General features: G+C 44.5%; 11 protein-coding genes, 3 non-coding genes and 3 pseudogenes across 14 annotated transcripts; 9 read left to right on the top strand and 8 right to left on the bottom strand.

Annotated features, from left to right (window-relative positions):
* Positions 1 to 4,901: 4,901 nt before the first annotated feature.
* LOC149458544 (U2 spliceosomal RNA) lies at positions 4,902 to 5,017 on the bottom strand (annotated as a pseudogene).
* Positions 5,018 to 5,883: 866 nt separating this feature from the next.
* Positions 5,884 to 5,999, bottom strand: LOC149458543 (U2 spliceosomal RNA; annotated as a pseudogene).
* An 11,998-nt stretch (positions 6,000 to 17,997) lies between these two features.
* On the top strand, positions 17,998 to 46,672 carry LOC149458542 (NADPH oxidase organizer 1-like). Its single transcript, XM_089682090.1, has 8 exons — positions 17,998 to 18,072; positions 27,710 to 27,790; positions 29,722 to 29,797; positions 35,978 to 36,158; positions 39,285 to 39,475; positions 40,508 to 40,621; positions 41,435 to 41,549; positions 43,175 to 46,672. Exons 1-8 carry the CDS (start codon positions 17,998 to 18,000, stop codon positions 43,656 to 43,658), a joined length of 1,317 nt encoding a protein of 438 aa, XP_089538216.1. The 3' UTR covers positions 43,659 to 46,672.
* A 40,825-nt stretch (positions 46,673 to 87,497) lies between these two features.
* On the top strand, positions 87,498 to 120,666 carry LOC149458541 (NADPH oxidase organizer 1-like). Its single transcript, XM_089682123.1, has 8 exons — positions 87,498 to 87,644; positions 95,326 to 95,406; positions 97,097 to 97,172; positions 106,102 to 106,279; positions 107,486 to 107,685; positions 110,219 to 110,329; positions 114,994 to 115,111; positions 117,681 to 120,666. The coding sequence occupies exons 1-8, from the start codon at positions 87,498 to 87,500 to the stop codon at positions 118,282 to 118,284; spliced, it is 1,515 nt and encodes a 504-aa protein (XP_089538249.1). The 3' UTR covers positions 118,285 to 120,666.
* Positions 120,667 to 127,530: 6,864 nt separating this feature from the next.
* Positions 127,531 to 147,961, top strand: LOC149458540 (NADPH oxidase organizer 1-like). The gene is made up of 8 exons (XM_089682122.1): positions 127,531 to 127,829; positions 128,926 to 129,006; positions 132,240 to 132,315; positions 136,865 to 137,042; positions 137,936 to 138,132; positions 140,468 to 140,575; positions 142,491 to 142,608; positions 145,077 to 147,961. Exons 1-8 carry the CDS (start codon positions 127,749 to 127,751, stop codon positions 145,717 to 145,719), a joined length of 1,482 nt encoding a protein of 493 aa, XP_089538248.1. The 5' UTR covers positions 127,531 to 127,748; the 3' UTR covers positions 145,720 to 147,961.
* A 4,413-nt stretch (positions 147,962 to 152,374) lies between these two features.
* On the bottom strand, positions 152,375 to 199,864 carry TBL3 (transducin beta like 3). Its single transcript, XM_089682121.1, has 22 exons — positions 199,719 to 199,864; positions 198,704 to 198,755; positions 198,495 to 198,590; positions 197,665 to 197,712; positions 192,546 to 192,687; positions 191,369 to 191,453; positions 190,451 to 190,621; positions 189,544 to 189,619; positions 187,334 to 187,430; positions 184,060 to 184,268; positions 181,649 to 181,790; positions 179,183 to 179,241; positions 174,558 to 174,658; positions 171,929 to 172,079; positions 168,936 to 169,166; positions 164,440 to 164,510; positions 162,265 to 162,421; positions 159,456 to 159,514; positions 159,265 to 159,368; positions 156,490 to 156,561; positions 154,640 to 154,798; positions 152,375 to 152,903 (listed from the first exon to the last, which is right to left on the bottom strand). The coding sequence occupies exons 1-22, from the start codon at positions 199,748 to 199,750 to the stop codon at positions 152,749 to 152,751; spliced, it is 2,469 nt and encodes an 822-aa protein (XP_089538247.1). The 5' UTR covers positions 199,751 to 199,864; the 3' UTR covers positions 152,375 to 152,748.
* A 9,241-nt stretch (positions 199,865 to 209,105) lies between these two features.
* Positions 209,106 to 216,750, bottom strand: RNF151 (ring finger protein 151). The gene is made up of 3 exons (XM_089682089.1): positions 216,609 to 216,750; positions 213,603 to 213,699; positions 209,106 to 210,791 (listed from the first exon to the last, which is right to left on the bottom strand). Exons 1-3 carry the CDS (start codon positions 216,662 to 216,664, stop codon positions 210,399 to 210,401), a joined length of 546 nt encoding a protein of 181 aa, XP_089538215.1. The 5' UTR covers positions 216,665 to 216,750; the 3' UTR covers positions 209,106 to 210,398.
* Positions 216,751 to 222,497: 5,747 nt separating this feature from the next.
* LOC149458537 (uncharacterized) lies at positions 222,498 to 224,702 on the top strand. Its single transcript, XM_089682120.1, has 2 exons — positions 222,498 to 223,129; positions 223,301 to 224,702. Exons 1-2 carry the CDS (start codon positions 223,082 to 223,084, stop codon positions 224,588 to 224,590), a joined length of 1,338 nt encoding a protein of 445 aa, XP_089538246.1. The 5' UTR covers positions 222,498 to 223,081; the 3' UTR covers positions 224,591 to 224,702.
* Positions 224,703 to 237,270: 12,568 nt separating this feature from the next.
* LOC149458536 (small nucleolar RNA ACA64) lies at positions 237,271 to 237,402 on the bottom strand. Its single transcript, XR_016313415.1, has one exon. It is a non-coding gene; the product is annotated as a small nucleolar RNA ACA64 (small nucleolar RNA).
* A 7,242-nt stretch (positions 237,403 to 244,644) lies between these two features.
* On the top strand, positions 244,645 to 252,311 carry RPS2 (ribosomal protein S2). Its single transcript, XM_089682119.1, has 7 exons — positions 244,645 to 244,801; positions 244,883 to 244,972; positions 246,782 to 246,889; positions 247,753 to 247,926; positions 249,785 to 249,944; positions 251,375 to 251,466; positions 252,185 to 252,311. Exons 1-7 carry the CDS (start codon positions 244,664 to 244,666, stop codon positions 252,266 to 252,268), a joined length of 846 nt encoding a protein of 281 aa, XP_089538245.1. The 5' UTR covers positions 244,645 to 244,663; the 3' UTR covers positions 252,269 to 252,311.
* Positions 245,611 to 245,750, top strand: LOC149458535 (small nucleolar RNA SNORA64/SNORA10 family). The gene has a single exon (XR_016313416.1). It is a non-coding gene; the product is annotated as a small nucleolar RNA SNORA64/SNORA10 family (small nucleolar RNA).
* On the top strand, positions 247,958 to 248,097 carry LOC149458534 (small nucleolar RNA SNORA64/SNORA10 family). Its single transcript, XR_016313417.1, has one exon. It is a non-coding gene; the product is annotated as a small nucleolar RNA SNORA64/SNORA10 family (small nucleolar RNA).
* Positions 252,312 to 261,630: 9,319 nt separating the features above from the next.
* On the bottom strand, positions 261,631 to 282,274 carry NDUFB10 (NADH:ubiquinone oxidoreductase subunit B10). Its single transcript, XM_089682118.1, has 4 exons — positions 282,077 to 282,274; positions 277,590 to 277,728; positions 266,225 to 266,364; positions 261,631 to 261,827 (listed from the first exon to the last, which is right to left on the bottom strand). Exons 1-4 carry the CDS (start codon positions 282,216 to 282,218, stop codon positions 261,724 to 261,726), a joined length of 525 nt encoding a protein of 174 aa, XP_089538244.1. The 5' UTR covers positions 282,219 to 282,274; the 3' UTR covers positions 261,631 to 261,723.
* A 15,803-nt stretch (positions 282,275 to 298,077) lies between these two features.
* RPL3L (ribosomal protein L3 like) lies at positions 298,078 to 324,524 on the top strand. The gene is made up of 10 exons (XM_089682116.1): positions 298,078 to 298,231; positions 303,188 to 303,380; positions 309,044 to 309,212; positions 311,193 to 311,328; positions 314,722 to 314,908; positions 315,134 to 315,294; positions 317,303 to 317,404; positions 320,497 to 320,592; positions 322,774 to 322,893; positions 324,402 to 324,524. Exons 1-10 carry the CDS (start codon positions 298,229 to 298,231, stop codon positions 324,456 to 324,458), a joined length of 1,224 nt encoding a protein of 407 aa, XP_089538242.1. The 5' UTR covers positions 298,078 to 298,228; the 3' UTR covers positions 324,459 to 324,524.
* Positions 324,525 to 328,372: 3,848 nt separating this feature from the next.
* LOC149458530 (testis-expressed protein 2-like) lies at positions 328,373 to 400,693 on the bottom strand. The gene is made up of 12 exons (XM_089682115.1): positions 400,298 to 400,693; positions 380,177 to 381,518; positions 362,841 to 363,041; positions 360,590 to 360,887; positions 359,952 to 360,190; positions 358,095 to 358,241; positions 357,832 to 357,931; positions 344,534 to 344,666; positions 337,407 to 337,547; positions 335,431 to 335,643; positions 332,365 to 332,485; positions 328,373 to 329,779 (listed from the first exon to the last, which is right to left on the bottom strand). Exons 2-12 carry the CDS (start codon positions 381,491 to 381,493, stop codon positions 329,669 to 329,671), a joined length of 3,021 nt encoding a protein of 1,006 aa, XP_089538241.1. The 5' UTR covers positions 381,494 to 381,518; positions 400,298 to 400,693; the 3' UTR covers positions 328,373 to 329,668.
* Positions 400,694 to 440,381: 39,688 nt separating this feature from the next.
* Positions 440,382 to 459,036, top strand: MSRB1 (methionine sulfoxide reductase B1). Its single transcript, XM_089682114.1, has 4 exons — positions 440,382 to 440,555; positions 449,250 to 449,392; positions 451,324 to 451,438; positions 455,715 to 459,036. Exons 1-4 carry the CDS (start codon positions 440,501 to 440,503, stop codon positions 455,744 to 455,746), a joined length of 345 nt encoding a protein of 114 aa, XP_089538240.1. The 5' UTR covers positions 440,382 to 440,500; the 3' UTR covers positions 455,747 to 459,036.
* A 51,428-nt stretch (positions 459,037 to 510,464) lies between these two features.
* On the bottom strand, positions 510,465 to 510,585 carry LOC149458528 (U2 spliceosomal RNA; annotated as a pseudogene).
* Positions 510,586 to 537,879: the final 27,294 nt, after the last annotated feature.

Below are 537,879 nucleotides of genomic sequence, written 5' to 3'. Positions count from 1 at the left end.
CTTCCCTCCTCTCCTTTCCACCGGCAGCTGCAAGCACACAATAGGATCCTTCAGGATGGAGAGTGAGGGGTCCGGTAAATATGTCACATTTACCCTTTCCTTTCCTGAATGGACACAATGAGTGATTGGTACTGATCACTCACTGTGTTCATTCATAACTGAAGCATAATAAACTACGTTTTTTTTGGGGGGGGGTGTCAAGTTGGCTGTAAGGGGCCCTGTGGTTTCTAACGGAAGCCCTGATGACAAGGACCCCTTTTGCCTATAGATGATGGTGGTGGTGCAAAGGAGGAGCTCTTGAATGGCACAACCGATCAAATTATTTGTTTTGATGGAAAGATGAAACCTGATTTGTGCTTGTTCCAGTTCTCTTAAATCTGACCCAAGAATGGTAAAACATTTAACAATTATTAGGCTCCATGCACACTACATAGTTAGTCTGGCTGGAAAAAGACAAACATCCATCCAGTTCAATCATTTAAAAAAAAAAAAGTTGTAATCCTATACCCACAGTTGATCCAGAGGAAGGCAAAAAACCCAGCAAAGCACGATCCAATATACTCCTGCAGGGAAAAAAATTCCTTCTTGATCCCCCGAGAGGCAATCTTATATTCCCTGGATCAACTTTACCTATAAATGTTAGTATCCAGTTATATTCTGTGTATCCAAGAAAGAATCCAGGACTTTTTTAAAGCAATCCACTGAGCTGCCCAGAACCAACTCTTGAGGGAGTCTATTCCACATTTTCACAGCTCTCACTGTGAAGAAACCTTCCCGTTTGGAGATTAAATTTCTTTTCCTCCAGACGTAAAGAGTGCCCCCTTGTCCTCTGTGATGACCTCAGGGTGAATAACTCTACACCAAGTTCACTATATGAACCACTGATGTATTATACATGGAGATCATATCCCCCTTATGTATTATACATGGAGATCATATCCCCCCTTATGTATTATACATGGAGATCATATCCCCCCTTATGTATTATACATGGAGATCATATCCCCCCTTATGTATTATACATGGAGATCATATCCCCCCTTATGTATTATACATGGAGATCATATCCCCCCTTATGTATTATACATGAAGATCATATCCCCCTTATGTATTATACATGGAGATAATATCCCCCCTTATGTATTATACGTGGAGATCATATCCCCCCTTATGTATTATACATGGAGATCATATCCCCCCTTATGTATTATACGTGGAGATCATATCCCCCTTATGTATTATACGTGGAGATCATATCCCCCTTATGTATTATACATGGAGATCATATCCCCCTTATGTATTATACATGGAGATAATATCCCCCCTTATGTATTATACATGAAGATCATATCCCCCCTTATGTATTATACATGGAGATCATATCCCCCCTTATGTATTATACATGGAGATAATATCCCCCCTTATGTATTATACATAAAGATCATATCCCCCTTATGTATTATACATGGAGATCATATCCCCCCTTATGTATTATACGTGGAGATCATATCCCCCCCTTATGTATTATACATGGAGATCATATCCCCCTTATGTATTATACATGGAGATCATATCCCCCCTTATGTATTATACATGGAGATCATATCCCCCTTATGTATTATACATGGAGATAATATCCCCCCTTATGTATTATACATGGAGATCATATCCCCCCTTATGTATTATACATGGAGATCATGTCCCCCCTTATGTATTATACATGGAGATCATATCCCCCCTTATGTATTATACATAGAGATCATATCCCCCCCTTATGTATTATACATGGAGATCATATCCCCCCTTATGTATTATACATGGAGATCATATCCCCCCTTATGTATTATACATGGAGATCATTTCCCCCCTTATGTATTATACATGGAGATCATATCCTTCTTATGTATTATACATGGAGATCATATCCCCCCCTTATGTATTATACATGGAGATCATATCCCCCCTTATGTATTATACATGGATATCATATCCCCCCTTATGTATTATACATGGAGATCATATCCCCCTTATGTATTATACATGGAGATCATATCCCCCCCTTATGTATTATACATGGAGATCATATCCCCCCTTATGTATTATACATGGAGATCATATCCCCCCTTATGTATTATACATGGAGATCATATCCCCCCTTATGTATTATTCATGGAGATCATATCCCCCCTTATGTATTATACATGGAGATCATATCCCCCCTTATGTATTATACATGGAGATCATATCCCCTCTTATGTATTATACATGGAGATCATATCCCCCCTTATGTATTATACATGGAGATCATATCCCCCCTTATGTATTATTCATGGAGATCATATCCCCCCTTATGTATTATACATGGAGATCATATCCCCCCCTTATGTATTATACATGGAGATCATATCCCCCTTATGTATTATACATGGTGATCATATCCCCCCTTATGTATTATACATGGAGATCATATCCCCCCTTATGTATTATACATGGAGATCATATCCTCCTTATGTATTATACATGGTGATCATATCCCCCCTTATGTATTATACATGGAGATCATATCCCCCTTATGTATTATACATGGTGATCATATCCCCCCTTATGTATTATACATGGTGATCATATCCCCCCTTATGTATTATACATGGAGATCATATCCCCCCTTATGTATTATACATGGAGATCATATCCCCCCTTACGTATTATACATGGTGATCATATCCCCCCATACGTATTATACATGGAGATAATATCCCCCTTTACGTATTATACATGGAGATCATATCCCCCCTTATGTATTATACATGGAGATCATATCCCCCCTTATGTATTATACATGGAGATCATATCCCCCCTTATGTATTATACATGGTTATCATATCCCCCCCTTATGTATTAAACATGGTGATCATATCCCCCTTATGTATTATACATGGAGATCATATCCCCCCTTATGTATTATACATGGAGATCATATCCCCTTATGTATTATACATGGTGATCATATCCCCCCTTATGTATTATACATGGAGATCATATCCCCCCTTATGTATTATACATGGAGATCATATCCCCCCTTATGTATTATACATGGTGATCATTTCCCCCCTTATGTATTATACATGGAGATCATATCCCCCCCTTATGCATTATACATGGTGATCATATCCCCCCTTAACCTCCTCTTCTCAAGAGAGAATACATTCAGTTCCTCTAATCTTTCCTCATAGCTGCGCTCCTCCATGCCTCTTATCAGTTTGGTTGCCCTTCTCTGTACTTTCTCCAGTTCCCCAATGTTCTTTTTGTGAATTGGTGCCCAAAACTGAACTGCATATTCCAGATGAGGTCTTACTAATGATTTGTACCGGGGAAATATGATATCTATCTCTAGCATTTTTTAAGCTCCTAGAGGCTTTTTTTCTTTCTTTCTTTTTTCTGCTCCTGGAAGTTTAATAGTGTTGTCCTATTCGTCCATGCACACTACTTTAGGCTATTAGCATTTTTTTTAGCTTCAGTGTCTAGGAGCAGAAAATAAATAGTTTTTGTATTGTTTTTTTGGAGTGATTTTCCAGCAGAAAAAATGCTAAACACTCCTAAACGCTACTAAAAGGCTCCTAACAGCTTTTTTCTACCTTTTTTTTTCCCCTATTCTTCTACATGTAATGTAAAAACGCTAATAAAATGCTAATGCACCTAAATGCTCCTAAACGCTACTAGTAACGCATTTACCAGCGTTTTTTTTGAGCTTACAAGAAAAACAAAACACTAGTGTGCATGGAGCATTAAAGCAGTAATAAACCCAAATAAATAAAATCTTGTTAGATCACAGCCTACGAGTTCTGAGAAGCGGTGGCTGCATTCGTTTTCTTTTTCTATGCTTTTTTCCTTTCTTTTCATCTGGTGATCTGGCCAGTAAGTCTGTTATTTTTCAACAGACTGAGCTGTCCAGATAAAGTAGCAGTTAGAGGGTTGAGACAAACCATTTACCACTGACAGGGGTGCTTACAACTTTTAGTTCTGTAAAACCTCTATCCCAAAGCACACATTTTTTTTTTTTTTTTAAGTCCGCAAACGTGCAACTATAACGAAAAAACCCGTAAGTGTTCACAAAAAAAGTGCAAGTGCAAAACACCACACGAAAAAGTGCACTTAGGGGTGTGCTGTGTCCTACCCCTAAAGGGGCTTGGACCGCTTACCCTGACCCCCCGGGGCACGAAGCTCCTGACGGGGACAAGGTTCCCAATTGGTCCTCCTGGCCAAAAGGCCTGGTGGACCACCGTTCCCTATGCCCAGCCGAAGCCGGACATCCAGTACTAGGCAAGGGGACTCTCCCGAAGAAGAGTCCCCTAGGGATCAGGGGAGGAAGGAACCGTAGGGCCACACATCCTCCCCCTAGACTTCAGGGTAGGCCTGAGGACCCACACCCTCCATCCGTGAAAAACACACACATAAGAGCAAAAAAAGTGACAAACGTGGGAGTGCATAATAAATAAAGATAAAGAAAAAATAAAAAAGTGGTTTCGTGCCGAATTGTGCACAGACCAGGCCCTGAGGCCTGTAGCAAAAATTGCCCTGGTCCTAGCCAAAAGGCCTGGTCCTTAGGGCGCTGTGCAAAAAGAGGTGAAAAACAGTGGCCATGTGTCATCTTCACACCGTGGGGTCCCACACCCAAGTGTTACTAGTGACACCCCTGAGAGCGTCTTCCCCAGGGGGCACTGAGTTTGCGGACTTTTTGCGTCCCCAGCCCCAGGCCAGACCAAGGTAGATCCGTCCAAATCAGGAGGAACTGGGTCTTTCCAGCTTTCCCAGAGGAATTACTCCCAGGGTCCCAGAGCGTATCGTGGCGCCCCCTGGTTTCTGTCCCTCCGGTCCAGCCTTCCGGACCCCCATCATACCAGTGAGGGTACTATACAACAACCATCCCCGCAAAGCTAGAATGGTCGGGAGCACCCCCACTGGACACTGATAAGAACAGATACTACACTTGATCTTAGCCAAAAGGCCGAGAAGCGATCCCAAAGCACACTTTTTTTTTTTTTTTAAGTCCGCAAACGTGCAACTATAACGAAAAAACCCGTAAGTGTTCACAAAAAAAGTGCAAGTGCAAAACACCACACGAAAAAGTGCACTTAGGGGTGTGTTTGTCCTACCCCCGAAAGGGTTGGACCGTTCACCCGATCCCCCGGGGCACGAAGCTCCTGACAGGGACAAGGTTCCCATTTGGTCCTCCTGGCCAAAAGGCCTGGTGGACCACCGTTCCTTATGCCCAGCCGAAGCCGGACATCCAGTACTAGGCAAGGGGGTTCTCCCGAAGAGAAAACCCCCTAGGGATCAGGGGAGGAAGGAACCGTAGGGCCACACATCCTCCCCCTAGACTTCAGGTAAGGCCCGAGGACCCACACCCTCCATCCGTGAAAAACACACACATAAGAACAGAAAAAGTGACAAACGTGGGAGTGGTTAAATTAAATAAATAAATAAATAGAAAATAAAAAAGTGGTTCCGTGCCAAATAGTGCACAGACCAGGCCCTGAGGCCTGTAGCAAAAATTGCCCTGGACTTAGCCAAAAGACCTGGTCCTTAGGGCGCTGTGCAAAAAGAAGTGAAAAACAGTGGCCATGTGTCATCTTCACACCGTGGGGTCCCACACCCAAGTGTTACTAGTGACACCCCTGAGAGCGGCTTCCCCAGGGGGCACTGAGTTTGCGGACTTTTTGCGTCCCCAGCCCCAGGCCAGACCAAGGTAGATCCGTCCAAATCAGGAGGTACTGGGTCTTTCCAGCTTTCCCAGAGGAATTACTCCCAGGGTCCCAGAGCGTATCGTGGCGCCCCCTGGTTTCTGTCCCTCCGGTCCAGCCTTCCGGACCCCCATCATACCAGTGAGGGTACTATACAACAACCATCCCCGCAAAGCTAGAATGGTCGGGAGCACCCCCACTGGACACTGATAAGAACAGATACTACACTTGATCTTAGCCAAAAGGCCGAGAAGCGATCCCAAAGCACACATGCTGTAGCAGCAACAAGCATTCTTAGTTTGACTAGCGGCACCTCCTGAACGCCCGGAAGCCGCTGCTCAGCCACACTCCACAGCTCGCGGGTGCAATGCTCTGCAGACTCCTCTGAAAAAAAAACAACACTATTTTTTTCCTGCAAAGATACGTATATTTATTATTTTTTTCAAGAAGGTGGCTTAACTGTGTTTTTACCACCCCCCCTATTGTGAATGAGCTCAAAGCATTTTGTTCTTCACTTTAATGATACAGTGATGAGTTGTGTGCAGTGGTGTATTTAGGTTTCGTACTGCCCTAGGCAACGCATAAATTGTCCCCCCCACCATGGAGAGACCCTGACACCAGCCAATACCCACCTTCCTCAGGAAGAGAGCCTGACATTGACCAACAACGCCCCCGCCCCCACCTGAGAGCGCCTTCCACTACCACTGCCCCCCATACACTGGCAACGCCCCCGCCCCAGCAAGAGATAAGACACTCACCTTCACACCTCCCCAGGAACAAGTGTCAGGCTCTGTATACACCATCAAGCATCCTGCAGCCTCTCTCAGATCCCACCTGGTCCCCATGCTGCATGTGTCCCCTCTTTCAAGGGACAGCATTGCCCCCCCCCCTGAAAAATGCTGCTGCCCCCCTGAAAAATGCCGCCCTAGGCAACTACCTTGTTTGCCTTGTGGTAAATACGCCCCTGGTTGTGTGTACTGATTTTTTTTATTCGTTTTTTTTTTATAACGGGGCCCCCTCCACCCCCAAGCCCCTTTGCAGACCTGTGGGCTGCTATGGCTTTTTTTATGCCTCTAGTTACAAGTATAGCAAAGGCTGACCTTTTCCATGCTTTGCACGTGTGAACTTGTACATACCTTTTATTGCCTTGTTGCTTTATGATGAAGCCTCTTTCCTTGTGGTGAAATTTACATACGGCTCGCTCTTTGTTGCCCACAGGCGCTTTCACTCCTGGCTGGACATTCCCAGAAGACAGTTATAGCTGTAACTATTTCCTCCTTCTGCCTGCCTGAACCTTAGTAAATACTTATCAGCTCCTGTGATTCATTTTTAGGTAAACAGATTTATTTTTATACCTGGTAACAAAGACATATACATAATGACACATTTTCCTGCCCACGCCTCTGTTTTTGACAATACTTTGATCGGTAACAAACGTCTGGCAGCCAATAGGCAAAATAAATCATTGCTGAGCAGATGGAGACACTGAAACAAAACTGCCTTTACATCCTCCTGATCCCCTGGCTTCAATACGGTTGTTTAAAACACTGGCCAGAACAAGCATGCAGCAAGTGAAGATTTAACTCCAAATCTGTTGAGTTGTTCCAGCTCAGCCTAAATACTTAATTGCAAGCAAAGCAACAGCATGACAGCCAGGAAACAAGTATTTTCAGAGAGAGGTCAGCAGAGGCAGTCTACATTTTACTTGCCAAGGGATTCGCATTTCTCTCCACCCAGTCCTGAGATATGTGCAGCTCTACCACACAGCCCAGCTAGGCTGTTGACCCGACTGTTCTCTAGGGCAGATATGCAGTATGTTCTGGTCACCTCCCTGCTGCTAGACTGTGACTGGACACTGAAGGAGCAGCAGAAGACTGTTGAGGCCGTCACTCTCCTCTCTCCTCCTGTCAGCATGTCTGTTGCCAGCAGAGTCTACGCCTGTATTTCCCACAGAGTGCTGCTGTACGGGAGATTGCAGGGAGATGATGTCAAGTCCAGGGGTGGACTGACAACTCATGGGGCCCCCGGGCAATAGGGGATCATGGGGCCCCTGTGTTCTTGCCCAAACTCAAAAAAGCCTATGAAAAGGTAGCAGGGGCATCTCATGGGGCCCCCTACTGACCCCGGGCCCTCGGGCAGTGCCTGAGTTTTCAAATGGTCAGTCCGCCCCTGGTCAAGTCAAATTCAGGACCTATCGCTAGTTGCATTTAAAGCCCAGCTCAGCTAGGCTGTTGACCTGACTGTTCTCTAGGGCAGATATGCAGTACGTTCTGGTCACCTCCCTGCTGCTAGACTGAAGGAAGCAGCAGAAGACTGTTGAGGCCGTCACTCTCCTCTCTCCTCCTGTCAGCATGTCCGTTGCCAGCAGAGCCTACGCCTGCATTTCCCACAGAGTGCTGCTGTACGGGAGATTGCAGGGAGATGATGTCAAGTCAAATTCAGGACCTTTCGCTAGTTGCATTTAAAGCCCAGCTCAGCTAGGCTGTTGACCCGACTGTTCTCTAGGGCAGATATGCAGTATGTTCTGGTCACCTCCCTGCTGCTAGACTGTGACTGGACACTGAAGGAGCAGCAGAAGACTGTTGAGGTCATCACTCTCTTCTCTCCTCCTGTCAGCATGTTCTTTGCCAGCAGAGCCTACGCCTGCATTTCCCACAAAGTGCTGCTGTACGGGAGATTGCAGGAGATGATGTCAAGTCAAAATCAGGACCTTTCACTAGTTGCATTTAAAGCCCAGCTCTGGAAAATCTGAAACATTTCCCTTTACAGTGGGGCTACCTCTGCGATGCAAGGGTTAACTAATCATTTATAGCAGAGTAAAATCATTTTTACATACCTGATCCTATGCTCCCCAGGCAGACAGGCCTCCCCCATGTTCCAGCAATGAACTGTTCCTCACAGGGGCGGACTGACAACTCATGGGGCCCCCGGGCAATAGGGGATCATGGAGCTCCTGTTTCCTTGCCCACACTCAAAGCACACCCAAAAAAGCCTATAAAAGGTACCAGGGGCCTTTCATGGGGCCCCCTACTGACCCCGCAGTGCCCGAGTGCTCGAATGGTCAGTCCGCCCCTGGTTCCTCGGCATGCTCAAGTCCAGTGCCGGGCTATGGACTCTGCATTGGTCTTTAAACATGACATTAAACTGCTGGAGCCCTGAAGAAGACACCGCGGGAGTGGTCTAGCAGAGCAGAAGAGCAGAGAATCGTGAAAGAAAGGCTGGCCATACATTGTACAATTTTCTTAACATTTTTGCTTTAGATTTCCCAAAAACCATATAATAGGAGGCCAAACCTGAACAACACTTTCAGTTGTATCCAGTTAGGCAGACCCTTGCACTACATAGTTGAAGGTAAATCTAAAGGAAATTGGGCAGAAAATTGTATAGTGTATGTCTAGCCTAAATCTACTTTTCTATACCCTCTAAATCTAAAGCAGTTAACCCGTGCAGTGCAGGTGCAACCCCACTGCAAAAAAGGATTTTCAAGTTTCCTGGAGTTCATCTTTTAAAATATATTTTTAATGATTTTTTTTTAAACAAATTTATAATTAGGCTTTAAGTTAATGGGGTTATTGCTGAGCAGACAGCAGTGTAAAACTAGCTATTTTGGAACCATATATATCATTCTATAATGCTTTTGGTGGTCAGCAGAGATTAGTAATTACATTGGTGGTCAGTAAAGCTCAATTACTAAATCAGTGGTCAGCAGAGATTAATAATTGCTTTGGTGATCAGTGAAGATTAATAATTCAATTGCTGGGCGGCAGAATTAATAAATTGATTAGTGGTCAGCAAAGATCAATAGGTAAATTGGTGGTCAGGATAGATTAGTAAATACATTGGTGGTCACTGAGATCAATAAATTGGTGGTCAGCAAGGATTAGTGATTACATTGGTGATCAGTCAAGATTAATAATTCAGTTGCTGGGCGGCAGAGTTAATAAATACATTAGTGGTCAGCAAAGATCAATAGGTAAATTGGTGGTCGAGAGATTCGTAATTCCATTGGTGGTCAGTGAAGTTCAATAATTAAATTGGGGAGTGGTGAAGATCAATAAATAAATTGGTGGTCAGCAGAGATTAGTAAATACATTGGTGGTCACTGAGATCAATAAATTGGTGGTCAGCAGAGATTAGTAATTACATTGGTGATCAGTGAAGATTAATAATTCAATTGCTGGGCAGCAGAGTTAATAAATTGATTAGTGGTCAGCAAAGATCAATAGGTAAATTGGTGGTCAGGAGAGATTCGTAATTACATTGGTGGTCAGTGAAGTTCAATAATTAAATTGGAGACTGGTGAAGATCAATAAATAAATTGGTGGTCAGCAGAGATTAGTAAATACATTGGTGGTCACTGAGATCAATAAATTGGTGGTCAGCAAGGATTGGTGATTACATTGGTGGTCAGTGAAGTTCAATAATTAAATTGGGGAGTGGTGAAGATCAATAAATAAATTGGTGGTCAGCAGAGATTAGTAAATACATTGTTGGTCACTGAAATCAATAAATTGGTGGTCAGCAGAGATTAGTAATTACATTGGTGGTCAGTGAAGATTAATAATTCAATTGCTGGGCAGCAGAGTTAAATTGATTAGTGGTCAGCAAAGATCAATAGGTAAATTGGTGGTCAGGAGAGATTCGTAATTACATTGGTGGTCAGTGAAGTTCAATAATTAAACTGGAGACCGGTGAAGATCAATAAATAAATTGGTGGTCAGCAGAGATTAGTAAATACATTGGTGGTCACTGAGATCAATAAATTGGTGGTCATCAGAGATTAGTAAATACATTGGTGGTCATTGAGATCAATAAATTGGTGGTCAGCAGAGATTAGTAATTACATTGGTGATCAGTGAAGATTAATAATTCAATTGCTGGGCAGCAGAGTTAATAAATTGATTAGTGGTCAGCAAAGATCAATAGGTAAATTGGTGGTCAGGAGAGATTCGTAATTACATTGGTGGTCAGTGAAGTTCAATAATTAAATTGGAGACTGGTGAAGATCAATAAATAAATTGGTGGTCAGCAGAGATTAGTAAATACATTGGTGGTCACTGAGATCAATAAATTGGTGGTCAGCAAGGATTGGTGATTACATTGGTGGTCAGTGAAGTTCAATAATTAAATTGGGGAGTGGTGAAGATCAATAAATAAATTGGTGGTCAGCAGAGATTAGTAAATACATTGTTGGTCACTGAAATCAATAAATTGGTGGTCAGCAGAGATTAGTAATTACATTGGTGGTCAGTGAAGATTAATAATTCAATTGCTGGGCAGCAGAGTTAAATTGATTAGTGGTCAGCAAAGATCAATAGGTAAATTGGTGGTCAGGAGAGATTTGTAATTACATTGGTGGTCAGTGAAGTTCAATAATTAAACTGGAGACCGGTGAAGATCAATAAATAAATTGGTGGTCAGCAGAGATTAGTAAATACATTGGTGGTCACTGAGATCAATAAATTGGTGGTCAGTAAGGATTGGTGATTACATTGGTGGTCAGTGAAGTTCAATAATTAAATTGGAGACCGGTGAAGATCAATAAATAAATTGGTGGTCAGCAGAGATTAGTAAATACATTGGTGGTCACTGAGATCAATAAATTGGTGGTCAGCAAGCATTGGTGATTCCATTGGTGGTCAGTGAAGTTCAATAATTAAATTGGAGACTGGTGAAGATCAATAAATAAATTGGTGTTCAGCAGAGATTAGTAAATACATTGGTGGTCACTGAGATCAATAAATTGGTGGTCAGCAAGGATTGGTGATTACATTGGTGGTCATTGAAGTTCAATAATTAAATTGGAGACTGGTGAAGATCAATAAATAAATTGGTGGTCAGCAGAGATTAGTAAGTACATTGGTGGTCACTGAGATCAATAAATTGGTGGTCCGCAAGGATTGGTGATTACATTGGTGGTCAGTGAAGTTCAATAATTAAATTGGAGACTGGTGAAGATCAATAAATAAATTGGTGGTCAGCAGAGTTAATAAATACATAAGTGGTCAGCAAAGATCAATAGGTAAATTGGTGGTCAGCAGAGATTAGTAAATACATTGGTGGTCACTGAGATCAATAAATTGGTGGTCATCAAGGATTAGTGATTACATTGGTGATCAGTGAAGACTAATAATTCAATTGCTGGTCAGCCGAGTTAATAAATACATTCGTGGTCAGCAAAGATCATTAGGTAAATTGGTGGTCAGGAGAGATTTGTACTTACATTGGTGGTCAGTGAAGTTCAATAATTCAATTGGGGACTTTTTGCAGAAACACACAGCAGTCCATTTAACATGGTTTCCTATGGGACAGGTTCACATCTCTGCACTTTCTCCCGGTGCGTTTTTTGGAAAGGGTCACGGATGTTGCGTTTTTGGTTCTATAGACTTCAATGGAGACGCTACAGAAAAGCATGTGTGTTTTTGATGTGTTTTTGCCGCATTTTGGATGAATTTTGTGTTTTGGTGTTTCATCTGCCCAGCAACAAGTAAAAAAAAAAAATGCATAAAAAATGTGGCAAATACGCATCGCTTGTGCCAAAACGCATCGCAAAAAGCACAGCAGAAACTGATCAAATTCAAACTGCATAGGTGTGAACCTAGCCTTAGAGGAACTCTAATACAAGAGGTGTGTTACTGGCCAGATTACCAGGTGACAACAGAGGGGGGGAAAAACTAAAAAAAGAAAACTAATGCAGCCGCCCAATCTAATGATTGGTAAGCTGCAATATATCACATTTTTGGTTTGTGGTTTAGTACTGCTTTGGTGGTCCTCTGGGGGAGGGGGGTTGGTAAAGCCCACATCCTGGATTTAATTACCCGTTACCCAAACTAACTAAGAAGAGTACTTAGTAAAGTGAGCCCGATGCCGCTTAGTTCCCACCTCCTGAGCCCGATGCCATTTAGTTCCCACCTCCTGAGAACAATGCCACTTATTTCCCGCCTCCTGAGCCTGATTCCGCTCAGTTCCCGCCTCCTGAGCCCGATGCCGCTTAGTTCCCACCTCCTGAGCCCGATGCCATTTAGTTCCCACCTCCTGAGAACAATGCCGCTCAGTTCCCGCCTCCTGAGCCCGATTCCGCTCAGTTCCCGCCTCCTGAGCCCGATGCCGCTTAGTTCCCGCCTACTGAGCCCGATGCCGCTCAGTTCCCGCCTCCTGAGCCCCATGCCGCTCAGTTCCCACCTCCTGAGCCCCATGCCGCTTAGCTCCCGCCTCCTGAGCCCCATGCCCCTTAGTTCCCGCCTACTGAGCCCGATGCCGCTCAGTTCCCGCCTCCTGAGCCCCATGCCGCTCAGTTCCCACCTCCTGAGCCCCATGCCGCTTAGCTCCCGCCTCCTGAGCCCCATGCCCCTTAGTTCCCGCCTCCTGAGTCCGATGCCGCTTAGTTCCCACCTCCTGAGCCCCATGCCGCTTAGTTCCCACCTCCTGAGCCCCATGCCGCTTAGTTCCCACCTCCTGAGCCAAATCCCGCTCAGTTCCCACCTCCTGATCCTCTTGCCACTCAGTTCCCACCTCCTGAGCCCCATGCCGCTTAGTTCCCACGTCCTGAGCCCGATGCCGCTCAGTTCCCACCTCCTGAGCCTGATGCCGCTCAGTTCCCACCTCCTGTTCTGCTGGAGAACTTAGGAGAACTCACGTGCCGTCACGTATTCCTAAAAGTCATAAAATGTTTTAAAGCTGCACTTCCCGTATAACTCTGAGTCAGAGAATAGAATAGAACAGAATCTTCCCCCCGAGGCTGCTCCTGTGTTTGCCTTCTGGGATATTCCCATTTATATAAAGATCTGACCCGACCCATCCGCTCGATGTCACAGAGAACACTTGTGGACTGTAAATCGCATAGGAGAAGCGATGGTGGCACTGGGCTGTTATAGAAACAATGGGAGAATGTAAAGAAAGACAATGATGACAGCTGTTTAGGCTTGGTTCACATCTCTACACGCGGGGAACGCAAGCGATTTTGCGCCCCACAGAGAAAAGCACCGCATTTAGCAGGTGCATAGGGGTGCAATCAATTCTCCATGTCCCCCCCATGTATCGTCAACCGCAACGTGATTTTGGGTGCGCTAAACCCCATGACGCCCCACCACCGTGCAATTCAGTGCAGCTCGATTTTAGGGACTTCTTTCTCTGCGTTTCTCACTGGTAGGGCGACCTGTTGAAACGAATGGGCTGCTCCACCCGTGCAAGAGGAAACAGGCACACAGAGGAGTGAGCAGAGCCTTAGTACTGTTAGCCTCACACTATATCTGACTTTGAAATCGTGCGACTTCACTTGAAGTTTCACGATTTCAAAGTCGCGTGTCAGTGCGACTCAGAAGACATCATGCACAGATGTCTATGCAAGGCGCACCAAAAATTGCAAAAAGTAGTGTAGGAACTACTTTTAAAATCACACCGGTTCCATTGCCGATCATTGGAATGGTCAAATCGCACGACAGCTTAATGGCATTTTGACCACAACATTTTAGAATGGAACATACTACACTGTATAGTTTTTGTTTTTTTTCTGAGGCTGGTCATCCTGTCAATTGGATTTCCATCAAAGATTCGAGGAAGTGGGAGACATTTATTTCGTTGGAGTTGCACTGTTTGAACAGTTCCATTGCCAATAATAGGGTGTGACTTGTCCTGAGTTTTGAAAGTGTCAAATCGCATGAGAAGTCGCATCGGTGCGAACCAGAGCTAAAAGTGATACGTAAGATGTAACTGCAGCCAAATATATTATTTAGGGCAAATTCGGTGCTCCAGGCGCTCTGCGTTGCTGGCTGCTGGGTGGCAGTGTGACGCACGATTCAGCGCATCGCAATGCTCTTAAATTTTTTTTGTAGAAGCTTTATTTGAAGTGTACGAAACATACACTTTATTCAGCATAATGCTGGGCGGCGCACTGCGCTTCCTGATTTTGCCCTGCAATTTGCTTTGCGAAAAAATGCGGCATTTTTGCATCTTCTTGCAGCGCTGCGTTGCAGTGTGAAAGGGACACACAGGAGACAACTGTTTGCGGTTTTTCCGTGCGGTAAAACGTCTGTCACCACACACACTGTGATTGGCCCTTAGGCTCCATCCACACTTGTGCAACTTCAAAATCGTGCGATTTTCATTGCAACTTTACAATGCGACTTTGATTCGACTTTAATGCAACTTTGATGCAACCTTGGTGTGACTTTTATGCAACTTTGGATGAGTGCAACTTTGGTGCGACTGTGGCTTTGACCAAGGATAATTGTTTCTGATGTACAAAGTCGCACACAAGTACAACATTCAGGTGTGACTTTGGAGGGTTTACATTGAAGTCTATGGACCTCAAATCGCATGAAAGTCGGACCAAAGTAGTGCAGGAAATACTTTGAAGTCACTGCGACTTGAAGTCACACAGATATGAATGGTACCCATTGGGAAACATGGGGGGCGACTTGTTCTGCGACTTTGGACCCCAAAGTCGCATGACATGTCGCATAAGTGTGAATGGAGCCTTAGCTGTGGATATCAAGGAAGCAAATGATTGCATCTCTCTAATCATGAATTCAATATTAAATTATTTCTTTTTAAATATAAGCGATGTCAGTATCTGAATTCAACTCAGTGTCCTCCTCCTGCATTCCCTGTACAGCAGGGCTGAATTGTGGGAGAAAGAAGCAGCACAAGGAGCCAATCAGTTCATGGGGTGACAAGGAACACGCTGATAGGAGGAGAGAGCAGAGAGATGAGTTCATCACTGCGCTGCTTCTCCTTTCACTGTCCAGTCACAGGCTGGGGGCGGGTTCAGGATAACATGGGCTTGTGAGTTGAACCATGCTGGCCATCAGACTGAGGACATCTAGCGGTAGAAAAATGTACTGCCAGTAAATCTTTGGCTTGAACGTGAATATTGCAGCAAAAGCTAATTTTGTTACTTACCTGGAGTTCTGCTTTAGGATCCGTTCACACCAATGTGTTTTTTTTAGTGCGTTTTGCAGAAACGCAGTACAGTCCATTTAACATGGTTTCCTATGGAACATGTTCACATCTATGCTTTTGCTGCTGTGTTTTTTGTAAAGGGTCAGGGAATATTTTAAAAGCAGAAAGCAGCGTTTTTGCTACAACAGATTTCAACGGAGAAGCTGCTGAAATGCATGTAGTGCATTTTTGCCACGTTTTTGCCAAGTTTTTGCCACGTCTTGCGTTTTGCATTTTTATTCTGTCCAGCAACAAAAAAAAATCCACTTTAACAAAAAAAAAGAGCTGAACAAAACGCAAACCGCGGTAAAAGCATGTCAAAGAGCATGTAGAAAAACACAAAATAAGCTGCAAAAAGCACTGGAGAAAGCATCAAACGCAAAATGCATAAATGTGAACCAAGCCTTAGGGCCGGATCACACCATAGAAACACAGTCCAGGTGCTTTCCGGATGCGTTGTGTGTTTTTTATGTGTTTTTGACTCGTCTCTATGCATTTTTGATGTGTTTCGGTTCATTTTTCCCCTCTTTTTCTTCCATTTAAATAGGGACATGTGTGAGTGCCCCCTTATATCCAAGTCCCAATCAGAGTGCCCCTTACATCAGGTGTCCCCATCAGAGTGCCCCCTTACATCAAGGTCCCCATCAGAGTGCCCCTTACATCAAGGTCCCCATCAGAGTGCCCCCTTATATCCAAGTCCCAATCAGAGTGCCCCTTACATCAGGTGTCCCCATCAGAGTGCCCCCTTACATCAAGGTCCCCATCAGAGTGCCCCCTTACATCAAGGTCCCCATCAGAGTGCCCCCTTACATCAAGGTCCCCATCAGAGTGCCCCCTTATATCCAAGTCCCAATCAGAGTGCCCCCTTACATCAGGTGTCCCCATCAAAGTACCCCCTTACATCAGGTGTCCCCATCAGAGTGCCCCTTACATCAGGTGTCCTCATAAGAGTGCCCCCTTACATCAAGGTCCCCATCAGAGTGCCCCCTTACATCAGGTGTCCTCATAAGAGTGCCCCCTTACATCAAGGTCCCCATCAGAGTGCCCCCTTACTTCAGGTGTCCTCATAAGAGTACTCCCTTACATCGAGGTCCCCATAAGAGTACCTCCTTACATCAAGGTCCCCACCAGAGTGCCCCCTTACATCAAGGTCCCCATCAGAGTGCCCTCTTACATCAGGTGTCCCTATAAGAGTACCCCCTTACATCAGGCGTCCCCATCAGAGTACCCCTTTCCATCAGGTATCCCCATCAGAGTACCCCCTTACATCAAGTGTCCCCATCAGAGTACCCCCTTACATAAAGGTCTCCATCAGAGTACACCTTATGTCAGGTATCCCCATCAGAGTACCCCCCTTACATAAAGGTCTCCATCAGAGTACCCCTTATGTCAGGTGTCCCCATTAAAGTGCCCCTTTACATCAGGGTCCCTGTCAGAGTCCCCCCTACATATGATCAGTTATCCCCACCAGAGTGCCGCCTTACAGCAGGTGTCTCCATCAGAGTGCCCCCTTACATATGACCAGTTACCCCCATCAGTGCCCCCTTAAATCAGGTGCCCTTATCAGAGTGCCCCTTACATGGATTGTCCCCATCAGAGTGCCCCAGTGCCTCCCTACATCAACTGGCTCATACACTCTCGGGGGGGGGGGCAGACCACACCCCAGCACCCCTATAGATTTAGCCCTGTCCTTAATGGCAATGTAATCTATTTTTCATGACAAAAGATGAACTTCTTATTGAGATTTTCAGCCTTTGTGAGCTCCTGAGCCTCTCCTTCTCCCTCTCACTTCCTGTTGTTTGGAATGGGCAGTGACCATTAGTTGTGCTCATGTACGCTGCTCTGTACACACTACACATCCCATAGTCTAGAGTCCGTCTCGGGGGGCGAGCAGGAGAAGGTGGCTACGTCCCTACACACAGATCAGCGTAGTCACCCTCTAACAGGAAATCAGATCAAAGCAGCAAAAAAAAGGCACAATTTGGGAAATTTGTCGGAGTCTGAGAGCAATAGACGGAATTTTTTTTTGTTCAAAATTTTTATTGTAAACCGGTTTAAAGCGGCGTGACTTCCAGCATTGTCCGTGGTTCTGGGTGCAGGCATCGGGCGATCCCCAGGTGCGCAGGCAGGAAGGACAAAGTCTGATCTAATCTCTCCTTCTTTCTTCAAAGGACCAGAAATTGCATCACAATAGAATGTAAAAAAAAAAAAAAAAAGAGACAGCGCTCCCTGATTGGCTGCTGGGGTGGAGGCCACGCCCCCGTCATATAGATAACTGAACAGGTAGGACAGGCTTGAGCTCAGCATCCTTGTCAGCATGAAGGCGAGCAGCATCACCCGGCACCCCCTGGAGGTGGAAGCCATCGGACTCCTGCAGCACGCCAAGCTCAGCGTGAGTCTTCTGTCAGAGCTGTGCACCAGTGACTGTTCATGGGAACTGCTGCCACTGCTACTTCTCACCCTGCAAATGATAGTTCCCTGGCTGTCATGTATGCCCTCTTACCTTGCAACGAGAATTCACATATGGATGCATGACTGCGACTTCAGGTGCGGCATGAGATGTAAAAATCGCACCTGAAGTCGCATCGAATGTATTTCTATGGCACTGTCTCAATCAGTGCGATTTGACGTAGTGCGATTTCAAAAATAGTTCTTGCGCTACTTTTTTCCGATTTCATTACAGCTTTCATTGACTTCATTGATTTCTAAAGTAGTACATGCACTACCAGGGGCGGACTGACCATTTGGAAACTCGGGCACTGCCCGAGGGCCCGGGGTCAGTAGGGGCCCTATGAGATACCCCTGGTACCTTTTTCATAGGCTTTTTTGAGTTTGGGCAAGGACACAGGGGCCCCATGATCCCCTATTGCCCGGGGGCCCCATGAGTGCAATTTTGGTGCAATTTGCATAGATATCTGTATCAGATGTCTTGCAAATCGCACCTGAAATCGGCATCTCACCCGACTTTGAAATCTTCACTATAAGTCGCACGATTTCAAAGTAGGGTTCGATGTGACCAGGTTTTAGGTCGCAAGCCGTAGTGAAATAGGAGGTACAAATCGCACTGATCTTCAGCTTTGAAATCATGCTACTTCAAGGGCTAAGTCCCCGGTCACACTGGATGCGAATAGGCATGCGATTTGCATGCCTTGTGACTTGCAAAACGCATGCCAAATCGCAGCCTATTGTCCACAACTAGAGCGGTCATATCAGTGCAGTTCCGACTTGGTCAGGGCCACACCAATTTCTAAAGAAGTACATGCACTACTTTTGGTGCAATTTGCATAGACATCGGTATCAGATGTCTTACAAATCGCACCTGAAATTGGCATGCCCCCCAACTTTGAAATCATGCAACTTCACTGTAAGTTGCACAATTTCAAAGTAGGGTTTGATGTGGCCGGGGTGTTAGGTTGCAAGCCGTAGTGAAATAGGAGGTACAAATCGCACTGATCTTCAGCTTTGAAATCGCGCTACTTCAAGTGGAGTAGTGCAATTTCAAAGTTGCATTCAGTGTGAACCAGGGCTAAGTCCCCAGTCATACTGGATGCGAATCAGCATGCGATTTGCATGCCATGCGACTTGCAAAACGCGTGCCAAATCGCAGCCTATTGTCCACAATTAGAGTGGTCGTATCGGTGCGGTTCCGTCTTGGTTGGAGCCAGGGGCGGACTGACCATTTGGTAACTCAGGCACTGCCCAAGGGCCCGGGGTCAGTAGGGGGCCCCATGAGATGCCCCTGGTACCTTTCATAGGCTTTTTTGGGTGTGGTTTGAGTGTGGGTGAGGACACAGGGGCCCCATGATCCCCTATTGCCCGGGGGCCCCATGAGTTGTCAGTCCGCCCCTGGTTGGAGCCGCACTGATTTCTAAAGTAGTACATGTACTACTTATGGTGCGATTTGCGTAGAGATCTGTATCAGATGTCTTGCAAATCGCACCTGAAATTGGCATGTCCCCCGACTTTGAAATCATGCGACTTCACTGTAAGTCGCACGATTTCAAAGTCAGGTTTGATGTGACCGGGGTGTTAGGTTGCAAGCCGCAGTGAAATAGGAGGCACAAATCGCACTGATCTTCAGCTTTGAAATCACATTATTTCAAGTGAAGTAGCGCGATTTCAAAGTTGCATTCAGTGTGAACCAGGGCTAGGTCCCCGGTCATACTGGTGCGATTTGTGAATTGATGTCGCACCTGAAATCGCACCTAATGAATGTCAGTGTCTTCACATCTGTGATTTGCTGCAAGCGATTCCAAAAGTAGTTCTTGCACTACTATTGCTGCACTTTTGTTGCGATTTCACATACATAGAATATAATGGAAATCGCTGCAAATTGCAAGCAATTGTTGAAAATCTTCACAAGTCACAATAAAGTCTTCAGAAATCAGTGTTCCTCGCACACAAATCGTGCAATTTTAAATCGCAGTGGTGTGACCGGTGACTTAGGCTTGGTTCACACTTATGCTTTTTGCTTTCAATCCGTTTTTAGTATTTTTTGCATTGTGCTTTGCGTTTTTACATTTTTTATGCATTTTTCCTGCATTTTGTGTTTCTTTTTCAGCTTTTTTTTGTTAAAGTGGACATTTGTTTGTTGCTGGGAAGAAAAAAAAACGCAAAATGGTGATTTTTTTGGTTTAATAGACTTCAGGGGAAACGCTGCAAAAAATTTGCAAATCGTTCAAAACGGTCAAATAGGCGTGACATCCAATCTGATCAATAGAGACTTGATTGGAATGTATCAAACTGAGTCGATCGGCTAGGATGAAAATTCATTGATCGTTCAATTGGCAGTAGAGAGATACTGTGTTTATGAATGTGATCATATTACCATCGATCAGATTATGGGATTGCATGGTGGAAAGAGTTGTGATCAATAGTGTGTGATTGTATCTTCCAACTATTGACTGAGAACCAGTTCACACCAGGGGTGGACTGACCATTTGGAAACTCGGGCACTGCCCAAGGGCCCGGGTTCAGTAGGGGGCCCCATGAGATGCCCCTGGTACCTTTTTCATAGGTCTTTTTGAGTTTGGGCAAGGACACAGGGGCCCCATGATCCCCTATTGCCCGGGGGCCCCATGAGTTGTCAGTCCGCCCCTGGTTTACACTATATGCTTTTCAGTTACTTTTTTTCTGCATCCAAAACGCACAGAAAGTAGGTTATATGGTTGTCAGTGTCATAGCTCACATCAGTGCTTGCAGTTCCAGTGCTTTTCGGTTGCAGAAAAAACATGTAGAACAGGCTGCATTGTTCCTGCACAGAACTGTCTCTATTTAAATTGAAGAAAGAGAGGGGAAAAAGTTAACTGAAACGCATCAAAAACGCATCAGAACGCACCAAAATGCACCAAAAATGCACTGGAACGCATGTGTCCCTATTTAAATTGCTGAAAAAGGAGAGGGGGGAAATATGAACTGGAACCAGGGGCGGACTGACCATTTGGAAACTCAAGCACTGCCCGAGGGCCTGGGGTCAATAGGGGGCCCCATGAGATTCCCCTGGTAACTTTTTCATAGGCTTTTTTGGGTGTGGGCGAGGACACAGGGGCCCCATGATCCCCTATTGCCTGGGGGCCCCATGAGTTGTCAGTCCGCCCCTGGTAGGGGGCCCCATGAGATGCCCCTGGTACCTTTTTCATAGGCTTTTTTGAGTTTGGGCAAGGACACAGGGGCCCCATGATCCCCTATTGCCCGGGGGCCCCATGAGTTGTCAGTCCGCCCCTGGTAGGGGGCCCCATGAGATGCCCCTGGTACCTTTTTCATAGGCTTTTTACATGGAAATCATATCCCCCTTATGTATTATACATGGAGATCATATCCCCCCTTATGTATTATACATGGAGATCATATCCCTCCTTATTTATTATACATGGAGATCATATCCCCCCCTTATGTATTATACATGGAGATCGTATCCCCCCTTATGTATTATACATGGAGATCATATCCCCCCTTATGTATTATACATGGAGATCATATCCCCCCTTATGTATTATACATGGAGATCATATCCCCCCTTATGTATTATAGATGGAGATCATATCCCCCTTATGTATTATACATGGAGATCATATCCCCCCTTATGTATTATACATGGTGATCATATCCCCCCTTATGTATTATACATGGAGATCATATCGCCCCTTATGTATTATACATGGAGATCATATCCCCCCTTATGTTATATACATGGAGATAATATCCCCCCCTTATGTATTATACATGGTGATCATATCCCCCCTTATGTATTATACATGGAGATAATATCCCCCCTTATGTATTATACATGGAGATCATATCCCCCTTATGTATTATACATGGAGATCATACCCCCCCTTATGTATTATACATGGAGATCATATCCCCCCTTATGTATTATACATGGAGATCATATCCCCCCTTATGTATTATACATGGAGATCATATCCCCCTTATGTATTATACATGGAGATCATATCCCCCTTATGTATTATACATGGAGATCATATCCCCCCTTATGTATTATACATGGTGATCATACCCCCCTTATGTATTATACATGGAGATCATATCCCCCTTATGTATTATACATGGAGATCATATCCCCCCTTATGTATTATACATGGTGATCATATCCCCCCCTTATGTATTATACATGGAGATCATATCCCCCTTATGTATTATACATGGAGATCATATCCCCCCTTATGTATTATACATGGAGATCGTATCCCCCTTATGTATTATACATGGAGATCATATCCCCCCTTGTGTATTATACATGGAGATCATATCCCCCCTTATGTATTATACATGGAGATCATATCCCCCTTATATATTATACATGGAGATCATATCCACCTTATGTATTATACATGGAGATCATATCCCCCCTTATGTATTATACATGGAGATCATATCCCCCCTTATGTATTATACATGGAGATCATATCCCCCCCTTATGTATTATACATGGTGATCATATCCCCCCTTATGTATTATACATGGTGATCATATCCCCCCTTATGTATTATACATGGAGATCATATCGCCCCTTATGTATTATACATGGAGATCATATCCCCCCCTTATGTATTATACATGGAGATAATATCCCCCCCTTATGTATTATACATGGTGATCATATCTCCCCTTATGTATTATACATGGAGATCATATCCCCCTTATGTATTATACATGGAGATCATATCCCCCCTTATGTATTATACATGGTGATCATATCCCCCCTTATGTATTATACATGGAGATAATATCCCCCCTTATGTATTATACATGGAGATCATATCCCCCTTATGTATTATACATGGAGATCATATCCCCCCTTATGTATTATACATGGAGATCATATCGCCCCTTATGTATTATACATGGAGATCATATCCCCCCCTTATGTATTATACATGGAGATAATATCCCCCCCTTATGTATTATACATGGTGATCATATCCCCCCTTATGTATTATACATGGAGATAATATCCCCCCTTATGTATTATACATGGAGATCATATCCCCCCTTATGTGTTATACATGGTGATCATATCCCCCTTATGTATTATACATGGAGATCATATCCCCCCTTATGTATTATACATGGTGATCATATCCCCCTTATGTATTATACATGGAGATCATATCCCCCCTTATGTATTATACATGGAGATCATATCCCCCCTTATGTATTATACATGGAGATCATATCCCCCTTATGTATTATACATGGAGATCATATCCCCCTTATGTATTATACATGGAGATCATATCCCCCCTTATGTATTATACATGGAGATCATATCCCCCCTTATGTATTATACATGGAGATCATATCCCCCTTATGTATTATACATGGAGATCATATCCCCCCTTATGTATTATACATGGAGATCATATCCCCCCTTATGTATTATACATGGTGATCATATCCCCCCTTATGTATTATACATGGAGATCATATCCCCCTTTATGTATTGTACATGGTGATCATATCCCCCTTATGTGTTATACATGGTGATCATATCCCCCCCTTATGTATTATACATGGAGATCATATCCCCCTTATGTATTATACATGGAGATCATATCCCCCCTTATGTATTATACATGGAGATCATATCCCCCCTTATGTACGGAACTCTTCACACTGGTCAGTCGCGGGTGCATTACATTTGTCAAAGTCCTGCTCAGGGGCGGACTGACCATTTGGAAACTCGGGCACTGCCCGAGGGCCCAGGGTCAGTAGGGGGCCCCATGAAATGCCCCTGGTACCTTTTTCATAGGCTTTTTTGAGCTTGGGCAAGGACACAGGGGCCCCATGATCCCCTATTGCCCGGGGGCCCCATGAGTTGTCAGTCCACCCCTGCCTAGAGATCAATCGATCAGAAAAGAAATCAAAGCATGTACGGCCTCCATTCACTTACAATGGCTGATACACGGTGACGGTAATCATTGTGAAATATTGGAATGTCTGACGTGGGGTGGGAACACGTATGTACATGTATGGTGGCTGTCCTCAGCGACTCTTTTATGTCATGTGTTGTGTGTTTGTGACACTCAGACGTCATGGATCTGTCATCATCGGTGAAGTAGGATATTTGTGGAATTCACCTTCAGCTCTGAGCTGCACGGCTGGAAATCTCTCTACTAATAGCTACTGTCAGTGATGACTTATGCCGGCCATAGACGGTTTGAAAATCAGCCGATTTTTCGTCCGAAAAAAAATCGTCCGATTTTCGCACTGTTAGTGGGTTAATTGGTCAGCCGTTTTTCGGGTTTTTTGCACTTTGAGATTATTGGTCATGTTGGAAAATTTGCGGCCGATTTGGACTTTTTTATAGTTAAAACGATTTTTTGTTGTTAAAACGATCGGCCGATTTTGCCATCATTGCTGTGAAAATCGGCCGATCATTTTAACAACAAAAAATCAGCGCATCAGCAGTGACCTGCAAGGGGCAGATGTTATGGGGTGAACTTTATGATTAGGTCGGCCGATTTTTTTACTCGGTGGTAACGTCGGCCGAACGAACGACCGATTTTTCGTTTATCGTTCGAAAAATCGGCCGATGTTCGACCCGTCTATGGCCTGTATTAGGCCGACCCTACATGGGTCGAAATTCGACCGATTTTTCATCCAAAAATCGGACCTAAGAATAATCGGCTGATTTTCGCTCTGTTAGTGGGGTCAATCAAGCATGTTGAAAAAATCATGAAAAACTATCAATTTTCGTCTTGATGGTCAAATCGTACGATCATTTTTCCGAAAGGAATATGTTCCTGGAAGGAACAGAAGTTTTGCCTGTTATATGGGGTGAACTTTATGACTCGGTCGGCTGATTTTTGAAGTCATTGATGGCACCATCGGATTACCGAGCGAACGTTTTTGATTTTCGGACTAAAAAATCGTTTGGAATTCGAACCATGTATGGCCTGCATAAGTGCCCAGTAATACCAGTGCGACTTGTCATGCGATTTGATCGTTTCAATTCGTGTGACATATTGCACCATATTGTATACAATGGAAGGGGTCATATGGGTGCGATTCCAACTTAGTCGGAGTCGCAGCGATTTTCGAAGCGGAGCCTGCACTGCTCTTTGCATGTTCAGGTGTGACTTGCGTAGACATCTGTGTCCTACAAGTTGCCCCTGAAGTCAGACTGACATCCAACTTTGACTTTGCTGGAAGTCGCACGATTTCAAAGAAGGATTGGTGTGACCGAAGATTGAATCTTAGTACACACGATCAGAAAATCGTCCAAAAAAATGACTGCTTTTGAAGCGATTATACGATAAACTGATTGTTAGTACACGGCTTTCATCCAAAATAATTCAAGAGAGAGAAATAGTTTTGTTTTGTTTTTTTGGAAAGAAATAATTTTTTCTTTTTTTTTTGGAGAAATACTTTTTTTTCTGTTTAAAGAGAAATACTTTTTCTTTTTGGAGAGAGATACTTTTTTTTTTTTTTTGGAGAGAAATACTTTTTCTTTTTGGAGAGAAATACCTTTTCGTTTTAGAGAGAGATACTTTTTCTTTTTATAGAGAGATACTTTTTTTTGGGGGGAGAGAAATACTTTTTCCTTTTATAGAGAAATACTTTTTCTTTTTGGAGAAAAATACTTTTTCTTTTTGGAGAGAAATACTTTTTCTTTTTGGAGAGAAATACTTTTTCTTTTTGGAGAGAAATACTTTTTCTTTTTAGAGAGAAATAATTTTTCTTTTTGGAGAGAAATACTTTTTTCTTTTTGGAGAGAAATACTTTTTCTTTTTAGAGAGAAATACCTTTTCTTTTTGGAGAGAAATACTTTTTTTTGGGAGAGAAATACTTTTTTCTTTTTGGAGAGAAATACTTTTTCTATTTGGAGAGAAATACTTTTTCTTTTTATAGAGAAATACTTTTTCTTTTTGGAGAGAAATACTCTCTCCAAAAAAAAAGTATCTCTCGCCAAAAAGAAAAAGTATTTCTCTCCAAAAAGAAAAAGAATCTCTCTCTAAAAAGAAAAAATATTTCTCTCCCAAAAAAAAAAGTATTTCTCTCTAAAAAGAAAACGTATTTCTCTCCAAAAAGAAAAAGTATTTCTCTCTATAAAGAAAAAGTATTTCTCTCCAAAAAGAAAAAGTATTTCTCTCTATAAAGAAAAAGTATTTCTCTCCAAATAGAAAAAGTATTTCTCTCTATAAAGAAAAAGTATTTCTCTCCAAAAAAAAAGTATCTCTCTCCAAAAAGAAAAAGTATTTCTCTCCCCAAAAAAAATTATTTCTCTCCAAAAAGAAAAAGTATTTCTCTCCAAAAAGAAAAAGTATTTCTCTATAAAAGGAAAAAGTATTTCTCTCTATAAAGAAAAAGTATTTCTCTCTAAAAAGAAAAAGTATTTCTCTCTATAAAGAAAAAGTATTTCTCTCCAAATAGAAAAAGTATTTCTCTCTATAAAGAAAAAGTATTTCTCTCTAAAAAGAAAAAGTATTTCTCTCCCAAAAAAAAAGTATCTCTCTATAAAAAGAAAAAGTATCTTTCTCTAAAAAGAAAAAGTATCTTTCTCTAAAAAGAAAAAGTATTTCCAAAAAGAAAAAGTATCTCTCTCCCAAAAAAAAAAGTATTTCTCTCCAAAAAGAAAAAGTATTTCTCTATAAAAAAAAAAAAGTATTTCTCTCCAAATAGAAAAAGTATTTCTTTCCAAAAAGAAAAAAGTATTTCTCTCCCAAAAAAAAAGTATTTCTCTCTAAAAAGAAAAAGTATTTCTCTCCAAAAAGAAAAAGTATTTCTCTCTAAAAAGAAAAAGTATTTCTCTATAAAAGGAAAAAGTATTTCTCTCTAAAAAGAAAAAGTATTTCTCTCCCCCCCAAAAAAAGTATCTCTCTATAAATAGAAAAAGTATTTCTCTCCAAAAAGATAAAAGTATCTCTCTCCAAAAAGAAAAAGTATTTCTCTTTAAACAGAAAAAAAAGTATTTCTCTACCAAAAAAAGAGTCTCAACCTTTCCGTGTCTTGAGTTTTGATTAGCGATTCGCCTGATTTTTATTTTTTCTGTCCAAGAAAGCAGTGGTGCATCAGAAGCTGCAGCAAGTCAGACAGATTCCGCCTCATTTCCTGGTTGGAGGATGTCCAGCCTCATCTAGTTTTTTTCTTCCCCAGCGTGACTGTCCAAGGCCCCGTCCCTTTCATGCATTGGATTTCAGTTCTTTCAATCATAAGCTCAGCATCACATGTGGGCGTTACCTAGGGTAGCCTGCATGCAAATACATCCCACCTAGCAACGCCCAGTCCTACAGATTGACATTCACCAATGTATTTTGATATTTGCATAACTCCTCCCAAGAGCCAGCCCACTGCTTACATCAGTTCTGAGGCAGAGTGATGTGATGTTCTTAAGAAGCTATGTACAGCATCCTGATGGCCACACCCACCAGCCATGATCTGCCTGCCTTCCATAGAGAAGCACAGAGACCCAGTGATGACTTCAGCTTTAAATTTGCATGCTTTACCATCTAAGAAAAACCGTATAATTCAGGCGTTAACTGTGGTTCTCGTTTCCCATACAGGCGTACATGTTTTCAGTTTTGTGGTCCGACCAGAACAAGGTCCTCATCTACAGAACATTTGTGGAGTTTAAGAGATTCCAGGTAAGGTTATTATTTTTAATTGATCCTTTGATTGTCCAGAGTTCAGATCAGGGGCCCTAAAACTTTGCAAACAAAGGGCCAGTTTATTGCCTTTCATACTTTAAGGAGAGTTCAAGCTGATGTCAGGGGGAGTAGAAAATGTCCTGGCATCGGTGGAAGTAAACAATGCCCCATCATTGGTGTCAGCGGGAGGAATAGTGCCCCATCATTGGTGTCATTGGAGGAATAGTGCCCCATCATTGGTGTCAGTGGGAGGAATAGTGCCCCATCATTGGTGTCATTGGAGGAATAGTGCCCCTTCATTGGTGTCATTGGAGGAATAGTGCCCCATCATTGGTGTCATTGGAGGAATAGTGCCCCATCATTGGTGTCAGTGGGAGGAAAAGTGCCCCATCATTGGTGTCATTGAAGGAATAGTGCCCCATCATTGGTATCAGTGGGAGGAATAGTGCCCCATCATTGGTGTCAGTTAGAGGAATAGTGCTCCATCATTGGTATCAGTGGGGGGAATAGTGCCCCATCATTGGTGTCAGTGGGAGGAATAGTGCCCCATCATTGGTGTCAGTGAGAGGAATAGTGCCCCATCATTGGTATCAGTTAGAGGAATAGTGCTCCATCATTGGTGTCTTTGGGTGGAATAGTGCCCCATCATTGGTGTCAGTTAGAGGAATAGTGCTCCATCATTGGTGTCAGTGGGAGGAATAGTGCCCCATCATTGGTATCAGTGGGAGGAATAGTGCCCCATCATTGGTGTCAGTTAGAGGAATAGTGCTCCATCATTGGTGTCAGTGGGAGGAATAGTGCCCCATCATTGGTGTCAGTGGGAGGAATAGTGCCCCATTATTGGTGTCAGTGAGAGGAATAGTGCTCCATCATTGGTGTCAGTGGGAGGAATAGTGCCCCATAATTGGTGTCAGTGGGAGGAATAGTGCCCCATTATTGGTGTCAGTGAGAGGAATAGTGCTCCATCATTGGTGTCAGTGGGAGGAATAGTGCCCCATCATTGGTGTCAGTGGGAGGAATAGTGCTCCATCATTGGTGTCAGTGGGAGGAATAGTGCCCCATTATTGATGTCAGTGAGAGGAATAGTGCTCCATCATTGGTGTCAGTGGGAGGAATAGTGCCCCATTATTGATGTCAGTGAGAGGAATAGTGCTCCATCATTGGTGTCAGTGGGAGGAATAGTGCCCCATCATTGGTGTCAGTGAGAGGAATAGTGCCCCATCATTGGTGTCAGTGAGAGGAATAGTGCCCCACCATTGGTGTCGTGGGTGGAATAGTGCCCCATCATTGGCGTCAGTGGAAGGAATAGTGCCCCACCATTGGTGTCAGTGGAAGGAATAGTGCCCCACCATTGGTGTCGTGGGTGGAATAGTGCCCCACCATTGATGTCAGTGGAAGGAATTGTGCCCTTCATTGGTGTCAGTGGAAGGAATAGTGCCCCATCATTGGCGTTAGTGGGTGGAATAGTGCCCCACCATTGGTGTCAGTGAGAGGAATAGTGCCTCATTGTTGGTGTCAGTGGAAGAAATTGTGCCCCATTGTTGGTGTCAGTGGAAGGAATTGTGCCCCATTGTTGGTGTCAGTGGAAGGAATTGTGCCCCATTGTTGGTGTCAGTGGAAGGAATTGTGCCCCATTGTTGGTGTCAGTGGAAGGAATTGTGCCCCATTGTTGGTGTCAGTGGAAGGAATTGTGCCCCATTGTTGATGTCAGTGTCACTAACGATTAAAAAATCAAACTAATATTTTTGAAACAAAGATTCTAGAATGAAAATCTATACGTGTATGGCCATCTTTAGCTAGGACCGAGAGCTGTCAGTAAAAGCACGGCCTTGGAACTAGTTGTTATCTCAGCAGCCGTGGCCTCCAGGCCTCCCTCATTATGTATATAAGTATTTGGCAAAAGTTGATTTTTCTATTTCTGTACTCAGAGAGATCTTAAGAAGAGATTCCCACTGGAAGCTGGAGCTGTGAATAAGTCGGAGAGAACTCTGCCCAAACTGAAAGGTAGGTACTCCCCCTGTGAGAGTGCCATGTATGACATCCCTGCGGCACATAGCATCCCATCACTGCCATGACCAACTGTCACTGTAGGGGGTGCTCAGCACTTCTTGCTCTCATTCATGACGGCAATAATACTTTCTTCATTTGTCACCTGCATAGAATACAGAATTATAACACATCCCTTGGGAAAAAGATTAAAAAAAAAAAAAAAAAATCTTCTTTCTGGGTCTTTCACACGGGGCGGACCCTTGCTCAGCAGGGGGGGGATCTCTCCACTGAGCAATCTGCAGCAGCGGAGCGGACACAGAGCTGCTCGCTCTCCTCAATGGGCTGTCGGATGTAAACGGATCTACCTGATCTTACGGATGGAAGGGGAATTGGATCCGTCCCTTTTTGGCGGATTGGATGTCAGCGGGTGTAAATGGACACATGTCCGTTTACACCTGCCGCTCCGTAAAGGAGAATGGAGGTTCCGATCGGGTCTGCCTGAGAAATGGCAGGCGGACCCGATCGGAACATTCGCGTGAAAGAACTCTAACCCCTTCATTACCAAAGGTCATTAAAGTATACAAAAAATGATTTTTTTTTTTTTTTTTTTTAGTGTTGGATAGAGAGGGGTTAGATCATCTGTCAGGTTTGTATTGCTGTCTGTGTACCAATTGGGGAGATTTGCTGTTTACCACAATCACCAAAACTAAAAGTGAAAGAAGATCCCAATTTTTTTGTCCTCATGCACACGGGACATTTTTACAGCGGCTGTTTTTGGCTTTTGGCAGTTTTTTCTACAGCCAGTAAACCCCCCAGCATGTTATCCTATGTATCCATGCACAGACTGGAATCAGCGTTCTCCCCCAACCAGATCACATTGACAATACCCCTCCAATCAGATCACATTGGGAGTACCCCCCCAACCAGATCACATTGGGAGTACCCCCCTCCCAACCAGATCACATTGGGAGTACCCCCCTCCCAACCAGATCACAATGGGAGTACCCCCTCCCAACCAGATCACATTGGGAGTACCCCCCTCCCAACCAGATTACATTGGGAGTACCCCCTCCCAACCAGATTACATTGGGAGTACCTCCCTCCCAACCAGATCACATTGGGAGTACCCCCCCTCCCAACCAACCAGATCACATTGGGAGTACCCCCCCCAACCAGATCATGTTGGGAGTACCCCCCTCCCAACCAGATCACATTGGGAGTACCCCCTCCCAACCAGATAACATTGGGAGTACCCCCCAACCAGATCACATTGGGAGTACCCCCTCCCAACCAGATCACATTGGGAGAACCCCTCCCAACTAGATCACATTGGGAGTACCCCCTCCCAACCAGATAACGTTGGGAGTACCTCCCAACCAGATCACATTGGGAGTACCCCCTCCCAACCAGATAACATTGGGAGTACCCCCTCCCAACCAGATCACATTGGGAGTACCCCCCTCCCAACTAGATCACGTTGGGAGTACCCCCCTCCCAACTAGATAACATTGGGAGTACCCCCTTCCAACCACATCACATTGGGAGTACCTCCCCCCAAACCAGATCACATTGGGAGTACCCCCTTCCAACCAGATCACATTGGGAGTACCCCCTTCCAACCAGATCACATTGGGAGTACCCCCCTCCCAACCAGATAACATTGGGAGTACCCCCTCCCAACCAGATCACATTTGGAGTACCTCCTCCTAACCAGATCACATTGGAAGTACCCCCCAACCAGATCACATTTGGAGTACCTCCTCCTAACCAGATCACATTGGAAGTACCCCCCAACCAGATCACATTTGGAGTACCCCCCCCCCCCCCCCCGCCAACCAGATCACATTGGGAGTACCCCCCCAACCAGACCACATTGAGAGTACCCCCCCAACCAGATCACATTTGAAGTACCCCCCCCAACCAGATCACATTGGGAGTACCCCCCCCCCCCCAACCAGATCACATTGGGAGTACCCTCCCCCCTCAACCAGATCACATTGGCTAGCCAGGTTAACTAAAGTCTAATAAATGGATAACCTTACCATGGTGCTGAAGGAGCAAGATGTGACATATTGGAGAGTGAGGACCCCTTATTTCATTTACATAGAACAAGCCCCCCTAGCCTCTTAGCAGTAGCTCCTCCATTCACTTGTCTCCCTTTGCCCCCGCTACCCCCCCACACCCTTTTTTCTAATTTCTTTTCCTATCATTCATTATTACCGTTTTTCCGCTTTCCACCTCCCAAACCTGACTAGTCCCCAGAGTTCTGCTTTGTTAAAAAATTGTTACAAATATGAGAGACGGTGTTGCTGTCCAATGTCAGTATACATGATACAGGGTGGTGTTCCTACAGCACAGAGGTATTTGTAGAGGCACACTCTGCTAACCATGGGAATATCCTGCTTTACACTGTGCACCACGTCATGGCTGGGAACTGCTGATCTGTGGAATTATAATGCTGTTTCTGTGAAAATAAAGAATTTATTTAAAAAAAAAAAAAAAATTGTCCTTCCCAAATTCTGCCAGTACATGGCGCTATTGTGCTTTCTGTCATTCTGCATTTCTCTTTATGTACCGGGAATCTCTTGTTACTTTGAATATTCAGTTTAGGTTGTTATATCATCATCTGCCTGGAAGTAGTTGTTATGTTCATTTTAGTCCCCGGTCACGCCGCATCCGACTTTGAAATCATGCGACTTCATTTGAATTTGCACCATTTCAAAGTTGGATATTTAGTCTGACTTCAGGTGCAACTTGGAAGACATCTGTTTGACTTCATGAATGGATGTCTCTGCAAGTCACACCTGAATTTACAAAAAAATGTACAAACAAATAGTGCATGAAGAACTTTCAAAATCGGTGCGATTCTGATGGAGTCGGAATTGCGCCGATATGACCACTTCCATTGTGGACAATAGGGAGCGACTTGTCATGCAATTTAAAACTATCAGATCGCATGACAAGTCCCACCGGTGTGATCGGGGACTTATTTGCACATACCTATTTCATATTTTCAACATCACATTTTATTTATCAATTTGCAGTCTGTCTGCACCCATGTAGTATGTTATGTTAACTCCGAAATAATGATAACTCCCCAGTCATTTGTATATATGTAATAACTCCCCAGTCATTTGTATATATGTAATAACAACTCCCCACTCATTTGTATATATGTAATAACTCCCCACTCATTTTTATATATGTGATAACAACTCCCCAGTCATTTTTATATATGTAATAACAACTCCCCACTCATTTTTATATATGTAATAATAACTCCCCAGTCATTTTTATATATGTAATAATAACTCCCCAGTCATTTTATATATGTAATAATAACTCCCCAGTCATTTTATATATGTAATAATAACTCCCCAGTCATTTTTATATATGTAATAATAACTCCTCAGTCATTTTTATATATGTGATAATAACTCCCCAGTCATTTTTATATACGTAATAACAACTCCCCACTCATTTTTATATATGTAATAATAACTCCCCAGTCATTTTATATATGTAATAATAACTCCTCAGTCATTTTTATATATGTAATAATAACTCCCCAGTCATTTTTATATATGTAATAATAACTCCCCAGTCATTTTTATATATGTAATAACTCCCCAGTCATTTTTATATATGTAATAATAACTCCTCAGTCATTTTTATATATGTAATAATAACTCCCCACTCATTTTTATATATGTAATAACAACTCCCCACTCATTTTTATATATGTAATAACAACTCCCCACTCATTTTTATATATGTGATAACAACTCCCCAGTCATTTTTATATACGTAATAACAACTCCCCAGTCATTTTTATATATGTGATAACAACTCCCCAGTCATTTTTATATACGTAATAACAACTCCCCAGTCATTTTTATATACGTAATAACAACTCCCCAGTCATTTTTATATACGTAATAACAACTCCCCACTCATTTTTATATATGTAATAATAACTCCCCAGTCATTTTATATATGTAATAATAACTCCCCACTCATTTTTATATATGTAATAATAACTCCCCAGTCATTTTATATATGTAATAATAACTCCCCAGTCATTTTATATATGTAATAATAACTCCCCATTAATTTTTATATATGTAATAATAACTCCTCAGTCATTTTTATATATGTAATAATAACTCCCCAGTCATTTTATATATGTAATAATAACTCCCCACTCATTTTTATATATGTAATAATAACTCCCCAGTCATTTTATATATGTAATAATAACTCCCCAGTCATTTTATATATGTAATAATAACTCCCCATTAATTTTTATATATGTAATAATAACTCCTCAGTCATTTTTATATATGTAATAATAACTCCTCAGTCATTTTTATATATGTAATAATAACTCCCCAGTCATTTTTATATATGTAATAATAACTCCTCAGTCATTTTTATATATGTAATAATAACTCCCCAGTCATTTTTATATATGTAATAACTCCCCACTCATTTTTATATATGTAATAATAACTCCCCACTCATTTTTATATATGTAATAACTCCCCACTCATTTTTATATACGTAATAACAACTCCCCACTCATTTTTATATATGTGATAACAACTCCCCACTCATTTTTATATACGTAATAACAACTCCCCAGTCATTTTTATATATGTGATAACAACTCCCCAGTCATTTTTATATACGTAATAACAACTCCCCAGTCATTTTTATATATGTAATAACAACTCCCCAGTCATTTTTATATACGTAATAACAACTCCCCAGTCATTTTTATATACGTAATAACAACTCCCCAGTCATTTTTATATACGTAATAACAACTCCCCAGTCATTTTTATATATGTAATAATAACTCCCCAGTCATTTTATATATGTAATAATAACTCCCCAGTCATTTTATATATGTAATAATAACTCCCCAGTCATTTTTATATATGTAATAACAACTCCCCAGTCATTTTTATATACGTAATAACAACTCCCCAGTCATTTTTATATACGTAATAACAACTCCCCAGTCATTTTTATATACGTAATAACAACTCCCCAGTCATTTTTATATATGTAATAATAACTCCCCAGTCATTTTATATATGTAATAATAACTCCCCAGTCATTTTATATATGTAATAATAACTCCCCAGTCATTTTATATATGTAATAATAACTCCCCAGTCATTTTATATATGTAATAATAACTCCCCATTAATTTTTATATATGTAATAATAACTCCTCAGTCATTTTTATATATGTAATAATAACTCCCCAGTCATTTTTATATATGTAATAACTCCCCAGTCATTTTTATATATGTAATAATAACTCCCCAGTCATTTTTATATATGTGATAATAAGTCCCCGCTCATTTTTATATATGTAATAATAACTCCCAAACAGAAAAAGGCATAAGTTATCTAAAATAAATTCAATTTTTGAATTAAAAGTTTATTATTAAACAAATGAGTGCATTTATAACTTGGAATTTGGCATTTTAAAGAATTTGGCGCTTTAAAGAATTGATCCTCCAAATAATTAATGATAACTTTCAATAATTAAAACCTGATAACACTCTAACGTATATATTAACAGATAAGGCATATTAATTTAAGGTCTTACTTTCAACTTTTATGTCATTTAGCTTCTTCAGAACTAGGGGAGTTATTATTACATATATAAAAATGACTGGGGGGCTATTATTACATATATAAAAATGACTGGGGAGCTATTATTACATATATAAAAATGACTGGGGAGTTATTATTTGGGAGTTAATATAACATACTGCACCCGCTCCCTGGCTTTTGGGACACGATTCATGATTCCTGCTTTTAGTCTGCTATTTTCAACCGCTTTAATTTCTCCGGAACAGTAAATCACAATCACCATCCGTGAGGCTTTAACACACTGTTGTAATATCATTCCCAGTAAGATGATTCACATGTTATCTGAAAAAAAAATACGATTACAGATTCCTTTTAATTTTAGTCGCTAGAAAGTAGCTGTGGAAGCAGGACATAGAACACTGCCCAGATTTTCCGATGAATTGCTTTTTGGTTTTGGATGGAGTAATGAAAAGCTAGCCCTTTCCCACTCTATCCCAAATGTAACTATAAATAAATGACAGAACAGTCCATATCCCGAAGGATTATTATATAGAACTCACGCTGTTAATTCAATGTTTGTAGATGTCCCAAGGACATTAGGAAAGAAGAAAGGAACCCGGCAGGTCTTGGAAAGACTCCAGAAACTGGAGACCTATTCGCAGTCGGTGCTGAGGTTGGACGCCAAGATCTCACAATGCGATATCGTTGTCCAGTTTTTCACTCTGAAGAGCAATGACCTCAATCCATCCTTCCCAGATGACAGGTAAGGATCTGATCAGGAGCGTAGCCTTAATAACCGTGCTGCCAAGAGATAATTAACTGAGGGTAGCCAAGCATGGACATCAAATATCAGTCTATATGGAGGAACCTGTTTCCCCTGACTTTCTGATTGTGTGTACAAAGGTTAAGTCACAGCACAATTACTAGACAAGGATCTATTTGGACTGACTGGAGGAGATTGTTCATCCCTAGACTAAAGCTGCCCATACATTTCTTGAATTTCATGCTGCTTGCCCTATATTCGAGCAATGTACGGTCCTGCTGGAACCTCTCCGATTGCCAAAAACCAATTGTTCAGTAGATTTTTTATTTTTTTGGCAAAGAAGTCTGTAGGAAAATTGTCAACCGAACAGCGCTGGCATCTCTCTCTCTCTCTCTCTCTCTCTCTCTCTCTCTCTCTATATATATATATTGAATATGGCCCAAATTGTAGCATTTCCAATATATGTCAATATATTTGGGAAGAATATTTTTAAAATATATTTCAAATATATTTTTCTTCCATATGGGCATAAGATACGTTTAAACTCATAAGGAATCAAGGAACGTCCTAGTAATGGTCATGTCAGGTGTTGAGACCTCAGATCTCAAGTGCAGATATCTCAACACCAGAATCATTGAAAGATATAGGAAAGATATAGGAAACCATTAGTCTTAACTCACATAAACATAACCAAGGACTCACATAAACATTGGGTGAACTGGCCCTTTACTGCACCTATAATTGGGTCAATTATCATGAACAAATAGTAATTTTAGACCTTCCCTGCCAACTATTATCCCAAGGTTGAACCATTGGTAACTTTCAAGGGTGACAGATACCATCTTCACTATCAAGTGGCTGTGGTTGGAGAAACAGTCATACAAAGGCCATGTAGGCTGGGCTGATGCTTCCACCGTACCTTGCATGATATTGGCAAAGATTGCCTACACAATGAATGCCCATAACTATTAGATTAGGGTGTATATGTTTTGTACATCAGGTTGTTACCAGCAGCAGAAGGGCAAAAGTGTCAGATGACTCAATCTTCCCTACATAGAAAACTATTGTCTTAGTAAATAGCAGGGGGATAGCAATACGCAAGTTCCTTATGACCTCAGTGTTGGTTGAAATGGGCATGGTATATTATAAAAGCAAGAAGAATTAAGTGATTTTTTTTCCTTAACTTTTATTGGACTGTTTGATTTCTCTTTTATTACACTTTGTGTTTACTGTATTTGAATTGTGAAAGCAGATGCCAGCGCCTGTTTATATAGTGTGTCATGGAGTTATATATATAATATGTAACAGTATCACAATAAGCCTCTGAAAGTGTGTCAATGACTGCCAACAACGGGACATGTTTAAACATGTGTGAGGAAAAGGACAAGTCCATTATTGACTTATAATTTAGCTATATAGGGAGGCTGGTGGGTTGAATAATTTACCAGCTTTTTACACACCCTGGGGATTCCATTGGGAAATTTTCCCCATCATTGTCCCCACCCCCATTGAGTGTCACTTTTACAACTACTTTTAGTGTAAAGTCGAGCTAACCCCCATCCTTCATAATGGGGGCAGATAAATGGAACCAGGGATTTGGCCTCAGAGATCTTGACACCAGAGGTGTATAACATAAAATGAAAGGTAAAAAGGGATCATTTCCTATGATAATACCCCCACTTTTCTTTATGCTACTTGTTTTTTTTTATTTGGAGATCCTCAAATGTTACCAGAACCTTGATTAACACATTCTGTTCTTCTCCAGCTACTGTAGCTTGTAACCTCTGAAGTGATATCACTAGCTCATAGGAGTCATTAGCCTGAAGAGTGTTGGTCACATTCAGCTGGATTTGTTCTGTAATGTTGAAGATGTGTTGCTGCTTATCCAAGTGGCTCTATCACCTAGCTGGGTGAAGGCTGGGGTGACATGAGAGCTTCTCGTACACTTCTGGGTTAGACACCCCTGGAGTGTAGCACAGGGGATGAGAGGACACAGGGTGGAAGGAGTGCCATGAGTTAAGTCCATGGAAGCTCTAGTCTGGAGGCAGGTTTGGCTCTGAGGTGGTGGGCAGGTGCAGTCTATTAAATCCACTGTAGGTAGCGCTTGTCGGGAGCAGTGCTACAGCTGGAGGGGAAGTCAAGGGAAACTTGGTTTCTCTATGGTTCCCTTTTTTTCCTGGAGCAGCATTCTGGTTGGGGTTCCATCTTGGGTCATGCACAGTCTTTTTAAGTCCCTATCCCCAGGTTTTGCAAAGTGGCTTGGTGGAGGGAGAGCATACCCATCTGTAAGGGACATCACTAGTGGCAGGGAGAGGTTCCGGAGGACTAGGGATAGCTCAGGGTCTAAGTCCACACTTCAGCAAGCTACCTTTTGGGATGGACCAACCAGGCCTCACTCACAACCCCCCTTGGCAAGCCCTGTCTTTAGTTTGGGTGTTTGTGCCTATTAATGCTGACTCTCCGCTGCGTTGACTGTAAGTTCGCAGTCGAGTCAGCCCGTCCCCCCCCGAGTTGTTGTACTGTTTGCAAGTTCTTCAGTACATTGGTTACTACACTTGCTTATGCACTTGGCTAAGAACTAGCCAAGGTCAAACTGGTAGTTAGAAGAAACAAGCTGTGCTCAGGAACTAGCTGAGGTCAAGCCAGGATACAGCAGAGACAAGAAGTGGTTGGGAACTAGCTGAGGTCAAACTTGGAATCATAAGAGGCAAGCTGTGGTTAGGAACTAAATGAGGTCAGTAGAAAGAAGGCAGAGCAGAGACAAGTCCAAGGGCAGGCCAGGTCAACAAAAGAATAGCAGATCTCAAGAACCTGTTCAGGGTTTAAGTCACATGGTAACACATGAAGACAATCCAGCAACTTCTTAGTTGAGCACTGTTCCTCAAATAGGCCATTTGGTGCCAAGATTGGATATATGTGCCTGTGCCTATGCACCTGTACATACATACTTTGTGCAGTGTGTGCATAAATTAGCGTGTCTGCATGCATGTGCAATGACCCTTGTTCTGAGTACTAGCACTTGCACACATCTTCTACTGAAGCGTCCTGATCCTGCTAGCTAAGACCTAAGATAGCAAATTGGATAAACAGCATAACATAAGTAGCATGACTTCTTTGTTTTCTCAGCGTTGTCATCATGCCTTCTGAGAGAAAAGAGGAGAGAATCGTTGCCTCACCGCTTACCCCCATTATCTCCAAGCCTGTGGTCTCTGCCAGTCACTTGTGTGTAGCAGACTATGAGACGGTGGACCTGAGGAACAGACCATTCAAGGTGAAGAGACACGAGCTTCTGGATGTGCTGCTGAAGGAAAGCTCAGGTATGTCTTCATATGGGGCTCCTCACTCTACCTCTTAGACTAGAGGCCTGGATCCAGAAAACTTGGGCAGAAACCTCTCCAACTTTCTATGTCCATGTGTTTTTTGGAAAGCAGTCTCTAGTAGTTTCTAATACAGGTTAAAACCAAACTACAACCTTTTTTTTTTCTTTTTTAGATTTGGATAAAGCTAACATTTCAGAAATATGTTTTACCTCTGTGACCCAGTTAGAGAGATTTACTCCCTTTGACACCAGTACAAAGAATGAAGGGTGCATTTACCATTGGGTTGTCAAAAAGGCAATATTACCTGTGAGAGGCTCTATCTATTCCTGCTCTATCCATAACTAAATTAGGTTTTGGTTTGACGTGAACTTTAATACAGCTTATTTTATCTTAAATATCCATTATTTAAAACAATTCTGCCATGGGGTGGCACTGCTATTTGGTATAAAGTACAGACACATTCTTTTTCACCCATCATAATGATGGGCTGCCCCACTGACAAATAGACAATTAGTACAGAAGCTTTGCCCTTCAGAATGACACCCAGAAGAACATATCCCTTCTCTCCCTCCTAAGTTGCCCTAGGGATAGTGACCATAGCCAGACAAATAATTCCTACGTGCCCCAAGGGCAAATTTTACAGATCTGTTAGATCTCAGTGCTGTTCATTTTGGCACAATCAATGGACTACTGCATGTCCATGTGCTCTTTGTAATAAAGTATATATAAAAACCTCACTTTATGTGATAGAGGTAATACCAAAAGTAAGGAAACCTTTACAAAATTGGGACAATTTCCCTCTTAGCTGATACAGGTATTCATGGAAAATTTGTACCACCATTTGTACTGGTGACATTTATAAAATTTGGATTTTCCATCACTTTAAGTGATCAACAGGACAATTAGAGAAGCAAATCTACCCAATAGGGAGAAACCATAGAAACCTGACCCTTCAAAGCTCTATGTAAAAACTAAATTCTTGCCCAGTATTTGCATATTTGTCTCATACAACCGTTCTTTGTAATGCAGGCTGGTGGCTGGTGGAGAATGAAGATCAGCAAATAGCTTGGTTCCCCGCACCTTATCTTCAGAAAGAGAGAAACTGTGAAACGGGTGACAACACCTTGGAATGCCAAGAAGAAGGTGAACATCAGCCTATTCTTATGTCTTCTAATTACTCAGAAACCAGCCACACTGGACTGTTGTGTTGTGTTTAGACTATAAGAACTGCAGTAAAAGTAAATGGTATTGTTACCTGCATAAAATATGGCCATAGACATGCCAATATCTGCCCAGGAACCATGGGCAGGAAAACATTCACTTCTCACATGAAGCACCAGAACACTCAGAAATCTGCAACTTGGCTGAAGGTGCTTGTGTACTGAAGGATCTGCCTATCAAGTTCTTGAAATATGTTGAAATTGTGTGCAATACCATAAGCACCTGAAACTGGGAGCACATGTCTCTAAGTTGAATCTTTACAATAGTATGTCATATAACATCAAATTAGGACAGTGTCAGAATATTTATGGCTCCCTAACCAAGGATATACACATCTTCATGTTTGTTTTATATAACTTTATGGCATGATAAAATCAGATTGAATGTTGTAAATTTTTGCAATTTGCATCCTGCTCTTGGCCATATTGCTTAAACTGTTGCTTCCAAATAGTCAGACCTTGATAGGGTTCATTTTGTGAAATCTGCAGCAGACAAATAACAGGAGAAAGGCAGAAAGATTAGTATGTCTGTCTATGTATTCACTGTCATAGGGTCATTCTGTGGATGGGTCATTTTCTAATACAGCCCTCCTCTATTGTCTATGGTTGCCCCAGTATTTAAGGCCATTATATTGTTTATTATTTGATAAGTGTGAGATCGCCCATTATAAAGGGGCAGGAGTTACAATGTTGGGATCCCTGACCATTCCTCACTCTGACTTTATCCCTTTCTTAGGTATGTGCGTGGTGATAAAGGGCTATGAGGCTCATGATTCTGATGAACTCACTGTCATGGTCGGCGCGGTGGTGAAAGTCTTGAAAAAGTCAGACAATGGATGGTGGCTGGTCAGGTGAGATTTTCTATTACACCTAAACTATAAAGACCCTCAATTATAAAACTTGAAGACCTGGAGTGGAAGAATATGGAAATTGCCATTGCAGAGCTCCTGGTTGCCTGACCACCCTCCTGCAGACCATGTGATCTGACTTGTTTATATTCTAATGTGCATGATTATTTTAGGTCAGTGAATGCTGAAGCCAGAATCAGTCAGACAACTAGGTCAGCATTGGTGGATCCCATATATTTCTCAGTACAGATTTACCATAAAATGACTCTGTAAGGCTAAATGACCATATGAGGTCAATGTCATTGAACTAACATGACCATGTGGCCATATTAGGTCAGTGATGTCATGAACCTCCCTTCCTTTTGTGTACATGCAGCTGGTGGGTAGGGCATTCCTTCCATGTTCTGCTGAACATGGGTTCCTACTTCTCACTCATCACAATGGTCCTTACAGAGACCTGTAGGCATAGGCTGAGGGTGCCTAACCAGGTGTCTTTGATTAAAGATTACACTAGGCAGTGTGGTCAAACCGGTGCCTATTGGGCTGCACATTCATATTTAGACACACTGCACAACTGCTATAGCAGGAAAGTGGAGACAAGTCTATGGACATGGAGGCTTTTAGTACAATAATAGTATACTGTCTGAGTAAATATTATTATACAGTATTTATAAAGCGCCAATGGTTCGCTCAGCGCTGTACATTACAAAGGGGGACAGAACATGTGACAGAACAATACCAATACAATGCAAAACATGAGGGGATCAAGGGCCCTGCTCTTTCGAGCTTACAATCTAGGAGGGAGGGGATGGTGGCACAGGAGGAGATAGCTGTGGGGGATGGAGTGGTAGGAAGAGTGGAGGAGGTCGGCAAGTTAGCAGGGGGTGGGGTAGGCTTCCCTGAAGAGATGGGTTTTCAGGGTGCGCCTAAAGGAGAAGAGAGTAGGTGATAATCTGATTGGTTGGGGCAGGGAGTTCCAGAGGATGGGTGACACCCCGGAGAAGTCCTGGAGGCGAGCATAAGAGGAGGAGACCAGGGAACTAGAGAGAAGGAGGTCTTGTGAGGAGCAGAGTGTGCGTGCTGGGCGGTACTTGGATATTAGGTCAGTGATGTAGTTCGGGGCAGTATGGTGGACAGCTTTGTACGTCAGTGTTAGGATTTTGAATTTGATCCGTTGCGCAATCGGAAGCCAGTGGAGGGATTGGCAGAGGAGGGTGGCGGAGATGGAGCGGTTGGAAAGGTGAATGAGTCTGGGAGCCGTATTCAGGATCGACTGAAGCGGGGATAGCCAGCGGCGAGGCAGGCCAGTGAGGAGGGAGTTGCAGTAGTCGAGTCGTGATATGATGAGGGAGTGGATGAGCTGTTTAGTGGTTTCTGGGGTTAGGAACGTGCGGATTTTGGCGATGTTGCGGAGGTGGAGTCTGCACGAGTTTGTTTAAGATTGGATTTGGGGCTGGAAGGTTAGGTTGGAGTCCAGAATGACACCAAGTACTCTGGCCTGCGGGGCGGGTTTGATGGTGGCGTTATTGGATGTGACGGAGAAGTCAATGGGGGGTGGTGTCTATTTCAGTGACATTTTTTGAGCTTGACCATACTGATATACAATTTCTGATTTATTTTTGCTGTAGCTATAACAGAAGGACAGGCTATGTCCCATCTCTTTATCTGAAGCCTTACTCAAACCCCTGTGAGAAGATCCGGACTATCTTTAGCAAGGAGCACCATAAATCTACACCCAACCTGTATAGAGATGTGTATTCATTTCTCCACCATCAACCATCAGTGGATGACAAGAGGCAAAGTGGAAGCATCTTAGCAGAGAGATTGAGGAGCCAGTCACTGGGCTCTGAGGCCAGATCTGATGCCGATTCCGACATAGATAGTATGGCAGAGAGCAATGATAGACTGAATTCTTCATATAGCGAGAGCTCATCTCTAAACACCTCCAACCCATCACTAGCAGAGTCAACCTCATCATCTGTTCTTCCCAAAATACCTCCTAGACCCAACCCAGACCAAATCATACAGAAGTGCAGCACTGTCACAAAGAAGAGGCTGCAGAGGTCTCTAGCAAGTCTGGAAAAATCTGATTCTTCTGGGACCAAACTGTAATCTTCAAGCTGTAAAGGGGTTTTCCAGTTTGTATCAAACATGTCTAATTTCAGCTAAAATCTTACTACAGTCACAAAATCACTCACTTTCCTGACATGCACAGAAACACGCCTAAGGCACCAGGCAGGTGCATCGGAGCGCACGTGTTTCAAAGGGGTTTCTGTGCATCATGTGTAGGGTAGTCCATTCATTTTTATGGGCTGCCCCATGTGTGAGAAGTGCACAAAAGAAGTCCTGGACCCCTTTGCATAATGCATTTTGGCACGTACATAAATGTGTGTACTAAAAAATACATGGAATGCCATTAAGAATTAGTGGCACTGCTGCATGTCTGCTAAAGTGCAGCGCCTTGCTATGCATGCTGGGGAAGCACATGACTTTGCGCGCGTTCTTGACATGCACAAAGTGTGACCATAACCTAAAAATAAATATAAAAGATTACACAAACTGCAAATCTGTAGCTCTCCTCCTTTCCTCATTCCTCCCACTTCATTCACAAAAGAAACGGTGAAGCTGGACTCATATTACTCAACACAAAGCAGATATTCTGCTTCTATTCACTGTCAACCACCTTGTTTGAGCATCTGATGCTGCTTTAAAGAATCACAGGTGCTTTCCTCTATGTAAGGATATCAGCTTACATTTTCTCACCCAATTCCAAAAATGTTAAAACGCCTTCTTTAGGTATCATTTTTGGTCCCAAATTGGAGGAATTATAATCTTTCTTATGTTTGAGTTGGGCAAGTAGTTTACCCATTAAAGTAAAGCCCTTCCTACCGGAGAATAGACAAATGTGCCCTGTAGACTCTCCCACACTGTCTCTTCAGCCTTTCTTTATTATGTCTAGAAGGTAGATGTCTAGGATTATCTAGATCCAGTGTCCCTATACTGACTGTGGCTGTTGTCTACCAGCACTTTCCTGGGTCTTGTATCCTCTTATTTCTTTTGGCCCATCTGGCCTCATCTATGGATGTTTTGATAAGTTTTGGTTTTAGCTTGCTCCCACACTTACTATTCAAGTATTTTGGTGGCCCTCAAGTTTTATTCTTGGTTTAGCCCACTTAATAATATAGACATGAAAAACAAAAATAGATAAAAACTTGGAAAACCCCTCCAAGCATTGTTGGAGACCATGTGGTATCGTGTGTTTACTTATGAGCACTAAGCAGTAGGATTTCAGAGAGCACCAGCAGCAGCAGAATCTATTCATTATGGAGTATTTACAATATGTTGGCAAAGTTTGCCTGAAAAGTGTGCCATCAGGGCACAGGATTTCCTAGCGGTAAGGCTATACCTGTAGTAGAATTTTTTCTACCTATGTTAGATGCAGCAAATAGTGGTTCATTGTATGCATCAATATTGTCTATGTGTAGGCAGCTTTGTATAACCTTTTAGAGGTCAATTCTACCCAAAAGAGATGGTTTAGATTGAGGTAGGTATTCAAAATGTTGTGCAATCCCCTTCCAGCCTCATAGACTTTGTATCTCCACCAACTTCCAAGAAGGCCAGAATGGACGCGTTCAGTCATAATTGTAAAGGCTGCAACATATGGTCAGGACTGGGAATTGTATATGACAAATAAGGGGAGACATAACTTGATTACATTTTGCAAATATGAAAAAACACTTTTGGTTGAAAGTGACTTTTAAAACAAAGAGCAATATACAACACTCATAGCAACCATATAGAAATCAACTATCATTGGTCTAAGTCAGCCTTTCTCAACCTTTTTTGAGGTGGAGGAGCCCTTGAAATAACTTTTCAGTCTCAAGGAACCCCTGCTAATAATCGCTATATCTAATTGCTATATCTACATTTTCCCCTGTAACATTAGTTTGATGGTTACTGGGGAGAATGCTACTTACATTTTTGGTCATTAAGAACATTTCTTCTTTATATATATCTAAAAAGGTTACTGATGTCAGTGGTTTATTTCATGAAAACCAGAAATTGCTCATTGGTCAAGGAACCCTTAGCAACCACTGGAGGAACCCTTGTTGAGAAAGGCTGGTCTACGTACACCAAACAGCAGGAACCAGACCAATCATAAATCTGATTTCATTACAATTGAATTGCATTACAATTCTGAAATCTGATTGGTTGCTATGAATAACTGCCCATTATTATCCTTTATATTGTTTTTTGTGGTTTTGTTACATTTCATTGTATACTGACCCCAGTTATCTCAGTATGTCTCAATGGCCCTGTATATTTCTAAAAAATACTTGATCAGGGTTAAACAAATATAAAAAAAATCTGGGGACCTTTTTTACCTTTTTTAACTAATTTTTACCATTATTAAGTAATTATTAAATTTTTTTTAGCAGAGTCTGAGTTGATGAAATAAAAATATAATCAATTTATATATCATATTTTGTGCTAGAATATTGGGGTCACCTTTTCAGAAAAGTCAGTGCTGTGCAAAAGGGAGAGGCTCAGCCAATGAGCTACATATCTGTAATGCAGGTTAGGTTGTAGAAAAGGTTGGTGTCACTGACAATGAATTTCTGAATGACAGGGTGTCAGGGGTGCGGGGAGGATGTCCCTTCCTGATTTACTAACACTCAGTCGTGCACAAATGGGAGATTTACAGGAAGACCTGCATGATTATTGAAGACCTTACTCTGAAGTTGTGTAGACATAAATTTTTGATTTGTGTTTTTTATGCACTTTTGATATATACGAAACAGATTGGAATTTTTTATTTTTCTAGTTGTGCAGCACTTTATAATTTTATGTGTACTCAAAGTGGAGCATCAATTCCTACTTTGTTAGACTCCATTTTCAGGTGGACATCCCTTCATTTCATAAAATGGGCAAGTAGAGATTTTAGAACTGAAGGTAATGTTTTAATGTCATTTCAATGTTGGATAATTTTTTTTTCTAATTATTTGTTTTAAAATGATAAATGTATAATTACAATAAATCCATATCTTATATTTAATTTCATCCTACTTGTGTTTTTTTACTGCTTTCAAAAAATATAGTTCTAATAAAAACATTTTTACAATTTTTTTATGATCTCAGTGAAATTGTTTTTGGTTGTACCTATCTCAAAGCTGGCAGTGTAATGGTCGGGCGTACCTGGTACCCGAATGGCTGTGTAGCAGCCATTTTATCCACGTCACAAGTCTCCTATGCCGCTTCGGCACAGGACAGCATAGCACCATGACCTTTTCCTCCCCCTTTCCTGCTGCTTTCAGCTTATACAATCCACAAATGCTTAGCTGCTGCAGACAACCCTTATCAGTCTAGTAATAGGACTAGCAGGATCTAAGCCCCAATATACATGGCAGGGCCAATAAAAGTGTCTTCAGTGACTATAAAATCAACAAACATTGGGTCATAAATACCTTAGTTGGAAGTCGGTAGAATACACATCCCTGCTAGACTGGTTATCAGCAAGACTCTAAAACTTCAGCATATTTCATAACCAGAGGCGGACTGACCATTTGGAAACTCGGGTACTGCCCAGGGTCAGTAGGGGGCCCCATGAGATGCCCCTGGTGCCTTTTTCATAGGCTTTTTTGAGTTTGGGCAAGGACTCAGATGCCCCATGATCCCCTATTACCCGGGGGCCCCATGAGTTGTCAGTCCGCCCCTGTTCATAACTCATTAAATAATAATAGGACAGTAAGAATGAAGTCATATTTACCTTCAACAGTTATTGTGCAGCATTTTGAACCCAAACACCCCTATGCTAGGAGGTACCAGAGTGGAATAGGCCTCCACACCCCTCTTATGAGAAGTAAATATCCGAGACCTGTCATATCTACAGTCAGGTCCATAAATATTGGGACATCGACACAATTCTAACATTTTTGGCTCTATACACCACCACAATGGATTTGAAATGAAACAAACAAGATGTGCTTTAACTGCAGACTGTCAGAAAGAAAACACCCTTCACAACAGTTGGCCAGATCAAGAACACTCTCCAGGAGGTAGGTGTATGTGTGTCAAAGTCAACAATCAAGAGAAGACTTCACCAGAGTGAATACAGAGGGTTCACTACAAAAAGTAAACCATTGGTGAGAGTCAAAAACAGGAAGGCCAGATTAGAGTTTGCCAAACGACATCTAAAAAAGCCTTCACAGTTCTGGAACAACATCCTATGGACAGATGAGACCGAGATCAACTTGTACCAGAGTGATGGGAAGAGAAGAGTATGGAGAAGGAAAGGAACTGCTCATGATCCTAAGCATACCACCTCATCAGTGAAGCATGGTGGTGGTAGTGTCATGGCGTGGGCATGTATGGCTGCCAATGGAACTGGTTCTCTTGTATTTATTGATGATGTGACTGTTGACAAAAGCAGCAGGATGAATTCTGAAGTGTTTCGGGCAATATTATCTGCTCATATTCAGCCAAATGCTTCAGAACTCATTGGACGCCGCTTCACAGTGCAGATGGACAATGACCCAAAGCATACTGCAAAAGCAACCAAAGAGTTTTTTAAGGGAAAGAAGTGGAATGTTATGCAATGGCCAAGTCAATCACCTGACCTGAATCCGATTGAGCATGCATTTCACTTGCTGAAGACAAAACTGAAGGGAAAATGCCCCAAGAACAAGCAGGAACTGAAGACAGCTGCAGTAGAGGCCTGGCAGAGCATCACCAGGGATGAAACCCAGTGTCTGGTGATGTCTATGCGTTCCAGACTTCAGGCTGTAATTGACTGCAAAGGATTTGCAACCAAGTATTAAAAAGTGAAAGTTTGATTTATGATTATTATTCTGTCCCATTACTTTTGGTCCCTTAACAAGTGGAAGGCACATATGCAAACTGCTGTAATTCCTACACCGTTCACCTGATTTGGATGTAAATACCCTCAAATTAAAGCTGACAGTCTGCAGTTAAAGCACATCTTGTTCGTTTCATTTAAAATCCATTGTGGTGGTGTATAGAGCCAAAAATGTTAGAATTGTGTCGATGTCCCAATATTTATGGACCTGACTGTATATCCATTATGAAGCTAATTTCATGCTGGACAATAAAAGCAGTGTAGCTGACTGTACCCTGTAGATATTCAGAATTATTAAACCTTATAGAAAACTGTATCTGGGACTTGGTCATAAATGAGTGACCTCCCAGCAACTGGATGATTGGTCAGATGGTCTCTGTCAACACCCCTCTTGATGTCAGATAAAAAAGAGATTGCAAGCAGATTTGACAGCTCATGTATACTATCAACTAAGGAAGTTCTGAGAGCCAACAACACCTTGCTCACCGTTGATTAAACTCTACTAAATCCAAGGACTTTGCAAAAATGTACCTTTTTTCACCTCTGGCCTTGCTGTTGCTTTTTCTCTTTGTATTTTGTAATATCTTTTTTTTGTAAATGTTTAAATTGCACCATTTTGACCTTTGCATTATTAAACCCTATTTTTAAAAGTGTTTGAAATTTTCCCTACGGTTTCTAATGCAACCTAAAGAATCCCTTTCTTTTGAAGAGTGCTACTGTATATGATAAATCTCTGAATATTCCTGTCTGTGTTGACAGTGGGTGTACAGATGTTTGTTTCATTTTTGTTCTCGCTAATATAGTGAAGCTATCTGGTGTCTGTTTGGAGTTTAAAGGGTTAATTGCTTAATAACTTAATCCAGCGGCAATCGCTCTCAGGCTGCTGACACATAGATTGTGGTCCTGCAAGCTGGAAAATCTTTGTGTAGGGTGTAGCTGAGAGTGTGTAGGGTGTAGCTGAGAGTGGCATTGCTACGTAAGTGACAGCACAGCGTGAGATTGGCCAGTCCTTTGTCACAAGTTGGTGAGAAAGGCAGGGGTATGAAATCCATGTTCTTCACAGGCAACTCCACTATGACTTCTATAACATCCCTATGTGGTCAGGAAACAATATACAGTGCCTTGATAAAGTATTCAGACCCCTTGATATTTTCCACATTTTGTCATGTTACAACCAAAAACGTAAATATATTTTATTGGGATTTTATGTGATAGACCAACACAAAGTGGCACATAATTGTGAAGTGGAAAGAAAATGATAAATGGTTTTCAAAATGTTTTTACAAATAAATATCTGAAATGTGTGGTGTTTATTTGTATTCAGCGCCCTTTACTCTGATACACCTAACTAAAATCTAGTGGAACCAATTGCCTTCAGAAGTCACCTAATTAGTAAATAGATTCCACCTGTGTGTAATTTAATCTCAGTATAAATACAGCTGTTCTGTGAAGCCTTCAGAGGTTAGAGAACATTAATGAACAAACAGCATCATGAAGGCCAAGGAACACACCAGACAGGTCATGGATAAAGATGTGGAAAAATTTAAAGCAGGGTTAGGTTATAAAAAAATATCCCAAGCTTTGAACATCTCACAGAGAACTGTTCAATCCATCAGCCAAAAATGGAAAGAGTATGACACAACTGCAAACCTACCAAGACAAGGCCGTCCACCTAAACCAGGGGTAGGCAACCTGCGGCTCTCTAGCTGTTGTGGAACTACATTTCCCATGAGGCATTGTAAAGATTACAAAACTGACAGTTACAGCTATGACTTGCAGAGGCATGATGGAACTTGTAGTCCTCTGGCTCTCAGGTTGCCTACCCCTGACTTAAACTGACAGATCGGGCAAGGAGAGCATTAATCAGAGAAGTAGCTAAGAGGCCCATGCTAACTGTGGAGGAGATGCAGAGATCCACAGCTCAGGAGGGAGAATCTGTCCGCAGGACAACTATTAGTTGTGCTCTCCACAAATCTTGCCTTTATAAAAGAGTGGCAAGAAGAAAGCCATTGTTGAAAGAAAACCACAAGAAGTCCTGTTTGTAGTTTGCGAGACGCCATGTGGGGGACACAGCAAGCATGTGCAAGAAGGTGCTCTGGTCAGACAAGACCAATATTGAACTTTTTGGCCTAAAAGCAAACCGCTATGTGTGGCGGAAAACTAACACTGCACATCACCCTGAACACACCATTCCTACTGTGAAACATGGTGGTGGCAGCATCATGTTGTGGGGATGCTTTTCTTCAGCAGGGACAGGGAAGCTGGTCAGAGTTGATGGGAAGATAAATGGAGCCAAATACAGGGCAATCTTAGAAGAAAACCTGTTAGAGTCTGCAAAAGACTTGAGACCGGGGCAGAGGTTCACCTTCCAGCAAGACAACGACCCGAAACATCCAGCCAGAGCTACAGAGGAATGGTTTAGATCAGTGGTCTCCAAGCTGTGGCCTGAGGACCGGATGTGGCCCTTTGCTTGCCTTTATCTGGCCCTTGGGGCACTATTTCATCCACTGATACCAACAATGGGGCATAATTTCCTCCAAGGACACCAACGAAGGGACACAATTCTTCCCAATGACACCAACAATGGGGCCCAATGACTAGAGATGAGCGAAGAAATGAAAAATTCGATTCGACTGATTCGGCGAATTCGTGGACAATATTCGATTCGAGTCGAATAAATTCGCTGTGAATTTAACTTAAAAAAGGGTGTTTCTAGGCTTCAGAGAGACTTAATATTAGTGCAGAACACTGTACCTTTAATTTAAATGCCCTTGGAGTCTGCTGGGGAAGAGAAATAATACTGTCTGTCAGTATGACATGCAGATGAGTGCCGTCGATCTTAGAATCACTGCACACTTCACTCCTTTGGCCAGTCACGGGGCCAAAACCAGTGTTTGGAGCCACAGTGTGGCGGTGGAGGCAGCAGCAATGGGAGGCCATACAGCAACCTATGACAAAATGGAAACCAGCAGGAGCGTGAGGAGACCTGAAAGTGGCACATGGCAGAGTGGGAGCAATGGGAGGCGGTACAGGGACCCAGGTCACACTGTGGGCCCAGCAGCAGCGTGACCAGGCGGTACGGGGGCCCATGGCCGATATGGGGCTTGGTGGCACCTATGGAAGGCCTGTAATCTGCCAGCAACCTATGACAAAATGGACAACCGCAGGAGTGTGAGGAGATTTCAAAGTGGCACATGGCAGAGTGGAAGCAATGGGAGGCCGTACAGGGACCCAGGTCACACTGTGGGACCAGCATCAGCGTGAACAGGCGGTACGGGGGCCCATGGCCGATTTGACCTCATTCATCCCATAGTCCTGCCGACTCACGAATAGCGTGGCCTCCTCAAAGGGCCTGAGCAAGCGCAGGTGTCACACATGAGCTGACAATGGCTGACATCTAAGTTACACAGGGAGTACCTTTATCCGCTTTTAACATCAGGAAATCTGTGATGGCCTTTAGCTGTTCGTAAAGGCGGTCTAACATATGTAGGGTTGAATTACACCTTGTTGCAACGTCACAGCATGAGGAGTCGGTACGGGGGCCCATGGCAGATTACATGTCTGGCAGCAGCAATGGGAGGCCCGTAATCTGCCAGCACCCTATGTCAAAAAATTTAACACACCAGCAGTGTGAAGAGACCTGAAAGTGGCACATGGCAGCAGAGTGTGGCGATGGAGACAGCAGCAATGGGAGGCCGTACAGGGACCCATGAGAGACTCTAGACTTGGCAGCAGCATGAGGAGGCGGTATATAGGGGCCCATGGCAGATTAGGGGCCTGGCAGCAGCTATGTGAGGCCCGTAATCTGCCTGCACCCTATGTCAAAAAATTTAACACACCAGCAGTGTGAAGAGACCTGAAAGTGGCACATGGCAGCAGAGTGTGGCGATGGAGACAGCAGCAATGGGAGGCCGTACAGGGACCCATGAGAGACTCTGGACTTGGCAGCAGCATGAGGAGGCGGTATATAGGGGCCCATGGCAGATTAGGGGCCTGGCAGCAGCTATGTGAGGCCCGTAATCTGCCTGCACCCTATGTCAAAAAATTAAACACACCAGCAGTGTGAAGAGACCTGAAAGTGGCACATGGCAGAGTGTGGCGATGGAGACAGCAGCAATGGGAGGCCGTACAGGGACCCATGACAGACTCTAGACTTGGCAGCAGCATGAGGAGGCGGTATATAGGGGCCCATGGCAGATTAGGGGCCTGGCAGCAGCTATGTGAGGCCCGTAATCTGCCTGCACCCTATGTCAAAAAATTAAACACACCAGCAGTGTGAAGAGACCTGAAAGTGGCACATGGCAGAGTGTGGCGATGGAGACAGCAGCAATGGGAGGCCGTACAGGGACCCATGAGAGACTCTAGACTTGGCAGCAGCATGAGGAGGCGGTATATAGGGGCCCATGGCAGATTAGGGGCCTGGCAGCAGCTATGTGAGGCCCGTAATCTGCCTGCACCCTATGTCAAAAAATTTAACACACCAGCAGTGTGAAGAGACCTGAAAGTGGCACATGGCAGCAGAGTGTGGCGATGGAGACAGCAGCAATGGGAGGCCGTACAGGGACCCATGAGAGACTCTGGACTTGGCAGCAGCATGAGGAGGCGGTATATAGGGGCCCATGGCAGATTAGGGGCCTGGCAGCAGCTATGTGAGGCCCGTAATCTGCCTGCACCCTATGTCAAAAAATTAAACACACCAGCAGTGTGAAGAGACCTGAAAGTGGCACATGGCAGAGTGTGGCGATGGAGACAGCAGCAATGGGAGGCCGTACAGGGACCCATGACAGACTCTAGACTTGGCAGCAGCATGAGGAGGCGGTATATAGGGGCCCATGGCAGATTAGGGGCCTGGCAGCAGCTATGTGAGGCCCGTAATCTGCCTGCACCCTATGTCAAAAAATTAAACACACCAGCAGTGTGAAGAGACCTGAAAGTGGCACATGGCAGAGTGTGGCGATGGAGACAGCAGCAATGGGAGGCCGTACAGGGACCCATGAGAGACTCTGGACTTGGCAGCAGCATGAGGAGGCGGTATATAGGGGCCCATGGCAGATTAGGGGCCTGGCAGCAGCTATGTGAGGCCCGTAATCTGCCTGCACCCTATGTCAAAAAATTTAACACACCAGCAGTGTGAAGAGACCTGAAAGTGGCACATGGCAGCAGAGTGTGGCGATGGAGACAGCAGCAATGGGAGGCCGTACAGGGACCCATGAGAGACTCTGGACTTGGCAGCAGCATGAGGAGGCGGTATATAGGGGCCCATGGCAGATTAGGGGCCTGGCAGCAGCTATGTGAGGCCCGTAATCTGCCTGCACCCTATGTCAAAAAATTAAACACACCAGCAGTGTGAAGAGACCTGAAAGTGGCACATGGCAGAGTGTGGCGATGGAGACAGCAGCAATGGGAGGCCGTACAGAGACCCATGAGAGACTCTAGACTTGGCAGCAGCATGAGGAGGCGGTATATAGGGGCCCATGGCAGATTAGGGGCCTGGCAGCAGCTATGTGAGGCCCGTAATCTGCCTGCACCCTATGTCAAAAAATTTAACACACCAGCAGTGTGAAGAGACCTGAAAGTGGCACATGGCAGCAGAGTGTGGCGATGGAGACAGCAGCAATGGGAGGCCGTACAGGGACCCATGAGAGACTCTGGACTTGGCAGCAGCATGAGGAGGCGGTATATAGGGGCCCATGGCAGATTAGGGGCCTGGCAGCAGCTATGTGAGGCCCGTAATCTGCCTGCACCCTATGTCAAAAAATTAAACACACCAGCAGTGTGAAGAGACCTGAAAGTGGCACATGGCAGAGTGTGGCGATGGAGACAGCAGCAATGGGAGGCCGTACAGGGACCCATGACAGACTCTAGACTTGGCAGCAGCATGAGGAGGCGGTATATAGGGGCCCATGGCAGATTAGGGGCCTGGCAGCAGCTATGTGAGGCCCGTAATCTGCCTGCACCCTATGTCAAAAAATTAAACACACCAGCAGTGTGAAGAGACCTGAAAGTGGCACATGGCAGCAGAGTGTGGCGATGGAGACAGCAGCAATGGGAGGCCGTACAGGGACCCATGAGAGACTCTGGACTTGGCAGCAGCATGAGGAGGCGGTATATAGGGGCCCATGGCAGATTAGGGGCCTGGCAGCAGCTATGTGAGGCCCGTAATCTGCCTGCACCCTATGTCAAAAAATTAAACACACCAGCAGTGTGAAGAGACCTGAAAGTGGCACATGGCAGAGTGTGGCGATGGAGACAGCAGCAATGGGAGGCCGTACAGGGACCCATGAGAGACTCTAGACTTGGCAGCAGCATGAGGAGGCGGTATATAGGGGCCCATGGCAGATTAGGGGCCTGGCAGCAGCTATGTGAGGCCCGTAATCTGCCTGCACCCTATGTCAAAAAATTTAACACACCAGCAGTGTGAAGAGACCTGAAAGTGGCACATGGCAGCAGAGTGTGGCGATGGAGACAGCAGCAATGGGAGGCCGTACAGGGACCCATGAGAGACTCTGGACTTGGCAGCAGCATGAGGAGGCGGTATATAGGGGCCCATGGCAGATTAGGGGCCTGGCAGCAGCTATGTGAGGCCCGTAATCTGCCTGCACCCTATGTCAAAAAATTAAACACACCAGCAGTGTGAAGAGACCTGAAAGTGGCACATGGCAGCAGAGTGTGGCGATGGAGACAGCAGCAATGGGAGGCCGTACAGGGACCCATGACAGACTCTAGACTTGGCAGCAGCATGAGGAGGCGGTATATAGGGGCCCATGGCAGATTAGGGGCCTGGCAGCAGCTATGTGAGGCCCGTAATCTGCCTGCACCCTATGTCAAAAAATTTAACACACCAGCAGTGTGAAGAGACCTGAAAGTGGCACATGGCAGAGTGTGGCGATGGAGACAGCAGCAATGGGAGGCCGTACAGGGACCCATGAGAGACTCTGGACTTGGCAGCAGCATGAGGAGGCGGTATATAGGGGCCCATGGCAGATTAGGGGCCTGGCAGCAGCTATGTGAGGCCCGTAATCTGCCTGCACCCTATGTCAAAAAATTAAACACACCAGCAGTGTGAAGAGACCTGAAAGTGGCACATGGCAGAGTGTGGCGATGGAGACAGCAGCAATGGGAGGCCGTACAGGGACCCATGACAGACTCTAGACTTGGCAGCAGCATGAGGAGGCGGTATATAGGGGCCCATGGCAGATTAGGGGCCTGGCAGCAGCTATGTGAGGCCCGTAATCTGCCTGCACCCTATGTCAAAAAATTAAACACACCAGCAGTGTGAAGAGACCTGAAAGTGGCACATGGCAGAGTGTGGCGATGGAGACAGCAGCAATGGGAGGCCGTACAGGGACCCATGACAGACTCTAGACTTGGCAGCAGCATGAGGAGGCGGTATATAGGGGCCCATGGCAGATTAGGGGCCTGGCAGCAGCTATGTGAGGCCCGTAATCTGCCTGCACCCTATGTCAAAAAATTAAACACACCAGCAGTGTGAAGAGACCTGAAAGTGGCACATGGCAGCAGAGTGTGGCGATGGAGACAGCAGCAATGGGAGGCCGTACAGGGACCCATGAGAGACTCTGGACCTAGCAGCAGCATGAGGAGGCGGTATATAGGGGCCTATGGCAGATTAGGGGCCTGGCAGCAGCTATAGGAGGCCCGTAATCTGCCAGCACCCTATGTCAAAAAATTAAACACACCAGCAGTGTGAGGAGACCTGAAAGTGGCACATGTTTGAGGCATGATTCATGGCGGATTTAGTCAGTTGTGTCAGGAACTGGTGGTTTGAAATCCAGACTAATCCACGCCTGATTCATTTTCACAAACGTGAGTCTCTCCACACTTTGGGTGGACAGTCGTGTCCTCCGCGGAGTTACAATACCTCCTGCCGCACTAAACACGCGCTCCGATGCCACGCTACTGGCCGGGCATGACAGCCTTTCAAGGGCAAATTCAGCTAGTTGGGGCCAAAGGTCAAGTTTCGTTGCCCAGTAGTCAAGGGGATTGTCTACCTCGGTTGGCAGGGTGCTGTCCAAGTAGGCCCAAGCCTGTTGTTTGAGCTCCTGCTCCAGGTCCACCTGATGCTGCTGCTGCTGCTGCGGCTGGTTAGTAGTTTCCTCACTGCGCTGGTGAAGAAAGCTACTCATCATCGACTGCAGACTGAGGCAGCCACTGCTGGTGGAGCTGCCACTGCTCCTACCACCCCACCCCTCCCCTGCTGCCATGCCAGCGGAACGCGAGCGCACAGGGCCCACAGTGTCTGAGGATGGACGTTGGCGCACAAAGGCAGAGACCAACTGACTACATAGGTGGTTTTTATAGTACGTAATTTTGGCCTCCCTCTCAGCAGGTGTGAAAAAGGCCACCATTTTGGACCGGTAGCGAGGGTCCAACAAGGTGGACAGCCAAAAGTCATCCCTCTGTCTGATGGTTATTATTCGGCTGTCGCTACGCAAGCAACCGAGCATGCTATGGGCCATTTGTGCCAAGGAATGCGAGGGACTCCCTGCCTCCATCTCCACAGCATACTGCCACGGTGCGTCTGGGTCCTCTGTCTCCTCCTCCTCCTCCTCTACCAGATGCTCCTGCTCCTCCACTCCTGTCCGCTGAGTGGAAAAACCACCCATTTCACTCAATAATTCCTGAGCACAAATGTCCTCCTCTACCTCCTCCTCTTCTTCCTGTCCTGCCCCCACAGGGGTCATGTGGCGTTGAGATCTGTGCGCCACGTCTACCGCACCCTGACCAGCCATTGTTAACAGCATTTGTTCCAGGACGTGCAACAGAGGAATGACGTCGTTCATCCCATAGTCCTGCCGACTCACGAATAGCATGGCCTCCTCAAAGGGCCTGAGCAAGCGGCAGGTGTCACGCATGAGCTGCCAATGGCTGACATCTAAGTTACACAGGGGAGTACCTTTATCCGCTTGTAACATCAGGAAATCGGTGATGGCCTTTCGCTGCTCGTAAAGGCGGTCTAACATGTGTAGGGTTGAATTCCACCTTGTTGCAACGTCGCAGATCAGGCGATGCTGTGGAATTCCGTTCTGCCGCTGCAGCTCAATGAGGGTGTTCTTTGCGGTGTAGGAATGGCTGAAATGCATGCACAGTTTACGTGACATTTTAAGGATGTCTTGCAGTGGGATGGTGGATTTTAGGAACCGCTTGACAACCAGATTGAACACGTGAGCCATGCATGGCGCATGGCACAACCTTCCTTGACGCAGAGCAGACACCATGTTCTTTCCGTTGTCAGTCAACATGGTTCCGATTTTTAGTTTGCGCGGAGACAGCCATCTGTCGATTTCTCTGTTCATTACACTCAGCAGTTCCTCCCCTGTGTGACTACGTTCGCCAAGGCATACCAGGTGCAGCACAGCGTGACACCGTTGCGCCCTGCACATGTGATATGCCGGTCGGGTAATGGGACTTGGCACGGGGGTGGCGGCTGAGGACACGGCGGAAAAAGAGGTGGTAGAGGCGGACATGCTTGCTGGACCAAGGACGTGCAAACGTGGAGGCAAAAGCGTCGTGACCTGTCCAAGTTGCTGGTGCGGCTGTGCCGGCACCACGTTCACCCAGTGGGCCGTAAATGACATGTACTGTCCCTGACCGTAGTTACAGCTCCACACGTCGGCGCTGCCGTGCACTTTGGCAGAGACCGACATGCTCAAAGACTGGCCCACCATCTCTTCTACATGTGAATGCAGGGCTGGCACTGCCTTTTGGGCAAAGAAATGACGGCTTGGCACTCTCCACCGCGGCGCGGCACAAGCCATCATTTCTCGGAAAGGTGCTGAGTCCACCAGTTGGAAAGGGAGGGACTGCAGCACCAGCAACTTGGACAGGAGGACGTTCAGCTTTTGCACCGTCGGGTGCGTGCTCGCAAACTGTTGTCTCTTGGATACGGATTCCAAGAAAGACTGTTGACGGAATCCGAGAAGAGGAGTAGCAGGAGAAGGAGCATCTGAACGAGCGGAAGATGCCAATGAGCGACAACTCCCCTCAGCAGAGGTGTTGGAGCCTTGACTGGCTGATAGAGGGCGATTGACGACGTCGGGTGACGGAGCAAGTAACGGAGCGGGTGATGGAGCGGGGGCTGGGGCAGGCAGAACCGCCGTATGTTTATCACGGTTTTCCCAGGCCACCGAATGGTGACGCTGCATATGCTGACGCAACGCTGTAGTCCCAACATGGGCCCCCTGGCCACGCTTGCATTTCTGGCCACATAGTCGACATACGGCTACGTTTACTTCCTCGGGCGGCTTGAGGAAAAATTGCCACACCACCGAGTAGGAAACTTTGCCCCCGCTACTCTTCACTGGCTGACTGCTACTTCCTCCGTGCGCACCGGCACCACTACTGGCCGTGGTGGTAGGCTGCAGTGGAGCTGGTGCTCTACTCCGTGGACGTTTGGCTCCACTGACACTGATGCGACCCTGCTGCTGTCTCCTGGGCAACCCACCGACTGTTTTGCTCGCTGCCAAGCTGCCACCCTCTTCTCCTGATGATGCGGAAGAAATTGCCTGATGACGACGAGGCTGCCAAGTGCGATCAACCTCCTCATCATCAAGTAGGGTCTCCGCCTCACTACTAGCCCCCTCGGCTGCGTCTGGGTCAGGAGACAGACCTGTCTCTAGACCGGCTACCGAGCCACTCTCCTCGCCAGTACTTGTTCGCTTGGCTGCTGAAAAGGCCGATGTCTCCCCCCGTTCCTGACCGCCCTCTGTTAGCTCTTCCTCACTGTACAGTGGGGCTGAGCCCACAGCATGCGATACTTCGCTTGGTGAGGGAACAGCAAAGGACAGGGGCAGGTAGAGGACACGTGATTTCAGTGGGCTTGGTCCCGGGCCATGCCAACTAACGGTTGTGTCTGACGTACCCACCGACCGTTGGCTGTAGGTGTCAGAGGTGACCTGGGAAGAGGAAGACGACCGAGCCAACCAATCAATGACGGCAGGGTTGTCGGTGGAGACACGACTGCTGGATGACACCGGGAGCACTGGCCTCTGGCTGCGAATACTGCTGCCTCGACCCCTTCCTCTGCTGCCACGTCTGCTCGCTCCTAAAACATTGCCTCCTCTGCCACTCCTCTGCATGTTGTCTGACATACTATTTAATTCAACGATTAGGTGTCCCTGAGTAACAATTCTCTGGCACTCAGTAACAATTCTGTCTGTCCCTGAGTATGAATTCTGTGGCCCTGAGTAACAATTCTGTGTCTGTGCGAGTAACAATTCTGTGTCTGTGCGAGTAACAATTCTGTGTCTGTGCAAGTAACAATTTTGTGTCTGTGCGAGTAACAATTCTCTGGCACTCAGTAACAATTCTGTCTGTCCCTGAGTAACAATTCTCTGGCACTCAGTAACAATTCTGTCTGTCCCTGAGTAACAATTCTCTGGCACTCAGTAACAATTCTGTCTGTCCCTGAGTATGAATTCTGTGGCCCTGAGTAACAATTCTGTGTCTGTGCGAGTAACAATTCTGTGTCTGTGCAAGTAACAATTTTGTGTCTGTGCGAGTAACAATTCTCTGGCACTCAGTAACAATTCTGTCTGTCCCTGAGTAACAATTCTCTGGCACTCAGTAACAATTCTGTCTGTCCCTGAGTATGAATTCTGTGGCCCTGAGTAACAATTCTGTGTCTGTGCGAGTAACAATTCTGTGTCTGTGCAAGTAACAATTTTGTGTCTGTGCGAGTAACAATTCTCTGGCACTCAGTAACAATTCTGTCTGTCCCTGAGTAACAATTCTCTGGCACTCAGTAACAATTCTGTCTGTCCCTGAGTAACAATTCTCTGGCACTCAGTAACAATTCTGTCTGTCCCTGAGTATGAATTCTGTGGCCCTGAGTAACAATTCTGTGTCTGTGCGAGTAACAATTCTGTGTCTGTGCAAGTAACAATTTTGTGTCTGTGCGAGTAACAATTCTCTGGCACTCAGTAACAATTCTGTCTGTCCCTGAGTAACAATTCTCTGGCACTCAGTAACAATTCTGTCTGTCCCTGAGTAACAATTCTCTGGCACTCAGTAACAATTCTGTCTGTCCCTGAGTATGAATTCTGTGGCCCTGAGTAACAATTCTGTGTCTGTGCGAGTAACAATTCTGTGTCTGTGCAAGTAACAATTTTGTGTCTGTGCGAGTAACAATTCTCTGGCACTCAGTAACAATTCTGTCTGTCCCTGAGTAACAATTCTCTGGCACTCAGTAACAATTCTGTCTGTCCCTGAGTAACAATTCTCTGGCACTCAGTAACAATTCTGTCTGTCCCTGAGTATGAATTCTGTGGCCCTGAGTAACAATTCTGTGTCTGTGCGAGTAACAATTCTGTGTCTGTGCAAGTAACAATTTTGTGTCTGTGCGAGTAACAATTCTCTGGCACTCAGTAACAATTCTGTCTGTCCCTGAGTATGAATTCTGTGGCCCTGAGTAACAATTCTGTGTCTGTGCGAGTAACAATTCTGTGTCTGTGCAAGTAACAATTTTGTGTCTGTGCGAGTAACAATTCTCTGGCACTCAGTAACAATTCTGTCTGTCCCTGAGTAACAATTCTCTGGCACTCAGTAACAATTCTGTCTGTCCCTGAGTAACAATTCTCTGGCACTCAGTAACAATTCTGTCTGTCCCTGAGTAACAATTCTCTGGCACTCAGTAACAATTCTGTGTCTGTGCGAGTAACAATTCTGTGTCTGTGCAAGTAACAATTTTGTGTCTGTGCGAGTAACAATTCTCTGGCACTCAGTAACAATTCTGTCTGTCCCTGAGTAACAATTCTCTGGCACTCAGTAACAATTCTGTCTGTCCCTGAGTAACAATTCTCTGGCACTCAGTAACAATTCTGTCTGTCCCTGAGTATGAATTCTGTGGCCCTGAGTAACAATTCTGTGTCTGTGCGAGTAACAATTCTGTGTCTGTGCAAGTAACAATTTTGTGTCTGTGCGAGTAACAATTCTCTGGCACTCAGTAACAATTCTGTCTGTCCCTGAGTAACAATTCTCTGGCACTCAGTAACAATTCTGTCTGTCCCTGAGTAACAATTCTCTGGCACTCAGTAACAATTCTGTCTGTCCCTGAGTAACAATTCTCTGGCACTCAGTAACAATTCTGTGTCTGTGCGAGTAACAATTCTGTGTCTGTGCAAGTAACAATTTTGTGTCTGTGCGAGTAACAATTCTCTGGCACTCAGTAACAATTCTGTCTGTCCCTGAGTAACAATTCTCTGGCACTCAGTAACAATTCTGTCTGTCCCTGAGTATGAATTCTGTGGCCCTGAGTAACAATTCTGTGTCTGTGCGAGTAACAATTCTGTGTCTGTGCAAGTAACAATTTTGTGTCTGTGCGAGTAACAATTCTCTGGCACTCAGTAACAATTCTGTCTGTCCCTGAGTAACAATTCTCTGGCACTCAGTAACAATTCTGTCTGTCCCTGAGTAACAATTCTCTGGCACTCAGTAACAATTCTGTGTCTGTGCGAGTAACAATTCTGTGGCACTCAGTAACAATTCTGTCTGTCCCTGAGTAACAATTCTCTGGCACTCAGTAACAATTCTGTCTGTCCCTGAGTAACAATTCTCTGGCACTCAGTAACAATTCTGTCTGTCCCTGAGTATGAATTCTGTGGCCCTGAGTAACAATTCTGTGTCTGTGCGAGTAACAATTCTGTGTCTGTGCAAGTAACAATTTTGTGTCTGTGCGAGTAACAATTCTCTGGCACTCAGTAACAATTCTGTCTGTCCCTGAGTAACAATTCTCTGGCACTCAGTAACAATTCTGTCTGTCCCTGAGTAACAATTCTCTGGCACTCAGTAACAATTCTGTCTGTCCCTGAGTAACAATTCTCTGGCACTCAGTAACAATTCTGTGTCTGTGCGAGTAACAATTCTGTGTCTGTGCAAGTAACAATTTTGTGTCTGTGCGAGTAACAATTCTCTGGCACTCAGTAACAATTCTGTCTGTCCCTGAGTAACAATTCTCTGGCACTCAGTAACAATTCTGTCTGTCCCTGAGTATGAATTCTGTGGCCCTGAGTAACAATTCTGTGTCTGTGCGAGTAACAATTCTGTGTCTGTGCAAGTAACAATTTTGTGTCTGTGCGAGTAACAATTCTCTGGCACTCAGTAACAATTCTGTCTGTCCCTGAGTAACAATTCTCTGGCACTCAGTAACAATTCTGTCTGTCCCTGAGTAACAATTCTCTGGCACTCAGTAACAATTCTGTGTCTGTGCGAGTAACAATTCTGTGTCTGTGCAAGTAACAATTTTGTGTCTGTGCGAGTAACAATTCTCTGGCACTCAGTAACAATTCTGTCTGTCCCTGAGTAACAATTCTCTGGCACTCAGTAACAATTCTGTCTGTCCCTGAGTAACAATTCTCTGGCACTCAGTAACAATTCTGTCTGTCCCTGAGTATGAATTCTGTGGCCCTGAGTAACAATTCTGTGTCTGTGCGAGTAACAATTCTGTGTCTGTGCAAGTAACAATTTTGTGTCTGTGCGAGTAACAATTCTCTGGCACTCAGTAACAATTCTGTCTGTCCCTGAGTAACAATTCTCTGGCACTCAGTAACAATTCTGTCTGTCCCTGAGTAACAATTCTCTGGCACTCAGTAACAATTCTGTCTGTCCCTGAGTATGAATTCTGTGGCCCTGAGTAACAATTCTGTGTCTGTGCGAGTAACAATTCTGTGTCTGTGCAAGTAACAATTTTGTGTCTGTGCGAGTAACAATTCTCTGGCACTCAGTAACAATTCTGTCTGTCCCTGAGTAACAATTCTCTGGCACTCAGTAACAATTCTGTCTGTCCCTGAGTAACAATTCTCTGGCACTCAGTAACAATTCTGTCTGTCCCTGAGTAACAATTCTCTGGCACTCAGTAACAATTCTGTCTGTCCCTGAGTAACAATTCTCTGGCACTCAGTAACAATTCTGTCTGTCCCTGAGTAACAATTCTGTCTGTCCCTGAGAATGAATTCTGTGGCCCTGAGTAAGAATTCTCTGGCACTCAGTAACAATTCTGTCTGTCCCTGAGTAACAATTCTCTGGCACTCAGTAACAATTCTGTCTGTCCCTGAGTAACAATTCTCTGGCACTCAGTAACAATTCTGTCTGTCCCTGAGTAACAATTCTGTCTGTCCCTGAGAATGAATTCTGTGGCCCTGAGTAAGAATTCTCTGGCACTCAGTAACAATTCTGTCTGTCCCTGAGTAACAATTCTCTGGCACTCAGTAACAATTCTGTCTGTCCCTGAGTAAAAATTCTGTGGCCCTAATAACGTTTCTGTGGCCCTAAGTAACAATTCTCTGGCACTGAGTGAAAATTCTGTCTGTCCCTGAGTATGAATTCTGTGGCCCTAACTAGCGTTTCTTTGTCCCTAAATAACGATTCTGTGGCCCTCATTAACAAGTCTGTGTCCCTGAGTAATGGTTCTCTGTCCCTAAGTAACTTCTCTCTGTCCCCAATTCTCGTTTCTGTGGCCCTAACTCTGTCCCTGTCCCTAGTACAGAGCGGTCTGCCTCTGTTCAATGACTGCAGGCAAATGAAGATTTCCAAAATGGCCGCTATATATACCTCGACCATTACACAGTGCTGGCTGGCTGGCTGCTGATTGGCTGATGCGATCACATGTCGTTGAGGAATGCATTATAGGGCAGCGCGCCTTGTCTGCGCGCCTTCCCCGACATCCCCGCTCCGTCGCCGCACATGTCAGCCGCCATTTTCGGAAAAATTTCGATTCGCGCGTCCGAATTAGGCTGTTTTTCGGATTCGGCACGAATCGAAATTTTTCCGATATTCGACTCGAATTCCACTTCGGATACTTCGATTCGCTCATCTCTACCAATGACACCAATAAGTAGGCAGAATTCCTCCCAATGACACCACTGATGGGGTGCCATTCCTGCCACTGACATCTGGACCTTTTCTACTCCCAATGGCCAGTCCAGCCCTCCTAAAGTGTGAAGAACAGTAAACTGGCCCTTTGCTTAGAAAGTTTGGAGACCCTTGGTTTAGTTCAAAGCATGTTCATGTGTTAGAATGGCCCAGTCACAGTCCAGACCTAAATCCAATTGAGAATCTGTGGCAAGACTTGAAAATTGCTGTTCACAGATGCTCTCCATCCAATCTGACAGAGCTTGAGCTATTTTGCAAAGAAGAATGGGCAAAAAAGTTCACTCTCTAGATGTGCAAAGCTGGTAGAGACATCCCCAAAAAGACTTGCAGTTGGAATTGCAGAAAGGTGGTTCTACAAAGTATTGACTCCGGGGGGGCTGAATACAAATGTATACCACACTTTTCACATATTTATTTGTGAAATAATTTGAAAACCATTTATCATTTTCCTTCCACTTCACAATTATGTGCCACTTTGTGTTGGTCTATCACATAAAATCCAAATAAAATACATTTACGTCTTTGGTTGTAACATGACAAAATGTAGAAATTTTCAAGGATTAATACTTATGGATTTTGGACAGTAGAAAATGGCCCAATATCGATAAAAGCATAGAATTCCCCATCATTGGTTTTAGTGTGAGGACTAGGGCTTGATTGTTGGTATCAGTGGGGGGAATAGCACCCCATCTTAGGTTTCAGTCGAAGTGATGGTGCAGCATCATTTGTGTCTGTGGAAGGGATAGTGCCTCAAGGGCTGGATAAAGGCAGGCAAAGGGCCACATCCGGCCCCGGACTGCAGTTTTAGACTACTGCATTAATGTATAGGGAGGCCCGGAGTAAAAGGAAAGAAAAGACATGAGCGGAGGGCTGGCATGAAGGGTTAAAGAGGTGGGGAGAGGAGAGTCATCTAAGTTGGCAGGAAACACAGGGTGTGGGAGGGGGTCTTCAGTCAGAAGGAAGATTAGCAAAGGAAAAGTTCCCTTCCTCCCTCCCGCCCGTTGTGTCTTGGCCTTTTTGGGTTGTGGTTGTGTTGGTTGGTGCTGACGGGAGCCGGCGGGGTGCAAAATCCTCGTAGGTTACTGTGGGCACAAAAAAGGTACTTTGTAGGTATGGCTCCCAGTTGTCCTGATGGTGGTATCTATGGTGGTTGTCTCCGAGTCGGTGGTGTTGCAGCTGGAGGCCTATTTTAACCACTTGCCCTCCTGAGGATTTACCCCCCTTAATGACCAGGCCTCTTTTTGCTACTTGGCGCTGCACTAATTCGACTGATCATTGCGCGGTCATGCAATGCTGCACCCAAACGAAATTTACGTCCTTTTTTTCACACAAATAGAGCTTTCTTTCGGTGGTATTTGATCACCTGTGCGCTTTTTATTTTTCACGCTACAAACAAAAAAAGACCAAACATTTTGAAGAAAAACAATATTTTTTACTTTCAGCTATAAAAATATATAGTAAACTCAAAGTTAGTTATAAATTTAGGCCAAAATGTATTCTGCTCCATGTTTTTGGTAAAAAAAATCCCAATAAGTGTATATTGATTGCTTTGTGTGGAAGTTATAGCATCTACAAACTATGGTATAGATACTGCAATTTACTCCATTTTTCTGCTATACAGTGCTGCGGTAGTTTAACGGACAATTGCGCGATCATGCAATACGGTACATAAATGAAATTTACATTCTTTTTTTTCCCACAAATTGAGCTTTCTTTAGGTGGTATTTGATCGCCTTTGTGTTTTTTATATTTTGCCCTATAAAAAAAAAAAGGCTGACAATTTTGAGGAAAAAAACAATATTTTGGACTTTTTGCTATAAAACATGTCCAGTAAAAAAAAATTTAAAAATCAAATTTAGTCATAAATTTCTGCCAAAATGCATTCTGCGACATGTCTTTGCTAAAAAATGCTAAATGTGAAAGTTATAGCGTTTACAAATGGCGGGAAAGATACTGGAATTTTTAATTTTTATTTATACTAATAATGGCGGCGATCAGCGACTTATGGCAGCGATCAGTGACTTATGGCGGCGATCAGCGACTTATGGCGGGACTGCGGCGGACATTCTGACACTGGGGGGGAACTGACTTGGGGTCACTGACATCCCCAGAGACACCAATACAGTGATCAGTGCAAAAAAAAAAACACTGACACTGTACTAATGGCACTGGGGAGGAAGGGGTTAATTTTATTATTCAGTGAAAGGGTTAACTGTGTGAGGGGGAGCGTTTTACTAGGGGGCGGGGTGTGTACTGCACAGAGACCACACTGATCTGGAGAGATAAACTCTTCTGTCCCAATCAGCATTTCAGGAGCTGTCAGGGAACTGACAGAGAGCAGAGCTACTGCAGCTGTGCTCTCTGTCAGTGATTGCCACTAATCGCCGGGACACAGCCGGTAACGATTGGCTGTGACCTGGCGACTGACATCCTCGGCCGTGATCGGTGGGACAGGTAGGGCGGCGGCGCGCCTCGCACACGCCCCCTACCTGTTTTGAAAACACACGTTTTAAAATGTGGTTTTGCCCAGCCGTGCCGCCCTGCCACCGTATTTCTACAATGGCTGGGTGGCATGTGGTTAAGTAGGACGCTGGCAGTTTCGTTTATCGATGCCTATTGGGACCTTGAAGCTCCAGTTATACTGTGTTTATATTATTTACAAATGTTATTTATTGATTATTGTAATAAAAGGCTGTTTTAGCCATTAACTCCAGCTTGTTGTCCGAGTGAATACTTAATGTGTAAGGGAGGAGGTAATGGTCAAAGGGGAATGGGGACAAGCCATCTTTAGTCCCCTGGTCAAGAATTTTTTTGCAGTGTGTCTACTCTTTCTGGTCATTCTGATGATGGGTGTGTTGAGATTACATATTCTATCAGCAAATCTATTTCTAATCAAATTATGTGCTCTTCCTTTACTACATTTTGTTCCCCGGCCCTTCCTCTTTCTGGTAAACATATGTAATATCCTGTAAAATGGCATTTGTACAAAAGAACACATAACTCCCAAAATAGAATTGTTCACACTTACATCAGAGACTCTGTGACATATTTCACATTGGTTTTTTATGGCGTAAAAATTCTGAATATCACAAAATGTTTAACAATGGGAAAGAGTTGTCAAGGAAGTGTGAGTATTGAGTGTGACTAAGGGGGAGAAGTACGAAGCTTGGGGCTCAGTCATAAAGGGTGTGTCTAGACCACACACATACTTTCACCATTACCAGGGCAGCAATCCAGAGAATCATTGATAAAAGGGTTAACGCGTGATGTCATGCATAATGCGCATCATACTATTACTAAATAATAAAAGTTTTAGTTATCTTCAGTATAAAAAAAAAATTAAAAAAGGTCACGTATCAGTTTGTAGAGATCTAGCAATGCGGTGAATGCAGGTTGAAGGGCTTCCAGCATGATTCATCTGACCTCCTATGAACCCAAAGCAACAAGTCCCCATGCCTTGGGATTACAGGAGGTGGCTGCCACATCCCCCCTCTGCACATTTCAGAGGAAGAAGAAGTTGAAGAGGACCTGTCATGTCACCGGACTGGACTGCAGACACAGAAAAATCTATACAGTTTGTTTGATAATATTCGTGTCAGGAATGCCTCAGTGGGGAAGAAGGGGCGAACTCTTCGGGGATCCTAAGACTAGAGTTCGTCTTTACCACATAAGCACCAGGACTATTCTGACACTTTGTAAAAATCAGCATTTTTTTACTACAAAATTAGAACTCCCCAACATTATATTTACATATTTTTTAGCAGAGGCCCTAGGGAATAAATTGGTGGTCTTGCATTTTTTTTATGTCACATGGTAGTTGTGCAGTGGTTTTTCAAATGCAATTCTTTTTTAGAAAAAATACAATTTAATAAATTTAAAAACACTCTATACTGTATAACCCAATTTGTTTGTAAAATATGGAGGATGATGTTATGCTGAGTAAATAGATTCCTAACATGTCTCACTTTAAAATTGCGCATGCTTGTGTAATGTTGCTAAACTACTGTGCCTAAAAAAACTCATTGGGTGATGCTAAAATATGTGTTCTGGACCTATGTATTCGTTCGCCATTGCGCACAAGAATGGAGCGGGGGGGGGGGGGGGTGCGTTACAAACGTAAAAAAAAGAAATTCTGTAGTTACTATTTTTCATTTAATTTATTTATTTTTATTACTTTTTAATTTTTACACTGTCCCTTTAATTTTTTTGTTTTGTTATTTTTTTATTGCTTTTATTGCTATCACAAGAAATGTAAACATCCCCTGTGAAAACAATAAAGTATGACAGGTCCTCCTTGTGGAGAGAGCTAGGATCTATAATATCTACTCTTGAAAGCATCAGATCAAAAAAAAAAAACATTGATCTGATGCTTTCCAAAAAAAAAAAAAAGGCATTGTTTACCTATGTCATAAATCAGAAGTGACGTCATGACGTTGCTTCCCGCCTCCTAGCGTATAGAGGTGAATGGTGAAAATCTGGTCTCTGCTCACCTCTATCACAATGGCTGGATAGGTTCCCGGGCTTCCTGATGAGACAAGCAAGTCCGAGAACCATCGGAAAGGGGTGAGGGAAGTTGGGGGCTCCCCAGCCATCTTCAGCATTTTCAGTCCCCCACCATGTCAGCTGCCACAGCAAGCAAGTGCTGAAAGAAATGTTATAGTAATCTCGCATTTCTCAATAGTTGCAGCACCCCAGGGTAAAATGTCAAAAATGTAAAAGTTACTTGTCAAAGGGAAACCCAAGCTTTGAACAATGCACACAGCCACCTTGATGAAATTAACTTCACATGAAAAGCCCCAATTCACATCAGAGGGTCCCCCATCACATCAAAGGGTCCCCCATCACATCAGAGCGCAGTTAGCATCAGACGCCCCCATCATAGAAGAGCTCCGCCTTCACATCGGAGTCACCCCTTCACATCGGAGGCCCTCCATCACATCACACCACACCTCTACACTAGATACCCCCTATACATCTGAAGACCCCCTGTGCATGAGAACCCCCCATCACAGCAATCACCACAGTGACGAATGACATCGTGCATCCTGGTTCTAGAGCTTCATTTGTTCTTATGGTGCTGATGAATGGCCTACCTGCGTCATAGCAATTCATGATGCTGATCCAGGGCAAACTGAGTCGTGTGCTCACAACACCTTGGGGGAACCCAGATGGCACCCCAGAGTGGTGCAGAACCCTGGTGAAAAAAAAAACTGTAGTAAGTTGTTCAACAGCCCTGAAGAAGGGAGAGTGTTTTCTCCCGAAACGCGTTGGTTTGATGTACTTTTCTTATCAATTACTTACTTAATCTACCATCAAAAGTACATTCTTTTGGACATCAGGTGCTCCTTCTTTCCTATTATTCCAAGCCTACTTTTATCAGTGGGAGGAATAGTGCCCCATTATTGGTGTCAGTGGGAGAAATAGTGCATCATTGTTGGTGTCAGTGGGAGGAATAGTGCTCAATCATTGGTGTCAGTGGGAGGAATTGTGCCTCATCATTGGTATCAGTGGGAGGAATAGTGCCCCATTATTGGCATCAGTTGGAGGAATAGTTCCTCATCATTGGTGTCAGTGGGAGGAACCGTGTCCCATTATTGACATCAGTGGAAGGAATAGTGCCTCATCATTGGTGTTAGTGGGAGGAATAGTTCCCCATCATTGCTGTCAATAGGAGGAATCGTGCCCCATCATTGGTATCAGTGGGATAAATACTGCATCATTGTTGGTGTCAATGGCAGGAATAGTGCTCCATCATTGGTGTCAGTGGGAGGAATAGTGCCCCATGATTGGTGTCAGTGGGAGGAATAGTGCCTCATCGTTGGTGTTAGTGGAAGGTATAGTGCCTCATCATTAGTATCAGTGCAAAGCATAATGCCCTGTATCAGTGGGAGGAATAGTTCCCTATCATTGGTGTCAGTGGGAGGTACCGTGTCCCATCATTGGTGTCAGTGGGAGGAATAGTGCCCCATCATTGGTGTCAGTGGGAGGAATAGTGCCCCATAATTGGTGTCAGTGGAAGGCATAGTGCCCCATCATTGGTGTCAGTGGGAGGAATAGTGCCCCATCCTTGGTGTCAGTGGGAGGAATAGTGCCCCATCATTGATGTCAGTGGGAGGAATAGTGCCTCAGTACTACACATGTCACACACAGCTGGCCTACATTACTGGGTGCTACATGTAGAAGAGAGGTGGCTGACTGGTGAAGTGGCGGCACTTGAGGAGACTTGGCGAAGCTGAGGTATTAGTCTTCCAAGCAATGGACAGTAAAGTTGTCCGCCCCTAACCTAGAAGATTCCCTTCTCGAGCAGGAACCTTTCCCTGAGGCTATCCTACTGTCCCTGACAGGCGTGGTTCCTCTCCCTACACTAGCCACTGGTTGAATGTGCAAGACTGCAGCAGGGTACTGCTATTTATTAGCACTGTCCACGCTGGAGATGGCAGCCAAGGTTAGCCAGTGTTACAGAGCCCAATGGGACCATCTGTACTGTGCCCTCCTGACTCCCTGTACTGTGCCCCTGTGATCCTAGTATGGTGCCCTCCTGACTCCCTGTACTGTGCCCCTGTGATCCCAGTATGGTGCCCTCCTGACTCCCTGTACTGTGCCCTTGTGATCCCAGTATGGTGCCCTCCTGACTCCCCCTTGTGATCCCAGTATGGTGCCCTCCTGACTCCCTGTACTGTGCCCTTGTAATCCCAGTATGGTGCCCTCCTGACTCCCTGTACTGTGCCCTTGTGATCCCAGTATGGTGCCCTCCTGACTCCCTGTACTGTGCCCTTGTGATCCCAGTATGGTGCCCTCCTGACTCCCCCTTGTGATCCCAATATGGTGCCCTCCAGACTCCCTGTACTGTACCCTTGTGATCCCAGTATGGTGTCCTCCTGACTCCCCCTTGTGATCCCAGTATGGTGCCCTCCTGACTCCCTGTACTGTGCCCTTGTGATCCCAGTATGGTGCCCTCCTGACTCCCAGTAATGTGCCCTTGTGATCCCATTATGGTGCCCTCCTGACTCCCCCTTGTGATCCCAGTATGGTGCCCTCCTAACTCCCTGTACTGTACCCTTGTGATCCCAGTATGGTGCCCTCCTGACTCCCCCTTGTGATCCCAGTATGGTGCCCTCCTGACTCCCTGTACTGTGCCCATGTGATCCCAGTATGGTGCCCTCCTGACTCCCAGTACTGTGCCCATGTGATCCCAGTATGGTGCCCTCCTGACTCCCAGTACTGTGCCCTTCTGCCTACCCCCCCCCCCCCCCAATCTGTGCCCTATGTGTTGATTGGTCTTTGACTTGTGGCACGTTTTCTTATTGTTTAAATTAATTGAAGGTACTAATAAATATATGTTTAATTCTATCAACTATTTATACTTTAATTCTTGGGATTGGGTGCGTAGATTGGGGCAGGCTGGTAGGTGCCCCAGTGTATTACTTTTCCCAGGGACTCATGCTGCTACAAAGATGGCTCTGGAGGGGGACCATGTTAGGAAACCCAAAGAAATAAAAGATTTAGAAAGAGGCACATGGCAAGTGAATAAAAATAATTTATGGAAAGAAGAACTCAGCAGGTAAGCATTTAAATACTCGATTTTTCTTTGCTTTTTTCTGTGATTTTTCTACTTCATCTTATGTGATGTCACATTTGGGTAGATGTGGTAGATTTTTTTAAATAAATTGTATCTAGTAAGAGATTACTCTTGACCAAGATTACGTGACCAAGAATTCTGTAAATATCAGAGTTTTTTCCTGCAGCAAATTCACCGTCTTCTCAGTCGTGGTGAGTCATGGACTATACTTTCCTTTCCAATACAGCCCAATGATAACACACCTGCCATGTTAGACTGACCATGAAGATAAGGTACCATTTCCTCATTCCATCTATAAAGACTGAACACACCTGTGACTTTTACAGCCAGGTTATTGTTTTCTGTCATCCTAAAACATTCCTAAGGGCTTGGTTATACTAGCAGGGCCTCCCTGAAAAAAATCTAGATCACTTTCCAAAGAGCATTTGACAGGCAGTGAGCAGGTGTTATGTCTCCACCTAACCCCTAAAAACCCTCAACACTGTGCTGCAACCATATGTATTCATTTGGGTCATATTTGGTGGGTGGTTGTCAGGACCTGGGTCACCTGCTGGTGGCACAATGCTTCCCAGAGCAGAAAGTTGTAGTTCCAGTGTCCACCAGCGGGTGTCTCCCAGCAGCCGGCAGTTTCTAGTAATCAGTCTCCACCTGATGCTGGTTGCTGGGAGAGTATTTATTCTCTCCTCTGCTAGGTCACTTTGGGGTTTATTTACTAAAGCTGGAGAGACCAAAATCAGACTCCCTTCTGCATAGAAACCAATCAGCTTCCAGGTTTCATTGCCAAAGCTTCATTGAACAAGCTGAGGTTAGAAGCTGATTGGTTTCTATGCAGAAGGGAGTCTGATTTTGGACTCTCCAGCTTTAGTAAATAAACCCCTTTGTGTCAGTGTTTTGCTTTGCTAAGCGAAGTCAGATGCTGCTTGCCATTTATCCTGATCTTCAGCATCTCCGGTATTCCCTGTGACCCGTGTTCCTCATCTTGTATATATTGTATTATAGTTAGGTGGTTAGGTATTTTGTCATTTGGATAATTGTTCACTTATATCTTTATATTGGCTGGTTGCTAGTATTTCGTTTTTTTTGTTTTACTAATAATAAATTCCCTTTAATATACAGTAAAAACCAAATACAATAAAAGCGCTGCCTAAATATAATACATATACTTAAATACAAGACAGCAAAAAATTAAGGAAAGAACTTCAAAGTGGAAAATAATGTCCTTAGTGCCAATGATCAGTGCAGGCGCCTCTGTTGCCTAAACAACATGTGATTTGTGGTCTGTGCTCCCCTCCTGCGTGCCCACCGACCCACCACATATATTGGACTCTTATGGTGAATAAGAGTCATGCACGATTGGTGGGGCATGAGGAGTTCCTGCTGGGTCTTGTAGTCCTCCTGGTTAAAATGGAGTTTATGGTCCTCAATCATCCCATCATAAAGTGGGACATTCCAGTTTGCTGACTTTGCAGTTTAGCGGGGGCGGTTGGGGCACGGTAAAACTGCAGATCAACTGCGTGTTTTTACCACCCCCAATCTCAAGTGTAAACTCAGCCTAAGGAAAAAATGCATGCAAGGAATGGAAAAGGCATTCAAATTGTGTGATTCTGTTTTTTAAGTAAAAATGACATACATATATATGTATATGTGGTTTGCTCTCAGTTTTCTAACTGTAGCCATGAAGATCTGGCCATCTCTGCTACTGATTCCTGACAGTGGTACCTTTAACCCCACCACAATGGTTTGGCATGTGTACATTCCAGTTCACTGTCTTTGCAGTTTAGGGGGGGTGGTTGGGGGGGTGCACAGTAAAAGTGCAGACCAACTGCATGTTTTTACCACCCCCAATCACAAATGTAAACTCAGCCTAACGAAAAAAAAAAAATCTGAAACTCAGATAAGATGCAAAAGTGTATTTATTCTGCTACAATGTGTATTTATTCTGCTACAATGTGTATTTATTCTGCTCCCAGCAAATATCTCACATACAGCATTCACAATAAAATTAACTGTTTGCTATGAAAACGTCTAAAGGGTTAGACAAAAATGACTACATGATTTGCAGGTGCGAAAGTGACGACATGTTTTGCATTGAAAGCGGAAGTGATGTAACATTCTTTAGCTTCCGCTGTGTGATGAGACACCTAGCTAACAGGTGGGAAGCCTCACTTTGGTCATTCACTGCATGTGCTGCTAGTAATACGGAGTCACGTCAGAGCTTACTGAGCTTCAAAGAGGGCAAACTGTTGGTGTCGCTTAGCTGGTGCCTCTGTGGCTGAAGATGCCAATTTATTTGCCGTGTCGCGAGGTTCAGTATCAAAGGTTATGGTGGCGTATACAGGTTCTGGGAAAACACGCACGGTCGACATGGTGAACTGACGAAAGAGAGAAAAGGATATTGTGCAGGATTGGGACCCGGAATAAGAATACAGCTGCTGCAAAAGTGCCTGCAGAGCTCAATCTCTGTCCTGAGAAGATGAGACGACTAGGCGAGTCCAGGGGACTAAGGCTAGGTTCACATCTGTGCGGGTGGTGAGGCTGCGGATCCGCACGTAAATCCGTGCAGCCGCACTACCCGCACAGAGGAATGCAGACCCGCGAGCGGGTGCCATTAGTTCTAATGGCACGCTGCCGAGGTTCCCGCGTGGGCTGCGTTTTCAGAAGAAGTGCAGGGACTTCTTCCCTGCGTGTCTCAGGGCACGGGAATCCATTAAAATGAATGGGCTCTTGTGACTGCGCAAAACGCGACCCGCACAGCCGCAGAGATGTGAACCGGGACTAAGAGATTCTGGAAGTCTCAGAGGAGTGAGAGAGCCAGAGGTGTCAGGAGAAACCCTGTCAAGAGGCCACTGAAATGGCTGAGAGAGCCAGGAGAGCTGAGAGAGGCAGAAACACACAGGGACTTTTTAGTGGTCTGAGGGACCAGCCCTGACCCAAAGGTTGAGTCCTAAGCAGCAGCACTGCTGAACAGTGAGCCAGGTGGCTCGGCTTTCTTTTTCTTTTGCGCTTTGATGGTGGAAACATCTGAAAGGGCAACTATTTTTCCCGTTGAACGTTGAGTTTGTTTAACCGCTTAAGGACCGCCCTATAGCAGATATACTGCTACAGGGCGGTAACTGTGCGCAGAATCACGTATACACACGTAATTTTGCATTTCCGGGTAGGGGGAGCGTGCTCCCTACCCGCACCACCATTCAGATTACCTTCAGTCCCAGAAGGTAATTACCCGCCAGCACCCGGTGATTACCGAGCATCTCTGATGGGGAGGAAGATTGTTTTGTTTATAATCTTCCTCCCTGTTAGCTCGAGCACACTGCTTGGGATGGTTGTGCACAGTAGAGCCATCCAGATCAGTGTGCTTACGGTGAAGAACACACCCCCCGTCCCCTAAAACACTCCCTGCACACAGTTAACCCTTTGATCACCCCTCACCAGGGGAAGACTGACAACTCATGGGGCTCCCAGGCAACAGGGGATCATGGGGTCCCTGTGTCCTTGCCCAAACTCAAAAAAGCCTATGAAAAAGGTACCAGGGGCATCTCATGGGGCCACCTACTGACCCTGAGCCCTCAGGCAGTGCCGAGTTTCCAAATGGTCAGTCCTCCCCTGCCCCTCACATTAACCCCTTCCTGCCCAGTGCCATTAGTACAGTGTCAGTGCTTTTTTTTAGCACTGATCACTGTATTGGTGTCACCAGGAATGTCAGTGACACCAGCGTGTTATCCTATGTGTCCATCCCCACCATGTTATCCTATGTGTCCATCTCCAGCATGTTATCCTATGTGTCCATCCCCGGCATGTTATCCTATGTGTCCATCCCCGGCATGTTATCCTACGTGTCCATCCCCGGCATGTTATCCTACGTGTCCATCCCCGGCATGTTATCCTACGTGTCCATCCCCGGCATGTTATCCTACGTGTCCATCCCCGGCATGTTATCCTACGTGTCCATCCCCGGCATGTTATCCTACGTGTCCATCCCCGGCATGTTATCCTACGTGTCCATCCCCGGCATGTTATCCTACGTGTCCATCCCCGGCATGTTATCCTATGTGTCCATCCCCGGCATGTTATCCTATGTGTCCATCCCCGGCATGTTATCCTACGTGCCCATCCCCGGCATGTTATCCTACGTGTCCATCCCCGGCATGTTATCCTACGTGCCCATCCCCGGCATGTTATCCTACGTGTCCATCTCCAGCATGTTATCCTACGTGTCCATCTCCAGCATGTTATCCTACGTGTCCATCTCCAGCATGTTATCCTACGTGTCCATCTCCAGCATTTTATCCTACGTGTCCATCCCTGGCATGTTATCCTACGTGTCCATCCCCGGCATGTTATCCTATGTGTCCATCCCCAGCATTTTATCCTATGTGTCCATCTCCAGCATGTTATCCTATGTGTCCATCCCCGGCATGTTATCCTACGTGTCCATCCCCGGCATGTTATCCTATGTGTCCATCCCCAGCATGTTATCCTATGTGTCCATCCCCGGCATGTTATCCTACGTGTCCATCCCCGGCATGTTATCCTACGTGTCCATCCCCGGCATGTTATCCTATGTGTCCATCCCCGGCATGTTATCCTACGTGTCCATCCCCGGCATGTTATCCTATGTGTCCATCCCCAGCATGTTATCCTATGTGTCCATCCCCGGCATGTTATCCTATGTGTCCATCTCCAGCATGTTATCCTATGTGTCCATCCCCAGCATTTTATCCTACGTGTCCATCCCCGGCATGTTATCCTACGTGTCCATCCCCGGCATGTTATCCTACGTGTCCATCCCCGGCATGTTATCCTATGTGTCCATCCCCGGCATGTTATCCTACGTGTCCATCCCCGGCATGTTATCCTATGTGTCCATCCCCAGCATGTTATCCTATGTGTCCATCCCCAGCATGTTATCCTACGTGTCCATCCCCGGCATGTTATCCTACGTGTCCATCCCCAGCATGTTATCCTACGTGTCCATCCCCGGCATGTTATCCTATGTGTCCATCCCCAGCATGTTATCCTATGTGTCCATGCACACATAGACTGTAATCAACGTTTTTTGGTAAGGGCGTTTTTTGGCTGGAAAAAAAAACACAGAACTAGTGGGGTTCTAGAGGAGCTTTTTAGCTGTAAAAACGCTCTAATGATGTTAAACGCAGAAAAACGCGATAAAACACAGTAAAACCCGGTCTTTTGGGGAGGTTTTTTAGCAAGTTTTGTTTAAAAAATGCAGAAAAACTTGCATTTTTAAGTCAACTTTACACAGCTAACACTCCCAGCTTTATTAAAATGCCCATTGTGAAAGGAGCCTGAATGTAAAGTGACTTGACCCACCACATTCCACCTATACCTGAAATATTACTTCTGAGTGACCCTATCCAACTGACATGGAAAATGGTGCAAGTGAAATAATGAACATTGTGTCCAAGGATGAAGTATCAGTAAAGCAGTTGTCAGCAGTTGTCAGCAGTTGTCAGCAATTGTAAGTTGTTTTTGCACAGAATGTCATCTTTGGGGACATTGGTGAGTGACAGCCATTCACGTACAATGTGTTGAGTTATCTCTCAGTCAATGATAAATGCTGTATTTGCATTCTTCAGATTTTCTGCTGCTAGTAGGAACATTAGCTTTTATTTCATACTTTCACTTTACTGCTTTTGTAGACAAAACAAAAAACTCCGAGAATAAAAAAAACGATCGACACCGTTCCATAAAAACCAACGTGCTTTCAGATTTAGTCAGTTTGCCAATCATTCTTTTTCTGTACTGGATTTTTAGTTGTCATGGTCCTGGTATACTGTGATAACCAGGGGCGGACTGACAACTCATGGGGCCCCTGGGCAATAGGGGATCATGGGGCCCCTGTGTCCTTGCCCTAAACTCAAAAAAGCCTATGAAAAAGGTACCAGGGGCATCTCATGGGGCCCCCTACTGACCCCGGGCCCTCGGGCAGTGCCCGAGTTTCCAAATGGTCAGTCCGCCCCTGGTGATAACCTTTTTCTTTAAGGGTTCATTCACACTGTAAGTGGTGACCTGTGCTTTTCGGCAATGTATAAAAGCAGGTCGCTGGTAGGGTACCCATATATTTTAGCACAGTGGCAAAATGGTTAGCACTTCCACCTGGCAGTACTAGGGTCATTGGTTCAAATCCCAACCACATCACCACCTGCCTGGAGTTTTCATGTTCTCCCTGTGCCTGTGTGAGTTTCCTCTGGGTACTCCGGTTTCCTCCCACACTCCAAAGACATGCTGGTAGGTTAATTGGCTCCTGTCTAAACTGGCCCTAGTATGTGTATGTATGAATGTGAGTTAGGGACCTTAGATTGTACACCCCTTGAGGGTTAGGGACTGATGTGAATGTACAATATATATGTAATTTGACAGCACTATATAAGCACCTGTAATAAATAAATGTACAGTATATATATCCAAATATATAGGTTGCATTTAATAGGTAAAGTGTACCTGTTGTGAATGACCTATAAGGATTGCTGCTGCTGACCTCCTTTTAAAAATACTACTGGCCTTGCTGTGACGGAGTCGCTGATATAGAAAAAAGCACACGGCAAATTAAAGTGAAGGAAAAGTAATCAAATATATTGAAACCTAAAACAAAAAACATAATACAGTTCTGCATATTGCAGCCTACCAGTACTTAGTCTTGGTTCACATCTGTGCAAGCTATGTATAGGGCAGCCTATTGATTCGTTTGGCACATGGGAAGATACATGAAGATTCGGATGTGTGGGGGTGCCATTAGGAATAAATCGCACCCCCGCGCATCTACTAGGGTGCAGCATGTTTCTCTGAATGTCTGGAAAACTTGCGATTTTGCATGCAGTCCCGACATGCAACAATATGAACCTAACGGTAGATCCCTTTTTCAGTTATTTTCCCTCTATTTTCACCTGGTGAACTCTGTCAGTAACACATTTCCTGTCCTCGAGTGACACCGCTTACTCATAGCATTGTATCCATGGAGGATCAGTGTTGTCACCCTAGGTTGCTCTCCTAATCTGGAATATAAACATCTCTTCAGCATCCTGCTGGGTTTTTGCTCCTTGGCATCTATCACAGTTGATCTTCAAAATAGATAATTGTGTTTTTCCATTTTTGAGCCTTCCCAGCCTGTCATGTGCCTTGATATGAGCCTGCATTGGTAAAGGTGGCCTTTTCTTGCTGATCCAGTCCAAGCACCGTTGGGCAGTAACACACAGAGTGCAGGACTGAAGGAGGGACATGAGTGGATGATGATTCTACTCATTGGTGCAAACACAGTCAGGTGTAGTTGACTCAAGGAGTAGAGCCAACTATTTCTCTTCTGCAGAGGAACGTATTCCTAGTAGCAGCATTTGGCTTCTCTTGGGCTTCCCAGTGTGTTGGGGCCTCAAACACACAGGGCCTTAGAAAACTTCAATAAACTAACTTAGTTCACCTTTGGCCTCACTCTGGCTGTATATCAAAAACTGGTACATGTGAATTAGGCTAGTGGACCACCATGGTTCCTCTTCCCACTTCTACCGGAGCTTGCCACCTACCCATACCATCTGATTCCATATGAGGGCCCTGTCTCTGAGTTGAAATGGTGGTTCTGTCCACTTCTTTTCCACTTGAAGGACATGACACTGTAAGAACTTGGCTACTACTTCATGTTCTTTCCTGAGCCTCTGCATATCTTCAGTCACCCAGGCTTGTGGAGTCCTTTTTTCTTGTAATTCAGGTTCAGTTAACGCCACTGGGCTTTACCCATTTCTTCCCAACATTAGCATGTAAAGGGTACATTCTGTACTTCTGTTCACAGTGTTTTACACCCACACAAGCTCTGGAATGTACCGTGGACATCTCTCCTTTTTGTTCTGCCTCTAGGGTTCTCAGTATCTGTAACAGGTTATGGCTCAGATACTCGCAGGCACCATTACCTTATGTGTGATAGTAGGTGGTGTATGGATCTGGACATTGTATAACTTGCACAACGCCGAGAATAATCATCCCTCAAAAAAAGCACTTTGGTCAGTGTGGACCTATTGTAGGGAACTTTATCCTTGTATAAACTCCCTCCTTGTGGCATGGGCTATGGTCCATGCCATCAAATCACAAGTGGGTAGAGCTCAGGGGCGGACTGAGAACTCATGGGGCCCTCGGACAATAGGGGATCATGGGGCCCCTGTGTCCTTGCCTACACTCAAACCACACCCAAAAATGCCTATGAAAGGTACCAGGGGCATCTCATGGGGCCCCCTTCTGACCCCGGGCCCTCGGGCAGTGCCATTTCCAAATGGTCAGTCCGCCCCTGGTAGAGCTACTGCAAATTCGGTACAAGCTGGCAATGATACCCTCACGTTGTCTCCTTTTTCACCACGGCACACAGTGGTAGCATTCAGCCTGCAGGTTTTCCATTGAGGCAGTAGTAATACATTTGGGCCCACTCCCAGGTCTTCTCTGCTCCAAAAAGCGTCCTGCTGTAGGCACTCAGCTTGTCTCATTCTGTTCTGCCAGGGTGGGTGGCTCGCTGTGCTTGGCGGATCACTAGGATTGTCCTGGTCTTTTTCCTGCCACAGTTGCCATTCCCCAGATACTCTGCCTTGACTTTCTGCTTCTCCTTAGGTTACTACTCTGAGTTGACCCACTGGTCCCTCCAAGTCAAGGATGTCTGGTGGTTCCTCTGGTTCTCACTTTTCCTCCAACTTCTGTCACAGGGGTTCCAATGGATATAGAGACAGAACATCCAGATTACAATAACTTCTTCAGAGAGGCGCTGTAGTGTGAAGTTGAACCTGGCTAATCTTGTAACCCATCTTTGTTCCTTGGCCTCTACCTTTGCAGAATCCAGCTTTGTCCAGGGAATGTTGTCAGTCACTAGCTCAAATTTAGCTCCAAGCAGGTATTCTGCAAACTTCTGCATTATGGCCCAAACACCAGCTAACAGTTTTAGGCAGAAGGAGCTGTCATTTGCAGAGTTTTTCTCCAATACCCATAAACTTCTGCTGGCATAGGCTATGGCTTGTTTTTAACTCTCCTGCTTTTGGATCAGAACAGACACCAGCCCCTTTAGTCTGCATAGGCCAAAAAGGTGCATGGGTTGACTGCTCTTTCAGCTTTTGGAAAGCCTTCACTTGGGATTCTCTCCAATTCAACAGCATCCTGACTTGTTGGGGTGATCCCCCAGCCAACAGTTCATTCTGCAATTTTAGCAAAGTCCTTGATAAACCTGTTATAGTATCCGAAAAGCCTCAGAAAGGAGCCCGCTTCTGTGGTGGTGCGTGGTGTAGTCCAATCTTGCACTGCTTTGCTTGCTGTCAATTGGTGCGATGCCTTCGTGGGTCACTTCATGCCCCAGGTACTAATAAGGACTTCATAGTCTTGGAGCCAATTCCACTTGGCAGAGCCAGCAGCATGACATCAATGATCTTTTTAGCTGTCTGTGTCAGGGATCCAGGTATGACCAGAAATGTGTGGACTGACACAAGGAAGTAACAGGCTTCAGGAATGATATAACAATATAATTTATTATTAGCCACCCAAATATATAAAACGCACAGTAAACACACCAACCTTCCACTAATATTAGTATGTGCAGGAACACAGGCATGGTCAGGGCTAGAGGTGGAATGGTCAGGCCGGACGTATGGTTAACAACCGTCTGGTGGTACCTCTAGCAGTCCTCAGGACAGGATTCCCCAGGGTACAGAGTCTAAGTCCCAGTCTGCTTATTCACCAGGGCCCCTGATGGTGGGGATGGACTTGGAGCAGACAGGAACCAGGTCGCGGCCCCTGAGTACACCTGCTCATGGTAGAGGGTACCGCCAGAGGTATATGCAGGTAGAGAGCCTGATGTGAAGATGCAGAAGGTGTGAGCCGGGATGGCTGGATCCGTGCAGGATGGATGGATGGCAGAGTAATTAGCGTGGTCAGGCGGGCCGGGTCGGTAACAGCGGGTCAGCGTGGTACTAGGCAGCAGGCAGAAGAATAGTCGGGTCACTCGCCAGGGTCGGTAACAGGAGTTCAGTTCAAATTAGGGTTGTCCAGGAGAGGTAGTCAAACGAGCCAGGGATCAAGCAGGAGAAGTCAGCAGAGGTCAGGATCAGGCAGGGTCGGCAACAAATCAGATAGGCAGAACAGGAACACAGGATACAAGGTACAGGGGCTCATGGGAAACATACATCAAGGCACTGACTGCAGGTCTGGCCATTCCTTAAATACACCTCCTGCAATCAGCCTCAGGTGATGGCTGATTGCAGGAGTGAGCTTCTGGTTGCTGAGAGCACCCGCCGGCCAGCCCTGGTACTGCAGCCCACACGGCAGATGAGTCCCACCACTAATGGTGAGTCCATTCCTGACAGTCTGTAAGGATGACATTCTGACCATCACTATAAAGGGGATCTTACTATTAGCCATCAATGTAAAGGGCATTTTTCTTTCTGATTTTTAATTAATTGGATTTAGCAAGGGTTCCCTAAGACCCATTTCTTCTGAAGTGAAAAGGTTGAGAAAAGCTACTCCTAAGCAATTGGATATTCCCAGAATCAAGAATTTGGAGACATTTTATTTAAAAGGAAATATTGGGGGCACATGAGAATGAGGCAAAAGTTGGGAGGATGAAGAACAGCAGGCAATTTTATTTTGGGGGGGTTGAGAGCGGGGGATGGCGAAAGGATTAACAAATAGAGAGGGTGAATCTCTGTAACGGGAACAGTCAGCACTCTATCCAAAGCTAAAAAAAATGTTGCCTTTAATTAAAGTGCTTGTAAAGGCTGAAGGTTTTTTACCTTTATACATTCTATGCATGAAGGTAAAAAAACCTTCTGTGTGCAGCAGTGCCCCCAGCCCCCTCAATACTTACCTGAGCCCCATCGAGATCCAGCAATGTGCACAACATCCTTGGCTGTCCCAGTTCTCTGCCTCCTCATTGGCTGAGACAGCAAGCAGGAGCCATTGGCTCCCACTACTGTCAATCACAGCCAGTCAGCCAATGAGGAGAGAGAGGGGGTTGATCCAAAGCCATGGCTCTGTGTGTGAATGGACACATGGAGCAGCGGGTGCCCCCATAGGAAGCTGTTTGCTGTGGCTGCCCCACAGAAAGCGGGAGCCAGTAGAGCCTGCAGGGGACCCGAGAAGAGGAGGATCCAGGCTGCTCTGTGCAAAACAACTGCACACAGCAGGTAAGTAGAGAAATGTTTGTTATTTTACAAAAAAAAAAATAGATTTTAGAATCACTTTAAACTTTAAGATAAGCAGTTTGGAGAGATTGAGTCAAAGTCTGGATATCTTTTGTGCAGCAGGTAAAGTCTGAGGACACTCAGTTCAGCAAATATTCAACTTAAAAGTTGAGGTCTGGGGTCATCTTAATGATGTAGTCACATGGTCAGGTTGTCAGAGTTTACTAAAACTTTAGTAACAGAGTAAAAGACGTTACAAGATGATCTGAGCTTTGTCATTTGTAGCAATGTGGTGGTTGGAGGATCATGGGCAGGGCCGTGGATAAAGAGGTACCACCAATCCTCCTGTATGGCAGCCGGGTGAATAGGATGTGGGCAGGGAGGGTGATCGGCACAGTGGAGGACAATTACAGCCAACTGATAGCCGGCTCCTTCTCCTCTCCTGCTGGCTTTCAGCTGCAGTAGAAGAACCATACAGGCGATCGGATCCACTATTCGCCCAACCCTCCCCCCCACCACACCCATCACCCTCCCCCCCACCACACCCATCACCCTCCCTCCCACCACACTCATCTTCCTCCCTGTGCACAATACATTTCCCCTGCTCCCTAGGCCCCTCACCATTACAATGCTCCTCCTCTCCTTCCCACCAGCAGCTGCAAGCACACTGCAATACACTGCAAGCTGCGATTGGATTCTTCTGGATCGAGGATGCAGGAAGTGTCCAATTACCAGACCCTTCCTTTCCTGAATGAACACAATGAGTAATTCATTCATAACTGAAGCATAGTAAACTGTGTTTTTTTTGTTGGGGAAGGGGGCCCTGTCAGGTTGGCTTTATGGGGCTCCATGGTTTTGTAATGGCAACTTTGGGAATACAAGGTAAACCTCCGGACACGAACATGAGGAAAGCAAACTTTTTATTACCAGCGCTGGTTGAGACTTAGCAAGAACTCGTGACTGCAAGCTAAGTGCCTTCAAACACATCTTACATGGTGTATATAACAACAATTACATCAGAATGTATATATTTCCTCTTTCACTTTCTGTACATTCAAAAGACTTAAACAGTGCAGAATATGGCCTTGCTAGAGAAGTTATCTTTAGCTAAAAATAAGGGTACCAGCTACAGACTGGAATACATTACTTCACAGGAAATAAGGGAGTTGGGAAGTGAGCTGAAGACCTTGCAAACAGATGCCTTTAAAAAATTTAAAATTTAAAAAGGAACTCTACAATATTTGGGTGCTGCCACAGTTTCTAACAGCAGCCCTGATCATGGTAAAAGGAGAGATATAAAACCAGCACTATACACTAATAGAATTTTGTTTGAAATTTGTGTTTTCAGAATGTTTGTTTAATATCCTATTCTTAAAATAGAAGTATGGGATGATTTTTTATTGCCAAATTTTATTTCCATAGATGGACAGTCTGATGCTGCATCTGTCCCCGCCGGCTATAAGTGTGAGAACTCAGCGATCACAGTGAGCAGAGAGTGGTGACAGTCAGTTTGCTCTGTCATCCCCCCCCCCCTGCGCTGGGCTGCGGAGGGGGAGGCTGTGGTCACTTAGCCAGTACAAGCCGGGGAAAGATCGCGGACAGATCCCGACTTTCAAGTCAGGATCCACCACAGAGTTTGGAGCGGCACGTGGCTCAGCCTCTCAGCGAGGTTCTGAGAGACTGAGCCAGCCGCTCCAGACCCTGGGGTGGATCCTGACTGGACTGGCTAAGTGACATCAGCCAACAGCGGGCTTTAGCCCACTGTCACCTGAATACGGGTCACAGGAGTGCAGAACGAACTGCACTCCTGTGATCCACAGAAGTACAGCCAAAAGAGCTTTGGCTGTACTCCTTTAAGTGGGGTCAAAACAAGGTTCCCATTCGACTACATAGTGATGAGAAAATTCAAAGGAACAGGATAGAAAATTTTTCTCAAACAAATTTTACAGTACGTGTGATCAATAATGAAAGTCCATGCTTTCCTAAATTGAAGGCTGAAAGCAACCAAACATTTTGAAGACCTTTCAAAACAACAAGCCATAGAAGTGATCAGAATTTTCATATGCTGCTTTCCATGAACGTTCTTTAGGAAATCTACTAGTGTATGGCCAACTTAAAGACTAACTCCGCCTTTTCAACATGTTATACCCACACAGGGGCGGACTGACAACTCATGGGGCCCCCGGGAAATAGGGGATCATGGGGCCCCTGTGTCCTTGCCCAAACTCAAAAAAGCCTATGAAAAAGGTACCAGGGGCATCTCATGGGGCCCCCTACTGACCCCGGGCCCTCGGGCAGTGCCCGGGTTTCCAAATGGTCAGTCCGCCCCTGTAGCCACATTAAAGGAAGAAGTAGAACATGTTGCTATGCAAACCACCATCTCCCTCCCTATGACAGCGTGCACTAATTTTAAAATCAGCTCAGCTGTGTTGGGCACGGCATCATTTATTCACAGAGATCTGTAAATGAATGAATGAACTACAAGACCTTCTACCGTGGTGATTGTAGTTCTCAATGGGATACAAGTGCAGTAATCAGTGCACTTGTAGTCCATTGGCACTTCTTCCAGCACTTCAACTGAAAGATCATACCTTGGTACGGGCAAGGAGCTGGAAGAAGAGTTTGCAGGTGCCTGGCATTGCACCATCCACCGATCACAAGTGCAATGCTTTGCAGGCTCTTGTGCAAAAAAAAAAGTATAATAAATAATAAAAAAAAATTCTAGCAAAAATATTTGTATTTATTATTATTTTTATAGGTGAATGTAGCCTTTAACCACTTCCCATCCACCCTATAGCAGAAATACTGCTACAGGGCGGCAAGGGTGCACTTAATCATGTATATATATATAGATGTGTGTGTGTGATTTTGCATTTCTGGGTAGGGGGCATGCACGAGGCGCACATACCCTACCCGCACTGCCATTCATGGCCGCGACCGGTGATTACTCGCCGGTGCCCAGTGATTGCCAAGGATCTCCAACAGGAAGGAGAACTGTTTGTAAACAAAACAGTTGCCCTCCCCTGTCAGCTCGTGCACACTGCTTTGCATGGCTGTGCACAGCAAAGCCATACAAAGCAGTGTGCTTACAGTGAAAAACAAACAAACAGCGCATAGTAAAAGCACACAGCACACATACTATTTAACAAAAATGTGCCGCGCTTCACTAAGAATGCTCAAAATAAATAATATATAATGGGTGCAACCAGGTGCCGATATAGATATCGGGTGACAAAAAAAAGAAAAAATATATGTGTGAACCAATATCTATTTTCAAAACCAAGATGCATATACCAGTTATGAACAAAAGACGAAATACCAAAAATAATGTCCATATCCATTTCAAAAGTTATCATAAATGAAAATTATATAAAAAAGTCCAAAAATATGTGCTTGTTCAATCATGCACACAGTTAACCCTTTGATCGCCCCCAAATGTTAACCTCTTCATGCCCAGTTCCATTAGTACAGTGTCAGTGCTTTTTTTTAGCACTGATCACTGTATTGATGTTACTAGGGATGTCAGTAACACCAAGTCAGTTCCCCCCCTAGTGTCAGAATGCTGTTCGCAGTCCCACAGTCCGGATATAAGTCGCTGATCGCCGCCATTACTAGTAAAAATTAAAAAAAAAATTCCAGTATCTATACCGCCATTTGTAGACGCTATAACGTTCATGTAAACCAATTCATTTACACGTATTGGGATTTTTTTCTAGAAAAGACATGTAGCAGAATACATTTTGGCCGAAATTTATGACATTTGATCTTTTAAATTTTTTTGCTGGACATGTTGAACAGCAAAAAGTCAAACATATTGTTTTTTTCTCAAAATTGCCGGTCTTTTTATAATATAAATATAAATAAAAACCGCACAGGTGATCAAATACCACCAAAAGAAAGCTCAATTCGTGGGAAAAAAAGAACGTAAATTTAATTTGGGTGCAGCGTTGCATGACCGTGCAACTGGCAGTTAAAGTAACGCAGCACCGTAATGCAAAAAATGTCCTGGTCAGGAAGGGGGGGGGGGGGTAAATCCTCTGGAGGGCAAGTGGTTAATAAAGTGCTTTGGACTTTGATAGAATAAAAGGGTGACATGGTTTTGGCGAGCCCTCTGTATGCACAAGGTGTGGGAGTGCGCATGAACTGAAATGGAGAGCAAATGGGGAGAGAAGGATCATTTACAAGAACACGCTGACTGTTTTGTTGGACTTTTATAGGTTTAAGCGTGTTAGACTTGTATTTGTATCTTTGGCATCGTTATATTTTATGGGGATAATATTTGCATAGTTTTTTTTATTGCAGTGGACAGATATACTTTGCTATTTTATGTACACAAGGATACTTTGTAGCTTAGTCATTTTTTGTTTTGTATATCTGAGATTGTAGAAGTGTGTTGGTTTTTTTGTCACATAAAGCAGAGTGTGTCCCATCCTCAGGTGGGCGGTGGAGGACTGGCTGTTCTCAGTGGCTGTTTGTTCATGGTCCAGCCCACCCGCCGTGTCTATGAATTCCAGGTCTGCACAGGTGAACGGGTCACTATCACAGCAGGTGACAACGTGACAGCAATGAGCAGGTACCCAGTGGAAGCCAAAGCCGTTGGATTAGTGCAGCATGGGAGGCAGAAGGTGAGGCACAGCAACTATGTCTGATATTTGCACAGTGGAATCGGTTGTTTTGAGAGAACCGCCATACATTCCATTCCAATTTTGTATTCATTTTATTTCTTTTTTTTATTTATTTTATTGTATTTTTTTTAAGAAAAGGAGGGTATGAAATAAAATATGCCTGCAAGATTGAAACGATTTTAACTTTAGCAATTATCCCTAGGTGGCTAACTCTGCTTTTCTTATGACTTTAACCCCAGGTTCACACCTAAGCGTTTTCTGCAGCGTTTTGCAGAAACGCAGTACAGTTCATTTAACATGATTTCCTATGGGACTTGTTCACACCTACGCGTTTTCAGCAGCGTTTTGCAGAAATGCAGTACAGTCCATTGAGCATTATAGGACTTGTTCACACGTAAGAGTTTTGCAGAAATGCAGAACAGTTCATTTAACATGATTTCCTATGGGACTTGTTCACACCTAAGCATTTTCAGCAGCGTTTTGCAGAAACACAGTAAAGTCCATTTAACATGATTTCCTATGGGACTTGTTCACACCTAAGCATTTTCAGCAGCATTTTGCAGAAACACAGTAAAGTCCATTTAACATGATTTCCTATGGGACTTGTTCACACCTAAGCATTTTCTGCAGCGTTTGGCAGAACTGCAGTACAGTCCATTGAGCATGATGGGACTTGTTCACACCTAAGTGTTTTCTGCAGTGTGTTGCAGAAACGCAGTACAGTCCATTGAGCATGATTTCCTATGTGACATGTTCACACCTGTGCGTTTTCACCTGATGTGTTTTTTTGGAAAGGGTCAGGGACTTTTTTTAATGCAAAAAGTTGCATTTTTGGTTCTATAGACTTCAATGGAAATGCTGCAGAAAAGCATGTATTGCATTTTTGCTGCATTTTTGCTGCGTTTTTGATGTGTTTTGCATTTGAAATCTGCCTACCAACAAGAAAAATAAAGAAAAAAAACACAACACGCATCAAAAACCTGGCACAAACGCAAAATGCAATGCAAAACGCAGTGTAGAAATGGATCAAACACAACCTGCATAAGTGTGCACCTAGCCTAAGGACCAGTTCACACTATAGAAATGCAGTCCAGATGCGGTCTGGATGTGTTTTTTGCATGCGTGTTATTGACACGTTCCAGTGTGGTTTTTTTTTTATGCATTCCAGTTTTTTCCCCTCTCTTTTTCTTCAATTTAGGGACACATGCATTCCAGTGCAGTTTTGGTGCATTCCGGTGCATTTTTGATGTGTATTACCGTGTTCCAGTACACTTCTGTGCAGAAAAAATGCAGCCTGTTCTCCTTTTTTTTTTTTTTTTCTACATTCGGAACGCACCGGAACTACAAGCACTGATGTGAACGATGACACTGACAACCATATCACCTACTTTCTGTGCATTTTGGATGCAGAAAAAAATCAACTGAAACGCATGTATTGTGAACTGGCCCTAAAATAGTTCATTTGGGCCAAGATGGTCCAAACCAGGGGCGGACTGACCATTTGGAAACTCGGGCACTGCCCGAGGGCCCGGGGTCAGTAGAGGGCCCCATGAGATGCCCCTGGTACCTTTTTTCATAGGCTTTTTTGAGTTTGGGCAAGGACACATGGGCCCTGATGATCCCCTATTGCCCGGGGGCCCCATGAGTTGTCAGTCCGCCCCTGGTCCAAACAAACACTTTCCATCACCAACACATGTACCTGCTCAGAGCGCTGTATAAATTGTATATAGCATCAGTTACATAGAGTATACAGAGCTATTCTTTAGCAGAGGAATGGAGACTCCCGGGAAGTCTGTTCCTGAGCACCCAATCAGGGGAAGCCTTATATTTCTGCATGAAAATACAAGACTTTCTGTGAATGGATGAGCGGGTGCTCAGCCTGACTCAATTTTGTTCCGTTCTGCTGCCGGAATACAGCACTGTATACTGTATGTAGCTGATGTTACATACGGTTTATGCAGTGCTCCCAGCTGTTGGTAAAGGAAGTAAACCCACTTTGGTATCTTTTACCTTCAGGTAAACCTATAATTCGGCCTATAATAAGGCTTACCTGAGGTACTGCAGATATCTCCTAAACTTGCACCATTTAGGAGGTATTTACTGTAGAAGCCTTGGTGATGTCACTGGCGCATGCGCACTGCGCTCTCAATGGACCGTGTGCCTTCCATTGAGAGAGCTGTGCTGCGGGCAAAACATGGTGATGTCATCAAAAATCAGCCAATCAGATGGCTGCAGCTTGCGAACCTGGATGGAAGACTGGGTGAAGATGGAAGCCTCGGGGAGCCATGACAGGACTCCGCTGGAGGGCTTCGTTTTCAGGTAAGTCTTTCACAATCTGCTAGTATGCAATGCATAATGGCCCAGTATGCTCTTAACTTGCAGGGAGAAGATGTTTTATAGTTTTTTTTTGGCCGGTTTATTACCACTTTAAATGGGCCAGCTTGGCCAAAAATATTCTTTAAAATCATAGGAAACCTGGAATTTAAGCTTTAAGCTGGACATCCACCAGTAGACTTTTGGTCAAAAATTTTTGTTCTCAAAACATTTATTCAGTTTTCTAATGGTTAGTGGGGTCAAACTGACGTCCATCTTTGACTGTAATGATGACAAAATTCCAAGGAGCAGGATGGAGAATTTTTCTCGAACCAAAAAATTTGGTTTTCATTTGTTCCAAAACTGATCCTTCTAATGGTATTCCTCAAGTCATAGAATGTATTGATCAGATTTTTTGTAGAAATGTTCGCACAAAGGTTCATTTGGAAAACTACTAGTGCATGGCTAGCCTAAAGACTAATGCAAGCCATAGACGGGTCGAAAACCGGCCGTTTTTTTTTTAAATAACGAAAAATTGTTTGTTCAATAGGCCGACGTTACCACCAACGGTAAAAAATTTTTGTCCCGTCTACGGCCGGCATTTAATTACTTCTGTCCCTTGCAGAGAGCTCCGCTATTATATTTGACATGAAAAAGTATTGTGGTTGCAACAATGTATCTATTTGTATCCATTTCGGATACAGATGTTTTTATTCGGACACAAATAGATACATTGTTGCAGCCGCAATACTTTTTCATGTCAACATAATAGCGGACTGGAATTCTTATTCTTTTTTTTCTTTTTCTTCTTCTTCTTGCAGGTCATGGCTCATGCGCAGATTTTCTATTGGTAAAAAGATCGGCCGATTTGCCCATCATTGCTGCGAAAATCGTCCGATCGGCGAAATCAACCGATTTTTTTTCCAACTTTACCGATAAAAAAATGTGCCAAAATCCAGAAAACCGGCCAATCAATTAACCCACTAACGGTGCGAAAATCGACCGATTTTTTTTTTTATTGCGGCTGAAAAATCGGCCGCTTTTCAACCCATCTGTGGCCTGCATTACTCTACTTTTTCAACATGTTACACCCATACCCACCCACCAGCTTTGCCAAAGAAAACTATTTAAGGTCATAGTAAACCTGAAGTTAGGCTTAAGGCAGGCCATCCACCAGTAGACTTTTGGTAAAAAAAATGTATTTTCAGAACATTTGTTCAATTTTCTAGTGGTTAGAAGGGTCAAATCAGCATTCATCTTCGACTGTAATGACAAGAAAATTCAAAGGAGCAGGATAGAAAATTATTCTTGAACAAATTTCACAGTGAATGTGATTTCTGTTCGGGAAAGACCTTTAGTTCAAAAACTGAATGCTGAGAACAAATGAAATTTTTAAATACCTTCAAACGACATTTCTCAAGTCATAGAATGTATTGATCAAAATTTACGTAGGAAAGTTTGCACAAAGTTTGGTTCAGAAATCTACTAGTGTATGACTGCCCTTAAGGGCTAACCAGGGGCGGACTGACCATTTGGAAACTCGGGCATTGCCCGAGGGCCCGGGGTCAGTAGGGGGCCCCATGAGATGCCCCTGGTACCTTTTTCATAGGCTCTTTTGAGTTTGGGCAAGGATACAGGGGCCCCATGATCCCCTATTGCCCGGGGGCCCCATGAGTTGTCAGTCCGCCCCTGGGGCTAACTCTACCTTTTCAGCATGTTACATGTTATACCCATACCCCCACCCACCAACTTGGCCCAAGTGAACTATTTAAGGTCATAGGAAACCTGGGCTTTAAGCTGGCCATCCACCAGTAAAATTTTGGTAAAAAATTGTTAATTTCAGAACATTTGTTCAGTTTTCTGATGGTTAGCAGGGTCAAATTGGCCATTCAACTTTAGTAAAGAGGAAAATTGAAGGAGAAGGTTGGAAAATTTTCTCAAATAAAACTCTGTGACAGCAGTTTTCTGCTGGGAAAATCATACATATTGTAATGAAACCTGTTTAATATGTCTGGGATTCCATTCAAGTAGCAGGTCTTGATGAAAAATTAGGGGCTTTCAAACAAATTAGTTGATTCAGTGACAGCAAGAAATAATGTTCTGATGCACGATTTTTCTACAAACATTCAAATGAAGGTCTAATTGTATATGGCCAGCTTTAGGGAACATCATTGAATTATATATACAAGCATCAGGGTCAAGAAGCTAAACACCAAGTAAATTGCTTGTATAACCACCCATTAATGCTCAGTCTGGTAGGATCCAGTGGTGTCCCAAGGCAGGTGCGGGAGGTGCGCGCCACACCGGGTGATACCTACCGCACGGGGTGACACACACCGGAACCGCTCCATGAAAAGGTAAGTTGTAAAGCAAGCTGACAATCCCCGCAGGATGGATCCGATCGTGGGCTTTCTTTACAACTTACCTTTTCGTGGAGCGGGTCCGGTGTCACCCCATATAGGTTGCATGCCAACGATCCCCGCAGGGTGGTTCGGATCTGCGGATTGAGCATAATGGATCGGAGTCTGATCCATTATCCTCCCCAATATGCAGATCCGATCCATCCTGCGGGGATAATCAGCATGCAACCTATATGGGGTGACACCGGACCCGCTCCACGAAAAGGTAAGTTGTAAAAAAAGCCCACGATCCCCGCAGGATAGATCGGATCTGCGTATTGGGGAGCATAATGGATCAGACTCCGATCCATTATGCACAATCCACAAATCTGAACCATCCTGCAGGGATTGTTGGCATGCAACCTATACGGGGTGACACCGGACCCGCTCCACGAAAAGGTAAGTTGTAAAGAGAGCCGACAATCCCCGCAGAATGGATTGGATTGCCGATTGGGGAGTATAATATATTGGAGTAATTCAAACATTCAGAGCCAAAATGTGTGCTTACCTTTTCGTGGAGCTGGTCCGGTGTCACCCCGTATAGGTTGCATGCCAACAATCCCCGCAGGATGGATTGGATATGCGTATTGGGGAGCATAATGGATCAGACTCTGATCCATTATGCTCAATCCGCAGATCCGATCCATCCTGCGGGGATCATCAGCATGCAACCTATACGGGGTGACACCGGACCAGCTCCACGAAAAGGTAAGTTGTAAAGAAAGTCGACAATCCCCGCAGGATGGATTGGATCTGCAGATTGGGGAGCATAATGGATCGGAGTAATTCAAACATTCAGAGCCAAAATGTGTGCTTACCTTTTCGTGCAGTGGGTCGGTGTCACCCCGTATAGGTTGCATGCCAACGATCCCCGCAGGATAGATCAGATCTGCGGATTGGGGAGCATAATGGATCAGACTGATCCAGGGGTGGACTGACCATTTGGAAACTCGGCACTGCCCGAGGGCCCGGGGTCAGTAGGGGGCCCCATGAGATGCCCTTGGTACCTTTTTCATAGGCTTTTTTGAGTTTGGGCAAGGACACAGGGGCCCCATGATCTCCTATTGCCCGGGGTGCCCCATGAGTTGTCAGTCTGCCCCTGCTCTGATCCATTATGCTCAATCTGCAGATCCGATCCATCCTGCAGGGATCGTCAGCATGCAACCTATATGGGGTGACACCGGACCCGCTCCACGAAAAGTTAAGTTGTAAAGAAAGCTGACAATCCCCGCAGGATGGATCGGATCTGCATATTGGGGAGCCTAATGGATCGGAGTAATTCAAACATTCAGAGCTAAAACGTGTGCTTACTTGTCAGCCTTTAGAAACCAGGGAATTTAGATACCCCAAATGGTACAAAAGACAATAGGAGATCAGGAGAGGGAAAGGACGATAACAACAAAAGAAAGAAAAGGCAACGCAATCCATCACCGACAGTAGGGAGCCTTTCCCCGTTCCCAAGCTAAGGAAATCAAGCGCAATTTAATTTGAATTTGTATTCCGTTTTTGCCAAAGCAAACCAAAGTTTCCTTTTGTACTTTACAGTAAAATTTCTCTAAAAGGAACACAGGGGCTGCCAAGTGGCTAGCACTTTCAAAAAGCTCCCGGGAAAGGTTTTCCATTATGATGCAATGTATGGAGTGGTGGCTGCAATTATTTGTTTGACGTACTTATGTAGTGCTGTCAATTTACACAGCACTTTACATACATATTATACATTCACATCAGTCCCTAACCCTCAAGGGGTGTACAATCTAAGGTCCCTAACTTACATTCATACATACATATACTAGGGACAATTTAGACAGGAGCCAATTAACCTACCAGCATGACTTTAACTTACTTTGAACTAAAGCTGCAGGCTGAAGGGAAAAACAATCTTCCGCACTAAATAGAGCATTAGAAGAAATGACCCGCGGCAGCCATTATATCCATTATATTCTGACCACCAGCACCGTCAGCTGTCAAAATACCAGCACTGTTCCTGCTTGTGATTGGATGAAGGCTCTTTTCATCCGACAATTTATCACCTGGCTCCTGATTTTTTAATCAAAATGTGCCGGGCAGACCTACCGGAACATAAAGTGTTAGTTCACCTTTACAGAAAAAATGTAAAGGTAAGTAGCACCAGGCACCCTTCCCACCTGTTATCCCCCCTGCTGTACTTACCTCTAGAGTTGCCAGCACCCCTGAAAGTCCAGCAGTCTGGGCTTTTGAAATCCCTGCTCTTTTACCTCTTTTCTGTCAGCGCATCCAGGATGGGCCAGATAGATTCCGATTGGTTAGAACCATCAATGTGACAGTGTTCACCAATCACAATCCATCTGGTCCATCCTAGAAGTACAGACAGAGAAGATGGAGAAAAGAATTGATTTCAAGTCCCCAGACCACTGGATCGGCTGTGGGGGTGCTGACAGCTCGCCAACCCTGGCGTTAAGTACAGCAGGGACCAGGGGCGGACTGACAACTCTTGGGGCCCCCAGGCAATAGGGGATCATGGGGCCCCTGTGTCCTTGCCCAAACTCAAAAAAGCCTATGAAAAAGGTACCAGGGGCATCTCATGGGGCCCCCTACTGACCCCGGGCCCTCGGGCAGTGCCCGAGTTTCCAAATGGTCAGTCCGCCCCTGGCGGGGACTGAATGGGGGAGGGAGGGTGCCTGAGATTAGTTTGCCTTTACATTTTTTCTGTAAAGGTGAATTAACACTTCAAGGGATTAAATACTTTTCATAATTGGAGGATGGAGGGCCTGTGGTATTAGGAAACTGACACAGTTATATGTTGGTCCTATGCTGAATTCATTTCAGGACCGTAAAAAAGGAATACTCCTTACCAAAAGATGAGAGCACCTCAAATTCTACTTTACTGTCTCCCAGTTACTAAGTGGTCTTAGCAGCATCAAACACAAACATTATTGGGCTCAATTAAAAAGAGTTATTTCTACATCATTTTGTGTTTTCTTTGCTTGCAGTTGTACATGTTGTCCATTCTGTGGTCTGATCGCAATAACATCATCATATACAGAACCTATGACAGCTTTAAGGAACTCTCAGTAAGTATTATAAATTAAATTGATACTAAGCCCAGGACCCTGCATTCACTATATCTGGTCTCCCCGGACCCTGCATTCACTATATCTGGTCTCCCCGGACCCTGCATTCACTATATCTGGTCTCCCCGGACCCTGCATTCACTATATCTGGTCTCCCCGGACCCTGCATTCACTATATCTGGTCTCCCCGGACCCTGCATTCACTATATCTGGTCTCCCCGGACCCTGCATTCACTATATCTGGTCTTCCTGGACCCTGCATTCACTATATCCGGTCTCCCCAGACCCTGAATTCACTATATCTGGTCTCCCCTGATCCTGCATTCACTATATCTGGTCTCCCCGGACCCTGCATTCACTATATCTGGTCTCCCCGGACCCTGCATTCACTATATCTGGTCTTCCTGGACCCTGCATTCACTATATCCGGTCTCCCCAGACCCTGCATTCACTATATCTGGTCTCCCCGGACCCTGCATTCACTATATCTGGTCTCCCCAGACCCTGCATTCACTATAACTGGTCTCCCAGGATCCTGCATTCACTGTATCTGGTCTCCCCAGACCCTGCATTCACTATATCTGGTCTCCCCAGACCCTGCATTCACTATATCTGGTCTCCCAGGACCCTACATTCACTATATCTGGTCTCTCTGGACCCTGCATTCACTATATCTGGTCTCCCCGGACCCTGCACCCACTATATCTGGTCTCCCCGGACCCTGCATTCACTATATCTGGTCTCCCCAGACCCTGCACCCACTATATCTGGTCTCCCCAGACCCTGCACCCACTATATCTGGTCTCCCCAGACCCTGCACCCACTATATCTGGTCTCCCCAGACCCTGCATTCACTATATATGGTCTCCCACAGTACACAGAACATGGAAATGCAAATATTTTAGTAAATATAAACTGCTAAATACCTTTTCTTATTAGCAGTATATAGCAGTCTTGTGCCTTCGATCAGTGTCCAGCAGAGCACTGGTTAAAGCTTGTAGGAGGAATTTTCATTCTCCTCTGACTATTCTATGAGGCTGCATGACCCCTGACCCTCTGTTTGGACTGTGCTGATTAGCCCTGTGACGATAGCATGCACCCTCCAAAAAAAAATACTCTCTAGCAATATACACCAAAATGATCATGTGCAGAGTGCCTCCTAGGGCTCTGTACTATCAGTAAATGGATTGGGGACTGTGAAATAAGGGGAGGATCAGAGAAGAAAGCCTTTTTACACAATGCAGAGAATTAATCTGTTAGGTTCCACAGTGAGTATAACAAGCATGCTTTACTGCCTATACAGACTGATTGTACTGCTGTGGGTTTAGTAACACTTTATGTTGGACCTAAAGTCTATTTTAGAGATCAAGAAAAGTGTTTTTGATCAGCATCTGCAGCCTCTGATCATTGTATTCTGACAGTGGAGAGTCCTGCTGTCATAATACAATAGTACAACAGGGAGGATTCCTTTATAGACCTGACTGATCGAAAAAACACAAGTCATCTATGGCTAGCTTCAGGCTTGTCATTATTACCTACTAGCCAACCTCTGTCTGACAATGGGACATATAATTATCTGACCATAAATGTCCCTGTCATGGACTGGTGGACCTACACTTGAATAGACACAGTATACCATAGTGGTAATGGAGTCCTGTAATTTAACAAGTGTTTTCCTTTGATCATTCAGAAACTGCTTTCACAGACCTTTCCTTTGGAGGCTGGACTTGTGAATAAATCGGACAGAACCCTTCCCATACTGAAAGGTAAGATGGCCATTATACCTAGAAGTGACAGGCAGGGTATGCTCTACATGGTCCATGTATCATAAGTGACCCTTTCAATTGACACAAAATATCAAGATAAAAGTGTTCTGCAATAGTGGATTTATATCCACCTCTCCAATGGGTGTCTTACCTTTCCAATGGCTGTCCTACCTCTCCAATGGCTGTCCTACCTCTCCAATGGCTGTCCTACCTCCCCTCCATACCGGTGATCACATTCATCTGGGACCATAGTAAGATTGCACAGTGTACAATAAAAACGTTTAGGAGTGGAGTTTTAAATTATTACAAAAGCCCATTGGCGACTGATGTTCTTTAGAGCGGATTTTCTCAACCTTTCTACTCCAGAGAAGGAACCTTGGAAATCATTTCTAATATAAGGGAATCCTGCTAAAACCAACTTTTTGAGGGTCAGCAGGAAGAATGCCCCTTACATTAGTAATCAGTTGGAAGAATGCTCCTTACTTTGGGGTCAGAGGGGAAAATGCTCCATACTTTTTTGATCAGTGGGAAAAATACTGCTTACATTGGTCGTCAATGAGAAGAGTGCTTCTTACATTGGAGGTCAATGGGAAGAGTGCTCCTTACATTGGAGGTCAGTGGGAAGAGTACTCCTTACATTGGAGGTCAGTGAGAAGAATGTTCCTTACATTGGTGGTCAGTGGGAATAATGCTCCTTACATTGGTGGTCAGTGAGAAGAATGCTCCTTACATTGGAGGTCAGTGAGAAGAATGCTCCTTACATTGGTGGTCAGTGAGAAGAATGCTCCTTACATTGGTGGTCAGAGGGAAGAGTGCTCCTTACATTGGAGGTCAGTGGGAAGAATGCTCCTTACATTGGAGGTGTCAGGGCAGGAACGCTGGAATGGGCAGGCAGGCCTATGGTATGGTCACGCTGCGACTGACGACAGCCACTACCCACAGACCAGAGTCCCTCAGGGCGCGGAGTCTAAGCCCCAGGCTACCCTTCACCAGGGCCCCTAATGGTGGGGATGGACTTGACGCAGCCTGAGACCAGGTCGCGGCCCCCGAGTGACCCCAGCTGCGATAACGACTGCCGCCAATGGCGTACAGCTGGTGGGAGCTAGATGGGAACACGAGTAGAGTAGTCAGACAAGCCGGGTCAATAACAACGAAGCAGACAGTACTAGACGGTAGGCAAAGAATACTCAGGTCACGGGCCGGGTTCAGCAACGGGAGGTCAGATAAAGGGTTAACGCAGAGAGTAGTCTTGTCCAAGCCGAGTCGGTTACCAGGAGAGCAATGGGAACAACACAAGAGCTTGCAACAGGGCAACATACAGGACACAAGTGCAGAGCACACTTGCAGACAGCAGGTTTAAATGTGCTCAACCACACCCTTCTGAGGAGGAGCCGCAGAAGCCTGAAGGCATAAAGGTTCCCACCATGCTTTGCAGAAAACCAAGATGGATGCCAGCTCATGGAGATGCACAAGCTCTGAAGAAAGGTAGGACCTTGACAGTACCTCCTCCTCAAGGGCCCCTCCCCCTCCGTGGCTCAACAAAAGGTTTCTGAGGAAATCGGGCGTGAAAAGCGCGGAGGAGGGCAGGAGCATGAACATCCGCGGAAGGAACCCAGGAACGTTCCTCGGGACCATAACCACGCCAATGGACCAAAAACTGTACCCGACCGCGGACCAACCGAGAATCCAAGATGCGGCTCACCTCATACTCCTCATGGCCGTCGACCCTGATAGGATGAGGCCGAGGCGGAGAGGCAGTAAAGCGATTACAGATCAGAGGTTTCAACAGGGATATGTGGAAGACATTGGAGATGTGCATCCCAGGAGGAAGAGCAAGGGCATAGGCAACCGGGTTCACCCTGCGAAGAATGCGGAAAGGACCAACAAAACGGGGGGCCAGCTTTGGTGCGGGCACCCGAAGCTTGAGGTTGCGAGTGGACAACCACACCCAATCTCCGACCTGGTATGAGGGAGCGGGCAACCGTCTACGATCAGCCTGGAGCTTCTGGCGCTGTGCTGAGTCCTTCAAGGACCTCTGAATCTGCCCCCATGAGGAGCGCAGAGCAGCCAGGTGGTTATCCACAGCCGGAATGTCCTGTGGAGAGAACAACTCAGGCAATACAGCGGGTTGGAACCCATAGTTGGCCATGAAGGGGGACATCCCAGAGGAGGAGTTGACAGCCGAGTTCCTCGCAAACTCTGCCCATGGCAGGAGATCGACCCAGTTGTCCTGATGATCCGATATATAGCAACGAAGGAATTGTTCCAGGGCCTGGTTGGAACGCTCCGCAGCCCCATTGGACTGAGGGTGGTAAGCCGAAGAGAAGGAAAGCTCGATACCCAACTGGGAGCAGAAGGCGCGCCAGAACCTGGACACAAACTGGCTCCCACGGTCCGAGACAATCACCTTGGGCAACCCGTGCAAGCGAAAGATCTCCTTGGCGAAAACCGTAGCCAGTTCCTGTGCAGTCGGCAATTTCTTGAACGGAACGCAATGGCACATCTTAGAAAAACGATCGACCACCATAAGAATGACCGTATGACCTTGAGACGCAGGAAGATCCACAATAAAATCCATTCCCAGGTGTGACCAGGGACGCTCCCCATTGGGAATGGGTTGCAGAAGGCCCAATGGAAGGTGCCGAGGAGATTTATTCTGGGCACAGACCGAACAAGCTGCTACATATGAGGCGATGTTAGAACGGAGAGATGGCCACCAGAATAACCGAGAAATGACCCAGGACAATTGGTTCCTACCAGGATGACCGGCAGTCTTGGAATTATGGTAGGTACGTAGCAAGCGGGTACACAATCCCTCAGGTACAAAACATCTTCCAGCAGGTCTCTCAGGGGGAGCGTTAGTTTGAGCCGCCAAAATCTGCTCCCCAAGGGGAGAAGTCAGGTTGGTACGAATGGCAGCCAGGATCTGGTTTGGAGGAATGACCGAGGTCGGCTCAGTGTCCTCCCTGGACAGCTCAGAGTATTGCCGCGACAAGGCATCAGCCCTGACATTCTTGGAACCAGGCAAGTAAGAGACCACATAGTTAAAACGTGACAAAAACAGAGCCCACCTGGCCTGACGGGGTGTCAACCTCTTAGCCTCCGAGAGATATGTGAGGTTCTTGTGGTCAGTGAGAACTAGGACCGGGACCACAGAACCCTCAAGCAGGTGCCTCCATTCCTTGAGAGCCAGAATAATGGCCAACAACTCCCTGTCTCCAATCTGGTAGTTGCACTCTGCAGAGGAAAGCTTCTTGGAGTAGAACCCACAAGGAAGTAGGGGTCCCTCGGGTGACCGACGCTGGGACAAGAGGGCGCCTACTCCTGTCTCAGATGCATCAACCTCGAGAACAAAAGGCAACCCAGGATTGGGATGAGACAGAATTGGGGCCGAAGTGAAGGCGGCATTCAGAGCCTTGAAAGCTGAGATGGCCTCGGGTGACCACTCGTGAGGGTTACTGCCCTTCTTATTCAGATCTGAGAGAGGCTTTGCCAATGTGGAAAAGTTCCTGATAAACTTCCGATAATAGTTGGCAAATCCCATAAAGCGCTGAATGGACCGAAGACCACTGGGACGAGGCCACTGCAGAACCGCTGAAACCTTCTCAGGGCTGAAACCTTCTCAGGGTCCATAGAAAAACCCACCGGGGAAATGATGTAGCCTAAAAAGGCAACCTGGGATTGGTGAAATTCACACTTCTCGAGCTTACAGAAAAGCTCGTTTTCACGTAACTGTTGCAGCACCCGCTTAACATCCTGGATATGAGTCTCCATAGACGCAGAGTAAACCAGGATGTCGTCCAAGTAAACCACCACGCACTGCTGCAACAAGTCACGTAAGACATCGTTAATAAACTCCTGAAAGACAGCGGGTGCGTTACACAACCCGAAGGGCATAACCAGGTATTCATAGTGGCCGGTTCTGGTGTTGAACGCGGTCTTCCACTCATCACCCTCCTTGATCCGTACAAGGTTGTAGGCAGCCCTAAGGTCGAGCTTAGTAAAGACCGTTGCTCCCTTGAGGCGGTCAAACAACTCGGTGATCAACGGAATAGGATAAGCATTTTTAATCGTGATCCGATTGAGACCCCTAAAATCAATGCAGGGTCTCAGCTCACCTCCCTTCTTTTTCACGAAAAAAAAACCCAGCTCCTGCTGGAGACGTAGACTTGCGAATGTGCCCCCGGGAAAGCGCATCCGCAACGTATTCCTCCATGGCCTGATTCTCTGCCACCGAAAGAGGATACACCCTGCCACGCGGAGGAGTAGCACCAGTTTGTAAGGTTATGGCACAATCGTATGGACGATGAGGAGGCAGAGCACCGGCGCGCACCTTGTCAAACACGTCCAGGTACTCCCCATATTCAGTGGGCAGCACAGAGTCCGAGGAGGTGCACAGCACCTTAACCGGACCACGGATGCAACCAGCCCCACACCGTGGTGACCATGAGAGAATCTCGGCCGATCGCCAATCAAAGGTCGGATTGTGCCTCTGAAGCCAGGGATAGCCCAAAACCACGGAGTAGTGCGGGGAAGAAATTACCTGGAAACAGGCCAATTCCCTGTGAACAGCCCCAATAGCTACCTCCACCGGCAGGGTCTCGTGGGTAACTTGCGATGGCTGCAAGGGCCTGCCATCTATCGCCTCGAGAACCAATGGAGTCTCTCGAGCCTGCAGAGGAATGGAGTACTGGGCCGCAAACGAACTGTCCATAAACAAACCGCCAGCCCCAGAGTCTACCAGCGCCTGGGCCGTCACCGAGCCTCCTGCCCAAGAAAGGACAACGGTGATAAGCGGTTTATCTTTACGGGAAACCGGGGACGAGGAAACTCCACCCAAGATCTGCCCCCGACAGGATCTCAGGTGCGGGCGTTTCCCGGACGGACCGGACAGGACTGCCGAAAATGCCCCCCGAGTCCACAGTACAGGCAGCGACCCTCCCGACGCCGAGAGGCCCGCTCCCCCTCAGAAAGGCGAGCAAACCCCAGCTGCATGGGCTCACTACCAGACAAACCATCCCCAGGAGGCGTGGGAGGAGAGGGAGGCACGGGTGGGACAGAAAACGTAGGCGCCAAACGGTTAGGAGGCCTCCGCAGCCGCTCCTTAAATTAAGGCCTCTCTCTGAGCCTGGTGTCAATCAAGATTAGGAAGGAGATGAGTGCCTCTAACTCCACAGGCAGTTCTTTGGCTGCGATCTCGTCCTTCAACGCATCAGAGAGACCATGAGAGAAAGCAGCCACTAGAGCCTCATTGTTCCAACCCACCTCTGCCGCCAAAGTACGAAATTCGATGGCGTACTCGGCAACGGTTCGTGAACCCTGATGCATGGACATGAGCAATTTGGCAGCAGAAGTGGAGCGAGCGGGTACGTCGAATACCGTACGGAAGGAGGCAACGAAACGGGTAAACACGTGAATCACCGGGTCATTCCTCTCCCATAAGGGATTAGTCCAGGCCAAGGCCCTATCAGAGAGCAGCGAGATTAGGAAGCCCACCTTTGCCCTCTCAGTAGGGAAAGCGTGAGGTATTAATTCAAAGTAAATCCCCACTTGGTTAAGGAAACCACGACACTGACTCGGTTCCCCCCCAAAGCGCTGAGGAAGAGGGGCAGAACCAGTCATACCTCTGGGTACTGCGGGTTCCGCAACAGATGCGGAGGTAGGTGCAACAACCGGAGCAACAGTGGGAGAGTCCACCGGAGTAACAACTGACCTAATAGCCCCAGGGGTAAGGTGCGCTGTGCGTGCAAGCAGAGCCTGCAACGCCTGAGCGAACTGATCCAACAAGCGATCCTGTTGGTCAAGTCTGGCAAGTAACATAGGGATCGAAGGCATACCTGCACCGTCAGGATTCATGGCACTTGTGTAATGTCAGGGCAGGAACGCTGGAATGGGCAGGCAGGCCTATGGTACGGTCACGCTGCGACTGATGACAGCCACTACCCACAGACCAGAGTCCCTCAGGGCACGGAGTCTAAGCCCCAGGCTACCCTTCACCAGGGCCCCTAATGGTGGGGATGGACTTGACGCAGCCTGAGACCAGGTCGCGGCCCCCGAGTGACCCCAGCTGCGATAACGACTGCCGCCAATGGCGTACAGCTGGTGGGAGCTAGATGGGAACACGAGTAGAGTAGTCAGACAAGCCGGGTCAATAACAACGGAGCAGACAGTACTAGACGGTAGGCAAAGAATACTCAGGTCACGGGCCGGGTTCAGCAACGGGAGGTCAGATAAAGGGTTAACGCAGAGAGTAGTCTTGTCCAAGCCGAGTCGGTTACCAGGAGAGCAATGGGAACAACACAAGAGCTTGCAACAGGGCAACATACAGGACACAAGTGCAGAGCACACTTGCAGACAGCAGGTTTAAATGTGCTCAACCACACCCATTTGAGGAGGAGCCGCAGAAGCCTGAAGGCATAAAGGTTCCCACCATGCTTTGCAGAAAACCAAGATGGATGCCAGCTCATGGAGATGCACAAGCTCTGAAGAAAGGTAGGACCTTGACAGGAGGTCAGTGGAAAGAGTGCTCCTTACATTGGAGGTCAGTGGAAAGAGTGCTCCTTACATTGGAGGTCAGTGAGAAGAATGTTCCTTACATTGGTGGTCAGTGGGAAGAATGCGTCTTACATTGGTGATCAGTGGAAAGAATGCCCCTTACATTGGTGGTCAGTGGGAAGAATGCCCCTTACATTGGTGGTCAGTGGGAAGAATGCCCCTTACATTGGTGGTCAGTGGGAAGAATGCCCCTTACATTGATGGTCAGTGGGAAGAATGCTCCTCACACTAGTGGTCAGGGGGGAGAATGCTCCTTACATTTGTGGTCAGTGGGAAGAATGCCCCTTACATTGATGGTCAGTGGGAAGAATGCTCCTCACACTAGTGGTCAGGGGGGAGAATGCTCCTTACATTTGTGGTCAGCAGGTGGAATGTTCCTTAATTTGTTGGTCAGCAGGAAGAATTCTACTTCCACTGGTGATCAGTGGCAAGAATGCTCCTCACCCTAATGGTGAGCAGGAAGAATGTCCGTACATTGTTGGTCAGCAGGAAAAATGACCCTTGGCGTCTGCGAGAAGAATGCACCTGAAATTGGTGGCCAGTGTTGGTGGGTGCAGTTAGCTTGCCCATCATTAGATGGATAGGTTCCCATTATAGCATGGTAAAGGGAAAGATGTAATTAGGTGTTAGCTCCCCTTTTAGGAAAGTCCCTGCTCTTGTGATGTCATGGGTGTACTTAGTGCACATACAAATGTTGGAGGGGCCCAAGGTAGATGGGGCATCGGAGCCAGATACCCTAGAGCTGCTGTTATAGTCTCCTGAAGTGCTGATCTAAATTTATAACTGAGTGATACTTCTCATATCTGCAAAATGAAAACCGTCCCCACTGATAAACAACCATCCCATTTTTCTATATCCATTCAGAGAGCTGGACCATATCTCCTGTTACCTCGCAATCCACCCTATGGATTTCTAATGGGCCATCTCCTGCAAAGTTTATGTGTTTTCACTTTGCAGACATGAAGATTCCAACAGGCCTCAGTAGCCTGGCCTCCCAAGTATAGAACCTAGGTGGTTTGTTTAGTTCAGGGGGTGTGGGGTAAAAGAGTAGCTCTACTGTTTACAGGATTACAGTTATTCTTTAAAAGTTTTCCACTTTATTCAAAAGGAAAAGTTCAGATGTGACTGTTATCATGGAGGAACATGCACTCAGATTCAAATTAAAAAATGACAGTTGGGGAATTAAATTGAAATTTGATTTGTGAAAGCAGAACTAAACCCATCAATTTAACAGTTAAAAAAACAAAACAGTTACATTCCTGACGTGCCGAGACTGCTAAGGGCTTGTGTACACTGCAGCTGATTAACTCGTGTTTAGGAGCTATTCAACGTTTTTTTTCAGCAGCCCCTGAACTCTCCCTAATGTTTTCCTATGTTTCCATGTACACATCATCGCCATCAGGCATTTGCGTTTACAGTCGTTTTTTTGAACGCACCAAACTTGCGTTCAGCAGTCGATTTTATCAGCGTTTTAAACACAAAATGCTTGAAAACGCAGCTAAACGCAGCAAATCTCATTTATAAGCATTTGCTTTTGAAATTTTTTTTTTAACTCTTCCAGTTCCCAATGCTGTCCAGAGCCTTTTTTCATCATGAAAAATGCATGCAAAGCGTTTTCAAGGTGCTGAGATGGACAAAACACTGAACACAGGATGTTCCTACCAAGCTTGTCACACATTGTAATGACCAATTCACACCTCAGACCTCTCCCACCCTTGGAAACAAAAGATATGTTAATGACCATTCACACCTCAAATTCCTCATGAAGACCCCTGCCAGGTGACCTTAATGACTCCCTCCACCAGACACCTTTCCCACCCTTGGAAACAAAAGAAATGTTAATGAGCAACTCACACCTAAGCTAATCTCATCACATACTGCTGTCTCTGCTTCTACTCTCTGTATTTCTCTGAAACAGTCTGAAATAGTTAATAATTTACCACTTTTCAGTGCATTCTGGGCATTTGGGAGGTTCTCCTTTGCTTATCCTTAAAAAACGCTTCTAAGCGCAAACGCGTCTAAACAGATGTTTTTCAACCTATGTTTTTCAGCAGTCAGTTTCCATCGTTCAGAAGTGTCCTGTGTACATGGGGCCTAACTGTCACATTTGCTTGTGCTCTCAACCAAACTGTCAAACCATCAAATGTCTGGAGTCCTAACTGATCACAAGTGCAGGACCATGGCAGTTTCAGATCAAACACAGGCTAAGATGGCAGCTTCTATGGCTGAAAAGGACAGAAGGGTTTAGTTCCACTTTAAAAAGGGATAATACTTGTTTTCTGTATACAATATTTGATAAATTCTATAGATCTTTTTCATTTTTTAATCAAGAAGTACCTACAATTTTCACATTGGTTTTATTTTTTTTTTTTAGATGTTCCGCTGCTTTTCCGGACTAGATTCTCCTCCAATTTCATGGATAGGCTCTATCTGTTGGAGCATTACTCCCAGGAGCTCCTCCAAACTGACCCCAAGGTCTCCCAGTGTGCGGATGTCATTTACTTCTTCTCTCCTAACACCCAGGACCTGACCCCATCCTTCCCTGAAAACAGGTTTGAACTGCTATGCCATACGTTGGTTTTCTTGCCATAGGAGTGGTAAAATGGTACATCGGGTTAAACTCAAAGCTTTTTAGTTCCTTATGGAAAGGGCCTGCTCAATGGTTCTCAGGTCTCAGCTCATTCATTTTCATGGGTTTGAAGTCTGAGCTCTGACCTGACTCAGTATTTCATTCTGTAAGCATCTAAGGCACATTTCCATGAACCCAGTTTGACTCTTGAAGATGGATTGCTGTGTTTTGCATTCAAATTCAGAGCCACTCATGCATTCGTATGGGCTAAGAGGCTGTGTTTGACCTGCTTTTCCCTGCAACACCAACGTATCTAAATTGCATACAAATTTCTATCCAAAGAGTCGTAAATCAGCGAGTCAAATAAATGTAATTTGGAAACTCCTCAATTCCATTTCAAGCATGCTTTTAAAAACAGGCAAAATGCAGAAAAACAAAAAAAAGTCTACACAAACCCTAAGAAAAGTGGGTTTGATTTCACATAGCCCTTGGCTTGTTCATGGAATAACATTTGGCTGAGGGTTAATATTATTATATTTATTATTATACAGGATTTATATAGCGCCAACAATTTGCAATATAACGGGAGACAATACAGCAACAATACAGTTCAAAACAAGAGGGATAGGAGGGCCTGATCCTGGGAGCTTACAATCTAAGAGGTAGGGGCTACTGGTACAAAAGGTAGTAACTGTGGGGGATGGACTGGTAGGCAGAGTAGAAGATTTCATTATTAGCTGAGGGCAGGATAGGCTTCCCTGAAGAGATAGGTTTTCAGAGATTGCCTAAAAGTGAGTAGAGTAGGTAATAGTCTGACAACTTGGGGTAGAGAGTTCCAGAGGATGGGGGAAGCTCTGGAGAAGTCCTGGAGACGAGCATGGGAGGAGAAAGCAAGGGAGCTAGAGAGCAGGAGGTCGTGCGAGGAGCGGAGAGTACAATTTGGGTGATATTTGGAGACAAGATTGGTGATGTAATTTGGGGCAGAGTTATAAATGGCTTTATATGTTATTGTTAATGTTATAATCACCTCTCTTTACTGGGAAAAGATCCTTTTAGTGTGTACCTTTAAAATGATCTGTATTGTGAAGCAGCAACCATGAACGGCACACAACAACATTGTCAGTTGAGCCTAAATAAATTCTATAAAACAGAACAGAGGTTGATCATGACTTGTGTCTGTTGTTTGTAGTCTGGTAATACTGCCGCCAGAGAATGACCAGAAGCAAAAAGTGATGATTTCCCCATCAAAGTCAGAGCAGCCCATCACCCAGCCTATTGTATCAGAACCTTTCCTATGCCTGGACACCTACGAAACAAAGGACACTAGGAACCAGCCATTCAAGGTCCAGAAGAATGAACAAGTCGATGTCCTCATCAAGGATGCTTCTGGTAGGTCTGGGACTGAAAATGTTTTTATAATTGCACAGATCGATGTTCCAAATTCATAGTTAAATGTTGTTGGAGGGTTCAGGTTTATATTTAACAGGTAATTTATATTACATTTTTGTAAAAATATGTAGAAAAAGGATGAAAATAAAGTACAAAAACAAAGTTTACAAAAATGTAAGTTAAAATATTTGAAGTTCTCAGGTCCTCCTGAGAAAATAGTGGTTTGTCATTTATTGAATATATGTTTGCCCTTCATTTTGAATAAAGGGGTCAGGCCAAGCGTGGGGGAGGGGGTAGTATACTTTGGATGAGGAGTTGGTTCATGTGCTGGGGTCGTTGTGGTTATCCATTCACACAGACCAGACTTTATGAAATTTCACAGGGCAAGCTCTGCTCACACAGGTTGATATTGTGATAATTTCCTTTGGATAGTTGCATACCTTTCCCCATAGAATGGGAGGAGGGGGAGTTTCCATTTAGGGAGAATTTCTCACCTTGCATAGTATGCTACATAGAAGAAGGGGAATTTGTAATGATTAGATGAGGTGGGGTCATCATGGATGCCCAAGAAAAAGATAAGCGGGTCAGATCCCAATGAGTTTCCCAAAACAGTGCCATGTTTGGTTACCACTTGACACGAGTAGTCTTGGTTTAGGGGACAGCTCCAAACCATTTCTAAGAATATTCCTGCTTCACGTTGGCATTCATTGCAGGCAGTACAGTAGCTGAAATTTTCAGGGCAAACATTGTGATGTAAAGTAGATTCTATGTAGAAATATTAGCTGGGTGAGGAATTTCTTCCATTTGTAAAAAGGGGTCTTCAGTTTGGACAAGTGGAAAGCCATAAGTACTCAGCGGCCAGGCTCATCCACCTTACCAACCGCTCCGTATCCGCCACCCCCCTCTGTCATTCCCTCCACTGGCTTCCGATTGCCCAACGCATTAAATTCAAACTACTAACATTGACATACAAAGCCATTCATAACGCTGCCCCAAACTACCTCACCGACCTGATACCCAAATATCACCCAACCCGTACTCTTCGCTCCTCACAAGACCTCCTACTTTCTAACTCCCTGGTCTCCTCCTCCCACGCCTAACTGCAGGACGTCTCCAGGACTTCCCCCATCCTCTGGAACTCTCTACCCCAACCCATCAGACTGTCACCTACCCTCCTCACCTTCAGGTGCACCCTGAAAACCCATCTCTTCAGGGAAGCCTACCCCACCCTCACCTAACAGCCGATCTCCTCCACTCCTCCTACCACTCCATCCCCCACAGCCACTTCCTCCTATACCACTATCCCCTCCCTCCTAGATTGTAAGCTCGAAAGAGCAGGGCCCTCGAACCCCTCGTATATTGTTTTGTTACTGTATTGTCTCATGTACTGTACCTTTTGGCGCTGTATAAATACTGTATAATAATAATAATAATAAGTGTTGTGTAGAGAGAAGAGAGTGGCTTGGCTTGGTTGAGGTGCAACTCCGGGTCTCTATTGGACTTGCTGCATAGATGGTGCCAGGGGAGATCTGAGATCTGATGGCATGTCTGATCTGAATATACAGTGTTCTGTCTCTCCAATCTAAGCATTGAAAGTGTGATCTCTGTAACTCACAGATGTGACGGGATAGCGATAACTCCAATCTTAGTTGAATAACACAGGCAGTGACTCGATCAGATGACACCTTGTAGACCTTGTGAAGTTTATTCAATAAACTGAGAGAATCTTACAACAATGAACATCGGTTAGGTCAAAAGATCATAATATGATCTGCTTCCATAAGACATGAGGCTTGAACCTGAAATGCATTACTGAGAAAGGGGGTGGGCTATCTATACAGCAAGAACTAAACCAAAGGAAAGGGAGGAGCCAGGGGCGGACTGACCATATGGCCTGCTTTAGAGACAAGAAATTATAGGAAATCTCTCTCCAAATTGAACAAAATTCCCACCCTGTAGAGTTGTCACAGGGACAGGTGTCCCCATTGGATGATTTACCCTAACCTTTTTTCTCTGGTGATATCGACCCATGTATGGCCTGCTCAGGGGCAGACTAACCATTTGGAAACTCGGGCACTGCCCGAGGGCCTGGGGTCAGTAGGGGGCCCCATGAGATGCCCCTGGTACCTTTTTCATAGGCTTTTTTGAGTGTGGGCAAGAACACAGGGGCCCCATGATCCCCTATTGCCCAGGGGCCCCATGAGTTGTCAGTCCGCCCCTGATTGGCAGCAATATAAAAGTACCTCTAAATGTTTTTTTTTCTCTGAATCAGGTTATAGGGATGTGAGATTGATCTTGTTGGCCGTTTCATAAACCTATCTATCTATGTACCAAGGAGCAGGGCCCTCCTATCCCTCTTGTATTGAACTGTATTGTTGCTGTATTGTCTCCCGTTATATTGTAAAGCGCTGAGCAAACTGTTGGCGCCATATAAATCCTGTATAATAATAATAATAATAATAATAATAATGTACCATGCTTTTATATGAAGCTAGAATATCCCTTTACCTTTTTGATTTGTCTGTACCTGTAGGCTGGTGGTTGGTGGAGAATGAAGAGAAACGTCTGGCTTGGTTTCCAGCACCGTACCTAGTCAAGTCAGAGTCGGCCCATATGGATTTAAAGGAGAAATCATTTAGCAAAGGTAATCAATGAGTGGGGACAGCTGTGACTGTACTCCAAAAATTAAATCCCAAATAAAGCCAAAATATTGCAGGTCATACATGGTTCGAATTCCAAACGATTTTTCGACGGAAAATCGGAAACGTCGTTCGCTCGGTAATCCGATGGTACCATCACTGATTTCGAATATCGCCCGACCAAGTCATAAGGTTCACCCCATATAACAGGCAAAACCTCTGTTCCTTCCAGGTCACGGCTCATGTGCATATTCTTTTAGGAAAAACGATCGTACGATTTGACCATCATTGAGTTGAAAATCGGTCGTTTTTCAAAACTTTTCCAACATGCCCGATCACCAGAAAGGAGAGGAACCATGAAAATCGGCCGGTGACATTGACCCACTAACAGAGTGAAAATCAGCCAATTATTCTTAGATCCGATTTTCAGATACAAAATCGGTCATTTTCAACCCATGTATGGCCGGCCTATGTTATCTAATTGTGGATAGGTCAGGGAAATGTCAGAGCCTCTGTCTGGTTTTCCTCGTTGGTGTCACTATTAGAAAGTACTATAGGGGTGGGGGCTCTTCAATGGTGACATACAGCAGGCCTTGAAATTTCCACTCACCTGCTCACATTGGCGAGTGGAAATTATGGTCGGGGCGAGTGTGTCCCCCAGGGCCGTCTTGCTGAGCAGGCTCGGAGCTCAGGCCAGATCTGTCACTCGCACTGGGAGCTGTCAGACTGCTCAATAGCAAAGTGAAAGCAAAGGAAGAAGTGTGTGCTGTGCTCTCTGCCTCCCCCTAGACTGCAGTACCTGGCTCTGTGAGTGAACAACGAAGTACTGCAACTCTTTATAAGGCTGTATGTGTGTATTTGTTTGTGTGTATTTGTGTGTGTATTTGTATGTGTGCATGTACATGTGTCTGTGTGTATTTGTACATGTTTTTGCGTGTATGTACATGTATGTGTGTGTGTACATGTATCTGTGTGTGCATGTACGTGTGTGTTTGTGTGTCTGTGTGTACATGTGTATGTATGTACATGTGTCTGTGTGTATGTACACGTGTCTGTGTATGTACATGTGTCTGTGTGTATATACATGTATGTGTGTCTGTGTGTATACATGTGTGTGTATGTACATGTGTGTGTGTATACGTGTCTGTGTGTATGTACATGTGTGTGTGTGTACAGGTGTCTGTTTGTGTGTGTGTGCGTGTGTGTGTACATGTGTCTGTATGTAAACCTACATGTATGGGTGGTTTGGTCAGGTTCAGGATGATGTGGTTATTATAGGTGGTAGAGTATGGGGGGCATTTGAGGTACTGCTGGGTTGGATAGTAGGTAGGATATGCTTGGTAGAGTTATGGTTTTGTGAGTGAGAGATTATGGGGGGTTATGGTTGTATGCGGTGCATGGTCTAAGTATGATGGAGTGTTTAGGGGGAAATTGGAGGCCCTGATGTAATGTGGGGGGACTCTGGGGACACTGATGTAATGTGGGGGGACTCTGGGGACCCTGATGTAATGTGGGGGGACTCTGGGAACCCTGATGTAATGTGGGGAAAAATTAACAGTGTCATTTCATGAAATAATTTACAAGGGAGTGTTTAGGGGGGAAATAAGTGTGTAGCAGGGTAGGGGTTGGGTGGGGCAACTGGTGGCGAGTAACTCTTAAGGCCTGGCTAGTAGCTCAGGACTTGAAATTTTAAGCCCTGACATAGAGAAAAGCAAAAACGCATGTTTAGTAGTGAGAGGTATTAGAAGTTCTGGTAATGTTTTTGTTGCTATGTGTTCCTTCCTGCGTGGGCTTTTTTTCTCAGAGAGTAGGTTCAGGAACTCCCCCCTTCTGAGTTGCTCCTTGTTTACACCCCCCTACCCACCTCCGAGCACCATCCCTTGGCTCCTACCCCTACCCACCTCCCCGTACTGCTCCTTTCAGAGAATACAGATCCAAGTATCATTTTGTATGGAATTTGTCAATGATTACAAGTTAAGCAGTAAAACAGATCCCAAGCAGCTGCCAACAATAGCCCCCACCCAGCAAGAGTAGATTCCCCCAGCAACAATGGACCCCTGCAACAAAACACCACCCCAGGAACAACATACCCCCAGCAGCAACAACAGATCTTCCCTTCACAGTAGATCCCTTTCAGCAACAATTGACCTTCAAGCAACAATAGATTCCGCTCTAGGAACAAAAGACCACCATGCAAAATTAGATCCCCCCAGTGACAATAGATCCCCCTACAGCCAGCATCAACATTGAGCCTGGGTTCACATATATGCGGTGCGGTATATCGCATGTGATACGCACAGGAACCGCACCGTATTCCTGTGCAAATCACATGCAAATTGTGTGCAGCACGATTGGAGCCGTACATTTTGTATGGCTCTAATCGCAGCGAACCCGCACCAAAAACACGCAGGACCCTTTTTTAGGTCTGTACTAGAATCGGATCACACGGGTATTCACACCTATGCGATCCGATTCTGCACATCGCACCGCATTTTGCGGACTGCCTTCGGGGTGTTGTTAACATACACACCCGCATCAGTTCACATGAACGGAGTGCGATTCTGATGCAGTGTGGAATTCACACAGAGAACACTGCAAATTCCGCACCGCATCAGTGTGAACCCGGGCTCAGTGCTGGAGGTGCTGAAACTGAATTACCCACATTCCTGAGGAAGAAAAGCCCTGCTTCCTGCCCTGGCAATGTCTTCACCCCCAATTTCTTATATGGGCAGCACAGTGGCTAAATGGTTAGCACTTCCACCTGGCAGTACTAGGGTCGTTGGCTCGAATCCCAGCCATGGCACCTCCTGCCTGGAGTTTGCATGTTCTCCCTGTGCCTGCGTGGGTTTCCTCCAGGTACTCCAGTTTCCTCCCACACTCCAAAGACATGCTGGTAGGTTCATTGGCTCCTGTCTAATTTGGCCCTAGTATGTGTATGTATGAATGTGAGTTAGGAACCTTAGATTGTACATCCCTTGAGGGTTAGGGACTGATGTGAATGTACAATATTTATGTAAAGTGCTGCGTAAATTGACGGCGATATAAAAGTACCTGAAATAAATAAATATGTAGGACACAGAAAAAAGAAAAATCTCTTCAATGGGGTCATGCACAGAGAATTTTCCTAATCCCTTTTGTATACAAACATCTAAAAAAGGCTAAAATGAGACTTTAATGCAGCAGCCCAAGTCCCAAAAATATTATCATTGTATCATATTTCCATGAAACCACAATTCCCTGTTTTTCTTATAGCACAATGCCGTCAAATGTTCATGAATTACAATAATGGGGGGGGGGGGTGTCAAATCCATCGTTTGAAACTTGAAACATACCATAGCTATGTCTGGGGTTTGGCTTTATGTTCACAATATATATATAAAACAAATGAAAGGTGACCTTCACCCAATAAAGTAACTTATTTTGAACCTGGTGCCCCCCTCCATCTTCCACAACTGGACTTTAACATCCCTAACTGTATTCCTGAGTGTAGCTCGGGGTAAAGTTTCAGTACCAAAAGCGGTAACCCCGAGCTACACTCGGGCTTACCATGCGGCGCTGCATAGGGAGTCCCAGCAGAGCTTACCTTGTCCTTTGCTCCCGCGATGTGTCCCCTGCAGCGTCCCCGGCCATCTCCGGCCGATGCCGGCATCCGGCTCCTGTGTTCCAGTCCCTGTGACGTCGGGACGTACGGACGCCGCCGGCGGCGGGAAATTTGAAAATTTAAAAAAAATGTCATTTTTTTAAAAATGATTTAACATAGTAAAACATTGCTGTTTCAACCCATTTCACATACATTTTGTCCCGAGTGCTTTGTCCAGCGCCCTGCCTGCATTTTTACTGTTCTTTCTGCCTGGAAACTGAGAAACGTCCATGGCGTCCAAAAAGCATCCCTTTAGGTCAAAAGCGGGTTTAGATCAGCTAGAGAACAGCGATAGTAAATCAGAACCACTTGCAGAATTGAGTGATAATGATTCGTGGGGGAAATTCATCATCAGACACTGAAAACGATTTTGCGACTTTGCTCAGTGATGTGCGAACTTGGTGCTATATTTCAAATTTCAGTGTTTTTGGTTTGATTATATTATTGAATTAAATTTATTATTATTATATTATTATTTTTTATGATTATTTATTAAATTATAATTTATGATTTTGTGTTTCAAATTTTATCATACCCGGGATGTTTACTAGACTCTTGTTTGGACAGATTTCAGTGAGTTATTCCTAAATATTACAGCCTACAATAAAAAAACTACATATTTCCATGCAAAATAATGTACCGCTTTCAGCACCAAAAATCTGAAATAATCATACCGCCAAGGAGGTTAACAAATTATTTTTTTGTAGGGTTTCCCTTCCCTGCGTGAAGACGATGCAGGTATGAGGTTCAGGTTCTCAGGGTGCCTGCACAAGGCCAGACAGAACCCTACGGTACATATACACGTGTGCTTGATTCTAAAAGATGGTGGTGCCATTGGGGGTAGGGGCAAATTATGGGGGACTGAAGTTCCTCCTTTAATTGGACTGTAGTTCCTTGCTGAAATATTCTTCCCATGAAAATGCAATTGTCTTTTGGTAACATGCACATTGTATGTCTATCAACCAGCCACGTATGTGAAGTCTTGTCAGAATGTCAGCACTACAATGTATCATGTCTTTCATCTTCCAGGGACCTTTTACTATGCACAGAAGGGCTATGAAGCCCAGAATTCAGATGAAATTTCTCTACGAGTCGGGATTGTTGTGGAAGTGATAGAGAGATCTGAAAATGGCTGGTGGCTGATCTGGTAAGGGTTCAGGTACACTGTAAACTGATGTTCAGGAGCTTTTCTGCATTTTTTTCAGCAGCCCCTGAACTCTCCCTAATGTTTTCCTACGTGTCCATGTACACATTATTATTATTATACAGGATTTATATAGCGCCAACAGTTTGCTCAGCACTTTACAGTATAAAGGGAGACAATACAGCAACAATACAGTTCAATACAAGAGGGCTAGGAGGGCCCTGATCCTGGTAGCTTACAATCTAGGAGGGAGGGGCTGGTGGTACAAAAGGTAACTGTGGGGGATGGACTGGTAGGAGGAATGGACGATTTCATTACTAGCCGAGGGCAGGATAGGCTTCCCTGAAGAGAGAGGTTTTCAGAGATCGCCTAAAAGTGAGCAGAGTAGGCGATAGTCTTATAAATTGGGGTAGAGAGTTCCAGAGGATGGGGGATTCTCTGGAGAAGTCCTGGAGCCAAGCATGGGAGGAGGAGACAAGGGAGCTAGAGAGCAGGAGGTCGTGCGAGGAGCCAAGGAGCAGGGCCCTCCTTATCCCTCTTGTATTGAACTGTATTGTCTCCCGTTAAATTGTATATAGTCGTTTACAGGCAGTTGAGTTTACAGTTGTTTTTTTTTAACGCACCAAACTTGTGCTCAGGAGTAGATTTTATCAGCGTTTCAAATGCCAAACGCATGTAAACGCATCTAACCGCGTTTTTAAGTGTTTGCATTTAGAAGTGTTTTTTAACTGTTCCATGTCCAGATGCTGTCCAGAGCCTTTTTTCATCATCAGAAATGCATGCAAAGTGTTTTCCATGTATTCAAATGGACCCGGTACACCAGCGCAGTCAGTTCCAGGTTTTGCGTGAAGGAAAAAATGTTAGAACGTGCCGCATTCTGCTCATGATGGGATCCATAGTGAATACAACCAGAAAAGACAGGTCGTCCCAACACATACTGCTCTCTCTGCTTCTGCTCTCTCTATTCCTCTCAAAATGTCTGATATAGTTAATTATTTATTGTTTTTCAGTGCATTCTGGGCATTTTGGAAGGTCTCCTGAGGATATCTTTAAAAAACGCTTCTAAACGCAAATGCGCATAAACGCGGCATGCAAACGCAGCTAAACAGAGGTTTTTTTAACCTACGTTTTCCAGCAGTCAGTTTCCATCGTTCAGAAAAGTTTTCCAAACGTCCCGTGTACATGGAGCCTAAGACTCTGACCTTTTAAAGGGGATAAATTGTGTTTCTGCATATATTTCATTTATTGATCATTGTCAGGACTGTATAAATAAAATGATGGTATATACAATGATCATCTAAACAATGAGCAATGTGTTCAGCGCTCACACAGTCATGAATTAGATAGTATATATATATATATAGTCCACAATAATAGATAAATAAGGAAATAAAGCTTCAATGTTTCAGCCTACACTGGCGTGGCGCCCTCCTTTTCCTTCACTTAAATAAAATTATGAACCTCTTTTTGTCAGTTTTCACATTTCCTTGTTTGATTTATCTCCTGTTGTTTAACCACTTGCCCTCCAGAGGATTTACCCCCTCCCCCTTCCTGACCAGGCCATTTACGGCGCTGTGTTACTTTTAACTGACAATTGCGCGGTCATGCAACGCTGCACCCAAATTACATTTATGTCCTTTTTTTCAACAGAAATGGAGCTTCTTTCTTTAATTGATCACCTCTACGTTTTTATTTTTTGCGCTATAAACAAAAAAAGACCGAGAATTTTGAAACAAAAACAATATTTTTGACTATTTGCTATAAAACATATCCAATAAAAAAATGTAAAAAAATCAAATTTCGTCATACATTTAGGCCAAAATGTATTCTGCTTCATGTCTTTGCTAAAAAAAAATCCCAATACGTGTAAATTAATTGGTTTACATGAAAGTTATAGCATTTACAAATGGTGGTATAGATACTGGAATTTTTAAAAAAAAAAATTTTATACTAGTAATTGCGGCAATCAGCAGCGATAGCGGGACTGCGGCCGGCATTCTGACACTGAGTGCAAACTGACTAACTGCCACTGACAATCCCCTGTGACATTAATACGGTGATCAGTGCTAATAAAAAGCACTGACACTGTACTAATGGCACTGGGCAGGAAGGGGTTAACTTTTGGGCGATCATGTACCTCCATGTGGTCGCGGCGGCGTGACGTCACTGCACACGGCTCCTCCTTCTTCTTCCATATGTGTCCCTTTGGAGAGATCCCTTAACTTTCTGTCAAGTAGACACAGTAGGAATTGAGAGGAGATCTTTACAGTGAAGGGAAATCCTTTCTTAAACAACTGTCAATGGAACAAATGTTTCCATTGAAATATTTCCCTTTTAGTTCTGTTCTGGTGACAACTCAAGATTTTTGATTTCTTATCACATTCTGCCTTGGTGACAATGGTCACCAGGACAAATATAGTGGGTGAATCGTCCTAACTGGGACAAAGACAGAAATAGAAATGTAGATACAATTGAAAAGAAACATATACAAGACATGAGTTTATAAATCTAACGTCATTAAATTGACCCAAAACCATTATAATTTTCCTTAAATCCTGTCTCTTTCCTCCAGTTACAATGGAAGATTTGGATATGCCCCGGCCATGTTCCTTCAACCCTACAAGAATCCTCACCAGAATCTGCAGGTGTCGCATAATCATGAGAGATTCGGTTCCACACCCAATCTCCTTAAGGCAGTAAACGGTGGAAATCTTGATAAAGACCTAAACCTGGAACGTCCAAGTGGAGTGCTTAAGAAGAAAACCCACAAGGCACGGTTAGAAATGACAAAATCTAGGTCCTTGAGTAATCTCCAAGACTCTGATAAGGAAGATGAAGACTTCAGCAGTTTAAGAAGAAGAATGGATACTGGTGTAGAATGGTGTAAGCAGGACACAGGAACATCTGGGTCTCCTCAGACAGTTCATCCTCCAAGCTTGTCCTTGTTCCAGGAGAACTACGAGTCCCATTCAGTGTGGACAATGGACAAAGCAGAATCTGAGGAAGAAAGACAGAGGAAAGATTCAGGATTTGATGAACAAACTTCAGCTGAGACATCTATCGCTTCAAACCATGGTGACACACCACCCCCCGTTCCCAATAGACCTTCACTGCATGAGATTCACTCTAAATGTACCTCCATCACTAGGAGAGCTGTTCTACAACCTAGTATCTGAACCTGTTCAAGGGACTACCAACCATAATTGGATCAATACTAAAGGTGGGAATGCACAATTAGAAAATCGACCGATTGGTCATCCGACGAGCGAGAGGCGTTCATTCGTTGGTCGAAATTGTGGCCCACATTAACCAATCTAACAAAATTGTTCGTCGGGCAATACGTAGTGTTGACGTCTTCTGTACAAGTGGAAGTTATGCGGTGTGCGTGTGACCTTGTAGCCACGCCCTTCCGACCAGAACGAACGATATACACAACAATGACCAGCAATGAGTATAATATCGTTTATTACATGACCTATATACATAAATAGTGATACATAAAATATAATCTGCAGAATTCTGGTTTTTTGATCTCATTAGGCCAATCGACTTTTAACATTTGGATTTTTTGTTTGTGTTTACGAAGATTCCTTGGACATAAACATCCGGGTCATCTTCTGTTTCCGCTCATGCGTGATAGCGCTTGATAGATTATTTTTGTATGACTATCATACCGCCGCATAGAAAATTGGTTGTTCGTATGCAAACCAACAACATTTTTCACTGTTGTTCAACCAAATTTTTTCATTTACAATATTGTTATCAGTTAAAACATCCCGCTCATCAACAAAGAGAAAATCGTTCGATCAGTGGTTCCACAAAATTTTTCGTACGATTTTCTTATCGTGTGTACGGGGCATTACAAACATGGGTCAGTCAAAAAATAATAGATGCCACATCAAGAGGTATAAATGCCGATCATAGTTTCTCTGACTCACCGTAAATAAAGGTGTGGATTATTAACCGAGCCAATAGCGTACACAAAAAAAGGGAGCAGTTGACTGGAGCAAACGGCAAAGAAGTCGTTATTTATAAATCCAAAGCAGAGTACAGAATACATCTATGGTTGAACTGGATGGACTTTTGTCTTTTTTCAGCCAGACTAACTATATGTAAAATCAATATGGATGCAACAAACATCTTTATTAAGGTCGCAAAGATCCCGCGAAGGATATACATGGGTCAGTGCCTAGGGAATACAAGGTGAGAGAGGACAGCAACCAGACACAAAGGGGTTGATTTACTAAAACTGGAGAGTGCGAAATTTGGTGCAACTCGACATAAATACCAATCGGCTGCCTTGTTTTTTTTTTGTCAAAGCCTAATTGAATAAGCTGAAGTTAGAAGCTGATTGGCTACCATGCACAGCTGCACCAGATTTTGCACTTTCCATTTTTAGTAAATCAACTCCACAATGTCCACCTATTGGTTACCAGATTTTTTTTTTTATATTTCAGCCTTGTCTGGGCTCCTCAATCATCCTAGGTTCACATCTATGCGGGTGGTGCCGCTACGGATCCGTACCAAAATCCGTGGAGCCGCACCACCCACACAGAGAAATGCGAACCCGCGGGCGGGTGCCATTAATTCTAATGGCACGCCGCCCACACTGGAAAACACAACCGTACTGGGAACCGAGGTTTCCACGCAGGCTACGGTTTCCAAAGAATTGCAGAGACTTCTTCCCTGCGTGTCACGGGCACGGGAGTCCATTCAAATTAATGGGCCCGAGCGCCCGTGCAAAATGCAGCCCGCACGTCTGCATAGATGTGAACCGGGGGTCAGAGCACTTCCACAATGACAAGATCCTTGTGTATTATTGATCTGCAGAAAAGAGTGATGGTATTGAAATAAAATGATCACTTTGAGCCCGGGTTCACACTGACGCAGTGCGGAATTCGGAGCGTTTTCAGTGTGAATTCGCACCGCATCAGAATCGCACCCCGTTCATGCAAACCGCTGCGGGTGTGTATGTTAACACCCCAAAAACAGTCTGCAAAACACGGTGCGATATGCAGAATCGGATCGCATAGGTGTGAATACCCATGCGATCCGATTCTAGTGTGGACCCAAAAAAGGGTCCTGCACGTTTTTGGTGCGGGTGCCGTGCGATTAGAGCCATACAAAATGTATGGCTCCGATCGCACCGCACACAAATCACATGTGATTGGCAGAGGAATGCGGTGCGGTTCCTGTACGAATCACATGCGATATACCGCACCGCATATATGTGAACCCGGGCTGATACTAACAATATGTTGCAATATATCATGCAGATTACAACATAACTGGAGCCATAAATTACACCGCCTACTTTTAATAAATGTTACATGGAAGGCGTTTCCCTTTTATTATAATGACATTTTGTATTAGTCCTGATTTATAGAACTACTTGCCCTATGGAAGATTTACCACCCCACCCTCTCCTTCCTGACCAGGCCATTTTTTGCTATATAGCACTGCGTTACTTTAACTGACAATTGAGCGGTCATGCAACACTGTACATGAATGAAATTTATGTCATTTTTCCTCACAAATAAAGCTTTCTTTTGGTGGTATTTGATCATCTCTGGGGTTTTTTTTTGTGCTATAAACAGAAAAAGACTGACAAGTTTGAAAAATAAAACAATATTTTTGACCTTTTGCTATAAAAAATAATCAATAAAAAAAAATTTAAATCAAATGTCTTCATTAATTTAGGTCAATATGTATTCTGCTACATATTTTTGGTAAAAATACCAATAAGCGTATATTGATTGCTTTGCACAAAAGTTATAGCATCTGCAAACTATGGTATATATACTGGAATTTCTTTTTTGTTTTTTCATTTTTATACTAGTAACGGCAGCGATCATCAACTTATAGCGGGACTGTGATATTGCAGTGGACAATCTGACACTAAAGCAGGCCCAGGGGCGGACTGACAACTCATGGGGCCCCTGGGCAATAGGGGATCATGGGGCCCGTGTCCTTGCCCAAACTCAAAAAAGCCTATGAAAAAGGTACCAGGGGCATCTCATGGGGCCCCCTACTGACCCTGGGCCCCTGGGCAGTGCCCGAGTTTCCAAATGGTCAGTCCGCCCCTGAGCAGGCCATACATGGGTCGATATCACCAGAGAAAAAAGGTTAGGGTAATCCAATGAGGGACAATCATCCAATGGGGACACCTGTACCTGTGACAACTCTACAGGTTGGGAATTTTGTTGAATTTGGAGAGAGATTTCCTATAATTTCTTGTCTCTAAAGCAGGCCATACATGGTTCGAATTCCGAATGATTTTTTTGATCGAAAATCGAAAACATCGCTCGTTCTGTAATCCGATGGTGGCACCAATGATTTCGAAAATAGGTCGTTTTTCACAAACTTTCCAGCATGCCCGATAAACGGAATGGGGAGGAACCACGAAAATCGTCTGGTGCCATTGCCCCACTAACAGAGCGTAAATCGCTCAATTATTCTTAGGTCTGATTTTCGAACAAAAAATTGTTCGGAAATCGACCCATGTAAGGCTGGCCTAACTGACACTTTCTGGAAACCAGTGACACTAATACAGTGATCAGTGCTAAATATATACACTGTGGTTGTTTTATTGACACTGGCTGGGAAAGGGTTAATCTAGGGCGATCAAAGGGTTAATTGTGTAATAGGGCATTAATTGTGTTAATAGGGCATCTAGAGCGATCAAAGGGTTAATTGTGTGCCTAACCAGTGTTTTTGTGTACACAGTGTGGTGTTTTTGCTAGGCAATGTGCTGGATTTTTGTCCCTGCTTAACAGGGAAAGGAAATCCAGCAGATTGCTGCTAACAGGACACAGCTCTTGTTTACATAGGCAGAGCTGTGTCTTGTCACTCTCCTCACCAATCAACATGTGCCAGCACTCATCCATTGGCCGGCACCCGTTGATCGGTTTCTGCTGTGACTAATTACAGCAGAAGCGGTGTTACGGGGCATGCGTGCACCCCCTACACCAGGACTGTGCAAAATCACGTATATATACGTGATTTTGCACAGAACAGCCACCTTGTAGCAGTTCATCTGCTATAGGGTAGTCGGCAAATGGATAACAACAGAGGATTTTCCAGTTTTAGTAAATCAATCCCAAAAGAAGGCAAGTTGGAAAACCTCCAGCAACAAATGGATGAGCCAAGCAAAGCTGAAATCTCAATGCTCTTTCAAAAAGAAAACATTACCAGCAGATGATGCTCAGTAAATGTCCATGATTTATAGGGTATTATTATTATACAGGATTTATGGCGCCAATAGTTTGCTCAGCGCTTTACAATATAAAGGGAGACAATACAGCAACAATACAGTTCAATACAAGAGGGCTAGGAGGGCCATCAAGCAGCCCCTCTCGGATCCCACCTGGTTCCCATGGTGCGCATATCCCTTCTTCCGTCTCTTCTTCTGGGGGGAGGTCCTGCCTCCCCTGAAAAATGCCACCCAAGGCAAGTGCCTTGTTTGCCTTGTGGTATATACACCCCTGGGGGTGGCTGGGAGTCATCAGAGAGTCACAGCCGGTTCCCGAAGCCAAGATGGAGGTGTAGAGACTATCAGATGCCCTGAGCAGAATCCGGCGCTGGTCTCCAGAGGCTGGTAAATATGTATTTCTGGAACATCAGCTACTACAGTATTTGTATCTACTGGCTTTTAATTTTCATATGTCTGAGTGAAGTTCCCCTTTAGGCTAGGTTCACGGGTGGTGCCGCTGCGGATCCGCACAAAAATCTGTGCAGCTGCACTACCCGCACATGTGGGACCCGTGGGTGGGTGCCATTAGTTCTAATGGCATGCCGCCCGCACTGGAAATCGCAACCGTACTGGGAACCGAGGTTCCCGTGCAGACTGCAATTTCCAAAGAAGTGCAGGGACTTCATCCCTGCGTGTCATGGGCACGGGAGTCCATTCAAATGAATGGGCTCTCGTGTCCGCGCAAAACGCGGCCCGCAGGAACGCGAAGATGTGAACCGGGGCTAAATCCCTGATCCAGCAGAACAAATAGCATGGACAAGGAAAGGCCATAGCTGCATGATTAATTCAGTTATTGGGTAATTATCCTCTATGTAAGGGAATCTACGAAGGAATAAGTACATGACAGCTGTGAGGATGAATCATCTGACCAATACAAGGATATGTGTACGTGCCGGAATTCTATACCCCGGTATACATACATGCCTGTAGGTGCGTGTTTATATAAACACGGAACATATGGTGCTAGACCCTGCATTCACTATATATTCGGTCTCCACGGACCCTTCATTCACTATATCTGGTCTCCCCGGACCCTGCATTCACTATATCCGGTCTCCCCGGACCCTGCATTCACTATATCTGGTCTCCCCGAAGCCTGCATTCACTATATCTGGTCTCCCCGGACCCTGCATTCACTATATCTGGTCTCCCCGAAGCCTGCATTCACTATATCCGGTCTCCCCAGACCCAGCATTCACTATATCTGGTCTCCCCGGACCCTGCATTCACTATATCCAGTCTCCCTGGACCCTGCATTCACTATATCTGGTCTCCCAGGACCCTGCATTCACTATATCCGGTCTCCCCAGACCCAGCATTCACTATATCTGGTCTCCCCGGACCCTGCATTCACTATATCCAGTCTCCCTGGACCCTGCATTCACTTTATCTGGTCTCCCCGGACCCTGCATTCACTATATCTGGTCTCCCAGGACCCTGCATTCACTATATCTGGTCTCCCAGGACCCTGCATTCACTATATCCGGTCTCCCCGGACCCTGCATTCACTATATCTGGTCTCCCCGGACCCTGCATTCATTATATCTAGTCTCCCCGGACCCCGTATTCACTATATCCGGTCTCCCCGGACCCTGCATTCACTATATCCGGTCTCCCCGGACCCTGCATTCATTATATCTAGTCTCCCCGGACCCTGCATTCACTATATCCGGTCTCCCCGGACCCCGCATTCACTATATCCGGTCTCCCTGGACCCCGCATTCACTATATCCGGTCTCCCCGAACCCTACATTCACTATACCTAGTCTCCCCAGACCCTGCATTCACTATATCCGGTCTCCCTGAACCCTGCATTCACTATATCTAGTCTCCCCAGACCCCGCATTCACTATATCTGGTCTCCCTGGACCCTGCATTCACTAAATCTGCTGTCTCTGGACCCTGCATTCACTATATCCGGTCTCCCTGGACCCAACATTCACTATATCTGGTCTCCTCGGACCCTGCATTCACTATATCTGGTCTCCCCGGACCCTGCATTCACTATATCTGGTCTCCCTGGACCCTGCATTCACTATATCTGCTGTCCCTGGACCCTGCATTCACTATATCCGGTCTCCCTGGACCCAACATTCACTATAACTGGTCTCCTCGGACCCTGCATTCACTATATCTGGTCTCCCCGGACCCTGCTTTCACTATATAACCCCAGGACCCTGCATTCACTATATCCGCTCTCCCTGGACCCTGCATTCACTATATCTGGTCTCCCCGAAGCCTGCATTCACTATATCCGGTCTCCCCAGACCCAGCATTCACTATATCTGGTCTCCCCGGACCCTGCATTCACTATATCCAGTCTCCCCGGACCCTGCATTCACTATATCTGGTCTCCCCGGACCCTGCATTCACTATATCTGGTCTCCCAGGACCCTGCATTCACTATATCTGGTCTCCCAGGACCCTGCATTCACTATATCTGGTCTCCCAGGACCCTGCATTCACTATATCCGGTCTCCCCGGACCCTGCATTCACTATATCCGGTCTCCCCGGACCCTGCATTCACTATATCCGGTCTCACCAAACCGTGCATGCACTATATCTAGTCTCCCCAGACCCTGCATTCACTATATCTGGTCTCCCCGGACCCTGCATTCATTATATCTAGTCTCCCCGGACCCCGTATTCACTATATCCGGTCTCCCCGGACCCTGCATTCACTATATCCGGTCTCCCCGGACCCTGCAATCATTATATCTAGTCTCCCCGGACCCTGCATTCACTATATCCGGTCTCCCTGGACCCCGCATTCACTATATCCGGTCTCCCCGAACCCTACATTCACTATACCTAGTCTCCCCAGACCCTGCATTCACTATATCCGGTCTCCCCGAACCCTGCATTCACTATATCTAGTCTCCCCAGACCCCGCATTCACTATATCTGGTCTCCCTGGACCCTGCATTCACTATATCCGGTCTCCCTGGACCCAACATTCACTATATCTGGTCTCCTCGGACCCTGCATTCACTATATCTGGTCTCCCCGGACCCTGCATTCACTATATCTGGTCTCCCTGGACCCTGCATTCACTATATCTGCTGTCCCTGGACCCTGCATTCACTATATCCGGTCTCCCTGGACCCAACATTCACTATATCTGGTCTCCGGACCCTGCATTCACTATATCTGGTCTCCCCGGACCCTGCATTCACTATATCTGGTCTTCCTGGACCCTGCTTTCACTATATAACCCCAGGACCCTGCATTCACTATATCCGCTCTTCCTGGACCCTGCATTCACTATATCTGGTCTCCCACAGTACACACAACATGGAAATGCAATTATTTTAGTAAATATAAACTGCTAAATACCTTTTCTCATCAGAAGTTAGAGCAGTCTTGTGACTTCTATCAGTGTCCAGCTGAACACCGGTTAAAGCTTGTAGGAGGAGGTTTTCATTCTCCCCTGATTGAGGCTGCATAACCCTTGACCCTCTGTCTGACTGGCCCTGTGCACCCTCCCAAAGAAAAAGAAAACTCTAGCAATACATACCAAACTGAGCATGTGCAGCTTGCCCCCAAGGCTCTGTTCTATCAGCAGATGGATTGGGGACTGTGGAAAAAGTGGAGGATCAAAGAAGATAGGATCTTTTTACGGAATGCAGAAAATTAACCCCTTAGATTCCACAGTGAGTATAACAAGCACGCTTTACTGCATATACAGACTGATATTACTGTTGTGGGTTTAGTAACACTTAAATGCCCAACAGAACATACTAACCTATTCACCCATTCCTATAGACTTTTATAGGAATGCAAAGGCCAAATGATGTGAACTGAAATCCATCAACAAAGGCTCTTAGGATGAGTTTGCTCCTCCAAATGGACATAAAAATAAATAATAATAAAATATATATATATACAGGTGTTCTGCAGGACTTTTCGTATTGCGAAAAATTCGTAAACCAAAATGTAGTCTCCCATAGGAATACATTGAAAACCAATTAATCAGTTCCGGATGTCAGAAGAAAATTAAAAAAACAGTCTTTTATCTGTTGAAAACTCTTTATAAAGTGCACTTTAAAGGCATAAATACTGTACAGGGACTTGGTTAAAAACAAATTTGTAAATGCATTGAAAACCAATTAATTTGTTCCGGAGGTCAGAAAAAAGTAAAAAAAAGTCTTTTATCCGTTCAAAACTCTTTATAAAGTGCGCTTTAAAGGCATAAATACTGTACAGGGACATGATTGAAAAAAACATTATAAATGCATTGAAAACCAATGAATCCGTTTGTGTTACGAAAAAAAATTGTAATCCGAACCATTGTTTACAATGGAATTTCATTCGTAAACCGAAAATTACGTTAACCGAGGCGTTCGTAAACCGAGGTCTGCCTGTATATACTATATATATATATTCATCAAAGTAACAAGCATAAATAGCAACTTTGTAACAGCTTAATATCAGTTTGAATATTTTATACCACTAAAGCCCCGTTAATTTTTGGAAATGTTTGAGAGTATATATTATATTTTCCGAATGGACTATATTGAGATTCCCTATTTATTGATTTTTTTGTTTGCACTATTAATATGCACTTATTTGGTGGTGGTTATATTTAGTTGTGTGATTTGGTTTGCGCTATTTGTGATTTGTATATTTTTCACATTTTTATTATTATTTTGAGTTTTATAATTATAGCAGCATCCAGTGAGTGTATTTCCTTTCTTTATTATATTGGCGCAATGATGTTGGTATAATAGAAGTGTTGTATTTATTGGAACATTTCTTTGGTAACTAACTTTTTAGTGATATATTATATATATATATATATATATATATATATATATATATATTTTTATTTTTTTTTTTTTTTCTCCCCACAGTAAAAGGTTATTTGATTGTTGTGCTAAATTTAGCCTTTAGTCATTGGAAAATTACAGGTTCTATTGAAGTCAGTCCCTCCCATGTCAATCTCATTAGTGCAAGCCCCCACTTGAGTTCCTGCAGACCAAGATAAATAAAGATGAATAAATAAATAAATTGGGAGTTTTGGAATAAACACTCCATGCACCCCTCTGCCTTGTCACCTGAGAAGACACAACGATGTCATCGGCAAAGAATGCTACCCATCTGGCTGAACATACGACAGCTGTCCAAGGAAACTGAATGTGTGATAGCTATAGGCAGGGCTCTGCTCTCCAGGAAGACACGGATGAAGAAGAAAGGGAAAACCCCAAGTTCCTGGGTGCTGACTATTCTGCAGCATTTCCCTGTCCTCTCAGAGGGGAGTGAGGCCTCAACAATTGGGAGTTCCCCTTCTGAGTGACATATCTCTGACACCACACGGAATCTGATGTGAGAGGATAAAAAGGAGCGTTGATCATTTTCATTCAGCAGAAAACCCTGGGCTAGGCACCATGCCAGAGCAGATGACTGGAAATGGCCGTCATCCATTGGAGGCCAAGGCTGTGGGAGTTCTACAACATGGAAGACTCAAGGTAGTTTGGTAGATCAACCTTTTGATTCATCAAGAGCTGTTGACACCCCTAAGAGCTTTCAAATCTCATCAAAGTCAGTAGCTGCTGGTGACTTGAAAGGCTGAATGTTTTATTATTAGAACCAATAGGCATGTGCATTTCGTAACGATTTGTTTATCAGACGAAAATATCATTTTTGGCGATTCCGATGTATGATTCTCCAAATGGACATGGTAACGAATATCAACGAATGCCAACGAATCCAAAAACAAAAAGTTAGAAGGAAATTAACAAATGCATTTGTTTCATTCGGATGACGTCACATGATGCGATATTAGTTTGGGCCCATGGGGAAATGAATTCAATTTTCAAATTCGTTCGATAATTTGGATTCGGATAACAAATGTATCCAAATTTCGTTAATTTGGACGCACGCAACGCCAGTCGAAGTTGACCAATCAGCGCATGGCATTTCTCTTGGTGGGTTGGACCAACGGCTAACAATATTGAATCCTTCCAATTCGAATCTATCCGATTCAATAATATATTGAATATATAGCAATCTTCTGGAAAAACTGCAACATTTTTTCAATCCACTCAGATCAGTACGTCGTAACGAATATACCAAAATAAAATAATTCGATGAACAAATGCATCCAAAATGAAAGTAAATGAAAATTGAAATGAAAATGTCTAATAACCGAATGGCCTCCTGGGTGTACATATGGCTTTGATAATGAGTGATAATGGGTGCCATCTTCAAAGGGGGTGGTTTGGTTTGGGAATATGACTTAGAAACCATCACTCAAGAGAACCTGACCACAACGCCAAGGAAACCACTTTGTTGTTTGGACCATTTGCCAAACATTTGAGCCATTATAGATGCAATTTCTTTGTCTTACCAGCACTAAAAATGTCAGCTGATATCTGATCGATTCCTGTGGAGTGAACACTTTTTTCTACTCTTTATAAATAAGGCACAGAAAGGCATCGAAGGCGGACCCCATCGCAGCTCCACTATTAGGCAACGCATGCTAGAATATATACTGCAACCTAAACCTGAGATCACTAATGGAGTAGAAGAATCACTAATAATATTTTTGGTTTATTTTGACAGATTAACATTTTTTCGATCCTATGGTCTGACCACAACAATATACTGATATATCGAAAGTATGAAGACTTCAAAAACATGAATGTAAGTTTGTAAAGTATCAAGCATAAATAGAAACTTTGTAACGGTTTAATATCAGTGTGATCAATTTTATACCACTAAAGCCCCGTTAATTTTTGGAATTGTTTGAGAGTTAGTATTTTGGGATGTTGGTACGGTAGTATTAGAATTACAGGTGTACCTGGGTTTACGAACGCCTTGGTTAACATAATTTTTGGTTTACGAATGCAAATCCATTGAAAATAGTGCCTCGGTTTACTATTTTTTTCACAATATGAACGGATTAATTGGTTTTCAATGCATTTACAAATTGTTTCTTTAATCATGTCCCTGTACAGTACTATGCCTTTAAAATGCACTTTATAAAAAGGTTTGAACAGATAAGACTTTTTGTTTACTTTTTTCTGACCTCCGGAACGGATTAATTGGTTTTCAATGCATTTACAAATTAATTTTTATGTACAGTATTTATGCCTTTTAAAGTGCTTGTGACGGAGCGTAGGCAGGACAGAACACACAGAGCAGATGATAAAGGCACAAAGCTTTATTTAATTATGACAGTCACTCAACTTGGGTCTGAAGGTAGCGTCCAAGTACCCGGGGCAGGGGAAGAGCAGGGATGGGGCTCAAAACAATTGTAATCCGGCCCCAAGAAGGGCAAAATGGAGTCTCTGGTAAATTGTAATCCAGGCAGGGAAGGGTAAGGGGGGAAAGTTCACAGACAGTCCGTACAGGGGGGAAACAGGGGCACAGACACTCAGCGAGTTCCGGCAGGGGTTTCTCCTGGCTCACAGCAGCCGACAACAGGGGGCGACACTTCTCAGCACACAGCAGAGGGTCCACACAGCAGGTAATAGTCCTGATTCTCCAGCACACAGCAACACAGGCAATCCTGGCCCCACAGTATTAGGCAGGGTAGCAGCGGGCGCTCCTCCTGAGCCCCGAGTATTAGCAGAGTGCTCAGCGGGTAATAGTCCCGGTATTCCTGGAGTATTATGCAGAGTGTCAGCGGGTAATAGTCCCGGTATTCCTGGAGTATTATGCAGAGTGTCAGCGGGTAATAGTCCCGGTATTCCTGGAGTATTATGCAGAGTGTCAGCGGGTAATAGTCCCGGTATTCCTGGAGTATTATGCAGAGTGCTCAGCGGGTAATAATCCCGGTATTCCTGGAGTATTATGCAGAGTGGCAGTGGGTAATAGTCCCGGTATTCCTGGAGAATTATGCAGAGTGGCAGTGGATAATAATCCTGGTATTCCTGGAGTATTATGCAGAGTGGCAGCGGGTAATAGTCCTGGTATTCCTGGAGTATTATGCAGAGTGGCAGCGGGTAATAGTCCCGGTATTCCTGGAGTATTATGCAGAGTGTCAGCGGGTAATAGTCCCGGTATTCCTGGAGTATTATGCAGAGTGGCAGCGGGTAATAGTCCCGGTATTCCTGGAGTATTATGCAGAGTGGCAGCGGGGGTCTCGCCTCAGCGCAGACCTCCCAGCAGCTTTGCAGTGGACAGAGCACCCCAGAGAGTCCTGCGCCGGCCTTCTTAAGGCCAAGCAGGATGCTCCTGGTTGCCCTGCAATGCCCGGTACAGCGCCGCGTTTGTCTCCAGCGGGTGCAGGGTGTGGGAAGCCTCGTGCCCATGCTGCACCTGCGGCGGCCCTGCGTCGGAACCCCCGGCAGGGGTCCTGGCTATATGGCCGGGAGAGGTGTGAGTCCCGCCGCAGGGGTCAGTTTTCTCCCAACCTGCGCAGCCTGTCTGCAGTGGCTGCGTCAGGATGTGAGGAGGTGACACTTCTCATCCTGTGCAGCCTAACTGCAAAGGATGAGAAGAGGGTGAGGGGACACAGGGGAGACACAGGCACCGGGGGGGGGGGGGGGAATGGGGGTGTTTGCACAAGAGGAGCAGGCACTCCGTGACAGTGCACTTTATAAAGAGTTTTGAACAGATAAAATACTTTTTTTTAACTTTTTTCTGACCTCTGGAATGGATTAATTGGTTTTCCCGCACAATGCAAAAAATGCTAGACGCCAGGCTGATTCACTGCTCATATGGACATGTATTAGAAAACCAGAACAAAAAAGGAGCATCGTGTCATAGCAATAATATAAACGGTAGTGGAATTACATTAAAATGCAGAAAGTCCAGGCATGATAAATGGTAAAAAGTTCACAATTTATAAACTTAATGTAATTACACCACCATTTATATTATTGCTATGACAGGGTGCTCCTTTTTTGTTCTGGTTTTTGTTAAAAAAAAAGATGCCTTGCCTGTATTGCCTATAGTAACCAATCATCGTAGATAGATAGATAGATAGAGAGGATAGAATAGAGAGGATAGAATAGAGAGGATAGAATAGAGAGGATAGAATAGAGAGGATAGAATAGATAGATAGATAGATAGATAGATAGATAGATAGATAGATAGATAGATAGATAGATAGATAGATAGAATAGAGAGGATGGATAGATAGATAGATAGATAGATAGATAGATAGATAGATAGATAGATAGATAGATAGATAGATAGGGATAGATAGATAGATAGATAGATAGAATAGAGAGGATGGATAGATAGATAGATAGATAGATAGATAGATAGATAGATAGATAGATAGATAGATAGATAGATAGATAGATAGATAGATAATCTATAGATATAGAGATATCTATCTATACAATATCTCACAGAAGTGAGGTCTTCAGACCTAAACCCTATTGAGAATCTGTGGGGCATCCTCAAACGGAAGGTGGAGTAGCACAAGGTCTCTAACATCCACCAGCTCCGTGATATCATCATGGAGTGGAAGAGGACTCAAGTGGCAACCTGTGAAGCTCTGGTGACCTCCATGCCCAAGAGGGTTAAGGCAGTGCTGGAAAATAATGGTGGCCACACAAAATATTGACACTTTGGGCCCAATTTGGACCTTGTCACTTAGGGGTGTCCACACTTTTGTTGCCAGCGGTTTAGACATTAATGGCTGTGTGTTGAGTTATTTTGAGGGGACAGCAAATTTACATGTTATACAAGCTGTACACTGACTACGTCACATTGTAGCAAAGTGTCATTTCTTCAGTGTTGTCACATGAAAAGATAGAATCAAATATTTACAAAAATGTGAGGGGTGGACTCACTTCTGGGAGATACTGTATATAAAATATATAATTTTTTTTTTTACTTTAATGATTTTATTGTTTTGCTCAGTCCTGTCTGTCTTCTAATCCCACTATGTCTGCACATATCTTTTTTTATCCTAACAGAGGGAGCTAAAAAGGAAATTTCCCCTTGAATCCGGGCTGTTACGGAAATCAGACAATATGATTCCAAAACTAAAAGGTGAGGACTCCCCCACTCCTAGCACACAATTCCATTGAGTTTTATTTCAAGCTCACACCACTATATATATGTGCCCGGACAGGGGTGGACTGACAATTCATGGGGCCCCCGGGCAATAGGGGATCATGGGGCCCCTGTGTCCTTGCCCAAATTCAAAAAAGCCTATGAAAAAAGGTACCAGGGGCATCTCATGGGGCCCCCTACTGACCCCGGGCCCTCGGGCAGTGCCCGAGTTTCCAAATAGTCAGTCTGCCCCTGGGCCCGGAGGTGTTTGAACCCTTGATGCATGTTGGCTCTCTTATTGCACTGATTACTCATAAAAGACAGTTTTTGGACCTGTGCCCATTTACTTGGTGCCATTACTGCTTCTCATATATTATATTGCAGGCAGCCAGGGTTTATTATTTGCAGGGGAAATGACAGTCACATTAAAAAGGATCAGCATACTCAAAGTACTCTTGTCTTTTAAAAAGTGTGTGAATTCTAAAAATTTAATTCTCTCATTTGACCCATTTGAGTCTGTTAAATATACCTTTTGAAAGAGTTTTGGTTGTGCAAACACATACCTGGTAATCCGGTCAGAAATCTTGTCAACGGATAACTTGCTGTTCTCTGTGCCTGTGCTACACTACATGGTGTCAGTGATCCCTGAGAACTACAGAACTCCTCCTCTCTATGTCATACAGAGGAGCAGAAAACGTGTTTGTGATCTTGTCTTTTGGTGACAACACTGCTTATAGTAAGTAAGTTTTGTCACGATAGGACAGGAAGTGTGCTACTTACAGGATCACAATGTGAAAATATAGGAAAAGAAACCTAAAAAAGCAAAAAAAAAAAAACTCAGCCAACATATCTAAGGACCACCAAGCTGCAATATATACAATTTTTGTTCTTGGGCTTAGATGTACTTTAAAGCAGAGCTTAACCCCAAAAAGGGAGTTTTTTTCATTTAAATTGTTACAAACACACAATACTAAAATCAGTCTGTATATGCAGTAAAGCATGCTAGGTATACTCACTTTGGAACATAAAGGGTTAACCCTCCGCAGTGTGTAAAAAGACTGGTTGATCTCTCGATTCTCTGATCCTCCCCTTCTTATACTGCCCCCAATCTGCCGATTGTACAGAGCAGTGGTGGCAAGCCTGCACATGCTCTGTTTTGTCCGTATTGGTAAAGAGAACATTTTCTCTATGATCGGCGCTATTCAGGTCACATGATTTTGACATCACACATTGGCGCGTGTGTACAGATCCTAAATGACAGCCCAGTCATTCCCTCCTCCTCTGTGCCCAGTAATTTAACCACTTGCCCTCCAGAGGATTTACCCCCCCTTCCTGACCAGGTCATTTTTTGAGATACGACGCTGTGTTACTTTAACCGCTTCCGGTCCCGCCATTGTATATAAATGGCTGGACGGGAGCAGTGCAGGAGCGGGTGGCCATTTGTAAACGTTCTTCCCGCTTCCCTGCTTGTGCGTGCTCCCTGGGCGTACAGCACCGCGATCCAGTGCCCACTGTGTCCGATCGTTGTACGGGACCTCTGTGTGAGGTCCCGATCATGTGATCACTGATCGGCCAATCAGTGATCACATAAATAGTAGTAACCAAGATGTCACTTCTGACATCATTGCTTACTACGTGTGAAATCTGTGAATGATCTTAGAGATCACATGGTACAAGGCTATTCACAACAGCCTTGTACCATGTGACAAGCTGTGACCAATCACAGCTCACACAGTATTTATCAATGGCTGCAAGAATGCAGCCAGAGAGAAAGAGAAATGATTGCTTTTATAGCCTTTATGGGTGTAAAAGCAATTAGTGTAAAAATGGTGACAATATGTAAAAAAAACATAAATAATATAAAAAAATAAAATAAAAATGTAAACAAAATTTTTGAACAATTATAATTTTTGGTTATAAACTAATTCGGGTTATTTTATTTATTTTTTTACTAAAAAGATAACTGAATAAATTTTGGCCAAGATTTATGAAGAATGATTATTTGCAAAATTTTATTAAAAAAAACACTTTTTTTCAAAATTTTTGGACTTTTTCATTTATATAGCAAAAAAATAAAAAAATCCCAGTGGTGAATAAATACCACCAAAATCAAGTTATATCTGTCTCAAAAAATTTCAAAAAAATTCATATGGGTACAATGTTGCATGATTGCGCAATTGTCATTCAAAATGTGATCGCACTGAAAGCTGAAAATTAGCCTGGACAGGAAGGGGGTAAAAGTGTCCGGACTTGAAGTGGTTAACTGACAATTGTGTCGTTGCTGTAGCCAAATGAAATTTATGCCCTTTTTGTCCCACAAACGGAGCTTTCTTTTCCTGATATTTGATTGCCTGTGTGTTTTTAATTTTTTTGCGCTATAAACAATAATTTAAAAAAAAAAAAAAAAAAAACAATATTTTTGACTTTTTGCTATAAAACATATCCAGTAAAAGAATTTTAAAGATCAAGAGCCAATCAGCACTGTCCAGACAGAGGTCAGGGGTTCTGGTTGTCTGAACGTGGAAGAGTCATCCAGCTGATTAGGACCAAGATGCCAGTGTGAGTTCTGGACTATGCCTCCTAACAGCCTATTGCAGCGGGACAATGCTGGACAATGCTGGACAATGCTGGATTTGCTGCGTGAGTGTGTGTGTCTTCAAGATAACCTAGCAACACAGGTAAAGCTGGCCACAGATGGAATGAAATTTGGTCAGTTCTGCAGGGACCGGACGAATTTTGATCTGTGCATTACCATCTCCAATCAGCTGGGAAAACATTTGTCGATCAGCAGCTGCAGCCATTGATCGGTGTATTCTAATAATCTAATGCCCCGGTGTCAGAAAATGTCCTGGAGGGGGGATTCCTCTATATCACCTCTTGTGTGGGGGAAGGAACCTGTTTGTTCTTTTTTCTTCAGTCTGCTGGTTGGACGAGAAAAAAACAATCCATCCATGGCCAGCTTTCGGCTTGGCTCACATCTCCTCATTCCTGCAGGCCGTGTTTTGCGTGAGCACGAGAGCCCATTCATTTGAGTGGACTCCTGTGCCCTGGGACACGCAGGGAAAATGCAGCCCTCACGGGAACCTCGGTTCCCAGTACGGATTTTTGCACGGGCACGAGAGCTTATTCATTTGAATGGACTCCCGTGCCCATGACACGCACAGAAGAAGTCCCTGCACCTCTTCTGAAAACGCAACCCGCTCGGGAACCTTGGTTCCCAGTACGGTTGCAATTTCCAGTGCGGGCGGCGTGCCAACTAATGGCACCCGCCCGCAGGTCCGCATTCCTCTGTGCGGGTGGTGCGGCTGCACGGATTTTTGTGCAGATCCGCAGCGGCACCACCCGCACAGATGTGAACCAGGGGTTAGAAGGAGAAAATATACATGGGGAGGAGTTAAGAAAGTTTTACAGACACCAAGGGGTTTATTTACTAAAGCTGGAGAGTCCAAAATCAGACTCCCTTCTGCATAGAAACCAATCAGCTTCCAGGTTTCATTGCCAAAGCTTCATTCAACAAGCTGAGGTTAGAAGCTGATTGGTTTCTATGCAGAAGGGAGTCTGATTTTGGACTCTCCAGCTTTAGTAAATAAACCCCTTACAGTCACCGGCCACTTTATTAGGTACACCTGCTCAATTGCTTGGTAACACAAATTGCTAATCAGCCAATCACATGGCAGCAACTCAATGCATTTAGGCATGTAGACGTGGTGGAGAGGACTTGCTGAAGTTCAAACTGAGCATCAAAATGGAGAAGAAAGGGGATTTAAGTGACTTTGAATGTGGCATGGTTGGTGGTGCCAGACGGGCTGGTCTGAGTATTTCAAAAACTGCTGATCTACTGGGATTTTTATGCACAACCATCTCTAGGGTTTACAGAGAATGGTCTGAAAAAGGGAAAATATCCAGTGAGTGGCAGTTGCGTGGATGAAAATGCCTTGTTGATGTCAGAGAAGAATGGGCAGACTGGTTTCTGCGATATTCAGATGGTAGGGTAAGAATTTGGCGTAAAGAACATGAAAGCAAGGATCCATCCTGCCTTGTATCAATGGTTGAGGCTGGTGGTGGTGGTGGTGGAATTGTCTGGGAAATATTTTCTTGCCACTAGAAAGGTGTATCTAATAAAGTGGCCAGTGAATGCAATAATCGGCTTTCATTTTAGCTGATTTAAACTGGAATAGGAGACAACTGCATACAGGTATCTATGGGTAGTATGCAATTTTTGCAGGCAGTCCACGGCAAACATACTGTATATTGGGGTACAAATCTGCCACGTTGATAAATTGCCTCCCTTGACATTACACCTCTGGGAGTGTCTGCTCACTTGGCCGGCAGTACTGAATGTACAGTACTTAAAAATGAGTATTCAGTCTGACACCCCTTGAACATTTTGTTTATGAGCCTGTGGTGTTTGTGGAATGTACGACATGATAATTATCCCCTCCACACTTGTTTCTTTCCTCCTTAGCTGTCAGGTGAGTCTCTTGCAACAGTAATGAAGTAGAGGGAAATTCCCGCAGTCACTCATGTGTTGTTCTGTTTGCTACAGATGTCCCTATCTTCAGGATGAACCGGAACACCAGCCGCTTCATTGAGAGACTAAGACTGCTGGAAGATTATTGTCAACAGCTTCTGACAGCTGATGAGAAGATCTCCCATTGTGATGTGGTGACGGCCTTCTTCATGCCCAAAAGCAGTGATCTCAACCCAAATTTCCCCCAAAACAGGTTTGACTGCATTATTTTCTAAGAACGCTGGTAAAACCGAAAAAAAAAAAATTTACTGCAGTATGGCAGATTACCAGAAATGTTCTGACTTTTGGGATCGGTGGTCATCCTGTCCTATGGCTAGTGACCTCATGAGGTTTTCTCGTTCATGTGAGGTTGCTTGAGCAAGCCCTCAGCAGGTTCTCCTATCTACTGCTGTATTATGTAAAATTATTTAATTGTTCGAAAGGCTCAGTCCACCCAAAACTGATGTTTTAGTTTTGTTAGATCCTGGAGAGTTAAAAACTTTTTGCAGCCCAGATGTAATTTAAAGTTTTGAACATTGTTGGGAGAGGGTTAGAACTTCTGTTGTCTATGGTGCTTTTGAGATTTCCCCTCATATCTGGTCAGCAGGACAGGAATTGAGGAGGTCTACAAGAAGGTCGCATACAGTAGCTCAGAGGAAAGCTAGTTCCTTTACATTGGTGTCTGTTTTCATTGGAAATGATCCCTCACATATTGTTCCAGTGACAAGGTTGTCACCAGGACAGGATGTGAAAGGAATTCTTGGTCACGATCCCTCAAACAAAAATGCAGAGGTTCTAATAGTTTCCCACTAAATCCAAAACTAAAAAAGTTTAACATTTAAGTGGACTAGTATTCAATTATTTGTTAGTAGTTTTGCTGAGGTTGATAAGGGAGTAGATCAAAAGGGCTGAATACTTTCCATGGAGTAAATGCTGCTGGGGGCTTCCTTCAGTATTGGCCACATGTTTGAAGGCTTAGGGACATGGTGGTGTCTGCTGTAGAGGAGAAACAGCATAAACATTGGCTGTTCCTCCCCGTGTGTAGTTCATATGACAGAAATATGCAAGGCAATGTCTGGGATGAAACTAATGATTATGTGCTTGTAGCTTGATGATCCTGCCTTCAGAAGCAAGAGAACAACAGAGAGAGCGTCCAAAATGGCTACCAAAACCTCCAGCCACAGAACCAATCGTGTCCCAGATGTACCTGTGTGTGGAGGACTACGAGACCAAAGATACCAAGAACCGACCCTTCAAAGTGAAACGCAATGAGCACCTGGGTGTGCTGATCAAGGAAAACTCTGGTGAGACATTGGACTTTCTACCTAACGTTGCTCCTAAATGGTAAAGGCAACCAGTCAGGATAGAAACATGGAAACTGCAAATGCATTTTTAAAGGTGCATGCTCCAATGCTGTCATTAGTGAAAAAGAGTAAAAGTTAAATGCTAATTGATTGTCTTTGGTAGCCACTGGACATCTCCAACATTCCAGGTTTCTTTCATCAGCCTGGATTCCCTTAAAGCGGAGTTCCACTCACCCTGTGAAAAAATAAAAGTCAGCAGCTACAAAAACTGTAGCTGCTGACTTTTAAAAAACAGCCACTTACCTGTCCCTCGGTCCCGCAGTGTGTCCCCCGCAGCCCATTTCATCAGCCATCCCGTATTTCAGGAGGCCAACATCTTCAGTGTGGGCACCCGGCTGTGACTACTTGCAGCTTCACAGCCGAGTACCCACTGCTCATGCGTGAGTAGAGCTGCACTTCATGAATGGTCCTGTAGTCTTCTGGGACCTGTCACGTGTCCCAAAAGACTACAGGGAGGGAGGACAACTTCCGTTTCCGATCGCCTAGGCAATCGGACCGGAAGCGGGAGCAGGTACCTGTCAAATTCAGGTACCCGCCCCCAAAGGTGCCAAACCTTAATGGGGAGCGGGGGAGCAGTCCTTAAAGCAAAACTTCCCCTTTTATGTGGAGCTCCGCTTTATGTCATGTACATACAATCTACTGAGAGCACCAAAGTCCAAGAGTCCGAGGTTTTTAATAAAAAAAATTGATTCATAGCAGAAAAAAACAACTTGTTTCAGGGATCTTCATCAGTACAAATATAAAGGTAAAAAATATAAAAATAAAAGGTCATGAATATGAATATACATTAAAAATAATGCATATAAAAGTCAAAGGGTATACACCTGTTTGGATATAATATCCACTTGTGGACCAGTGATGTATTGATACATAGATAGACTTTCAGTCCTCATGCACACCGGACATTTTTACAGCGGCTGTTTTTGGCTTTTGACTTTTTTTTTCTACAGCCAGTAAACCCCCCAGCATGTTATCCTATGTGTTCATGCATACATAGACTGTAATCAAGGTTTTTTTTTTAGGCAGGGACATTTGATGATAATTAGTTCATAAAATGTTCACCAAAAGGAAAAAAGGAGGATAACTTACATCATTTGGGGCTGCAGTCACCATATTGGGTGGAAACACACAACCCTCCATGTGCACAGGTGGAGAAAACCTTGTATCCACCCAGGATAAAGAATGGTTGCTCTCGATGACATGGGGGTTCCAATCTTGGATCTTCTACAGGGTTCTCAGGTGGGTATTTGAACTAGGTGAGTTAATGGAGCTCTAAAAAAAAGCCCATTGGTGGTCCAAAGGGAAGAGTCGCCCATTGTCGTATGTTTACAGATTGGTTTGGTGAACATCGAATTGTTTTATTTCACCAAAAGGTGTCTTTAAATTGCCACTTCTTCAGTTCAGGGTGATACACTGATGTTTGATACAATTTGGTGGTGCTATATGTCTAGGTGGTAGTGTGGGAACTGCCAATTGGAGCACTGATTAGCTTTTTCAGACTTTGTTTGACTCACCTCGATCAAGCCAATGTACTCTTTGTAGCTGTTGCATAAACACACCCAAAACCACAAAATATGTTAGGGTAAATATAATTATTGTGACCTATTATAACAAAATTACGATTATACTTACCATAGTTTGTGTTTGTGGAAGGTTTACGCAATAGTTACAAAGTATACATTGGTCTAATATTCTAGACCAGGGGCCTCCAAGCTTTAAAAAAAAAAAAAAAAAAAAAAGGTCCAGTTTTCTGTCCTTCACACTTTAGAAGAGCCGGACTATGGCAAGTGGAAGTATAAAATGCTTCTGCTATTATGCAATGCTATTTACTGGAATCATATATTAAATGCAAATAGTTAAATACCCTTTGACTTTTATTTTATTTTTTACTTGTATATTCATTTTAATATTCATGACCTTTTATAATTATGGCCTTTATATATGTACTTTGTACCCTGATGAAGGGGGGCTGTGTTTGGCCCCTGAAACAAGTATTTTTTGTGCTGTGAATCAATTTAATTCTTTGACATTTGTTTGGCTTTCCCGTTGGACTGTATGTATGTGGAGTCTCAGCTTTAAATCCTTGCCCTTTTCCTGAAGGTAGTCTCTGTTCCTTGGAGAGTTGCCGAACCACAGCCATTGTGCCCAGTGACAATTTTTGTGACCCTTAGACAATCTGAATCCATAGCCACGTTTGTTCTTGCATTTGGATCCATAGATCGTGTGATGTCTGTAGTGGACGGAATAATAGTAAATCTCTTCTGCTCTGTCTCAGGCTGGTGGCTGGTAGAGAATGAGGAGAAGAGGGTGGCCTGGTTTCCAGCTCCGTTCCTCAAAGCTTTAGAGACAGAAGATGACTCCGGAACAGATTCTGATGATGAAGGTAAGTTGCCATTTGCGTGATAGATTTCCCACAGTAATAACCCATAACACTCTCCATAAAGGGAATCTGCCAGAATAGAATATATTGGCATTGCTGACGTGTTCTTAGCGGTGCAAGCTACAAACTATCATTCTCATCTTTTTCACACTATTTATTAAATCACCGACCCAGAGATCTAACTTGATAGGCTGAGTACTTATTCCAGGTCAGCAACTAACCAGATAGTTAAAGCGGAGTTCCACTCACTCTGTCAAAAAATAAAAGTCAGCAGTTACAAAAACTGTAGTTACTGACTTTTAAAAAACAGCCACTTATCTCTCCCTCGGTCCCGTGGGGTGTCCCCCGAAGCCCATTTCACCACCGTCCTGTATTCCAGGAGGCTGGCATCTTCGGTGTGGGCACCCGGCTGTGATAGCTCGCGGCTTCACAGCCAGGTACCAACTGCGCATGCGTGAGTAGAATGGTCCTGAATGGTTCTGTAGTCTTCTGGGACCTCTCATGCGTCCCAAAAGACTACAGGGAGGGAGGGAGGAAGGACACCTTGGAGATCGGACCGGAAATGGGAGCGGGTACCTGTAAAATTCGGGCACCCGGTCCTCCCCCGCCCCCCAAAGGTGCCAATCCTTAATGTGGAGTGGGGGAGCAGTCCTTAAAGCGGAACTTCCCTTTTTGGGTGGAGCTCCGCTTTAAGCAATGATAAGAACAACAGACCCCACGAATGTACCGATAAGGCGTTATTAAACCCCCCCCAAAAAACACATTTTATCATACTACAACCTACCAATTCTTAAATGTGGTGGCTGCATTAGTTTCCTATTTTAGGCTTTCTTAATTCCATTGTCATCTAGTGATCCAGCCTGCCTGTTTTTCAAAAGCACAAGCTCTTCAGCAAAATGTGTCAGTTTACATGGATAAGACAAACCATTAAATCTGCTAATACATTTAATGTGACATTAAAGATTACTTACCTGTTCTGTATAATGGATTTGCACAGAGCAGCCCTGATCCTCCTCCTCTTGGGTACCCTGCTGGCGCTCCTGGCCCCTCCTCCTGCCCAACCTTCAGTCTTCCCCCCCGACTATTGACTGACAATGCTGCTATCTGCTGTGCCTGCATGTGCTCATTCATCCAGAGTTGTGTTTCAATAATACAGAAGGTGTGTTACTGGCCAGATCTCTAGGTGAAACTAGAGGGGAAAAAGCCACAGAAAAGAAAATGTATGCAGTCACATGTAAAGCATGTTAAGCTTCAGTATAATACATTGTTTTTAATAGTGCTTTCAGGGGATGGAAAGAAAGAAGGGAAAGAAAGAAAAGAAAGGAACAAGGTAAAGGGTCATGTCATGATGTAACCAGGGGTGTATTTACCACAAGGCAAACAAGGTATTTGCCTAGGGTGGCATGTTTCCGGGGGGGGGCAGCACTGCCTCTCAGAAGAAGGGACACACGCAGCATGGGGAAAATAATTTTTACTGCGCAGAAAATAGCGGGTTGTAGATTTCCATCCTTGGCAGAAATGTCTGATTCCCGCTGTCTTGGAAGAGCTGAGGAAATAAGGAGTGACTCATTTCATCCTGGCTATCACTTATTTGAGTTGTTGCCCTCTGGTAGAAGACATGGGAACATTAAAGCCAGAACAAGTATAGGGAGAACTTTTTTCCACGGGCAATAAATGGGAATTTAATTTTAGGTTAGGTAATAAATGGTAATTTTTCCTGCTATTTTAAGGGAATATGTAAATTATTTTTAATTTCATTTTTATTTTTTTGTATTTTATTTAATATTTTATGAAAATGAGTGTGTGTGTAGCTGGATATGATTTTATTTTTGTTGGAGTTCCTTATTTTTTTGTAATTTCATTGTGGAATTTGATCACAATGACAATAAATTAACCTATCTAATCTCCCCTTATGCAGGAATACGATACTATTCCACAATGGCGTATGAAGCTATGAGTTGGGATGAAGTTTCTATCTCTCGAGGTGTTCTAGTAGAAGTCATAGAGAAGTCTAACAACGGATGGTGGCTGATAAGGTAACATGCTGTACTTTAGAAAGCTGATACAGAACTACAAAGGACTATATTGTGTATAGTGCTTTATATATGTTCTTTATATATGTTGAAGACAAAAACAATTAAAAAAAAAATCGTTCCAGTAAGATAAAAATTATGTTTGAGTGTTTCATATTTATCACCAATTTTCACCAAGCAGACCTGCTGTTATGATTTGCATAGCCTGTTTTCCATGTATACATGCATTGAGAGGGATCAGTGGTACACCACTGAATGAGGCAAAGTAGGGACCTACTTCCTTCCCTCTTTCTATCAGGTATACCTGTGACGGTCGCGGCGTCAGACCCCCAGCCCCTCTCACCAACTTGTAACCGAAGGACTAGTCAATCTAAAACCGCGCTGTCACGTGCGTAACAATACCACGCCCAGCTGCACCCTGCACAAAGATTTTCCAGCTAATGGACCACAATCTATGTGCCAGCAGCCTGAGAGCGATTGTTACTGGGTCAGGTTAATTATGCAATTAACCCTTCACACTGCCACCACCTCCTTTTTGTACAGGGAAAGAGGAAATTCACCAATCTTAGCAGTAACACTATGATGTTTGAATAAGAGTCTGTATACACACTGTCACCGCAGGCAGATGTATCCAGAAGTTTAAAACACACAGTAGCGCTCTTCAGAGACAGGGATTTTTAGTTTGCATTAAAGAGCTTTAGAAACAGTTCAATACTTTTCAGATAATAGGATTTATTACTAAAAAGGTCAAAAGGGTGCAATAAAAATATTTACAGACAAAGATGTAGCCAATATATATATATAGTATATAAAAATACAGAGAGCAATAACACAGCAGAGAGATAACAGAAAGAAGTTTAGAGAGGTAGAATACTTGCCAGAGTACTTGGTTTAAGCAGATTCAAGGGTCCTGAGCAAATGGGTGCCTTTTCTCCCAAAGTTAATTCCTGATGTTAAAAGGGAGATCTCTTCATCTTCTCTCTCTCAGGCATAACAGCCTATTTTCTAGTCCACCAGCAGGGTGTCTCCTTAAAGCAGAGAACCAATTGCCTCATTTGGGGAGGGGTGTTTAGGCGAGGAACTCTGCTATGACCAAATCCCTCACACGTTTATACCATGGTCAATAATCTTCCATAGGTACATGGAGCATTCTGTCCACTGGTAGGATAATATGCAGAATCATCTGCTGAACGTCTAGATATCAGATATGACATATCTACCTGTGACGGTTAAAGAGATATCGCTTTCTGCTCACGGGTGGACTTAATCTAGGGGTGTAAGGTATCAGGCGACTCGCATTAAACTGAGCTATCCGAATATATGCTTTGTTCGATTGTATGTATTCCCTATTTTACGTTATGAAACGTGGTTTTTAAATGGGATGTATGTTTTACGGCTATTCTGGAATGTGTTTCATGTCCAGTGAAGGACTGGTTTATACCTTTTCGATCATTTCAGATCGAGAAGCTAACAGACACCCGGGCACCAGCTAATTGGGATTACAACCATGAAGTGTATCCAGCTGTGCCTGGTGCCGTTTGTGAACCCAGCACACACACACCACATTCCTGAGGGAGGGGGATTGGAGGGACAGAGAATGACACAAGATGGGGAATCTTCAGCAAGATGGATGACCGCATCCATATCTGTGTGCACAATTGCTACAATCCCCTCCTATGGATAAGCATTTTGACAGAAGCAGTCAAAAAGTGAGCAAAGTAGAAAAGTGGGTGGCAGATTTCTGTGGACTGTTTCATTCTACAAGATCATATTTTATATTGAAAGCTTCCAAAATGATAAAAAAAAGCATTATAATGACCAGACCATCTGGTGTAGGTACAAGTTGAGATCAAGGCCAATTAAAAAAAAAACAAAAACATAATTTAGTCAAAGCTGAACATGCTTACAGAATAGCAGGGCGCACTGAGGACCTCTTGTGTGCATACCCCACTGCTTTTGGTTGAATTAATGGTGTCATCAGGGGCAGGGTCTAGGAAGAGGAAGACCTGTCTGGTTATCATTTGCACCTCTAGTAATAAGGCAGCCACACAAAATGGATGAGGGCCTTGGCTAGGGGTAGGCAACCTGCGGCTCTCTAGCTGTTGTGGAACCACATTTCCCATGAGGCATTGCAACATTACAAAACTGACAGTTACAGCCATGACTTTCAGAGGCATGATGGAACTTGTAGTCATGCAACAGCTGGAGAGCCGCAGGTTGCCTACCCCTGGCCTAGGCAAAAGTCTAGGCTCACCTGCAGAATGCCTGCAGTCAGTGTGGTACCATTTCTAATGAATTTTTATCATGCCGAAGTAAAAGTTTGCCTAGGTCCACTTTAAGAACAGGTCTGCTTTAATAACTGGTAAATATGTACTATAGATTCTTTTTAAATAAAAAAAAAGATACAGTTGTTCATGGCCATTGGCCATAAACATCATCATTTACTACAGTTTCCTTTTGACCACCCACAGGTATAATGGAAAAACTGGCTTTGTCCCAGCTATGTACTTAAAACCATACCGGAACTGTCACCAGCTCCAAATCATGAAGAATCAAGGAAATTTCCCATCCACTTCAAATTTGTTCAAAGCCTCCAGCCAGCTAGAGTTGAGCAGACCAACAGAGGCCTGGAGAATGGACAAGGAACATAATACTGGCAAGACAGGAAGTCTAGAAAAGGTCAAGAAACTGGACAGGAGAAAATCAAAGTCCATCAGTGGTTTACCTTCAAGCCCAACATATGGCTTTTTCTCCAATCCTCTTGAATTAGCACGAAGGGATCATGTACAGGATGTATTTCAACATTTAGAAAAAGAGCAGACACCAACATGCAAGAATCAGAGAAGGGATGTACATAGGCCTTCTGCTGGCTCTAAAATTTCTTCTGAAAAACCACCTAGACCTCTTCTCCAAAAGCAAAAATCACGTGATGAAGAAGATTTTCACAAGGAAAGTCTAAGCACGACCGAGCCAAAAACTGGGCAGTCCATTTCTCAAGTTCCCAGGACACCACTGATACCACAGAGACCCAAACCACATGAGATACTCCATAAGTGTACCACTGTGACAAAGAAAGCTTTTGAGATGAGGGAAGCCAGTGCTATACAGGGCTAAAAGGAGAAGAGTTTCTACATTGTGAATCCAGGACCTTGTATTTTTTGCTTTATTTATTCAATGTATTTATTATATTTTACATTTACTATATGTAAATATACAAAATAACGTGTCCAATAAACAGAAGGAAGTCTGAAGACATGAAGGATATTATAATCATGGACAGAGGAAAGGTCAGCCCACCGGACCATTTAGTTGTGGGTGCTAATGAGTTGAAAAAGCCAATGCTTTGAAACTTATCTCAGGAACTCTAGATGTCTGCAACTCCACCCAGCTCTTGCCGCTACATTTCAAAGAATAAGAGGACTGAGACTCCTCTTTATATAAGAAGTCGTCTACATGGCAGTAATGTACCGGTGCCCCCAAAGATAGAATCTAACAACAGATAAGTCAAACCGCCAGACTCCACCAGAGAAAGCACCCCCGTTTCATAAATTTGAATCTGAAATCCCGCAAAACAGATTTACATGTATGTGTCTTTCCCACTGGTGCATTTTCTATTGAAATTAATAGAAATGCACCAAACTACATTTCAATGTTCATTTTCACACGTTTTTAAGGTGTGTTACAATGCACTTTGTAAATGTCAACATACATCATAACACACATTGATGCATGTTGATAGGCAATATAATGTGTGCACATGTAACATGACGTGTCAACTTTCATCACAACGTGCATTAATGCACCTCCTAACTCACATGTTGAGATGTATTTTGAGGTGTTTCCACTGATTTCAATGGTAAACACATCAAAAAAACTCCCCAAAGGTCCAGCCTAACGTTTGATTTCATACATACTATTACCTGCTAGACTAGCTATAGTGAAAAATTGCAGAAAACTGACCATCTCTATGGACTTTGTTAAAAAGCTTCATTGGGTGATGGTAAACTTATGTGCACGTGGAAAGGAAGGTGGAGTGCAGTGTGGCCGGTCCAACCCAACTGGGAGCTTATGGGAGTGTAGACATAGGCCCTACACTTTTCCCACTAAGCTGGAACCTCTCCCTACCACTAGTGCTGTCCCTGATGCTTTCCCTAATCCTCTGGAACCTTCCCTAATCCTCTGGAACCTCTACCTACTGCTAGTGCTGTCCATGATACTTTCCCTAATCCTCTGGAACCTCTCCCTACCGCTAGTGCTGTCCCTGATGCTTTCACTAAACCTCTGGAACCTCTCCCTACTGCTAGTGCTGTCCCTGATGCTTTCCCTAAACCTCTGGAACCTCTCCCTACTGCTAGGGCTCTTCATGATACTTTCCCTAATCCTCTAGAACCTCTCCCTACCACTAGTGCTGTACGCAATGCTTTCCCTAAACCTCTGGAACCTCTCCCTACCACTAGTGCTGTCCCTGATGCTTTCCCTAATCCTCTGGAACCTCTTCCTACCGCTAGTGCTGTCCGTGATGCTTTCCCAAATCCTCTGGAACCTCTCCCTACCGCTAGTGCTGTCCCTGATGCTTTCACTAAACCTCTGGAACCTCTCCCTACCGCTAGTGCTCTCCCTGATGCTTTCCATAATCCTCTGGAACCTCTCCCTACCACTAGTGTTGTCCATGATGCTTTCCCTAATCCTCTGGAACCTCTCCCTACCGCTAGTGCTGTCCGTAATGCTTTCCCTAAACCACTGGAACCTCTTTCTACTGCTGTCCCAGATGCTTTTCCTAATCCTCTGGAACCTCTCCCTACCGCTAGTGCTGTCCCTGATGCTTTCCCAAATCCTCTGGAACCTCTCCCTACCGCTAGTGCTGTCCGTGATGCTTTCCCTAATCCTCTGGAACGAACCTCTCCCTACCGCTAGTGCTGTCCCTGATGCTTTCCCTAATCCTCTGGAACCTCTCCCTACCGCTAGTGCTGTCCCTGATGCTTTTCCTAATCCTCTCCCTACCACTAGTGCCTGATAGACAGGGTATTTCCCCCACACTAGCCAGTTTGCAAATGTGTGCCAAAGCCTGAAAATGAAACCCTTCCAATCTGAGAGACCTGGCACAGTTGGCGTACGAAGAGTGGTCCAAAATTCCAGTAGAGAGGTGTAAGAAACTCATTGATGGTTACAGGAAGCCAATGATTTCAGTATTTTTTCCAAGGGGTGTGCTTCCAACTATTAAATTGAGGGTACCAATAATTTTGTCCAGTCCATTTTTGGGGTTTTGCGTGGAATGTGTCAGATTTGGCATTTTGTTTCTACACCTTTTTGTGTCATACCAATACAAACAAAATAAATAAACATGGGAACACCTAAACATTTGTAATTGCAACAATTTTCTGGGAAAAGTGATGCGTTATCTGAAAGAAATGCAGGGGTGAAAATATTTTTGGCCATGACTGTATGTGTTTGTTCTTATACAGTAGCGTTGTGAAGTATGTGTTTCTACTTGGTTGAAGGAGAGTTTTTTTTGTCAGACTTTCAGTAGTTAAAGCCCAACTCCAAAAGGAAGAAATAATCCCTCCCCTCCACACTGCAAGGGTTAAATGCTCATTCTGTGCCTAGGAGTGGAGGAATAAGGTATAATACCTTATTTCTTTCTCCGGCGGGATCTCTCCAGCCTCTCTAGGGTACTCTCTGCCGTGGTCGCACTCCTGCCTCCTCTAATTACTTGCACTGTACAGTATGTGATGATATTGAGGGACTATCCACAGAGCTGGGGGAAGAAGCTTGCCAGTGGAAGGGAGGTAAGTAGACAAAATTAGCATTTAACCCTTACAGTGTGGGGGGGGGAGCTACTTATCAGGGCTATTTTTTCTTCCAGTCTGGAGTTGGGCTTTAAAATGAGCCAGGATTGCACATAGAGGTGCCCTGCTATAGACCATTCCCAAGGATATGACAAATACAGTACATACTAAATAACTATGAGACAGCACCCATCCACCATAAAACAAAATACAAAACCCAATTAAGTCGTTTCACAATCCTTCCCCTGAAGTACCAACAACAATTATATAAAACAGACTTAAAATAAAATAACCTCAAAGTCCAAAGAAAAAAAAAAAAAAGTCCAACACCAAACAGAAATATATAAAATAAGTCCACAGTCTTGGTAAGTAGATACACACTGATTCAGATGATCGATGATGAATCCCAAATACTCTTCATATACCTCAAAAAGAAAAACATCTAGACATAGTGTATTATCTTAGGTCTCAAAAAAGGTGCCACACGTGCAACATGCAAACACTACAGTGCCACGGCAATCGTGAGGGATTCAAATATACACAATTTACACCACTGCAAACATTATAGTAAAAGTGCATAATTACCCTAAAGTAAATAAAACCAGCATATAATCCATAGTTAAGAATGGAGTTTCCTCAAAATGACATCATCTTCTCCAGACACTTCCCATAGACCTCACAAACAGACCAGGGATCAGCGTATGAATCAAATAACATACAAATTTTATTATAGCAACTTACATTACAAACCGATAAAATCAGCTTCCAGGTCCTGAAGCTGTATACACAGATGTAATACTCAGCGATGGCTCCAAAACAATGGTCATTCAGCTCTAGAGGGGTGCCAGGTGGTAACTGGAAGTCCCAGGGATATGGACAACCATGTGTTCCAGAATCCTGACACACCACCCAGTCAGTACAGCACTTGGCTAGGCTCTGACATTCCATCTATGAAATCATGTGTATGGATTAGAGGGAGCCTGGCCAGTGAAGAACCAGACCAGAGCAGTTGATGGTTGCATCTGGGCAAATAATTTTTGATCAGTGACCAAGTTGCTACAATAAAAAAAAAAAAAAAAAAAAAAAGTATGTAAACTGTAAAAGCAGTTTAATACTTACCTTTCTGGAGGGTGGTGAGTAAAATCCTAGCTCTTTTGAAGAGCTTTGGGGACTTCTGCTGCCCAAAATGTCCAGGTTTGTCATATAGGATATCCCATAATAGGAAAAGATTAAAAGTTTTTGTCTTCGAGTCCCATCTTCTCCCAATTCCCCACCACAGAGAGGTTTCCATAGGCTATGGCAACCAGGAACAGCAAACTAGAAAAAAATTGATCCCCATGCTGGTATTAAAAGTACATTGGTGCCTCAGAGGTTATAAACACTTTGTCGTCACACTGGGCCCTGCATGCCAGGCTGTGTGTCAGTGGTGTTCCGGGTTCATAGAACGTCCAGTTTGACAGCATGCACGGTCTTCCTCCATGGGCTGTGGGACCACGGACCTGGAGAGGCGGCTAGATTATCCTGATGTGCCTGTATTTTGATCACTGCATGTGAGTGCATTGCATCTTTTTTAAATTTCTTCAATAAATGGTTTTACTCCAAGCAATCCTGCACTCCCTCCTTTTTGTTTCCTCTGTGCTATGTCACCAGGAAACCTACTGGATCTATACAATGAATACCCTGTCACCCATGGGATTAAACTGTGATCTTGAGATCAGCAACATTCTGTTATAATTCATCTATACACAGGTGTTACTTGCCTGCTCAGTATATATAGTGTTTAGTGCCGGTTCATATATATGCGGATTGGATGCGGTTTGAACCACATCCAATCCGCATGACATGTGAAATACTGTGACAGCCAACAAAAGTGATCACTTGACCAGGAGGCCCATGTGACACCCATGGCATTACAAACTCTCACAGGGCCGACTTATACGTGTTAAAACGCATTGAGTTGGTGGACACACCAATTGCCCTATTTGCTGCCATTGAATGTTACCACATTGAACATCACCACAATGACCCCACCCGCCCTGAGCACTTTTCATCTAACCCCCACCCTGGTTCCACATCTTCCCCATCAACTGTCGGTGGGCACCTGCCATGTCTAATTTTAAAGTGGTTGTAAACCTCAGACATGAAATATGAACAAAACATATCCCTCTATAGTGTCTCAATCCAGAGCACTAAGCCTGCTGCTTAGTTCCTCTGCTATCAGCATGAATCACAACTGACAAGTTTTCCTGACACCAAGAGGAAATAAAGGTGACAGGGGAGGAGCTTCGGCACACAGCCTGTAATTGACAGCCTCAGCTCTGTTCCTGTGCACTTTGTGGAAGGGGATTTGTCTCTTCAATCAGCTCAGAGCTCTCCTCACTGAGCTCTGCAAAGTGTAATTTCAACTCCCTGCCCCCCCCCTGCTTTCTGACAGCTCAGACAAGCTGTATAAATTTTGGACTTTGAACAGCTGTAGAGAAAAGAAGACTGAAGATAAGCAGGTACAATGTATGTATTGTAGGAGAATTTGTTTCATCTTTGTGTATCACCTGAGGCCAGTCACTTCATTGGGTATATATAAGGGTTTAAAACCGCTTTAACCTTCCAGGTGGCAAAGGGGAACTTCCCAAAAGAAAGACTGAAGGTAAATATGGTAATTAAAGTGTTACTAAACCCACAACAGTGAAATCAGTCTGTATATGCAGTAAAGCATGCTTGTTATACTCACTGTGGAACCTAAGGGGTTAATCCTCCACATTGAGTAAAAAGGATTTTTGATCCTCTTCTCTGATCCTCCCCTTCTTCCATTGTCCCCTAAATATCTCATGATAGAACAGAGGTTTGCATCGCTCTGCACATGCTCAGTTTGGTGTATATAGCTAGAGAGGTTTTTTCTTGGAAGAGTACATGTGATCAGCACAGGGCCAATCAGCACTGTCCAGACGGAGGGTCAGGGGTCCTGCATCCTTCTAGAGAATAAAAAAATCCTCCTACAAGTTTTAACCAGTGCTCTGCTGGACACTGATAGTTACATCCTGCAGTTAGAGCAGTCTTGTGACTTCTAAGGATTTAGCAGTTTATATTTACTAAAATAATTGCATTTCCATGTTGTGTGTACTGTGGGAGACCAGATCTAGTGAATGCAGGGTCCGGGGAAACCAGATATAGTGAATGTGGGGTCCGGGGAGACCAGATATAGTGAATGCAGGGTCCGGGGAGACCAGATATAGTGAATGCAGGGTCCAGGGAGACCAGATACAGTGAATGCAGGGTCCTGGGAGACCAGATATAGTGAATGCAGGGTCCTGGGAGACCATATATAGTGAATGCAGGGTCCTGGGAGACCAGATATAGTGAATGCAGGGTCCGGGGAGACCAGATATAGTGAATGCAGGGTCCGGGGAGACCAGATATAGTGAAATGCAGGGTCCTGGGAGACCAGATATAGTGAAATGCAGGGTCCTGGGAGACCGGATATAGTGAAATGCAGGGTCCTGGGAGACCAGATATAGTGAATGCGGGGTCCGGGGAGACCAGATATAGTGAATGCAGGGTCCGGGGAGACCAGATATAGTGAATGCAGGGTCCGGGGAGACCAGATATAGTGAATGCAGGGTCCGGGGAGACCAGATATAGTGAATGCAGGGTCCGGGGAGACCAGATATAGTGAATGAAGGGTCCGGGGAGACCAGATATAGTGAATGCCGGGTCCGGGGAGACCAGATATAGTGAATGCCGGGTCCGGGGAGACCAGATATAGTGAATGCCGGGTCCTGGGTTTACTAACACTTTAAACCAACAATTTTTTTCTGTTTGCACAAAAACTAATTCAAGAGAGATTCCATATTTATATTTGCTTGTAGCTGTTCCTGAAATATACACAGAGGAGTATACATCAGTTGGTATTTAAGGTGGTATCGGAAAAAAAGGTTTCTATGTGTTAAACAGCCAATAAAAGGTATTAATCCACCATGCAGCCAAAGTGTGGAGAAGATGGTTTATTATAAAAAAGGAAAGCCTCACAAGCTTCTCTCTATAAGCTGTCCAATGAAAAGAAAAGCCAATCAGCAAAGACAGCAACTGTCTCTTGCGCTCTGATCCAAAGTTACCAGGGCAGGTAAAATTAAAGTTCAGGAACTGCTCAGTCTAGTCCAGGAAGGCACTTTTATAGAGCCAGGGACACAGACTCCCGTCCACAACAGAAAGGGCCGATAAAATGACACACCAGTGGTAGGAGAGGCACGGCTTCTTTCACATTCTTGGTACAGGAGCCCCACAGGCTCTTCAGCATTGTCTATTTGCAGTATTCTCTGCAGATGGCTGAGGACTGATGGACATCTATATACTGGTGACTTCATCATGCTCTGGCATCCTCTCGCGCAGGGCGGCTGGTAACAGGGATACTTGGGTTCTCCTTCTCCTCTGGCAAATCAGTCAGTCTCATGTGTTGCCACATAAAGTCTACAAACATGGAAGCCTGCAGAAGTCGGGACATCCTCTGCATGTGTCGCTCTGTGGGTTGAAAGGAGAAAGTAGTCAGAACCAGAAGAGGCGCTTACCGATTTACTACACCCTCTTCCCCTGGCTATCTGCAGATGCCTTTCCAAGCTGACATGATCACACAGATTAGGAGTTCTGGCCTCAATCTACTTCACTTGCTGCATGCTTGTTCTTGGGTCAGTGACTCAAAATACTAAAATCAGAGCAGTCAGGCATCTAATGTGATTAAGCTGGATATACTCTAGTAGAATTTCGAATTAGTATTTGTTTGAAAATTCTCAGTACATTCAAAGGCCTTTGAAAGTAGTTAAAGGATAAGTTCACCTTTTGTAACCTGTTCCACCCGTATTTAGGGTGTAACACATTACAAATGGAGCAGCTCCTGCAAACTGTTCTGTGAATGAATGAACTACAAATCCTGTCTGCAACCACAGCAGACAGCTTGCAGTCCTCAATGAACCGAGGGCTCTGGTGAGTGTTCCAGTAGTTCGCCGATTCTCCCTGCTCTGTCAGTAACTGTAGATACACGTGCAGCAGTGTACTGCCCGTCTACCGAAGGAAAAACACATACACTATTAGAAATTCATATATTTGGGGAAAAAATTTCTATTCTCCTCCTTTGAATTTTTTTTTGTCGCAGAGGTTGAAAATGAACATCAGTTTGATGCGCTTCGTGAATGGTCCTGTAGTCTTCTGGGGCATGTCACGTGTCCCAAAAGACTACGGGAGGGAGGAAGAACACCTTCTGCTAGGCGATCGGACCGGAAGTGGGAGCGGGTACCTGTCAAATTTGGGTACCCGCTCCCCAAAGGTGCCAATCCTTAATGGGGAGCAGTCCTTAGAGCGGAACTTCCCCTTTTGGGTGGAGATCCGCTTTAAATGGTAAAGATGGGCCAAAGACAAGTCAAGAGCTGCTTAGTGATTAGATCTATAAGCAGTGGCAGGCTGTGTTTTCTTTAATTTCTTTCAAAGGGAAACCAATGATTGGGACAAAGGGGATGGGGCAGTATAGTGAATGCAAATATTTTTATCTGACCCTCACAGAGTCCCTGAAACCCATCCCATTTAGGGGTCCATGGACACCATGGACACCATGTTAAGAACCCCTGATCTATAGGAATGATTTGAGCTGCAGCACGTGTGGTTTTCTTGCAAAAGCTGTGTGGCCCTGGCAGTGCTGCACAGTGCAGAACTCGGGACTGAGAATAAAGGCAAGTATTTTAGTAAGCAGGAAACTCAAGGGAGTACTGGCATACCTTGGTTTACGAACACCTCAGTTAACGTAATTTTTGGTTTACGTATGAAAATCCATTGAAAATAATGCCTCGGTTTACAAATTTTTTACAATACGAAGTATATGTCGGTGCCGATTTTTAAATGCAATTGCTGGCTTTTTTTTTTCTTCACTATAGCTCACAGAGTTAGCTGTCACTTTCCCCAGAGCTAAAGGATACTTTGTTTCTTTTAACTCAGGAAATAAATTAAAAAGAAACATTGTTTCTTTCAACTCAGGGAAATAAACAAACCGGCACTGACCTATAGTGACAGAGACTTTTATTTTACTTTTTTTCTGACCTTCGGAACAGATTTATTGGTTTTCAGTGCATTCCTATAGGAAATCACATTTCAGTTTATGAATTTTTCGCAATACGAAACGTCCCGGAGAACGCATTAAATTCGTAAACCGAGGTACACCTGTATATGTAAAAGACAACTTCACTAAATGTGACATATTAGTGGGTTCTCACCTGTGTAGGGGATCAGTGCTTCCACGGTACCTCGAATGCCGCTATACTGGAGCAGAGTATCGGGCGATACGTGGGTGAGGAAGATGTTCAGTACACACTGCGCCTCATGACAGTTCCGAGAATTTGTGTTCCAGATGGTGCAGTATCTCAGGATGGCTTCTGATAATGTGGGATAGGAAGTACATGAGGATTAAATCATTACAAAAACACCAAAATGTGCCAGCTCCCATGCGGTCTATGTACAGTATGACTGCCAAGCTAACCCCCTAACTTCTGGAAAGAACAATGGACAGCAGAAACACAGCAGGATTGTGCCAATATTAAAGGGATTGGACTATGAGCCTCTAATGTCTATATTCACATTACATGTTGCAAATTATCCTGGAAGGTATACATTATTATTATTATTATACAGGATTTATATCGCGCCAACAATTATTACTATTATTATACAGGATTTATATAGCGCCAACAATTATTATTATTATTATACAGGATTTATATAGCACCAACAATTATTATTATACAGGATTTATAGATTATTATTATTATTATTATACAGGATTTATATTATTATTATAATACAGGATTTATATAGCGCCAACAATTATTATTATTATTATACAGGATTTATATAATATTATTATTATACAGGATTTATATTATTATAATACAGGATTTATATAGCGCCAACAATTATTATTATTATTATACAGGATTTATATAGCACCAACAATTATTATTATTATTATACAGGATTTATATAGCGCCAACAATTATTATTATTATTATACAGGATTTATATAGCACCAACAATTATTATACAGGATTTATATATTATTATTATTATACAGGATTTATATAATTATTATTATACAGGATTTATATATTATTATTATACAGGATTTATATAGCACCAACAATTATTATACAGGATTTATATATTATTATTATTATTATTATTATTATACAGGATTTATATATTATTATTATACAGGATTGATATATTATACAGGATTTATATATTATTATTATTATTATTATTATACAGGATTTATATAGCGCCAACAGTTTGCTCAGCGCTTTACAATATAACGGGAGACAATACAGCAACAATACAGTTCAATACAAGAGGGTTAGGAGGGCCTGATCCTGGGAGCTTACGTCACTGTTTTATATTAATACACCGGGGGATATGTTATCAAACACAAAGGCAAAGTACAGAAAAGTTCTGCCAATCACATCTCACAGTTCTGACAACTTCAATGTAAATCTGTCACTTCCTTTGTGCCCTAAACCTTACACAAACCTTCAAATGTCCAGGTGTCCGCAGTGCTGGGCCCAGAGGTAGGTAGGTAAGAGGAGCAGCCACCTTAGATGGAAGTTAAAATGCAAAAAGGGGCAAGGTCTGCAACCTATGCTGCGGAGGAAGTTTGCAGCTCATGGGAGCATACTCTGACCCAGAGGCGGGCTGACAACTCATGGGGCCCCCGGGCAATAGGGGATCATGGGGCCCCTGTATCCTTGCCCAAACTCAAAAAAAGCCGATAAAAAGGTACCAGGGGCATCTCATGGGGCCCCCTATAGACCCCGGGCCCTCGGGCAGTGCCAGAGTTTCCAAATGGTTAGTCCGCCCCTGCTCTGACCTTTTCGCTTTGGGTGCCAAAGGACCTTGGAGTCCTAACACTGGGTGTCAGCTGCGTTTTATTTCTAAAATTCATATTGTGTTTGTGCCCCCACACCCCATTTACAGCTACAACACATTGCAGATGAAAACTGAACAAATACAGCTCCTATGTCAAGTATTCGAGGCATGGAGCTCCTATATACACAATTAGGCTCTCCCTTACCTCTCTGGTCGTTGCGTAACCTCAGCAGGTTTTTCTCCAAATCATCCTTCCCCTGAGGTTCCTGAAGGATGGCTAAAATTAAACAGATTAATCAGAAATAGTAAGATTAGAGCCTTCCTGGGCCGTAACCAATGCTTCTGGCAGAGTAAAAGGCCTGCTCTCGCTGTAACAGGAGGGCTAGCTAAACATTTAAGCAACATTGTTTAGGGTTCTCCTTAAGCAGGGCACTGACGAGTCGAAAAACTAAAGTTCTCTCAATCGAACAATGAAAATAGATCCTACGATTGTGCCATCAATTTTTTTGATTTTCTAAAAAAAAAACAAAAAACAAAAAACAAAACAAAAAAACACCAACATGTTGGATCAGGCACTTTTGATTGAGGCACAAAAATTGCATGTTGCAGTTGGTACACTAATGATTTTAAAAGCAAACAATCCAACGATTGACGCAACTTTCGTTCATTTTCTCATCTATGGTGAAGTAGGGAGTACAAAATTTAAAAAAAAAAAAAATTCACTGTTATCTGCAACCTTGGATCTACCTGAACAACATGAAAGATCAAAGATCTCCAGGGTATTCTGCCTTTTTTTCTTTTTTTTTTAAGGAGATAACCTAGCAAGACCCCATTAAAAAGTACAAGTGTCAGTGTAAAAAGGAGTCCGTAGTAAGTAATGAAGAGTGCAGTTGTATGTATTGCAGAATGCGGGATCAGTAGTATGTAATACCAATTGCAAGTGTCAGTAAAGCAGATTGCAGGGGTCAGAAGTAATGCAGAGTGCAGGGGTCAGGAGTACATATTGCAGAATGCAGGATCAGTAGTAAAACAGAAATCAGAGGTCAGTGGTATGTAACACCAATTGCAAGTGTCAGTAATATGTAATGCAGATTGCAGGATTAGTAGTAATGCAGAGTGCAGGGGTCAGGAGTAATGCAGAGTGCAGGGGGTCAGGAGTAATGCAGACTGCAGGGGGTCAGGAGTAATGCAGACTGCAGGGGGTCAGGAGTAATGCAGACTGCAGGGGGTCAGGAGTAATGCAGACTGCAGGGGGTCAGGAGTAATGCAGACTGCAGGGGGTCAGGAGTAATGCAGACTGCAGGGGGTCAGGAGTAATGCAGACTGCAGGGGGTCAGGAGTAATGCAGACTGCAGGGGGTCAGGAGTAATGCAGACTGCAGGGGGTCAGGAGTAATGCAGACTGCAGGGGGTCAGGAGTAATGCAGACTGCAGGGGGTCAGGAGTAATGCAGACTGCAGGGGGTCAGGAGTAATGCAGACTGCAGGGGGTCAGGAGTAATGCAGAGTGCAGGGGTCAGGAGTAATGCAGAGTGCAGGGGGTCAGGAGTAATGCAGACTGCAGGGGGTCAGGAGTAATGGAGAGTGCAGGGGGTCAGGAGTAATGCAGACTGCAGGGGGTCAGGAGTAATGCAGACTGCAGGGGTCAGGAGTAATGCAGACTGCAGGGGGTCAGGAGTAATGGAGAGTGCAGGGGGTCAGGAGTAATGCAGAGTGCAGGGGTCAGGAGTAATGCAGACTGCAGGGGGTCAGGAGTAATGCAGACTGCAGGGGGTCAGGAGTAATGCAGACTGCAGGGGGTCAGGAGTAATGGAGAGTGCAGGGGGTCAGGAGTAATGCAGAGTGCAGGGGTCAGGAGTAATGCAGAGTGCAGGGGGTCAGGAGTAATGCAGACTGCAGGGGGTCAGGAGTAATGCAGACTGCAGGGGGTCAGGAGTAATGGAGAGTGCAGGGGGTCAGGAGTAATGCAGAGTGCAGGGGGTCAGGAGTAATGCAGACTGCAGGGGTCAGGAGTAATGCAGACTGCAGGGGGTCAGGAGTAATGGAGAGTGCAGGGGGTCAGGAGTAATGCAGAGTGCAGGGGTCAGGAGTAATGCAGACTGCAGGGGGTCAGGAGTAATGCAGAGTGCAGGGGTCAGGAGTAATGCAGAGTGCAGGGGTCAGGAGTAATGCAGAGTGCAGGGGTCAGGAGTAATGCAGAGTGCAGGGGTCAGGAGTAATGCAGAGTGCAGTCCCACTTAACATGCTTCAGTTTGGTATAAATCTGTCCAAGTGGCAAACCATTTTTTGAAGCTAAAGGGAAAAAAGTGAGGTACGGCTTTCTTCGATTAGTTGCTCCATATTCATATACCGCACTGATATGAGGGCTGACCGAGCAGCATGCCGGGGGGGCTGACCGAGCGCCATGCCGGGGGGGGGGGCTGACCGAGCGCCATGCCGGGGGGGGGGGGCTGACAGCGCCATGCCGGGGGGGGGGGGGGCTGACAGAGCGCCATGACGGGGGGGGGGGGCTGACAGAGCGCCATGCCGGGGGGGGGGGGGGCTGACAGAGCGCCATGCCGGGGGGGGGGGGGGCTGACAGAGCGCCATGCTGGGGGGGGGGCTAACAGTGCGCCAAGGGGGCTGGGGGGGGCCGGAGGGCGCTGACAGTGCGCCATGCCGGGGGGGGGGCTGACAGAGCAGTGTTCATAAACAGCTGTAAAAGCTCTTGTCTTGGAGGGGCATCATATTTTTAAGGAGATATAGGCTGTGAGATGCTGGACTCGGCTTGCCTGACCCAACACAGGATTACAAACAAAAGGAAGGTCCCAAAACTAACAAGTGATGGTATGAAAACCTGATTCATGCATGAATTGGCATCTTTACTGGTCAAGAGAAGACCGCTAAAACTACAAGATTAAATTTTCTTTTAAAAAGGAACACGTTGAAATACTTCCTTTCCAAAATTATATATTCATGAAGAAAATTTTCCTGGGGGCCCACCTTTTATAACGGTGAGTGCGGTGTGCGGCTGGTCTAGGGTAATGGCCAGGCCCAGGGCCTTCAGGAACCTCTTCTCGTGTAAAAGATTTGACAGCTCTTGTTGTCTGCAGGAGAGAAACAGAGACCATGTTAGAATACGAGTAATCGGGGAGCAATCTAAAAGATGCCATTCACGTCAGGAGTGCACTTACTTCAAGATCTCATCCTCCTTTTTAGCTAGTTCTTCAGCCAGCTCTGTCTCTGTGACATCCTGGGAATAAAGGAACAGGTTATTGCCACTGTTCACTGTTTCTACAAGGGGTCTGCTACATTAGAGGAACTTGATATTTCTATAAATGGATGGACCTGTCCCGGGGCGGACTGACAACTCATGGGGCCCCCGGGCAATAGGGGATCATGGAGCCCCTGTGTCCTTGCCCACACTCAAAAAAGCCTATAAACAAAACAAAACAAAACAAAAAAAAAGAAAAAAAAAAAAGGTACCAGGGGCATTTCATAGGGCCCCCTACTGACCCCGGGCCCTCGGGCAGAGCCCCTTGACCTGTCATTATTGCTCATGAGAGTTTAAAGTATATAAAAAAATGCTAAACAAGCCATTTTTTCTTTCTTTGTAAGAAGGAGATCTTTTTGCACATTCCCTGTTGAGTCAGAGCTGCAATCAGCAAAGCCCATGTGTCCTGCTGATTCCAGAGCTTTTAGCACTGACTCATGGATGGTGCCTTGGCCATTTACAGAGAGACTAGTGCTTTCACACAGTCAGGACTGATTCACACCATATGCAGCCCATTGTTTTTTTTTTCCTGCATCAAAAACGCATAGACGGTAGGTTATATGGGTTCCAATGGCATCATTCGCACCAGTGCAGTGCATTCCAGTGCGGTCAAAAATAATTAGAACATGCTGCATTTTTTCTGCACTGAAGTACGGAAAAACACATCAAAAACGCACTGGAATGCATTACAGCAGAAAAAGACCCGGGAAACCTTTAAAAATAGAAAAAAAAGGAGAAAAAAAAAAAGCTTCAGAGCATTAAGAATGCATCAAAAACACATTAAAAATGCACATGCAGAAATGCATCCACAGTGAGTTTTTGTGGTGTGAACTGTAAGCAAAAATGTATCTGGAATGCATCCACGTCTTGTGTGGAGTAAACTGGTCCTAAGGGTCCTTCTCTCTACAGCATGCTAGCAAGGGTGGACTGACAACTCATGGGACCCCCGGGGAACAGGGGATCATGGGGCCTGTGTCCTTGCCCAAGCTCAAAAAAAGCCTATGAAAAAAAAGGTACCAGGGGCATCTCATGGGGCCCCCTACTGACCCTGGGCCCTCGGGCAGTGCCCGAGTTTCCAAATGGTCAGTCCGCCCCTGCATGCTAGTAAGGCAAAGTTCACACTAGCTTTGTCAGTACGTGTTAGACAGGTGTTTGGGAAGAGTTTTTAACGCTCCTCAAACGCCTATGAAAATGCTACACATGGCAGAACACAGTGCTGTTCACACTGAAGCACTCGCATTGCGGCAAAATTGACGCCTCATATCCAGTCAGGAGGCGTTGAAGCCTCCCAATCAAGTCTATGGTGACACGCCCCAAATGCCTGGCAGGCGTTTGCGGAGCAATAATACCATTAAACTTCACGATAACAGCTTGTGGTGAGGTTTTAACGCTTGGCAAACACCTATCAATCAAACGCCTCAGAAACTCACGTAGGGCGTTTGGGTAGCGTTTGAGAAGCATTAAAAACGCTTCCGAAATGACTGTCTAACACCACAGGGGCGTTTGGTAAGCGTTAGAAATTAGTCAAGTGTGAACGAGCCCTAAGGGACAGGCTTTTCTTCTCAGGCTGTGGCTGCTTTCTAAAGAAAACAGTAAGGACTCGTTCACACTTGACTTTATTTCTAACTCTTGCCAAACACCCCTATAGCGTTTGACAGGCATTAGACAGGCGTTTGGGGAGCGTTTTAGGAGCATTAAAAACGCTCCCCAAACGCCCTATATGCAGTTTTAAGGCTTTTGATAGGCGTTTGCCAAGCATTAAAAACGCACCACAAATGCCTATAATGAAGTTAAACGGTATTAACGCTCCACAACCGCAAACGCCTGCCAGGTGTTTGAGGAGCGGCAAGAAAACGAACTCTCTTGCGCTCTATGACCCAACACGGGGTAGGTAGATGGAGTCAGGATTTGGAAGTTTCTACCACCAGTGCATTATGGGTTGTGCAGCTCCAAACAAGGCTGGGGAAACCTGACCAATACTGTGAAGCCAAAACAAACGAAAAGCGCACCAACCTTGCGCATTACCTCAGTGAGCCAAAAATGTATTAATTACAGAATAATACTCACAAACACTGAAGTATATCATGCATGTAAGTCCTCAAAGGGACGAAGGATAAAAGCAGCCTGCACGAGTCCCATCAGAGGAGTGGACAGAGCTTGCAAGCTCTGATGAAGAAGGTTCGTCCTTCGAAACGCGTCAGCTGGTCCCTGAGCATCCAACCTCTGATGGGACTCGTGCAGGCTGCGTTTATCCTTAGTCCCTTTGAGGACTTACATGCATGATATACTTCAGTCTTTGTGAGTATTATTCTGTAATTAATACATTTTTGGCTCACTGAGGAAATGCGCAAGGTTGGTGCGCTCTTTGTTTTCGCTTCACAGTTTGAGGAGCGTCACCAGAGACTTGAATGGGAGGCTTCAACTCCTCCTGACCCGACACAAGGCGCCAGTTTTGCCGCGATGCTAACGCTTCAGTGTGAACAGCACTGTGTGCTGCCATGTGCAGAATTTTCATAGATGCTTGAGAAGCGTTAAAAGCGCTTCCCAAATGCCTGTCTGATGCCTGCTGACAAAGCTAGTGTGAACTTAGCCTAAGACTTTACAAACCTTTTGTTTGATGCACCTGGAATGTACTGTGAATGATTTAGGCTGAATGTTCACTGTAACTTTGAAAAGCCTTGGTGACACCCAATACATGATCAGTAACACAAATCTGACAACTCTCCCACCTTCCAAAGAATAATGCTGGAGTCCGCAGACCCGGTCACTAAAGCGTTGTCCAGTTTGTTGCTGTGCAGTCCCCACACTTTGTCCTCATGGGAATCCAATGTCTTGACACACTCATTTGTCTTGATGGTCCAGAGCTTCAGCAGGCCATCGGAGCCACTGAGGACAGGAACAAAGTTATGCCATTACCATACCAAAGTCACAGATTCGCTTTAAAAAGCAATTGAGCACAACAAAATTCCCAGCTTGGACTTGGAGTGACGGAAGGGATGGTCCCTCAAACAATGTAATATACAAAAAATAAAATATTAAAATAAAAAGGTGTTGCGCTGCTCCTACCAGTGAATAGTATATTGGTGCATCTGCCCCTGGGAAATGATAGTGGTTCTCAGTGTGAGTAGTATGAATCCTTTCTGACATAGAAGGACCACTCCATACTACAGAACAACTTCCCCCTGTCACAGCTAAAAAACACATTCTCCACATATTCCTATAGAGAATCCACTACAGGCCACAGAAATTCTGCATCAAGTGCACCTCGGTGGATTTTTCCATAGAAGAACAGGAATAATTTACTTGCTGAAAAGCCCAGCTGAGCCTGACGGGGCTATATTGGTGGTTCAAGTAATCAAGGAACCATTCCACTCAAAACTGACAAATCTGAGTTAGGCAGGTCATAGACGGGCTGTTTATCGGCCAAATTGTCGGACAATAAATGAAAAATCGGTCGGCGCCGTTGCCGATGCTGCCACGGCCGTTTTTTGTGGATTTTCCAGCATGACCGATAAAAGTAAACGAGACGATCCATGAAAAACGGCCGAGTGGGCCCCAATAACGGCGTGAATATCGGCCGATTTTTCGTGCGGATGAAAAATCGGCCGATAAACGACCCGTCTATGGCCTGCATTAGGTTGGGTTGCTTATTAAAGTGTTACTAAACCCACAACAGTACAATCAGTCTGTATATGCAGTAAAGCATGCTTGTTATACTCACTGTGGAACCTAAGGGGTTAATCCTCTGCATTGTGTAAAAAGGCTGTTTGATCCTGTCTTCTATGATCCTCCCCCTTTTTTTTTTTATTTGGGAGAGTGCATGTGATCAGCACAGGGCCAATCAGCACTGTTCAGACAGAGGGTCATGGGTTATGCAGCCTCATAGGACAATCAGGGGAGAATGAAAACTCCTCCTGAGCCAGACACTGACAGAAGTCACAATACTGCCATATACTGCTGATGAGAAAAGGTATTTAGCAGTTTATATTTACTAACATAATTGCATTTCCATGTTCTGTGTACTGTGGGAGACCAGATATAGTGGATACAGGGTCCGGGGAGACGAGATATAGTGAATGTAGGGTCCGGGGAGACCGGAGATAGTGAATGCAGGGTCCGGGGAGACCGGAGATAGTGAATGCAGGGTCCGGGGAGACCGGAGATAGTGAATGCAGGGTCCGGGGAGACCAGAGATAGTGAATGCAGGGTCCGGGGAGACCGGAGATAGTGAATGCAGGGTCCGGGGAGACCAGAGATAGTGAATGCAGGGTCCGGGGAGACCAGAGATAGTGAATGCAGGGTCCGGGGAGACCAGAGATAGTGAATGCAGGGTCCGGGGAGACCAGAGATAGTGAATGCAGGGTCCGGGGAGACCAGAGATAGTGAATGCAGGGTCCGGGGAGACCAGAGATAGTGAATGCAGGGTCCGGGGAGACCAGAGATAGTGAATGCAGGGTCCGGGGAGACCAGAGATAGTGAATGCAGGGTCCGGGGAGACCAGAGATAGTGAATGCAGGGTCCGGGGAGACCAGAGATAGTGAATGCAGGGTCCGGGGAGACCAGAGATAGTGAATGCAGGGTCCGGGGAGACCAGAGATAGTGAATGCAGGGTCCGGGGAGACCAGAGATAGTGAATGCAGGGTCCGGGGAGACCAGAGATAGTGAATGCAGGGTCCGGGGAGACCAGAGATAGTGAATGCAGGGTCCGGGGAGGCCAGATATAGTGAATGCAGGGTCCGGGGAGACCAGATATAGTGAATGCAGGGTCCGGGGAGACCAGAGATAGTGAATGCAGGGTCCGGGGAGACCAGATATAGTGAATGCAGGGCCTGGGTTTAGTAACAGTTTAATGCTACGATTTGGAAAAGCAATCATTGCTCACATAGAGAAAATCTGACATTTACCTTGTAACCAGCTGTGTGCCACGACTCACAAACATAACCTTCAGCACTGAGGCATCATGACCTTCAAATGTCTGAAAACAAAAAAAAAACAAAAAAACAGAAAGTCAGAAAATCAGATGTAATATATGACCTAATAAGAGTCCTGTCCACAGAAGCAACAGGAGATGGGATGTTGGGTGAAGGTGGTGACAAATGCGCTTCAAAAATCATCGATGTGCAAGTGACCCTGTATAAAGCACAAAGTCTGCTTTTAAATCCCACCAGGAAACATTCAATAATTCAACACAGGCGCCTCTCAATAGGTCATCAGGGCTCTTGCATTGCATTGTGGAATTTAATGCCAAAGCTGCATTCTGTCAAGGCCAAAAAACTGCATCCAAAGGATCAGGGGCTGCCAGGGCACAGTGAAGCACCGGAGAAATTAGATCACTGGATGCAGTAGTGGTCTCTTCCATCACAAATGAGGGTGGTTTGCCCTCAGCTGAAAGATTCATTTTTAAATCCAATCACCAGACAAAGGTAGAAGTCCCCCCTTTCCCAATTAAAAAAAAAAAAATGTAATTTATTTTTTATTTTCCAAGCGAGATCCAGGAGGTTCTTTCTGGATCTGAGGGTCATAGTAGGAGTGATAATAGAGATAAGTAGGGGTGAAAATGGCCAAATTGAAACTACAATTTTAAAAAAATGGACAACCACTAATAGTCTTTTACATTGGACTAGTCACCACCCCCAGGGGCGTATTTACCACAAGGCAAACAAGGCATTTGCCTAGGGCGGCATTTTTCAGGGGGGCAGCTGTATTTTTCCCCAAAAGAAGGGATGGAAGAAGGGACACATGTAGCATGGGGACCAGATGGGATCTGAGAGACTGCAGTCTGCTTGATGGTTTGTGAACAGCCTGACTCTTGTTCCCAGAAATGTCCGGAGCTATGAAGGTGAGTGTCTTCTCTCTTGCCGGGGTGGGGGTTGCCAGTGTATGGGGGGTGGTGGTATGGAAGGCTCTCTTGGGTAGGGGTAGGGGCTGGGGTGTTGTTGGTCAATGTCAGGCTCTCTTTGTAGGGGAGGGGGGTGTTGGCCGATGTTATGGTCTGTCCGTGCGTGGGTGGGGGAGCCGATTTTTGTGTTGCCTACCTAAACCTAGGGAACCTAAACGAAACCTAAAAACACCACTGACCACCCCAAATTCCTAAAAGGTGGCACTCCCAGTAGACAATTCCTATGTGCAAGACAGAACTGCTCATCACAGCGTGAGTTTCTTAACCACTTAAGGACTGACCTATAGCAGATATACTGCTACAGGGCGGCACCTGTGCAGAGAATCACGTATATATACACATCATTTTGCATTTCCGGGTAGGGGCCATTCGCAGCCACGGATGTCAATCACCGAGTCCCGGCCGGTAATTACCCGCGGGCGCTCGGTGATTACCAGAGTTCACCGACGGAGAGGAAGATTGTTTCTTCCAATCTTCCTTCCTGTCAGCTCAAGCACACTGCTCGGGATGGCTGTGCACAGTACAGCCATCCCAATAAGTGTTCTTGCAGTGAAGCACACACCCCCCGCCCCCTAGTAAAACACACCCAGTACACAGTTAACCCTTTGATCGCCCCTCACATTAACCCCTTCCTGCCCAGTGCCATTAGTACTGTGTCAGTGCTTTTTTTTTTTTAGCACTGGTCACTGGGGTGTCAGTGACACCAAGTTAGTCGTCCCCCCCAGTGTTAGAATGTCCGTCGTAGTACCGCTAAAAGTCGCTGGTTGTTGCTATTACTAGTAGAAAAAGAAAAAAAAATCCCATTATTTATACCGCCATTTGTAAACGCTATGACTGTCACATAAACCAATTAATTTACACGTATTGGGATATTTTTTTTTAGCAAAGACATGGAGCAGAGTACATTTTGGCCTAAATTTATGACATTTGATTTTTTAAATTTTTTTTACTGGACATGTTTAATAGCAAGAACTGCAAAATATAGTTTTTTTTCCTCAAAATTGTAGGGTTTTTTTGCTTATAGCGCAAAAAATAAAAAAAAAACGCACAGGCGACCAAATACCACCGAAAGAAAGCTCAATTCATGAGAAAAAAAAAATGGACCCAAATTTCATTTAGGTGCAGCGCTGCATGACCGCGCAATTGTCAGTTAAAATAATGCAGCGCCGTAACGCAAAAAATGGCCTGGTCAGGAAGGGGGGTAAATCCTCTGGAGGGCACGGGGTTAATGAGTGTAAAACTCTCTTTGTGACATTTAGGGATAGCAGGTACCCTGCACAGGACCTATTAAGATCAAAGACCAGAGCTGCACCAAGAGACACTTTATTGGTGAGTAATATAGGAATGATGATAACAATGTAGTGCACCTGATTGGCACCTATTCTCGCCATTCCAGTGAGATTTGTAACATCTTACGGAAATACTGGCCAGTCTTTTTAGATGACAAGGACTTGAGGGACGGTCCACCTAGTACCCCATCCGTTACACACCGTAGAACAAAGAACTTATGTGATATCTTGGTACACAGCCATGTCAAACAGGCTAGGGGACAAAATCAAATGATAAAAGGGTTGTATACCCTTAGGCTCCATGCACACTAGCGTTTTTGTTTTTAAACTCAAAAAATTTTGTGAAAAATACTGGATAAAAAAACACTGGTAATAGCGTTTTTTAGTAGCATTCAGAAGCATTTAGGAGCGTTAGTGTTTTACTAACATTTTTACAGTACAGGTAGAGGAAAGGAAAAAAAAAAAAGCTAGAAAAAAGCATTTTAGTAGCTTTTTTTTTTGCTGGAAAAATGTTCCAAAAAATTCTAAAAAACACAATTTTTTTTCTGCTCCTACAAGTTGCAGCTCAAAAAATGCTAATAGACTAAGGCTAGGTTCACATATGTGAACATATGTGAACGTGCGGCTGCGCACGAAAATCCGTGCGAACCTCCCGCACAGAGAAATACGGATCCGCGGGCGAGTTCCATTAGTTCCAATGGCACGCCGCCCACACTGGAAAATGCAACCGTATTGGAAACCAAGGTTCCTGTGCGGGCTGCGTTTCCAAAAGAAGTGCAGGGACTTCTTCCCTGCATGTCCCGGGGCACAGGAGTCCATTCAAATGAATGGGCTCTCGTGCCCAAGCAAAACACAGCCCACATATATGTGAACCAGGGGTTAAGTAGTGTACATGGACACATAGGAGAAACAAAATATGCTGATAATAGCTTCCAGTGTGCATGGAGCCTTACATATACCCAGTGAAGTGACTGGTCTCAGATGACACAAGGAGATTAAATAAATCCTTCCACGTGAGTTGTACCCATTTATCTGAAGTATTCTGGTTTCAACATCCGTTCAAAGTGCTGAATTTATCACACTTGCCTGAGAGTTCAGAAAACAAGGGGCAGAGAGCTGAAATTACCCCCTGCAGAGCTCAGTGAGGAGAGCTCTGAGAGTTTATTGGAGGGAAGGGACACACCTATCAAAGCCAGTCAGTGCCGCCCGTCAGTGCTGCCCATCAGTGCCGCCCATCAGTGCCGCCCATCAGTGCCGCCCATCAGTGCCGCCCATCAGTGCCGCCCATCAGTGCCGCCTATCAGTGCCCGTCAGTGCCGCCTATCAGTGCCCGTCAGTGCCGCCTATCAGTGCCCGTCAGTGCCGCCTATCAGTGCCCGTCAGTGCCGCCTATCAGTGCCCGTCAGTGCCATATAAGAGTGCTGCCTTTCAGTGCCCATCAGTGATGCCTGTCAATGCCCATCAGTGCCTCCTCATCAGTGCCACCTATCAGTGCAGCCTATCAGTGCCCATCACTGCAGCCTCATTAGCGCACATCAGTGAAGGAGAAAAATCACTTAACAAAAATTTATAACAAAAACTAAGAAAAAACTTTTTTTTCAAAATTTTCTGTTTTTGGTTTATTTAGCAAAAAATAAAAAATCCCAGAGATGAATAAATACCACCAAAAGAAAGCTCTGTCACAAAAAAATGATAAAAATTTTATATGGGTACAGTGTTGCATGACCGCGCAATTGTCAAACTGAGACAGCACTGAAAGCTGAAAATTGGCCTGGACAGAAAGGGGGTAAAAGTGTCCAGTAGGAAAGTGGTTAAAAAAGTTTCCATTGGAAGGTATCTTCCTAGTTTTCCCAGCACTTACCTGTTGATGTTTTTTTTTTTTTTATTTTCATTATTATTGCTATTTTTTAACCTTTTATTGCAGTTTACATAAAAGTTCATTTTTACGGGGTTCTGTGAGCGGGTAGTTAGGCGCACAGCTCTCGTGTTCATTCTCAGTTTTGCTTCCTACATATATGGTTGATTTCAGTTAATTTTGGTTAGACATTCACGCCAACTTTATTCATATCTTTAGGTAAGCAACAAATAACTCGGGGCACTTCTGTTCAGGGAAATGATCATCAGGCACAGTACAATTTTGTAAATAAACTAACACTAGGAGGGTGATCCCCCCCCTTTATCTGCACAGACTGCATAAACAAATCATCATTACCTTCAAGCAACTGAAGTCTTGCAGCCCCCACAGTTTCAGGGATCCGTCTGCAGATGATGTGGCTACAATTTGGTCTGCTGGTGAAAATTGGACACACCAGATGCCCCTCTTGTGTCCCCTGAAGACCCCTATTAAGGATAGGTCGGATGCTGACCACAGCTTGGCTGTTTTGTCTTGAGAGCCGGAGACGATCAGCTTGTCATTGGGAGATACAGCAATGCTGTTAATATCCTGCGTACAGGGAACAAAAACGAATACCTTCATTTATCAGGCACTCAATGTAACTTTTGCCCAGGAACAATCTCAGACATCTAATTTGTAAATTGATATTCCCATCTGCTTTTTTTTTTTTTATTTGTTTTATTTTGTAATTCCTTTATTGTACAATAAAGTAAAACAGTTTACAAATAAAGGCAAGTCATATGAAAATTACACAAAAGAATACAATTGCCATCGAGCAGCGTGGATCAGACTGCCGTTACCATTGTAGGACAGGCACGAGGCTGTGTAAACACCGTATTATTTGTAACCAGAGGGATGTCCAGAGCAGCAGGAAAGAGTCTAGTGATGATAGTTACCATTATAGTAAAAGCATTAAGTAGAAAAATAAAAGTGAGCTTTTTTTTTTATTTTTTATTTTTTTTTATTTTTTATTTAGAGTTCCCGGCATGGAAAGTCTGCAGGGGAAGCGATGCCAACTACGAAACTGAGGTGTTCGGTCCAGATGAGGGCAGACAGGATATAGAACATCCAGTTATAATCATCGATGGGGAGGTTCAACAGGATAGGGAGGGATAAAAAAGCAGAGAGGAAGGGAAGAAGGGAAGGGACCAAGGAGAGGTAGAAAACAAAGAAGGGACGGGGGGGGGGGGGGGGGGACGTGAAGGGAGAACAGTCAGGAAAAAGCATGAGATCAATAAGATGGGGCAGGTACCCTCTCCCGGGAGGCAAAAGGAAGCCAGGATGGGGTTGGCTCACTGAGGCAAGGAGAATTCATTTAGGTACATGTCTGTGAAGACAAAGTTTTGCCAAGGCCTCCAGGTTTCCCGGAAGGTCACTTCAGTATTATCCAGGGTGGCTGTGAAGCCCTCCATATCCCTAAGGTCATTTACCTTGGAGAACCACAGAGACAATGTGGGGGGTTGACATCCTTCCAACAAAGCGGAATGCAGGCCTTTGCCATGTTCAGCAACTGAATGCTGAGAGGTCTTCTATTTCTTGATGGGTCTTCCTGACAAATGCAGCACGCAGGCCACTGGGTCATCATGGAGGTCTACACCAGTGAGTTGCTTAATAATGCCAGTTACCCCCTGCCAAAAAAGCTGGAGATAGGGGCATTGCCAGAAAAATGGGGAAAGTAGCCAGTCTCTTCTCCGCAGCTCCAGCAAACATTTGAAAATCTGCGTGGAGATGCGGTGGAGTTTGGTCAGGACCTGGTACCATCTGGTGAGACGTTTATAATAGGTCTTTTGAACCCTAGAGGCCATAGACGATTTTTGAGCAAAATGCTAAATTGTTTCCTTCTGCACAGTCGTGAGGGACAATCGCTGTTCCAACTCCCATTTAGTGAGAAATGAGGGAGTGTAGTCCGCCTCAGGTTGGACAAGAAATGAGCAGATCAAGGAAAGGCTATGAAAGACCGGTTCACCCCTATGGCACAATGCTTCAAAGGCTGAAAGTGGTGCAGTTGATACCTGGCGTATGAGATAGCGAGCGGAAATAATTCTGGAGTTGGATGCCTCCCCAGAAGTCTAAGGGAGGATCCACCAGACTGGTCAGGTCCGTAGAGGTTAAAGTCCCATCAGAAAGCCCGTTAGATGAGTTTAACTGCTAACTTTGAGACACAGAAAGATTTATTGTCAAGTCCTGGGGCAAAGTCAGGGTTGCCTAAAATAGGAATCGTGGGGGAGGGAGCAGAAGAGATGGAAGTGCTGCGGAAGGCTTTCCAAGAGACCTTGACCCTAGGATCACATCTGTGCGGGTGGTGGCGCTGTGGATCCACATGAAAATCCGTGCAGCCGCACCACCCACACAGAGAAATGCGGACCTGTGGGCGGGTGCCATTAGTTCTGGAAAAAGCAACCGTACTGGGAACTGAGGTTCCCGAGCGGGTTGCGTTTTCGGAAGAGGTGCAGGGACTTCTTCCCTGCGTGTCACAGGCACAGGAGTCCATTCAAATGAATGGGCTCTCCTGCCCATGCAAAACTCTGCCCGCTCAGCCGCATATATGTGGTGTACCAGGGGTCAAGGTACTTCCAAAGGTGGGATGTAGGTGTAATGCCTGAGGCAAAGGAGCAGCTAGCCAAGGTCGGCTTACTGCGGTACCATTTGAATCTTCAAGCTCCTTGGCCACCCAGTGCCTCAACTCACTATGGTAATGCTAGTTGACGAGACGAGTAACATGTACCGCACAAAAGTAGGAGCGGTCCCCATCTGCTTCTAACCTCTGTGCATCAAAATGAAATGGGTACCCCTTGCATCTGGCCAGTATTATGTGTGGCCATCACAGGAAGTTTCACACACAGCGCCACCTGCAGGGTTAAAATTCACACTACCCAGAGTCAGGCTTTAGATCAGTTTAAGGATAAGCCATTTCTTCTAGAGCTGACTGAGGAATTTCATCCAAGCAGGGATAAAGCACAGACATTGTGCAGCACTACCAAGCATACAGCACAGTCTGCATTTATAATGAGTATAAATGGCTTCTCCCATCTACGTATACAGCAAAAATAAACTCTGGCCTTGAGAGAGTGCAATATTTGGTGCAGCTGTGCACAGCAATCACTAAGCTTCTAACTTCAGCTTGTTCAATAAAGCTTTGGCAAAAAACCTGGAAGCCGAGTTGCACCAGATTTTGCACTCCAGTTTTAGTAAATCAACCCCAAAGTGTTCAAAAGATAACACATGGTTGATAACTCTGCATACATCAAGTGAATCACAATATATTTTATATATATGTATCAAAAAACACCCAATCAGTACAGACATCTCACCTTATCATGTGCCTTCTCCGTACAAGCTGCATGCAAGCTCTGCATCCCAGATAACTGGCCTTTAACTTTCACGGAAGCAATGGATTCTGGGAGCTTCCATATCTTTAAAGTTAGATCCTGACTTCCACTCACTATGAAGGACTCCTTCAATCTGATAAAATACAAGAGAGGTGAGTTATGAACCTTATCTGCATGTATGTCTATGAAACCACTGGACATTAGTTATCACATGTGCTAAGTTTTGCTTTTTGAAGAGGCCCCACCAGGCAAAAGTGATGTGTTTTCTTACCAGCTACCACCACTGCACCAATATCTATGCTGCGCCATGTCTGCAGCATGCATTTACCTCTGAGATTACCAACCCCATGCTATTATGCACTCAGCAACAAAAGTGGGTCCTATAAAAGACCATGTGGTTTCCCTGCAGATGCGTTATTGATAAGGTGCAGGCACTATTTTTTTTTTGCGTGAAACGCAGGCACAGCAGCCCATTCAAATAAATAGGCTTCTGTTTCCACACAAACTGCACAACCTGCACTAGTGTGAACCTATTATGTTATGAAAGGGCGGCCAAGGCTAGTAAGGGGTGCTAGATGGTGCACACTGTCCAACCAGTAAATGATATGGGCTCTATCTGACTTGATGCTCATTATAATGAACACAATGAAAAGCTCACAGTGTGCAGCCAAATCAGAGTCAGCTGTTTTCTCTTTCCATGTAATGTTTTTTATTTCAATAATGTTTATTTGGTTTTAACAAAAACAGGTAAGCAATAAGTTTGCCCACGCAGGGGCTAGCAGAGGCATGTGCAATGGAGGTGAGCATGCATAAAAGCAAAAAACAGCAAACAAAAGGCATTGGATGTCAATCAAAAACTGACACAACAGCAATAACTTAATACACACTGCTGGCTACAGAGAGTGGAGGGCCAGGAGGGTCCCCTCTGCAATAGCGGGACATCCTTAGGATCCATCCGGGCCCACATGAGTTCGCCATCTGTAGCTCATGTAGATATAAATGGGTAGAAGGACGAACAGAGATAAAAAGAAGACTAGGTTGAAAGATGAGGCAACCGAAGATAAAAGTTGCACTCCTGTAAAGCAGTCAGAAAGAAACAGGGGGGAGAAGAGTTGGCCAGAGAGCCAGAAACCAGAGGGAAATCAGAAAGAAGGAAGAGGGATAAGGACTCGAGAGCACTGGGACTGCCCATCAGAGTAGGTCCAAACTAGCTGGAGGGAGAGTGGGAAAGTCGTACGCCAGACACGGTTCCCGGATTTTAAAGGAACTTTGCCTGAGAATTATTTTGGATACTGGACATCTGTTCATTGGGCATCAGAACCGTCATAGGATTCCACACCTCCTGGAATGAGACCGATGCTTTTTTTAAGGCTTGGGCTATCATCCTGATGGCTGACAGAAAAAGATAGGAGGCAAGTTTCTGTAATAAGGCAAATTTGGCCTCTCTACATATAGGTAGATGAAACAGGGTAAAGAGCAGGCCAAAAATGTGGGGCCAAAACCCAGTCAGTCAATTTAGGGCATGTCCACCACGTATGTATATCACCTCAATGACCACAACCCCGAAAGCAGTGGTCATTACGGGATGCGTTTGCATGGGCGATACGGGCTGGGACCCCGTATCAATGTAATATCACCTTACATGCATCGGGCTGGGACCCAGTATCAATGTAATATTACCTTATAGGCATCGGGCTGGGACCCAGTATCAATGTAATATCACCTTATATGCATCGGGCTGGGACCCAGTATCAATGTAATATCACCTTATATGGATCGGGCTGGGACCCAGTATCAATGTAATATCACCTTATATGCATCAGGCTGGATCCCAGTATCAATGTAATATCACCTTATATGCATCGGGCTGGATCCCAGTATCAATGTAATATCACCTTATATGCATCGGGCTGGGACCCAGTATCAATGTAATATCACCTTACATACATCGGGCTGGGACGCAGTATCAATGTAATATCACCTTACATACATCGGGCTGGGACCCAGTATCAATGTAATATCCCTTTAGATGCCACCTCCAAGGTAGCTGTGTTAAACGAGCATTTGGCTACAGAAGACCAGGCCCTGCTCCACTCCTCTAGGTCTATTTCAACTGCCAGATTCCATTCCCATTGAGTAACATAGAGGAGTATGAGAAAGACGACCATTCAGAGAAGCATAGACCATTTAGAGGGTAGTGATAAGACCTAAGGGAACCAGGGTAATGGTGGTAAATGTGTTCAAAGGCAGTTTTCTGGAATGGATATGGGGAAGTTCTACGTAAGGTGAGCCAGTGCTGTAGTGGAAGATAACGGAAGAACCCCAACTGAGAGATGTCATGGATCTCCCGAAGAGAGGCCCATGTGGGAAAGGACCTGAAGGTTAAAAGGTGTTGAACATGAGAGAGTCCTTTAGCTACCCACCAAGAAAACGCCTGTGGCCTGGTGGAAAAAGAGGGTTGTTAGTGATAGGAAGCAAGGGCAGAAAGGGTGACATACAATGTAGTGTTTTGAGGATTTAGCTCAGTACCTGCTCAACTGATCTGTAATTCTTTGCATGGGCAGAAACACACCACTGTTGTACAGAAAATTCACAGACTGTTCATTCCTACCTTGAACAGGAGATTGCTCCAACACCATTAGCATGACCTCCACCCATGGCTACACAGGACACCTTTCCCTTAGACATCTTCCAAACTCTGACAGTTTTGTCCTACAAGAACAGGAAGGTACAGACAGGCGTTGCTTTAAACCTTCACATTATGCTTACTGCTCTAAATTCCTAAACAATAAGTGTTAGAGCAGGAAGTACAAGACTGAACATTACTGATCTCCTTCTAATTGTTTCACAGTCAGGCCTACTTCTTTGGCTTCAGTACTGAGTCATTGACCTAGCATGTGCAGGCAGTCAAGGCAATGTAAAAGCATACTTGTTCCAGGCCAGGGACATAGGAAGTATTGAAAAAATTAAATCAGCATGACAGCAAGCTACCTAGTATTATCATAAAGAGGGCTTTAAAAGAGGATGACCACTATGTATTCTCTGGTACAGGTTTTCTTAACTAGTTGCCGACCGCAGATAGCCGAATGACGGCTAAACTGCGGCCGGCCAGTTCTGAGTGGACGTCATATGACGTCCTCCCAGAACGCGCTCTCCTGCGCGCACCCGGCGATCTCCGTGATCGCTGTGTCCTACGGACACAGCTGATCACGTGATGTGGTAAAAAGCCAATCATACCGGCCTTTTACCACGTGATCAGCGGTGTCCAATGACACGCTGATCACAGGGAAATGCAAGTGCCGGTTCTCGGCTGCACTTTCCTCACGCTGTCAGATCGTGAGGAAAGTACTGCCGAGAACCGGCAGTTGTCAGAGCAGGGATCGGCACCGATCATCAGGGCACTGATGATCAGTGCCCTGATGATCGGTGCCCAGCAATGCCACCTGCAAGTTCCGCCCACCTGTGCCCAGCAGTGCGCCCACTAGCTCCGCCCACCTGTGCCCAGCAGATCACCCACCTGTGCCCAGCAGTGCACCCACCTGTGCCCAGCAGTGCACCCACCTGTGCCACTCTGCAGTGTCACACACCTGTGCCCAGAAGTGCCACCTACCAGTGCCCAGCAGTGCCACCCACCTGTGCCCACCCACCTGTGCCCACCAGTGCCACCCACCTGTGCCCACCCACCAGTGCTGCCCACCAGTGCCACCCACCAGTGCAGCCCAGCAGTGCTGCCAGTCAGTGCCACCAGTCAGTGCCCAGGGGTTGTGCCAGTCAGTGCCGCCAGTCAGTGCCCAGCAGTGATGCCAGGCAGTGCCGTCTATCAGTACCCATCATCAGTGTCACCTATCAGTGCCGCCTATCAGTGCTGCATATTAGTGCCGCCTATCCGTGACACCTCATTAGTGCTGTCTATCAGTGCCGCCTATCCGTGCCACCTCATTAGTACTGCCTATCAGTGCCCTTTAGTGCTGCCTATCAGTGCCGCCTATCAGTGCTGCCTCATCAACGCACATCAGTGAAGGAGAAAAAATACCTGTTTGAAAAAATTTATAATAGAAACAAAGAAACTTTTTTTTTTTTTTTCAAATTTTTTGCACTTTTTTAACTTATAGCGCAAAAATTAAAGCGCCCAGTGGCGATTAAATACCACCAAAAGAAAGCTCTATTTGTGAGAAAAAAATGATCAAAATTTCATATGGGTACAATGTTGCATGACCGCGCAATTGTCAATCAAAGTGCAGCAGCGCTGAAAGCTGAAAATTGGCCTGGTAAATAAGGGGGTATAAGTGCCTGGTAGGCAAGTGGTTAAAGGAGGGTTTTTATTTTTACTCAGGGAACTAAATTTTAAAAAGATCATCGAAAACAGTGTGCTGGCCAAAGCTGCTGTTATCGCCAGCATATGACCATCAATCTGATTGTCTGGTACTGGCAACACGCTACAGTCTAAGGCAGTGTTTCTCACCCTTTTTTCAGTCAAGGCACCCTTTAAAATTATGGGCAGTCCCGAGGCACCCTTTAAAATTATGGGCAGTCCTGTGGCACCCTTTAAAATTATGGATAGTCTTCAGGCACCCCATTCTAAAATGGGGTGCCTCAAGACTGTCCATTTTAAAAGGGCCCCCATTATAAAATTTGAAAAACTATTATAATAGGTTTATATAATGCAGCAACATCCACACATGTAGAACATCCAACATTAGAGGTGATTTATTCTTCCAAAGCAAACACTTTTGCACCCTGGTACTGAGTAGTATTCTCTGTGTTTCTCTTCTCCCTCAATTTTTCCTCCATCACTGAGCTAATTAGACCCCGGCACTGATAGAAAGGACAAGCAAGGGTCAAACTAGGATGCTGTGCAGGCAACTGACATCCTCCTTATCAACTGATGATGTCATTGGGTGTCAGGACGCCGGCGGCTAGAAGGTGGTAATGGTGCACAATGAAGACCTGTGGCTTTGTGTAACTAAAAGTCAGGCTTGTTCCACCCGCTGGCTTATATACAAGTTTTGGGCAATTTTTAGACATATGGCCAAGGCACCCCTGAAGAAACCTCAAGGTACCCTGGTTGAGAAAGGCTGGTCTAAGGGATATACTAGTTTTTGCCAAAGAACTGTGAGCTAAAACAAAGGGGATGAACTGGAGGTGGAAGTAACATTAATTAACCCTATAAAGCACTTCTTTCTGCAAGTAATAAGCACTGCTATGGAGCTGCACACTAATGTAAACCTGTGGGGAGGGTGGTGTAGGAGCTGCCATTGCTGGGGCTGTCATCCAGATCCTGTTTTCATTTCCTAGTGAGTCAATGACATGCAACATGCATGCAGCCAATAGTCTAAAAAGTTTGACTTTGCTTACTTTACTAAATATGAAGTGCAAAGGATCAAAAATTAATTGCTATAACTGTACCTCTACTGTGTGTGATCATCTAAGGCACTGCTCCCCATGACTGCTAGATTTAAAGTGAAAATTGGTGATGCCACTACTGTGCTGCCCACTGTTCCCCTTGCAGGAGCTGTACCAGAGGACCTGCAGTACAAGGACTTCCCCGTTTCTATCATTCATTTTTCCACCACTCCTGTCTCTTCTAGATCAGGAGTAGGCAACCTTACAGAGGTGGAGATCTACCTGAACAACATGGGAGAAGTCAAAGATCACCGGGCACGGTGTTGCCACCTCACACCTGATTTAAGCCATTACTTGCCGTACTACCGTGTCGCAATCGCATGCATTGCATGGAAATCAAGCGTTTAAAACAGGTGGTGAGGAGGCAACATATCACCTCCTCACCACCTGTCAAACACCCTTGGATCACTTTTTTAGAGCAGCAATAGTGCCTGTTGCACTTTTAAATGAGCCATTAGTTGCATTTGACAGCAGCACCCTTAGGGCTTGTTCACGTAAAGTTGGGGGTGGTAAAACCCTGCAGTTTAATCGTGGCTTTACAGCTCCAGATCCTTAGCCCCTTTAGCTGCCGAGGCAGCAGCCAAAAGGTGTACACATGCTGCAGCAGGAATTAAACACCCTGTAGTTTTTGGAGGTGCTATCACCTGCCAATTGTGAACCATTCAAGTAAATGGGGTTACTCTGCAAGCACTCGGCAACTGCACGGTTCTGCGGGTCCAAGGGGTTAAAGCAGGTGGTGAGAAAGCAACACAAAGTTGCCTGCCTTAACGTCTTGTTTGCTGTACTGCACACGACTGCAGGGCACTTGCAGAGCAGACTCCTTCACTTGAATGGGTCATGCTTGGAAGGTGCTACACCCACCAACCATGACGGAGCGTATAGTTCCTGCTGCATCTATGACATGTGTACACCCCTGGCCACTGCAGCTAAAGCGGGTGAGTTTGGGGCAGGGGTCTTAACTATGGAGTTTCACCACCCCCTAAACTGCCAATGTAAATGAACCCATACAAGGCTGCTTTCACACTGACGTGCTGCGGTTTACCTGCAACTTTCCTGGGTTAGTTATGCTTTGTCATAGACTTTATTATATCCTGCAGTTGTGGAGCACTTTCTGAGAGCGCACAAAGACTCCTGCATTCAAAAGTTTATGGCGTTTTCAGAAATGCAGCAAACCCGCAGAATATGCGGCTCTTGCTCCCTACTACAGCTCCAACTTTACAAGTAGTCCCTGTGCATTGCACTCTGTTTAATGCTCTGGAATGGTGGGCCAATAAGCCCTGACTGAGATCTACCAGTCACCTGACCGCAATCTACTGGCTGACCCCCATTCTAGATCATTACCCCACCAATCATCAGGGGGGCAGCTCTTGCATGAGGAAGCAAAGCTCTGCTTCTGCCAAGATCAGGGTCGGACTGACCATTTGGAAACTCGGGCACTGTCCAAGGGCCGGGGGTCAGTAGGGGGCCCCATGAGATGCCCCTGGTACCTTTTTCATAGGCTTTTTTGAAATTTGGGCAAGGACACAGGGGCCCCATGATCCCTTATTGCCCGGGGGCCCCATGAGTTGTCAGTCCGCCCCTGGCCAAGATGACTGCCTCTTCACAGAGACCTGGCTCAGAACAAGGCATGGTAAGTCCGCACTGGGGAAAAGATTTGCTGCATGGGGCCTACATGCATTTCTGCTGACTAGCACTTTACTCTTTTTTTTTTTGGGCACAGCTTCTGTCCTTTGTAAAGTTAGAAATATTTTTATTATCTAACCTTTCTTGTAGCTTATTCCCTTTACAATCAAAATTATCGGCTGTAATTCCTACTAAGGGTAGGGAACTTACCTTAGCACAGCTGACAAACAGGAGCCCTTTCTTAAACACGTCAAGCGCCAGAACAGTTTCTAGAAAACATAATCATCAATGAGAGCAATTAGCAAGCCTTATCAAATATCAAACATATACTGCACCGTCCTTGCACCTGTATTAGTCATTTACTATTCTGCTGTAATTTAAAGAGACCCTGTCATCAACAAAGGAGAACTAAACTGCACAATACTTGCCTATCCTTCAACAGTCTGAGGCCCCTCACAGCACCGGCGTCGTCTACCTGGCTTCTTTCAGGTGCCGGACTGTGGTGGTCTTAATTGGCCGTCACGGGAAAAGCGCAGTCATCCCAACACACAGGTGCTGTGCTGGAATGTACACTGAGCTGCGCTTGCAGAGCCAAGTGTACATTCCAAAGCAGACTGAGCAGGAACTTATTTTATTTTAATGCAGAATAGACAATGCATGCCTCTTCTACAATAAACAGCGTGCTTGTTTGAAGTTTTGAAAGCGGGACTTTGAGTTCTGCATCAAAGTGTTACCAAACCCAGGATCCTGCATTCATTATATCTGATCTTTCACAGTACACAATTAAAAACGCTTTCCAAATGCCTGTCTGACACCTGCTGACGAAGCTAGTGTGAACGTAGCCTTAGGAATGGTTAAAATTCCTGCCACATTATATGTGCCATATCTGCTATATTGAAGAGATGTTCCTCCACTTCCTGACATGTAGACATGACCATAAGTTAGAAGAAATCTCTCCAATGTGAGGGAATTCCCCTCTTAGAACAGTTGTCACCAATGAAACGTTTTGCCTTTCAGCAGATGACGTTCCCTTTACTTTTAGCACTATGCCATATTATATTTTGGTTGTATTCCTCTTCAAAACTTCATTTAAAAATATAGAAACAGAAAGATAACCCCTTTATTCCTGTTCTAGTGACAACCCAAATTTTTGATTTTCTCTCACTTTCAGTTCAACAAATATATAGGGCAGGGACAGAGAATAAAAACTTGAGGTTCCTACCCTTCCCCTTGTGTCTGCTTCTATCCATGAATATATGAAGGGTGTTTATTAAAAACAAAGCGCTAAATAAATTGTCAAAAGTGCTGTGACTACAAAGGCTTCAACAACTTTTGGTCATGAAGAAGTTAACCACTTCCCGTCCGGCTGCTGTATATAAATGGCCAGACAGTGGCAGTGCAGGGGAGGGTTGCCGTTCATAAATGGCGCCCGCCACTTTGAATTATGTGCGCCCCCTGGGAGCGCGTGGCACCGTGAACACTAATTTGCTGTACTGGACCTCTGTGTGAGGTCCCGATCATGTGATCACTGATTGGCCAATCAGTGATCACATGAATAGGGGTAAGCAAGATGTCACTTTTGACATCATTGCTTACTACGTGTGAAATCTGAATGATCACAGAGATCACATAGTACAAGGCTATTCACAACAGCTGACAAGCTGTGACCAATCACAGCTCACACAGTATTTCTCAACAGCTGAAAGAATGCAGCCAGAGAGAAGGAGAAATGATTGCTTTTACAGCCTTTATGGGTGTAAAAGCAATCAGGGTAAAAAAAAAAAAAAAAAAAAAATCTTCACCCCCACAAGTAGTACAGTGTCACTATAATGACACTGTACTGCTAGGGTGACAGTATGTAAAGAAAAAAAAAAATAATATAAAAAAATAAAAATAAAAATGTAAACAAGTTTTTTAGAAAAATTATAATTTTTGTTTATAAACTAATTTGGGTTATTTTTTTTTTACTAAAAAGATAACTGAATACATTTTGGCCAAGATTTATGAAGAAAGATTTGCAAAATTTTATAAGAAAAACACTTTTTTTCAAAATTTTTGGACTTTCATTTATATAGCGAAAAAATAAAAATTCCAGTGGTGAATAAATACCACCAAAATAAAGTTTTATCCGTCTCAAAAAATGCTAAAAAATTCATATGGGTACAGTGTTGCATGACCGCACAATTGTCATTCAAAGTGTGACAGCTCTGAAAGCTGAAAATTGGCCTTGACAGGAGGGGGGTAAAAGTGTCCGGACATGAAGTGGTTAAAGCTGAATTCTGGCCAAAAAATTCTGTGTACACTAAAGAACTTTGCAAACACATATAATAGCAGGAAAATAAATAAAAGTAGCAGTGACATCACTGTGCTGTACATAGCCTGTGCAGAGCTGTGAAAAGGACCCAGCAGGCCCCACCCACTACGGGCTGCCTGCAGAAAACTACAGAAAGGGGTGGAGACAAGACCAGTCACTTTGAACAAAGAGAGACAGCAGCAGTGAGCGGTCTTTATTACAGGAAACTCCTGCACACTACAAAAGTTTTATGCTGGATTACTGAAAAGATCTGAAAGAAATACATACAGGAGACCAAGATTCAAGAACGAATACACTTTTTTTGTATTTGCACAATATTTCCCAATACTAGTTAAGACTTCAAGAAAAATAACAGCTCCTACCTGTGTGGCCGTACAGGATTTGGCAGTTGGATGTTGCCAGCTCGAACACTTTAATTTGGGGGCTGTTTGTAGCGACCACAACATGAGAATTGGATGGGCCCAAGAATTTCACATCCAGGACTTCATCGTTGTAGCCTGCAAACTGGATTACAACAGGTTAATTTATAATATAGGTCACTTGCTTTATGAGGGTTTAATATGGGTAGAATGGGCGATTCAGGGTAGAGGGCAGCCTGGAGAAGAGCCTAAAGCTGAAAGAGTGGAAGACAGTGAGGAAGCCAGAAAATAAACAAAGAAAGCCTGGTTTAAAGTGGTTATAAACCGCAGACATGAAATATGAACAAAGCATATCCCCCTGTAGTGTGTATTTGTCTCTATCTAGAACACTAAGTGTTGTTTCTCACTGCTGCTTCGTTACTCTGTCAGCATGAATCGCTTTTGAAAAGTTTTCCTGACACCAAGAGAAAAATGGTGACAGGGGAGGGATTTCCACCAGATTGACAGCCTCAGCTCTGTTCCTGTGAGATGTGAGGAGAGGGGGGGGGGGTGTCCCTTCCCTCCAATCAGCCTGGTTTAAAGTGGTTATAAACCTCAGACATGAAATATGAACAAAGCATATCCCTCTGTAGTGTGTACTTGTCTCTATCCAGAGCACTAAGTGTTGTTTCTGACTGCTGCTTCATTACTGTATCAGCATAAATCACTTTTGAAAAGTTTTCCTGACACCAAGAGAAAAAAGGTGACAGGGAAGGGATTTCCACCAGATTGACAGCCTCAGCTCTGTTCCTGTGAGATGTGTGGAGGGGGGGAGTTGTCCCTTCCCTCCAATCAGCTTTCAGAGCTCTGCAGAGTGTAACTGCAGCTTTCCGTCCCCTTTTCCTGAACTCTCAGACAAGCTTTATAAATTCAGGACTATGAATGGGTGTAGAGAAGAGAGGACTGCAGATAAACAGGTACAACTCATGTAGGAGGATTTGTTTCATCTCTGTGGATCACCTGAGGCCAGTCACTTCACTGGATATATGGGAGGGTTTACAACCACTTTAAACTGCCAGTGTTCACCCAAAGCTGCCTCTTAAAGAAAAAGTCCCCTCTAGTCCAACAATAGAATTTTTCTCTGGTAAAGAAGGGCAGGTATAAACTGTGTCTGAATCAATACGCAAAGTCTGTGGAATCCATAGAATAAAATGAACAATACTAACCCTAGGTTCACATCTGTGCATCTGTGTGAAAATCCGTGCAGCCGCACCACCCGCACAGAGAATTGCGGACCCGCGGGCGGGTGCCATTACTTCTAATGGCACGCCCCCACACTGGAAAATGCAACCGTACTGGGAACCGAGGTTCCTGTGTGGGCTGTGTTTTCCAAAGTAGTGTAGGGACTTCTTCCCTGCGTGTCCTGGGGCACGGGAGTCCATTCAAATGAATGGGCTCTAGTGCCCATGCAAAGCGCGGCTGCATATATGTGAACCGGGGGTCAGTGATAACAGTCGGCACAGGTAGAGTGCACAGCAAGCTATCAGCGCACAGGATTTCTAGCAGAAATTAACAGATATCTTGTGAGCGAACTGCCTGTCCACTCTGCACAGTTATCAGTGAATGTCCCCAACTCTTTCTTAGGAGTACAAAACATTTACCCCATGTTAAAGCAAAGAGGTGAGGGAAAGGTGTTCTGCAGTCCAGTGATTGAGCGTGGTCATCCTAGGACTGAGAGTGTATTACCGGCAGCATCACTACGTAGAAATACGGAAAAAATAGCCTGAAAAAGAAAACTAAAGCAGCCACAAAATTAAAGTACAAGTTCAGGTGTGAACTAACATGGTATACCCTCCTCATCCCTGTTGCACTTACCTCCATGGAAGATTACCATTCACTGTCCACGCAACTGGTGCAGGGGTCCGGTGATTTGAAAGCCATGGTCTTCTTACCTAGGATGAGTCAGGGTGACTCCAAATGGTCAATGTGGTCACGTAACCAATCAAAATCACTCCAATCTGTCCCAGAAGGCGGCTGCAGCTCTCAGATCACCAGACCCCTGCTTCAGCTGTGTGGTCCATGACAGCCAATCATCCATGAAGGTAAGGATCTTGAGGAGTCGGTCGTTGGTTCTTGGGGGTAGGTCAGAAGTGTATGGTGTTCACCTTTTCGCTTTTTGTGGAAAGGTGAACTTACACTTTCAGGACTAGAAAACTATTATATTTTTGTTGTTGGGTTTAGGAGCAGTAAAAAAATATATAACTTTCACAGAAATAGTTTCAGGTTTTCTGATATTACAAGGGTTGTTTTTCTTATTATGCAGTACAAGTAGGTTAGAAATAGCATTTTGTGAAGTTGTTTAAAATCTTGGTAGAATTTTGTTTTTATAAAGGAAGACAATGATAAACTATTCCGCTCTAAGTAGGTGGCTGTACCTGTTTCTTTAGCTGGAGGTCCTGAAGATCATAAATCAGGATATTGTGTTCTGCTGTGACGGTGACAACCTTCTTCTGATTGGGTAGGAGCAGGCAATGAATCAGGCTGTGCTCATCCCCTTCTTCCTCTGACACTTTCTTGCTGGTGTGAGGCAAGCTCTGACTGTACACACACCTAGAGGTGGTCGCATCCCACAACCGCAAGATACCTGTCATTGAACAATGGGTGACATTAGAAGCAATTGGAACTCAAAAAGTGAAGATCTGCTTTGTCATAGGGAATGTCTAGAAACATTAATTGTGCCCAAGCAAGTCTAAATAAGGCTTTTAGGTATGGTATGAAAAATACATTGTGGTGGATTTACTAAAGGAGTTAAAGCAGAGCTCCACCCAAAAGGGGAAGTTCCGCTTTAAGGACTGCTCCCCCACTCCCCATTAAGGATTGGCACCTTTGGGAGGCAAGGGGGGGGGGGGAGCGGGTACCCAAATTTGACAGGTACCCACTCCCACTTCCGATTCGCCTAGGCAATCGGAAGGTGTCCTCCCTCCCTGTAGTGTTTTGGGACACCTGACAGGTCCCAGAAGACTACAGGACCATTCATGAAGCGCAGCGCTACTCACGCATGCGCAGTGGGTACCCGTCTGTGAAGCCGCAAGCTATCACAGCCAGGTGCCAACATTGAAGATGCCGGCCTCCTGGAATACAGGACGGCCGGTGAAACGGGCTGCGGGGGACACACCGCGGGACCGAGGGACAGGTAAGTGGCTGTTTTTTAAACGTCAGCAGCTACAGTTTTTTAGCTGCTGACTTTTAATTTTTGACAGGGTGAGTGGAACTCCGCTTTAAGAATCTTTGCACATTACTGTGTGAATTTGTACTTCAATTATTCAGCCATGTGAAGAGTAAATTCCTGTTTACTTTTTTCATATGCCCATCATTAGGTATGAGGATTGAAGCAGCAAGAATCTGCTTTTCACATGACCAGATAACTGAAGTGAATATTCATAGTTTATTGTGTGAAAATTCTCAGCTTCTTTATTAAAATGTGCTTAAATGAAAGTGCAAGAATAAACAATGATATATTTCTTACTATTCTTTATTAGCATCCCTGCAGCAGTCTACTCCCCTGACATTCAGCTGCAGAGGACTGTTGCTCTCTGGGTGGAAGCAATGGTCTCTCTTGCAGCAGGCCAACATGCCCCCCACCAGAGTCAGAGCTGTGCAAATTAGTGGAGACCATGAGCTTTGTTACATGAAGGGCTATGGGTTTGACTCATTGGGGATTTATCAAACTGCTGCATTCATACAAACAGAAGAGGTCCATTCTGTAGCTAGCTCTCAGGGGAGGTGATGTTTAGGCTGCTGCTGGTGCTCATCTAAAAATATTAAGGTATTCCATAGATTTTTTTCTACACATTCACTATTTCTATATACTTTACCGAAAACTACAAAAAATTAAGACTTTAAAAGAGAACCTGAACAGACAGCAAAGAGAAAGTGGAGTATGTACAGTGGGGATCGAAAGTTTGGGCACCCCAGCTAAAAATTTGTATTAATGTGCATAAAGAAGCCAAGATAAGATGGAAAAATCTCCAAAAGGCATCAAATTACAGATTAGACATTCTTATAATATGTCAACAAAAGTTAGATTTTATTTCCATCATTTACACTTTCAAAATAACAGAAAACAAAAAAACGGCGTCTACAAAAGTTTGGGCACCCTGCAGAGTTAATATCTTGTACTGCACCCTTTGGCAAGTATCACAGCTTGTAAACGCTTTTTGTAGCCAGCCAAGAGTCTTTCAATTCTTGTTTGAGGTATCTTTGCCCATTCTTCCTTACAAAAGTATTCCAGTTCTTTGTGATTTCTGGGCTGTCTGTCACGCACGGCTCTTTTAAGGTCTATCCATAGATTTTCAATTATGTTGAGGTCAGGAGATTGTGAAGGCCATGGCAAAACCTTCAGTTTACGCCTCTTGATGTAATCCCCCGTGGATTTCGAGGTGTGTTTAGGATCATTATCCATTTGTAGAAGCCATCCTCTCTTTAACTTCAGCTTTTTCACAGATGGCATCAAGTTACCATCCAAAATTTGCTGAAATTTTATTGAATCCATTTTTCCTTCTACTCGTGAGATGTTCCCTGTGCCACTGGCTGCAACACAACCCCAAAGCATGATTGATCCAACCCCATGCTTAACAGTTGGACAGAGGTTCTTTTCATTAAATTCTGTGCCCCTTCTTCTCCAAACGTACCTTTGCTCATTCCGGCCAAAAAGTTCAATTTTAACCTCATCGGTCCACAGAACTTGTTTCCAAAATGCATCAGGCTTGTCTATATGTTCATTTGCAAAGTTCAAACGATGATTTTTGTGGTGAGGACGTAGAAGAGGTTTTCTTCTTATGACTCTTCCATGAAGACCATATTTGTACAAGTATCTCTTTATAGTGGAATAGTGTACCACAACTCCAGTGTCTGCCAGATCTTTCTGGAGGGATCGTGCAGTCAAACGTGGGTTTTGAATTGTTTTTCTCACAATCCTGCGAGCTGTTCTGTCTGATATTTTTCTTGGTCTTCCAGATGTTGCTTTAACTTCCACTGTTCCTGATGACTGCCATTTCTTAATTACATTCCGAACAGAGGATATGACATCTGAAAACGCTTTGCTATCTTCTTATAGCCTTCTCCAGCTTTGTGAGCGTCAACTATTTTCAGTTTCAGTTTTCTAGACAACTGCTTAGAAGAACCCATGGTGCTGATTGTTGGGGCAAGGTCAGATGAGTCTGGGCATTTAAAACCTTTGAGATTGACATCACCTGGTCTTCCCAGACGATGACTGAGAACAATCCATGACACTGGCAGGTCTCAGCTTGGCAAAGGGGGCAGTGCATGCTATGAATTCTGCAGGGTGCCCAAACTTTTGCAGACGCCATTTTTTTGTTTTCTGTTATTTTGAAAGTGTAAATGATGGAAATAAAATCTAACTTTTGTTGACATATTATAAGAATGTCTCATCTGTAATTTGATGCCTTTTGGAGATTTTTCCATCTTTCCTTGGCTTCTTTATGCACATTAATACAAATTTTTAGCTGGGGTGCCCAAACTTTCGATCCCCACTGTATGTGCATGTGATCACCAAAGTGTAACTGATCTCATCAACATACTGTATGTAATTTCTATGTAACATCTTTAGTTATACATGTATGTAGACAAAGTCACATTTGCTCCCTCCCCATACATGCTGGATGTTTCCTATTTAGTAGTGTAGCTCACCTTTACTGCCAGCTGTAACAAAGAGGAGAGACTCAGTGTTATCTTCTCTGCCAATCACATCTGAGGATTCTGGAAGAAGCAATGCCACCTCTACACTCTGAAACACACAACATAGATATTTTCTTTGCAATAAATGTAAAAAAAAAATAGCAAACTTTAAGTGATGTTAAAGGCAAATTTTTTTTAAACAAAAAAGATGTTATACTTGCTGTGAACAATATTGGACAAGAAACTCACTTGCCTTCTCTTCTGGTAGCCCCCAGAGCTGTTAGGTACTCCCTCCTTAGGGGGTCCTTCTGTAGCAAGTCGAGTGCTAAGGAGGCAACTGTGAGTGCAGGCTCCCACCGGGCTGTGTGCACCTATAGACACACACAACTTCGGTAAACCACTGTAGGCAGCAGGATCCTATGACTCAGTAGTCCTCGGTTTCTTTTGTGAAAGCAAAAAGTGAGGGGAGCAGTGCTGGAGCCGGTGATAGTGCTGGTGCAGTGGCAAGGACAGGCATTGGGGCGTTTTTTTTTTTTTTTACCTTTAGGCAGAAAATACATCAATGCTTACCTTTCCTCCAATGGTCCCTGCTCCTCAACGGAGCTGGCATCTTCTTCTGTGTGCTGGTTTTCGGCCATCTTCATTGGCCAGTGTGGGATGATGTCACTCCTGCGCATGCACAGGAGGCCGTCATTCCAGTACACAGGGATCAGGCCAGCACATGTGCAGCTCAGTTTACATGTGGGGAATGCTGCAAACAGGCAGGCAGGTGTATTTTACTGCAGAAGAGACATTGCATACCTCTTCTCCAATAAAAAAAAAAAAACCTGCCTGTTCGCAGGAAACAACTGCAGAAATTTTGTTCCACTTTAAGGTTAAAAAAAAAAAATTTTAGGCTTTAGAACTATGTTAAAGCTCTTTAGCCATTTAACCACTTCAACACCGGGCACTTTCACCCCCTTCCTGCCCAGGCCACGTTTCAGCTTTACGTGCTGTCATACTTTGGGTACAGTGTTGCATGACCGTGCAATTGTCTAGATTTTTATCATTTTTTTGGAGACAGATAGAGCTTTCTTTTGGTGGTATTTAATCACCATTGGGTTTTTATTTTTTGCTAAATAATGTTTCTGTTGTAAAATTTTTGCAAATGAGTAATTTTTCTTCTTCACTGACGTGCACTGATGAAGAGGCTCTGATAAGGCTGCACTGATGGGCACTAACATGCTGCACTTATGGGGCTGTACTGATAATCAGGGCACCGATGATCAGTGCCCGTATTATCAGTGTAAATGTCCTTGTCACAGGAAATCCAGTTATCGGCTTTCCATTCCTCAGACAGTGACAGTGATTGGACACAGCTGATCAACGTGATTGGCTCTTTAGCCTGATTGGTGGTGCGTTGTGTCAAAGGGACACATTTCACTACTGATCACCATGCTGCTCGCCCCCCGGGCATGCATGCGTAGCAAGAATGAGACGACATCAGATGACAGCCTCCCAAAATGAGAGCGGTCCCGCACAGCCTTCATTGTACAATAGGCTGGACAGGAGCCAGTTAAACACATCCAAGCAGCGGCGGACTGACCATTTGGAAACTCGGGCACTGCCCAAGGGCCCTGGGTCAGTAGGGGGCCCAATGAGATGCCCCTGGTACCTTTTTCATAGGCTTTTTTGAGTTTGGGCAAGGACACAGGGGCCCAATGATCCCCTATTGCTCGGGGCCCCATGAGTTGTCAGTCCGCCCCTGCATCCAAGCAAACAAAAACCACCTTGTTAGCAGTTTCATTTTAGCTCTACTGACATATTCATGTCTGGCAATATAAATTATTTTCTACTGTCTGAGAAAGTCATCTGCAGACATAGAACTCTCTAAAGGTGGAGATAAATCAGAGAAAGCTTCTCTAACATTCTTTTAGATGGGCATGCAATGCTTCACTTATATAACAGAAATCACTGCAATCCTCATTACCCAATCACCACCTTTCCCAACAGCCATGATCCTAGATGATAGTTTAAAGGTAACAGGAGTGCCAGTGCCTTTTGCCGGGGTTCAGTAGAGAAGAGACCCTAACCACCTATACATCTTAATACAAGAAAATGTTTTTGTGACAAATAATATCTGATGATAAAGAAAGAAAACTCCTTGCTACCTTCCACAATATACAACATGTTAGGTCCCCTGTACCAGTTCCCAGCACAGCCTGAATACAAGCCTGCATTACCTCATACACTGCCACTGTCCTTTTTGAGGTTTTGGTCTCCAAATCCCACACCGTGCAAATTTTGTCTCTTCCAGAGCTGAAAAAAAAAAAAATCTAATTGTAATTACAGATGAATAACCTCTGCTTAGTTATGGAGCGGCAGGGAGGAAATAAGAGAAGTTCATTGTCAGGGCTTACATACACTTTACAAGATAAGTTCACGTTTTGGAACATGCTACATATTTCACTTGTATTTATGGTGGAACATGTAACATGTTCCAGCTCATGCAGTCTCCCCTTCCCCGATGCCACTCTTATTGTAACAGCGGGCGGGGGATCTTCTCCCTTTGACATATTGTCTGCTGACCGGTTGCTCTGGTTTACCATCTAGTATTGCTCTTGGTACTTAAAAGCATAACTGCAATCAAAAAGTGAAGTCCCGCTGGTTCCCTCCCCCCTCTCAGCCTGTACGGGGTTAAAGGTTTTTTACCCACTTCCACATCCAGCTAAGTGAGAATGACGTCCTGCAGGACCATTCACAAAGTGCCAGGTATGCTCATGCATGTGCAGTCGGGGAGCTGGCTGTAGTTCCTCCAGAAGCCACTGCTAGCTCCTGTATCCAAGATGGTGGCTCCATGGACCCGCAGCAGTAAGATAAACTGCTAGTATCCAAGATGGTGGCTCCATGCACCCGCAGCAGTAAGATAAACTGCTAGTATCCAAGATGGTGGCTCCATGAACCTGCAGCAGTAAGATAAACTGTCTACAGGAAGACAGCACTGGACCCCAGGAACCTGATTCTTAAAAGTCAGCAGCCACAGTATTTGTAGCTGGTGACGTAAAAAAAAAAAAAATTAAAAGAATCTGAAGTCCTCCTTTAATTCATCATAAGGTCTAATAATTAAAAATACAATTAGAAGTATCTTACCTGACCATGGTGTTCCCATCAGGGAAGAAGCAGAGGGAGGTGACAGCACTGTAGTGGGCCTCTAGTATAGACACACACTTGCTGGACTTCAAATCCCAGATTCGGATCTTATAATCCATGCTGGAGGAGAACAGCTGCAATCGGGACATGTCAGGATGGAACTGGACCAAACTGTAAGAACAAAAAAGCAGGCAATGCAATCAGGAGCAATGTCAAAGCATCAATGACTAAATTAGAAGATATTCTGGAAATGTACACATAATTCCCACCATTCAATGTGTTGGTTTTCAGCAAAAAACAAACCATTAACAAGACAGTCAGACCACCATGTTTAGTTAGAGATTGACAAATTTCAAGCAAACAAGTTATAACAGTAACTTCAGAGTATGAAAATCAGGACTGCCTAATGCTTCTTAACCCCTTGGCGCCGGTGCCTCCCGGCCCTTTAAGGGTTTCAGAAGCCGGGGGCGGGGCTTAGGGTCATGTGACCGCCATGACATGATCAGGAAAGGTCCCGATCGAAAGAGGAGATCGGTACCTTTCCATGAGTACCGGATATGTGTGCTGGGAGCATGCAGGGCGCACGCTCTCAGCACTTTTTTTTTTTTAATAGAACACAAATGTGCGGCTGCTCGGCGTCTAGGCCCAGACACAGGGAGGCTGCACATTTGCGCTTGGCCGGTGCCAAGAGGTTAAAATAAAGCTCCAGCATATCAGTGACAGAACATCCTTTTCTTCTCTATGCTCAGGATAAAATGATTCTGTCTGATTCTGGAGGCCTCTTTGTAACCCATTCTGGAAAGGTCACTAAGGACCCAACAAAAAGTTAAAAGCAAAAAAAAATCCCTAAAGTATTATAGGCAACTGTAAAATTTTCCACAACCTCAAAATAAAAAAAAATAAAAAAAAAAAACTTACTGGACAACTCCAGATGACCCCTTCAAGTTATGGGTGCAGTACTGCTTGAGGATATCCCAAATCTTGATGGTGCTATCACATCCTCCTGTAGATAAAGACAAAATATGCAGTCTTGAGAAAACAGCAAAAGCATCCTTAAAATCTAAAATGTGAAACCCCAGAATGAAATGTTTTTGCTGAAAGTAATGTAATGATTCCAACTGCCTGAAAGTCTGTGTTTACCCAATAAACCGGTTTCTATTAAGTGGTAAACGAATTAAAGGAAAAATCCACTGACTGTGGGCTACTGAATGTCCAGTCACTTTCTTACATGAGGACTCTTAGGATCTAAGGGCTGCTCTGGTTAGTACAAAATATTATTTTGTATAGACAGCTGATCTAACACATACCCCTAAATAAACCCTGGTCTGTGCCCACTCTGCTGTAAGATCAATGGCAGTCACTGGGTGGAGTTGTGTGCCTGTGCTCGCCCACAACACTGAATGATCACAGCTGAGATACAAACGCCAATAATCAAAATCCCTAGTGCTAGGACATGCTAAAGATGGGACCATAGATAAATCCTAATTTCTTTCTAGTTCTGACATGGGAACTATTGAGATGTCATAATCTGCGCTTTTCAAATATTGCTTAGGGGTCAGGTTGGGTGGACGGCTACTTTTCTTCCTCCTAATTGTGTGTTGATTGTACGCTCAGGGCCAAGCAAAGTTTCCTGGGAGGTTGTCACATGTTCCTCCATACCTGAAAGTATTGGGCTCTGAAATAGCAAATGAAAATCAGGGGTACATGATGAAAATATCAGCAGGAAGGGGCGAGGGGTGCTAACATGGTTTTCAAAGGCTCACCTTAGCCCTGTGCACATCAGTGCGGCTTTGAAATCACGCTACTTCAGCTCAATTTCAAAACCACAGATCTGTGCGTTTTGGACGTTTTGATTTCACTGCGGTATGCAACTTAACAGAAGTCAACGCAAGCCACAATAAAATCTCAGGAAAATGATTGAGGGAACCTTATTCTGAGTCACAACAATTTGAACGGTTCTATTCCCGCAAATAGGGTGCGACTTGTCATGCGATTTGACAGTTCAAAATCACATGACAAATGGCGTTGGTGAGAAGCAGGGCTTAGAGAAGAATATCAGTGTACATCTTGATAAAAAGAAAAGCAGAGAAATCACCTGTAACCAGCAAAGTGGAGGTGGGGTCAAAGGTCATACTTGCGACCGGTGCTGTATGAATGGCCTTCCAGGTGCGGGAGCAAGTACCATCCTCCCAACACCACTGCTTTAGAAGCAAGGCACGGCTGCCCGTCACCAAGATCTGCAGAAGAAAAGAACCACTGATGAGTGGAAGATGAATAAGGGCAGAGGGGAAATCATCTGTGTAACTTTTGCAGAATTAAAGGAGTATATATATTTGTATTTATCCTTCAACTAAGAACACATCTTGTTAACAGCTGACACAATGGGGTACATTTATCAAACATATTAGCAACACAGTTAGACACAATATAGACAGCCTCTCGCTTACTGAAGTATTATTGTGTTTGTAACCCCAGAGATTGGAATCCAACTGAGAGAGATATGCAAAGGACTGCAACAGATTTAGCATCGCTAAACATTACACATTTTAAATGAAAAAAGACACACAAAGAAGGAGTGCGGTCAGGGCCAGGATTTATTCTGTCGTGGCAATACTTTGCAGAAGGAGGAAACTATCAATGAAGTGGAGCTATAATAGGAAATCTGTCTCGCTGTACCAGTTTAGTATTGACTTGCAGGAGAAACTGAATAAATAAAATACACCCCACTGGGTGCTTGCTTGGCAGGACAGTTTATTATTTAATACCACTTAAAGTGTTACTAAACCCCGGACCCCGCACTCACTATATCCGGTCTCCCCGGACCCCGCACTCACTATATCCCGTCTCCCCGCACTCACTATATCCCGTCTCCCCGCACTCACTATATCCCGTCTCCCCGCACTCACTATATCCCGTCTCCCCGCACTCACTATATCCCGTCTCCCCGCACTCACTATATCCCGTCTCCCCGGACCCCGCACTCACTATATCCCGTCTCCCCGGACCCCGCACTCACTATATCCCGTCTCCCCGGACCCCGCACTCACTATATCCCGTCTCCCCGGACCCCGCACTCACTATATCCCGTCTCCCCGGACCCCGCACTCACTATATCCCGTCTCCCCGGACCCCGCACTCACTATATCCCGTCTCCCCGGACCCCGCACTCACTATATCCCGTCTCCCCGGACCCCGCACTCACTATATCCCGTCTCCCCGGACCCCGCACTCACTATATCCCGTCTCCCCGGACCCCGCACTCACTATATCCCGTCTCCCCGGACCCCGCACTCACTATATCCCGTCTCCCCGGACCCCGCACTCACTATATCCCGTCTCCCCGGACCCCGCACTCACTATATCCCGTCTCCCCGGACCCCGCACTCACTATATCCCGTCTCCCCGGACCCCGCACTCACTATATCCCGTCTCCCCGGACCCCGCACTCACTATATCCCGTCTCCCCGGACCCCGCACTCACTATATCCCGTCTCCCCGGACCCCGCACTCACTATATCCCGTCTCCCCGGACCCCGCACTCACTATATCCCGTCTCCCCGGACCCCGCACTCACTATATCCCGTCTCCCCGGACCCCGCACTCACTATATCCGGTCTCCCCGGACCCCGCACTCACTATATCCGGTCTCCCCGGACCCCGCACTCACTATATCCGGTCTCCCACAGTACACAAAATAAGGAAGTGCAATTATTTTAGTAAATATAAACTGCTAAATGCCTCTTCTCATCAACAGTATATAAAGCAGTCTTGCAACTTCTATCAGTGTCCAGCAGATCACGTTAAAGCTTGTAGGAGGAGTTTTCATTCTGCTCTAGGAGGATGCAGAACCCCTAACCTCTGTCTGGACAGTGCTGATTGGCCCTGTGCTGATCACATGCACTCTCCCAAGAAAAAAAAAAAAAAAACACCTTTCTAGCAATACACACCTTATGTTTTATCAGGAGGTAAAAGGGGGAGAGGATCAGAGAAGACAGGATCAAACAGCATTTTTACACAATGTATAGGATTAACCCCTTAGGTTCCACAGCATTAAAAGCATGCTTAATGCTCAGATCACACCTGTGCGGGTGGTGCGGCTGCGGGACCCGCACAAATAGCTGCAGCCACACCACCCACATAGAGGAATGCGAGTCCCGCAGGGGAGGGGGGGGGTGTCATTAATTCTAATAACACGCCACCTGCACTGGAAATCACAACCGCACTGGGAACCTCGATCCCATGCGGGCTGCGATATGCCAAGTAGTGCAGAGGCTTCTTCCTGGGGCATGGGAGTCCATTCAAATGAATGGGCTCTTGTGCACAAGCAAATCGCGGCCCGCACAACCGCACAGATTTGAAACAGGATTTACTGCATATACAGATTTTACTGTTGTGGGTCTAGTGACACTTTAAAAATCTTTAGAATTTCATGTTGCATTCAGATTTAACATTTTTGTAACTTTTATGTTACACTTCTTTTCCATATTTTACTGATGTAAAATATAAATACTGATGTAAAAACTGATAAATGACTCACTGACCTTCTCAGAAGTCTACACAAAGCCTTTAGACAGGCTGTCGCAAGGAATATGGCATCCTCGGCAATTTCCTTAGTTTGCACCTTAGTCTTTGGGGAGATGCTTTCACATCTAAAGATCCAAAAGGTTACTACTCTTTTCAACTGATCTATCACTATATCTACAGAAACGGTACAGGTATGAATTTGCGCAGTAAAGGTGAAAACGCATCTGATGAACTAAGCATTGTCACCGCAGGACAGAAATTGTATCTGTGAATATAACACTGAAGAAACCCTGTGCTGAAAATGCCCAAAAAAAAACAAAAAACACACACACACACTAGAAAAAATCCTAACAAAGACAGCAGCGCTCACTGTATCTACACATATCAATATAATGTGCTGTATAATGATACATACATCAAGTGAATCTAATAATAAAGTGCATAAAACAATCCACATAATACATAAATACACCCAGAATTCATAAAAATAACACTAAAAATAAGGAATAAAAAATCCTAAAAAGTTCAAAGTTAAGTGGAAAATCAATCACAGGCAAGTGCTGAAAGGAATAAGGTGCTTTAAATGCACGCCAGGAAATAGTCAAGAAAATCTCATGCCTCCAATATTCAAAGTGTGAGCCCGATATCCCTCCTGGTGGCACACACTTTGCTGAAGATTGGAGGCACGAGATTTTCCTTGGCATTTCCATGTGCACATATAAAGCACCTTGATCCTTTTATCATCTGCCTGTGATTGGTTTTCCACTTATCTATGAACGGTTTAGGATTATTGATTCACTGAGCGTTATTCTTATGAATCGTGGATTTATTTATATATATATATTATTATTATACAGTATTTATAAAGCGCCAATAGTTCTCTCAGTGCTGTACATTACAAAGGGGGACAGAACATGTGACAGAACAATACCAATACAATGCAAAACATGAGGGGATTGAGGGCCCTGCTCTTTCTTAATATGTATTAATTATCACGTGAATTGTTTTATTTATTTTATTATTAGATTCCCTTGATGTATGTACTATTAGACAGTGCAAAACATTCATTTGGTGTCTATGAGTATACTTTGCTCTATTACCAGGTACATTGGGGCACCATGCATGACGAATGGCACCGTGCCACAACACACTTTAAGTGTTACTAAACCCACAACAGTAAAATCAGTCTATATATGCAGTAAAGAATGCTTGTTATACTAACTGTGGAACCTCAAGGGGTTAATCCTCCACATTGTGTAAAAAGGCTGTTTGATCCTGTCTTCTCTGATTCTCCCCTTCATCTACTGTCCCCAATCCATCTGCTGCAGTGCAGAATTCTAGGAGTCACTCTGCAGAGCGTTTTTTATTTTGGGGGGAGGGTGCATGTGATCAGCATAGGGCCAATCAGCACTGTCAAGACAGAGGGACAGGCAGTAGTGTATTTAGATTTTGTGCTGTCCTAGGCAACACAAAAATCAGTTGCCCCCACGAACACCAACCAAGCCCCCCCCCCCCTACCCTCTCCCGCAGGGAGAGCCTGACACTGACCAACAACCTCCCTGCCCCCCAGCTGGGAGAGCATTCCACTACCCCCTCCCCCCCTTCCCGACAATAGAGAGATACTCATCTTCACAGCTACAGACATCCCCAGGAACGAGAGTCAAGCTCTACATAGACCATCAAGCAGTCTCTCTAGGATCCCACCTGGCTCCCATGACGCGCGTGTCAATTCTTTCATCCATTCTTCTGGGAGGAGGTGCTGCCCCCCTGAAAATGCCGCCCTAGGCAAGTGCCTTGTTTGCCTTTTGGTAAATACACCCCTGGGGTCAGGGGTTATGCAGCCTCATAGGAAAATCAGGAGAGAATGAAAACTCCTACAAGCTTTAACCAGTGCTCTACTGAACACAGATAGAAGTCACAAGACTGCTATATACTGCTGATGAGAAAAGGTATTTAGCAGTTTATATTGACTAAAATAATTGCATTTCCATGTTCTGTGTACTGTGGGAGACCAGATATAGTGAATGCAGGGTCTGGGGAGACCAGATATAGTGAATGCAGGGTCCGGGGAGACCAGATATAGTGAATGCAGGGTCCGGGGAGACCAGATATAGTGAATGCAGGGTCCGGGGAGACCAGATATAGTGAATGTAGGGTCCGGGGAGACCAGATATAGTGAATGTAGGGTCCTGGGAGACCAGATATAGTGAATGCAGGGTCCTGGGAGACCAGATATAGTGAATGCAGGGTCCTGGGAGATCAGATATAGTGAATGCAGGGTCCGGGGAGATCAGATATAGTGAATGCAGGGTCCGGGGAGACCAGATATAGTGAATGCAGGGTCCGGGGAGACCAGATAGAGTGAATGCAGGGTCCTGGGTTCAGTAACACTTCAACATGATTTTCTGCAATTCGAAGGTGTGAATGGTCTTGGCGCTAAATTTGATGCTCACACATTTAAAAATTCTAGAATATATTATCAGCCGGGATAATGGCGGCTTCATGCAGATTAGTATATGGGGAATATAGAAGATGTAACACACAGTTAGTGCAAAACACAACCCTGTTTATAAGGGCTTGCTGTGTATGTAGGAGACAGAACTGCACTGTTCACACTAATCAGTCAATTCTATACAACAGGTACACTTTATACCTATAGATCCGGTGCCTTCCTAGAGCAAAAGACTTACCTCATCATCTGGGCTAAGTGCAAAGCAGGTGATATCTTCCTGATCATCCTGAGAAAGAGAAACACATGGTCACTATTCAAAGTATACAGTAAAAGAAAAGAATTGGAACTTGACACTTCAGCGCTCAGAAAAAGGTAGAGGCACTCATTGCAGAAACCAGAAGGTCACAATCTTTTCACAACCCCAACTGGAAAGAAGTGGCGATGCAGCCCTCCTCAGATCTGGGAAATCCAACAATGCACAAAATACAGGGAAGACAAAAATGCCTAGGGGGGAGAGGGGGGGAGAGAGGGAGAGAGAAAGAGAGAAAGAGAGAGAGAGAGAGAGAGAAGGAGAGAGGAGAGAAAGAAGAGAATATAAAATGTAACCCCTTAATGCCAGCCATGCACATATACATAGTAGCATGGCGGTGGCATTTATTGCGGAGTTGCCACATACAGGCACACAGCCGACATCCCTTGTCTGTGCTGGGAGTGCGCTCACTTGGTGTCTCCAGCAGAGTGACCCCCGAGATGGACTGCCAAGCACGTAATCAACGTGACAACCAATCTCAGTGACCACAAGCCCATATAACATTGCTGGCATTTCAGACTTTCAAGGGTCATCTCCCGACAGCTGGAAAGGGTTTCATAGAATTTTAATTCTGAACTCCAGGCAAATGCGCAACTGAAACGTGTACTGGTACTATGCTAGATATATATTTCTGTCCAACCAGTCCAGATACTGACACAGCTCTGCCCGGCAGCACAGCCAGGTTGGCGACCTGCCCTTTCCCTAATGCATTACAGACGCGTCATCTACCCAGCCTTGTGAATATTCCCATGCCTTACCTGTTCTATAGAGCGGACAATAACTCCTGTGGAAATTTCTAGAATATTAACTTTATTTCCACAAGTACAAAAGAGGTGAGTTCCGTCTTTATTGATCTGGAAAGGGAAAGGAAAAGAAAATGTGTCACAGCAAAATAACTGGTAAACGTAGAACAGCCCAAAGTCCACAAGTAAATGTCCCAGCACATAGAAACAGACGGACCCATTACCTGGACTCTTCCACCTTTGTAGAAAGCTTCAATCCTCCTCTCCACCGCATAACTGAAACATGGAAACACATTCATTATAGAATACAGCTGTGTGACGGGAGCAATGGTACTCCTACCCATCCCCCTAGAGGGGGAACAAATCATCATTCCCAATCTACAGCATGTACAGCCAGGTGCACCATTCCTAATGCACAGCCAGGTGAACCATTTCTGATGCACAGCCAGGTCCATCATTCTCGATGGGCAATCAGGTGCACCGTTCCTGATGCGCAGCCAGGTGCATCAGACAGATGTGCAGTCAAGTACATTGTTCCTGATGAGCAGCCAGGTGCATCATACCAGTGTAAAGCCAGGCATACCATTCCCTGCGCGCAGCCAGGCGCAACGTCCACAGCGCGCAGCCAGGCGCAACATCCCCAGCGCGCAGCCAGGCGCAACGTCCCCAGCGCGCAGCCAGGCGCAAAGTCCCCAGCGCGCAGCCAGGCGCAAAGTCCCCAGCGCGCAGCCAGGCGCAAAGTCCCCAGCGCACAGCCAGGCGCAAAGTCCCCAGCGCACAGCCAGGCGCAAAGTCCCCAGCGCACAGCCAGGCGCAAAGTCCCCAGCGCACAGCCAGGCGCAAAGTCCCCAGCACGCAGCCAGGCGCACCGGGCACAACATCTCCAGTGCGCAGTCAGGCGCTCTGTCCCCCAGGCGCAATATCCCCAGCACGCAGCCAAGCGCAAAGTTCCCAGCGCGCAGCCAGGCGCACCGGGCACAACATCTCCAGTGCACAGTAAGGCGCACCGTCCCCCAGGCGCAATGTCCCCAGCACGCACCAGGCGCAATGTCCCCAGCACGCACCAGGCGCAATGTCCCCAGTGCGCAACATCCCCAGGGCGCAGCCAGGCGCACCATCCCCCAGGCACAACATCCCCAATGCCCCCCATGTACAGTCCTCCCTCCTGTCGGGGTGGTATTGGGCCCTCTAGCTGTAATCTCGGTGTAGTGCAGGTAAGTCTCCCTGTTATTCTCTTACTTGGTCTTAAACTGCACAGAGGGGCCCTCCATGTTCTTCTACCCCGTCCTCTCCGGGCTCTGCCTCATTCAATCCCGGGACATGCGACCAACAGCACACATGGCTTCCCCACAGCAACACAGGACTTCCGGCGCTGCTATTCTATGTCATGTTGGGAGCTTCTGGACACCATCTTGCTTCACCAGCAGGGGTCACTCTGAGATGAGAGGCGTGGAGACGCCATATTGCTACACCCTGCGCCATCATGCCTTGAAGGAAGAGAGGTGCGGTGGCGCCATATTGGTACACCCGTCAGAGTTGTAATTGAAACTGGTGTTTTATGTGATTTATTTTGAGTCCAAAATGGACTGAAGTAATAATGATTCAATACATAGCTTTGATTTCCTTTCCTACATAGAATCACATCAGTAGGGTGTATGAAGTTGTCAGAGAACTTGGAAATGTATTCAATACCAAAATTCCGCTGTCCTGACATACACCCCAATCAACCATCACTTAATGTCCACTGACAGGCTCAAGTAGAGGAAAAGGCATGCCTTTTTTCATTTTGGATAGAGTAATGGAGGGTTATACCACTTGTCAGGTTTATTTTTTTTGTCATCTGTGTCCTATCATGGAGATTTCCCTTCACTTCCTGTCCTAAAGCCAAAACAGGAAGTGAAAGAAAATCCCTCTAAAGTGAATCCCTGGTTGTCAGAAGAACTAGTGTCCCCATTGAACGATTCCTCTGCTACTCCTGTTCTGGGGACAACCCGAAATGTAAGATTTTCTTTTACTTTTACTTTAGATGATAATGGGTAACAGGACAAATAGGGAGAAACTCCTTAATGGGGCACAGACAGCAATAAAAGCTGACAGGGGTTCTATTCCATCTCCACTCTGAGCCTGCAGGGCACTAATGAGGAAAGTGGCAGGGTCTGCATCCCTTTAGATGTGATTTCCCTTTGGGAGTATCTCACCAAAAATGACTTTATTGTTGATGGCAAAAATCTAACGTTTATCTTAGTGCATGCTTCTGGGGAAATCAGTAAGCCAATCGCACCAGCAGGAAATTATATTTTCATACTCCATACTCATACTCCTAGACCTTTCTGCTGCCTTTGACACAGTTGTCCACCCGCTCCTCCTAAACAAACTCCATGTCCTCTCCTATTTATCTCAGTGCACTTTTAGTGTCACATACAATACCATCTCCTCCGCTCCTCTTTCCATTGGCAGCACTGTGGCTAAATGGTTAGCATTTCCACCTAGCAGTACTAGGATTGCTGGTTTGAATCCCAACCAGGGCACCACCTGCCTGGAGTTTGCATGTTGTGCCTGTGTGGGTTTCCTCCCACACTCCAAAGACATGCTGGTAGGTTAATTGTCCCTAGTATGTGTATGAATTAATGTAACTTAGGGACCTTAGATTGTACACCCCTTGAGGGTTAGGGACTGATGTGAATGTACAGCACTGTATAAGTGACAGTGGCAGCACTGTATAAGTACCTGAAATAAATAAATTGGGGTACCCCAAGGCTCTGTTCTTGGGCCCCTCCTCTTCTCTCTCTCTCTATACCAATTCCCTGGGCCAGTTGATAACCTCCCATGGCTTCAAATACCACCTCTAGGCTGATGACACCCTCATCTATCATTCAACTCCTCAACTCACCCCCTCAATCTCCTTGAGTATCACAAATTTACTGAGCAACGTATCAGTATGGACGTCAGGGGTGGACTGACAGCTTATGGGGCCTCCGGGCAATAGGGGATCATGGGGCCCCTGTGTCTTTGCCCACACTCAAAGCACATCCAAAAAAGCCTATAAAAGGTACCAGGGGTATTTCATGGGGCCCCCTACTGACCCTGGGCCCTCGGGCAGTGCCCGAGTACTCGAATGGTCAGTCTGCCCCTGATGGACGTCACACCACTTCCTCAATCCTTCTAAAACTAAGCTTGTAATATTTCCTCCTCCACGATCCTCTCCCCATGACTGTACCACTGAGATCAACAGCACAACCATTGGTCCCTCCACACATGCCAGGGTGCTAGGCGTAATCCTAGACCCTGACCTCTCCTTTGGCCCCCACATCCACTCACTGGCTAAATCTTGACTCCTCAACCTTCGCAACATTTGCAGAATTCGTCCCTTCCTGACTAACGACACCACAAAACAACGTATTCACTCTTTGGTTATATCCCGCCTTGATTACTGCAACTCCCTCCTCACTGGCCCACCCTTACAAAGACTATCCCTCCTTCAGTCTATTATGAATGCTGCTGCCAGGCTTCTACACTTTACTAACCAATCCGTAACTGCTGCCCCTCTCTGCCAATCCCTCCATTGGCTTCCACTAACCCAACATATAAAATTCAAAATACTAACCACAACATATAGAGCCATCCACAACATTGCCCCTAGCTACATCACCAACCTCCTCTGCAGATATCACCCAAACCGTCGTCTCCACTCCTCTCAGGACCTCCTGCTCTCCAGTTCCCTTGTTACCTCCTCTCACATCCAGGACTTCTCCAGAGCCTCTCCAATCCTCTGGAACTCCCTGCCCCAGTATGCCCGGTTAGCTCCTGCCCTGTCTGCCTTTAGACAATGCTTGAAAACAAATTTATTCAGGGAAGCCTACTCCACCTCCACCTAAGAACTGTACTTGAGTCACCTCCACCAGGTCATCCCCCGCAGCTTACACCATTTTGTACCACCACCCCCTCCCTTTAGATTGTAAGCTCCATGAGCAGGGCCCTCCTATTCCTTCTGTACTGAAATGTATTGTAACTGTACTGTCCCCCTTATATTGTAAAGCACTGCGCAAACTGTTGGCGCTATATAAATCCTGTATAATAATAATAATCATCATTTTCAGGGGGCGTTCTGTACACTATTTGTAGCCAGATTGCTTTTTACAGAAAATTACAGCGCTGCGGATTGAAAAGTAAAGGTCATTTTTAACCCTTTGGCGCTGTCCACCTCGCAGCCCTTTAAGGGTTCTAAAACCCAGGAGGCGGAGGCAGGCATTCGGGTCAAGTGACCGCTGTGATTGGCTGTCACGTGATCGGAAAGATCCCGATTGCAAGTATGCAATCTTTACTGATCCCCGCTGGCTACCATGCTGGGAGTGTGCAGGGAGCGAACTCTCAGTACGGTAAGAAGCATTAAGGCCCACCCACCGACTTGAGTCACAGTTGTATACGCTGTATTATTATTTTTTTTAATTTGCTGATTTTTTTCCCCACAAAAGCGGAGTTACCCTTTAAAGGATCTGCGAAGGACAGCTTGGTGCCAGATACCACAGCATACCTTCAGAGTTCTAGTGGAGTCCATACCGCCATGGGTCTGTTTTGGTGGCACAATATTAGGTGGGTGGTCATAAAGTTATGGCTGACTGGTGTGTGTGTGCGTGTGTATATTTCTAAAGGTACTATTGACATGAAATGTTCACCACATGTCGGTAACAACCCGTGCAATCCATACATACAAAGAAACCAAAACAAATAGTTCAGAAACTAAGTTATATGTAATAAAATGGAAGGACACAGGGAAAAAGTATAGAACACATGAAGAAAGGGAGGCGCAAAAAAGCATGGAAAGCCAAGACACCAGCTGAAATCTATCAGTAATTAGAAAGCAATCCAGCCTCTTGTCAGTGCAAATTAATATCAGCTGGTTCAGTCTCAACTGATGGCCTCATGACCAAGGTGTCACGCAAGAAACATGTCATGATGGGTAAGAGCGAAGAGCTCTCTCGAGATCTTTGCAACTTTATTGTTGCAAAACATACTGATGGCATTGGTTACAGAAGGAGTTCTAATCTTCTGAATGTTCCAGTGAGCACTGTTGGGGCCATAATCTGGAAATGGAAAGAACATAATTTTACTATAAACCTTCTATAACCAGGTGCTCCTCACAAGATTTCTGAAAGAAGAGTGAACAGAATGGTCAGAAGAGATGTCCAAGAGCCAAGGACCACTTATGGAGAGCTTTAGAAAGACCTGGAATTAGCAGGTACAATTGTTTCAGACAAAGTAATGCACTCACCACGATGGCCTGTATGTATGGACACCACGCAGGACTCCATTGCTGAAGAAAAAGTATGTTGAAGTTTGTTTATTGTTTGCTGCACAACGTTTAGACAAGTCTGTGAAATACTGGGAGGATATAGTCTGGTCAGATGAGATCAAAATTGAATTCTTTGGATGCCATAATACACACCATGCTTGAAGGTTAAATGGCACTGCACATCACCCCAAAAACACCATCCCAACAGTGAAGCATGGAGGTGGGAGTATCATGGTGTGGGGCTGTTCTTCAGCATACGGTACTGGCAAACTTCATATCACTGAAGAAAGGATGAATGGAGAAATGTACCAAGACATTCTTGATAAAAATCTGCTGGATTATAAAGATGAAATGAGTGCGGACATTTCAGCAAGACAATGATCCCAAATACAAAGCCAACTAAACTCTCAATTGGTTACAAGAACCAATTCCAAGAAAATAAAGCTGCTAAAATGGCCCAGCCAATCACCTGACTTGAATCCAATAGAAAATCTATAGAAAGAACTAAAGATCAGAGTTCATAGAAAAAGCCCACGGAACCTTCAAGATTTGAAGACTGTTTGTGTGGAAGAATTGGCCAAAATCACACCTGAGCAATGCATGCGACTAGTTTCTCCATACAGGAGGAGTCTTGAAGCTGTCATTACCAACAAAGGATTTTGTACGAAGTATTAAATAAATTTCAGTTAGTGTGTTCAATACTTTTTCCCTGTGTCATTCCATTTTATTACACATACATTTCTGAACCTATTTGTTTTGTTTTTTTTTGTATGTATGGATTGCATGGGTTGTTAAAATTTCATGTCAATGGCACCTTTAGAAATATATTTACTGAGAAAAATGGTGACTCGTTCAATTCCTATGTTACCCGCTGTATGTATTGTATATGCAGGGGCGGACTGACCATTTGGAAACTCAGGCACTGCCCGAGGGCCCGGGGTCAGTAGGGGGCCCCCTGCGATGCCCCTGGTACCTTTTTCATAGGCTTTTTTGAGTTTGGGCAAGGACACAGGGGCCCCATGATCCCCTATTGCCCGGGGGCCCCATGAGTTGTCAGTCCGCCCCTGAGTATATCGCAGCATACATATATGACTCCCTGTTGCCATAGAGTTTTCAGGAAACCTGGGGGAATATAAGCTGCCATTATTAACCTTTTCTTTTGAAAATGCTGTTTGCTTGGCTGTCATGCTGATCCAATATCTTTAGTACTTTACCGGTCACTAACCTGCCAGGCTTTGACTTTAGTTGTGACAGTCTTGTTCCAGATCAGTGGCTCAGAAAGTATTCTTGCCAGAGACAGCCAGGTAGTTGGTATTTTCAGAAGCAATCCTGCAATGGCATCCTCCACATTTCTCTCAGTACACAAGTTGTAAATGTGTTGGAGGTGCGGTTCATGGAAAGGACAGGCAATATTCAGCAATCGTACGGCGTGTGCCTGACCGCCATTCACACATTGATTTATTCGACAGAAAGGGAACAATTTAGCAGACCGAGTGCAATGAGGATGATGGAGATTTTTATTACAAACGATCATGCTGCATCACACAGGTAAAACCTTCCAGACTATATAATATTTCTAATAATGTTTTTTTCCTTTTCTTCTCTCTGCACTCCAAACAAGGATTACATCTGAGCACAGTACGCAGGTTTTTTGTATTAAAAAGTAATAAAAAATAAATTAAATACCACTGAGTCGCCCGATAGTGGGTAGAGGTCCCACTGCCTTCTGATGTGAATGAGTCCTACAAACAGTGATCCAATGGCTGCTGTCACTTGCTATCCTGCGCTATGAATGCTAAAACCTGATTGGCTGCCATAAACATCCATTTTCTTGCATACAAGATGTTATTGAAACCATATTACAGGTATGGAGATTTTTTTGTCGTTATGTTGGACAAGATTGGACCCATGTAAGGATGTTGGAGCCATACCTGTGGGCAGGGGCGGACTGACAACTCATGGGGCCCCCGGGCAATAGGGGATTCATGGGGCCACTGTGTCCTTGCCCAGACTCAAAAAAGCCTATGAAAAAGGTACCAGGGGCATCTCATGGGGCCCCCTACTGACCCCGGGCCCTCGGGCAGTGCCCGAGTTTCCAAATGGTCAGTCCGCCCCTGCCTGTGGGATCCCTGTAATGGAATTATCTGGCATCACTATTCCAGTGATCACCACTAGCTTCAGGGTCCTGCCGGTGTGAGCGGAAGCCCTGCTGTTTACTGAACTCAGGAGGTCGCTCACTCAGCATTCAGAGAACATTTACATTTCCCTTGATGAATTATAAGTTTTCTCTGATTGGACAAGGTGAAGAATGTTGCGTCACCACGCGCCTCTCCACCTCATCTCATCAGTAAACGTTTTGCATTTGCCTGCTACATTGATTTCCAGCTTTCACAGGGATTGGCCAGGTATGGCACCCACATACTTACATTGGTCCAAGCTGGTCCAATATAACTATACAAAAATATGCATAACTAGAATTCAGTTTAAAAGCAGTAGTAAGGTTACAAAAATAATAAAGGGTCCCCCCTGCAGGCTTAACGCTTTCAATGCCAGAGCCATTTTTGCATTTTTTGCACACGTTTTTATTTAGGCCTGAAGATTACACAAAATCACATATTTTCTGTAAGCAGACACCCTAGAGAATAAAATAGTGATAGTTCCAATTTTTTATGTCACACGATATTACCACAAAGGTCTAGGAAATGCAAAATTTCAGTAAAAAACACACTAAAAAGTGAATTTTAGGGCAAACAAAAAATGCAATAAATTACCCAAATTTTTGGTAAAATATAAAAAACGAGGTTGTGCTGAGTAAATAGATACCCAACAAGTCAAACCTTAAATTTTGTGTGTCAATGAAATGGCAACAACCTTCAGTACCCTACATTTATAAGCGATGCTGTAAAAGTCCCTAGAGGTCATCAATTTAGAGTTACGAAGGAGGTCTTCTGCTGGAATTATTGCTCTCATTCCGGCGTGCGTGCCGATATATAACATGTGTATCGCAATCAATGTTTTAATGTGTAGGCAACCCCGACACATGCGTTTATGTTCATATGTGCATATATGTAGGCGTGGGGGCCCTCAAACTTTTTTTTTTGGGGGGGATGCTATGTGCTTGAGTGCAACTTTATGTTTTTGCAATAAAAACATTTTTTTTTTTACTTAACTTTTTTTTTTCATCATATAGAGGACACAAAGTCCCCTATGTGATGATTTTAGGTGACAGGTTCACTTTAATGAGATATGCAGGGTCTGCATGTCTCCTCTGGGCTCCACTGGATGTATTGCAATGGAGCTTACATTGCAAAGCATTCCTCCCCGGCTAAAATAGTGACAGTGGGGACCCAAAAGTGACATCACATACGTCACTTTCTGGGTCACAGTAAGAAGGGGAGGAGAGCAGATGTGTCTGCTCTCCTCTCTCCCCTCCACAGATGGGCCAGTGGAGCCTGGAATACATGGCGGGAGCGCGCACTGGCGGGGGCACCGTTACCGGGGGGCTGTGGAGGCAATCGGCGGCAGCGCAGCTGCCTGAATGCTTCCACCTGACAGGCAGGAGTCTGCCTGTCAGTTACAGACACAATCCTGGTAGCTGCAGCCACTGGATTGTGTTTCAGGCTAGGTTCACACCTATGCAGGTTGAGTCGTTTCTGCATTGCGTGCTTTGTATTTTGCATTTTTTTGCACCTGCGTTTTGCGTTTCTTTTTTTCTTGTTGCTAGTCAGATTTAAAACACAAAACGCATCAAAACACGGCAAAAACGCATCAAATACATGCTTTTCTGCAGCATTTCCAGTGCAGTCTATAGAACCAAAAACGCAACTTTTTGCGTTCAAAAAAGTCCCTGACCCTTTCCAAAAAACGCACCGGGCAAAAACGCAGAGATGTGAACATGTCCCATAGGGAATCATGTTAAATGGACTGTACTGCGTTTCTGCAAAACGCTGCAAGAAACACTTAGGTGTGAACCTTGCCCCGCTGTCACGTCCGCACCGTGTACACACCTGGCAGCGAAAGGACAAATGTGTTAGTATGCACTGCATACTAGTACATTGTGTCAGACTTACCTTTAGAATGGATCCCTCCAGCGGCACCCTGTCACCGCTGATAAGGATTCCATCTTCAACTGGTCTTCTGGGTTTGCGAGCTCCAGCCGTTTGATTGGCCAAGCCGAGATGTTGTGCCCTGAGCACAGGTATGCTGTTCCTTCAGAACACTTGCCATGATGACGTCACCAGCTGCTGCTCTCTGGAATATCTCCTAAACGGTGTATGTTCAGGAGATATTCATTTTATCTACAGGGAAGCTTTATTATAAACGTATCTGTAGGTAAAAATGGCACAAGGGAGTTTCCTGCTACTTTAATAACTGTGGGGCTAACGCAGGGGCGGACTGACAACTCATGGGGCCCCCGGACAATAGGGGATCATGGGGCCCCTGTGTCCTTGCCCAAACTCAAAAAAGCCTATGAAAAAGGTACCAGGGGCATCTCATGGGGCCCCCTACTGATCCCGGGCCCTCGGGCAGTGCCCGAGTTTCCGAATGGTCAGTCCGCCCCTGGGCTAATGTAGTAAAGCTACATTAGAATCAAACAGGTAGAGGCGTTGTCCATACCAACCAGATAATTGCTTTGATCCCTGCTCAGACCTCTGGATGGTTATCCGCCTATTTACATTGTTACATTTTAATGCACGTGCTTCAAGGTGTCCAACTTCTCCATAATAAAGATTGTGTCAGTCCCCATCTCACCACGGCACTGCATTGCGTTTTGAAAAATGTAACTTGTCAGCTTTTTTTTAGCATTTTTGTGCATAGGGTGTCCCCATAGAAGTCAGTGGTTCCACATGGAAGAAACATATATTTGAAATATATTTTTAAAATATTCTTCCCAAATATATTGCCATATATTTTAAATGCTACAATTTTGGCCATATTCAATATATTTCAATAAATATATATATCTATATATATATCTATATATATATCTCTATCTATATATATCTCTATCTATATATATATATACTGCATGTTGAAATGCGCTTTTATTACAAAATCTATGAAAAATATACATTTCAAATATACTGTATGTCTTTAAAAATACAAATCTACAGTTTTGGAATGCATTTACAAATATATGTAAAAATATATGTTAAAATTACTTTTTTATATGTTAAAAAAATCTGAAGAATATACTTAAAAAATATATTTTTTAAACATATATTTTTCAGATTTTTTTTACCATATAAAAAAGTCATTTTAACATCTATTTTTACATATATTTGTAAATGCATTCCAAAATTGTAGATTTGTGTTTTTAAAGACACACAGTATATAAAAGCGCATTTCAACATACAGTATATACCGGTATATATATATATTTATTGACTTATATTTTGAAATATATTGAAAATGGCCAAAATTGTAACATTTCAAATATATGGCAATATATTTGGGAAGAATATTTTTACAATATATTTTTCTTCCATATGGTGTGGTACATGTGTTTTTATGCATTGGCAACAGGAATTAAAGAATATGTAAACCCAACATTTCATATTTCTGACATGTGCCTGTTGTAGAAGGAAGGTGCCCCCATCTCTAGGTAAAGTGACAAGTTATATTGGCAGGACCCCATCTCCACTTACAGGTTACTTTCCCAGTGCTGCTCTGCCACTCCATTTGTGCTTGGTAATACCCATACTCCTGGGTATGGAGAAACATCTGACCTTCTCCTCCTACTCCGAGGATGCAGTGCTTGGCGTGAAGATGCCTCCGGAACAATATCACGTGAGGGAGGAGAGAAGGTCATTAACCCTGTATAAGCTGACAGATAAGGAAAGTATCCATAGATGGGTGGCCTGTCAAGAAAACCTGATATTTTGTCTTGAATGGACAAAGCAACAGGTTCTCTCTATGGGCTATATCAGATAGTTGGCTATCAACTCTTCACTACTAGTAGCAGAATTACTTCTGCTACCCCACCCCTTCATCCCATTCATGATGTGCAGCCTCAGGGGATGTTACTCCCAGAAGTCAACCTTTTGTCAAAAGTACTGCCACTGTCACTAATCTTGTCAGCCTTGAAGGAATACTCCTCTCAGCCTTGCCAGAAGGAAGGTGCCCCCATCTCTAGGTAAAGTGACACATTATATTGGCAGGACCCCATCTCCACTTATAAGTTACTTTTCCAGTGCTGCCGCCACTCCATTTGTGCTTGGTAATACTCGTACTTCTGGGTATGGAGGAACATCTGACTTTCTCCTTCTACTCCCAGGATGTAGTGCTTGGTGTGAAGATGCCACCGGAACAATATCACAGGAGGGAGGAGAGAAGGTCATTAACCCTGTATAAGTTGGCAGATAAGGAAAGTATCCTTAGATGGGTGGCCTGTCAAGAAAACCTGATATTTTGTCTTGAATGGTCAAAGCAACAGGTTCTCTCTATGGGCTATATCAGACAGTTGGCCATCAACCCTTTACTGCTAGTAGCAGAATTACTGATACTAGTAGCAGAATTACTAATAGTGAAATATCTCTGGTCTGGGCACTAAAGGTCCAACTCAGTAGGATAATGTAAGTTTTAGACATTCTGCCACAAGCAATGTATCTACTCCAGGCCAGCCTGGTCTATTGCGCTTCTTGTGTAGAGGTGGCAGCTTGTACCCCCTCCAGTCCCTCGCTGAGCAGTTGTATCTGTCGGTTCATCTGGGATGTCAGACTCTCTATCCGTCGGGCCTTTTGGCGCAACTTGTGCAGCTGTTTGTTGTAGAGCTCCTTCAGCTCCATGTAGCAGTTGTGCTCGTCTCGATTCGCGGGAGTCAGCAAGGTTCCGCAGCCCATGTGACACATATCGTGCCAATACTGGCAGGTCTGGCTGTGCTCACAAATGTCCTTCCGCAGGACCTCCGCGGGGCAGCCCTCGTTGGAGCAACAAAGCAGCCCAAAGGCGCAACTCTCTGCATGCTCTTCAGTCCGCGACAGAGGAAAGATGGCGGGACATCCGTTGGCTTCATTAGGGCACTAATAATTTTAAAAAAAAGTATACATGAGGACACATTACTTCACGTGCATGACTAATGTACAAATCAATGATAATACAAAAACATTTTGCAACCTAGGGTAACCAATGTGATTTTAAGGTATACTTCAGGTGAAGGGTAGATAATATATCACTTAAAGTGTTACTAAACCCACAACAGTAATATCAGGCTGTATATGCAGTAAAGCATGCTTGTTATACTCACTTTGGAACCTAAGGGGTTACTCCTCTACATTGTGTAAAAAGGCTGTTTGATCCTGTCTTCTCTGCCCCTCCTCTTGTTCAAATTCAAATGTCCACCTGATAAGACAGACTGAACTTGTAGCCACATGCACATGCTCAGTTTAATGTGTATTGCTAGAGAGTTTTTTTTTTCTTTGGAGGTTCCATGTGATCACCACAGGGCCAATCAGCACTGACCAGACAGAGGTCAGGGGGTTTTCATCCTCCTAGAGCAGAATGAAAACTCCTCCTACACGCTTTAACCAGTGCTCTGCTGAAGTCACAAGACTGCTCTAAGTGCTGATGAGCAAAGGTATTTAGCAGTTTATATTTACTAAAATAATTGCATTTCCTTGTTCAGTGTACTGTGGGAGACCAGATATAGTGAATGCAGGGTCCGGGGAGACCAAATATAGTGAATGCAGGGTCCGGGGAGACCTGATATAGTGAATGCTGGGTCCGGGGAGACCTGATATAGTGAATGCAGGGTCTGGGGAGACCAGATATAGTGAATGCAGGGTCCGGGGAGAACAGATATAGTGAATGCAGGGTCCGGGGAGAGCGGATATAGTGAATGCAGGGTCCGGGGAGAACAGATATAGTGAATGCAGGGTCCGGGGAGAGCGGATATAGTGAATGCAGGGTCCGGGGAGACCAGATATAGTGAATGCAGGGTCCGGGGAGACCAGATATAGTGAATGCAAGGTCTGGGGAGACCAGATATAGTGAATGCAGGGTCCGGGGAAACCTGATATAGTGAATGCAGGGTCCGGGGAGACCAGATATAGTGAATGCAGGGTTCGGAAAGACCGGATATAGTGAATGCAGGGTCTGGGGAGGCCAGATATAGTGAATGTAGAGTCCGGGGAGACCAGATATAGTGAATGCAGGGTCTGGGGAGACCAGATATAGTGAATGCAGGGTCCGGGGAGACCAGACATAGTGAATGCAGGGTCCGGGGAGACCGGATATAGTGCATGCAGGGTTCGGATAGACCGGATATAGTGAATGCAGGGTATGGGGAGGCCAGATATAGTGAATGTAGAGTCCGGGGAGACCAGATATAGTGAATACAGGGTCTGGGGAGACCAGATATAGTGAATGCAGGGTCCGGGGAGACCAGACATAGTGAATGCAGGGTCCGGGGTTTAGTAACACTTTAAACTAAAGTGAGCAAAACTCAAAAAGTGACGATTTTGTTATAGCGGACATCAGGAAATGTTAATTGTGCCTAAGCAATACCCTGAAAATGTTGCCTTTTCTTTAGAATCCTGAAAAATAATAGTGTACTGCTTGGTAAGTGAGTGTGCCTAGGCACTCCTGTGCCTACAGTCCCATAGCTGTATTTGTATCTGCAGTGTGAGATCTAAGGCACTGCAGTCTCTGACTGCTAGTCTCAGGAGATTTGCTGGTGTCACTATTGTGCTGCTCACTGTTCTCATTGCTGGAAAGGAAGCTGAGGACCAGTGCCGGGACAAGGTCATCCAGTGCCCAGGGCAAAGATGCTCAAATGGACCCGGTACACCATACTTTGAGGTTTCGCATGAAAGAAAATATGTTAGACACTGCTGCAATAATGTCTGCACAGAAATGAGCCGAAACACATCCAAACACCACAAAAAAAGACAGCTAATCTCAACACATACTGCTCTCTCTGCTTCTGCTCTCTCTATTTCTCTCAAAATGTCTGAAATAGTTGATTTTTACTGTTTTTCAGTGCATTCTGGGCATTTTGGAAGGTCTCCTGAGGTTATCTTTAAAAAAACACTTCTAAACGCGATATGCAAATGTGGCTAAACAGATTTTTTTAACCTACATTTTCCAGCAGTCAGTTTCCATCGTTCAGAAGTGTCCCGTGTACATGGAGCCTGAAGCTCTTTTGGCTGTACTTCTCCTATGGTCCACAGGAGTGCAGTTCATTCTCCACTCCTATGACCTGTTTTCAGCTGACAATGGGATAAAGCCTGCTGTCAGCTGATGTCACAGAGTCGGGCAAGGCTCTGCAAAGATCCCGACCATATGGTCAAGATCTGCCCAGAAGCCTGGACCAGCACCTGGTTCAGTCTTTCGGCAAGCCTTTGAGAGCCTGAGCCAACCACTCCTGCCCCCTCCACATTCCAGAGCTCCAGTGAGCTTGGGCGGGTGGGCAGAGTAGATAGAGGTGACTGACAATCACCGATCTCTGCTCAGAGTGGAGGGGAGAACTGAGCAATCAGCGGTGTCTGATCACTCAGTTCTCAGTGCAGAGGTGGTGGGGGACATATGCAGCTTTGGATTGATGCTGCATCCACCTAAGTGAGTATAATTGTTTTGTTTTTGTGAATCTCATTCTCTTTTAAGGGCTTTCAAACAAGATTAGCTCACTTGATGGCAAGAAAGAAAGTTCTAAGAATCTTATGATAAGAATTTTTGTACAAAACGTTCACCTACTAGTGTATGGCCAGTTTAAGTCTAGCCAGCTGACTAGAATGGGGGTAGGGGGCTAACACAAGACAGTTGGCCTACTGGGGGGCGCAGCAAGTATAAGTCTGGCCCATGCACAGAGGTGAGTGGTCAGACTTTGGCCTTACCTTGACTTGCAGACGGTTGATCCTCTTCTTCAGCTTGTGCATCTGCACAAATAATTTGCCCTTCACCTCTGATCTACAGCAGGGACAGGTCTGCTGCCTGGAATAGGAGAAAAGACTGGAGTTTCACAAGATACCACCAAAGAGCAGGAGAAAAACTAATGCAGACGCACAGTTGATTATAACACTGTTTATTCATGCAGGGTGTGGCTGTTACTCAGCTCTGCCAACATAAAGCACTGCAGGGTGAGGGCAAGACGCAGCATTTTCATTCAGAGGAAAAGGTATTTTAAACCATTCTCAAGGAGCAATTAATTAAAATCATACTATGGAGGGTAAATGACTATAGATATAAAAAGGTGTGAATCTTTAAAGTGTTACTAAACCCCGGACCCTGCATTCACTATATCCAGCCTCCCTGGACCCTGCATTCACTATATCTGGTCTCCCCATACCCTGCATTCACTATATCTGGTCTCCCCGGACCCTGCATTCACTATATCTGGTCTCCCCGGACCCTGTATTAAGTATATCTGGTCTCCCCGGACCCTGCATTCACTATATCCGGTCTCCCCGGACTCTGCATTCACTATATCTGGTCTCCCCGGACCCTGTATTCAGTATATCTGGTCTCCCCGGACCCTGCATTCACTATATCTGGTCTCCGCAGACCCTGCATTCACTATATCTGGTCTCTCCAGACCCTGCATTCACTATATCTGGTCTCCCCGGACCCTGCATTCACTATATCCGATCTCCCTAGACCCTGCCTTCACTATATCCGGTCTCCCCGGACCCTGCATTCACTATATCCGATCTCCCTGGACCCTGCCTTCACTATATCCGGTCTCCCCGGACCTAGCATTCACTATATCTGGTCTCCTCGGACCCTGCATTCACTATATCCGGTCTCCCCGGACCCTGCATTCACTATATCCGCTCTCCCGGGACCCCGCATTCACTATATCTGATCTCCCTGGACCCTGCATTCACTATATCTGGTCTCCCAGGACCCTGCATTCACTATATCTGGTCTCCCCGGACCCTGCATTCACTATATCTGGTCTCCCCAGACCCTGCATTCACTATACCTGGTCTCCCCGGACCCTGCATTCACTATATCTGGTCTCCCTGGACACTGCATTCACTATATCTGGTCTCCCGGGACCCTGCAATCACTATATCTGGTCTCAGACAGTACACAGAACATGAAAATGCAATTATTTTAGTAAATATAAACTGCTGAATACCTTTTCTCATAAGCAGATAGAGCAGTCTTGTGACTTCTATCAGTGTCCAGCAGAGAACTAGTTAAAGCTTGTAGGAGGAGTTTTCATTCTCCCCTGATTGAGGCTGCATAACCCCTGACTCTCTGTCTGACTGGCCCTGTGCACCCTCCCAAAGAAAAAGAAAACTCTAGCAATACATACCAAACTAAGCATGTGCAGCTTGCCCCCAAGACTCTGTTCTATCAGCAGAAGGATTGGGGACTGTGGAAAAAGTGGAGGATCAAAGAAGAATGGATCTTTTTATGCAATGCTGAAAATTAACCCCTTAGGTTCCACAGTGAGTATAACAAGCACGCTTTACTGCATATACAGACTGATTTAGTCTTGTGGGTTTAGTAACACTTAAATGCCCTATCTATTCTATCAGTGTTCAGCTGAGGACTGGTTAAATCTTTTAGGAGGAGCTTTCATTCTCCTCTGAATGTCCTATGAGGTATCATGACCCCTGACACTCTGGACTGTGCTGATCACATAACACTCTAAAGATTAAAAAAAAAAACTCTCTAGCAATACACACCAAACTGAGCATGTGCAGCTTGCCCTCAAGGCTCTCTTCTATCAGCAGATGGATTTGGGACAGTAGAAGAAGGGGAGGATTAGAGAAGACAGGATCAAACAGTATTTTTATACAATGTGGAGGATTAACCCCTTAGGTTCCACAGTGAGTATAACCAGCATGCTTTACGGCATATACAGACTGATTGTACTGTTGCGGGTTTAGTAACACTTTAATTAGAATTGGAATAAAAATCAATATTGAAAATAGGATTAAAAATCCATATCAATTGTTAGGCTGTATGCTAAATTTTGTTATAAACAACCTGGTAAAAGTAAACAGCGCCTCCAGTTTTTTCCTCTTCCCGCTGCCATAATGCATGTAGCACCCTCCTAGGTAGGTGCTAGGGATAGATAGATATAAGTAGTTGTGTCTTTGATAGGTACATTTAGTTGTCACTCTGCAGGCATATTTTTAGGGAAAAGCATAGGTAGCTCACTGTACTGGGTGAGCTGGGATAATTTAGTGAGGTCTGCTCTGTGTGCTCAGGTGCTGCTAGTCTGCCTAGCTTCCTCTGTATTCAGGGAACTGTGTGTATATGTGTATATGTATATATATATATATACACTGCATGTTGAAATGTGTTTTTATTGCAAAATATCTGAAAAATATTTTTAAAAATATATTTCAAATATACTGTATGTCTTTAAAAATACAAATCTACATTTTTGGAATGCATTTACAAATACATGTAAAAATATATGGTAAAATAACTTTTTTATATGTTACAAAAAAATCTGAAAATATATTTTAAAAATATATATTTTTTAAATATATTCTTAAGATTTTTTTTAACATATAAAAAAGTAATTTTAACATATTTTTACATATATTTGTAAATGCATTCCAAAAATGTAGATTTGTATTTTTAAAGACATACAGTATATGTGAAATGTATAATTTTAAATATATTCTTCATATACTTTGTAATAAAAACGCATTTCATCATACAGTATATATATATATTTATTGAAATATATTTTTAAATGTATTGAATATGGCCAAAATTGTAGCATTTCAAATATATGGCAATATATTTGGGGAGATTATTTTTAAAATATATTTCAAATATATTTTTCTTCCATGTGGGTATGCAGAGCCCAGACATGTGTGAAGAGCTTCAATACAACACATGATATCACATGATATCAATAAAGAGCTCACCTCTTTAGCCATTGTAAGATACATTTCCTGCAGAAGATGTGACCACAGGATACCATGACCGGACACCGCAGTACTCCATGGCATATTGAGCAGAGGAGATCATCATCTGGGTTTTCAGCAAAGATATCTAGATCATACCCACCACCCTAGAAATACAGAGAAGTCTTTATGTACATTACTATACAGTTGTAGATAAAAAAGGAACTCAGCCAGTCCATGTACACTATGGGGCTGTACATATTCTTCTGAATTAGAGTTCGGGTGTTTCTAGTGAAGGATGCTGGTAATGCAACGACATACAAAGACATTACAGACAATTGTGCTCTTTCAACCATTGTGGAAGGCCACATTTTGGGGACGGCTTTTTTTTTCTGCTCCATCATGATTGGGGCCATATACATACCAGTTCCATAAAGACATGGTTTGGTGTGGAGAACCTCAACTGGCCTTCACGGAGCCCTGACCTCAACTCTAGTGAGCACCTTTGGAATATATTGGAACACTGAATGATTGCAAACAAGGTCTTCTCATTCAACATCACAAATACTCTATTGGCTGAATGGGCACAAAATCCCAGACACACTCTGAAATCTTGTGGAGAGTCTTCTGAGAAACATGGAGGCTGTTATCGCCACAAAGGGGGTCCAACATTATATAATTTCCCATGGTTTAAAACGGGATGTTAAACCTATATAGGTGTGATGGTCAAATATCAACAAACATTTAGCCACGTAGTGTATCTCACATTTTTTTTTTTTACACAGTATTATTTACATTTTAGGTGTGACTCTGGCCATTTTATTTTCAGTTGGATCGTGTGGAAGAGAATCCCCTCTCATTGATGCCTTTGCCATGGTTGGCAGCCTGGCTTTACCTTCTTTGTGTAGTGTGAGAAGCAAGATGGCATCACAAGGTGAGAAAGTGTCAGGTCTTAGCGAACCCCCTGCTAAAACGAATTCATGGGGTCAGTGGGAAGAATGTCCCTTACATTGGTGATCTGAAAGAATGCACCCTTTGCCCCTGTTCACACCAATGTGATTTGTCAGTTCAAAATCATGATAGGTTGCACCCTATTTGTGCCTATGGAACCGTTCCAATAGGTGCGACTCCGATTTTGAAAAAGGTTCCTGCACTATTTTTGGCGATTTCATGTGTGACTTGCATTGACATTTGTGCATGAAGTTGCATGGATGACGGCAAGCCACGCATGAAACCACACTGACCGGCAACCTTGAAATTGCACTACTTCAAAGCCACATTGGGAGGGGACCAGGGCTTACAGACTGCTGAAAAAAATCACTGGTATCATGTTATGGTTGCTGGCAAGTGGCATTGGACCAGGAACTATGCCAGCAGTATCAGATGGGCAGTTAATCTCAACTCAAGAAATCCCAGGCAACATCCATAGGACCCCTGGTTGACAATGGCTGGATCACACACTGATGTGTTTATTAACTGAATTGTTTAAAACTTGACCTCCATTAGGCTACAATGGAGACAAGTTTGACTCCAGTAATCAGTCAATCTATAGTAACTTCATGTTATTCTATCATGTAGGTTTTATTACTACATTCTTCATTTGTACCTTCACACTTTGTACAGGGTGTACCTAGAGTCTGGACACATAGGAAGTATTGCTAACCAGTGATGTAGCGTTGTTTATCAGTGCCTGGGCAAGGCAAGCAATTTGTGCCCCCTAACAAGAGAAAAACAGAGAAAGAAAGAAAAAAAAAGAGAAAAAGAGAGACAGAGAAAGAGAAAAATAAAGTAATAGAGAGAGTTAAAGAGAAAAAGAGGAAGTTAACCACTTCAAGTCCAGACACTTTCACCCCCTTCCAGTCCGGACACTTTCACCCCCTTCCAGTCCAGGCCAATTTTCAGCTTTCAGTGCTATCACACTTTGAATGACAATTGCGCGGTCATGCAACATTGTACCCATATGAATATTTTTGAGACAGATAAAACTTTATTTTGGTGGTATTTATTCACCACTTGGATTTTAATTTTTTTGCTATATAAATGAAAAAGTCCAACATTTTGAAAAAAAAGTGTTTTTCTTATAAAATTTTGCAAATAATCTTTCTTCATAAATCTTGGCCAAAATTAATTTATCTATCTTTTTAGTAAAAAAAAAATATAACCCAAATTAGTTTATAACCAAAAATTATTTTTCTATTTTATATTATTATTTATGTTTTTTTTTTAACATACTGTCACCATAGTGACACTACTACTTGTGGGGAGTGATAAGGATTTCTTTTTTTTACACCAATTGCTTCAACACCCATAAAGACTGTAAAAAGCAATAATTTCTCCTTCTCTCTGGCTGCATTCCTGCAGCCATTGAGAAATAATGTGAGAGCTGTGATTGGTCACAGCTTGTCACATGGTACAAGGCTGTCGTGAATAGCCCTGTACCATGTGACCTCTGTGATCATTCACAGATTTCACACGTAGTAAGCAATGATGTCAGGAAGTGACATCTTGCTTACTACTATTCGGAAGTGTGCACCGATCGCGGTGCCGCGCGCTCCCAGGGAGAGTGCACAGGCAATGGATGCAGGGGAACGTTTAGAAACATCCCCCCACATCGGCAACACTCGCATCCGGCCGTTTATCTACATGGGCTGGGTGGGAAGTGGTTAAGGAGCAGAAAAAGAGAAAGAGTGAAAGAGAAAAAAAAAAAAAGAAAGAAATAGAGAAAGACAAAGAGAAAGAGTAAAAAAACAGACCTAGAAAAAGAGAAAGAGAAAACAGTGCTCCGATCACATCCCCTGCACACCACCCGATGTTCCTGAGGACCTGGCCAGGATCGGATTGGTGGGGGGGGGGGGGGGGTCTGGTGTGAGCAGTGTGCCGCCTCTTCTTCCCCCACTGCTAGAGAGTAGCTGGCTCCCCTCCCTACACATGAGCTGGACAGAGCGGGAGGCTGCAGAAATGCCAGAACTGGGATTGGTTGGGTCCAGGATGATAGCGCTGCTGGGAGTATGGCCTGGCCCAGGGTGGCAGAAGCAGCACAGCAGTGGGAAGCCAATTCCATGATCAAACAATGGTCAGGCAGAGTGTGGGACTCGGGACAACGCAGGACTAATTTCTGTGTCCCATTACATTTTGCAACCACCACGGCTCTCCCTCCCCACGCCACGGTCACTAACTGTATTACTTTTATAATACAGGATTTCAGGGGCGGACTGACAACTCATGGGGCCCCTGGGCAATAGGGGATCATGGGGCCCCTGTGTCCTTCCCCAAACTCAAAAAAGCCTATGAAAAAGGTACCAGGGCCATCTCATGGGGCCCCCTACTGACCCCGGGCCCTCGGGCAGTGCCGAGTTTTCAAATGGTCACTCCGCCCCTGCAGAATTTATATAGTGCCAACAGTTTGCTCAGCACTTTACAATATAACGGGAGACAATACAGCAACAATACAGTTCAATACAAGAGGGATAGGAGGGCCCCGATCCTGGAAGCTTACAATCTAAGAGGTATGTTTTTGTCTGTGTCCAGACTTTAGGGACACCCTATATAAGATTGCATTCTTTATTATGCCCACATGGGACTACCTTGTTACTGTGGGTATTAAAGCTTTTATTTTCTGTTATAAATTCTAATAAAAAATCTTTTTAAAAGAATATTGAAAGTACACAGAGGTGGACTCTGAACACAGGCTCTGGGTAACCCACCTTCCCATCAGACTGACCTTGGTAGAACTACCACCCTCAGGTTACATGGAGCTGCTTTTAAAGGGCACACTCACCCCAGTGTGCCACAACACTTCCGTACGTTGATGAATGTCGCACTATAGCAGTTTCCCTGTACATACACATATTAGGGACAATTTAGACAGGAGCCAGTTAACCTACCAGCATGTCTTTGGAGTGTGGGAGAAACCGGAGTACCCAGAGGAAACCCAAACAGGCACAGGGAGAACATGCAAACTCCAGGCAGGTGGTGCCGTGGTTGGGAATTGAACCAAGGACCCTAGGGCTGCCTGGGGGAAGTGCTAACCAATTAGCCACTGTGCTGCAACATGAATGGATCCTTCTCTGAAAGGTAAGAGATCAATTGTGTAGCTCCACTAAATCAGTTGTGTCAACGTAAGCCTGCCATGAAGAATCTGGTGGTAGGCAACCTCAGCCCAACCCCATCATGCTTTCACAAGTCACACCTGTGGCCGGCAGTCTTGCAATGCCTCATGGGACTTGTAGCATCACAACAGCTAGGGTACCAAGGCTGCCCATCCCTGCTACCACTTAAAGTGGAACTGCACTGCATCTGAGCACCACCTAAAAATTCATTGTTAGTATTCAAAGCAAACTCTCCCATCCATGTCTTTATGCTTTATTATGCTGAGAAATCATTTTAACCCGCCCAGCATTTCTGGTTGATTGCACTACATTCCACAATTCCTCTGCATTTCTTGGTTTTACCTCAGAAACAGCATTCTTGATGTCACCGCACAGGTTTTCTATTGGATTAAGGTCCGAGGATTGGGCTGGCCACTCCATAACGTTCATCTTGTTGGTCTGGAACCAAGATGCTGGATTAAGGTCCAAGGATTGGGCTGGCCACTCCATAACGTTCATCTTGTTGGTCTGGAACCAAGATGCTGGATTAAGGTCCGAGGATTGGGCTGGCCACTCCACAACCTTCATCTTATTGGTCTAGAACTAAGATGCTGCTCACTTGCTGGTGTGTTTGGGGTTGTCTTTTTGAAATACAGGTATCCCTCGCTCAATGACCTACCCATTTAATGGATTTTCGCACTTACGACCATTTTTTTCAACTCAGCCTTATGACCGGATTCAATTTCATTTCCTCAGACTTACGATCCGTTTGGACTTGCAGCCCTGCTGGGGGAATTATGATGGAGAAACTGAACGTAAGTGCAGCCTATGGTGGATCTTCTTGTGAAGCTTGTTTGTGGCCTAGGGTGTCTTTTCTGGCCTATGGTGGCTTCTTTTATTCCACAAATTCCAGATTTCTTGGCGAGTACTGTATTGTCTTCAGTATGTACTATATTGTATGGGCAGTACTGTACAGTATGTGCATGGTGTTGCCTGCCATTCTTAGCCACCCTAGGCATTGCTGTTTCTCTGATGTTCAACCTAGGTGCTACCATACTTGCAAATAAAAGCAAAGTTATCAACTTGGGGTTTCCTTTGTGTAGTTCTTTGTTCTGAATATTGTAATGTACATACTAAATTTCTCATTTAACAACCAAACTCACTTAACCTGTCTCCCGGAACTCAACTCTGTCGTTAAGCGAGGGATACCTGTACCCATTTCAAAGGGCATTTCCTCTTTGGCATAAGGCAACACGACTTCAAGTATTTTGATGTATTCAAACTGATCCATGATCCCTGGTATGCGAAAAATAGGCCCAACACCGTAGTATGAGAAACATCCCCATATTATGATGCTTGCACCACCATGCTTCAGTGTACAATGGCCCGAATTCAGTGTTTGGGAGTTGTCTGAAAATGTCTGCAGCCCCTACACCCAAAAAGAAAAATATTGCATTCATCATACTACAAAATGTTGCGCCATTTCTCTTTAGGCCAGTCGTGTTCTTTGGCAAATTGTCACCTGTTCAGCAAGTCTTTTTTTCAACAGTGGGACCTTCGTTGGGGCTTCTTGCAGATAGCTTGGCTTCACATAGGCACCTTCTAAGTGTAGCAGTACTCATAGGATATTTAGACCTTCTTTGATCACCCTGGAACTAATCGTTGGCTGAGTCTTTGCCATTGTGGCTATTCTTCGATACATTCGAATGGTAGTTTTCCGTATTCTTCCACGTCTTTCTGGTTTTGGTTGCCATTTTAAAGCATTTGAGATCATTTTAGCCGAGTAGCCTTTCAGTTCTGCACTTCATGTTTTCCCCTACCGTCTTTCAGGCCAGCACTCTGAGAGACCTCGGCTCCTCCCCATCTGAGGAAACACCTCCACCTACAATAAAAAAGCTCCACTCCCCTCTGACCTCAGTTCAGGTGTTTCCTCCGGTGGGGAGACACGAGGAGGCGCAGGAGGACGATAGGGGAGCCGAGGGCCGGATAGCCGGCTGTGAGGCCCGACGCAGCCGGGAGTGAAGGCCGGAGTGTCCGGCTGCATATCCTCCCAGGGCAGGCTGCCAGCAGTGAGAGTGCATCCCGGGGGACGGGACAGGGCACTTACCTGCTCTTCGCCCCCCGGCCCCCTCCGGCGAGGGGGGGTGTCGGGGTGGCCGTGGTGAGGTCTGGGGAGGATCGGGGGGAGTTCCGCTCCTTCCCATGCTGGCGGTCTGAGGGCTTTGCCGGGCCGGACGTCGGGAGACGGCGGTTTCCGGCGGAAGGGGCGGGGCTTCGCCCAGGGCCGCGACTTCCGCTTCCGGTCGCGGCCTTCACACCACGGCGGCGCGAAATTCGAATGTGGCGGTGCGGTGCACAGCGGTCTGGGGGACAGACCTGCACCAGGCGACCACCCTCCGGTACGGGATGTCGGAGGCACCGGGACCAGGAGATGCCAGCACCAGCCAGTCGCAGGTAAGGTGCCTCAGTGAGGCCTCCCCTACCTGTGGGCCCCTAGCAGAAGGTAGGGCAAGGGGTCTGCGGTTTTTCAGGCCCTTGTTGCTCTGCCGGGAAGCAGGGGGGGGGGGTGTTTAGTGTCGGACTGATTGGGCTTCCCCCCCCCCCCTTTTCTTTTGTGTCTTGCAGGGCAAGGCCCGAGCTAAACTTAGGCACCAGGAGCCCAAGCGGAGATGCCCTTCCTGTAAGGAAGTTCTAAAAGAATCTTGGCGAAAGGTTCTTTGTGGCCCATGTATACAGGGGTTGGTGAGGGAGGAGAAGCCGGAACAGGGGGACCTAGCTAGGTCAGTGAAGGAGTTGGCTACCACCTTCGACTCCTTCAAGTCCCTCATGGAGAGGTTTGCCCTCCCATTACCTACACTTCCCCCCCCCCCCCAGGTGGCTTCGGTGAGTCGTCGGGAACCCCTTATGACTGGGGAGGAACCAGTGGGGGACTCCCAGTCTGAGGAGGAATCAGCGGGTGAGGGTCCCTCAGAGGAAGGGAGGGGCCCCTCCCGGTATAAGTTGACCCTAGAGGAGGTTGATGAGCTCCTGGGGGCTATATACGAAACCCTGGACATTAAGGAGGAGGTTAAGGCCTTATCTCTCCACGACCAAATGTATCAGGGATTGGAGGAGCACCAGCACAGAATGTTTCCTGTGCATGACATTTTGGTAGACACGATTAAGAAGGAGTGGCAAGACCCGGAAAGGAAACCGTTCTTCTCAAAAGCGTTGAGGAGGAGGTTTCCGTTTTCGGAAGACCCGGAGGCGGTCTGGAACAAGAGCCCCAGGCTAGACGCGGCCTTTTCCCAAACAACCAGGAGAACTGACCTAGCGTTTGAGGACATGGGGGTCTTACCGGACTTATTGGACAGAAGGGCAGAGTCTCTCCTTAGGAAGGCCTGGGACTCGACCCTGTACAACCTGAAACCGGCCATGGCTACGACAGTGGTAGCCAGGAACTTAGAGTATTGGCTTACGCAATTACAGGCCCATATTGTGGCAGACTCTCCCAAGGAAAAAATCTTGGCCTCTTTTGAGACCCTTTTGCAAGGAGTGGGGTATATTGCGGATGCTTCCGCAGAGTCGGTGAGATTGGGGGCCAGGTCTGCTGCCCTGACCAATTCAGCCAGAAGGGCGCTGTGGCTAAAGACATGGCAGGGGGACATCACTTCAAAAGTTAGGTTATGCGGCATCCCCCTCACAGGAGACTGTCTGTTCGGCCCGGGGTTGGAGGAATTATTGGACCGGACAGCTGATAGGAAAAAGTCCTTCCCCCTCAAGAGGAAAATGCAGGAGGGGGGGACACGGAAGGCCCGCCCGGCAAAGAGGCTGAGCCTGCGACCGCCTGGTCAGGGTAGGTCGGCTGGACAGAGAGGTAGGGGAAGAGGGGGGGCGATTTTTCGCCCTCCTGAGCAGCCCCAAAAACCAAGGTGACTTGGTTCCTCCTGTGGGGGGAAGATTGGCGGCATTCCTCCCACAGTGGGAAGCCGTGGTCACCAGCCCCTTCATTTTGGATGTCATCCGAAGGGGTTACCGGTTAGAATTTCTGAGACTGCCACCTGAGACTTTTCTAGTGACGACCCGTCCAAGGGATCCGACGAAGGACGCGGCTCTGGTGGGCGCTTTGGAGATTCTGGAGTCCCAGGGGGTCATCTCCAGGGTTCCGGTAGCGGAGCGAGGGAAGGGAGTTTATTCCCATGTGTTTGTGGTTCAAAAGCCGTCTGGGGCGTTCAGACTGATTTTGAACCTGAAACCCTTGAACAAGTCAGTACGTTACCGGAGGTTCCGCATGGATTCCATTTTTACAATCAGGTCCCTAATCCCACCAGGTGCATTCATGGCATCCATAGACTTGAAGGACGCCTACCTACACGTGCCCGTGGCGGAAGCCTCTCAGAGGTTCCTCAGGTTGGCAGTGGGGGGGGAGGAAGGAATTCGACACTGGCAGTTCAGGGCTCTTCCATTCGGCCTTTCCTCCTCGCCAAGAGTATTCACCAAGGTTCTGTCGGAGGCACTGATTTCTATCCGCTTGAGGGGGATTTCAGTGGTGGCCTATCTGGACGATTTGCTGCTCTTCGCAGATTCAGAGGCTCACTTACGGCAAGACCTGGTTATAGTGAGGAACCATCTGGAAAGCTTGGGGTGGGTTTTGAATCTGGAGAAGTCCTGCCTGGTGCCTTCTCAGAAGGTGATTTACTTGGGCTACACTCTAGACTCGGTAGACCAAAAGACCAGCCTGACTTTGGAAAAGGTCACCAAGTTGGAGGCCGGAGTCAGATTACTGCAGGGGAGCAGGTCGATGTCCATAAGACAGGCCATGTCGGTACTTGGATTGCTGACAGCGTCCATTCCGGCAGTTCAGTGGGCAGGTCTGCATATGCGTCCCCTCCAGTTGTGGATCCTGAGGGTTTGGGACAGGAAGTGTCACTCCCTAGAACGCAGGGTCTTGGTGCCCCCCAGTGTGAAAAGGTCTCTATGGTGGTGGAGGAGATCGTCCAGCATAACTCAGGGGCTGTTGTGGTGCTTTCCGATTTCCGCGGAGGTCACTACGGATGCCAGCGCCAGGGGCTGGGGAGCCCACCTGGGAAATTTGGTGACTCAGGGGGAATGGTCCTTAGGGCAGAAGGACAAATCCTCGAATTGGAAGGAATTGAGGGCAGTGTGGGAGGCTCTGCACTCCTTCCAGGCGGAGGTCAGGGGCCGGCACGTGCGTGTCCTGACGGACAATGCCACGGCAGTGGCTTATATAAACAGGCAGGGAGGGACGCGGAGCAAGGCCCTCGGGGCCTTAGCGGCGACACTGTTGTCCTGGGCAGAACTGAATTTGGCGTCCCTGTCTGCGATACACTTAAAGGGGGAGCTGAACCAGAAGGCAGACTTCCTGAGCAGGACTCGGCTCAGGGAGTCGGAATGGGCCTTGAACCCCGATGTCTTTCAGGAGATTGTGCGAAGGTGGGGATCCCCGGATGTGGACCTTTTTGCCTCCGGAAGGAACAACAAGGTCCCAAATTTCTTCTCTCTATCCCGCTGGGACGGGTCCAGAGCGGTGGACGCATTAGGTCAGAGGTGGGACTACCGGCTTTGTTACGCCTTTCCCCCGGTTCCTTTGCTCCCCCTGGTCCTGAGGAAATTCAGGACAGAGGGGACCTCGTTAATACTGATAGCTCCCTTCTGGCCGCGGCGGGCGTGGTTTGCGACCCTGAAGAGTTTGGCCTCTCGTCCACCCTGGGAGCTGCCTCCAAGAGTGGATTTGTTAACACAGGGGCCGGTTCTTTGCCCCAGCATAGGAAGATTGCGGTTAACGGCCTGGTTTCTGAGCAGCAGCTCCTCTTAGAAAAGGGGTTCTCGCCTAGGGTGGTGGCGACATTACTGGCCAGTAGGAAGGAGGAGACCCAGGCCATTTATGGTAGGGTCTGGGGTTGCTTTACAGCCTGGTGTGACCGGACAGCTGTGGCAACCCATAGTTTGGTTTCTGTGTTGGAATTCCTGCAGGCGGGAGCGGACAAGGGATTGTCTGTCAGCACGCTCAAGGGCCAGGTCTCGGCCCTCAGTGTGTTCTTGGAGACGCCCCTGGCCAGGGAGGCGTTGGTGAGTAGGTTTTTCAAAGCTCTGGTGAGGCAGAGGCCTCCGAGGTCCAGACCATTTCCAGTGTGGGATTTGGCCAAGGTGCTCGGGGGGATGACTAGGGCTCCATTCGAGCCCTTGGAGTCCTGTCCGATAGGTGAGCTCACCATTAAGACTGCTTTTCTGGTGGCGATTACCACGGCGAGGAGGGTGTGTGAGATGGAGGCCCTCTCGATCAGAACACCCTATCTCCGTATTTTTTCAGACAGGATCGTTTTCAGACCAGACCCGTCCTTCATTCCGAAGGTAGCTCGGAGTTTCCAGAGGGAACAGGACATTGTCCTTCCCTCATTTTTTCCTGACCCGGTGGGGGTAGATCAGGAGAGGTATCACTGTTTAGATGTCAGAAGGTGCGTTCTCCAGTATCTAGAGAAATCTAGGGAGTTCAGAAGCACCGAATCCCTTTTTGTTTTTTTTAAGGGGGCTAGAAGAGGCAAGAAGGCGTCTAGAAGGACGCTGGCCAGCTGGCTGCGGCTGGCGATTACAGGAGCATATCAGGCAGAAGGCCTGGAGGTCCCGGAGGGTATCAAGGCACATTCCACCCGAGCTGTGGCGGCTACCCAGGCAGAGTTAGCAGGGGTTTCCCCAGGGCAGATTTGCAGAGCGGCAACATGGTCCAGCTATGACACATTTGCCAAGCATTACAGACTGGACCTGGTCTCGGTGCAGGAGCAGGACTTTGGTCGTAAGGTCTTACAAGCAGTTAGCCCGCCCGAAGGGTGAGTACTCGCTTATCCTCTCAGAGTGCTGGCCTGAAAGACGGTAGGGGAAAAACCAAGTTACACTTACGGTAACGTCTTTTCCAGGAGTCTTTCAGGCCAGCACCGGTTTCCCACCCACTGTTGATATTGGTTATGTGAAGATGGCTTATTATGATTATGTTGTCTCGCATTGTGTCTCCCCAGATGACCGGAGGATGCTTGGAGAACTGAGGTCAGAGGGGAGTGGAGCTTTTTTATTGTAGGTGGAGGTGTTTCCTCAGATGGGGAGGAGCCGAGGTCTCTCAGAGTGCTGGCCTGAAAGACTCCTGGAAAAGACGTTACCGTAAGTGTAACTTGGTTTTTACCCTCTCTAATCAGTACACTGCTCTTCTGAACTGGAACGACCCATTTTACTCAGATTTTCAGAGAAATGCAATTTACACAGTATGTACATTTGCTGCCTTCGCCCTGAGGCTCCATGCACACTGCACTTTTTAATAACACTGGAAATGTTTGCTGTGTAGTCATATTAAGAATGTGAGTTAGTTTTTGTATTAGCATGGTCAAAAAAACATCTAGAAACCCTGGTTTGCCTCGTTTTTCAGCTGTAAAAATGCTCTCTAGAAACCCACTATTCCTGGGTTTTTTTTTTCCAGCCAAAAAACATTGATTACAATATGTGTGTATGGACACCTAGGATAACATGCTGGGGGGTTTATAGGCTGTAGAAAAAAACCCCAAAAGCCAAATACAATGTCCAGTGTGCATGAGGACTTTTTTCAGACTGACCTCACTAATTGAATGCCACATTACTACTACTTTGAACACACCTCTTTCAATGAATGATTAAATTATGTAGAATCAGGAGCATGTATGTCACAACTGTTGGTTTTTTATTACTCTACTACACCTATTAGTACATTTGCGATGCATAAACATAATTTATACCAAAAACAGCAATTGATCTGGTTAATGATGTTTGACTGCTGTTATTTTGAACACAATTGTACTAATGCTAGCAGCACAAGGATTCCAGGTAGTCAATGTTGATTGAGAGAGTGAAGTTCCACTTTAAAGTGGAGCTCCACCCAAAAGGGGAAGTTCCGCTTTAAGGACTGTTCCCCCGCTCCCCATTAAGGATTGGCACCTCTGTGGGACGGGCACCCAAATCTGACAGGTACCCGTTCCCACTTCCGGTCCGATCGGAAGGTGTCCTTCCCTGTAGTCTTTTGTGACAGGTCCCAGAAGACTACAGGACCATTAATGAAGCGCAGCGCTACTCGCACATGCGCAGTGGGTACCCGGCTGTGAAGCCGCAAGCTATCACAGCCGGGTGCCCACACTGAAGATGCTGGCACCTGGAATACAGGACGGCCGGTGAAACAGGCTGCGGGGGACACCACGGGACCGAGGGACAGGTAAGTGGCTGTTTTTTTAAAAGTCAGCAGCTAGTTTTTGTAGCTGCTGACTTTTTTTTGACAGTGCAACTCCGTGTTAAGTCCTATTGAAAATATTAGTCACCTGGCAGAACGACTCATGCCAAACTGCATCTTCAACCCAAACATGTATGCCAGGGGTGTCAAACTAGCAGCCCTCCAGCTGTTGCAAAACTACAAGTCCCATCATGCCTCTTCCCTTGGGAGTCATGCTTGTAACTGTCAATCTTGCAATGCCTCATGGGACTTGTAGTTTGGCAGCAGCTGGAGGGCCACCATTTTGACACCTGTGATGTATGCAAAGCAGGAAAGTCAGAAGCCTTCACCTCTTTGCTGGGCCTGCGACTTAAATGTTTATGTAAGGGGGTCAGAATGACAGTCATTTTTAGGAGGTTCAAGGATTGACAGCCTCTTTCACATACACGTCTCCTATTAATACAGCAGGCAGGGGTCTCAGTTTTTAGCAGCTCCTGCATTGTAAGCTAGAGAACACATTAGAGACCATCACTAAAGTTTTACAGCACAAACCCTCACCTAACAGCTGATCTCCTCCACAGCCATTTCCTCCTGTACCACTATCCCCTCCCTCCTAGATTGTAAGCTCCAAGGAGCAGGGCCCTCGAACCCCTCGTGTATTGTATTTTCATGTTCTGTCCCCCACTAAGCAAACTTTTTGGCGCTATATAGTCTAATAATAATATAATAAATTGTACAAGTAACCGAGACAGATCCCACAGATGAGACTCACCATTGCCTCTTCCACAGCCATCTGCTGCTCTGCTCTTTCTAGATCCATGTCATGTTCCCATTGCAGATCATGTGCAGACTGACCACCAACCACCCGAGAGCTCCCATTCCACACTATTCCAGCTGGTCAGCAGCTATTCTACAACCTCCGGAGCACAGGCTGGCCTGCCTATTGGCTATATGGTTCCGCTCTATTGTTTACATTGTAGTGTATTGTTGTGGAACCAAACACACTGGACTGCAGGCAGTCAGCTCAGCACCGGGTGAACCAATTGTTTCCAGATGGCCATGTGCCACAAATTATTCATACAGGAGACAAAGTAACTTCTTTCATAGAACTTTATTGAACTTGCAAAAGAAAAAACAGAAGCAATTGAGGACTTGACAATTTCAGCAAAATGAAAAACAAAGCGAATTTACAAATAAATTTCTCATGAAACATACAAGACCTAAGGTACCGCTCCACCCCATACCTTTATACTGCACAGGAATTCACACCCTTCAGTTCTCCAGATGAGTCCATCCAGGGCGATTAGACCCTCTTAGCCCTGACCTTAGCCATGCAGACTAGTTACCAAGGAAAAAAAAAAAAAAAAAAAAAAAAAAAAAAAAAAAAGATTCCTTCAAAACCTAAAGGGCATCACTCCTGCCATCCAGTACTTCATATGGGCTGCTTATTGTAGATTAAAGGTCTTTAACCCCTTGCCTACCACCAGGCACTTATATCCCCTTCCTGCCTAGGCCAATTTTCAGCTTTCAGTTCACACTTTGAATGACAATTGCGCAGTCATGTAACATTGTACCCATATGAAATGTTTATAATTTTTTTCACACAAAGCTTTTTTTTTGCTGGTATTTACTCGCCGCTGGGTGTTTTTTTTGCACTATAACAGAACAAAAAATTTGAAAAAAGTTTGTTTCAATTATAAAATTTTACAAACTGGTAATTTTTCTCCTTCACTGATGTGCGCTGATGAGGTGGCACTGATGGGCACCGATAGGCAGCACTACTAGGCTTAGGCACTGATGATCAGTGCCAATCCATCCTCTGACAATTGCTGGTTATCGCCAGTACTTTCCTCATGCTGTGACAACGCGAGTAAAGTGCAGCCGATAACCGGAATCTGCATTTTCTGGTGATCTGCTGTGTCATTGGACACAGCTGATCACATTGTTAAAAGGACGCTGTGATTGGCCTTTTACCACATAACATGATCAGCTGTGTCCATATAACACAGCAATCATGGAGATCGCTGGGGGCGCGTGGGAGGGCACGTTCTGGGAGGACGTCATGACGCCCTCCCAGAACTGGACAACCATACTGTAGCCGTCATCGGTTGGCAAGTGGTTGACCCAGCAATGGGCAAACTACGGCCCGCGGGCCGTATACGGCCCGGCGGACCTTTTAATCCGGCCCGCGGAGCTAGGCTCCCGCTAGGCTCCTCTCACAGTCCGCCCTGTTTCCTATGAGGATCTGTCCCCCCCCCGACGTATCTGCGCATGTGCCTGAGATCGCCGATCGGCTGCTAATGCCTGAAACTGGCACATGCGCAGATACGTCGAGGGGGACAGATCCTCATGGGAGACAGATTTTCATGCTACACCGAACGGCGCAGGAACAAGAGGAACGCGCGGAGCAAAGGTAAGTGAATTGACACAGGGGGGACTCGGGGACTTAATATGGGGGATGAATTACTATAGGGGGGATGAATTGCTATGTGGGGGGATGAATTGCTATGTGGGGGGATGAATTGCTATGTGGGGGGATGAATTGCTATGTGGGGGGACGAATTGCTATGTGGGGGGACGAATTGCTATGTGGGGGGACGAATTGCTATGTGGGGGGACGAATTGCTATATGGGGGGACGAATTGCTATATGGGGGGACGAATTGCTATATGGGGGGACGAATTGCTATATGGGGGGACGAATTGCTATATGGGGGGACGAATTGCTATATGGGGGGACGAATTGCTATATGGGGGGACGAATTGCTATATGGGGGACGAATTGCTATATGGGGGACGAATTACTATGGGGGATGAATTACTATGGGGGATGAATTACTATGCTTACTATGGGGGAATATTACTATACTTACTATGGATGACACATACACATCATTCATGTACTCTTGGTCCGGCCCCCGGGTCCAACATATGAACCCATTGCGGCCCTCAAGTCAAAAAGTTTGCCCACCCCTGGGTTAACCCCTTCCACAACCCCCTATAGCAGAAATACTGCTACAGGGCGGCACGGGTGCACAAAATCACATAAATATGCAGGATTTTACAGTTCAGGGTACAGGGCACGTGCACGCCCTACCCGCACTGCCATTAGAGGCCTTGACTGTCAATCACCAGGTCCTGGCCAATGATTATTCGCTGGCACCCGGTGATTACGGAGTATCTCCGACGGGGGAGAGACCTGTGTATAAGCACAGATATCTCCCATCAGCTCCTGCACACTGCTTTGTATGGCTCTGAATATCAGAGCCATACAAAGCAGTGTGCTTAGAGTGAAGTGCACACAGTTAACCTTTTGATTGCCTCAGATGTTAACCCCTTCCTGTCCAGTGCCATTAGTAGTGTGTCAGTGCTTTTTATTAGCACTGATCACTGTATTTGTGTCACTGGGGATGTCAGTGACACCAAGTCAGTTCCCCCCCAGTGTCAGCATGCCCATGGCAGTCCCGCAATAAGTCGCTGATCGCCGCCATTACTAGTAAAAAAAAAAAAAAAAAAATCCAGAATATATACCACCATTTTTAAATGCTACAACTTTCATGAAAACCAATTAACACGTATTGGGATTTTGTTCTGAAGAATACATTTTACCCTAAATTTACAACGAAAGCTTATTTTTTTTATATTTTATTACTGGACAGGTTTAATAGCAAAAAGGCAAAAATAGTTTTGTTCTAAAAATTGTTGGTTTTTTTTATAGTGCAAAAAAACCCCCCAAAAGGCAGAGGCGATGAAATACCACCAAAAGAAAGCTTAATTTGTGCGTGTGTGGATGACAAATTTCATTTGGGTACAGCAGGCAGGTTACCAACTGAAAATTTCAGGTGGCGCGGCGGGGAAACTCCAGGCCCCCCTGCCGCGCGGCGGGGAAACTCCAGGCCCCCCTGCCGCGCGGCGGGGAAACTCCAGGCCCCCCTGCCGCGCGGCGGGGAAACTCCAGGCCCCCCTGCCGCGCGGCGGGGAAACTCCAGGCCCCCCTGCCGCGCGGCGGGGAAACTCCAGGCCCCCCTGCCGCGCGGCGGGGAAACTCCAGGCCCCCCTGCCGCGCGGCGGGGAAACTCCAGGCCCCCCTGCCGCGCGGCGGGGAAACTCCAGGCCCCCCTGCCGCGCGGCGGGGAAACTCCAGGCCCCCCTGCCGCGCGGCGGGGAAACTCCAGGCCCCCCTGCCGCGCGGCGGGGAAACTCCAGGCCCCCCTGCCGCGCGGCGGGGAAACTCCAGGCCCCCCTGCCGCGCGGCGGGGAAACTCCAGGCCCCCCTGCCGCGCGGCGGGGAAACTCCAGGCCCCCCTGCCGCGCGGCGGGGAAACTCCAGGCCCCCCTGCCGCGCGGCGGGGAAACTCCAGGCCCCCCTGCCGCGCGGCGGGGAAACTCCAGGCCCCCCTGCCGCGCGGCGGGGAAACTCCAGGCCCCCCTGCCGCGCGGCGGGGAAACTCCAGGCCCCCCTGCCGCGCGGCGGGGAAACTCCAGGCTCCTCTGCCGTGAAGAGGACCCTCTACCACTTGTCTTAGGACAGGAAGATACTGCTGTGTGCTCCTATTATTGACATGGGCACAACCCATCTGTATCCCATCCTCAGTCAGACATTTTGTACCACTCAGGGCCCCCCTTCAGGGCTCCCATTGTACAGGGTAGGTACCTGAGCACTCATGCACTGCTAGCTTCAAGTCTGGCCATTCTACTCATTAACCAGGGGTTCTCACCCACAGAACTGTCACTTACTGGAGGTTTTCTGTTTCTTACACCACTCTGTAAACCCTAGAGACTGGTGCATTAAAACCCAACCAACCTGTCTTGCAATAATGATAGTTCTGTGGTCAAAGTCACTTAAATTGCACATATTTCCAAAGTTTTGGTAAAAACAACTGAGACCCAATGTGTTCCATTCCACATGCCTTGTGTTCCGTGTCATCCTCTTTCAGGCGTCTGGATCAGAGTAGGACCTAAAACAAGAAATAACAGTTAGGATAATGGAGATTATACAATAAGCGCCATACACAGTCCTTCAATTGTACAAACCAAGCCCTCCCAGGCTCATTTTGAAGTAAAACTATAGCCAAATTTTTTTTTTTTTTTTTTAGACATTTTGGATATAGTAAGGGAGGGTTATAGCCTCCGTTTGCCATCTGTGTCCCATTGGGGAGATTTCCCTTCACTTCCTGTCCCATAGCACAAGCCGGAAGTGAGAGGAAATCCCTCCAAAGTGAGGGAATCACAGGGTGTCACCAGCATTACCCCTCTATTCCTGTTCCGTCAACCCAAAATATAGGATTGTCTCTTACTTTCCATAACTAAAACAGGAAAAATGGGCTGACCCTCCCCAACAGGGCCACAGACAGCAATACAAAACTTGACAGGTGTTCTAATCCCCCTCCACTCCATCCAAAACTGAATGTTTTCCCTCTAGAATTAAGCAGAACTAAAGGCAAAACTATTCATTTTGGATAAAAGGGGCGTTATACCACCTGTCAGCTTTGTCATGTGTCCCACTGGGGTGACTTCCCTTCACTTCCTGTCCCATAGATGGATCAGGAAGCGAAGAAAGCCTTTCAAAGTGAGGGAATCCCTGGCTGCTGCCAGAAAGTCTCCCCTTCCCCTCTCACTCCTTTTCAGGTGACCAACCCAAAATGTAGGATTGTCTTTGATGACGGTCACCAGGACACTTAGAGTAAATCTCCCTACCTGGGACAGACGGCAATAAAAACCTGTCAAGATGTTCAAATTCATCTCCACTCTAGCCAAAAAAAAAAAAAAAAACTTTTCCCCTCAGTTTTTTATCGTCTTATCCCCCCCCCTCCAATTTCCCCAATCCATATCAAAATCCTAGTTTCTATCCTTTCTCATAATCTCCCTGTGCCTGCGTGGGTTTCCTCCCACACTCCAAAGACATGCTGGTAGCTTAATTGGCTCCGGTCTAAATTGGCCCTAGTATGTATATGTATGAATGTGAGTTAGGGACCTTAGATTGTACACCCCTTGAGGGTTAGGGTTTTATTTATTTATTTCAGGTATACAAGTACCTGAAATAAATATCTGTAACTGCTCCATATCTGCCACCCCTCTCTGCCAATCCCTCCACTGGCCTCCACTCAGTGTCCTCCATCCCTCTCTGCCAATCCCTCCACTGGCTTCCACTCAGTGTCCTCCACCCCTCTCTGCCAATCCCTCCACTGGCCTCCACTCAGTGTCCTCCATCCCTCTCTGCCAATCCCTCCACTGGCTTCCCATTGCCCAATGGATAAAATTCAAAACATTAATTACACTGTTCAACAAATTTTTATTTTTTGCCAGTTTTGGAAACAAAAGGATCCATTTCTTAATGAATTTCACATTCTGAGTTCAAATATAACTATGAAATTTGTCAATTGGCTCTAGTTTTTCTGTAAACGGAAAGTTTTCTACTATAGGCGTAATGACTACATAATGCACAATAATTATATAGATAGATGTCTTTCCACAAATATAAAGCAAGTGATATTGACTACATAACAAAGCCTAAATGGCATAATATATTACATAGGATTACCAAGAAAAATTATAGCCATAAGCTAAGTTGAATCATTTTAATACTTCGGATTCTCACTAGTTTTGTCTTCAGTTTGTGTCGGTTTTGCTTCTCTTGGCTTTTCTCTTGTATTCGATGAAAGATGTACGAACATCACTTGCTAGGAGATTGCACTGTTGTAGTCTTGACCCCAAAAGCTCTGCCTTGTTCTTGGGAAGATCCAGGTCTCTGATAAGATCGCTCAATTCCACTTGTGTAATGAGGTGTGGTTCAGTGGGTGTGGATGGAAGAAAGTCTGGGTCATGTGAGGTTGACGGTTGATGACTACACGCTTCAGGTTCTTCCTCACTTGACTCAACCACGAAGGATTCTGGTGCTTTAGGAATTGGTAGCCCCTCTCCATGAGGAACTGGACGTATTGCCGATGGAATATTTGGATAGTGCACAGATAACTTTTTCTTCTTATTTAGCCCGTTTGTTGGAGGCACCATACAAAAGTAACAATTACGAACATGATCTGTTGGCTCTCTCCAAATCATTGGCACAGCGAAAGGCATAGATGCCTTTTTTCCATTCAACCATTGCTCCAGTGCCGTCCCACAAGAATTGCAGCATATATGTGGTGCCCAGCTCTTGTCCTGGTCTCCTATCTTGCAGCCAAAATACAAGTTGTAGGCTTTCTTAATCATTCCTGTTATCTTCCTTTTTTGTGAGATAAAAGTTATTCCGCCGCAGATATAGCAGAAATTATCTGCTTTATTCACACAAGTTCGAGGCATTACTGAGTAGCCTATATAAGCATAAAACGAAATGTAAAGACACTGTCGAACTCCAATCAGCTACAGATACTGCAGCTTTTATGCAGTGAAGTGATGCAATTAAAGGCTAATATTGCATCATCTCAGTATACATGCAATTTTCTATTGGTCACCAGTATCAATTGTGCAATATGCAGCTGAAGTTGCATCATAATTTTGAATGGCTTACGTCATTAGATGGGTGAATATATCATGGAAACTAGAGCCAATCAACATTTTTTAGGGTCATTTTCGTTTTCAGCACCCCAAAATTATGTAAGATTAGCTAATTTTATCCCCAAAACTTTTTACCTGTTGAACAGTGTAACATATAAAGCCATTTATAACTCTGCCCCAAATTACATCACCAATCTTGTCTCCAAATATCACCCAAACTGTCCTCCCCACGACCTCCTGCTCTAGCTCCCTTGTCTCCTCCTCCCATGCTCGTCTCCAGGACTTCTCCAGAACTTCCCCCATCCTCGAACTCTCTACCCCAATCTATCAGACTATCACCTACTCTGCCCACTTATAGGCGATTCCCGAAAACCTCTCTTCAGGGAAGCCTATCCTGCCCTCAGCTAATAACAGAATCTTCCATTTCCCCTACCAGTCCATCCTCCACAGTTATTACCTTTTATACCACCAGCCCCTCCCTCTTAGATTGTAAGCTCCCAGGATCAGGCCCTCCTAACCCTCTTGTATTGAACTGTATTGTTGCTGTATTGTTTCCCGTTATATTGTAAAGCGCTGAGCAAACTGTTGGTGCTATATAAATCCTGTATAATAATAATATATAAATCCTGTATAATAATAATATATAAATCCTGTATAATAATAATAATAATATATAAATCCTGTATAATAATAATAATATATAAATCCTGTATAATAATAATATATAAATCCTGTATAATAATCTGTATCCCTATCACTTTCTCTGTTTAAACTCCCTCTGATACTCATCCACCTGATATAACCAAAATATCCAAACACAGCCAGTATGTGGCCTTGGAATGCAAACCTCAAGCGGGGTGGGGGAGGGGGTGTAAGGCACACTGAACTGTTGGAGTACGGGTCTCATTACGCACACACAAGGTTATGGGTAATAAGCTTTGATACTCCAGTATTTATATAGGCACAGTGATCTTACCAATGGCTACAAGATACACCAGTGGCAATTTCCCTCCATGCCAGATCCAAGCTGTTCCCCTGTACATTATCCCTCCAAAAATATAACAGACTTCCCTCTGCTCACCAGTCACATCTACTTCTCCCAGGTGGACTCTACAACAGGCACACATTGTCTCCAAATATAACCCAAACCGTCCTCTGTTCCTCACATGACCTCCTGCTCTCTAGCTCCCTTGTCTCCTCCTCCCATGCTCGTCTCCAGGACTTCTGCAGAGGCTCCCCCATCCTCTGGAGCTCTCTATCCCAATTTATCAGACTATCGCCTCCTCTGCTCACTTTTAGGTGATCTCTGAAAACCTATCACTTCAGGGAAGCCTAGCCTGCCCTCAGCTAATAACAGAATCTTTTATTCCTCCTACCAGTCCATCCCCCACAATTACTACCTTTTGTACCACCAGCCCCTCCCTCTTAGATTGTAAGCTCCCAGGATCAGGGCCCTCCTAACCCTCTTGTATTTAACTGTATTGTTGCTGTATTGTCTCCCGTTATATTGTAAAGCGCTGAGCAAACTGTTGGTGCTATATAAATCCTGTATAATAATAATAATAATATATAAATCCTGTACAATAATAATAATATATAAATCCTGTACAATAATAATATATAAATCCTGTACAATAATATATAAATCCTGTATAATAATAATAATATATAAATCCTGTATAATAATAATATATAAATCCTGTATAATAATAATATATAAATCCTGTATAATAATTATAATATATAAATCCTGTATAATATTCAGGCCTCAAACATTTTGGCTTAACCACTTCACTCTCCAGAGGATTTACCCCCCCCCCCCCCCTTCCTGACCAGGTTATGGCGCTGCATTATATTAGCTGACAGTTGCACGCTCATGCCACGCTGTACATAAATGAGATTTACATCCTTTTTCCCCACAAATGGCGCTTTCTTTTGGTGGTATTTGATCACCTGTGTGTCTTATAGCACAAAAAATAACTGCACCCAAATAAAATGTGTCCTGCCGCCATTTTGGAGAAGCCAATCTACTTACTCCTTCTAAACTATCAGTGCACAGCACGAGGGCCTGCCTTCCAAGACATCTCACACAACAAAGGTTATAATCATCCCTCCATCTCTACAGCCTGGCGGAGAACTAGGACTACGCCCACACTGAGCACTCCACAACCATCCATCCCACTCACCTCTGTCCAGGGAGAAAAAGGAAGGGCGCGCCCGGGTCATCTCATTATATAGTCCAGGAGGCCGGGATCGCGCACTACCTACACCCCATTGGTTCTCAAACGTCTTAACCCCACCCACTTCTATGTTCAATTAGTCATTGGTTCTCAACCTTCTTAACTCCGCCCGCTCCTACTTTCAAGTTCTCATTGGTTCTTAACCTTCTTAACCCCACTCGCTCCTGCATTCAAGTCCTGATTGGTTAGCAAACTTCTTAACCCCACCCGCTTCTATTTTCAAAACCTTCATTGGTTCTCAACCTTCTTAACTCCGCCCGCTCCTACCTTCAAAGTTCTCATTGGTTCTAAACCTTCTTAACCCCAATCGCTCCTGCATTAAAGTCCTCATTGGTTTAGCAACCTTCTTAACCCCACCCGCTTCTATTTTCAAAACCTTCATTGGTTCTCAACTTTCTTAAACCCCACCCGCTCCTACTTTCAAATTCTCATTTGTTCTCAACTTTCTTAACTCCGCCCGCTCCTGCCTTCAAAGTCCTCATTGGTTCTAAACCTTCTTAACCCTTCCAGCTCCTAATTGGTTCTTAGCCTCCTTAACCCCACCCACTCTTAATCTTTAACTCCTCACTGGTCTGCCGCCTCTTCGCCCCGCCCGAATAATCCTATCGCGATGTTTTGCCGGGTATAAGAGTCCTCTTCCGCCCTTTTTCGGCCTTCTAATCCATTGAAATCACGTAAGTGATGGCGGCTTGTGGAGGGAGGGTTGGGTAGGAATCTGGGCACATCCGCGCGTTATCGTCGGCTTGCAGGGAGAACGGGGGTTGGTTTGGTGGCGGAGGGGTGTGGGAAGGACATGGCGGCTGTATTTGTTGTAGAGGGGGGAAGGATGAGGACAGCGCGCCGCCGTACTGCTCAGCATTGTGTGTGAGGGGCGCCCCCGGGGAGGAGGTGAGGGGTACAGGCAGAGTGTCTAGGCTGATAATGGATCTGTCTAGATCAGGGGTGGACAAACGTTTTGACTTGAGGGCCGCAATGGGTTCATATACTGGCCCCGGGGGCCGGACCAAGAGTAGATGAATGATGTGTATGTGTCATCCATAGTAAGTATAGTAATATTCCCCCATAGTAAGCATAGTAATTCATCCCCCATATAGTAATTCATCCCCCCCCTATAGTAATTCATCCCCCCCCTATAGTAATTCATCCCCCCCCTATAGTAATTCATCCCCCCCTATAGTAATTCATCCCCCCCCTATAGTAAGTCCCCCCTGTGTCAATTTACTTACCTTTGCTCCGCGCGTTCCTCTCGCCGTGCAGGATTGCCCCACAAATCCAGCCCAGGAACATGGTGAATCCAAGCAATTGGTTGTGGTGGAAAAATGGCGGCCAATGAGTCTTTGTTCTGTTACATCTACATCCATTGTGACCCACAACCAGTGTGGGGGAAACACCTTCCACTGTCTATGTGGTCCCTTTTATTTTTGCCACAACCAATCCACATGAGCCGAGCGACACCATCTTGTCAGTGTCCAGTTTGAGTGTTTTTCTGTATTGGGTCGATCGTCCGGTTGGCCATTGGATGTTTGTGTGGGGCATGGGACCGGTGGGGCATGGGACCGGTGGTTCGGTGGGGCATGGGACCGGTGGTTCGGTGGGACATTGATCGTTCATGTAGAACTATAGGCTTTTTTTTTTCCATTTTGGATAGTAAGGCTGCCCATACATTTATACAATTTTCTTGAGAATTGTGCTGTAGATGTACCAAAAACCAGATAATATGAGGTCCGACCTGAACAACACTCTCAGTTTGTATCCAATCAGGCAGGCCCTTCCGCTACATAGTTGAAGGTAAATCTGAAGGAAATTGGGCAGAAATTATCCTAAGGCAGGGTTATACCCCCTGGCAGTTTGTTTGCCATCTGTGTCCCTGTGGGGAGATTTCCCTTCACTTCCTGTCCCATAGACAACAGGAAGTGATAGGAAATCCCTAAGAAGTAAGGGAATCCCTTTGGGGTCTCCCAGGTCAGCAGAACGAGTGTTCCCTTTGGAAGATTTCCCCTCTTACTGTTCTGGGGACAAAAATGTTAGAATTTTCTTTCACTTTCAGTGATCATGGTAAACAGAACAAATGGGGTGGATCTCCCTAACGTGGGGGGGGGGGGGGGGGCACAGCCTGCAATAAAAACTGACAGGGTTCTATTTCTCCACTCCATCCAAACCTAAAAGAAGAGCTTTACCTTTTGTGATACTTTCAGTTTTATTGCACACAGATTTGGGTTGTTAATGCTCGGACAAGTACAGGTTTTTTTTTTTACCACCCCCCAATGCTATATTGGCATACTCCTATCCGGACAATCCAGCTGCACCCCTTTAAGAATGAAGCACACACACAAGTCCCGCACTGCCATCTTGTCCTGATGTCATCAGGTGTGGGCTGTCTCTTCCAGGTCTGGAACCCTGATGACGCTGCCCTGTGTTCTGCAGAGCCCTACAATCTTGCAATGGGGGGGAGATCCCAGAGGGTTCAGGCAGGATGGGAAGGGGGGGGGGTCAACATTCTTTCACTGACTGCCAGCAATCAGTCGCTCTGCCTCAACCCCAAAAAACTTTTTTTTGAGCTGATTCACATATGCAATGTGGGAAACGCAGCGAATCCTGTGCGTTTCCTGCACCGCATTGGTCGCATTCTGTTCATGTGATCTGCCACCGATGTCAACATTAATGAAGAAAAAAATGTCATCAGCACAGCAAGAAATCCTCAAAAAGAGTCCGAAGCTTTATTTAATGGTCACATATCAACAGTGGCAATGTTTTGGAGCCACGCAGGGCCCCTTTGTCAGGAAATCACTTGTCTGATGAAGGGGCCCTGCGTGGATCCAAAACGTTGCCACTGTTGATATGTGACCATTAAATAAAGCTTTGGACCCTTTTTGAGGATTCCGTGCTGTGCTGGTGACACTTCTTTCTGGATTGTCCGCTGTTCCCAGCCCGTGGTCACTACAGCACCCAAACACCATTTACAGCCACTTGCAGGAATGTGTGTGTTGGGAAAACGTCAAATCAATGACCCCCCCGAAACAGATTGCAAAATGCAGGGTGAGTGCAAGAATTGGATTGCATGGGTGTGGACACCCTTTGCGATCAGATTCCGGTGCAGTAAGAGGTTCCTGCACCTTTTTCATGCGGTGCGAATTGAGCCCATAGAAAATGAATGGGCCTTAATTGCACTGCAAAGAATCGCATAGGATTTGAACAGGAATGCTGTGAAGTTCCCATCCGAGTCGCATGCAATTTCACGCACTGCATTAGGGCGAATCGAGCCTAAAGGGTTCACGTAAAAAAAAAAAGTGAACAAACACCTTACTCCCTCCCCAGCCCCCCCAGCCCTGTACTTACCACTGTGGGTGATGAGTTGTCAGTGCTCGTGCAGATCGGATATCCCTGCTGTTCTCCCCCTTCTGCTGTGCTTCCGGGACAGACCAGAGTGCTTCTGATTGGTCCGTGCCAGTACAGATCTGTGCCTGAAGTTCTACAGAAAGAGGAAGAAGAGCGGGGAGTTTTATATCCCCGACTGTGTGAGCACCAATATCTCATCACCCACAGGGGTAAGAACAGTGGGAACTGGGGAAGAAGGTACACGGTGGTCACTGCTTAATTTTTCTGAAAGGGTGAGCTGACCTGTTAAATTTGATAAGGTGGGGCCAGCAAGATGGGAAAGACATGCAAAAGTGAAGGCAGCCACTTCCTGATTTCTTACCTTGGCAAAAATGTTTATACCTATCTAGTGGAGATCTCCACCGTTCTGAAATCTTGGCATGCTTCAGCACTTGGGTCTTCTTCACACCTGAGCACCAGACACTCAGTGTACAGGAGCTTCTTTTTCAGGCAGATTTGAGCTTTTTTGGCCCCATATACTTGAGCGGGAACACTTGGGTGCAGGGGTGAAGAGCGTTAATGGGAACACTTACAGAACATGCACAACGTGATTATGTCTAGTGGTGCACCGAAATGAAAATTCTGGTACCGAAACCGAAAATTCAAACTGCATTTGGCCGAAAACCGAAACGCGCAGTTTTTAAAAATGAATACATATTTTTTGGGAAAAATACACGGATTTAAAAAAAATAAAATATATATACACACACACACCCATTTTTTTGTAAAATATGAAAGAGGATGTTACGGCCAGTAAATAGATACCAAACATGTCGCGCTTTAAAATTGCACATGCTCCTGAAATGGTCTGAAACTGCTGTACTTAAAAAAATCTCCACGGGTGATGCTTTAAAAATTTCTACAGGTTACCAGTGTAAAGTTACAGAGGAGGTCTAGTGTGAAAATTATTCCTCTTGCTCTGACGTTCGCGGCGATACCTCACGTGTGTAATTTGAACACCGTTTACATATGTGGATATGGCCTACTAATGCGTTCACCACTACGTACGAGCACAGGGGGGACGGGGGCACTTTAAACTTTTTTTTTTTAAAAATGTATTTAATGGTCTTTTGTTGTGGTTTTTTTTTTTTTTTTTTTTGCACTGTTCCTTTTAAAAAAAAAAAAAAAAATGGAATTACTTTTATTATCACAAGGAATGCATTCATCCCTTGTAATAGAAATAATTAGTGACAGGTCCTCTTTATGGAGAGATGTGGGGTCAGTGAGACCCCATATTTCTCCTCTGCAATGTAAAGCATTGGGTCCAAATAAAGCATTGATCTAGTGCAGCAATGGGCAAACTGCGGGCCGTATACGGCCCGGCGGACCTTTTTAATCCGGCCCGCGGAGCTAGGCTCCTCTCACAGTCCACCCTGAAGACCGGTGTAGCATGAAAATCTGTCCCCCTCGACGTATCTGCGCATGTGCCGGAGATCGCCGATCGGCTGCTAATGCCTGAAACTGGCACATGCGCAGATACGTCGAGGGGGACAGATCCTCATAGGAGACAGATTTTCATGCTACACCGGAACGGCGCGGGAACACGGGGAGCAAAGGTAAGTGAATTGACACGGGGGACTTGGGGACTTAATATGGGGGGATGAATTACTATATGGGGGGATGAATTACTATATGGGGGGATGAATTACTATATGGGGGATGAATTACTATATGGGGGATTAATTACTATGCTTACTATGGGGGAATATTACTATACTTACTATGGATGACACATACACATCATTCATCTACTCTTGGTCCGGCCCCGGGGTCCAATATATGAATATATGCGGCCCTCAAGTCAAAAAGTTTGCCCACCCCTGATCTAGTGCTTTAAAAAAAAAAAATGGCCGGAACGGGAAGTGACATCGCTCCGGTTCTCCAAGGTCATAGAGATGAGTGGCGGCCATCTTTCCTTCACTCATCTCTATGCCCAGCGCCGGGATTGATTGGTTTCTCAGGTAAGGCTGAACTACCGAGTGGAGGCGAGGGGCGGGGTTTTTTTGGTACCTTTTTTTTCATTTTGGCCAACGGCCGAAAGGTGTTTTTGGCTGAAAATTTTCAGCCACTGAAGTTTCGGTGCATCCCTAATTGTCTGACTGAGGCTTAGTAGATGGGCCAGAAAAATTCCTGATCCCACTCGGCACATTGCTCCTAAAATGTTTAAAGAACAAAATCGTCATGTAGAATCACCGGAGTAGACTGCCGCAGTGTGAATGTTGCCTCCTGGGATCCCAAGAGGTTTGCAGAAGGCATGTCACCATCTCCTGGGGTGGGGGACAAGCTATTTACAGCTCGGAAAACCTAAAAATGTGTAATGGAGAGGAAGGAGGGAATGGACAGAATGACAAATGGTGGGGGGGTCCCTTTTTTAAGAACTGGTTTGTGACCCCCGTTACCCTAAATGGGGATATTTTACCTTCTGTCCCTGTGACACCTGTACAGGAAATCGGGGTAAGAGGTTGTCATGGCACAGGAAAGCATGGTGAGCAAAAGTAAAAAATTCACACTCTTCCTCAGTCTTCCGTATCGGGAAATCTCCCATCTCACCCTGGCGGGTTCTAACCCTTCCACAGAAGAAGTGATCCTAAAGAGTCGAGTGATTTGGATCATCTAGAACTCTGGCGGTAATCTCTTTGCATTGTCTCTTCTATTGCAGCAAATGGCGGACGACGCCGGTGCTAACAGGGGAGGTTTTCGGGGGGGCTTCGGCAGTGGAGGCCGGGGTCGCGGACGTGGAAGAGGCAGGGGCCGTGGAAGAGGACGTGGAGCCCGCGGGGGGAAAGCCGATGACAAGGAAGTGAGTAGAGATCTGGTAGCTGTTGGCTGATTTCAGGGGGGTGTATTGATTGCTGCATCTTGACTGTCTTTTGTTGTACAGTGGGTTCCCGTCACCAAACTCGGCCGCCTGGTCAAGGACATGAAGATCAAGTCCCTGGAGGAGATCTACCTCTTCTCCCTGCCTATTAAGGTAAAGATTCCTGGTCTGTTGGGGTCTATCGCTGGGACTTCAGCACACCCACACCAGCTCTGCCTATAGCCTACTACTTTAATTTTAGAGTGGGGAGGGATTAGAACACCTGATTTGGGTTTTTTTTGTTTTCTTTGTGTGCGTTTCTTGTTTTCTTTGCGTGTGCGTTTCTTGTTTTCTTTGCGTGTGCGTTTCTTGTTTTCTTTGCGTGTGCGTTTCTTGTTTTCTTTGCGTGTGCGTTTCTTGTTTTCTTTGCGTGTGCGTTTCTTGTTTTCTTTGCGTGTGCGTTTCTTGTTTTCTTTGCGTGTGCGTTTCTTGTTTTCTTTGCGTGTGCGTTTCTTGTTTTCTTTGCGTGTGCGTTTCTTGTTTTCTTTGCGTGTGCGTTTCTTGTTTTCTTTGCGTGTGCGTTTCTTGTTTTCTTTGCGTGTGCGTTTCTTGTTTTCTTTGCGTGTGCGTTTCTTGTTTTCTTTGCGTGTGCGTTTCTTGTTTTCTTTGCGTGTGCGTTTCTTGTTTTCTTTGCGTGTGCGTTTCTTGTTTTCTTTGCGTGTGCGTTTCTTGTTTTTTTTTTTCGTTTGTGTGTGTGTGTGTGTGTGTGTTTCTTCCAAGGTAATGTCCATATTTCATTCTACTACTCTGGAGGTCTCTCAGCTCTGCTCAGTTGCACGTTTCGGAGTTGTGTGATTGTCGTTACAAGAGAGACATAGCAATGAGCTCCGTATGCACGGCAGGTCGACCTCTCCAAGTGGTCTACCTGTTCCTGTTTTGAAGCTCAACATAGATGACCATGATGTTAGAGGTGATCTGGGTAATGTCAGTGCAAAGTGATGTGTGCCATAGTCATCACATTTAGGTGTGTAAGAACTGAATCACTTCTCCAAATAAGTGTGACTTAGGTTTTTGGGGGGTGTTTTTGTGTTGTGTTTTTTTTATTTTTTTTTTGTGTGTGTTTTTTGTGTGTTTTCTGTGTGCGTTTTTGGTTTTTCTTCTTTTTTTTTTTTTTCTTTTGTGTTTTTTTCAGTCATTACAAGAATTTTTTGTCTTGACTGTTCTCACTGACAGTGAATGAAGATCCCAAATTTTGAGTGGGCACCAGAACAGGAAAAGAGGGGAAACCATTCAGTGGTGACACCAGTTCCAGTGATGACCAGAGATTTAGATATTTCCTCATTTCCTGTTTTGTCTATGGGACATAAAGTGAAGGAAAGTCTCCCTGGTGGGATACAGATGGCAAATAAACTCACAGGGGTTTAACCTTCTTACCAAGTTTTGCCTTCAGTTTCCCTTTTTGCTACCACTGATATATGGCAGGATGGGGGGAGGGGGGGTGTACACACTCGTGCTGTAATGTGTGTAAATCTGACAGCCAGTTTGGTGGCAGCGATTGGGCAGCTGTACAGCCCCCCACCACCCTTTTTGAACCAGGTACTTTGGAGTATGGAGGAAGTGAGACCATTATACTGTTCCCACGATCCTTGCAGTACTGTAGTGCATAGTCACTGAGCCTGAACACCATTATATGGGACAAGGGAGAGGGGAATTATGGGTGCTTCCATTGCTGGTTCCCCCTTTTTAATCCTTTGCAACAATGACCAAGGAGATGTGTGCAGATCTTTTCAGTTCTGACTCTTGATTGTTCTTGGTTTGTAAACCCAATATATTGATTCTAGGAGTTTGCATAGTAGTGAGGCACTTTGAGGAATCTTGACCTAATCTTGCAACAGGTTTCACCTAAAAGTAGAGGTCTCCAGATCTGGAGAAACAGTCCATTTCTTCACTTTTTTTTCATTTAAAGTTTCTTTCCTCCTATAGGAGTCTGAGATCATTGACTTCTTCCTGGGCTCCTCTCTGAAAGATGAGGTCTTGAAGATCATGCCTGTGCAGAAACAGACCCGTGCCGGACAGCGGACAAGGTTCAAGGTGGGTTTCACGCTCCAGGCTCGCTGCCTTTGTTGGCTGGGTGCAGTGTGTTCCTGTAGCCTTCAGTCAGCTTAAAGTCTGAACTCCAATCAACCAATCCCCAAGACCCTGCATTCACTATATCTGGTCTCCCCGGACCCTGCATTCACTATATCTGGTCTCCCCGGACCCTGCATTCACTATATGTGGTCTCCCCGGACCCTGCATTCACTATATGTGGTCTCCCCGGACCCTGCATTCACTATATGTGGTCTCCCCGGACCCTGCATTCACTATATGTGGTCTCCCCGGACCCTGCATTCACTATATGTGGTCTCCCCGGACCCTGCATTCACTATATCTGGTCTACCTTTTACTCATCAGCAGTTAGAGCAGTCTTGTGACTTCTATCAGTGTCCAGCAGAGCACTGGTTAAAGCTTGTAGGAGAAGTTTTTATTCTCCTGTAGGAGAATGCAGAACCCCTGACCTCTGTCTGGAGAGTGCTGATTGGCCCTGTGCTGATCACATGCAATCTCCCAAGAAGGGGGGAAATCTCCAGCAATACACACCAAACTAAGTAATTGCAGCTTGCCCCTGAGCCTCTGTTCTGTCAGATATTTAGTAGACACTGGAAGGGGAGGATCAGAGAAGACCGGATCAAACATGCTTTTACACACCGTGTAGGATTAACCCCTTAGGTTCCACAGTGAGTATAACAAGTATGCTTTACTGCATATACAGACTTTCACTGTTGTGGGTTTATTAACACTTTAATCATTCCTTGCTGGATCTGAAATGGAGAAGGGGAACACAAGCGTTGGTGTTGATTGGCTCCCGTAGGAGACGTTTAACAGCAGATAATGTTTCATATTTTGATTTTCAGGCTTTTGTGGCCATTGGAGACTACAACGGCCATGTTGGTCTGGGTGTGAAATGCTCCAAGGAAGTTGCCACTGCTATCCGTGGTGCCATCATTCTGGCTAAGCTGTCCATCGTGCCTGTCCGCAGAGGCTACTGGGGTAACAAGATCGGCAAGCCACACACTGTGCCCTGCAAGGTAATGTCAATATTTATTCTACTACTCTGGAGGTCTCTCAGCTCTGCTCGGTTGCACGTTTCGGAGTTGTGTGATTGTCGTTACAAGAGAGACATAGCAATGAGCTCCGTATGCACGGCAGGTCGACCTCTCCAAGTGGTCTACCTGTTCCTGTTTTGAAGCTCAACATAGATGACCATGATGTTAGAGGTGATCTGGGTAATGTCAGTGCAAAGTGATGTGTGCCATAGTCATCACATTTAGGTGTGTAAGAACTGAATCACTTCTCCAAATAAGTGTGACTTAAAGCAGAGCTCCACCCAAAAGGGGAAGTACCGCTTTAAGGACTGCTCCCCGTTAAGGATTGACACCTTTGGGGGGCAGGGGGGAGCCGGTACCCGAATTTGACAGGGACCCTCTCCCACTTCCGGTCCAATCGCCTAGCGGAAGGTGTCCTCCCTCCCTGTAGTCTTTTGGGACACGTGACAGGTCCCAGAAGACTACAGGACCATTCATGAAGCGCAGCGCTACTCACGCATGCGCAGTGGGTACCCGTCTGTGAAGCTGCAAGGTGTCACAGCCGGGTGCCCACTCTGAAGATGCCGGCCTCCTGGAATACAGGACGGCCGATGAAACTGGCTGCAGGGGACACACCACAGGACCGCGGGACAGGTAAAGGGCTGTTTTTTAAAAGTCAGCAGCTACAGTTTTTGTAGCTGCTGACTTTTAATTTTGACAGGGTGAGTGGAACTCCGCTTTAAGAATCTTTGCACAATAATGTGTGAATTTGTACTTTAATTATTCAGCCATGTGAAGAGTAAATTCCTGTTTACTTTTATCATATGCCCATTATTAGGTATGAGGATTGAAGCAGCAAGAATCTGCTTTTCACATGACCAGATAATTGAAGTGAACCCTCCTATTCCTTCTGTACTGAAATGAATTGTAATTGTACTGTCTCTCTTATATTGTAAAGCGCTGAGCAAACGGTTGGCGCTATATAAATCCTGTATAATAATAATAATATATAAATCCTGTATAATATATAAATCCTGTATAATAATATATAAATCCTGTATAATAATATATAAATCCTGAATAATAATAATATATAAATCCTGTATAATAATAATAATATATAAATCCTGTATAATATATAAATCCTGTATAATAATAATATTATACAGGATTTATATATTATTATTATACAGGATTTATATATTATTATTATTATACAGGATTTATATATTATTATTATTATACAGGATTTATAATACAGGATTTATATATTATACAGGATTTATATATTATTATTATTATTATACAGGATTTATATATTATTATTATACAGGATTTATTTATTATTATTATACAGGATTTATATAATAATAATAATATAAATCCTGTATAATAATATATAAATCCTGTATAATAATATATAAATCCTGTATAATAATATATAAATCCTGTATAATAATAATAATATATAAATCCTGTATAATATATAAATCCTGTATAATAATAATATTATACAGGATTTATATATTATTATTATACAGGATTTATATATTATTATTATTATTATACAGGATTTATATATTATTATTATACAGGATTTATAATACAGGATTTATATATTATTATTATTATTATACAGGATTTATATATTATTATACAGGATTTATTTATTATTATTATACAGGATTTATATAATAATAATAATATAAATCCTGTATAATAATATATAAATCCTGTATAATAATATATAAATCCTGTATAATAATAATATTCATAGTTTATAGTGTGACAATTCTTAGCTTCTTTATTAAATTTTAAAAAAATGTAAATTTTTTTTTTTTTTTTTTTTATCTTTCTGCAGGTGACAGGTCGTTGTGGTTCTGTACTGGTACGTCTGATCCCAGCTCCCAGAGGTACTGGCATTGTCTCAGCTCCTGTTCCCAAGAAGCTGCTGATGATGGCTGGTATTGATGACTGCTACACCTCAGCTAGGGGCTGCACTGCCACTCTAGGCAACTTTGGTAAGTAGGTATTTTTGGTAGAAATACATTTTGGTGGCAAAAGACCGCATTTAAAGCCAAACCAAACTTTTGTTGATGTGGATGAGCATACCTGCACATGGCACTTACCAACCAGGATCTGGTCACTGGCTTGTCCCCCTGCCACTATTACTGCTGCTTCTTCTTCAAGGTTCTGCAGTGAATGCTCTTCAGCCACTGGACACGCTGGAGTTGCTGTACTGCCACTATAGAGAAGGCGACGATGGCAGGACAAGTGCAAAATCTGTAGAAGGTTTCATTAAAAATGGCAGTCCCCATTCTCAAACTTCCTAAGTGGCACAGCCGTCCTTTCCCAGTCAGTGACCAGTACAATCGACAGATGTCATAATTGCTGGAAAGCCAAAAATTTTCAGTTGAGACCAGAGAAGCAAGGAAAAAAACCTTCCAAATGACATTTGTTCTGCAATAACTCTTTAGGATAATTTTTTATTTCAATTTGGAAAAACTTCCTGTTGTGACTCCAGGACAGTAAGTGAAGGAAAAATTCCCTAGCACACGGGTGTCAAACTAGCGGCCCTCCAACTGTTTCCAAACTACAAGTCCCATGAGGCATTGCAAGATTGACACAAGCATGACACCGAAAGGCAGAGGCATGATGGGACTTTAGCAACAGCTGGAGGGCCGCCAGATTGCTGCCATGTCTTGCTAGGGCAGGGATGTCAAATAGGGTTGTGAAGGGTTAAAACTTTGTAAAGATTTTACTGATGTACACCTTATGTCGGCCCACCACAAATATTTGTGGTTCAGGTTCTGCTGAATCAGGATCTACATATAGTCAACTTAAAGCAGAAATTCGCCCAAAAGTTCTGCTGCTTTTCCTCCACCTATACAACTTTTGGACACAGATCTTTTTTTTTTTTTTTTTTGGGTGGGGGGAGTAGGGTACTGGTTTTGACAGGTACCTGCTCCCACTTCCACGTGGATCGCCTCCAGCTTTCTGGGACACATCACAGGTCCCAGAGAGCTACGGGACCATTCACAAAGCATAGCGCACCTAGAGCATGTGCAATGTAAAGCTGCTAAGAGTCAGCCGGCTTCCATCAGTTAACATGCTGACACTGGGTGAGGACAGTGCTGAACCCCCTGGTCTTTCTATGAAGATCCTGTTTTTGATGCAAGAAAGTTTTAAAGCCTTGTTGCGATGTATAATTTCAATGAATGTAGGTTAGGTGGCCTGATCTACTTATTCCCAAAAGTTTAACTTTTTTTTTTTTTTTTTTTTTTTTATGGGAATAATTTGTTTACTGGAAGAATAAAAGTTCCTTTACACTATAGACTGGTGGTTGTATGGTGCCGGCTTTCTTGGATGTACATGGCAGACTGCTGTGTAAGATCTCTCATCAATTCTGCAAATTGTATTTATTTACTTTTTTTCTCTCCACACAATACAGCTAAAGCCACCTTTGATGCCATCTCAAAGACCTATAGCTATCTGACTCCTGATCTCTGGAAGGAAACCATCTTCACCAAGTCCCCCTACCAGGTAAATTGTGTGGCTGTCGAGTTTACAGTTGCTGGCGGAAGTTTATCCAAAACTATTTAAAACGGGAACTAAACCCGGTTATCATTTTCAGCCAAGGAAGCTGCCATCTAAGGCCTCATTTACACAATGTGCAGAGACCTGAGATGTTCTGCAGGTGCACAAAAAACAGCTCTGTGTGCCCTGTACACACAACACTAGTATCAAGTGCAGATTTTTTTTTTTTTTTTCTGCACAGAATCTGCAATGTGTATAAAACTCATTGAAATGCACATGAAAACTGAAAGCTCTGATGTCAGTTTTCATGTGCATGTCAGTTTTCATTTTTTTTCTGCATGTAATGAAGCCTTAGCCTCTGTTCAATTGCCATGAATCCTGCACATGTGAACAGCCATTTGATTCTCGGTTTGGTTGAGAGCACATGCAAATGTGTGGGGAATGTAACCACGTGTGGTGTGGGGTTTGGGGGTTTTTTTTTTGTTTTTTTTTTTGTGTTTTTTGGTTTTTTTTGTGTTTGGTTTTATTTTTTGTTTTCGTTTTTTTTTGTTATGGCAGCTGTTTGTTGTACCAAACGTGCACAAATTAGTGGTAACAAGCAGTAATAGTACCTCTAGTGTGCTTTCATCTGTATGTGATTTACTTTAATGAATGGCTTAAGTGAAGCTCACCGCCTATATTGTATGGTGGAATGAATGGTGAACTCATTGTGGTTTCTCTCCAGGAGTACACTGACCATCTTGCAAAGACGCACACCAGAGTGTCTGTGCAGAGGACCCAGGCTGCTGCTGTTCCTGCCACCTCCTAAATATCCTGTCAAAGAAAATAAAGAACAAGGTTTTCACCTTTCAGAGTTGTGTGGACTTTTACTCTTCAGGGTTCTGTTCCTCATCTTCCCTGCCTTGGAGGAGTTTGTCAGAGCTGATATCTTTGCCAGCTGTATTTAAATAAAAAAAAAAAACAAATCTAAAAAAAGCTGGGTGTAACAGAAGAAATGTTTAAAAAAAAAAAAAAAAAGTGTACAAGTAAATATAAATTATATACTTTCCTATCTATTTATAATGCTAATAGCATTCAAAATGGGCAATGTTGACAGGGTAAAGTTCCACTTTAAGTCCTCATGCATACGGGCCATTTTTATAGCGGCTGTTTTTGGCTTTTGCCATTTTTTTTCTACAGCCAGTAAACCCTCCAGCATGTTATCCTGCGTGCCCATCCCCGGCGTGTTATCCTGCGTGCCCATCCCTGGCGTGTTATCCTATGTGTCCATCCCCGGCGTGTTATCCTATGTGTCCATGCACACATAGACTGGAAACAACGTTTTTGGCTGGAAAAAAACAAACCCAGGACTAGTGTGTTTCTAGGAGTCTTTTTAGCTGTAAAAACGCTCTAATGCTGAAATATGCAGTAAAATGCTGCAAACCAGTGTTTTTAGACTTAATTTTTTGGTAAAAAAAAATGCGCTAAACGAAGCTGGAAAAACTCATGTTTTTAACACAGCTAACGTTACCAGCGTTATCAAAATGTCCCGTGTGCGTGGAGCCTTAGGCCTACCCAGAGGAGAAGAGGGCTATGACTTGTTAGGAGGGAGCTGGGCAGTTGGAGTAGTCAAATTTTCTAGCAAGTTCAGAGTGCAATTACTGGAAAATGATTGACAGTTTGCATTCAGGGCCAATCATTTGCAGGTATTTGCTTCATGAGTGATTTTACATGTGAACCGCTGTGATTGGCTGCAGGATCTGTCCACCTCTTGTTGCTTGCAGTGGGGTTGCCACCTGCAGCTAATAGCTGGGTATCCCTGCTGGGTCCTGAATGTAATTCCGAATGACCTTATTTTAAAGTGTGAATGGGGCCTTACATTACCCAGAAGAATGAAAACCTTGGCGACGGTGCCTCCCAGCCCTTTAAGGGTTTCAGGATGCAGGGTGGGGTTTAGAGTCATGTGACCATCGTGATGGCACATGATCGGGAAAGGTCCCGATCGAAAGAGGAGTTTGGGACCTTTCCGTGAGTACCGGACATGTGTGCTCTAAGCACGTCCTTCTTTTTTTTTTTTTTTTTTTTTTTTAAAATGTGGACAGAGCCTGACATTGACAACATTCCTGCCTCCCACCTGGGAGAGCCTTCCAATACCCCCCCATGATGGAGAGAGACACTCATCTTCACAGCTCCGGACATCCCTGGGAACAAGTGTCAGGCTCTACATACACAATCAAGCAGCTCGCAGCCTCTCTTGGATCCCACCTGGTTCCTATGGCGTGTTTCCCTTCTTTCGTCTCTTCTGGAAGGGGGGGGGGGGAGGTATTGTCCCTCTGAGAAATGCTGTCCTAGGCAAGTGCCTTGTTGTAAATACACCCCTGCTAGCAATTGCTTAATTTTATATCAGATTAGTGCATATAAATAATGGAGCATCCTTTAGTAAGAGTTCATCTCAGACTTAAAGGAGATCTGTGATCACATTTTATAACATTGTAATACACACACTAGTTATTTGACAATCCAATAGAAGTTCATTTGAAAAATCTCCTTTCATGTTGTAAGTGCTAGCCTGTGTTGGCAATGGAGGAAAGCATTGCAATAGCTGGGATAAAGAGATAAAGTAGTGAATGAGTAGGTTGGTAAAGAAGGATCACATTTTTAAAACTATATATAAGTATAGAACCAGCGCCACGGAAATTGTATAAGACAACAGCAAGCTGCAGAACCTAGCCTATAAACTCACAGGATATACAAAACAGCAAAAAATAGGTTGTGCTTAAATTCATACAAAAGTGTAACAAAAAATGTGACCACACAATATTTTAAATCAAAATGAAATCCAGCAAAGAAGAAAGTTCAAAAAATCAATAATGTCCAAAATAAACACCAAGTGAATCCACCACCAGAAATGGTTGAATAAAACTCACCGGAGTAATATGCTGATTGTTGAAAAAACCAGCATATAGCACTTGTTCTGGGAGCAATAATTAATAATTAATCGGTGACAACAACACTGAAGAAATGAGGGATGAACTCCCAACAGATGATGATCTGCAAAGCTGAAAATCCACTCCAAAAGGTGATTTAGTATCCAAACTAAGAGATGATCAGACCTTCACCCGAAAGAAAAAAGTGACAATCATGGTGCAGTATGTTTTAAACAAAGTTTAATGAAGAAATGCACTTACAAGCAAGGTGTCCAGACTGACACCAGTATAGACAGCGTGTAATGAATACAAGCGACGCAGCTAAACGTGCACATGCAACGCCTTTGGATGTGACGTTCAGCACACTCCTGGTCTGCTTGCACGTTGCATGTGAGTGTTTAGCTGAGTCTGAGTCCCTTGTATTCATTACACATGTCTATACTGGTGTCAGTCTGGACACCTTGCTTGTAAGTGCATTTCTTCATTAAACTTTGATGTTTTTTAAAACATACTGCACCATGATTGTTCGCTTTTTTTTCTTTCGAGTGACGGTCTGATCATCTGTTTGGATACTAAATCAACAGATGATCTGCAAAGCTGAAAATCCACTCCAAAAAGGTGATTTAGTATCCAAACTGAGATGATCAGACCGTCACTCGAAAGAAAAAAAAGTGACCAATCATGGTGCAGTATGTTTTAAAAAACATCAAACTTTAATGAAGAAATGCACTTACAAGCAAGGTGTCCAGACTGACACCAATATAGACAGCGTGTAATGAATACAGGCGACTCAGACCCAGCTAAACCTGCACATGCAACGTGCAAGCAGACCAGGAATGTGCTGAACGTCACATCCAAAGGCGTTGCATGTGCATGTTTGGCTGGGTCTGAGTCGCTTGTATTCATTACACGTGTCTATACTGGTCAGTCTGGACACCTTGCTTGTAAGTGCATTTCTTCATTAAAGTTTGATGTTTTTTAAAACATACTGCACCATGATTGGTCACTTTTTTTCTTTCGAGTGACGGTCTGATCATCTCAGTTTGGATACTAAATCACCTTTTTTGGAGTGGATTTTCTACTTTGCAGATCATCATCTGTTGGAGTTCATCCCTCATTTTTTCAGTGTTTGTTGTCACCATATTATTCATTTCTCCCAGAGTAACAAGTACCATATGCTGTTTTTTTTTCAACAATCAGCATATTACTCTGGTGAGTTTTATTTAACCATTTCTGGTGGTGGATTCACTTGGTGATTAATTATTTTGAACATTATATTGATTATTTGGACTTGTTCTTCTTTGCTGGATTTCATTTTGATTTAAAATATTGTTTTTTTATTGTCACATTTTTTGTTACACTTTTGTATGTATTTAAGCGCAACCTATTTTTTTTGACATTTTTAAAACTGACAGGGATCATAACCATTCTCTACTCAGAAATAAAGTTTTGGCTTTATGTGCACTTTAACCCCTTGCCTACTGGGCACTTCTACCCCCCTTCCTGCTCAGGCCAATTTTCAACTTTCAGCGCTGTGGCACTTTGACAATTGCATGGTCATGCAACACTATACCCATATAAAATTATCTTTTTTTTTTTCTTCACACAAATAGAGCATTCTTTTGGTGGTATTTAATCACGGGTGGGTGTTTTTTTTTTTTTTTTTTGCAGTCAAAAAAAAAAGGAAAAAATGTGAACAAAAAAGTTTCTTTGCTTCTATTATAAAATTTTGCAAACAGGTCATTTTTCTCCATCACTGATATGCGGTGATATGGCTGCACTGATGAGGTGGCACAGATAGGCAGCACTGATGATGCTACACTGATAGGTGGCACTGCTGGCCAGCCCTGATGGGCACAGGTGCACACAGTTGGGGGAGCGTGTTCTGGAATGACGTCATCCCAGAACTAGACAACGGCACTGTAGCCGTCCTTTAGCTATAGCGCGGTTGGGAACTGGTTCATAAGATTTGCATTAGTTGAACCCATAAAACCTAAGCATCAATCTTAGCTGACGAGTACATTTTCCATGTCAGGTCTCCCATACAGAAGGACACCACCACCTTTACTATTTAATGGTTAGCACTTCCACCTGGCAGTACTGGGGTCATTGGTTCGAATCCCAACCATGGCACCACCTGCCTGGAGTTTGCATGTTCTCCCTGTGCAGGTTTCCTCTGGGTACTCCGGTTTCCTCCCACACTCCAAAGACATGCTGGTAGGTGAATTGGCTCCTGTCTAAATTGTCCCTAGTATGTGTATGTAGGATTGTAAGTTAGGGACCTTAGATTGTACACCCCTTGAGGGTTAGGGACCTTAGATTGTACACCCCTTGAGGGTTAGGGACTGATGTGAATGTACAATATATACGTAAAGTGCTGTGTAAATTGAGGGCGATATATAAGTACCTGAAATAAATAAATACCCTAACCCACTGAAAGAGCATATCAAAGGAAATAGCTTTAGCACAATTCGAACCCAGTAATTCTCCATCCATCTCTCCCGTGGTTTTTTTGGGCTTGGCAGGCTTTCAGCAGTCGTGTACAGACCGCTTGGGCATACAGGTCAATGTGACAGGATCAGGGGCGGACTGACCATTTGGAAACTCTGGCACTGCCCGAGGGCCCCGGGGTCAGTAGGGGGCCCCATGAGATGCCTTTGATACCTTTTTCATAGACTTTTTTGAGTTTGGGCAAGGACACAGGGGCCCCATGATCCCCTATTGCCCGGGGGCCCCATGAGTTGTCAGTCCACCCCTGGACAGGATCACTTTAAAACTGACCACCCAACTCAGCTATACTTACTTTCACATTGCTCCCCCCACCACTCTTGTTGTAGCCACCATGAAAATACCCAGTGTTTCTAGGATCGGGGGGAGTAATGTGCTATCCCATGAAGTAGTGTACTGGCCTAGCACTGTCATATGAGGGAAGTGGGTGACATCACACCAAGTAAACTAAGGCCAGTTCACACTACAAATATGCACTCCAGATATGCTTTTGCTTACAGTTCACACCACACGCAGTTCCCGTGCCGTTTTGATGCAGTTTGCCATGTTCCAGTACGGTGCTGTGCAGAAAAAAAAATGCAGCATGTTCTAATTTTTAGGAAACTTGACTGCACTAGTGTGAACCAGGACCATTGGAATACACGGAAGAACACGGTGGATGGATTTTTGATGCAGAAAAAAAGCACATTAAACTGTATCTAGTGTGAACTAGCCCTAACACCAGGTATTTTGTGGCAGCTGCGATGGAGCAGCGATGTGAAACATGCGAGTGTTGAGTTTACAGAGACCCTGTAACTTTGCCCTGAATGAACAAGGTGATAAAATCTAAAAATGACCGTTGGATTTTGCACACAGATTTAGAATATATTTTCTTGCAGAGTCTGAGGCGCATTCTGGATTTGTGATGAAAATTATAAAAACCCATTTTTAGCGATAAAATATTGTAATTTTTACTTCTCCTAAGCTTCTCCCATCCTATGGAACTCTCTACCCCAATCTGTCTGGCTGTTTCCTAATCTATCCACCTTTAGACGATCACTGAAAACCTTTCTCTTTAAAGAAGCCTATCCTGCTTCTACCTAGTAAACTGCCATTTATTTCCTCTATCATATCATCCCCCCACAGCTATTACCTTTTGTATCACTCAACCCTTCCTCCTAGATTGTAAGCTCTGATGATCCGGGCCCTCTGCTTCCTCTTGTACCAAATTGTATTGTAACTGGAATGTCTTTCATTTTGTAAAGCGCTGCGCAAACTGTTGGCGCGATATAAATCCTGTATAATAATAATAACACTCTGTCAAATACCAAAGGGCTGCTATCCAATTCCAGTATTATGTAGGTGTAGACCTCAGAAATCATATTGCACAATTATCCACGGTTTCATTTTTGTTTGAGATGTGTGATACCCTAATAGAAATAAATAAAAAAAGCCCAGTGTTCTAGACATCTAACCCCCCCGGTTCACATCTCTGCGGGTGGTGCCGCTGCGAATCCACACGAAAATCTGTGCAGCCGCACTACCCGCACAGAGGAATGCGGACCCGCGGGTTCTAATGGCACGCCACCCGTACTGGAAAACGCAACCGTACTGGGAACCGAGGTTCCTGTGTGGGCTGCGTTTTTAGAAGTGCAGGGACTTCTCTGCGTGTCACAGGAGTCCATTCAAATGAAAGGGCTCTCGTGCCCGTGCAAAACGCGGCCCGCCTATATGTGAACCGGGGATAAATGCTGAATTGCAGCTACCGGTAGCACTTTAATGCCTGGCAGTACTAGGGTTGTTGGTTCATATCCTAACCACGGCACCACCTGCCTGGAGTTTGCATGTTCTCCCTGTGCCTGCGTGGGTTTCCTCCGGGTACTCCGGTTTCCTCGCACACTCCAAAGACATGCTGGTAGGTTAATTGGATCCTGTCTAAATTGTCCCTAGTATGTGTATGTATGAATGTAAGTTAGGGACCTTAGATTGTACACCCCTTGAGGGTTAGGGACTGATGTGAATGTACAATATATATGTAAAGTGCTGTGTAAATTGATGGCGCTATATAAGTACCTGAAATAAATAATAAATAAGAGGCCCTGGCACTGGAGATTTTCTCAAAAGATAATATGTGCATTTAACATACTCTAGTCATGTTATTTACATATGTAGACATTCCAAATACTCGAGGCTGCTGCTGGGTGCAGGGGCGGACTGACCATTTGGAAACTAGGGCACTGCCCGAGGGCCCGGGGTCAGTAGGGGGCCCCATGAGATGCCCCTGGTACCTTTTTCATAGGCTTTTTTGAGTTTGGGCAAGGACACAGGGGCCCCATGATCCCCTATTGCCCGGGGGCCCCATGAGTTGTCAGTCCGCCCCTGGCTGGGTGCCACCATTTTGGATATCTGCAGAGCCAGAACGGTCACTCAAGTGACATTTTATAGCATTCCCCTTCATCCCTCTCCTGGTTATTACATAGTGCCATTCAGCTCCAATCTGGGAGTGCTGAAGACTTCTCATTCTCAACACAGAGGAACCTTTGAAAGTTTAAACTTTCAGGCCTTAGGATTCCCGACCGATAATGACTATCTACAAATCACGAGACTATTGGCATAATCAGCAAGTTTAAATCGAAGAATAAAATAAGGAATGAGTTGTACTTGATATCGGACATCCAGGGCTCCTCCATACAATATCATTTTTAATAATTAGATTGAAATTAAACTATTAATAATAACCAAAACAGAAATGCAGACAGTGAGAACAGTAATGCTCGCTCATATTGGTGGCCATTGGATAAGTGACCCCTTCACGTTGACAGCTAGTAATCCTTGGATCCTAGTGCACTGGTGCTCAGTGGGACTAATGCTTCTTATATTTAGATAACATTATCATTAGTGCCAATTGTAGCTCATCTTGGAGGCATGAACTGTTAATTACCACCCAAACCGTACTCTCCGCTCCTCGCAAGACCTCCTACTCTCTAGCTCCCTTGTCTCCTCCTCCCAGGATTTCTCAAGCGCTTCACCCATCCTCTGGAACTCCCTACCCCAAGCTATCGCCTACTCTGCTCACTTTTAGGCGCACTCTGAAAACCCATCTCTTCAGGGAAGCCTACCCCAACCCCAGCTAATACTGGAATCCCCTATTCCTCCTACCACTCCATCCCCCACAGCTAATTACCTCTTGTACCACTAGCACCTCCCTCCTAGATTGTAAGCTCCGAGGAGCAGGACCCTATACACCCTCTTGTATTGAACTGTATTGTTACTGTACCCTTCCATAATGTAAAGCGCTGAGCAAACTGTCGGCGCTAAATAAGTCCTGTATAATAATAATTGCTTGAGGAACCCCTAGCTGGAGAAACCTTCGGGATTTACAGAACCCTGGTAGACAAATGCTACTTTAAAGCTTACACAAAGCTCATAAAATGCTTTGCAAATGCTTGTTGGGCACTATAGTCTTCAGACTAGCATTATGCACCACACAACTAATTTTTAATGGGTTGCAAACATATCACAACACAGCAAAAAGGGACATGACTCTTTTTTCCCCACCAAAACCAATCACCACAACGCTCACAACATTTGCATTGGCTGTCATTGAATTATATCACCGGGCTTCCATTCAGAATAAACAGCACTGCAATACAAGAATTCTGTAAGAGGTTTAGCTCAGGTTCACAGTGATACGGTGCGGCACATCACATGATTCGCACAGGAACCGCACCGCATTCCTGTGCAAATCACATGCGATTTCTGTGCGGTGCGATTTGAGACATACATTTTGTATGGCTCAGATCACACCACATTCGCACCAAAAAAAGTGCAGGACCCATTTCTTAGTTCACACCAGAATCGGATCGCACGGGTGTTCACACCGATGCGATCCGATTCTGCACATCGCAGAACTGATTTCGGGGTGTCGTTAACTTAAAATAAACACCAGCAGCGGTTCGTATGAATGGGGTGCGATTATAATGCGGTGTGGAAATCGCACAGAAACAAGTGAGAATTCTGCACTGCATCAGTGTGAACCCGGGCTTAGGGTGGTATGCAGCCAGTTCAAGAACTAAGGCTACAGATAGACATCAAGCACCAGGTCTCAAGGTTGTACACAATATCTTGTTACAGTTTTGGTCACCATACGTTAATGTGAAAGTTTGAATGCTTTTGGAAAAAATAAAAAAATAACAAACACATTTGGAAAAAGGTATGACTGAAATGTCCCATTTAAAATAGCCACATTCGTCACAGCCAAGACCTGTGATTCCACTGTTGCTAGGTGTATATTAAAGCGGAGCTCCACCCAAAAGAGGAAGTTCCGCTTTAATGCTTTGTCCCCAGCTCCCCATTTAAGGATTGGCACCTTTAGGGAGCGGGTACCCGAATTTGACAGGTACCCCTCTTCCACTTCTGCTGCGATCACCTAGGCAACCGGAAGCAGAAGTGGTCCTCCCTCCCCGTAGTCTTCTGGGACATGTGACAGGTCCCAGAAAACTACAAGGCCATTCACAAAGCACAGCGCTTCTCACGCATGCGCAGTGGGCTCCTGGCTGTGAAGCCGCAAACTGTGACATCCGGGTGCCTACACTAAAGATGGCAGCACCAGGGAGAGAAGACGGCCGGTGAACCCAGCAGTGGTGAGGATATCGCTGGACCGAGGGACAGGTAAGTGTATGTATTTTAAAATTCAGCAGCTACAGTTTTTGTAGCTGCTGACTTTTATTTATATATATTTTAGGTGGAACTCCACTTTAAAGACATTAAATGTCAATTTACTAATCTACAGATCTTTTATTACAGGGTTAAATGTTTTTATTCTGAAATACAAGACATATGATAAACTGTTAAAAGGACGGAATTCCGTTTATTCAGTCTGGCCATCTGCGGCAGCCATCCTCTCTTCAATCATCCTTTCCTTCTGCTTCATTAGGCATTTCCTAGCATTGCCATTGGCTCCGAGGTACTCATCTGTAAACCAATCATATTTAGCGTTACTACAGAAGGCCAGAAGCTGGTGGCATATCAAATGCTTTGCACATTTCAAATACAATGTTAACTGTGTTTTAGCTTCACATATATGACGAGCTGACCAAAAATGTCAAATAGAACCGATTGGGGGGGGGGCTGTCATCTCTACACTTCAAAACACATTTTTTCAGCTTTCAAGGTCTAGTTTTTCCGTTATGTATGTGAACCTTAACAATGATCTTCTCTTTTTTTGCTCTTTTAGTTGGATTAGAAGAAGAACTCCAAGATAGGGCAAAAAAAGCCCAAAAAAACATTAGTACACCCCCCTATACACTAAACAGTTAATAAAAATGTTACAAATTCTTACCATTCAGGGGAAAATTCTATTTTTAGGATCTCATCTCTGTAATGTAAAAGATAAAACAGCATCTTCTCTACCAAGGAGGAGGTGTACCAGCAGGGATTACATCCTATCCTCTTCGCTCTCTGCTATAAAAGGAAACTACAGTTCCCATCAATCACAGGGAATTGTAGTGAATGTGGGCAGGTACACTAGGCCTGTACATGTTGAATGTGACAGAGTCTTGGTACGCCCACCACTACAAGTGGGGCTGAATTTAATCACTGCTTCCTGGAGAAAGAACTACAGAAGGGATGTGCCAAGACCAGTGGCTGGGGCAATAGGAGGCATAGCAGCCACTAGTCTTACACAATGGAAACCAAAGAATTAATGGTTTGAATTGAAAGTTAATAGGCTATTTCACAGCAACTACTGAGTGAACCAGAGAATGGATGACATATTCAGTGAAGGTAAGAAATCAGCAAAGGACATGTAAAAGAAATTTTGTCCGGAGTTCTACTTTAATATATGACTGAAAGGGTTTTGCTATACTTGTTCAAAAAGTAAAAACAAAAAACAAAAAAAAAAACACACACCCCACACGCTGTTGTGCCTACCATCAAATTTAACTGAACTTGAGTAGTTCTGCAAAGAAGAGTGGGTAAAGTCAGTAGACATATCCCAACAGACTAAAGGCTGTAAAATATGGTTCAACAAAATACTGACACAAGGGGGTGATCCTTTTTCCAACTCAATGATTCGGTTTTTGAATTTTTTTTTTTTCCCCTGACACGTTGGTGTAAATACAGCTGGATAAAACAAAAACGGTGTCTGTCTTCATTTCACGCTGCAAAGCAACAAAATGTGATTTTAAAAAGGCGGGCGATTCTTTCCTATACCCACTGTATTTAATTTATGTTCTTAGGTTTAGATAGCTCCCCCAAATTCATTGCCTACCACAAATAGCTGAGTAAGTAGGTTAACCCCTTGGCACTGGTGCATCCCGGGCCTTTAAGGGTTTCAGAAGCTGGGAGGCCGGGTTTAGGGTCATGTGACTGCCGTGACACGCCATCACGATCGGGAAAGGTCCCGATCGAAAGAGGAGATTGGGGCCTTTCTGTGAGTACTGGACACGTGTGTTGGGAGCGCGCATTCTCAGCACATATGTTTTTTTTAATAGAACGCAAATGTGCGGCTGCTCGGCGTCTAGAGGTTAAGAGCTGTGAGCAAGTTATGATGGTGTCCTAACATGTTTCAGGCACTATGGGTAGGTGGAGGAGCTTAGTCAGCTAACAGGAGTAGTAACGCATAGGGATGGTAATATTAACTACCCAATTAGCTGCCATGAGGTGATGAAGCTTAAAGCACAGCCCCTTCCCCTGGCTACAAAGTGTAACAGCAATGTGTAAAGCAGGCGTTGGCTGAAAATAATTATAGATAGGTTGGTAAATTAATGTAAATACACTGCTCAAAAAAATTTAAAGGAACACTTTGAAAAACCCATCAGATCTCAATGAGGAGACATCTCCTGCTGGATCTCTATACTGATATGGACGGGGTAATGTGTTAGGAATGTAAGGATGACCCATCGTTTGAATTCAGTCCTCTGTAGGTTGATAATTTTCATTCCATCAAAGACACCCCGAAAATCAAATGAAAAAATTTGCAGCAGGCGAGTCCATTTTGCTGAAATTTCATTGCAGCAACTCAGAATGGTCCTCAGTAGTTTGTATGGCCCCCACGTGCTTGTATGCATGCCTGACAACGTCGGGACTTGTTCCTAATGAGACCACAGATGGTGTCCTCGGGGGTTTCCTCCCAGATCATCACTGAGCTCCTGGACAGTCTGAGGTGCAACCTGGTGACGTCGGATGGACCGAAATATAATATCCCAGAGGTGTTCCATTGGATTTATGTCAGGTGAGCGTTGGGACCATTCAATGGTATCAATTCCTTCATCCTCCAGGAACTGCCTGCATACCTCTCACCACATTAGGCCAGCAATGGTCATGCAGCAAGAGGAACCCAGGAGCCACCAGCGATGAGTAGGGAAAAAAAAAAAAAGTCAGTGGCCTCCACCTGTAAAACCATTCCTGTTTTGGGGGTCGTCTCATTGTTGCCCATCTAGTGCACCTGTTGTTAATTTCATTAATACCAAAAGCAGCTGAAACTGATTAACAACCCCCTCTGCTACTTACCTGACCAGATCAATATCTCAGGAGTTTCAATGACTTGATGCTATACTCTGATTAAAAAGTGTTCCTTTAATTTTTTTGAGTAGTGTATAAACTTTCCTCCATTTCATTTGCAGTCAGTGCAGACCTCTAGCCCGTACCACGCCATTTGTAGGACACATGAACTAAATAAAAGTAGATACACCCTCAGGGATGTACACCTAAAAAAGGAGAGGAAACCTCAGTTTCCTAGGAGGTCAGACACTGGGAACTGAAGGGGGGGGCTCATATGTAACATAGAATGGATTATCTTTACCCACTCTCTGTTACGCACTGCTGTACTATGCAAACTGGAGGTCATCCCATTCAGAAATATGCTGCAGTGACTGGAGCAAATCTGGTCATGTGACTTTGATAGGATTTTTTTGGGGTTTACTTTTGCACCGCTGCTTTTTAAATGAAGGTTAGGAAGATCTGAGAAAGTAGATGGTGGAGTCATCTAGGACAGCCTCTCTCAACCTTTTCAACAAACGGGAACCCTTAAAAATAAACTCTCCGGTCTCAGGGAACCCCTGCTGAAAATGACTAGATCTACAACTCAAGATACGTCCGTGTGATGGTCGGTGGGAAGAATGCTCCTTATATTTGTGGTCAATGGGAAGAATTACCCCCTTAAGAGAGCTAAAAAGATCAATGATGTCAGTGGGAACGTACCAGAGAGGCAGAAATTGCTCAAGGCACCCCTAGCAACCTTTGGAGGAACCCTAGGAGTCTATGGAACCCTGATCTAGGACAGTACCTTTGCTAGCCAAAAATAGAATGCGTTTCAGTTGTACATTCAGAGGTCTGACTGGTGTTTAACCACTTCATGTCCGGACACTTTCACCCCCTTCCTCTCCACGGCAATTTTCAGCTTTCAGTGCTATCACACTTTGAAAGACAATTGTGCGGTCATGCAACACTGTACCCATATAAATTTTTTTTTGAGACAGATACAAATTTATTGTGGTGGTATTTATTCACCGCTGTGATTTTTTTTTTTTTTGCTATATAAAAATGAAAAAGTCCAAAAATTTAAAAAAAAAAAAAAAAAAGTGTTTTGCTTATACAATTTAGCAAATAAATAATCCCTCTTCATAAACCTGGACCAAAATTTATTCAATTATCTTTTTAGTAAAAAACAAATAACCAGAAAAAAAAAAAATAACCCAAATTAGTTGATAACCAAAAATTAAACTTTTTCTGATTTTTTTTATTTATATATATATATATATATATATATATATATATATATATATAAAATTTATTATGTTGTTTTTTTTTTAACATACTGTCACCCTAGCAGTACAGTATCACCATAGAAACACTGTACTACTTGTGGGGGGATGATGAAGATTTTTTTTTTTTTTACACGGATTGCTTTCACAGCCTTTATGGGTGTAAAAGCAATCATTTCTCCTTCTTTCTGGCTGCATTCCTGCAGCCATTGATAAATACTGTGAGAGCTGTGATTGGTAACAGCTTGTCACATGGTACAAGGCTGTTGTGAATAGCCCTGTACCATGTGATCTTTGTGATTATTCACAGATTTCACACATAGTAAGCAATGATGTCAGAAGTGATATCTTGCTTACTACTATTCATGTGATCACTGATTGGCCAATCAGTGATCACATAATTGGGACCTCTCACAGAGGTCCCGTACAACGATTCGTGTTCCACGGATCGAGGTGCTGTGCGCTCCCAGGGAGCAAGCACAAGCAGGGAAGCGGGGAGGAAGTTTATAAACGGCCACCCGCCCCTGCACTGCTCCTGTACAGCTGTTTAGATACATGGGCCGGACGGGAAGTGGTTAAGGGGGGAGTCAAGAACAGAGAACTTACATCTGGATTTAAAACCTCTGGAGACTTGGGCGTACTGCTCCTTCACCTGGGCACAGTTGTAAGTGGCGTTCTCACCCTCTCTCCTGAGGCATGCTGTATACCGTCCTTGAAAAATTTTCTTAATTTCACAATCGACTTTGCTTTAACAAGAAGAAGAAAAAAAATCATGGTTATAAACAACGCTGTTTACTATTAAACATTGAGGCCGCGACACCTGTATGGCGCATTGTAGTGAAAGAGCGTTTTTTTATGCCAGAATTAAAAATGCAGTGTCCGGTGGAGTAATGGGCACCATTTATATACAGCGGCTCTCAAACCTGGGGGGGTGGGGTGGAATATAGCAGGGGGCAGTGGATACTCCCATACCTGTCTCTCAGCACACATCTGAGGCCGGCTATAGACCTATAGACAGTGCAAATTTTTTTTCATGCAATGCAACCAAGGGTTCCAAACCATGGGTTTGCATGATTCCCCCATCAACACAGACAGTGTTGACAGGGGAATCCCTCCTGCTGAGCCATTGTTTACTCCCAGCAGGGGCGGGCAGGGAAAGCCGTCCCCCCGGGAGAAGACAGTGATTTTCTGCTAGCGGCTATAGCAGCCACCAGCGATGATCACAAAATGAATCTGGCAGGCTGGTTGTACCAAAGTTGATCAATTATTTTAGTAAATATAAACTGCCAAATACCTTTTCTCATCAGCTGTATATAGCAGACTTGTGACTTCTATCAGTGTCCAGCCGAGCACTGGTAAAAGCTTGGAGGAGGAGTTTTCATTCTCTTACACTGTACTATAAGGGTGCATGACCCTCTGTCTGGACAGCACTGATCACATGCACTCTCCCAAAAAAAACCCCACACTTCTCTAGCAATACACACCAAACTGAGCATGTGCAGAGTGCTTCCCAGGGCGCTGTACTATCAGCAGATGGATTGGGGAATGTGGAAGAAGGGGAGGGGAAGGGGATACCATGCCAGTGTCAGGTATTTACACTGCTTGCATATAAATAAATACATTTAAAGTGTTACTAAACCCAGACCCCTGCATTTACTATATCCGGTCCCCACAGTACACACAACATGGAAATGCAATTATTTTAGTAAATATAAATTTCTGATCAGCAGTATAAAGCAGTCTTGTGACTTCTATCAGTGTCCAGCTGAGCACTGGTTAATCTTGTAGGAGAAATTTTCATTCTCCTCTGACTGTCCTATGAGGCTGCATAACCCCTGACCTCTGTCTGGACAGTGCTGATTGGCCCTGTGCTGATCACATGCACTCTTCGAGAAAAAACAAAACAAAAAACAAACACTCTCTAGCAATACACACTAAACTGAGCTTGTGTAGAGTGACTCCTAGAGCTCTCTATTATCAGCAGATGGACTGGGGACAGTAGAAGAAGGGAAGGATCAGAGAAGACAGGATCAAACATGCTTTCTACACAGAGGATTAACCCCTTAGGTTCCACAGCAAGTATAACAAGCATGATATACTGCATATACACACCGATTTTACTATTGTGGGCAGGGGCAGACTGACCATTTGGAAACTCGGACAGTAAGGGGTCCCATAAGATGCCCCTGGTACCTTTTTCGAGTTTGGGCAAGGACACAGGGTCCCCATGATCCCCTATTGCCCAGGGGCCCCATGAGTTGTCAGTCCACCCCTGATTGTGGGTTTAGGAACACTAACTGTTCAAAAAAAACAAAACAAATCATTAGCATAGCAAGAATTGCACGGTGTATTAAATCATATGTGTCAATATGTAGTAAAGTCAATACGAAAATAAAGTTCGCAAAAAAAAAATCCATAACTGAAAAGTTCGATATGCTGCTGTGTCAGTGAACCGGTGCCTAGTGGTCAATCTGAGTGTAAAGGAGGATTATGGCCTGTAAATGCCTTAGGCAAGAAGGCACCAGTAGTCAGCAATATGGCCGCCACTAGTTTAATACATTTACATACAGGCTGAGCGGTTACAGGACAGGTGGATGGAAAGGTTTGGTTTCCCTTTGAGAATGTCACAGAGGAAGTGATGAAATGCATCCGGGCACAGCCACCCAGAAGTAGCTGATGGATAGCATGTACTAGAGATGCTGAAGTTTATGTACTTTATTGTCATTGCTCAGTCCTCATTGTTACAAGTATAAGGGGTGCCCAGGTGATGAGTCCAGATATCACGAGGAGCTGAATAAGACCCCTTAAAAAGGGAAATGAAAATTCTGGTGCCGAAACTGAAAATTCACTTGGCCGAAAACCGAAATGCGCAGTTTTTAAAAATGAATATATATTTTTTGGAAAAAAATATACCAATTAAAAAAAAACAAAACAAAAACAATAAACACCCCAATTTTGTTTGTAAAATATGAAAGAGGATGTTATGGCGAGTAAATAGATACCCAACATGTCACAATTTAAAATTGCGCACGCTCGTGGAATGGCGTGAAACTGCGGAACTTAAAAATCTCCATGGGTGATGCTTTAAAAATTTCTAGTTTAGCAGTGTAAAGTTACAGAGGAGTTCTAGTGCGAGAATTATTGCTCTTGCTCTGACATTCGTGGTGATACAGTGTTTACATATGTGGGCGTGGCCTACGTATGCGTTCACCACTACATGCGAACACGGGGGGAACTTTAAATTTTTTTTTTCTTAAATTCATTTAATGGTTTTTTGGGGTTTTTTTGCACTGTCCCTTTAAAAAAAATGTAATCACTTTTATTCTTATCACAAGAAATGCATGCATCCCTTGTGATAGAAATAATTAGTGACAGGTCCTCTTTATTGAGAGATATGGGGTCAATAAGACGCCACATCTCTCCTCTGCAATGTAAAGCACTGGATCGAAAAAAAAAAAAAAAAAAAAAAATGGCCAGAACGGGAAGTGACATCGCTCCAGTCCTCCAAGGCCATAGAGATGAGTGGCGGCCATCTTTCCTTCACTCATCTCTATGCTCAGCTTGGGAATCGATGGTTTGTCAGTTAAGCCTGAGAACTACCAAGCGGCAGCTGGTGGCGGCAGCGAGGGGTGGGCTTTTTTTCGGCACCTGTATTGGTGCCTTTTTTCATTTCGGCCAACGGCTGAAAGGGTGTTGTTTTCGGCCGAAATGTTTTGACCATCAAAATGTCGGTGCATCCCTAGAAAGCGCATGGTGACCTATGGCTGTAAGTAGGTCAATATATTGAGGTGAGCGCATATTGTGAATGGTGGTGGAACTCACTGAGGAACATTCACAACAAGGAGTGTGGAAAGATACAATACAAAGTAAAAGTCAAGACATTGTTATGTTACATTTCTTGCAGCAGGGTAATGGTGGTGGAACTCACTGAAGAAGACGTATTTATTTTGTATACGACAGAGCAGCATATTGAACGGTTTTGATTTCCGGATTTTCATACTGACTTGATTTAAATACACCGTGCAGATGTTGATATTCTAATGATTTAGGTTTTTTAACTTTTATTTTTTTTAGGGCCATGAACTAGAAGTGTAGAGGCCCTCCAAAGCGCTAATATGTATTTTTGATGCCTAGAAAAGCCAGGAAATCTTAGAGGGAGGCAAAGAATGTTGAATTCCATCTGAAATTTTTGGCCTCACATAATATTCGTTCAGATCCAAGATGGGACAAATACCCCCTTTCGGGCTGAGAACAATGCATGTAGTAAACAGCATGTAGTAAAATCCCTGGTCCGGAGCGGTCTCTGGAACACTGCACATGCTAGAGTTGGCCTTGGTGCGTGCACAGTACAGCAAGATGGCGGCGCATGCGTTCCAGGGTCTATGCATGTGCAGTGCGGTGGCGGTGATGTCACAGCTTTGGCGGTAAATTTAAACAGCTGTTTTTTGTTTTTTTTTGCTGCATGGTTTTCTTCGCAGCTGACCCGGCATGGATGCATCACTGACCAGCCACTGCGCAGTAAGTACAGATGGATGGCTTTAGCTCCTTGATCCCCCACTGGTGCTTTCCTGTGGCATTTAACTATCCTTCGTTCTGTGTCTTTTATTTTTTGTTTTTCTCTCTTTTAGCCCTTCTAGGTCTGATTGCCGCTATACAGCACGAGGACGGAAGTGCGTCCAGGTCTCGGACCCATCATTTGTCCTCTAAATCCGGACACCACAGGTCTCATTTCAGCTCCAGATGTCATCGGAGAAGCTCTCGCTCCCCCTCCAGGCATCATGGAGGGGCACTTTAGCCACTCCCATAAGAAAACTTGCTGGGGGTGTGATTCTCAGGATCCTAACGACGATCATTATGCGACTCCTGTTTTGCAACCAGCGAGAGAGAAAGTGCCAACCAACAGGTAGAGGCTTTGGTTAGATGCGTTGTTTAAGAGTCCCTGAAAGAAATTTGGACTAGTCGCACCCACAGCCCATCAGTTGGGGTGTGCTCCCCTCTCAAAGATCCCCAAGAGGGATTGGAGCCTTCACAACTTAGCCATCTTTCAGACAGAGCCTCAGACAGCGGAAAGGAGAGTGAAGATCTGTGTGTGGGCTTCGATTTCGCCTTTGTCTCTTCCCTAATCAAAGAGGCCCTGAAGAAGTGGGAAGAAGCCGTGGAGTCTCCCCCTAAACACAGGAAATTCTTTAAACATCCAAGGAAGGATCGTCCAAACTGTTCACCGAGGAGTGGAGCAATGTCGATAAGAGGGCCTTCTTGCTGAATAAAGCAGCCAAGCTTTATCTGTTCAAGTCAGAGGATGTCAAACATCTAGAATCGGCCCCTCTGATGGATGTAGCCTTGAGACTAGCCAAGCGCATTGCCCTCCCTCTCGAAGATTCAGTGTCCTTCAAGGACAACCTGGAAAGGAGAATCGATTCCGAACTCAAGCAAATCTACACTACAGCTGGGATGGCTTGCAAGCTGGCGCTTGCCTTAATGGCCTTGTCTAAAGCTGTCTAATGGAAGTGTGGTCGGATAACATGGATGCAGCCCTCAGAGGAGTTCTGGAAGAGTTGGCCTGGAATTTGGGAGCTGCCTTTCTGGGGAAGACCTCGATCGACCTTACCCGTCTGCTGGCTCGGGTTATGCTGTCCTCGGGGACAACCAAGTGTGCATTGTGGCTTCGGCCCTGGTTGGCTGATCCAGCCTCTACGCAGGCATTGTGCAAGATCCTCTTTGAGGGTTCCGCTCTGTTTGAGAACATACTGGACAGCGCTATAGCCCGGGCTACAGGAGGGAGGTCCGGTTTCCCTGCCCCAGGATCAGCATCTGCTAAGCCAGAAGAGGGCTCAGCCTAGACGTCAAGGCTCAGAACAAGCTAGGCGTGCCTCTACAAGCTGGGCTGCGAATTCAAGAGAAACTGGAGGAGAAGCCGATCATCTTTTCAGAAAATCAGAAGGGCTCAACCTCTAGAGATCATGAGGCCACAAAGTCCTTTTGAGATTGGGCCCGCTCAGACAGGCCAGGTGGCAGCACACCTTCGCAACTTTTGGCATGTCTGGGTGGCTTCAATCTGGGACACCTGGGCCGTCAACACGGTATCTTTAGGGCATGCTAGGGCGTTCAAGAACCCTCCTCATCTCAGGTTCACCCCTACGGCCCTTCCACATTCCGAAGAAAAGGAGGGAAATCCTGCTGTCCTACGTGGACTCTCTGCTGGCGCAGGGCGCCATCGTGCCGGTTCCAGAGGGCGAAGAATTTCAGGGCATGTACTCGCCCCTCTTTTTGATCCAGATAAGATACAGGGCCTGTCTTAGATCTCACCCATCTAAATTCATTTATCAGGAAGTCACAATTCAAGATTGAGATGCTGTTCACAATTCAACAAACAATTCAGCAAGGCAAATGGCTATATATAGATCTAAAGGAGTCCTACTTTCATGTGCTCATTGCAAGAGATTTTCAGAGATTCCTCTAGTTCGCTGTGGACCATCGGCATCTCCAGTTCTTGTTGGCGGTTGCGGCCCTGATCAGAACCAGAGGTATTCACGTGCACCACTACCTAGACGACCTTCTCCTACTATCCCAGGACAGAGTACAGCTACTACAGCACAGGGCCCACATCATCTCGACCTTTTACCGGAGTTCCGGTGGTTGCTGAATATGGAGAAGAGCCAGTTTGAGCCCACGCAGTCTCTAATATTCCATGGGGCTCATTTCGACATGATCGCCGCCACCATCTCCCTGCCCGTGGAGAAGATTCCGGTGATCAGGAGCCGAATACTACCTGCCCTGCTTTCCTCACACCTTCGGGCCCTCCAAAGCCTGAAGATCATTGGCACCATGGTGTCCACAGTGCCAATAGTGAAGTGGGCACAGTGGAGAATGCGACCCTTCCAGAAGGGCTTCCTTCAACAGTGGATTCCAGGCAGCATGGGCCAGGTCATTTACATATCTCCCTCCATGAAGGAGAGCCTTTTCTTGGTGGCTTTAGCAGAAGAACCTGCTCAATTGCCCCCATATCCTGGGTCACAAACACTACGGATGCCAGCAACTCCAGATGGGGTGCTCTCTGCCAGTCAGAGATAGCTCAGGGCAGATGGAGCTTTCCCTCCCACAGGTTGGGATCGAACATCTTGGAATTATGAGTGGCACTCTGCCCTACAGGCCTTCCAGCACCTCACACAGGGGAAATCAGTCCAAAAATACGACAGCATAGTCCTACATAAGGAGAGAAGGAGGGACCCACAGCCTGTCTCTCTTGCGAGAGGTAGAGCCAATCATGGCTTGGGCTCAGAGAAACCTGTCCAATATATCAGCAGTATACATCACCGGAGTCCAGAATTCGCAAGCAGACTTCCTTTCCAGGGTTCAATTGGACAACGAGTGGTCTCTCAACACAGGAGTTTTCAAGTGGATACTGACCCTCAGGATCAGTCCGGAGGTCGACCTGTTTGCCTCCCCGTGCTACACCAGGAATCGCTGTCCCCAGGCCTTTGGGGTAGATGCTTTGACGGATCAGCGGGGGCTTTGCACGGCCTATGTGTTTCCCCCGGTCCCTGTCATCTTCAGGTTTCTTCAGGGGCTCAGAGCAGAAGCGGTGGAGGTAGTGATCGTAATTCCATACTGGCCAAACAGACCATGGTTTCCCTTACTGCTGCAGCTCAGCTTTTGGTTCCTCTCCTTCTCAGGCCAGACCTGCTGTTGCAGGGGGCCATTCTTCACCCTTGCCCAGCCCGGCTTCATTTAATGGTCTGGTTCTTGAGAGGGGGAGGTTGGAGGCCTTAAGCTGTCCTGCTGAAGTCACCCTACCCTGATGAATGCCAGAAGACCAAGTACTAACAGCGTCTATGGAAGAGTCTGGTCTAAGTTCGCAGACTATATCTCGACCGTGGATGGAAACTTTAGTAATCCGAGGGTTCAGGATGTCCTGGGATTTCTGCAGTCTGGCCTGGACCTGCCCATTGAAAGCACCCTCAGGGTTCAATTGTCAGCCATCTCGGCCTTCACTGGAGTATTATGGGCCGACCACTCTCTGGTTCAGCAATTCTTCAAAGGGGCAGTATGGTTGAGGCCCCAAAGGAAACCAAGGTTCCCAAAATGGGGCATGCTGCTTGTCTTCGACTTCTCTGGAGGTGTGCCAGAATCAGCTGGACCTCCAAGGAAACTCTGCCTCAAGATGGCCTTTCTGTTGGCTCTTACATTGGCAAAAAGAGTCTCCGAAATCAGGAACCTTGGCTGTAAAGAGCCGTTCTTCCCAGATCGAGTGGTCCTCATCTCTATGCTAGGTTGTAATCCTAAAGTGACCTCGGTCTTTTATGCAAAGCAAGAGATTGTCCTGCCAACATTTAGAGCCTCGGGAGCCGATGATGCTCACCCCCTGGACATAAGCGAGAGCTTAAGGCTATACTTGCGGGTCACAGTATCCTTCCGCAGGTTGGACCGTCCATTCATCTTTTTCCATGTGAAGGATAAAAGGAGACCGGGCGTCTCCCAGGTTGATCGCGGACTGGATTATCCAGACCATACAAATGGACTACAGAGGTAAGGGCTTGGCGCCTCCGGAGGTGGTGACCGCACACTCAACCAGAAATGTGGCTACGTCCTGGGCGGCTTCCTGGCATATCGTGCCTGTGATGATCTGCAGAGCGGCCCCACGGTCCTCAATCAACACATTTATGGCTCATTACTATGTAGAGCCTGCCTCCTTATCCTCTGTTAATTTTGGTTTGAAAGTACTGTCGGTTGACGGGGAAAATTAAAGTCTTTGTTTGAGTAACTGCCCACTCGTGTGTGGCTAGTTATTTCCCATACGTATGCTGCAATGGAGTCCGTCAGCAAAAAAAAAAAAAATTTACTATCAAATAATTACCATAATTTTCCTGATGGACTCCATGGCAGCAGGAGTACCCTCCCAATGCCATGAGTAGGCTAGTTATGGAACACGGCCTCTGGTGAGGAGCAAAGATTTATGGGAGTGGGGTCCTATAGGAGAAGAGAGGGCGGGACGAACCCATACGTATGCTGCCATGGAGTCCGTCAGGAAAAAAAAAAAAAATTATGGCAAGTATTTGATAGGATATTTTTTTTCCAAATTTTTCGCTTTTTTTGTTTATAGTGCAAAAAGTAAAAACACCCAGCGGCGATTAAATACCACCAAAAGAAAGGTCTATGTGTGTGAAAAAAAATTATAAAAATTTCATCTGGGTATAATGTTGCATGACCACACAATTTCCATTCAAAGTGCAATAGCACTGAAAGCTGAAAATTTACCTGGGCATGAAGGAGGTAAAAAGTGCCCAGTAGGTAAGTGGTTAAACTCAGTGACAAAAGAATGGTGTATGGGATGAAATAAAATAAAAAGCACTGAAATCTGAACCCGAGTTTGAAGCTGGTGAAGCCCAGAAGTCAAGGAATGGGGCATATATGAAGGGTAGTACGCATTGTTCTCCTCTGTGCTGATTAGGTGATACCAGTCCAGAACCTCTTCTGTTCATTCATGTGTCCACCACCATTAACCACTTGCCCTCAGGAAGATTTACCCCCCCTGCCCCCTTCATGACCAGGCCATTTTTTGTTGTTCGGCACTGAGCTATTTAAACTGGTAATTGTGCGTTCATGCAATGCTGCACCCAAACAAAATGTATCTCCTTTTTTCACACAAACAGAGCTTTCTTTTTGGTGGTATTTGATCACCTCTGTGGTTTTTACTTTTTGCACTATAAACAAAAAAAAAAAAAAAAACCCCACACGATAAAAAATGTTCACTTTTGATTATAAACAAATATCCAATAAACTCAAAGATAGTCATAAATTTAGGCCAAAATGTATTCTGCTACATGTCTTTAGTAAAAAAAAAGTCCCAATACGTGTATATTAATTGGTTTGTGTGAAAGTTATAGCGTCTACAAACTATGGTGTATATATATTGGAATTTCCACAGATTTTACTTTCTGACTGCCTATCACATTTCTTGAGGTGCTAAAATACCAGGGCAGTACAACCCCCCCCAAATGACCCCTTTTTGGAAAGTAGACACCCCAAGTATTTTGCAAAGAGGCATGTTGAGTCCCTGGATCATTTATTTTTTGCCACAAATTTTTTGAAAATGACACTCAAAGTCCAGCGATGTACCAGCACATTACTGGTCCATGTTGGGCATATATGTAACAGCAGAGAACATGGGCATATGATGAATTGGCTCTGTGGATCAATAGGACCGCAATTCATTCTTTTCTGTAATGCCCATGTTGAGGGTTAGGCCCAAAAAAAATTTTAAATCCTGAAACCGTGATAGGGTTCCATGTGAACTGTCTGGCAAGAGCTGAATTTGGGTGGGCGGCGATGTATTGTGCATATAAATTGCCTTGGCCCACAATCAATTGGTAGAAATCTTCCGTGAAAAACAGCAGAGGGGCTATATCCTAGTAGTGAACGGGGACGATCCTGCTAACACTGCATTTTTGGGGACACTATACGAAGCAGGCACTAGTAGAATTCTGTTCATGATCATTATATTGATCCATACAAACACTATACTAGTAATGGGGGTGATCAGTGACCTGTAGTGTGAGTGCGATAGTGTGCAGGCAATGTAACGCTAGCTGACCCTGACCAGGAGTGGCGCCAACTGACCCCATCTGATGTCGCTAGTGGCAGGAATACAGTGATCAGTGATTAGTTCTATATACTGACGCTGTACTAATGGCACTGGTTGGGTGACGGGCGATTAAAGGGTTAATAGGGGCGATCAAAGGGTTAAATGTGCTAATCCAACGTGCATGTGTAAAATGTAATGCTTTTATTCACCGTGGTGTTCTCTCATTGGACCGACCAGCGGTGGGCGCAGGCACATTCACACCCCGAAACAGGAAGCGATGTAAGATTACGTCGCTTTGCCCAGAGCTGCTGCTTGCCCGCAAAATGCAGGTAAGTAGCCCGCAAATAGTTAAAAAAAAAAAAAATGTAAGGGTTTTTTTTTTTTTTTAATTAATTCTCAATGGTATTTTTTATTTTATTTTAACATTTTTTTAAATACTTTTATCAGAATAGTACAATGTTACTACTCTGGGGGGGGGGGGGGGTTATCATGGATTTTTTTTTTTTTTTACACACTTTGCTTTGCAGGAGAAATAAAGATAATTTCTCCTGCAATGCGAAGCTTGCTGTCATGAAACTCATTCATGGGCTCTGAGGAAGAGGCAAGTCCTCGAAACGCGCCAGCCTATTGGATGTCTACACTCCCTATTGCGGACTGTTACTCAGCGCGGTGCTGACCCAGCTGTTCTTTCATGATGTGCCTTGACTTTATTGTCGTTTCTGAGTACACACCTACTTTATTTCTTACTAAACATTTTTTTATGGTAATGCACTAGGCCTGTGCGCCCTCTGTTTGTTCTTTCCTCATTCATGAACTGTCATGAATGAGTTAGGTTTTTGACAGCTCTAGATAGTGATCTGTGATTGGCTGGAGCCATTCACATAGTACAGGGTGCTGCGATTGGCCCCCATTTATCATGTGACAGCTGTGGGCCACTCACAGCTCACTAGGAACAGAAGCAGAGCTGTTATGAATGAGATTGATTCATAACAGCTTTGCTTACATTGTGATCATGTGATCGCCCCGGTCCCGTTCACCAGGATCTTCATTCCGCCCACTTGTGTTAGTACACCCAGAGCAACGCACGGGTTACGTTGCATTGCCTGTAGCTACTCTCTGGCCGCAGTACATTGCGCGCAGGAAGTGGTTAAGCTGTGTTTAGGTTTCTACAGTACTTGTCCCGGAGACCAATTTACTGTCTAATGGTCTCTATGGCTGGAGTGACTCGGGGCCTAACCCGCCTAATCAGTCCTCAGAGATTGTGGTCTCAAAACTGGTGGGCAGAGTCCTTCTGCTGGTCGGTGCGGACAAATTCCCACTAAGCAGCACAAGAGGGGCACGTGCACCTGGGTCATCTTTCTGTCTGAGGGGCTGAGTAAGGAAACTTACAAGTCTCTCCTCCATTGCATTTCAGCTTCGTACTGACACATGAGATCATCTTCTAGACACTGGGACAGGTCCGGAACACGCTGGAACACCCGGTGGTAGTAATAGCTTTTTCTCTTGGCTCGCTGACGTTCCATCCAGTCTGCAAAAGAATAAATACAGAACTTTAAAGGACTTCAACAGAAAAAGGGGGGGGGGGGGGGGGTTCCTTCAACAAAACTGGAGAGTTTCACTTTAAGGGCTCATGTACACTGCAGCTGATAAACTCACGTTTAGGAGCTGTTCTGCGTTTTTTTCAGCAGCCCCTGAACTCTCCCTAATGATTTCCTATGAGTCCATGTACACATCGTCGTTTACAGGCAGTTGAGTTTACAGTCGTTTTTTTGAATGCAACAAACTTTCAGACGTCGATGTTATCAGCGGTTCAAACGCAAAACGCTTGTAAACGTGGCTAAACACAGCAAATCGCGTTTATAAGCGTTTGCAATTTTTTTTAAACTCTTCCAGTTGCTGTCCAGAACCTTTTTTCATCATGGAAAATGCATGCAAAGTGTTTTCAAGGTACTTAGATGGACAAAACACTGAACACAGGATGTTCCTACCAAGCTTGTCACACATTGTAATGACCAATTCACACCTCAGACCTCTCCCACCCTTGGAAACAAAAGATATGTTAATGACCATTCACACCTCAAATTCCTCATGAAGACCCCCTGCCAGGTGGCCTTAATGACTCCCTCCACCAGACACCTTTCCCACCCTTGGAAACAAAAGAAATGTTAATGAGCAACTCACACCTAATTATCTCAACACATACTGCTGTCTCTGCTTCTACTCTCTTTATTTCTCTGAAACAGTCTGAAATAGTTAATAATTTACCACTTTACAGTGCATTCTGTGCATTTGGGAGGTTCTCCTGTGCTTATCTTTAAAAAACGCTTCTAAACGCAAACGCGCATAAACGCGGTATGCAAACGCAGCTAAACTGACTTTTTAAACCTACGTTTTCCAGCAGTTTGCATCGTTCAGAAACGTCCCGTGTACATGGGGCCTAAAGGGGCACTAAATGTACAACGTGAGAGTGGCAAGCAGGCGGGTCTTTTATTGCAGGAGATGCAATGTCTGTACTTACCTGCCCATTTGTAATCACGTGTGGAAAGTACATGGATCGGCACATGTGCAGCTCCGATACATTTCTGGCATAGCGCCAGTGTGCCGGATAAAGGACACCCGCACATGTATGGGACTGACGTCATTCTGCCCTGGCCAATCGAGGTGGTTGATGACCAGGACCCAGAAAAAAAACAGGGAGGTGATACTGCCATGGGAACTTGGAGAATAGGTAATTCTGCCTTCACTTCCACTTTTCGGTGACATTCACATGGGGCGTACCAAAGCAGACGCCCATGCAGGGCTGTGCATGCCCAGATGGTGATGCATGGATGTTCCACTGATGTCAATTGGAACACGGGGACTGCACAGTGCTCCCAATCTGTCTGTGTTCAGGGACATACACCCCCATGGATGTCAGATTGAGAGCAGTGTCTGTGCAGCCCCTGCATCCCAATTGTCATCAATGGGACTGTCTGCACAGGAATGCAAGGAACACCTGTGCAATCCCATGTGGGTAAACACGGCCCTCCACAGACACGCACTTGAGGATGTCCCGTGTGAATGAGGCCTACGTGTTAGATGGCCTGCAGGGTTTGGGACACTTACAGCACTTTAAAAATAAAGTGAAACTTATACATATAATACCGTCTCCTGCTCACCCTGATCCACGGTCAATTCAAATCTCCCAAGCACATAATTTTGCTTTCAAGAAATACCTCTTCTGGGACCAAGTGACATCACTGACTCTGTAAACATCACAGCACCCTGCCTAGAAGCTTCTGTCACCATGCTTATTTAAAAGAACACATTCCTGGCATCCCTTTAGATAAGCATACCTGTAATTCAGAGCTTGAAATTTCCACTCGCCAATGGCGAGTGGAAATTATGGTGGGGGCAAATGTGTCCCCCAGAGCCGTCTTGCTGAGCAGGTTCGGAGCTCAGGCCGGATCGGTCATTGGCACTGGGAGTCGTCAGACTTCTCAATAGCTGAGCGCAGTGAAAGCAAAGCAAGGAGTGTGTGCTGTGCTCTCTGCCTCCCCCTAGAGTGCAGTACCCGGATCTGTGAGTGAACAACGAAGTACTGCAACTTTTTATGGGGGGTGTGTATACATGTACATGTGTGTGTCTGTGTACAATTGTACATGTGTCTGTGTGTACGTACATGTGTCTGTGTGTACATGTGTCTGTGCGTGTGTATTTCTGTGTATGTACATGTATCTGTGTGTATGCGTGTCTCTACGTGCCTGTGTGTGTATACACGTGTCTGTACGTTTCTGTGTATGTATGTACATGTCTGTGTACGTTTTGGTGTATGTATGTCTGTGCGTGTACATGTTTCTGTGTATGTATGTCTGTGTGTATGTATGTATGTCTGTGCGTGTACATGTTTCTGTGTATGTATGTCTGTGTGTGTGTATGTATGTCTGTGCGTGTACATGTTTCTGTGTATGTATGTCTGTGTGTGTATGTATGTCTGTGCGTGCCTGTGTGTGTATACATGTCTGTGTGTGTATACACATGTCTGTGTGTGTATACATGTGTCTGTGTGTGCGTGTATGTACGTCAGTGTGTGTACATGTCTGTGCGTGTGTGTACATGTGTCTGTACGTGCCTGTGTGTGTATACATGTGTCTCTGTGTGTGTATGTACATGTGTGTGTGTGAAAAGGTGTCCCTGTTTGTGTGTGTTTGTTGGTGGCGTGTAACTCTAAGGCCTGGCTAGTAGCTCAGGACTTGAAATTTTAAGCCCTGGGCATGGGAACAAACCAGACCTAGGGAGCTACAGGATGGGACACCAAAACATCAACCAGCCAGGATTTGTGGTGGCACAGCTAAGTACCATGACAGCTATGGGACGAGAGATCACAACAATCACCAGCCAGGGCCCGGGGAGCCACAACAGCCGTGGCTCAGGAGGCGGGGAGCCACAACAGCTGCATTCTGGGACTGTGTCTGTAAACATCACAGCACCCTACCTTGGCTCTTCTGTCAAGAGTCTTATTTGAAAGAACACATCTCCAGCATCCCTTTGGACAAGCATGCTCATAATGCATGGGAAAAGGAAGAAGATTGGACCCAAGCTTACAAGGGCTGTGATGAGGGACCCCAAATCAACAACCAGCAAGGATTTTAGATGCCGTGACAGGCACAGGTCAGCACCCAGAGCAGCAGGATAGCCACGTACTACATCAGCTTTGGGTCGGGACCTGAGATGCCACAACAGCCATGGACAGGGACACCAAAACAACAATGACCAACCAGGAACCGGGATGCCAGAACATCTGCATCCTGGGGCTGGGTCTGTAAATATCGCAACACTCTGCCTTGGATCTTTTGCCAAGATCCTGATTTGAAAGAACAAATTTATTGGCATCCCTTTAGATAAGCATGCCCATAATGCTCAGGAACAAAATGATTGGACTTGGGGCGCCACAGGATGGGACCTGGACTACCAAAACAATCACCAGTCAGAATTTGGGGTTGCTTGACAGCCACAGGTCAGGACCCAAGGCAGCTATGGGCTTGGACTCTGAGTGCCGGGACGCCAAAATAATGACTAACCAGGACCCGGGTTGCCAGAACAGCTGCATCCTGGGACTGGGTCTGTAAACATGACAGAACACTGCCTTGGATCTTCTGTCAAGAGCTTGATTTGAAAGAACAAATTATTTGCATGCCCATAATGCATAGGAACAAAATGATTGAACTTGGGGCGCCACGGGATGAGACCTGGACAACTAAAACATCCAGCCAGGATTTGGGGAGCTTGACAGCCACAAGCCAGGACCCAGGGCACCACGACAGCTATGGGCTTGGACTCTGTGTGCTGGGATGCTAAAACAATGACCAACCAGGACCCGGGTTGCCAGAACAGCTGCATCCTGGGAATGGGTCTGTAAACATGACAGAACCCTGCCTTGGATCTTCTGTCAAGAGCCTGATATGAAAGAACAAATCTATTGGCATCCCTTTAGATGAGCATGCTTGCAATACATAGGAACAAAATGATTGGACTTAGGGCGCCACAGAATGGGTCCTGGGCCATCAAAACAACCGACCAGGACTTGGGGTGGCTTGACAGCCACAGGCCAGAACCCAGGGCACCACGACAGCTATGGGCTTGGACTCTACGTGCGGGATGCCAAACCGCTGACCAACCAGAACCTGCAGTGCCACAACTGCAAGAGCCCCAGGGCACCACGCCAGCCATACGGTGAGATGCCAAAACAATGATTGCCAGGATCCGGGGCGTCACATCCATAACATGAATGCTGGGATATGTAGTTCCTGGGTAAGCACTGGGTCCTGTGGCTGGGCATTGCACGCTGGGCCTTGTAGTCCCCCCTGCAGCAGAAGGCAGGTCCAGGCTCCCCTCACCGTGGAAGAAAGTGACCGGCCTGTCCACCGCATGATAGAAGACCTTAAAGAGCAGGTCGGCGACATCTGGCAGGCCGGACTTGTTCACCCGGACGGGAGTCTTGGTTTCGCTCTCCGGGTACACATCCTTGTCCACCGGCATCGCTCAGGTCACCCCAACTCCAGTCACCCTGAAGTATGGCGGACACCCGAGGACCCCCAGCAGGCTGCCTTCATACTGCCGGACCATATATACTAACACTTTATAAATGTATTTCTTGACTTCTACCTCACCCGCAGTGATAATACCCACAATGCCGCAGCCCGATACCCTCCTCTTTACAAAACTCTGGCGACTACACCAATCTGGCACACAGGGCGGCAATTTCAGTAAAATGAAGGGCCTCAGTGGCAGTTCTCACGCCCATGTTCGTGAAAGATATTTTTATTTGTTGTATACGCTATCCCTGTTTTTCCCCCGCATTCATTTAACATTGTAACACCAAGGACACAGGCGCCAAGGGCAGCTATTTTAGTCACCTGGGCTGGAGCAGGCGGGGGGCCAAAAGAGACTTGAGTTTCAAGCCTCGTTTTCAGATCAGCGGGCGATGTCCTGAAGCCAGGTAGACAGTAGAGGGCGCAGTAGATCTGTGCAGACTGCAAGGGGGCGCTTTATACCTTTGCAGACAGCAGAGGGCGTTGTGTACCTTCTCTCCAAGGATTGCTTTTGAGAATGTGCAGCCTGGGTAGAATGAGTATGAACTGATAATTATTTCGTATCATTGATGTATTATTCCCCTCTTATGTTTTGTATATGTTAAAGTATGACATAGTATGACATATTTTATATTTATTGATTATCAGCACTGGTTACAGCTAGTAGGAGGAGTTGTCATTCTGCTCTAGGAGGATGCAGGACTCCTGGACAGTGCTGATTGGCCTGTGCTGATCACATGCACTCTCCCAAGAACAAAAAAAAAACAAAAAAACCTCTTTAGCAATACACATCAAACTGAGCATGTACAGAGTGTCTCCACACGATATGCCTTATCAGGAGATAAGAAGGGTACACTGGAAGAAGGGGAAGATCAGAAAAGTCAGGATCAGACAGCGTCTTTACACAATGCCTTTTCTCATCAGCAGTTAGAACAGTCTTGTGACTTCTATCAGTGTCCACAAAGCACCGGTTAAAGCTAGTAGGAGGAGTTTTCATTCTGCTCTAGGAGGATACAGGACCCCTGGACATTGCTGATTGGCCCTGTGCTGATCACATGCACTCTCCCAAGAACAAAAAAAAAAAAACCTCTTTAGAAATACACACCAAATTGAGCATGTACAGAGTGTCTCCACACGATATGCCTTATCAGGAGATAAGAAGGGTACACTGGAAGAAGGGGAGGATCAGAGATGTCAGGATCAAACAGTGTTTTTACACAATGCATTTTCTCATCACCAGTTAGAACAATCCTGTGACTCCTATCAGTGCCCAGCACAGCACTGGGTAAAGCTTGTAGGAGGAGTTTTCATTCTGCTCTAGGAGGATGCAGGACCCCTGCCCCTCTGCCTGGACATTGCTGATTGGCCCTGTGCTGATCACATGCACTCTCCCAAGAACAAAAAAAACCCCTCTCTAGCAATACACACCAAACTGAGAATGTGCAGAGTGTCTCCACACGATATGCCTTATCAGGAGATAAGAGGGGGACACTGGAAGAAGGGGAGGATCATAGCAGACAGGATCAAACATTGTTTTTACCCAATGCGGAGGATTAATCCCTTAGGTTCCACATTGAGTATAACAAGCATGATATACTACATATACAGACTGATTGTACCCTCCCAAGAAAAAAACAAAACGGTTTATTATTATAATACAGACCAGTCACTGCTGCTCGCTCTACTTGTGCAGGGTGACTGGTCTTGTCTCCACCCACTTCTGTAGTTTTCATCAGGCAGCCTGTAGTGGGTGGGGCCTGCTGGGTCCCTCCCACAGTTCTACTCTCTGCACAGTGTGTACAGCACAGTGATGATGTCACTGCTACTTTTACAAGGTAATAACTGGGTTTGTAAAGGCATTTGGTGCACATAGATTTCTATCCCTTGCAGATCCTGAGAAATCTCTGAATGTGTCTGTGTCCAGAGTCTAGCTGTAGTCACCCCTGCCCTGGGATTCACCGTCAGGTTCATGTCAGCCTCGACTGTTTATTATGCGGTTATTTTCATCTCAGCAGCTGTTGCTGCTTCATATGGCTCTCCTATTTGTGGCCGGTGTCGTCACTGGATACAACTCGTGAATCTGGAGGCTTCCCTGTTCCCTCTGTCCCATTTAAATGTTCATTAGGGGAGGGCTGCCTATTTCATCTAATGCAAGCCATAGATGGGTCGAAAACTGACCGTTTTTTTAACAAACAAAATAAAAATCGGTCGCTCAATAGGCTGACGTTACCACCAACCGGAAAAAAAATCGGCCAATTTTCGTCCCGTCTACGGCCGGCATTTAATTACTTCTGTCCCTGCAGAGAGCTCCGCTATTATATTTGACATGAAAAAGTATTGCGGTTGCAACAATGTATCTATTTGTATCCATTTCAGATACAGATGGTTTTATTCGGATACAAATGGATACATTGTTGCAACCGCAATACTTTTTCATGTCAAATATAATCGCGGACTGGAATTCTTCTACTTCTTCTTCTCCTTCTTCTTCCTCTTCCTCTTCTCCCTCTTCTTCCTCTTCCTCCTCCTCTTATTCTTCTCCTTCTTCTTCCTCTTCTTCCTCTGTCTCTTCTTCCTCTTCTTCTTCTCCTTCTTCTTCCTCTGTCTCTTCTTCCTCTTCTTCTTCTCCTTCCTCTTCTCCCTCTTCTTCCTCTTCCTCCTCTTCTTCTTCTCCTTCTTCTTCCTCTTCTTCCTCTGTCTCTTCTTCCTCTTCTTCTTCTCCTTCTTCTTCCTCTGTCTCTTCTTCCTCTTCTTCTTCTCCTTCCTCTTCTCCCTCTTCCTCCTCCTCTTCTTCTTCTCCTTCTTCTTCCTCTTCTTCCTCTGTCTCTTCTTCTTCTCCTTCTTCTTCCTCTTCTTCCTCTTCTTCTTCTCCTTCTTCTTCTTCCTCTTCTCCCTCTTCCTCCTCCTCTTCTTCTTCTTCCTCTTCCTCCTCCTCTTCCTCTTCTCCTTCTTCCTCTTCCTCTTCTTCCTCTTCCTCCTCCTCTTCTTCCTCTTCTTCTTCTCCTTCTTCTTCCTCTTCTTCCTCTTTCTCTTCTTCCTCTTCTTCTTCTCCTTATTCTTCTTCCTCTTCTTCCTCTTCCTCTTCTTCTCAGATTTTTTTATCGGTAAAAAGATCGGCCAATTTGCCCATAATTGCCGCGAAAATCAGCCGATCGGCAAAATCGGTCGATTTTTTTCCAACTCAACTAATAGAAAAAATGTGCCAAAATCCTGAAAAACGGCCGACCTATTAACCCATTAACGATCCAAAAATCGGCCAATTTTTTTTTCAGCCGATTTTCGACCCAACTATGGCCTGCATAACTGTCCCAAATCAGTACTGTCAGAATAACCCACAGCAACCAATCAGAGCCCAGCTGCAGGTGGTAAAACAAGCAGGAGGATATGATTGGTCTGGAAAAGACGGGTGCAATCAAAAAATGTGAGTGCATCAGAAGCTGCAGCAAGTCAGACAGAGCCCGCCTCATTTCCTGGCTGGAGGACGCTCAGTATCATCTAGTGATTTCCTCCCCAGCCTGACTGTCCCTGGCCCGCCTCTTTTATTCATTGGATTTCAGTTCTTTCAATAATGTAAGCTCTCTGCATACAACTACAGCCTGCCTAGCAATGCCCACCCCTCCAGACCGACACCCTCCCATCCAGGTAATTTGATATTTGCATAGCTCCTCCCAAGAGGCGTCCCACTGATTGGATCAGGTCTGAGGGCGCTTAAGAGGAGTTCTGAGGCTGGGTGCTGGGATGTTTTTAGGAAGCTGTGTACAGCACCCTGGGGGGTCCTCCTCGGGAAGGGGTTGATATGGGTTTTTTTTTATCATTTTTATTTGTTTTGTTTGTTAACTTTTTTTAGTGACACATTGAAAAAGTGCAAAATTGAACAAAAAACTTAACATGTTACTAAACCCACAACAGTAACATCAGTCTGTATATGCAGTAATGCTTGTTATACTCACTGTGGAACCTAAGGGGTTAATCCTCCACATTGTGTAAAAACGCTTTTTGATCCTGACTTCTCTGATCCTCCCCCTCTTCCAGTGTCCCCCTCTTATCTCCTGATAAGGCATATGGTGTGGAGACACTCTGCACATGCTCAGTTTGGTGTGTATTTCTATAGAGGTTTTTTTTTTTGTTCTTGGGAAAGTGCATGTGATCAGCACAGAGCCAATCAGCACTGTCCAGACAAGGGTCAGGGGTTCTGCATCCTCCTAGAGCAGAATGAAAACACCTCTTACAAGCTTTAACCAGCGCTCTGCTGGACACTAACAGAAGTCACAAGAGTGCTCTAACTGCTGATGAGAAAAGGTATTTAGCAATTTATATTTACTAAAGTAATTTCATTTCCGTGCTGTGTGTACTGTGGGAGACCAGATATAGTGAATGCAGGGTCCGGGGAGACCGAATATAGTGAATGCAGGGTCCGGGGAGACCGGATATAGTGAATGCAGGGTCCGGGGAGACCGGATATAGTGAATGCAGGGTCCGGGGAGACCGGATATAGTGAATGCAGGGTCTGGGGAGACCAGATATAGTGAATACAGGGTCCTGGGAGTCCTGATATAGTGAATGCAGGGTCCGGGGAGACCAGATATAGTGAATGCAGGGTCCGGGGAGACCAGATATAGTGAATGCGGGGTCCTGGGAGTCCTGATATAGTGAATGCAGGGTCCGGGGAGACCAGATATAGTGAATGCAGGGTTCGGGGAGACCAGATATAGTGAATGCAGGGTCCTGGGAGTCCTGATATAGTGAATGCAGGGTCCGGGGAGACCAGATATAGTGAATGCAGGGTCCGGGGAGTCCTGATATAGTGAATGCAGGGTCCGGGGAGACCGGATATAGTGAATGCAGGGTCAGGGGAGACCGGATATAGAGAATGCGGGATCCAGGGAGACCAGATATAGTGAATGTAGGGTCCGGGGAGACCGGATATAGAGAATGCAGGGTCCGGGGACACCGGATATAGTGAATGCAGGGTCCGGGGACACCGGATATAGTGAATGCAGGGTCCGGGGAGACCAGATATAGTGAAAGCAGGGTCCAGGGAGACCAGATATAGTGAATGCAGGGTCCGGGGAGACCGGATATAGTGAATGCAGGGTCCGGGGAGACCAGATATAGTGAAGGCAGGGTCCAGGGAGACCAGATATAGTGAATGCAGGGTCCGGGGAGACCGGATATAGTGAATGCAGGGTCCGGGGAGACCAGATATAGTGAATGCAGGGTCCAGGGAGACCAGATATAGTGAATGCAGGGTCCAGGGAGACCAGATATAGTGAATGCGGGGTCCGGGGAGACCAGATATAGTGAATGCAGGGTCCTGGGTTTAGTAACACTTTAAATTCATTTATAAATAACTTTTCAATGCTTTGTACCAGAATTATTTCAGTGTCATTTTAAACAGGACAAATTATACAATAAAATTTTACTTTTATCTACTAAACAATATCAGGAAAATTAATTATTGTTTGTCCTTTAAAAAAAAAATATATATATATCTTTGCTATCTTAGATATTGACTTAGGTTATTTTCGAATTAACCAGTCCATAGCAAATTGTAAGAAATATTTATTTCAGGTACTTATATAGTGCTGTCAATTTACGCAGCACTTTACATATATATTGTACATTCATATCAGTCCCTAACCCTCAAGGGGTGTACAATCTAAGGTCCCTAACCCTCAAGGGGCGTACAATCTAAGGTTCCTAACTCACATTCATACATACACATACTAGGGACAATTTAGACAGGAGCCAATTAATCTACCAGCATGTCTTTGGCGTGTGGGAGGAAATCAGAGTACCCAGAGGAAACCCACACAGGCACAGGGAGAACATGCAAACTTGCAACAGGCAGGTAGTACCGTGGTTGGGATTCAAACCAACGACCCTAGCACTACTATGCGGAAGTGCTAACCATTTGCTCTGATCCATTCGGGGTATACAGGGAAAAGAGGGGAATTGGTTAAAGTATATGTAAACCCTAACAACGAACCTCGTATTTGCTAATAGTCTGTTATCATTTAAAGCATTTTGATATATTTGTTCTGTAAGTGCAAAAAAAAATAATTCCAGTTGATCTTGCCAGAAATCTTAGCAGCTGATAACATCCTGTGCTCTCTGCCTCTGTTGACTGTTATCAGTTTGCATTGTTCTCTGTTCTCTGGGAAGACTACAAAAGCCCTCCCCTCTATGTTTTGAAGAAGCTGATTAGGGGAGAAGTTCTGTAGCCCTATTCTGTTTCTGTGGTTCTGATACCCTGCAGTTAGTGAGTGTTGACACCCTAGGAATTGAAGTGTGGTCAGGACAGCCATCAGAAATTTTGAGCCCCTTACACAGCTTTAGGCCTGGCCCCCTCTGGCCTGACATCCAAGATTCCTCAGGGCCTGCCTACTGGCCATCCAACCGAATCTGCCAACTTGCCATCCTACCGAGTCCTTTAGTGCACCCACTTTTATTTTAGCACTTTAACAACTTAATATATGAAAATGAAAAGTGAATTCTAAGTCATCAGGGCTTTTAAGATTTAACAGTAAGGAATTATATTTTGGCCAAAGAGCAGCAAAGAGACAGATCCATATATTCAGCAAAGAGAGAGACCCATAGATCCAGCAAAGAGACATCCCCATATATTCAGCAAAGAGACAGATCCATTTATTCAGCAAAGAGACAGCCCAATCCAACAAAGAGACATCCCCTTATATTCAGCAAAGAGACAGCCCCATATATTCAGCAAAGAGACAGCCCCATATATTCAGCAGAGGCATCCCAATCCAGGAAAGAGACATCCCCATATTTTCAGCAAAGGGACATCCCAATCCAGCAAAGAGACATCTCCATATATTCAGCAAAGGGACATCCTAATCCAGTAAAGAGACAGCCCCATATATTCAGCAAAGACATTTCCATATATTCAGCAAAGATACATCCCAATCCAGCAAAGCAGCAGCCCCATATATTCAGCAGAGACATTCTCATATATTCAACAAAGAGACAGCCCAATACAGCAAAGAGAGAGCCCCATAAATTCAGCAAAGAGACAGCCCAATACAGCAAAGAGAGAGCCCCATAAATTCAGCAAAGAGACTGCCCAATCCAGAAAAGAGACAGACAGACTGAAACCTGGACACATTGCTTAAAACCTGGACTGTCTGGGTGAATCTCAGACAGGTGGGAACACTAAGTGTCACTCTCCCCCCTTTAAATAAATGGGCCCCCATAGAGACCCCCATTAGATCAGCATCCTCTTATTACAGCACCCCCCCATACGGGTGTCTCTAGGGGAGGTGCAGGGAGGGGTGCTGATAAAAGGGCACTCTAATCTAATGTGGGGTTCTAAGGGGGAGTACTAATACAAAGGAACGCTGATCTAATGGGGGGTCTCTGGGAAGGGGGGGGGGGGTGCTGACTGCTGATCTAATGGTTGGCCACCAATCATTAGAGCAGCAGTCAGCACTCCCTTTAGACACCCCCCCCCCCCCCATTAGATCAGAGTCACCTTATATCAGCCCCCACCCTTGCAGAACCAATTATGTCAGAGTTCCTAGCACCCCCCACCCCTTAGAAACATCTATTAGATCCCCTTACAGAAGCATTTAGGTCAGAGTCCCCTCATATTGGTGCTCCCTGCCCCTAAAGACCCCAATTAACTCTCCTTACTGATGGGAGCCACTGCAACCCAGGAAGTGTGGGAGCCAGAGGTTGGGGTGGAGCTGAGAGTTGGAGTAGCTCCACTGTCCTCTTTCTCCCAATGTGGGGGGGGGGGGTACAGACAGGCACTACTGTGGTGGACCAACACAGGATTGGACTTCTCGCTGGAGCAGAGCACCTGACACATGCTTCAGCACTGGGACATGATGGTTGAACTGGAGATATGTGTCCAGGTTTCAGGTGGACTGAAGCCTAGACATGGGCGTCAAAACTGGGACTGTCCAGGTCTAAACTAGACAGGTTATAACCCTGGCAGCCGGGCCCCTCGAAATGCCCAGGCCCCCTACCTGTGTATGGGTTGCCCCCCCCCCCCCCCGATGGCGGCCTTGAGTGTGTTACTGGCAGGATCACCACTTCTAAGACCTGGTAAACTGCAAAATATTACATTATTGGATTTGGGTTTAGATAGGCTTTAACTCTTTCGTTGCCAGAGTAGTTTTTGTGATTTTTTTTTTTTTGCACTTATGTTTTAGGGCTGATCATTACTTAATACACACAAAATTTCATGTTTTCTGAAAGCAGGAGCACAACCGGAAGTTATTATTATTATAAAGGATTTATATCGCGCCAACAGTTTGTGCAGCGTTTTACAAAACAGATTGGGGTAGGGAGTTCCATAGGATGGGAGAAGCTCGGGAGAAGTCCTGGAGGTGAGCATGGGAGGAGGTGATTTATATAGCACCAACAGTTTGCGCAGCACTTTATACATGAAGGTAGACATTACAGTTACAATACAATTTGGTACAAGAGGAAACAGAGGGCCCGGCTCGTTAGAGCTTACAATCTAGGAGGAAGCGTTGAGTGATACAAAAGGTAATAGCTGTGGGGGGGGATGAGCTGATGGAGGAAATAAATGGCGGTTTACTAGGTAGAAGCAGGATAGGCTTTCCTTAAAGAGAAAGATTTTCAGGGATCATTTAAAGGTGGTAGATTAGGAGATAGCTTGGGGTAGGGAGTTCCATAGGATAGGAGAAGCTCAGGAGAAGTCCTGGAGGCGAGCATGGGAGGAGATGACACGGGAACTAGAGAGCAGAAGATCTTGGGAGGATCGAAGAGAGAGGTTTGGTTCATATTTTGAGACCAGGTTGGTGATGTAGCTGGGGGCAGAGTTGTGGATGGCTTTGTAAGTTGTTGTTAGTGATGTCAAGGGGGGCGGTAACGCATTTCGGAGCATGCGCTGTTGCTCCCTCCTCAGACCTAATACCCAAGACATTCGAAGTGCGCGCGCCCCCTACCATGAAGTGCCCTGTGGCCGTGGGAAGCGGCTAAGCGGCGTCTTATGGGACTGACAATAAAGTATCTCGCTTATTGCACTTAGAAGTGTCTCCTTTCTCTCCTGTCATCAATATAGAGTCAACCATGAATAATGGGCGTAGAATTATTGCTTTCGTTCATGTGCGCAGCGATATGCAACATGCGTCGTGCAATCAACGTTTTCAGATGTAGGTGCCCCCCCACCCCCCCCATGCATGTGTTTATGTTCCTGTGCATGTATGTGAAGGTGGGGCTCAATTTTTTTTTTCATTAAACATTTTTTTTTTAATGACATGGGGGACCAAAATTCCCTATGTGATATGATTTTGTCGTGACAGGTTCTCTCTCCGCACTTATCAGTATGTCAGCATATGAGCGCTGTAGCTACATGAATTTCTGCCCTTCCCTCTCCCAGTCTCAGCTCTGTTGTACCGGGACGGCAAGAAATCAAATTCAGATACCTGTATTTAACAAAAAAAAAGACATCTAATGCTGTATTTATGAAGACAGAACTGAATTAATTTGTTTTTTAATTTACAAAAGTATATTATTATTATTATTATACAGGATTTATATAGCTCCAACAGTTTGCTCAGCGCTTTACAATATAACGGGAGACAATACAGCAACAATACAGTTCAATACAAGAGGGATAGGAGGGCCCTGATCCTGGGAGCTTACAATCTAGGAGGGAGGGGCTGGTGGTACAAAAGATAATAACTTTGGGGGATGGACTGGTAGAAGGAATAGAAGATTCCGTTATTAGCTGAGGGCAGGATAGGCTTCCCTGAAGAGAGAGGTTTTCAGAGATCGCCTAAAAGTAAGCAGAGTAGGCGATAGTCTGATAAATTGGGGTAGAGAGTTCCAGAGGATGGGGGAAGCTTTGGAGAAGTCCTGGAGACAAGCATGGGAGGAGGAGACAAGGGAGCTGGAAAGCAGGATGTCATGGGAGGAGCGGAGAGAATGGTTTGGGTGATATTTGGAGACAAGATTGGTGATGTAATTTGGGGCAGAGTTATAAATGGCTTTATATGTTATTGTTAATGTTTTGAATTTTATCCATTGTGCAATGGGAAGCCAGTGGAGGGATATATGCTAATCATATTTCCTGACATATAATTGGGCACTGAAGTGGGCATTAATTTAAAGGGTGTATTTGTAAAACATTTACATAGCAATTCGTCCAGTGAAAGTCCATGTAAATTTGAAAAGTTATTTCCTGTGCAGTTCAAATGTTTTTCATTGATGTAAATGGAAATTCTGCATTTTCCCACTAGATGGTGCTAAGTATCATATGAAAACTCCTAATATAGTTAACACCATCTAGTGCCCAGATGTGGTATTTCCCATTTTAAATCAATGAAAAAACATTCAACCAGCACAGGAACTAGCCTAATTTTATTAATTATTCGCCCTTTTTACACAGAATGAATGTACATGTACCTTCACTGGGCAAATTGCTCTGCTTTTTTGTTGTTGTTAATAAATACTACATTTAGGTGCATACAAACTATGATCAGTAAAAGATAAACTAGTCAGTAAGAAGAAAATAATCATAGCCGCATTAATCATGCAATTTAGCCATATGTTCAACATGATATGCACTTACTGAAAATAATTGATAGTTTCCCTTTAATCCTGCAGCACTGGGACATCATACATACCGGGGGGGGGGGGGGTACAACTAGGGGAATCAATGGTGGAGAAGGATCTGGGGGTTCTGGTAGATCACAAGCTTAATAATGGCAGCAATGCCAAGCTGCGGTTTCTAAAGCGAGCAAAATCCTCTCTTGTATTAAAAGAGGTATAGACTCCAGAGAGAGATATCATTTCCCCCGATACAAATCATTAGTAAGACCTCATCTGGAATATGCAGTTCAGTTTTGGGCACCAATTCACAAAAAGAACATTGGGGAACTGGAGAAAGTACAGAGAAGGGCAACCAAACTGATAAGAGGCATGGAGGAGATCAGCTATGAGGACAGATTAGAGGAACTGAATTTATTCTCTCTTGAGAAGAGGAGATTAAGGGGGGATATGATCTCCATGTATAATACATAAGGGGGGATATGATCTCCATGTATAATACATAAGGGGGGATATGATCTCCATGTATAATACATAAGGGGGGATATGATCTCCATGTATAATACATAAGGGGGGATATGATCTCCATGTATAATACATAAGGGGGGATATGATCTCCATGTATAATACATAAGGGGGGATATGATCTCCATGTATATTACATAAGGGGGGATATGATCTCCATGTATAATACATAAGGGGGGATATGATCTCCATGTATAATACATAAGGGGGATATGATCTCCATGTATAATACATAAGGGGGGATATGATCTCCATGTATAATACATAAGGGGGGATATGATCAACATGTATAATACATAAGGGGGGATATGATCTCCATATATAATACATAAGGGGGGATATGATCACCATGTATAATACATAAGGGGGGATATGATCACCATGTATAATAAATAAGGGGGGATATGATTTCCATGTATAATACATAAGGGGGGATATGATCTCCATATATAATACATAAGGGGGATATGATCACCATGTATAATACATAAGGGGGATATGATATCCATGTATAATACATAAGGGGGGATATGATCTCCATGTATAATACATAAGGGGGGATATGATCACCATGTATAATACATAAGGGGGGATATGATCTCCATGTATAACACATAAGGGGGGGGGGGGATATGATCTCCATGTATAATACATAAGGGGGAATATGATCTCCATGTATAATATATAAGGGGGGATATGATCACCATGTATAATACATAAGGGGGGATATGATCTCCATGTATAATACATAAGGGGGAATATGATCTCCATGTATAATATATAAGGGGGGGATATGATCACCATGTATAATACATAAGGGGGGATATGATCTCCATGTATAATACATAAGGGGGGATATGATCACCATGTATAATACATAAGGGGGATATGATCTCCATGTATAATACACAAGGGGGGATATGATCACCATGTATAATAAATAAGGGGGATATGATCTCCATGTATAATACATAAGGGGGGATATGATCTCCATATATAATACATAAGGGGGGATATGATCGCCATGTATAATAAATAAGGGGGATATGATCTCCATGTATAATACATAAGGGGGGATATGATCTCCATATATAATACATAAGGGGGGATATGATCACCATGTATAATAAATAAGGGGGGATATGATCTCCATGTATAATACATAAGGGGGGATATGATCTCCATATATAATACATAAGGGGGATATGATCACCATGTATAATACATAAGGGGGATATGATATCCATGTATAATACATAAGGGGGGATATGATCTCCATGTATAATACATAAGGGGGGATATGATCACCATGTATAATACATAAGGGGGATATGATCTCCATGTATAATACACAAGGGGGGATATGATCACCATGTATAATAAATAAGGGGGATATGATCTCCATGTATAATACATAAGGGGGGATATGATCTCCATATATAATACATAAGGGGGGATATGATCACCATGTATAATAAATAAGGGGGATATGATCTCCATGTATAATACATAAGGGGGGATATGATCTTCATATATAATACATAAGGGGGGATATGATCACCATGTATAATAAATAAGGGGGGATATGATCTCCATGTATAATACATAAGGGGGGATATGATCTCCATATATAATACATAAGGGGGATATGATCACCATGTATAATACATAAGGGGGATATGATATCCATGTATAATACATAAGGGGGGATATGATCTCCATGTATAATACATAAGGGGGGATATGATCTCCATGTATAATACATAAGGGGGAATATGATCTCCATGTATAATATATAGGGGGGGATATGATCACCATGTATAATACATAAGGGGGGATATGATCTCCATGTATAATACATAAGGGGGAATATGATCTCCATGTATAATATATAAGGGGGGGATATGATCACCATGTATAATACATAAGGGGGGATATGATCTCCATGTATAATACATAAGGGGGGATATGATCACCATGTATAATAAATAAGGGGGATATGATCTCCATGTATAATACATAAGGGGGGATATGATCTCCATGTATAATACATAAGGGGGATATGATCACCATGTATAATACATAAGGGGGGATATGATCACCATGTATAATACATAAGGGGGGATATGATCACCATGTATAATACATAAGGGGGGATATGATCACCATGTATAATACATAAGGGGGATATGATCACCATGTATAATACATAAGGGGGGATATGATCACCATGTATAATACATAAGGGGGGATATGATCACCATGTCTAATACATAAGGGGGGATATGATCACCATGTATAATACATAAGGGGGGATATGATCTCCATGTATAATACATAAGGGGGATATGATCTCCATGTATAATACATAAGGGGGGATATGATCACCATGTATAATAAATAAGAGGGGATATGATCTCCATGTATAATACATAAGGGGGGATATGATCTCCATATATAATACATAAGGGGGATATGATCACCATGTATAATACATAAGGGGGATATGATCTCCATGTATAATACATAAGGGGGGATATGATCTCCATGTATAATACATAAGGGGGGATATGATCTCCATGTATAATACATAAGGGGGAATATGATCTCCATGTATAATATATAGGGGGGGATATGATCACCATGTATAATACATAAGGGGGGATATGATCTCCATGTATAATACATAAGGGGGAATATGATCTCTATGTATAATATATAAGGGGGGGATATGATCACCATGTATAATACATAAGGGGGGATATGATCTCCATGTATAATACATAAGGGGGGATATGATCACCATGTATAATACATAAGGGGGGATATGATCACCATGTATAATACATAAGGGGGGATATGATCACCATGTATAATACATAAGGGGGGATATGATCTCCATGTATAATACATAAGGGGGGATATGATCTCCATGTATAATACATAAGGGGGATATGATCTCCATGTATAATACATATGGGGGGATATGATCTCCATGTATAATACATGAGGGATATGATCACCATGTATAATACATAAGGGGGGATATGATCTCCATGTATAATACATAAGGGGGATATGATCACCATGTCTAATACATAAGGGGGGATATGATCACCATGTATAATACATAAGGGGGGATATGATCACCATGTATAATACATAAGGGGGGATATTATCTCCATGTATAATACATAAGGGGGGATATGATCTCCATGTATAATACATAAGGGGGATATGATCACCATGTATAATACATAAGGGGGGATATGATCTCCATGTATAATACATAAGGGGGGATATGATCTCCATGTATAATACATAAGGGGGATATGATCTCCATGTATAATACATATGGGGGGATATGATCTCCATGTATATTACATAAGGAGGGATATGATCACCATGTGTAATACATAAGGGGGGATATGATCTCCATGTATAATACATAAGGGGGGATATGATCTCCATGTATAATACATAAGGGGGGATATGATCACCATGTATAATACATAAGGGGGGATATGATCACCATGTATAATACATAAGGGGGATATGATCTCCATGTATAATACATAAGGGGGGATATGATCTCCATGTATAATAATAATGGGGGATATGATCACCATGTATAATACATAAGGGGGGGTATGATCTCCATGCATAATACATAAGGGGGGATTTGATCTCCATGTATAATACATAAGGGAGAATATGATCTCCATGTATAATACATAAGGGGGATATGATCTCCAGGTATAATACATAAGGGGGGATATGATCTCCATGTATAATACATAAGGGGGGATATGATCCCCATGTATAATACATAAGGGGGATATGATCTCCATGTATAATACATAAGGGGGGATATGATCACCATGTATAATACATAAGGGGGGATATGATCTCCATGCATAATACATAAGGGGGGATATGATCTCCATGTATAATACATAAGGGGGGATATGATCACCATGTATAATACATAAGGGGGGATATGATCACCATGTATAATACATAAGGGGGATATGATCTCCATGTATAATACATAAGGGGGGATATGATCTCCATGTATAATACATCAGTGGTTCATATAGTGAACTCGGTGTAGAGTTATTCACCCTGTGGTCATCACAGAGGACAAGGGGGCACTCTTTACATCTGGAGGAAAAGAAATGTAATCTCCAAACACGGAAAGGTTTCTTCACAGTGAGAGCTGCGAAAATGTGGAATAGACTCCCTCAAGAGTTGGTTCTGGCCAGCTCAGTGGATTGCTGTAGGAAAGTCCTGGATTCTTTCTTGGATACACAGAATATAACTGGATACTAACATTTATAGGTAAAGTTGATCCAGGGAATATCCGATTGCCTCTCGGGGGATCAGGAAGGAATGTTTTTCCCTGCAGGAGCAAATCGGATCATGCTTTGCTTGGTTTTTTTTGCCTTCCTCTGGATCAACTGTGGGTGTAGGATTATATATATTTTTTTTTCAATGGTTGAACTGGATGGACTTTTGTTTTTTTTTCAGCCAGACTAACTATGTAACTATAAAAAGATCATTGAGAAGACAGTTGATTCCCCCATTGAACTGGGTGATAAGATGACAACTGATCCCGTACAATGGACGCCTCTGTGTGAATGGTGCCACCTTTTCTGGGTTACCGTTCCCTGGGGTGTAAATCAAGTCTGACAGCTGACCCCCCTCCTCCCCTTCATAGGATGGTCTGATTAATATCACACCTTCCCGGCACCCCCTCCCTTCTCCGACATGGATATAGAAGCATAGGAGGGCTAAATTTGTGCCTCCGAATTCTTAAGTATCAGGTTTGGATCAGCACTTGGCACTACCCTCTTTCCTGCAGCAGCCAGCTCCGGGACAAGTCCTATGGTCTGTATGTCTGCCTCTGGAAATTCATTTTAATCTGAAGCATAGGACATAGCGGGGATAAGTGGGTCCAAGCCTGCCTCTTGTAGCTGTACCTTTGTGCCAGATGAAGTCTTTTGCTTTATAAGTGGTTGCTTTTAGTCTGGGCTTAAAGGGGGTTTACCTTCTGTACCGGCCGCTGACAACTGTCTGAGATTTCCCGGAGAAAACTCAGGTGAAGTTTTTCTAAGAACAACCAGGAGCTCAATAGAATTCCTCATTTCCTGCATTGAAACTGAATTTTTACATTGTTACATATTTAGTCATGTTGAAAAGAACACACTTGTCCATCCAATTCTCCTTTTTTGTATTCTGTGGGGTTTCTTTATTATCTATTAAAAACTGGGAACACATGCATTATACATATACAAGGTCGGGAAATGTAGAAGCCCATGGTTCTTTCTTGTGATTGGCTAAATATGAATGGGTTACTGGTTCACATACCTGGAATTTATTTAAAGTGATTGTAAATCTCAGCCATGGAATATGAACAAAGCACATCCCTCTGTAGTGTGTACTTGTCAGTCCAGAGCACTAAGATTTTTTTTTTTGTTTTAAGTAAAACTGGAGAGTGTAAAATCTGGTGCAGCTCTGCATAGAAACCAATCAGCTTCCAGGTTTTATTGCTGACGCTTAAGGCTGGCCATACAATTTTCTGTCCAATTTACTTTAGATTTACCTTCAACTATGTAGTTCAAGGGCCTGCCTAATTGGATACAATTGAATGTGTTGTTTAGGTTTGACCTCATCAGGGGTGGACTGACCATTTAGGCATTCGGGCACTACCTGAGGGCCCGGGGTCAGTAGGGGGCCCCATGAGATTCCCCTGCTACATTTCATAGTCTTTTTTGGGTGTGGTTTGAGTGTGGGCGAGGACACAGGGGCCCCATGATTTCCTATTGCCCGTGGGCACCATTAGTTGTCAGTCCGCTCCTGGACCTAATATTATATGATTTTTGTTAAATCTAAAGGAAAATTGTATAAGAAACTTGTATAATGTTTGGGCAGCCCAACTGAACAAGCTGAAGCTGATTGGCTGCCATGCACAGCTGCACCAGATTCTGAGTGCTCCAGTTTTAGTAAATCTCCCTTTAAGTCATTTTTCTCTACTGCCTCATTTCTCTGCCATCAGCATGAGTCTCTTCTGACAAGTTTTCCTGACACCAAGAAAAAAATGGTGATACAAATAATGCAGCTCTGTCATCATTGAAGGCCAGTTCACCCTGGAATTCCTGTGTTTGTATACGCGCTCATGTTTTGACAGCCCAAACACTACTTTTGCAAATTGCGCTGCACCAAACCGCATGGTTTCCGATCAGGGGCGGACTGACAACTCATGGGGCCCCCGGGCAATAGGGGATCATGGGGCCCATATGTCCTTGCCCACACTCAAAGCACACCCAAAAAAGCCTAAAAAAAAGGTATCAGGGGCATTTCATGGGGCCCGGGGTCAGTAGGGCCCTCGCTAGTAATGGCGGCAATCAGTGACTTTTAGCGGGACTGCGGTGGGCATTCTGACACTGGGGGGAACTAACTTGGTGTAACTGACATCTCCAGTGACACCAATACAGTGATCAGTGCTAAAAAAAAAAGCACTGACACTGTACTAATGGCACTGGGCAGGAAGGGGTTAATGTGAGGGGCGATCAAAGGGTTAACTGTGCGCTGGGAGTGTTTTACTAGGGGGGGGTGTGTGTTCTTCACTGTAAGCACACTGATCGGGATGGCTGTGCTGTGCAGTGTGCTCAAGCTGACTGGGAGGAAGATTGTTTGTAAACAATCTTCCTCCCCGTCGGAGATGCTCGGTAATCACTGGGCCGACGGGTATTTACCGGACCCAGTGATTGAGATCCATGGCCACGAATGGCGGCGTGGGTAGCTCATGCGCATCCCCTACCTGGAAATGCAAAATCACGTATATATAAGTGATTTTACGCACGGGTGCCGCCCTCTAGCAGTATATCTACTATAAGGCAGTTCTTAAGCGGTTAATCCCAACAATCTTGAAGTTTGTAAACTTTCTTAGTGATGATCCCTACACATTTACTTCCTTGAATTCTATGATACAAACTCACTATGCCCCAGGGGCAGAGTGACAGCTCATGGGGCCCCTGTGTCCTTACCCAAACTCAAAAAAGCCTATGAAAAGGTACCAGGGGCATCTCATGGGGCCCCCTACTGACCCCGGCCCTCGGGCAGTGCCCAAGTTTCCAAATGGTCAGTCCGCCCCTTCTATGCCCTATGAATAGGCACTGCTGTGTCACACATTTCACAGAGTCTGCCTTCTGAACTACAGAGGTGCTGAGAGGAGGAGTGTCAGGAGGCGGGGTCAGTACAGGGATCACAGCTTGAAGGCAGCAAGGCACCATGGGATATGTAGTCCTTAGAAATGGAAAGTAGACAGCAGGGAAAAGCTGCAAAGCATGCAGGGAATCCAGAACGTTGCGGGGGCAGACAGCCTGAAGACAGGCAGAACTCACAAAATGAAAGCAGATTTTTCAAGTAAGCTTATATTGGATTGACAAAAAAATGACTTTTGTTTGTATTGTTACAATGCTGATGTTATAAAATGAAAGTGCATTCTGTGACCATAAATTTACTTTAAATGTATTCTTAAAATACAAGCAGTATTAGTACCTGCATTTGGCCTGTACAGCAGAGCTCAGGCTGGGAGATGAATAAGCAGTACACGCCACCAATCAATGAATGTGCTTACAAGAAGCATGCTGATAGGAGGAGAGAGCAGATTGACAGAGCATCCCTGTGATGCTTCGTCTTTGACTGTCCAGCCACAGGTGGGGGCAGGTCATGGGTGACCTGGGCTCAGCATAAATAAGTTGAATGATACTGACAATCAGACAGAGGACATCTAGTGGCTAAAAAAAAGGCCTGTGAAGAAATCACTGAATTGAAGGTGAACATTGGAGCAAAATCTGATTTTGTTATTTTAGCTTTTAATGAGCTATTCATTTTATTGTGTTATTTTTGGATCAAGCTTTGCTTTAAAAGTATTGAAAACCCATTGGTTTATCTTGGCCCTTTCGGTAGTTGAGATGTAAAATTTCAAATGACAGCATAAGTGCAGCCTCCCAACAACATTTTTCTAGGTTTGGATAGAGTAGAGAAGGATTAGATAAGGTTTTGACTCCCTGTTAGAGGGAGACTTCTCCTCACTTCCTGTTGTTTGTAGGAAATACCAGGTAAAAATTTTGTAGGAAATAACAGCACACCAAAGATGGCAGCATGGGCAGTGCCCCGGAGACTATGTTTTGTACACCACTTTCTTGAAACCAATAAAAAAATTGTTGGCTTGAATGATCGGTTTGAAACGGGTGAGGAAACATTGTAAGATGACAGATTGTTTATGAGGGGCCCGGTGTTTACGTGGTCCTTGGTGGGTCATGTGTCCGCAATATCAGATGGTATTTCTGCAGGACGGCGACTTCAAGGAAGCAAGTGGTTCAGTTTGCACATTCACTGGTACTCTATGCGGAGCTCAGTGTCATTACTAGAAAGCCTTGGAGAACATGGACAATTTATGTGAAAGTTGTCCAGCCACCTGTTGCCTTCAACGTCAAACAAAGCCTTCAGAGAAACCCCGTACAGAGGAACCTTTTATTTCCCCTAATCATTGGACTTCACGTACTGTATATGTTCAATATTGGGAGTTTAGATCATTTAGAATAAGGGTCCATTTACACATAAGCGATGCATGAGCGCACACGCAAGCACAATGCGACACAATGGATGGAAAAAGCACATGACCTTTTCTAAAGTAACAAAGCAATATGTCCGCTGTGGTGCATTTTTAAGGGAGTGGTGCACTAACAGCTACTGCTGCACTGCACTGGACAGGCAGAATCAGGGCCGTGGATAAGGGGGTACCACCAGTCCTCCTGTACAGGGCCAGGCCAGCTGGGGGGGCCTAGGTAGCTGAGCGAATCAGATGTGGGCAGGGAGGGTGATCAGCACAGCGCGTGTGTGGGGGGTAATTATTAGAACTGATCCCCTGTATGGCTGCCTTTGCAACAGTTGGTTTCTTCTGCTCTCCCTAGAAAAATAAATGAATAAATTGAAAACCTGCATCCCTGGGACCCTTAACCCACAATGGATCCTGGGGAAGGGACCATGCCCTTGAAAGGGAAGCAGTGGGCAGGGATACACGACCTATACGCTGCGCAAGTTCCACAGGCCAGGACTGAGTTAGTGAAATTGAAAAACAAATAAAATCTGAATGTGTAAGACATTATTTTGCTGGTCACGTGGTTCAAAAGCAGTTTTTAAAAGGAAATATAAGTACAGTGAAAAACAACAAGGATACAGACAGAAATGCAGAGCTTCTAGCCTTCCCTTGTTCTTCTAAAATCTTTTTTCCCATCTGTTGGAAAATGTCTGCAAGACAAGAAGTGAGGAGAACAGGGCTCTAACCCCTTCCTACTTTATCTAAAAATCAGAAAACGTATTGGCTGGATATACACTTTAGGAGGATCACTATCACACTTGACAGTGGGTGGGCTTGGAGATGGTTCCATTGGAAGTTCTGCCTAGCTGGATGAGGGAGGTGGGTGTGCCATAACCAGAAGTTATATTACAGGGCTCCTGGGAGATTAGACAGATCCCCTTCCTTCTGATATGCATTGATCCTTACCAGGGGTGGACTGACAACTCATGGGGCCCCCAGGCAATAGGGGACCATAGGGCCCCTGTGTCCTTGCCCAAACTCAAAAAGCCTATGAAAAAGGTACCAGGGGCATCTCATGGGGCCCCCTACTGACCCTGGGCCCTTGGGCAGTGCCCAAGTTTCCAAATGGTCAGTCCGCACCTGATCCTTACTCAAGTGACCTATCACCCTGCCAGAACACTTATAGAAGAGAAGCTACTGGATTACAACACTGACAACCTGTTAATTGCCCTTTGCAGTCTCATCGTAAGTTCTCAGCCCCTCGTCATGGCCACCTGGGGTTTCTTCCTCACAAGCGCAGCAAGCGCCATCGTGGTAAAGTGAAGACCTGGCCCAAGGATGACCCAACTAAACCAGTTCACCTGACAGCTTTCCTGGGATACAAGGCCGGAATGACCCATACGCTGCGCGAGGTCCACAGGACAGGACTGAGTGAGTGAAATTGAAAGACAAATAAACCCAAATGTGTAAGACATTACTTTGCTGGTCAAAAGCAGTTTTTAAAGGAAATATGAGTACAGTGAAAAACATTATGAAATCTTAAAGTAAGCTGTACTGGTTTTGTGCAACCTTATGTTTTTAAATGCCATTTCATTTTATTTTGTCTTGGACAAATTGGGAAGGATTTGGAACCTCTATTAGGACTTTACAGCTGTTTTTGTTCCCATTGTGGAGATTTCCCTTCACTTCCTTCCACAACAAGTAGTGACGGGAAATCTGTCTACCCATTCCCTGTTTGGTGTCAATGGGAGAGAAAGTGGGAGAAAATCTCCACATTGGTTCACAGAGTAACCCTCAAAATATCCAAATTATTTTTCTTACACAAACAAAGTAGTATGCTCACCTCTTTCATGGCCCGTGCTTCCCACCTTGCCTTTGTTTAGCCTCCTTCGACACTTCCAGGAATGTTGGTTGTCTATGTCCTCCTTGACCTACTGTAGGTCCTTGCTATGACTCCTATGTCACTACAGAACTTAGTGTGATGTAGGGGTCTGAGGAAAAAATAATTGCTTATGGGTGGGGGAAACAGGTATCTGACACTCCTGAAACAATGAACGCCAAAGACCCTGATGAAACAGAGGGAAAGCAGGAGACAATGGCTTCTGGAGAGGTGAGTATGCTATCTCTTCTATTGCAAAAAAGATCATCTGGATGTATTTTCTAAAATGGCAAAATCACTTTAGCTCTTTAAAAAAAATTGGTTGTTGTTAGGCTTTATACTCTTTCGTTCTCTGTCTCTCAATCCCCCCCTCTCTCTCTCTCTCTGTATATATATATATATATATATATATATATATATATATATATATATATATACAGGTAAATATACAGTATATGTACGGGTCACTGAGTTTTTTCCCCTACACATGGTGAAGGGCTTCATAAGTTATGGGTGTTGTGGAAAAAAATTCTCTGTTTTCTCAGAATCTGGTCCGAGTCCTGGAGCCTGGAGGCTTTTATAGAGGTTTGAGTGGGATAAAGCCTCTATTCCAAAGTCCACATCTTATCTGTTAGCCAAACCTCATTACTAAAAGAGAAGTTCAGGAATGCAAAAAAACAAACCGTCATACTCACCTAGGTGGATGCAGCATTGATCTGATCCTACATCTGAGATCCAGAACTGTTAGATCAAAGACCACTGATTGCCTGGTTCTCAGTCTTCAGTGAGCAGAAAGCCAATGACCAGCCATCACTTGCACTCTGCTCTGCCCCTCCAGTACTCACCTGAGCATTGGGCTGTGGAAGGGGAGGGAGCAGCTGGCTCAAGCTAATAGCGGCTTACTGAGAAGAAAAACCAGCTGCCAGTGTAGGTATCTGGGTGGACCTTGACTTTAAAGTTAGGATCTCTTCAAGACCTGGACTGCCTCAGTGACGTCAGCCAACAGTCTGGCTGAAAAAGGGTCACAGGAGTGCAGAACTAAGTGCACTCCTATGATCAAGAAGGAGAAGTAGGGCCAAAAGAGCTTTAGCCCTAATTTTAATTTAATCTCAGCTGTCCACACACACACACATATATATATATATATATATACACTGTATATATACTGTATATATATATGCACACTATATTGTTAAAAGTATTGGTCAGCCTGCCTTTACACGCACATGAACTTTAATGGAATCCCAGTGTCTTAGTCCGTAGGGTTCAATATTGAGTTGGCCCACCCTTTGCAGCTATAACAGCTTCAACTCTTCTGGGAAGGCCATCCACAAGGTTTAGGAGGGTGTCTATGGAAATGTTTGACCATTCTTCCAGAAGCACATTTGTGAGGTCAGGCACTGATGTTGGCCGAGAAGTCCTGGCCCATCAGCCTCCGCTCTAATTCATCCCAAAGGTGTTCTATCGGGTTGAGGTCAGGCCAGTCAAGTTCCTCCACCCCAAACTGGCTCACCCATGTCTTTATGGACCTTGCTTTGTGCACTGGTGCGCAGTCATGTTGGAACAGGAAGGGGCCATCCCCAAACTTCCCACAATGTTGGGAGCATGAAATTGTCCAAAATGTCTTGGTATGCTGACGCCTTAAGAGTTCCCTTCACTGGAACTAAGGGGCCAAGCCCAACCCCTGAAAAACAACCCCAAACCATTATCCCCCCTCCACTAAACTTTACACTTGGCACATTGCAGTCAGGCAAGTACCGTTCTCCTGGCAACTGCCAAACCCAGACACGTCCATCAGATTGCCAGACAGAGAAGCGTGATTGGTCACTCCAGAGAACACGTCTGCACTGCTCCGGAGTCCAGTGGCGGCGTGCTTTACATCCTGCTTCCAACACTTCGCATTGCACTTGGTGATGTAAGGCTTGGATGCAGCTGCTCGGCCATGGAAACCCAGTCCATGAAGCTCTCTACACACTGTTGTTGTGCTAATCTGAAGGCCACACCAAGTTTGGAGGTCTTTAGCTATTGACTCTGCAGACAGTTGGTAACTTCTGCGCACTGTGCGCCACAACATGCGCTGACCCCGCTCTGTCATTTTACGTGGCCTACCACCTCGTGGCTGAGTTGCTGTTGTACACAGTTGCTTTCACTTTGTTATATTACCACTAACAGTTGACCGTAGTAGGAAATCTTACAGATTCACAGATGGACTTATTCCACAGGAGGCAACCTATCGCGGTACCACGCTTGAATTCATTGAGCTCCTGAGAGCGACCCATCTTTCACAAATGTTTGTAGAAGCAGTCTACATGTGAGCTGACTAATACTCAGCGCTCTTTTGCTCTATTCTCAGAGCCTGCTGCTGGGTGAAAAGCCTGACTGCTGTCAAAAGAACTAAAAAGGTATACGTGTTGTTGCTGATTTGTTTTTTGAGGAACTCATACGTAGAAATATTCAGCCTTCATTTCATGTATTTGTGGCACCCTCCTAGTTAGCTAGGGGGAGCTAAAGTCTAATGGTTAGTCAAGAGGGGTGAGTAGCAGCCTGGGTGGGATAGCTAGCACGGTCAAATTTGGGTCAGAGCTGAGAGGCACTGCAGACCAACTCTCTGGGATTTCCCCCTGCTCTAGAACTTTGGGGAAAGATCTAGAAGCAGTGAGTGGAAGTGAGGAGAGGATGGTCTGTACTCTTAGAGGATCCTGGCCAATCCCCAACAGGAAGCTTGGCAAGAGGCCAGGACAGACTTTAAGTAACTGATCCTGTTCAGCAGGAGGAGAGTTTGGGTGGAAGATGAGAAAGTGATGCTGGAGAGCAGGAGCCTGGGAGGGGGCCCAGACAGAGAGGGAGTCACCTCCAGGCAAGAAGTTTGGAAGGAGGAAGACTTGGGACTTCATTGGCCCTTAGACAGAGGACCACCTGTGTCGCAGGGAAGGAGCGGCCCAGCTAGAATGCCTGGTAGCAGCCACTGACCCACCAGCAACACAGGAGAAGGACTAAGTGAGTAGACCTGCACCCCCTGGGCCAGATAAGGGCACTGGTGGAAACAAGATTAGCTTTCTACCTGGGACTGTCTTCTTTTAAAGTGTCAGGCACTGGATTCCCTGCTCAGGGATTCACCCAGATCGCCTGGATTAGGAGAATCTAGGGTCTTTGGTGGTACAACTAGAGACACTGCCTAGCTCTCCAAAAAGAGGATATTGCTGTAAAAACTTGTATATAGTTCCAGGAAGTTGTCCTCGGTTTCACAGTTCCATTGGGCATCCCGTACACCCCTTACCCTATCCCAGTTCAAATCCCCTAATAAAACTTCAAACAAAGCTCAAGGACTGGTTACTGTCTCCTGGATTCAAGTTAATGTGGAAATGTGTGTTGCCTGGCTGTGCAGGACCATAGGGGGACCCAAAACGTCAGCAACTCCTAAGGGGGTAGTGCTACATATTCATTGGACCCGGTGGATTAGAAAAATGTTGCAGTTTTTCCAGGAGATTGCTATATATTCAATATATTATTGAATCAGACAGATTTGACTCAGAAGGATTCAATATTTTTGGATACTTGTCCAACCCACCAAGAAAAATGACACAAGCTGATTGGACAATATTGACTGGCGTCATGTGCAATTAAAGAATGAAACGAAATTCAGATCCATTTGTTATCCAAAATTCAAACTATTGAACAATTCAAACCATGGTGACACTGTACTAATTATGGGGGGTGATGAAGATTTTTTTTTTTCTTTTACACTGATTGCTTTTACACCCATAAAGGCTGTAAGAAGCAATCATTTCTCCTTCTCTCTGGCTGCATTCTTGCAGCCATTAAGAAAAACTGTGTGAGCTGTGATTGGTCACAGCTTGTCACATGGTACAAGGCTGTTGTGAATAGCCTTGTACCATGTGATCTCTGTGATCATTCACAGATGTCACACATAGTAAGCAATGATGTCAGAAGTGACATCTTGCTTACTACTCTGCATGTGATCACTGATTGGCCAATCAGTGATCACATGATCGGGACTTCACACAGAGGTCCCGTATAACGATCAGTGTTCCACTGTTTCCGGAGGACACAGCGGACAATGGATTGCGGTGCTGTGCACTCCCAGGGAGCGTGCACAAGCAGGGAGCGGGGAGGCCGTTTATAAACAGCCACCCGACCCTGCAGTGCCACCGTCCGGCCGTTTATATACAACGGCAGGACGGGAGGTGGTTAGATATACTCCAGATTTTTTTTAACAAATAGTAATTTTAATATATATTTTTACATATATTTGTAAATGCATTCCAAAAATTTAGATTTGTATTTTTAAAGACATGCAGTATATTTGAAATGTATTTTTCATATATTTTGTAATAAAAACACATTTCAACATGCAGTATATATATATATTTATTGAAGTATATTTTGAAATATATTGAATATGGCCAAAATTGTAGTATTTCAAATATATGTCAATATATTTGGGAAGAATATTTTTAAAATACATTTCAAATATATTTTTCTTCCATATGGGATGGATTTGCTGTGCAAAGCGCTCCTGCATTAAAAACTGCTTACTACCTTGTGGAATAAAAGTGCAGGACAAACCTACTTGGACTGTCCCGGGGTGTCCCTGTCTTGTACGCGGTTTACTGTTGCTAATGCCAGTTGAACCTGTTCCCCCTTATAATATAAATATATACTGTTGGCAGGGGCGGACTGACCATTTGGAAACTCAGGCACTGCCCGAGGGCCCGGGGTCAGTAGGGGGCCCCATGAGATGCCCCTGGTACCTTTTTCGTAGGTTTTTTTGAGTTTGAGCAAGGACACAGGGGCCCCATGATCCTCTATTGCCCGGGGGCCCCGTGAGTTGTCAGTCCGCCCCTGGCCGTTGGTATATACAATATGTAGAGTGCTGCGTAAATTGTCAGTGCTATATACGGTAAATTCCATAAATATTTAAAATAAATAATAAAAAATATTTAAATAATGCATCGCGCTGAATAATTTGTTTTACATGGGCTTAATGACTGTGAGCTAATCCCATTCATGTTGCGCATGCGTTATGTAGCTGGAATTTTTAGCGTGGTGGGGATGGGGCTCAAAGGGGTCAGGTTGTGTTTAGATATGCTTCAGGAGGATGAGAATTAATTTCCTTCTTTTAGACCCATCAGAATTAATATCTGTCTAAAAGAATACTCTAAACAAAAAAGTCCCCTTTTTATATTTCAATCAGAGATTTCCAAGCGGGAAGAAGTGGAAGCGGTTACCATCGTTGAGACGCCCCCACTGGTTGTGGTTGGCATTGTGGGATACGTGGAGACTCCTCGAGGATTGCGAAGTCTGAAGACCATATTTGCTGAGCACATCAGTGATGAATGCAAAAGACGCTTCTATAGGAACTGGTGAGACCTTTATGGGTAGAATATGTTTATTATTGTTTTACTGCCAAAGGTTGTTATTCTGTTTGGCAAGTACTGTGATTCACACGCTACCACACTGCACAGCAGCAACAAATGAGAACGGTTATGGGGTATTTTCCTGATTGAAGTATTTCAGGAAAGTACCATATTATGACCACTAGATAGAGCTGATGATCACAGGAAATAAACACATTTGATGTTTTATGGGGATTAGTTGCTACAGCTTTGCAAATGCTGTCACGATCAAACAAATTGTTTTTTTTTATTTTATAAATAAACTCCTATTTGTATTTTTTTTTTAAATCCCAACAACTTTTATTGTCAAGATAATAAAGAAAATGGAACAGTACTTACAGAATCCACAATGACATTACTGCAACAGCAGGATTACACGTAAATGGAACAACGTGGACAGGGGCGGACTGACAACTCATGGGGCCCCCGGGCAATAGGGGATCATGGGGCCCCTGTGTCCTTGCCCAAACTCAAAAAAGCCTATGAAAAAGGTACCAGAGGCATCTCATAGGGCCCCCTACTGACCCCGGGCCCTCGGGCGGTGCCAGAGTTTCCAAATGGTCAGTCCGACCCTGAACGTGGATAAACAGATCCCATAATAAACAGAATAACAGAAATGGTAATCAAACAAAGCAGAAACCCCCCAAGGATCCAAAACCTCCTATTTGTTAAGAGTCCAAAGATGTTTATTTCCTCATATGATAACATCTAATACATTTTTGGACCTTTTTAATGCCCCCTTCATCTGGGCATTGGTCACTGCTGAAAGAGATGAAGAAAAAGGACTCCTAATGGTTAAAGCAGAACTCCAGATAAAAATAATAGCCTATTAATCACTTCCAGTCCGGACACTTTCACCCCCTTCCTGTCCAGGCCAATTTTCAGCTTTCAGCGCTATCACATTTTGTATGACAATTGCGTGGTCATGCAACACTGTACCCATATGAATATTTTAGCTTTTTTGAGACAGAAAAAGTCCAAACATTTTGAAAAAAAAAGTGTTTTTCTTATAAAACTTTGCAAATAAATAATCTGTCTTCATAAATCTTGGCCAAAATATATTCACTTATCTTTTTAGAAAAAAAAAAAATTAGTTTATAACCAAAAATTATAATTTTTCCAAAAATTTTCTTTTACACTTTTATTTTATTTTTTTATATTATTATTTATAATTTTGTTTTTAAACATACTGTCACCCTAGCAGCACAGTGTCACTATAGTGACCCTGTACTGCTTGTGGGGTGTGATGAAGATTTTTTTTTTTTTTTTTTTTACACTGATTGCTTTTACACCCAAAAAGGCTGTAAAAGCAATAATTTCTTCTTCTGTCTGGCTGCATTCTTGCAGCCATTGAGAAATACTGTGAGAGCTGTGATTGGTCACAGCTTGTCACATGGTACAAGGCTGTTGTGAATAGCCCTGTACCATGTGATCTCTGAGATCATTCACAGATTTCACACGTAGTAAGCAATGATGTCAGAAGTGACATCTTGCTTACACCTATTCATGTGATCACTGATTGGCCAATCAGTGATCACATGATTGGGACCTCATACAGAAGTCCTGTACAGTGATCAGTGCCCAGGGAGCAAGTACAATCCAAAATGGCGAGCACCGTTTTTTGAACGGCAACCTGCCCCTGCACTGCCACCGGCCGTTTATATACAGTGGCCAGACGGGAGGTGGTTAAAAGATAAAATACAGAACCAGTTTTTGCCACAGTATTCACTGTTGATCTGGATATTTTTCCTTCAGTATTTTTTTCTGCTGCTAAACCAGCATCCTTCAACCCACTTCCTCTGAGCCCAGCTCATCCTGAACCCAGACCCAACCTATTACGGGACAGTGAAAGTCAGGGATATAGATGCTTCTTTTTCTGATGTAGATAGTCATTACGCTGCTGGCTTGCTTTGCAGATATCCACATTGAGCCGTCTTTCTCCTGCAGGTATAAAAGTAAAAAGAAGGCTTTTACCAAGTACTGCAAGAAATGGCAGGATGAGGGAGGCAAAAAGCAGCTGGAAAAAGACTTTGCAGCCATGAAGAAATATTGCAAGGTTATCCGAGTCATCGTTCACACCCAGGTGAGGGAACACGGAAGACAGGAGATCAGAACCTCCATAAAACAGTACAGAATACAGCTACTTGCACTTATCCTCATAATAGAACCCATTTCAGTGAAGTCCAGGGCAGCTCTGGTAACACAGGTGAATGGCTGGAGGGATCCCAGGCCCAAGGATGGGGTGGGACTACCTCGCTGGAGCGGCAGTGCTTGGATAGCAATCAGGAAGAGGCTTCCCACATAGAAGAAGAATATATTTTAAAAATATTCTTAACAAATCTATTGACATATATTTGAAATGCTACAATTCTAGCCATATTCAATATATTTCAAAATATATTTCAATAAATACTATACTCCCCTCGACTCCAGAGATGCGGTGTCCTGGAGCTCCCCTCCCAGCAGCTGACATCGTTCTTGGTCTCGATCCAGGCGAAGATGACATTACTCCCGCGCATGCGCTGGAGTTCAGTCAGATTTGGCATTACTGAGCTGCGCGTACAGCTCATTGTACAAAAGCAAACGGACAGGTAAGTAACTTTAATACCCATATGGAAGAAAAATATATTTGAAATATATTTTAAAAATATTCTTCCCAAATATATTGACATATATTTGAAATGCTACAATTTTGGCCATATTCAATATATTTCAAAATATATTTCAATAAAAAAAAAAAAAAATATATATATATAAATATATATATTTTGCTTGTTGAAATGTCTTTTTATTACAAAATATATGAAAAGTAATTTTAAAAATACGTTCCAAATATACTGTATGTATTAATGAATGGAACGAAATTCAGATCCATTTGTTATCCGAAATTCAAACTATTGAACGAATTTGAAAATTGAATTCATTTCCCCATGGGCCTGAACTACTATCACATCTGTGATGTGATGCCATCCAAATGAAATTGATTAAACAAATGCAATTGTTAATTTCTTTATAACTTTTTTTCGGATTCATTGACATTCATTTTTGTGTCCATTCAGAAGTTCGGACACATTCCAACGTCCAAAAAAATAACATTTTCATCCAAAAAAACCCGAATCAAAACAAAATGAACGGAACAAGTCTACTCATTATTGGAAATATATTTTAAAATTTTCTTCCCAAATATATTGCCATATATTTCAAATACTACAATTTTGGCCATATTCAATATATTTAAAAATCTCTCTCTCTCTCTCTCTCTCTATATATATATATATATATATATACACATACTGCATGTTGAAATTTTTGAAGTTTTTATTACAAAATATATGAAAATTATTTTTAAAAATACATTTGAAATATACTGCAAAATACAAATCTACATTTTTGGAATGCATTTACAAATATATGTAAATATATATGTTAATATTACTTTTTTATATGTTAAAAAAATCTGAAAAATATATTTAAAAAAAATAGATTTTTTAAAAATAAATATTTTTAAATGTATTTTTCAGATTTTTTTAACATGAAAAAAAGTAATTTTAACATACATTTTTACATATATTTGTATTCCAAAAATGTAGATTTGTATTTTTAAAGACATACAGTATATTTGAAATGTATTTTTAAAAATATTTTTCATATATTTTGTAGTAAAAACCATTTTCAACATGCAGTATATATATATTTAAATATATATATATATATATATATATATATATATATATATATATATATATATATATTTAAATATATTTTGAAATATATTGAATATGGCCAAAATTGTAGTATTTGAAATATGTGACGAATTTGGGAAGAATAATTAAAAAATATATTTCACATATATTTTTCTTCCATATGGGATGGCATCCAACTAACAAAATAACTGCTTGTCCAAGCCACTAACTAAACTCAGGTCAGTTCCTGACAAACAGGGTGCCCCCTAATGAGTAGACCTGTGCCGTTCATTTTGTTTTGATTTGTTTTTTTTGGGGACAATGTTATTTTTTGGAGATTGGGATGTATCCGAGCCTCTGAATGGACACAAAAATTAATATCAACGAATCCGAAAACAAATTTATAACAAAATTAACAATTTCATTTGTTTCATTCATTTAATTTGGATGACATCACATCACAGATGCGATAGTAGTTCAGGCCCATGGGGAAATGAATTCAATGTTCAAATTTGTTCAATAGTTTGAATTTCGGATAACAAATGGTCTGAATTTCGTTCCATTCATTAATTGCACATGACGCCAGTCAATATTGTCCAATCAGCTCGTGTCATTTCTCTTGGTGGGTTGGACTAGTATCTGAAAATATTGAATCTTTCTGAGTCAAATCTGTCTGATTCAATAATATATCGTATATATAGCAATCTTCCGAAAAAACTGCAACATTTTTCTAATCCACCGGATCCAATGAATATGTAGCACTACTCCCTTAGGAGTTGCTGACGTTTTGGGACCCCTATGGTCCTGCACAGCCAGGCAACACACATTTCCACATTAACTTGAATCCAGGAGACAGTAACCAGTCCTTGGGCTTTGTTTGAAGTTTTATTAGGGGATTTGAACTGGGATAGGGTAAGGGGTGTATGGGATGCCCAATGGAACTGTGAAACCGAGGACAACTTCCTGGAACTATATACAAGTTTTTACAGCAATATCCTCTTCTTGTAGAGCTAGGCAGTGTCTCTAGTTGTACCACCAAAGACCCTAGATTCTCCTAATCCAGGTGATCTGGGTGAATCCCTGAGCAGGGATTTTGAAATATATTGAATATGGCCAAAATTGTAGCATTTCAAATATATGTCAATGTATTTGGGAAGAATATTTTTAAAATATATTTCAAATATATCTTTTTCCATATGGGTTCCCACATGGCTTTTTTTTTCGAATCTACATGCTATTAGACTCTCTGGTCTGGCTGCCCACTCATTGACACCAGTACCAAAAGCTGTTACTGTTTAGCCCAAGCATCCCCAATTCAGCCCATTGTAGGCTGATTGTTTACATTTTAGGGAGGGGAGGATGAAGTACAGTACAGAATCCTAAACAAGCTGGTTTCAGTTCTTCCTAGAAGCCCGTGGGCAGGGGCAGATTGACAACTAATGGGGCCCCCGGGCAATAGGGGATCATGGGGCCCCTGTGTCCTTGCCCAAACTCAAAAAAGCCTATGAAAAAGGTACCAGGGGCATCTCATGGGGCCCCCTACTGACCCTGGGCCCTGGGGCAGTGTCTGAGTTTCCAAATGGTCAGTCCGTCCCTGCCCGTGGAAGAGTTTCCTGGATCTGGCTGCAATGGGTTCTGTAAACTTGGAGGATAAAGGAACTGGATTGTATGACTTTAGCATAGCTGCGGAGTTTCCTGGCTAGTAAAAGCTGTTCTTTAATTGGTTTGAAGTGTTGCCTACAAATGCTTTGTAATTCTGTCTAGTCAATGATCTCTCTGTCCCCTCCATGCAGATGAAGCTCCTCCCCATGCGACAAAAAAAGGCCCATGTGATGGAGATCCAACTTAATGGTGGCACTGTGGCGGAGAAGGTGGACTGGGCACATGAGAAGCTGGAGAAACATATCCCAGTGAACACGGTCTTCTCTCAGGATGAAATGATTGATGTTATCGGAGTCACCAAGGGAAAAGGAATGAAAGGTGACAGTACAATGCCAGACTCAGGGGAACTCACTGTACTGTACCTTTAGAATGATTGCTTTATTTGGAAATGAAGGGTTTCTAGAAACCTGATAGAGGGGAGGCGATGGGCAGGAAGAACCTGATTAATCATTTAGAGGACTTGAGGAGTCTAATTCAGACATAATTGGCAACATTCTTTCAGAGGACAGGCAGTAAAGACTTTCTATATTCATCTTGTGACAGGTGTAACATCACGCTGGCACACTAAGAAGTTACCCCGTAAAACGCACAAGGGGCTTCGCAAGGTGGCTTGTATTGGAGCCTGGCATCCCGCTAGAGTGGCATATACTATAGCCCGAGCTGGGCAAAAGGGATATCACCACCGCACAGAGATCAACAAGAAGGTACCTGAGATCTCTGTCTTCTCTCTCTATTCCTCACCTTCTAGTCACACCCTTTTTATCTATCTCTCTATCTATTGCTCTTCCTCTGACTACTTCCATCACTGTCTTCCGCTCTTATATTTACTTCTTACCTGTGCTTTCTTTTAAGTTTTCTTTTGCCTCCAATCTCCTTCCCTCTTATCTCTTTTCATGTCCTCCCTTCTCCTATGCTCTCATTTTTTGTATTGTACTTACTATTCTTTCTCCTCTCCTCTCCTCTTCCAACTTCTTCTCTCATCTTTCCTCTCCTCTCTCTCTTTTCTTCTCACCTCTCCTCTTCCCTTCTCTTCTCTCCTTTCCTCTTCTCTTCTCGCATTCTCTTCTCTTCCCGCATTCTCTTCTCTTCCCACATTCTCTTCTCACCTCTCCTCTTCCCTTCTCTTCTCTCCTCTCCTCTTCTCTTCTCGCATTCTCTTCTCTTCCCACATTCTCTTCTCTTCCCACATTCTCTTCTCTTCTCATTTCTTCTCTTCCTGCATTCTCTTCTCTTCCTGCATTCTCTTCTCTTCCTGCATTCTCTTCTCATTCCTTCTCTTCCCACATTCTCTTCTCTTCCCGCATTCTCTACTCTTCTCTTCCCACATTCTCTTCTCTTCCCGCATTCTCTACTCTTCTCTTCCCACATTCTCTTCTCTTCTCTCTTCCCGCATTCTCTTCACTTCTCTTCCCGCATTCTCTTCTCTTCCCGCATTCTCTTCTCTTCTTTAACTTCTCTTCTTTCTCCTCTCCATGCTATACTTTTCTTCTCTCAAGTCTGTTCTCCTTTCCTTCCCTTTTCTCTTACCTCATCTCCTCTCCTTTTTCATTTCCTTTCACGTTCTCCCATCTATTCTACATTTTCCTATCCCTTCCTATTCTCTTTTTTTCTTCTCAGCTCACTACTCCTATCTTATCCTGTCCTATCGTCCTTTCTTCTCTACTCTTCACATTTTTCTTCTCACCTATCCTTTCTCCCTTTTACAATTTTCTTCCTCTCTTTTTATATCTTCTCCTATTTCACTCTCTCTCTTTTCTTCTCATCTCTCTACCCCCTTCTCTTCTCTCAACTCCTCCCATCCTCTCCTCTCCACTCCTCCTGTCCTCTCCTCTCCTGTCCTCTCCTTTCCTCTCCTCTCCTCTCCTCATGTCCTCTCTTCTCCTTTCCTGTCCACTCCTCCTGTCTTCACCTCTCCTCTCCTGTCCTCTCCTTTCCTCTCCTCTCCTCCTGTCCTCTCCTCTTCTCTCCACTCCTCCTGTCTTCATCTCTCCTCTCCACTCCTCCTGTCCTCTCCTCTCCTGTCCTCTCCTTTCCTCTCCTCTCCTCTCCTCCTGTCCTCTCCTCTTCTCTCCACTCCTCCTGTCTTCATCTCTCCTCTCCACTCCTCCTGTCCTCTCCACTTCACTCCTCCTGTCCTCTCCTCTCCACTCCTCCTGTCCTCTCCTCTCCACTCCTCCTGTCCTCTCCTCTCCACTCCTCCTGTCTTCCCCTCTCCACTCCTCCTCTCCTCTCCTCCTGTCCTCTCCTCTGCAACTCCTATCCTCTTCACCTTTCTCTTCTCCTCTTCACAGTCTCATTTCATTTCTTCTTTTAACAGTTCTTTTTTTCCTTTTTTTTTTTCTTTATTTCATGTTGAACTGACACGAAAGCTCATAAATCATCTAAATCCTTTCACTGAAAAGTCGAATGGCTAGAGTTGACTTTATATAATGTATCTGTACAATGGCAAGTAGAAATGAAAAACTATCAGAAAAGATTACCTAACAAATGTGCCAAATGATCTTTCTGATATAAGATGACATCACATTGGGCAGCGTCTTTATATAGGCATTATCACTGATACTGAGGTACTGTGATGAGTATCACATTGCAATAATGCATGCTGGGTACCTCACACAGTCACTAGAGGGCAGTCTCAGCTCTCTGGAGATCAGCGCAGATACTACAAGCAGTGCCCATCCATTGTAACAATGCTCCCTCTTCTTCCCATAGATTTATCGCATTGGCCGGGGAATACATCTGCAGGATGGAAAAGTCGTGAAGAACAATGCAGCAACGCAGTATGACCTCACAGACAAGTCCATTACACCATTGGTATGAACTGTACACCCCAGCCAAGTGGTCACATGACAAGCCGGGACTCATCTGTTCCTTTTAGCTTTTCTTGCACTTGATTATTTAAATGCTGTTTTAAATATGCAGAACTTTCATCTCTCTCTATTTAGCCAGGGGAATCTCAGTTCTCCAACAGGATACGGTTTAGCCCAAATGGGTGTGATTTTAAATGATTTTTTATTAAATTTTTTAACTATATTTTTTTAACATTCTTTTTTCTCTGATACATTTTTTTTGCATACTGTCATCATAGTAGTTCAGTGTTACCACAGTTTGTTTGGGTGGGTGATCAGGGATTTTTTTGTACACTGTTAGGCTCCATGTATACGGGACGTTTGGAAAACTCTTCTGAATGATTGAAACTGACTGCTGGAAAACGTAGGTTAAAGCCGCGTTTGCATACCGCGTTTATGTGCGTTTGCGTTTAGAAGTGTTTTTTTAATGATAACCTCAGGAGACCTTCCAAAATGCCCAGAAAGCACTGAAAATAGCAAAAATTAACTATTTCAGACATTTTGAGAGAAATAGAGAGAGCAGAAGCAGAGAGAGTAGTATGTGTTGAGATGACCTGTCTTTTCTGGTTGTATTCACTATGGATCCCATCATGAGCATAATGCGGCACGTTCTAACATTTTTTTCCTTCACGCAAAACCTGAAACTGACTACGCTGGTGTACCAAGTCCATTTGAGTACATGGAAAACATTTTGCATGCATTTCTGATGATGAAAAAGGGCTCTGGACAGCATCTGGATATGGAACAGTTAAAAAACGCTTCTAAACACAAACGCTTATAAACGCAGTTAGCTGTGTTTACACGCTTTTACAAGCGTTTGGCGTTTGAAACACTGATAAAATCTACTCCTGAACGCAAGTTTGGTGCGTTAAAAAAAAATGTAAATGACTGTAAACGATGATGTGTACATGGACACATAGGAAAACATTAGGGAGAGTTCAGGGGCTGCTGAAAAAAATGCAGAAAAGCTCCTGAACGTGAGTTTATCAGCTGCAGTGTACATGAGCCCGTATTGATGATCACTGTTATAAGCAATAGTTTTAATTGCTATGAATAGCTTTCATTTATGACAGCTTGCATACTTTTGTGATGCTATGATTGGCCACTGATAATCACATGGTACAAGGTGCCAGGCATCATGTTATAGCTGTGGTCAATCACAGCATCACCACAGTAAGCAAGCTGTCACAAGTGGAAGCCGGCCCCAACAGCCGGGTACCAAGCACTGTGATCCATTGTGTCCGCCGCTGCGCCAATGCACATGGGCTGAGCAAGGTACCAGTACATCGCTTAGCTTGGAGCTGCTACCCACCAGCAGTAAATTTACTGTGGGCAGGCAGCAAGTGGTTAAAGAACAAAAATAAAATTTCTTTAAAGTGTATCTTTTTTTAGTTCGGATAGAGTCGGGAACAGGGGCGGACTGACAACTCATGGGGCCCCCGGGCAATAAAGGATCATGGGGCCCCTGTGTCTTTGTACAAACTCAAAAAAGCCTATGAAAAAGGTACCAGGGGCATCTCATGGGGCCCCCTACTGACCCCGGGCCCTCGGGCAGTGCCCAAGTTTCCAAATGGTCAGTCCGCCCCTGGTCGGGAAGGATTAGAGCCTGTGTCAAATTCTTATTGCTGTCTATCTCCCCATTGGGGAGATTCACCCATCTACTTGTACTGGTGACCAGGAATGGAAGTCCAGAAATTTGGAGTTCTCCCTAGAACAAGTGGTAGAGAGAAATCGTCCAATTGGAACACCAGTTCCAAGGACAACTGTCTAAAAGGCAAACTCCTCCTCCTGCTTGTGTCTCTGGGACAGGAAATCAAGGTAAATTTCCCCAATGGCACACAGGTGGCAAAAACCAACTGAAAAGGAAATTTGACCCGTCTCTACTTTTTGCTTGTACATGCACATTAAAGATGCCTATGTGTATGAATATAAAATGTTTCCATTTGTATTGATTCAGTAAAAATATTAAAATGGTACGTACCATTTAAAAGCTTTTTTGGACAATAATAGCACATTTTTTTTTGCATCTCTGCATATTTCCTTCTCATATTTTCAGATGCCCTCACAGTATTACAGAAAATACAACCTAACAAATGGCATATTTGCCTGTATTACATTTTTTGACGATACTGTGGTGGCATTTTGTACATGTTGTAAGTAAGACATATGCAGAGATACAAAAACACTGATGATAATCGTCATGCACATGGGCCATTTTTTCAGCGGCTGTTTTTGGCTTTTGATGTTTTTTTTCTACAGCTAGTAAACCCCCCAGCATGTTATCCTATGTGTCCATGCACACAGACTGTAATCAGCGTTTTTTGGCTGAAAAAACCCCCAGAACTAGTGGGTTTCTAGAGCATTTTTTTAGTTGTAAAAACACTCTTAACACTGAAAAACACGGTAAAACGCTGCAAACCGGCGTGTTTGGACTTTTTTTGACAAAAATTTTTTTTGCAGAAAAAAACACATTTAAAAACACAAACATGGAAAAATGCAGCTAAACGCGGCAAAATGCCACTAAACGCTAATGCAAAGACACTAAAGAAAGCTGAAAAACTCACATTTTTAACGTGACTTTACACAGCGAACATTTCCAGCATTATTAAAACGCATGGAGCCTAAGGGCTGGAGAAGACATGAACTTAGTTATTTTTTCTATTCTTGGTCCTGTCACAGTGACTACTGCTCCCTTTATTTCTTGTCCTGCGGTGACCAGAACAGGGCCATTGACTTACCAAATGGTAAAATCAGGATGAGGATGATTGCCCTGAACCGCGCACCTTTGTAAACAAGTCAGCAACAGCAGCTGTTGGGTTCCTTTTAAAACAGTTTAAGAAAACATGAATAATCCACTTGTGTGCATTTAGCACTTGGCTTGTCCATTTTGATGGCCTTTAAAATGTAATTTGCGTATTAAAACTTTGTTTTAAAAGCTCTTTGTGGTTTTTAAACTGCATTATCACACATTCAGAGTGAACCCATAGGATAAAATGGCTGCCTACACTTTATGTGGGTAATATAGGTGCTTGTAACATGTCTCACTTTTTTCCCCAGGGAGGTTTCCCACATTACGGCCAAGTCAATAATGACTTTATCATGCTTAAAGGTTGTGTGGTGGGAAGCAAGAAGAGAGTGCTCACACTTAGGAAGGTGAGTTGATCTTCTGTGACTGTGCTTCGTATATATATATATATATATATATATATATATATATATATGGTGTGTCTATCTATCTATCTATCTATCTATCTATCTATCATCTATCTATCTATCTATCTATCTATCTATCTATCTATACTCTCTATGTATATATTTAAGATATGCTGTATGCATGAAAAAAGATCACTTTAAAAACATGGCCGAAAGCATGCAGTCACCTCTTCAAATGATTAAAGTGTACTAAACCCAGGACCCTGCATTCACTATATCTGGTCTCCCACAGTACACAGAACATGGAAATGCAATTATTATAGTAAATATAAACTGCTAAATACCTTTTCTCATCAGCGGTATATAGCAGTCTTGCAGCTTCTAGTAGTGTCCGGCCAAGCACTGGTTAATCTTGCAGGAGGAGTTTTCATTCTCCTCTGACTGTCCTTTGAGGGTGCATGACCCCTGATCCTCTGTTCAGACAGCAGTGATTGGCCTTGTGCTGATCACATGTACCCTCCCAAAGAAAAAAAAAACACTCTAGCAATACACACCAAACTGAGCATGTGCAGAGTAACTCCTAGGGCTCTAGCAGATAGATTGGAGACAGTAGAAGAGGGGGGGGGATCAGAGAAGTCAGGATCAAACAGCCTGTTTTACACAATGCAGAAGATTAACCCCTTAGGTTCCACAGTGAGTATAACAAGCATTCTTTACTGCATATACAGACTGATTTTACTGTTGTGGGTTTAGTAACACTTTAAGATCATGCTTCCAGTGAAGGACATTGTTAATTCTACAGCATATAAGGAAACATTAGACAATTGTGCACTTCCAGCCTTATGGTAAGAGTTTTCTGTTCCAACATGACTGTGCCGTTACTAAAGCCTGCTCCATAAAGACAGGGTTTAATGAGTTTGATCTGGAGGAATATGAGTGTCCTGCACAAAAGCCTGACCTCAACCCTACTGAACACCTTTGGGATGAGTTGGAACGGCTATTGCAAACCAGTTCTTCTCATCCAACATCACTACCTAACCTCACAAATGTTTTTTTTGGCTGAATGGGCAAAAATTCACACAGACACACTGCAAAACCTAGTAGAAAGCCTTGCCAGAAAAGTGGGATCTGTTATAGCTGCATTGAGGAAGACAAATGGTCATGGCTTTGGAATAGGAAGTCCAAGGCACTCATATAGGCGTGATAGACAGGTATCCACACATTTTAAACGATATGGTGCATACCTTTTTCATATGAATGTGTATTGATGTTTCCCAAACCTTATTTCAGTTTAGTTGCAGATATATATGTACATGGAGGTAGTCATATATTCTCATTGCCATTGATGGCTCTGCCTCCCGATGGTGCCTGGCTGATCTTTTTATTGTACTGCAATTCTCCTAGGTTGGGTTTCAGACTGAGAATAATAGCCACTCTTCAGTCTGTGATGGAAGGAACCCAAAATGCTCCTGGTAGCCAGAGACCAAGCAATTTAGTTGCCTTGGCTTACATGAGGTAGCTTGGGAGCATTGTATGTTTATCTGTGGGAATACAGATGTACGTGTTTACTTAAAATAATAATTTGGTTTGGTAATGTTTTGCATGTGTCCTTATCATTGGAATTTTAATGAATTTAAGGAAAGCTAAAGGAAAGTACTTTTTGTTCACAATTAGGAATTCATAGAAACCTTCATGTCTATAACTCTCTCTTTCTTTGGGTTCTTCATGTCTATAACTCTCTCTTTCTTTCTTTGGGTTCTTCATGTCTATAACTCTCTCTCTTTCTTTGGGTTCTTCATGTCTATAACTCTTTCTTTCTTTCTTTGGGTTCTTCATGTCTATAACTCTCTCTTTCTATCTTTGGGTTCTTCATGTCTATAACTCTCTCTTTCTTTGGGTTCTTCATGTCTATAACTCTTTCTTTCTTTCTTTGGGTTCTTCATGTCTATAACTCTCTCTCTTTCTTTGGGTTCATCATGTCTATAACTCTCTCTTTCTATCTTTGGGTTCTTCATGTCTATAACTCTCTCTTTCTATCTTTGGGTTCTTCATGTCTATAACTCTCGCGTTCTTTCTTTGGATTCTTCATGTCTATAACTCTCTCTCTTTTTTTTGGTTCTTTTTGTCTATAACTAGCTTTCTTGGGTTCTTCATATCTAACTCTCTCTTTCTTGGGGATAGTCTCTGTTGGTTCACACCAGTCGTCGTGCCCTGGAGCCTATTGAGCTGAAATTCATTGACACTACATCGAAGTTTGGCCATGGATGTTTCCAGACAGACCAGGAGAAGAGAGCTTTCATGGTATGTTAAATGCTGTTGTAACAGATATATAAACAGCAGTCCCAAGGGTCTATGAATTTTTCCAAATCCTGAGATCTATCGTAGACCCCTGAGCACAGATGGGGTGCCTTCATTTTCATGTTGCAAATGCAGTTAGCAGGTCTACATGTGGTGGTGAGCTTCTAATTAGAAAACCTAGCTTGCTCCTAAAAGTATTATAAAGGCCCCTTGTCATAAATGTTTATTTGTAAAATATTGATGATAAACATCAAACTATACGGCCAGGTTCACATTAGTGGAAATCGGCAACAGGAACAAAATCATGAGCTTTCCCAACTCATCCAAAATTGCACTTATCTTTGTCAGATGTGCAGGTATAGCTCCTCCCTGTATTGCTTCTAGTGCACGATTGTAAGCGTGCCAAACCACATGGTGCCGCAGCACCATGCCAATCCATACGACACAATTTAAAAAAGGATTGGGACTTCTTTCCCTCGTGATTTTCATAGCCGTACAATCTTTTTCCAGTCAACTTTAGATTTACCAAAACTATGTAATAAGAGAAGCTAGTTAAACTGTTCAATCAGGCAGGCCCTTGCCCTACATAACTGTTGGTAGACCTAAAGTAAACTGTACAGATTGTGTGAGGAATTTAAAGTGTATCTGAACGAGAAACCTTTGTATTAAAAGTTTTGGATAGATTGGAGAAGGGTTAGATACCATGTCAAGTTTTTATTGCTGTCTTATTCCCTACTGGGGAGACTGACCCCTGTATTTGTCCCAAAGACCACTGTCATTGAGGGGAATCCAAAATCTTAGAGTTGCCCCCAGAACAAAATTTAAGAAGAATTTTTTTTTAAACACTTTTTCTAGGGACAACTGTCTATGAGGGACATTCTCCCCATTTTGGAAGATTTATACTAACTTCCTCTTGTATCTCTGGGACAAGAAGTCAAGGGAAATGGTACACAGGCAGCAAACAATAACCAGTCAGGCGCTTTAACCATACCCTATCCAAAACTAAAAAATAGTTTTGGCTATTGATTCATAAATGCTAGAGAGATTTATACACTTTACAAAGTTTATTGCTATGTACACTTTAAGGGGATTCAGTTTCCTAAAAATGCCCATTCCTGACTGGTCCCTTTTAGGGCAGATCTGTCACTTAATAAAAACCTTATTCATGATGAAGAGAGTGGATTCAAGTGTTGAATTTGCTTTATTTGCCAAAAAGGGGTTTTCTTTAAAACATTTCATTATCTAAGCTTTCTCACATCTTGTCTACCCCTTCTATAACATTTTTAGATGTGTTTATGTCCTTGATTTTACACAAAGCTTTTGGACTTCAGCCCTGATATACAAATGTTCTTCAACACGTAGCGCCCAATGCAGACACCTTCCTCTAATATGGACCTGTGAGACTAGTGGACAACAAAGACATCCCCTGATATAATGACTATCTGGGTTGTTCTGGGGTTACTATGCCATGAGGTTTTTGGAGAAACATATAATATATTCCTTTCTTACAGGGACCTCAGAAGAAACATCTCATAAAAGGCAAACCGGAGGTTGTCGAAGATCTTTAGATATTGTGGCTACTCATCTGTTTATGATTTGACATATGGCAATAAAATGAAAAATGCTCACTAGAATTATGTCTTTATTGTAATAATATTTTGCCTGAATTTTTTTAACCTGCATGACAAATGTTTTACCATTCTGAAGAGCAATGACTTAGCTATGCTCTTTTATGTGAAAGATTGTTCATTGGCAGTATCACTGTAAAGGGCTTTACTGGTGGATAGTTATAGGAGTGGCAGACTTGGTGCCTTAGTGCCCATACTCACTATAGCCTTGTGCGTGTCACCCATCACTGTCACTTATGTATTTTTGTCTAGAACATGGGTCTCCAAACTTTCTAAACAAAGAGCCAGTTTACTGTCCTTCAAGGGGCCAGCCTTTGTATCAGTGAGAGGAATTGTGCCCCGTCATTGGTGTCATTAAGTGGGAAGAATCATGCCCCATTGTTGGTGTCACTTACAGGAACTGTGCCCCATCGTTGACGTCACTAGTAGGAACTGTGCCCCATTGTTGGTGTCATTGGAGGGAATTGTACCCCACTGTTGGTGTCTGTAGAGAGAATTATGCCCCTTTGTTGGTGTCAGAGGATGAAATATTGCCCCAAGGGCTGTATAAAAGCAAAGAAAGGTCCCTGCATCCAGTCTGCGGGCTACAGTTTGGGGACCACTGGTCTATAACACAGGATAAGGGTCTCTAACTGCTATCCACTTAAATTAGTTGTATAGCCATTTTTTGTAGCTTTGGATAGAAAAGGGAAGGGTTATGATGTATCAAGTCTACAACATACTGTACAGGGGATCCTTCTGGGCTTGAATTTTTCCAGCTCTTGCCTGGCTTTGCACAGCTCATGTACATGTCCTTCCAGGCCAATCTTGCTGTCTCTAAAGTAACTTTTGGTAAAAGTTGTCATTGAAGGCATGCCCCCCCTCAATGATCCCATACTTACCTAGGTCCCCATTAATGTGATCTTCACTGTGCACCCCTAGCAGGCTTTCTTCATCCTGCACCTGTATTTCACGGCTCCATTTATTCCTATGAGGAGTCATACCCATCATGACCTCCACTAGTCCGGCAAAGTACGGCTCTCCCCATAGGAATGAATGGGGCCCCGGCACAAATGCGCAACATGGAGAGAATGCTTTTGGAAGAAAGGCTGTATAGCTCCAGATAAGGCTACATATTGAAGATTGCTTATATGGGGACAGAGGTAAGTACCTCCGGATCAGGTGAGCTGCACTTAGGAGGGGGGGGGGGGGGTTATGACTTAAAATACAACTCAGGACGAATTGTATCACAAGTAAGTTTGTCCTGTAGAAGGTGGCTACAGCCATGGATGCTGGACACTTTTGCAGACACTTTCAGCAGCAGATCAGTAGTTTTTGGGCAAACATTGGGAAGCACTTTTTTACCATCCAGTAGTAGAGACAATTTCCAATACTCCAGTTTATGCAATGCTCTTTCTAAACTAGGCGTTCTATTGTGAGACTTTAATTCTTTAAAGCTCATCTTCAGAGAAATGCAAAGAAAAGTCCTTGCCACACACTCCCAACCTATTCAATATTTTTATTTAAAAAAAAAAAAAAATTAAATTCCTTAACTAAAGGTTCAGTCACATGACACTCTGGCTCATAGGTCTTCTGTCTTCTGCTCCATAGTGTAGGAGGATCTGGTCTGCAGTGCCCACTGTGCATCTGGTGACGTGGGCACTGCCCCTTGGCTTCAGTAGGGCTGTAAGTGGGCAGCCAGACCATTGAAGAGAATAGAGAGCAGCTTTAGACCACTGGTCATTTCAAAGATCACACGACAGTGGATTCAGGTAGGTTTTTATGGGGTTCTGAGGTCTGGGAGGAGGGAAATATCTGACTACCGAACAGAGACCAGAGTGTAGGGGCCATAAAAATGAAGACAGCAAAATAACTGCGGGGTTGCCCTTCATTTTTCAGGAACAGATCTAGTGAAGGGCAGCATTGACCTAAGACCCAACTCCAGACAAAAAAAAAGTCCCTATCCCCGTAGACTTTACAAGATTACCTTCTTTAATTGAAATAATAAGGGCATGGGGTGGAAGGCCCATGGGCACTGAAGAACAGAAGGAAGTATACTGAAAGTGGGTGTTTTGAAAGAACATGAGTAATTGCGTCACATCTTTCAGTATCAGCTTACTTTGTGACTTTCTGTGTTCGGTCACAGGATATCTCAGATTTGAAGGGGAAGATGGTGCTGAAAGACTTCCCTCCACCACATGCTGTGGTCCCAGGTCTGAACATACAGTTGCAAGAAAAAGTATGTGAACCCCTTGGGATTACGTGGACTTTTGCATGAATTGGGCATAAAATGTGCTCTGAACGTCATCTAAGTCACAACAATAGAAGAACATAGTCTGCAGAACATAATACTACACAAACATTAGATGTTGCCATGGTTTTATTGCACATAACATGTAAACATTCACAGTGCAGGGAGGAAAAAGTATGTGAGGCCCTAGCTTAATGACTTCTCCCAGAGCTAATTGGAGCCAGGAGTGAGCCAACCTTGACTCCAATCAGTGTGATGATATTGGATGTGTTGCTGACAGCTTTCCTGCCCTTAAAAAACACACACCTGTTTTGGGTTTACTGGTTTCAAGAAGCACTGTTTGATGTGAACCATGCCTCGCAGAAGAGAGCTCTCAGAAGACCTACGATCAAGAATTGTTGACTTGCATGAAGCTGGAAAGGGTTACAAAAGTATCTCCAAAAGCCTTGATGTTCATGTGTCCATGGTAAGACAGACTGTCTACAAATGGAGAAAGTTTAGCACTGTTGCTACTCTCCCTAGGTGTGGTCGTCCTGTAAAAATGACTGCAAGAGCACAGCGCAGAATGCTGCATGAGGTAAAGAAGAATCCCAGAGTGTCAGCTAAAGACCTACAGAAATCTCTGGCACATGCTAACATTTTTGTTGACACATCTACAATAAGGAAAACATTAAACAAGAATGGAGTACATGGGAGGACACCACGGAGGAAGCCATTGCTGTCCAAAAACAATATTGCAGCACGTTTGAAGTTTGCAAAAGAGCACCTGGATGTTCCACAGCACTCCTGGCAAAATATACTGTGGACAGATGAAACCAAGATTGAGTTGTTTGGGAAGAACACACAACACTATGTGTAGAAAAAAAAAGGCACAGCACACCAACATCAAAACCTCATCCCCACTGTAAAACATGGCAGAGGGAGCATCATGGTTTGGGGCTGCTTTGCTGCCTCAGGGCCTGGACGCATTGTTGTCATTGATGGGAAAATGAATTTCAGAGTTTATCAAGACATTTTGCAGGAAAACATATGACCATCTGTCCGCCAACTGAAGCTCCACAGAGGATGGGTGATGCAACAGGACAATGACCCAAAGCATACAATTAATTCAACAAAACAATGGCTGCAACAGCACAGAATACGCCTTCTGGAGTGGCCCAGGCAGAGTCCTGACCTCAACCCGATGGAAATGCTGTGGCATGACCTTAAGAGAGCGATTCACACCAGACATCCCAAGAATATTGCTACACTGAAACAGTTTTGTGAAGAGGAGTGGTCCAAAATTACTCCAGATCGTTGTGCAGGTCTGATATGCAACTACAGGAAACGTTTGGTTGAGGTTATTGCTGCCAAAGGAGGGTCAACCAGTTATTAAGTCCAAAGGTTCACATACTTTTTCCTCCCTGCACTGTGAATGTTTACATGTTATGTGCAATTAAACCATGGCAACATCTAATGTTTGTGTAGTATTATGTTCAGCAGACTGTGTTCTTCTATTGTTGTGACTTAGATGACGTTCAGAGCACATTTTATGCCCAATTCATGCAAAAGTCCACGTAATCCCAAGGGGTTCACATACTTTTTCTTGCAACTGTACCTGTAGAGCATAGACTGCAGATCCAAATCCGATTTGAGAGCCACCAGCTCAACATGTTTTATTAGTACTTGCCCAGGAGGCACAATCTTCCTATTTATTAAAGGGATTCCTATTATAACATTATAAATAATGTACCATTGTGCCGTAAAGACTATCTAAGACAGTTTTGCCTAGACTTAGAACAATGAATCTGACTCCCTCTTTCATTTTCTTCCAAAGTAGTATAAGAATGAGAGAGAAAGGATTCAGTGAGTTGCTACAGGCCACACTGAGCTTGAGGCAGCCTTACCCCTATAAACAAAAACTATACAGGCAAAGTCAACATGATAGAGCAACGTATAAAGCTGATCTGCAGTAACCTTACCTTAATGATTGGACTACGGTAAACTGAGATCTGATTGATTGCTCTGGGTTATCCTACCTATAACCTCTTTATTGAATAAGCACAACAGTATGTAGAGTGGTCCTGTGCATCAACTGATATTGACCAATCAGATGGCAGCTTTCTTTAGCTGTGCCACTTTATCCTACTGAAAGCTAAACACTGATTGGCTACCATCATCTCTGTTCTTTACACATAAGTGTCTACCTTTATTATGTAGTAAAAAAAAACTGAGCTGCTAGGTTTATAAAGGAGAGATACATAGAGCCATTTTCATACTTTCTGTATCCCCCCAGCTACCATGGTGGAGATAACACTAATAGAGACTAAATGTCTGTTATCACTGGACCTGTCTAAAATCTAGAGGAAAAGATGTCTGGGTCTCTCCTAGTGGCTGATAAAATACTTTGCTCTTGTCTTGCTCTAGAAATGAGAATCTGATTGATTCCATGAGTAACACATCTACGTCCAGGGGCAGACTGAGAACTCATGGGGCCCCCGGGGAATAGGGGATCATGGGGCCCCTGTGTCCTTGCCTAAACTCAAAAAAGCCTATGAAAAAGGTACCAGGGGCATCTCATGGGGCCCCCTACTGACCCCGGGCCCTCGGGCAGCGCCCGAGTTTCCAAATGGTCAGTCCGCCCCTGTCTACGTCTCTCTTTTTTTTACATATTGTTACATAACTATCCCATTGTGAAAACCATACAAGATATGTCCCCAGGTTCCTAGTGCCACGTTGTCGTAGCCTGCTCTGGATTATGGTCCTTCTATAATGGTTTGTAGTCAATGTTGTGATCTGAAGGGAACTCTCTTCATCAATGGATCCATGTCCTAGTGCATTAAACGTCATTTGTCCTTCTAAATGACTCTTAGACACCCCAGAGTTCTCTGTGCATCTCAGTCCTGTGCGTTTGCTGGACCACGTAGCTCCTGTTAAAAGTTCATAGAGGTCCTGGCTTGGAGGGGTCACTTTGTGTTGGCCCGGTATTATCCACTGCAGACTGCATTATGGGAAAGTATAAGTCATCCATGTTTGGCATCACTAAGATTTTCTGCCATTGGAAAAAAAAAGACAGCTGAAAAACCATGTATATTACTTTTCAGAAATACAATGCAACACATCAATAATCCAAAGCTATTATAATATTAATGAGGGTTCAAAATTGCTCAAAAAACTGCCTAGCTTTGAAATTTTCACTGTAATAGAATATGGCAAACTTTTTAAGACATTTTTAGTTGGGCAAATGTCATTGAACTATAGAGAAAATTGCTATCTTTGCCAGAGCAAGCTATAAGGAATTTTGTTTTGTTTTAAGAGAATGTAATAAGGCCGATAAAACTCAACTGAACGATAAAGACTGAAGCTCACTGTCAGTCAGCCCAGTATCGTAATGTAAAGATCGTCTTCAGCTAGTCTCCTTCCGTGTCATGCCCAGGGGCGTAGCTAGAACCTTCCAGGCCCTGGTGCAAAAAACCATGAAGGGCCCCCTGACCCAAGTCCGGGGCCTTCCCTTTAAGCCCAGGGCCTTTGACTCCAATTGTGGGGCCCTTTATTATGGTCCCACAGAGGGACCCTTTCACATGTTTTTTCAGTGGGCCCTCTTCCTGCCTTTACATTAGAATCCTCTCTTACAAAAGAGTTCCCAGCATTCCCAGAGCCCCCTTTACATCAGAGATCCCCTTTACAGTACATCAGAGTCCGCAGGTTTAGCCCTACAGCGCAAGGTGGAACTCTGTGGACAATAACGTAATCAGGAACCCCTGATGTAAAGGGGAACTCTGCAGACCACAATGTAAAGGGGAACTCTGTGGACTCTGATCTAAGGAGGAATGTTGCGCACTGTGTAAAGGGGAACTCTGATGTAAAAGGTTTTCTGGTCACCAGACACCCCCCTTACATCAGAGTTTGCAGAGTTCCTCCTTACCTCAGAGTCTGCAAAGTTTGCTGACTCTGCTATAAGGGAAAATGCTGCAAACTCTGGTGTAAGGGGGGCTCTTACTTCACAGTTCCCCTTTACACCAGAATTTGCAGAGAGAACACACTAAGGTAAAAGGGTTCACTGATGTAAGAGAGGAGTGAGGACACTGATACAGTGGGGCAAAAAAGTATTTAGTCAGCCACCAATTGTGCAAGTTCTCCCACTTAAAAAGATGAGAAAGGCCTGTAATTGGCATCATAGGTAGACCTCAACTATGAGAGGCAAAATGAGAAAAAAAATCCAGACAATCACATTGGCTGATTTGGAAAGAATTTATTTGCAAATTATGGTGGAAAATAAGTATTTGGTCACCTACAAACAAGCAAGATTTCTGGCTCTCACAGACCTGTACCTTCTTCTTTAAGAGGCTCCTCTGTCCTGCACTCATTACCTGTATCAATGGTACCTGTTTGAACTTGTTATCAGTATAAAAGACACCTGTCCACAACCTCAAACAGTCACACTCCAAACTCCACTATGGTGAAGACCAAAGAGCTGTCGAAGGACACCAGAAACAAAATTGTAGACCTGCACCAGGCTGGGAAGACTGAATCTGCAATAGGCAAGACTAAATACTGTTTTGCCCCACTGTATAAGATGGGACCTTTATATCAGAAAAGTTCCCGTTAAAACCACACTTGTTCCCGAGCTTCCTCTCCCCCCTCCCCACGCCCCCTCCTTGCAAACCTGACCAGCAGACCACCCCCTACCCAAGCTGAGCTCAGCCAATTACTAATCGGCTGGCTCTGGAACTGTGCATGCATATTTTACAGAGCCGGCTAAATAGAGCTCGGCTCGGGCGATCCGCTGGTCAGCTGCACAAGGAGGGGGAAGCAGGGCGAGGAAGTTTGTGAACAAGTGTAGTTTTAACAGGCACTTTTCTGCTGTTTATGGACAGCAGAAAAGTGCCCTTTTGTACTGGCAACACTGCTTGGGGCCAACCACAGAGGCGTAACACTAGGGCTGGTCGCAAGTGCAACCTTTGTGACCCTAGTAGTTCGGCCACTGCCATGCCCCTCTAACACGTTTCACCCTCCCCACGGGCTCAATCGTAGAGGTCAACTAAACTTTTCATTTAAATCGGCTAAGTACATTCTATGCGTAAAAGCAAAAGTACAGTCGGTTTCCTTTGGAAAGTAGCTACAGCCTGAGCAGAAAAGCCTGTCCTCTGCCAGCAAGCTGCTAAGAAGAAGGACCCTTGCTTTCTGTGTGGAAGGAGTTCAGGGGTCCAACACACCTTTGCTGAGTCAGAGCTCTTCAATTAGCAAAGTTCATGCTCTCTGCAAGAGGTGTGTCAGATACAGAGAGTCCACTGCTTCTACACAGAGAACAAGGATCCCTCACTACACAATTCTGGCAGGGGACAGACATTTGTACTCTGGCTGTGGCTACTTTTTAAAGAAAACAAACTGTTATACTTTGGGCACCTTTTGTTTCGATGCATCTGGAACGTGATGAGCTGGCTTAGACTGATAGCCGTCTGACTGAAGCTCCAGCCAAAGCCCTTTTTAAATGTAACTTTAGTGTTCACAATGTTGCAGCCATTTTTTTGTATGTGCCTTTTACCTACAGCATTGCCACGAAGTAATGTGTGCATTTCACCACAAAGTAAGTGTGCATGAAATGTTGGCAGACATACTATTTTTGAAGTCAGGTACCTGGAACTCATCTTGCAGTTTCTTCTCTATCCACTCAGTGACATGTATAAATGTGACTTCTCTCTCTCCAAGCTTTGGGACAACCTTCATCTCCACTTGTGGCGGTGATCGGAAGCTGTACCTACAACATATGCTGACAATTGTTACTTCAAATCTTTCTACTTTCATCAACACAGCAGGAAAACATGGATAGAAAGTCAAGTCTGACTAAATTCAGCCGGTTGAAGGCTTTTCAAATAGTTCAATCTGCTTGGCAATGCCTTATATTTTGGCAATACCTTTTATGTTAAATAAAATGCAGCTTCCTATTGATACACTATATTGTTCTGAGCAGGGTAAAAGCAATGGCCATCATCATGTGTCCACACACAGAATTATATTACAGAGAAAGAGCAGGGGGGTGTCTGACCAAGTCTGTTACTGAGTGCTGACTACTGAGTGCACTAGGTCTAACTAAAATGCACAAGAGTTCTGATTTTCTAAAGAAAATTTGCTCAGAATTCAACCCAGCCGGAATAAATATGAGATCTGCAATCTGACTGATTGCTGTAGATTCCCCGGTGGGTGGATGCCCCACTTCCTCCTCCACAGTATTGTAACTGCAATACAAGTGCCTAAATATTGCAACCAAGAACTTAAAGGGTTACTAAACCCTGGACCCTGCATTCACTATATGAGGTCTCCCAGGACCCTACATTCACTATATCTGGAATCCCTGGACCCTGCATTCACTATATCTGGAATCCCTGGACCCTGCATTCACTATATCTGGTCTCCCCAGACCCTGCATTCACTATATCCAGTCTCCCAGGACCCTGCATTCACTATATCTGCTCTCCCCGGACCCCGCATTCACTATATCTGGTCTCCCCAGACCCTGCATTCACTATATCCAGTCTCCCAGGACCCTGCATTCACTATATCTGGTCTCCCAGGACCCTGTGTTCACTATATCTGGTCTCCCCGGACCCTGAATTCACTATATCAGGTCTCCCTGGACCCTGCATTCACTATATCTGGTCTCCCCGGACCCTGCATTCACTATATCTGGTCTCCCCGGACCCTGCATTTACTATATCAGGTCTCCCCGGACCCTGCATTCACTATATCTTGTCTCCCCGGACCCTGCATTTACTATATCAGGTCTCCCCGGACCCTGCATTCACTATATCTGGTCTCCCCGGACCCTGTATTCACTATATCTGGTCTCCCCGGACCTTGCATTCACTATATCTGGTCTCCCTGGATCCTGCATTTACTACATCCGGTCTCCCCGGACCCTGCATTCACTATATCCGGTCTCCCCAGACCCTACATTCACTATATCTGGTCTCCCCAGACCCTGCATTCACTATATCTGGTCTCCCAGGACCCTGCATTCACTATATCTGGTCTCCCCAGACCCTGCATTTACTATATCTGGTCTCCCCAGACCCTACATTCACTATATCTGATCTCTCCGGACCCTGCATTCACGCTATCATGTCTTCCACAGTACACATAACATGAAAATGCAATTATTTTAGTAATATATAAACTACTAAATACTTTTTCTCATCAGCAGTTAGAGCAGTCTTGTGACTTCTATCAGTGTTTAGTAAAGCACTAGTTAAAGCTTGTTGAAGGAGTTTTCTTTCTAATCTAGTAGGATGCAGAACCCCTGACCTCTGTCTGGGCAGTGCTGATTGGCCCTGTGTTGGTCACATACACTTTCTCAAGAAAAAAAAACCCTCTCTAGCAATACACACCAAACTGAGCATGTGCAGAGTGTCTTCATATGATATGTCTTATCAGGAGATAAGAGGGGGGCACCACTGAGAAGGGGAGGATCAGAGAAGTCAGGATAAAACAGTCTTTTTACACTATGCAGAGGATTAACCCCTTAGGTTCCACAGCAAGTATAACAAGCGTGCTTTACTGCATATACAGACCGATTTTTCTGTTGTGGGCTTAGTAACACTTTAAGACCATGAAAATAGAGATTCCTAGCAAAATGTCTATCTGACCACATATCAAATCTGTTCCAAAATGTAACACATAGCCCAAATTACGCTAGAAACGACTTGCCTACATAACTTGTATCTCTGTCCTCCATTTCTCCCCCATTGTGTTTTTTTTCTTAAACATGAGAGAAACTGGAGAGAGGCAGCCAGCAGAAAAGCTCCATTCAACATACTTGTCATTTATCAATGATTCACTAAAAAATGGAACTGGAGGATCAGCATAATAGTCAGAGATTCAGCAAATTATGAACAAAACTTTCACTAGCAACATCATGGATACTGCCCTTGTATACAATGTAACTTATCCAGGCCTACTGGACTCACCAGTGCACAGTTTCTATGGGTTGAAGCTTTGGGGTTCCCAACCACGATAACCAGGGCTTTTTTCTCATAGAATAGATGAAAGAACTCCCCCCTTCTGATTTACTTCTTGTCTCCTTCCCCTGCCCATCTCTGAGCACTGTTCCCCATACCCACCTCCCAGTACTGCTCCTTATAGAGAATACACAGCCAGGTATCATTTTGGGGTGCTAAGTAATATGTTTGGAATTTGTTAATAATAACAAGAAAATAAATGAAATCCCCTGCAGCCAGAAACAATAGATTCCCCCAGCAACAATGGACCTCCGCAACACAACACCCTCCAGCAACAATAGACCCCCAACAGCAACATAAGATCTCACAGCAGCCAGCATCAATAGACTCTCCAGCAGCCAGCAACAATAGACTTCTCCCTCAACATTAGTTCCCTTCAAGCAACTATTGGACCCCCAACAGCAACAATAGACCACCATGTAAAAAAAGATCCCCTCTAAAGACAACAAATCCCCCAGCAGCCAGCATCAATAGACCTTTCAGCACACTTTGCCATTACATACATTCAGTGCTGAAGGTGCTGGAACTGCTTTTTGCTATGTTCCCACTATAAAAAAGGCCCTCACGATAAATAAATCACAGGCAATTCTGTATCTGACATAATCTAGAATGCTCATCTCTAGAACTTTGATAATGTTGAAAACTTGTCACAACTGACCAATAGCAAAGTTACACATTGAGCCCTTACCATATGCGGTCAGTGGGGGGAGGGGGGATATTGATGGCCAGGGTTCCTTCCAGTTCCTGGAGCTCCACAGTCAGCAGCAGAGGAGTATTGGACATTTCCTCCATCTTCCTTTTAATGTACTCATTTTCTGTTGCCCTTTGGAAGTATCGAGACTTAGCGATCTTATCTACAAAGCGAAGAATCTTGCGGCTGGTACTGTTCCCACCTGGGAAGCTGCAAAAGGAAAGTCAGCTATGAAGAGAAACCAATTTAAAACCTAAATTAAACATCTTCTGAACTTGGTTGCCATGCCAGATAGGTTCCTATAGCTGCCAATGTCCTCTATAGTGAGGATTTTTTTTGAAGGACCCTAAGTCTGAGCTTGGGAAAAAAATAGGCTGTTTTCTCTGGTCAAAGCAGTGTCCTCTTTGTGATCCCATTGCGACCTTGCCTACATTCACCAGAACATAGGAGCAATGATTCACAGCAAAGGGCAACATGACATGATGATGCATTCCCACCTGGAAGCATAGTGAATACTTTGCAGTGGAAGTTATAAAGCTCAGAAGGAAAATTGAAGGGACCTCTGAGATTAGTAGTCATGTTTCAATAACACAACCATCAGTTCCTCCCCTCATGCCGGGGTACTAGGTGTAATCCTAGACTCCCATCTGTCCTTTCAGCCCCAAATCCAATCACTGACCAAATCTTGTAGACTTCACCTCCACAACATCTCCAAGATACACCCGTTCTTATCCACTGAAACCACTAAGCAACTTCTTCCCTCCCTGGTTATATCACGCCTTGACTATTGTAACTCCCTCCTCATTGGCCGACCTCATTGCAGGCTATCCCCTCTTCAGTCTATCATGAATGCTGCTGCCAGACTCATCCACCTTACTAACCATTCTGTATCTGCCACCCCTCTCTGCCAATCCCTCCACTGGTCTCCATTCAGTGTCCTCCATCCCTCTCTGCCAATCCCTCCACTGGCCTCCACTCAGTGTCCTCCATCCCTCTCTGCCAATCCCTCCACTGGCCTCCACTCAGTGTCCTCCATCCCTCTCTGCCAATCCCTCCACTGGCCTCCACTCAGTGTCCTCCACCCCTCTCTTCCAATCCCTCCACTGGCTTCCCATTGCCCAACGAATAAAATTCAAAACATTAACAATAACATATAAAGCCATTTATAACTCTGCCCAAAATTACATCACCAATCTTGTCTCCAAATATCACCCAAACTGTCCTCTCTGCTCCTCACTCGACCTCCTGCTCTCTAGCTCCCTTATCTCCTCCTCCCATGCTCCTCTCCAGGACTTCTCCAGAGCTTCCCCCATCCTCTGGAACTCTCTACCCCAATCTATCTGACTATCGCCTACTCTGCTCACTTTTAGGCGATCTCTGAAAACCTCTCTCTTCAGGGAAGCCTATCCTGCCCTCAGCTAATAATGGAATCTTCTACTCCTCCTACCAGTCCATCCCCCACAGTTACTACCTTTTGTACCTTCCTCTTAGATTGTAAGCTCCAAGGAGCAGGACCCTCTCCCGTTATATTGTAAAGCGCTGAGCAAACTGTTGCCACTATATAAATCCTGTATAATAATAATAATAATGTTTCCTGGAGAACTTTCTCCATCCACTTCTACTTCTCACCCATGTCTGGAGCTGCAGTTTGTTTTCATGGAATGTTAAAAGAATCTATCACTGTGTAGGTAGTATGACCACTGCTTCATACATCTTCTTGTGCCTTCTTGCTTTTTGGAATCCAGTTGCCATTCCTTTCTGTTTGGTAAAGTGAGCCAATGCAAAGGCCACAACCCTAGTTTACCGAAAACATGGTCCACCCTGAATATAATTCACACAACCATAACCATTTCAGTTAGGACCGATTATCCTGGTGGGATGTATGATAATGAATCGTCTGGAGAATAGGGCCAATTGAACTGAAATAAAAACTATTCCCTCATAAAGAAAGGCCATATTGTGATTTACTGTACCTGTCAGTATTATTTGGGTTAGCTCTATCTCCCGGAGTTCCCTGTGTTTCCACTGCTGGGATCTCTTCGTCTTCTGATGAGCCAGCGCTTGAGGACTCTTCGTCACTATCAGTGAAAATCCTGGCTCTTGGCATCATTGCCCTGAGAATAAAGATTTATGTTTAACTGTTTATTTATAAAAAGTTTATTTCATACTTCTGGCTCTGTTAGCTGTGGGTCACATGCAGGGGCGAACTGACAACTCATGGGGCCCCCGGGCAATAGGGGATCATGGGGCCCCTGTGTCCTTGCCCACACTCAAAGCACACCCAAAAAAGCCTATAAAAGGTACCAGGGGCATTTCATGGGGCCCTCTACTGACCCCAGGCCCTGGGGCAATGCTCGAGTGCTCGAATGGTCAGTCCGCCCCTGGTCACATGTCCAAATCCTGCATCAGAGGTCATGTGATTTCTGTTAAAGAAGCTCACAGGACTGGGGTTCAGACAGAGCCATGCAATCCTCCGATCCTCCACAAAAAAAATCTCATGGCCAGTGCCCTGGGTTCTGGTCATATGACTAGGATGGAAGGAAGACTGCAGTACTCTGTTCATTTTACCATCTCTATATATAACAACATAAGGACCTTCTACAGTCTATAACAGTCTTTCTCAACCCAACTCCAAAGGTTGCTAGGGGTTCTTTCAGCAATGAGCAATTTCTGCCTCTCAGGTAAGTACCCATTGACACCAATGATCTTTTTAGCTATCTATCAGAGGGGTATTCTTCCCACTGACCACCGGTGTAGGGAACATCTTCACACTGACCACTAATGCAAAAGGCATTCTTCCCATTGACCACCACAACAATGTACTATGAGCTGCTAATATATTAAAGCGGAACTATACTCACCTCCACTCCAGAGATGCGGTGTCCTGGAGCTCCCCTCCCAGCAGCTGACATAGTTCTGGGTCTCAATCCGGGTGAGGATGACATTACTGCCGCGCATGCGCTGGAGTTCGAGCAGATTTTCCCTTGCCGAGCTGCACGCACAGCTCATTGTACAAAAGCAAACAAACAGGTAAGTAACTTTAATCACTTAAGCCCCGGAAAGTTTCACCCCCTTTAACTGGCAATTGAGCGATCATGCAACACTGTAAGCAAATGAAATTTATATCATTTTTTTCAAACAAGCTTTCTTTTGGTGGTGTTTGATCACAGCTTTGTTTCCTATTTTTTATTATATAAATGAAAAAAGACCGAACATTTTGAAATAAAAAAATGAAATTTTCTACTCTTTGTTGTAAAATATATCCAACAAAAAAATTTATAAAAATCTAATTTCTTCATAAATAAGTGTATTCTGCTACATGTCTTTGGTTTAAAAAAAATCCCAAACTGTATGTTAATTGGTTTGTGCGAAAGTTATAGCGTCTACAAACTTTGGTATATATATTGGTATTTATGACGCTATACTGGTAATGGTAGAGGGACGGTGATAGAGTGGAGGGCAATCTGGCGCTAGTTGACACTAGCTGGGAGGGACATTAGCTGATTAATTGACACTGACATCAATAGTGACACTAATACAGAGATATGTCACTGTACTAATGACACTGTCTGGGAAGGGGTTAACATCTAGGGGCAATGAAAAGGTTAAAGTGTTACTAAACCCACAACAGTACAATCAGTCTGTATATGCAGTAAAGCATGCTTGTTATACTCACTGTGGAACCTAAGGGGTTAATCCTCTGCATTGTGTAAAAAGGCTGTTTGATTCTGTCTTCTCTGATCCTCCCATTCTTCTACTGTCTCCAATCTATCTGCTGATAGTACAGAGCCCTAGGAGTCACTCTGCACATGGTCAGTTTAGTGTTTTTCTTTTTTTTTGGGGGGGGGGAGGGGGTCATGTGATCAGCACAGGGCCAATCAGCACTGTCCAGACAGAGGGTCAGGGGTTATGCAGCCTCATAGGACAGTGAGAGGAGAATGAAAACTCCTCCTACAAGCTTTAACTAGTGCTCAGCTGGACACAGATAGAAGTCACAAGACTGTTCTTACCCCCGGTTCATATCTATGCGGCCGTGCGGGCCGTGTTTTGCATGGGCACGAGAGCCCATTCATTTGAATGGACTCCCATGCCCCGTGACGTGCAGGAAAGAAGTCCCTGCACTTCTTTGGAAAATGCAGCCCGCACAGGAACCTCGGTTCCCAGGATGGTTACGTTTTCCAGTGCGGGCGGCGTGCCATTAGAACTAATGGCACTTGCCCGCGGGTCTGCATTTCCACACAGATGTGAACCTAGGGTAACTGCTGATGAGAAAAGGTATTTAGCAGTTTATATTTACTAAAAAAATTGCATTTCCATGTTGTGTGTACTGTGGGAGACCAGATATAGTGAATGCAGGGTCCGGGGAGACCGGATGTAGCGAATGCAGGGTCCAGGGAGACCGGATATAGTGAATGCAGGGTCCGGGGAGAGCAGATATAGTGAATGCAGGATCCGGGGAGACCGGATATAGTGAATGCAGGGTCCGGGGAGACCGGATATAGTGAATGCAGGGTCCGGGGAGACCGGATATAGTGAATGCAGGGTCCGGGGAGACCAGATATAGTGAATGCGGGGTCCGGGGAGAGCAGATATAGTGAATGCAGGGTCCGGGGAGACCAGATATAGTGAATGCAGGGTCCGGGGAGACCGGATATAGTGAATGCAGGGTCCGGGGAGACCGGATATAGTGAATGCAGGGTCCGGGGGGACCAGATATAGTGAATGCAGGGTCCGGGGAGACCAGATATAGTGAATGCAGGGTCTGGGGAGACCAGATATAGTGAATGCAGGGTCCGGGGAGACCAGATATAGTGAATGCAGGGTCAAGGGTTTAGTAACACTTTAAATGTGTGCCTAACAACGTGCAATGTGTGTAAAATGTGCTGCTTTTACTAACAGATGTGGCTGTTTTTTCTCCCTGCTTTGCAGGGAGAAAAAACAGCTATATTCCTGCTCTGTGTCCACAGCCCTGTGTTGTTAGTAAACACAGGGCTTTGTGCTGTGATTTGCTAAGCCAATCAGCAGGTCCCAGCCATAAATCATTGTTTGGAAGCTGCTGACCAACTTGTGCTGTACCAAATCACAGCACAGGTCAGGCGGGGGGATAGTTGACATCTAATTTAGACCTTCCTCTGTGCCCTCATGATCTTAGCAAGCTTGTTTTCCCTTCTATTTTTACCATGGTTATCCAAACCATTGCAATGCATGTTGCAATATTAAGCAGTCTGATGTGACAGGTACGTCCTCCACCCCTCTCGCTCTGTGCCGTGGGAGGTACGCCTCCATCCAGCACTAATTATCCCTTTGCAGATGATGCAGGCATTGTTTTACTCTGTGCATTGTTTCCCGTCAGCTTGCTGCCAGCCTGTTCACAGAATCTCCTCTATTTCTATATCACTTCAGCAGCTGATAGAGAGAAGACCGAGCAGCTGACACTCCCACCCTCTGCAACAGCAAAGCTCCACTAGATGATTCCTGAATATTGCGTGCACAAAATTAACCCAACAATAACAGGTAAAGTAAATCTTATCCAAATCAGTAATATCACGTAAAAGCTTTAAATGGTATTGTCATAGTAAAAGTACATTTCAATCTTTATAAACCTGAAACTTTTAAATAATCTTTTAAAAATCTTGCAATCCTGCCGTGGAGTCCTTGTTCAGATACTGCACCATTGCCACAAAAAAGCCCGGTTAACAACACCTTGACATGCCTCACTGGGCTTTTTTTGGAGCAGTAAAAGCTTCTTTCTGGCAACTCGGCCATGCAGCTTAGTATCGTCATATTGTGCTCCTTTAAAACAACCACACCATCTTTTTTCCAGAGCAGCCTGTATTTCTCCTGAGGTTACCTGTGGGGTTTCTTTGTTGCCCGAACAATTCTTCTGGCTGTTGCGGCTGCAATCTTTCTTAGTCTACCTGACCTTGGCTTGGTATCATGAGATCCCCAAGCTTTCCACTTCTTAAAGTGGAACTGCACTGCATCTGGGCATCACAAACCAAAAATGCTATTTAATTCATTTCTAATATTGAAAGCAAACTCAGCCATCCATCCATGTCTCCATGCTTTATTTTGCTGAGAAATCATCTTGAAAAACAACCCCTGGCATTTCTGGAAGAGGCCATCTTAAGTAAGGGCAAGTGATTCATGTATCATTTATTTCTTGGAATCCATCTGCCCTTAGCTCAGGCATAGGCTGAGCTGAGAACCCTCCCTTCTTAAAAACTGCTGGGAAGTATGACATTATTTGCCTAGGCATGAAAACCAGCAAGTAACTGAAGAAAGAAAAATGTTTAAAACGAGTAAATATGATCTACTTTCCTATCTATTTACTAATGCTAGCAGCGTAAGGGTTAAAAATAGTCCATGTTGATTGAGAGAGTGAAGTTCCCCTTTAATTATTTATTTATTACGTGTATTTATATAGCACCATCCATTTATATATATTTACATATATATTGTACATTCACATCAGTCCCTAACCCTCAAGGGGTGTACAACCTAAGGTCCCTAACTCACATTCATACATACACATACTAGGGACAATTTGGACAGGAATCAATTCACCTACTAGCATGTCTTTGGAGTGTGGGAGGAAACTGGAGTACCCAAAGGAAACCCATGCAGGCACAGAGAGAACATGCAAACTCCAGGCAGGTGGTGCCGTGGTTGGGGTTCGAACCAACGACCCTAGTACTGCCAGGCGGAAGTGCTAACCATTTAGCCACTCTGCTGCCCAATTGGATTTGTTTTACCCTTAGGCGTGAAGGGGATAAATAAAAGTAATCAGTCATATTATCAATATTGATGCCAGAATGTCACCATTTCTCCCAGGGTACGCAAAGCTTTGAGCACAACTGTAGTTATATCTGAGAATATGAACGGCAGCACACATGACACAAGCATGGTCCACTATTAGGTCTAGAGCACCGATGTGCAGATCAGGCCGGAGTGAGCGCATGTAGTAAGAGCTGCGTAATGTATCTAGAAACATATTTTTTAAATCCAGAATATAATCATGTAGTTTGATTATTTTCGTGACAGCGTTACTTTAACTCTGCTTGGATCTCCACATCTGTGCTCGCCACATGTTCTAATTAAAATGATACGGAGCAGAAGGTCTAATTAAGCCTACTAGCACCATCTAATTAATTCCAGAAAATTAAATCTCCTACAATCCAGTGTTTAATGTGTCTGCGAGATCTAAAAATGCACTGCAAGGTCTTATGAAATTGTGCTGTAAAGGAATGCATGACTACGACAAAGAGAGATTGAGCTTAAAGCGGAGTTCCACTCACCCTGTAAAAAAATAAAAGTCAGCAGCTACAAAAACTGTAGCTGTTGACTTTTAAAAAACACCCACTTACCTGTCCCTCGGTCCCGCGGTGTGTCCTCCCCGCAGCCCGTTTCACTGGCCGTCCTGTGCTCCAGGCGCCGGCATCTTTAGTGTGGGCACCCGGCTTCACAGCAACCACTGCACATGCGTGAGTAGCGCTGCACTTCATGAATGGTCCTGTAGTCTTCCTGGACCTGTCACGTGTCCCAAAAGACTACAGGGAGGGAGAGAGGGAGGCCACCTTCCGTTTCGTATCGCTTAGGCGATCGGACCGGAAGTGGGACTTGGTACCTGTCAAATTCGGGTACCCGCTCCCCCCCCCGCCACCAAAACCTAAGAACTGGTAAGTTGCACTATATTACATTTTTGTTTTTGGCTTTAGAAACTCTTTAAAGCGGAGTTCCAGCTCAAAAAAAAAGTCAGCAGCTACAAAAACTGGAGGATATGTAGGGCAACTGGCTATATTTATATCCGGCAGTAGAAGGGAAGCCTTGGGTACTGCTGCTGGAACTCAGCTTAATGTGCGTAGCACAAATCAATACATTATATTATAGACTAAGCAGCATCCCATTATTTCCTGTATAAAAATGAGTCCAAGGTGGGCCAAACAAACTATTTAAAGCGGTTTTTCACTCTAGGTGAAAAAAAAACTAAAAGTCAGCAGCTAGAGATACTGTAGCTGCTGACTTTTAATAAATAGACACTCACCTGTCCAGGGATCCAGCGCCATCCTCATCTGGCCCAGTTCTTCGCCAGTCTGTAGTGTAGGAAGCTGACTGTGACAGCTTGTGGCTACTGTACATGAGCAAGCCGCGTTGTGCTTTGTGAATGGTCCAGCAGCCTTCTGGGACCCAGACGTGTCCCAGAAAGCTGCTGGTGAAGAGACGGGGGTGAACTTCCACTTGGAACTCCTAAAAATATGATATGCCAACCAGGGGCGGACTGACAACTCATGGGGCCCCCGGGCAATAGGGGATCATGGGGCCCTGTGTCATCACCCACACCCAAAAAAGCCTATGAAAAAGCAAATGAAAGGTACCAGGGGCATCTCATAGGGCCCCCTACTGACCCCGGGCCCTCGGGCAGTGCCCGAGTGGTTGAATGGTCAGTCCGCCCCTGATGCCAACTGTGGTAGAGTTGGAGGGAAGAGGACTTAATGCAGAACTTCCCCTTTTTGGATGAAGCTCCTCTTTGAAGTGTCAGAGGACATGGAGTTCTATTTTCAGATATTTCAATCATGAAGCTCAGCATCACATGTGAGTATTACCTGACGCCAATGGAGAGAAATGTCACCGGCACACCAAGGATCTCCAATGTGGGTCCGAAAAAGCTTTAATGAAGGTTTACATAGTTACAGCAAGGCAACGTTTCGGAGTCTCGCAGGATCCCTGTTACCTAGGGTCATCTGCATGTCCTACAGACTGGCACCCACCCATCAAGGCTTTTGATATTTGCATAATTTGCATAATTCCTCCCAAGAGCCAGCCCACTGCTTGCATCATGGCTGAGGGATCTTGACAGGAATACAAAGGCAAGGTGCTGTGATATTTTCAACTATGTAGAGTGCCCTGCTGGCCCCTCCCACCAGCCACGATCTACCTCCATTGTATAGAGAAGCAAAGAGATCAAGTGATGTCATAGGGTTTAAAATATGGTATGTATTGAAAAATGGAAAGGCTTCTTTTAAAAATATAATCGACATGTTGATAAGAAGGAAAAGGAAGAACGAAGAAGGGTATCGTTTATTGAAAAAGAATCATTTACCCCTCTCTACGGCTCGCGGGCAGTCCACCTTCCTCCATCACCGAGTCTTTCCCCAGCTTGGATAAATTCATCTTGGTTTCTAATGTCACTTGTAAAGATCCACTGTAGGAAACTTCCATATCCATCCACAAACCTGAGGACACATTGGCATAGAGACAATGGGTACGGTAATGAATAGCAAGGAGAGAATTGAAAGCTAAGAGACTCAGCAAATCTGCATAGCGTGGCTTTCATTCCATTCTCCTGAATATATGTATGAGATTTGTCCAATCTGCTGAGAATCTTACCATTCATGAATTACACATGGCTACATTCCGAAATGGTGGGATTCTTCATTATCAGAAGTACCATGGGTATGGCAGCTCCCATCGCAGGACCAGGCGAATGTACAGGAGATAAATTGGGGATCATTTTGGGTACTTTAGAGAAAATATAAACTCATGCACTCAAATCTCATAGAAGCTTTATATAGTAATATTTATCTAATTTCTTATTTTCATTAACCTCCCTGGCGGTCTGATTATTTCAGATTTTTGGTGCTGAAAGCGGTACATTTTTTTGCATGGAAATATGTCGGGTTTTTTTTGTAGGCCTGTAATTTTTAGGAATAACTCACTGAAATCTGTCCGAACAAGAGTCTAGTAAACATCCCGGGTAGGATAAAATTTGAAACACAAAATCATAAATTATAATTTAATAAATAATCATAAAAAATAATATAATAATAATAAATTTAATTCAATAATATAATCAAACCAAAAACACTGAAATGTGAAATAGAGCGCCAAGTTCGCACATCACTGAGCAAAGTTGCAGAATCGTTTTCAGTGTCTGATGACGAATTTCCCCCACGAATCATTATCACTCAATTCTGCAAGTAGTTCTGATTTACTATCGCTGTTCTCTAGCCGGTCTAAAACCGATTTTGACCTAAAGGGACACTTTTTGGACGCCATGGACTTTTCTAAATTTCCAGGCAAAAAGAACAGTAAAAATGCAGGCAGGGCACAGGACAAAGCACTCGGGACAAAATGTATGTGAAATGGTTTGAAACAGCGATGTTTTACTATGTAATAATCGTTTTTAAAAAAATTAAATTTTTAAAAAATATCAAATTTGCCACCGGTTACGGCCCCCGTACGGCCCGACATTACAGGGACCGGAACACGGAAGACGGATGCTGGCATCAGCTGGACGAGATGGCAGGGGACGCTGCAGGGGACACATCGTGGGAGCGAAGGACAAGGTAGGTGCTGCAGGGGATCCCTGAGCAACGCCGCATGGTAACCCCGAGTGTAGCTCAGGGTTACCGCTTTTGGTACTGAAACTTTACCCCGAGCTACACTTGGGAATACCGCCAGGGGGGTTAAAATAATCCCTGGTCATCACTTGTTCAGGCACTTCCTGTTATAGGGTGACAACTCGCTGTCTGTTTTGCCTAATGTACTCCTGCATTGTCATATGGGCTTCCAATGGAGACTACAAGTGACCATTTCAGCACACACTAGATAAGGATGGTATTCACCAACAGAGAACTCATTCTGAGAAATGCCGCACTGCCATTGCTGGCATGTCTGTATTTATTTATTATTTATTGCAGGTATTTAAGTAGCCTTGGCAATGTACGCAGCACTTTACACACTGTACATTCATATCAGTCCCTTTCCTCTAGCCGCTAGCAATCTAAAGTTCCTGTCTCCCATGCATACATATATATAATAGGGCCAATTTAGATAGGAGCTAATTAACCTGCCAGCATGTCATTGAAGTGTGGGAGGAAACCAGAACACCCAGAGGAAACCTAAATAAGCAATGAAAATGTTAAATGTCTCTGTGGAAGATGTTCCCAGTTTCACGCAGAATTTCACATTTGCTCTTTGTTCTAACATGCTGTCCATGACGAAATAGCACACGTGGTAACGCACGTGGTCAGAATAGCACCAGTTGCACAGCTCCTGATGTACACAGGACGATGTCTTTTTGCACACTGATTTATGAAGGTTGGTGCTCCCTGTGACTGTGTGTGCAGCCTTGTGCTGCCATCTGCTGGTGTGTTAAAACTCAAAACGTTTTAATACCACTTTGTACATCACTTCCGGTTTTCCCGGATGTAATTAGCAACGTTTTAAATAGGGAAAACATTTCATCACACCGATCATAAAGGTGATCAAATACTTTTAAGGGCAAAGGAGACATCTGCAGTCTAATGGACCCCAGATCTCTCTATAAAGATTGTACACCCCTTGAGGGTTAGGGACTGAAGTGAATGTACAATGTAGATTGTAAGCTCCCAGGATCAGGGCCCTCCTAACCCTCTTGTATTGAACTGTATTGTTGCTGTATTGTCTCCCGTTATATTGTAAAGTGCTGAGCAAACTGTTGGCGCTATATAAATCCTGTATAATAATATATGTAAAGTGCTGTGTAAATTGATGGTGCTATATAAGTACCTGAAATAAAATAAAAAATACAATAAATAAAGAGTACCTGTCACTGCCTAATGCTATCACAGGAGATATTTATATTCCCTGTGATAACAATAAAAGTGAAAAAAAAAATTAAAGCGACATTGTAAAAGGAAAGAAATAATTGAAAAGATTTTTGTGCCACCATCCACTCTGTGAATGCACACGTTGGTCCCACACGTGCGCAAACAGCGATCGCCCCGCACATGTGAGGTATCAAAACGAACGTCAGATTGTGGGCAGTGATTCTAGCACCAGATCTCCTGTGTAAATCTAAAGTGGTAACATGTAAAGGCTTTTTTATTTACAGGTAGTAAAATGTACGCTATGTGTTGCCGTTTGCACAGGTGTGTGCAATTTTAAAGCATAACATAACGGATGAAAACGGATGTAAATTGATGAAAAACAAATGTAAATGGATGAAAAATGTATAAAAAAAACCAGATGTAAACTGATGAAAAACAAATGTAAACGTATGAAAAACGTATGAAAAAAGCTTATGTAAACTGATGAAAAACGTATGTAAACTAATGAAAAATGGATTTAAACGTATGAAAAACGTATGAAAAAAACTGATGTAAAATGATAAAAAACTAATGTAAACGTATGAAAAACGTATGAAAAAAACTGATGTAAACTGATAAAAAAAGAATGTAAAGGGATGAAAAACATATAAAAAATGGATGTAAACTGATGAAAAACAAATGCAAACGGATGAAAAATGTATAAAAAAAACAGATGTAAACTGATGAAAAACAAATGTAAACGTATGAAAAACGTATGAAAAAAGCTTATGTAAACTGATAAAAACGTATGTAAACTAATGAAAAATGGATTTAAACGTATGAAAAACGTATGAAAAAAACTGATGTAAAATGATAAAAAACTAATGTAAACGTATGAAAAACGTATGAAAAAAACTGATGTAAACTGATAAAAAAAGAATGTAAAGGGATGAAAAACATATAAAAAATGGATGTAAACTGATGAAAAATGGATGTAAACTGATGAAAAACGAATGTAAACAGATATAAAAACTGATGTAAACTGATGACAAACGAATGTAAAGGGATGAAAAATGTATAAAAAAAGGATGTAAACTGATGAAAAATGGATGTAAACTGATGAAAAACAAATGTTAATGTATGAAAAACGTATGGAAAAAACTGATGCAAACTGATGAAAAACGAATGTAAACGGATGAAAAAAACGTATGTAAACTGATGAAAAACGTATGTAAACTGATGAAAAACGGATGTAAACATATGAAAAACGTATGAAAAAAACTGATGTAGAATGATAAAAAACTAATGTAAACGGATGAAAAACGTATGAAAAAAACTGATGTCAACTGATAAAAAAGAATGTAAAGGGATGAAAAACGTATAAAAAAACGGATGTAAACTGATGAAAAATGGATGTAAACTGATGAAAAATGAATATAAACGGATGAAAAAACTGATGTAAACTGATGACAAACGAATGTAAAGGGACAAAAAATGTATAAAAAAAGGATGTAAACTGATGAAAAATGGATGTAAACTGATGAAAAACAAATGTAAACGTATGAAAAACGTATGGAAAAAACTGATGCAAACTGATGAAAAACGAATGTAAACGGATGAAAAACGGATGAAAAAAACGTATGTAAACTGATGAAAAACGTATGTAAACGGATGAAAAACGTATAAAAAATTGATGTACAATGATCTAAAAACTAATGTAAACGTATGAAAAAAACAGATGTAAACTGATGAAAAACAGATGTAAACTGATGAAAAAATGAATGTAAACTAATGAAAAAATGGATGTAAACTGATGAAAAACAGATGTAAACTGATCTGTTTTTGCTTGAAAAAAACATGACTGAACTGATGAAAAAAACGGAACGCCCGTGTGAAAGGGGCCTTAAACTGGAGCACTCAGAATCTGGTGCAGCTCTGCATGGTCGCCAATCAGCTTCTGACTTCAGCTTGTCAGTTAACGTTTAGCAATAAAACCTGGAATCTGATTGGTTACTGTGCAGAGCTGCACCAGATTCTGCACTCTCCGGTTTTAGTAAATAACCCCCCCGTGTTGTCAGCTCAAACAGGATGTCAGGACCTTGCAGGATTATTGGTAGAATCACCAAGTATTTTTCTGTGCTCGCATTATTTGTGAAGGGATACAATACGGGCCAGTGTTGCATGTACTTATTGTTGCCCAGATATACATTGTTGGTTTTCATTATTGAAGGGTAGATATGTTACAACATGCTTGCTAGGAGTTAAGAGGGATGGGGTATAATCCGTGGATTAAGGCCTTGAATGTAATTTGTGGTTTGGCCTGTACAATAACTTCTTTTCTGGTAATGGTTTTGTTGCTGTTAACATGGAGCACATGGTGCTCCCCGCTGCCAGCAGCAGCTGCTCCTGACTAAGCCCCGAGATAACACCACTGTCCTGGAATCGGTGCTAATGCCGCATCATATATAGAGGTACTTAAGTCAGCAGAGACACTGAATATCACCCTGGAGCGAGAACGATTTTGTGCTGCTGACATCAAGTTGTAGATTAAAGGGAACGCCTTTTGTATAATCGTACTGAATTTAATACGTTCAGGAATGAAAAAAAAAATCTGAAATTCATCACTTGAATAATTCTGATTTTCATATTTCGATGTTCCTTTCCTCCTAACAAAAATAAGGTTCTTCTGGGTATAGGGGAATTTATGACTGACTCTCACCCAGGGGTGTCCCTAGGGTTGGTGTCACCCGGTGCGGTAACACTTGGTGTCACCCGATGCAGTAACACTTGGTGTCACCCCTACGACGATCCCCGCAGGATGGATCGGATCTGCGGATTGAGCATAATGGACTGGAGTCCGATCCATTATGCTCCCCAATCCGCAGAGCCAATCCATTCTGCGGGGATTGTCGGCTTGCAACCTATACGGGATTAACTGATCGCACCACGAAAAGGTAAGTTTTAAATCAAGCCGATGATCCCCGCAGGATGGATCGGATCTGTGGATTGGGGAGCATAATGAACCGGACTCCAATCCATTATGCTCAATCCGCAGATTCGATCCATCCTGTGGGGATCGTCAGCTTGCTTTAATACTTACCTTTTTTGTGGAGCGGGTCTGGTGTCACCCTGTGCGATAGGTGTCACATGGTGCGGCGTGTACCCCCCGCACATACCTAGGGATGCCACTGCTCTCACCTCTATCTCCCATAATGCAATGTTTGATGTCCAAGCAGCAAAAAGCACTGTATTGTGAGGGCAGGGTAGGTCCTTGGCATAGTATAGGCCCTAACTCCATTCCAGACTGTCCACAGAGATTGTAGCAGCTGTAGGGGTCTGCTATATAGCAAACTTGTTCATTTGCCCTGACACTTGCAGTGAGTGGAGGATGATGGATCCACACTCTGACAGATCCCAGGCTGGAATTCCGCAGGCAATGGGGGGGGGGGGGTAAAACGCTGTGACAGCAGGCAGCCCAGCCCCCACACACACAGAGAGGACACCTGAACTGAGCGATCCCACACATTGACAGATCCAACACAACACACCACCACCAACACTGACACAGATCAGCAGGCCCAGCAGGCACTAGAAGAGCAAGCTGTGGGACCGTGATGATGTCATCACTCACTGACACATTGCACATGTGATGGATGGCTGGCCGGCTGGATCACACTCACACAGACATGATACATCAGAGTCAGACATTACCTCTGTAGGCGCATTTCCACCTCCATTCACGAACGGAAAGAGAAGAGCTGGAACTCCACAGTGATCAGCAGCTGCCAGCTGGCTTGCAGTAAGGGACTGCATCTGAGAGGAACACTGGAAGGATCGGCAGCTCAGCTGCTGCACTGGCCCTAGACACCCGGCAGCTTTCTCTGTCCTTTCTTCCTCTCCTCTGCTGCCCCTCCTCTCAGCTGAAGGATCATTCATGACATGGTGGCGTCCCACACAGAGAGAGTGCTGTGCCCAGGCACCCTAGGTAGCAACGTGCCCTAGGCGGCTGCTTAGTTTGCCTAGTGGAAGCACCGGCCCTGCCTGCATGAGTAAATGAGGGGCTAGTTCAAATTGCTTTGCAAAAAATAACAACACTTATTTACAAAGTTCATCAGCTCAGAGAAGCAACCCATCCTTCCTTCTTTCCTTCTCTCTTCCCTGTGCTCCCCATCACTCTCTAGAGATCAGCTCACTGTTGGAACTACTGTGATTTTAAGAGGTGGAGACAATTGATGGGTTATACTCTAGATGGGTTATAAATGAACACACAGAAGGTAGGTTCAGAAAGAATCCACTAGACAGTTTGATCACTTTGCCAAGGTAACTTAAAATAGAGTTCTGTACCATTAGGCCCCATGTATACGGGATGTTTCTGAACGATGGAAACTGACTGCTAGAAAATGTTGAAAAACGTCTGTTTATCTGCGTTTGCATAACGCGTTTATGCAGGTTTGCGTTTAGAAGAGTTTTTTTAAAGATAAGCACAGGAGAACCTCCCAAATGCCCAGAATGCACTGAAAAGTGGTAAATTATTAACGATTTCAGACTGTTTCAGAGAAATACAGAGAGTAGAAGCAAAAGGCTCTGGACAGCATTGGGAACTGGAAGAGTTAAAAAAAAATTCATATGCAAACACTTATAAACGTTTAGCCGCGTTTACAAGCATTTTGCATTTGAAACGCTGATAACATCGACGTCTGAACGCAAGTTTGTTGCGTTCAAAAAAACAACTGTAAACTCAACTGCCTGTAAACAACTGTAAAGGAAGATGTGTACATGGACACATAGGAAAACATTAGAGAGAATTCAGGGACTGCTGAAAAAAATGCTGAACAGCTCCTAAACGTGAGTTTATCAGCTGCAGTGTACATGAGCCCATAGACTGGGATTAACTCATCAATCAGCAAAGTCAGCAATAAACAGTTCATATAAACATTACCTGCAATGTGAATAGTAATGCTGTAACTAGTCTACAGTGCACTCTAGGAGAATGGCCAGGATATGGTGCCTTGTCCTCTGAGAGGTACCTCGTAGCATAAGCAATAGGTGAAAGTCTCTGTGTAGCAGCTGTAAAGTGACAGTCTTTAATCCTAATTCTTCAGCCAGCTAGCGTTGGGGCCCAGTTTTACCATTGGTGCATATGAGTACAGTCCCAGTTAAGCTTGCAAGCAGCAATAAGGCTCCTAGATCATGGTATGGTCAGTTCCCAAAGGGCTCAGTCTGTCTAGCAGCAGATAGTAAATCCCCACCCGTGGGAGCTCAACATCTGCTCACACACAGCGATTATGTTGGGGATGCAACAGCATGTACTATATACAGTATTGTGTGTTAATATCACTTGACCAGTAGATGGCACTGTACACTAAGGTTACCAGTTGTGCATATCTGTAAAACTTGTTGGTTCTCTCTCTCTTCTCTCTCTCTTCAAAACCAAGATGTCTGCTGTTACAGTTTGCTGAAATGTTATGTATGTTTGCAACTTAAGCCACACAAGTAAACCAAGTTCTGCCTCATCACAAGCTATTAGTGTCTTCTCTAACAGATTAGTCCACTCTCTGCTCTGCACACATGTGACTCTGGATGTTGGCAACCTGGAACTCGGTGCTCCCAATACTGCTCAGATGCAGTGATCGTGGATACTGGACAGAAATGTGCTCTCTCCAGTCTCCCTCACAGCAAGAGGAAGCTGTGTCCTGTACAGTCTGAGAAAATGCAGCTCTTTCCCCATCTCCTGGCAATCTCCTTCTGGGAAATGCCCTTCAAAAGCTCTTGATTACAGTACAGTCTCTCTCTCTTCTGGACTACAGTTCCCACAGTGCAGTGCTGCCTGACTCAGTCTATTGAACCCTTTCTGCTCAGCTGTTCCATCCTCTTGCTGATATTGCTGTTACAGAGAGCACTTTGGGTAATTTTAACCTCTTCACGCCAGCCGCACACAAATGTGCGGCCTTCCGGCGTCTGGGCCTAGACGCCGAGCGGACGCACATTTGCGCGCACTTAACAAAAAACATATGTGCTGAGAGCGTGCACCCTGCATGCTCCCAGCACACATGTCTGGTACTCACGGAAAGGTCCCGGTCTGCTCTTTCGATCGGGACATTTCCCAATCATGTGACCACTGTGACGACGCGTCACGGCGGTCACATGATTCCTTAACCCCGCCCGTCCCACCTCCCGGCTTCTGAAAGGGCCGGGAGGCGCCGGCGGGAAGGGGTTAAACTCAATTCATAGTAAAAATGTATATTGGGGCTTATTTATTTATTTATGTTAGTAAGCCCTGGTTCACACTGATGCGAATTCGCAGCATTTTCAGTGAAATTCCACATGGCATCAGAATCGTACCCCGTTCATGCGAACCGCTGCGGGTGTGTATGTTAAGTTAACAACACCCCGAAAGCAGTCTGCAAAACGCGGTGCGATGTGCAGAATCGGATCACATAGGTGTGAATACCCATGTGATCCAATTCTAGTGCAGACCCAAAAAAGGGTCCTTTGCGTTTTTGGTGCGGGTGCGGTGCAATTAGAGCCATACAAAATGTACGGCTCCGATCGCACCGCATACAAATCGCATGTGATTGGCAGAGGAATGCGGTACGGTTCCTGTGCGAATCACATGCGATGTACCGCATATATGTGAACCCGGGCTAAAGCAATTATTAAGGGTTGCTGTCTGATGTGGACAATGTTTTTTTGCTATATTTGCTTATGTTTTGCTTTTATATTTGGCATTCACGATAAATATAGTGTATATTATATATATATATATAAAAGAATGGTTAAGTGTCATAACGTCATCAAAATTGTTGATACTTCCTTTTATTTTCTTGTTGGCATTGTAGCAGGACCCATATAAATCCAGCGGGTCCTAAAGGGAGGGGGTAGCATTTCACCTGTATGATTAATTTACTTGTACAATACAGAATTTACATGTAAACCTGAAAACTGTATCAATATTAAAATATATATTGTGCACTTAAAATAGTGTAACCCCCCCCCAACCAAAAAAACCTTTCACAGCTTACATCTAAGGCTCTTATTTACTCACATAATGAGTGCAATCAATAATCAGAATTCAGCTTTTAGCATCTTGGACTGATTTTTGGCTGGCTGCTGTGGATTCTACATGACGCATATTTTGATCTACAGTAATAACTAACCTCATCTCTTGCCCCTACAAAGGTTCTGTCACAAGCAGTAGAAGCAGGCATGTGAGCTGATTTTACCTGATCAAAAAGTTACGCAGACGCTGTCTCCCTGCAGTCTAAGTCAGTGGTCTCCAAACTGTGGGCCAGGGGCCAAATGTGGCCCTTTGCTTGCTTTTGTCCAGCCCTTGGGGCACTATTTCTCCCACTTACATGGGGAATTATTCCACCCACTGACACCAACAATTGGCCATAATTACTGCCACTGACACGGGCGGACTGACCATTCGGAAACTCGGGCGCTGCCCGAGGGCCGCTAAGTCCCAGAGGGCCCTTGTGTCGGTGCACAGTGGCACAAATGGCGTACCCCCCCATTCCCTCCTTGTTGTTTCACTCTGCAAGTAGTGGTTCACTTTAGATGTGTTATTACAGCAAAAGAAAGAAAAAAACGAGATTCTCTGTTTAGTTCATTACCACATTCCTGATGACAACAGTAGGCCTTGCCTGTGTAATATGTGTTGAAACTCCCATTTATAGTCCCCATTGGAAACCCATGTGACAGGGTGACAACCAGGGGTGTATTTACCACAAGGCATTTGCCTATGGCGGCATTTTAAGGGGGGCAGAACCACCCCCCCTGCAAGAAGGGACACATGTGGCTAGGGCACCAGATGGGATCTGAGAGAGGCTGCAGGCTGTTTGACTCTCGTTCCTGGGGATGTCCAGAGCTGTGAAGGTGAGTGTCTTTCTCTCACTGAGAGGCGAGTGACTGGTGTATGGGGGTGGAAGGTTCTCTCGGGTGGGGGGGCAGGGGTGTTGTTGGTCAATGTCAGGCTCTCTCCGGGGTGAGAAGCGAATTTTGTGTTGCCTAGGGCAGCACAAAACCTAAATACACCACTGGGGACAACACAGGAGTACATTTGAGAGGCAGGTACAGACAGTTGTCAGCCTATAACAGGATGTGCCATAATAGGGACCTTCAGGGATGGATTACGAGGTGATTTTTTAAAAAAAAGATTTAAAAATGAATATTAGGGATCTCTAACAGGAAAACATGCCTCATTCCATACTTCTTCAGCAGCTCGTACTCTCCCCGATGTGGGCAGGCCCTCAATGTCCTGGTGGGCAGTGAATAGCCACTGGTTGTGCAGTGTACCCGATTGTGTCAGCAAGGGGGTGGCTTTGTCAAAAAGGTTGTCCGGCAGGGTAGAAGTATTTTTCAATTTCTCAATCAAAGTTGTTGAGCCAAGCGGTTTTGGTAGCGCCACTCAAAGCTCAAACTTTGGTCAATTAACGGGAATCACCCGAAATTCGAACTGTTTATGGTCTCGCTATAGAAGTAAGAGCTACTGAAAAAGCAGTTTTAGAAGCTGCCCGGCGTTCATCTTTAAATACAGTACTCAAGATTCAATAATCAAGAGAGAGACCAGCAAGAGGATTGAATTATTTTCAAGTGAAAAGTTATCATTATAATTCAAAACATGAAAATGGCTGAAAACACCCTCTATTTTCCTTTCAACGGTTGTGCCTTTTCAGGCTCCCGGCTGAGAGCAACCCAACTATTTACATTCAGAGCCAACTTAAGGCTAAATGAAGGAGATAATGGTGTGTTCTTCTCCTATTGTTCTGCACTGCCAGCCTCCACAAAAGCCATTCCACTCTAATGAGAACGTAAAGCACTCATTCTGATAGACCATAAATAGACTCCCAGATTCTCCCATTCCCATCCTGCATTAAAGGGAAATGGGGCCTTTTTAACTAAGCGGTATAAAGCTGTGCAGCCTTACTTCTTAAGTAGATCGAAACCCTAACAGAATGACAATTCTAAAGCAGTGGTCTCCAAACTGCGGCCGGGGGGCTGGATGTGGCCCTTTTGCTTGCCTTTCTCTGGCCCTTGGGGCACTATTCCACCAACTGACACCAATGATGGAGCGCCATTCCCACAATTGGGCACTATCAGGGGCGGACTGACCATTTGGAAACTCAGGCATTGCCCGAGAGCCCGGGGTCAGTAGGGGGCCCCATGAGATGCCCCTGGTACCTTTTTCATAGGCTTTTTTGAGTTTGGGCAAGGACACAGGGGTCCCGTGATCCCCTATTGAGGGCCCGGGGTCAGTAGGGGGCCCCATGAGATGCCCCTGGTACCTTTTTCATAGGCTTTTTTGAGTTTGGGCAAGGACACAGGGGCCCCATGATCCCCTATTGCCCAGGGGCCCCATGAGTTGTCAGGCCACCCCTGGGCACTATTCTTCTAATTGATAGCACCCTGAAAACCCACCTCTTCAGGGAAGCCTACCCCACCCCCTGCTAACTTGCCAACCTCCTCCACTCTTCCTACCACCCCATCCCCCACAGCTATCTCCTCCTGTGCCACCATCCCCTCCCTCCTAGATTGTAAGCTCCAAAGAGCAGGGCCCTCGATCCCCTCATGTTTTGCATTGTATTGTTATTGTTCTGTCACATGTTCTGTCCCCCTTTGTAATGTACAGCACTGAGCGAACTATTGGCGCTATATAAATACTGTATAATAATAATAATAATGAGGTGCTATTCCTTCCATTAACCTCCCTAGCGGTCTGATTATGTCAATATTTCTGTGCTCAAAGCGGTACATTTTTTGCATGGAAATATGTTGTTTTTTTATTGTAGGCCTGTAATTTTTAGGAATAACTCACTGAAATCTGTCCAAACAAGAGTTTAGTAAACATCCCGGGTAGGATAAAATTTGAAACACAAAATCATGAATTATAATTTAATAAATAATCTTAAAAAAATTAATATAATAATAATAAATTTCATTCAATATTATAATCAAACCAAAAACACTGAAATTTGAAATAGAGCGCCAAGTTCGCACATCACTGAGCAAAGTCGCAAAATCGTTTTCGGTGTCTGATGACGAATTTCCCCCACGAATCATTATCACTCAATTCTGCAAGTGGTTCTGATTTACTATCGCTGTTCTCTAGTCGGTCTAAAACCGCTTTTGACCTAAAGGGACGCTTTTTGGACGCCATGGACGTTTCTCAGTTTCCAGGCAGAAAGAACAGTAAAAATGCAGGCAGGGCGCAGGACAAAGCACTCGGGACAAAATGTATGTGAAATGGTTTGATACAGTAATGTTCTACTATCAGATTTTAGTGTATTTAGTGAATGTAATTTTTTTAACATTTTTAAATTTCCCGCCGGTTCCGTCCCCCGTACGTCCTGACGCTCGCAGGGACCGGAACCAGGAAGACGGATGCCGGCATCGGCCAGAGGAGATTGCCGGGGACGCTGCAGGGGGGACATCACAGGAGCGAAGGACAAGGTAAGTGCAAGAGGGATCCCAGAGCAATGCTGCAGGGTATTTCCAAGTGTAGCTCGGGGTTACTGCTTTTGGTACTGAAAGTTAACCCCGAGCTACACTTGGGAATACCGCCAGGGAGGTTAAAACCAATGATCTGTCACTGATGCTGGGGAATTTTCTACTCCCACTGGCCACAGTCCAGCCCCCTAAATCCTGAAGGGCGGTAAACTGGCTCTTTGCTTAGAACGTTTGGAGACCTCTGTTCTAAAGCAACAAAATTTTGCAAAATTTTTTTTTTCTCCATAAAATTTAGTTCCCAAAGAATTATTGACCCTAAAATAAGAGTTTCCAAGTAACCTTCTCTCTTTCTTTCTTGCTATCTATCTGAGAAGCTTACCTCTCTCATTCACACTGGGGTTGGAGGTAGACAGTATTTGAGGAAGCGATGTCCCCATATCCAGTTCTGTTAGGGTCAGGTCATTCATAAAGTTTGGCAGCTGGGAGACAACAAAAGTAGACAATCTGTCAGACACACTTTTCTTTCTACAGTCAGACAGCAGCCTCATAAATAATTGTCTAACCAACGAAATACACATCCTAAGCAACAGTCAACTAGGGCTACATTGAATTATTGGTTATATTGTGTACTGAAAATCCCACCTTGATCTTTGTTAGTTTTTTCTGGATTTTATTGGCCACAATGTCCTCCCAGTATTGTTCTCTGAGGAAATCCCAGAAGATGCGTCCGATGAAGGCGTTTACCCAGCACACATTAACGCTGCTGGAGAGAGAACGTTCTACGAATTGCTGTGTGGATGAGCAAAGACGTTCAATTAGGTCATGGAGATAGCAAGAGTTGTGCTCACCGGTGTCCGGTCAATGACGTAAGATGTAATAACATGTTTGGTGCAGTAACATCTACATTTTTATCTTGACTTGCCCCCAGCTACCCTTGCAAGCCTTATACTCACTCACTGATCCAGCAAGATATCACCACAAAGCTACAGAGTTGTCAAACTCCTCTTAATAACATTTAAATACATAAGATAACCCCAGTGCAAATTTAGAGCCATGACCACCAGCAAAAACTATGTTTGTAAATATATTGCCTAGCTTGTTTCTTTATGCCTCCATAGGCTGCTGGGTTATTTTAAAGAGTAATAGGATATGTACAAAGTGTAAGAATGTACAGCAACCAGAAAACGTTGACTTTTTTGATTCTTCACATTTTAATTATAAGTGAACTTTTCAGTAAAGCGCAATGTGCTGGAGTGCCTTCTCGTGAAATTCCAAGTGCCTAGCTTTCTTTGGAAGTAGCAGTGAAGCACAGCAACACAATTGGCTCCTCTAGGAACTGGAAAGGAGCCAAGTTCAAGGTAAGAATTTAAAAAAAAATTCTAAAAACTTTATTTTTGGCAGCTTTTTTAAAGCACTTTTATTTAGCTGGGCTGTCAGTAAAGTGGGCCTTGTATTTTTAAGCTAGGTCTGCTTTAAGATGGAGTGTCTATGAAGGCTTCCAATGTTTTGTTGCCTAGCTGTCATGTTAATGCTTTGGTTCTTGCTGTGCTATGGAAACATAGACTAGGTTTCAGAACATGGATCCAACCCCTTCATTTACAATAGCTCACTATTGACCCATTGCAATGATCTACAGCCTCACCAACCAATACCGAAGTTGATGGGGTCAGGTTCTCAACCAGTAGAAAAGATGTCACCAGAACACCAGATGAAGGGGCCCTGCACGGCTTTGAAACATTGCCTCTGTAAATATGATGTGACCACTAAATAAAGCTTTGGACCCTTGGTGTGCGGGTGACATATTTTCTACTTCGGATATTGACGGTTTCGGTGGTCGGTGGTCGCTGCAGCACCCTCTAACATCTAACAGCCATTTCCAGGAACATTTACGCTGGGAATATTGTGATGAGGCTGTCAACCAGGACTACTCAAAATGTAATTAGCAGAACAAACGGGATTTGAAGAACACAGGGTGCGCTATAGGAAACCACTCATTTCAATTTTAACTATTGAGCAGTCACATTCTGCACTGTTTTGGTTTTTTTATTGTCAATATACACTAACTCCATCAACTAATACGTGAGTTTTGCATGGTTCATGGCCAGCTAAATCACATGCTAGCTCCCTATCTCTCCCATGGTCTCAAATAAAGAAAAAAAAACTATCAGAGTTCCTATTTCTACCCAGCCTATGAAGCCAAATGCTGGTGACACTTTACCCAAAAGATTCTTTATAACATAGAAAAGAAAATAGAGTGCTTGGCTATGATGGGATGAAACCTATACTGTGACCTTGAGGGAGAGAAGAAGACACAAACTACTGGAGTTGAATGTTGACATTGGCGTTTCTAAGAGGTATAAGAAGGGGGTTAAATGATTCAAATCACCAATGCCCATCCAATACATTCAGTGTTTTAGTGGAAAAAGTAAACCAGATAGGGGATGGATGACCCTAAAAATAAATATATCACTAGCTAAATAAAAAAAAACACAAGACCACCTTTCTCCGAGGGGTGGGGCTGCTGGTTGCACTCTGATGAGGGCTGGGAATGGGACTTATGATCTCTGGTGGAATGAAGCAGGCAATGTAACTGTTGTAGTCCAGGAGGATTTTCTGCCTGACATTCCCTGACAATTCTCTGGGTTTCAGCAGATAAGGAATGTCCTCTGTACTCTCTGTGCTACTGTTGCTGGTTCCCCCCAAGCTGCCCGAGCTGGACAATGGATGAGGCCCAGACCCTGAAGAAGAAGGAAAAAAAGAAGTTAGGATAAAAAAAATGTTGTTCCAGACAAAACTTTTTTTCTGTTTTGCATAGCGTGGGAAAGGATTAAAACCCCATGTTTGATTTATAATACTGTTTGGGACTTCATTAGAAAGATTTTCTCTCACTAAGTAAACAAAACCTCTAAATTTCCAAAAGGCAGAAACAAAAACACTTATTTTCTTAGTAAAGTATAGCAAGCATACAAGCCCCAATAGGTTTTATTGTTGTCTGTGTCTTGGCAAAAAAACAAGAATGGTTGCTAAAGGATGATCAATTGAAAAACGTTCATTACAAAGCCCATTTATTCAAGATCATATTTCTACTAGACATAAAAGGGAAATGATGGAAAACCCCAGAATGAGCATAAAAACACCTGTTCTGCTGTCGCTTCTAGTGCCATCTTGTCTTCCAGCCATAGACCCTTGGGTGGCTCGGAGTAGATGTTGGCACCACTCTTCCTTGCTTCTCCCTGTCCTCCCAAACAAATATAAAGTCCCAGCCTTGCATTCTCCTGCAATCTTCTCTGAGTCTTCTCTTTCCTGCCTTGGAGTCTCTTCATCATCCCCTTGTTCTTGGCTATGGAGATCTTCAGCATTACACAGCTGGATGCATATTGGGTATTTCTTGTTCCATAGTCTCTTCTTGGCCAGCCCATATGGAAACAAAAACACCTGTAGAAATTATAATAATGACATGCTATATCTCCAAACCTATACCAGTTAGGAAAACGGGGCACAAGCCCTACTCCACAATTGTTCTCTACTGATCCAAACAATGTATCATTTCGTAATTTTCTTGGGTCTTATTAAAGTGTGAAACACTGCAAACAACTAGGCTTGCAGAAGATAAAAACTTGAATATGAGTAGTTGCTGTGAAACATTACAGACAATCTGATATATGAAGCTACATTTTTAGAAATGTTTTATTCCCCTGCTTTTGTAATGACCTAGCAATAAGAAAAAAAATTGAAAAAATAAAACCGCAAAATGCAAAAAGCATCAAAAACGCATCAAAACTGCAAGTGCAAAAACGCAAAACGCAATGTAGAAAGGGCTCAAACGCAACCTACATAGGTGTGAACCTAGGGTTAAAGCGGAGCTCCAGTCCCCCTAAAAATATTTTGTTAAAAGCAGATCCACGATGACCTTACAAATAGCATTAACAATTGGAACAATTAAATATTAAAAGCATTGTAATTACTTAGAAAATCGTAAACATGTACCAGGATCTCGGAAGCAGGTAGGTGCCATGTTGGCTGTGGGCATCTGAAGCCCGCAGGTATTTATTTCCTGGAATCGTGCTACTGGCTATCCCAACATGCAACACTTGTTCTCGCGCATGCGCAGTACAGACACTGCTCGGAGCGACGTGTGCAGTACAGGTTGCCATAACAATGGTGGGGACGGATGAAGTTCCCACCCCTGTCAGGCAACCTGTACAGCACTGTACTGCAAGGAAGGGAATATATCATGGACTCCGTATAATGGCGCAAAACACTTCCCATTTGTGTCATTTCCGGTTTCCAAGTCACGCGATTACAGGAAACCAAAGGACTCCTGGGATACAGGAAACAACATCCCAAGAGATCTTGCAAATCGCCTTACGACGTCATCGCCTAGTCGGTCGGGACCAGAACTTCAGGCTTGCAGAGGAATAAAAGATATGTATAATAATAATTAAAAAAAAAAAAATATCCAACTTGTGCTTTATTTCACAGGGACTACATAATAAGGTAAAGTATTAAAAATGGGTGGAATTCCACTTTAAGGAGAGATCTGGAGTCAAAAATAAGAAAAAAAAATGTCAGCGATGTAGAGCAGCACTATAAATGAGTGCTAGCAGCTATTTTTTGATCTTGAATTTACATTATTTTAGTATTTTTCCAGTGCTTGCTGTTTGCATCCGCCCCAGACTGGATGTGACGTCATGACGTTGCTCCGGTCCTCCAATGCCATAGAGGCGATCAGAAACCATAGAGTCTCTCAACGCCTCTAGCAGCAGCCGCACGCACTGTTGGACCATTTCTTAGTTGCGTCGGTTTTAATGGTAAGACCGAGAAACACAGGCGAGGGGCGGAAGGGGGGGCATCCCCTCCCACTGCTACTGAAAGCGGTCCAGTAGCTAATTATCCGCTTGGACCACTTTCACTAGTATACCGTCCGCCGGGTGAAAAGAAAGATACCAGCAGTATGGCTGATATCTTCAGCCACAACCCCGGTAAACCACTTGAAAACCCCAACGTATATGTACGTATAGCGACACCACCATTGATACGCATACAACTAGATCAGTGGTTCTCAGCCTGTGGGTCGCGACCCCTTTGGGGGTCGAATGACCCTTTCACAGGGGTTGCCTAAGACCATCGGCAAAACACATATTTCCGATGTGTAAAGAGCAGCTACTGTGTAGAAAGCAGCTACTGTGTTGAAAGCAGCTACTGTGTAGAAAGCAGCTACTCTGTTAAAAGCAGCAGTATTGGAGGTAAAACAACACTTCATGAATTATAATTACTGGGTAAATAATTTTATGGTTGGGGGTCACCACAACATGAGGTACTGTATTAAAGGGTCGCAGCATTAGGAAGGTTGAGAACCACTGAACTAGATGATGGTTCACGTCTTACCTGAGCACCGGTCAGCTCACTGATCTCATGACTGACGAATGTGGCTTCTGGAATCTCTTCTCCAAAGGTTGATCTTCGAGGCAGATTGCTCTTTGGATAGCTACGTTTTAGGGTTGTCCCTTCCAAGGTTACAAACACGGAGTGTGTGAGCGCTGGGTGATACGTCTCAGGATCGTAGAGAAATATCTCATTCATCCAGCCCTGGTGCAAAAGAAACATGATTATTTCCTACCATGATATTTCATTAGCTAATTGGTGAAGTAGCGCCAATGCAGCCCAACCAATACGGGCTGATGAACCTGTAACAGAAGATTTACTATGCTTTCCAATGAATAAATTATCATTTTACCAATCCACACAATCAGCCAAATACGCTGAAAGGAAGAACTTTCACTTGTTTAATGGTTTATAAAGCAATACACGTCCTGTTGTGGCTGACATATCACTGCTCTACTGGATGGCTACGGAGACAACAATGGCTACAGAGATAACAAGTGTAGCCACATACTTAGCTACCATGAACAAGTTATGACAGTTCGTTACTCTATCACTGAACTGATATGCTGAACCATCTCAGTGTATGCCTCCCGCCAGCAGTGGGAGCCAGTCAAAGTAGGTGCAGGACCCTTTTTTTGGTCTGCACTAGAACTGGATCGCACGGGTATTCACACCTATGCGATCCGATTCTGCACAACGCACCACAATTTGCGGACCGTTTTCGGGGTGTTGTTAACTTAACATACACACCCGCATCGATTCTTATGTGGTGAGGAATTTGCACAGAAAACGCTGCGAATTCCGCACTGCATCAGTGTGAACCAGGGATTAGTCATGGTTGGATACTTTGTGAGTGTTATTCTTCTTCGTTCCTTTTTCCAAGTACGTTAATCATTGGATTCAGGTGTTCCAATCACCTCCATGGCCACAGGTGTATATAATGAAGCCCCTAGGCATGCAGACTGCTTCTACAGACATTGGTGAAAGAATGGGTCGCTCTCAGGAGCTCAGTGACTCCAAGCGTGGTACCGTGATAGGTTGCTGCCTGTGCAATAAGTCCATCCGTGACATTTCCTGGCTACTAAATATTCCACGGTCAACTGTTAGTGGGATTATTACAAAGTGGAAGCAACTGGGAACAACAGCAACTCAGCCACCAAGTGGTAGGCCACGTAAAATGGAGTGGGTGCAATTGCTGGAACCAATCCCCTGTATGCCTCTCTCTGTAGCAGCTGAAAGCCAGTGGGAGGGAGAGTAGAAGAAGCAGCCAGCTTTCAGCTGCTACAGAAAGAGCCATACAGGGGATCGGTTCCAGCAAATGCACCCCCTCCATGCCAATCACTCTCCCTGCTCACATCCGATTCATCCAGCTTTCTGGGCCCCCCTGCTGGCCTGGGCCCCGTAGCTGCTGCAGAGAAAGCCATACAGGGGATCGGTTCCAGTAATTTCCCCCCCATAGCACCTTATCACGATCCCTGTGCACCATACATTTCCCCATGCTTCCCCCCTCTGTGCCCCCACCCCCGCAGTGCTGCCGGCTTCCCTCTTTTCCTTCCTACCAGCAGCTGCAAGCACACAATAGGATCCTTCAGGATGGAGAGTGGGGGAAAGGTTCAGTGAATATGTCACATTTTACCAGCCCGTTCCTTTCCTGAATGAACACAATGAGTGCTCAGTACAGATCACACACTAAGTTCAGTCATAGCAAAGCATAGTAAACGTTTTGTGGGGGGGGGGGGGCTGTCAGGTTGGCTGTATGGTTTTTAACAGCAGCCCTGCATACAGCCATTTAGGAGCCTTATGGGTGCCTGCAGGCTTGACTAGGACTATTCTCAAACAGTACAATTGGGCCCTAACGCTAGCCGGCTGAAGAGTTAGGACTAAAAACTGTCCCTTTACAGCTGCGACCTTCAACTGTTCCTTATACTAAGAGGTACATCTCAGGGGACATTGCAGCATATTTTAGCCACTTTCTTGGAGTGCACCCTAGACTAGTTATAGTATTATTATTATTCACATTGCGGTTAATGTTTATATGAACTGTTTATTGCTGACTTTGCTGATGTTAATCCCAGTCTAGTGGTACAGAACTCTATTCTAAGTTATCTTGGCATAGTGATCATGCTGTATAGCCGACTGTGTCACTTTCTGTGTGTTCATTTATGCTCAAACTGCCATTTATTCCAACTTGTACTAATATATTGCACTGATTTACCACTAAACTGTCTTGTGTCTATTTCCTGGTGCTAATTCACAGATGACTGATAGGGAACTATACTCACGTTCATATACTGTCACTTAACCAGGTGTGTTCCGGGGTGTATTTACCACAAGGCAAACAGGGCATTTGCCTAAGGCGGCATTTTTCAGGGGGGCAGCACTGACCCACGGAAGAAGGGGCAGAAAAAGGGACACGTGTCATGGGGACCAGGTGGGATCCTAGAGAAGCTGCAGGCTGCTTGATGGTGTATATAGAGCATGACTCTCGTTCCTGGGGATATCTGGAGCTGTGAAGATCTCTCTCTTGCTGATAGGGGGGGATGATATTGGAAGGCTCTCTTGGGTGGGAGACAGGGGTGTTGTTGGTCAATGTCAGGCTTTCTGTCTGTGGGGAGGTGTTATTGGTTGGTGTTAGGCTCTCTCCGGAAAGGGGGGGGGGGGGGTGCGTCCAATTTTTGTGTTGCCTAGGGCAGGGGTGGGCAACTGTGGCCCTCCATATGTTGTAGAACTACAAGTCCCATGAGACATTGCAAAACTTGCAGTTACAAGCATGACTCCCAAAGGCAGAGGCATGATGGGACTTGTAGTTCACCAACAGCTGGAGGGCCACAGTTGCCCACCACTGGCCTAGGGCAACACAAAACCTAAATACACCACTGGTTGTGTTAGAGGGGTTACCAAGCAGCTAGTGCTACACAAGCAAAGTTCTATTCAACGACTGGCACAGGCAGCAATGCCGCAACGCACCAACAATTGAATAATTATACTTCCTTCTAATGAACAAAGTGTATCCAAAGTCAAAACCTTTTTTGTTTTAGATATAAAAGTGAATGGTTAGAATCCCCCCCCCCCCCCCCCAGACTTCCACTGGAGCACTTTCCCTTCACTTTCTTTCCTGGAGGCTGCAGAAAAAATGGTACAATTGGGCCCTAATGCTAGCCGGCTGAAGAGTTAGGACTGAAATCTGTCCCTTTACAGCTGCGACCTTCACCAGGGCTACTTTCACTCTGATCCACAGCAAAATCGCATATGCCTGTTTGCCGCATTTTTACCGCATTTGCGGTGCGTTTTTTACAGGACATGTGACTGAAAAACTGCACCAAAAACGCGACGCGGGTGCATTTTTGCCGTGTTATGCATTCATTTCAATGGGAAGGTGTGGTTTTTTTACCATACCAAACCTGCCCCGAAAATTCCGCAAGTAGGATTTTTAAAAAAGCAGCAAGCCCACAATGGATCAGTGTGAAGAGTTTCATACGAATACACAGTCACATTTTTCTTCCGCAAACGCAAAAAGCGGAAGAAAAATGGATCAGTGTGAAAGCAACCCAAGAGGTGTAGTCCTGGCTGGTGTCCCTTCTAATGCAGGCCATAGATGGGTCGAAAATCGGCCGATTTGTCGGCCGAAAATAAAATCGGCCGATTTTCGGATCGTTAGTGGGCGATTTGGTCAGCTGTTTTTCGGGATTTTGGCCGTTTTTTTTTTGGTAAAGTTGGAAAGAAATCGGCCGATCGGCCGATTTTCGCGGCATTAATGGGCCAATCGGCCGATTTTTTACCGATAAAAAATCTGCGCATGAGCAGTGACCTGCAAGAGGAAGACAAAAAGAAGAAAAAGAAGAAGAGGAAGAGGATGAAGAAGAGGATGAAGAAGAGGAAGAAGAAGATGAGGATGAGGAAGAGGATGAGGAAGAAGAAGAAGAGGATGAGGATGAAGAAGATGAGGATGAAGAAGAAGAGGATGAGGATGAAGAAGAAGAGGATGAGGATGATGAAGAAGAGGATGAGGATGAAGAAGAAGAAGAAGAAGAAGAAGAAGAGGATGAGGAAGAAGAAGAAGATGAGGATAAGGATGAAGAAGAGGATGAGGAAGAAGAAGAGGATGAGGATGAGGAAGAAGAAGAAGAAGAGGATGAGGAAGAAGAAGAAGATGAAGAAGAAGATGAAGAAGAAGATGAAGAAGAAGAAGAAGAGGATGAGGATGAGGATGAAGAAGAAGAAGAAGAAGAAGATGAAGAAGAAGAGGATGAGGATGAAGAAGAAGAAGAAGAAGAAGATGAAGAAGAAGAAGAAGAAGAGGATGAGGATGAAGAAGAAGAAGAAGAAAAAGAAGAGGATGAAGAAGAGGATGAGGATGAAGAAGAAGAAGAAGAAGAGGATGAGGATGAAGAAGAAGAAGAAGAAGAGGATGAGGATGAAGAAGAAGAAGAAGAGGATGAGGAAGAAGAGGATGAGGATGAAGAAGAAGAAGAGGATGAGGATGAAGAAGAAGAAGAAGAGGATGAGGATGAAGAAGAAGAAGAAGAAGAAGTAGGATGAAAATAAGAAGAATTCCAGTCCAGCAAAAAGTGTCTCTGCAGAGAGCTCCGCTATTTCTGACAGTTCTCTGACAGTTCCTTCACATTTACAGCGGTTGAAACATTGTATCTATTTGTTTCCGAATAAAAACATCTGTATCCTAAATGGAAACAAATAGATACAATGTTTCAACCGCTGTAAATGTGAAGGAACTGTCAGAGAACTGACAGAAATAGCGGAGCTCTCTGCAGGGACACTTTTTGCCGGCTGTAGACGGGATGAAAATCGGCCGATTTTTTTTACCATTGGTGGTAACGTCGGCCACTTGAACGACCAATTGTTCGTTTTTTTAAAAGAAAAATCGGCCGATTTTCGACCCATCTATGGCCTGCATAAGCTGTGCAGCCCAGGCATTCCAGCTACACCAGGGTTGATCCCTCTTTTCCTGTTGGTCAGGAACAAGATGGTGGGTGGGAGCAGAGCTGGAGGATTGTGATTGGCCCCCTGGACGTGCTTTCTTTTGCTTGGCCTTGGAAGAAATGCCAGCGGTGCAGAGGCTTCTAGGGACAGAGTGACCTGTTCTGCAGCCATCATTGCCCAGTCTGAGGATCTCATGGCCTGTTTGACATCCATCTCCATCCGGTCTGCAGAGGCACTTATTAGACTACAGACTGCTGTCAGGAGGACATCTATGTAGGGAGAGGTCCTTGGCCACCCTTGTGGGACTGAACCCCTTTATTACTGTGGGTCATTGCTGCCTCCATTGGAACTCTCTTTTTTAGGCCTCTTGCACACTGCAGCTTGAAAAAGCTCAGTACAGTGTTTTTTTTTAAATGTAGCCGACTATTTTCAATGTGAATTTGCACACAGGCGCGTAAATAAACGCATATTCCTCCGGAAAAGAAATAGGAAAGTCTGCATTTTTGGTAAGTAATTTATGCCATGTGTGTGCAAATGTGTATGTATGTACGCAAATGAGCATAAATATTAATTAATTTTCCCTAAGAATATATTGTGCGCGCAAATACGTGAACGCACATATGCGCACAAATATGCACATAATTACGCTCAAATTCGTGCAAAACAAGTGCCTGAAATTATGTTTAAAAAAGCAGATGTTCAAACATCAGTACCGTGTGCAAGAGGCCTAAGGGGTCCTCCTCATCCCTCCATCTTCAGCCCGGGTTCACATATATGCGGTGCGGCATATCGCATGTGATTCGCACAGGAACCACACCGTATTCCTCTGCCAATCACATGCGATTTGTGTACGGTGCAATTGGAGCCGTACATTTTGTATGGCTCTGATCGCACCGCACCCGCACCAAAAAGGTGCAGGACCCTTTTTTTGGTCCACATTAGAATCGGATCGCATGGGTATTCACAACTATGTGATCCAATTCTGCACATCGCACCACGTTTTGCGGACCAATTTCGGGGTGTTGTTAACATACACACACGCAGCAGTTCGCATGAACGGGGTGCAATTCTGATGCAGTGAGGACTTTGCACAGAAAACACTGCGAATTCTGCACTGCATCAGTGTGAACCAGGGCTTATGCAGGCCATAGACGGTTCATTTATCGGCCGAATCTTTGTCCGAAAGAATAACTGGCCGATATTCGCACCGTTGGTGGGGCAATGTCGTCGGCCAATTTTTGCGGTTCCTCCTCATTTCTTTTAATCAGTCATGCTGGAAAATTTACGAAAAATGGCAGATTTTCGTAAGCATTGGTGGCAACAGAACGACCGATTTTTCGTTTAAATGAACCTTCTATGGCCTGCATTGGTCATGGTTGGATACTTTGTGAGTGTAAGGCTGGCCATACATTATACAATTATCTGCAGATTTTCTGCCCAATTTCCTTTAGATTTACCTTCAACTATGTAGTGCAAGGGTCTGCCTAATTGGATACAACTGAAAGTGTTGTTTAGGTTTGTCCTCCTATTATATGGTTTTTGGTAAATCTAAACCAAAAATCTGCAGATAATTGTATAATGTATGGCCAGCCTTATTCTTCTTCCTTCCTTTTTCCAAGTACCTTATTCATTGGATTCAGGTGTTCCAATCACCTCCATGGACACAGGTGTATAAAATCATCACCTCGGCATGCAGACTGCTTCTACAAACATTGGTGAAAGAATGGGTCGCTCTCAGGAGCTCAGTGACTCCAAGCGTGGTCCCGTGATAGGTTGTCACCTGTGCAATAAGTCCATCCGTGATATTTCCTTGTTACTAAATATTCCACGACCAACTGTTAGTGGGATTATAACAAAGAAGAAGCAACTGGGAACAACAGCAACTCAGCCACCAAGTGGTAGGCCACGTCACATGACAGAGCGGGGTCAGCGCATGTTGAAGCGCACAGTGCGCAGAAGTCGCCAACTGTCTGCAGAGTCAATAGCTAAAGACCTCCAAACTTGGTGTGGCCTTCAGATTAGCACAACAACAGTCTGTAGAGAGCTTCATGGAATGGGTTTCCAGCTGCATCCAAGCCTTACATCACCAAGGGCAATGCAAAGTGTCGGATGCAGTGGTGTAAAGCACGCCGCCACTGGACTCTAGAGCAGTGGAGACGTGTTCTCTGGAGTGACCAATCACGCTTCTATGTCTGGCAATCTGATGGATGTATCTGAGTTTGGCAGTTGCCAGGAGAACAGTACTTCCCTGACTGCATTGTGCCAAGTGTAAAGTTTGGTGGAGGGGGGATTATGGTGTGGGGTTGTTTTTCAGGGGTTGGGCTTGGCCCCCTAGTTCCAGTGAAGGGAACTCTTAAGGTGTCAGCATACCAAGACATTTTGGACAATTTCATGCTCCCAACTTTGTGGGAAGAGTTTGGGGATGGCCCCTTCCTGTTCCAACATGACTGCGCTCCAATGCACAAAGCAAGGTCCATAAAGAGATAAATGAGCCAGTTTGGGGTTGAGGAACTTGATTGTCCTGACCTCAACCCCATAGAACACCGTTGGGATGAATTAGAACGGACACTGCGAGCCAGGCCTCCTCCCCCGACATCAGTGCCTGACCTCACAAATGTGCTTCTGGAAGAATGGTCCAACCTTCCCATAGACACCCTCCTAAACCTTGTGGACGGCCTTCCCAGAAGAGTTGAAGCTGTTATAGCTGCAAAGGTCGGGGCCAACCCAACATTGAACCCTACGGACTAAGACTGGGATGCCAATAAAGTTCATGTGTGTGTAAAGGCAGGCCGACCAATACTGCTGACAATATAGTGTACATTATTCCCCTGGCCAGTGGTTAGATAGGGCCTAAAGCACAGAAAACGATTGTTAGCATTCAGTGACTTCCACCATTGTGACTGTCGGTAGAATCATTTCTCTCTCATTCACTTGCTGCAGTCTGGCAGTGGCCTTCACAGGCGATTAAAGAGAATGAACGCCACGACTCATTTCATTGTATTGCTGAATAATAGAGATGTTAACAGTTAATGTTCTTTACTGATGTTCAGTCTGTTTAACCAACAATTCTCTGCAGGACTGACTGCCATATTGTTCTGGTAAAGCCCATTCATCTGCTATTGTGGTGTCGGTGTACTGTGGGTCCAGTTACAGGGCGGGTCATCACTGGTCATCACTGGTCATCACTGGGGAAGTCATCACTGGTCATCACTGGGGAAGTCATCACTGGTCATCACTGGGGAAGGTCAGAGAAATGAAGCATTTCCAGCAGCTGCAATGGGGTTACTACTACACAGGAAAAATCTATAAAATTAGAAAAATCACCTCCTAGGCCTCACTTCCATTGGTGTTGCTCTCTGAAAAGCGATTTGCGTCATTTGAATGGGTTGGGTGGTAAGGCTCACCAAACATGACGGGGTATAATGCCTGCTTTGGCCGTGGCATATGTACACCCCAGCGTAAGGAGCAGCAGTTGAGGGCTGGCTCAATCTTGTAGTTTTACTGCCCGCCAACTGCTACAGAAAAACAACCCCCTAGGCCTGGTTCACACCTATGCATTTCTCAGAAACGCACTACAGTCCGTTTAACATGGTTTCCTATGTGACACGTTCACATCTATGCGTTTTTCAGCCGCCGTTTTTAGGGTCAATAGACTTCAATGGACACGCAGCAGAAACACATGTAGTGCATTATTTTATGTGGTTTGGTATTTTTTTTGCTAACAGGAAAGTATTGACTTTAATGATGTGACTTTGGATGGGTGGGATGTTCATGCAGTGCGTCTTTGATGTGACTTCACGCTTTCTGGCACTCAAGTAGCATCAAAGTCGCACCCATCCAAAGTCGCATCCAAGTCCCACCCATCCAAAGCTGCATGAAAATCACACCCATCCAAAGTCGCATCCAAGTCCCACCCATCCAAAGTCACATCCAAGTCCCACCCATCCAAAGTCGCATCCAAGTCCCACCCATCCAAAGCTGCATGAAAATCACACCCATCCAAAGTCGCATCCAAGTCCCACCCATCCAAAGCTGCATGAAAATCACACCCATCCAAAGTCGCATCCAAGTCCCACCCATCCAAAGTCGCATTCAAGTCCCACCCATCCAAAGTCGCATCCAAGTCCCACCCATTCAAAGTCACATCCAAGTCCTACCCATCCAAAGTTGCACCAAAGCTGCATGAAAATCGCACCCATCCAAAGTCGCATCCAAGTCCCACCCATCCAAATTCGCATCCAAGTCCCACCCATCCAAATTCGCATCCAAGTCCCACCCATCCAAAGTCGCATCCAAGTCCCACCCATCCAAAGCTGCATGAAAATCACACCCATCCAAAGTCGCATCCAAGTCTCACCCATCCAAAGTCGCATCCAAGTCCCACCCATCCAAAGTCGCATCCAAGTCCCACCCATCCAAAGTCACATCCAAGTCCCACCCATCCAAAGTCACATCCAAGTCCCACCCATCCAAATTTGCACCAAAGCTGCATGAAAATCGCACCCATCCAAAGTCGCACCAAGTCCCACCCATCCAAATTCGCATCCAAGTCCCACCCATCCAAAGTCGCATCCAAGTCCCACCCATCCAAAGCTGCATGAAAATCACACCCATCCAAAGTCGCATCCAAGTCCCACCCATCCAAAGTCGCATCCAAGTCCCACCCATCCAAAGTCGCATCCAAGTCCCACCCATCCAAAGTCACATCCAAGTCCCACCCATCCAAAGTCACATCCAAGTCCCACCCATCCAAAGTCACATCCAAGTCCCACCCATCCAAATTTGCACCAAAGCTGCATGAAAATCGCACCCATCCAAAGTCACGTCAAACTCTCAGCAAAGGGGCATCAAAGTCAATACTTTCCTATTGGCAAACAAAACCAAACAAACAGCAAAACACATACAAAAATGCAAGTTCATAAATGCAAAATGCACCGCAAATGCATCAATTGCATCATGCAGAGGTGTGAACCTAGCTTGTCAAAGACGCAAGTGCCCCCCACTGGAACATTTCACCTCTCCTCCTGTTCAGATGTAATGCAGATGTAATAGTTTGGATTTCCCATCTCTTTATAGTTGGCAGAGGTCACGAGGCAGAAAAGAGAGGGTGAATTCTGGGGGGGGGGGGGGGATTGCTGGGGGGCAAGATCACAGGGGCGGACTGACAACTCGTGGGGCCCCCGGGCAATAGGGGATCATGGGGCCCCTGTGTCCTTGCCCAAACTCAAAAAAGCCTATGAAAAAGGTACCAGGGGCATCTCACGGGGGCCCCCTACTGACCCAGGGCCCTCGGGCAGTACCCGAGTTTCCAAATGGTCAGTCCACCCCTGTATGAAAAAGTATCCTGTTCTCTTTGTATTGCTTCCTTCCTGTGAAATCGCTGATGCTCTTGCCAGTCCCTCTTCTTTCCATTAAAAACTGACCACACTAGACATGAAAGAACAACATGATCAGTTCTCTAGATATGCTGGGAAGAGTCTGCTCTCCTCCAATGATCATACTTGTCCTTAAACACCCCCACTGCACAGCCATTCACTGGGAAGATCAGTGTGCTGCGCTTTCTCCTCCCCCAGCTCTAAGCAGCTGAGAACAGAGTGTATGTAATCACATACAAAAAAGGAGGAAAAAAAAGGTACCGGTATTTATAATGTTTGTTTTTATATATCTGTACACAAATGTCTCTCTTTTCATTTCTATTTTAAACTGAAGGGGTTGTTTTACAAGGTGAGGGTTTACAATCACTTTTAAAGAGTAGGAATGATTGGAACAGACTTCCAGCAGAGGACAATCAAGTCGATTTAAACATGCTTGGAATAAAAATAGATCTATAGACACGTTAGAAAGGAGACTCAATAGCATTGCTGTTTCTTGACATCTGTCTTTTATGTTTTTGTTTAGTATTGTCTAATCATTTGGAAACTCGGGCACTGCCCGAGGGCCCGAGGTCATTAGGGGGCCCCATGAGATGCCCCTGGTACCTTTTTCATAGGCTTTTTTAAATTTGGGCAAGGGCACAGGGGCCCCATGATCCCCTATTGCCCGGGGGCCCCATGAGTTGTCAGTCCATCCCTGGTATTGTCACAGTAACATATACATTGATTCATCTGACATTGTATTATATATACTATCTGGTCACGGACAGGAAAACGGAAAACAAATCACATTAATGCCAACCGTCACAAGGCCAACATCATTGAGACCAATACGAAATTATTCAAAACTTGTCAAAATTTCTGTACTCACTATGCACGCTGTTGATTTAATTGATGTTAACACCAATCAGCTCATTTATTACATTGCTGAGATGCCAAAGTAAAGCAGGCCATACATGGAACGAATTCTGAGCGATTTTTCGATCGAAAATTTAAAACATCATTCGTTCTGTAATCCGATGGTGCCACCAATGATTTAGAAAATCGGTCATTTTTCACAAATTTTCCAGCATGCCCGATAAATGAAATGGGGAGTAACCACGAAAGTCGTCCGGTGCCATTGCCCCACTAACAGCGAAAATCGGCCGATTATTCTTAGGTCCGATTTTCGAACGAAAAATCGTTTGAAAATCGACCACGTATGGCCAGCCTAACCTTCCCAGCTACAAATACAGATGTTGCCTAATTGGTGTTTACCAAAAGATCCAGCTTGTGACCAGGGGCGGACTGACAACTCATGGGGCCCCTGGGCAATAAGGGATCATGGGGCCCCTGTGTCCTTGCCCAAACTCAAAATAGCCTATGAAAAAGGTACCAGGGGCATCTCATGGGGCCCCCTACTGACCCCGGGCCCTCAGGTAGTGCACGAGTTTCCAAATGGTCAGTCCGCCCCTGCTTGTGACGTCACGCGATGGAAGAAAAGAAAGTGTGGACCTATCTCACAGTGGGCATCTACTGCAACCAACCCTTCATGTCTTATGCAGGCCATACATGGGTCGAATTCCTAAATAATTTTCTTTAGAAAAATTGGCCCTCATGTGTGTGTATGCATGCCTGACAACGTCGGGGCATGCTCCTAATGAGACCACAGATGGTGTCCTGGGGTATTTCCTCCCAGATCTGGACCAGGTCATCACTGAGCTCCTGGACAGTCTGAGGTACAACCTGGCGGCGTCGGATGGACCGAAACATGATATTCCAGAGGTGGATTTAGGTCAGGCGAGCATGAAGGCAATTCAATGGTATCAATTCCTTCATCCTCCAGGAACTGCCTGCATGCTCTCACCACATGAGGCCGGGCATTGTCGTGCACCAGGAGGAACCCAGGACCCACTGCACCAGCGTAGGATCTGACAATGGGTCCAAGGATTTCATCCCAATACCTAATGGCAGTCAGGGTGCCATTGTCTAGCCTGTAGAGGTCTGTGCGTCCCTCCATGGATATGCCTCCCCAGACCATCACTGACCCACCACCAAAACGGTCATGCTGAACGATGTTACAGGCAGCATAACGTTCTCCACGGCTTCTCCAGACCCTTTCACGTCTGTCACATGTGCTCAGGGGGAACCTGCTCTCGTCTATAAAAAGCACAGGGCGCCAGTGGTGGACCTGCCAATTCTGGTGTTCAATGGCAAATGCCAATCAAGCTCTATGGTGCTGGGCAGTGAGCACAGGGCCCACTAGAGGATGTCGGGCCCTCAGGCCACCCTCATGAAGTCTGTTTCTGATTGTTTGGTCAGAGACATTCACACCAGTGGCCTGCTGGAGGTCATTTTGTAGGGCTCTGGCAGTGCTCATCCTGTTCCTCCTTGCACAAAGGAGCAGATATCGGTCCTGCTGATGGGTTAAGGACCTTCTACGGCCCTGTCCAGCTCTCCTAGAGTAACTACCTGTCTCCTGGAATCTCTTTTATGCTCTTGAGACTGTGCTGGGAGACACAGCAAACCTTCTGGCAATGGTACGTATTGATGTGGTACCCTGGAGGAGTTGGACAGGCTGTACAACCTCTGTAGGGTCCAGGTATGGCCTCATGCTACCAGTAGTGACACTGACCCTAGCCAAATGCAATACTAGTGAAAAACAGTCAGAAAAGATGAGTAGGGAAAAAATATCAGTGGCCTCCACCTGTAAAACCATTCCCGTTTTGGGGGTTGCCTCATTGTTGCCCATCTAGTGCACCTGTTGTTAATTTCATTAACACCAAAGCAGCTGAAAGTGATTAACAACCCCCTCACCAGATCAATATCCCAGGAGTTTCATTGACTTGATGCTGTACTCTGATTAAAATGTGTTCCTGTCATTTTTTGAGCCGTGTATTTTATCTCTGTACTTCGCTATATTTCTGGGTTCAGCTTTAAGTGTGAAGTATGTCCATCAAGCTTATTACTCCGCCATTGTCTGAGCCGCATTGCTAGCCATACATGCACCAATAAACAATCCATCAATAATTCAATCATTTCAATGTTCTTTCGCTTGAAAATAATCTTTTAGTAAGTCACAAGAAGATAATCTGGTCTGATTCACTTGATTTCTGAAATCGCCAATTCTTTCATAAACACAATTGTTCTGCTGATGATGAGATTCTTCCATGATTAGTGAAGTCTGAGGATATAACCCCAGCATACACAGAAACGAATTCCTATTGTACTGCATACATTTTACATCTGGAATTGCCTTCTGCTGTCCTGTGTTAATGCGGCTGGCGACGAGGTAAAATCTGCTAATATATGTTGGCAGCACACAGTGTACCCTGATAACAATGTCGCCCCTATCTGCAGTGCCAACATCCGCGTCACCCACCCACCTCTGCAGCTGTTCCCAACAATTGTTAAATTGCATTTCACAGAAGAGGCGGTGAAGTGATTGAAAGTGTGCAGTCATCCTCGGAATGACTACCCACCAAACTATATTTCATGTTCCACAGGATGAACTGCTTTGTGCATCTATAATACAACCAGAGGCGTCCCTAGGGTTGGTGTCACCCGGTGCTGTAACACTTGGTGACACCCCCTCCGACGATCCCTGCAGAATGGATCAGATCTGCGGATTGAGCATAATGGATCAGACTCCGATCTATTATGCTCAATTCGCAGACCCGATCCATCCTGCGGGGATTGTCAGCTTGCTTTACAACTTACCTTTTCATGCAGCGGGTCCGGTGTCACCCTGTATAGGTTACATGCCGATGATCCCCGCAGGATGGATCAGAACTGTGGATTGAGCATAATGGATCAGAGTCCGATCCAATATCTTTCCCATCCGCAGATCCCATCCATCCTGCGGGGATCGTCAGCTTGCTTTACAACTTACCTTTTCATGCAGCGGGTCCGGTGTCACCCTGTACAGGTTGTATGCCGACGATCCCCGCAGGATGGATCAGATCTGCGGATTGAGCATAATGGATCAGAGTCCGATCCATTATCTTCCCCAATCCGCAGATCCCATCCATCCTGCGGGGATCCTCAGCTTGCTTTACAACTTACCTTTTCATGGAGCGGGTCCGGTGTCACCCCGAATAGGTTGCATGCCGACGATCCCCGCAGGATGGATCAGATCTGTGGATTGAGCATAATGGATCAGAGTCTGATCCATTATCTTCCCCAATCCGCAGATCCCATCCATCCTGCGGGGATCGTTGGCATGCAACCTATACGGGGTGACACCGGACCCGCTCCATGAAAAGGTAAGTTGAAAAGGTAAGTTGTAAAGCAAGCCGACGATCCCCGGAGTCCGATCCATTATGCTCAATCCGCAGATCCGATCCAACCTGTGGGGATCATCAGCTTGCTTTACAACTTACCTTTTGGTGGAGCAGGTCTGGTGTCACCCCGTGCAGTAGGTGACAGAAAGGAAACAGATTTTTCCTTCCCCTTGCAGTGGCTGCCCATGGTTGGCTTGGATCGTGCACTAGGGGCGGACTGACAACTCATGGGGCCCCCGGGCAATAGGAAATCATGGGGCCTCTGTGTCCTCTCTCACACTCAAACCACACCGAAAAAAGCCTATGAAAGGTACCAGGGGCATCTCATGGGGCCCCCTACTGACCCTGGGCCCTCGGCAATGCCAGAGTGCCTAATTGGTCAGTCCGCCCCTGTCGTGCACTGTGCATGGGTGGCCAGATCCTTACTCTCCAACACCCAGGAAGTGGCTGCACATAGGCGGTATGTTATTTGTGTCAGCAGTGGATGACATGAAGCTCCAAGCTGCCAGTTGCCAGCCACTGATCTGGAGCGTGTGTGCAGTCAGGGGAACTTGGCTTGTGGTGCTCCCCAAGTGTGACAGTGCTGCGCCCAGGGCGCCTGCCCCTCCTGCCCCCCTCTTGTCCTTACTGTGCATACAGACAGCACAGGAAAGACCAAACACATTGCTTAGTAAAAACAACACACTTTGCACACAGCAAACATTGTTAGGCTCAAAGTTAACTCTTTGATTGCCTCAAGATGTCAACCCCTTCCCGTTAGTACAGTGACAGTGTATACTCAGTCAGTTAGTGTCAAATTACCCACCGCACTATTACAGACCCAATATAAGTTGCTGATCACCGCCATTACTTGTATATATATATAAAAAAAACAAAATTTAGTATATATACCATTGTTTATAGACGCTTTAACTTTCACACAAACCTATCAATATTATTATTATAACAATATACACTTATTGGGATTTTTTTTTACCAAAGACACAGTATAGTGTCACTAGAAATGTCAGTGTCATTTAGTCAGTTCCCACCCAGAGTCAGTTAGTGTCAGATTTTCCACCACACTATTACAGGCCCAATATAAGTCCCTGATCTCCGCCATTACTTGTGTATATATATGTATATATATATATATATATATATATATAAAATTCAGTATATATATCATTGTTTATAGATGCTTTAACTTTCACACAAACCAATCAATATACACTTATTGGGATTTATTTTTTACCAAAGACACTGTATTAGTGTCACTAGAGATGTCAGTGTCATTTAGTCAGTTCCCACCCAGGGTCAGTTAGTGTCAGATTTCCCACCAGACTATTACAGTCCCAATATAAGTAGCTGATCACTGCCGTTACTTGTATATATATATATATTAAAAAAATTCCCTATATTTACCATCATTTATAGACGCTTTAACTTTCACACAAACCAATCAATATACACTTATTGGGATTTTTTGAACCAAAGACTGTATTAGTGTCACTAGAGATGTCAGTGTCATTTAGTCAGTTCCCACCCAGAGTCAGTTAGTGTCAGATTACCCACCGCACTATTACAGTCCCAATATAAGTTGCTGATCATCGCCATTCTTTGCATATATACAAAAAAAATATTTCAGTATATATATCATTGTTTATAGCTGCTTTAACTTTCACACGAACAAATCAATATACACTTATTGGGATTTGTTTTTACCAGACACTGTGTAAGTGTCACTAGAGATGTCAGTGTCATTTAGTCAGTTCCCACCCAGAGGCAGTTAGTGTCAGATTACCCATCGCCCTATGACACTCCCAATATAAGTCGCTGATTGCTGCCATTACTTGTATATACTGTATATAAAAAAAAAATTTCACTATATATACCATTGTTTATAGATGCTTTAACTTTCACACAAACCAATCAATATATACTTATTGGAATTTTTTTTTTTACCAAAGACATGTAGCAGAATACATTTTGACCTAAATTTGGAAGAAATTACATTTTTTTATTATTATTGAATATATTTTATAGCAGAAAGTAGAAAAATATTTTTTTTTAATTTCCGATATGTGTTTATTTATAAAATCCCTGTGGTGCTCAAATACCACCAAAGGAAAAAAAATGATATAAATTTCATGTGGGTACAGCATTTCATGACTGCTCAATAGCCAGTTAAATTAGCGCAGCGCCGCATTGCAAAAAATGGCCTGGTCATGAAGGGGGTAAATTCTTCCTGGAGTATTGGTACATAGGTACTTTTAGTCCATGCTTGATTTTAACATGCATCTTTGTATAATAAAATTATATTTTTTAATTAGTGTGTGTACTAGTATTTTTTAGTACTTTAAAAATCCCTAAGTATATATTGATTGGAAATTAGTATTTTAGTTGGTACCTAAAACAATATTGACTGGTATATGTCCATATATTTTCAATAATACAGTTTGAAGAGTCCATTTACTGACACCAAGCACATTCACCATAACTTGATTGGCTATAAAAGGTTTCAGTTGCAGTCTAGTGTAACAGCTTTTGCCATGGAATTTCTTGCACAGGGGAAGGGTGTGAAAATGACCTGACATTTCATTTAAAAATAGATATAAGTAGTCTGTAGTAAACTTTAATTTTATTTCATCCTTAAGGACCACAAAATTATGTGTCGTGTGATAAAACATGTTTTACTGCGCATTATGCAGTGGTGTGAACTAGCCTGCACTACATTTGTGCATTGTGCCATTGTTGTGTTTTATTCTTTTGGGTGAACATAGCATACCTGAAAGACACAGGGTTCCTGGACTTTTGGAGCTGCCAACTGGAATTTTGAACTTTCCCGCAGGCATCTCTTGTGTCTGGAGGAGTAGGAAGGCTTTGGGACCAACAAAAGCACCATAAAAAGTCCCAGGAGAAACCCACTAGTAATACCCATGAGGAGTCCAGATATATAGGCTGGCAGGGGCCAAATGAAGAAGTTGTAAGCTAGGATTGCTACACAGACCAGGGCACTGCATGGCACATCATTGTTATGATGGGTCGTTTGGCAAGAGGTTGCAGGCTCCAATAAATTATGATCTTCTGATTCTACATCGTTGGCTAGTTCTACAACTTGGATCATGTCCCCATAGGAGCAGATCTTATATTTGCAGTAGTTTTTAGGTGCCTCTCGATGAACACTTCTGGAATTCTCCATAAACTCCAGGTTTTCACTTTCTTCTAACTTTCCATAACTTGGAAAACTGTTCTTTGTATCAAAAAAACCTTGGTCCCTCTGTTGATTTGTTGGGGACTCCTGGCTAGAAAACATTGGGGGCATAGTTCTATATTTGGGGCTCGGTGTTGGCTCCTCACCGATAATTTTGCTAAGCATGCTTAAAGGTTCTTGCATGGCTTCTGACAACCTCCTCTTGGTGTCCTCCAGTTTGGCTTCTACTTCCTGTACATTGAAAAACATACCTTTGCTTTCAGAAGGTGACAAGCTAGGTGAGGATGGAGCTGTCCTAGAGTCTCCATTTTTGCTCTTGGGCTGGGTTATCTGTTTCCACAGATGAACGTTCAGCTTAGAGTCTGACTTGGACTGCGATACCTCTGGTTCAAGTCGGGAAATTTCAGTGGAGATAGACTTGACTAGGTTGACAAATGGATGGGGTTTGTGAGGAGAAGGATCCTTGGCATCAATTTCAGTAGAGACAGACTTGACCAGGTTGATGAGAGGTTTAGAAGAGGGTGAGCTTGGCATCAATGGAGAACTACATTTCTGGATTTCACTGGACAGGAGAACATCACCTGCACATTCATATGCAGCGAGAGCTAGCTCATCGACCACAGTTCCTTCTTTCCCCACTGGCTGCCCATACACAGGACCTCTGGCTTTGTTGGGTACTGGATTTGCCAGCAAGGCCTCCTCTTCATCTTGATCCAGGGTAAAGATGAGATCACTCTCCTCTAATTCCTCCCAGTTGTCTTCACTGTGCACTTTGGTCAGCTGGATAGTAATGCCTTGACGGGGCTGTGGTAAACCCTGCCCTTGGTTTGGACCTTGAAAGGAATGGGGGGATCCAGTGGATGCAGTACTAAGTTTGCCTGAGTTAGACATTCTTCACAGCATGTTTTTTTTCACTCTAGGATATAAAATAAAATACAAATTAATACCTGTGTTTTTGCCACTAAATGGGGAAACAAAAATTTGCAAAGTCACCTGAACAGGAGGATTCATTCAGTGAGGATACCTTCTCCATTGACAAATAAGAGGGGATTTCCCCTTACTTTGCAGGAATATTCTTTGACTTCCTTATGTGTCTCCTGACCAGAATTCCAACCCTTACTCTATCCAAAACTACAAATAAAACTTTTTGCTTTAGATACTTTATATATTTTTACTTCTTGATGCCTCAACACTGTTAAGCCAAGCCCCAGAGCATTAAAGTAGGGGTAAATCTCATAAAGTGAAAAAAATACAAAATAAAAAAACCTCAGGGCCCGTTCATCTCTACTCTCCCACCCCCATCCGCTAAAATTCTGCAAATTCTTCAACCCATGACTATACCTGGGCTCACATTACAACCACCCTTTGATCTGACAGCTGCCTTTCCCTAATTCAGAGTAGAATTTGGGTGTCCTTTGTTTCTAGCCATCAGACACACTTTAAATTAAACTCTGCAACCTGAGATTTTTTTTCTGCCCGTGAAGCATCTTATGCAACTCTCAATCATGCTGACTTCTGCTACTGCCTGACTGCATTCCAAATTCACTTTTAAGTTGTTGTCCTCTGATCTTCAGAGTCAGAGTAGTGCCTTTCGTTCCCCATTCTGAATTTCGATTGTTATGTCGGCATTAGGTCTGACTACGCTACTTCAGAGGTTAATGTTTTCATTAGTGAACAAAAGCTTTTTTGTAACCCTTTCACACTTTGATCGTATCAGATCCATCCCCTCAAATTATCAAGGCTGCTGAAACTTTGCAAATTTGTGCAAAAAAAAAAAAATTAACTGATAAGGTGTATCAGATACCTGGTTGACCCAATGCCAACAGCTGAATCACCATTACTATACAGAATATAAAGGAAATAAAAGGAATACGAATAAAAGGAAATTCCCCACAGGGACAATAAGACTCCATGCACACTAGTAGCTGAAAAAAAACAACAGAAAAACTGTGGTTTAAAAGTGTTCAATATTAGATTTTTGCTAGCATTTTCCCATTTTTGTGCTGGCAGTTTTCCGTTTTATTTTATTTATTTATTTCAGGTACTTATATAGCGATGTCAATTTACGCAGCACTTTACATATATATTATACATTCACATCATTCCCTAACCCTCAAGGGGTGTACAATCTAAGGTCCCTAGCTTACATTCATACATACACATACTAGGGACAATTTATACAGGAGCCAATTACCAGCATGTCTTTGGAGTGTGGGAGGAAAACAGAGTACCTGGAGGAAACCCACGCAGACACAGGAAGAACATGCAAACTCCAGGCAGGTGGTGCTGTGGCTGGGATTCGAACCAACAACCCTAGTACTGCCATGCGGAAGTGCTAACCATTTAGTCACTGTGCTGCCCAGTGGTTGTTAATGTGTGGCCTGCCGCCTGCATCCTTAGCAACTGATTACTCATCAGCTGTCAGTGGGATTCCCCACTGACAACTGAATGTCAGTGGGGAATGCCGACATTAAAAAATGTTTTTTTAAAAATGCATGGGAGTCCCCTTCCCAATTAATAACAGGCCCTTTGGGTGCCTTCAGGCGCTTAGGTCTGCTATGGATTTTGAGAAGAATCCTACGCCAAAATTAAAAAAAAAAAAAAAAAGTGGAGTCCACCCCAAAATCCATACCAGGCTCTTGTCTAAGCAAGCAGCTCGGCAGGCCAGAAAAGGGGGGGGACAAGCAAGCACCCCCCATCCTGAACCATACCAGGCCACATGCCCTTAACATGGGGGTGCTTTGAGGCAGGGGGGCTCCCTCCCCAAAGCACCCTGTCCCCATGTTGATGGGGACAAGGACCTCTTCCTGGGTGGTGGTTGTGGGGGTCTGTGGGCCTATTGGAATTTGGACGCCTCCTTTAACAAGTGTGTCCCCAGATCCTGCCCCCCCCAATGTAAATGAGTATGTGGTACATTGTACCCCTACTCATTCACCAACAAAAGCATCACTGGTTGTTAAGGACACTGGCAGCCGCCCACTAAGAAAACAAAATGCAGAAAACTGGTACAGTGTTTTTTGCTGCTGGCAAATTGCTCCCAAAAATGGACACAAAATAATTTTTTTCTGTTCCTAAACACTGAAGCTTTAAAAAAAATGCCTCTAGACTAAAATAGTGTGCGTGGACGCATAGGATGACAGGATATTTGCTTCTAGAGGCAGAAAAAAATGCTCAAAAGCTGCTTGCTGCTAGGAGCTTTTTTTAACCTAGTGTTCATGGAGCTTAAGGGATTGGAGGGGGGGGTTCGTGATTAATAAGATGGCTGGATGTACGGTTCCAGCTCTCCCCATTCAAGGAACAGGATGCTGCTAAGGATGTGATCTGTTACTTTGTTCTTAACCACCCCCCTGCGGGAACCCAGTCGGGGTTCCAGGGGCATGGACTTTGCTTGACCAAAGGACTCTAAGGACTTTCTCCCCTAATTAAGGTATAACTACCTCCTGGGGCAATCAGGGGCACCAGTGCACTAACTAAGGGACACTTAGAAGATTGTGTACAGGATTGTAAAATGTTCATTTGTTACATTTAAACAACTTCAGTAAAGAACGCTTACTGTCAACTTGGCTTGGTCTGAAGTTACTTGAGGAAAATCTTAAAAGGGTGTGAAGCATGTATGGCATATCACAAGAGCAATGCTTAATTAGGGGACAAGTTCAACTTATAGGAGATGCAATACCAAAGTGCAGTGAAGCAATGCAGAGAAAGCTATATTGCTGTTGCTGATGACTACAGTACCAGTGTTGAGTGCCTAAGCAGCCAGCCAGTCAGGAAGCGGTGTGACTTGGCAGAGGTGGCGGAGGACCCTGGTAATGAGAGAACTTGTGTGCATAGGCTCCCTCTCAAGTGACCAGAACCCCAATACTGGGTTCGATTTCTGGCATGGGGCATCCTGGGGACCCAGCCTACAAGTCACAGAAGAATTATGCCTCATAGTTATCAATGTAAAAAGTACGGACTGACAACTCATGGGGCCCCTGGGCAATAGGGGATCATGGGGCCCCTGTGTTCTTGCCCAAACTCAAAAAAGCCTATGAAAAAGGTACCAGGGGCATCTCATGGGGCCCCCTACTGACCCCGGGCCCTGGGGCAGTGCCTGAGTTTCCAAATGGTCAGTCCGCCCCTGGTACAGATGTTGGGCCACAGAGTACAAGGAGTTAAATATGTTCTTTTGGAGAAGCATCACTTTTAAGTTGGTGTGCTGCCTCAACGCCAGCCTTGCATAAAGGGCAGCCTTAGCCTGCCTTGGGGGGCACTAGCATGTACTTTTTCCAGGTCTCCACATGGGTGCAGTTAGCTCCCTCCACAAGCACTCAAATTAGAAAAAGGAGATGCAGTATTAGGAGCGGCATGTACAGTACGTGTACTGACAGATAACATGCTGATGGGGAGAGAGCAGGGTTGTAGTAGTGTTGCTGCTCCCTCATTGTCCAATCAGCGGGCTGTAGGTGGGGAGGTGACACTATTGTATTCTTTAACTCTAACAAAAAGTAGTATCATATAGAAACCAGATTCTTTTCTTATTTCAAATGCGCATCGGTAGAATGGCAGTTGATGTTGGTAGAATGGCAGTTGCTGTCTAGTTGCTATGCACACCACTGCTGATCTTTCATTTCCTTGAATGGGTCGGACTGAGTTCATTGACTGGATTGTGTATGTATAGTTCGTGGTCTGAGGACAGCCTGCTGCATCTATTTTTGTGTTCTAAATAAATATTTCTAGATCAGAAATGCCTGTGTGTGAATTCTTCCTGCCCGCTCCTGTGCTGTGCGGATATGCAGATATATGAGTGACCTAATTTACAGTGACTGGATACAGGGGAGCAGGAGCGATCCCATCATCATCCAGCCAGGGGGTGTCGGCACAGCAGTAGACTTGGGTCATGGCTGGAGACACATCTGGCCCATGACTTACCCAGCCCTTCAAAGTGACCATATCTATCTATCTATCATCTATCTATTATCTATCTATCTATCTATCTATCCATTTATCTATTATCTATCTATCTATCTATCTATCTATCTATCTATCTATTATCTATCTATCTATCTATCTATCTATTATCTATCTATCTATTTATCTATCTATCTATCTATCTATCTATCTATTATCTATCTATCTATCTATCTATTATCTATCTATCTATCTATCTATCTATCTATTATCTATCTATCTATCTATCTATCTATCTATCTATCTACATATCTATTATCTATCTATCTATCTATCTATCTATTATCTATCTATCTATCTATCTATCTATCTATCTATCTATTATCTATCTATCTATCTATCTATCTATCTATCTATCTATTATCTATCTATCTATCTATCTATTATCTATCTATCTATCTATCTATCTATTATCTATCTATCTATCTATCTATCTATCTATTATCTATCTATCTATCTATCTATCTATCTATCTATCTATTATCTATCTATCTATCTATCTATCTATCTATCTATCTATTATCTATCTATCTATCTATCTATCTATCTATCTATCTATCTATTATCTATCTATCTATCTATCTATCTATCTATCTATCTATTATCTATCTATCTATCTATCTATCTATCTATCTATCTATCTATCTATCTATTATCTATCTATCTATCTATCTATCTATCTATCTATCTATCTATCTATTATCTATCTATCTATTATCTATCTATCTATCTATCTATCTATCTATCTATCTATCTATCTATCTATCTATCTATTATCTATCTATCTATTATCTATCTATCTATCTATCTATCTATTATCTATCTATCTATCTATCTATCTATCTATCTATCTATCTATCTATCTATTATCTATCATCTATCTATCTATCTATTATCTATCTACAAGGGCAACTCACACAAAAAAGATGTCAATGTACAAATTCCATGTAGACATCTTCCTTGACATGGAACCAAACCCAACAGCCAAGAAACAGGATAGATGGCTGTCTCTTAATTTGACCACTTTTGCCCATCCAATTCAGGACAGCCGCAGACAGCCCTATGTGAATGTCTGTAGGAAACAAATCTTGCCCCATTGATTACACTGACATTCTGTATTGAGATGCCAATGTTGATGCTGTTTGCTGGCACTTTACACCTCTTTTCTCTATTACTCTAGGGGCAACACGCATGGGGCCTGAATAATCCCATGAAGGGCAGAAGCCGGGCCAAAGTACACTGGGTAATGGTCAGAAGGTTACTAAAACCAGAAAGTGCAAAATCTGGGGCAGTTGTACAGTACATGGCAGCCAATCAGCTTCTAACTACAGCTTGTTCAATTATGCATTAAACTTAAAACCTGGAAGCTGATTGGTTTCTATGAAGAGCTGCACCAGATTGTGAACTCTCTAATTTTACTAAATTAACCCCTAGGTATCCATCTATGTATGTATGTCCCTCTCTCTCATGCTTTTTTCTCTCCCTTTCACTCTCTCTCTTCTCCCCCTTTCACGCTCATATCCCTATGACTGTCTCTCTTCCTTCTTTCACTCTCTTGTCCCTCTCTCACTCTTACCTTGCTCTCTCTTCCATGCTACTTTCTAGTCTACTCTCCTTTTCTCTGTCCTTTCCTTTTCTCTGTCTCTTATCCATTTCTCTCTCTCATTCCCCTTTTCTCTCCTCCTCTTCCTTTCTCTTTCTCCCTCCTGTCTCTTTCCCACTCTCTTCCCCCTTTCACTTTCTCTCTCCTACCCCTTTCTACCCCCACCATCCTCCTTTCTCACCTTTCACTCCCTTTATCTCCTGTGCCCTTCCCCCTCCCCCCTCCTCACTTTTCATTTTCTTTCTTTCCCCTTTTTTTCACTCTCTTCTCCCTGCCCTTTTGTCTTTGTCTTCCCTTTTCACTCTCTCTCCCCCTTTTCTCTCTCTACTCTTCCTTTCTCTTACTCTTTTTTCCCTGACCCTTTTTTTCTCTCTTTTCTGTTCACTTATTCTCTCTGCTGTTTTTATTCTCTCCCTCTTCCCCTTTTCTCTCGCTCCTTTCCCTCACTCTCCCCTCTTCCCTGTCCTTTTCTCTCTCTCCTTTCCCTTACTCTCCCCTCTTCCCTGTCCTTTTCTCTCTCTCCTTTTCCTTTCTCTCACTCTTTCCTCTTCCCTGCCCTTTTCTCTCTCTCATTTCCCTTTCTCTCACTCTCCTTTCTTCCCTGCCCTTTTCTCTCTCTCTCCTTTCCCTCACTCTCCCCTCTTCCCTGTCCTTTTCTCTCTCTCCTTTCCCTTACTCTCCCCTCTTCCCTGTCCTTTTCTCTCTCTCCTTTTCCTTTCTCTCACTCTTTCCTCTTCCCTGCCCTTTTCTCTCTCTCATTTCCCTTTCTCTCACTCTCTTTTCTTCCCTGCCCTTTTCTCTCTCTCTCCTTTCCCTCACTCTCCCCTCTTCCCTGTCATTTTCTCTCTCTCCTTTTCCTTTCTCTCACTCTTTCCTCTTCCCTGCCCTTTTCTCTCTCATTTCCCTTTCTCTCACTCTCCTTTCTTCCCTGCCCTTTTCTCTCTCTATCCTTTCCCTCACTTTCCCTCCCTTCCCTGCCCTTTTCTCTCTCTCCTTTCCCTTTCTCTCACTCTCCCCCTTCCCTGCTATTTTCTCTCTCTGCTTTCTCTTTCTCTCACTCTCCCCTCTTCCCTGCCCCTTTCTCTCTCTCCTTTCCCTCACTTTCCCCCTTCCCTGCCCTTTTCTCTTTCTCCTTTCCCTCACTTTCCCCCCTTCCCTGCCCTTTTCTCTCGCTCCTTTCCCTCACTTTCCCCCCTTCCCTGCCCCTTTCTCTCTCTCCTATCCCTCACTTTCCCCCCTCCTCTGCTCTTTTATCTCTCTCCTTTCCCTTTCTCTCACTCTCCCCTCTTAACTGCCCTTTTCTCTCTCTCTCTCCTTTCCCTTTCTCTCATTCTTCCCTCTTACCTGCCCCCTCTCTCTCTCTCTCTCTCTCTCTCTCTCCTTTCCCTTTCTCTCTCCCCCTTCCCTACCCCTTTCTCTCTCTCATTTCCCTTTCTCTCACTCTCCTCTCTTCCCTGCCCTTTTCTCTCTTCTTTTCCCTTTCTCTCACTCTCCCCCCTTCCCTACCCTTTTCTCTCTCTCCTTTTCCTTTCTCTCACTCTCCCCCCTTCCCTGACCTTTTCTCTCCCTCCTTTCCCTTTCTCTCACTCCCCCCCTTCCCTTTTCTCTCTCTCCTTTCCCTTTCTCTCACTCTCCTCTCTTCCATGCCCTTTCTCTCTCTCCTTTCCCTTTCTCTCACTCTCCTCCCTTCCCTTTTCTCTCTCTCCTTTCCCTTTCTCTCACCCTCCTCTCTTCCATGCCCTTTCTCTCTCTCCTTTCCCTTTCTCTCACTCTCCTCTCCTCCCTTCCACTTTCTCTCTCTCCTTTCCCTGTCTCTCACTCTCCCCCTTCCATGCCCTTTTCTCTCTCTCCTTTCCCTTTTTCTCACTCTCCCCTCTTCCCTGCCATTTTCTCTCTCTCCTTTCTCTCATTTCCCCCCCTTCCCTGCCCTTTTCTCGTCTATTATTCTCTCTGTCCTCTCCCCTTCTTTCACTCTCTCCACCTCCTTTTCTCTCTCTCTCTTTTGTCTCCCTTTCCTCACTTTCTTCTGTCCCTTCTGTCCTGTTTGGATCAGCATGACCGTTACCCCGTCCATGGAGTGCCAGCACTGTGCTGCTACAATATTTGGCTCTGGATTGGATCATACAGACCAGGTCACATATGCTACAATGTGCCAGCAGACGGGAGAGATAATAATGCGGTTAGATTTGTTGTGTCTTAGTGATTGTCAGGATGGCACAATTCTGCATGTTGTGTCTCAGTGATTGTCAGGATGATACAATTCTGCATGTTGTGTCTCGGTGATTGTCAGGATGATACAATTCTGCATGTTGTGTCTCGGTGATTGTCAGGATGATACAATTCTGCATGTTGTGTCTCGGTGATTGTCAGGATGATACAATTCTGCATGTTGTGTCTCAGTGATTGTCAGGATGATACAATTCTGCATGTTGTGTCTCGGTGATTGTCAGGATGAGCATGTTGTGTCTCAGTGATTGTCAGGATGGTACAATTCTGCATGTTGTGTCTCAGTGATTGTCAGGATGGTACAATTCTGCATGTTGTGTCTCGGTGATTGTCAGGATGGTACAATTCTGCATGTTGTGTCTCGGTGATTGTCAGGATGGTACAATTCTGCATGCTGTGTCTCGGTGATTGTCAGGATGGTACAATTCTGCATGCTGTGTCTCGGTGATTGTCAGGATGGTACAATTCTGCATGCTGTGTCTCGGTGATTGTCAGGATGGTACAATTCTGCATGTTGTGTCTCGGTGATTGTCAGGATGGCACAATTCTGCATGTTGTGTCTCGGTGATTGTCAGGATGGTACAATTCTGCATGCTGTGTCTCGGTGATTGTCAGGATGATACAATTCCGCATGTTGTGTCTCGGTGATTGTCAGGATGGTACAATTCTGCATGTTGTGTCTCAGTGATTGTCAGGATGGTACAATTCTGCATGTTGTGTCTCGGTGATTGTCAGGATGATACAATTCTGCATGTTGTGTCTCGGTGATTGTCAGGATGATACAATTCTGCATGTTGTGTCTCGGTGATTGTCAGGATGGTACAATTCTACACGTTGTGTCTCGGTGATTGTCAGGATGGTACAATTCTGCATGTTGTGTCTCGGTGATTGTCAGGATGGTACAATTCTGCATGTTGTGTCTCGGTGATTGTCAGGATGGTACAATTCTGCATGTTGTGTCTCGGTGATTGTCAGGATGGTACAATTCTGCATGTTGTGTCTCGGTGATTGTCAGGATGCTACAATTCTGCATGTTGTGTCTCAGTGATTGTCAGGATGCTACAATTCTGCATGTTGTGTCTCAGTGATTGTCAGGATGGTACAATTCTGCATGTTGTGTCTCAGTGATTGTCAGGATGGTACAATTCTGCATGTTGTGTCTCAGTGATTGTCAGGATGGTACAATTCTGCATGTTGTGTCTCGGTGATTGTCAGGATGGTACAATTCTGCATGTTGTGTCTCGGTGATTGTCAGGATGCTACAATTCTGCATGTTGTGTCTCGGTGATTGTCAGGATGCTACAATTCTGCATGTTGTGTCTCGGTGATTGTCAGGATGGTACAATTCTGCATGTTGTGTCTCAGTGATTGTCAGGATGGTACAATTCCTCATGTTGTGTCTCGGTGATTGTCAGGATGCTACAATTCTGCATGCGTGACATCTACAACCAGTATCCCGAGTCACATTGCTGCGTAGCTGGATGTCCAGTCTTCCTGACAGGTGACCATCTGCCAGCAGGATTTACACACAGATCTGCCCATTCTAATAGCAGAAACTGGGGCTGGTTTTATATTGAGGTCTGACAAACAGAAACATAATTGCATCTTTATTAGCTATTCAGGTAATTTTGTAAAAACAAGTCAGGAGACACTCTAGTTTGTAAAAAGATTAATAATATTTCTTAGTATTATTTCTCATTAAAGGACACAAATTATGAAAATATTGTATTCTGATAAGTGTAAGGTATGTGGGACTAGTACCTGCAATAATATTTGTGATGATCCCCCCAACTCCCCCCCCCCCGGCCCCCCGTGCAGAGATTTTCCTGGGAATGATCGTCACTGGGGCAGGATAACCCTTTACACACCACATTGTAGCTGCCACAATACGTTTTAATAGAAACATGCCCAATTCATATCATTTGCTCTTGCAGTTCTGGCCTTTAAAAAGAATTGTGTGTATCACTCGCTGCCCTGTCCAGGCAGGAATGTACTGAAAAACAAGGAAAGATAACATTTATTGAATGAATAAAACAGATGCGTACCCACCAATGTCATAAACTGTCAAGCCTACCAGTATCCACAATATCATAGACAGGATCCCTGAAAGAAGTTCCAATCGTGAGAAGAACCTCCAAATGACTGATGCGTTTCGAGGGGAGATCTCCTCTTCCTCGGAGCTGATTCCTTATGCTGTATAGCCACACCTTCTTTCAGGGATCTTGGCTGTCTGCTCATTGATGTGTATTTCTCACTTCGTGACAAGCTGTACAACATCACTTCCTTAGGAGTCTTTTGAAGACTTTTTGGAGGTTTTTTGACCTCCATTCCATCTAACTTACTCTGCTTTGTGTCAGTTGTGTCTTAAACTGGGCTGTGCCGTGTCCAGGGGTGGACTGACCATTTGGGAACTCAGGCACTGCCCGAGGGCCCGGGGTCAGTAGAGGGTCCCATGAGATACCCCTTGGTACCTTTCATAGGCTTTTTTGGGTGTGGTTTGAGTGTGGGCAAGGACACAGGGGCCCCATGATCCCCTATTGCTCGAGGGCCCCATGAGTTGTCAGTCTGCCCCTGGCCGTGTCTAATGTATAACCTTTTCTGGAGGCCCACCACAGACATGAAATTTAAATTTGACCCTTTTTGTCATTGACTTGTGAATTTTGGAGAAATGTGTGCAATACAACCGTCCCCATTCTACCTACACATTCTGGGGTCATCAGACTTCTTTTGGTCACATAATTATTCAGAGTATGAATTCCCTTTTTTACATTTTACTTATTTTTCTGTATAATTTTTCTCCCTGTGTAGATGCAGACCAAGCTGTCCAATCGTGACCGTGACAAAAGTTGGGACAAATTATAACATCTTTGGGGGTCCTAACACAGCTTTTATTACCATTTTTTGGTTTCTTTTTTAACTATTGCTACAACTGCTCAAGCCCCCTTGGCACTGTTAATGTTGGTCCTAACCCGGGTAACTGTTGCTGCACAATAGAGAAATTTGGAAGAGTCACTAGTGGCTTGGCCTTTTCATAAATCCACAAAACTCTGAATGATATTTATGAACCAGCAGCACAAAAAAATGGCAGCTACCTCAATCTATAACTGGCCTTCACAGTAAGGAGCACATGGAAGGGTGATGCATGTCAAACATCAAAGAGAAAAATTCCCAACTTTTTTTGTACTGTTGATATACTGGTAAGAGGTGCATTGGACACCTTAGATGCCATTGTGCTATATCCTGGGTGTCCAGTGCGCTCCTGTGCCTTTAACCACTTGCCGCCTGTCCTATGGTCAAATGACGGCTGGGCGAACACTTCGTCTCTCCGGGAGGGAGTCATATGACGTCCTTCCCAGATCACGCTTTGTGTGTGCCCGTAGGGCCATGCTGCGGCTAGATCTGTCTCTGGCCGTGTAGAGATCTGTGTACCGGCCCGTTGCCAGTACTATGTGAACTGCTGTGACCAATCACAAAAGGTCACATGACAGTTGTATACAATGGATGGCTTCCTTTCATGCCATCCATTGTATACAAATGTGTCTAACTGTGAATGGTCATAGCGATCACATGCACATGCTGGGCCAATCACAGCCTACCTGTGTGATTTGATTAGCCGTGGCCAATCACAGCTAATCACAACAAAAAAACCCTGAATGAATCGATTTCATTCAGTTAAATGCTTGCTTATAGCAAAGAAATTCTTTGCTATAAGCAATCAAATTGTGTAAAAAAAAGAAAATTCTGATCACTTCCCCAAAGTAGTACAATGTTACTGCCTGGAGTTTGCATGTTCTCCCTGTGCCTGAGTGGGCTTCCTCTGGGTACTCCGGTTTCCTTGCACACACCAAAGACATGCTGGTAGGTTAATTGGCTCCTGTCTAAATTGTCCCTAGTATGTGTATGTATGAATGTGAGTTAGGGATCTTAGATTGTACACCCCTTGAGGGTTAGGGACTGATGTGAATGTACAATATATGTAAAGCGCTGCGTAAATTGACAGCAATATATAAGTACCTGAAATAAATAAGTAAAAATGAGACTGTCAGTTAGTTTTCAAGGGCTTTAAAGTATTTCAAGAGTTACTAAACCCAAGACCCTGCATTCACTATATCTGGTCTCCCCGGACCCTGCATTCACTATATCTGGTCTCCCCGGACCCTGCATTCACTATATCCGGTCTCCCCGGACCCTGCATTCACTATATCTGGTCTCCCCGGACCCTGCATTCACTATATCTGGTCTCCCTGGACCCTGCATTGACTATATCTGGTCTCCCCGGACCCTGCATTCACTATATCTGGTCTCCCCGGACCCTGCATTCACTATATCCGGTCTCCCCGGACCCTGCATTCACTATATCTGGTCTCCCCGGACCCTGCATTCACTATATCTGGTCTCCCTGGACCCTGCATTGACTATATCTGGTCTCCCCGGACCCTGCATTCACTATATCTGGTCTCCCCGGACCCTGCATTCACTATATCCGCTCTCCCCGGACCCTGCATTCACTATATCTGATCTCCCACAGTACACAGAACATGGAAATGCAATTATTTTAGTAAATATAAACTGCTAAATACCTTTTCTCATCAGCAGTTAAAGCAGTCTTGTGACTTCTATTAGTGTCCAGCAGAGTACTGGTTAAAGTTTGTAGGAGATGTTTTCTTTCTGCTCTAGGAGGATGCAAAACGCATGACCTCTGTCTAATTGGCCCTGTGCTGATCACATGCACTCTCCAAAGAAAAAAAAAAACCTCTCTAGCAATACACACAAAACTGAGCATGTGCAGAATAGCTACGGTTTAGACTGTCTTTACAGGAGATAAGATGTGGACATTTGAACAAGAGGAGGAGCAGAGAAGACAGGATCAAACTGCCTCTTTACACAATGCAGAGGATTAACCCCCTTGAGGTTCCACAGTGAATATACCAAGCATGCTTATACTGCATATACAGACTGATTTTACTGTTGCGGGTTTAGTAACACTTTAAGGGTCAGTGGGAAGTCTTAGGCAGAGTCATTGGGCGGAGTTAGTATTTCCCAGAGATGGCTCCTGTTAGAATTGGCACCATGATTTACTTTGTCTCATTATAGGCAAATGACTATAGTCGAGAGGCTTCCTAGGTCAGTGAGAGTGGGATGGTCAAGTAGAGAAGGTGCTTGGCACCCTTATGGAGTCTGTGCAGCAAGGGTTGGAGTAATCAGTGCCCATCCCACGGCCATTCTGGAGTACTGAGTGTTCTGCTCCTGCCCTGGAATGATGGCAGTGTGAAGTCTCTGTGTACAGAGGATCCGAGAGGAACACTCAATAGACTGTGGATGTTGTCCTGGGGAAAACCAAGCTCAGCATGTCTACATGTGAAAGAATTGTAGAAGTAGGCCTTGGACCATCCACATCGGGGCATAACCCTGATGTAGCATAATCAGACCAGCAATGAGCCTTTCACTGGATCCACATGGTAGGGCTATGGATTGCCAACTGGCTTGAGGCACTATATGATGGGAGGGCACAGTTGTAAACACATGGCTGAACCCTAGCTAGTTTTATTAGAACCAACAGGACTCCAGAAACAGGAAATGACATCATAACCATATAGTTTCACTAGGAAAAACCTAGCAAGCATCAAACACAACACCACCACCTAGTGGCAGAACTAGTAATCACAATATAATACATAAGAATGGCTGTTGCACCAATATCTGTATACACAGCATGCTAACAATGGGTCTAAATGGATCTAGCGATTCATCTCAGCTCCAGCTAAAAAAATCGTTTTTAGGGCCAATGAGGTAATATTACCTGAACAGCTGAAAATACATATATTGAAACTTCTGAGAGTCTTCGGCTCTACTGAACAAAATTTGCTTTTGTATAGAGTCCCATCAGGCTTCTCTATGCTATTATGCAAATATTACTGCATGTATTCGACTCATTAAATAATCCCAGGCATTTAGACACCTAGGATGATTTACATACTAAATGGCTTCAGTCATAGCTTCATTGTGGTTTGCCTGCATTACTCTGCCTGTTTTGGCCTGCTGATATCTGTAGTTCCTTTACTGTATTTAATCTCTTGCTACTGTTGGAATATGTAGTTTATTTTGCTCCATAAACGTACCTACTGTAGTCAATCTCTTATTACTGCTGGAATATGTTGTTCCTTCTTCTCCATATACATACCTGCTGTAGTCAATAACCTGTACTTGCTGGGATTTGTAGTTCCTTTTTCTCCATATACATACCTACTGTAGTCAATCCCTTGTACTTGCTGGGATTTGTAGTACCCTTTTCTCCATATACATACCTTCTGTAGCCAGTGCCTTATTACTGCTGGAATATGTAGTTCCTTCCTCTCATACATATCTGTTGTAGTCGGTCACTTTTACTTGCTGGGATTTGTAGTTCCATTTTCTCCATATACATACCTACTGTAATCAATCTCTTGTACTTGCTGGGATTTGTAGTTCCATTTTCTCCATATACATATCTACTGTAGTCAGTGACTTGTTACTGCTGGAATATATAGCTCCTTCTCCTTATACATACCTACTTTAGTCAATAACCTGTACTTGCTGGGATTTGTAGTACCTTTTTCTCCATATACATATCTACTGTAGTCAGTCACTTGTTACTGCTGGAATATGTTGTTCCTTCTCCATATACATACCTACTGTAGTCAATAACCTGTACTTGCTGGTATTTGTAGTTTCTTTGTCTCTATATACATACCTGCTGTCGTCAATCCCTTGTACTTGCTGGGATTTGTAGTACCCTTTTCTCCATATACATACCTACTTTAATCAGTTTCTTGTTACTTCAGGAATATGTACTTCATTCTTCTCCATATACATACCTGCTGTAGTCAATCCCTTTTCCTAGCTGGGATTTGTAGTACCCTTTTCTCCATATACATACCTACTTTAATCAGTTTCTTGTTACTGCAGGAATATGTACTTCATTCTTCTCCATATACATACCTGCTGTAGTCAATAACCTGTACTTGCTGGGATTTGTAGTACCTTTTTCTCCATATACATATCTGCTGTAGTCAGTCACTTTGTAATGCTGGAGTATGTAGTTCCTTCTTCTCCGTATACATACCTACTGAAGTCAATCTCCCCGACGCGTCATACCTTCAACAGCCATCACCTACTGTAATCAATCTCTTGTACTTGCTGGGATTTGTAGTTCCTTTTTCTCCATATACATACCTACTGTAGTCAATCCCTTGTACTTGCTGGGATTTGTAGTACCCTTTTCTCCATATACATACCTTCTGTAGCCAGTGCCTTATTACTGCTGGAATATGTAGTTCCTTCCTCTCATACATATCTGTTGTAGTCGGTCACTTTTACTTGCTGGGATTTGTAGTTCCATTTTCTCCATATACATACCTACTGTAATCAATCTCTTGTACTTGCTGGGATTTGTAGTTCCATTTTCTCCATATACATATCTACTGTAGTCAGTGACTTGTTACTGCTGGAATATATAGCTCCTTCTCCTTATACATACCTACTTTAGTCAATAACCTGTACTTGCTGGGATTTGTAGTACCTTTTTCTCCATATACATATCTACTGTAGTCAGTCACTTGTTACTGCTGGAATATGTTGTTCCTTCTCCATATACATACCTACTGTAGTCAATAACCTGTACTTGCTGGTATTTGTAGTTTCTTTGTCTCTATATACATACCTGCTGTCGTCAATCCCTTGTACTTGCTGGGATTTGTAGTACCCTTTTCTCCATATACATACCTACTTTAATCAGTTTCTTGTTACTTCAGGAATATGTACTTCATTCTTCTCCATATACATACCTGCTGTAGTCAATCCCTTTTCCTAGCTGGGATTTGTAGTACCCTTTTCTCCATATACATACCTACTTTAATCAGTTTCTTGTTACTGCAGGAATATGTACTTCATTCTTCTCCATATACATACCTGCTGTAGTCAATAACCTGTACTTGCTGGGATTTGTAGTACCTTTTTCTCCATATACATATCTGCTGTAGTCAGTCACTTTGTAATGCTGGAGTATGTAGTTCCTTCTTCTCCGTATACATACCTACTGAAGTCAATCTCCCCGACGCGTCATACCTTCAACAGCCATCACCTACTGTAATCAATCTCTTGTACTTGCTGGGATTTGTAGTTCCTTATTCTCCATATACATACCTACTGTAATCAATCTCTTGTACTTGCCGGGATTTGTAGTTCCTTTTTCTCCATATACATACCTACTGTCAGGGCTTTTTTCAGCAGAAACGTGGGGGAACGCAGTTCCTGCACCTCCAGCACTGAATGTAAGTAATGGCAAGGGATGCTGGGGTGTGCTGGCGGGTCTATTGATGATGGCTTCTGGGGGGATCTGTTGTCACTGGAGGGGATCTATTTTTGCATGGTGGTCTATTGTTACTGGAAGGTCAGTTGTTGCCGAAAAGGATCTACGGTTGAGGGAAGATGTGTTGTTGCTGCTGGGGTGGTATTTTGCTGCGGGGGTCCATTGTTGCTGGGGGAATCTGCTGTTGCTGGAGCGGGGCTATTGTTGCTGGCTGCATGGAATCTATTTTACTGCTTTTCTTGTAATCATTAAATTCTATATAAAATGATACTTGGCTCTGTAGCAGTGCGGGGAGGTGGGTAGACGTAGGAACCAAGGGATGGTGCTCGGAGGTGGGTAAGAGGGCAGAAACAAGGGGTGACTCAGAAGGGGGGAGTTCCTGCACCTATTCTCTGAGAAAAAGAAAGCCCTGTCTACTGTAATCAATCCCTTGTACTTGCTGGAACATGTACTTCCTTTTACCTGCTGTAGTCAATCCCTTGTACTTGCTAAGATTTGTAGTACCCTTTTCTCCATATACATACCTACTTTAATCAGTTTCTTGTTACTGCAGGAATATGTACTTCATTCTTCTCCATATACATACCTGCTGTAGTCAATAACCTGTACTTGCTGGGATTTGTAGTACCTTTTTCTCCATATACATATCTACTCTAGTCATTCTCTTGTTACTGCTGGAACAGGGGCAGACTGACAACTCATGGGGCCCCCGGGCAATAGGGGATCATGGGGCCCCTGTGTCCTTGCCCAAACTCAAAAAAGCCTATGAAAAAGGTACCAGGGGCATCTCATGGGGCCCCCTACTGACCCCGGGCCCTTGGGCAGTGCCCGAGTTTCCAAATGGTCAGTCTGCCCCTGTGCTGGAATATGTAGTTCTTATTTCTCTATATACATGTCTACTCTAGTCAATCTCTTGTTACTGCTGGAACATGTAGTTCTCTATATACATATCTACTCTAGTCAATCTCTTGTTACTGCTGGAATATGTAGTTCTTATTTCTCTATATACATATCTACTCTAGTCAATCTCTTGTTACTGCTGGAACATGTAGTTCTTATTTCTCTATATACATATCTACTCTAGTCAATATCTTGTTACTGCTGGAACATGTAGTTCTTATTTCTCTATATACATATCTACTCTAGTCAATCTCTTGTTACTGCTGGAATATGTAGTTCTTATTTCTCCATATACATACCTATTATAGTCAATCTCTTGTTACTGCTGGAATATGTAGTTCTTATTTCTCTATATACATATCTACTCTAGTCAATCTCTTGTTACTGCTGGAACATGTAGTTCTTATTTCTCTATATACATATCTACTCTAGTCAATATCTTGTTACTGCTGGAATATGTAGTTCTTATTTCTCCATATACATATCTACTCTAGTCAATATCTTGTTACTGCTGGAATATGTAGTTCTTATTTCTCCATATACATATCTACTGTAGTCAATCTCTTGTTACTGCTGGAACATGTAGTTCCTTTTTCTCCATATACATGCGTACTGTAGTCAATCCCTTGCTGAGACTTGTAGTTCTCTCTCTCGCTTTCAATATATATATACTGTAGTCCATCCCATGTCCCTGCTGGGATCTGTAGCCTCCCTCTCTCTCCTCTGTAGTCAGTTCCTTTCTATCTGCTTTACAATAGCATCCAATCGACTTTCTGCCGTAACAGTCACCTTTTGCAATGCAGACAGAGGAGGGCACCAGAGCGGAGATTGTGATTGTGCCAGTCAGTGCCCAGACCTGGGGGCAGAGCAGGTAGCAGCTGCAGTGAAATGCATGTCAATGTGGGCACCTGCTCTCTTGCCAGGCTGCAATGCACAGACCGGTTCCAGTGGATATAGATAGTAGTTAATGCCGGCTGGTACAAGACTTAGAAAATGAATTGAACCCAGGACAGGCCAAACGATGTCAAGTCTTCGAACGATCGTCATTTGCTTGACCGAGAAAACTAACACGACCTGAAGGCTGATGATTCTTGAAAAAAAGTATATCTATCCCACCAACTGGATTAGGCGACGGGCCATTTGAATAGAGAACAGCGGCCCACACTAACCAATCAGAGGTCAACTTTTGTTTGTTTTAATTGGTATAATATCCCTTTCCACGCTAGCATTACAAAGTTAATCCACCCTAAACTAATATTTCCACTCTGAGTGGTTGGGTTAAATCACCCGCTTGCTTTTCCTTTCCCTGCCGCTAGAAAAGGGTCTCACTCCCTCTGCTGCACTTTTCCTTACAGAAAATGCAGCAAGAGAATTGGTCACCGGGACACATAGAGAGGGTGAATCTCCTCCGACAGCCATAACCCCTGCAGCAACAGAACTGGATGCAGCAGGAGGAGTAAGACTCCATGGCTTGGGTGTTGGGAGAACATCTCTCCAAGTGATAGATTCAGCCCGCCTGCCCTCACCCACAACTGAAACATAATTTTTGGGTGGAATGATCCTTTAACTACGCCTGCATTGGAATGCGGTGCTACTACTGCTGCTGCTGCTGCAGAGATATTAATAGATTTATAACCACGTTTAAAAAAATATATGTGTGCTGACGTACCTGCAGGCAAGGTCCCCTGTTCTGTGTCTTGCACGGTCCCTGGGTCCGCTCAGGTGAGGCGAGCGCTGACGGGTCAGGATAAGCTTTGCATCTCTGCGTCGCTCGTCCAGCAGACGGGCAGCCTGAGTCAAGTGCTGTCACTGCAGGCATCCGCTGCGTGCCTGCGCGTGTGTGTGTGTGTGTGCGTGTGTGTGTGTGTGTGAAGCTGCACTTACTGGAGCAGCAAGCAGCTCTCATCTGACACACAGAGGGGGCTGCGCGTCTACTGACTCCAACAAAACGCATCCAACTCCTTCAGGGGTGAAAAGCTGCCGGGGGAGAGAAAGACGGGATCTCAATCCCATTGGATGGGAGGGAGGATACAAAACACTCACTAATTACTCTGCAGATCTATCTTGTGCACTGGCTGCTCTGGGATCCCCGCATCTGTCCTCTGTATTCAAGGGATTCCGCACTCCAAAATGAAAGGGATGGGGGGGGGGGGGGGTTCCCATTTAAAAAAAAAAAACCTGCATAATGTATCGGCAGCTTGCACAGGATTTCTGCATGGACCTCAAAGCTGATGTTTTCATTCCTTAAGTATTGCAGGAATACAGGAGAACCGGTGCAATGAGTTTACTGGACAGAGAGCTCCCTGCTGGGAAAGGACGGGCCAGGACCAGACTGTCTCGGTTGGTTGGAAGCTGAACTCCAGGCAAACAGCTAAGTAGACAGATGAAATGCACAAGAGATACCTTACCTGCCGAAGGATTTGGATTTCCGTTCATCCAGTCTTGGGATTTACACAGCTCTGCCACACTGTATAGTTCTGCCTGGCATGGCAGGGGAACTAATCTTTCTCTATAGTCTGTGAATGAACAGTGAAAGGAGAAGCAGAAGACTGACAAGTTCATCTCTCTGCTCTCTCCTGGTGTCTCTATGTCCTTTGTTAGCCAATGAACAACTCTTCATTGAGTCCTGAGATTTAAACAGCTCTGGCACACTGCATAGCCCTGTCTGGCAGGGCAGGGGTACCTGATCTTTCTCTGCAGCCTGTGAATGCACAGTGAAAAAAGAAGAAGCGGACTGATGAGTTCATCTCTCTGCTCTTTCCTCCTGTCTGTGTGTCCTTTGTTAGTACATGTGCAACTGTTCATCCAGTCCTGACATTTACACAGCACTATACATATATATATGAAATACCTGAATATAAATTGACTGGTGCCACCATAGCAAGGCGGGGTGACCTTATATCGAGCTCTCAGACTCACTAAAAATAAGGTGTGGGTGTAAACCTAAGAACAGCATGAAGAAGCAAAGAGCAGACTACCAAAGTAGGTAATAACTCACCCAATCAGAGTAGCTTCTGTGCTTGGGTGAGTTATTAGCATATGAAATACCTTACCTGTCAAAGGATTTGTAATTCTGGCATGGCAGGGGAACTAATCTTTCTCTATAGTCTGTGAATGAACAGTGAAAGGAGAAGCAGAAGACTGACGAGTTCATCTCTCTGCTCTCTCCTGGTGTCTGTATGTCCTTTCTTAGCCAATGAGCAACTCTTCATTGAGTCCTGAGATTTAAACAGCGCTGGCACACTGCATAGTCCTGTCTGGCAGGGCAGGGGTACCTGATCTTCCTCTGCAGCCTGTGAATGCACAGTGAAAGAAGAAGAGGCGGACTGATGAGTTCATCTCTCTGCTCTTTCCTCCTGTCTGTGTGTCCTTTGTTAGCACATGAGCAACTGTTCATCCAGTCCTGACACTTACACAGCGCTATATACAGTCATGGCCGAAATTGTTGGCACCCTTGATATTTCTCCAGGAAATCATGTATTTCTCACGAAACGTATTGCATTAACACATGTTTTGCTATACACATGTTTATTCCCTTTGTGTGTATTGGGACAAAACAAAAAAAGGGAGGAAAGAAAGCAAATTCGACATAATGTCACACAAACCTCCAAAAATGGGCTGGACAAAAGTATTGGCACCCTTTCACAACTGCGGATAAATAAGAATGTTACAAGCATGTGATGCTCCTGTAAACTCACCTGGGGCAAGTAACAGGTGTGGGCAATATAGAAATCACACCTGAAAGCAGATAAAAAGGAGAGACGTTCACTTAACCTTTGCATTGTGTGTCTGTCTGTGCCACACTAAGCATGGACAACAGAAAGAGGAGACGAGAACTGTCTGAGGACCTGAGAACCAAAATTGTGGCAAAATATCAACAATCTCAAGGTTACAAGTCCATCTCCAGAGAACTAGATTTGCCTTTGTCCACAGTGCGCAACATTATCAAGAAGTTTGCAACCCATGGCACTGTAGCTAATCTCCCTGGTCGTGGACGGATGAGGAAAATTGATGAAAGATTGCAACGCAGAATAGTCCGGATGGTGGATAAGCAGCCCCAAACATGTTCCAAAGACATTCAAGCTGTCCTGCAGGCTCAGGGAGCATCAGTGTCAGCGCGAACTATCCGTCGACATTTAAATGAAATGAAACGCTATGGCAGGAGACCAAGGAGGACCCCACTGCTGACACAGAGACATAAAAAAGCAAGACTACAGTTTGCCAAAATGTACTTGAGTAAGCCAAAAGCCTTCTGGGAAAACGTCTTGTGGACAGATGAGACCAAGATAGAGCTTTTCGGTAAAGCACATCATTCTACTGTTTACCGAAAACGGAATGAGGCCTACAAAGAACAAAACACAGTACCTACGGTAAAATATGGTGGAGGTTCAATGATGTTTTGGGGTTGTTTTGCTGCCTCTGGCACTGGGTGCCTTGACTGTGTGCAAGGCATCATGAAATCTGAGGATTACCAAAGGATTTTGGGTCGCACTGTAGGGCCCAGTGTCAGAAAGCTGGGTTTGCGTCCAAGATCCTGGGTCTTCCAGCAGGACAATGACCCCAAACATACGTCAAAAAGCACTCAGAAATGGATGGCAAAGAAGCGCTGGAGAGTTCTGAAGTGGCCAGCAATGAGCCCAGATCTAAATCCCATTGAACACCTGTGGAGAGATCTTAAAATTGCTGTTGGGAAAAGGTGTCCTTCCAATAAGAGAGACCTGGAGCTGTTTGCAAAGGAAGAGTGGTCCAAAATTCCGGGTGAGAGGTGTCAGAAGCTTATTGATGGTTATAGGAAGCGACTGATTTCAGTTATGTTTTCCAAAGGGTGTGCAACCAAATATTAAGTTAAGGGTGCCAATACTTTTGTCCAGCCCATTTTTGGGGTTTTGTGTGACATTATGTCATATTTGCTTTTCTGCCTCTGTTTTATATTTGTTCCAATACATACAAAGGGAATAAACATGTGTATAGCAAAACATGTGTTAATGCAATACCTTTTTTGTGTGAAATACTTGATTTTCAGGAAAAATATCAAGGGTGCCAACAATTTCGGCCATGACTGTATATATATATGAAATACCAGAATATAAATTGACTGGTGCCACCATAGCAAGGGGGGTGACCTTATATCGAGCTCTCAGACTCACCAAAAATAAGGTGTGGGTGTAAACCTAAGAACAGCTTGAAGAAGCAAAGAGCAGACTACCAAAGCAGGTAATAACTCACATAATCAGAGTAGCTTCTCTGCTTGGGTGAGTTATTACCATATGAAATACCTTACCTGCCGAAAGATTTTGTAATTTGGTCTATCCAGTCCTGACAGTTACACAGCGCTGCCACACTGCATAGTCCTTCTGGCACGGCAGGGGAACTAATCTTTCTCTATAGTCTGTGAATGAACAGTGAAAGGAGACGCAGAAGACTGACGAGTTCATCTCTCTGCTCTCTCCTGGTGTCTGTATGTCCTTTGTTAGCCAATGAGCAACTCTTCACCGAGTCCTGAGATTTAAACAGCTCTGCCATGCAGGACAGGGGACCTGATCTTTCTCTGCAGCCTCTGACTGAACAGTGAAAAGAGAAGCAGTGGACTGATAAGTTCATCTCTCTGCTCTCTCCTTCTGTCTGTATGCCCTTTGTTAGCAGATGAGCAACTGTTCATTCAGTCCTGACATTTACACAGCACTGGCACACTGCATAGCCCTGTCTGGCAGGACTGGAGAACTGATCTTTTCATTCTTTTAGGGGTTGCAGGAAGGAGAATATAGGAGAACGGTGCAATGAGTTTACTTGACAGAGAGCTCCCTGCTGAGATAGGATGGGACCAGGTCCTGACTCTATTGGTTGGATAAAGGTGAACTCCAGGCAAACAACAAAATAGAAAGATGAAATACATGTATGAAACATATCTTAGCTGCCAAATGATTTGTATTTCGGTCCATCCGGTCCTGATATTTACACAGCGCTGCCATGCTGCATAGTTCTATCTGGCAGGGCTGGGGACATGATGTTTATATATAGCCTGTAAATGAACAGTGAACAGAGAAGCAGCAAAATGAGTTCATCTCTCTGCTCTCTCCTCCTGTCTGTATGTTCTTTATTAGCAAATGAGCAACTCTTTATCCAGTCCTGAGATTTAAACAGCTCTGCCATGCAGAGCAAGGGACCGGGTCTTTCTCTGCAGTCTGTGAATGAACAGTGAAAAGTAGCAGACTAATGTGTTCATCTCTTTGCTCTCTCCTGTTTGTATGTTCTTTGATAGCACATGAACAACTATTCATGCAGTTCTGAGATTTACACAGTTCTGCCATGCAGGGCAGTCATGTCTGGCAGGGCAGGGGACCTGATCTTTCTCTACTGCAGGTAAATGACACTTACAGCCCTTGTGTATTCCCCAGCCTGTGACTGGACAGTGAAAGGAGATGCAGCAGACTGTTGACATCATCTCTCTGTATATTCTGCTCTCTCCTTCTGTCTGCGTGCCTTTGTTTGCACATGGAGGAATTTGACTGGCCTGACAAGTCCTGAGTCCTGACCTCAACCTGATAGAACACCTTTGGGATGAATTAGGAGACTGCTAGCCAGGCCTTCTCATCCGACATTACTGCCTGACCTGACAAATGTGCTTCTGGAAGAATGGTCCAACCTTCCCATAGACACCCTCCTAAACCTTGTGGACGGCCTTCCCAGAAGAGTTGAAGCTGTTATAGCTGCAAAGGGCGGGGCCAACTCAATATTGAACCCTACGGACTAAGACTGGGATGCCATTAAATTTCATGTGCCTGTAAAGGCAGGCTGACCAATACTTTTGGCAATATAGTGTATATACACACTGATCAGCACAGCAGTAACTTTGATTATCTTGTTACAAGGGCATCTGAAAGTCAGTGGGATATATTAGACAGCAACAGTCTGTTGTCTATTGGGCTGCGTACTTGCAGGTTGCCCATGCTGACCCGTGTCCACAGCCATAAATGCCTACAATGGGCATGTGAACATCAGAACTGGACCACGGAGCAATGTCAGAAGGTGGTTTGGTCTAATGAATCATATTTACTTTTACATCATGTTGATGACCGCTTACCTCCTTACCTGGGAAAGAGATGGTCCCAGCACTATGAGAAGAAGCAAGCTGGCAGAGGCAGTGTGATGGTTTGGGTATTGGGAAACCTTGAGTCCTTCCATTCTTCTGGATGTTACTTTGACATGTACCACCTACCTGAACATTGTTGCTGATCAAGTACACGCCTTTATGGAAACAGTATTCCATGCTGACAATGCCCTCTTTCAGCAGGATTATGTACCCTACTACACTGCAAAAATGGTTTGAGGAACACAACAATGAATCTGAGATGTTAAATTAGCCCCCAACTTCTCCAGATCTGAATCCAACCGAGGATCTGTGGGATGTGTTGGAAAAACAAGTCTGATCCATGGAGGCCCACCTCACAACTTACAGGACTGCTACTGATGGTTTGGTGCCAGAGACCACAACACATCTTCAGAGGTCTGGTGGCATCAATGCCTCGACAGGTCAGGGCTTTTGGCAGGAAATGGGGGACCAACTCAATAGTTGGCGAGACATCATAATGCTACGGCAGATCATCATGGCCTGCTCATCCTACCAGCCAACATACCTCTCTCCGTAAAGTCATTACTGCATCATCCAGTAACGTAAAGCCTGGGTTTCCCAATGCCGCCCGTTCAGCTTAGCACATTTCATAATGTATGAGAGATTAGCAAAGGTCGGCACACAACTAATGTGGCATTTTTCATACATTTATTTCTAGGTGTTTGGCTCCCATCTGATGTACTTGTAGCAGTGAATGTTCCCAAATTCATTGATGATTCACCAGGCCAGCATGGATCAATAAGGAATTGTGAATGATAGCAAACTGTTACAAGAGATTGTATCATTTGTATTTAATTCCTAGACATGTGTGCTTTATACTGGTGCTCCTTCCTTCACGGTAAAGTCTCTCTCCTGTGTCAGCACAGTTTGTGACATGCTTGGAGCTAAGCCAAGGGATTACCAGTAGTGTGTCCCCCTGATTAATGCTGCATTGCACTGCACGGGACATAAATCACAGTTGGTCCAGCAATTAGAAAATCCAGGAGAAAGCTGTCCGATGAAGAGAAGGGTCTGCCATGCCTGGAGGTGGATGATGGCCTTCGTCTCCTGGGATGACGGATGTGAACTGCTTCTGACACCTTCATGAGTGGTTTGACAGATCTTGCATTCTGGTTATTAAAGTCACCCTGCCACTAAAACTAAAGACAGCCTAGAGACAAAATATTATAGACGTACCCTTCTGGGTGTGTCCAATACCTGCTCCCCTGCTACGTTCTGTGGTTCCCCCCATGGGCCTTTATGTCCTCTACTGCAGTAGGAGCTGCTGAGAGGAACCACCTGGGGGAGCAGATATTTGACACACTCTGAAGTGCCCGAAATATTTTTTTTTCTATAGGCTGCCTTTAGTTTTGTTTTGATCGTATAGTTATAGAATCACTTTAAAGTGAATCCCACCCTTTTTTTAACACTATTCCAAAGAAAAATTTTTTTTTTATATACTTCATTTTTTTAATTAAAGTTCAGATCAATAATTCTAATCTAGGAAAGGATGATATACCCAGACCTCGTGCACGTGCAGGAAAGCAACAGGTCACTTCAAGATCCGTAAGGGCACATGAGCGTGGTCCTGCGAACTGCCTCCTGGGATTTCTACATCAATCATCCTAGGGGGCAGCTTGCGGGATCTTGCACAGAAACAGTATGGGGTCTCTGCCAGTTTCATGGCAGAGCCCACGGTGTGTGTCACATGCGCATGGGGTGTGGTACATGTGAATGCACACCGCAGGGATCTGCCAGGTCCTCTTTCACTTCCTGTTTTGGTTATGGGACAGTAAGTGAAGGTGAATCTCCCCAATGGGACACAGATGGCCAAAAATAAATTGACAGGAGTTATAACCTTTCTCTTATGCCGGCCATAGATGGGTCGAAAATCGGCCGATTTTTGCACTGTTAGTGGGTTAATTGGCTGGCTGTTTTTCGGGTTTTTTGCAGTTTTTTTATCGGCCATGTTGGAAAATTTGCGGCCGATCAGCCGATTTTCCCGGCAAGGATGGGCAAATCGGCCAATCGTTTTACCGATAAAAAAATCTGCGCATGAGCCATGACCTACAAGGTTGCCAGCCAGCAGAAGAAGAAGAAAAAGAAGAGGAAGAAGAAGGAGGAGAAGGAGAAGAAGAAGGAGAAGAAGAATGTACAGGTAGAATGATGTATGGAATGCACAGGTGTCACTGAACGGCGGCTCCGTTCTTCTGCTATTATATTTTATATGAAAAAGTCTTGCGGTTGCAACAAAAGTATCCATTTGTATCCAAATAAAAACATAATGTATTTGTATTGCTGTCACATTGTATGGTGTGCTCCCCTTTCTCTGTCAAACTGGTTTCTTGTCCCATTCTTTCATGAGCATTGCTGGTAGCATCGGCATCGACCGATTTTTCGTTTATGGGCCGACAATTCGGCCAATAAACAGCCCGTCTATGGCCTGCATTACTCTATCCAAAATGATAAAAAAAAAAGTTTTGCCTGTAGTTCTACTTTCCCAAGTTATCCAATCCAAAACATATATTTTAGTGTATGCTCAATGTTGGGGAGTTAAACCACCTGATACCATTAGTGAGGTCTTTGTACTGGGTACTAGGGTCTGCAGACCTGCGGTGCTTATTTTGAGGGGTTCCCACCCTCCCTGGGGGACTTTTATTTACTGAAATTTTTGAAGAAGTTAACATTAGAAGCTGGGACACACAAAGGTGAGTAGCAACACCCCAAACTCCCAGGTAGACAGGAACCGATTTGGGAATTGGCAATGAGATCTCACCGTTGCAGTATCCAAAACATACAGACATGTTAAAAAAGTAAGTACACCTCATGAAAATTGTTGACTTATCCAACATATATGAACAGGTAAACATTAGATAATTCACTTTTTTAAATACATGTTTATTCAAGCATCTCAAGAAGTTGCCATTTTCCATGTGTCACAAAAGCAAAGCAAAAAAGTAACAAACAACAAACCTCAAGGGGTATCACCATCAACTGCCATAGCAATAATAGAAACAATAAAAAAAGTTCAAAAGTACTCATAGAACATACTTCCCAAACACTTGTATGGTGATAGAGTTTGTGGTCAGTTTATAACAAATAATAAACCAGGGAGAAAGAAAGAAAAAAAGAGAGAGAGAGAGAGAAAAAGAAAGAAAGAAAGAAAGAAAGAAAGAAAGAAAGAAAGAAAGAAAAAGAAAGAAAGAAAGAAAAAGAAGTTCTCCCATTCTAACCGCGCATGGGTGGCTCCAGGAGCACGCAGCACGGCGATCGGCGGTGCGCTGTGTCCCTCGGACACAGCGGATCACCGATCAACGGAAAGAGCCGAAGATGTCAGCTCGGTCATGTGATCAGCTGTGTCCAATCACAGCTGATCACATGTAAACAGGGAAATGCCGGTTATCGGCATTTCTCTCCTCAAGAGCTGTCACGCTGACAGCTCGAGAGGAGAGGAGAGCCGGTAATCGGCATTCCTTGGAGGGGACATGTACACTGATCATCAGAGCACTGATGATCAGTGTGCCCTGATGATCTGTGTAGCCCCAGCAGTGCCACCTGTCAGTGTCCATCAGTCCACTGCTTCTCTTTTCACTGTTCAGTCACAGGCTGCAGAGAAAGATCAGGTCCCCTGTCCTGCATGGCAGAGCTGTTTAAATCTCAGGACGCGATAAAGAGTTGCTCATTGGCTAACAAAGGACATACAGACACCAGGAGAGAGCAGAGAGATGAACTCATCAGTCTTCTGCTTCTCCTTTCACTGTTCATTCACAGACTATAGAGAAAGATTAGTTCCCCTGCCATGCCAGACAGAACTATGCAGTGTGGCAGTGCTGTGTAAATGTCAGGACTGGATAGACCGAATTACAAAATCTTTCGGCAGGTAAGGTATTTCATATGGTAATAACTCACCCAAGCAGAGAAGCTACTCTGATTGGGTGAGTTATTACCTACTTTGGTAGTCTGCTCTTTGCAGCTGCTTTTTGTTTCTTTATACTGTTCTTAGGTTTACATCCACACCTTATTTTTGGTGAGTCTGAGAACTCTATATAAGGTCACCCCGCCTTGCTATGGTGGCATCAATCAATTTAAATTCAGGTATATGAATGGTTTCATATATATGTATGTAGCTCTGTGTAAATGTCAGGACTGGATGAACAGTTGCTCATGTGCTAACAAAGAACAAACAAAGAACTCATCAGTCCGCTTCTTCTTCTTTCACTGTGCATTCACAGGCTGCAGAGGAAGATCAGGTACCCCTGCCCTGCTAGACAGGACTATGCAGTGTGCCAGCGCTGTGTAAATGTCAGGACTGAATGAACAGCCAATCAGAGGTTATCACAGCGATCATGTGACCCGGAATCGGGAGTCCTGGGTCCCGATTGTTAGAACGGGACTCTGGGCTTTTGGTGACACCCCGCTCTTTGTGTTGGGAGTGCGCTGTACGCTGCTCTCCCAGCACAAAGACAAGTACGCAAATATGCGGCCCCATGGAAAAAAGCCCAGTTCTGTGAGGCCGCATATTTGTGTGACGTCGGCGGGAAGGGGTTGAACATACAAATCTAGGCCTCCTCCCCTTCTCTGCCCCTCTTCTAGAAAGTTCCTCCAGTTTCGAGAAGGGTGGGAGGGCTCCAGAAGCCCTTACCTGTAGAGCCTGTCAGCCGGCCCTGAAGTAACCTCACTATCTCACTCCCAGGTTGTCTCATCCCAGGCTTCTAGCAAGCCTCTAATGAAAAAAAACTCCTATCTACCTAGAGGGTGCTACATGTAAAAGTTCTTTACTGAATTAATCAGTCAGTGACATATTTTTTTAAAACGTAGTATGAGTTTGCTAGATGGACAGGAAAAACTTAATGTCATTCAAAGAGCAGAGATTAATACTACTTTGCATTACCCTAATAGCTGTCAAGAGACAACCTGTCGCAGGTCCAAGAAACGCTTCCACAAAAAGTGAAATTTGTACTTGTTGGTTGAGGACTATCAATGTATGTTTCCACCCCCCCCCCCCATCTTGAAGGAATCATGCCACATTTCATTCACATTTCCTAGGATCCAGATGCAGACAGTGTCCTCCTGAACAACTTTGCTCTGTTGACTTGAGACAACTAAGATTTGGTGATTTGGTTTCACAAGGTTCAACTTTCCGGACACTGAAGAAGCTTTTGCGATTGTCAGCAGAGGCTGGGCCCTGATCACAAGCTGTATTTACTCATGAATATTTCATGCACTGTAAGAACATGCCTTGCTTGAGTGTAAAATCCAAAGATTGGCAAGATTTAGAGCTCAAAGCTTTTATTAGACTTGTAAATGATCTATGTCCACCGTACAAGATGCAGGAATTCAAAGACAAAGAAATGACCTGCACCAAGAACTAGGCATCCCTTCTGATTTCGGTGGTAATATCTTGAAAAGCAACTCCAATACACACACACAGCTTTCACTTGTTCCAATGTTGTTATGTTGCAGCCTGAGATACTTCAGTTGTTTAAATTCATTTTTTTCCCATTAATCTACACTCAGTACCCCAAAACTACAAAGTGAAAAGAGACTTTTCGAAATGTTTGCTAATGTATGAAAAAGCAAAACTGAAATATCACATTGGCATAAGAATTCAGACCCCTATGCAACAGCACTCAAAACTTAGCTCAGGTGCCCCGAATTTCTCTTGATTGTTGCTGAGATTATTCTACACCTTGATTGGAGGCCAACTGTGGTCAATTAAATTGATTGGACATGATTTGAAAATGCACACACCTCTCTATAAAAGGCCTCACAGATACCAATGCATACTGTATCAGAGCAAAAGCCATTAGGTCAAAGGAACTGCAAGCAGAGCTCAGAGACAGGATTATTGCAAGGCACAGATCTGGGGAAGGCTACAAAAAACTTCTGCTGCACTGAAGGTTTCCAAGAGCACAGTGGCCTCCATAGTTCTCAAATGGAGGAAGTTTGGCACAACCAGGACTCTTCCAAGAGCTGGTCGCCCCACCAAACTGAGCAATCGGGGCAGAAGGACCTTAGTAAGAGAGGTGACCAAGAACCAGATGGTCACTCTGACTGAGCTCCAGAGATCCTGTGTGGCGATGGGACAAAGTTTCAGAAGGACAACCATCACTGCAGCCTTCCACAGATCTGGGCTTTATGGCAGAGTGGCTAGATGGAAGACTGGTGCTCAGTCAAAATACATGGAAGCCCACTTGGAGTTTGCAAAAGCTTGCACATCAATGAGCCTTCTCGTCCCTGTACGCTCTCTGTATACTAATCTGTGACTATCATAAAACTTGGAAGAGCTTGACCAGGGGTGGACTGACAACTCATGGGGCCCCTGGGCAATAGGGAATCATGGGGCCCCTGTGTCCTCGCCCACACTGAAACCACACCCAAAAAAGCCTATGAAAGGTACCAGGGGCATCTCATGGGGCCCTCTACTGACCCTGGGCCCTTGGGCAGTGCCCGAATTTCCAAATGATCAGTCCGCCCCTGAGCTTGACTGTATTCCTCTGTGTGTTGCCACCAAGACTGTTTCTAAGTGTACAGGAACCAGGTGGTTGCCTAGAGCACTGCTATGTAGAGGTATCAGACAGTAATGTGGAACACGAAGTTTACTATATAAATGCGAGATAAATTAACATTTCCAATAAAATGGTAAAGGGGAATATAACAAGTAGAGATGAGCGAAGTATTCAAAAATTCGATTCGACTGATTCGGCGAATTCGTGGAAAAATTTCGATTCGAGTCGAATATATTCGCTGTGAATTTAACTTAAAAAAGGGTGTTTCTAGGCTTCAGAGAGACTTAATATTAGTGCTGAACACTGTACCTTTAATTTAAATGCCCTTGGAGTCTGCTGGGGAAGAGAAATAATACTGTCAGTCAGTATGACATGCAGATGAGTGCCGTCGATCTTAGAATCACCGCACACTTCACTCATTTGGGCAGTCACGGGGCCAAAACCAGAGTGTGGAGCCACAGTGTGGCGGTGGAGGCAGCAGCAATGGGAGGCCATACAGCACCCTATGACAAAAATGGAAACCACCAGCAGTGTGAGGAGACCTGAAAGTGGCACATGGCAGAGTGTGGCGATAGAGACAGCAGCAATGGGAGGCCGTACAGGGACCCATGACACACTCTGGACCTGGCAGCAGCATGAGGAGTCGGTACGGGGGCCCATGGCAGATTACGGGCCTGGCAGCAGCAATGGGAGGCCGTACAGGGACCCATGAGAGACTCTGGACCTGGCAGCAGCATGAGGAGGCGGTATATAGGGGCCTATGGCAGATTAGGGGCCTGGCAGCAGCTATAGGAGGCCCGTAATCTGCCAGCACCCTATGTCAAAAAATTCTACACACCAGCAGTGTGTGAGGAGACCTGAAAGTGGCACATGGCAGAGTGTGGCGATGGAGACAGCAGCAATAGGAGGCCGTACAGGGACCCATGAGAGACTCTGGACCTGGCAGCAGCATGAGGAGGCGGTATATAGGGGCCTATGGCAGATTAGGGGCCTGGCAGCAGCAATGGGAGGCCCGTAATCTGCCAGCACCCTATGTCAAAAAATTCTACACACCAGCAGTGTGTGAGGAGACCTGAAAGTGGCACATGGCAGAGTGTGGCGATGGAGACAGCAGCAATGGGAGGCCGTACAGGGACCCATGAGAGACTCTGGACCTGGCAGCAGCATGAGGAGGCGGTATATAGGGGCCTATGGCAGATTAGGGGCCTGGCAGCAGCAATGGGAGGCCCGTAATCTGCCAGCACCCTATGTCAAAAAATTCTACACACCAGCAGTGTGTGAGGAGACCTGAAAGTGGCACATGGCAGAGTGTGGCGATGGAGACAGCAGCAATGGGAGGCCGTACAGGGACCCATGAGAGACTCTGGACCTGGCAGCAGCATGAGGAGGCGGTATATAGGGGCCTATGGCAGATTAGGGGCCTGGCAGCAGCTATGGGAGGCCCGTAATCTGCCAGCACCCTATGTCAAAAAATTCTACACACCAGCAGTGTGTGAGGAGACCTGAAAGTGGCACATGGCAGAGTGTGGCGATGGAGACAGCAGCAATAGGAGGCCGTACAGGGACCCATGAGAGACTCTGGACCTGGCAGCAGCATGAGGAGGCGGTATATAGGGGCCTATGGCAGATTAGGGGCCTGGCAGCAGCTATGGGAGGCCCGTAATCTGCCAGCACCCTATGTCAAAAAATTCTACACACCAGCAGTGTGTGAGGAGACCTGAAAGTGGCACATGGCAGAGTGTGGCGATGGAGACAGCAGCAATGGGAAGCCGTACAGGGACCCATGAGAGACTCTGGACCTGGCAGCAGCATGAGGAGGCGGTATATAGGGGCCTATGGCAGATTAGGGGCCTGGCAGCAGCTATGGGAGGCCCGTAATCTGCCAGCACCCTATGTCAAAAAAATCTACACACCAGCAGTGTGTGAGGAGACCTGAAAGTGGCACATGGCAGAGTGTGGCGATGGAGACAGCAGCAATGGGAGGCCGTACAGGGACCCATGAGAGACTCTGGACCTGGCAGCAGCATGAGGAGGCGGTATATAGGGGCCTATGGCAGATTAGGGGCCTGGCAGCAGCAATGGGAGGCCCGTAATCTGCCAGCACCCTATGTCAAAAAAATCTACACACCAGCAGTGTGTGAGGAGACCTGAAAGTGGCACATGGCAGAGTGTGGCGATGGAGACAGCAGCAATAGGAGGCCGTACAGGGACCCATGAGAGACTCTGGACCTGGCAGCAGCATGAGGAGGCGGTATATAGGGGCCTATGGCAGATTAGGGGCCTGGCAGCAGCTATGGGAGGCCCGTAATCTGCCAGCACCCTATGTCAAAAAATTCTACACACCAGCAGTGTGTGAGGAGACCTGAAAGTGGCACATGGCAGAGTGTGGCGATGGAGACAGCAGCAATGGGAGGCCGTACAGGGACCCATGAGAGACTCTGGACCTGGCAGCAGCATGAGGAGGCGGTATATAGGGGCCTATGGCAGATTAGGGGCCTGGCAGCAGCTATGGGAGGCCCGTAATCTGCCAGCACCCTATGTCAAAAAAATCTACACACCAGCAGTGTGTGAGGAGACCTGAAAGTGGCACATGGCAGAGTGTGGCGATGGAGACAGCAGCAATGGGAGGCCGTACAGGGACCCATGAGAGACTCTGGACCTGGCAGCAGCATGAGGAGGCGGTATATAGGGGCCTATGGCAGATTAGGGGCCTGGCAGCAGCAATGGGAGGCCCGTAATCTGCCAGCACCCTATGTCAAAAAATTCAACACACCAGCAGTGTGTGAGGAGACCTCAAAGTGGCACATGTTTGAGGCATGATTCATGGCGGATTTAGTCAGTTGTGTCAGGAACTGGTGGTTTGAAATCCAGACTAATCCACGCCTGATTCATTTTCACAAACGTGAGTCTCTCCACACTTTGGGTGGACAGTCGTGTCCTCCGCGGAGTTACAATACATCCTGCCGCACTAAACACGCGCTCCGATGCCACGCTACTGGCCGGGCATGACAGCCTTTCAAGGGCAAATTCAGCTAGTTGGGGCCAAAGGTCAAGTTTCGTTGACCAGTAGTCAAGGGGATTGTCTACCTCGGTTGGCAGGGTGCTGTCCAAGTAGGCCCAAGCCTGTTGTTTGAGGTCCTGCTCCAGGTCCACCTGATGCTGCTGCTGCTGCTGCTGCTGCTGCGGCTGGTTAGTAGTTTCCTCACTGCGCTGGTGAAGAAAGCTACTCATCATCGACTGCAGACTGAGGCAGCCGCTGCTGGTGGAGCTGCCACTGCTCCTACCACCCCACCCCTCCCCTGCTGCCATGGCAGCGGAACGTGAGCGCACAGGGCCCACAGTGTCTGAGGATGGACGTTGGCGCAGAAAGGCAGAGACCAGCTGACTACATAGGTGGTTTTTATAGTACGTTATTTTGGCCTCCCTCTCAGCAGGTGTGAAAAAGGCCACCATTTTTGAACGGTAGCGAGGGTCCAACAAGGTGGACAGCCAAAAGTCATCCCTCTGTCTGATGGTTATTATTCGGCTGTCGCTACACAAGCAAGCGAGCATGCTATGGGCCATTTGTGCCAAGGAATGCGAGGGACTCCCTGCCTCCATCTCCACAGCATACTGCCACGGTGCGTCTGGGTCCTCTGTCTCCTCCTGCTCCTCCTCTACCAGATGCTCCTGCTCCTCCACTCCTGTCCGCTGAGTGGAAAAACCACCCATTTCACTCAATAATTCCTGAGCACCAATGTCCTCCTCTACCTCCTCCTCTTCTTCCTGTCCTGCCCCCACAGGGGTCATGTGGCGTTGAGATCGGTGCGCCACGTCTACCGCACCCTGACCAGCCATTGTTAACAGCATTTGTTCCAGGACGTGCAACAGAGGAATGATGTTGTTCATCCCATAGTCCTGCCGACTCACGAATAGCGTGGCCTCCTCAAAGGGCCTGAGCAAGCGGCAGGTGTCACGCATGAGCTGCCAATGGCTGACATCGAAGTTACACAGGGGAGTACCTTTATCCGCTTGTAACATCAGGAAATCGGTGATGGCCTTTCGCTGTTCGTAAAGGCGGTCTACCATGTGTAGGGTTGAATTCCACCTTGTTGCAACGTCGCAGATCAGGCGATGCTGTGGAATTCCGTTCTGCCGCTGCAGCTCAAGGAGGGTGTGCTTTGCGGTGTAGGAATGGCTGAAATGCATGCAAAGTTTACGTGACATTTTAAGGATGTCTTGCAGTGGGATGGTGGATTTTAGGAACCGCTTGACAACCAGATTGAACACGTGAGCCATGCATGGCGCATGGCACAACCTTACTTGACGCAGAGCAGACACCATGTTCTTTCCGTTGTCGGTCAACATGGTTCCCATTTTCAGTTTGCGCGGAGACAGCCATCTGTCGATTTCTCTGTTCATTACACTGAGAAGTTCCTCCCCTGTGTGACTACGTTCGCCTGGACCTGGCAGCAGCATGAGGAGGTGGTATAGGGGCCCATGGCAGATTAGGGGCCTGGCAACAGCAATAGGAGGCCCATAATCTGCCAGCACCCTATGTCAAAAAATTCAACACACCAGCAGTGTGAGGAGACCTGAAAGTGGCACATGGCATGAGACACTGTGGACCTGGCAGCAGCATGAGGAGGCGGTATATAGGGGCCCATGGTAGATTAGGGGCCTGGCAGCATCTATGGGAGGCCCGTAATCTGCCAGCACCCTATGTCAAAAAATTCAACACACCAGCAGTGTGAGGAGACCTGAAAGTGGCACATGGCAGAGTGTGGCGATGGAGACAGCAGCAATGGGAGGCCGTACAGGGACCCATGAGAGACTCTGGACCTGGCAGCAGCATGAGGAGGCGGTATATAGGGGCCTATGGCAGATTAGGGGCCTGGCAGCAGCTATAGGAGGCCCGTAATCTGCCAGCACCCTATGTCAAAAAATTCTACACACCAGCAGTGTGAGGAGACCTGAAAGTGGCACATGGCAGAGTGTGGCGATGGAGACAGCAGCAATGGGAGGCCGTACAGGGACCCATGAGAGACTCTGGACTTGGCAGCAGCATGAGGAGGTGGTATAGGGGCCCATGGCAGATTAGGGGCCTGGCAGCAGCAATGGGAGGCCCGTAATCTGCCAGCACCCTATGTCAAAAAATTCTACACACCAGCAGTGTGTGAGGAGACCTGAAAGTGGCACATGGCAGAGTGTGGCGATGGAGACAGCAGCAATGGGAGGCCGTACAGGGACCCATGAGAGACTCTGGACCTGGCAGCAGCATGAGGAGGCGGTATAGGGGCCCATGGCAGATTAGGGGCCTGGCAGCAGCAATGGGAGGCCCGTAATCTGCCAGCACCCTATGTCAAAAAATTCTACACACCAGCAGTGTGTGAGGAGACCTGAAAGTGGCACATGGCAGAGTGTGGCGATGGAGACAGCAGCAATGGGAGGCCGTACAGGGACCCATGAGAGACTCTGGACCTGGCAGCAGCATGAGGAGGCGGTATATAGGGGCCTATGGCAGATTAGGGGCCTGGCAGCAGCTATGGGAGGCCCGTAATCTGCCAGCACCCTATGTCAAAAAATTCTACACACCAGCAGTGTGTGAGGAGACCTGAAAGTGGCACATGGCAGAGTGTGGCGATGGAGACAGCAGCAATGGGAGGCCGTACAGGGACCCATGAGAGACTCTGGACTTGGCAGCAGCATGAGGAGGCGGTATGTAGGGGCCTATGGCAGATTAGGGGCCTGGCAGCAGCTATGGGAGGCCCGTAATCTGCCAGCACCCTATGTCAAAAAATTCTACACACCAGCAGTGTGTGAGGAGACCTGAAAGTGGCACATGGCAGAGTGTGGCAATGGAGACAGCAGCAATGGGAGGCCGTACAGGGACCCATGAGAGACTCTGGACCTGGCAGCAGCATGAGGAGGCGGTATATAGGGGCCTATGGCAGATTAGGGGCCTGGCAGCAGCTATGGGAGGCCCGTAATCTGCCAGCACCCTATGTCAAAAAATTCTACACACCAGCAGTGTGTGAGGAGACCTGAAAGTGGCACATGGCAGAGTGTGGCGATGGAGACAGCAGCAATGGGAGGCCGTACAGGGACCCATGAGAGACTCTGGACCTGGCAGCAGCATGAGGAGGCGGTATATAGGGGCCTATGGCAGATTAGGGGCCTGGCAGCAGCTATGGGAGGCCCGTAATCTGCCAGCACCCTATGTCAAAAAATTCTACACACCAGCAGTGTGTGAGGAGACCTGAAAGTGGCACATGGCAGAGTGTGGCGATGGAGACAGCAGCAATGGGAGGCCGTACAGGGACCCATGAGAGACTCTGGACCTGGCAGCAGCATGAGGAGGCGGTATATAGGGGCCTATGGCAGATTAGGGGCCTGGCAGCAGCTATAGGAGGCCCATAATCTGCCAGCACCCTATGTCAAAAAATTCAACACACCAGCAGTGTGAGGAGACCTGAAAGTGGCACATGGCATGAATACGCTGTAGTCCCAACATGATCCCCCTGGCCACGCTTGACTTTCTGGCCACATAGTCGACATACGGCTACGTTTACTTCCTCGGGCGGCTTGACGAAAAATTGCCACACCGCCGAGTAGGAAACTTTGCCCCCGATACTCCTCACTGGCTGACTGCTGCTTCCTCCGTGCACACCGGCACCACTACTGGCCGTGGTGGTAGGCTGCAGTGGAGCTGGTGCTCTACTCCGTGGCCGTTTGGCTCCACTGACACTGTTTCCACTGACACTGCTGTGACCCTGCTGCTGTCTCCTGGGCAACCCACCAACTGTTTCGCTCACTGCCAAGCTGCCACCCTCTTCTCCTGATGATGCGGAAGAAATTGCCTGATGACGACGAGGCTGCCAAGTGCGATCAACCTCCTCATCATCAAGTAGGGTCTCCGCCTCACTACTAGCCCCCTCGGCTGCGTCTGGGTCAGGAGACAGACCTGTCTCTAGACCGGCTACCGGGCCACTCTCCTCGCCACTACTTCTTCGCCTGGCTGCTGAAAAGGCGGATGTCTCCCCCCGTTCCTGACCGCCCTCTGTTAGCTCTTCCTCACTGTACAGTGGGGCTGAGCCCACAGCATGCGATACTTCGCTTGGTGAGGGAACACCAAAGGACAGGGGCAGGTAGAGGACACGTGATTTCAGTGGGCTTGGTCCCGGGCCATGCCAACTAACGGTTGTGTCTGACGTACCCACCGACCGTTGGCTGTAGGTGTCAGAGGTGACCTGGGAAGAGGAAGACGACCGAGCCAACCAATCGATGACGGCAGGGTTGTCGGTGGAGACACGACCGCTGGATGACACCGGGAGCACTGGCCTCTGGCTGCGAATAGTGCTGCCTCGACCCCTTCCTCTGCTGCCACGTCTGCTCGCTCCTAAACATTGCCTCCTCTGCCACTCCTCTGCATGTTGTCTGACATACTCTTTAATTAAACGATTATGTGTCCCTGAGTAACAATTCTGTGTCCCTGAGTAACAATTCTGTGTCTGTGCGAGTAACAATTCTGTGGCCCTAAGTAACAGTTCTGTGGCCCTCAGTAACAATTCTGTGTCTGTGCGAGTAACAATTCTGTGGCCCTAAGTAACAGTTCTGTGGCCCTCAGTAACAATTCTGTGTCCCTGATTAACGTTTCTGTGGCCCCAAGTAACAGTTCTGTGGCCCTCAGTAACAATTCTGTGTCTGTGCGAGTAACAATTCTGTGTCTGTGCGAGTAACAATTCTGTGGCCCTAAGTAACAGTTCTGTGGCCCTCAGTAACAGTTCTGTGTCCCTGAGTAACAATTCTGTGTCTGTGCGAGTAACAATTCTGTGTCTGTGCGAGTAACAATTCTGTGGCCCTAAGTAACAGTTCTGTGGCCCTCAGTAACAGTTCTGTGTCCCTGAGTAACAATTCTGTGTCTGTGCGAGTAACAATTCTGTGTCTGTGCGAGTAACAATTCTGTGGCCCTAAGTAATAGTTCTGTGGCCCTCAGTAACAGTTCTGTGTCCCTGAGTAACAATTCTGTGTCTGTGCGAGTAACAATTCTGTGTCTGTGCGAGTAACAATTCTGTGGCCCTAAGTAACAGTTCTGTGGCCCTCAGTAACAGTTCTGTGTCCCTGAGTAACAATTCTGTGTCTGTGCGAGTAACAATTCTGTGGCCCTAAGTAACAGTTCTGTGGCCCTCAGTAACAATTCTGTGTCCCTGATTAACGTTTCTGTGGCCCCAAGTAACAGTTCTGTGGCCCTCAGTAACAATTCTGTGTCTGTGCGAGTAACAATTCTGTGTCTGTGCGAGTAACAATTCTGTGGCCCTAACAGTTCTGTGGCCCTCAGTAACAATTCTGTGTCCCTGATTAACGTTTCTGTGGCCCCAAGTAACAGTTCTGTGGCCCTCAGTAACAAGTCTGTGTCTGTGCGAGTAACAATTCTGTGTCTGTGCGAGTAACAATTCTGTGGCCCTAAGTAACAGTTCTGTGGCCCTCAGTAACAATTCTGTGTCCCTGATTAACGTTTCTGTGGCCCCAAGTAACAGTTCTGTGGCCCTCAGTAACAATTCTGTGTCTGTGCGAGTAACAATTCTGTGTCTGTGCGAGTAACAATTCTGTGGCCCTAAGTAACAGTTCTGTGGCCCTCAGTAACAGTTCTGTGTCCCTGAGTAACAATTCTGTGTCTGTGCGAGTAAGAATTCTGTGTCTGTGCGAGTAACAATTCTGTGGCCCTAAGTAACAGTTCTGTGGCCCTCAGTAACAGTTCTGTGGCCCTCAGTAACAGTTCTGTGTCCCTGAGTAACAATTCTGTGTCTGTGCGAGTAACAATTCTGTGGCCCTAAGTAACAGTTCTGTGGCCCTCAGTAACAATTCTGTGTCCCTGATTAACGTTTCTGTGGCCCCAAGTAACAGTTCTGTGGCCCTCAGTAACAATTCTGTGTCTGTGCGAGTAACAATTCTGTGTCTGTGCGAGTAACAATTCTGTGGCCCTAACTAACAGTTCTGTGGCCCTCAGTAACAATTCTGTGTCTGTGCGAGTAACAATTCTGTGTCTGTGCGAGTAACAATTCTGTGGCCCTAAGTAACGGTTCTGTGGCCCTCAGTAACAGTTCTGTGTCCCTGTGTAACAATTCTGTGTCTGTGCGAGTAACAATTCTGTGGCCCTAAGTAACGGTTCTGTGGCCCTCAGTAACAGTTCTGTGTCCCTGTGTAACAATTCTGTGTCTGTGCGAGTAACAATTCTGTGGCCCTAAGTAACAGTTCTGTGGCCCTCAGTAACAATTCTGTGTCTGTGCGAGTAACAATTCTGTGGCCCTAACTAACAGTTCTGTGGCCCTAAGTAACAGTTCTGTGTCCCTGAGTAACAATTCTGTGTCTGTGCGAGTAAGAATTCTGTGTCTGTGCGAGTAACAATTCTGTGGCCCTAAGTAACAGTTCTGTGGCCCTCAGTAACAGTTCTGTGTCCCTGAGTAACAATTCTGTGTCTGTGCGAGTAACAATTCTGTGTCTGTGCGATTAACAATTCTGTGTCTGTGCGAGTAACAATTCTGTGTCTGTGCGAGTAACAATTCTGTGGCCCTAAGTAACGGTTCTGTGGCCCTCAGTAACAGTTCTGTGTGACTGTGTAACAATTCTGTGTCTGTGCGAGTAACAATTCTGTGGCCCTAAGTAACAGTTCTGTGGCCCTCAGTAACAATTCTGTGTCCCTGATTAACGTTTCTGTGGCCCCAAGTAACAGTTCTGTGGCCCTCAGTAACAATTCTGTGTCTGTGCGAGTAACAATTCTGTGTCTGTGCGAGTAACAATTCTGTGGCCCTAACTAACAGTTCTGTGGCCCTCAGTAACAATTCTGTGTCTGTGCGAGTAACAATTCTGTGTCTGTGCGAGTAACAATTCTGTGGCCCTAAGTAACGGTTCTGTGGCCCTCAGTAACAGTTCTGTGTCCCTGTGTAACAATTCTGTGTCTGTGCGAGTAACAATTCTGTGGCCCTAAGTAACAGTTCTGTGGCCCTCAGTAACAATTCTGTGTCTGTGCGAGTAACAATTCTGTGTCTGTGCGAGTAACAATTCTGTGGCCCTAAGTAACAGTTCTGTGGCCCTCAGTAACAATTCTGTGTCTGTCCCTGAGTAACAATTCTGTGGCCCTAACTAAAGTTTCTGTGGCCCTAAGTAACAATTCTCTGGCACTCAGTAACAATTCTGTCTGTCCCTGAGTAACAATTCTGTGGCCCTAATAACGTTTCTGTGGCCCTAAGTAACAATTATCTGGCACTCAGTAACAATTCTGTCTGTCCCTGAGTAACAATTCTGTGGCCCTAATAACGTTTCTGTGGCCCTAAGTAACAATTCTCTGGCACTCAGTAACAATTCTGTCTGTCCCTGATTATGAATTCTGTGTCCCTAACTAGCGTTTCTTTGTCCCTAAGTAACGATTCTGTGGCCCTAATTAACAAATCTATGTCCCTGAGTAATAGTTCTCTGTCCCTAAGTATCGTTTCTCTGTCCCCAAGTATCGTTTCTGTGGCCCTAACTCTGTCCCTGTCCCTAATACAGAGCGGTCTGCCTCTGTTCAATGACTGCAGGCAAATGAAGAATTCCAAAATGGCGGCTATTTATAGCTCGACCATTACACAGTGCTAGCTGGCTGGCTGCTGATTGGCTGATGCGATCACATGTCGTTGAGGAATGCATTATGGGTCAGCGCGCCTTGTCTGCGCGCCTTCCCAGACATCCCCGCTCCGTCGCCGCACATGTCAGCCGCCATTTTCGGAAAAATTTCGATTCGCGCGTCCGAATTAGGCTATTTTTCGGATTCGAAATCGAAATTTTTCCGATATTCGACTCGAATTCCACTTCGGCTACTTCGATTCGCTCATCTCTAATAACAAGCATAGTACAGTACAGGGCAGTCTAGGGGTAGTTCCCACAAAGGCCCTTAGATGGCAGCAAAAAACAGAAAAACAGTATCTATGATAATAGAGTATTTAAATAAAGAAAAATAATACATTAAATATAATAAAGAAAATAGTAATAAACAACACAATACAGTTCAATCCAGTGCAAGCAAAGTTATTTGTAGTTCCTTGGAGGTAACACCTCCTTCGCAAGGAGGCTGGCCGTAGCTGGCAGCCAATGTGGACAACCCCAAGGTTCTCCAGAAAGGCTCCACAGAAGGAAGGCAGAAGGTGTCTCTGGTCTGGATGTCCAGGGGTGGATGTACAAGGAGTCAGCTGAACCTACAGGATGACCCTACTGGAAATCCAAGTAATGCAATGCAAGAATGTGAGCACTATGTATCATTCCCGGGTACCACCAACAGCCATCTAGCCCTAATTCACATTAGTTCATGTCCCTGCTTCCAGAGGGAGCAAAATAGCGTACATTTCCCAGCAATGTATATTACCACGCCTGACACTTTATCCTGCATTCTTCACAGCTGAGTTAGGTACTAATTTCAAGGATAGGCCATTAGTAGCCAGAAAAGGTGAGTCCAATACATTTTCAAAGCTTTGTTTTCAAAACCTTAGACAACTTTAGGGCACACAATTTTAGGGTAAATGTAGCAAGTAAATGAATAACCCTCCCAGTAATGCTATTACTAGGCTACAGCTAGAGGGAACACTAATGATTTGTATTGTGACCTCAGGAAACTAACAACCAACAAGCTCACATTAAACTCAGAATGAGCAAGTGAGCACATGTTTTCTGTTCTCCTCTTGATACAGATACTGCAGACTGCATCTTTGTCATACCTTGCACTAAGATCACTGGTAATCCTGTAACATAGACAACCTCAGGGCATACAACTTCCTAGCAATAACCAACCAATTATGATAGCGGTCATCGGCACTTTCCCAGGTTGGGAACTCTATGCCCTGTCCCCAACTTCCTCCTATCCATGGACCCCAGGACCTCTCCAAGTATTCCCCAATAGGGTAATACCAATCACTCGGAGCAATACATCTGGACCGCGAGGGCCAGCTATGGAGTCTCACTCCTGTCCTCTCGACTCTCTACCCCACGGGTGTCAAACTGACAGCCCATGAGGCATTTCAAGATTGACAGTTACAAGCATGACTCCCAAAGACAGAGGCATGATGGGACTTGTAGTTTCCCAACAGCTGGAGGGCCTCCAGTTGGACACCCCTGCGTCTACCCGAACACCTTCCACTCTCTGAGATAACCCACTATTTATCTATGTAGAGGGCATCACCTAGTGGTCAAACTGGAAATGGTACAATGGTATCAACACCCCCTTACCCCCCTGATAGGCACTTTAGCTAGCACAGTGCCTATCACAGAGACTGGGGCTTAGGTGAAGCTGCGTATGCTTGCACTCTTATCTGGCGACCCGAATCAGTACCCGTTGTTTTCTATCCTGTGACAATGACAAATTTATGTCATTTATTTCTGACTGTGAACCTACCCAGTAAGAATACACACAACGATAACAACATAATGAGGTTTAAACACTTCCCTACTCCAGAAAAAAAAGTAAAACATTTGGTTTTAGATATGTTTTAATGCCCCAAAGTGAAGACAAGTCCTCACCACTTTGACATTTGTCACTGGAACAGATTAGAAGATTTACAGTTTTTCCTCTTGTGGGGACATTTGTAAACTTTGGAAACTGGGATTTTACCGACCCTCCCCTCTTTCTCCATTTCAGTGGTCAGGTGAGAAGGTGGATCCTCACCGATGGGGACAAAGACATCAATCTAAACAGACAGGGGTTCTGACCCTTCCCAAAACTTTAGTTTTGGACCTAGTGGAGATCCCCTGTGCCCACATTAGGGAGATTTACCCTCTCTATCACATCAGAACAGTAATAGAGGGGGAATCTTCCAAAGGAGATGTTAGTTTTGGTGACACCCCAGGATTCCCTCACTTTGGAGAGATTTCCTCTCACTTCCTTGTGTGGCTATGGGACAGGAAATGAAAGAAAATCTCCCCAGTGGGATACAGATGGCAAAAATCAGACAGGGGTTACAATCCTTCTTTATTCTATCCAAAATGAAAGAAAAAGTTTTGCCTTTAGTTCTACTTTAAGCCATGTGGTCCTTGTCTCCTGGTCCTTAATCTGAAATCTGCCCGGTTTATTAATAAGAAGTGGATAACCACATTAATATAATGTGTGATATGATTATACCTTTGCTCCTTGGTGATTTAGGGATAATTACTAAGCATCAACTATGAACAGAGCTATAAAAGAGAGAATAAGAGGCTATAAAAGAGTATTTAGCTCATAAACACATTACAGTGTGCCCACTAGAGTGCCGGCCCTTTATAGGCCCACAATTCGGAAACAGCAGATCCTTCTGTAAAACTGACTGCCTGTTGTCAGGAAATTGTTATGAAGTCCAGGGCAGTCATTTTAATAATGGCATCCGAACTGTTATATACTCAATATTAGAGATGAACACAATTCAGCTTCACTGAAATATTTGTATTCTTTCTGTTTGTTCTTCTCTTTTTGGCAGTACGGCCTCTTGACAAACGCGGGTATAGTCAGTTATACATTCAAAACACAATGCGTTAATAAATGCTGCCCAAACGCTACCTCTGCTTTCCAGGTTTCAGAAAAATGATGTAAATGCTTTAAAACTGCATCCTGAACTCTTCAAAAATTCACCTAAACCAACTGAATTCAATGGAGGTGGGAGATTGTGACAAAGCCTAGAGATCGTGAAATACCCGAAGGGCTTGTTTACATGAGCTTTGCTCTCTGAAGAGCGATCAGAGTTCAAATGTTCTTCGCATTTACACTCCTGGCTACTGCCTCTGCAGCTAAAGGGGGGAGAAGATGGGGGGGGGGTGTTAAAATGTGGTTCAACTGGTTTTCTGCCCCCCCTTTCCCCGACCGCTAATGTGAATGACACTATGGCACAAGTATGTACTGTCCCCTCTGACTGTCATTGTTTTAACCCCTTGTCGACCACGCTATAGCCAAAAAACGGACGTCCTCCCAGAACCACACCCCTTGTGCGCCAGTGGAGCATGCATCAGACGTGATCTGTGATCGCTGTATCCGAAGGATCCAGATCCCCTCCCTATGTGTATGACTATGGGGTACATGATACTGCTACCCACTCACAAAAAACAAAAGTGTCATGTAAGAAATGACAGAAGACAGTCTTTGACAAGTCCTTTATTAAAAACAAAAATATAAATAATGTCCCTCGTAATAGATCCAACGTCAGTCATGATGCCCGCCGCCACCGCCGACCCAAAAAAACAAAATAAACTGCGGGGTTTTACCGCCCTCGCCCTTTCCCCAGCCGCTAATGTGAATGACATTATGGCACAAGTATGTCCTGTCCCCTCTGACTGTAATTGTTTTAACCCCTTATCGACCACGCTATAGCCAAAAGATGGACATCCTCCAAGAACCACACCCCTTGTGCGCCCGTGGAGTATGCATCAGACGTGATCTGTGATCGCTGTATCCGAAGGATCCAGATCCAGGCCCGTCCCCTAAGTGTATGAGTATGGGGTACATGATACTGCTACCCACAGGGGCACACTGACCATTTGGAAACTCAGGCACTGCCCGAGGGCCTGGGGTCAGTAGGGGGCCCATTGAGATGCCCCTGGTACCTTTTTCATAAGCTTTTTTGAGTTTGGGCAAGGACACAGGGGCCCCATGATCCCCTATTGCCCGGGGGCCCCATGAGTTGTCAGTCTGCCCCTGGCTACCCATTCACAAAAAACAAAAGTGTTGTGTAAAAAATGACAGAAGACAGTCTTTGACAAGTCCTTTATTAAAAACAAAAATATAAAAAATGTCCCCGAAATAGAATCCAACATCAGTCATGATGGCCGCCGACCCAAAAAATTAAAAAAAAAAACCTCACTCCGCTCTTGATGCTGGCTCCCTGCCATCTGACAGCTACACCGGCCTGACAGTTCTTAAATACTGTGATCACATCACATGGGGGCAAAGTCACCGGGTAAACCTGCCCCCTTGTGATGTCATCATGCTCTGTGATGTCATCATGGTGAGGTGCATTGCTTTGGCACAATGCATTGTCAGGGCGCAGTGCATTGAGGGGTGCAGCGGGTGAACAGCCTGGTGAAGGCCCTTCCCGTTCGTGTGTTCGACAAACACATGAACGGCCAATGTTTTTTAAAGTCGAACATCAAGCCCAACCATGTGGTTTGATGCAACACGATTTTACAAGTGGATTAACCACTTGCCATCCGGCCGCTGTATATAAACTCCAGGGCCAAACTCTGGTGGCACTCCAGGGGCGGGTTGCCATTCATAAACAGCACCTGCCATTTTGGACTGTGCGCTCTCCCTGGGACCTCCGGACACAGTGGAACACCGATCGTCATACGGGACCTCTGTGTGAGGTCCTGATCATGTGATCACTGATTGGCCAATCAGTGATCACATGCAGAGTAGTAAGCAAGATGTCACTTCTGACATCATTGCTTACTACTAGTGAAATCTGTGAATGATCACAGAGGTCACATGGTACAAGGCTATTCACAACAGCCTTGTACCATGTGACAAGCTGTGACCAATCACAGCTCACACAGTAGTTCTCAATGGCTGCAGGAATGCAGCCAGAGAGGAGAAATGATTTTTACAGCCTTTATGGGTTAAAAAAAAAAAAAAAAATCTTCATCACCCCCCACAAGCAGTACAGTGTCACCATGGTGACACTGTACTGATAGGGTGACAGTATGTAGAAAAAAAACCCCATAAATAATAATATAAAAAAATAATATAAAAATGTAAAAAAAAATTTTAAAAATTATAATTTTTGGTTATAAACTAATTTGGGTTATTTTTTTTTTTACTAAAAAGATAACTGAATACATTTTGGGCAAGATTTATGATGAAATATTATTTATTTGCAAACTTTTAAAAGAAAAACACTTTTTTTCAAAATTTTTGGACTTTTTCATTTATATAGCAAAAAAATTAAAATCCCAGCGGTGAATAAATACCACCAAAATAAAGCTTTATCTGTCTCAAAAAAGCTAAAAAATTCATATGGGTACAGTGTTGCATGACCGCACAATTGTCATTCAAAGTGTGATAGCACCGAATGCTGAAAATTGGCCTGGGCAGGAAGGGGGTGAAAGTGTCCGGACTTGAAGTGGTTAAGGACTTCTTTCTCTGTGTTTTTGGCGGATAGGGAAGTCCATTAAAATAAATGGGCTGCCTTACCTGCACCTGCAATAACCTGAACCAAGCCTTCAACAATCTGAGCTGTCTGGCTGGGATTGCTCTTCACTCATTGTCCTTAGAAATCTATAGCACAGTCCGATGCTCGGCTTTACAAAAACATCATATCACTCGCCTTATCTTGTGCAGGCTCTTGAAGTAACCACCACACCCAAGAGACGATGTTCACAGTTTGCCTGTTGTCACGGCAGAAGTGTAGCCACAGAAAGCATCACCACAACCTCCAGATCCTCGAAATCACCACGCTGGCCTCCATAAGCCTGCTTTACTGACTAAAAGGGGATTGAGCGGCTAAATTCATTAAGTCATACATCCTTTAATGCATTAACTCCTCTTAACTGCTGATCAGAGGAATTTAAAGGCGCTCTGAACTGCCAGGGAGATTATTGGTGACATCTGACCAGTTGGAGAGCAGAAGTCAGCAGAATGTCAGAGGCTCATACGATGGATTACAGAGACGTACAGTAATACCTTCCCTTCATCTACACCGCCACGAATATACTAATGGGGGGAAGAGAAGAACAGAACGTTGTATCATCTCTGCATTCCTGTACAACAGGGGTCTCCAAACTATGACCCTCCAGTACTACAAGTCCCATCATGCCTCTGGGAGTCTTGGCTATGGCTGTCAAGAGTCTTGCAAGGCCTGATGGGACTTGCAGTTCCTCAACACCTGGAGGGCCATAGTTTGGAGACCCCTGCTTTACAACATCTCTACCGCTTGCTAAATACTTGTGTTCTTCATCACACCTCTGTACGTAGGCTGCCTCTGCCAGGTGTGCCTACAGAAAATCTGAGGACCTATTCACACGTGAGCACTACAGTAAAGCTACAAAAATTGCATTCTAGTATGCAGGGGCGGACTGACAACTCATGGGGCCCCTGGGCAATAGGGGATCATGGGGCCCCTGTGTCCTTGCCCAAACTCAAAAAAGCCTATGAAAAAGGTACCAGGGGCATCTCATGGGGCCCCCTACTGACCCCGGGCACTCAGGCAGTGCCTGAGTTTCCAAATGGTCAGTCCGCCCCTGCTAGTATGTATTCCTTCCATTGCTCTCACCCTCCTCCAAATCCCCAAATTCCTTTCTTTTTTGCTGCTGTGATCCGACGTTCTATTAGGTGGTGGCTATGTTCATTCTCTATTATTATTATTATTATTATTATTATTATACAGTATTTATAAAGCGCCAATAGTTCGCTCAGCGCTGTACATTACAAAGGGGGACAGAACATGTGACAGAACAATACCAATACAATGCAAAACATGAGGGGATCGAGGGCCCTGCTCTTTCAAGCTTACAATCTAGGAGGGAGGGGATGGTGGTACAGGAGGAGATAGCTGTGGGGGATGGAGTGGTAGGAAGAGTGGAGGAGGTCGGCAAGTTAACAGGGGGCGGGGTAGGTCCCACTGTATGTAGGAACGTAGCCAACCTCTCTTGCTTGCTTCTGAGATGGACCGTGGACTAGTTGTAGGTGGTGCCTCCATCAAGGTACAGTGAAGGAAATATGGTGCACCAGACCTAGGGAGACTGACAGTTGTTTTGTTTTCTTGAGCAGAGGGACCTTGTGGGCACTGCAGGATTTCAATCCTTGTCAACATAGAGTGTAACTAATTGTTCTCTTGGTGACTGTGGTCCCAGCTGCCTGGAGATCATTGACATGATCCTCACGTGTAGTTCTGGGATGATTCCTCACTGTTCTCATGTTCATTGACACTCCACGAGGTGAGATCTTGCATGGTGCACCAGACCTAGGGAGACTGACAGTTGTTTTGTGTTTCTTCCATTTGCAAATTATTTCACCAACTGTTGTCACCTTCTCACCAAGCTGCTTGGCCATAGTTTGGTAGCTCAGTCCAGCCTTGTGTAGGTCTACAATCTTGTCCCTGACATCCTTGGACAGCTCTTTGGTCTTTGCCATGGTGGAGAGTTTGGAATCGGATTGTTTGATTGCTCCTGTGGACAGGTGTCTTTAATACAGGTAACAAAATGAGATTAGCAGCACTCCGTTTAAGAGACTGCTTCTAATCTCAGCTTGTTACCTGTATGAAAGACACCTGGTAGCCAGAAATCCTGCTGAATGATAGGGGATCAAATACTTATTTCCCTCATGAACATGCAAATCAGTGCATCATTTGTTAGACATGCATTTCTTTTGAATTTTTGGTTGCTATTCTGTCTCTGTGTTACAATACACCGAACATTCGATTTTTAGACCGATCATTTCTTTGTGAGTGGGCAAACATTCAAAATCAGCAGGGGATCAAATACTTATTTCCTGTATCTGCTTGGGAGGGATTACACTAGACATGTGCACGCCGGAAATGTTTGTTTCGAAAGCATCCGTTCATTGAAGAATTTTGTTTCATCACATTTGTTATGTTGACCCGATTTCCTTTCGTATCTTTGGCATTTGTTTATACACTTGTTGGTCCGGGTGGATTTGAAAAATGTTGCAGTTTTTCTGGAAGATTGCAATAAATAATCAAATTAGACGGCTTTGAATTGGAAGGATTCAATATTCTCGAATGCTAGTCCAACCTACCAAGAGGATTGGTATGAGCTGATTGGATATTATCGACTGCCGTCATGTGCATCCGAATTAACAAATGGAATAAAATTTGGATCCATTTTTTTATCGGAATCTGAATTATCGAATGAGTGTTGAAAATGTAATTTATTTCCCCATGGGCCTGAACTACTATCACATCATGTGACATCATCCAAATGAATCAAATGCAATTGTTAAAGTGTTAATAAACCCACAACAGTAAAATCTGTATATGAAGTAAAGCATGCTTGTTATACTCACTGTGGAACCTAAGGGTTTCTCTGCTTTGTGAAAAAAGGATATTTGATCCTGCCTTCTCTGATCCTCCCCTTCTTCTACTGTCCCCAATCTCTCTGCTGATAAAACGGAGCCTTGGAGCAAGCTGCACATGCCTAGTTTGGTGTGTATTGCTAGAGAGGTTTTTTTTTTCTTGGAGAGTGCATGTTATCAGCACAGAGCCAATCAGTACTGTCCAGACAGAGGGTCACGGGTTATGCAGCCTCATAGGACAATCAGGGGAGAATGAAAACTCCTCCTACAAGCTTTAACCAGTGTTCAGCTGGACACTGATAGAAGTCAAAAGACTGCTATATACTGCTGATGAGAAAAGGTACTTAACAGTTTATATTTACTAACATAGTTGCATTTCCATGTTGTGTGTACTGTGGGAGACCAGATATAGTGAATGCAGGGTCCAGGGCAGGGCTGGATCTAGCCTATCTGATCTGGGGGTGCAGTAAAAAAAAGTCAGGAGCCATAATGTCAATAGTGTGACAGAGATGCATAGAACCCTTATTCCCTGTTCACTCAGCACACTTCTGTACCATGGAGTCACAACCCGAAAGTAACATCTGACAGACAGTTCAGAGGCGGAAAGAGGGTGAATAGAGAGCACTAGTATGTATTAAGATGATTAAACTGAACCTGTGCCCCTTATATCAGGTGTCCCTATCAGAGTCCCTCCTTACATCAGGAATCCTCCTCAAAGTTTCCTCTTTACATCAAGGTACCTATAAGAGTCCCCCCTTACATTAGGTGTCCTCATCAGAGTGCTCCTTACATCAATCGCTTCAACAGAGTTCCCCCTTACATCAACTGTCCAGAGTGTCCCCTTACATCAGCTATCCCTATCAGAGATTCCACTTACATTAATTGACCCTCTCAGACTGCTCCTTACATCAATTGCTTCAACGGAGTGCTTCCTTACATCAACTGTACCAATCAGAGTTTCCCCTTACATCAACTGTCCCAATCAGAGTTCCCCCTTACATCAACTGTCCCAATCAGAGTTCCCCCTTACATCAACTATTCCTATCAGAGTTCCCCCTTACATCAACTATTCCTATCAGAGTTCCCCCTTACATCAACTGTCCCAATCAGAGATCCCCCTTACATCAAATGTCCCAATCAGAGTTCCCCCTTACATCAACTATTCCTATCAGAGTTCCCCCTTACATCAACTGTCCCAATCAGAGTTCCCCCTTACATCAAATGTCCCGATCAGAGTTCCCCCTTACATCAACTATTCCTATCAGAGTTCTCCCTTACATCAACTGTCCCAATCAGAGATCCCCCTTACATCAAATGTCCCAATCAGAGTTCCCCCTTACATCAACTATTCCTATCAGAGTTCTCCCTTACATCAATTGTTCCCATCAGGTCTCATGGATCAGTTGGATGCACTCTCAAGAGATCTGGGGGGCACAACTAAAATCTGGGGGTGCATAGCCCACCCCCTTAGATCTGGGCCTGGTCCTGGGTTTAGTAACACTTTAATGTCATTATACAGTGGGGCAAAAAAGTATTTAGTCAGCCACCAATTGTGCAAGTTCTCCCACTTAAAAAGATGAGAGAGGCCTGTAATTGGCATCATAGGTAGACCTCAACTATGAGAGACAAAATGAGAAAAAAAATCCAGACAATCACATTGGCTGATTTGGAAAGAATTTATTTGCAAATTATGGTGGAAAATAAGTATTTGGTCACCTGCAAACAAGCAAGATTTCTGGCTCTCACAGACCTGTACCTTCTTCTTTAAGAGGCTCCTCTGTCCTGCACTCATTACCTGTATCAATGGCACCTGTTTGAACTTGTTATCAGTATAAAAGACACCTGTAAACAACAACAAACAGTCACACTCCAAACTCCACTATGGTGAAGACCAAAGAGCTGTCGAAGGACACCAGAAACAAAATTGTAGACCTGCACCAGGGTGGGAAGACTGAATCTGCAATAGGCAAGCAGCTTGGTGTGAACAAATCAACTGTGGGAGCAATAATTATTGCTAATTAAATATTCTAATTAATAATAATTAGAAAATGGAAGACATACAAGACCACGGATAATCTCCCTCGATCTGGGGCTCCACGCAAGATCTCACCCCGTGGGGTCAAAATGATCACAAGAACGGTGAGCAAAAATCCCAGGACCACACGGGGGGACCTAGTGAATGACCTGCAGAGAGCTGGGACCAACGTAACAAAGGCTACCATCAGTAACACACTACGCCGCCAGGGACTCAGATCCTGCAGTGTCAGACGTGTCCCCCTGCTTAAGCCAGTACATGTCCGGGCCCGTCTGAAGTTTGCTAGAGAGCATTTGGATGATCCAGAAGAGGATTGGGAGAATGTCATATGGTCAGATGAAACCAAAATAGAACTGTTTGGTAGAAACACAACTCATCGTGTTTGGAGGAGAGAGAATGCTGAGTTGCATCCAAAGAACACCATACCTACTGTGAAGCATGGGGGTGGCAACATCATGCTTTGGGGCTGTTTCTCCGCAAAGGGACCAGGATGACTGATTCATGTACAGGACAGAATGAATGGGGCCATGTATCGTGAGATTTTGAGTGCAAACCTCCTTCCATCAGCAAGGGCATTGAAGATGAAACGTGTCTGGGTCTTCCAACATGACAATGATCCCAAACATACCACCCGGGTAACAAATGAGTGGCTTCGTAAGAAGCATTTCAAGGTCCTGGAGTGGCCTAGCCAGTCTCCAGATCTCAACTACATAGAAAACCTTTGGAGGGAGTTGAAAGTCCGTGTTGCCCAGCGACAGCCCCAAAACATCACTGCTCTAGAGGAGATCTGCATGGAGGATGGGCCAACATACCAGCAACAGTGTGTGCCAACCTTGTGAAGACTTACAGGAAACGTTTGACCTCTGTCATTGCCAACAAAGGATATATAACAAAGTATTGAGATGAACTTTTGATATTGACCAAATACTTATTTTCCACCATAATTTGCAAAAAAAATTCTTTCCAAATCAGCCAATGCGATTGTCTGGATTTTTTTTCTCATTTTGTATCTCATAGTTGAGGTCTATCTATGATGCTAATTACAGGCCTGTCTCATCTTTTTAAGTGGGAGAACTTGCACAATTGGTGGCTGACTAAATACTTTTTTGCCCCACTGTACCTTTCATCAGATTCGTATACATCTGAATCTCCAAAAATTAAATTTCCGTCTGAGAAACGAATCGTAATGAAATGAAATGAATCGCACTTGTCTAGATCACACACTCAGACCTCAGCAAAGTGCAGACTTCATGATTGTTGTTCAAAACGTTGCAACAGTCACAATAATTACATCAGACTTTCTCAATCCTTTCAACACAGAGGAAACCTTGAAAGAACTTCCCGTTCTCAGGAAACCCCAGATTTATGACTATATCTACAGCTCGTGGTTCATTAGTGTGATGGTCAGTGGGAAATATGCTCCTTACACTTGTGGTCATTGGGAAAAATTACCCGCTTATAGATAGCTAAAAAGATCAATGGTGTCAGTGTGGACTCATCTGAGAGGCAGAAATTGCTCAAGGAACCCCTAGCAACCTCTGGAGGAACCCTAGGACTCTATGGAACCCTGGCTGAGAAACTCTGAATGAAATGGTTGACACACTGTAGAACAGGACAGTTCAGAACACTGTAACATTACTGGAGGACAGGGCTGCTGTTAGAAACCACAGGGCCCCATACAGCCAACCTGACAGCCCCCCCCTCCTCCCAAAACCCCCCCACACCACTCAGTTTATTATGCTTCAGTTATGAATGAACACAGTGAGTGACTGGTAGCGATTACTAATTGTGTTCATTCAGGAAAGAAAGGGGATGGTAAATGTGACATTTACCAGACCCTTCTCCCACTCTCTATCCTGAAGAACCCTACTGTGTGCTTTCAGCTGCTGGTGGAAAGGAGAGGGGGTAAGCAGCAGCACTGCAGGGGTGAGTACACAGGGGGGCCTGTGCAGCAGGGGCGATCGTATGGTGCACAGGGAGGGTGATGGGTGTGGGGGGCAATTACTGTAAGCGATTCCTGTATGGCTCTTTGCAGCAGCTGAGAGGGGAGGAGGGAGAGGAGAAGAAGCTAGCTTTTAGCTAGAGCCATACAAAGAAACGGTTACAGTAATTGCCTGTCCCTGCTGTGCCGATCACCCTCCCTGCCCACATCCTATTCACCCGCTGGCCTGGGCCCCATACAGTGGGACTGATGGTACTGGTACTACCTTATCCCCGGCCCTGCTGGAGGATGGCAAAAACTGGTGATGCTGTGCTACTCCCTAACTAAAATGACAATAAACACTCTACAGAGGTGATAACCCCCTCATAACACTCAGTCTAGATAATAAAAAACGAAACCCACAACAAGAGATATAAAACCCAATGTGCAGTGCAATGAATCATACCAAATATGTTTGATAATAAACAGGGGCGGACTGACAACTCATGGGGCCCCTGGGCAATAGGGGATCATGGGGCCCCTGTGTCCTTGCCCACACTTAAAGCACACCCAAAAAATCCTATAACAAAGGCCCTCGGACAGGGCCCGAGTGCTTGAATGGTCAGTCCGCACCTGATAATAAACACTCGCCAGGAGCGTATAGCCTGAATATAAATATACAGAAAATCAGTGATATAAAGAACAACATATAAAAATATTAATCCAATGTGCAGTGTAATGAATCAAAACATTCTGTACAGAAACGCCATTCACAGCTAATCACTACAAAACAAACTGAATGAATGTTATTCAGTAAAATGTATTTATTTCAGGTACTTATATAGCGCCGTCAATTTACGCAGCGCTATGTATATATATATATAGATATATATATTGTACATTCACATCAGTCCCTAACCCTCAAGGGGTGTACAATCTAAGGTCCCTAACTCACATTCATACACATATTAGGGCCAATTTAGACAGGAGCCAATTCACCTACCAGCATGTCTTTGGAGTGTGGGAGGAAACCAGAGTACCCAAAGGAAACCCAGGCAGGCAAAGGGAGAACATGCAAACTCCAGGCAGGTGGTGCCGTGGTTGGGATTTGAACCAGCAACTCTAGTACTGCCAGGTGGAAGTGCTAACCATTTAGCCACTATGCTGCCCATTCACCACTATAAACAATCATAATGTGTGAAAAAAAAATCCTGATAAATTCCTATTTATTTCCCATTCATTTACTATGGTAACATTAAATTGCTCTGGTTACAGTGTGTTATAAAATAAATTATTAAAAAAAAAATGTAATAAAAAAGAAAAAAAATATATATTTTTTTTGCACTGTCACCAGTCAGTGTCTCTGATCACCGCCACACCTGTTATATAATGTCAAAACCAGGTACCTGCCCCCCCCCCAAAAAAAAGGTACCAAATGTGGCAGTGGAGGGGGCGTGGAGGCAGAAAAGCAGAGCTTACACTTTTGGTTGGAACTCCGCTTTAATTTCAATGATTATCAGCGCCATCTAGTGGCTAAAATACAGTATATTATCTCTCTGAGATATTATAGAAAATTATACCTCATTTTGTCCACTAGATGGAGCTGACAATCACAGAAATTAATCTACACCTTGTGCACACCTATTAGGCTGTATATTTGAGGATTCATGTCATTATTGAACAACTCCAGTTGCCCGCAGTCAGTCCAAAATGTTAATAAACTTCAAACCTGCATATTTAAGAAAGTAAAAGTGAGGTTTGGGCTTTCTTAGAATATCTGTGTGTGTACAATTATTGGGCAACCATTGGTGTACAGAATTATTATGGGCAGCACAGTGGCTAAATGGTTAGCACTTCCACCTGGCAGTTCTTAGGTCATTGGTTCAAATCCCAACCATGGCATCACCTGCCTGGAGTTTGCATGTTGTGCCTGTGTGGGTTTCCTCTGGGTACTCTGGTTTCCTCCCACACTCTAAAGACATGCTGGTAGGTGAATTGGCTCCTGTCTAAATTGGCCCTAGTATGTATGTGAGTTAGGGACCGTAGATTGTACACACCTTGAGGGTTAGGGACTGATGTGAATGTAGAATATTTATGTAAAGCGTTGTGTAAATTGACAGCACTATATAAAGTAATTAAATCACGACCCCCTGATGAAGCCGTGTAACATGTAGGGGAGGGGCTACGGCATCACTACACACCCGTGGACGGCGAGTATACTATGCGCACACTGTAATCTGCATCTAATTTTAAACAAAGCTTTTTTTATCTTATTAAATGTGAGTGCAGTTGGGCACACAATAAAGTATTTTAGTCCTTAAAGGATAAGGCACTATGTCCATTTTTTTCTTACTGAGGAACATCTAAGGGGGAGATAAAGAGCAGGAGAAGGAGTGAAAGATCCCTGCAGGGATAGTGGCAAGGAGGATAAGAGCATTGGGAAGCAATTAAGGGATACCCAGCACCAGGGGCAGACTGACCATTTGGCAACTTGGGCACTGCCAGGGTCAGTAGGGGGCCCCATGAGATGCCCCTGGTACCTTTTTCATAGGCTTTTTTGAGTTTGGGCAAGGACACAGGGACCCCATGATCCCCTATTGCTCGGGGGCCCCATGAGTTGTCAGTCCGCCCCTGGGTGTGAACCAACCTTTAAGCCCATCAGGTGATGTGTATTTGTGTAATGAGGGAGGGTGTGGCCTAAGGAGATCAACACCCAATATCAAGGTGTGCATAATTATTAGGCAGCGTCTTTTTCTCAGTCAAAATGGTCCAAAAAAGAGATTTCGGCTGGCCATACACTATACAATTTTCTGTCCAATTTACTTTAGATTTACCTTCAACTATGTAGTGCAAGAGCCTGCCTAATTGGATACAATTGAAAGTGTTGAAATGGTCAGTCCGCCCCTGTTCACACCATAGAAACATAGTCCAGATGTGTTCTACTTAATTTATTCCCCTCTTTTTTTCTTCTATTTAAATAGGGACATGTGCGTTCCAGTGCGGTTTTGATGCGTTTTAACCGCGTTCTAGTACAGTTCTGTGCTGGAAAAATGCTGCCTGTTCTTTTTTTTCTGCAACTGGAATGCACTGGAACTGCAAGCACTGATGTGAACTATGACATTGACCACCATATCACCTACTTTCTGTGTGTTTTGGATGCAGAAAAAAAGCAACTGAAACGCATGGAGTGTGAACTGGCCCTGAATCCAATAAGCATTCAAGTTTATACAGCTTGGAGTTGGACAATATGCAGAAAAATTATGATTTGGTCATAATACTCACTTGCCCAGGGGTGGACTGACAACTCATGGGGCCCCCGGGCAATAGGGGATCATGGGGCCCCTGTGTCCTTGCCCATACTCAAAAAAAGCCTATGAAAAAGGTACCAGGGGCATCTCATGGGGCCCCCTACTGACCCCGGGCCCTCGGGCAGTGCTCGAGTTTCCAAATGGTCAGTCCACCCCTGCACTTGCCTAATAATTGTGCATGCAATGTATTATGGAAATTATGGGCAGAATGTGCGCAGCCCGCATGAATATACAAATGTTTTATAAATAGACCCCATAGGACTCCTCCCTGTGTATTTTTGGAGTATGGTACGGCTTATGACACCAAAGGTTTTCTTCTCCCAGATTCTCCCTCAGGAATTAGGGTCACACCTATGCAGGTTGCGTTTGAGCTGTCTATGCATTGCGTTTTTTGCCACGTTTTTGATGCATTTTGAGCTTTTTTTCTATTTTTTGTTGCTAGGCAGATTTAAAACGCAAAACGCATCAAAAACGCAATACATGCTTTTCTGCAGCATTTCCATTGAAGTCTATAGAACCAAAAAACGCAACTTTTTGCGTTCAAAAAAGTCCCTGAACCTTTCCGAAAAACACACCGGGTGACAACGCGGAGATGTGATAGGAAATCATGTTAAATGGACTGATGCTCTGAGCTCTGGGATCCTAATGATGGAACTCTCATAGTATCTTCTAGAAATATTTATATAGTATTCATATATAAGTATATAATAATATTCTATATAAAACATATTTCATAGCAATATATTATTCCTGTACATAGCAGGACGGGTCTCCCTCTGCCCGTGTGTGAGGTCTCAGCTCTTCCCCTTCACCATCTATGACCACAAATGATTCATGTAGTATTTATCATCCAGTGAAAGGCTTTGCCCTCAATCAAGATGGCGAGCCCAGTTCCCTGAACACACCAAGTGACGACCAAGGCCGTGACATCGGGCCCCGCCCACTTTAGGCGTACCATTGAGTCACGCCTTTGTTATGATTCAGCGCCACCCATTCCGTAGAAACACAACGTGTTGCTCCCAGTAAATAGTTACGCCCCTATGCTGAAGCAGGTCCCGGCCACTCCTCTAAAAGTTTATTACCGCCATGAGGTCACGCCCACGTGGTGAAGTAGGTCTCTCCCACAAGACGTCTACCACCCAATGTGCTGCTCCCAGCAAGTCACGCCTTTCCGGTGAGGCACGTCCCGCCCACAACCATAGAATTCTATTACACTGTGTGCGGCTCCTAGTAAGTCACGCCCTTCTGCTAAGCACGCCCCGCCCACAACCATAGAAGGTATTAAAAAGCGTGCTGCAAGTCTCACCCATGTGGTGAAGTGGACCCCGCCCACGTAGGAGTCTATTACACAGCATGCTGCTCCCAGTAGGTCACGCCCATCTGCTGCGGCACGTCCCGCCCACAAGCATTGAATACTAATACACATCGTCTTGCCCCCAGTAAGCCACGCCCATGCCCCCGCCTGTAGGAGTTTATTTCACAAAGTGCTGCTCCCAGTAAGTAACGCCTTTTCCCTGAGGCACGTCCCGCCCACAACCATAGAAGTGTATTAAAAAGCTGCTGCTCCCAGTAAGTCACGCCCATGTGGTGAAGTGGACCTCGCCCACGCCTGTAGGTGTCTATTGCAAAAAGTGCAGCTCCCAGTAAGTCACGCCCATGTGGTGAAGTGGACCTCGCCCACGCCTGTAGGTGTCTATTGCAAAACGTGCTGCTCCCAGTAAGTCACGCCCATGTGAAGTGGACCCCACCCACGCCTGTAGGTGTCTATGGCACAACGTGCTGTTCCCAGTAAGTCACGCCTTTCCGCTGAGGCACGTCCCGCCCACAAGCATAGATTTCTATTACACAACGTGCTGCCTCCAGTAAGTCACGCCCATGTGGTGAAGTGGACCCCGCCCACGCTAGTAGGAGTCCATTAGATAACGTGCTGCTGTTGACTCCTGGCAGTGTGCGGGAGACGGTGGCCGGAGAGGGTCAAGGTTTTCTGGGGTGGATTCGCCATGTCGTTCTGTTCGTTCTTCGGCGGAGAGAAGTACAAAGATCACTTCGAGAACGGTAATAGAGGGGGCCGTGTGTGTGCTGGCTGTAGGGGGAGCTCGGTGTGTACAGACAGCCAATCAGAACGTTGCATCATTTGTCAGCTGTTACATTGTAGCCAGATCCCTGCCCTGTGATAGGGCAATGTTCCATGCTGGGGTCTGGCCGCCCTCTGTACAGCTCTGTTCACACGGAAGCGTTTTCCAGAAGTGCACAGCAGTCCATTTAACACGATCTCCTATGGGACACGTCCACATCTCTACATCGTCACCTGGTGCGATTTCTGGAAAAGGTCAGGGACTTTTTTGAACAGAAAAAGTTGAGTTTTTGGTTCTATAGACTTCAATGAAGAAACTGCAGAAAAGCATGTCGTGCATTTTTGATATGTTTTAAATCTGCCTAGTAACAAGAAAAAAATGCAGCAAAAATGCACTGCAGAAACGGGTCAAACGAACTGCATAGGTGTGAACCAGGCCTTAGTTCCCATTCACATGTCAGCATTTTTTTAAGTTTTTTTTTTTCTCCTTTCTTTGTGTTTTTGGGGCATTTGCAGGGGAGGAGTGCCCCCATTCACAAAATATTGGGGTGTCCAGGCTTCTCCACTATAGTCCCCTGACCTCTATGCTATGGGGGCAATCAAGCAGGCACACTCACTAATGCCGCAGCTCTGCGCGTCCATTAACACACAGAGTTGTGTCTCGGCCTCCCCCCCCTCTCTCTCTCCTGATTCAATCACTGGCTGTGATTGACAGTGGCGGGAGCCAATCAGGCATGAGAGTCCCTGGAGAGCCGAGGCTCTTATGGACATCGCTGGATCAGGCTGGGGTACTGGTAAGTGTTTGGGGGGGGCACTGCCGCACACAGAAGGTGTTTTACATTCATGCGTAGAATTCATGACGGTAAATAAAACCTTGAGCCTTTACAACCGCTTCAGTGCGTGATGCGTTAGGACAGCCGGCTCATTGTGATTGGGCTTCCAATGCACCTCAGCAATAAAACCACAGTGGCTAAATGGTCAGCATCTCCACCTGGCAGTACTGGGGTTGTTGGTTCAAATCCCAGCCACGGCACCTCATGCCTGGAGTTTGCATGTTCTCCCTGTGCCTGTGTGGGTTTCCTCCGGGTACTCCAGTTTCCTCCCACACTCCAAAGACATGCTGGTAGGTTAATTGGCTCCTGTCTAAATTGTCCCTAGTATGTGTATGAATGTGAGTTAGGGACCTTAGATTGTACACCCCTTGAGGGTTAGGGACTGATGTGAATGTACAATATATATGTAAAGTGCTGCGTAAATTGACCGTGATATATAAGTACCTGAAATAAATGATAGCCGTTTCATCTCTGGAAGGTTTTACCTCCTTCCTCACCAGAGCATTTTTTTTTTTTTTTGCTATTCGGCCCTGCACTACTATAGCCATTGCGCAGTCATGAACTCAAATGACATTATTTTTTTTTTTTTTTTGTATTTGATCACCACTGGATTTCATATTTTTTATTATATAAATGGGGGAAAAAAAGCATTTTGAAAAATATATTTACTTTCTGCTCTAAAACCTCCAATAAAAAAAAAAAAATTCATAAATTTAGATCAAAATGTATTCTGCTGCATGTCTTCTGGAAAAAAAATCAGATAAGTGTTTATCGACTGGTTTGTGAGAACATTCTAACACACTATGGTATAGACCAGGGGTGGGCAAACTTTTTGACTTGTGGGCCGCAATGGGTTCATATATTGGACCCGGGGGCCGGACCAAGAGTAGATGAATGATGTGTATGTGTCATCCATAGTAAGTATAGTAATATTCCCCCATAGTAAGCATAGTAATTCATCCCCCCTGTAGTAATTCATCCCCCCTGTAGTAATTCATCCCTCATATAGTAATTCATTCCCCATAGTACTATTCCCCCCCCAAGTAGTAAGCCAAGTCCCCCCTGTGTCAATACACTTACCTTTGCTCCGCGCGTTCCTCTCACTGTGTTTTCCCACGCCGTTCCGGTCTTCAGGGCGGACTGTGAGAGGAGCCTAGCTCCCCTCACGTTCGTCACGCTGCCCCGCCTACACACATCCTGACAGCCAATGTATCACGCTCCGTGGGCCGGATCAAAAGGTCCGCCGGGCCCTATATGGCCCATTGCTGGTATAGACACTGGAGGTTTTTTTACTTTTTTTTTTTTATGCTGTTAACGGCGGTGATCAGCAACTTATAGTGGGTCTGTTATAGTGCGGCGGGCAATCTGACACTAACTGACTCTGGGGGGGGGGGGGGGTACGACTGATACTGACATCTCCAGCAACTAATACAGATTGTTGTTCTACTATACACTGTCACTGTACTAATGACACTGGCGGGGAAGGGGTTAACATCTCGGGGTTAAGTGAGTTTGTGCGCATAACAAGCTTTTTACTAAAAATCACTTTTTCTTTTCCCTGCTTTGCAGGGAGAAGAAACCAAGAGATTATTTCCTCTGTACAGAGCCCTGTGTTGTTTGTCAACACAGAGAGCTCTGGGCTGTGATTGGACATAGCTGATCAGCAGATCCTGGCCATGGATCATTGGACGTAACCTGCTGACTAAGTTCAATCACAACGATCGCTCTGAACCCGGAAGAAAGCCGCGGCGTACAGGTACGTTACTGCGCCTGTATGAGCTGCCTGTCCGCGGTATAAGTACTGCCGTGGGTCGGCAAATGGTTAACAATGCGGCGCACCAGAACACATGGTATGTGCGTCATACTACCGGACAGAGCTTTGGAGTCCCATTCACAGTGAACGTGACCATATTTTCCTGCACACATCAAAACCTACCGATCTGGTTTTCCTGGAATGATTGATGCCGTGTGTGCAGCCAGGAATATGACTTGGGGAAAACCTGCATTGCGTACGTTACCGCACTGTGGTGTCAGTTGGGGAGTGTCTGTCTCCAGGGGAATGTCTCCCGCTGGTGGATTGTAAGGCCCCATTCACATCTAGGCATTTTGAATCGCGAAATCGAGATTTCACCCACAATTTTTAAATCTCGCTGTTAAATGTCAAATCGCACATCATCATGTTCAGGTGCCATTCGTTTCAATGCAACCTAAAATGGCCGGGTAATTGTTTGCGGCAGAATTGATCTGCATTTATATGTGCCTTTTGAAATGAATGGAACCTGAACAAGCTGATGTGTGATTTGATTCCGCCTGCAATTCCAAATGCCTTTGTGAACAGAGCCTAATGCAACAATCTCCAAACTGCCGCCCGGTGGCCAGATGTTTCCCTTTGCTTGCCTTTATCTGGCCCCTGGGACACTACTCCTCCCACTGATATGAGGTCCTAGTCCTCTCAATGACACCAGTCGTGGGGCACCATTTCCCCCCCCCCCCCCCATTGACACCAACAATGGGGCACTATTCCCCCCCCCCCCCCCATTGACACCACCAACGATGGGGCACTATTCCCCCCCCCCCCCCCCCCCCCCATTGACACCACCAACGATGGGGCACTATTTCCCCCCCTCCCCATTGACACCACCAACGATGGGGCACTATTCCCCCCCCCCCCCTCCCCATTGACACCAATGATGGGGCGGCACTATTCCCCCCCCCCCTCCCCATTGACGCCAATGATGGGGCGGACCATTCCCCCCCTCCCCATTGACACCAACGATTGGGCACTATTCTCCCTCCCCCTCCCCCATTGACACCAACGATGGGGCACTATTATTCCCCCCCCCCAATTGACACCAACGATGGGGCACTATTATTTCCCCCCCCCCAATTGACACCAACGATGGGGCACTATTATTTCCCCCCCCCCCCAATTGACACCAACGATGGGGCACTATTATTTCCCCCCCCCCAATTGACACCAACGATGGGGCACTATTATTCCCCCCCCCCCCCCCCCATTGGCACCAACGATGGGGCACTATTCCCCCCCCATTGGCACCAACGATGGGGCACTATTCCCCCCCCCCCCATTGGCACCAACGATGGGGCACTATTCCCCCCCCCCCCATTGGCACCAACGATGGGGCACTATTCCCCCCCCCCCCATTGGCACCAACGATGGGGCACTATTCCCCCCCCCCCATTGGCACCAACGATGGGGCACTATTCCCCCCCCCCCCATTGGCACCAACGATGGGGCACTATTCCCCCCCCCCCCATTGGCACCAACGATGGGGCACTATTCCCCCCCCCCCCATTGGCACCAACGATGGGGCACTATTCCCCCCCCCCCCCCATTGGCACCAACGATGGGGCACTATTCCCCCCCCCCCCCATTGGCACCAACGATGGGGCACTATTCCCCCCCCCCCCCATTGGCACCAACGATGGGGCACTATTCCCCCCCCCCCCCCATTGGCACCAACGATGGGGCACTATTCCCCCCCCCCCCATTGGCACCAACGATGGGGCACTATTCCCCCCCCCCCCCCATTGGCACCAACGATGGGGCACTATTCCCCCCCCCCCCCCCCATTGGCACCAACGATGGGGCACTATTCCCCCCCCCCCCCATTGGCACCAACGATGGGGCACTATTCCCCCCCCCCCCCCATTGGCACCAACGATGGGGCACTATTCCCCCCCCCCCCCCCCATTGGCACCAACGATGGGGCACTATTCCCCCCCCCCCCCCCATTGGCACCAACGATGGGGCACTATTCCCCCCCCCCCCCCATTGGCACCAACGATGGGGCACTATTCCCCCCCCCCCCCATTGGCACCAACGATGGGGCACTATTCCCCCCCCCCCCCAATTGGCACCAACGATGGGGCACTATTCCCCCCCCCCCCCCAATTGGCACCAACGATGGGGCACTATTCCCCCCCCCCCCCCATTGGCACCAACGATGGGGCACTATTCCCCCCCCCCCCCCCCATTGGCACCAACGATGGGGCACTATTCCCCCCCCCCCCCCCCATTGGCACCAACGATGGGGCACTATTCCCCCCCCCCCCCCCCCCATTGGCACCAACGATGGGGCACTATTCCCCCCCCCCCCCCCCCATTGGCACCAACGATGGGGCACTATTCCCCCCCCCCCCCCATTGGCACCAACGATGGGGCACTATTCCCCCCCCCCCCCCCCCATTGGCACCAACGATGGGGCAACATTTCCCCCCCCCCCCATTGGCACCAACGATGGGGCACTATTCCCCCCCCCCCCCCCCATTGGCACCAACGATGGGGCACTATTCCCCCTATTGACACCAATACCTCATTTCTTGAGTGAAGGACACCCGGCACCATCTAGTCCTTTCCTGCAAAGCCTGACTGTGCCTGGCTCACCTCTTTCATTCGTTGGATTTCTTGTTTTAGTCCTGGAGATTCAACATCACTTGTGGGCATTACCACAGCTCTGCTTCCTGTTTTCAGGAAGCCATGTACAGCACCCTGCTGCCCATTCTAAGCAGCCATGATCTTCATGCATTGCATAGAGAAGCACAGTGCCCATATTGACATTGCTGGGTCTAAAATGAGATGCGTAATGAAAACAGATTTTATTTAAAAATGAATTAACTTGTTTGCAGAGAAAGATGAGGAGGAACCAGGGAAAGCAAATTCTAAGCAGATTAAACTTCAGTTTATTCCCCGTGACAGTCTCTTCTGTCTCTTAGGGGCTATGCTGGTGAGATCCAGATCCCTGGTGTGTCTGTTATGAGGGGTTCCCACCATACATGCAGGATTTCCTCCAGGAGGAGGGCCATGTCATGTGGGTGACCATCAGTACAGGGACAGGTTCATCTATTGCCCAGGGCAGGGATGTGAACTGTTAATGCATGCCATAGGATGGGCTTACTGTCCTGTCTATTCCCTGCCCCCTTGTTCTGCTGTGCCCAGGGCAGCTGCCCCTCCTGCCCACCCCATGTCCCGAACCCTGGTGACCATATTGCTGGCAGGATCACCGCTGTGGGTAAGAAAAAGTCGTGTTGCTCAGCTTACCTAACTCACTCAATACTAGCAGCCATATATTCCTAATTTCCATGGGGCACATGCCGGGAAACGTATACAAGGAATGTGCTGATCCTAGAGGACAGACTGGAAAGTTGTCCAGCCTTGGAAGCTTCTTGCCCATACCTGTTAGTATATAGAGCCCTCACATCTAAAGAAATGCATCCTGTGATATAATTCTGTGTGTTCTGAGTCCCGGGTCTGCAGATGACTCTGTCTGCTTGTAGAAAGAAATTTGAACCAATAAAGTGTTACTAAACCCACAATGGTAAAATCAGTCTGTATATGCAGCAAAGCACGCTTACTATACTCACTGTGGAACCTAAGGGGTTAATGCTCTGCTTTGTGTAAACACGGTTTGATCTTCTCTGATCCTCCCCTTCTTCCAGTGTCTCCCTCTTATCTCCTGATAAAGCATATAGTGTGGAGACACACTGCACATGCTCAATTTGGTGTGTATTGCTAGAGAGGTTTTTTGTTTTTCTTGCTTGGGAAGGGTGCATGTGATCAGCACTGTCCAGACAGAGGTCAGGGGTTCTGCATCCTCCTAGAGAACGCCTCTACAAGCTTTAATCAGTGCTCTGCTGGACACTGATAGAAGTCACAAGACTCCTATATACTGCTGATGAGAAAATGTATTTAGCAGTTTATATTTACTACAATAATTGCATTTTTGTGTACTGTGGGAGACCTGATATAGTGAATGCGGGGGGTCCGGGGGGGACTAGATATAATGAATGCGGGGGGTCTGGGGAGACTGGATATAGTGAATGTGGGGAGACTGGATATAGTGAATGCGGGGGGTCCGGGGAGACCGGATATAGTGAATGTGGGGGGTCCGGGGAGACCGGATATAGTGAATGTGGGGGGTCCGGGGAGACCGGATATAGTGAATGTGGGGGGTCCGGGGAGACCGGATATAGTGAATGTGGGGGGTCCGGGGAGACCGGATATAGTGAATGTGGGGGGTCCGGGGAGACCGGACATAGTGAATGTGGCGGGTCCGGGGAGACCGGACATAGTGAATGCGGGGAGACCGGATATAGTGAATGCGGGGGGTCTGGGGAGACTGGATATAGTGAATGCGGGGGGTCTGGGGAGACTGGATATAGTGAATGCGGGGGGTCCGGGGAGACTGGATATAGTGAATGTGGGGAGACTGGATATAGTGAATGCGGGGGGTCTGGGGAGACTGGATATAGTGAATGTGGGGAGACTGGATATAGTGAATGTGGGGAGACTGGATATAGTGAATGTGGGGAGACTGGATATAGTGAATGTGGGGAGACTGGATATAGTGAATGCGGGGGGTCCGGATATAGTGAATGCGGGGGGTCCGGGGAGACCGGATATAGTGAATGCGGGGGGTCCGGGGAGACCGGATATAGTGAATGTGGGGGGTCCGGGGAGACCGGATATAGTGAATGCGGGGGGTCCGGGGAGACCGGATATAGTGAATGCAGGGTCCTGGGTTTAGTAACCCTTTAATATTCACAGCAGTAGAAAGGGGAAACGGGAGAAACATTTGATTTGTTGACTTTCTTGATTGGCTTGTACATTTTTTGTAACAGTTTAACACAGGAGCAACAAATCATGCCCACACAGGGGCTATCAATTGCACATAAAAGGCTTGTACATTTTTTAATCTGCTGAGGATATTTAAAAAAATAAAAGTGCGCCTGATCATTGTACATTAATGCTTGCTCAGGCTAAAAATTAATAATGACCCCAATAACTGTGGTTACCTATTAACAATGTACTAAGTAGAAGCAGTACAGACGTCAATTCCTGGAAGGTGTTCTGGGATTTTGGTTAGTTTGCAATATCGGTGTCACAACATGGCCTGTGCAGGGCGGTATCCGGTGATATTTGTAAAGGGAAGTTTACAGACTTCATGCAATACCGACTACATGGAATGGTGCAAATCAGCAGGGTCACTTCATTGCCTATCCTTTCCTAGCCCTTCATCTTAAAGGGCTAGTTCACCTCATCAGGAAAAAAGTACCCTCCCCACCCCCTTAGTCCTGGGGTACTTACCTCTGTGGATGCTGAGCTGCCAGTGCTACTCTATTCTCTCTTTTTTCTATGTGGTGCTTCCGGGACAGTGAAAAAAATAAATAAAAGTTAAAGCCCCCCCCCCTTCCCTCCGTGCTCGCGTATAGAAGTGAATACATAGTAGGCCCCACCCACATATGTAAACGGCGTTCCAACCACACGTGAGGTATCAAAGTGAACATCAGAGCGAGAGCTATAATTCTAGTGCTAGACCTCCTTTGTAACTCTGAACAGTAACCTGTAAAAATTATTAAAGTGTCACTTATGGAGATTTTTAAGTATCATAGTTTTGCCACCATTCCAGGAGCGTGCGCAAATGTAAAGGGTGACATGTTTGGTATCAATTTATTTGGCTTATCTTCTATATTTTGCAAAAAAAGGGCTATCTTTTGTGGGGTGTGTGTGGTTCGCCACAACCCCCCCCCCCCCCCAAAAAAAAATTTCATTTGAAAAACCGCTGTGCAAATACCATGTGACATGAAATGTTGCAACGATCACTATTTTATTCTCTAGGATCTCTGCCAAAAAATGTTTGGGGGTTCTAGGTAATTTTCTAGTAAAAAATGATTTACACTTGTAAACAAAAGTGACAGAAATGGCCTGGAGCTGCAGTGGCTATACAAGGGCTGCTTGCTATACTGTGTGAAACAAACTTATTATGGAGATCTCTATTAATGATTTCTAATACTTTCTGTGTCTCCATTCTTTATGATCAGGAATTTATGTGTGTGCCAAATGTGGCTACGAACTCTTCTCCAGCCGCACCAAGTTTGAGCACTCGTCCCCGTGGCCCGCCTTCACAGAGACCATCCATGAGGACAGCGTCTCCAAACATGTGGAACGGCCCAATGCTCTTAAGGTGAGAATATAAGGTGGATTCCATAAACAATGTGACAGGGTATTGTCTGCAAAAGATTGTAAATGTACTTATATAGTGGCGTCAATTTACGCAGCGCTTTACATATATATTGTACATTCACATCAGTCCCTAACCCTCAAGGGGTGTACAATCTAAGGTCCCTAACTCACATCCATACATACACATACTAGGGACAATTTAGACAGGAGCCAATTAACCTACCAGCATGTCTTTGGAGTGTGGGAGGAAACCGGAGTACCCGGAGGAAACCCATGCAGTCACAGGGAGAATATGCACACTCCAGGCAGGTGGTGCTGTGGTCGGGATTCGAACCAACGACCCAAGTACTGCCAGATGGAAGTGGTAAATATTGAGCCACTGTGCTGCCCCATATGACTATAATCCATAGGGATGCAAAGGTCCCTTCTGATCGAGCAGTGATAGTACTGGAGGAGTGCTAAGTGGCCCTCCAAATTAAATTTAATATTGTTGCTTAAGTGGTCACTTTAGCAAACTTGATATGCTGTAATAGCAGAATATGTCTGGCTCACACTGGTTTATGGGAAAGAGGTGGTATTATAATCCTTTATGAATATGTAGCTAGGAGAGGGAGCTGAGCTGCTAGGAGGAGGGAGGTTGAGGTGAGCTGAGCTGCTGAGTCAGTGCTGGGAATGAGGATAAAGGAGAGCTGAGGCAGTGCTGGGAATGGGGATAAAGGAGAGCTGAGCTGCTGAGGCAGTGCTGGGAATGGGGGTAAAGGAGAGCTGAGCTGCTGAGGCAGTGCTGGGAATGGGGGTAAAGGAGAGCTGAGCTGCTGAGGCAGTGCTGGGAATGGGGGTAAAGGAGAGCTGAGCTGCTGAGGCAGTGCTGGGAATGGGGGTAAAGGAGAGCTGAGCTGCTGAGGCAGTGCTGGGAATGGGGGTAAAGGAGAGCTGAGCTGCTGAGGCAATGTTGGTAGGGAGAGCAGGGTGGGGGGCTGCAGTGCTTGGAGGGGCGAACAGGGAGCTTGGCTGCTGAGTCATGGCTGGGAGTGGATAAAGGAGAGCTGAGCTGCTGATTATGGGTACAGGGGAAGCTTAGCTGCGGAGTCAGTAGTAGTCGGTAGGGGCGAGTACAGGGACCTGGGGTGCCAAGTCACTGCTGGGAGGAAAGAGGAGGGGAAGCTTTTAGCTGCTTTTATTACTTCTGAGAACAGGAGCTACCGATAGAGGGACTTACAAAGACTCCACTGCTTCTGCTTTAACTTTAAGGATGACTTGCTCCACAGTGCCTGCAGATACAGAGGTCAGTGGGGTGTATTTTAAAGATAATTTACTTCTTGCTAACCCTAAGCAGGAAGATGGCATTTTAGAAAGGACAGGGTCTACAATAGCAGCTGCCTATTTTCCCTCATTACAGGTTTATTTTAAAGCCCCCTCCACTCCAGCCTGGGAGTTGTGAACACTGGTCTGAAAGTGAGTGCTGCCTATTACTATAAACCAGCTCTTAGCAGCTTAAAAAGTTTGCTAAAAACTGCTAACAGCTCATTTAAAGGGGATAGGTAAGACTCCCATTAAAGTCTTTAGCTGTGATTGCTTAACGGCTTCAAAAAAAGCTGCGTGAAGCTTGCTGAAAGCTTTACAGATGCTTGTATAGAATTAACAAGCTGAAGCCTGTGTGAACAGGGTTAGGAACTGTAGACCTTCCTCAAGATTCAATGCCTAATGGGAACCTGTCCGAATATGACTGAAGGCCACTATGGGGTCAAAGCTACAGCATTCCGTACAGTGAGGTGGAGGCTGTGGGAGTTAAAACCATGGTAGCCTTCAGCACTGGAGCTTCAGCTGGGCCAGGATGGGATTTTTTTTTTTTTCTTTTTTAATATATTCCTCACTGTCTCATTAACATCTTTGGGGTTTCTGCACACTAATTCATGTTCTTTGCTCCTCCAGGTCTCCTGCGGGAAGTGTGGCAATGGACTGGGTCACGAGTTTTTAAATGATGGGCCAAAGAAGGGCCTTTCCCGCTTTTGAATATTCAGCAACTCGATTAAGTTCATCCCTAAAGGTAACTATCGAAGCATCCGTAACCACTTGCCCCGCAGAGGATTTACCCCCCTTCCCGATCAGGCCATTTTGTGCATTACGGTGCTAGGTTAATTAAACTGACAATTGCGCGGTCATGCAACGCTGCACCCAAATTAAATTTACGTCTTTTTTTTTCCCCCCACGAATTTGAGCACCTGTGCGGTTTTTCTTTTTTTTTTGCTATAAACAAAGACTGATCATTTTGAGGGGAAAAAACAATATTTATGATTTTTTGCTATTAACCGCTTCCTGACCTCCCCATAGCAGATTGTGTGGCTGGGTAGGGGGCACACGCGTGCTCGATCCGGGCTGCAAATTGCGACCGCGGCTGTCAATCACCGGGTCCCAGCCAGTGATTGCCGAGCATCTCCGGGGAGGAGAACTGTATGTAAACAATATAGTTCTCCCTGTCAGTTTGTGCACACTGCAGCGCACACACACAGCTTACTGTGAAACAGGAGCTGACTGTCAACTCATGGGGCCCCCGGGTAATAGGGGATCATGTTGATTTCTTGGCGCTTTAAAGCTTCTCCAAAGCCTCCATAGAAGTCTATGACAAAGCTCGCTAGTAGCACCTGCAGCTTTTGAGAGGCTTTTATTCGGCTTTGGCTTCACTTTGTTTTGGAGTTACTTCAAGTATGAGAGATCCCAGGATGCACTGGGAAATCAACAAGCGATCACCGTTCATGTGTATATATTCTGGGAGCGTCTGGTGCAGACGTCACATCTGGTGTGAGGAGCAGCAGGAAGGTGAGCGGGGTCTGGACTGGAGGGGAGCAACTAGCAGATGGCACATGGTGTGCAACATGGGAATGCTATAGCAGAAGGTGAGTGGGAACCGGAAAGAGAGCTGGGGCACGGAGCAAAAGAAATTGGCAATGTCATATGTGGTGTGTTGTGTGGGAGGTGAGCGGGGACCAGAGGGGAGGATCAGCAAACCAAAAGATCACCAGAGCTGGGGGTTACTGCTGAGCAGGGGGGATCGGCAGAGCTGGGGATTACTGCTGAGCGGGGGGGGGGGATCGGCTGAGCTGGGGGTTACTGCTGAGCTGGGGGGGATTGGCTGAGCCGGGGGATCGGCAGAGCTGGGGGGGTTACTGCTGAGCGGGGGGGAGCTGCGAATACTGCAATCTGCTGAACAGGGGTACTACTAAGCTGGTGTTCTACTGGGCTCCTTTTTAAACAAATATAAAATCAACACACACAGGGCACTTGCTAAGTTTCATTAAAGCTTCAAAAAAGCATCGCCGAAGCATCAAAAAGCATTTTGAAGCGGTAGGCATTTTAATAAGTGTTGAGGTTGAAGCCAGTGTAAATGAGCCCTAAGACAAAAGGTGGGGAACATACAGGCGTCTTTAATTGGGCAATAGCTGTGCTTAAATATGTATCTGAAATGGTTAACACTCCAACCAATACTATTCTTGTGATGAACATTTTTTGAACCTCCCCTTTTTTTTTTTTTTTTTTTTTCTTTTTGGGAGATTTCCATCCACTTCCTGTCTTGGTGACCACAGACAAGTTCTAACCTAATCTAAAAGCAAATGTTCTGAATGGAAATAGGCTTTTACCTAGAGGTGTACAGAGCCACTAGAAAAAAAACCCTAGACACATGAGGAGCAGACAAACTCCATGCAGAGAATGGTTTTTAGAAGAAATCAAACCCAGGACTCCAGTGCTGCAGCTTTATTGTGATTGCAAAAATATCCTTTGGCCGGCCAGGCAGACTAACCTCCTGATGTTCATACTGTGTATGATGAACCTGCTCACCCTGCAGTTGTCACATCTGTATGGTTGATGAGTAACCCGATTTATACTGCGATGAGCAGAGTCCTTCACTACTGGACTCTGTTCTGGTAGAAATATGTAGCAGATCAGCATTTATTCTCGGTGTCACTTAAACCCATTGTTATTTATTTATCACATCCAAGATTTGCTGTGATTTTTATGTAGCCTTCGACCTCATTGTGAGAAGTGTTATAGAGCCACCAGTAATCTTGGCTTTAAAGACAGATTAACCCGTTCCCACCCCCAATCTGTGGATTAATGCCCTGCAGGAGGTGACAGGAGGTTGTAGTCCAGTGAACTGACACTAAGTTTAGCCTGGACATCCATGGCCTCTGGTCATCAGAGTTGAAAGCACAATCCCATCGAACATGAACATGTTGCATTTAAAGTGACCCTGCGAACAAAATGGTAAATTCTGATTGCTGCCGCGTGTGCAGACCTGTTTTGGGATGTGCTGAGGGCAGGTGAAGCTCGGAGCTCTTCTGTTCCTTCACCCAAAACAGGTGTAACTGCCATTTGGCGGCAGACTCGTCTGCTCTTCTCCACCTCCAATTTTTCTGTTTTTATTGGTACAATTCGAATCACTGGCTTAGTAAACGTATGTAGATTGGAACATCCCTTGCTGCTTGCTTGTTCTGGGTCAGAGATTCTGGGGAAAAAAGTCAGATGAATGTGATGGCGGCTACGTTTTTGGCTACCTACACATTTTAAGACTGAGGTTAGGTGATTTGAGTTTACAATGACCTCTGTGCTTCTCATCCAGAGGTCTTCAGCCATAGAGCTCAGGTCCTGTACTCTTCCTCCCTTAGGCTGGCCATACACTATATACAATTTCTGCCCAATTTTCCTTTAGATTTACCTTAAACTGTGTAGTGCAAGGGCCTACCTAACTGGATACAACTGAAAGTGTTGTTTGGGTTTGACCTCATATTATATGGTTTTTGATAAATCTAAGCCAAAAATCTCAAGAAAATTGTATAATGTATGGCCAGCCTTAGTGCTGTGGTCAGGATTAGTTGTCCGCTTCCTAGGTGTCCATGGGAGTTTCTACACGTAGGCAGATAATGCTCCCCGATTTTCTGAGCTGATGGATTATGGGCCAATGAGTTGGATGGAAGCCAAAGAATTAATAAATTTCTCTAAGGGCTTGTTTTACACTTGCGGTGGGAGGAGGGGTGGTTGATAAAACTCTGATCCAGTCACACTTTTACCACCCCCTCAACTGCTCTCCCTTTAGATGGGGGGTGTACATGTGCTGCAACGCCTTGCTTCTCAGCCTAGGCAGGACTTCTACCCTCTGTCATGCTTGGTGGGCACTTCTGCCTGCCCAACATGTGAATACGACCACACTGACACACAGTTGTGGCATGGTAGTTTGGCATTTAGAGGGTTAAAACGGGCAATGAGCAGGCAGAGAAACAGACACGGCTCTAACCAGCCCAATGAGTCAGGTGTATGAGATTGCCTCAGCTGCTGCTCCAGCCATGCCTTCTGACCCATTTCACCCTTCCCACCATGATCAATCCTTCCAGTGTCTGCGTCAGATGTTTGAGAAGGCCTTGGGCTGGTTAGAGCCGTGTCTGAGTGAGAAGGCCTCAGCTTCTGCACACACTGGAAGGATTGATCATGGTGGAAAGGGTGAAATGGGCCAGAGGGCATGGCCAGAGCAGAGGCTGAGGCCATCTCATACACCTGACTCATTGGGCTGGCTAGAGTGGTGTCTGTTTCTCTGTCACATTGGAGCCACTGGAAGCATTTTGGGACCCCGTTCCCCTCCCTCTGCATACTGGCAGGGTAACCCTCCTTCTTTTCCGCCCTTCTTTTTTTCTTTTTTTTTTTTTTTAAATCGGTGAAGTTGGAAAAAAAATTGGCTTTTTTTTTTCTGGCAATGATGATCAAATCGGACGATCTGTTTACTGATAAAAAATCTGCGCATGAGCCGTGACCTGCTAGAAGAAGAGAAAAATTCCAGTCCGCCATTATATTTGACATGAAAAAGTATTGCGGTTGCAACAATGTATCTATTTGTATCCATTTTGGATACAGATGGTTTTATTCGGATACAAATAGATACATTGTTACAACCGCAAGACTTTTTCATGTCATATATAATGGCGGATTTTTTTTACCGTTGGTGGTAACGGCCTATTTTTTTTTTATTTTTATTTTTTTTAAATGGCTGGTTGTCGACCCGTCTATGGCCTGCATTAGACTACATTAATAATTTGAACTTTTCTTAAATTGATGTTTCCGATGGTGAGTGCAGTTCAGGAAGTTATTATATAAGTATATTGCCATGAGATATAAATACACGAGCTGTGATTGGTTGCAGAAGTCGATCACATCCTCTCCCGTGCCATTTGTCTACTTATTCCGGACTTGTAAGATGTGGTGCGATGCAGCAGACTATAAATAGTTTTATTTCCTGGCATAACAATATAAACCATTAATTGTCTTCTCTCCTTGTGCAGACAAAGTCGACGGGAGAGCGGATCGAGCTTAAAGAATACAAATGTATTAAACTTTTCCTGAACCTTTCCTGACGGTCCATCAGTGGATGAATCGGCTGTGATAAACCCTTACCGGACGTCTCGGCTGAAGATTATATGTGCTGGTGTCAGATGTGGTTCAGGGCCTCCCGCTGGACGCACCCACAATGCACTTGCAGTTTGAATGTAGCAATAGCGAACATATGGTCACTTCTCTGCTGTTTTCCCATCATTGCCTTTTTCTGCCAGCTTGATACAAGATCATTTATTAGTGAACACTGCTTTGGATACCAGTTGGCCTTGGCTGTCATGTAACTGAGGGATGAACTGTCTACTCCTGAAGCAAACAGTTGGTTTTTTTTTGACTTGTTCACAATGACCATTTAAAGTATGGCAGCCCAGATTAACCAGCCAGACATATGTTGCTGCACTTTGCATATGTTTGATAGAAAAACTTCATTCCTCTGATGTCACGTATTCATGTAGGGTTAATTGTGATGCAAAATGTTCTCTTGTTGGATGAGGTGGGATGGTGATGTCACACTCTCCCGCACATCCAGTCAGAGAATATTTTACATTCTTTGAGAAAATGCAAAGAATTCTCCGAATGGCACCCATGCAGAACAGGGGACCACCTGTGTTCAGGTTGCAGCAGGTCACTGCTCAGCATAGGACCCTGGAAGCTGGTGGAGAACACTTTAGTAGTGGTGTCTGCAATAAATGATTTCCAGCTTCTAGGGGGCTTCTATAAATGATATATGCATAGTTTCCCCTCCCCCTCATGCACTCCTACATGACTTTTCCATCAAGATTACTAATACAACTATCAGTCCCTTCTCTCAGACCAAGGTACTAGGTGTAATCCTGAACTCTGACCTATCCTTTTGGCCCCAAATCCAGCTGCTGTCAAAAGCTTGTAGACTTCCCCTCCATAACATCTCTAAAATTTGCCCCCTTTTTAACCAGTAAAACCCCAAACTACTCATTCACTCCCTTGTGATCTCTCGCCTTGACTACTGCAACTCCTTTCTCAGAGGCCTACCATGCTGTAGGGTATCTTCAGTCCATCATGAATGCTGCTGCCAGGATCATCTACATTACCAACTGCTCAGTGTCTGCCACCCCTCTCTGCTAATCCCTCCACTGGCTACCGATTGCCCAGCGCATTAAATTCAAAATACTAACAACATACAAAGCTTTTCACAACTCTGCCCCAAATTACATCACCAATCTTGTCTCCAAATATCACACAAATTGTCGTCTCAAGCTCCCTTGTTTTTTCCCATGCTTGGCTCCAGGATTTTACTAGAGCCTTTCCTATCCTCTGGAACTCTCTACCTCAAGCAGTCCGGTTATCCCCCTACTCTGCCTCCTTTAGCTGATCCCTGAAAACTCTTCAGGGAAGCCTATCATGCCTCCGAATAGACATCACTTCCATCAGCTCATCACAGTTTTAACCTTTTGTACCACTTTGCCCCACCCTATTAGATTGTAAGCTCTTATGAGTAGGGCCCTCCTAATCCTCTTGTTTTGATTGTATTGTATCTGTACTGTCTCCCTTTCTGCTGTGCAAACTGTTGACGCTAGAGAAGTTCTGTATAATAATAGTTACATTTTGTCCATGCTGGGCCAATGTAACAATATTCATACCTAGAAATAATTTAATTGGATGTGATTTGTTTTTTTTTTTTCTTTTTTTCAATGTTAAATGTGTTCATCATGATGATGCAGTGCCAAACTTTTTCATAGGGGTACTTTTGTGGGGAAAAAAAAACACCCAATTAATAATGTAATCAAAATTGAAATCTCTGGACTAAAGCTTATGTAATATCTTTTCCAAATCAAAGATTCTTTTTTTTTTTTTTTCCCCCCCCAAATAAGAACCACAATATTTTTACACTGTCATCTTTTAAACTTTACTTGAATATCCTCAAATACCTCCTTCTTCTTCCTTTTTTATTGGTTTTATTTTTTTTTACACTAGAGCCTTACAGCTACCTCCTCTATAGTGTAGCCAGAATCTAGCTGCACCCTGCAATGAAGTATGGCCGGAGGCCTGCTGTGCATTCCACTGTAATATGGCTGGAGTTCGTCAGCAAGCTCCACTGTAGTATGGTGGGAGGTTTGTTGCTTCCTCTGCTGTAATATGGCTGGAGTCTGTCAGCATCCACCGCTGTAGTATGGTGGGTGGTTGGCTGCGCCCCCCACTCTAGTATGGTGGGTGGTTGGCTGCGCCCTCCACTGCAGCATGTTTGAGGCTTGCTGCATCGCTGCTTCCCCACCGCAGCATGCTGGAAGTTTGCCACGGCCTCCCACTGCAGCATGGTGGGATGCTTGCTGCTCCCTTCAGCTGTAGCATTGTTTTGATTTTATTTCTTTTGTTATAATTAATGAGCTCTAGTATGTAGATTTATGACAACTGCATAAACAATTAGCATGTTTGCTTGGGAAGAATTTTCCTGGACCATCTATGGCTAGTCATTTTAGTTGAGTAGGGATTAACACCCATTACTCAACGCCATGTGTCCTCCCACCCACATATTGGCTAGCTTGGGGAGAAACTTAATATGGTACTCCAGTTTTGGATATGAGGAGCACCTGGCTTAGCTGGGAAGATCTCATTTCAAGACATCTACATGTACACAGGAACTACTTACCATTTTAATTTCAGTCTTTCATACTGCACTGTGAGAATTGCAATGGTTTGTGAAAGGACTTTGATAAATGAGGTGCAGGGAAACATAAGAAAGCCATGGACATGCAGGCACCCTCTGACTACCTGTGATGTCTTTGCTTCCATTTTCCATGTAAACATGCGCATTCAGCTTTTTCTTTGCCGAGTGTGCACATTAAGAGAATGAGTAGACAGCTGTGATGCTATTTATCTTGGGACTGGAGGACACCTAGGATTTCTAGTTCCTTCACCTATTCTGTGGACAAGTGTGTCTGCTTTTGTCCCTAAACATAAGATTGTCCAAATCATTGGGTGATGAATTTTCCCTTGTCCATGGCTACCTTTTAACATTCATCTACTGTATCTCATGCATAAAATCTGAAGAAAGAAAAAAATGTGTTGTCCATTGCAGCCAATACAGTCCCATCTTTCATTTCTACCCTGCCCTGGAAAAGGGAAGTAGATTTTTCACTATGGGTGACATATCCTTTTGGCTTTCTTCTGCTGTAACAGTTTGTGTTTTTGTTCAGCCTCCATGTGAAGGTGCCAGGGGTTAATCAGATTGGATAAAGGTCCATACAGCTCAATGAATCACATATTTACTCTTCACTATTAAATTGTTTGATTTTACTCCTGTGTGCTGTTCTTCAACTCAAGATTGAAATTGCAAGTGTTACTAAACCCAGGACCCTGCATTCACTATACCCGGTCTCCCCGGACCCTGCATTCACTATATCTGGTCTCCCCGGACCCCGCATTCACTATATCTGGTCTCCCCGGACCCTGCATTCACTATATCTGGTCTCCCCGGACCCTGCATTCACTATACCCGGTCTCCCCGGACCCCGCATTCACTATACCCGGTCTCCCCGGACCCCGCATTCACTATACCCGGTCTCCCCGGACCCCGCATTCACTATACCCGGTCTCCCCGGACCCCGCATTCACTATATCTGGTCTCCCCGAACCCCGCATTCACTATATCTGGTCTCCCCGAACCCCGCATTCACTATATCGGGTCTCCCCGGACCCCGCATTCACTATACCTGGTCTCCCCGGACCCCGCATTCACTATGTCTGGTCTCCCCGGACCCCGCACTCACTATATCCGGACCCCGCATTCACTATATCCGGTCTCCCCGGACCCCGCATTCACTATACCTGGTCTCCCCGGACCCTGCATTCACTATATCTGGTCTCCCTGGACCTAGCATTCACTATATTTGATCTCCCACAGTACATGGAAATGCAATTATTTTAGTAAATATAAACTGCTACATACCTTTTTTCTCATCAGCAGTATACAGCAGTCTTGTGGCTTCTCTCAGTGTTTGGCTAAGCCCTGCTTAAAGCTTGTAGAAGGAGTTTTCACAGCACAGTGGCTAAATGGTTAGCACTTCCACTAGGGGCATTGGTTCAAATCCCAACCATGGCACCACCTGCCCGGAGTTTGCATGTTCTCCCTGTGCCTGAGTGGTTTTCCTCTGGGTACTCTGGTTTCCTCTCCAAAGACATGCTGGTAGGTTAATTGGCTCCTGTCTAAATTGTTCCTAGTATGTGTATGTAAGTTAGGGACCTCAGATTGTACGCCCCATGAGGGTTAGGGACTGATGTGAATGTACAATATATATGTAAAGTACTGCGTAAATTGATGACCCTATAGAAGTACCTGTAATAAATAAAATTCTCTGATTGTCCAATGAGGCTGCATGACCCCTGACCCTCTTTCTGGACAGCGCTGATTGGTCCTGTGCTGATCACATGCACTCCACCAAAGAAAAATAAGAAAACCTCTAGTAATACACACCAAACTGAGCATGTGAAGCTTGCCTCCAAGGCTCTGTTCTATCAGCAGATGGATTGGGGACATTTTGTAGAAGGGGAGGATCAGAGAAGTCAGGATCAAACAGCCTTTTTACGCAATGCAGAGGATTAACCCCTTAGGTTCCACTGAGTATAACAAGCATGCTTTACTGCATACACAGACTGATTTTACTGTTGTGGGTTTAGTAACACTTTAAACAAAAGTTGTGAATGTTTGTTTAAAAACGCTTAGGACTGTGTTACACTAACAATCTTGTAACCGGCAGCAAACCATGGGCGGACAACTCACTCCTATGGCATTGCTCCCTTCTGACTCACAATTGCAGCACCTCAAGGGAGTGACATCGTGGTGCACCAAGGGAGTGACTCCTTTAGGAGCTGTGGAGTTTTTCTCACTGTTCTCTGAGCAAACCTGTGCATCCATTGCCCTTGAAAAAGTTTCTCAATTTTTTTTTTTTATGTGTTCTGTTCCCCAGAAGACCAAATACCCATAGTATACTGTTCCATTTTCCTCTATGCTTTCTAAGGCCAGCTTTGAGATTGGACAGGGCACCCCTCGGGCACTGTCTGAGGGCCCGGGGTCAGTAGGGGGCCCCATGAGATGTCCCTGGTACCTTTTTCATAGGCTTTTTTTGAGTTTGGGCAGGGACCCCATGATCCCCTATTGCCCGGGGGCCCCATGAGTTGTCAGACCGCCTCTATCCACAGCGCTCCAATAACGCAGCTAGCAAGGAGATGGTTGATTGACAGACAAGTAATGGAAACAAAGAAAAGCATCAAGTCAAGTGGAAGCTAGGGGGAGTGGAGATTTTCTGGCTCAAATGTTCCAGGCAAGTTTCTGTAATTTTGGGCTTTTCTGTTTGAAAACCCCAAATCTCAAAAAATACAATGATGGTTCAGCAGGAGAAGCTGCAGAGAGCATCTCCAACCATTGCATAAAGTCACTTTTTTTTCACTTTCATGGATTCTGTAAATTTTAATAAAAGAAGAGAGACTGCTGACCTTCCACGTGGCAGGTTCTCATGCAGATCCTTCAGACAATACTTTGAGAAACTGACCTGGAGCAAGTCCACTTGCTGCCGGAAATTAGGAGTTGGCTGGATTTCTGTCAGATCAACATGATTTTTTTTTCCTTTTTTTTTTTTTTTTGGACATGGGAAAATGTGCATGTACTGCAGGGAGGTACTTTAATTTTCATTTAATTTTTTTTTCTGGCCAGAGATGTTCTTCAATGTCAAAGGCCCTTCCTGTGTCACCCAGTATTTTGTATGTTAAATCTAAAGAGGTAGTAATCTCATAAAAAAAACAATTAGCCAGTCCTGCTGCAGGTAGATAAAGTGCTGGTATGAGAGACTTTCCTTGTAAACAGCACTCTCCAGTTCTCTGCTCGGTCTTCCTTCTGGGTTTATGTTCTCCAGTCCTTTAAATAGCCGGGCCGCAATGACAGCACTCCTGAGTCACGATCGCAGCACAGCGCTCCCTGCATTGACAGCAAGTTCTGTGCACCCTGCATAATTGGCAGGAGCAAATGTGAATATCTCCTAATCCGTGGACCTACAGAAGATATTCATCGCACCTACAAGTAAGCCTTTATTTCAGGTACTTGTATAATGCCGTCAATTTACATATAGTACATTCACATCAGTCCCTAACCCTCAAGGGGTGCACAATCTAAGGTCTCTAACCATCAAGGGGTGTACAATCTAAGGTCCCTAACCCTCAAGGGGTGTACAATCTAAGGGCCCTAACTCACATTCATACATACACATACTAGGGACAATTTAGACAGGAGCCAATTAACCTACCAGCATGTCTTTGGAGTGTGGGAGTACCCGGATTAAACCCACGCAGGCACAGGGAGAACATGCAAACTCCAGGCAGGAGGTGCCGTGGTTGGGATTTGAACCAACAACCCTAATACTGCCGGGAGGACGTGCTAACCATTTAGCCACTGTGCTGCCCATGCACTTTATAATGATTACCTGCAGGTACAAGAATAAAAAAAAAAAAAAAAACTCACTCATCTGGATGACAGCCTGCTCTAGGGCTACAGCACTCTGCCCTCTTTGTCTCTCCACATAGATACTTTTTTTCCCAGCAAAACAATGCTGCTGAAAGACTTGCCACATCCTTGTTCTGATGACAACACAGACCATTATTGCACAATGTACTAACTGCAACCAGTTCAGGGAAACAGCAAGTGCACATTGCTTCATAAAATCCACAATGTTTTCATTATATTACAGCACCTTGAAAAAGTATTCATACCCCTTGAAATGTTCCACATTTTGTCATGTTACAACCAAAAACATAAATGTATTTAATTGGGATTTTATGTGATAGACCAACACAAAGTGGCACATAATTGTGAAGTGGAAGGAAAATGATAAATGTCTTTCAAAATTTTTTACAAATAAGTATCTGAAAAGTATGGCGTGTATTTTGTATTCAGCCCCCTTTACTCTGATAACCCTAACTAAAATCTAGTGGAACCAATTGCCTTCAGAAGTCACCTTAATAGTAAATAGAGTCCACCTGTGTGTAATATAATCTCAGTATAAATACAGCTGTTCTGTGAAGCCCTCAGAGGTTTGCTAGAGAACATGTGTGAACAAACAGCATCACAAAAGACAGGGAACACACCAGACAGGTCAGGGATAAAGTTGTGGAGAAGTTTAAAGCAGGGTTAGATGATAAAATATTCCAAGCTTTGAACATCTCATGAAGCACTGTTCAATCCATCATCTGAAAATAGAAAGAGTATGGCACAACTGCAAACCTACCAAGATGTGACCGTCCACCTAAACTGACAGGCCAGGCCAGGAGAGCATTATTCAGAGAAGCAGCCAAGACATGGCAAACTCTTTCCCAACATTTTTTTTTCTTATTTACCAAGGAAGAGCTCCTGAAATAATTTTCAGGTCTCCTAGAACCCCTGCTAAAAATTATTAACATCCACACGGGGTGGTCAGTAAGTATTAGATATCATTAAAAGATATTAAAAAAGAGTGTGATGTACATGTTGGACAACCAAACCTGCCCTGCTCTATGTGACAAAATCATTTTCAGTAATAAGTCAATTAAATGATTAGTAATGGTCAAAAAAAAACAAAGTGCAAATTGTAGTGTTCGGCTTACATTGGTGGTCAATGGAGAAATGTTCATTTTACATTGATGATCAGTGGAGAAGGGTTCCCTTACGTTGGTAGTCAGTAGAGAAGGGTCCCCTTATGTTGGCAGTCAGTAGAGAAGGGTCCCCTTATGCTGGTTGTCAGTGGGGAAGGGTTCCCCTTACATAGCTACTCAGTAGAGATAATCCTCTTACATTGGTGGCCCGTGTAAGTCCTCCTCATGTCGATAGACAGTGGAAGAAATGTACCCTAAATTTATGGTCAGTGGAGAAGGGTCCTCTTATGATGGTGGTCAGTGGAGAAGGGTCCCCTTACATTGGTGGTCAGTGGAGAAGGGCTCTCTTACGTTTGTGGTCAGTGGAGAAGGGCCCTCTTACTTTGGTGGTCAGTGGAGAAGGGTCCTCTTATGATGGTGGTCAGTGGAGAAGGGTCCTCTTATGTTGGTGGTCATTGGAGAAGGGTTCCCTTACATTGATGGTCAGTGGAGGACGGTCCTCTTATGATGGTGGTCAGTGGAGAAGGGCTCTCTTACGTTTGTGGTCAGTGGAGAAGGGCCCTCTTACTTTGGTGGTCAGTGGAGAAGGGTCCTCTTATGATGGTGGTCAGTGGAGAAGGGTCCCCTTACATTGGTGGTCAGTGGAGAAGGGCTCTCTTACGTTTGTGGTCAGTGGAGAAGGGCCCTCTTTCTTTGGTGGTCAGTGGAGAAGGGTCCTCTTATGATGGTGGTCAGTGGAGAAGGGTCCTCTTATGTTGGTGGTTAGTGGAAAAGGGGTCCTCTTATGTTGTGGTTAGTGGAAAAAGTGTTCCTTTATGTTGATGATCAATGGACGAATTCCTATTTACATTGATGGATGATTTAAAAAATACCCCCTTATAGACAGTAGAGATGAAGTTTGGGTTTGCTGCTCCCATGGCCTATTGGCAAATTCCAAGCATTTAACAAAAAATGAGCTAATTTTAATAGGATTTGCAAAGCTTGTGCATTGAAAACTTTTGGCTGAAGACTTTGTGGGCTCATGGTCAGAATAAGAAACAACCTTTACTGCCTTTGCCCTTGGTCAGACGAGTCATAAGAGCCAATATTCTGAAGTGATAGACATAACAGTCCCTTTTCTATAAAAGGGATGAGAAAGGCTTTTTTGGCATTGGTACATGCCCCATGTGGCAATGCCTGGCTTCCTAGGCTTTTTGTTTGGCAATAGCTTGATTATTAGTCCTACAACTGACCAAATGTGGTTAGCAACATCCCCACCAACCCACCCCATAGACTTTAAAAGGGTTCATCATAAAGTTTGGATAGAGATGAGTTTGGAGGAGGCACAAGTTCAAAAACTGAACCCAGACAGATTTGCACATCCGTAAGATAACTGGGGTCAGTGGTTACTCACCTTAAAGATAAGAGGAGAGGCTTCATTGGTCCTACTATGCTGGATCAGACAGGAGATCATTCCACCACTTCTCCAGGAAGCCCTTGCAGTCTCTGGAAGAACTAATCTATACAATGCTTTCAGTACATTAGCCACCATATACATCTACTGTATGTCCATATACTGTCCATATACTAACAACTCTACAGCCATATTCAAATTTAAGTTAATATTTTTTATAATAATGTCATTTAATATACATAAAAATTTAATTGATTTGTGTCCCGTGAGAAGTCGCAATCTTTATCCAGAAATCCAGGTAAAGGCCATGTTGGTGTTCTTCTTTGACCCGACATAAAACATGGATTAGACGTTTCATGCCATCTCTTTCAACTGTACCAGCCTTGCTGGCTTCGGTTTGGCTGGCGTGCTACATTCTCCAGGAATCTAGAGGCTTTTCTGCAGAATGTTCAGATATTTAGCATTATGCGGGTCATTAAAGTATACACAAAGGCAAAACGTTTCTCTAGTTTTGGATAGAGGGGATGGGGATTAGAACCCCTATCAGGTTTCATTGCGGTCTGTGCCCCAGTAGGGTAATTCACCCTCTATATTTGTCCTGTTTACTGTTCTCACTGAAAGGGAAAGAAAACCCTAAATTTTGGGTTGTCACTGGAGCAGGATTAGAAGGGAAATCTTCCAATGGGGGCACTAGTGCTGGTGACAGCCAGCAATTCTGTTGCTTTAGAGCAGCGGTCACCAAATGGCAGTTCGTGGTCCAAGAGAGTCCCCAGCAGCACTTCCTTCTGGACCACCAGCCCACTATGACAGATCTGCTGCTGAGCAGGGCGGTCATCACAGCAACATGACATCATGTGTGCACCCCGCCTCTTGCAGCTCACTGTCTCTCCGGCTCCCGCTCCCTGCCTGTGCACAAGCATCCTCCAGCAAGGATCCTGGCACAGCTCCTGTCTGCCCTCCAGGTAGGGTGTTGTCTTACAGGGGCACTCTGATGGGCACATTGAATGTTAAGGGGGACTCTGATGAGCACATTGAATGTTAAGGGCCACTCTGATGGGCACGTTGAATGTTAAGGGGGACTCTAGTGGGCACAAGAATGTGCCCATCAGTGTGCCCCTTAATATAAATGTGCTCATCAGCATGCTCCTTAATATAAATGTACCCATCAGAGTGCCCCTTAATGTACGCATCAGTGTGCCCTTTAATATAAATGTACCCATCAGAGTGCCCCTTAATATAAATGTACCCATCGGAGTGCCCTTTAATATAAATGTACCCATCGGAGTGCCCTTTAATATAAATGTACCCATCAGAGTGCGCCTTAATATAAATGTACCCATCAGAGTGCCCCTTAATGTACGCATCAGTGTGCCCTTTAATATAAATTTACCCATCAGAGTGCCCCTTAATATAAATGTACCCATTGGAGTGCCCCTTAATATAAATGTACCCATCAGAGTGCCCTTTAATATAAATGTACCCATCGGAGTGCCCCTTAATATAAATGTACCCATCGGAGTGTCCCTTAATCTAAATGTACCCATCGGAGTGCCCCTTAATATAAATGCACCCATCGGAGAGCCCCTTAATATAAATGTACCCATCAGAGTGCCCCTTAATATAAATGTGCTCATCGGAGTGCCCCTTAATATATATGTGTTCATCAGAGTGCCCCTTAATATAAATGTGCTCATCAGAGTGCCCCTTAATATATATGTGTTCATCAGAGTGCCCCTTAATATATATGTGTTCATCAGAGTGCCCTTTAATATAAATGTGATCATCAGAGTGCCCCTTAATATAAATGTACCCATCAGAGTGCCCCTTAATATAAATGTACCCATCAGAGTGCCCCTTAACATACAATGTGCCCATCAGCATGCCCCTTATTTTATGTTAAGGGGCACTCCGATGGGCACATTTTATGTTAAGGGGGCACAAATGGGCATATACTGTGGAAAGGGGAACTCTGATGGTCACATGTGATGGAAAGGGGAAGTCGGATTGGCACATGTGATGGAAAGGGGCTCTCTGATGGGGAAATATGATGGAAAGAGGTACTTTGAGTGTAAGGGGGTACTCTGACAGGAATACCTGATGTAAGGTGGCAATTTGATGGGGATAACTGATGTAAAAGAGCACTCTGATGGGGACAACTGATGTAAAGGAGCAATCTGATGGGGACAACTGATGTAAAGGGGCACTCTGATGGGGACAACTGATGTAAAGGAGCAATCTGATGGGGACAACTGATGTAAACGACCACTCTGATGGGGACAACTGATGTAAAGAGCACTCTGATGGGGACAACTGATGTAAAGAACACTCTGATGGGGACAACTGATGTAAAGGAGCACTCTGATGGGGACAACTGATGTAAAGTGGCACTCTGATGGGGACAACTGATGTAAAGGAGCACTCTGATGGGGACAACTGATGTAAAGGAGCACTCTGATGGGGACAACTGATGTAAATAGCACTCTGATGGGGACAACTGATGTAAAGAGCACTCTGATGGGGACAACTGATGTAAAGGAGCACTCTGATGGGCACAACTGATGTGATGGGAATACATGATGTAAAGAGGCACTGGGATGGGGGCAACTGATGTAAAGGGGCACTCTGATGGGGACAACTGATGTAAAGGAGCACTCTGATAGGCACAACTGATGTGATGAGAATACATGATGTAAAGGGGCACTGTGATGGGCACACCCTATTCGGACCTTGGCCAGAAGACAATTTTAGTTACCGGACCTACTTGACTTTTAATTTTAATACCCCTGCTTTAGAGCGATTTCCTCTCACTTCCTGGTTTTGGCTATGGGACAGCAAAAAAAAGGGAAATTTCCCCAGTAAGACACAGATGACAAAAAAAACTAACAGGGGTTATATATAAACCTCAATTACTCTATCCAAAATAAAAATAAAAAAATTTTCCTTTTAGTTCTTTAAAGTAGAACTAGAGGCAAAACTTTTTTTTTTTTTTTAATTTTGGATAGAGTAAGGGAGAGTTCTAACCCCCGTCACTTGGACATAAATGCCAGAATTGTGTGATTTGATTCTACAGTAAGGTTAAATATTTGCAGCAGAGAGCTCTATTTGTCTTGTTTTTGATTTTATTTGGCACGCTTTGATGCATCTGAGGAACCACTTGCCCAGACCAGTGTTGGTGCCCTTGAGAATTTTTACCCTTTTTTTTTTTTTTTGTAAATATTTTTTAATTATTTTCATAAGAAAACAAAATATTTCCAAATGGACAACAAAATTCCATTAAGAAAATAAAAGAAATAAACCAAAAAATAATTTTTGCCCTTAATGGGAAAAGCGATATATGACCATCCTGTTAGTTCTGGGGTCATATGTGTAAGGTGAGCAGCCAGGATTGTTTTTGGTGATGGGAACAAGCACCTCCTTCACCGGAATGAGCATTTTTGTCACATGTATGATACACCAGTTCTGTTCATCCGTGTTGGTGGTCCGTTGGTGGACATAGTCTCATTTTGCATGTATCGTTTGTATATTCTATTGCTGCACTTTCTGCTATTAATATCTCAACAACAGCACTAGATGGTGCCATAGCATTACAATGGACAGACCAAGGCTTAGAACAAGTTGGACGAGCTAGCTTGAAGTGAACCTGAACTCATACAATGAAGATTTGCATTTTTTAGGAGGAAAATCTAGACATGTTTACGCAGGGGCGGACTGACCATTTGGAAACTCAGGCATTGCCCGAGGGCCCGGGGTCAGTAGGGGGCCCCATAAGATGCCCCTGGTACCTTTTTCATAGGCTTTTTTGAGTTTGGCCAAGGACACAGGGGCCCCATGATCCCGTATTGCCTGGGGGCCCCATTAGTTGTCAGTCTGCCCCTGTTATTGTGACTAAGCAGAACCCAGGCATTGGAATAAGCAGATGGTTGAGCTGTGAGAGCAGCAAACGTTAATCCACATCATGCATTTGGTGGGCGATATTTAAGTGTATGGGGCTGCACGCCAATCACCCTGCAGCCGCATTCAATGCACATGGTTGCAGCACGTTGGTTCAGCCTTATTAGGGTTAAAACAGGCGGTGAGGAAGTGGCATATCATCTCCTCACTGCCTGTCAAACGCCCTCTGAAAAGAGATCCACTACGGATAGCTTGTCATAAGGCCAGCACGAGCTGCCGCACAGGAAAACAAGCCCCTAGGCTCCTTTCCAGAGAGAGAAGTAAAAACAGGCTGTTTATCCCATTATTTATGGCCACCAGGGGCGGACTGACAACTCATGGGGCCCCCGGGCAATACGGGATCATGAGGCCCCTGTGTCCTTGCCCAAACTTAAAAAAGCCTATGAAAAAGGTACCAGGGGCATCTCATGGGGCCCCCTACTGACCCTGGGCCCTCAGGTAGTGCCCGAGTTTCCAAATGGTCAGTCCGCCCCTGATGGTCACCCACCTACAAGTGGACATAGGGCCACATGGGTGAGTACACATTGATGTACTAAGCAGTGTGCTGCAGCAATTCCAACAAGTGAAGAGGAGCGTGTTGTAACCACAAGCCAAATCCTTGGTTTGCAGTTACAGTGTGGTCCCACAATGCAAAGTCGCCTAATGCAGTAAAAGTAAAACTTACAAACAAAACAAAAACAAACAGGCACCAGGAGGTGGTGCTGTGTGCTGTGTGTGTTTTACTATGTGTGTTGTGTCTCTGTGCTTCACTGTAAGCACACTGCTTTGTTTGGCTGTGCTATGCACAGCCATACAAAGCAGTGTGCATTAGCTGACAGGGAGCTTTACCAAAAATCTGTAATTTTGTTTCGTCTGTCCACAGCACATTCTCCCAAAAGAATTCTGGCTTCCTCAGGAACATTTTGGCAAACTCCAATCTGGCCTTTTTATGTTTCTGTGCCATCAGTGAGGTCTCCTGGGTCTCCTACCATAGCGTCCCTTTTCATTCAGATGGCGACGTATAGTGTGAGATGACACAGTAGTACCCTGTCCCTGAAGGTCAGCTTGAATTTGTCTGGAAGTTGATCGAGGTTCTTTATCCACCATTCTACCAATCCTTCCTTGCAATGTTTGATCAGTTTTTCTCTTTTGTCCACGTCCAGGGAGATTAGCTACAGTGCCATGGGCTGTAAACTTCTTGACAATGTTGCGCACAGTGGACACAGGAACATTAGGATCTCTGGAGATGGACTTGTAACCTTGAGCTTGTCCATGCTTTTCCACAATTTTTGTTCTCAAATCCTCAGACAATTCTTTGCTATTTTCTTCTCCATGCTTCATGTGGCACACAGACACACACAACAGAAATGTTGAGTCAATTCTTCATCATTTTAACTGGTTGCCGGTGTGAGTTTGATATTGTCAGCACCTGTTAACTGATACAGGTAAGTTTACTTACAAATTACAGGAGCATCACAAACTTGGAATGCAATTATTTCTTACAATTTTGAGAAGGTACCAATAATTTTGTCCAGTTAATTTTTGGGGTTTTGCGTGGAATGTGTCAGATTTGGCTTTTTGTTTCTCCACTTTTTTGTGTCATACCAATACAAACAAAAAGAAACAAACATGAGAATGCTGAAACATTTGTAATCACAACAATTTTCTGGGCGAAGTGGTGCATTATCTGACAGAAATGCAGGGGTGCCCATACCAATATATTTGGCCATGGCTGTATAACGTGATACATGTCCTACTTATCACAACAGTAAAATTATGTCCCTGGTACAAACCGTGGCGAGTATTTCAAAATTAAGTGAAGGCTTTTAAAAAACACGTAAGAAACAGATGTACAATCATTTAAAAAAAATGGAGCTTTAGCTGAAGTTACATTAGCACTACCCCCTTAGGAGTCGTTAGAAGATTTGGGTCCCCCTACAGTCCTGCACAATCAGGAATCACGCATCTCCACACAAGCTTGCATCCACAGTCAGAAATCAGTTCTTGAGCTTTGGTTTTGTTGTTTTATTTAGGGGATTTGAACTGGGATGGGGTTAGGGTTGTCCAGGATGCCCAAGGAAACTAATAAACTGAGGACAGCTTCTTGGAACTATTTGCAAGCATTCTCTGCTGCACAGTCCCTGTTGGAGAGCTAGCCAGCATCTCCTTAATGTACCACCCCAGACCCTAGATGAACTTCTCCTCTTTACCCAGCAATCTGGAGGTATCCCTGAACAGGGGATCTGGTGTCTGTTAAAAGTGGACAGTTCCAAGTAGGCAGCAAATCTGGTTTCCCACCAGAGTGCTCCTTCCCTTATCCGCCCAGGGGGTGGAGGGGTACTCATTTAGATCCTCTCCTGTACCGCTGGTGGGTCGGTGGCTGCTTTCAGGCCTATCCAGCTGGACCGCTCCTTCCCTGCCATACTGGTGGTCCTCACTCTGGGGTCCAGTGAAAGTCTGAGCTTCTCCCTTTTCCAGCTACAGGCCTGCAGGCAGGCCCCAATCCCATTGAGCCTCCTCGCAGACCCCTGCCTTCAGCTTCACATCTTCCTCACTGTCTTCCACCCAAATTCTCCAGGAGCTGAGCAGGCTCCAACACTTTTAAGGGTGTCCTGGCCCCTTTCCAATCTCCTGTTGGGGATTGGCCAGGGAGCCCTCAAGAGTGCAAGCCAGCCACTTCTCAGATCCCCCCCACTGCCTCTAGGGCCTTCCTCCAAAGCCCTAGAGCAGGAGGAAATTACAGAGGGGCCAGCCTGCAGAGCCTCTCAGCTCCTGGCTACAATTTGACCTTCTGGCTATTACACCCATCCTTCTACTCAGCCTTCCTCACTGAAAATCAGGGCACTAGCTCCCCCTAGCTAAACTATATGGATGCTACACTACCATCAGATCAGCCTGTGACCTGCAGTATGGGTTCAATCACATCAGTGGATGTGTGTCATGGTGCTAATACTGCATACGCACATGTGCTACAATACGGTGTCACAATGTTTCACAGTATTTATTTTTTTACATGTTTTTAAAGTGGACCTGTTACTGCTGATTTTCTCCCTCCCCATAGCCTGTAACTCAGTTGCAGGGATTTTTTTTTTGGGGGGGGGGGAGGGGGCAGTGATAGTGGTGCCAGTACTGTTTTTTGTTGGTACCTGCTTTCACTCCTCCAATTCTCACCTAGGATGGTGTAGCTCATTCCTCCCTTCTCCCCACCCACAGCCCCTTGTGACACATCACACATCCCATGAGGCTACAGGACCAGTCTCCACTGTGTCTGCCATCAAAAAGGCATTACACATTGTGTCCCTATATGATGAAAAATAAAGTTTAATCAAAAGAAAAATTAAAAAGTGTAAAAAATTAAAGCATTTAACCCTAACCCCCCCCAAAAAATTTTTTTGAGCCACCCCCACATAAATGCACGAATGAACAAAAATACATGCATGTGCATGAAAACATTGATTGTGATACACATGTTACATATCATCCCACACATTGGAGTGAGATCAGTCATTCTCGGACAATTATTTACAGGTAACTCTGAACTGGTGAAAGCTCAGAAGAGATTCATACTTGGTCAGCGATGACCACGGACTTGCATGGACAGCGGGAGTTGGCATTTACAACAGCAGGGACTGGAGCAGTGGGGAGCGTGCTGTGCGTTCGCCTTTTCTGTTATATAAAAACATGAACCAATCCTTTAAAAATGTTGAAATGAATTTTTACATGACATTAACATGTTAAAGCTTCTACAAGATTTCAGTGATTGGGTTTACATGGACAGTTTGTCCTGTGCCATAGCTAGGCCTATAATTGTCCCTTGTGCGTCCCAAGCTGGCTCAGTATAGACGGCGGTTGGTTACAATATGGCCGCTCTTTACAGGCAATGTCACCGCTCCCCCCCCCGTCACAGGCCGACAGGCTGCCAGAGTGTGAACTCCGAGTCCTGTCAGATGGAGGGGCGTACGTTTTGAAAATATAATTGCTGACGGGCTGAGACGGGATAATTTGAGATTAGATTAAATTCCAACTGATGTCCCTAAGTGGTAACATTATCCTGATGTAGCAGAGCAATTCAGCTGCCTATGTCAGCCATGTCAGGAAAGCGATCAACTCTATATTTAAAGGGTCAGACCATCCAAAGCTGATGGATGGGATGTTATTGAGCTGAATTCTAGTGTTGCCCCCCTCCCCCCTGACACCATGGAGTCTCACTGGTTTGACAACTGCCACACTCACCTGCTCCATACTCCAGCCTTGTGCCAGCCAACCAATCACAGAGGAGGTGCTCACTGGTGTGCTGCTCAGGTTCAAGCAACGCATCACCTCAATAGCTGCTGATCTTCCCGGTGCCTTCAGTGACTTTTGCCCGTGTTCTCAGTACCCCATGGACTCTGAGGACCTCTGTGAGCTCTTGTGACCCTCCATGTAAGCACTAGCACCTGGCTGTCCTGTATACTCCAAGCGAGCACCAGTAATACTGTACCAGGCTACAACAGATTTTCCCTGCTGCTTATGTGTCCCCAGTGTTCCAGTGTTGCAAGAGACTTTTCCTGCTGTTCTTGACTCCCCAGCATCCCAGCACTGCAAAAGACTCTCCTTGCTGCTCATGTGTCCCCAGCATCCCAGCACTGCAAGAGATTTTCCTTCCTGCTCATGTGTCCCCAGCATTGCAAGAGACTCTCCATGCTGCTCATGTGTCCCCAGCATCCCGATACTGCAAGAGACTCTCCATGCTACTCATGTGTCCCCAGCATCCCAGCACTGCAAGAGACTCTCCATGCTGCTCATGTGTCCCCAGCATCCCAACACTGCAAGAGACTTTCCATGCTGCTCATGTGTCCCCAGCATCCCAGCCCTGCAAGAGACTCTCCATGCTGGTCATGTGTCCCCAGCATCCCAGCAATGCAAGAGACTCTCCATGCTGCTCATGTGTTCCCAGCATCCCAGCACTACCAAAGACTCTCCATGCTGCTCATGTGTCCCCAGATCCCAGCACTACCAAAGACTCTCCATGCTGCTCATGTGTCCCACTGCAAGAGACCCTCCCTGCTTGTACGTTGGCGGTAGGCGGATGGTACCTCCTCCCTGTTCCCCTCTTCATTGGGTACCAAGTATGGGTCACATAGGAGTCCTATCCCGAGGAGGGTTCTTCTGAGTTACACCAGGCACCTGTAAGAGGATCACTCTTCTACACATATGGAATATCTTTACTCATCAATGCCCCGGGACGAGACTGAGGTTGTTGTCACGAAATACTCCACCTTAAGGTGGGCCTCTACTTTTAGAGATGAACGTACACCATGTACACTTGCACCATAACTGTTAACTCTGGGGTCCCCCTGTAAAATGTATATCTTCCCACTACAGCCTGAACTTAGTAGAACCGTGCTGATTGCTGACCACAACCACCTGTCCAGCGTTCTCCATTACTGTCCCCAGTAGCAGAGTGGGCCCCACCGTGACCCTAGCAGGGGCTCCAGTGTGCACTTGACTTTAACCCTTGAGCTTCTGTACCTCTGTACAGGATGGGAACCTCAGCAGTGCCAATCCCCTCTTGTTGCTATGGGAGACAGACCGCAGCATAGGGAGTGCCGACAACATCTCCGCCTATAACAGGTACACGCTACCGACAGACTGCATTAACTGACTGTAGACTTCCATTGCCCCTGGCAACCACTTGCAGATGTGCACTAGGATGGCTCTCTCAGCGCCATCTCTTCATACCCCATATACTAGTGACCCAAAGCTGCAGACTAGTGTAGAAGTGTGTCAGTTACTAAAAATACAGTTTCCAAGAAAACATTGTCTGATAAACATAAGCACGGTCGACATGGTCAACTGTCCGAAAGAGACAAAAGAACATTGGGCAGGACTTTGACCCGGGATAAGAAAACCACTGCTGCAAAAGTGCCTGCAGAGCTCAATCTCAGTCCTGGGAAGACTGAGTCCACTGAAGACTGAGATTGAGCTCTGCAGGCACTTTTGCAGCAGTTGTTTCCTTATCTTGCACAATGTTCTTTTGTCTCTTTCGGTCAGTTGACCATGTCGACCGCATGCTTGTCAAAGGATGTTTTCCCGGAACCTATATATGCCGTCATCACCTTTTGATACTGAACCTCGCCGCACGGCAAATAAATTGGCAACTTCAGTCACAGAGGCACAAGCTAAGCGGCACCAACAATTTGCCATCTTTGAAGCTCGGTAAGCTCCGACATGACTCCGTATTACTAGCAGTGCAGACAGTGAATGAGGAAAGTGAGGCTTCCCACCTGTTAGCTAGGTGTCTCATCACACAGTGGAAGCAAAAGAATGTCACATCACTTCCGCTTTCAATGCAAAACATTATTATTATTATACAGGATTTATATAGCGCCAACAGCTTGCTCAGCGCTTTACAATATAAAGTGAGACAATACAGTTCAATACAAGAGGGTTAGGAGGGCCCTGATCCTTGGAGCTTACAATCTAATAGTACATGTCGTCACTTTCACACCTGCAAATCATGTAGTGTTTCTATGTTTTTGTCCCCCTTGTATATGGGGTACAGCAACTATTGCAAATGGGGTAAGGGGCAAACTTTAATTTACTTCCCAATAAAAGACATTGGAGCACATTTATAAAAAAAAAAAATAGAAATTTGCAGAGTTATTTGTCTTGTGAAACTGCATGTAAATTCAGCAAAAATGAATGTTATTAGACTATATTCTCTACAGGTCAAATGTTATTAATTAATTAGAAATGTTGCAATATGACCCCTAAATGAAGGTGTAATACATTTTGTAATAAATATTTTCTTATGATTTTCAGCTCCGTTTAATGGCGTTAGTTTCCTGATTGAGGAACAACATTCTATGTAGAAGGAAAGCCGCCTAATAACATTTGTTTTATTCGTACTAAATGTACATGTGCACCGAGCGAAGTGCCCTACAATTTTGTTTTTTTATAAATACACCGCATTGTCTCTTTTAGCATTATTTTGTTTCTGCCGGCACTCTTTAGGCCATTGTAATAAATCAGTGATGGGAACGCGGTGCCTTTTTCTCAGAGCTCCACCTGTCACTTATCACTACTCTGCAGAGCATCGCTCCATTTTGTGCTGCATTTTTTTCCCAGAATTTACACTGAATCGTCCTTATCTGTCATTCCTATCACACCGGCGTACAATGGTAGATCGGATGTTGGGTCGTGCAATGCATCGGATTGAATGTCTCCTTTATTGTTCAGGAGATCTGGCTGTCAGGATGGTCCGGCCTGTGGAAGACAGTCCTCCTGTTTGCTGTACAGGTATATCAGCTGTGATTCTGCTGCATATGTGGCTGATCATTACATGGCTGCACTGCCTCTCCTCAAAAATACAATTTTATATGTAAAATGTACAGAATGATTTATGAATTACTGTTGGAAGGATTTCCAGGCTGTCCAAAAGACATCTCCTTCCATTCATAGAATTTTAAAGCTGAATTTAATCTGCTTATATTTTGCTTTCCCTGATTTCTCCCCCCCCCCCCATCAACATACTAATGACATTTTTAAATGAAATGTATCCATTTTCATTACATGCCTTACCTTACTTTAAACCAATTGGTGTCATCACTGGGTCTCTGTGCTTCTCCATTCAATGCAGGCAGATCATGGCTGGTGGGAGGAGCTTGCAGGGCGCTGCACATAACTTTCTGAAGACATCACAGCACCCTTGCTCAGTATTCCTCTCAAGTGCTCCTGGCACCAGTGTACGATGTGGGCTGACTCCTGGGAGGAGTTATGCAAATGCTTTGATAGGTGGGTGTCAGTCTGGAGGAGTTGACGTTCCTAGGCCTAGGCAACACCCACATGTGATGTTGGGGTTCCATGATGAAGAGAACTGTAATCCATTGACTGAAAGAGGTGGGCCAAAGACAGTTATGCTGGGGGGGCTAGATGACGCTGGAAGGGACAACTGGAGTTGAACTTTAAAACAAGACCTCACTATCCCCTGTATCTGCAGACATTGTGGAGCAATTCATCCTCATATTTGGATAGAATAGGGAAGTGTTAAAACCTCTATCAGATCTATATTGTTGTATGTGTCCCTGCTGGGGAGATTCTCCCCTTTATTTGTGCTGTTGCCAACCATCACAGTTATTGAAAGTGATTGGAAAATCTTAACATTGTCACCAGAGTAGGAATAGATGGTAAATCCTATAATGGGGACACCTGTTCCAGTGACAACCTAGTTCAGGTTAGGGCCAGTTCACACCACTTGCAGTCAAAAATGCATGGAAAATAGGTTATATGGTTTCCAATGGCATAGTTCACACCAGTGTAGTCAGTTCCAGGGCTTTCCAGTTCCAAAAAACCCCCCAGTAGAACATGCTGCATTTTTCCTCCACTGGACTGTTTTGGAATTCAGTAAAATGCATACAAATGCACCAGAAGGCATCAAAAACGCACCGGACCACAGTACAGTGAAAAACAGGAAAAAAGAAAAAAAAAACATCTGGAATGCATTAAAAACACAATGAAAATGCACCGGAACACATCAAAACCAAGTTAAAACCGCATGCAGAAAGGCATCCAGAACAGATCTGGAGTTTGTTTTTGTGGTGTGAATCGGCCTTTAAGTCATAAGTATGGTAAAGTACGGGGGATTGAGAGGGGGACTTGTGCTGGTCGGGATGATTAGGTGGGATTTGTGCTAGGAGGAGAAATTTGGGGTGGAAGGATTTCTGTTAGGAGTGGGGATTTGTACTAGATGGGGGGATTGGGGGGGGGATTTGTACTAAGAGGGGGATTTTTGTTAGTACGGGGGATTGAGGGGGGGACTTGTGCTGGTTGGGATGATTAGAAGGGATTTGTGGTAGGAGTGGAAATTTGTACTGAAAGGGTGATTTATTTTAGTAAGGGGGATGTGGGGGAGATGATTTGTGCTAGTGGAAGGATTCCTGCTAGGAGGGGGGATTCGGAGGGGATTTATGATCACTGGGGAAATATTAGGGGTAGATTTGTGCTGGGTTGGGGGATTTCAGCAGTGGGGGTTTGTAATAGAAAAGGAGGACTATTGATTTGGGGAGAACTGTGGCCAGCAAAGGGAATTCATGCTTGGGGATAAGCATGCACATTAGTGCTTAAATGTTTCTGGGGGGGGGGGGAGGGGATTTGTGCTGAGACATAATGCTCATACATTTTGGGGGGGGGGCCACCATTTGGTAACTTCTCCCTGGTTGCTAGATGACCTTGTCCCAGCACTGACTGAACCTATGGAGATACAGCATTGTCACCTTACCCTAGGTTCACACCTAAGAGTTTTCCGCAGCATTTTGGGTTTTGCAGAAACGCAGTACAGTCCATGTAACATGATTTCCATGTTCACACCTGTGCGTTTTCACATGCTGCGTTTTTTGGAAAGAGTCAGGGACTTTTTTTAACGTAAAACGTTGCGTTTTTGGTTCTATAGACGTCAGAAGTGCCAAAACGCAATTCAAAATGCAATGAAGAAACGCCTCAAATGCAACCTGCATAGGTGTGAACCTAGACTTAGACTGATTTGGACTACAAACACCTCTGTCTTTCTTCATCCCCATTACATAGAGGGAAGTTGTTTTGTAGTTCACAGGAGGCAGCTTGAAAGCCTGATAACTTTATCTAAGATTTCAGTTCAGTACAGGAGAAGGTACAAAACTGCCATTTTGAATAAAAAAAATACACTTGTAGAGAAAATGTAAAAAATATACTTACCTTACTCCCAGTTGGCAATGAAAATCTCTCCTGCACAACAATGGGGATCCCAGATCTGTGCTGCACTGTGACATCGCCCTCTCCAATGTGGGAACTGGGTGGAAGATCAGCATATTTATTCACTTTTCTGCTCAGAGGACTTTTCTTTTGTTCTACAGTTGTGTCCAAAATTATTCAACCCCCAATGCTGTAAAGGGGTTTAGGGACTATAGTGTACATTTGGAATTGTATTCAGAATCAAATCCTACAAGGACGTTGTAACTACCCAAATGCAACTAAAATGACATCAATTGTTTATGTAATACAGTAGTAAATGGTTCTTATGTGGTTTCTTCATTGCCACAATTATTCAACCCCTTAAAGACTACCACTCTGAAGAACAGAGGTTCATACAGGTGCTTTCCATCAGGTATTGAAAACACCTGTGGATGTCACCGAGCAGCAATCAAGCATAATAAGCACCAATTAGGCAGCTTTAAAATGACTGTGATACTCAGCTCCTTCTAGACATTTACTGGTGTGGTTACAAACATGGTGAAGGCAAGAGAATGGTCCAGGAAGACAAGAGAAGAGGTGATTTCTCTTCACAGGAAGGGCAATGGCTATAAGAAGATTGCAAAGATGTTAAACATACCAAGAGACACCTTAGGAAGCATCATTCGCAAATTCAAGGCAAAGGGCACTGTTGAAACGCTACCTGGTCGTGGCAGAAAGAAGATGCTGACTTCGACTGCTGTGCGCTACCTGAAGCGTAGAGTGGAGAGAAGTCCCCGTGTGACTGCTGAGGAACTGAGAAAAGATTTGTCAGATGTGGGTACAGAAGTTTCAGCCCAGACAATAAGACGCACACTGCGTAATGAAGGCCTCCGTGCCAGAACTCCCAGGCGTACCCCCTTGCTGTCTCCAAAGAATAAGAAGAGTCGACTGCAGTATGCCAAAAGCCATGTGGACAAACCACAAAAGTTGTGGGATAGTGTTCTGTGGACTGATGAAACAAAATTAGAACTGTTTGGGCCCATGGATCAACGCTATGTTTGGAGGAGGAAGAACAAGGCCTATGATGAAAAGAACACCTTGCCTACTGTGAAGCATGGTGGAGGGTCAATCATGCTTTGGGGCTGTTTTGCTTCTGCAGGTACAGGGAAGCTTCAGCGTGTGCAAGGTACCATGAATTCTCTTCAGTACCAGGAGATATTGGATGGAAACGTGATGCAGTCCGTCACACACCTGAGGCTTGGGAGACGTTGGACCTTTCAACAGGACAATGATCCCAAGCATACCTCCAAGTCCACTAGAGCATGGTTGCAGAGGAAAGGCTGGAACATTTTGGAGTGGCCATCGCAGTCACCAGACTTAAATCCGATTGAGAACCTCTGGTGGGACTTAAAGAAAGCAGTTGCAGTGCGCAAGCCTAAGAATGTGACTGAACTGGAGGCCTTTGCCCATGAAGAATGGGCGAAGATACCCGTAGATCGCTGCAAGACACTTGTGTCAAGCTATGCTTCACGTTTAAAAGCTGTTATAACTGTAAAAGGATGCTGTACTAAGTACTAAGATTGAATGTCACTTGGGGGTTGAATAAAACTGATAATGCTGTGAGCACAGAAAAGACATTTGTGGTTATTTCATTATAACTGTTATGTTATATTTGTCTGACCTACAAGTGCCTCTTTAATGTAAATGTAAGCAAGATGACTGAATGATCAAAAGCAATGTCAAACTGGCCAAAACACTCAATTTCAGTGGGGGTTGAATAATTTTGGACACAACTGTAAAGCTGAAATGTGCCGATTTTAGATGAAGACTGCTATTTCATATTTGCATTTTGAGGCAAGGTCCTCTTTAACTACCCCTAGTAAACTTCCATTTCCTTTCTTTTTTTTTTTTCTTACTTCATTATTTGATTTTTTTTTTTTTAAAACATAGCAATAAAATGCACAAAACAGGAGAAAAACTCAAATATATTTTTGAGTATAAAATTAATAATCAAATAAATATAAGGGAAAAGAAAAATACTAACAACTCTTTTTAAATAGTTATTCATTAACTGCTCTTCCATTTTTATTATTTTTTTGTGAATTTTATTACTATTATTATTTTTCTTTCTTTCTTTCATGAACTAATAAAAAACACAAAAAGGGAAAAAAAAAACTTTTACATTTTTGTATATTGTCTCTTTTTTTATTTTCTATCTTTGCTTCTTTTTTCTTCATATCAAAAAACAAAAATCAAATAACAACAAAATACACCACAAAAGATATAAAAGAATAAATATATGTATAAATAAATAAAACCACAAGGGAAAGGAAATATACCAACATGTGTTCAAACCTTTTTTTGATAGTGAATAAATATTTTATTGGTATAATCATTCTAGTTTTGTCTAGTTTAGGTCTATCATTAGTTATTTTAGCTTATTAACAATACCAGAGCGGCAACTGATAGTCTATAAATAAAATAAATAAATAACTAAATAAATAAAATACATTTTGGTAGCATTGTGGTACACATGGGGCCCCGTGGTTCGTGTAGTCCAGAAATTAAAATAAACAAATAAATAAATAAAATACATTTTGGTAGCATTGTGGTACACATGGGGCCCCCATGGTTCGTGCAACAGTTTGTAACATGCTTTAAGAGAGAATATTAAAGTGGAAGTAAACTCTCTAGAAAAACAATTTTGCTAAAGCATAAACTACTCATAAGGGTGGGACTTTGGAGGTACCAATGAAAGTTTTGATAAAAATAGTTTACTTTAGTAACAATGTTTAAAAGAAGTTACCATACATGAAACAGTGAATAATGCTATACATCAATGGTTATCTGCATCATATAAGTTCCATCTATTAAAGATGTTCAGATGGCAACTGATCTCAACGCGTTTCATCTCATAAAGAGTCTTCATCAGGAGAAAAGCAGTATATTCCAAAGATGCAATCTAAAAACAACTAGATGAATTGCATGTCCCAAAAAGAGAGTCCCTCAAGGTGGAATTGGATAGAGTACAAGGGGGAATGAACCAGCCGCCTTCTTGAAAACCTGAGGAAGAAACTGATAACCTGTTACAGATGGATAACCAACTCCAGGGCTTCTAGGATCGCCCTGATAGCACCAAACAGACCCATAGCAAAGACAGCTGAAACCCTCCTGATGAAGACTCTTTATGACCTGAAACACAATGAGATCTCAAGTTGCCATCTGAAGATCTTTTATAGATAAAACGTATATGTATGGGACAGCACAGTGGCTAAATGGTTAGCACTTCCACCTGGCAGTACTAGGGTCATTGGTTCAAATCCCAACCACGGCACCACCTGCCTGGAGTTTGCATGTTCTCCCTGTGCCTGCGTGGGTTTCCTCCCACACTCCAAAGACATGCTGGTAGGTGAATTGGATCCTGTCTAATTTGTCCCTAGTATGTGTATGTATGAATGTGAGTTAGGGACCTTAGATTGTACCCCCCTTGAGGGTTAGGGACCTTAGATTGTACACCCCTTGAGGGTTAGGGACTGATGTGAATGTACAATATATATGTAAAGTGCTGCGTAAATTGACAGCGCTATATAAGTACCTGAAATAAATAATGATGCAGATAACCCCTGATGTATCGTGTTATTCATTGTTTCATGCATGGTAACTTAAACATTGTTAATAAAGTCAAATCTTTTTTGAATCAATAAAAAATGAAATAAATTAATAAAAACTATTATAAAAATAATAAAATACTTGTTTCTTTCATTTATTATTACATCTCAGTGCTGCTGACCACCTGCAGTTTTTTTTGCTGCCACTTTCTGTCTACATGTACTCCAGCAATGGCTGCATGCCATTTTTAAGGGCAGGTTTCTTATTGGTGACAACAGTGGACCATGTACCTGCAAAGTCCATCAGCTCAGCTACTTGTAGTCTCCATTGATAATTGATGTTGATAATTCATGTGACAATGTTTCATTATTATTGGTTGTATGTATTAATTTCAAATATTTACCATTGCAAAAAAAATTAAAAAAAACCCCAAAAACCCCAAAAAACGTTTTAATATTTTTTTTAAATATAAAAAGGAATATATTTTCAAAGTCATAATGGGCCAGTATCGCATGCCAGGAATGCGTCCCTCTGGTTCCCACATAGATTTTTACTGACACATCAAAAAATGAAGAGAGCTTTATTACCGTAAAGTACTCATTAGCCAGCCACTATGGCTTCAGTGGGGGCGCACCTGCCAGGGAAGGGAAACTTCAACGTCTGGATGAAATTAGACATGCGGGTCCCTGATGGTTGTGGGAAAACAATTTGTCTTGATTCTTTCAACCCCTCCCCCTCACCCTTCAGAGGAAGTTGGGTTTCAAGGAGTGGAAGGTTTAGAGCATACAATATGTGCCTCATTGGCTCTTTACGTTACTGGTGCTGCCAGCTTACTTAAACCTGCGTCATCGCCTATCTGATGATGATGGATGACAGAGTAACCCTGCGGCCATATTAAAGTGTACTTGTCTCTGATACTACAGGAATGTAGTTATTATGTACGGTGAACCAATATTCATGAAGAGGAGAGACCGGTGTTATCAAAGGGTAACTTTTTCACACTGTATTCTACAGCGCTGCTTCTCCTTAGGCAAATTAGAGACTTCGGATGGGGTAGTCAAGGGTTAGAACCCATGTCAGATTTTACTGCTTGGTACATACAGTGAAGGAAATAAGTATTTGCTCCCCTGCTGATTTTGAATGTTTGCCCACTCACAAAGAAATGATCGGTCTAAAATTAGAATGTTCGGTGTATTGTAACACTGAGAGACAGAATAGCAACAAAAAATTCAGCAGAAATGCATGTCTAACAAATGATGACTGATTTGCATGTTCATGAGGGAAATAAGTATTTGATCCTCTTCACAAAACATGACTTAGTACTTGGTGGCAAATCCATTGTTGGCAATCACAGAGGTCAGACGTTTCCTGTAGTTGGCCACCAGGTTTGCACACATCTCAGGAGGGATTTTGGCCCACTCCTCTTGGCAGATCCTCTCCAAGTCATTAAGGTTTGGTGGCTGACTTTGGCAACTTGAACTTTCAGCTCCCACCACAGATTTTCAATCAGATTAAGGTCTGGAGAATGCATTTCTTTTGAATTTTTTGTTGCTATTCTGTCTCTCAGTGTTACAATACACCTAACCATTCGATTTTTAGACTGATAATTTCTTTGTGAGTGGGCAAACATTCAAAATCGGCAGGGGATCAAATACTTATTTCCTTCACTGTATGAGTATTATTTCCCAGTGTATAAATGATCATCTCATTGATCAAGCAGACTTGCTTTGGTGAAGCTGCTCAGAAGTACCAGACCATCCCCAAAAAGAGGGGTCCAAATATGTAAGAAGCCGTAAGCACATCAATGGTCATAGAGTATAATTATTTTTTATTTCCCAAATAATGGAATAGAAAATCCAACACGTTTGGGGAAGGTTCCAAAGGTCCCTTCAGGGCTTGGGCTGGAAGATCTAAGAAATTCAAATTTGATGATAAAGCTCATGGAATCCCTCAGCTCACGGCTGCAAACATTTAAAAAAATGCTAAAAATCGCAAAATGATAGAAATCTACAAAGAAGACATGTGAGAGTCGCTTTGTAACAAATTGAAATCCAGACAAAATTTTCGTTATTTGCAGATTCGAATGTATCCAAATTATAATAGTAACAAATTTCAACAAATCCAAAATAAATTACCGTATAACAAAACATTTATTATCCAAGTTCAAAAATGAATATGAAAATGTATTTAAATTCGAAATGGAAATATATTGCCATAAATACTGTAAGCTAAAAAGTGAAATAAGATGATATTTCCTACTAAGGCTGCTAATTGAATGGAATGAAAGAGAATAGAACAGAATAACATAGAATAGAATAGAGAGAACAGAAAATAAAGGAATAGAAAATAAAATAAAAATAATAGAAAAGAAAATAAAGGAATAGAATAGAAAAATACAATATGATAAAAAAGAATAGAATAGATAGAATAGAAATAGATTAAATAGAATAGAATAAAATAGAACAAAAGTAGCCATCTTCAGAAATTCACATTTCAAAAATCTGAATTTTGAAAGTCGAATTTTGAATCAGATTGAAAATAACAAATATATAAACAAATCCAAATATATGAAACAAATTCCTAAAAAGAATCATTCTAATATGAAATGAAATTATTAACTTAACGAATTAATCCGAAATGAAGCAAATTTTTCCATTGTGCACATCTCTACTATAAAGATTTTATAGAAACTCAGATTGAAACCAAATTTTCACTGGCAGCTGTAACGCTTCCTGTATTGCCTTGGCAGTTCTGGATTGATTTTACTTGTTACTCTGGATTTTTAAATACTTGTCACTTTTTTTAAACATATGTCATCATTTGTTTATATTGCCTTTTTTTCCAACTGGAAAATGAAATGTGAAATATAGGGGAAAGATGTTCCGGATTACCAAAAATGAGCCACCCAATCTAACAAAGAGCCCTTGCATGACACGGAGAGGAAGTGAGATGTTATCAGCCACTTTACTTCATGTAACATTCAATTACAATTCACACGGGATGTCTGGAGCCCGGTGAAAAAAATATCTTTGAAAATGGGATGAAGAGGAATCCCAACTGTTACCAATTCTGATACACAAACACAAATAAATGGATACTTTATTTATAGATTGTCATAGCCTAGTGCAGTGGTTCCCAACCTTTTGCACTTGGGTACTCATTGGTAACCTATCTGCATACGTTGTACTCATCAATTCGGTGGGACAATAAGTGGAGAAGAGGGTATGACCACCAGTGAGGTACAAAATGAACATTTTTCACTAACAATGGCAGGAGTTTACAGTTGCAGGAAAAATACCACTGCATTGATGTCAGTGGGATGATGGAGGGGGTTTGGAGACTGGGGTGGGGGGTTCCTTGGGGTGTACTATATTGCATTGGTGTGTCCAGTGCTATTTGTGGGCATATTTGGGGTGTGTGGCCTGTGACACTGAATTGCCTGGATCTGGGGTTTTGAGGTCGTTGTGGGTTGAAGGACTCCTCCATGATGGGTATCTGGGCCATAGAGAATGCAGATGGAGCAGTGGTACAGTCTGGTAAGCACAGCCCCTGCCGACTAACCCCTTCATCTCTTTCCCATGATGGCTGAGATATCTATCTTTTCCATTAATGTGAGGAGCATCAAGGACGCGTCTAGGAGGCAGACTGTGCTGACCTTTCTTTCCACACAGCAGAGTGATGTGTACATGCTTCAGGAGTGTGCCCTTCCCCCTCTGAGGAGGTACACTCATTTGTCCTCCCAGTGGACCCACGGTCCCTCCTACTGGTCTGGGGGTGGCGATTGCAAGTCCGCAGGGGTAGCGGTTCTTATCAGGGGTGGACGTTTCACTGTTGACTCTGTCCACGAGCTCGTCTGTGGCCGCCTTTTGGTCATAGACGGCTCGTGGGCAGGAGAGCCCGTTAGGCTCATCAACGTGTACGCCTCCCCGGAGAAGAACGCGAAGCTGGAGCTTTTCCAAACCCTGCGGACGCAACTCGTCACAACGAGAACAGTAGTAATCGGCGGTGATTTTAACTGTCCGATAGAGGAGGATGGGCGCAGCTCCAGCATGTACGCAAAACTCGACGCCACCTCGAAGCTGCTCCGAGAGGTGATTGCGGAGGCTTCCCTGCAGGACGCCGTAGGATCCGTGGGGCGCGGTTCCGTGAACTACTCATGGAGCCGCCCCGACGGATCTGTGCGTTCCAGGATTGACTTTGTGCTCACCTCTAGGGCAGTCAGGCACCGCGGGTTCTCCATGGTTCCCTGCTTTTTCTCTGACCACAGGGCCATTCACTTTCGAGGTGACCTGGGAGAGGGCTTTGCCCCGGGCCCAGGCTCCTGGAAGCTGAATTGCACCCTGCTGGACGATGAGGAACTGCTAGCGGAGCTCAGGGAAATCTACGGTGCCTGGCGAGAGGAGAAGTCTTTCTTTCCTAAGGTAAGCGACTGGTGGGAGTTCGTGAAAGTCAAGCTGCGCAGCTTCTTTCAGGGGACGCCAGCAAGTGTGTGCCAGGAGGAGGGAACTCAGGAGGCTGCAGCGTCAGCTGCAGTCCCTGCAGGACCTTCATCACTGTGGCTGGGACGTGAGGCAAGACCTGGAGGACACCAAGAAGTGCTTGAAAAAGCACTTTGAGGAAGAATCCAGGCACATTGTCTTCCGTGCCAAGGTGGAGCATCTCGAGAAAGGTGAGAAGTGTAACTCTTTCTTTTTCAGGAAACTCCACTCAGGACACACACCCCTGTCGGAGCTGCGCGACAAGACTGGAACACTCCAGAAGGGGAAGGAGGCCGTGATGGAAGTGGTCAGCGACTACTACTCCGACCTCTACTCCCCCAAAGAAACAGACACGGCAGCGGCCGACAGGTTCTTGTCAGGTATCTCTAATGCTATTGAACCTGCAGGTGTGTCGGCCACCAACGCCCCCTTGACGTTGGAGGAACTGCACTCTGCCGCTAAATCCTTTAGGCAAGGCAGGACCCCGGGCTGCGACGGTCTCCCAGCGGAGCTCTATGTAGCGCTGTGGGATCTCGTGGGCCCGGACCTGCTCGAGCTGTACGAGGAGATGGTGGTGGAGGGCAAGATGCCTCCTTCGTTGAGGGAGGGGATGATCATGATCCTGTACAAGCGTAAGGGGGAGAGATGTGACTTGAAAAATTGGCATCCCATCTCTCTCCTGAACGTGGACTACAAGATCCTCGCCAAAGTCATGGCGAACAGGTTGAAGGCTGTCATCGGACAGATAATCCACCCGGATCAGACTTGTGGCATTCCTGGCCGCAGGATTGCGGACAGCCTAGCGCTTGTCCGGGACATGGTCCAGTACATCAAGGACCGCCGTGTGCACGCGGCCCTGGTCAGTCTTGACCAGGAGAAGGCCTTCGACCGTGTCTCCCATGGGTTTATGTGCAGAGCCCTGCGCAGGTTTGGTCTTGGGGAAATGTTCTGTTCGGTTGTGGATATGATGTATAACGACATTTGTAGTTCCGTGCAGGTGAACGGCTGGAAGACTGACCCCTTCCCGGTCCTCTCCGGGGTCAGACAAGGCTGTCCTCTCTCACCTCTGCTTTTTGTTTGCTGTATAGAGCTCTTCGCCGAATGCATCAGACGGAATCCAGAGATCGAGGGAATCACCGCACTGGGACCAGACAGACGGGAAGTGAAGTGCTCTCTCTACATGGACGACGTGACGGTGTTCTGTGCCAACCAGCGCTCCATCGACCTGCTCGTCCAGACCTGCGAGGACTTCGGCCAAGCTTCGGGGGCAAAGGTCAACTGTGGGAAGTCGGAAGTCATGCTCTTCGGAAAGTGGTTCCTGCCTTCTTCTGCGTCCATGCCCTTTGGCATCAAGACAGACTTCATGAAAATTTTGGGAGTTTGGTTTGGTGCAGAGGGCGCAGCCCTGAAGTCTTGGGAGGAGAGACTGGCCAAGATGCGTCAAAAGTTTGGACTTTGGAGCCTCAGAGACCTCTCCATCGAAGGGAAGACACTGGTACTCCGCAGCGAGATTCTCCCTGTGTTGCAGTACCTCGCCCAGGCCTGGCCCCCACGGGTCAACACCTGTAAGGCCATCACCAGGGCGGTGTTTCACTTCATCTGGGGCTCCAAGATGGACAGAGTGAAGCGGGCAGTCATGTTCAAGGAACCCCTCAAGGGCAGTAAGGGCGTGCCCGACATCGCCACCCAGCTGAGGGTGTTCTTTGCTTGCAACTGCATCCGCGAACTTTGCCCAAACGGATTATGGACTCTGGTGGGAACGTAATGTCTCGCTTCTTCCTGTTGCCTCTCTGGAGGTCCCTGGGGTGGGACACTTGGGATAGTTCCATCCCCTACAACTGGGACACTCCTTGGTACTACTTAGATACCTTCAAGTTCATCAGGGAGCAGGGGCTGCAGGGAGTCAAGCCTGACTTGTGGAAGCCAAAGACCATTTACAAGTTGATCAGAGCAAGCGACATTTTGGAGTCGGTTCCAGGCCTGCCTTCAGACACCTGCAAGGTGGTCTGGAGGAATGTTTCTTCCAACATTCTCACCAACAGGCACAAAGATCTGGCATGGATGGCTATCCAAGGGGGATTGCCTCTCAGGACATTTATGCATGCCAGGAACCTGAGCAGATACAGACACTGCCCCTTCTGCATCATCCACGAGGAAACGTCTCACCACGTTTTCTGGGAGTGCTCATTTGCTCAGGCCCTGTTGGGGGCCCTGGAACCTGAACTCAAGGACTTTGTACCACAGACAGCCATCACTCACTTTGGGGTGTTGAATGGCCTGTTCTGTGGAACCTTTTCTCTGGAGGACATTGACGGCGCCTGGCGGGTGCTGTGTTGTTTTAAGGACGCTTTATGGTGCGCCAGAAAGCGCCTCATCCACCAGCGGGAGAGGATGTCCATTGAGGACTGCCGCAGACTGATCCTCAGTCTGCTCAGAGACTATACCTTGATGGACTATAAGGAGGAAGAGGACGTCTGAAGATTTCCCCTTCCCCCTACTCCCCCTTGCGTGTCTTTGTCCCTTCAATAAAGCTTCGGGCCTGTGTTCCCCCCTTTCTCCCCCTCCCCCCCACACACGCGATGCTTATTGTAGATTGTGACTTTCAGTTTTTCGTTTTTCTGCATGACATCGTGACTAGGAAATGTATTTTGTATTAGGATGCTACAGTTTTTGGGGTAAGCGGCGTCATGCATGACGTGTTGGTCCGGGGGATTCATCCTCCACGCACATCACGTCAGGCATCATACCGCTGAGCGAATGTATTTATTTCTGAATGTATTTATCGTATGCTTGGAACTGTATTGCAATGTGGTGCACTGCGTCGCAGTACAGGGTGAGATGTACCCCGATTACAAGTAACATGTTGTTTTTGATGCTTCTGCAATAAAAGTGGTACAGTCTGGTGGCTCACCTGTATATTGCAGATCAGGGAGGGCCACAGCAGCTCCATGAAGAAATGAATGGAGGGAATCCATTCTGCAGAGTGGAGCAGTTCTTATCTGATGAAGGCACCTTTTAATGGACTGGCAGCCAGCTAAACTCTGAGAAGAGATGGGTTGGGCCAATTCTGGTATGGCTGAGGACGTAGGACTCAGCACTCACAGCCTCTATCCTTTGCGGCTTCCACTTCATGGCAGATTGCAGAAAGAAGTTGTAAGGAAACCAATAACCATGCACAGATGGAGGACTTTTGTCAAAAGCCAACATACACTCACTAATTGGCAGCCATCTGCAGCAGCGCGCATATCTACTTGCGTTGCTGAACACCTGTGCATGTTCAAACCCGGGAATGGCACAAATGGCCTATTGAAGTGTTGAAGTCTGGTAATCGCTGGATGTTCTTCAGCTCCCCGTGATCTGTGTCCTTGTTCTTGCTGACTGATCCCTCATTGCTAACCCGGTTGCTCTTGACTTTGCTCTGTGAATGCCAGGTACTGATCTCGGCTTTTCTCTGACCATGCTCTGCCTGCTTTCCTGGTACTGGCCTCAGCCTGCTACTTTACTACACTTCCTCCTGCCTATCCATGACCTGGCTTGTCTTGACTATGTCTCTGACCCTGGGAGATACTGCATTTGTTACTGAGTGCACTCCTGCTCAAGTCTTTACACTGTGTTCCCAAGGTTCTTTTCTCGGGTGCCACCCTGCAGTCTGCTGACCATGATCTTCTCCTGGTGTGTCTCCACCTGCTACTGGCACCCATGCTGCTTTGAGCCATGTGCCTCTGTCGCCACATTCAGGGGTGCTTGGACAAGAGCCACAAAGGAGTCCTCTCATCTGCTCAGCCTCCAACCTAGGCACATGACAGTAGTATCTGCTCTTGAGAGAGTAGGAGGGTATATTACTCCAATGGGGACTGATTGAGGCGCCAGAAGTTGAATGAGTGTCAGAAATTACAGCCTAAGGATTACTTTGTGGACCTTCCATATACACTTCCCGCTACAACTCCGTGGAACAAATGAACAGAATTAAGTCCCTCACTCCCCACTACCACAGTCTTTTTCTTCCATTATAATAATATTTTCAAAAATTGCCCATTATGTATCAAGTTCCCATTATGGGGGGCTCACACCATCCAGTGACTTGTGTTTCTGTCTGCCCATGCTCTGCGCATCTCTGATAAGCAGCTTCCACTAAAGGCAGCTCTGTTCTCTCCCAGTGGCTGCAATGTTCTTCAATAGTTCCAGTACCGTCACCACTGGCAGGACCACTCTGGCCCATAGTACACAGTGATGCTATGCAGCTCAGGCCAGGGCTCTATGCCATGGTGTTCCCATCCTCCAGGGACAGAGCAGCAGGAGCCAATTGCCATACCATCACTGCCAACTCCAACCTGTGACCTGTTATAGTGTGTCCACCATCAAGGATGTGGCCAGGCAGGGAGCTCAGTAACTATAAACCTGTGCTTTATTTTGGCCTGGCACTACTGAGAACAGTGAGCCTCCAGCCTTCCTCCACCATATGCCACCTGGGGCAGTTGCCCCAAGTGGCCTTACTGATGGCAGGGCCCTGACGGCGTGCTGTCGGCCCACAAGAGGACCTATGAGCTTTGTGCATTTATGGCAGATCAACAATTATTTTTTGTACTTTCAATGCCAGTGTCCATTTAAGGATTAAAGTGAAGAAATTTCACCAGCACCAAGTATTCCTGAAATGGGTCCAAAGCTTAATTTCGTGGTCACATGAAAAACATAAAGACAACTTTTCAGAGCCACACAGGGCCCCTTTGTTAGGCAAGTGACCTTCGACCTTGCCTGGTAAAGGGGCCCTGCGTGGCTCCAAAATGTTGCCTTTGTGTTTAGCATGTGTCCACGAAATAAAACTTTGGACCCATTTCAGGAATCTTTGGTGTGCTGGTGACATTTCTTCACCTGGATTGACTGCGGTTCCCAGCCTGTTGGTCACTACAGCATCCAGCAATACTGAATAGCCATTTACAGGGACCTGTACGTTGGGAATACTTCATTTAAGGATTAATGTACATATATTGTAGCTATGTACTGCCTATGTTTTTTTTTCTCTTGCCTTGGTATATGCTTTAAGTAAAATATATCTTTTAGATAAGCGGTTACTTTAACAATCAGATATTAGTTGCACCATTCAGTTGCAGTGACCACAAGTAATGATTTCCCAACAGATATCAACCAAGTGTTGCAATCAAAGAAAGGTTAAACCATTTCTTCATGCAGTACAGTATTAGCCCTGGCTCACATATATGCGGCCGTGCGGGCCGCGTTTTGCGTGGGCATGAGAGCCCATTGCTCTCATGGACTCCCGTGCCCCGTAACACGCAGGGAAGAAATCCCGGCACTTCTTTTGAAAACACAGCCTGCACGGAAACCTCGGTTCCCAGTACAGTTGAGTTTTCCAGTGCGGGCATCGTGCCATTAGAACTAATGACACCCGCCCGCTGTTTGGCTTTCTTCTTTTTTTTTTTTTTTAAATTTAAATATTTATTGGTTTTTCACAGTAAAAACAAAAACATTTTCATCTCATTCATAATAAATATACAATTATTTCTTATTACTTTATTTTTCCCCTCTTAAAACATTACCCCCTCCCCCCCCCCCCCCGTACCCCTCCCCACTCTGCATTTTTCACTATCTTTTATCCAGAGCAAGCGTATCCTACCCATCTATCCATTCTATGACTTTCTACATGTTTGGCTTTCTTCTGTGTGGGTGGTGCAGCTGCATGGATTTTCGTGCAGATCCACAGCAGCACCACCAGCACAGATGTGAACCTAGCCTTAGCTAGACGAATTTTGCAGATTTTCGGCTTTGGGCTGAACAGCACCTCAAATATATTATAATCTAATTACAGTTACATACTGGGCAGCACAGTGGCTAAATGGTTAGCACTTCCACCTGGCAGTACTAGGGTCGTTGGTTCCAATCCCAACTACAGCACCACCTGCCTGGAGTTTGCATGTTCTCCCTGTGCCTGCGTGGGTTTCCTCCGGGTACTCCAGTTTCCTCCCAAACTCAAAAGACATGCTGGTAGGTTAATTGGCTCCTGTCTAAATTGGCCCCAGTATGTGTATGTATGAATATGAGTTAGGGACCTTAGATTGTATGCTCCTTGAGGGTTAGGGACTGATGTAAATGTAGAATATATATGTAAAGCTCTGCATAAATTGATGGTGCTATATAAGTACCTGTAATAAATAACATACAGTACATGAAACTCCTTGTACCTGCCACTGGAACACAGTGCAGTAGGGTCTGCAACTCCAGTTGTCTCCACTAGAGGTCTCTCCATTACAGACCAGTCAGAATTCCCATTGGATGCTGATCACATCCTGAACTTTTAACCAGTGACCTTTACCTTGCAGACCCAGACTGGATGCGCCCGGGGCGAAAGGAGCACAAATTAATGTCAAATAACAAAAAAGAAAAAAAGAAAAAAAAAATACAAGCTTCTTTGTCTGAGGACCTAATTTTTCTGTTATTAGTTTAGAGAAACATTGAGTGAAGTGGAGTCCTGAGCATGGGAAGAATTATCCGTATAATTCCATTACAACGAGTGGATGGCACGGGTTGATGTTTTCGGAATGTTTATCTATCAAGGCTGTCCGACTCGTACCACGCCGGATACATCCCTTTTCCCAGGCTGCCCATTCAGCGTAATGTGCATTTTCTGAGATAGGGTAATGGAGCTATATTGGAGAGTGTTATTTTCTCAGTGGGATCTGAAATGCTAAGCGTTATGGCTGCTAAGACAAGATTATCCCTGGTAGCAGCCCTCCTCGGTTATTTTTCAGTTCAGATATTGTTAAATGTAATAAAGGGATAATATTGGGATGCTACACTGCTGCTGAATGTTGAAATCAGACTTGCAATGAGGGGTGTCTGGTCTGTCAGAGGATGGAGTGAGCATTGAGTAAGTCCCACTAGTTCTGTAGTATTCAGTTGTAGTCCAAGTAGTATGGAGGATGGGGTGGGAGCAGTGGCATGGAGTTGGCAGACTTTTCAATGTGTATAATAAACCATTCCCACCAGTATACTTCCTAAAGAATATTGCAATCTAATCTCCCTACCTACAGTCCCACCCCACAGTCACACCCTACTAGGGGCTGACTAACCATTTGGAAACTCGGGCACTGCCGGAGGACCCAGGGTCAGTAGGGGGCTCCATGAGATGCCCCTGGTACCTTTATCATAGGCTTTTTTGAGTTTGGGCAAGGACACAGGGGCCCCATGATCCCCTATTGCCCGGGGGCCCCATGAGTTGTCAGTCCGCCCCTGCACCCCACACTCACACCCTACACTCACACACTAGTGTCAGTTTTCTCTTGCATTCAATTATTTCACATGCAAGAGCACAGCCATGGCTGGAGCAAATCATACAACTACAGAGCCCAGAGTTGTCGGAGTACAGAGACATTTATGCAGGTAGTAATACCATTTAGATATAATTAACCACTTCAATCCCGAGCACTTTTACCCCCTTCCTGTCCAGGCCAGTTTTCAGCTGTCAGTGTTTTTGCACTTTCAATGACAATGTTGAATTGTCATGCAACACTGTACCCATTAAAACATTTTATAATTTTTTTCACACAGAGCTTTCTTTTGGTGGTATTTAATCACCACTTAGTTTTTTTTTTATTTCTGCTAATTTGACAAAAAAAATAGTTTTTCTTCATTTCTGTTATAATATTTTGCAAATAAATAACCTTTCTTCATAAATTTAGGTATTCTGCTACATTTCTTTGGTGAAAATAACCAAAATTAGTGTATATTATTTATTCTGTAGGAAAATTATAGAGCCCACAAGCTATGGTATATATACTTACCAAAAGTATTGGGCCAGCCCTCCAAATCATTATTATTATACAAGATTTATATAGCGCCAACAGTTTGCTCAGCGCTTTACAATATAAATATTTGGTTTCAGGTGTTCCAATCCCCTCCATGCCCACAGGTGTGTAAAATTAAGCCCCTAGGCATGCAGACTGCTTCTACAGACATTTGTGAAAGAATGGGTCGCTCTCAGGAGCTCAGTGACTCCAAGCGTGGTCCCGTGATAGGTTGTCACCTGTGCAATAAGTCCATCCGTGACATTTCCTTGTTACTAAATATTCCACGCTCAACTCTTAGTGGGATTATAACAAAGTGGGAGCAACTGGGAACAACAGCAACTCAGCCACCAAGTGGTAGGCCACGTAAAATGACAGAGTGGGGTCAGCGCATGCACAGTGCGCAGAAGTCACCAACTGTCTGCAGAGTCAGTAGCTAAAGATCTCCAAACTTGGTGTGACCTTCAGATTAGCACAACAACAGTGCGTAGAGAGCTTCATGGAATGGGTTTCCATGGCCGAGCAGCTGCAACCAAGCCTTACATCATCAAGTGCAATGCAAAGCGTCGGATGCTGAGGTGTAACGCACACTGCCACTGGACTCTAATTCTCTGGAGTGACGAATCACTCTTCTCTGTCTGGCAATCCGATGGACGTGTCTGAGTTTGGCGATTGCCAGGAGAACGGTACTTGCCTGACTGCATTGTGCCAAGTGTAAAGTTTGGTGGAGGGGGGATTATGGTGTGGGGTTGCTTTTCAGGGGTTGGGCTTGGCCCTCTAGTTCCAGTGAAGGGAACACTTAAGGCGTCAGCATACCAAGACATTGTGGACAATTTCATGCTCCCAACTTTGTGGGAACAGTTTGAGGATGGCCCCTTCCTTCCAACATGACTGCGCACCAGTGCACAAAGCAAGGTCCATAAAGAGATGGATGAGCGAGTTTGGGGTGGAGGAACTTGACTGGCCTGCAGAGTCCTGACCTCAACCCCATAGAACACCTTTGGAATGAATTAGAGCGGAGACTGTGAGCCAGTCCTCCTCCCCCGACATCAGTGCCTGACCTCACAAATGTGCTTCTGGAAGAATGGTCAAACCTTCCCATAGACACCCTCCTAAACCTTGTGGATGGCCTTCCCAGAAGAGTTGAAGCTGTTATAGCTGCAAAGGGCGGGCCAACCCAATATTAAACCCTACGGACTAAGACTGGGGGGCCATTAAAGTTCATGTGCGAGTATAGGCAGGTGTCCCAATACTTTTGATAATATAGTGTATATCTGACAATCAATCCAGATGTACTGATGGACATTCTTATGACCACCAACATAAGAAGCATCCTTCCAACTGACTACCCTTCTAAGTTGCCATGATCTGTAGATAAAGTCATTATTAGCAGGGTTTCCTGAGACCTGAAAGGTATTTCAAGGGTTCCTCCATGTTAGCAAGGTTGGGAAAGGCTGCCATCAACTGTATATGGAAGGATTCTGCAAACTATACATTTTTCTTCTTCTGAAGACACCAATGTGAAATGACTTGTGACGTTTTACAGAATGGACTTCTGGGGGCCAATCAGAGCAATCCTAGTTAGGAAGAGCTGTTATTTCTACTGACATCATCATTTTATGAAATGTTATAATATTCCTTTCTATTATTATATAATCTGCTCCTGATATCCAACACATCAGAAGCTCTCCTGATTATCTGCCTGTCCCATCGTTGACTTGTTACATTATCAGGGCAGAGAACAATGCGTCCTCCATCGCAGTTGTATAAACTTTTCTTTCGTTTTCTGCATCAAGTGATTACACCCTCCACTTGGTGCTTTCATCACAGATGGTTTGGGGCTAATCCTACCTTATTACATATGATATACTGTATCTTGCACCTCCTGTTCCTTGGATATGTAGCTTAGGCATAATTCCACCATTCCATCCATTTTACCTCCATGGTAATAGAAAAGATTTAATAAACAACACAACCTTGTTATATTTTGGGAACTTACCCAAACCCATGGCTTTGTTGCAGATTTTCTGCTATCATCCCACGTGGACGATCCAGGTGCTGGCTACCACAGCCCGTCTTCAATCTCAATCAAATTATAAGAAATATAAGCTGCACTGCGAAGCTTGGCTCTTTTTTCTGTATTTAAAGTGGTTCTAAAGGCTGAAGGTTTTTTACCTTTATGCACTCTATGAATGAAGATAAAAAACCTTCAGTGCGCAGCCCCACTTCCCCCATACTCGCCTGAGCCTGATCCCAATCCAGCAATGTGCACGAGAGCAGACGCTCTCCCAGGTCTCTCTCTACTCATTGGCTAGAACACAGCAGTGGGAGCCATTGGCCCCCAGTACTGTCAATCACAGCCAGTGAGAAGAGAGCAAGGGGCAGGGCCGAGACATGCTGTATGTATTTCATAGACACACAGAGGTGGCTCAGGAGTGAGCACACATGAGTGCCCCCAGAGCAGTGGCATCCCTAGGCAGGTGCGGGGTGCGTGCCGTATCAGGTGACACCTATTGCATGGGGTGACACTGGACCCGCAAGCTGATGATCCCCGCAGTCCGATCCATTATGCTCCCCAATCTGCAGATCAGATCCGTCTTGCAGGGATCGTTGGCTTACTTTAAAACTTACCTTTTCGTGGAGCGATCAGTTCCGTATGGGTTGCAAGCAGACGATCCCTGCAGGATGCATCGGATCTGCGGATTGGGAAGCATAATGGATCGGACTCTGATCCATTATGCTCAATCCACAGATCCGGTCCATGCTGCGGGGATCGTTGGAGGGGTGACACCAAGTGTTATTGCACTGGGTGACACCAACCCTAGGGATGTCCCTGCCCCAGAGCAAGCAACTTGCTATGGGAGCACTCAGCATGAGGGAGGAGCCAGTGGAAGGAGACCATAAAAGAGGAGGATTGGGGCTGCTCTATGCAAAACCACTACACAGAACAGGTAAGTGTGACGTTTGTTTTTTTTTAAGTTTTTTTCAAACCTTTAAATTCACTTTAATTGGTCAAAATAACAAAGAAGCCGCATACATTGCTTACTGAACGTATTTTCAATATTAGACTAGCATGCAAAAAAAAAGGACAATCCTTCGTCTAATTTTCTCATAGTGTGCACCAGGCATAACACTTTGCACACCCTTTGTTTTGATGCCCCTGGAATGTATTTAGTTAATGTAGGGCTCATACACACAGACTTAGGTCGGTCATACATTATACAATCTTCTTGAGATTTTTGGTTTAGATTTACCAAAAACCATATAATAGGAGGTCAAACTTAACAACACTTTCAATTGTGTCTAATTAGGCGGGATTTTGCACTACATAGTTGAAGGTAAATCTAAAGAAAATTGGGCAGAAATTGGACAGAAAATTGTATAGTGTATGGCCAGCCTTATACTGTGTCTGTCAATGGCAAATTTTGCTGCCGAACCTGATAGAAGGATCCAATGTCAAAAATGAGTGTCATGGGGTGTACAGTAAGTGCGTTTATGCATGCATGGCATTTAGAAGTGTACGCATGTAAATTCGTGTATGCGCACACTTTTACACATGTTGAGGCGCATGTGAATGGCTCCAAAATATGCACCCTGGAATGTGAGACTCTGACTGATCTCTTTTATAGCCATCACCACACTAGTCATTTCATAAGTAAACATTTGGGACCAGACTATGATCTTATGATATGTCTATGGCTAACACCAGGGACTGGCCCCCAAATCTGTGCTCAGTCCTCCAGATTTATAAACTTGTCCTCCCTTTCTGGGAAGATGCCACAGACACAGACAAAGGTCAGTAAAATAAGATTTGTTCTCTAATAATATCTCGCGGCCTGTAAGTATGTATCATCTACTGTACCTCTACAGGGCTATGGGGACTAGAAAGGTGCTAATATATAGAGTTCATTTCTCCGTAATCTGCCATTTGTTGCCCCAGCATGGACACAATCTGAGGGTAAGAGTGTAACTCCTGTGTTAACCTTTCCTCCGGTCAGAGATATGCGGGGGAATGAGGGACTTATGATGTGCCTACACACCAGACACAAAGGGTAATAAACTTGTTGTTTATGTTCCTTCCCAGATCATTTGATCGATTAGTATCAGGGGCCATGGGAGGGCCGTTCCTATTACAGTCAGGTCCATAAATATTGGGACATCGACACAATTCTAACATTTTTGGCTCTATAAACCACCAAAATGGATTTGAAATGAAACGAACAAGATGTGCTTTAACTGCAGACTGTCAGCTTTAATTTGAGGGTATTTACATCAAAATCAGGTGAACGGTGTAGGAATTACAACAGTTTGCATATGTGCCTCCCACTTGTTAAGGGACCAAAAGTAATGGGACAGAATGATAATCATAAATCAAACTTTCACTTTTTAATACTTGGTTGCAAATCCTTTGCAGTCAATTACAGCCTGAAGTCTGGAACGAATAGACATCACCAGACGCTGGGTTTCATCCCTGGTGATGTTCTGCCAGGCCTCTACTGCAACTGTCTTCAGTTCCTGCTTGTTCTTGGGGCATTTTCCCTTCAGTTTTGTCTTCAGCAAGTGAAATGCATGCTCAATCGGATTCAGGTCAGGTGATTGACTTGGCCATTGCATAACATTCCACTTCTTTCCCTTAAAAAACTCTTTGGTTGCTTTTGCAGTATGCTTTGGGTCATTGTCCATCTGCACTGTGAAGTGGCGTCCAATGAGTTCTGAAGGATTTGACTGATTATGAGCAGATAATATTGCCCGAAACACTTCAGAATTCATCCTGCTGCTTTTGTCAGCAATCACATCATCAATAAATATACAGCCATACATGCCACGCCATGACACTACCACCACCATGCTTCACTGATGAGGTGGTATGCTTAGGATCATGAGCAGTTCCTTTCCTTCTCCATACTCTTCTCTTCCCATCACTCTGGTACAAGTTGATCTCGGTCTCATCTGTCCATAGGATGTTGTTCCAGAACTGTGAAGGCTTTTTTAGATGTTGTTTGGCAAACTCTAATCTGGCCTTCCTGTTTTTGAGGCTCACTAATGGTTTCCATCTTGTGGTGAACCCTCTGTATTCACTCTGGTGAAGTCTTCTCTTGATTGTTGACTTTGACACACATACACCTACCTCCTGGAGAGTGTTCTTGATCTGGCCAACTGTTGTGAAGGGTGTTTTCTTCACCAGGGAAAGAATTCTTCGGTCATCCTCCACAGTTGTTTTCCGTGGTCTTCCGGGTCTTTTGGTGTTGCAGAGCTCACCAGTGCGTTCCTTCTTTTTAAGAATGTTCCAAACAGTTGTTTTGGCCATGCCTAATGTTTCTGCTATCTCTCTGATGGGTTTGTTTTGTTTTTTCAGCCTAATGATGGCTTGCTTCACTGATAGTGACAGCTCTTTGGATCTCATCTTGAGAGTTGACAGCAACAGATTCCAAATGCAAATAGCACACTTGAAATGAACTCTGGACCTTTTATCTGCTCATTGTAATTGGGATAATGAGGGAATAACACACACCTGGCCATGGAACAGCTGAGAAGCCAATTGTCCCATTACTTTTGGTCCCTTAACAAGTGGGAGGCACATATACAAACTGTTGTAATTCCTACACCGTTCACCTTATTTGGATGTAAATACCCTCAAATTAAAGCTGACAGCTTGCAGTTAAAGCACATCTTGTTAGTTTCATTTCAAATCCATTGTGGTGGTGTATAGAGCCAAAAATTTTAGAATTGTGTCGATGTCCCAATATTTATGGACCTGACTGTATATGCCAAGGTGAGAAATTGGTCCAAAGTGGCACTGTATAGAGAAGGCATGTTTTACTATTATCCTCTTGCCGATCTCATCCTGGCTCTTGCAAGTAAGGGCTCATGTACACTACAGCTGATAAACTCACGTTCAGGAACTGTTCAGCGTTTTTTTCAGCGGCCCCTGAACTCTCCCTAATGTTTTCCTATGTGACTGTGTACATATCTTCATTTACAGTCGTTAACAGGCATTTGAGTTTACAGTGGTTCTTTTGAACGCAGAAAACTTGCGTTCAGCAGTTGATTTTATCAGCATTTCAAACGTAAAGTGTTTGTAAACACGGAAATTTGCATTTATAAGCGTTTGCGTTTGAAAATTTTTCTTAACTCTTCCAGTTCCTGATACTGTCCAGAGCCTTTTTTCCCCTCATGAAAAATGCATGGAAAGCATTTTCAAGGTACTCAGATGGACAAAACACTGAACACAGGATGTTCCTACCAAGTTTGTCACACATTGTAATGACCAATTCACACCTCAGACTCTCCCACCCTTGGAAACAAAAGATATGTTAATGACCATTCACACCTCAAATTCCTCATGAAGACCCCCTGCCAGGTGACCTTAATGACTCCCTCCACCAGACACCTTTCCCACCCTTGGAAACAAAAGAAATGTTAATGAGCAATTCACACCTAAGCTAATCACAACACATACTGCTGTCTCTGCTTCTACTCTCTGTATTTCTGTGAAGCAGTCTGAAATAGTTAATAATTTACCACTTTTCAGTGTATTCTGGGCATTTGGGAGGTTCTCCTGTGCTTATCTTTTTAAAATGCTTCTAAACGCAAATGCGCATAAATGCGGCTAAACAGACATTTTTTAACCTACATTTTCCAGCAGTCAGTTTCCATCATTCAGAAGTGTCCCGTGTACATGGGGACTAAAGGAAATCTTGACCACTAACTAAATATTTTTTTTAAATGATTATATACCCTCTCCTGTATGGAAAACAAAATGACCAATTTATTCAATAGTAGGCAATCTTTTTTTTTGGCAGAATAAGATTTGCACCATTCTTTCCATTCCAAGTGAGTACAAGCTGTCACTTGTGTGCCCACTAGGGTGCACGTCATCACTCAGACTGGGCTCATAGTATCCCAGGACTAAGTAGCACTCACACGTCATTACGGAAGCGCTGATCAGTCCTGAAAGAATGCCCACCCACTGCTGGAGTTAAAAGAGAAAGTCTTGGTGAGGTCCTTGGACCAGTAGGAAGACTATAGGAAAGAGGGTATGCATAGGGGTCTTTTGGGGGGGGGGGCAGGGGTTATTCATCTGGTGTTCCATCTTAACCACTTCAGTACCAGGCACTTTCACCCCCCTTCCTGCCCAGGACAATTTTCAGCTTTCAGCACTGACGCACTTTGAATGACAACTGCGCGGTCATGCAACACTGTACCCATATGAAATTTTTACCATTTTTTAAAGACAGATATAGCTTTCTTTTGGTGGTATTTAATCACCATTGGGCTTTTTTTTATTTTTGTTAAACAAATGAAAAAAGACAGAAAATTTCCAAAAATGATGTTTTTCTTGGTTTATGTTATAGAATTTTGCAGATAAGTATTTTTTCCTCTTCACTGATGTGCTGTAATGAGGCTGCACTGATGGGCACTGATAAGCTGCATTGATGTGCACTGATGAGGCTGGACTGATGTGCACTGATGAGGCTACCCAAATGGCCTGGCATGGATTGGGACAGGACCCCGACGTTGTCTTTTTTCTGAATTTTTATATGCTGGTAATTATTTTGTTGTTGTTGGTAAACCCGCTGACAGCTGATGAGTAATAGATTGTTAAGGATGTGGCGACCGGCTTGCCAACCAGCTATTTTTCACACAGAATTCGGATCGGTCAATCAATTTTCGACCGACCTGTATTCGAATTGTTCTGAAAATTTGGAATTCGTTAGAAAATGAATAAACTAAACTAAAAATGAAACTAAACGAATTCCAAAACAAATCAACAAAACCAAATTAGAATCTACCCAAAACAAAAACTAAACAAATGTTTCCGTTCTGCACATGTCTATTGCTCATCCCTAATAAATATCGTTATCACAACTTATCAGTATATAGAATTGTTGGCAGGCTATCTAACATGTAACAGAACAGCCCAGGAACCCCATTATCATAAAATAAGGTCTGACTCTTGGACAATAATTCCCCAGCACAAACACTGAGGATTCATTGCTGGCTATTTAATAAGGTCGGTATATCAGAGCTCAGGCATTGCTCCGCTAAGCTACCAGAGAAGCCCAGGTATGAAGTGCTCATGAATTATGAACCTTTCTATTAATAATCTGTATAGGCAATCACCGTATTTTATTGGCTGCGCTTGTCTCTGCAGACCTTTGGCCTCTTCTTCCCGTCTGCAGAGTTCCCAGACCAGCTACTTAGTACATTGTATTAGGATTGGGAATGGATGGCTTTAAAAACACCATCCCTCCCAACCTTCTGAGATGGAAAAGAACGACACCTCTTAGCACAGTATGTGGGGAAAGAGAGAACCATTTACACGTCCCCAGACACCCGAAGAAAGAAAAAAAATGGCTAAATCCTGTCTACAGTTTTCTTAAAGCCCAACTATACTTTCAGCTATTTGTTTTCTTTTACCAAAGATTTTATTAGGCATGTTAAAAGAAACATGCAAACTATAACAAATCGTGCGATACAAAATGACAATAAACAATAAAAGATAGGGGAACAACACACAGCAAGCACAGAAATACACATACAAGACCCGCGCTTGGGTCCAGATAGCACTATGGAAGGTAAAGGGCCACGAGGTCCACAACCACTTTCAATAATATAAAAGTTACATACAAGAAAGCAACAAAAAAAAAACACATAGAGAGCCAAACTCTCATGAGGCAATGTTGTCCCTGAAAATCATAGACCTGCAAGATAACAAAAAAAAATGATAGACAATCAGTTTAATATAAACAAATCATATGAAAGAGGAGAGAAGGAAAACAGAAAGGAATCAAACAGAGAAAACAGGAAGACGAGAGAGAAAGAGAGCAGAGAGAAAAAAGAAACAGACCAGCAAAGAAAAGGAGTTTGCCTTGGGGGGGGAGAGCCGGAAGACACGATCCCCACATAAGGCGAGAGGAGAGGCAAAACCCAACACATCATAGATTAGTAAGTTTCGTAGTAAAACGAGAAACTTGCTGGTAATCCACCCATGGTTGCCGAACAGAGTGAAACTTATCATGTTTATCCTCCAGTACCGCCATCAGTTATTTATGTTTTCAAGTAAACCAAAACAGAAAATGCCTATTGCCTTGTAGTTCATTTTCTTTGGAAAGCAGCCACAGCCTGCATAAAGAAGCCTGACCCCTGCCAGTGTGCTGCACAGAAAGACCCTTGCTTACTGTGTGAAAGTAGTGGTCTGTCTGTAAAGGTCTGACATGCCCCCTGCTGCTTTAGACCAGTGGTCTTCAAACTTCGGCCTGGGGGCCGGATGCGGCCCTTTACTTGCTTTTATCTGGCCCTTGGAGCACTATTTAATCCACTGACACCAACAAATTCCTCCCAGTGATACCAATGATGGGGCACAATTACACCAATGATGGGGCACAGATCAGGGGTGGACTGACCATTTGTAAACTCGGGCACTGCCGGAGGGCCCAGGGTCAGTAGGGGGCCCCATGAGATGCCCCTGGTACCTTTTTCATAGGCTTTTTTGAGTTTGGGCAAGGACACAGGGGCTCCATGATCCCCTATTGCCCGGGGGCCCCATGAGTTGTCAGTCCGCCCCTGGGCACAGTTCATCCCAATGATAACAAGAATGGGGCCCAATGACACCAATGACTGGGCACAATTTTTCCCAATGACACCATTGATGGGGCACAATTCCTCTCACTAGCACTAAAGATGGGGCATTGTTTAGTCCCACTGATGCTGGGTCATTTTCTGGTCCGGCCTCCCTAAAGTCTGTAGAACAGTAAACTGGCCCTTTGCTTAGAAAGTTTGGAGACCCCTGCTTTAAACCTATAAGTCTCTAATTAGCACAGATCATGCTCCTTGTTAATTGGAGAGGTCTGGCTCTGATTCGGTAAGGTGCTGTTTGACCTCTGCAGAGAGACCACTGCTTCCTCATAGAAAGCAAAGATCCTTCTCTGCAGCATTCTGACAGCACACAGGCTTTTCTTCTCAGGCTTTGGGTGCTTTCTAAATAAAACTACCTTTAAGACATTGCAAACCTTTAGTTTTGATACGCTTGTTATGTACTATTAAGCTGATTTACACTGAAAGGTAAGTTGGGCTTTAATCAAAAGCCTTGTTTGGTAGTCTATTGCAGAGTTTCTTAAAGTGGAACTACACTACATTTGAGCACCACAAACCAAAAACGCTATTTAATTCATTTTTAATATTCAAAGCAAACTCACCTTATATCCATGTCTCCATGCTTTATTGTGTTGAGAAGTTACTTTGAAAAACACCCCCTAGCATTTCCAGCCTTAGGCATATGATTCACATAGCATTTACATCTTGGAATCCATCTGCCCTTAGCTCAGGCATGCATGCAGGAGGGTATGCTTAGCTGAGAAAACCACTCCTCCCCTCCTGAAGACTCCTGGGATGTATGACACCATTTGCATAGGCCCAGAAACCAGAAAGTAACTGAAATATAAAAAAAAAAGTTTAAAAGAAATAAATATACTATACCTTCGTATCTATTTACCAATGCTAGTAACATAAGGATTAATAGTCAATGTTGATTGAGAGATGCTTTAAATGGCTGTACCAGTTAATAGCACTTCATGTTGCAGGCTGACAAACTAAGCCTCACAATTAGCAGTTGTGTTGTCACCCTGCTGTGTGAGATCCTTCATTTGGTTGCTGGGCTGCCTAGATATAGGGAGTCCCAAGTGCTGTCTCTGACATCCTCAAAGGGCTGCAATTTATATTCAGTATCTTTAAACCTACAGAACACAGCCAGAGACTGATTACAGGTTATAGAAGTGGTTGGAGGCTGTGGACATGCCTCAGGAGACCCTCAGAGACTCGGGACATGTTTCAGGAGACCCTCAGAGACCAGAGACATGTTTCAGGAGACCATCAGAGACTAGAGGAATGCTTCAGGAGACCATCAGAGACCAGTGTCATGCATTCGGAGACCATCGGAGACTGGAGATATGCTTCAGGAGACCATCAGAAACTGGAGATATGCTTCAGGAGACCAAAAGAGACTAGAGAAATGCTTCAGGAGACCATCAGAGACCGGTGTCATGATTTCAGAGACCATCAGAGACAAAAGATATGCTTCAGGAGACCATCAGAAACTGGAGATATGCTTCAGGAGATCATCAGAGACTGGACACATGCTTCAGGAGACCATCACAGTCTGGTGACATACTTCAGGAGACCATTACAGACTAGAGACTAGAGACCATTACAGATCGGAGACATGCTTCAGGAGATCATCACAGACTAGAGACATGCTTCAAGAGACCATCACAGTCTGGCGACATGCTTCAGGAATACAGCAGAAACTGGGGACCTTCTTCTGGAGACTGTCAGAGAATGGAAATATACTTCAGGAGACCATCAGAGACTGATGTTGTGTTTTCATAAGCCATCAGAGACTACGGACATGCTTCAGTACACCATCAAAGACTGATGACATGCTTCAGGAGGACATCAGAGATTGCTGACATGCTTCAGGAGTCCATCAGAAACTGGAACATGCTTCAGGAAACCATCAGAGACTTGGGACATGCCTCAGGAGACCATCAGAGACTGGCGATATGCTTCAGGAGACCATCAGAGACTGGAAACATTCTTCAGGAGACCGTCCGAGCCTCGAGACATGCTTCAGGAGACTTTCACAGACTAGAAACATGGTTCAAAAGACCCTCAGAGACTGGTGACATGCTTCAGGAGACTGTCAGCAACTGGGACATGTTTAGGAGACCATCATAGACTGGAGACATGCTTCAGGAGGCCATCAGAGACTAGGGACAAGCTTTATGAATGCTTGGAGACTGCGGACATGCTACAGAGGGCAGTATGAGACTTATGATATTCTGCAAGAGACTGTGGAACTGTTACTGAAGGCTGTCAGAGACTGTCTCCACTTTAAATCCACCCAGAATAAATTAGAAAATTTCCATGTAGGACAATTAAAGGTTTAATGCTGACCTCCAGCCTCCTGTATTGAAATTGTTTACTCTGATTTCACTACACACTGTGAGTCTCTCCAGATGTGAATTACAAACTGCAGCAAGTCATATAGAGACCAACTCATTTCCTGACTGCAGGACATACAGCATCACCTAGCACTTTTCTCCCCAGCTTGACTGTCCCTGGCCTGCCCCTTTCATTCATTGTATTTGTTCATTCAATCATGTAGGTTCAGCATCACGTGTGAGTGTTACCCAGGGATATCTGCATGCAAGTACATTCTGAATAGGAAAACCAAAGGTACTTGTCTGTTAATTCACCGGATTTATATATATATATATATATATATATATATATATATATTTATATAAATAAATATATATATACATATTTTATATGTTTTATTTAAATATATCACAAATATATATATATTTATATATATATCTTTATATATATATATAAATAAATCCGGTGAATTAACAGACAAGTACCAAACCAAATCCTCCAGATTGACAGCCATCCATCAAGGGTTTTGGATACTTGCATAACCCCTATCAAGAGCCATCGCACTGCTTGTATCGGGCCTAAGGGCTGTTGAGAAGAGTACTGAGGCAGGGTGCTGTGATGTTTCAGGAAGCTGTGTACAGCCCCTGACAGCCCCTCCCATCTGCCCTTCTCTGCTTGCACTGAATAGAGAAGCACAAAGACCCAGTGATGACCTCACTGTGTCCAAAACAAGGTATGCCATAAAAACAGAAAGGTTTTATTAAAACATTTCATTAGCATGTTGATTGTAGGTGGGGGATCAGGTAAGGCAAAATATAAGCAGATTAATCTTTAGCTTCAAATGCTTAGATTGTAATGTGATTGGCCAGTTTTAGAAATAATGTCATATTTCTGCCTGACAAGAAGGATTTTTTTTTCCTCCGTACCTCTATGTTTGGAGCGGACAGGTGTCCAGTATGGAGGATTAATCGCAGGGATGAGACAGCCTAGGACAGAAGAGCAGAAGGTCAGGGGAAAGGAGAGCAGCTGCCCCCTCACCCCAGAGACACTATAACAACATGGACAGACCTGATCCGGCTCTTCTCCAATGACGAATCTGCCCCAGAGAGGACAATGCCCTCTGCTCTCTATTATGACCGATATAACGCCGCTCATTGCCGAATTCAGGCATATAAATTATGGGCAGCCAAGCAGAAGGTGAACGCGCACAACACGGCCGGTTAAGACACAAGTGGGCTCAGGGCAATGATTCAATTAACAGCCAGACTGTTATAAATAAAAAGGGACATGTGTATCCCTGAAGAAGTCTATAGAGACTTTCTCAAGAGAGTAGCTTAATAGTAGATAAATGTCTCTGAGATCCAAGGAGAGTCCTCGGTTTTCAAGATCCCTGGAATTATCGTCTCTCGAAATGTCCCCTTTTAATGCACTGCTAGCCAGGTTACCATAAATTTCCTTTTACATATATTAGATTTGCTTAGAGCTTTGCTCTCACAGTGCCTCTAGGCAGTTTGATAACTTCTCCATATAGACCTCCTTCCATATTAACATTACAGGTACTTATATAGCACCATCAATGTACATAGTGCTTTCCACCTATATATTGTACATTCATATCAGTCCCTAACCCTCAAGGAGCTTACAATCTAAGGTACCTAACTCACATTCATACATACACATACTAGGGCCAATTTAGACAGGAGCCAATTAATCTACCAGCATGTCTTTGGAATGTGGGAGGAAACCAGAGTACCTGGAGGAAACCCATGCAGGCACAGGGAGAACATGCAAACTCCAGGCAGGTAGGGTCATGGTTGGGATTGCGAACTGATGACCCTAGTGCCGCTAGGCAGCAGTGCTAACTGGTTATCCACTGTGCTATATTTACAAGGTGTGTCTAAAAGATTCAGTGAATGGTCCGATATTTCAATGGCAACATGGACCAAGTTTGCTCGCATGCACAGGACAGAGACATGTCAAGAAGAGCCATCTAGCGTGGAGTACATGTGACCGTCATGGTAAGTGTGGACAGTCAAACATAGTCAGTATGAGAGGTAGGGTCACAGTGCAATGGAGCAACGAGCGAACATCAAGCTCTGCTACAAATTGGGGAAAATGGCAATGGAGGCCCATGAAATGTTTGTGCACATGTATGAGACAGAAGCCATGAGCCAAAATTGTGTTCAAATCCTTTTGCGGTGGGAAGGAAACGACTGAGGATGAGCCACATTCGGCTCGGCCGTCAACAAGCAGAACTCCAGACATGACTGAGAAAGTGTGCCAAATGCTGGCACAAGATCAGCAACTGACTCTACGAATGATGATGGAGGAATTGGGCATTAGCAAGGACACGGTGCGCACCATCGTTTGCAAAGATTTGGGTAAGCAGAAGATGTGTTCCCTGTTTGTAGCCTCTGTTTTGTTTGTTTATATACATGTATGTATATACATACACACACCGACCAGTCATACCATTATGAGCACTGACAGGTAACATAAATAACATTTACTATCTTGTTACAATGGCACCTAAATTTGGGAGGAATATATTAGGCAGCAATTGAACATTTTGTCCTTGAAGTTGATGTGTTGAAAGCAGAAATAAAGGCGCAAGCGTAAGGATTTGAGCAACTTTGATAAGGGCCAGATTGTAATGGCTAGATGACCGGGTCAGAGAATCTCCAAAATTGCTGCACATATGGGATGTTCCCAGACTGCAATGTATACTCAGGACCACTGAAAAGTGGTCCAAGGAAGGAAAACCGGGCAACTGGTGACAGGGTCATGGGCAGCATAGGCTCATTGATGCACGTGAGGAGTGAAGTCTGGCCTGTGTAATCTAATGCAATAGAAGGGCTACTGTAGCTCAAATTTCCAAAAAAGTTAATGCTGGTTCTAATAGGTGTCAGAACACACAGTGCATTGCAGTTTGTTGAGTATGGGACTTTGTAGCCGCAGACTGATCAGGGTGCCCATGCTGACCACAGCCAAAAATACCTACAATGGGCACATGAGCATCAGAACTGGACCACAGAGCAATGAAAGGTGATCTGGTCTGATGAATTTAGAAATGTTTTGAGGAACACAACAATGAGTGTGACTTTGGATTCAACTGAGCATCTGTGTGATGTGGTGGAAAAACAAGTCCAATCCATCCACCTTGCAAAAAAAAAACCAACTCTACCAAGTACACCGAAAAAATGTATGTGAACACACAAAATAGTGCACTTAGGGTGTGCATTGAGTCCCTCCCAGAGAGGGTACACTCAAGTCCAACTCTAGTCTACTCAACTCTGGCCAAAACGCTCAGCGGACCCCGCTCCTCATGATCAGCCAAAGCCGATCAAAGAGTACTAGGTGGGAGGCTGTCCCGAGGAGAGAAACCCCAAGTCATGGGAGGAAGGAACCTAATGACCATTTATCCTCCCCCTAGACTTCAGGGTAGGCTCAAAGACCCACACCTTTCCATGAGAGTGAAGGAGAAACACATTAGGCCCCTTTATCATGGTGCGGATTGTTCGCTGATCTCCGCTGAGCAGGCTGATGGCTGGTCCGTGTCCACTCCACTTATGCCGAGCGGACACAGCCTGCTTTCCTCTATGGGCGGTTGAATGTAAACGGACTGCCTGCCCGTTTACACCCGACTGCCATCCAGTCCGATCCAGTAGAAGGAAGAGGTACGAATCCCCATCTGTCTGTTTTTATTGGGTCAGATGTAGGTGGGTGTAAATAGACATATTTCTGTTTACGCTCGCTGCTCCATAGAGGAGAATTGAGGGTCTGATTAGGTCTGCCTAAAAAATGGACAGGCAGACCCGATTGGACTTCTAGTGTGAAAGGGACCTGAGTGCCACGTGACACACATATGGAGAGAAAAAAATAGATATCAAAATAAAAATTGCCAGTGCAGGTGCATTGGTTGTGCCTTGCTACCTGGTAACAAAAATGCCCCAGTCTTGACCAAAAGGCCTGGCCCATGAGGTCCAGTGCAAAAAGTATTTGGTGATGTAGCCTAGTGCTTTCACAGAGTGGGGTCCCAAACCCATAGTGCTATTTTGGCACCCCCAAGTGCCACTCCCAAGGTGTGCTGGACACCGCAGGCTTTTGCTTTCCCAGCCCCTAACTAGACAAGGTAGCACAGTCAAATTAGGAAGAGGCAATGAATCCCTCAGGATCTTCCATCGCAGAATTACTCCTGTGGCTCACCTTACCCAGTGAGCATCCCAGTTTCTTTTCCCACTGAAAGCTCCCTCAGGACCCCCATCAAACCAGAAGGGGTACTATATTGCCAGCCATTCTAGCCTCAAGGCCAGAATGATGGTGGAGCCTGCTTAATAGACTCTGACAAGAACAGATACTACACTTGATCTTAGCCAAAAAGATGAGAAGTGACCCCCTTAAAACTTACGGGACTTAGTAGATCTGCTACTGACAGCTTGGTGCCAGATACCACAGCATACCTTCAGACATAGGCATGTGCCGGTTGTGCCTGGGTACACCCTAATCACCCCATGCGCCAGGGCTTTGTCTGCAGTGGAACCCAGTTGCAGCAGCAGCGATGCGGGTCCTGAATCCTCGTGGTCGGTGCCCCCAGTCCTCAGCACAGTCTCCAGGCACACTGGTAACACATGTCCAGGGGCAGACTGACAACTCATGGGGCCCCCGGGCAATAGGGGATCATGGGGCCCCTGTGTCCTTACCCAAACTCAAAAAAGCCTATGAAAAAGGTACCAGGGGCATCTCATGGGGCCCCCTACTGACCCTGGGCCCTTGGGCAGTGCCCGAGTTAACAAATGGTCAGTCCGCCCCTGCACACATCCCACATCTGCTTCTCACTGATGGGCTGAGCGTATGATTTCAGCACCAGATAACATCTTCCCATATCCCCGCGCATCCCCCCACTGGCTTTGCCACCGCTGCCTGTCTTCCCCGCCATCCGGAAAGCTTATCGGGAGGACACACAGCCATCTTCAGACCTTCCTACCTGCTACCGGGAACTATCATCAGCCAGGAGTGGGGGGGGGGGTAGAAGGGGCCCAGGATAGAGACCAACAGGGATCCTGTGATAAGGACCAACAGGAAAGATTCATCTGCTAGAACTATGATAGGAATGGACAGGTGGGATCCTCTGCTATGACTGTGATAGGTACCGATGGGGAATCCTTGTGCGCACGGGGTGTGCCAGGTGCGCCAGGGCTTTTCTTCGTGCAGAATGTTCCAGCACCTGTGCCGATGGACACTGGCAGGGGTTCATTCACATATGCTTTGATTTCTGAAGAGTGAACATTTCAGAGAGCACTGAGCAAACTGTTGTAATTCCTACACCGTTCACCTGATTTGGATGTAAATACCCTCAAATTAAAGCTGACAGTCTGCAGTTAAAGCACATCTTGCTCGTTTCATTTCAAATCCATTGTGGTGGTGTATAGAGCCAAAAATGTTAGAATTGTGTCGATGTCCCAATATTTATGGACCTGACTGTATATATATATATATATATATATATATATACACATACACACACACACGTGTGTGTTTGAGCTTTGGGGTACACACCTATGCCTTCAGAGGTCATGAGGAGTCCATTCCTCGATGGGTTATGGTTTTAATGTTATGTCTGAATGAATATTTGCAGATGCTTTAAAATGATTGGTAGATAATGGAAGACTGATTGTGCTTGCCCTCGCAGCTAACAATCTTTAAAATCCTTATGTAAATGTATGACTGTTAGAGCCGGGAGATCTGCACGAGCAGTAGGGGTTCTTTTGCTAACAGAACAGGTTGTGGTTTTTCTCAAGTGACATTGGATTAGATCATGTGACTGGTCTCGGATCATTTCACTTTAGCGTATGGATTTTGGTGCAGGTTTGTCAATGCTAATAATTTGTTGTTGGACACCAAAGCTTTTACAACCTACCATTTCAGACACAGTAGTATTTTTGCTGCTAGCATTGCCATGAAAGCAGCTTTGGCTGTGACAATATGATGTAGATGTTATCATTAGTACAGTATATTGTACTTTTCATCTAAGATGTCGGGTTAGTGTTAGGGGGTTATGTTCGGCTTAGATCTATGGGTTGGGTTGGTGTCCCCTTTGGGGACATTAAGGGCCACATTTGAGGTCCCTTTTACCTTGCAAGTTGACAACCCCTGCTTAAAGCAGAACTATAGGCAAAACCTTTTTTTTTTTGTTTTGGAGGGTTATAACCCGTCAGATTTTTTTTCCCCATCTGTATCCCATTGGGGAGATTTCCCTTCACTACTTGTCCCATAGCCAAACAGGCAGCGGAAGGAAATCCCTGCAAATTAAGGGAGTTCCTTGGGGACCCCCAGGTCACCAGAACCCCATTGAAAGATTTCCCCTCTATTACTTTTCTGGGGACAACCTAAAATTTAAGGTTTCTTTTACTGTCACTTTCACTGATAATGGTAAACAGGACAGATAGAGAGAATGAATCTCCTTAACGGGGGGGGGGCACAGACAGCAATAAAACATGACATATATTTTAATCCCTCCTCCTTTCTATACAAAACTAAAAAAGAAACTTTTGCCTTTAGTTATACTTTAAGTGTGTTAGGGTGCTATTCAAAATGAATGGCACTTCAGTGCATCAATGCATGTAACATGCACTGCAATAATACGTGCGTTATTGTGCTCATTATATTAAAGCATACAGTAGATGTTAATTGGACATTAAAGTTTATGTGATATTTTGGCGATTTGTTGTTTTTTTTTAAAGGTCAGTGTGTGACTGTTTCTTTTTTTGGGTGTATAACAGACCAATAATGAAAAGCCAGAGCCTGACGTACTTAGTACGTTTCTGAGAACAGTGCTTAGAGGAATGAAATTGGTCATCTTTGACTAGAGTTTCCCTTTAATGTTGCAGCTGAACGCTCCCCAGGCACCTTCTAAGTTTTCCATGTATGATGTATGGAGGTCACATAAAGTTTATTGTCGGTGGGGGAGTCTGATGGAGCGGAATGGTCACCTCACCTCTTATTACAACAACAAATCATGTTATGTAAAGAGCAGTAGGAACAGGCGATGAATGGCCGGCGTCCCTGCCTGTGCCTAATGAGAGTCTCTCATTTGTCTCCCGAGCGGCAGATGAGTCCATTCTGGCATAATAACCGAATGGTACTACACCGAGACGGAGGGGACCTGCCGCCTGATCCTTATACACTGCTAGGAAATAAAGGCCTGGTCGGTGGTCATAGGAGAGGTCAGTGGTCTGCTGCAACAAAGACTGCAGCTGCTGCAGAACCTCTTCATCAGCTCTTCATCATGTGCCTGTGAAGATTGTCATGTATTCAGATCATACTATTTATTTATTTCAGGTACTTATATAGCGCCATCAATTTACGCAGCACTTTACATATATATTGTACATTCACATCAGTCCCCAACCCTCAAGGGGTGTACAATCTAAGGTCCCTAACTCACATTCATACATACACATACTAGGGACAATTTAGACAGGAGCCAATTAACCTACCAGCATGTCTTTTGAGAGTGGGAGGAAACTGGAGTACCCGGAGGAAACTCACGCAGGCACAGAGAGAACATGCAAACTCTAGGCAGGTGGTGCTGTGGTTGGAATTTGAACCAATGACCCTAGTACTGCCAGGCAGAAGTGCTAACCACTTACCCACTCTGCTGCCCTATAGCTAGTAGTATTGCAGGTATGTATACAGTATAACAACACTTTACATATATTGTACATTCACGCCAGTCCCTAAGTCCAAGGAGCTTACAGTCTAAGGTCCCTATCTCACATGCATACATAGGCATACCAAAGTCAATGTACAGAGGAACCAATTAAACCACTAGCAGGTTTTTAAAGTATAGAAGGAAACCCGCCCAAGCACAAGATGAGCATGCAAACTCCATGCAGATACTGTCCTGTATGGGATTCAAACCAATTGCCCCAGTGCTGCAAGGCAGGAGTGCTGATCATTAAGCTACTGTGCTACTTCATTAGTCACATTTAGCTCATTCTGTAATTTTGGAGATTGTTGAACATTCATCAAAGTTGTGTCTTCTGTTCAAATGAGTGTCAGATACATACCCAGGACTGGACTGGCCAGAGGGCACACCGGGCATTTGGTGGAGCCGCCTGGATAGGAGGGGCAGCTGGGCATCACATAGAGGAACCGATCCATGCATTTCTATCCTGCCGCCGCTGAATGCCAGCTTCTCCTCCTCTCCCTCCTGTAGGCATTCAGCGGCGGCAGGAGAGAAATGCATGGATGGGTTCCTCTATGTGATGCCTGGCTGCCCCTCCTATCCATCTCCTACTGCCCTGGGCGGCGGCCACTCATCCACTGCAGCGCTGTCGGGTTCCCCCCTTCCTGCAGCTGCTGTGGGGAATCAGTCAGGATAGACTGTCCCCTTGGGCTCCGAGCTGAGAGAGTATCTCTCCCGGTTCTTTTTTCTCTCTCCTTTCTTTCTTTTTCTATCTTTCTTTCTTTCTCTCTCTTCTTTCTATACTGACCAACCCGTTATCTGTCTATTTTCTCTTCCTTTCTTTCTTTCTTTCTTTCTCTCTCTTTCTTTCTTTATCTTTCTTTCTCTCTCTCTCTTCTTTCTTTCTTTCTTTCTCTCTCTTCTTTCTTTCTTTCTATACTGACCAACCCGTTATCTGTCTATTTTCTCTTTCTTTCTTTCTTTTTCTTTCTTTCTTTCTTTCTTTCTCTCTCTCTTTCTTTCTTTCTTTATCTTTCTTTCTCTCTCTCTCTTCTTTCTTTCTTTCTTTCTCTCTCTTCTTTCTTTCTTTCTATACTGACCAACCCGTTATCTGTCTATTTTCTCTTTCTTTCTTTCTTTCTTTCTTTCTTTCTCTTCTTTCTCTCTCTTCTTTCTTTCTCTCTCTTCTTTCTTTCTTTCTTTCTCTCTCTCTTCTTTCTTTCTTTCTATACTGACCAACCCGTTATCTGTCTATTTTCTCTTTCTTTCTTTCTTTCTTTCTTTCTTTCTTTCTTTCTTTCTTTCTTTCTTTCTTTCTCTCTCTTTCTTTCTTTCTTTATCTTTCTTTCTCTCTCTCTCTTCTTTCTTTCTTTCTTTCTCTCTCTTCTTTCTTTCTTTCTATACTGACCAACCCGTTATCTGTCTATTTTCTCTTTCTTTCTTTCTTTTTCTTTCTTTCTTTCTTTCTCTCTCTCTTTCTTTCTTTCTTTATCTTTCTTTCTCTCTCTCTCTTCTTTCTTTCTTTCTCTTCTTTCTCTCTCTTCTTTCTTTCTTTCTCTCTCTTCTTTCTTTCTTTCTTTCTCTCTCTCTTCTTTCTTTCTTTCTATACTGACCAACCCGTTATCTGTCTATTTTCTCTTTCTTTCTTTCTTTCTTTCTTTCTTTCTTTCTCTCTCGCTTTCTTTCTTTCCTGACCAACCCGTTATCTGTCTATTTTCTTCCTAAGATATATCATTGGCCGGGACCTGCTGACAAAATCCCACAATCACAGTGGGAGTCGGCGGACACGCTTGCCCTCGCTTGCTCTGAACCTGGAAACAGGCAACAACGTACAGGTACATCGCTGTGCCTGTAGAAGCCGACCATCCGCAGTACAATGCGGGCATGCGGTCCTAAAGAGGTTAAAGTGACACTAAACTCACAGTTTTTCTAAAATAAAATAAATGCAATATGTCGAAATACTACACGTAGAATGTACAGTACCTTGTATCTCTCTTTTTCTTTTTTTTTATCTCTCAAATGTGAGCTCTTTTCTGCTATCCTGTTCTAGGGTGGCTACGTTTGTTCTCCATGCTCCCTTGTGTGAACGTAGCCACCCTTTCCTGCTCATCCTTGAGATGGACTACACATCTCTACCTACAGACACATTCAACTCTATGGGAATTGTAGTATGCCTAGAGCAGAGCAAGTTAACAGAAATAATAGCAGTGAGGTACACCAATGGAGAATTAGGAGTGTGCACAGGACGCTGTGCTGTGCAAAAGAAGCCAGAAAACAAGGCTACTTTCACACTGATCCGCTGCATAAACACAGCAAAAACGCATAGGCATTTTTACTATGCTTTTTCCATGCTTTCTGAGCGTTTTTTAAAGGACACGTGACTTAAAAACTGCACCAAAAACTATTCTCAGGGGCATTTTTGAGGTGCTTTTCAGGCGGTTTTCAGGTGCTTTGGGCGTTTTTCAGGCCTTTTTAATTGATTTCAATGGGAAGAATGTTTAATTCTTGTTTTTATTTTTCTTTAGGTTTCAATAAAAAAGGAAATGTGCAAAATAGGAAAATAGAAACCTTTTTTATTTGCAAATAACATTGCCATGCATTGCACCAGAAACATCATTTTTGTGTCTTTTTAAGGCTCAATTTACCAAGCTGCGACTTGGGATCCAACTTGTGAGACCCCAAGTTGCATGACATGTGAAATCCCATGTTATTCAAAGAAAGCTGTCTTATTAGCACTACTGAAGTCGCCCTGAATTTAGAAAAGGTTCCTGTACTACTTCATGGCAATGTCTACCTGACTTGTGCCCATAGACTTTAATGGAAGTCGCCTTGGATCCTCAGTAGCTTCAAAGTCGCTTCAAAGTCACATCAAAGTAGTACTCAAGTCCCCAGGAAGTCACCTGGCATAGTCGCACTGTAAGTCATGCAACTTACAAGTCGCAGTAGTGGGAACCAAGACTAAATGGGAATAGGATAAATAGGATAAAATGAATATTATTAATTTAAAGTAAAACTACTTCTTTTAAAACTAACACAAAAAAAAAATTGGTGTAATGATTACATAGGAGTAAACATATTTTTTACAAGACATTATTATTATTATTATACAGGATTTATCCTAGATTGTAAGCTCCAAGGAGCAGGGCCCTCCTATCCCTCTTGTATTGAACTGTATTGTTGCTGTATTGTCTCCTGTTATATTGTAAAGCGCTGAGCAAACTGTTGGCGCCAAATAAATCCTGTATAATAATAACAATAATAATAATAATATAGCGCCAACAGTTTGCTCAGCGCTTTACAATATAAAGGGAGACAATACAGTTCAATACAAAATGGTTAGGAGGGCCCTGCTCCTCGGAGTTTACAATCTAGGAGATTATTGCCAAATGAATGTATTGTTTGTCACCCCCCCAAAGAAATGAATGTATTTCTTTGTTATCTTAACTAATGGCATCACTGCTGCTGGATACATAGGCCCATAGTGGGCATGAAGAAATTGCTTTGGTCGAGGTACAAGCGCTAAATTAGCTTTTTGATTTTAACACAATTGCATCTTCTCCTGGATAGCATTGGCTCCCCACCGATAGATATTGCTTGTTCCTTGGAGTTGTACCTCAACAAGAAGAGCGTCCCTCTCCTATTGCAGATGTGGATGAGGTGCCAGGTTCGTACAAAGGTTTGTGTTAGAAGGGGACCCTCAGGAAGGAAAGTGATATGGAGCAGAGGGAAGAGGCTTCCTCTTCCTCCCCGTAACTGAATCCACCATGCTGCTGACAAGAGCTGACACTCAGTCCTCCACCAAACACATGTTCCTTATCTCCTGGAATTAGCCAGCTGAGTGTAATACTAAGAAGGCTTCAGCTGTGACAGAGGACCCAGAGCTCCGTACTGCCCGTGTCTCTCCCACCTCTGCTGGAATGAATGATAAGGCTGGGTGCATTCAATGTATGGAGCCTCTATGATCTGATTTCTCAGATTACAGATAATGTGCAGCTGTTTGGACAGTTCCAGCGACACGGCCAACAATCCTGGACTAAACTGACTGTATATGTATAATGAGACAGTGTAGCCACACGGGTTATACTCACAAGGGGCTAAGGGAATCAAAAAGCCCTCTGAGTAAGGCCTACTTCAAACAAAAGGTATTCACGTCTCATTCTATCACATATCCCACAAACAAAAATCATTATTCCTCATTGTAGAATGGTGGGCGTGTAGGCAGAGGTTCTAACAAGGTACTCACTCGGGAGGGACCACACGAACACAGACCCTTAGCACTGTAGTCGTTTTTTAGTAATGGTTCAGAGTTTCTACAATCACAATTGAAGAACGATATGGCACTAGAAGAGTTCAAGGTGATGCTACTGAAGGATGGCCTCTGCTGGAGGGGTGGTTGGTATTTGTATATCCATGCTGCACCAGTCCACTGAAAGGCATCCTAGGAAAGTTCTTAGCCACTGGACAGTGTCTCTTACTCTGTCCCCTCTAGCCAGGAACCATTCCTTGCTCTATACACTGTCCCTAACCAGTGGGTCTCACCCTAACCTACCACTCGTTCAAATCACACCTAAATGATGTGGGTTCCCCTATTTAAAGGCTTCCTCATTAAGATGGCCGCCAAAACTGTCCCAAGACTTTGGCATCAAATCAGATACCTAACTCCTCAGAGAGGACTGATGGGGTCCATAAGGGGACAGTTTCCCTTAACAGATCCTTCTTCCCCTGTAGCATCGTCATAATGCCACCCACAGGAAGGATGAATGCCTGCACGTGCCTACAGGTAGAGTCATATAAATTCTTCTTTTATGCCCCAAACAGCCAAATGCAGACTTAAAGCTGCTGGTGTATAGTGCAAATGTAGCCTAATATTTTAGGCCAGCCTTTGCCAAATTTTTCAACACAGAGGAACCCTTGAATTTACTTTCCGGTCTCAAGGAACCCCTGCTAAAATCACTATATCTACATTAGTGCGATGGTCAGTGAGAAGAATGCTCCTTACACTTGTAGTCACTGGGAAGAATTACCCCCTTATAGAGAGCTATAAAGATCAACGGTGTCAGTGGGAACTTATCTGAGGGGCAGAAATTGCTCAAAGACCCCTAGCAACCTTTGGAGGAACCCTAGTTGAGAAACTGTGTTATAGAGCCATTTATTCCAAACTGCATGTAGCTGTTTCAGGCATTTTATCCATCATCAGTGCAGTGCATGGAAAAGAATTGAAAGGAACCAAAGAAATCATGATTTTAATGCACTGCACTGATGTTGACCAAAAAACATTATGTGTAGTACATAGGAGCACAAGATATACTCAGGCTTGGCCTCCTGCTTTGCATTGCTACACAATGGTTGCTTTGCCCCTGTCTGGAGACTTGCCCCTGGGGGTTCAGGGATTGAGGCCATTCCTCTTCAGAGGTTGAACCATACTGTACCCTCTTACATTCTTTTATGTGCTGTGCTTTCATAGTTCACTTTTTGATCATAGTGCACCAACAAGCACTGAGGAGCTCTGAAAGAAAAAATAAAACAATGGTGGTGCTTTACTGCTTCAGGTATATGAGTTACATACTTACCAACAAATTAGTCCTAGTCCCTGACGTTGCCACCAACAGGATCTGCCCACACTTGTCATGACCACATTCCGAACGGTCATGCCAAGACCTCACCCACTTTCTGATGTGGCCCCACTCCTATTTATGCAGGAACCACCCACTTGTGAACACACCACCTTCAGCTGAAACCTTTTTTTTGTATTTCACATGCTTAGTAACTTAAATAAGGGTGATGCTGTGATCCTTGGACACAGCCCAGGACACAGCATTATCGCAACAGAAGGAAGATGTAGGACTGTCCTGGCTAATCCAACACAGTTGGCATCTCTGTGTAGTGCTTACTCCCTCAGGAGCCCACAGTTTTAAGGTCCCAAGGGTCTTTTCCCATTGGTTGCCCCTCAGCCAGGCACACAGTCATAGTCACTCCTTTGGTTCAATAGGGGAATTCTTTTCTGATCTTTTATTGCTGAACTTGAACTTGGATGGGTTCATGGTAACTCTCAGATATTCTTGTAATCAGCAGCAACTTGAGGACACTAATCTTCCTCTTAAGATCTGAGCAGAGTCCTTGCACAAGCAAATAGTGGACTGAGCTATATCAGGAGCAACACTGACTAAAGCACAAGAAGGATGGCCACAGCACCCAGTCTCTGGGATCTCTCACACCAGCTTGTACTCCCTAATGTCCTTGGATAGGTGAACACCTCCTTCCAATATCTTCCAAACACCTCCTTCCAATATCTTCCAAACACCTCCTTCCAATATCTTCCAAACACCTCTATAGTGATACCAGGCCAGATCCCCAGACGAAAGTCCCTTAGTCAGCTCCAGCAACTTCCAGCAGAATAGGCCCCCCAGCTACCCTAGCTGGGATCTTGATGAACAACAGATACAAGGCAAGTCTGCCCAGAAGGGCAGCAATCCTCCAGGTCTTGGTCTCCTCCTTCAGGACAAAAGATCGCTCTGTTACAGGTCTAAGAGTGTAACACAACCGACCCAGACTGCGCTTGAGTACTTCCATTAGAATATCGCTTCCCTGTCCGAACACCGACAACAGACACCACAGCCGACTATAGAAGACTAGGCGACAGCAATCTTGAAGTAATCCAGAAGGTATACTAGTTTATTTGAACACAGATACAAGATATATACACTCAGGGGACAATCCCCCCTCCCTGCATAATGACACAGGGCGGGGCAATCTACATTTAGTAACAAGAGACACACCAGCAGACAGTCCCATCAGGAGGGCGGGCTGCAGGAGACACCCCCCCACTAAGCTAATACACATAAACACATACATCCCATAATAGTTTGCTCCCAGGCCAGACACACAATAGAACAATGGGATGCAGCCACATAACATCAAAAAATCAACAACCCCCCCACCCCAATATTAGGACAGATCACCCTGTACCCCTAACAGGCACAGGGTGACCTACACATAAGAGTGATATTGGGAGCTGAGACAGGGGTCTTCCCACCTCTCCAAAGCGAGCTGGGTTCCTTGGGACCCCCACCCAAAATGACTCCAGTCACACAGAGTATTTCTACACTCTCCCAGCCGCCATTTGGGCACACTTTCCCCAGGGATTGGCCAGGGCTGCCTAAATATGCAGCTGCTGATTTGACTCTCCCCACCTCCTACCTTCCAGGACCTATCCAGACAGATAGGGGGAAGCAGACAACCCTGAAACCAGTGAAACACAGAAAAGACCACAATATTCACATGCAGCTCATATGACTACAGTGAGCCAAAAACTATATTGACCTAACCTAGTACCTATCTAGGTGGGTGCTACATATGGAGCTGGCTGACTCTTTCCCAACAATGCACTCCCATGTGGCCATTGCCTAACTAGCACCAGCCAGGTCAGGATCACTGAGATGACATTTCCCCCCATCCAGGTGTTTGGCATGACTGTACGCATTGTGCTGCTGCCACACAATTAGCCGATTATATATAATTGCATGAATAAGCAGGTGTGTAGGTGAATACATTTTGCTGAACAACATTTGTTAGTATAGACACTCTGATACATAAAACCTCAGTACTAAAGCCAGAAGATCGGCATATCGAGAGCCAGCCAGCAGGCTGAGACGCTATCTTGTTCTCAATACCGTGAAATCCTCTTGTCCTGATTTTGCTCCTTTCCTTTCAGGCATTACTCTTGTTGTGATTTGTGTCCTCTATTATTAGAGCGAGAAGGCGCTGCCAGTCCTGAGCCATATAATACTTTGCCGGCTAACGACCTGCAGCCCGCCGTGATAAATTTCTGAGTTTGCTCTGTTTCATGCAGATACAGCAGAAAATAGCGTGCGGCATAAAAACATGGGCTCACCTCGCACCTGCTGAAATATCGCCAGCTCACCTCATTCATTCCCCAGCAGGGTCCGTGAAGATTACAAAGATCAGTGGGTCTGCTGATAAATGTTCCCTACATGTATAAAGGCAGAATGAACAAAATGCAGTCTTTGCTTCTAGGATACAAGCCATCTGCTATAATAAAGTGTATCAAAATAAACAAAAATGTAATATAGTGTAGCTCACCAGTCACTTCCTGTCCTAGGGTGACAACACTCACTGCACGGTATCTATGGAGGAGCAGCGTTGTCACCCTAGGCTGCTTTCCTGATTTGGACTACAAACATCTCCTCCTCTCTTTATCTCCATTACAACGGGAAGGGGAGGTGGGTTACAGTTCACAGGAGACAACTGGTAAGAGCTGATAACATTGTGTTAGATTTTAGTTCAGCGCAAAGGAAATTACTGTATAAGGAAAAAAAAATATGTCAGGAGCAACATATCATTGTCAATGTTTTTAGCCTGAAAATATGAAAACTAATTCTGCAACTGTTTGTGAAACATCAGCATCTTGCATTGTGATGCATTTATGGTAGAGTGTGGAAGAGGTAGCTTTGTGAAGTTTTTACTTTTGTCTGTTACCAGGGAGATTTTCCCTGACTTCCTGTCCCTGTGACACCCATACAACATATGCAAGAGAACAGTTGTCAACACGACAGGAAGACATGAAAGCAACAAAAACAATGTCAGAAGTTTTAACCCTCCATCGAGATGTGTTTTTAAATTTTGACTTGAGCTGGCTTTTAATGTACAATGTACTGAGGATGGGCGTCCCATGCAGGCAAAGCGACGTACTGGTACGTTGTTGACCACTCCCAGGTTTAGGGCAAATGCTGAGTGCCTCCCCACCGACACCCACTGTAATTGTACACAGTGGGAGTCTGTCATCAGGTCCTGGCCAATGATTCATGGCCGGGACCTGCTGATCAGCTGTGTCCAATCACAACCCAGAGCCCTCTGATCTCTCTGTTTTTTATTCCTGCAAAGCAGGAGTAAGGCTAGGTTCACATCTGTGCTGGTGGTGCCGCTGCAGATCCACAAAAATCCAATTTAAATAAAATTTAACATATTGTACATTCACATCAGTCTCTATCAAAATAAACAAAAATGTAATATAGTGTAGCTCACCAGTCACTTCCTGTCCTAGGGTGACACGGCAGAGGCGGACTGACCATTTGGAAACTCGGGCACTGCCCGAGGGCCCAGGGTCAGTAGGGGGCCCCATGAGATGCCCCTGGTACCTTTTTCATAGGCTTTTTTGAGTTTGGGCAAGGACACAGGGGCCCCATGATCCCGTATTGCTCAGGGGCCCCATGAGTTGTCAGTCCGCTCCTGCTGCACGGTATCTATGGAGGAGCAGCGTTGTCACCCTAGGCTGCTTTCCTGATTTGGACTACAAACATCTCCTCCTCTCTATATCTCCATTACACCCACTGTGATTGTACACAGTGGGAGTCTGTCATCAGGTCCTGGCCAATGATTCATGGCCGGGACCTGCTGATTAGCTGTGTCCAATCACAGCCCAGAGCCCTCTGATCTCTCTGTTTTTTATTCCTGCAAAGCAGGAGTAAGGCTAGGTTCACATCTGTGCTGGTGGTGCCGCTGCAGATCCACACAAAACACATATTGTACATTCACATCTGTCCCTAATCCTCAAGGGGTGTACAATCTAAGGTCCCTAACACACATTCATACATACACATACTAGGGACAATTTAGACAGGAACCAATTAACCTACCAAAGTGTCTTTGGAATGTGGGAGGACACCACACAGGCACAGGGAGAACATGCAAACTCCAGGCAGGTGGTGCCATGGTTGGGATTCAAACCAACGACCCAAGTACTGTCAGGCAGAAATGCTAACCATTTACCCACTGTGCTGCCCCCCATCCATAGCTTGAAGCAGTGCCATAAGGTATGCTTTTCACTACGCTGTCACCCTGTCACAGGGTGGTGATTATAAGCAGCCATGCATATAGGTATGGTCTACCATTGTCACTGTCAGAAAGCCTCTGCCACAATATGTCAGTCTGTAGAGAACATTGCAGCAGAAGAAAAGCAAATATTTGATTCCAAGCAAATCATAATGTGGGTCCAAAAATGAAAATCACTTTTGGGCGGACTAGCTTTTTATTTATTTTTTTTAATGTCTGTAAAGGATCAGTAGATTCTTTGTTTCTGATATCCATTGCTGTCCAGTTTGGTGGAGTGTTTGGTGACAGAGTGTCCTCCCCTGCAGGGAGCAGTTGTGCCGTGTGTTGCAGAGTGACGTGTTGTGAGTGGCAGCGTGTGCCTATAAATTATGTGCAGTTCTCAATCTTCTGACATCAACAGGTGGTGATCCCACAAATTCGGGGCACTGACAGTGACGCCACAAAGCTGTCACCTTCCAGACCAGACAGGAAAATCCAAGCAGATGACTCCGGGAAAGAATGTGCCTTTTGTTTTTATACTGCTCTATTCATATTATCTGCTATTCCAACATGGCTGCAGTCATGTCATAAGGTACACAATTACAGGGGGGATACAGTCAGCTTCAAGGGAATGAATAGTGAGCTCTGTACCTATTCTCTTGTTATTTATTTATAACCATTGGATGTAAAGTTAAAAAAAAGAATAAACTTTTAAATATGTTTCTTCTAAATATAAAATGGTAAATCTTAATATTGTGTTTTCCTCCTTTGAGCTCTAGTATCCTCTTTAACATATTTAGCTATTTCAGCTTTATAGCGTACTGAAATGAACCTTATAAGATAGCTGAGTCAGGCATTTCAACCAAACAGTCAGTGCCTGTTTTGTTAGCTAACCCACTGGGCTCTAAAAATTCTTTTTCATGTATTAAAAAATGATTTGTTAAACAAAATCTCCATACATACTATATTATTATTATTATTATTACATCGAGTTTATATAGCGCCAAATTATTATTATTATTATACAGGATTTATATAGCGCCAACAGTTTGCTCAGCGCTTTACAATACAAAGGGAGACAATACAGCAACAATACAGTTCAATACAAGAGGGAAAGGAGGGCCCTGATCCTGGGAGCTTACAATCTAAGAGAAACAATAAGAATAAAAACATATACATCAGATTAAACACAAGTACACCTAAAAAAAAAATAAAATTGACTCAAAATCATTATAATTTGCCTTTAAAGTATTTTACTTACTGTATGTTTGTTAAAAAGTGGTCAGGGGCATATTTATCGCAAGGCAAACAAGGCTTCTGCCTTAGGCGGCATCTTTCAGGGGGGGCGGCACCGCCCCCAACCCCCCTTCCCCAGAAGAAGGGACACACGTGGCAGATGACAGAGGATGGGGACCAGGTGAAGCACTGACTGAGCTCTGTCATGGGATCTGAGAGAGGCTGAGGGCTGCTGGAGGGTTTAGGTAAAGGCCGACTCTTGTTCCCACACAAGGATGACACTGGGCTTTCCTGGCCTTGTGTCTGGGGATGGCTGGCTGCTTTCATTCCAGGGGTGAGTGTTGGAGGAACATTTCTCTCACTCCTTTCTTGGATCGTGTGTGTGTGTGGGGGGGGGGGGTTTGCTGTGCCGGGATTTAGTGTTTGCTAGGGCAGCGCAAAAACAAAACACAGCACTGAAAGTGGTTGTAAACTTCAGACATGAAATATGAACAAAGCCTATCCATCTATAGTGTGTATTTGTCTCTATCCAGAACACTCAGGGGTGTATTTACTAAAGCTGGAGAGTCCAAAATCAGACTCCCTTCTGCATAGAAACCAATCAGCTTCCAGGTTTCATTGCCAAAGCTTCATTGAACAAGCTGAGGTTAGAAGCTGATTGGTTTCTATGCAGAAGGGAGTCTGATTTTGGACTCTCCAGCTTTAGTAAATAAACCCCTCAGTGTCACTTCTGTCTGCTGCCTCTTTCCACTGCTATCTGCATGAGTCACTTCTGAGGAGTTTTCCTTATATCAAGAGGTAAAAAGGTGATGGGGGAGGGAGCTCCTGCACACAGCCTGTGAATGACAGCCTCAGCTCTGTTCCTGTGTGCTATGTGAAGGGGCTCTGCAGACTGTAACTTCAGCTCCCCGTTCCCTGCTTTCAAAAACCTCAGACAAGCAATATAAATTCTGTATTTTGAAGGGCTGCAGAGAAGAGAAGACTGCAGATAAACAGATACAACTAATGAAGGAGGGTTTGTTTCATCTCTGTGTATCACTCACCTGAGGCCAGTCACTTCACTGAGTATAGTATAGTAAAGGTTTTCAACCACTGTATTGTGTTAATCTTAAGGTGAAAGTAGATATGAAAGACCTGAATATATTCCAGTTCCATAAGTTAACTTATATTATTATTTGTTGTATGGTACCCCAGTCTGTATTAGTCTCCTGTAATACTCTGCACAGCAACATTGAGATTGAGAGAGGGTGGGCAGCACTGTTAGCTAATCAGGCTTTACTACACAACACATTGCTGAAAATCTCATTCTTAAAGCTAGCTAATTGGCCAATTTTAACATTGGCAGATCCGTATTGGTTAGTTGGATGACCATATCACAAGTAAGTAGGTAAGTGTTTCTCCAATTTTGAAGGATTGCCTAAGGCTGGCCATACACTATTCAATTTTCTGTCCAACTTCTGCCCAATTTCCTTTAGATTTACCTTCAACTATGTAGTGCAAGAGCCTGCCTAATTGGATACAATTGAAAGTGTTGTTAGGTTTGACCTCCTATTATATGGTTTTTGGTCAATCTAAACCAAAAATCTCAAGAAAATTGTATAATGTATGGCCAGCCTTACTTGCATAAAAGAAAAACCGGATTAGTCAACGCATACTTTTAGAGAAGGATGATTGTGGGACAAAGCCTTCCCAGTAAAGGAGTTCAGGGGTAAAAGGAACTGTGAAGCCTAGTTTGTACATGAGAAGTACATGTCATTGCTGCCAGAAACAAGATAGCTTAGAACATGGCCAGGAACATGGACATGAAACAGGTTGGCACCATCACCAGTGCAGGCTATCCATAATATGTCACTGGTCTGGAGTGTAATAGAGATTATATTTAAATTGAATCTGTCGCACTGATTACATCATGAAACTAAGTTTGTTCTACTTTAGTCCAGTCTTCTCTATTTTGCCTTCTCAGGCTTCTCACCTTCAGCCAAGATACTGCAGCCAATTGGCCAACAATGTTGAGCATAGCTTCCAACTGTCTCTGATTTCAAGGGACTGTCCCGTAATTGGAACAAAGTCCCTCTGTCCCTCTTTCAACCTCATTTGTCCCTCATTTTGATCTGATGTTTATAGCTGTATAAAAAGCACACTATTTATCTATAAAAAAGTGTTTTACAGTGCTAAACCTTTCATCTGATTTCTAAAATGTTGCATTTGTACATTTTAGAAATTGTACATTTATACAAAAGCTAATATAAAGGAACAGTAGTGGTAAAAAAAACACTTGTGGGTTTAACCAATCATTTTTTGTGTAGTAATTCTCCTTTTAAGTGGGCGTGTCCTATTATTACATATGTCTGCTTATAGGTGTCCCTCATTCCCATCTCAGAAAGTTGGGAAGTATGATGTTGAGTTAGGAGTGAAAGGACTCATGAAACAGTTTGCTCTTATTTAGTCCAGGCCAGGGACGGACTGACCATTTGGAAACTCGGGCACTGCCCGAGGGCCCGGGGTCAGTAGGGGGCCCCATGAGATGCCCCTGGTACCTTTTGTAGGCTTTTTTGGGTGTGGTTTGAGTGTGGGTGAGGACACAGGGGCCCCATGATCCCCTATTGCCCTGGGCCCCATGAGTTGTCAGTCCGCCCCTGGTCCAGGCTTCTCTATTTTGCCTTCTCGGGCTTCTCATCTTCAGCCAAAATACTGCAGCCAATTGACCAACAATAAACAGAGGGCATATTGGCCTAGTGCATTATCGTAAAAAAATTATTGGAAGGATAAAAAGTAAGTTTTGTACTCACAATAGGCAAACAGGTCAAAGGCACATCACCTGGTGGCTCTGAGGAAGAGGCTGAGACCTCGAAACATGTTCGCCTGTTAGAAGTGGTTCCATTTTTTTTTATTTATATGCTATATGGACAGGACACCTCTGTTTAGTGTGATATGCCTTTGACCTGTTTGCCTATTGTGAGTACAATACTTACTTTTTATCCTTCCAATAAATATTTTACTATAATGCAATACGCCGGTGCGCCCTCTGTTTATTTTTCTTTGTATCCAGTGACATTGGACTACCCCGATCTGTTGAGGGCAGCATGGAGTGCATTTTCCAGGATATCTTTGATGTTACCACAACCCTAGCCGAGTCCATCCTGAAGCACAGGAGTACAGACTTTGCTGTGTTTTCAATTGGCTAACGATGTTGAGTAAGGAGTGAAAGGACTCATGAAACCATATTTGCTCTACTTCAGTCAAGGCTTCTCTATTTTGCCTTCTCAGGCTTCTCACCATCAACCAAGATAATGCAGCCAATTGTCCAAGAGTGTTGCATATGGAGTGAAAGGACTCTGGGCTTCCATCCAAATACGCCAGGGTACTAGCTGCATAAAGAGATACCTTCTCCTCCACAGATCCTTACCAGATATCTCCAAGTGTAGGGCATGCTAAAAGTCCCAGTTTCCAATAGCATGCTGGAATTGAAATGTGAAAAACCCTACCCAGCTCACCCTCCAACTAGTGAGAGTCTAGACTCAAAATGTAACCAATAATATGTAACATTTCTCAAGCAAACTGAGCAATGAAAGACTAGACTATAAGCATGAGTGCCAGGTTGCAGACACCCTCAAAACATAATGGACTATTCATAGCCCACATCTATGCTTTATAAATTCATGTTTCAGTGTAGAAACAAGAGGAAGTATTCATGGAATTGGAATGCTCTTCGGATTAGGGAGATGGCGAGGGAATGATTCAAGCTAGGCAAAGCCTTCCTCCAGTCTAGAGAACAAAAAGGTCTTCACTTGATATTGAACATGCAACTTGGAGGGAAATATCATGGCATAGGGCAACCCATATCATGCAAATTAGCCTTAGCCTCCCTAAAATGACACATTTCCACACTTGAGTGGAATAATCAGGTTACAATGAGATGTTTGCATTGTTCATTTTCAACAATCTCCCACCCTGTGAAGTATATAGTCCCTGTCTCCAAAAATCAAGAGTCAAATCACTATTGGACATAGGGTGGGCTGCCCAAAAGCAAGGGACACTCTTAGACTAATTGTGCCTTTTCAATTACAAAACAGGAAAAGAGGGTATTCTCACCAAATTCCATACAGAACCAGGGTTCCAGAAATTCTGCAGGGTGACCCTCATCCATTTTTTCAGAGAGGCCCTCTGGATGAAAATTGTTGAGGTGTGAAGCAATTCACAAGGTAGCCAACCTTTTCCTCTGCCAATTTTATTCTTTTCTCTAGTGTTTGGTAGGGTAGGGTCCAAAAATATACTCAAGATCACTGATACTTTCTTTAGCATTAGATAGTCTATCTCTTCTGCATATCATTTCTGAGGCTACTGAAATGGAGTTGCTTCTCAAACAGCTTGGAGAATGGAGGAGATGGAAAGACTGGCAGGGAACAGTTGCTAACTTGAATTGGCTATAGCCTTGTGCATGGTCCTGGTGGTTGCTTCTTGAGGTGTCCCATCCAGGGCCCAAGATCCACAGTGGGGAATAGAGCAGAGTCTATGGAGCAGATGTAGACTCAACAGATGCCTGAGGATGGAGCTTTGAGGCAGGATGGCTCAGTATTGTCTGGTGCTGAGATGGAGCACTGGGAGTAAAGGTCCTACCACACAATTTGCTTCCAGTTCATCTTTAATATAAAAATAATGCCATGTGCTTCTCTTAAGCACACCTCTGGCACTGTACAACCCTGATAACGCCTTGTTTTAAAGCAAAACATGTTGGGTTAAGAGGTTTTGGTGTTTTTTTTAGTTATCTTCCTATATTTTTCATTATGGGCAATTAAACTTGGCTGCAGGAGGAAAATGGAGATTTTTGTGGACTGGTGGAGATAGTGGATTGATAGAAGTGCATTCTTTTCCCAGGCTGGAAGTGTACTGTGATATCTCTATTTTAATGGACAATTGAGCCTTTTAGTAGTCGCAGTAACCCTCAGTATCATTCCATGCCTTTGGGTTGTGGTATGTGGCCAGGCTTCTGACCCTACCCTATACAGATCTCCACTTAAACAGATACATTGACTAAATTTAAATACATACTTGCTGTGTGGTTCTTATCTCCCTATAATGAGGGCAGTTGTATATCTGTTCCATCATATTTATTTTTCCACTGACTCAGCATTGCAGTATAAGGTCACACACCTGGCATGCTTATGACTTCCTTACATTTTCGATATTATGAGTTTTAGGTCATCGGGGGTTTGGTGTGTGCGTATAGTGCACCCCTGCTGTTGTTTCTCTATTAAATCGGTAGTGAAACGCATCCTAAAAAAAATCCCCTGCAAGGTAAAGGCGTAATGTGCCAGTATGCATTGCAAACTAGCGCAATATGTAAAACGTACTTAAAATGAAGCCCTCCAGTGGCACTCTGTCACTGCCGTAGAGTCTTCCATCTTCACCCGCTCTTCCTTCTGGGTTTGCGAGCTCCGGCCATCTGACTGGCTGAGCCGTGATGACGTCACTCAGAACACAGCACAGTGCTCTGAAGGAATGGCACGGGTATGCCGTTTCTTCAAAGCGCATCCACCAGCTCTAAAAAACCCCTGAATATCTCCTAAACGGTGGACCCTTAGGAAATATCTAGCTTACCTGTAGGTAAGAATGAACCAAGTGGCTTTACTACCACTTTAATGTAAAAATAGATACAGTATGATATTAAAGCGGAGCTCCTTCCAAAAGGGGAAGTTCCGCTTTAAGGACTGCTCCCACGCTCCCCATTAAGGATTGGCACCTTTAAGGGGCATGGGGGGTGGAGCGGGTACCCGAATTTGACAGGTACCCGCTCTCATTTCCGGTCCGATCGCCTAGGTGATCAGAAGCGGAAGGTGTCCTCCCTCCCTGTAGTATTTTGGGACACGTGACAGGTCCCAGAAGACTACAGGACCATTCATGAAGTGCAGCGCTACTCACGCATGCACAGTGGGTACCCAGCTGTGAAGCCGCAAGCTATCACAGCCGGGTGCCCACAATGAAGATGCCGGCCTCCTGGAATACTGGAAGGCCGGTGAAACGGGCTGCGGGGGACACACCACAGGACCGAGGGACAGGTAAGTGGCTGTTTTTTAAAAGTCAGCAGCTACAGTTTTTGTAGCTGCTGACTTTTATTTTTTGACAGCGTGAGTGGAACTCCGCTTTAAAGAACCACTTTTGTGCCACTTCATATCCCTCCACCTTAAACAGTTTTTCCATTTTACCCAGAATGCCTAAGAGAATGAAGACAGCATCCAAGGTAGCGATGAGCTAGGGTGCAGTCCGAACCCAAGTTCATCTGAACAAGAAAGTTAGTTGTGCCAATGGGCCGCAGGCTGGAGATTCCTTGCAGCATATGTACACAAAGGAATGCTTGGGACATCATTGACTTGAAAATGGGCACATGGTCATATTAGGTCAATGTCACTGACCTATCAAGGCCTTGTGGCCATATCAGGTCAATGATGTCTCCAACATCCTTGTCCCTTTGTATGCATGCAGTTTCGTACTGGAGACTCTCCTGCCAGCAATGACAGGTAATCTTGGGTTCGGATTGAACCAGGTTCAAAACAGAACCCAAGCTCATCCCCAATCCCAGGATGCTTTGCAAACTGACTTCCATGCATGTAATGTGTTTTTTTTTATTCTTTTTTTTTTTCAATGTAGACTTTATTTATAAATGTAATGTAAAATGGCATAAAACACTATTTAAACTAGTAAAACTACGGAAAAAAAAATCCTTTGTGCTCTCCAGCATCTACCGAAAACTGAAATAAAAGTTTTGTGTGGACTAACCCTTTAAGTGAATGTTTAGCATATAAATATTTATATATATATTTTTAAAGTATCTTTCTAGCAGCATGCAATGCTGGGATCAGTTTGCCTTTCTTTGGATAATTGGGAGGTACATGGATGAGCTAATAAAAGACAAGTAAAACAAGACATTCTTACCAAATCACTGAGGTACATTTTGCTTGTGATGTTCTCTTCTTATTCCATCCCATCAGTCAGTATTTACTTAAATAAATCCAGTTGTCTTATCCTCCCCTCCAGGAGTATTTGTACGTCTTTCAGTTGTCCTTGCTTTCTCTGTGGCGTCTTGAAGAATTTAGCAAAGAGTATTCTAGAAGAAAAATATCGAGTATCACGGCTATAACAAGAAAAGGAAGATCGTTTTTTTTGTGGATTTTTAACAATGGAAATAGTTCAGAGTGGGTTTATTTGGAGGTTATCCTGCTTTTAAGCCGGCTCCTTTAAAACATTTCTCTACAATAGAATTATTTTAAAACAAGGATATGCTGAAAGACCTAACTTTAGATATATTTGTTTGTGTTAAGTTCATTCAAATGAAAATGTTAAAGTGGTTGTAAACTCTTAGGCTCCATGTACACGGGACACTTCTGAACGATGGAAACTGACTGCTGGAAAACGTAGGTTAAAAAACGTCTATTTAGCCGCGTTTGCATACTGTATTTTTGAGTGTTTGCGTTTAGAAGTGTTTTTTAAAGATATCCTCAGGAGACCTTCCAAAATGCCCAGAATGCACTGAAAAACAGTAAAATTCAACTATTTCAGACATTTTGAGAAAAATAGAAAGAGCAAAAGCAGAGAGAGCAGTATGTGTTGAGATTAGCTGTCTTTTTTTTTTTTTGTGGTGTTTGGATGTGTTCCAGCTCATTTCTGCGTAGACATTATTGCAGCAGTGTCTAATATATTTTCTTTCATGCGAAACCTCAAAGTATGGTGTACCGGGTCCATTTGAGTACCGGGAAAACGCTATGCATATATTTTTCATGATGAAAAAAGGCTCTGGACAGCATCTGGAAATGGAAGAGTTAAAAAAATTCTCCAAAAGCAAATGCCTATAAACGCGGTTAGTCACGTTTACAACGTTTGAAACGCTGATAACATCTACTCCTGAACACAAGCTTGGTGCATTCAAAATAACGGCTGTAAACTCAATTGCCTGTAAAGGACGATGTGTACATGGACACAGAGGAAAACATTAGGGAGAGTTCAGGGGCTGCTGAAAAAAACGCAGAAAAGCTCCTAAATGTGAGTTTATCAGCTGCAGTGTACATGGAGCCTTACATATACCCAGTGAAGTGAGTGGTCTCAGGTGATACACAGAGATTAAACACTTCCTCCTACATAAGTTATACCTATTTATCTGCAGTCTTCTCTTCTCTACATCTGTTTAAAGTACTGAATATATAAAGCTTGTCTGAGAGTTCAGAATGAAGGGGGCGGGGAGGTGAAGTTACTCTCTGCAGAGCTCAGTGAGGAGAGCTCTGAGAGCTTATAGGAGGGAAGAGACCCCCCCTACAAAGCACACAGGAACACAGCTGAGGCTGTCAATGTGCTGGAACTCCCTCCCCTGTCACCATTTTTCTCTTGGTGTCAGGAAAACTTATCAGAAGTGACTCATGCTGACAGCAGAGGAAGGAGGCAGCAGACAAAAATGACGCTTAGTGCTCTGGATTGAGACAAGTAGACACTATAGAGGGATGTTATTTGTTCATATCTCATGTCTGAGGTTTACAACCACTTTAAGTTCACGTAATGTGTCAGTATAACCCTTCCAAGTATCTATTACCTCTCGTAGAGATCACAGTACTCTCCCCTGACAATGTCTTCAGCTGATTTTCTCTCCAGGATGGAGCCATCTTTGTTCAGGCATCATCCAAAGTCAGCACCTACTCCCTGGACTAAGATGACTGCTCAGAGATGGCACAATCATGTAAAATCCTTGACCTATACAATTCTTGACCATGTTCACAAATATCTGACAAAGATAAGCCCTGAATGATTTCAACACTTTCAGGGGTTGAGCACATTGAAGGTCTTCCCGATCATTCGTCGTCTTCCAGTGATGTTCTTCCACTCTTGAAGCGCGTGTGTCACTCAAAACAACTCGGCAGTATTGCCGTAAACTTGCCGAATCATGTCAAACGTCTCTGTGGTAGATTTGCCCAGTTTCACGCAGAATTTCACATTTGCTTTTTGTTCTAACATGCTGTCCATGATGAAATAGCACAGGTGGTAACGTACGTGGTCAGAATAGCACCAGTTGCACAGCTCCCGATGTACACAGGATGAGGTGTTTTGGCACACTGACTTATGAAGGTTGGTGCTCCCTGTGACTGTGCGTACAGCCTTGTGCTGTCATCTCTTAGCGTGTTACAAAACTAGTCTCAAAACGTTTTGACACCACCTCGTACTGATGCTTTATAAGAAGACTTGGCTTACAATCAGAGTCTCAATTCATCCCATAGGTGTTCAGTAGGGTTGAAGCTAGGAATCTGGAGAAGCCACTTAAATTCAAGATTAAAGCTGAAAATTGTATATAACCTCAGCTACCTATATTTTGACACAACCACTCTCAACCAGGGCTCAGTGGAACACTAGAGTTCCTCCAGATGTTGGTGGGGGTTTGTTGAGTTGCGGTTGATGATCTGTCAGGGTGGTATTCTGACCATAACTGGAAGACGTCTTCCTACTGACCACCAATTTAAGGGGCATTTTCCCACTGTCCTCAAATGAATACATTTTAGCAGAGGGTTCCTCAAGACCTGAAATGAATTTGCAAGGTTCATTCAGGACAGGGGTAGAGAAAAGAGGTAGAAAGGTAGGTAGGTAGATAGGTAGAAGGAAAGGGCAAGTTTACTATCCTTCACTTGCCTGCCGCCCTGTAGCAGAAATACTGCTACAGGGCGGTAGGACTGCACAAAATCATGTATATAAACGTGATTTACTTTTCCAGGTAGGGAGCGCGCGCCACCCTACCCGCGCTGCCAATTTTGGTTAGGGATGGCAATCACTAGGTCCTGGCTGGGGATTCCCCACCGGCACCCGGAAATAGTTGGGGAAAACTGATAGGGGAGAGACCTGTGTGTGAACAACACAGGTCTCTCTCCTGCCAGCAAGGATATGCTGCTTTGTATCTCTCTGCACAGCAGTTCTCCCATGTAAAACACACACAGCACATCACGTTAAACAGCACACAGTTAACCCTTTGATCGACCCTCACATTAACCCCTTCCTGCCCAATGCCATTAGTACAGTGTTGGTGCTTTTTATTAGCACGGATCACTGTATTAGTGTCACCGGGGATGTCAGTGACACCAAGTCAGTTCCCCCCCAGTGTCAGAATGCCATCGCAGTCCCACCATAAGTCGCTGATCGCTACCATTACTAGTATAAAAAAAAAATTCCAGTATCTATACCGCCATTTGTAAACACTATACCTTTCACGTAAACCAATTAATTTACATTTATTGGGATTTTTTTTTTTAGCAAAGACATGTTGCAGAATATATTTTGGCCTATTTATGACGAAGTTAGATTTTGTACATTTTTTTAATGGACTTGTTTAATAGCAAAAAGTCAAAAATATTGTTTTTTTTTCCAAAATTGTTTGTATTTTTTTGTTTATAGCGCAAAAAAATAAAGAACACAGAGGTGATCAAATACCACCTAAAGAAAGCTCTATTTGTGGTAAAAAATGACGTAAATTTAATTTGGGTGCAGCGTTGCATGACCACGCAATTGTCAGTTAATGTAACGCAGCGCCGTTTCACAAAAAAATGGCCTGGTCAGGAAGGTGGGTAAATCCTCTGGAGGGCAAGTGGTTAAGGAGGCCAAACTGTGGGAGTAAACAATGCCTGATCTTTGTGCCCCATCATTGGTGTCAGTGGAAGGCATAGTGCCCCAGTGTTGGTGTCAGTGGCAGGAATTATGCATTATTGTTGGTCTCAGTAGCAGAAATATTGGCAGCACAGTGGCTAAATGGTTAGCACTTCTGCATGGCAGCACTGGGGTCATTGGTTTGAATCCCAACCACAGTGCCACCTGCCTGGAGTTTACATGTTCTCCCTGTGCCTTTGTGGGTTTCCTCTGGGTCCTCCAGTTTCCTCCCACACTCCAAAGACATGCTGGTAGGTGAATTGGCTCCTGTCTAAATTGTCCCTAGTATGTGTATGTATGAATGTGAGTTAGGGACCTTAGATTGTACGCCCCTTGAGGGTTAGGGACTGATGTGAATGTACAATATATATGTAAAGCACTGCGTAAATTGACAGCAGCATAAGTAGCATAATAAATAAATAAAAGTACCTGTAATAAATAAAAAAACAATAAATAATGCCTCGCGGGCTGGATAAAGGCAAGGAAAGGTCTCTATAGAGCCATAGTTTGGAGACCACTGATCTAGGAGAAAATAGTTGAGGAAGGCTGTTTTAGGTTCTGCTGATACTTTCAGTTTGCCTTTTTTTTTTAACTGAGGATATCTCTCTGAAATGTACAAAAGTCAAAGAAAATACTACATTAGGCGTGGTTGGTACTCTTAAGCTGAGCCCTATAAAACCTCCATTCACTGTGTATCTCAGAAGGTGTTGATATCCTTTAAGTGCATTTTTGCAATAAAGTTATGATTCTCCCACATATAATAATAGGTGTGTATTTAATACTGTGGATTGTTTTTTTTTCACAAATGAAGGAGGGTTTGAAGGGCAAATGGGTAAATGGAAAAATAATGACTCTGTCAGACTTCACATTCCAGAATATAAATGGTCAGAAGCAGGGGCGGACTGACCATTTGGAAACTCGGGCACTGCCCGGGGGCCCGGGGTCAGTAGGGGGCCCCATGAGATGCCCCTGGTACCTTTTTCATAGGCTTTTTCGAGTTTGGGCAAGGGCACAGGGGCCCCATGATCCCCTATTGCCCAGGGGCCCCATGAGTTGTCAGTCCGCCCCTGGTCAGAAGTATGAGCAGTATTGTAAACAGTAGGGATGAACCAAAAGTACTTGGATTCCGTCTGCAGGAGGTGTCGCCAAACAATGCTGGGATTCTGAACATCAATCGAATTTCAATGAAGTCAATGAAAAACCAAATCTTCCAAATCAATTCTGACCATTTTCAAGGCTAATAAGCTAGGAGTTGTTTAACCTCTTGGTGCCGGCCGCACGCAAATGGGTCTGGGCCTTGACGCCGAGCGGCCGCACATTTGCGTGCAATTAAGAAAAACATATGTGCGTCCTGCGAGCTCCCAGCACACATGTCCGGTACTCACAGAAAGGTCCCAATCTCCTCTTTCGATCGGGGCCTTTCCCGATCATGTGACCGCCGTGACAGCGAATCACGGCAGTCACATGACCCTAAAACCCTGCCCCGCCGCCCGGCTTCAGAAACTCTTAAAGAACCGGGAGGCGCCAAGAGGTTAAATAAATAAAATGGGAAGCTAGGCAGTGCACTGAGGAACATGTACCGATGCAAGGAAAATGTAAAAAATAAAGTATGATGGGAGCATCAATTTTAACAGCGCTTAGGCACAATAAAAATGTCCAATTCCTTCAAACAGCATACCTGGGGGTGTCCTTAACCCGACTGCAAAGTGGCCCATCTGTTTGAAGTATACAGCCTACTACAAAAAAACTGCCATTTAAACTGATAGCAAATTACAGCTCTGGGCTGCTTCCCTTTGTGTGAGAGAAAAGGAGTCGGATATTTCCTTCATCAATACCAGTAGTCTCCAAAATGTGGCCCGGGCGCCAGATATGGCCCTTTGCTTACCTTTATTCCTACAACTAACACCAACGACAGGGCACTATTCCTCCAACTGACACCAACAACGGGGCACTATTCTTCCAACTGACACCAACAACGGGGCACTATTCTTCCAACTGACACCAACAACGGGGAACTATTCTTCCAACTGACACCAACAACGGGGCACTATTCTTCCAACTGACACCAACAACGGGGAACTATTCCTCCAACTGACACCAACAACGGGGCACTATTCTTCCAACTGACACCAACAACGGGGCACTATTCCTCCAACTGACACCAACAACGGGGCACTACTCTTCCAACTGACACCAACAACGGGGCACTATTCTTCCAACTAACACCAACAATGGGGCACTATTCTTCCAACTAACACCAACAATGGGGCA

Source organism: Staurois parvus, unplaced genomic scaffold (assembly GCF_062004578.1).
Source record: "Staurois parvus isolate SC_StPar_1 unplaced genomic scaffold, SC_StPar_1.0 ptg000285l, whole genome shotgun sequence".
In the NCBI taxonomy this organism is placed as follows: Eukaryota; Metazoa; Chordata; class Amphibia; order Anura; family Ranidae; genus Staurois; species Staurois parvus.
The sequence above is the reverse complement of the archived record's forward strand: the minus strand, read 5'-3'. Positions and strand labels throughout refer to the sequence as shown.

What these genes read in the sequence shown, in the direction of transcription:
- RNF151 (XM_089682089.1), bottom strand. Translation starts at nt 216,664, where the DNA reads ATGGTATCCTGTGGTCACATCTTCTGCAGGAAATGTATCTTACAATGG. An exon ending in ATCTTACAATGGCTAAAGAG is followed by an intron (nt 213,700 to 216,608) that starts GTGAGCTCTTTA and finishes CTCCTATTCCAG; the next exon opens with GCAGCAGACCTGTCCCTGCT. An exon ending in TCAACCGTCTGCAAGTCAAG is followed by an intron (nt 210,792 to 213,602) that starts GTAAGGCCAAAG and finishes TAAAATTATTAG; the next exon opens with TGCCCTAATGAAGCCAACGG.
- TBL3 (XM_089682121.1), bottom strand. Translation starts at nt 199,750, where the DNA reads ATGGAGGGCCCCTCTGTGCAGTTTAAGACCAA. An exon ending in TTGTCCGCTCTATAGAACAG is followed by an intron (nt 197,713 to 198,494) that starts GTAAGGCATGGG and finishes TCTCTTTCTCAG; the next exon opens with GATGATCAGGAAGATATCAC. An exon ending in CACTTAGCCCAGATGATGAG is followed by an intron (nt 192,688 to 197,664) that starts GTAAGTCTTTTG and finishes TTTCTTCTGCAG; the next exon opens with ATCTTGGTGACGGGCAGCCG.
- RPS2 (XM_089682119.1), top strand. Translation starts at nt 244,664, where the DNA reads ATGGCGGACGACGCCGGTGCTAACAGGGGAGGTTTTCGGGGGGGCTTC. An exon ending in GGAAAGCCGATGACAAGGAA is followed by an intron (nt 244,802 to 244,882) that starts GTGAGTAGAGAT and finishes TTTGTTGTACAG; the next exon opens with TGGGTTCCCGTCACCAAACT. An exon ending in TCACCAAGTCCCCCTACCAG is followed by an intron (nt 251,467 to 252,184) that starts GTAAATTGTGTG and finishes GTTTCTCTCCAG; the next exon opens with GAGTACACTGACCATCTTGC.
- NDUFB10 (XM_089682118.1), bottom strand. Translation starts at nt 282,218, where the DNA reads ATGCCGGTGGACAAGGATGTGTACCCGGAGAGCGAAACCAAGACTCCC. An exon ending in GCCGGTCACTTTCTTCCACG is followed by an intron (nt 277,729 to 282,076) that starts GTGAGGGGAGCC and finishes ATTCTTTTGCAG; the next exon opens with ACTGGATGGAACGTCAGCGA. An exon ending in ATGCAATGGAGGAGAGACTT is followed by an intron (nt 266,365 to 277,589) that starts GTAAGTTTCCTT and finishes TTCTTGTTAAAG; the next exon opens with CAAAGTCGATTGTGAAATTA.
- RPL3L (XM_089682116.1), top strand. An exon ending in AGACGCTTCTATAGGAACTG is followed by an intron (nt 309,213 to 311,192) that starts GTGAGACCTTTA and finishes TTTCTCCTGCAG; the next exon opens with GTATAAAAGTAAAAAGAAGG. An exon ending in GCACAGAGATCAACAAGAAG is followed by an intron (nt 315,295 to 317,302) that starts GTACCTGAGATC and finishes TTCTTCCCATAG; the next exon opens with ATTTATCGCATTGGCCGGGG.
- LOC149458530 (XM_089682115.1), bottom strand. Translation starts at nt 381,493, where the DNA reads ATGTCTAACTCAGGCAAACTTAGTACTGCATCCACTGGATCCCCCCAT. An exon ending in GCCCCACCCCTCGGAGAAAG is followed by an intron (nt 358,242 to 359,951) that starts GTGGTCTTGTGT and finishes TCATCCACACAG; the next exon opens with CAATTCGTAGAACGTTCTCT. An exon ending in AACTGCAAGATGAGTTCCAG is followed by an intron (nt 329,780 to 332,364) that starts GTACCTGACTTC and finishes TTCCAATGGCAG; the next exon opens with AAAATCTTAGTGATGCCAAA.
- LOC149458540 (XM_089682122.1), top strand. Translation starts at nt 127,749, where the DNA reads ATGCCAGAGCAGATGACTGGAAATGGCCGTCATCCATTGGAGGCCAAG. An exon ending in TATGATTCCAAAACTAAAAG is followed by an intron (nt 132,316 to 136,864) that starts GTGAGGACTCCC and finishes TGTTTGCTACAG; the next exon opens with ATGTCCCTATCTTCAGGATG. An exon ending in CCAAATTTCCCCCAAAACAG is followed by an intron (nt 137,043 to 137,935) that starts GTTTGACTGCAT and finishes ATGTGCTTGTAG; the next exon opens with CTTGATGATCCTGCCTTCAG.
- LOC149458542 (XM_089682090.1), top strand. Translation starts at nt 17,998, where the DNA reads ATGAAGGCGAGCAGCATCACCCGGCACCCCCTGGAGGTGGAAGCCATC. An exon ending in TGGAGTTTAAGAGATTCCAG is followed by an intron (nt 27,791 to 29,721) that starts GTAAGGTTATTA and finishes TTCTGTACTCAG; the next exon opens with AGAGATCTTAAGAAGAGATT. An exon ending in GCTGCTGAAGGAAAGCTCAG is followed by an intron (nt 39,476 to 40,507) that starts GTATGTCTTCAT and finishes TTTGTAATGCAG; the next exon opens with GCTGGTGGCTGGTGGAGAAT.
- LOC149458537 (XM_089682120.1), top strand. Translation starts at nt 223,082, where the DNA reads ATGTCGGAGGCACCGGGACCAGGAGATGCCAGCACCAGCCAGTCGCAG. An exon ending in CCAGCACCAGCCAGTCGCAG is followed by an intron (nt 223,130 to 223,300) that starts GTAAGGTGCCTC and finishes TGTGTCTTGCAG; the next exon opens with GGCAAGGCCCGAGCTAAACT.
- LOC149458541 (XM_089682123.1), top strand. Translation starts at nt 87,498, where the DNA reads ATGGTCCAGCCCACCCGCCGTGTCTATGAATTCCAGGTCTGCACAGGT. An exon ending in GGAGAAATCATTTAGCAAAG is followed by an intron (nt 110,330 to 114,993) that starts GTAATCAATGAG and finishes TTCATCTTCCAG; the next exon opens with GGACCTTTTACTATGCACAG. An exon ending in AATGGCTGGTGGCTGATCTG is followed by an intron (nt 115,112 to 117,680) that starts GTAAGGGTTCAG and finishes TCTTTCCTCCAG; the next exon opens with TTACAATGGAAGATTTGGAT.